Raw genomic sequence first — 576,716 nt, 5'->3', positions numbered from 1 at the left:
AGTTTGAAATGTAGTTAATAATGTCTGTCTTAGAAGGTTTCTATATGGTTTGAGAAATAAATATATATGAATTACCCAGAAATTGCTATTATAGTGATCACAGAGAGTTCAAAATATTTATAATGCACAGAAGAAAATGCATCAATTAACGTTGATGGACAGCTTTGTTGGAATGGTTTTCTCTAGGCCTCTACGCGGGGGACCTGGCTTCGTGGCCAGGGAGATTAGTCTCTGCTCTGTGCTAAAGCCACATACAAGGGTTGTGATTAACTCTAGAAAACTGAGAACCATTCCAGCCCTTTCTGGATTTTCCTATTTATAAAAGACTAGTGACAGTAACTATTGCCACTGGGTGCAGACTATGTGTCAGGCATTAGCGTAAGTTTTAAGTTCATTATCCTCTTTTGTTCTCATAACAAGCTCATGAAATATCATTATCCCAATTTGTAGATGACTGATTTGAAGCTGAGTTAGATTAGGTAGCTCACGTACAGTCTAGTAGAAAGTGGTAGAGCCATGATTCTAATCCAGTTCACTCCAGCTTTTAATTACTACATTAGTCGCTCTAAAATGTTTTTTAGCCAGAACATCCCTTTTTATCAAAATACTACCCATGCTCTTTTTATCAAAATGTTGCCCAATTTCATTTCTCATAATATTATCTAGATCCCTAATAAATAGAACAGACAAATCTAGCTGGTGTGGTTCAAGCCCAGAACTCTAGGGCCTACAGAACAACATGAAAAGCACTCACTTTAGTGCAAGCTGCTTCTCAGAAACTCCTTTGAGAAGTATAAACTACTTGAGAAATATAAACAGGCTACATACATGTGACATTTAACATAAGGGAAACGGCAGTACTGCCCTGTCAGGGTGCCCAGTAGCCCGGACACTTTTCCCACTCTTGAGCTTAGACAGTTTAGACAAGATAATGGTGCCATTTCCAATGACAGCAGGCACCCTCTTCTCCCATCTTCCACAGAAAAAGGCAACGGGGATCACTCATTATCCAACTTGATGAGCTAACAGCAAAGAGACTGGAAGAAGCAGAATGCAGAGAAGGAGAGTTTTCAAAGCATTCTAAAAAATGTTAGACTCTGTTCTCTTCATCACATCCCTACACCCACATGCACTGAGAATTTCACAAATAATTTGAGGCAAGGCAGACATTGCCCAGAAGGAGTTCCCCACCCAGGGCATCACTCAACAGATGGATTACTGCAGATTTCCAGTTGTCTGTACTAATGCACCCTATGTAGCAAAGTCCTTAGACTGATGTTACTTAGCATGACCTACTTCGGTATCTCTCACTTTTTGTACAGTTTTTCTCCTCACTGTGTTGTTTCTTAGAAATCTATTTCAGCCTTGATTTTCATTTTCACTTCTTTTACTCGACTTCAGCTTTGCTAATATTTGATGAAACGACCTTTTTATCAACGTGGAATTTATTGATTATCCTTTGAGAATTGGAAGCAGCTACACTCAAGGCATTCAGTCTTCTGATTCTTGGTGAAGGCCAAGATGATCCAGTACTGTTCCTTTGGTGATTACATAAAGAGGTCCTTCTTTGACATCTGATGATTATAGATGTTTTGGTGATTACTTTCTAGAACTGTGTTGGTACCTGTAGTCAAAACTCTGAGCTTCCATCCTGAATGTCACTATTTGGCAGAGAATGTCAAATGATGTGAACAATTCACATGTAGATTCACTTCATCTTTTTCTCTGTAATTGGTTTAATTTAAAGTGATATAAGTAGACCAGAGGTTTAAAAAAACCATGCAAACATGGCTGAGAATGTAACTAAGAAATGAGTCAAAATTATAATCCATATGAGACACAGCTTGGAACCCCTTCCTGGGATTCAGCTGTCCAAACATTGCTGATGCTGGTAACAGCCACATGAAGCATAGTTAAGATGTGTTAAAGCTGGAAGAAACAGAGGGAAATATCTGCCAACTGTGCATAGTAAAAACGTCTATGTTTTAACAGCTTTAGAGCTGAAGAGTTACTTGATTAATTTTAAACTTTTAAGCTAAATCTCTTGGGAAATATCAGGAGTTACTTAAATATCATTTTCATGTACCTTGAGTGGGAATTATTCCAAAATATTTTGCTCTACTTATTTATAATCCACATCTGCTCTGTAAACAATCATGGCTGCTTTCTTGAAAAATAAGCACCAACATGGATTCTAAAGTAACTAAATGATTTTTTTATGAGAAAATGTTACAACATGATGCAAAATGGCAAGCCTGGTTAAAGTGTTCTTAGGCCTTTTTAATTATTCTTTTACTCATGTGGAAAAATTTTTTTTAACTCAGGTTATTTTAATGAAATTTAAATATACTTGCTTTTTTATGAAAAAAGAATTATTAAACCCAAATTCCCAATGATTAATTCAGAATTATTAATATCTGAAAGTATAACGCTTTACTTAAGGTTTATACTATATTTTATATGGCTTTTTATGATATATAAAATACTTCTAGGTTATAAAAATTAAAGATCCACATTATTTTTCAGGACTATACTTATTGTTTAAGCCATCTGTATTCAATATTGAAAATGAGACATGGTATTTATATCATTTTATTTGTATTTACAACTATATTTCTATTATTGAATATTAGCATTCTCATACGATTCACCCTCATAAAATGGCCATCAGAATGACAAGAATAATCAGGAAAATTGCAGTATCAGGATGACAAAATTCCCCATGATGAGGTCTTCTGTGGTGGATACAAACTGATGTTTTAGATTTATTATTAATCTAAATATATTTCTGCGTATATTATGCAGAAAACAATCTATTTGCTTTGGAAGCAGGTCAACTGACATCATTCCCTGCTCCCTTAACACCTCGAGCTTTTAATTTAACTTAAAAAATATGTTTCTTTTCTTCCAAGAAAACCTTTGATTCCAGAACATTTGCCAGTAAAGGAGTTTCTTAACAGCATCCAAATGGAAGAATTTGTTAATTAGTCATTTTAAATTTGCTACTTGATAACATTTATGCCTACATATGTTCTCTTATTGTTATGACCCTGAGATTATTTAAACCCTCTGTCAACCTTTTCTCCACGCACAGGTAGAGTCCACTGAGCAAACAGTAAGTGGGATATTCAATTATAAATGGATTACTTTCTGCCTTTAGACCTTGGCATGCATTTGTCTTCCAAGTTTGATTCCTATGATAATACAGTTGTCCCTTGGAGACTGGTTCCAGGCCCAAAGTCAGGGGATGCTCAAGTCCCTTATATAAAATGGCATAGTATCTGCATATAACGTACACACATCCTTCCATATATTTTAAATCATCTCTAGATTACTTATAATACCTAATACAATGTAAGTGCTATTTAAATAGTTGCTGGAGCATGGCAAATTCGAGTTTTGCTTTTTGGAACTTTCTGAAAAAATTTTTCTCTGAATATTTTCAATCCTCAGTTGGTTGAATTCACAGATGAGGAAACTGTGGGCTCAGAGGGCTGACTGTATCTCAAATTATTTTCTTGGCTGTGTTATTCAATGTTTAAATAGCACTCTGAGGACACTTCTCCAACCACTAGGAATATAAACAACTATACGATTATTTTTAAAATATTTCCAGAGACTAGATATTTTGAGTGCATTTTAAGCATTCTTCCTTTTTGTTGGACACACAAAATTGTTCTCACTGGCTTTAGTTGAAATCTATGATTTTTTAAAGTACACAAATGAAAAGAAGTACTTTAAATTTAAAGAGGCCTCTAGACAAGCTAAAAATGGCTGTAATTACTTCCATTTCCCAATGGGAAAGCAGGGTCCAGAAAACACACTGAGCAAGGAAATGTGGAATCTCTCATTCTGAGCCCCAGTGCTTTCCTGCCTAACTTCTGCTTTCCCCAAGTATGTTCTATGACTGGTAGCCTAGTCAATTCTTTTGGGAGGAGAAGTTGATTTTCGCTTTGGTTGCTTGTGTTACTGGTGTCATATCCAAAAAATTGTAGCCAAACCTATGTCGAGGAGCTTTTTCCTTATGTTTTATTCTGGGAATTTTATGGTTTCAGGTCTTATGTTTAAGTCTTTAATTTATCTTGAATTAATTTTTGTAACTGGTCTAAGATAGGGATTGAATTTCATTCTTTTATATATGATTATCTAGTTTTCCCAACACCATTTATTGAAGAGACTTGTCTTTCCCCACTGAGTATTCTTGGCTCCCTTGTCATGTATTAATTCATGGTATATGTGAAGGTTTATTTTTAGACTTTCAGTTCTGTTCCATTGGACTATATGTCTGTTTTCATGCCACTAACATGCTGTTTTGATTACTATAGCTTTGTAATACAATTTGATATAAAGAGGTGTGATAGCTCCAGCTTTGTTCTTCTTTCTCAGAATTGCTTTGGCTATTTGGGGTCATCTGTGGTTCCACACAAATTTTAAGGTAGCTTTTCTATTTCTGTGAAAAATGCTGTTATAATTTTGATAGGGATTGCACTGAGTCTATAGATAGCTTTGTGTAGTATGGACATTTTCAAAGTTTAAGTTCTTCCAAGCTTTGCACATGATCGTTTCATATATTTGTGTCTTCTTCAGTTTCTTTCATCAAAGTCTTATAGTTTTAATGTAGAGATCTTTCACCTCCTTGGTTAAATTTATTCCTAAGTATTTTATTGCTTTTTCTCCCAATTTTATTGAAATATAATTGACATAATAGTATTTCATTGTTTTTGATGCTATTGTAAATGGGATTTTTTAATTTCTTTTTCAGATCTTTTGTTCTTAGCATATAGAAACACATTGATTTCTGTATGCAGGTATTATATCCTGCAACTTTACTGAATTTGTTTACTAGTTCTAATAGTTATTTTTTGTGGAGTTTTTGAAATTTTCCCTATATATAAAATCATATCATATGCAAAAAGACAATTTTACTTCTATCTTTCCAATCTGGATGCATTTTATTGCCTTTTTTTTTTTTGCCTAAGTGCTCCAGTAATTGTGTTCAGTATGTAGTATTGCTTTCAATAATATATTGTATAGGAGAGGTGAGAGTGGGTACCCTTGTCTCATTCCTGATCTTAGGGGAAAAACTTTCAGCCTTTCACTGTTTAGTATGATGTTAGCTGTGGGCCTGTCGTAATTGGCCTTTATTACATTGAGTTACATTCCTTTTATATAGCATTTGTTGAGAGTTTTTATCATGAAAGTATGTTTAATTCTGTCAAACGCCTTTTTGCACCTATTGAGATGATTATGATTTTTATCTTTTATCCTATTACTGTGGTGTATCACATTGATTGATCTGTGTATGCTGGACCATCCTTGCATCCCATGGATAAATCCCACTTGATTGTGGTGTATGATCCTTTCAAAGGGCTTTGAATTTTTTTTTTTTTTTTTTTGCGGTATGCGGGCCTCTCACTGTTGTGGCCTCCCCCGTTGCGGAGCACAGGCTCCGGACGCGCAGGCTCCGGACGCGCAGGCTCAGCGGCCATGGCTCACGGGCCCAGCCGCTCCGCGGCATATGGGATCCTCCCAGACCGGGGCACGAACCCGTATCCCCTGCATCGGCAGGCGGACTCTCAACCACTTGCGCCACCAGGGAGGCCCAGGGCTTTGAATTTTATTTGTTAATATCTTGTTGAGAAATTTTTCCTTTCTATTCATCAGGGATGCTAGCTTGTAGTTTTCTTGCAGTGTCCTTATCTGGCTTTGGTATCAGGGTAATGCTGGAGTCATAAAATGGTGTCATTTTCAAATGACAAAATGAAATAAAAATAATAGTAATATGAATATATTTACACAGATGATAAATTGAAATCATGATCAAACCATACTCACAATAACCCCAGGCTCAGATACTTTTGTCAGTGAATTCTATCAAATATTTAAGAAAGAAATAACACAAACTGTGCTTAAAATTTATAAAGAAATGCAAATAACCTAGAATATTCTAAATAAATTTTTCTTTAGAAACAAAAATGGTGGAGGACCTACACTCTCAGATTTCAAGCCGACTATAAATACAAAATAAAGTGTGGGACCAGAATAAAGATAAAGAATAGATCAGTGAAACATAATAGAGTTCTCAGAAATACACCCACACCTATACAGCTTGCCAATTTTCTATGACACCAAAACAACCTCATGAAGAAAGGAAAGAATTTTCAAAACAGTCTTTTTGAACAATTGGATGTACATTCAGAAAAGCAAATTATAAAATATTTTTTATTGAAAATGGAAACACAACACTTCAAAATTTATGAGATGCAACTAAATAAGCACTTATAGAGGGAAATGTCACAGTAAAGTTTATATTAGAAAAAACTAAAACATTAAATCAATGATCTAAACTTTCATTTCAAATATCCTCATGAAAACCAACTGTGCAATCTTTTGGTCAAGAAGTTGAGACCAGTCATTCAGTTGGCGTGGAAGGCAGTGTCCCAGTGACCCAAGGTCCTCAGTGAGGGAGACAGCACCTGTCCGCGTGGCCAAGAGTGGGGGCTCCAGAGACAGACTGATCTGGGTCTGCATCCTGGCTCTGCCGCATCAGCCCTGTCACCCTGGGCACGTGAGCTCACCTCTCTAAGCTCCAAGTCTCTTGTCTACGCAATGGGGCAGCAATATAACCAAAATCCTAATGTGTATGTGAGGATTAAATGCAATACAATATGTGTTGATTTGCAATCCTGGGAGCTTCCCCAGGTGAAATTCAAAACTGGCCACTGTACACGGAGGGCAAGGAGAAACAGAAGACAGACAGAGAACTCCAGATTTGTAGGAGGCAGTTATAATAAGTAAGGGAACTTACATACGAGGCTTGTCTAGGACAGGTGGCCGCAAGGTTAGTAATCTCTGTCCTTACCCCGCAGAATCTTAAGAGTTTATAGAGAGGCCTCAATGGGTCAGTCACATACACTGTCCACATGGTCTCACAAAGCATTGCTATCTCAAGGCTGTATCCGCTGGGATACTGAGGATGCCTGGAATTCCAGGTGAGCCTGAGCCAGTGAGGGCTGCTTTCTGAACTCAACTGAAAATGTTTTTTGTGAAGAAAAACTAAATTGCTCTACTTAAGGTTTCTGTTGCCTAGGTAAGTAGATAGTGGAAAAAAATTCTTTTATAAAAATGAAAATCACTTTTCAAAAATATTCCCAAAGGCTACACTGTTCATCACTGGTATACTTAATTCATGCACCCTATTATTTAACAGAGAAAATTATAACCTGTTAGCACAGAATTCTGAAATGTTAATTAGTTTTCCCTACGTATTTTCCAAGAACCATGTAGAGTTTTTGTACTGGCTTAGTTCTAGAAAAAAAATGTGATGTCTATTTGCTACAACAATTTTTCCAAATAGAATGCTAACATTTTTTCCTATGAGTTACTTTGGAACATTGAAAGTGACTTTTCAGAATAATAAATTTTATCTTTTTATCTTTGATATATAAAAGCTGTAATTTTTTAAACCTTCATACTATCTCCATCTTTAATAGTTGGAGATTTCCTTTGGAACCAGGCTTTATTTCATGATTTGGAAATTTTATTTTCTTTTTCCAAGTAAATTTTTGTTCTTAAGACTTCTTCCCTGGCTATTCAAGTCCTAATGAATATGGTAAATGATCACAAACAAGCCAAACTAGAAGACCAATTTTTTCCCCATATTTAACATATTATTATTTTATTCAGTCCCAACATCTTGGGGTTAGAGGTCTCTTTAAAGATTTTTCGATGTGGACCACTGAAGAAGACTAATTTTTATTCACACCTAATCAGCTGCTCTTATCAAACCCTCAATCTATATATTGCTCATAAAGTGTTATTCTAAGCACTTTACACTTTATTACGTATAACTTTCAAACAACTGCTACAGTTAAGTTGCCCTAACTTAAAATTAAGAACCCAGGACTCAGTGAACTTAAATAAATTTCTCAGTTTCTCAGTTATGTAGTCTCTGAATTGGGATTCAACCCAGTTCTGTCTGTACCTGAAGTATATAAGCTTTATCTGCCATATGACTATATTGGACTTAACATGGTCCAGTCACTTACTAGCAAAAGACTCTGTGGCCAAGTGAGAAGCCAGCTTCTCAGTTTTACTAATGGGCCACAGAAATTCCCTAAACCCACGAAGTATATGGCTCTTTGATAAAGCCAGGAAAAAGGCTCCCATAGACCTTCTAAGACAAGCCTGAAGTGAACTGATCCACTTAGTTGCTGGTGGAAAAGCTGTGGCATGGCTGACCTGTCCTCTGAGAGGGTCCCAGCTGGGGGAAGAGGGCTTTCTCCCTGGAGAGCGTAAACACAAAGTCACAGAACCCGAAGCCAGTTGGTGCCACAGGGAAACAAAACCACACTGTCATAACATGCCATGACATGACTGCCTTCATGCCTTAACCCCACTCATCAGAGAAACATGGCCCAGAGAATGCTTGATGCTCACAACTCTTAACGTAAGTGTAAGATTGAACTGTCCTGTGAGAAGGCATAAGAATAGAAAATAAAGATGGAAGTTTCCTCTATCTGAAACTAACTTTTGTCAGTTGGGTAGAAAATGAGAAAAGCAAGGCAATGGTTTCCCTACCTTTCCAAGTGTACTCTCAAACAGCATCTTAATTTGGATAACCTCTGCCATATGCATGAGAAATCACACATTATTCACTTTAGGATACAGGAAGGGCTCAATGTTTGTGAAAAAGTAACCCATCCCTTGACTTGATATTTCATGAATAAACATTTTTATTAAGAGGTAAATTAGAAATGCCTTTCTGGGGCTTCCCTGGTGGCGCAGTGGTTGAGAGTCCGCCTGCCGATGCAGGGGACACGGGTTCGTGCCCCTATCCCGGAAGATCCCACATGCTGCGGAGCGGCTGGGCCCGCGAGCCATGGCCGCGGAGCCTGTGTGTCCGGAGCCTGTGCTCTGCAACGGGAGAGGCCACAGCAGTGAGAGGCCCGCATACAGCAAAAAAAAAAAAAAAAGAAAGAAATGCCTTTCTGTATCTTCAATCCTTGAATGGATACAGGGTTGCAAAACAGAAGAAAATTATTCAATGTCTTTGCTCTTCCAAAGAGCAAAATACCTTGTTTATTAAGTTGTTTCCTGATACAATTTCGTAATTGCATGGAATCCAATTAATTTTTCAGGCCCGTTGGGGATCACTTAAAGCAACATAGAAGTGCACTATCTTGGAGAATTAATGTTATTTTTCAAATGCTTTTTCTATGAATAAAATGGATATTCAGTTCCATCTAAGAAGAGCAACTGCCTCTATAACCCCTGTAGGGATAAACACCTAGGAGCAATAGTTTTCTGACCAGTTCCATGTACCTTTTGCTTTTGGGAACAGATAAGGAGAATCATTGCTGCCACCTCTAGGAAAGGCACTGAGAGGCCTGGCATCATGATACTTTCCTGGAAAGTTATGGGGAGGCCATTTGGATGTTCTTTACACTCTGACTGTTAAAGGTATATTAGCTGAAGATATTAGTGGACAAAGGGATTGTTCATTTACATAGTTCTTATGAAAGGAGTTAAATGAAATCACTAACTTGGTGATAGAAATAGGGATATAATCCAGGCTGTGAAAGAAGAATCACAGAGAGAAGGTAAAATTAAGATGATACCTGGAATTGGAGAATAGGTGAAAATGAGAACAAAGAAATAAGCATAGGAAGAAGGAATTTCAATGTGAAGAAAATTTATTTGAACATAAAGAAGGAGGAAGAGGAAATATTGACCATGGAGTAAAAGCAAAAGTTATGAAATCCTTTGGATAAGAAAGAAAAATACATGTGAAAGTACGATTTCTAAAGAGACATGGAAAAATAATTTATAAAAAGAAAGAAACTACTAACTTTGAGGTATAGTTCCCCACTTTAGTTCCCCTCTTCCCTTTATAAATGAAATTTTTAAAAATACAACAGGAATATTCTTAAGGATCTAATATTTTGCTACCAAATTAGAAAGAGCATCTAAAAATTTGAGATGTCACTACCTATGTGTATTTTTATATTATTTTTTGCATGCACTTTGGGTGCTGAGACAAATCAGACTTCACAATTCATTACTGAACAATACATAATATACTATATTATATACTATCATATACATTATACCATAATAAATCCAATAAATCTTAAATAGGTATCATAGCTGTTGTCTTGTTAATATCCCCATGATATAACTCTTTAAATACAGCTTCAAATAAGTTATTTCTCATTCAGTTATTTGGAGAAATAAATTAAGAAAATACGTAAGCATTTTGTTGAGTTTGGAATTTTGGAAAGTTTCACTTTATTTTCTTCTCTTTCAACATGACTGATTTATTTCTCACATCTGCTTAATATAAAATCAAAACCTTACTTCAATGTTTAAAATTTGTTAAGTATATAGTCTCAGCAAAAGTTTTTTTATAAGCTATTAAAATCCTGACGTTATCATATGTTCAAGTTGAATCCTTGGAGAATGATATTTATATTTCCGCATTCTTTGACAATGGAAGAACAGTTTGCATAAGAGCTTCATTAATGCAAAACAAACTTCTTAGTTTCACATTATTTTAATATTAATAATGATATGACTTAAAGTGTCCATATTTCAGTAAATTCTAGTAAAACTGATAGGTGGAAGAAGATGTGAATGTATATTATTCATGTACAAATAAATCATTCATGTTTTTACAGAAGCTAATCTTTGGGGAACCACAGGTATCCGTATGATAAAAATGACTGAAAAGGATACATATGCAAGGGGAAAAATGACAGTAAGCTTGATTTTGTAAGTACCAAATGTTGCCAACTCAAGTGATGACATAATTAATTTTCAATATGAGATTTCATAGACAATTTGAAAAATTGCCCACTAGTCAGATTTAACAGCCAAATGATTTTCAGGGAAAAAAAAAAGACAATTTTTCCCATGCTATTTTTTATGCAACAAAAAATATTTTGCATCTACTCTGTGTCCAGCTCTGTGCTAGACACAGAAATTACAAAGGTAAGTAAGATTCAGTTTCTGATTACAAAGAAATTACAGTTACAGGAATTCATGGACTGAGTTTAAACCACTTTCTAAAACACACACAAATAATTTTTCCTAAATTTTGGTCTACAAATTAAATATAAGAATAAAATTATGTATAAATATTTTTGTGAACGCGGTCATCCCTGATTGCACATTCCCCCCAAAATTCACATTGGGCCCTGAAATATTTTTCATAGACATCCAAAGTACTGTTTAGCTTTGTGTTTTCTAAACAATCACAACGATCCTTCTGCTTCATGTGCCTAGAGCAACAGCACCTTACCCACAGTAGGACGTGTATCAATACTGTTAAACAAACGAAATACTTAATGACTACTGAATGTTGATATTTTAACATATTCCTCCTGAGACCTTGGGAAGTGATACAAAATAATTTCATTATGTAAATGTAAGGCAAATTAAAATTATCTCATATAAAAAGTAATTACTGAGAGCCCTGGCTGGTATGAATGGTCTGATTAAATCTGACCACTTTTCTTTCTGTGAAACATAATTTAGCAGATCTGCATATGAATAGAAGAGGAAAATTAAATCAATTTATTTAAAATGGAAAATTCTGGAAGAGTTCACAACTGAAATAATCTCACTAGTCAAAAAACATGTCTTCTGCAATTTGTGAAATAATTAATATATTGCAGGAGAGGGTGTCATTTGAACCAGGATTTGACTGGCACTGAGCCATTCTGTCATTCACCTGGGGTGAGTCCTGAGTGTTGGATTATAAACATTCTCAGGAACATTCACCACCAACTCTCCTATGTACCCAAATTCTGATCTTGGTGCTTATGCAAATGTGGTTTAGTTGAAGCCTTGATAAACTCAGGTCCTGTGTTCTGATTACTGTGTAATATGATACTATTATCTACTGATTTAAAAACCCTTCTAGAGCCCTCCAGTCCCCCATGATAAAGTCCACACTCACAATATCTATATGGCCCTTGTGATCTGCCTTCCTATGTGGCACCACATTTGAGGATCGATATTGGTCATGGTGGGAATGTTTACACCTAGGAAACGGACCATGACTACAGATCATTTTTTTGGAGAATCAGTTATTTACCAGCCCAGTACTAATTCCATGTCACTGTTTCTGTAGTCAACATTACTGTAAAAGGATCAAACAGTACATCTGTCCACTATGATCCCAGTACTTTATCTTGTCTTGTTCCATGTTCCTTGCCAGACTCCACTGTCCTTCACCAGCCTCAGGTAAGTTAGGACGCGTCCATTCATTTCAAGTCACATTTTCAAGTCCTCCGTGATTTATGAGCTACCCAGTGTTCATACAGGTTAAAGTGCAAATATAAGTGCACTTATATTCATATTTAATATAATTAAACTCTGATTTAATTAAACTATTTCCTCAACTACTCTAAAGATCCATCTTGTTGCCTTGCGCATATGATAATCTCCATCTTCAAACCATTGTTCTTACATGCTTTTCCTTAGCAGAACCCTTCACCCTCTCCTTTGTACCAAACACAGTTTTGCTCATGTTGAAGGCTCATTTCAAGTGTTTCCACTGAAGACTTCCTATTTTTAAAATTCACAGTAATTCCTCTAGTCTAACAAATGAGGCATTAATAATTTATAGGACTATACAAGATGTCACTTGACTGGAAATTATTATGTCCTAATTACTAATTGTTTTTACTTTATAAGCCTCACTTCCTCAATAAGATTGTGAGATCTTCAATCAATGGAGCTTGCTAGAGTATAACTAAAGAAAGTCTATCTTAATTATCACAAATGATAAAGAAAATGCCTTTTTGATGTCTTTTTTAGGAAAGATATAGTTATCCTTACTCTGTCCCTTAGCGCCTAAGACTTGAATGGGTACTTACAAGGTATCCAATAAATACTTGTTGATTTGATATGGCAAATATGTAAATAACTTCATTACTTATATTTTTATAACATAAAAGAGAGAATGAATGATACCCTTCACTAAAGATTGCATTTGCCTGTAATATATGAAATGTGTATGCTATGTGAGTTCTTAGGAAGAGCTCTGTATAACTTTTTAAAAAAACATAACATTGAATTGATGCTAAATATTTTCCCCCCAATCTCGGAAATAAAAATATAAGTTGCTCAAGGCCGAATTTAAGCAGTGGTTCTCAAACTTTAGCAGAATCAGCATCTCCTAGAGAGGATGTTAAACATGAAACAAGCTGCTGAGTCGAACCCCAGAGTCTCTCATTCAGTAGGCCCAGGGCTGGACCTAATAATTGCATTTTTAACAAGTTTTCTGGTGATGCAGATGCTGCTGTTCCTGGGAACATACTTGGAGAACCAGTGTGTAAAGTATTCTTTCTTATAAGAAGAAAAATCAGCTGCTTTAGTCATACCTTCACCATGTTCCGAGAAGCATGATGGAGGAAGGTGAAAAAGCCCAAGGAAGTAAATATTCATGATTATTTTATTCAAGACAAGGTATTCAAACAAGGGAAGTCTAGTTTCTCAGAAACTGGGAGGCAGGTTGTTCGCACTGACAAAGGAGTATTAGCGTGACCCAGATGCTTCAGCTTCAATTTGTCTACCCAGATGCCCCTGATCCAAGCCTCAGGGTCCCACACTTTCCCAATGACAATCCTCAATTTCACATGAAAAACTTGACGAGACTGTGAATCCATTCTATGTTGTAGTTCTGCAAACTTCACAACTAAAGCCTATGTTAGTTTTTCAGAAAATTTTTTCCGATGGCTTCATAAGTAAGAGGTTCTTCTAGGGCTACTACAGAAGCTCTTTGTTCTCTGATCATGACTTGACCTGAGAGTTTACAGAATTGAGTTTGTAAGTGTTTTTGTAAGAACCCCAGCGCACTCAGAAAAACCCATCCCATGCCAACACGTGCTGGAAATGGCTCATATCATTTAGCATGATGTGTGCATCTCTTCCCAACTCTGTGTTCAGTGGCACCACATTTGAGGATCGATATTGGTCATGGTGGGAATATTTACACCTAGGAAACTGACCATGACTACAGATCATTTTTTTTGAGAATCAGTTATTAAACATTTACTAGCCCAGTACTAATTCCATGTCACTGTTGCTGTAGTCAACATTACTGTAAAATTCAGTGCAGAAACCTCATGGTCCCCAACACAATTTCTTGAGAAGGCACTTCATCAAAATCAACCAAAGGTGATTACTCATAATTCTGCAGTATCCTAGGACTAATTAGCATCTCATTTCCCATTGGCAAGGAGCCTGGGATTGTGTTCAAGCTCTGAGACATGAGCCAGCCAACTCTCAAATCCCGACTTTCAGGTACTATTTCCTGGGACGACTCCTGATAAAAACTTCTATGTCAGTCTATTGCCTACTCAGGAGACAAATTGCGGTAGTTATTTTAACAGAGAATTTAATACGAAGAACTGTTAACTTGTACAGAATTGTAAACTAGGTAACAATGCAAAAAAATCTACATTAAGGTATCATAGCAATATATTTTATATTAGGTATATTGTATACCTAAACCTATATAGAGAGAAAATATCTACAACATTATCATGAGGAAAGGTAAGCTGGGGGAGAAGTTGAGATTATTAACATTTAGAAGCTTGGAAAATAAGCTCCATCAAGCTGAAACGCAGATCTCAGAGAAGGGATGTGATTCTATTTGGCTAGTTCTGGTGTTTTTGAGCTTGGAGGAGGGAACCTGTGTTCTGGGACCCTAATGACCGAGGAGAGGATCATATGGGCTGATGCTGGTGTCCATGTCAGGATGTCTCAGGAGAACAGGAAAACAGGTAATACAACAATGGCATTGCAAACACATAGATAACTATGCCTGGGAATTGATTCTAGGGTACTAGACAAAGGAGAATACAATATAACATGGGGTCAGGCCAAAATGATTGATGTGGGTGCATTTACTAGAACTTTTGGATTTACTGTGTTAGTGAGTGAATTTGAAAGCTTGGGTGATGATATGACTAAAACTTGGACTCAAGCATGGTCTACCTCTAAAGATGTTGAGATTCAAAACTTTCCTAGCATAATAGAGAGAAAGAAATGCAAAGGTTTAGACAATAGGAATATTAGAAACAATAAACCTGTTTCTCCAAATGTTGGAAAAACTGAACACTGTAATCAAAGAACAGGCTTTGCATATGAGTAGAATTGAATCTTTAATATTTGCAGATTCAATTCTTATGCAGTGAATAATTATAAAAGTATCATCAACTCCCAGTGTGGTATCAATTTATAATTGGGTCCAAAGCTAGGACTTCTATTCCCTAAATGAGTATTTTTCTATGAAAGTGTAATTTTAATAGCCAAGTTCCAGAACTTCAATTTTGTCAAAATGAGTATTTTCTAACATTGCTCTGTTTTTCCCTGTAAAATGGGTATAACACCCAACTTTCAATTATCATATGCTGTATTCTTTACTTGGAAGGTGTCTCTGTCCCTCATCACTACTTCATCTAGCATCCTGTCATTCCCAGTTTTAATATCACTCCTTCAGCAAAGTCCTCCCATGTCACTTGAATTTATCCTTTATGGTTTCGACCACAATGGAAATTGATTAATGGTGATGAGTGCTTCATGTCTGTCCTCTTTATAGTCTGGTTATGAGAGCAGTGGTCATTTCTGTACTGTTAATGGCATCCCCTCAGAAGATGCTCAATATATACCTGTAGAATGGATGAATGTATATCATATAAAGCTCCTGACACAAGTAGATAGGCAATAAATGATAGTTAATGCTATATTCATCATTTGTATTTTTATATTATAATTTTTATAATTTACTGTGAAGTCTTTAATAAAAATCTGCCATGGTGTTATTTTGTGCAGTGACCTTTTTTTTTGTCCTACAGAGATCAGAGACTATAGCATAAAAATCAAAGGGCAAATTTTATCACTTCATCAGATGAATATGTTGGGTCTTATTTACCTGCAGAATTTTATAGATGTGAAACTTTTCAGAATAGGAAGTTTTCCCTTTGTTCTGATGCTAGGGAAAAAAATGCTGATATTCTCTTTAGTTTATACTCACAGTTAAATATTTTTTTAAACAATTCACTTTTGACTGTGGGCCAAAGCATTAAAACATAGTGAATGATCCACTTAGCATGTTCAGGCATACTCGCTGTCTATATGGCTAGCAAACTTACCACAGAGAGTTAGAGGTCATAACTCAAAGCATCCAGGTAGCCAAGAATCATCTTTCCTCTAAACAGGAACTTTCCTACCAGCTCCCCGATCCCAGGCAGGCCACTGTCAATTTGTTTGTGCCTATGGAAACTAATCGGGTATCTACCTGGCCAGATGAGTATTTGCAAAAGGTGAGGTAATTCTTGTAGGAATAACTCCCTTAGAATCCTTGACTCCTACTCCAAAGGACTCATACAAAGGTGCCATGAAAGAAACTGATAGCCCATGACTTTGCTCTTTGGAAAAGTAAAGGCATTTGGGTAACATTGCCCCATATACTCTGAGGTAGAGTTAATTTTCTGGAGCAAATAAAAGAGCTCCCAAAAGGCTTTCTCTCCATGGGTGCCTTTTCCTCTCTCTAAATTTGCCTGTGGATATGGATATGCAGAGTTTCTTTACTTAATAGCTAATGTGTATTGAATGCGTACACTGTGCTTTATTCTTATATAAAACTTAATGTTTACAGTTACCTTATAATGTAACTACTGTATCCCCAATTTCCAAAATAGCTACTATTATCCCCAATTTCTAAATGAGAAAACTGAGGCACAGCAAAGTTAAGTCAATTATAACTCATATGTTCTGCAACTAGTAACTGATGAAACTGAGATTTAAATGAAGCTGGTCCAACCCAGAACGTCCACTCTTCACTGGTATGTAACACAGCTGGAGAAAAGAATGGTGATGAGTGGGAATTTACCTTTCTCTCTGATGTGTATATTTATATAAATAGAAAATATATGAATTTATTTGACTAGTCAAAGACATATGCCATGCTCTCACTATGCAGATCAAACAGCAACAACAACAGAATGGCCTGAGATGAGGGATGCTCTGGAGGACTTAATGAATGAGGTGAGCTTGAACAGTGAATGTGCTCACGAGGCAGAGGTGATGCGGTGCAGAGAGACTGACAAAGAGCTGCCAGGTGGAGGAACAGCTGGGCAAAGGCATGAAGGTGTGAAGCAGCATGTGCTCCCACCAAACAGCCAGTGCCAGGACGCCGACTGTGGGGAACAGTTCTCTAGCTGTCGGCTTCACTTCTCTTCTTCAGGCGCCTTCTGCTTCCCGTGCCTAGATTTTAAAGGCTGGGGCACAGGCATCATCCACCATGTGTCACTTTTTTTAATCAAAATTTCCCAGGGAGGGACAGATTACTCTAGACAAGTGTCTGTTGAATGAATAAACGGTTGCATTCAAGTGTAGGGATTGCCAGGTTAAATAAGAAAAGAAAAATGGGGAATTAAAAAGTCTGTTCTTGATCTGGTTTGGAGACAGCTAAAGAGACATTTCTACTTTGTTTAAATGTTTTCATATTCCCGATTATAAAAATTTCTTCTAAATATGCTGACATTTTTATTCAATCGGCTAGAATGCTCACTAGAAATAAGATCATGAATTAATATAAATGCATCAAATAGTCCACTCCTGTAGTTAAATGCAGCTTGTACATAATTCAAAATAAAAATATTAATAAACACTTTTTTTCTGTGGCAACCATATTCTTTTCTATGTCTGGAGCTCGGGCCAAACTAATTTGTGCTGAATTTATTGAGATATAAAATGTACAGTAATCAATATTTGGTTTAAACTCATAAGTGAAACACTCTTAATTTCATGTATGTAAGCTGATTGACAGACTTAAACAGAACAAATTAAAACAAATGGCATCTTTGTGTTTGCTCTAATTCCAGCTTGTGTCTGAAAGCATTATTGCTATAGCAATTGATTTTATCATACTCAAAAATAACAGATTTTCAAAAATATTCTATTAACCTGAAAAGATTAAATTACTTTCTGCTGTCTTATTAGCAATCAGATGTAATAAGGACTGTGAAAGTGCCTTAGAGAATGCTTCATTATCTTTTGTGAGATCCTCTGAGAACAAATGAAAGAGAGGTATGTAAAAACAAAAGTTAATTAACTTGTCCTAAGGACTCTACACATCCAATTAAAGTATAAATAAAATATTGTTAACTTACCATAGTTTGTTTATGATAATTTATGCAAGAATAAAAATAAGCAATAAAAAACATTTTAGAACCAGTTACCTTACTCAACCTGGTTCTCTTAAAAGGTATGTCTTCTAGTTTGATAATTTCTCTTTATTTTCCCCTTAAATTATTCTTCCTTAGAAGATGGCCAAAGGACCCAAAATAATCCACAGGAATATACGAAATGGTCTCTGACCTTGCAAAGGTGTTCAGGGAAAACAGAATCATGATGGAAGTTAATTGCAAGTCTGGAATCTTCACAAACTGCTGGATACGTATCCCTCTAGACATTTTATTTAATTTCCCAACTCAGTCTTACCTTCTGGGTAGAAGAAGAACTCAGCCAAGGTCCTCTTCAATCATTTTGAGGTCCTTAAACAAGAAATTGGGGAGTATTTTTAAAAATTACCCATTACTATAGAATTATTTTAGTGAACTACTATGTAAGATGAAAGGGTTTTCACCCAAAATACTCTCCATGACACTGATGTGAGTTAAGGAAGGGCCTATACTTCAAAGTAACCTGGAAAAGACACCATACATTAGCAAACATTTTATGCCTTATTACAGTATATTTTGTCCTGTCGTCTCTGATCTTTTCATGGGGAATAGCCTAACTGAAGTGTATTGCATTTTTTAAATTACCTGCTTTTCCTAGACCATGTGATTTGAATATGGAGTTTATATCATCATCAAAGATTAGATTACATCTCAACATCACCATGCAGCAATGAATCTAAGAAATAGTGTATTGTGTCCCTTGATGTTACTATCTAGAAGACTACACTGCATTTTAGACTTCCTCAGCACTCATATGCCCACCATGCTTTCATACTTCATCAGGGCTCAGTACTAACCACTACTCTATGCCTTAAGTCTCATTTGATGACTTGGTCCATGTTGAACTGGGGAATTAAATCCCTCTCACTCAGAGACATGCAAGAGACCACTTACCGCTCTTACGGCACAGTGGTACAACCCCAAGTGGAATAATACTTAATTTACAATTCCACAGAACCTTTTATATTTGCAAGAGTTTAACAAATATTGTAGTCCTGATTTCTACATCTAGCTAGAAGGCAAAAAAACACTCACAAGTTCTGATTGTAATAATGAGAATAAGCCAGAGAAGCTGTAAAATCAGAGTAAGCCGTGTTGGAGTAACCAGTATCAAAATTTGCCTCCTGGCATAAACAACCAGGAAAACAATTCGACACAATATATGAAACAGTTGACTGTACACATTGGACAACAGGCAGTGCAGGGCTGTGATCCTTGGAAAATTAAAACTAACAAAGAAGCTTAAGTGTTGCCCCAAGGTTCTTCATGGAGGCACCTTCAAAATCAGCTTATAAGAGCAGACCATGGAGATTCTGATGAATTAAGAGACAGACATTGCATTTTGATGAGGCCCTAGCAGCCAAAATTTTAAGGACAGAGTATTAGAGAGGAGGGAGCTATGCAGAGAAAGAGCTCTAGAAATTTGCATAGCGCCACCTGAATGTGTGGCTGAACATTAATTTGTTCATGTGTAGCATAAATACCCTGAAGCCAGGCTAAGATATACTTTTAATTATAAGATAAACAATTCCTAGAGATCACCCAGAACTGTAAGATGTTCAAGTTACAACCTGCCATAGGAGAGATGCCTCAGTGAACAATCAGGGTACTCAGGGTACTTTGATCAAAGACAAAAGGAGATGGAATGGAATGGGAAGATTTAAGGAGGTTTGGCCATAACACTGAAATTGGAAGCAAGACATCCACTGAGAGTTTTCGTAAGTACATTGTCGCTTATGCCTCAAGTTCTGCTTCACTTCACTAAGGTAACCTTGAGTACGTATCACACCATCTGTCCAGGAGAATGTTTCCATTCAATGAGACTTGTGGCCCTTATTCTTCTAGTCCTCTTATCTGTCACTTTCACTATTGCTGTGCTCCATATGCTCTCTTCCTTTATGGTCTATATCGTGTATCCCTGACTGCACAAAAATAGTTGTGTGTTTGGTATTTTTGATCTATGGGCTCTTAGTGAAATGCAGCAATGGTTGCAATTTCATACCAAAGCAGTTTAAGCATCCAAGGAACAGAGACATAATATAATCACCAGGCAGCCCTGAGGCACAGGCCACAATTGCAAAGACATGTCATGTACCTTGACCTGGGTCTTCTGATTTTGGTTTCTTTTATAGTAATTTCTTCCTTATTGTAATTTTCCTAAATATCATATTATCTATTTTTCCTCTATTACTGGCCTTTTCATATAGAGACATTTCGAGGCATATCATCTTGGGCATTTTAGTCATTCGCTCACTAAATCAGTATTTATGGAGCAACTGCAATGGGGAAAGCAGTATGTTAGACACTGGAAATATGCACATAATTTATACATGGATTCTGCCTTCATGTGTCTTACTGCCTACAACAGGAGTCAGGACATTTACATAAATGCCTTTGTTTTAAGTATGCAAAAGATTTACAAAGAAGAGATACGGATATTCAGAAAAGGAATAGATTCTTTTGGATTGGATGAAGGAAAAACTTCATAATGGGACTGACGTTTAAAATAGGCATTCTCGGGGCTTCCCTGGTGGCGCAGTGGTTGAGAGTCCGCCTGCTGATGCAGGGGACACGGGTTCGTGCCCCGGTCCGGGAAGATCCCACATGCCGCGGAGCGGCTGGGCCCGTGAGCCATGGCCGCTGAGCCTGCGCGTCCGGAGCCTGTGCTCTGCAACGGGAGAGGCCACAGCAGTGAGAGGCCCGCGTACCGCAAAAAAATAAATAAATAAAATAAAATAGGCATTCTCATGTTGCTTTGAATTTGGATATTGAAGTTTAAGGAAAGGAACACTTTGGGCACACAGAACAGTATGAATAAAGGGAAAGATGGACTTACCATGGAGTTTGTAGAGGGAACAGCAAATAGATTACAAGATAGAAATACTTTTAGCTGTAAGAAACAGGAAACCTTTCTAAACAGTGATTTAAACATAAGAATATTTGTAGAATACTTAAGGGAGCCTTAAGACAGAACAGCTCAAGGTAAGTTTCTTGATTCAGGCACATTCTGAAAGACCCAGACCATTTGTTTCCATCCCTCCATTCTTGCATCATTGCCATGCTGGCCTTTATCCTTGAACTTCCCCCTTCATCTCATTTTTTAGAATTAAACTGCACGTCCATGTCTAGACCATGGGGAGGAAGGAGACGAAATGACAAATGCCATTCTGATTCCTTCTCTGAAGCACTGTTGTTTCCCCAGAAAAAGACAGAGTTGGAAAAATAAAAGGGGCCATGGTGGTGGACAGGTAATCTGATAGGCAGCTGGCAGTGTCTGCCAGACTTCCTTTGGCTTCACTTTGGGTTTTCAATGTTTACAGGGATACACTGGGTGAAAACTTAGGAACTGTGTTTTGAGACCAATCCATATTGTTCAATCCAGTGGTCATAGTTCAGCCCTCCACTCCCCTGACCTCTCTTGACATTTGACCCTTTTAACTCTCCTTCCTTCTTAAGCTCTCGTGTCACCCCCTTTTCCCATGTTTCCCTTCTTCCTCTTTAGTTGCTCCTTCTCCATGTACTTGGCTGGTACTCTTCCGTTCCTCACAAAAATGTCAAGGTTCCTGGTTTCTCTCCCAGGTCCTTGCCTCTTCTCACTAGTCCAAATGAAATTTATGTGCCATCTTATATATGTTTGCTACTATATTGCTTCTAAATCTCTAGCACCAGCCTCAAACTGTTCTTCCAGCTTTTATACTTATTTTTTTTTAAGAGAGAGATTGTTAACTTAGTTTATTTATTTATTTGGCTGCGCCAGGTCTTACTTGCTGCGTGCGGGATCTTCATTGCGGCATGCGGGATCTTTTAGTTGCATCCTGCGGGCTCTTAGCTGCGGCATGCGGCATCTAGTTCCCCGACCAGGGATCAAACCTGGGCCCCCCTTGCTCGGAGTTCCAACTGCTGGACCACCAGGGAAGTCCCTGTATTTATTTTTGACTTTGGGGTCCCTCCAATCCATTTTACACCTTCTGCTTTCACCCACATTGCCTCTACCTGGAATACTATGTTCCTTCGCATTTTTGTGTGGTAAATTAATTCTCATTCAGGCTATAGTTCAAGTGACATTCCTTTCGAGATGTTTTCTTATATTCTCATGTTGATTCTCCTCCTCTGTGCTATCTGATGCTCTTATTTTTTCACTGTAGCCATTCATTGAGAGACAACTTATCTTCAAAGCTACTATAATCTCTCTATGCTTCCATCGTTTCCCACAAAAATCACTGCAATAGCCTCCTCGTTAATCTCTTTACATCAATTTTGGCCATCCTACAAACTTCCTGGTTCTCTAACAGAATGGTCTTTTCTAAGCACAGATTAGATGATGGCTTTATGTTATTTAAGAACTTTCAGCTTTCCTGTTATCCTTAGGATAAAGACCAAGTCACCTCATGGCCAGGCCTGTGCTCCCCTCTCCAAACTTATCTCACATCTTCTGTCTCTTGATCTTTGTTCCATAATCCTGTGGACCTTCTTTCATTTTCCCCAAAGTGCCACACCTCCTTCCTGCTGATACAGGGTTTTCACAAATGCTCCTTCCTTTCTCCACTTTTACCGGACAAACTCATCCATATGATCACAGCTCAGGGATCACTTGCTAAGACCATTCCTTAGCCTTTCAGTTATGTGTTTTTGTAGAGCCTTATTCCATTCTTCCCTTGTGCTTATCTTTGAAATGATACACCTGTTTGTGTGATTATTTGATTAATATCTTTCCCTCTCTGAACAGTGGTCCCAGAAGAGTAGCCTTGCTCATCTTTGTATTTACAGCGTCTCCCACAGCTAGTAACATCTATTACATGTTGATAAACATAATGCTTGTTTTATAAATTTATGAAGTAAATTAGCCAATAAATGATTGGAATTTCTATTTTATTCTATGAAATTCAGGACCCTGCCCTGTACTTACACCGTAAGTTATTGGTGCATTACAGAATTAAGGAATGAATTAGGGGGACTTTAAGGAATTTGGTTTCTCTGTTCTCTCTTAGTTTGACTTGGTTTGCACTATGTCATCCTAGTTAAACCAGAACTACATTTCTTGGTCCTTCTTGTTTATACGTGTCCAAGTTTGAGTTGTCCATGGAGGAATTAGCGTGAAATCTAGAAGGCAGAAGTTCAGCAGCAGAGAGTACTCTCTGATGCCAATGGGTGTCAGCTTCTTCTCGTCCTCCTTCATTTTGCTTCCAGTAATTCTCGCAGCTGCAGTCCCTGCTTACCCACAGCAGCGCCAGGCCACTCACCAGACATTTGGCTTCAGATCCACAGGAGCTGCCCCTGGAACTTGGCACCAGCACTCCTTGTACCTCTTCGGCAGTGGGCTGTGCCTGATTGTCAGATCAATGGTTGTGACCACTCTCACGCTCCAACCCGCACTGCAGATCTCACTTTCCACTTATACGTGAGGTTTAATTTCTATAGTCAATATCTCATCCCCCATAATACATAGTTCTTGTGCTTCCCAACTGAACCCAGACTGATACAGAATCTGGTATCTGGAAATAAGATGTTCCTGCTACAAAGGTCAGAAACATGTGGCAATGGCTTTGGGACATTGCCAATAACAAGGAGAGTGGAAAGAAGTGTATTTTTTACATTGCTGTAGGCTGAAGAAAAGGGGATTCGTTTTTGCATTGGTGGAGCAATTAACTAGACTTCTACCTGCAGTAAAATGAAATATAGAAAATGATTTTGTGGATCTGGCTAAAGAAATTTCCTAGCAGAATATTTAAAGCATCAATTGGCTTCTTACAGTGGCATACTGTAAGGTATTGCAACAGAGTTATGAGAAAAATAAATAGGCAGTTTTCAAGCAAAATTTACAGAATATATTTCGAACACAGAATTTCTTGGCTTGGAAATTAAAGTTGTTTTCACACTCAACCTCTCCTGCCAGCAAAAGATTCTCAAATAAGTAATGTCCTCAGGGTTGGGACCTTCCTGGTGGTGCAGTGGTTAAGACTACACGCTCCCAATGCTGGGGGCCTGGGTTCGATCCCTGGTCCAGGAACTAGATCCCACATGCAATATGCAACTAAGGAGCCTATGTGCCACAGCTAAGACCCGACGCAACCAAATAAATAAATAAATTTTTAAAATGTCCGCAGGGTAAAGAACAAATCCAAAATGTTGAGAGAAAAATGTGGCCTCTAGGTCAATATCAAACCAAGGGTAAGGCTGTAAGATCCTTCTGTTAAGACGTCAGAATGTTGTAAGATGGTGCTTCATAGACCCTCTCGGCCAGTGTTATGCTGATATTGGTTGATGTTAACTCATGAGACCTGACTGTGTGTCTCTCTTTCCAGCCAGCTTTCCATGACTTCATGTTAGTACCTTTACATCAGCCATGGGGGATTATTTCCACCACAGGAATGGGTAAAACTAGAAATCAGTCCCCTCTCTTCCCCCACAGAGAAGTGCTTGTCAAACATTTAGCCTTACACTACTGCTCCTGGAGATAATAAGGATGCGAGAGAACCCTCTTACACCACTCTGACTCTCAGTCCATAACAGAGAAGCAGCTGCCTCAAGGAAACTTTTTCTTTCAAAAATACTTTTCTTTTTATTTTGAGATAATTGGAGTTAACAAGAAATTGTAAAAAAAAATAAAATAAAATACGGAGAGATCCTGCATTCCTTTTACCCAGTTTCCCCAATGGTACCTATAACTTGCAAACCTGTAGAAGCATATGACAACCAGGATACTGACATTACTGTGTTCAAGACACAGAGCAGGTCCATCACCACTGGATCCCTCATATTGCCCTTTTGTAGCCACATTCACCTCTCTCCCTTTACCCCTCACAACTCCTTCCATAAACCCTGTCCACCACCAACCTATTCTCCATTTCTAAAATTTCATCATTTCTTGAATCTTACATAAATGGAATTACACAGTATAGAGCCTTTGAGTTTTGAATTTTTTCACTAAGCATAATTCTCAATTGCATCTATCAATGGTTTGTTCCTTTTCATTGTGAAACAGTATTCCATGGCATGGGTATACCACAGTTTGGTTAACCATTTACCCATTGCAGGACATATGGGTTGTTTCCAGTTTGGGGCTGTTAGAAATAAAGTTGCTATGAATATCTGTGTACAGGTTTTTGTGTGAAGCTTCTGGGTCGTATGGCAGTCATATGGTTATGTATGTACAAAAGTATCAAACTGCTTTGCAGAGTGGTTGTTACCATTTTATATTCCCAACAGCAAAGTATGATTGACTCAGTTCCTTTGCATCCTTGACAGCATTTGGTACTATCACTAATTTTTACTTTAGCCATTCCAATGGGTGTGTACAGACATCATACTGTAGTTTTAATTTGTATTTCCCTAATGGCTAATTATGGCGAAATTCTGTTCATGTGCTTATTTGCCATCTATATATTCTCTGGTAAAATGTCTTTTCATGTCTTTTGCCTATTTTCTAATTGGATTCTTTGATTACTTTTACTGTTGAATTTTGAGAGTTTTTCTTGTCTGGCCATGCTGCATGGCTTGCTGGATCTTAGTTCCCTAACCAGGGATTGAACCCCAGCCCTAGCAGTGGAAGTGCCGAGTCCTAACCACTGGACCACCAGGGAATTCCCGAGAGTTCTTGATATAGTCTAGATATGAGTCCTTTAACACATATGTAGCTTTCAAATATTTTCACCCAGTCTGCAGCTTATCTTTTTATCCTCTCTGCAAGGTCTTTCATAGAGAAATATATATTTTTTAAATTTTGACAAAAATCTTACTAATTTTCCCTTATGTTCATTTCTAAAAAATTTATAGTTTTACACCTGACATTTCACAGTATAATGTATTTTGATTTAATTTTTGTATAATGTGTATGAGTTTTTTTAATTAAAAGAATTTGATCCACAGCTCCCAAAAATTTTTTAACAGAGATTTATCTAATTAGACTAAAATGAACATAGGGAGTGCAAAGTAAAAAAGAGGCTTCTGAACTCTGACATTTCTAAGAGAAGGAAGTGCACTGATATTATTGTTTAACTGAAAATATTGCTTATTTTTAATGGAAGGGAATGATGACTATGAAAGTGGACCAAGATCCCTGAGAGAGGATTCAAGAACAGGGGAATTCTGGGCTTCCCTGGTGGCGCAGTGGTTGAGAGTCCGCCTGCCGATGCAGGGGACACGGGTTCGTGCCCCGGTCTGGGAAGATCCCACATGCCGCGGAGCGACTGGGCCCGTGAGCCATGGCTGCTGAGCCTGCGCGTCTGGAGCCTGTGCTTCGCAACGGGAGAGGCCACAACAATGAGAGGCCCACATACCGCAAAAAAAAAAAAAAAAAAGAACAGGGGAATTCTAGCCAGGGACCAGAACTCAGCTCTAACCAAGTAACAGTCTCTGACCCTGGATTAGGGGCTCTAGAAATATTTTCCTTGTGGGATGGTAACAGAGTTAATATAAACTAGTCATGAGCCACCACATGGAAAACAGGAGGATGAGAGACTATCTTGGGTATTCTAGCCTCAGATGATTTCCCCACCGTATGCAGTGTATACGCATACAGTTGCAGTTGCCAATGATGTTACCCTGCAACACATGAGGGTCATACAGCTGAGCCCATGCAATCCATAAAATCATGAGAAATTATAACTTGGTGCTGCCTTAAAAGCCACCGTATTATGTAGTGGTTATACCACAGACAACTGAAACAAAGATATTATTTAATTGTACCTTTTAATTTTTTCAATCTCATCCATGATTCTGTAATCCCACTATTACATTTGTCTAATTTTGTGCCTAAAAACCACAGGCAAGAAGGCACTTTTAGGCTATACTATGAGTTTAAATCCTAAACTGCAGGAGTATACCAGAGTTGTTTATACAAGAAAATCTTCACTCTGCAATGAATAGCCTGTGCTTTCGGTCATAGAGTTTATATTTGAGCTGCTGCTTCAATTACACCTGTGGAGTTTATTTGTGTAGCCACACATTTAGTTTTGGTTAATTATTGACTGTAAACTTACTCTGACTTTCTTTTTCTCGCTAAGAAAATTTTTATTTATCAGCATTTTAAGTTTCACTTTCTCTGAACACATAGTACATTACCAGCAATTACTTAGAAATAAGTAAATTTTTAAAAGTTTGTGGCAGCAAGGTGTGTAAAATATCATTATGAAGTGACTTTATCACATCGTTGGTTCCTATTGACATCATGTAAGCTATTACAGGAAATGCAAAATATCAAAAGAAACTGATTTGGATGGCATATCTCCTTTCTAAGACAATTAATGGCGGAAACTAATCTTCTTTTGTTAATGCATTGGTACACATGGACAAAAGTACTGCTATTTAGCCTTGTATGAATAGGTATAATGCATTATGATTAACAGATGTCTCATAACTCCCCAAGAGAAAAATAGGTAATTTATTGCAACCAATTGTAATCCAGATTTCTTTAACACTTCTACAAAATTACATTCTATCACATCAGCTCACACAGCATCAAACTTACCAGAGGAAGGAAACAACTATATTTACATTTAAAATGAATTATTTTTAGTGCACTTGTGGGTAGAAGATGTGGTGTACATCCATTTGCACTTCTCTATTCTGTATTTTTAAGATACTGCCTTTTCTCTATTAGAATTTAGCTAAAGGTACACATAGTTTGCTCCAGAGATTACTCAATTTACTTGTATAATGAGACTGGGTAGAGCCACGTTATCCAATTAAACTAGTAACTTACATTCTATCCTGTCTCATAGACCCACCTGTATTAACAGATTAAGTTGTTTGCATAGTACATCCATTAAAATACAAGCTCTTGAAGGGCGAGTATCTGTGTATCTTATATGCCTAGGCACCAAATAGGGATTTAATACATTTTTAATTAATTAAAATGCTTAGTATTGATTGGTAATTTTTAATTCACTGAGAACAATAACTTGAGTGATCTTTAATTGTGCACTAATATTTGTATTGAGTGTATTAAGGTAAAATAGAAACAGGAGGTCTGGCAGTATTAGTGATTATCATTTGTACTACTCTTATGCTAACATACTATCAATTGTGTTGTTTATCACTTTCTGCTAACTATTTATTGACCATACTACCAGCCTTTGTTCTCTGAGATATTCCACTTTATGTGTTTGAAATATTGTACATTGTCTGAGCCTTGTCCTCCTGCTAAACAGATGGCTAAGAAATCTCTCTACCTCTTTATGTTCCTTGAAACAACTAACCACAAAGGGGCACTCTGCTCTCCTTTACTCAGAGGTAACACCCATCTCCAACCCGCCTCGTGACTCCCATAAGACTCACTGGCCAGCCTTCTTCATGATCACCTTGTTTAGTTGCCTCTGTAAGACCCCAAGTTTTCTCCTTCCTCGAGGCATTCTACATTAAGAAATGTATTTCCTAATGCAATAGCCTGAATAAAATGTTCCCCTTAATTGTGTAATACATTCTGTCTTTCATGTGAGAGATGCCTTGGAATAGAAATACATGATTAGGATAAAATAAACAAGATAAGTAAAATAAAAATATTTACTACTATATTAACAGATAGAATTCTATTTTAAATTAAACACACACACACAATGCAAGTATTCGATAACATATCTTAGAGAGAAAAGTGAAATTCAACAAGTTATTGGGTTAAAGAAATCTCTGTAATAGAATATTGTTTTCTGTGTTTTTACATAGTTCATTATTGCAATGAGGATGAATACAATAATAACCAGTTATTTAAATGTAGGGAAATACTTTAAAATGTTTGGGTAGTGTTTTCATTTCCTAGTGCTGCTCTAACAAAGTGTCACAAAATGAGCGGTTAAAAAAACCACAAACTTTCTGTCTAACAGTTCTAGACATCAGAAGTCCAAAATGGGTCTTACTGAACTAAAATCAAGGAGTCAATAGGGGTGTGTTTCTTAATCTGTCTTCTCGCCCTTTCCAACTTCTAGGGGATGCCTCCTCTCCTTGGCTTATGACCCACTTCTGCCATTTTTAAAATCAGCAACATTGCAGCACTATTTACAGTAGCCAGGACATGGAAGCAACCTAAATGTCCATCAACAGAAGAATGGATAAAGAAGATGTACATATGTACAATGGAATATTACTCAGCCATAAAAAATAACAAAATAACGCCATTTACAGCGACATGGATGGACATAGAGATTGTCATACTGAGTGAAGTATGTTAGACAGAGAAAGACCAATATCATATATCATGGCTTATATGTGGAATCTTAAAAAATGGTACAAATGAACCTATTTACAAAAAAAAATTGAGTCACAGTTGTAGAAAACAACCTTATGGTTACCAAGGGGGAAGTGGGGGGGATGGATAAATTGGGAGATTGGGATAGACATATACACACTACTATATATAAAACAGATAACTAATAAGAACCTACTGTATAGCACAGGGAACTCTATTCAATACTCTGTAATGACCTATATGGGAATAGAACCTAAAAAAGAGTGGATATATGTATAAGTGATTCACTTTGCTGTACAGCAGAAACTAACACAACATTGTAAATCAACTATACTCCAATTTTAAAAATTAATTTAAAAAAGAAAAGAAAAACACTAATTCAAAAATAAAATAAAATAAAATCAGCAACAGTGAGATGAGTTATCACGTCACACCACTCTGACCTCCTCCTCCACTTTCTTTTTTCACTTTAAAAGATCCCTGTGATTATACTGGGCTGAACTGTACAATCAAAGATAATATCTCCATCTTAAGGTCAGCTTATGAACAACCTTAATTCCCCTTCATCATACATAACATATTCGCAGGGTGTAGAGATTAGCATTTGAACATCTTCAGGCAGCTATTATTCAGCCAACCACAGATAATATGTTCATGTTTTACCCTAAGTAGAAATAAATTCTTCTGGCAGAAGCGGTCTTAGGAAAATTGGGCTATAGATGAGGTTTCTCTGCTCGTGTCTGAGATCTTTTTCTTTCCTTTACCCAGGCTTGCTCCTGCCCCATCTATGCCTTTTGCCCCACCACTATCTATTTGCCCCATTATTCCTCTGCACAAACCCGTTCTCAGGAAAGGTTCTAATGAATTCAGTCCTAGGACAGGACTGAAGCCATTAGTCCAATTCATTATAGATCTTCATATGTTTATAGTTTAACAGATGCTAACATGTCTAATTTCAGAGGAAGCATTTTGCTGGTGGAGGTGCATTTCAGAACTGTGAGACTGTGCTGTGTACAAAGCCATCCAATCACAAGGATTGTGCTCCTGTTAAAGTTCCACTAGGAAAGAGAGATTTCAATTTTGGAACTCAGTAATGGCATAAACAAATGATTGTCTTAGCTGCTTACCTTAATCTAGTCCCCAAATCTCCACGAGGCACAGAAAACAAAATAAAACAAAAACTCTTTAAAAATGCATAGGCAATGAAGTCAATCCTCCTCACATAGGTCTTCTTAAAATTAGGTCACCTAGAAAGAAGATAAAAATTATTAACTACAGAAATAAAAGAGAAAACATTATTATGGATCCTAAATATCAAAAGGATAATAAACAAGTACTATGAACTAAATGATATTTTATTAAATTCAACAACTTAAATGAAATAAATTTTAGAAAAATACAAGTTTTCAAGCACATTGATGAGGAAATAAAGAAATATGAGTAGCCAAATGTCTACTAAATAATGAATTCATAATTGTAAACAGTCCCATATAGAAAATTTCCAGACCAGAGAGGTTTCTTGGTGAATGTTCCCAAGAAAGAAGAAAGAATACCAATAATACATAAAACCTTTCAAAAAAAGTAGAAAAACTCTTTCCTACCCATTTTAAGAGAGTAGCATTATCCTGATATCAAAGCATTGAGGCATTACAAGGAAAAAAAAAACTACAGACAGTATCTTTCAAGAATGTAGATGCAAAATTCCATAATGAAATGTTAGCAAATCATATCTATTACTATTATAGATGATAATGATGCCATAATGATGGATATCCACATGTAAAATAATGAAATTGGACCCTTATCTCACAACATATATAAAAATTAACTTCAAATTTATTAAATATCTAAATGCAATGGATAAAACTATAAAACTCTCAGAAGAAAGCAAAGGACTAAATCTGCATAACATCAGATTTAGCAATAGATTCTTAGACACGATGCTAAAGCATAAACAACAAAGAAAAAATAGACAATTAAAAAAATAGACAATTTCATCAAAATTTAAAACTTTTGTGCTTCAAAGGATATGATCCAACAAATGAAATGCCAACCAATAATAAAAAATACTCGCAAATCATTATATATCTAATGAGGAATTTATTTCTTGAATATATAAAGAACTCTTACAAATGCAAATGCAAATCAAAATTACAATGAGGTATGACATCACAACCACTAAGATGGTTATAATCAAAAAGAGATAATTACAGATTTTGGTGAGGATGTGGAGAAATCAGAACTGTCATACACTGTTGGTCAGAATATAAAATGGTGCAGCCATTTTGAAAAAGAGTCTGGCCATTTTTCAAATTGCAAACATGGAATTAAATATGATCCAGCAATTCCACTCCTAGCAATATACCTAGAGTAATGAAAACGTATGTCCACACAAGAACTTGTTCATGAATATTTATAGCAGCATTATTACTCATGATAGCCAAAAAGGTGGAATAATCCAAATGTCCATCAACTGATTAATGAGTAAGCAAAATGTGGTATATTAATATCATGGAACATTCTTTGCTTATATGGATAAATCCTGAAATCATCACGCTTGGTGAAAGAAGCCAGTCACAAAACATGAAAATTTTATAATGTATATAAAATATTCAGAATAGGCAAATCTACAGAAACAAAAAGTAGATTAGTGGTTGCTTAGGTATGGGAAGATAGAAGGATAGGAGAGTAACAGCTAAAGGTTGCAGGTTTCTTTTTGAGATGATAGAAATGTAGAATTGATGTGGTGATTGTTGCACACTTCTGTGACTATAAAAAAATTGACCTGTATACTTTAAAACAGATGATTTGTATGATATGTGAATTATATCTAAATAAAGCTGGTGACTGCAAGCTTTCCCAGCTGCTGTCTGAGGATCCAGCTTATAACCAGCCTGCATTTTAAAGCTGACTGGGATCCTTCCTGGAGCCCAAAAGAGCCAGTGGGCACTTCCTCAACTGTCTCCCTCTTCCTTGCTCCAACAATAGGACCAAGTCTCCAGCTTCTCCCTAGAAAGAGCTTGTCCACACATCTAGCACCCTAAGTATAACGGCTGCCAGCTGAGCAACTGTCACCGAGCTCTTGGTTCTGACAGGGCTCAGCACTGATGTGTCCCCTGAGACCACATGAAAAAAAAGGCAATTCTAGTTGGATGTAAAAGTGGTCCCAGCAACTATACCTGCTGGATCAGCACAGATTAAGTGGGTAAAAATACCCAGCGCCTAGGTTTCTCCCTGAATAGGGGCTAGACTGCATAGCTAACCTCCTGACTTTGCCAGCTGTTATCTGAAGATCAGACTTTAAAGTAGCCTGCACTGGGGAGCTGAAGGGGAAGGCAATTATTATTCTTTCAGGAGCCAGAAGAGGCATATGGGCAATGTACCACTGGAACACCTACGGGTTCTGGCACACTCTCAAACATTGGGAGCCACTAAAAACAAAGACAGCTGCTTTCAAAATCACCAAGGTTTGAGAAGCAACCAGGAGTTTGGGCCAGGCTGATTGACAAGGTTCATCTCATACAACAGGCCAGTCTGTCAATACTGAGAGGTAACCCTTTGATCTAATGCAGATAAACCAACCCAAAGAGTCAAGGAATATGAATAAACATGGGGAATATGTTCCAAAGAAAAGAACAAGATAAATCTTCAGAAACTGACAATAATGAAGTGGAGATGTGATTTACCTGATAGAGAATTTAAAACAATGGTCATAAAGACGCTTGCTAAGGTCAGGATAGCAAGGCATGAACAAAGTGAGAATACACCAGTCAGAATGGCCATCATCAGAAAATCTACAAACAATAAATGCTGGAGAGGAAGTGGAGAAAAGGGAACCTTCCTGCACTGTTGGTGGGAATGTAAATTGATACAGCCACTATGGAGAACAGTATGGAGGTTCCTTAAAAAGCTAAAATAGAATTACCATACAACCCAGCAATCCCACTACTGGGCATATACCCTGAGAAAACCATAATGCAAAAAAAGTCATGTACCACAACGTTCATTGCAGCTCTATGTACAATAGCCAGGACATGGAAGCAACCTAAATGCCCACTGACAGATGAATAGATAAAGATGTGGTACATATATACAATGGAGTATTACTCAGCCATAAAAAGGAACAAAATTGGGTCATTTGTAGAGACATGGATGGACCTAAAGACTGTCATACAGAGTGAAGTAAGTCAGAAAAACAAATAGCATACATTAACATATATATGTGGAATCTAGAAAAATGTTACAGATGCACCTGTTTGCAAGGCAGAAATAGAGACACAGATGTAGAGAACAAATGAATGGACACCAAGGGGGGAAAGGGGGGATGGGATGAATTGGGAGATTGGATTGACATATATACACTAACTAATATGTATAAAATAGATAGCAAATAAAAACCTGCTGTATAGTACAGGGAACTCTACTTAACTTAGCCGTACAGTAGAAACTAACACAACATTGTAAAACAACTATATCCCAATTTAAAAAAACATTCCCAAGTAGAAATTATAGAGCTGAAAAATAAAATTAAAAATTCAATAGAGATATTCAACAGTAGACTAGAACAGCAGAAGAAAGGATCAGTGAACTCGAATACAGGGCGGTAGAAATCATCTAATCAGATGAGGAAAAAAAGAAAGAAAAAAAGAAAGGAAGGAAGGAAGGAAGGGAAAGAAAGAAAGAAAAAGAAAGAAAGAAAAAAGAGAAAGAAAGAAAGGAAGGAAGGAGAAAGAAAGAAAAAGAAAGAAAGAAAGAATGAAAAGAAAGAAAAACAGTGAAGATAGTTTAAGGGACTTATGGGACCCCATCGAATGGACCAATATACATATAATAGGTGTCCCAAAAAGAGAAGGGAAAGAGATAGGAACAGAAAGCTTTTTCAAAGAAATAATGGCTGAAAACTCCCTTAACCTGGGGAAAGAAACAGACATCAGATCCAGGAAGTCCAAAAAGTATCAAGAGGAATCCAAAGAAACCCACACGAAGACTGCTCTCTTCACTTATCTTATTGTTTTGTCTTTTATTATGCATGAATTGTTTTAGGTGATCTTTTATTTTTGTTTTTATTTCAATTCACATCGAATGTATCTTTGAGGTATTTATGGAATAGATTTTTGGATGGGGGTGGGAGGGAGGGAGGGAGAGGGGGAGATTTCCTCAGTAAAGAATACAGATCTCCTAATAGGTTTCATTATTTAGAGTCTTTTTCACTATGTACTTTTGGTCTAATACTCTAAAATGGAATGTTACCCACACATGTTCTAATAGAACAGGAAATTTTTCTTACTTGTTTGAAAATTTTACCTTGACTGTTTTGTCCTACATGACAGCTTTAAAATAATGTTGCTTTCAGACTTTAAAATAATGTTGCTTTCAGACTGTATTACCTGTAACTGCCCTTCTGGGATCTATTTTTCTGAGCACAGCACTTGTGTTAGTACCTTCAGGCTACACATGTATCAAGAAGTAAATGGCTGCACTTTTAGTGGGCTGTTCATGGCAACTAATTAGGGTCAGAGATAAATAGGGAAATGGAAGGCTGCCCATTTATTTACATTACTCTGATCATTTTGCTTTTTGGCCATTTCTATGTATCTTTCAATATGTGGATGCAGGAGATTGTGACAAGTCACTTAATAATTAGGAGATACCCATGAAATGAATGTGGTTCTGCTGTGGTTGTCTTCAGGCACTTGCTCTTTTCTTTTCTCCTCCACAGCTTACTGAAGGCGCATCTTAACCAAGAGAGATTCGGCTTCCGGGATGGACATTTCTTTTGTCAGCGGAGATTAAAGCTAACCAATCCAAACAGCTGCCATGAATATCTGGTGATATCCTTCAGGTGCCGTTTTTATTTCTAATCTGTTGCTTCTACTGTTATCAGTATAACTAATTACTGCCTTACTTTGCTGGAATTATTATTTCATCGGGGGAAATCTAGGAAGGGGGGAAATGCCTGAAATATATCAGATAGTACCCTAATATAGCAGGTGGTACTATAAAAGACTATAAAAATTATACAGATAAAGAATATAAAACTTATACATAATAATGATCCTGGTAGTCACTGAACTTCATGAAATTCAGTTGCATCATCGTAAATTATATAAATTATATAAATGCATATTTTAGTACATCTTAAAATTGCTTAACAATGTTATATATATAGCAAAAATGGACTAATACTGACAATACAGCCAAAACTCTCATGGCTCTGTAATTTGCATTTGACTATTCCAAAATAGTTTTTTACTTTTTAAGAGAAATTAGGACCTACTGAATAGAACAGGGAACTCCACTCAACACTCTGGAATGCCCTATATGGGAAAAGAATCTTAAAAAAGAGTGGAGATATATATATATATATGTATAACTGATTCACTTTGCTGTACACCTGAAACTACACAATAGTGTAAATCAACTACACTCCACAAATTTTTTTTTTTTAAAGAGAAAGTACCTTGTAAAGGTTAGGTCTCCACAAAATGTATTTCAAAGGGATTACTTTCCTCCAGTTTGAACCATAGTTTGAGGACATAGTAAGTAATAAGGAAGCTTTATAGTTTTGTTTTTTTTTCACATGCACACACTGTATTTTATTTTTACAAGAGATAAACTGACACCAAGCACTGTAAATGGATGACCACAACAAAAGCAACAATGATTGCAATTACCAAACACGAAACACACTCATACTATGTCATAATATTGACATTCAGTCCAGTAATCCTCCACTGTAACAGGAAGCTTTGTTTTTAACAAGTGGTTAGCTCTCATCAAAATTGCCATTCTTTTGAGAAAAAAAAATGTGTATTTGCACCCAGGGAGATGATAATGTGCAATAATTTCCTCCACAAAGCCTTGGCTCTGTTATTGTAAGCCTGAAATTACTGTTCAGAAAGTATAATAAGCCAATCATTTTATCAAGCATCGTAGGAAATTTAAATCATAAGTCTTCCCAGATTTTGCTAGTGTGGACAACTTAAATATATATTTCTCCATATAGCTCTAACATCTATTTAACACTTGAAATCATAATCCTCACAAGATCCTCGGCACATCCTGAGAGAAGTTGCATGAAATTGTTTATGAATTTGGTAACAAACATCTATTAATATGATGCCATAATATGAAACTGAACATTCAGACCTCACTAGCTGTTCCAGTTATTATGATTGTGAAATTGAGGGGCTTAAGCAACCATTTATTATGCTCACAAATCTGGTTGTAAGACATTCAGTCAGGGCCCTGTGGAGATGGCTCTCCTCTCTGCTCTGTGATGTCTGGGGTCTCAGCTGGAAGACGCAAAGGCTGGAAAACAGGGCTTCCGAAGGCTCACTTACACATACATCTGGCAGCTAATGCAGGCTGTTGGCCGAGACCTTAGCTGGTGCTGTCAATCAGAACTCGTGTAAGTCCCCCTGTGTGGCCTGGTTTCTTCACAACATGTGGTGGGTCCACGGGAAAACATCCAAAGACCGGGAGGAGCCAGGTGGAAGTTATGTGACCAGCTGTGACCTAGCCTCTAGTTCCTGAATTCTGTCATTTTCTCCTTGTCGAGGGAGCCATAGCTCTAATTTCAAGGGGAGGGGAATTTTTTTTTTTTTTCGGTCCGCGGGCCTCTCACTGTTGTGGCCTCTCCTGTTGTGGAGCACAGGCTCCGGACGCGCAGGCTCAGCGGCCATGGCTCACGGGCCTAACTGCTCCGCGGCATGTGGGATCTTCCCGCACCGGGGCACGAACCCGTGTTCCCTGCATCAGCAGGCGGACTCTCAACCACTGCGCCACCAGGGAAGCCCATGGGGGAGGGGAATTTGAAGCCACCTCTTGATGGGGGATGGCAAGGTTCTGGAAAAAGATATGGGACATTTTTGGAAACTGTAATCTGCCACTTTAACCACGAAAGAAATATCAAAATAGTGTGAGTGTACATAAATTAAACACTACTAGATTGTTGTGGGGTTTTTTTTTAATTGAAATTTTCAGCTCTTTAAGGGGCATAGCTTTGATTTCCTTGACTTCCACTGGGCTCCTATTACTGGTAATTTTCTACCTATAATAGTTGCTGCATGGGTTTGTTTAGAATAGTCAGAATAGTTCTTAACACATTGTGACTGGAAGTGTCTTAGATTTACCATGTCTTTTCATAAAAGCACTGCTGAATTGTTACAGGAAGATGAAAGAAAAAAATTGTCATTCACTTTGACATCTTAAGATTATTGTTCTAGAACTCAAGTATTAAATTATATTGAGAAAGGACTGTCTGCAAGGAGGATAACAAGGGCTTGCACACATTGAATAATTCACAGTGAGAACAAAACACAGAACACCAAGCATATAATGGCACAGTTGATCTCACACCACATCTGAGTTCAAGGTTTGCCCAGGGAATTTAAAGTGGAGTCTGACCAGAATCAGAGGACAGATTTTGGCCATGCAAGAAGAAATGAACATGGTGATGATGAGAATGTTAATTACAAGTGTGAAAACCCTGAAAACCTATTTAAAATCATTCCTGTTTGAAGATTGAAAAGAGCAATGTAATTCAAATTATAATTAATTTAGTAAATTACAAATATGTATATTGAATTTATTTTTGATATATCCAGAAAAAATTTCATCCTATATATTATTGGATATTTCTCCAAATCATTAAGTTAACTTGGGGAGAAAAAAAGAAAACACAAAAACTCTGTATTCTAACTCTTCCAAATATGATTGATATATTACCCTACTCTGGGCCAATATAAAGGCCGTGTACTATAAACCACAATCTAATAAGTTATTTATTGTACTTAATTTCATTTTCTATAAAGACAGTTTTTATAATCACTTGTGCAAAAAAAATGTACAAAATAGCAAGTGCTATAGGTAAATGTAAATAAATTCTCAATGAAACTATTTAACCATACGGTACTCAGTTTGGTTATGGAATTACTGAGTGTTTGCTCTTCTTTCTCTGGTTTCCTAAGGGGAAAGATTAGATGATTGGTTTTAGATCTTTCTTCTTTTCCAATATATGCATTTACTGTTATAAATTTCCTTCTAAGCACTGCTTTTCCTGTACCCCACAAATTTTGATGTTTTTAAAAAATTTTTCGTGAGTTTAAAATGTTTAAATTTTTTCTTGAGACTTTGTCTCAACCTATGTGTTATTTAGAAGTGTGTTGTGTTCATTAAACAAGGAGGCCATTAGACCAAGGTGGCTCTAATGCCTTGGTAGCTACATAAGCCACAGTCAATGCACTAGAATCTGAGAAAATGAAAACTTAAGAACAATCATAGACAGCCAACCAGGCTCTCCCAAATAAAGAAATGTCTTACGCTACAGCCAATCAAAAATTTCCTTGCTTTGCTTCCTTGTCTTCTCTATAAAAATCTCTCCTCTAGTTCTGTGGGTGGAGGGCTCCCAACAACTTTGGGTTTGGCACTGCCCAACTGGAATCAATGTATGCTCAAATAAACTCTTGGAAATTTTAATGTGCCTCAGTTTATCTTTTAAGAGTTGCTTAATTTCCAAATACTGGTGGGGGTTGGTTAATAGCTACCTTTCTATTACTGATTTCTAGAGTAATTCCACTGTGGTTTAAAAATACACTAAGTATGATTTTTTGTTCATTTAAATTGGTTAAGTGTGTTTCATGGTCCAGAATACGGACTATTTTGGTGAATGCTCTATGCAAGCTTGGGGAAAATGTATATTCTCCTACTACTGGACAGAGTATTCTAGAAATGTTCATTACATCAAGTTGATTTGAGAATACTGTTCAGGTCATCTATATCTTTACACATTTTCAGCCTTCTTGATATATCAATTACTGACAGGTGTTAAAATATCCAACAGTAAAATATAATTGTCCATTTCTCCCTTCAGTTCTGTCAGTTTTTGCCTTATGAATTCTGGGGTTCTCTAGTAATTAAGATATTCTCTAATATAAAAAGAGCCATTAATAAAAACCAATTAATGTGTCACAACAGATTTACAGGTTTGATTGGAAGGCTTTCCTTCATTATGGAAATCTGTCATTAATTTATTCATTCTCATCCTATTCATTAAAGTTTCATGGCATTTTTTTAGTCAATATGTTCACCATATGATCCACAGAAAGTGTATTTTCTACTTTCATAAAATGGATTGAGAAAATAACCTTTACTTACTTAAGTCTGAATATCTGTTTTTAGAACTAGCTTTCTATCAGGACTCTGAAAGTGTTGCCACTGTCTCTAGTCCTGACAATTTATTAGTGTAATTTATTGTAATATTATGGGTGGCCTCGCAAAAAATTTGCACGTTATTTGTTATGAAATGAGAATACTTAGAAAACGGTAATGAAGTCAGCATTAAGGATAATGTTGTATTTTCAGGCCAGCAAGACAATTTAAAAATTAATTTTACTGGCAGGTACTGAAAGTGGTAGAAACTACTGGACTCTGAAATTTGAAATCTCTTAGTGGACCTTTAAAGAGCACGGTTTTCTGAGTGTTCCCTGTCTTTCTTCCCAGAAGATTTAAACTTACTGACATTTTTGTTATTGACCTAGTTTGTATATATGCCTTCCATCCCCACATTTTTCTTCTCTCTTTTTATTTTTGTCTTGTGTACAGTCACCAGGAATGTTATTATCTATTTTGATCGGGAAGTATGTAGTCTCTCTACGGCAAGTTTATTATGCTGTTTATCATACTATTGGTATGAAAAAATACACTTACAAATTATTACGACACACATTATTGTTAATGTAACAATCAAGATAATATTTTAAAGGAAATGCTGATTTAAATAGTAAATAATGACTTTGGAAATATGTAAACATAACAAAACTTCAAAACAATAGCCTTATGTTTTTGTTTTTCACGCTGAAGTGGGACTTGGCTTCCAGTGTATCTTCATGTACATTTTTAGATAAGTAACATCAGCATGAACACAACGCCAAATGATTAAGTGAAACATTGTTTTAAACATTCTTGTTGTAAAAGCACAAAAGGGGTTGACTAAGCATGTTAATGTAACAACATACAGAGCAAATCGGTTTCACAGTTTGAATAAATCCTGAGAAGTATATATATCACAAAGGATGGCATCTCTGCATGTCTAAGTGGAACACTTATTTATAAATAACTGAATGTTTTATTGTGGTGATTCATATTTTGAATTCCTGATCCGAGAGCAGACAGTCGCCCAGAGTCACCCTTATGTCACTGGTAAAGCCCATTCACAATTCCTGGGAAATAAAAACAGAATCTAATAAAATAAAGTCTAAGCTTTCCTTTTTTCTCCTTTGTGCTTAGTCTAGTTTCACTAGCTCATAGGGTGCCGCATGCATGGCCCTGCACCTGGTGCTTAGGACCAGAGTTCCTAGTATGAAACGGCTGCACCCCACACTTCAACTAGGAGGACGACGTGCAAAGATGCTGCGCCCAACACTTTGATCCGGAGTGCCGGGAGCAGCACATCTGGACTGGACCCGCAAGAACTCTGGCCCCCTCCCCACTGACAAGAGCCTAGAAAGTAACCCTCACCCCAAAGGCCTTTCGGGGAGTGCTACCTACCTAGGCTTCGTTCTCACAGAAGGTCAGAAAAGGCTACCCCGGGAAAGGAAAGAAGCCATCTGCAGCCTTGCCCCTCCTCAAACGAGAAGACAGCTTAGGTGTTTCCTGGGGAGGGCCGGGTTTTGCCACATCTGGATCATAACTAAATAGTTAGACCTCCATATGAAAAGTTGAAAGGAAAGGGTGATAATACTTTTGAATGGAATTCAGAATGCAAAGGAGCCTCCCAAGAATGAAAGAATTACTTCGGGCCCCTGCCCCTGCCCTCCCAGATTTAGCTAAACTCTTTGATCTTCACATTCATGAAAGACGGGGAAGCGCCCTTGGGGTATTAGCTCAAAAACTAGGGCCCTTAACTGGGGCAGGTTGCTTATTTCTCTAAATAATTAGATCAAACAGCTAGGGGGTGGCCTCCTTGCCTGTGGGCAGTAGCAGCTACTCCCCCTGCTAAAAGAGCCTGAAAAGTTAACATCTGGTCAGCCAGTCCCTATATGGACCCCACACAGGGTTTAGGCTTTAGTACGTTCTAAGGGAAGAGAATGGTTATCCCCTGAAGGGCAATTCAATTTCAGGCTATGCTTTTAGACAACACAATGGCTACTATAAAAACCTAATGCTAAAAAGCATGCTAAATCCTGCCACCCTGCTGCTACACACAGAAACGGGGCCCCCGGAGCATGACTGTATAGAAACCATACACACGATCTATTCCAGTTGCCCAAACCTAGGAAGTGAGCCTCTCCCAAACACCGAAGAGCAAGGTTCATGGACAGGAGCAGTTTTATGAGACAGGGAAAAGGGCTAGTGGGATAAGCAGTAACCTCCCAGACCCAAGTCACAGAAGCACGAAGCCTCCCCCCAGGGACTTCTGCCCAGAAGTCTCAGCCGACAGCCCTCACCCGAGCCTTAGAGCTCAGGACAGGGAAGATCTTAAATGTTTACACAGACTCCGGTGTGCCTACGCTGTCCCAGAGGTACACACAGCTATCTGGAAGGAAAGAGGGATGCTTACTGCGGAGAACAAACACACGAGGCACGGCTAAGCATACTGAAGCCCTTAGAAGCAGTGCAGCTTCCAAAAAAGGTGGCAGCAATTCGTTGTAAAGGTCGCCAAAAGGAGGGTGCAGAGATCATAAAGAGAAACAACAAGGTGGACGCAACCGCCGAAAGGGCAGGCCCTAGAACCAGTAACTTGGTAACCACCCCTCAAACCTTGAAGACCAGAACCCTGCAATCATTCCCCAATCTATACAAAGGAAGAATTAGGCCGAGCCTGAAAATTGGGCTTCAACAGAGATTTAGGAAGCCATGGGTGACTAGTTAATGAACGTGGGCGATACTTCTTTTCCCAAACTGCAGCTTGTCCAGCCATCAGGGAGGACCATCAAGGAACTCACTACGGAAGGGAAACCCTATGTAATTGGTCAGTTGAGGTCACGGCAACTCCTGGCATGAAAAGTATAATCAGTTGGATCGTTGAGGGATGTTCCATCTGCACAATGAACCACCGCAACACCAGACCCTCCAGGGGTCCCCAGATAAGGTCCATTCAAACCGGAGGGACATATCCTGGGGAAGACTGGCAGGCTGATTTCACTGTCATGCAGAGTATGACACATTTCACTGTCATGCAGAGTAGTACACATTTTTCTGGGTGGATAGAAGCATTTCCTGCTATAACTGAAATGGCAGCTGAAGTGGCTAAGGCATTACTAAAAGAAACAACCCCCAGGTTTGGGCTCCCAGGATCCCTACAAAGCGATCAGAGTCCAGCATTTGTGTCTCAAGTGGTTAAGGGAGATAATGAGTGAGTGCCCCGGGCATAAAATGGAACTTGCACTCAGCCTGGAGACCCCCATCATTGGGGAAAGTAGACAGGTCCAATCAGACCTTGAAATGGGCCTTAGCTGAGCTACGTCAGAAAACTCAAGACAACTGGATTAAGTTAGCTCTGATTGCCCTGCTCTGCATGCGGTTAGCCCCAAGGGATAAGTTAAAGTGACGTGCCTTTGAACTCCTGTATGGTAGGCCCACTCCCCAAGCCTGAGCGAAGGGACATCTTAACCCCTTTGAAATGCAACAACTCAAGTCGCCCTCCAGGTAGGAGAAATCACGAAAGCCCTCACTGCAGCGCTTTGAGCCCTGAGCCCCTCCAGCCAGGAGACTGGGTGCACCTAACAACCTGGAAAACCCACAGCCCGCAGGGCCCGCTCCATGCTAAGTGGAGGGCGGTCCTAACCACCCGTTCCGCTCTGAAGTCGCAGGGGTCATTCCATGGGTGCTTCACACTTGAGGGAAGAGGCCCCCCCGAACCCCAACCTCCGGTGAGACAACTTGGGGCCAACAGCCCCCTTGACTGCTCCCTCTGACCTGAAGCTTCTCTTCTGAAAAACAACCAGAGTGCGACCAGGGCACACTCAGACCACATCAGGGCACACTCGCCTACAGGATGACGACCTAGAGACCTGCATTTTTAGGAAACGTTTGACACGTGACCACTATTGTCTTGTTGACATTTGGACCCTGCATCCTAAATTGTCCCGGGTCCTTTGTCTCCAAAAGTTAGACAAATAACTGGTGGCTGCTCAGGGAGATGAAGAGTCAGGGCCGAGTCCTGGTGACAACCAGACACCCCTAAAGGCGGCTGGGAGAAGTCCTGCACCTCCACTCAGGGTTACAACGATGCCTGAAATCAGCAAGAAGCAGTCACAGAAGACGGACCTGCGCCCTCACTGCCCCTCAACAAAAGGCAGAGGAGGGTCACGTCACCAGCCCAACCCATGAACAATTCCCAGGAAATAAAAACAGAAAGTGGGCAATAAAATCCAGTCTAACCTTTTTCTTTCTCCTTTGTGCTTTGTCTACTTTCCCTTGCTCGGCGGGTGCCGCGTGCAGAGGCCTCACACCCGGCCCTTCAGACCAGAGTTCCTGGTGCAAAATGTAACCCCGACACCTCAGCTCCGCGAGCACCTGCAGCAGCGCTGGCGAGACTCCACGATTCAAGATGGCGGCGGCCAGAGCAACTAAGCCCGGGCGCCACAGCTACTGAGCATGCGCACGGAAAGCCCGCGAGGGGCAGCTACTGAGCCTGCGTGCCTGGAGCCCGTGCTCCGCAACGAGCAGCCACCACATTGAGAAGCCCGCGTACCGCAATGAAGAGTAGCTCCCGCTCGCAGCAACTAGAGAAAGCCCGTGCGCAGCAACGAAGACCCAACACAGCCATAAATAAATTTATTTTAAAAAAAGATGGCGGCGGCAGGCCGTGTCCAGAGAGGCTGCACCCCATGAGAACTCCCCCCACCATGAGATTTTTATAAAGCAGCACCTCCCCAGCCTGGCGGGGTTGGGGCGGGGGGCAGGGGGACGCTCTAGAGCCGAGCAGGTACCTCTCTATTCTCTGATCAAAGAATAAAACTTTGCTTCAGAACAAAATTCGGTCTTGTTCTATCGGCTCAAACGCTCCTGGGCAGAAGGAGCGACTCGGGAGGGTCGGCAATCCTTTCACAACTGTTATGTCAGCCTATCCAGGTCAAAGGTCAGCGAAGTACAAGCTTCTCATGACTCCTGCAGAAGCAGGATTTGATTGCCTTCCAGATATAAGAGCAGCCTGTGCTGAATTTTGATTTAAGTGATTTAAGTATTTTCTTGTACACAGTATAATTTGTCATTGTAACAAACCTCAACAGTATGATTAAATAAAAAGCCATATATATGTTTTAAATTTATTTCCAACTATAGTCTTCAAATGCATGCTGTTGCTTTAAGTCACTCGCAAAGATTTCTGAGTACCTTATGGTTTAGATCTTAGAAAATCTGCCTTGACCAGCACAGATCCTTATAGAATAACTCTAACAAAAACTCCAGTGAGGCCCATTTTGTAAAAAAGGGGTTGATTCAGTTAAGCAGTAAGATATCCCCGGAGGTTTCCTCTAAAACCCTCAGAGGTGGTTTCTGTTTGTTCTACATTATAATTACTGTATAGTTAGAACCTGTCACCACATCTCCCATCAATGGATATATCCATGGACCATACAGTGCATTTCCTACACTAAGTTCAATACCTGTAAACTAAATTGCTCTTTTATAATGTGTTGTTATTTTATTAATTGCCCAACAGTCTTCTATCATATGCCTATTATAAAATAATTTGAACTTTACAAATAAAATCATTATGTACACTGTTTTCTGCTTATTTCAATCCATTTTGCATCTTGTAATTTGAATTTGCTTTATTTCCTTCTACGTAACCTAATTTGAGATAGATTGTAACTTAGACTAGAGAAGGTACATCCTGTGGAATTGGCAGCATGCAGCCTGTTTTTCTGCTAGGATTAAGTTCCTCATGGTCACTCCCATTTCCCTGAGATGTTGTTCCTCTTCCAGTCACTTCCTATGTTGTATCAGACACCACAAACACAGGACCATTGGGCATAGCAGACACTTACTGAAGACTTGAGATAAAAGAGGGCAGGATAGCACATTATGAATGAGAATTTGACCCAAACATTAGACATCATGATTTTTGACCTTGATCATGGGAATTTATCATCGGTCATTTTTTCCTCTGTCACCATTTTAGTTGCCCTCTTTCAGCATCTCTCTGATTTCATATTTAAAATTGAACTGTATTGAACAGGTCTTTACAAACATAATTGGATAATTACACTAAAATATACTTTCTCTGCCATTTTTATGTCATACTACATTCTCCCTCCAATCAACATTTTGGAATAAACAATTTTTAAATAAAATTAAATGCTTTATCTGTGTAATTAGTTTGCTGCATAGTTTCAATTCAGGAGTATAAATATGAAATGATTATATTTTCTCTGATATCTCCTTTCCTAACTAACTCTTCTGTGTTAGATTCCCTGTCTCAGTTTCTTAGTACATCATGCATATTCTGTACCAACTTTAGCTGTTAAAACTTGGTGGTTAAATATTTGTCTCATGTCTGCTCCCTGGCCAAGCAAACCACACTTGTGGCTTGTGGCTTGAGGGTTTCCTCGCCTACCCACACTTCTTCCCCCAGACTCTGCCAGCTGGGCAGGGGACAGGATGGAGCAGTGGGTGCTCATCTGAGCCAGACTGAAGCTGGAGAGAGCTTGGGAGGTGATCCTGCTCGCACTCAGGTTCTCTGATGTCCCTGGGGCTCTTCTGATGTGAAGGTCTCCAAATTTATGCACTTTGCTCACATGCATCAATAAAAACAACATTTCTTTCTTAATAAATCTATAATTATTTCAATCTATGGCAGGTCACTGTTTGCAGAAGTTAAACCATTGAGAGTAGGCTATGGCTGCTAGACATCAAGTGAAGGCAGTGCTGTGCTCCAGAGAAAACCACTTTCCTAGTGTCTAGTGCAATGCGTTCCTGTGCCTTTCGAAAGGCAATTCATACAGGTGGAATTCTTGATGGAGCTTATATAATATAAGATCATTCTAAAAGAACAATGTGTAGAACAAATAGAACACCAGTAAATGCCTTTAAGATTGTGGATTCTCTTGCTGTGATGTTAATTCATGTATTTAATGGATACACTCCTACTCTTATAGTTGAGGAATTTCAATTAAAAGGAAAATCCAAATGAAGAATTTTAGGCGACATCTGCAATGTCTCATAAGATTACAAAAGGGAACATAATAAACATGTTGATTTGCATGTCACATTGTTTTTCTTAACACAAGGCAATTTATGCCTTCAAGTAGTTTGACACAATAGAAAAGAATACCACCACAAAATTAAATGCTAACTGATGAACAGTTAGCCAAAGGGCCTTGTAGGAACAGAGCTTACAATACAATTATGCAACTCTACTTTCTGAAATATTACAAAGAAAAAAGAGAGTCATTGAATTGCTATACAAATTTGCCTCTCTAACTCATTTGACAAGAGTCACACACTTATAGGCAGATTTTAAAAATTTCTCTTTGGGGCTTTCCTGGTGGCACAGTGGTTGAGAGTCCACCTGCCGATGCAGGGGACACGGGTTCGTGCCCCAGTCCAGGAAGATCCCACATGCCGCGGAGTGGCTGGGCCCGCGAGCCATGGCCGTTGAGCCTGCACGTCCGCAACGGGAGAGGCCCCTCCCTGTGCTCCGCAATGGGAGAGGCCACAACAGTGAGAGGCCCACATACCACACACACACAAAAAAAACCTTCTCTTTGCACAGAGACAGTTTGCTATTGATACATGAGAAATTGTGGGTAAAGGCTTTAGAGTGGCCTTGACCAGGAGAGGCACCAGGGTACCTGTGCATTTGATTTGTGGTTTGACTGGTGTGGCAGTCTCAGAACACCCACAAGACACTAGGTCTCCCACACTGAAGGAGAAAGGCTGAGAATGAAGGGGAAGCAGAATGATGAGGAAATCAAACCAATTATGTTGGGGAAGATGGAAAAAAGGATGGGCTGAAGCCTGAGCAGCCAGCTTGGACCATAAAATAACCTGGAGCAGACAAGTCATTGGTTAGGATAACAGAACAGAAAGATAGCAGGAGAGCCTGGGACCTTCTGTCTCTGTGAAGCTGTGACATCATATCCAGATTGATTCGCTATTGGATGTCTTGTATATGAGAGAATATCTTGTAAGCCATGGTTTTGGGGCTTTTCTGTGGTGCACCATCCAACCTAACACAAACCAATACATCTAAATTTTAATTTAGAACGTATGAGCATGACAATCAGAACATTAGAATACACCAGATAGTCTGCTTCTGTCGTCGTGAAATTTTCTATGTAATGGAAAGCATAGACACTTTAGTAAATAATAATGATAGAATGTGAAAGTGTTATAATAAGGGAATTCTCTTGGAATTCTGAGTACATAAAGCAGGAGTGTTAAAACCAAAGATGAGCAAGGTCTCCCAGAGGAAAACATGATGAGTTTATAAATTACTGTGTTTAAGGACCAAGAGAGGGCTTCTCTGGTGGCACAGTGGTTAAGAATCCGCCTGCCAACACAGGGGACATGGGTTTGAGTCCTGGTCCGGCATGATCCCACAGGCCGCGGAGCAACTAAGTCCGTGCGCCACAACTACTGAGCCTGCGCTCTAGAGCTTGTGGGCCACAACTACTGAGCCCACGTGCCTAGAGCCCGTGCTCCGCAACAAGAGAAGCCCACGCACATCCCCAGTCTCGGCAAGCCCGAGCGCAGCAACGAAGACCCAATGCAGCCAAAAATAAATAAATACATTTATTTTAAAAAAAGAACCAAGAGAATACAGCCTTAATAATCATATTTGACGCTGATATTCACATATGAGGACAATGTTTATGACCAACCACATGTAGGAAAAGCCGTTTTTTCCTATCCCTTATGATGGATTTGTGTTGATCTGTCCATCTCCAACCTACACTCTTCTTCCAGATTCTTCTTTTACCTGTAGTTATACTTGTGACTGCATACGATCATGAATCAGAATGTGGATCACTGTCCTTCCAAGGTGGTCTTGAAGAGAAATGCTCTAAACAAAACTGCAGAGCTACAATGTTATAGACCAGAGCAACTGTGACATGCTTCTTGCTGGGGATCCTTCTAAGGTGCCCCCTGCAGTTAATCTTGTTGAGCAAATATAGATAAATGTGCTTCTCAAATATAAGACTCTTTTATAGCCCTTGTGTATTATTTAGCTTAGAGCCAGTATTGATCAAAAGCACGTTTCAAGGAAGGGTAAATATGCTTCTGGAAAAACTCCCTTAAAACAGTATACTGCTAGAAAAAATAGTGTTAAGAAGTCTTTTCAGAACAAAGTGCTACATCCCTAAACTTATTTTAGGAACAAAATTCTATTTGAGCTATTTGAGATAATCTAGCCCTGTTCCTAGAACAATGTGCAATGGTATAATAGCACGATTTCCTAATGGGCCGTCTGATGTTTTAGGTTGTACATATAATTAATCACTTTAGTTTTGCCCTATAATGATACAATTAATGGAGAGCAAACTCCTCTGTGTTTGAAACATTAGGAGGCACTGTTAGTCTGAGAAAACAGCCTACTCTACTTCCGAGCAGCATAGGACAGCAAAAGCCCTGAGTAGTGACTTGTGCTCAACATTAACTGAGATATTGAAACAGGAGCTGTAGTTATGTTTCCTGCTTATGGTTTTAATTTTACATTGGAAGACAATAGAAACAACCGGGTGGAAAATTTCACCTCAGTATAAAAGATAGAATTCCAGGTCCCTAAAATCAATGACTGTCAATCAGAACACAGACATTGGGTGATCTGATGAATAATTTAAGACTGATTTGTTAACTGGGCAGAACTGAAGTTAGCCATGCAGGGAGACACATTGTCAATTGCCAGCAATTTACTATGTTTTTGAAAACCACAGGCAGCAATTTACAGAAAAGATTAGGCCAGTTACTGTACATGTGTGACATTTTCTTGATTTAAGCTGTCAATCTGGAAAGCTGTTCACTGACAGCTGGAGTTGGAATGAGGTTATAACGTTTATGAAGAACTGCTTTTACCTGAGAATGTCTATATTTCTGCCCTGGGGGACCCCTGAATGCACACCTCCTGCAAATGAGCGCTGTCAGAGAGGGTGAGTCACCTGCTCTGGGACCATTAAGCACCTTCACATCACTCAGTGCTCTAATGCACTTGTCCCTTAGAAAGCATGGTGATGGGTTTGTTTCTTAGAGCTGATATTGTTTCAAAGAAAACACTGTAAATGCATTTTATTTAGCTTAAGCCATCTCAATAGATATAATTACTTTAATCCTGCACCAGAATTCTTTTTTTTTTTCAGTTGTTTTCAAAAGAATATGGTATGAGCAAAGTAGAAAATTACCCCCTGGACACCACAGTAATAATTGCTGCAGGTAAGATCCACTGATGTATGATAAAAATAATGGGCAAACCTTTAAGGAGAAACAGGTTACCTGCATAACCTCAAAGTGTCTACCTCCAAACATTTGCTAATTACTTTGTAGGTTTTAACCTATGTCCACAAATTTCTTTATATTCCCCTCCACTTCAGGAGGTGAAAGTCAATTTTCCTCCCTATCAGTATGGACTGGACTTAATGACGTGCTTCCAAAGAACAGAACATGAAAAGGGGGAAATGGTAACTTTACAGTGGAGAAATCTTATCAGACAGAACCTTAACCAAATGACTCAGGTTAGTGTCACCAAAGACAAGCCATGTTGGTATAATGTACCTCCTGATATGATATGATGAGCAGGGCACTTCACCTCTGAGATATCCTTCCCCCAAATTCATAATCCTAGTCTAATTATGAGGAAACATCAGAAAAACCCAAATGAAGGACATTCTACAAAATATTCAATGTTCTTCAAAAGTCTCTATGCCACGTTCATAAAAAATCAAGTAAAGATTTAAAAAACTGTCCCAGATTGGAGGTGCAACTAAGTTAACTAAATAAAACTTGGTATCTTAGGTTGGATCCTGGAACCAAAAAAATTAAAACAGGTATTAGTGGAAAAATTGGTTCAATACAAATAAAGTCTCTAGCTTTGTTAATAGAATTTTACCAATATTATTTTAGTTTGATAAAGGTATCATAGTTATGAAAGTTGTTAACATCAGTAGAAACTGAGTGAAGGTATATGAGAACCCTCTGTAAAACCTTTGAAACTTGCTCTGTATCTAAAACTATTTCAGTACAAAAAGTGAAAAAAAAAATAAAAAGAAGAAAATGGTCAATGGACTTTATATGTGGCACTAAGTTCCCCAAAAAATAAGTCCTAACACTCAATGCCTCAGAATGTGACCTTATTGGAAATAGGATCCTTACAAGATGTAATCAGTTAAGATGGGGTTATAGTGAAGTAGGGTGGGGCCTTATTTAATGGACTAGTGTCCTTTTAAGAAGGCACACAGACATACACACGCAAAGGACAAGGGGCAGAGATGAGAGTGCTGCAGTTTCAAGCCAAGGGACATGAGGACTACTGACCTCCACAGGAAGCTAGGAAGCTGCAAGGAAGTTTCTTTTCCCTCACAGGTTTCAGCGGGAGCATAGCTCTGCAGACACCTTGATTTTGGACTTTCCAGCCTCCAGAATTGTGAGACTTTTTTATTGTTTTAAAGCATCCAGTTTGTGGTATTTTGTTTCATTAGGAAACTAATACAGTTGCGAACTAGAGTATGTTTCATTAGGAAACTAATACAGTTGCAAAACTAGAGTAAACTTCTGAACTCATTTTTTATTAGCATGAACTATTTTGATCTGTTTCTATTGATATTAAAGTTTTCCTTGAATTTTAAAGAAGCTACATTGCCAGTAGAAATTGTAAACTACAAGATGTCCTGAAGGTGCTGGCTACTCAAAGAGCATTTATGGGACAAAGATTTCATAATTCAAATGCAATTGGGGGTACAACCTGGTTTTGATCATTTCTCTGTGCTTTAGAATAAAATACATTTAGTATACATTTCTAAATTTATTCTCAGGGTTTACATTAATTTATTAAATTCTTCAATATTTCCCAGGAAGTTTAAACCTTGTAAACCAGGGTGCTTATTATAATTCCTATGCTGAAATTGCATATGCCGATTAACATTTAAAATACAAGCTGAAGTTTTGTTTTCCATATGAGAAACAAGTCAGCATGTCCTCCTTGTTTAGCAGCAAACTATATCTAAACATTGACACTTACAACTTCTTCTGTATTATACCTTTTACCATTCAACTCTGACACTTTGCTTCCATCCTTCTTTTCCTCTAACTTTTTTCTCCAAAGGGAAAAGAAAGAAGACTGTTTAAAAAATTACTTTTTTATCTTTGATCTCAATTTTCAGAGTTAAATGTAAAATGGTTAGATTTGATGGTAGAAGTTAAACACTGAAGTAATTTGTGAATAGAAATTATTAGTCAGCAATTATCCTGAGTCTAGTCAGGTTTTTTTTTTTAATTTGTGATTGCAAAAGACACAGTTATTTGTTTAAAACAAATCAGCAGAGTTGACATTACACTGTACAAGGTAAGTGGACAGACAACACGAATATGAATGGACTGGGGATTTTTGGTCTACTTTTAAAATACTATTTTGAAGACTGACAAATTCAGCTCTAAACTACCTCATCTCTCATTTTTATTTTGTCATGTAAGGCTTATCATGACAGAATTCAGATTTTACATTACTGACATACTCTTACATTAGGTAAGAACTCACCATGATTTTGGAATGGCAAGTGGCAATTTCATTCAATTTTTCCCTTTAACTTAATAATATAATACCAAGCATCTACAATGATAGCTAACAAAGCTTATATTTCCATTCCCTTAAGCTTTTTTAGTCCCTTAAAATAGCAAGTATATTCAAAATCATTCCAAATAGAAAAGTATTCTAAAATTCTGTATACATACCTTACTTTGGAGACTAACTGGTTAAATCATATGCTTTTATTGTGTATACTTTCCTTAAAAATTTAGAGTAACCATAATATAAAAAAAAAAGTTATTTCAGAGGGGTAGTGTTGGCTTATTTAGAGACAACCTGAGCCTCTTCCATGCCTAATTTCTTAACCTTCCAAATCCTACTTAGGCATCACTTTACCTGTGCCTACCTGTATGTCGAATCTGGTTATGCTATGCTCTGGCAAAGGCTGGCTCACTGGCTCTGGCCAGCTGCTCTGCCTCTGCAGGTAGATTCAATGTCCTATTGGTCTTTATAAGCTTGGGACATATCAAGTGGTTGGCACAGAGAGGACATCTAGTAAAGTCAGAATCACATCTTAAAGTTATATGCCAAATGTATAACGTGGTTATACAATCTTGGGTATAGAAGCATAGAACACGAAAAAGACAAGCACAGTGACATTCTTAGAACATCCTGGAAAAGCTACTTATATTTCATGCCCAGGGGACTGAGGTTCTTCATCAGATGGTCTTTCAGATGATGCTCCTTTTCTCAGACGCAATACCCTTCATCTTAAAAACAAGCTATCATATAAAATTTTTAAATGTACATTTGAGTACATTTAGTCTTCACATTTTATATATATGTATGTTTGTGCACGTGTGTGTACAGTTTAATATATTATTAGCCTTTTTCTTCTAATGAAATTCCCATTACTGATGAACTTCTAGGAAACACGAGTGTTCCCCTAAAATCCATTGTAAAGTGCTGAGCCAGGGCCTAAAATGACACCCAGCTTCCTTTTGAGTACACCAAAGTGAATTTTAAAGTGCTTTATTCCTTTCAGTTCTGTAAGTCTGAAAATATATCCTATTAGACTGAAACAGAATTTGAAGAGGCAAGTAAGTACGCACGAATACAGTTTGGGTGCGAAATTCTTAATTAGGAAATAGGATTTAAATGGCCCGGAAGGATTATGACAGAGAGAATAAATTCACACCCTTATTGGGATGTAAATTCTACTAAAATTTAATTAAAACACATCCTTGTCAGTTTTTTCCTATCCAAGGGGAAATGTTTCATTTATTTCTTATCCTGCAGTGGGAGGTCCAGGACCTGAGGCAGAATGGCCCTCAGCCACAGGCGCAGAGCAGGGCAGCTCCTGAAGGATCCTCAGATGGTATGCACCAAGGCTGCAAAATGTAGGGTAGGAGCTCGGCTTGGGAGCCGTCCTCTCCTAATTTCAAATTTTCATTCTGCCACCTAATAGCTGGGTGTCTGAGCAAGTTACCTAACTTCCCTGAGCTTCAGTTTCTGCTTCTGTAAGAATTAGTTCAAACCTCACAGGATTGCTGTGGGCACCACTCTTCGAGGGATAAAGTTTATCATATAGCAAATCTTTGTTGTTCTTGTTTTACAATATTTGAGAAATTAAAAATAAAATCATTTCTGAGTATATACATTCCTACTCTTCCTATTTGCCATGTAATTGTCTCTTTGATTATTTATTCTTTGTTTCTACTACCACTTTCATTTCTCATCATTCCAGGGAAATGAACGCCCTAATCAACGTTAGACTTCTATTTTGAAAACCTCACATTTTTGGATGGGGGTTCCAAGCATTAAAAAATCGAATCTACATCCATAGTCCTGACTTTTCTCTGAAGTCCCACATTTCTTGCAATGGGAAAAACAGCAATGCTTGAATTCCTTGTCATCAATGAAAATTAAGTGCCCACTTACGTCATCTCTAGTTTTGCTGTTTTCCATCTGCCCTCTGCCTTTGAACAATTCGAACCAGCTGTGAGTTCTTTGGGACCAGGGACTGCTGCTTTCAACTCTGTGCATACAACCTGAGCTCAGTGGTAGGGGTCAGTAAATAGTTGTCAAATAAGAGAGTGAATGAATGATGGAAGAATGAAGAGTTTTTCTGGTCAAAAAGGGTAGTGACAATGGGTAAAGAAGGGAAATAAAACTAATAATCAAAGGTATCACTAATTGTTTTCCTCTTTAGATTAAAAAACATTGTTTGGGGCTGGGGAGTTGTGATTGGGAATGCCAAGTTTTCAATTCTATTAATAATTAACTTATCTCTAGTACCCATTTCTCAATCTGTGACATAGCTATCCCCCAAATATTTTATATCATCACAAGGGTTTCTTGAGATGACCTCAAGAAATAGAAATATAGGGTTTACCTATTTCAAAAATTCCAGACTCAAATAAGTCAGCATCTAAAGGGACATAAGAATACACATGCTCGTGCACTGACTCAAACACAAGCACACATGAGGCACCATCTTACCCATCGTGATGCTCTCCTTCCTTGCCAACCAGTACTAGAGTAAATATCTTCCTGCCTATGAAAGATGAAATATGCAGTAGTTAAGATCAGCTTTTAAAATATAAATCGCTCAGAGATGTTGAAGTCATGTCCTTATAAGTTCTAAGAAAAAAATCTTAGCCTAAATACAAAGTGCTCTCTTTAAGACCAAGTTTAAGTATATGTAGATCGAGCATATGTAAATTGAATATATGTAAATATTCGATGTAAATTGAGTATATCTGTATCTGCCTTATGGTGCCTTGGCCTCTTTTGTTCCCATTCACCCCCAAAATTGCCAAATGAGACATTTAAATACTAAAGAGAAAGCAATTCTAGGAGATAAACTAAAAATAAAAATTCTAGGAGATAAAATAAAATAACCTAAATGGGAAAAGTGTTTGAAAAAGAATAGATACATGTATATGTATAACTGAATCACTTTGCTGTACACCTGAAACTAACACAACATTGTTAATCAAATAGACTCCAATATAAAATAAAAATTAAAAAAAACTTTTAAAAAGGGAGATGGTTATTGTGTTGCCTGTGTCCTGTTGTACGCACATGTGTGTCCTTTTATTTCTCCCTTTGCTTCTCCCTGTGTCCAAACCTGCTGTGCTATCTTGTATCAGTTCTGTGAGACTCTACCCATAGGGTTACACACACACACACTCTAAGATCCTTTCTAACAAACAAATGCCTTTTGCTCAAGTTAGAGCTAATTTCTGTTGTTTGTGACAAAGAGCTCTAATTGATACTGATGTCAAGAGTCTAAATTTTACAGAAAAGGAAATAACCAAAATCTAAGGGGTATGTGCATCACCCAGTCCTCAAAAGTTGAACATTCATAGTTAAGTTAGTGAATAATGAAAGTGTGGTATGACCAGTGATATAGAGTAAAAGTGTTCATGCAGGATCTTAGGAAACCTTTTCATTGACACTTTTACCTTTATATGAAATACTTTACTGTGCCTCGTTCATTCTCGGAAGATTTGAAATGTACGTGGGACAGGTAGAAAAAGCTCAACCCAATTTGCTTAACACCAAATGCCCTCAGGCTTCTTCTCATCCTATTGTATCTGATGAACTGGAGTTTTTTCTTTTCTCTTTCTTTCTTTCTTTTTTTTTTTTTTTTTTTTTTGAGAGCTTATCTGGCAACTTGGTACTTTTAAGAAATCTATTTATGCCCAAGAACATTCTTTTATTTCTTTCAGCTGCTCTTCACAGTGGTTTAACATTAAACTGTGTAAAACTGAAATTTTAGTGCCAAGATTATATTGATTTGATGTTACAGGTAAGTAAGAATTTGTGATACTAGAAGATTGTTTAGTATGTTTTCTAAAAACATCGTTTCCAGTGAATTGTAGCACTAAAAATGGATGTGGGCTTAGAAATTTCAATTCACCTCTGAATGACTGTATTTAAAAAAATAAAGAAAATAAATATCTACTCATAATAAAGCACCATTAAGTGAATTATACAGTATGCTTCCGCATTAGCATGCTGCAAACAAATAAACAAAAAAATCAACTCTCTTGACCTAAACAATATATAAAAATGCATTAGCTGGTATAACTGAGATGTGCAGATATGGCTTGATCCTTGTTATTGGGGATTTGTCTCTTTGTCTTTCTAATTGTTTTAGCTCTTCCTTTCTTTCTTCTGGTGTTACTAAAAACAGCTGCTACAGCCCCAGGCCTCACATCTGTACCCTGTATCACTCGGATGGGAGTAATGTGCCTGTGTCATCCCACAGTTCTAAGCAAAAGTTTGGAGATTCACTCCAATTCAATTGAATTAAATCATACGTCTACCCCGGATCAGTCACTATAGCCAGAGTAATGAGATGCACTGCTTGGCTAATCCTATCTTATTTGTTCTACATGGAAAATATATTTTAATCTTATATTTCTTATTTTTAAAATTTCTTTAAAAGATAAAAGATTACTTAAAGCAAAAATAATAACCATGTTTTGTAGGATTTATGAATGAGATGTAGAAGAAGTAAAATAATGGACAACAGTAGCAAAAAGCTTGAGATGGGTAAATGGAAGAAGACTGTGAAATGGTATAAAGTAGTATAATTTTTTGAAGGTAGACTTTGATAAGTTACAAATGTACTTTTTAAATCTTAGTCAATAAAAATAAATAAAGGGGTCCATCTAATGGGGCAATGGTGGAGGTGAAAGTGATCATAAAAATATTCAGGTAACTGGGTACATACCCTGAGAAAGCTGGAATTCAAAAAGAGACATATACCACAATGTTCATTGCAGCACTATGTGCAATAGACAGGACATGGAAGTGTCCATTGACAGATGAATGGGTGAAGAAGATCTGGCACATATATACAATGGAATATTACTTAGTCATAAAAAGAAACAAAATTGAGTTATTTGTAGTCAGGTGGATGGACCTAGAGTCTGTCATACAGAGTGAAGTAAGTTAGAAAGAGAAAAACAAATACCGTATGCTGACACATATATATGGAATCTAAAAAAAAAAAAAAAATGGTCCTGAAGAACCTAGGGGCAGGACAGGAATAAAGACACAGACGTAGAGAATGGACTTGAGGACACGGGGAGGGGGAAGGGTAAGCTGGGACAAAATGTGAGAGTGGCATGGACATATATATACTACCAAATGTAAAATAGCTAGCTAGTGGGAAGCAGCCACGTAGCACAGGGAGATCAGCTCGGTGCTTTGTGACCACCTAGAGGGGTGGGATAGGGAGGATGGGAGGGAGATGCAAGAGGGAGGGGATATGGGGATATATGTATATGTATAGCTGATTCACTTTGTTATACAGCAGAAACTAACACACCATTGTAAAGCAATTTTACTCCAATAAAGATGTTTAAGAAAAATAAAGTAGGCAAATTGAATATTTTTTTTACAAAGTTAATTGTTGGGACTTCCCTGGTGGCTCAGTGGTTAAGAATCCGCCTGCCAATGCAGGGGACATGGGTTCGATCCCTAGTCCAGGAAGATCCCACATGCCGCAGAGCAACTAAGCATGTGCACCACATCTGCTGAGCCTGCACATCTAAAGCCCATGAGCCACAACTACTGAAGCCCATGTGCCTAGAGCCTGGGCTCCGCAACAAGAGAAGCCACCGCAATGAGAAGCCCGCGCACCACAACGAAGAGTAGCCCCCACTCGCCACAACTAGAGAAAGCCCGCATGCAGCAACAAAGACCCAACGCAGCCAAAAATTAATTAATTAATTAATTAATTTTTTAAAAAAGATGTAGATTTAAAACCAACCATACCTACACTAACAGACATGATTTACATATTCCAATGAAAAGACTTAATATATGACATAGATATGAGATTTGAAATACGACAGAGATTTGTCATCTTGGATAAAAGGCAACACTCAAATATATACTTCTTTTTTACAAGAAACCCACTTAAAATGTAAAGACATAGGATAAATTAAAAGCAAAGGGTTGAGAAAATATATACAAGGCGAATACTCACCATAAGAAAACTGCAGTGTGTATATTAATATCAGACAAAGCTGATTTCAGAACAAGGAATATCATAGGTAAAAAAATAGGATGTTTCATATGTGAAATAAAAACTGTCAGAAATCAAAGGAGACAAATCCACAATTTTACTTGGAGATTTCAACAACACTCTCTCCATAACTGATAGAACAAGTCAAGAGGAAATCAGTGAAGACAAAAAGGCCAGAACAATATGATCAACAAACTTTACCCAACCTAACTGATTTCACAGTACACTCCACCCAGCTATTTTCTTTTCAAGTTCATGTAGAATACTCACTGAGAGATTGTATTCTGGACATTCAAAGAAGTCTCAGTAAGTTTAAGAAGATAAAAATCATGCCAAGTATGTTTTCTACACAAAAGAGAAATAAACTAGAAATCAGTAACAGAAGTTTATCTGAAAAATCCCCAATATTTGGAAATTTGACAATATCCTAAATATTATGATTCATGAGTCAAAGAAGAAATCAGAAGAGAAATAAATATTTTTAAATTAATGAAAATGAAAACACAACATACCACAATTCGTGAAAAGTAGGTAAAGCAATGCTTGAAGGAAATTGAGAGTATGCAATGCCTATATTGGAATAGAAGAAGTACCTCAAGCCAATAGTCCACTTTAAGAAGCTAGAGGAAAAAAAGAAGTAAATTATACCTAACATAAACAGAAGGAAAGAAATAATGAAGAGAAGCATGACAATAATTATTCAGTAAAACATAAAAGTGTACCATTTTGCTGTAACTTTTACTGTGACTCTCAGTTTATATGACATGATATGTTACCTGTTGTCTGGGGATATTTTTTTTCATGTTATTCTTTAGTGTCTTAAATTATTTGATCAATGAAGCAAAATTAAAAACACTTATTGGATAGCTGTGGTCCTTAATATATAAGGAAGATCTTTGTAAACTGAAAAGCACAATAAAATGTGAAATGATTATTTTTGGCTATCTGTAACAATAGCCTAATGGTCACCACTAGTAATTGAAATTCTGTGCATTATAAATTATTCAGAATTCTGCATTCTTTTTAATTATCAATAAATCAATATTTCCTTATCAATGTGATGGACATTGTTATGGAATGAATGGAATGAATGTTTGTGTCCCCGCAAAATTCGTACATTGAAGCCCTAACCCCCAGTGTTTATCTCTTTCTCTGGACCTCTTTGAGTTAATGTCACAGCCACTCTCCTGCTCCCAGAGGCTGGGATAATTCAAGTGTTGAGATGAATTCACAACACGGATGAAGGTAATTAGGCTTTCGCTGTAGTCCGTTTGGTATCGGGTAACTCTGTTCGAGATGCTCAGAGAGCTGTGAGCCTCAGAACTGACTAATGTGAGAAAGCCTCCTACCATCTTAAGAAAAGTGCTCAAATGAGCCCATTTTGTGGCTAATGCATTTCCCGTGTCTCCCAGGTCCCCCCTGCTGACTCAGTCACACTAATGGTAGCTTTTATCCCCTTTTCCACTGTACACCGTGTATTGCCTTGACAGGTGGTAACGCCGAGCACATTTTATTTTCCCTGTAGTTACGTTCAGATGTACGTCTGGGCCTTGTTATTTTGGTTTTGGTTTTAAATGAGAGAGGAGTCAATTTGTTTGACTTTTTTTCCTTTTGCCTTGAATAATAGCTTTATTTGCTTTAAAGTACCCACACACAAAAAGTACTTTTTCCTGCTGCTCAGGGGAAACTATACTCGGAGGAAGAATCCCATGCAAGAGAGGAGTTTCTCAGATATCCACATGGGGACAGAAATCGGGAGTTTGCATTTCTTAATTGCCTCTTTCATGCCAGCCTCAGTACTTACCACCCGGGCCCTTTGGTTCTTAATCTTCTGCCTATGAGACTTCAGGACTGGGTTCCTAAAACCTGCTGTAGAGCTTCTCCCCAACAGAAGGGCCCATAGTGCTTGCCTGAGTCTCCCTGACAGCTGCACTGGGTCTTTGATTTCCCTGACTCACTATATGCCAGCCTCCTCCTGTCCCATCACATTCTTGGCCATGGTCCCTCAAAGGCTGACCTGTCTATCCAAGCTTTAAATTTTGCAAATAAAACTGCACGATCTCATGCCCTTGAGTTGATTTTTATCAACAACACTGTAATTGAAAGTGGGGTCCAGCTGCTCACTGCCCAAAAGCCAATAAAGAGTCAAGGTTGGTGGATAGGAAAGTTTGCTTTATTTTGGATGCTGGCAACCAGGGGAAGGGCGGACTCTTGTCCAAAGGCCGACTCCCCCCACGGCCAATCAGGGGGTAAGAGCTTTTATAGACAGAGGATGGGGGCTCCATGCTGAAACAGCACAGTCAGCTCTGACAGTCATCTTGAAATTGGTCATGTGGTGGTCTGATCAGCATTCTCTTGATTGTTTTAGGTACAGTTAATCTTCAGTTCCAAGGTCGGTTTGTTTCCATTTCCTTGAGGCCAGTTCTCAGAATTGTGGCAGCTTGTGTCATGACTACAGTCTGCTCATCATGTAGTTAACTTCTTCCACCCGGTGAGGGTTTCAGTATCTATAAGACAGCTCACAGGATATGGCTCAGAATCTTATCTGTAGCCCTTGAGGAGGAATTAAAGGTCCTTGAATTTGCTTAATGACTAAACTGTTATTATTTAGTCTTATTGGACTGTTTTCCTTTGCTTCTGCATTTTCTCACTTCTCTGATTAAGCTTATTCTTCGGCTAAAGTTTTTCTGCAGACAAAAGGCAGGCAGAGGACGTGGGAGGCAAGGACCACAGGGTCCCGGTCCGTTTCAATACCACCAGTGATTCAGTGAGCATGAGCTTGATATTTCAAGTAGAAAAATATGAGTCAAATATTTGTTAGTGTCATAGGTCATGCATGTCCCATGGAAACAAGACACTGAGGCAGACATTTGCTGCAGGAAGTTGATTGGAAAGTGCTTTCAGAATTAACACCCCTGAGGGATGAAGGAAGTAGAATTGATCAGACAGAATGTGTTGGTTTTTTATTGCTGCCATAACAAACTGACTTTAAAATAACTATATTTTTTGTTTTTAAAATATAATATATAACATATAAATTATCTACTTAGGACCTCGGAAACAATTGTTGTTAGATAAATTGCAGCTATTATGATAGGACATACTGTGGTGTAATCCCAATTGTTTACTTGGCTTTTCTGCTAAATAACTGTAACTTACAGGACAAAATACTGTATCATCCATCATTTTATGCTTAGCTCCCAGAACTGTACCTGGCATGAAGCAGTCTGCTTAATGCTTGTTGATTGGGTAGTTTTTTGATCAAGTGGCTAACTGAATGCATGAATGAATGATTTCATTTCCAGTTCTTTTTTTTTTTTTTTTTTTTTTTGCGGTACGCGGGCCTCTCACTGTTGTGGCCTCTCCCATTGTGGAGCACAGGCTCCGGACGCGCAGGCTCAGCGGCCATGGCTCACGGGCCCAGCCGCTCCGCGGCATGTGGGATCTTCCTGGACCGGGGCACGAACCTGCATCCCCTGCATCGGCAGGTGGACTCTCAACCACTGTGCCACCAGGGAAGCCCTATAATTATTAATCTTGAAGAATGTTATACCTTCTTACAGATAAATTGATATTTATATTTGAAGAATTAATGGCTTTGAATTTGCATACTATTCCTCATGTAATTGTTTAGGAACTTATAAATATAAGAATGCCAGCTCACAGATAATTTGGGAAACTCATTTATCAAAGTTCTTATTAAACATCAAATAAAATTGTTCTAGTGTATGAAGGCACTAACCATTACTTCCTGAAATTACAGGTTTAGGATTTCTTTCATTCACTCAATTATTAATTCACTTAACCCATTTTGTTTGAGCACTTAGGATGTGCAAGGCAGTGGGACATAGCAGTGAAAAAGATAAAATTCCTACTCAAATGATGTCTACCTTCCGATGGAGGGACACAGCCATTCAACAAAACAATCAATGAGAAAATACAAGATAAACAATAAATGTTCTGCAGAGTTAAAACAGAGAGGGAACCAGATGGCAGCAATCAGTTATTACACCCTTACTGACTTTTATTAACTATCATGAAGAACCAACACAGGTAAACCATAAACTTTGTCCCCTAAAAGCTTATATTCTAGCAGTTTACTAGAGTGTAAGAAATTTATGGACAATTTAAGAATAATGTGTGGGTGTAAAGTGTCCCATGAGACAATTGTGGATAAAGTTTAGAGAGGACAAATGTCAGAGAAATTGCTCCCAAAAATGAGGAGAAGGAGAGGAAGCTTTACTGGAATAAAAGAGGCTTGCATGTGAATCTTGAAGTATGGGTAGGATTCCATAGGTAGATAATGATAAGAGGATGAGAAGAGATTCAGTAAAATCAATGGGTGTGAGCTCAGGGACAGAGGAGAAGTGTTGAGAAGGGCAGGCAGTCTTGTTGGATGGAGTGTAGGGAGTGACTGGAGATTGGTGGGGATGTAGCAGAACCACAGAGGAAATATCCCGAAATTTTATTGCATTGTTCCACTTGACTAGATGGTCAGTATAAATTCCCTCTCCCAAGGTCAAATATTTCAAGTTTCAAATCGGCTGATGGCTTCAATATATCCAACAATATTTAAGTGTCTAATCTAGAAAAGGCATCTTTCTGAATGCCTGAAATGTCTCTTAGTTTCTTCTCAATTTCTTTATGATTTACCTGTGATATTGCTGTGATTTCTGTGACATTATAATAGACCAGGTGTCAGTAATCTTTTTCTAAAGGGTGAGATATAATTATAAATATTTTAGACTTTGTAGGTCCTATAGTCTCTGCCACAACTACTGGATTCTGTCCTAGGAGCATGAAAGAAGCCATAGACAGTAGATAAATAAACCAGTGTAGCCATGTTCCAATAAAACTTTATTCATAAAAGTAGGCAGCTGGCCTGCCAATCTCTGAAACAGACTAGAAACTTGTGAAGGCAGAATCCATGTCTGTTCTCTTGCAGTGCAGTGATTTTATGCCATGGATACATTACAAATATTTGTAAACTGAAGAAAGTCACATAATACTTCACATCATCTTTTAAGAAACTTTTAGCAGTGTCTTCTGAACTCTTTCATTTAAACATAATAACCAGTCACCAAATGGCTGATTAAATGAGTACACTGTTGATCCAGCTCATTTATTAAATTACCTAAGTAACTAGACCAACTATTCTGTAGCCCACTCATTTCTGACATGTTAACAGTAATTATTAGTGTAACTGCAAAGTAATTCAACTATTTATTCAAAAAATATTTTATAATTAGTTGACTCAAATGGTGTATGCTTTTGTTTTCCTATTCATTCAGACACGAGAAATTTGGAAAATAATTGAGTTTGTATTATCATATCATCATAATATACAAATATTTGCGTAAAGTTTATTTAATAAATGTGTCAAAATTCTGCTTAGTAATAGTGGTAAAGGATGGGAGACTGGGGCAAGAACCATAGAAACTAAAGTGTAGCTTGAGAAAGCAGGGAGACATCAGAGAAGGAGACCTTCCCGAAAGGCATTTTGGGAGATCCCAGGATGGGGACCATACGTTCAGAAGCCATTCTGACCAACCAGGACTGGGCAAGGATATATATCAGATATGCTAATGTCCAGGCAGACTGTAGGAAAGAGATCAGAACCAGAAGCTAGCGGGCTCTTTTCTACATTTGGATCTTTTATCTCCCTCTTATGAGAAAAGCACAATAGCAACTATTGGCTTTAAAGAAGAAAAAGGGGGGAAAACAAGGATTAAAAAAATGACATGGTTTAGCATTTCAAAACTATGTCTGCCACTTCATCATGTGGCAAGAAAGTAAAATGTTCTAATGCAATTTCCTTTGCCCTCTTCTCTATAATACATCCCTGACAAATGGTCAGTCTGGGTCCATTATTTCAGTGATGTTTCCATCACTGCAGTTACCTGTGAGAGAATGGATTCTAGAACAGTTAGACTGCTCAGGAAGTTAGTCCTTGTATTGGGTCATCGTGACATGACAGGAGGCGTATGGACTTTAGGCTTAAATAAACAGAGATTGTTCAAATAAAGGCTCCTGTCTCTTGCCAACTCTGTGCCTTGCAGAGGAATAATGAGAAACTGGGGGCTGTTGATTAAAGATTAAAGTGTGACAGCCTGAAGTTCTCTTTGACAGCCTACAGAGGCCGTTATCCCCAACAGAGATAAGCAACAAGCAGATCTAACAGAATCAACTGCAGAGCCCCAGAGATACATGCTCTGTCATTTGGTAAAGGACATTGCAGGGAATCGTGGGGTCCTGAAACAAGGAATGAGGTCATCGGATGACTCCTGAAAGCACCGCTCAAGCCTCAGAGTTTTCAGTCATGATCCACTCTTATCTACAGATTAATGTTCAATTAATTAATTAGATCCTTTAATTAACTGAAGAATCCCTATCAAACTCCCAGATGCTTTTTTGCAGAAATAGACAAACTGATCCTAAAATTCATATGGAAATGCTAGGGATCCAGAGCAACCAAAAGAATCTTGAAAAGAAAAACAAAGTTGGAGGACTTATACTTCTCAATTTCAAAACTTATTAAAAAGTCACAATAATAAAGACAACATAGTACTGGCATACAGATAGACATTCAGATCAAAAAAATAGAATTGAGAGTCCCGAAACAACTATAGTCACCGTGTCCCCTGCATCGGCAGGCGGACTCTCAACCACTGCGCCACCAGGGAAACCCAACACTATACACTTTTTGCACCAGACAGCAGTGCATAGTTGAGTAGTGCTGGTATAAACAAACACCTCAGCATTTTAGAATTCTCCCACCAAAGGAGAGAGAGAGCTGGGTATTCACCTACAGCTCCGGAGGATTACTGGTTATAGAGAGACAAGGAGAATCTGGCGGTGTTAATTTCCTGGCACTTCCATTCTGCTGTGTTTATCCAGGCAGTCCAGTCCTCAGGGGCTCCTGAAAAAGTCCTCAGAGCCAGAAGGACAGAGCATGCCAGCAGGATGGGATGGTGGGCTTTGAGAACTTGGGCATCTGGCACACGACTTATTGCTGGGTATGGGAACTCTCTGTGCCCACGTGCAGAGCGAGAGAGTTAATGACTCTGGAAACAGTGTTCAATGACAGGTGGACAGTTGGGGGATAAATACTCAGCTCCACGACGTCACTGTGAGGCATGTTCTCCGCCATCCCCCTTGGGTGAGTGTGTTGTACATCCTCCTCCTAATCTGTCATGACAGTGATTCAGGCTAAAAGCACTGGATTTAAATGGTTGGTGAGCAAGAACTCCGAAAGGGCATGACATAAACACTCTGCCTGCAACTCGAGTTGTACACGTGATCGGGATTTTAAAGGTTTACGTGTGCTGGACAAAGCGCTATAAAGGATTTTCCTTTCCTCCCGGGTTTACTTTTCAACCATAAACCCTAAATAAACAAACTACCTGTTCAGGGAAAAAAAAAAGCCCTTAGCAAAATGCATTACATTTGTGTGTTTTATATGTAACATGTTTTCTTTATTAGTTAAATGTGAAATGTACTACCTACACTTTCTACTTATAATTACATATCTTGCTAGATCTAGAATTAAAAGAAAGAAAAAAATTCTGGATGTAAGAAAGTTTACCCTACCACGTAAACATCATCTAACATATTTGTTTTTCTTTCTTTCTTTTTCTTTCTTTTTTTAAAGTCTCCTGGAAGGTTATAGTTCTCTCCTTGTTGCTATGGCTCAAGGTGTCCTGGTCACACGCACAAAGTAGATCCCTAGTGCTATGGAAAGTTAAAAAGACTTTGTTAGCCTATCCGTACAAACCCAAAGCTTTATGGTGATATCAGTTAACATGAGTTTGAATTAGGAACTTTGTCTCCTTTGCGGCATGTTTAACCATGTTAAGATAGTCAGAGTAGGGCTTCCCTGGTGGCGCAAGTGGTTGAGAGTCCGCCTGCCGATGCAGGGGACACGGGTTCGTGCCCCGGTCCGGGAGGATCACACGTACCGCGGAGTGGCTGGGCCCGTGGGCCATGGCCGCTGAGCCTGCGCATCCGGAGCCTGTGCTCCGCAGCAGGAGAGGCCACAGCACTGAGAGGCCCACGTACCACACACACAAAAAAAAAGAATAGTAAGAGTAGTATCGAATGCTAACACGAAGAAGAGTGAGTGAACGTTTTTCCGTCGCTGTTTCCAGTTCTTTTCAAGCAACAGTCATCTTCGTGGCCTAGGTTCCCTAGAAAACAAAGCCTGAAGCACAACTTCATACGCGAACATGTTTTGAGAGGACCTCGATCTCAGGCAAGCAGAGTTCACTGGAGTAAAAGCCCACGGAGGAAGGAGGGTGAGCACAGAGAGCACAGTACTGAACGACAAGGCTTGGTGACAAGGGGAGTGTTTACTCTTGTCCTCAGAGAGACTGTACGAAACTACGCCGTTTTCAAATTGTATTCCAGAGGATGTTAGAGGAATTATCCACTTCTTCCATCTCCTATTGGTCGAGCTCTCCTGGGGAGCAGTAACTTCTCTGCACCTCCTGTCCAATCAGATCCTTCAGAGCCTCCAGCCTCCGCAGCATCAGGGATGCTCCAGTGGAAGAGCCGGGAGAAAAAGCCCTGTCAGGGCCCTTTAGAGCATGAGTGCCGCTGGGTTAGGAGAAGCTGCCCCAGAACACACCCGGGTCTGCAGGGCGATGGCTGCCCCAGTGACAAAGAGGCCACGCCCCTGACAGCAGGACTAGCCACTGCAGGGACCTCTCCACCCAGAAAGCAAAGCTCATGCCTTAGTCCAGGGTGGAGCACCTACGGATTCGAGCATAGTATAGACTTATCTCCCAGTTATCTTCAGGCACACACTTACAGCCACGGTCAAGTTCATCTGTAAGGCTCAGTGTATTATTATTGAGACCATGAAGAAATACATTAATTTATAATTTAGTAAAGAAATCAGTAACCCACTCCTGGAAATCAATCTGAAGAAATTCTATGGATCAACCCATTTTTAACATTATCTATATAAAAGCAGGGGAGATTTTTAATATTATCTATATAATATTTAATAATATTATTATTAAATAATATTATATATATAAAAGGTGTAAATAATTGACCATAAGGAATTAGTTAAATAAATGATGATGCATCTCCTTGAAGGATTATTATCTCATATGACTTCATTTTTAAAAGGACAATTATTTTTAAATATTGCAAAATGGAGAAAATACTAATGACATAATGTTAAGTTAGAAAAGCAGAATGCCACATTTTCAAATTGTGATTCAAAATTGTGTTGGTCAGGAGAGGCTAATCGCACAGTAGTAAAAAACAACCTAAACATCTCAAAGGTTTAAGACAATGAACGTTTGTTTACTGTTCACAAGTCGTCTGCTGCATGTTTGGGAGGTTCTCTTGGCCACTGTCCCATGTATTGCCCATCATTCTTGATCCCATCTTATTCTCCATCTTTGATGGAGGAGGGATGAATGACATCCTTCCCTGAACCACCAGGCTACCCAGTCATTAGAGTTTCTGGCTGTTCTGTAAACGCAGGACTATTCTACTGTTTCTGATTCTACAATCAGAAATCATCAGATGTGTCAAGATCAAACATCAGGCAAACCAGCATCTAGAGAACAAGCAAAAAGAAAGGAGGTCTTGCCCTGCAATGACTCACAGTAGTTCGGGGAGCTGGGCTCAGGCGGGGCTTGTCTGCTCAGACACAGAGTGCCTGCTGAGATCGGCTTGGAATGCCTGTCTGTGTGCCTGACCCATCACCGTGACAGCACAACTACAATGTGTCTGACTCTGGGTCCTAGTTCATCTTGTGCTGTCAGTTTCAGTCCTGGTGCTAGTATTGCTCATGAGAGTCCATGAGGGTTACATCTCAGATCATTTGATGACAACTGTCCAGCTTACTGCAGCACAAACACTTTGTGGAGTTGGGCACACTTGATTGAAAATCTCTTGCTCCAGCCCAGGAAGGCTATATTTTCAGTTTATTTCACGTAGACTGCCCATCCTCAGATCCTACGTGGATATCTGTTTTGCTTGAAAAGGTCATTTATTCCAGTTATTCAGGATTGCAACTAAAAATCTATGCACCATTGGTAATTTAATATGCATATAAGAAAAATTTTCTGAGAATCTTACGGATTATTAAACACTAAAATGGGCTTCTGAAGAAAATTGTAGGGTATCTCCATGCCAAGTTCTTTGGTTCTCTGTGGAGCCAGGGGAACTGCTGCTCAAGGTGCTTCCCAGGCCTGCGATTTTATGATAGGGACCATAAAATCAATATGCTAAGTTGAGGAAAATTACATCTTACCAGTCGTAAAGAAAAATCTGCAGTATTCTAAATTAGCATTTATCGTGCACTAAGCAAGTGTTGCTTCCTTAGCAAAGAAAGAAATGTACCCAGGTTCTTTGATTGCAAAGATTGCAGAAATGCAGCACACTTGGGAAAAAGTTTAATACACGGAGCATTTAGTATAACATTAAATGTGGCAAAGATGGGGAAAGTCTTTCCTTAAAGGAAATCATAGTAAATTCCAAGTGTAATCCTAATTACATCCTTGGTTAATAGAAAAACTATAGTTAAAAAATCATTCAAGGGGGTAGAGTTAAGTTAATGCTATAAAAAAGCATGAATATATAGATTGACAAATATCATGGCATACAGTTTTTGAACATAATTAAATTATACTCAAAATAATTCAGTGATAGGGCAGAATGTCAAATTAATATAAAGGAATCAACAGCCTCTGATACAGAAATCATAACCAGTTAGAAGATATAATATTGGAAAAAGTCCCATTTCCCATAGCAAAATAAAGTATAAAATACTTAGGAATAAACTGAACAAGAAACTTGCAAAACCTATGTAAGGCAAACTTTAAAACATCCCTAAAGTAGACAAAAGGAGACCTGAACAAACAAAAAAGCATCATTCGCTCTTGAGGTAGGATAACTTAATACATGGTTAAAATGTTATTTCTCCCTCAATTGATTTATAAAATTAAGGTGATCAAAAAATAAATAAATAACAGGCATTTTTTGGAGCTACACAAGCCAATACCAAAGTTCATAATGAAAAATAAAATGCAAGAGTAGCTATGATGACACTGAAAAAGAAAAACTATGATGAAGTATATCCCACATGAAGACATCCTTAGAAGCCCCTATAGTTAAAACAGTGTGGTCTTGGCCCCTGAATAAACTGATGGACCAGTGGAATAGAGCACAATCTGAAAATTGACCCAAGAACAAATGGAAAATTAATAAATGATAAAGACTATCTCAAATCACAAGGGCAAAAAAGGTTTAAAAGCCATTTGAAAGAAGATAAAATTGGATTCTTAACTCACACTATATACAATGATAAATTCCAACTGATCTGAGTTATAGCAGTTGCCTGTGGGAAGAATCAAGGACAGAGCTTCCTGGGAGAGGGAATGCAGAGAACGAAGTGTGCAGACACGAAGCCACATGACTTTGCACGAGGTATGAGTAAGCCCGCAAACACCAGCAAATAACCAAGAGCTCTAGGAAGATCGAGGCAACAGAACGGATCACGTGTTCCTCTTGGACTTTAGGTCAATGCCACATCTCTTGTACATCAGCCACGTTTCAACCTTGACCCAGAGGTTTGCTTGGATGCACATGCCCTGTTGAGTTAGAAAGAGTGCCTAGGAATATGGTAAGTTCAGGAAAAGGAGATGTATTCTTCATTAGCACAGAAAGAAAATTCTAATTTTGGATAGATTGATGATAGGTAGCTAGCTAGCTAGATAGATAGATAATGGATGGATGGACGGATAGATAGACAAATACATAAATACATGCAGACATACACACCCACTCACAGAGACCCACACAATCAACCACAAACACCTTGCAAATATCTTCCAGTCTGTATTTAGATTTTTCTGGCTTCTTTTCCACTTTTAGACTCCCCTTCATTTGCATTTAATACAATTTCATTTATATAAGCATTTACAGTATAGGAGGATTACACCGTACAATATGACCCAGATCCTGCATTTTGGGATTCTTGGCTCACTTTGAAAGTTCAGTGATATTAATGGTTCACCTGGGAGACTTAACATATGGAAAGGAATTTCTTAAACATCTTTCACATTCACTGATGAAATGATATAATGTCTGGTGATTATTTCAAAATAATCCAGGTGGTGTTATAAATGAAACAAGATTGGCCATGAGCTGGTAGCTGTTGGAACTGGGTGAAGGTACATGGGACTTCATTTTCCTATTCTTCCTGCTTTAGTATTTGCTTGACATTTTAAACAATAAAAACCTTTTTAATGAAAAGAAACATGTTTTATAAAATTGAAAAAAATTGTTGTCCCATTTTCCGCTTAGAGACCATCATGTCCTGTGTTTTTATCCAAATGTTTCACGGGTTTATGAGGCTCTGGTAGTCCATCATCAAGAGGCAACATTTTCTCTTGTTACAGAAAACACTCTATTGTTTTTGATGACAGGGTGTACATTATCCACTTTGACCTCTGCATTGTAAGAGGTCGCACCCTGGTCTACAGGGCTCGGTCCAAACTCCACAGCTCAGTTTTATTGGAAAATTGCAGTTATAGACTATGTATGTTCTCTGAGGAAATGAAGTGAATTTTACACGTTGACTGCAAAAGGGGAGCACACCTGTGACATGCTAAATGTGTACTTGGAATGATCTTTCCTGGGTCAAACCTCCTGACATGCTCTGAGGGCCAGAGACTCATCAGAGTGCATTCTTGCTGCTCTCATCACCAATGCCCAAAAATGGTCCCCGGCTGGGCGTTGAGGGTCAAGCTGCCTGTGACAGAACTGAGCTGGCAGAGTTCTTCTGTGCGGGTCGGCTTTCCAAACCCAGCCACCAATTCCCTCTGGATGCACAATTCCTCTTCCTTCCCTACGCTTGGCCCCATTGATGAAGAAAAGACTTCTCCTTATATCCACCCATCGTCTTTTAAATCTTTTAAAGAATTTCTATTGATGATGCAACTCTGCCCATTTTGAACACATGATGATGAAACAGCATCTTGTTTTTAATAAAATGCTCATTGAGTAACTTTTATCCTATCTCTGAAAGCCTATTAGAAAAGCTTAAAAGGTAAATATCTTCATTGTGTTGCTATCGACAACAAGATAATTATTTTTTAAAAATTCTCCCAGTCTTTGAGTTGGTGTCAGTAATTCACTTGGAGGCCCACACTGGTTTTCCTGGCCTGTGAGAGCGATGGTTCCCACACTCTGCTCCCAGACTGTGCCCTTTAGAACACTTCTCACCACACTGCTGAAACAATAACAGTGTGTTTGTGCTAAATGACAAAAAAAAAAGGACCCTGTAGGACCTAATGTCCAACCATCAGGTGTTCCCAGCTCCCTAATCCAATATCTCTGCTGTTAAATTTCCCGCTTGATGCTAGAAATTTACAACTGAGCAAGAATAACTTTTGCTCTGGTCTAGTGGAGTTTTTTCACAGTAAACAGGTCACTTTATTTTTCAAAATTGTGTGATATTCTCATTGATTTAAGTTAAATGAAGACTTCATTAAAAAAAACTCATGTCTCAATATCCACAGTACCTATAATTTGGCTGATTTTAGAATCTTCACACAAGGTGAGGCAATGGCAACAGAAGTTTGGACACGACTGGAAAAAATACAGCTATTCTTTGTCTGACCCCTACTGTTCGCCACAAGTAAGTGTAGCGTCAGAAAATACCAAAGGGAAAATTTGGCAGTTACTTTTAAAACATGGTGTTTCGTTTCATTCAGAACAAGAATTTGAAAAGGGTTCCAGAATAATAATTCACCTTCACAAAACTATATACTAAGCACAGAAACACAAACATACAAGGAACCTTAGATATTTTCAAATTCAGCCTTTGCCTCTGATAGACAGGAAATCTGAGAAAGACTCTTCTCAGGGTCATGAGCACCGTTTGAATTGGTTGTCAGGGCCCCACTTCTTTCTCCCTCACTCCACTTGTCTCTAATCGGTTTTACAAGAGCAGAAAGATGATCTTTGGGTTTTCAAAGCTTCCCACCACCACCTAACCTGCACCTGGAACAGCATCACCATCATCCCCAGGAGAAGCGATGACACACACAAGGACCACTCCCCTTCCCGAGAAACCAGTGCTGGCCCCTGCCTGAGGCCGTGAGGACAAACAGACGGTACTCAAGCAAAGTGAAAGACAGAGATGGGCACAGAATTCCATCTCTCTTAGCCCAACCCTAGTGCACACTTTTCTGCTTTCCTTATGTCGAACTGAAGTAATTGCCTAGTAATGGTCCACCTCAACCGCGATTTATAGGGCCCTCCTTCTTGAGGTAGAACTTCTTACAATTCAACCAATTATGTTTTCTTTGCCATTTTCTCTGCTTGTGGATAATCTCTCCTTGTAGCTGGAAGCCTTCTAATGATTTGCATGGAACGTCACACTATGTGAAATTATCAACCAGTGGCTTATATTTTCCTCCATGGCTTCAGAAACAGAAAGGGAGCACATGTTCCGTTGTTTTTGCTTGTTTGTTTGTTTGCGGTTCTTTGTTGGATTTTTTTCTCAGATGACGTGCAGCATCCATAAGTTTTGGTCTCTTTGCTCCTTCTTACCATCCTCAATTTAATTCTGCACATCTGCTTTCTTAAAACCTACTTCATTCAAATATTCCTCCTCTTCACTGAATGTTGAACTCAGCCTGTTCTTAGATGTTTTCCCAAAGGTGTGTGTCTAGTTTTAGATCTTCAAATAACTCAACTTTGTTTCCAAATTAATAAGAATATTTGTCCTAATTAATTTCTCTAATTCTAAACCAGGAAATTGTCTCTCAGGCGTTTTAAGATACTTTCAACAAGACATGACCTTTCAGATTGGTAGTTTAGCAGAAGTCTACATAGCTAGTGGCCCAATTACACTCAGTTCTTTCATTGGGAATATTGCTAAGTGGCTCAAAGAAGGTCACACTTGAAGATAGGATAATTATTCATCTCTGCTCTATTACGTCTCTACTAGCCTGAATATTTAGAATAGAAAAAGTCTTTTTAGAAATAATGGAAACTACTTTTACTAAAACTCTTCAAATACTTTGCAGGATATATGTACATTTAAGTTTGTTTGCTGTGTTTGGAAGTCTGTCAGGATCAAAAGCAGTAAATAAATGCTAGGAGTAATCATGTCTAAGAGGAGACCTACTTCTTAACCATACACCATACTGGACTCTGACATCTCTGTCCCTGTCTCAGCACCACTGTCACCCCTTCTGCCCAGCCTTTCTGGGTTTCCTGATCCCAGCCTGTGGTCCAGTCCCGCATCATTTGTATGAGCTCCTCCAATGGAATTCTGATACATCCCTCTTTTTGTTCAGAGATAATTCTATTGATTACATCCAAAAACCCTACCTGATACAGAAATTATTTTTAAAGAGTGAGTTGTAGACAACAGGTTCTCAAAGAAATAGGGGGAAATTTGGAACTAGTCATCTGTCTAAATATAAAGCAGAAGGCAGTGAAATTCCCAGTAATAAACCCACAGGGGAATGTAGAACTTCCTAAAGTGGCTGCAAAAACTACAGTTTCCCCAAATCAAGTTCTTTTGGGAGAAAGGCTTTGGGTGGCTGGACTGTTGCTGACCTGAAGAGAGCATGCAACATGTTAGAACTTCAGACTGTCAAAAGTCAAGTAGCAGCCATTTAAGTAAAAGAAGCAAAGTGGGCGTGGGCATTCTAGTGAACAGCAGGGAGCCATATGGCAACCACATGGGCTGAGCGCAGCAGTACTGATGATGGTCAGCTGAGGATTTCCTGGAACCAACATACACATCAGCAGCCCAAAAGGGTCCTACTTTGTTTGTAGGACCATAATATATTGGTTTGTTAGTTTAAAGACTTTTTCTGCTCATTTAATAAGAAATTACCTGCTTTGTAATTATGGCAGAGAAAAACTTATTCCTAGCCTTCCCTGAGTAATCAATCATTATTCTCATCTTGAATATAGAAGAGTTTTATTGCTAGTAATTAAATCATGAGTGCATCTGTACTATAAAGACTATGAAGGAACTTTCATATTTATTCTGTGACTTTGTAGTTGACATCAGTTTCATGTGTACATATATCCATGCATGGTTACTCCTTCACCAAAAATATTTACATATTGTATAACTTGCTAAAATCTTCTTTGAATGTTTTAAACTTTTAAAATTCCTCTGAGAAACCCAAGCTTATTTCACCTTTGAACAATAACATAAATTCTAAAAGGAATCCAAAGTTTCTTGTGAAAGAATTTGGGGTCTTCTGATTTTAAAGAAATGGCTTCTGTGAAAATGAAAAAGGACTTTCCAAGCCAGTGAGTACAAAGTCCACTTTTATCATGTGAAGCAGCTTCCAACACCACAAGGTTCTGTCAACAAGCAGTGCAACCTGGTGTATGGTGGGTTATCGGACTATGGTGTGGAACAGAGTAAAAAAGATGTGTCCACAATACCTGATCTTGAAAAGGTCGGGGAGAATTAGGTCTATTCTTCAATTTCTTCACTTCTTCCCAGATCAAAAATGTATTTTCTAAAATCTAAACATATTTTCTAAAATCTATAACCAACTTTATTGAGATATAATTCACATTCAATAAAATGCACTCATAATACATGTACAATTCAGACAGTTTAGAAAAATGCCTATGTCTATTTATCAATCAGTATAAACAAGATATAAAACATTTCCAGCACCCCAGAAAGTTTCTTGTGACACTCTGCAGTCACTCCCCTCCTATCCCAGGCCTCAGGAAAACACAGATCTGTTTTCTGTTACTAACAGATTGTATTTAAAATTAGAATTTAAATACTGAATGAGAAATAAGTAATTGTATAAGGCCAGCTCTGTGAAGGACAGTGGACATTTGTTACCACTCATTTAAGAAACCAAGACTGATATCCTAAAATAACCCTCATAAACATGTCCAGCTGAGTGAGTATGCATTGTATTAGTGTTACTACTCAAGGTGCCTGCCCACAGTGTCTGCTACCACTCCATTTCAAAAGACATACAGGGGGCTTCCCTGGTGGTGCAGTGGTTGAGAGTCCGCCTGCCTTTGCAGCGGACACGGGTTCGTGCCCCAGTCCGGGAAGATCCCACATGCCGCGGAGCGGCTGGGCCCGTAAGCCATGGCCGCTGAGCCTGCGCGTCCGGAGCCTGTGCTCCACAACGGGAGAGGCCACAGCAGTGAGAGGCCCGCGTACCGCAAAAAAAAAAAAAAAGACATACAGATTTACAAGTAGGGGCTTAGGAACTTTTATAGCAGTTTGAGACTGCCATGTTATCCAGCTACATGATCACTTTTCATAGAAGTTCCATTTTACTGTATTTTGTAGAAGTACTGGTCAGCAGCAGGGTGGGAATTTAAAAACAAAACAAAAGCTGGTACTTTACCACAATCAGAGAAGTACTCCTCAGGCTTCCAGCGGTTTGGTTTTCCTCCTTCTGTTCTTTGTGAAATGGCTTTTAGGCTTTTAAAAGATATATACTGAGGGGGCTTCCGGGGGCTTCCCTGGGGCTTCCCTGGGGCTTCCCTGGTGGCGCTAGTGGTTGAGAGTCCGCCTGCCGATGCAGGGGACGCGGGTTCGTGCCCTGGTCCGGGAAGATCCCATATGCCGCGGAGCGGCTGGGCCCGTGAGCCATGGCCGCTGAGCCTGTGCGTCCGGAGCCTGTGCTCCGCAGCAGGAGAGGCCACAACAGTGAGAGGCCTACGTACCGCAAAGAAAAAAAAAAGATATGCACTGAATCTAATGCTGGAAATATATGAGTATTTGTCAAGATTTTAAAAATATGTAAGTTGAGAAAGAAATCCTCAGTGACTCACCTAGAATTAAACCAAAACAAGCATCCAAGCAAGGGAAAAGTCATTCATAAGGAAAGGCTGAGGAAATCACTGCTGCCCATTGGTTGATTTAAGCTAATGATGCAAGTAGCCATTAGTTCAACTAATGGTAATGAATCTTCCGATGAGCAATTTAGTGAAAATGTCCCCAATGCTCCCATTCTGCAAAAGGCTCAGAAGTTAAAAAAAAAAAGGTATTTATTTTCTAAATTAATGGTGAAGAGATCATTGAGTAAAAGCAATATATAAGGATATTCTTTAGCAATAATAACTAATAAATTATTCTTAAAATTGCTAATATCTTGTGTCAAAATGATATACTAATATTGGCGGACACATATAGCACATTTTATGTCAGGTACTGTTCAAAGTGTTTGACATATATTATTTCAATTAACCTTCATGCCAACCCTATGAGGTCATCGCTATTATCACCATTTTACAGATGAAGAAACTAATGAAGAAGCTGAGTGACTTGCCAGTGTTGCACAGCTACTTCATAGCCAAGCTGGGTTTTAAACCCAGGTAGTGTGGCTTCCAAGTTTACATGCCTAACCTCTGTGTTTGCCGTCTCTCTGCTATTGAGAAGCATAGCCTTCACCACAGAAGCCATTGAATGAGGCAGCTAGAAAAAGAGAAGTACATCAGTGTTCTAACTAAGGCATTTTCCCACAAATTTGTCCTATCATTCAATAAGTGAAGGCATTGAGCATTAACTTCCTTTTCTTTCCTAGAAAATTTTCCTGGTGGCATTTGCTAATCATGCCAGGTTTATCTAATGTCATAATAATCAACTGAAAAACTAAAGAAAAAAAAATCACAAACCAATTGGCATTTTAATGAGGTTAGACAACTATTTATTTTTCCTGCTTAAATAACCATCTATTTTGAGTGCTATCAAGCTGTGGTCTACTTTGATAATGGCCTAAAGCCTGATCCAAAAGTAAATGCTAATATGAGACTGCTGATACTATGCTTTATTTCTGATGAAGCAAGGTGCCAGTCATGATTGAATTTCTTCTCTTATTTTATGTCTCTCTGGATCCAAGCACCACACACCCTCTATACATTTAATATAAATGACGCTGCCTTTTGGTCATATTACAGAAATCCTATGGAAGTTTTAAGTCTGGAAGAGTTTGAGGGAGAACATCTACAGAATTCAGATTTTTTCATGATGTTTCCACTAAAACAGGATTGATTACTTCTGCCACTGATCTAAATGAGATGTTTAGCTTTTGACATTGTATATATTTGTGTGTCCATTTCCATCAATTCAACAACTAGACTCAAAAACAGCATTCAAATATATTAGCACCAAAGAAACTATGTCTTCCCAGAGTTTTCCATAGTGACAAATGCCTCTTATGAAAATTCCAGGTTAGATTCCCCTTAAAGTTAAAGCAGTCACTTGATAAAAAGAAAAGTATAAAACCTTACCTCACGCTTTTCTGAGGTTGATTCACAGGCTAATGTGTAAGTTCTTTTCTATCCAACATGAATGTAACACAGATGCAAATTTTGAATTAGAAAGAAAGTAAATTTGGGGATTAAAAAGAAAGATTATCTGAAAAATCCATTCATTTCACTTGAAGAGCATCATTAAACATGTACTATATACTGTAATAAAAGTATATTGTTATTTTCCACACAAGGATTTTTCTATTTGAATAACGGCAAAGCATAAAATGTAAATTTCAAAACATTTACATCTGAAAGCACGATACATGTCCTTGGTAAAAGCAACAAGAGAATTTTTGTACACCATATTAGTTCCATTAGCATTTTAATTCTCTGACAGTTGAAGAGTCCCAATTTATCAGCTGAGATAGTCAAAGCTGGCCAGAAAGCAATTTCTTCCCAAATGAACAGAAATATCGCGTGAAAACAATGGATGCTAAAATATAAGAACTGGCGTGGGACATGTCAGTAGTGGTTTGGAGTATCACATACACTATTGTATATTTTAGCTTTGATTTTTTAAATATAGGAATGACAAAAGCTGTGTTTCTCTCACTGCAGTTACCACCAACGGTGAAAGCATTAAAATGTTTAGACATTTCTTTTTTTTTTTTTTTTTTGCGGTACACGGGCCTCTCACTGTTGTGGCCTCTCCCGCTGCGGAGCACAGGCTCTGGACGCGCAGGCCCACCGGCCATGGCTCACGGGCCCAGCCGTTCCGTGGCACGTGGGATCCTCCCAGACCGGGGCACGAACCCACGTCCACCTGCATCGGCAGGCGGACTCTCCACCACTGCGCCACCAGGGAAGCCCATAAAATGTTTAGACTTTTCTTAAAGAGGCAATCATTCATCAGACATCCTTAAAGAAATTTTCTGTCCTCAAATTTGCCTCTGTATTTACTGAGTGAATACTATGTGTCAGCCACTGTACTAGCTTACTGTAGACAGAATGGTAAATAAGATATGGTGCCTGTGTCTCAAGACAAACAAGTAAAAGGCTAATATTTATATGATTTAATCATCTATACATACAAAGTTTGATTAAATGTGTCTATAAAAACAACAGCACATTATTTGAATAGCTTCTGTCTGGGAAAGAATCAAAGAATATTATTTTTCATTTTTTATTAAAGAAAAATTATTTTTAAATCATAGCTTTAAAAAGTAAGATTAAAAAGAAGTGCTCCAAAAACCATAAAAGAAGTCTTGAGAATGAAATGTCTACGGTCTTTGAAAAGCTCTGACATATTCATGGAAATCTAGAAAGCCACATGCATGTGTAAGTCTGTGGACATGTCAAGGAAAGACATGAGAAAACCCTAATATTTCCCCTCTGGCTGACCTTGAGATTATTTGAAAGCAGGAACAAAAGCTAAGGCACAGTTGTAAACTGCCACTTAAGGCATGCCTTAGCACACATGCAGATTCCCTTGGCAAAGATAGGAAACAATGATTCAAAGCATTTAAGGAAATTTCTGGCCAGTTTTAGCTGACCAGTAAGTTAACCAAGCAGAGATTTCAGTGGTTCCACATAACAAAGGTTATGGATTTTACAGAATTAGCTCAGAAAACTCAGTAAACAAAGAGCAACAAAAAAAAAGTGATGGTAAGGCTGGAGTCTAATTTCCAGAAAATACAATGTACAGTGAATTTCAGCAATATAACTATCCTAATGCTTCAGGGATAAAGAGGAAGCTCCTGAAATCCTAAAATGCATACTTTTCTACTCCCCAGCACCACACTATGCCTTGATTAGCCAAGGAACTAAACTCATTATGCCTTTTTTTCCTCCTTGACATTTACAACTAGAAGCCTGAGGCTCCAGACATCCCTCATCCATCCCCCAGTCCCCAATCCCTGAGAGACTCTGCACGGTCCCTTTTCTTTCTCCTTCTCTCACCTCTCTGCATCTCTAATTCCAGAAATCCTTCCACTGTGCCCTTCAGAACTCACCACCCATCATCAGCAAGATCCTCCGTATTTTCAACCTTGTCCCTAAATGTTCCTTTCACCTTCTTTATAGAACAAAAGCCTGGCTCTCCCCAAAGACGCCACCTTCCTGTAATCCTCTCAAGAAATGGCTCTTTTTCTCCCACCGTCCTTGTACGGTTCCACTGAAAGGCAGAGTAGATATCTTTCTTCTTCCTCCTTCCCACTCTTATTCTCCTTCCCTTTTCTCCAAAACTTTCCGGCTTTGAAGATCATGTGATAAAAAGAACACTGTTTGTAAGTCCTCATGGATCCCCAGATCATTATCCTACATTTCTTGATGACTTTAGCTCACTTTAGATCATTCTCCTGTAAGACTGAGATTCCCTTCTGAAAATTCTTGGAAATTGCCATTTATAGCAACCTGATCTCTCAGTGTCTTTTTTTTTCTTAACTTTTAATTTTATCTCGGAGTAGAGTTGATTAACAATGTTGTGTTAGTTACAGGGGTACAACAAAGTGGTTCAGTTATACAAATACATGTATCTATTCTTTTTCAAATTCTTTTCCCATTTAGGTTGTTACATAATACTGAGCAGAGTTCCCTGTGCTCTACAGTAGGTCCTTGTTGGTTATCCATTTTAGATATAGCCGTGCGTACACGTCACTCTCGGTGTCTTGATCTCTTCTCTACAATGATCTCACCCACTCCCTGAACCTCAGCCTCTCCCTCCTGTGGTGATGTCCCAGGTCTGTCATTACCAGTAGCTGTAGAACAGGACGGCAGCTCCTGCTCAGCTCTCAGCCTGCAGCCCCACATATATGAGAAGAGAGCTTCCCTGGTCATCAACAAAAGCCCCGACAGCAATGCCTCGGAATAAATGACCAGGGACTTGGAGACACTTATCTGGCCAAACCTGCTTCTTCTACTTGAAAAATAAAAGATGAAGGGTCTTTTTGTTCTATATGGAGAGGCTCACATGAAGATGAACATTGGTGCCTATTTGTATTATTTGTATCGTCATTGCTCTCTTAAATAAATGAAATACATCAACTGTAGAGTATCCACTCACATTCCCCACAGTGTCATTTAAATAAACCAACCAACCAACCAACCAATCTAAATAAATAAATAAGCCGGAAGGAGTGGGAGATCCCAGTGTAAACAAACCAAAAAATTGCAGTTCCCCCCATAAAGTCAACTCTGGCACTTGGTGATTTAGATTTACTTTTTGTAAACAGTCCACATGAGATGGACTTAGTGTGTCACCCTAAGGTAGAGTTATGATCTTCTAGCTTAATTTGATTTCAGTTCTGAATAGGTCATTATCAAAATGCAAGGGACTGAGTTTGCCCTAGCAGAAGAGCACATTCACTAATTACAGGCTTAATGTGAAATTAGGTCCTATTTCTCTGCAGCAGCAAAATAATCAGAGGAGAATCCCATGCCTCTGTTAAACATTTACATTAGAACTGCCTAATTATGCCAGGATTTGTTTGGGTAGCACTGGCAGATGTTCTGAAAGGCTGTGGAAAACGCAGTTGCTGTTTCATAGGAAATGGGCACCCACTTAAGACCATCCTGATTCTATAGCAGGGTACATGAGTGCACAGGTAGATGAAAAAAAATGTACCAGGTTTTTTTCGATATAATTCAGTAAAGTGGATCATCTGAACACCTGTAAGGAAGCTATTTGTTCTCCATCTGCCTCAGGAAAATATTGCAAGGGTTCCCGTGGAAGTCCACTAAACTTGGATATTTCCACAATTGAGTGTTATGGAAGAAGAAGGTGATATAAATTATTACAATCAGAGTTTTAATCTTATTTTTAAAAAGTAATAAACCCACTTGAATTTCCATAGTGCCAGCTGACAGTACATTTTCCAAGACTTCTTTATGCACCATAAGGCGTGAGATTTGAGAGACTATGAGATGGTGCTTGTTTTAAGCCCTGGTGTTTTGTAGCTGAGTGGGTGGCACCCTGCCAGCCATCTCTGCCGAACAAAGGAGTGAACAGAGCTGGCTCTGTTTTCTGTTTTTCCTCCCGTACTGGTGTACTTGGGCGGGGGGATGGTAAACTGTGGGCCAGACAAGTGACAGATGGCATGTGTGCCCCAGTGAGACTTGCCAGTGCAGGAGGCTCTTCCTTCCCACCGTCCTCAGGAGCTGCCATGGTTCCACATACAAGTAAGATTGTTCCAGGAAAGCTTGCTTGAATGGACAAGCTTGGCACTTACCCTGAGTCTGGCAGATTGCCCGAAGGACCCCGATTTGACTTACCACAGTTCTGGGTCATCACTGGACATTTCCTTTCTCTAGGAGGTATTCCAGAACAGTAGAACTACTGGCCACTAGTGCCAAGAACTCCCAGCACTGACTTTTCCTTTCCTGAAGTCAGATTATTCCTGAAAAAAGAAAAATTAAGTTTAAGAAAAGAATAAAGAAAAATTTAAGTTTAAGGGAAGAATAAAATTCTCCCTTACAGGCAGTTTTGGGAAACATCCGATGACGTAATCCTGCTTCCCTTCCAACCTATTGTACCTTCCCACGTCACTGGCTTTCTACTGCCATCCTTCCCCCCACGCTCTGCCCATCCTACCCCACCCAGATCCTGTTTCTCTGATTTTATAGGTAAGAAAGAAAAAACTCCTTGAAGACAGTGGCTGATCGGTTCCCAGCATCTAGCACAATGCCAGAATATAATAGATATGTAATAAATGCTTATTGAATAAGTTCAGAAAGTGCTATATGATATCAAGAAAATAAGGAGAAAGAGACAGGACTGTCTATGTAACATAGCGTATATCCCCCAAAGAAACAAGCCATATTAAAACAAAAGCTCCTGCAAAAAACCCAAAAAAACAAAAAAACAAAAGCTCCATGTATTAAATGTCCACACTCCTCTTCAGTGTTTGTTGTTCTTCCCACCAAAAAGTAGAGCCTATTTCTCCACCCTCCTTGAATCTGGACTGACTTTCTAAGTGTCGTTGTCCCATAGAACATAAGGTAAGGTACATCCTATCCATGACAAAACCTAGTCCTTAAAAGATTTTGCAGATTCTGCTCTTGTTCTCTCAGAAGCCTGAAGCCGGTACATTCTGAAGAAGCTGGGTATAGCCTCCGGGGGATGAGAGGCCACTTGGAGGAGAGCCAAGTTGCTCTAGTCAACAGCCAATGCCAACTGCCAGACGCGTGAGTGAGGCCAGCTTGAGTGAGGCCCCTGTCGAGCCATCCACAATCAGCAAAAGAACCACCCAGACTGCAAACTAGTAGAACCGTGAGAAATAATCAGTCATTGTTGCCTTGTTGGAGGTCAGCTGCCCAGCAAGAGATCCCTGAATCACTCCGTGCTGGCCGGGTCATCAGTACCTCTCCTCCCACCGCAAGGGTCTGGAGCCTAGGGTCCTCGGTAACAAGGCTGTAGCTACTTTCTTGAGTTCAGGGTACTCCTCAGGGTCCCCCAACCAGCCCCTGCTCAGAATCCACTTGCTCTCATCCATTTTCCTAGGATCTTGTACCTTTGCCCCATACCAGGAGCTTCTCTCCTTATCTCGCTCTCTCCAATAAATAAATCTGTTGAATGGTCTGCTTGGTTTTCATTTGAAATTTTTCCTTGTGAACCTACTACTTGGGTCACCCCACCTGAGTTCCATGGAAGACCCCACAGCTCATTGAACCTGACCAGATTCCTGGGACACACAATGCCCAGGACTCTGCTTCTTCAGGAAGGGGGTTCTTCAGATCAATGCTTTAAGTTTTTTATATTTTAATATAAATATATATATATATATATATATATATATTTTTTTTTTTTGCTGTAACCAGGCCTCTCACTGTTGTGGCCTCTCCCATTGCAGAGCACAGGCTCCAGATGCACAGGCTCAGCGGCCATGGCTCACGGGCCCAGCCGTTCCACGGCATGTGGGATCTTCCCGGACCAGGGCACGAACCCGTGTCCCCTGCATTGGCAGGTGGACTCTCAACCACTGCACCACCAGGGAAGCCCCATATTTATTGTTTTTATATCTTTTTCTGCCATGCTCCATTACCGACCTCTACTGAGCCTTAAGTTGATTTTACAAGAAAACTTAGAAGTCTTATCTTAATAGGTTTCCTCTCTACTAGTTACTATTTCTTCACAAATATATATGCTTATTCAAACTATTGCATATAAGTAATACATTTCTATTAAAATCCCTAGTAGAGCAATCTGCAGGGTCAGGATAACCATATGTCCATTAGAGGTGCTTAGTGGACTTCAAACTTATTTGTCTTGGGGTGCAGTCTACTGAAGCCATTCTCATCTCGAGCTTTCACTTTTTTTATATACTTTTAAAATACATCTCCTGTCTTCAAAAATACTGGATCTGTATTAGTTTCCTATTTCTATTTTAACAAGTTACCACAAAGTTAGTGGCTCAAAACAAGACAAATTTATAATTTTACAGTTCTGGAGGTCAGAAGTCAGAAATGAATTTTACGGGGTTAAAATCCACATGTTGGCAAAGCTGTAGTTTTTTGTGGTAGCTCTATGGGAGAATCTGGATTTTTGCCTTCTCTGGCTTCTAGAGGCCCCCTGGCTTGTGGCCCCTTCTTGCATTTTCAAAGGGCATCACTCCAGGGAATTCCCTGGCGGTCCAGTGGTTAGGATGCTGCACTTTCACTGCTGGGGGCCTGGGCTCGATCTCTGTCAGGGAACTAAGACCCCCACGTATATACCCAAAATGATGGAGAATAGGCATTCAAACAAAAACTTATATATTGTTCATAGAGGCACTACTTACAATAGCCAAAAGCTGGAAGCAACCAAAATGTCTATCAATGGATGAATGGATAAACAAAATGTGTATCCATACAATAGAGTACTATTCAGTCATCAAAAGGAATGAAATATTGATACATGCTACAAGATGGATGGCTGAACCTTGAAAACATTATGTTAAGTGAAAGAAGCTAGACGCAAAAGACCACGTGTTGCATGTACATGTATTTGAAATATTCAGAATAAGCAAATCCAAGAAGACAGAAAGAAGCTTAGTGGTTGCCAGGGGCTTGAGGGAGTGGGGATGGAGATTGACTGCTTAATGGGTAAGCGATTTCCATTTGGGATGACAAAAAATTCTGAAACTGGACAGTGGTGATAGTCGCACAACATTGCGAATGTACTTTATGCCACTGAACTATACATGTTAAAATTGTAAAAATGGGGAATTGTATGTTTTGTGTATTTTACCACAATTTGAAAACCTAAGTAGAAATGATTCCTGATTCATGTCTTTCAAAGTTTCTTTTTATACATATGACACACTTGTATCTCATTGTTCTTATACACTTAGACATTTTCAAACCTAAGTCAATCTCTTCTCCACATCTAAGCAGAGTTTACTCAGCAGCCTCTAGATGGGATATTCAAGTGTAAAATGGGCTGTTTTCAGCTTCTAGAAATTCACATGAAGAAGGTTTTCAAGTCTGATTTCTGTAATAACACCCACATCATTTTCTTCTACTGTGAGTCATTAAATGTTTAAATGACATTCTAACAAAACATCCCAAATCATCCTGAATGTTAATATCTGACTAATCGGCAATTTTTTTTAAAGATTAAGAGAGACTGTGTATTTGGAGATCATTTTTAAAGAGTCTTCCTTTTCTTAGACACAAGCAGCCCTTCTGAGCTGACCTTGGGAGAGAATTGCTAATCCAACAATTTGCATATGTAATGTTTGCCACTGCACTTCCTTCTGGAGTAAAGCAGCTCCTTGAAAATCTGGCCTTTTATCTGCTAGCAAAGTTTATAGATTATAAAATTACCATTTTGCTTTTATTAAGATTGGATAAAAAAGGATTCTGTGTAAGACGTACTGCTGAAAAATAATGTTCGATCTTATGTGTATTATAACACAACCTGCGTAAACCCAGTTGGCCCAATAGACCTCTGAAGTATTTAACAAATAGTGTGATTATCTCCATTTCACCAAGGAGACAGTACAGCCCAGGGGAAGCAAAGAAAGTCCAAATGTCCAGCTTCCAACACCAGGGCTTGAATTCAAAAGAACACTGCTTCCAACATGTATTCTGTGAACATCAGCCTCATCCGGTTTGTTTTTGTAAGTAAAAGTTTCCAGAATAAATTAAACTTAGAAAATACTGAACAGTATATCCTGCTTTTGAAGCTTGGTCACTCATATGAACATATTAAAGGCCCTGAGAATTCCTGCAGTGGAGAAACTTGTTAGATGTTGTTTAGCTTAGCACATGTTTGCTTCTAGATTTCATTATTCCATGTAATGCTGTTTGTATCCTACAGAAAATTCTTAATATAAGATACTCTAAAGGACTCATTAGAATTTCATGCACACACTGGTACTTAGTTTTATCTTACCCTTGAGAATTAGCCCATAGGCAGTAATATGGTCTAGGGTATTGTAGAACCCTGAAGCTCATCTTTACACAGCCCCCAAATAATGTGCTATCTTCTGCCAATTATGATTATAAACAAGTGAATTACTTAATATCGAGTATAAGAATCATATTGCCATCATTAAATTCTACCACTACTTATACATTTATTGAAGAGAGCAGGTGTCCATAAAAGCAAGAAAAGGAACAAATGCCCATTCTTCACAGGATCCTCGTGGGTCATATGATAATGATTTGAAGAGCTACTGCCAGAAAGCATGTGCTAGGAGTCATGTTCACTGACCAGGAGTTCTGCTGGGGCCTGGGGACAAGGGCAACTCCTACTCTGAGACTGACCTTCAGATACTCAAGGGAAATGGATGGCTCAGGATATCAAGTGAGAAGAGCAGGTGTCTTAATCCTCTTCTGCAGCAAAGGCTCAAGTTTTCCCATGTCTGTGAGATCAAGACCCTATCCTGGATAGAGCAGCATCTCCGTCACGCTGGCAGAGGCTGGCAGCAAAGGGAGAGGTCTGGAGGGCAGTGCATGCGAGGGGGTGTGTGACACAGAGCATACCTCTCACACCACTGGATGCTCACTCCCTATGCCTCTTAATTTGTCTAACTGAAATCTACAAGTAATCGGTCATGGTAAAAAACAAACAAACAAAAACAACCCACTAGACCATCTTTACCAAGGATCACCAACAAATCAACTTTACTCTTTCACAGTTGTCTGCACAAAAGGAAGCGTGCAGCTTTCTGACCTAACACTCAGCAGTAGCAATTGGCTTCCTCCAAGGTTCATGCAGGTAGAGATGAGTATTGTAAGTAAACACAAGCATGTGGACACAGTTGGAATCACATTTAAATGCATGGCAAACTGCTACGAACTACTAAACAGCAGCACCAACCAAAATGAATTATTTTTTAAGACTTTTGAAATTAGGTATTGATGATAATTTGATTTTATTTAAAGTATCCCCAAAAATAAGAAAAAGAAAAATACTAATGCATGCAATAAAGTGAAATAAAATACCCATAGCTCCCAAAAGTTGCTTTAAGATATCCCAGGGTACCACAGTGAATTCACAGGGCTTTTGCAGGATATTTTAAATGTTCAAGGGAAACAGTGCTACTCAAATCTGCCAGTCACCCTGCAAACTATTAGCTAGAGTTCATTCATATTTTCAGTATTCGATTGTGCCACCTTTCTGTAGACCCTATCATATCTTTGAAAAGCTATGTTTTCTGTAGTTGCTAGGACAAAAGGCAAGTGCCTCAACAAAAATCAATGTGGAACAGAAAATGAGGGTGGAAGTGTCCAATCCGATTCCCAGCTAGTTGTGAACGCTTCTGACTGTGCAGTCACCAGTGAGAACAGCAATCACTTCTTATCCATCTTTGCGCAACGTCCAGCAGGAATGCAATGCCTCGCATGAGGCAGGTCTTCCCTAACTATTTGTGACATGCTACTATTGGATAAATACAACAGAAAGTAGCACATCACTACAGAGCAAAGTACTTATTACATTGTGTATACAACAGTGGTGAATGTGTTTTTGGAAAGCAGAGCCTGCACTAAGGAATCTGTGGTAAAACCCATTTTGTTCCTATGGGACGAAGCAAGAAAATCCACGTCATCTTTTCTGACCCATCTGAGATGCCCTTTAGGCCCCAGGGTTCCTCAGACAGCTACAATAATGTGTGCAAAATAGTTTCATAAGTGAAGGAGGAAAGGCATCACCGAATCAACGTTAAGAATAGGATGGGGACTTCCCCGGTGGTACAGTGGTTAGGAATCCGCCTGCCAATGCAGGGGACACGGGTTTGATCCCTGATCCCAGAAGATCCCACATGCCGTGGAGCAACTAAGCCCGTGCACTACAACTACTGAGCCCTCGTGCCTAGAGCCCATGCTCTGCAACAAGAGAAGCCACTGCAACAATGGGAAGCCTGTGCACCGCAATGAAGAGTCGTCCTTGCTCCCGGCGACTAGAGAAAGCCCGCACGCAGCAATGAAGACCCAATGAAGCCAAAAAAAAAAAAAAAAAAAAACAAAGAATAGGATAAAGGAGTCACTAAACGTTCACATGTTCCAAATGTCCTGTGTCCCAGGAAAAAAGAGAGGTGGTGTGAGAGACAGGAAATGAGTAAAGAATGAGAGTCACAGAGCCCCCACTGTGAGAGGGGAAGGATAGGAGGGGAAGGGACATTGTTAAAAAGTAAAGCTGTGTGTGTGTGGCTTCAGGAGCCACACCAGGGCTGGTCTGGGAAGGAAGGACTGACCAAGAGGAAAACAGCACCTGGGCTGAGACTGCCGTGGTTCAGGAGGGGAAAGAACTCAACACAGCCCCGTTCAGGATGGGAGGGCAGAGGATCTGGCCATGCAGTCACCATGATCGTTGTTCCCCAAATGTGCTAATAAAAAAAGACCACAGTAGGCACGGGAGGGGGTTTAGCTAGTAGCGGAGGGAGGTCTCTTTCATTGTATACATATTTGTATGCATTTCCTTGTGTTCTAAACAGATACCTAGCATCAAACACTTAATATCACAACATTATTGCTGACAAGAAAGAGGACGGAGGAAGCTACCTTGTTACACACCAGACACACACCGCCGGCACGCCCCGGAGCTACTAAGTGCATGAGCTGGTGAAGACGTTAGGTAAATGTTGGAGAAACACTGTTTATGATGGCTCCCCAAGAAACTGGCCCTGGCCTTTCTCAAATTTTGCAGGACCTTGTTATACAAATTCTTGTAATGTTGCAAAGCCTAACTTTGGGGGAAAAGAACTTGTTTGCTGGTGCATCTACATAGGAGAGCAGTTGCTTTGAAAAATGTGAAGGGAGCAAGATAAACATTTCATGCCCAGGCATGCACAGGTTAGAGCTCCCCAGATGTAAGAGGAAAGGAGAGTCCACAGGTGTGTGTAGTAGTAATATCAGGCTGCTGTATATTACGAACACCTAACGTGGCACAGGTCTAACAGGGAAAAAACCCGTTCTTTAATCATAAATTGCATCATTTTATGCCTGCTCATTCCTTTTACCACAAGGAAGAAAAGAGTTTGCATTCATTAGAGTAAGTTTACCATTCTAAAGGAAGAATAATATTTTTTATCATTTTCTTCCCTAAAGCAGGAGCTTCAGAAAAATTTTTAAAAGAGTAATATTTTCTGTTATTATTTCCCCACACTGTTTTTTCTCGATTTTCAAAGTATTTCCTGTTTTTAGTGCTGTAATCCACTTATATCCTCCTCAGGGAAAAACATGATCAAGGAATATTTCTTGGTAAATGCTCTGAATTTATTCCAGCTTGTTTTATAATAAAAAACATTCTGGAACATGTTAGTTGGTAGAAATGAAGCAAAGATGGTAGAAACAAGCTTTTTTAACAAGACCTTATTTCACATGTAGAACATGTTGAAATGCTACCGAGATGGGAAATCAAAACAGAACTGAGTGTTAAGAGTTATTGAGAAGAACACTGTGTGTGTGTGTGTGTGTGTGTGTCTGTGTCTGTAGAAAAAGAGAGCTGTCCTTACTCACTTTAAAAAATGTGCAATTTCTTGCAAATCAAGACTACAATGAGATATCATCTCACATCAGTCAGAATGGCCATCATCAAAAAATCTAGAAACAATAAATGCTGGAGAGGGTGTGGAGAAAAAGGAACACTCTTGCACTGCTGGTGGGAATGTGAATTGGTACAGCCACTATGGAGAACGGTATGGAGGTTCCTTAAAAAGCTACAAATAGAGCTACCATATGACCCAGCAATCCCACTACTGGGCATATACCCTGAGAAAACCATAATTCAAAAAGAGACATGTACCAAAATGTTCATAGCAGCCCTATTTACAATAGCCCAGAGATGGAAACAACCCAAGTGTCCATCATCAGATGAATGGGTAAAGAAGATGTGGCACATATATACAATGGAATATTACTCAGCCATAAAAAGAAATGAACTTGAGCTATTTGTAATGAGGTGGATAGACCTAGAGTCTGTCATACAGAGTGAAGTAAGTCAGAAAGAGAAAGACAAATACTGTATGCTGACACATATATATGGAATTTAAGAAAAAAAAATGTCATGAAGAACATAGGGGTAAGACAGGAATAAAGACACAGACCTACTAGAGAATGGACTTGAGGATATGGGGAGGGGGAAGGGTAAGCTGTGACAAAGTGAAAGAGCAGCATGGACATATATACACGACCAAACGTAAGGTAGATAGCTAGTGGGAAGCAGCCGCATAGCACAGGGAGATCAGCTCGGTGCTTTGTGACCGCCTGGAGGGGTGGGATAGGGAGGGTGGGAGGGAGATGCAAAAGGGAGGGGATATGGGGATATACATATATGTAGAGCTGATTCACTTTGTTATAAAGCAAAAAAAAATGTGCAATTTCTTTTGGAACTAGAAAGCAATATTGATTTTGAGTATTCTCATTTACCACTGAATAATTTTCCCCAAGGATCAGAAAACAATGCAATAGAAGATTTGTTGATATAATTAATTGTAATATTATTGAATTAATAAACTACAAATAAACCCATGTTTCTATGGATGCAAGTGTGATCTATTAAACACAAATATATCCTAACAGTACCCCCAGCTCCAAATCCAAATGTATGCAAAAATTAAAAACAACAGCTACCTATAATATTTACAATCTAACTTCAGAATTCACTCAAGAATTGGCCTAGCGTATAAATGGAAGTCGTAAAACATGATAGGACCCATCATTGCCAGTGTGAGGCATATATAGAAGACATCAGAACACAAGGTTGAAAATGGTTTGTTCTAAAATGGGATCATAAATGAAGGGAGTAGGAGGTGAAAAGACAGAGATCACTGGGCCAGAGGGCAATTGAGAAGGCTTCATGGAAGAAGTGGCAGCTGATATGGACCATGAGAAGTAAGAAGTGCAGAGATAAGTAGGAATGGGAGAAAGAAATTCTGGACAGAGGAACCAGAACAAGCAAAGCAACAAAGAGAGAAAAGCATGGGATGTACAGCCTTTAGGAAAACGAAACCGGTTTGGAAAAAGCCAGTGTATACGAAGGAAATTACTCATAACAGCTAAAATATGCCAGGAACTGTTACATTTTATATGCAGTATATCATTTAATCCTCACCACAGTCCTATGAGGTGGGTACTATTTTATCACGACGTTAAAATGAGGAAATTAGAGCATTAGGGGGATTAAGAAACTTGTCTGAGTTTCTCCAGGTGGGAAGGGACACAGCTGATGTTCAAACCCAGGAAGTACGAGTTCAGAGCCTGTATTCTTAACTGAAGCATCATATTTTACACCAAACTGAACTCAGCACCTTCTGCCCTACTTGTGTTTCTCCTCCTGGAGAAGAGTGCATCTCATTTCAGTGTTTTAAGCTGCATCCATCCACCCAGGGGCTGACGCCAGAAATCAGGCACCATCTTGACCCCTTTCTCCCTTCACCTCCACATCCTATCAATGGCCTAGCCTGGGCTTGTTCAGCTCCGTAGAGCTCTCAAGACCTCCGCACTTCTCTCCATCTCCCCACCACTCCTATAGCCCTGGTCACCCACTACGGCTCCCCCTGGCTGATGAACAGCCTCCTATGCGGCCCCTCGGCCTCCAGTCTTGCTTCCCTCTGAGCAATGGTCCTCAAAATGTGGTCCCAGGACCAGGGCTTCAGCATCCCCTGGGAGCTTGTTAGAAAGGCAGATTCTTAGGCTCTCCCCAGATCTACCTGGAGGTGGGATTCAGCAATGGGGGTTCTAACAAGCCCTCCAAAGGATTCTGGCACACACTGAAATTTGAGGTCCCCTCCCTCAAGTCATCTGTCTCTACACTGCAACCTGGGCACACCTTCCAACTACAAATTAGATCAAGCCCTTTCTTGTGCTGATTAATTTTCACACAATTTCAACTTAGGGGTTGTTTCTTCAGAGTAATCACCCTACTCAGTTCATGGGGGCTCCCTGTGCATCCTCCCTCAACCCCCATACAGAGCACTTATCATACTTGATTAGAATTGCTTATCTGTCTCTCTCTCTCTCTTAGCTGCACACTCCAGAAAGGCAGGGATGGAGTTTGTTTGCCTTGCTCATCACACATCCCCAGCACTTAATCACTTGTGAAGGAGAGGGAGGGGAGGGAGGGAGGGAGGAAGGGAGAAAAAAAAAGAATGGATGAAATGACAGCTAAGGTCATGTTCTAGAAATCCTGAATGTCAGGTTACAAAGTTAGGAGTTCAATAGATAATGCAGCGTCATTCAAAGTTTCTGAGCCGGAGGCTAGGAGTGGGGAAAGGTTGAAATGCTCAAACCACAAGCAGAGGATGACTCATGGTGCAGAGGACAGATTGGGCAGAGTAAAGGAAGCAGGAGAACAGAGAAGTCCTCCAAAGGAAGACAGTGAGGGCCTGAATGGGTTTTACGGGAAAAGGAACAGAACTGGACCAGTGTTACTTGGCTTTGGATTATCTGACCAGAGCAACCCAGAGGTGGTACAACCTGGAAAATGCTGATGATTCAAATCCAAATGAATAAAAAGATGGTGACACTATTAGCAAAAAAATAATAAGTGTGGAAGTAAACTAAGTTCTGACTGAAGGAATGATGACCTTAGGGGTGGGTCACACTCAAGGTAACTGGTAACTGTGGGTTATCTGGATAGAAAAGTTGGGTGTAAATGTGGAGGTGATGGCCTCAGGAGGAAGGGAAGCCTAAAGAGGCAGGCTTGGGAGGCATCTGTAGAGAGTTCAGGGTGGAAGCCACAGAGAGCCTGGCGCTGGTGATGTCTAGTGATGTAGGGAAGGTGAAGGAAAGACCTGTTATTTGCGGGGTGGGAAGTGGGGCAGACTTCTTAAGAATCATTATCAACACACATAAAAGTAAAAAACAAAACAAAACTGTCAACCCACCAATTAAAAAATTCATTGGAGTAGGTAGTATTTCCTACCTCAGTTCCACTCCCCTGGGTAAATAACACCAACGTGCCTACTGGGTATCCTCTCCAGCCTTTCCTTTGCTTATTCATACGGAGCCTAAGGCTCCCCTTGGGGTACATTCCCATCTCAAAAATCCATACCCTGTCAATTCATTCTCCAGCAACATTTAACAAATACTAGAGGGGAAATGGATTTCTGAGCTCAGAAGCATACAAACCCATAGTTATGATTGCATAGAGGGAAACATATATGCACTGAATTTATTAGGACTGAAGTACCTTGTTAAAATGTAGCTTTTTAAAATCATACACTCAAATATTCAAATGCCAGTTTTTAATGGAGGAAAATAATTATAAGCATTAAATTAATTATGCATTTAAATACTTCAGGTGGTTGATTTAATATGCAGTTTGGGTTACTTTACTTTCCTATAAATATTCAAAATAAAAAATAATTACCCTAGAAGTCTATAAAAGCTTTTATGAATTTAGCCTGTCCAGTGGAGGTATAGCGTTATCAGTATCCAGTGCGGACACTTGGTTCATTAGCGTAGACCCCACTCCAGCAATCAGGAGAACGGACTAATAAATCAGCTTTTTGAGCCATATAGACAGAGAAGAACCATAAAGAACATTTTTGACTCATTCTGATCATTTCTAAACCTTTGTAGTCACAACATAGCATCCATGGGAATAGTAAACTTCAAAAGAAAAGAGTACGTATTGATTCTGCAAGTAAGATGAGTGGCTAATGTCTGTCCTTCTGTTAGAACGTAAGTTCCATGAGGATGGTTTTATGTTGTCTTTTTTCCTATTGTGTCCCTAGACTTTAGTAGCATTAAACAGAGTAGATGATCAATACCAGTGGAAGGAAATAGGGATGGAAAGAGGTAGAAAGGGAGCGGGGGAGGGAGGGAAAAATGGAAAGAGAGATGGAGGGAGGAAGCCTCCCCATTTGAACCAACTATGAAAACCAGACCATGTCAGACTACATTCAGGTACATAAGGTACATTTCTTGTGTGTGTGTGTGTGTTTTAATTTTATTGGATTACAGTTGATTTACAATGTTTTTTTAGTTTCAGGTGTACAGCAATGTGATTCAGTTATACATATACATATATTCATTCTTTTCAGATTCTTTTCTCATGTAGGTTATCACAGAACATTGAGTAGAGTTCCCTGTGCTATACAGTAGGCCCTTGTTGGTGGTTACTCACCCTCTTCATATTTTCTTTTAAAGATGAGGAAGAAAGAAACTTCTGATTCCCTGGAAGCATTCCTTCCTGGCCTGGCATCACCAGGGAGTTATGCTTGGCCTGCTCTTTGTAGGGTACCTTCCCAAAAATTATTTTCAAAATTATAAAGTCAGCCACTTCATATTTTTTAAGCATCTGACCAAGGATCTCATTTATTTTTCCACTCTATGATGAACAGACTATCTCAGTTATGAAGATACTTAAAATACTAAAATTTTCCTTAGCAGAGCAAATGTTGGGTTAAATTTCATATCTACCATACTTATTTTAGGAAGATAAGAATGTTCCCATCTAGATATTATTGTAACTACCTTGGTGAAAACTTTCCTCAATAATCTGAGCCACTTTCCTATAAATGTTATTTTGAAAAATATATGGCCATTTACAAAGCACTTTTAAATATATTTTCCAAACAATCATGGGAGAAAATAGGAAATCCCATTCTACAGATTAGAAAATTGAGGCTGAAAAGTATTTAATAACATACTTAAAGTTACAGAGCTTGGAAGAGGAGGAACAGGTATATGAACTGTGATCTATCTGCTTCTTCCAATCAGCTAGCTGACTCAGAGAAAAAAGAATTTTTTTCTATTATTCGTATTTAATTCATAAACCAAGGCAAGCATCTTGCCACTAGCTCTCATTTTCTAATCTCTCACTAGGTTAATATAGAAAACACTAGCTCTGTAGGAATGGATTAAATTCTCACAGGAGAGACTGCTCAATGTGTTTAAAAATGACACGAACCATCAATACTTCTGCTTCAATTACCTAAGCATCTAAAATATCTTTTCTGTGTGTTTCAGAATGCACAGCTGTCAAACTGCTCCATCCATTTTATTTGTCTTGAAATTAGTATTTGTGTATCTTTCCATTGCTGATGCCTCCCTGTGATCTTCTAGACTGAAGTTGCTTTCAGAAGAGACAAAATATAAATGTAAGTCATAGTATTCAAAAGCAGGAAATGACCAAAAGCAATCATTTGAAAACACACAACAAAAAGTAGCAGTTGATGATTCTTAGAAAGTCAACTTGTTTCAAACATGAGGAACTTTTTTTCAAAATGACCAGGAGTAAGGCAACAAGTTCAGAGTGTTTGAATATCTTGAGGAAAAGGAATCTTTCTTAGTTATTCTTTCAAAGAATAACTTGGTCTTTGTGTAGTGTTTTGGATTTGGCCATTCTAATAGGTGTGTAGTAATATCTCATTGTTGTTTCAATTTGCATTTCCCTGATGACATATAATGTTGAGCCTCTTTTCATATGCTTCTTTGTCATCTGTATATTTTCTTTGGTGAAGTGTCTGCTCAGGTCTTTGGCCCATTTTTTTAATCAGGTTGTTTGTGTTCTTATTGTTGAGGTTTAAGAGTTCTCTGTATGTTTCAGAAAACAATCCTTTATCAGATATGTATTTGCAAATATTTTTTCTGTCCTAATCTTCAATCTTTCAGCAGTGTCTTTTGAAGAGCAGAAGTTTTTAATTTTAATGAAGTCCAGCTTATCAATTATTTCTTTCATAGATTGTGCCTTTGATGTTGTATCTAAAAAGTCATCACTATACTCAAGGTCATCTAGATTTTTTTCCATAGTGCTGAGGGATACCAGGATATGCCACCCCAAAGTATGCTTCTTTAGCATATGGATTATTTTGAGCTAAAGGCCACTGAAAACTATGAGATGCAAGAAAAGTTCTAAAAATTGGGCACAAGTTTTCCTTTTGTAAAGTAAATTTACATTTATAAAGAAAATTTCCATTTGAGAAGTCTTCCTCTCCCTTAGTAGGAGAAGGAGAACTCAACAATTCTTTTTTTTTTTTTTTTTGATGAAGACACAAAAAGAGAAAAATCCATTTATTTCTTTGTGCCTTTTAATGACATTCTCTGCGTCCATTCCAAGAATAAGACAACCACACCAGGCCAAGCAAACATGGACACAGAGTTATAATGCTCCTTTACGTGCTAAGTACACAGCAGCAATTTTATGTGGCCTTGAACTTTCATCAAATCTGTTTCCGGGTGCTGTCAATTCCACCTTTAAAAAGCACTACTGTACATCAGCAAAAATACATGACTCAAAATATGTAACAGGATTGCTTAGTGGAACAAGAGATATCATTCCCTGAAAAGTACAGTAAAAAGTCACAGAAAATCATATGTAATATTTAAATATCTTATTAATTGTTAAGTAAATAGAACATCTATCTTGGAACTTCATGTTAAATGAAGGTAAGGTTAACCTACCTTTGCCCACGCTCTTCACTAGAAGGAATCAAGAGCAGAGTAACTGAGGCAGAAGAACGGATAAGTGACCTGGAAGACAGAATGGTGGAATTCACTGCTGCAGAGCAGATTAAAGAAAAAAGAATGAAAAGAAATGAAGACAGCCTAAGAGACCTCTGGGACAACATTAAATGCAACAACATTCTCATTATAGGGGTCCCAGAAGGAGAAGAGAGAGAGAAAGGACTGGAGAAAATATTTGAAGAGATTATAGTCGAAAACTTCCCTAACATGGGAAAGGAAATAGCCACCCAAGTCCAGGAAGTGCAGCGAGTCCCATACAGGATAAACCCAAGAAGAAACATGCCGAGACATGTAGTAATCAAGTTGGCAAAAATTAAAGACAAAGAAAAATTATTGAAAGCAGCAAGGGAAAAACAAAAAATAACATCCAAGGGAACTCCCATAAAGTTAACAGCTGATTTTTCAGCAGAAACTGTACAAGCCAGAAGGGAGTGGCATGATATACTTAAAGTGATGAAAGGGAAGAACCTACAACCAAGATTACTCTGGCCAGCAAGGATCTCATTCATATTCGATGGAGAAATCAAAAGCCTTACAGACAAGCAAAAGCTAAGAGAATTCAGCACCACCAAACCAGCTCTACAACAAATGCTAAAGGAATTTCTCTAAGTGGGAAACAATTCTTTTTTTTTTTTTCTTTCTTTTTTTTTTTTTTTTTGCGGTACGCAGGCCTCTCACTGTTGTGGGCTCTCCCGTTGTGCAGCACAAGCTCCGGACGCGCAGGCTCAGCAGCCATGGCTCACGGGCCTAGCCGCTCCGCGGCATGTGGGATCTTCCCGGACCGGGGAATGAACCTGTGTCCCCTGCATCGGCAGGCGGACTCTCAACCACTGCGCCACCAGGGAAGCCCGGAAACAATTCTTATCAACGGAAAAATGGCACCTACTTAAATCTGCATAACAAACTTTGTTAAACAACCCTTGTTTCCCATACTTTTCCTGGTCACCTTCCCAGAACCTATCCTGCCCAGATGCCCCAACTGTCTTTTCTTTTGTTTTGGTCTAAGCTGATACATAAATCCAAGTTCTAATCATCCCTTTGAGCTTCTCATCTCTGGATATTCCTATGTGTAAACTCATGCAAATAAACTTCTGTTTTTTTCTTTTATTAATCTATCTCTGGTCTTTCTCATTTACAGGAACTCAGCTAGAGAAGCTTAGATGGGTAGAAGAAAAGATTTTTTTCCTCCCCTGCAGGGTTTAATTTTGAGGACCTGCTCTCCAATGTACCCGGTGACCAAAAATGAATTATGCAACTTCACTGAAACTCTTCATTTTAAAATGGAGAATATTATTTATATGCATGTGAGACTAAATGAGGTGATGAACATGAGGAGTCTGGTACATTAAAAAGTAAGAACTTTAATATTTAAGGGTTTTAAATGCACCAAGAATATCATTATGTAACCATGCAGAAAGCAGGAACCAACCCTAAAGAGACTTAATACCAAAATCATTTCCACTTCACCCTGTTTTCTGTGTGGCATGAGAAAATGCTAGCTGAAGCTAACTTGAGACTTGCAAACAGGGACCCCGTCCTTAACAGCTGTGAGGCCTTGGGAAAGTAGAGTAATCTCTCATGCCTCAGTTTCCTTGTCTGTATGGGGTAAGCAGTAGTTTCTAGCACCTGGAATTGTGAGTAAAAAATGAATTAACACAGAAGAGGTCCTGGCACATAGCAAGGGGTCATGGAAGGTTAGTAAAAATTATTGTTGCTCTTGTTGTTTTTGTTTGCCAACTGCAGGCCTGTCTAAGCTGTAAGTACTAGAAGCTTCTGGTTGACCTCTCCTGCTGTTCACTTTCTGTCGGCCTTTCTGAATCTGTGTCTTTGCCTCAACTAGACATAATACGAGGCTCAAATGTGAGTGTGGGTGTATTTTGATTTGTACTTTATTTATGCATAAATAACAATTTATTGCACAATTTCTTGCTTCTGTTTCTGCAATGAGTTATAATTCCTTTCTGCTTCTCTCTACTCACTCACGTTCCCTTCCCTTTCCTCATCCTTACTTCCCCACCCCTGCCAAAGTCACACCAAACTTAGCTGAAATGGCTTTTTGTTGTGAATTATCTGTGCTGGATCAATAGCTTTCAATGGAACAAAAACGTTTCCTACCTCCCTGAAAGTTCACTTTGCTTTTGTTCCTATACTCATTGCATTGTTAAGAAAACAATCTCATTTTAAGATTAAATTTACTTGCAGAGATATTCAAAACAGCCAAATTTAATAAGTTCTCAAAACCAACATCAATTTGGCATTTCCAGTCATGAAAAAAAAAAAAAGCAATATTACCAATTCTGTAGTAGCTTATAGTCTTTAACTAAAAAAACAAACAAAAAGCCCCAAAAAACAAACAAACAAAACAGACATCACAGACAATATAGAATTGTTAAAAGTGCAGGTTTGAACCCTGACCTGCTCCGTGACATTGAGCAAATCACTTGACATCTCTGAGCTTCAGTTACCCTAGCTATAAAGTGAGGATAATAATGGGTACCTTTAGTGCTGTCGTGAAGATTAAATGCAATAATTGCCTTGAAATGCTTAGTACACAGGCTGGTCTTATGAAATACTAACAACTAATTTTAAGTCAAATGATTTTAACTTTCAGTTGTCACTTTTAAATACGTCTGAACTTTGGAATGTACCAAAGCTTTTCTAAAAATCTTTATTTAATTCCTCAGCTATTTGTACAACATAGGTAGTTTTGTTCTAAACTATTTCACGTGAAATAGTCTCTCTTGTTTGTGCGTATGAGCCATTTGATCTGGGAGCTGGTGTCTCCCTGAACTAGGGCAAGGATTTTGAGCCCTATTATGCATGACCAGTAACAGATGAAAGTAGCTTTTATTTTTCTTTCTGAAACTTAATACAAACTGACAGACCATAAGCAGCCATTTCTGCCTCCGTGTCAGTTTGGAGGAGCACACCACACTTCCTGACCTCCCCCTGACCCGAGTTCTTTGCCATCCGTCTGGGCACAAATGGAAATTCACTCCCCGGCTCACAACCCTTCAGTCTCTTTGCTTTCCCTCCTAGATCTGCTAAATAAAAAGTGGCAGACTTCCAGGTCCCTCTCAAAACATTGTATAGTACTTGATTGTTAAAAAAAGAAAGAGAGAAAGAAAGAAAGGAAGGAAGGAAAGAAGGAAGGAAGGAAGAAAGAAAGAAAGAAAGGAGGCTACACATGATTCCTGCCTCTGAGAAGTAGCTGTTAGGGCAACCATGCGGTGCAGCATGGGGTACACAACTCTGGAAAGGGGCAGCTAGGATGACTCCAAATTTGGTTGGGGTGAGTGGACCCCTAAGATGCATCTAATTTTTCCATTGTCATGTGGCTACTGAGCTGATCATGTGGAAGAGAAACTTTCAGTTCAGTCTTAGATAAACTTCTTGGAAATTGTGTCAACTTGGGCAAATTTTACATGATAGGCAGTAGTGAAGATAGGACCTGCTTTCATCTGATAATGTTTGTAAAATATCCTCTGGGGACTTAACAAAAAGATGTCTTATTTTTTTCAAAATTCAGAATATTAAAGACAATTAGATAAAAAGATGAATGTTGAATGTCTCCAAATCTGCTCTAAAATTTGCCTCTTTGGTGTTAAACTGTATCTAGCATTTCCAGTGTAACTCTGAATTCCGTATGGAATTAAGCATAACCGATGTTTTGTGTGTTCAGAAGCCATGTGCCCTACCTGAAAATTTCTAAAATCCAGTTATTCTTTTTTATTATTAGAAGAATAATTAGAGTAGGGTTGCCAGACTTAGCAAATAAAAATACAGAACTCTTGTATTCTGAAATTCAAATTTAATCAAGGGTCCTGTATTTTACACAGTGACCTTAAGTTAGAGAAAATTTTTTAAAATAAAAAATAAATTAAAAATAAAAATGGTAATGATCACATAGACGGAGGCTGGGCAGGGGCTGGTGTCCGATTCATTGACATCAAGAGATCAGCACATGAGGCAGCACAGAGATACTGGACCCTGATTCTGCAGATCAGAGATAAGCAAATAGAACCAAGAAACTCATTTTAATACAGACAATAAACCTTTATAAACAATGAAGATTTAATACCTATAATTAACAAAATGCTTAAAAATTTACAAGGACATACCAGTGATATATTAGAAAAATTGAAAAGTGTTATGAAGTAAAGTTCACCAAGTCCAAATGGCTTGAGTGAAATAAATGGGAAAATGCAGAAAAGTCATTGATATATTGTTATACCCCTCAGGATGACACTGCAAGTGCCCAACTAGAAAAGTGACAGCATTTTTCTCCATTTTAAATGGCTTTCGGTGGATTATGAAGATCCATATGCAGCCTGAGATGGCTTGTTTCAAGATTATTTGAGAAGAACCAAGAAGGTATCCTGTTTCAACCCCAGCTGATATAATGCAATTCAATTCTAGCCCTAAGCACCTGGAATTAGTGCAGACTCCACAGGTTAAAATCTTGGTCCTCCACATGAATATCCCACCTCAGACACCAGCCAAAATGTCAAGGGGTCCCCAAGCCACCTGCACTCTGGCCCACTGGCTACAAATTTGGAGGTTCCTACAACTTCCATCAGTTTCAGTTATTCACTATATTGACTTGCAGAATTCAAGAAAGAGTTATACTTTTTATCAGTTTTAGTGTAAAGGACACAACTCACAAACAGCCAAATAATGAATCACATAGGTCTGGGAAGGTCCCAAATATGAAACTTTGTGCCCTCTTATGAAAGCATGGTGTATCAGTTTCCCAGCACATCCACGTCTTCACCAACTAGGAAGCTTCACTGAGCTTCAGTGTTCAGAGTTGTTACTGGGATTTCATTGATTGATTAAATCATTGGCCACACGACTGAACTCGATCTCCAGCCACCTTCCCTTCCCCAAGGGTGAGGCAGCTGGAAGTCCCAGCCCTCTCATCTGTACTTGGCCTTTTTGGTGACCAGCCCCCATCCTGAATATATCTAGGGGCTGACCGTGAATTACCTCATTAGCATAAACTCAGGCATGATCCCAGGGCCTCGTGAATAACAAAGACACTTCTACTACTTGAGAAATTCCAAAGGTTTCACAAGCTACATGCCAGGAAGTCACGACAAAGACTGGATAAATTCTTTATCATACAATAAAGGGTGAGCAATAAGAGTAAGCGTTTGAAAAGGTAAAGTACTCTAGATAATTGTTTTTCAAAATTGAGGACCCATTCATGAGCAGTAAAAATGATTTACTCTACTGGGAACCAGTATTACTTTTAATAGAATATGGAATAAGATAGGATAGGATAGGATAGAAAATATTAAAACAGCAGTCCCGGGGCTTCCCTGGTGGCTCAGTGGTTGAGAATCTGCCTGCCAATGCAGGGGACACGGGTTCGAGCCCTGGTCTGGGGAGATCCCACATGCTGCGGAGCGGCTGGGCCCGTGATCCACAACTACTGAGCCTGTGCGTCTGGAGCCTGTGCTCCGCAACAAGAGAGGCCGTGATAGTGAGAAGCCCGTGCACCGCGATGAGGAGTGGGCCCCGCTCGCTGCAACTAGAGAAAGCCCTCGAACAGAAACGAAGACCCAACACAGGCAAAAATCAATATACATAAAAAACAGTGGTCCCCAACATTTTTAGTATCAGAGACTGGTTTCCTGGAAGACAATTTTTCCATGGAAAGGCGGGCAGTGCAGGAGGATGTTTTGGCTGTTAATGCGAGCGATGGGGCTTCGCTCGCCCTCCACTCACCTCCTGCTGTGCAGCCATGTTCCCGACAGGCCACGGCCCAGTAGGGGTCCGTGGCCTGGGAGTTGGCGACCCCTGTATTAAAGTATATCATATATAGTAAGGAGAACTGTTATTTTCTGAAATTTTGCTTTAGATAGATATAGATATACAGCTAAATATAGATCTAGTCCATTAGACATATATACACAGACATGCACATACATGTACATTTATATAGACATAAAATGGATTTTTACTGTGGTTTAAGGTCAAAAATATTTAAGACCAGTGTCCCAGATGGACAGAGAACATTTTCAGATATTTTTAAGGTGTCAGGTGAGTTGCAGCATCATTTTACCCATGCTCTATTTTTAGTTTATCAGTTACTTTTAGGACTTCAATAAACATTTTATTTAGCATACAAGCTATTTGAAAATAACTCAGCCCATAGGATGATGAATTGCACTTATTTCTCTTGTTTAAAGCAAACACTTACTACACTATCTATGTTAATTTTTTTTTTTTTTAACTATCCAGTCACCTAGCTGAAAGTTGTAAATTTACCCTGCTCCATGGAAATATGGCCATTCAACCATCAGAATAAGAAAATTGCAGCCAGGAAGTCTTCCAAGAAAGGGTTCCTATTGAATTATGGTGCTGCTGTGAAATACATTTCCATATTTCCTGCATCAACTGAATCCCTTTCACGACTGCTTGGTCCATGGGAACATTACTTCATATACATGAATTTGAGGTTTTCTTTATGGCTGAGTATATGATCAATTTTTATGTTTTATGTTTACAGAGGAAATACACATACTCTTTTTTTTAATATAGTTGATTTACAATGTTGTGTTAATTTCTGCTGTACAGCAAAGTGATTCAGTTTTATATATATACATATATACATATTTTTTTATATTCTTTTCCATTATGGTTTACCATAGGATACTGAATTTAGTTCTCTGGGCTACACAGTAGGACCTTGCTGTTTATCCATTCCCTATATAACATGTATTTTTGTTAGAAGCAGAACTCCAAAAAGTCTACTAGGTCCAACTTATTATTTCTGTTGTTTAGTTCTTCTATTTACTTGCTCATTTTTGTCTGCTTGGCCTTCAACTGTTAGGAGAGGTGAGTTGGAATCTCCCATTATGGTGGTGAATTTCTCAATGTCTTCCTACTGTTGTGTCAGTTTTTGCCTCACATATTTTGAAGGTCTTACTAGGTGTTTAATGGTTGAACATTTCCTCATTATGCAATTACAGTCTTCATCTCTTTATCCTAAAATCTCTGTTAATATGAAGCACCCACTCTCTTTTAGTTAGTATCTTCCTGACAGGTTTTTAACATCCTTTGCCTTCAACCTTTGTATCCAATATGACTAGGTGTGTCTTTTGTAAACAGCATCTGTCAATATTTGTTTTTTAACTGGCATGTTTAGTTCATTTGCTTTTATGTGATAACTGACGTATATTTCTATCTACCACCTTTATCTATTACTGCAGTTTGTCCCTCACTTTTTCTGTGATTCATTTTAATCAGCCCCAAAAGACAAGAATTTTAGTGAGGAGTTTTGCACGGCAAGGTGTTCAAAGCCTTTACTTTACATGCCTGAGAATATTTATTTCATGCCCTCAGATTTAAATGACAGTTGCATCAATATGGCATTCATATGTTCTAAGTTTTTTTCTCTCAATTCTTCAAAGCTTTTAAAACACTACTCCACTCTCTATAGACATCTGATTTTTGTTCTTCTATAGTCTTCTCTTTATATATGTGGGTTTTAGAATTTCCTTTGTCTTTGGTGTGATTAAATTTTACTATAAGCTGTGGATGTTTTTCCTTATCTCTTCTCTTTAGTATTCTATGTGTCTTTACAATCTAATGCCTATTTGGTTTTTTAAAATTAATTCTGCAAAAGTTATTTATTATTTATAAATACATGAATAAAATAAAAATTTTAAAGGTATTTGTTTATTATTTCTTCAAATATTTCTTTAAATATTTCTTCCTCTCCATTTTTAATTTTTGTCTCTTTCTGGGACTCCTATTAGTTAGATATTCTACTTCTATCTTCCATATCCCATAACTTTTATTTTATAATATTTATTTCTTTGCTCTTTCATCTCTTCTGGGAGATTTTCCAAGTCTGGTGCTCCAATTCACTAATTCATTCCTTGGCTGTATCCATTCTGTTACTCTTCCCACTAATGTGTACTTTATTAAAAGTAAAATTGTGGAAACAGCAAATATTTCTGCTTGGTTCTCATTTTCTTTTTCTTATTGCTAATAATCTTCCTGATCTCATTTTTCGTGCTTATTAGGCTGCATTTAAATTCTTGGTCCGTCTGTTCTGAGAGTTCTACCTCTTATAGAAACTGTAACATTATGTTTTTCTTTGAAATGCTCCTCCATAGTCTTGTCACGTTGTTGAATGAGCTCTTGTTTGCCCTGAATCTACAGGGCAGTGCATCAGACAAGACCCCAGAGAACGTGAACTTCGTGAGCTCGGAGGAGGAGGGGATGGACCCTGCATGGAGGGCCACAACCAGGAACCCACGTCACTCAATCAGCCCTCCTGCCTCAGAACAACTCAGCTCAGCTTCTTCACCCTTACTAGCCCCACGCATTCCAGCCACTGCCAGTAGTTGGTGCCTGGGACCCTCTCTAGATGATCATTCCCCACCTGGTGGCTTTGGAGGGACAGAGGAGAGCGGGGAGAGCACTGCCCATAGTCAGTCCCCACTTGTTTTTCTCAATTCTTAAGCATGAGACATTCAAGCTGCCCTGATTTTCCTCCAAAAGACCCTTGAGCCAGAGCTCTAGGTTTCTGCAGGTGGCCGGGCGGACACTGTCTGGCCCGAGGCATAGCAAGAAGAACAAAAGCAGAACTCCACGGCGTCCTTCCTGTTTTATCCTCACACCATATCCGCATCATCACTGTCGGCTACTGCTCACCCAGCCTCTCCCCACCACACACACCCCAGTTTTGCTCCAACCTGTAATTTCTTAGGTTTTTTTGTGGTGTTTTTCTTCCATCATTCCTCCAGGGTTGACCTCTTTTGGGGGATACAGGGAAATCAGCACTTTGTAGAAACCAGAAACTGACCACTCTAGTTACTTAACACAGCCAAATGAAAGTGTACACATTCTTTTGTGCACAAGCACAGTGTAACAACCCCCGCCCCCCGCCGGAGTTGTCTGGGGCCAGTAGAAGAGGGCAGGGAAAGTAGGGGAGAGAACCCCCAGTGATTCTCAGCCCAGGATACTCATCAGGAGGTTTTGTTATTAGATTGGAAACTTCAAGGAGCCTCTTGAATGGGGGTGCTGAGAACATGTATTTGAAAAGAATCAGTGTTGGCCCAGTAAAATTTTAAGGACCTACCATTGTGTTAAGACATTTAACTTTCTTTATGTAAATACTTACTGGGTATGCTTCCTTATTTTAGGAGCATATAGAAAGGAAGAGCAAACCAAATTTTTCTTTTTTTTTCTTTTTAGGCAATGCAGATCTTCAGAAGGCATTTGGTTCCACAGGTCTGCAGCTTCCAGGATGCTTGGGTCACGCTTCAGTTTACCAAGGACAGTGGGAGCCATGGCAACAGATGAAATTCATGAGAGAATAAGAGAAGAGAAGATGGAGGCTGGAACAGTAGAGGAAGCCACCACAAAAAGCAGATGGGGAGGAGGAGCCCCTGAAAGAATTGCGGAGCAGCGAGAGGAAAAAGCAAAACCATGAGCAGAGGGATTTGAGAAGCCAGGGAAATCAAGTGTTTCACAAAGAACAACCGCGGTGTCTAATACCCTGGTCAGGTCAAGTACAACCAGGGATGATGTATCCTTGATTTTAGGAGCAAGGAGTTTATGGAATTCAAAATGCTAGAAGCAGAAAGCAAAATTGAATTAGGGATGAACTGATAGTGAAGGAGAGAGCCGGTATGAGCAACTGTTCCAAGAAGTTTGGTTGTAAAGTGGAGGGTATTGGAGGAAATGAGAGACGTTTTCTGTATTAAAGAACTGAGCATGTTCAAATGACTAAGACAACAGATCTCAACCATGGCCAGCAAGTAACGCCACCTGGGAAGCTTTGATACATGCCTGTGGCTACACCCTGCCCACGGATATTCTGATTTAATTAGTCTGAAGTGAGGCTGAGGCATCAGTTTTTTTGAAAGCAACCTAGGTGAGTTCAATGCAGCCATATTTGGAGCCACTGGTCTAAGGGAAGGACCCAAGTGAGAAGGAAAGAGGGAAAATATAAGAGAGAAAAAAGATGGGAATTCCCTGGTGGTCCAGTGGTTAGGACTTGGTGCTTTCACTGCCGGGGCCGGGGAACTAAGATCCCACAAGCCAAGAGGCGTGGCCAAAAAAAAAGAGAGAAGGAAAAATGATAACCACTGGAGTGAACGGGGCTCAGGCTGGGCAGAGGAGTTGGCCTTCAACAGGAGGGACATTTCTTCTGTTGGGGAAAGAGAAAAGGAGGAAGAATGGGTTCAGAAGTCGGCAAGGGCACGGCTGAGATGGGGAAGGAAGCCCAGGAGTTCCTGTGTGTCAGGCTGCATTTTCTTTGTGAAGTAGGAAGACAAGCCATCTGCTGAGGGGTCTGGGGAGTAGTTGGAGAGGAGATTAAGGACAGAAGAGAAGGGTTGGAAAGGTCGCTACAGCAGGAGCCTGGAACAGAATTTCTGACCTTGCTGAGGACCCGTAGGAGGCTGTGGTGGAAGCAGTCTATGCTCTTAGGTGACTTTCTCTGACAGTGTTAAGACTCCAGGTTTTCTTAGACTGGCCAAATGGACATTTATAGTTACATGGTTTATGATTGAGAGGCCAAGGGACACAAAGGAAAAAGTGCAGATAAAGGGAGTTATAGGTGTGGATTGCAGAATGTGGGGAAGATAGAAAAGGAATTGAAGAGACAAGAGGGCTGGTGGGAAGAAAGTAAAAAATTCAATAGACTGGAAAGATCAATGAGATTGAAAAGGAAAGGAGCAAGAGAAGCTGAGTCATGAAAGGGGAAGATAGTAATGTTGTCATCAGAGTAGATGTTGGAGTTTGAGTCTTCAGATGTGCACAGAGCTGGATGATGACCAGGTCTGGGTACTGCCAAGCATGTGTATGGCTGAGGCAATATAGGAGAAAAAGCACCAGAACTTTCCATTTTCCAGAGTACCCACTTTCCCAAATATTTCAATTAAGTCTTACTTATAATTTATATCTATGGTTTATAATTATACTATAAATAGTATAAATAAATATACACTATATACAATATATAAATATAGTTATATATTATAACTATAGTTTGCCCAGTATATTTTTGAAAACATAATAGGGAGGAAAAAAAGGAAAAAAATGTATATACAGATAAAAAGGACTAAATGATCATAAACCAAAATGTTAACAGTAAGGTCATGGTTAATTTTTTTTCTTTTATTTTGTCCAAAAGTCAAATAGTTCTATAATTAGAAAAGGCAATACATTTTATATTTTTATTTTTTTTGTGGTACGCAGGCCTCTCACTGTTGTGGCCTCTCCCATTGTGGAGCACAGGCTCCGGACGCGCAGACTCAGCGGCCATGGCTCATGGGCCCAGTCGCTCTGCCGCATGTGGGATCTTCCCGGACCTGGGCACGAACCCGTGTCCCCTGCATCTGCAGGTGGACTCTCAACCACTGTGCCACCAGGGAAGTCCCATTTTATATTTTAAAAGGAAATGGTTTACCCTAAACGAACTTTGGTCTTTCAAGTTGTATTAGTCTGGAAAGGAAGTAATATTCTGAACTATGGAATATAGTGCCATGTATTGGTACAGAGAACCTAATGCAAAGAGTAACTGCAATGAGTCACTTCCTTTCCTGCGTGTTTTAACCTGTGAGATAGCAATCAGACCTAATTATTTGGATTAATAAATATTTACTCTCAAGACAAGTTCCTTATGTTGATAATGTTGACTTAGTAAATGCAAGTTGACATTGATATATAACCAGACTTCCTCTTTTGTAGGTTAGGTATTCTCCTGAAAGAACTTCTGGGAGGAGAGCAAGAAGAAAGCAGCAAAGAAGCGCTTCTCTGACTACCCAGTTTTAACCTACACCCTCTTCAACAAACACACACACATTTCCTGTTCCCCTTTCAACCTCGCTTTCCTCCCTAGCACTTAATCTGTGCCACAGGAATGTGTGAAATCTGATATACAACATACACACAAGTATTCATGTACCTTTGGTATAGATTAATTCAGAAATTCTGATTTACCTGGTCTGTGGTAGGATGTGAGTGTTGCTATTTTTTGAGGGTCCCAAGGTGATTCTTCCCTGTAGCCAGGACTCCACATCATCAACTCAGTTAAATCGAAATGGAATTTGGGGAGGCTTGCTTCCTTGTTCCATGACTACCAAGACGTTCTCTGGGCTGTTAACATTCCTGTCACTTTTGGTCCCAGCCTGCTTGTTCAATTTCCTGATACACAAATTTTCAGTGTCTGCCTTTTTGTCTCTCCTTGAAGAACTTTAAGTGTACTAACCAAGTAAAAATGAAGAAAATAGATGCATACGGTCCTTTGAAAAATGATTAAATAAAGGGCAAATCACATCTCTTAGGTACTTCAAAAAGGCAAAATGAAAGAAATGCCTTTGATGGAAAAGTTACACCTGTAAGAACTTGTCAAGGGCTGCTTGAAAATGTTTAATGGTGAGCACTGGGCCACAGCTGGCAAGAGTGCCATAATGAGATTGAACAGAAGCCCGGTAGCCACAGCTGGCAGAGATCACAGAGGGCTGCTGTAAGGAAGTTCATCAGGGATTATGAAACAGCAGCTGGCAGGGCTACAGGTGAAACCAACTCAGACGACATAAACTTTACATTAAAAAATCACTTTCTGGGCTTCCCTGGTGGCGCAGTGGTTGAGAGTCCGCCTGCCAATGCAGGGGACCCAGGTTCGTGCCCCGGTCCAGGAAGATCCCACATGCCGCAGAGCGGCTGGGCCCGTGAGCCATGGTCGCTGAGCCTGCGCGTCCGGAGCCTGTGCTCAGCAACGGGAGAGGCCACAGCAGTGAGAGGCCCACGTACCACAAAAAAAAAAAAAAAAATCACTTTCTCAACCGGCATCATCTTTTTTTTTTTTTCAAGTTTTGCTTTTGAAATAATTATGGACTTATAGGAAATTACGAAGATAATACAGAGAGGTTCCATGTACCTTTCACTCAATTGCCCTGGATGGCTGCATCCTGTGTAACTACAGTCCAATATCAAACCCAGGAAACTGGCATTGGTACCAGGTGTGTGTACAGTTCTATGCCATTTTTATCATATGTATACTTTCATGTACCATCACTACAATTGAGATATAGAAATATCCCATCATTTTCATTTCTCCGGGATAAATGCCCAGGAGTGTGGTTGCTAGGTCTTCCCAGTGGATTGATCTTTCTATCCTTATGGTCCTCTCTGTACCTGGTAATTCTCTTTGCTCTCAAGTCGGCTTTATCTGCTTTCTTCTGACTCATGTTTGCTTGATATATCTTTTTCCACTCTTTTACCTTTAGCCTATCTATATTGTTATAGTTGAACTGAATGTATTATAGACAGCATATAATTGTGTCATTTTTTAACACAAAGAAAAATTAATAGACTTTACCTTTTTAGAGGTTTTAGTTTGATGGGAAAATCTTGCAATTCCCCTGTTATTAACATCCTGCCTTAAATGTTCCAAATTGGAACATTTGTTACAATTGATAAACCAATATTGATACATTATTATTAACAAAAGTTCATCATTTACATTAGGGGTCACTTCTGTGTTGTACATTCTATGTTTTTGACAAATACACAATGTCATGTCCCCGCCATTCCAGTGTCATGCAAATAGTTTCACTGCCTGAAAAATCTCCTGTGCTCCACCCACTCATTCCTCCCCCCGACCCCAAATCCTCAACAACCACTGATCATTTTACTGTCTCTATAATTTTGCCTTTTCCAGGATGTCATATATTTGGAATCATACAGTATGTAGCCTTTTCAGATTGGCTTCCTCTACTTAGCAATATGCATTTAAGATTCCTCCATGTCTTTTTACAGCTTTAGTGGCTCATTTTTTTTAACATTGAATAGTATTCTATTATATGACTATATTACAGTTTGTTTATTCATTCACATGTTGAAGCCGTTCACATGAATCACCCCAGCAGGATTACCCCAGTGTCCTGAGACTAATGCCCTGCATGCCATGTCCTGTACTTCCAAGGGGCAAGGAAGCCTCAGGCTGATCCAAGACGAGAAATGGGACTAGAATCTCTAACCAAGCCCACCATGCTCTTCCACAGATGCTACCTCCTTTCTAATGTCTGCTTATTCTAAATGACTATGAAAGGCAGGACACACATTATCCAGATACTCATTCATTTATTCCATAAATATTTATTGAGCACCTACTATGTGCCACACGTTATAGGTGTTGGAGGGACTGCAGAAATAAAGCAAGTTCTCTGCTCTCCTGGAGCTTATATTCCCATGTTGGGAGATAGATAATGAATAAATACAGAAGAAGAAAGATACACACATATATAGTGTAATGTTATGGCAATGAATACCATGGAGAAAAGTAAAGCTGGACAAGAAAGTAGAGATTGCCAGGGTGAAAGGTCACAGATGTGTTGGGGAAGGGCTCTTTGTGGTGGCAACCTCTGAATAGAGACCTAAGAAAGATAGGAGAGGGGCCTTATAGACCTGCAGGCAAGTGCAAAGGCCCTGAGGTAGGATCATGTTTGTCATTTTTAGAAAAGCCAACCAGAGTGAGTGAGCAGGGGAGGAGAGAAAGTCAGGGGGGAAGCCAGGAACTGGATCACGTGTGGCTTTAGAGGCCATGAACAGGATACTGATTTATTCTAAACCAGGTAGAAAGCTCCTGAAGGCTTTTTGTTATTTGCCTCGATCTGGCTTATACTTTCTGACAGTCACCCAGGAGGCTGCAGCGGGTACTTTCTGTGGAGGGTGCCTGCAGAAACTGGAACACCATCTTCCAGGAGATGCTGGTAGTTTAAGAAGGACTAGCTGTGGTAGACTTGGTTGAGAAGAAATGTGATAGGGAATCCATGTCCAATTTAGAGCTGGAAGAATTTGCCGATGAATTAAATGAGCAATGTGAAAAAAACAGGAGCACGCAGGTAGATGCTGAGTTTAGAGCCTGGGCAATTGGGTGAACCATGGTGCCATTTTCTGAAATAGACAACACTGAGGGAGGAGAAGATCTCTAATGAGAAATCAAGAAGCTCTGATGTAGCAGATGCTTGACCTTAACATTTTTTTGAGGTAAGTAGAGGACTTTCAGGAATCCCCCAAATTCATAAATACCACCATAACCTATGATTTTTCCCATAAAATACAGTATAATGGCCTCTTCCTTTTGGTCCCTTAAAGATCTCTCTCTTGTTTGAGAACAGTTATGGCTGAGGCCAGAGAATTCTCTTGAAATGTCATAAATGTCCTTTTCTTATTGCTCCATAAGACCACAAAGTGTACCCATTCAGGGTGTGACTGTTCCACACTAAAATTTGACATTGCACTCTAGTTTATCCAGAAATTTTAATTTTTAGCCAAGGATTTTTTTAGGCATTTCATTTCCATTATCAGCATTAGCCGTAGTTTCTTTTTTGGCCACTTTTCAAAATGAAATAGAATTGGTTTCACCTCACTAGGTGCAAATTGGTTTCTGAATATGGGACGATGACTCAGCTTAAGAAAGCCAAGTCACAACAAGATTGCTAAGTGAGCTAGGAGCATCTCTCAGAAGCTAAGTAGATCATCAGTAACATCAGCTTGCCTATACCTAATATATTCAACTGTATGAATCAGTAAAATTTGAAATTCTTTCAAGTTATAAACTAGTTTTCTGTTTAAACCTCACAGATGAGTAAAACCATGAATTTAAAATCCAAGAATGTTTAAGTTGATCACATCCAGTTTCGGCTAATTTGTTTTACATCCCGTATGCTATCCATGAAATTGTACGCTCTGAGACTTCTCCCCTTATGCCCTGTGGTAATACAAAGCTTCCCCTGCTTACTTTTAAGAAGTTGTTAAGACCTCAATAAAGCTTTAGATATCCTAAAGAAAATATGTTTGAACGGAAACAGGAAGACTTTGGTTCAAGTTCTCTCTCAACCATGTACAAGCATTGTGACCTCTGGAAATTTCTTAGCTTCTCTGAGCATGTTTCTCCATCTTTCAGTGGGGATAATCACACCTACTGTGTGAGGTGTTTGAAAATGGCCCAGAGTAAGTGCCTGTGGTGGTCATGGAGATGCACCATGCAGACGTCCCTTCAAGAGATGCAGCTGTGAGGAGGTCGGTGTGCCAGGGCTCTGGCTGCCACACCTTTGGATTTGCTGTGGCATTTACATAGAGGCTGTTCCTCCCATGCCAAGACATGGCAGGGCTATTAGCGCTGGGCCGTTCGACGTCTAAAGGTCAAATCCTGCTGCCGATTCCCATTGGCCTGGCTGAGATTTTTCTCAGAGCTGCTCTGAACAACCTATGACTATTTCTACCCAGTCGTCTTTCCTTTTCTGTCTCCACGCACAAGAGTCAGATTGCATCACAGGCTGAAGGAACTCCCTGTCTCCACCTGCTCTCTAGCCCTTCATCCCTCACACGTGTTTCCCTCAATACACCTCTTGCATGTCTGATTGGGTCTGAGTGTCTGTCTCTCGTGGGACCCTAACTGACATGCAACCTTTAATGGAGACAAGTAGGACCTTGGACAGGGGTCCTGAGTGGTCCCGCATTTCTTCTCAGCAGGACATAGACCACATGCCTGCTTCTCTGAAAGGTTACTTGTGAACAGCTAGTTCAACATTAGCCATGCTTGAAAATTTCTGTTCCATTACTGCTCTTAACTTATGACCTCCAAAGCACATATATCAACTTCCCAGCATGGTTTTGTCTGTTCTCTTCAGAATTCTTAACTCCACCTTTGTGTCAGGTCCATTATCACCCCACCCGACCCCGTCCCATTGCTATTGCAGCTCCTTAAAATTTTCAAGCTCCTGGAAATACATATACAGATAACCTCAGGAATTGGCTCATAATCCCCCTATATTAACATTACCAAGGAAACAAGAACTCAACTGTGCAACTACCCAGACTGCCTCCAAGTTTGGGTCATAATCATTAGTGTAGCATGGAGGGCAAAGCTTGTATTCTAGAGCCAGCCTGCAAGGGTGCAGATCTTTTTTTTTTTTTTTTTGCGGTACGCGGGCCTCTCACTGTTGTGGCCTCTCCTGTTGCGGAGCACAGGCTCCGAACGCGCAGGCTCAGCGGCCATGGCTCACGGGCCCAGCCACTCCGCGGCATGTGGGATCTTCCCGGACTGGGGCACGAACCCGTGTCCCCCGCATCGGCAGGCGGACTCTCAACCACTGTGCCACCAGGGAAGCCCAAGGGTGCAGATCTTGAACCTGCCACTTATTAGATATGTGGTCCTGACTATGAGAGTGTGACTTTGAGTAATCGGTACCTCAATTCCTTTCTTTTGTAAAAATCAGGTAACAATCACATAGTGAATATTCATTCCTCATTAATGTCTGCTATTATATGTATAACCATAAAATGTTTTTCCAATAATCTAGGATGCTGTTATGAATTTGGTTTCTAAATATGGATTTGGTTTCAGAGAATAAAGTTAAAGTTAAGGGATTGTGTTTCCTACATCTGTTCATTTACATAAGTTTTGCAGTAGTAGTTAAGCCATATCAGAGTGCATAGTGCCTGAACATAAGTAGTTCACTAACAACAAATTAGCCTTCATAGATTGTAATGGTTGGATGGTAGGAAAAAAAGAATTAAAGAGAAAATGGAGAATAAATGGAAAGAAAGAAAGCTAGACAATAAAATAACATCCAGGACCAAGGAGTAAAGATGAGGTTTCAATGTAGCAGGATCTTTACGTCTCAGTTTGTGATGCAAAGTAGCAGAAAGAACAGTAGAATGGCTGTACGGCAGTGTTTCTCAACATTTTCTAATAGCTTTACTGAAGTGTAAATATGTTAAAACCTGCATTTATTTAATATATACAATTTCATGAGTTTTGACTTAATATCCATGAAACCACCACAGGGAAATCAACTTTAAAAAAAACCGATTGTCCCCTACCCTGTGAGAAGCCTTTTTAGATATTTTTCTGTAACCATTCCTCTACCCCATGAAAATGTAATACCACAGATATGTGTTTATGTAGTATGGCCCTTTGGAGATGACCACTGTAATAGCTAAAAATTTTTTGCCCCCAGGAACCAATTTCCCCCCGACTGGAGGCAACACTGCCCTTGCTGAGAAGGTGTGCTGTAAGGCACCCTGAGTTCTAGTCCTGTGGTAACTGATTAGTCAACCTTTGCAAATCACTCTCACTTTCCGAGACTCAATTTTCTCATTTGTAAAAATGAAGAGGTTGAACAATATGCTCTTGAAGACATCTGCAGCCCTGGAGTCCTGACTTCTCTGTGGTTCGCATGGACCCCCGGTAGCTGACCCATCCTGCCCTCCCTGCCTTCTTGTCTACCCATCTTTTCAGGCAGAAGAAGAAGGCAGCACACTCTGTTGTGATTGTCAGTGTGTGTGCCACTCTCCCTCCAAAACCACACAAGCTCCTTTAAGACCAAGTCCATGAGCATTTGGTATAGTAACTGGCAGGAAATGGGCACTTGGTTGACTCTGTAGAATGGACTGCACAGTGTACGTACAGGTAGAAGTACATGAAATCGCCAACATTAGACCTTTTTGACATCAAAATATAGGCTAACTCAGGCACTAGGGAATTAAATGACACCTGCTTTGTACTGTAGCTCCCAGGGTAGTATCTGGCATTTCAAGAGGTCAAGAAATGTTTAAAGAAGGAAAGAAAGTTCACAGTGAGACAAAAGCAAAGAAGTCACACTGTTACCAATTTTATATTTCTTCAAAAGTGCCTACTAACACTTAACTAGCAGATTTTTTTCCCCTAGATCCATCAGGTTAGTTAATGAGCTTGGTCAAAGTTGGGCGTATAGGGATATCGCTATTGCAAAATTGTATGCTCTTTATCGTATAAATCTGTCATAAAAAATGAAAAGGAAACAATTGCTTACATTTGTAAAGCACTTTCTAGTTTCCAAGGGACTTTCTCATTAAGTATCTCATTGCAGGCTCCAGAAAAGTTTCATCTAGTGCAAAAGGCAGTCAAACTAAGTAAATCCACTGAACCAGTAATTGGATCCGTCCACAGTCAACCACATGTTTGTCTTATGTAGATGTCTTAAGCATTATCTTCACAGACTAGTTGAGAGTATTCACAGTTGCCATGGATACAAGATGCCATTTCTCATCCTCAGCCATCAACCTTGTGAATAGACTAAGAAAATGTAAGAAACCAGTCCCACTAGCAGCTCCCAAGGCTTAACATCACAGAAAGCAAGAGGTAAAAGGATCTTTATCTGTCCGTGCAGTTATTCTTAACCTTAGGTACATGAATCCCTAAAATTGACTAGAAAACTTTATGGCTATGAGCATGTTTCTTATGAAATTCCATAGCTTTCATCAGATGATGAAGGTGGACAGGCTTCATGATGACAGCCTACCATTTACATATGATATAATGGAGCCAATGTCTTCAGGAGCCATAAATTTTTGACTTCAATCAGGAAATAGATATATCTGTGTGTTTCGGAATTAGAATATGAAAGGGTCTTGCACAAGCCTGTCTTGTTTATCCTAAGGTTCCAGCCTTTAATTGGGATGAGTTAGCATTTCCTCAATTACACAATCTCAGCAGTAAAGTATACAGAAAATGAGTCATTTCACAAGGTGAAATTTGGTGGGTACACATTAAAATTTTGAACAGAACTGTTAATATTCTCTGATTATAGATGAACACATTCAGTCTCCTTGGAAATGGTTAGGGCCGATGTCATTATTTAAGAATTAAGAAACTGGGAGCAAATCTCATTTTTAACCTGAACAGCTTTAACTCGTACAAAAAGCATCAATGAAGATGGTGAAAAAGCTTATTCATGTAAATGTCAAGGACAAAATTTTAAAAGGCCACAATGCCAAAGTTACAAGTGAGAAGATAAGAAATGTTAGTAGAATTTGGGAAATAAGATTTCCCTTAGTTTTTGAATGTGAGAAGTTTCTCAAATTATCTGAATAGTACTTTAAAAAAATATATAGTTATCGCATCAACATCTTTAAAACTAGTCATTTAAGTAGTACTTTAAAAATATAGTTATCTTTTATAAGATAACTATATAGTTAACTAAATAACAGTTTATAACTATAAAATACAGTATAAACTATACAGTTTATAACTATAAAATATAACTATATTTTATAACTACATTTAAAAAAATACAGTTATCTTATAAAAATTATATTTTTCTTAGTCTAAGGAAAATCAATTAATTGGATGCCTAACTTATGTAAGAATAGGGAAACAGTTGCTGCTGTTTACAAAAAAATAGCATTTTCCATCTCATCTGTCCTTGATCCTTTATTCTGGCCCCTTCCTCCACACAGATCTTCAGATGACATATTTTGTCCTCCCATCAAAATTAGCTTTCAAGAAAAAGGGTCACAATACTAAAAGATAAAGCCCTGACAATATTGTCAATGTCTATATGGCAAACTGCCAAAATCTCAAAAACTGCAGGGAAATAAAACCCCTGAAGCATGTGTCACCCTATCAGCAAATGTCCAAATCTTTTCTGGCCTGTACAGTTCTGAAAATAGCAGGATGTGGATCCGAGGAACTGAAGCACCAGCTTCAAAATGAAGGACACAGTGAGTGCGTTTGCTGCTCACCAGCCAACTAAGTTCCCCCAAGTGTCGTCAGAAGTCCAGCTCCTCATTCTTCCAAAGCCTTCCAGGTCACCCAGGACGGGACCACGGAGAGAGGAAGGCCTTGGATGCCAAGATTCCCTATCTCCAGGAGAGCGCGCTCGGGATGTGGAGGTGGACCGGAGGCTCTGGCCTCGGGACTCCGGTGGCCCCGTCCCTGTTATCTTAGAAGAAAAGGACTGATAGTGGCTGTGGCCCAAAGATCCACAGGTCAAGATGCGAACCTTGGAGACCCTCTTTATAGCACTTCTAACTGTACGGGGCTCTCTGAGTGGGATGGGGAAGTAAGCAAATGGCGGGGGAGGGACAGACACCGCGTGGGGAAACCATCCCTCAGTCACGGTCATGGGACTGATTCCGCAAAGGGTAGGGAAGATGCTACTTCCCTCTCCAGGTTCTGGCTCCAGCTTTTGGCCGTCTAGGAGACAACTGAAAACTGTTCAGAGCAGCTGCAGAATTACGGCCTTGGGGACCGGTAATCCTTTTGGAATGTGGAAGCTTAGAGAAGGTATCACAAAATGCTGTTCCATTAGCCCCCAATGACCCGACGGCCAGCCTACTATGTGTAGGGCCCTGTGGTCCAGTGTAGAGATGGGAACACAACCTGATTACAACCTGCTTACGGTGATGACGGAAAGAAACCCCCTCCACTCCTGCTAGAATAACTGAGAAGAGGGATACCTGGCCTGGAGTGAGGGCTTGTAAGTGGGGAGAGCAATGGGCCCCAGAGATGGATTGCATCAGTCATGCTTCCCTGGCACTGCTGACTGCTGTAAGGCTCCGTGCCCCTGACTCCCAGTAGAAAGTATTTTTGGCCTGGCGTGGCGCCTTATTTATTTGCAGAGCTGTTATTCTATAAGATCTGAGCCAGAGGGAGGCCAGGTTTTTGCCAGTCATGCTGAATCTGCCATCTTTCCACCCTTCCACCTTGTATTTTTACTCGGAGTTCCAAGTGTGGGTCCAGGAGGAAGGACTTTCAGTTGCTCTGTGGAGATTCTTCCCAATAACTTCAGGACTTTTCACCTGCTCTCTAAGCCTCAGCCATGGAAAGCACTTTAGATCTGAGTCCACAGCATCTCCCAGACTGAGAGTATCTAGGCCTGTTTTGTTGACAGGCCGGGGAGAAAAGGCCAGGGGGTAAGGGAGCAGCTGGCACCCACACTCTGCATGCCCCCCTTTTCCTGTGTGCCAACATCTGCAGCAGAGTGAATGGCGGTTATCCTTGCACCATCACGGGCAGCTCTGAAGGGGGAGGGTCCCTGGAGAATAGCAGAAAAGGAAGAGGCAGGGGGACCTCCCACATCTTTCCTTGATGCTTTGAGGCAAGTGATGGTAAGAGAGTAGGGGGGGACGTCACATCACTTCGCGACGGTCACCCTTCCTCTACAACTGCCTGTACACACAGCCGAAATTAGACTTGAATAAGCGTAATTCAGTAAGCATTGCTGCTTATAAGATCTGCTTCTTCTGAGAACCTGAATTTGAGTCGAATGAGTCTAGTGATAGAGCTTTAATACTTGAAGTGATCCTTTTAACTTGAGACTTGGCTTTCTTTTTTTAAGGATTAGTTGAAAACCTGAACTGACAGTACACAATAACCTATGTGAGATTGACCAAATTTTTTTTTTTTTTTTTTGCAGTACGCCAGCCTCTCACTGCTGTGGCCTCTACCATTGTGGAGCACAGGCTCCGGATGCGCAGGCTCAGCGGCCATGGCTCACGGGCCCAGCCGCTCTGCGGCATGTGGGATCCTCCCGGACTGGGGCATGAACCCATGTCCCCTGCATCGGCAGGCGGACTCTCAACCACTGTGCCACCAGGGAAGCCCTACGTCTTCTTATATGAATTCATTCTATGTATTTATGATACAGATACTAGCCAGGTTTGTTTTTTCTCTAGTAATATAAAGTCAAGCTGTTTGATGAAAATGGCAGTTCATTTACTTGTTGAGATACAACTCATACGGGAATAATTGCTTTGGGAACCCTTTGAGTACAGAATGCTTTAAAAATGTTCTTGTATTTACCGACATGGCCCTCATTGCAACACATTCTACTGATGTAAAATGAAAACACATAACTGAATCATCACGATCAGTTGAACTTCATTTTTTCCGCTAGAGAAGAATTTACTATGAAAAATAAAAACAGGGAAATACTCATTTTTAGTTTGCAATAATAAAATTTCATTTAGGAAGACTGCTTACAAATGAGAGCCACTTTCTAGGAAACAGGTAAAATGCGAGTTTAAAACAGTGTTCTAGTAGGTATACATAAGTCTAGAAATACTTAATTTGGGAAGCATTTAACTGGAGGTTGCGAAGGGTCAACACGAGGGGAAAAAAACCAACTAGGACAAATCTTGTCCTCAGGTTCTCACTTGCAAATCCCAGTGGTGAAGCCAATGGAAAGTTTATGGAAATATCTGAAAGGCACATTTGGCCTAGTTCAAAAGCTCTCTTCAATTAGTATTTTAATACATTGTCCTAGTTAAGTCTTGTCTTTATGATCCTTTTAACATTGCTTCACCCAGGGTTCATTCATAGCTTACTCAGAAATCACAAAAATGAGGATGGGCTAACAAGAGACCTTTGACCTTTTGTTTACTTTTGGAGGTAACTTGACTTCCTCATCTTCTCCATCCCAGTGCTGAGAAAAGGCCCTATGTAAAAAGATTCATGGATCCAAGGTCAGCTTTGTGTTTTTTAATGCTCATAAGAAGGGAAGTAAAAACAGATGTAAAATATATAATACTGGTACTTAGCTTGGGAGAGTTGAGTCCCTGAAACTAAATTGTGTGTAACTGACAGTATCTAATGTCATGAATATTGTTATAAGTTTTATTGTATAATACTGAGTATATAAATGTCATTGTAACTGTTTATTGCATTAGAAGGAGGAAGTCAGGAAACCTCTAACTTCCTGTGATCTGTATTTACAAAGCTTCTATTTTGTCCTGGTACTAAGATACACAGCTATGTATCTTCTCAATGGTACCAAATTTGGTTTCTGGAAATGCAGAAGCAAAACATCACCTCACGACATTGTGGAGTCAGTTACCAATGTAACTTGATTTCCTCAGAGAGGTAGACCTTGTTAAGTACCCACCATCAGGTTTTTTTTTCAGACCTATCTTTGCAGGTAGGACCAAAGCAGTTTCTGGGAGAAATCTGCTAAGAGAAGAAGGAGGCGGCGAGACATTCTCTGCTCAAGACTAAGCCTTGTCCTGGAAGGATAATTTGGACCATACACTCTGGAGCCAGATGGACCGAGTTCACATCCCTGCTCCATCATTTACGAGCTCTGTGATATCCTTACTTTATGTAACCTCTCTGGGCCTGAGTTACCTCATCCTTAAAAAAGGTACACAGTGAAAGGGTTTTGTCAGAATTTGAGTTCAAATATCTTGAGCATTGTTTTCTCAACTTAGTTCTCATTATGATTTTATATTAAGTTCTTTCACTTAGATTTGTCTCTTAGCCCAGCTCTTCCCTCCCATTGATAAGGGGCCCTGTAGGGGGAAAAGCTGTGTGAAGGCAGAAGGAGACGGTAAGCTAAAAGCTGAAAGAGCTGCTTTAGTAAAAACTCTGTGAGCTTCCCTGCCCTGCCCTGCTCTACCTTGGTAACTATCTAGCATTATTTCACAAAAAGGAGAGAGAGGCCTTCTCCTCATGATGCAACACAACCCTCAGTGGGCTTCTGTGAATCAGAAGAGGCGGATGGGGCCAGGGACCAGCCAGTGCAGGGTGGCAGGGCTAGAGAAGAGGAATAAAAGCAGATGCCACTCTGCAACCATGTCTCTAGTTCCTCCGCCCTCTCGAGACACTCCCAGGCGGTGCTCGGAAACATGGTCAAGAATTGGGGCAAGGTGTTAAGCAGTTACCAGAAACGTATCAAATCACCAAGCATGTCTGGCTTCTCTGTTACGCACCAGGCATTGTGCTGGCAATTGGCGACACTAAAAGATGATGACGACGTCCCTGACCTCAAATCCCCGTCTGGCTCATCCAGGGACCCATATATTTTTAAGACCATGTGTGGAATTCAGAAACAGCTGAAGGCCCAGGAAATCTGCGACTGCACGGGGGACCCACAGTTGGCGACATCAAGGGAAGAGAAATGTAGACGGTAGCTCGGAGGAGAGAGATTTCAGACAGAGGGTGCCCTGCAGGGCAAGAAAATGAATTTTTGCTTTACATTTACATTTGCATCTCTTAACTAAGATCGTCTGAAAATGTTGATGGCACAAACGAAGTGTGAAGTCCTGCTTTAAAACCGAACAGATCAACTGCTTATAGCTTAAGCATTTAATTAGTCCTAACATCACCATTTCAGAAATGTCCTAACATTAATACTGACGAAATACAATTTTTTTCGCAAGAAGGGGTGTTGCATCCCTTGGCGTCTGTGTGCACAGGGACGTGGGACATGAACAAAATTCCAGGTGAAAGGCCAGGAGGAGGTGGGCTCTGTCCAGACGTTGCACACGTGTCGCCCGTCCCGCCCCCCGCGCCCCGCCCCCGCACCCCGCCCCATCCCGATCGTACAGGGTCCGCCAACGCTCGCGAGAGCCCTCTCGCCTTCCACGTCTGCCACGTTCCAAAGGACCGGGACAGACTGGAAAGTCGAAAGCAGCTCGCGCTCGCAGGCTGCTGCGTCGCGCCAGAACAGCCCTAAATCTGTAGCGGGTGGGGGAGCGCGGCCGGGTTCCGTCCCCCTCATAGGAACCCTTGTGATTGGCTTCATGTCCCGTCACTCAGCTTTCCGCGGGCGGGGAGGGGGCGGGGCTCAGGCGAGAAGGGGCGTGGCCTCGGGGCGGGAGAGAGGCGCGCTCTCGCGTCGGGAGGGCAGTCACCGGCTCGGCGCACGCGAGGTCCGGGCGCGCGCAGGAGGCACGCGGGCCAAAGTCCTCAGAGGCGCTGCGGGCGGTGCCGAGACACCCGTGCGGCTGTAGAAGCCGCAGCCTGCACCCGCTGCAGCGTCCGCCGCAGTCAGCGCGCCCCGCGCCGCCCCCGTCCCCCACGCCCTGAGGGAGCCCCCCACCCCTCGCCTGCTCCAGCGGTGCCCGCCATGGCCCCGCGCAAGAATGCCAAGGGCGGCGGCGGCAACAGCAGCAGCAGCAGCAGTTCCAGCAGCCCGAGCAGCTGCACCAGCGGCGGCGGCAGCAGCAGCGCCGGGGCCCGGAAAGGTCAGAGGCGCTACGGGTCCGGGGTCCGGGTCCGGGGTTCGGGGCCGGCCCTGGGGATGGGGCCCGGGCGGCGGGCGCTGCGGGTCCACCGCCCCAGATGCCGCGGAGCGTCTCCTCCATCCTCCCCGTCGTTCCTCATTTGGCCGCGGGGCGGAGGCCGCGCTCGGTGGGCCTGGCGGGCGGGCTGGAGGGGCCGGGCCGAGCGGGGTCCGCGGCCTCGGGTTGGTCACGCCGGGGAGCCCCTTCCCGGCGGATCCTTCACCTGCAGTGCGCAGCCGAGATGGAGATCGTATTGATCTACTCTTTCTTGGCTTGCCGTGTAATTGGTGATGGGAGTAAGAGAAACTGTTTACCTTTGCCGTGCATATTTTGGGGAGTTTGGAAATGAGCCAAAGTTAGAGAAAATAAGTTCCTGCCAAACCAGCAGCTTTTAAGAGCAACTCAAAGGAGAATATTCTATGAGGGCTGCAGGGGTGAGTGTGTGGGAGTGATCTGAATGTTCTCGAAGATTATCTTAGATATTTTTGCTTTTATGTAGCTTTCTTATGGTGCGAATACTGGGCGAGCTTCTCCGTTTTTTCCCTTTGTCTTTTAAAAACATCTATTGGATATTCACCTTTCTCTTCCATGTGCTTATCCAGGAAAGAGGGAGAACAGATGTTTTAAATCTGTTTCATCTCATATTTCAGTGGTTCTCGGTTTCTTTTATACTTCCTTTGACTCATATTTAGGATATTGAAACTGCAATACACATGTGTATTGAATGTGAGCTGTAAACTTTCTTTTTGAAATGATTTTAGATTCTTTGTTTCCTGAGGTCTACAAGTAATGTATTTATATGTATCAAGAAAGTCAATCAGAATACTATAGTCATACTCTAAAGAACTGTTTTTTAAATGGCACTTACCACTCTCCGACATTATTTATTTTCACACGTATTGCCTTGCTGTCTCACTCACTCCTTCTTGTTCACCCCTATTCCCAACTCCTAGAGTGGGTCTGGCCCTTAATAGTTGCTCAATACATTATTTCATTAGTGGATGAATAAATTTAAATGGTAGTGCAATTAAAATCATTGCATAAATTTACACTCTGAGAACTAATATTTGCAGAGAAAAAGTACCGTTTGAATTTGAAAACAAGCATGTTAATTTACCTCTGGCATAAGTAAAAGTTTGTGTTCCTTTGCCACTTGCCCTTAAATGCCAGTCAGTTGACTTAAACAGGCAGACGGGTAGATGCACTGTCTCAGGCAGCTCTAGCTCCCCTTGTTAAAGTTTCTAAATGAGAAGAGCCCATTGGGCAGCTTAAGCACCAAGCAGAGAAAGCTGATAAACAAGACTTTAATGTTAATTGTTTTCAAAAGTTTTCTGTAGCTGTTTACAAGGAAAGCACATCTTTGTTCCATTTTGTCCTTTGCAGTCGTGGGTAGAGTGGGTTAACTATATCCGAAGCAGTGGCTTCATTATATGGCCTGTTGTTGGTGGGAATTAGTATTAGGAAGTGTGTATTATATTCCCACCCCCAGTAGTTCAAGAACTAAACTAGTTTTAACAGGTAGGTAATACATTTAGGAAATGTTAGGACCTAAATGAATATATTCCAACTTTCATATTCAGGCATTTTAGAGCAAGTTCTGTCTGTATTTGAGGACCTACAGCCTTTTAAGCATTTTACACATCGATTCTATAATTGTCACGAAACAGACATAGTGTATAAAAGAGAACATGTAAGAGAGAGAAGTATCTGTATTACCAGAAAAATCCCCAAACAGAGAGTTGGTATTGGAGTGTTGCGTGTTACATAATGAGCATTCTTTTTCTGCAGCTGTTTTTTTGAGGAAATGGTGAGTTCTGACTGTGTGCCAGGTAGAAGGCACTGAAGATGGTGAGGAGGATTCTCTCAGTTGTAAGCAGTTACACTGCAGTGTGAAAGTTTGATTCTTTTTATATTGGTTTCTTATAGTAGGGTATACCGGAAAGATCGAGCCACTCTCTTTTGTTGCTGTGTTTATTGGGTCACTGATGTGTAGACATTGATGCCCAGGTCAATCCCATGTGATGGGGAAATCATAGAAGCTGAAGAAATTTTAGCTGTGGTGTTACCGTGAGGCCCAGAAAGATTGTCTGGCTCATTAAAGGTTATGCACTTCTTGGAAACCCAACTAGTTAATGGGTGATCCAAGACTAAACCCACGTTTTCTCTTATTCGATCATTATATTATAGTACTGGACTTTAGGTTCTCTAATTTTATAAGATTTTATGGAAATCTTAAAGTAGATTATCTTTTAAGTTTCCTTCTGGCTCTCTGTGGCATATTACACCTAGTTATTTAAGAAAAGTGTTCTTTTTGTCATATCACTGATTAACTTTTCTTTTACTAAAATTATGTGTGAAACAGTATATTTGAAAATCTTAGTTTGAGAAGAAGTACATGGGCTGAAATAGTGTGTTTTTTGAGATGTTTTGTATTGAGAGTTTGAAGTTGATGATGACGTTGGTCATATTAAACATTATTATTTCTTAAATTTGTGCATGAAAGTACAGTGGAAAAAGGACCCAGTCCTTTGAAGCATGCATTTTAGGGAAAATGTGATTATCTGGACTTCTGTTTATGTTGGTGGTCATTTTTTTCAAAAGTGCTTTGAAACTGTGACTTTGGGGATTTACATAACACTTGGATTTTTAAAGCAGGTGTCTGTTTTTTGTTTAACTCTTCAACTTAAATTGAGAACATTAAATGTCTAGTTTTTTACAGAGCTCAGTTTTACCTTTTCCAGTTTTATTCTTTAAAATATAAAAGAAACATGAGTAAATTGGACATTTTAACTTGCATATAAAATCTTGACTTGCATGGCCAGTTGAGGCCCAGGGAAACCTCTTTCAGATTTATTGATTTGAAAATCTTGGTTAAAAAGAATAATGATGTGCTTTGGGACTTATTTTGTAGTTACAGACACTGGTATGTATAATGTTTTTGTTTAGCTTTTCCCTTTGGAGTATCAATCAGTCTTTCCCTGTAGCTTCTAACTTGCTACAGGAGTGGAAACATCCGACTGTTTATTTTGTCTAATAGTGTCCTGCTACTACATCATGCTTTACCGGTAGGTGTCACTGTAGAACAATTTTTCCTCTTTCAATTTGAAGCTTCAGGTTATGTAACACCAACTAGTTTTTAAAATTTAATCAGCCCTGTACATACTCAAAACCATTGATGGACATCTACTTACAAAATGCTCAGCCACTGCTGTTTAGTTCTCTAAAAATCTCTAACAAAAGGTTTTGGATTTAGTAGTAAGAGTTGGCCCCTAGCAGTCTTATTTCTTTAGGCTTACTGTATTCAGAATTCAGTGCATTGATAGTCTGTAAAATTTATACATTTTCAGATATTTGATGGGTGTTAATCACTTAGAATTCTTTGCCTTCCTTTTTCCTTTCAGCATTTCTTAGACTACTTAGTAATTAACAGATACAATACATTGCTGATGGCTGCCGTGAATGAGGAGGCCTTAGTGAAATTCCCTTTCTTTAGCCAGAGAATGTCAGTTAGGGCCAGTTGTTTAATCCTCCACTAGCCATTCTAGAATGAAAACATAGGAGCGCCATAATTCTTCCACTGTAAGAACTGTGTGCTGTTTTGTGTTCAGATGAACAGCGTTTTGACCACCTGGCCAGATTGTGTGAAACCAAGGGCTAAAAAATGTTCTGAGGGAATTCTTGAACACAATTTTCACAACCTGTTTTTGGCTTAGGAAGTAAAAGGAGAGTTCCATACTTTAGCTTTGCTCTAAAATCGTGTGTCTCAGAGAGATTACTAGGAAATGAGCAGTTCTGATTTTCAGCAGATTACCAACAGGGTACGTTGGATAAAGGATCGTGTGGGCTGTCCACTCTATTTTTAGTTAGTATTGGAAATTTAGCCCCTGCGTTCTCTGGTCCCAGTAGAATAAACCTTATTTTCTCCAGAAAAACAATGCAATGTAGTTTGGGAAAGTCTGATGACCTGGATTCGTATCCATTTAAGAACCGTGTGGCAGGTCACTCAAAATTTCTAATCCTGGTCTCCAACGGAAAGAATTATTCAGAGTTGTGGTAGCCCTAAAATCAATTTTACACACCTTCCTGTTCCTCAGATTTTTCATTAAAGTACCTCTAATGGTAAAGGTGAGTATAAAACTTTGGAGAATATATAAGGCTGTAGAGCGAAGCAGGCTACTGCATGCTTGAAACTGTTTTATGATTTATTTAAACAAATCATTTTCTGTTATATTGTGTAGCATCTGTTTAAGTGAAGTGGATGTTCTAGAGGGCATGTTTGTACTGGGCTCTGAGTATCACTTGACCCATTTCTGTCTTCCTCTGGGGGTGTAAGTATCCCATCTGCACATCACCCTTCAAGTTGCTGATTTACCCTCGAACCCCTCCCAGATCTGTGCTGTCTTCTGTTACTGGAGCTCAGATATATTTCAATCTTTTGATGCTACTCGTGCGCAGTTTTAATATCATGAAAATATGCAACTTAGTTTATGTCTTGGGTACTTCTGCATCTCCCACGTGGTTTGACTTCATTCTGTACTAAGATACAGAACATTTTAAAATTCACTTCCCTTTAATAAATCCTGTATGTACATAGAACCCTTTCGCAGTTTACCCAGATCTCTGGGGAAAGCCTCAGCCATCTGTCAGGAGACGTGAGTGTGCTCAGGCTGGCTCCGGTGTTTCAGTATCTGCTGCCCCAGCATCCGTGCCTGTTAGGATGTTCATTTCTTCCTTCTCTTCATCTCTGTGTGCCACTGTAGGGGCACCTATTCCAGAGGCGAGCGCTTTAGCCATTTCACTTCCTGGTAGTGCTGGGAGCCAAGGTATTTCCTCATCAGTCGTTATTATTTTTTAATGAGAGTGCTTCAGGCATTTGGTCTGCATTTAATATTTGTTTTTCAAGGGTGTGTCTTGTTTACCTCTGGCTGATGGGGCTATCTTTTAATGGCAAATCAGTGAGTGTAATTTAGTTCTCATCAGATTGATGACACCTGAGGACAGATTTGCTGTAGATAACCTGTTAGACTCAAAGGAAATTTTGAGCTTACTTGGTGAATAAATCTTTTTTTTACGTCTTTATTGGAGTATAATTGCTTTACAATGGTGTGTTAGTTTCTGCTTTATAACAAAGTGAATCAGTTACACATATACATATGTCCCCATATCTCTTCCCTCTTGCGTCTCCCTCCCTCCCACCCTCCCTATCCCACCCCTCTAGGTGGTCACAAAGCACCGAGCTGATCTCCCTGTGCTATGTGGCTGCTTCCCACTAACTATCTATTTTACATTTGCTAGTGTGTATATGTCCATGCCACTCTCTCACTTCATCCCAGCTTACCCTTCCCCCTCCCTGTGTCCTCAGGTCCATTCTCTATGTCTGCGTCTTTATTCCTGTCCTGCCCCTAGGTGCTTCAGAACCAATTTTTTTTTTTTTTTTTTTTTTTAGATTCCATATATATGTGTTAGCATATGGTGTTTGTTTTTCTCTTTCCGACTTACTTCATTCTGTATGACAGACTCTAGGTCCATCCACCTCACTACAAATAACTCAATTTAGTTTCTTTTTATGGCTGAGTAATATTCCATTGTATATATGTGCCACATCTCCTTTATCCATTCATCTGTTGATGGACACTTAGGTTGCTTCCATGTCCTGGCTATTGTAAATAGAGCTGCAGTGAACATTGTGGTACGTGACTCTCTTTGAATTATGGTTTTCTCAGGGTATATGCCCAGTAGTGGGATTGCTGGGTCATATGGTAGTTCTATTTGTAGTTTTTTAAGGAACCTCCATACTGTTCTCCATAGTGGCTGTACCAATTCACATTCCCACCAACAGTGCAAGAGGGTTCCCTTTTCTCCAGACCCTCTCCAGCATTTTTACTTGGTGAATAAATCTTTAGAAAAGATAGTCACATAAGATCTTTGGAAGGACTGGTGCTGTTCTTTGGCCCCTGCGAGTTCCGGGTGGCTTGCCTAGCCCTTCTGGCTGTAGTACGACTGCTCTCATGTGCAGTAGAGGCTCTCTGTGCTCTAACGCAGGTGGGACTGGGGGTGGTGGGCGGGAGGGTGTCTGGTTAGAGGGGAAACCATTATTGCTGTACTTGGAGAGGTGCCAGCGTTTCTCTCCTGCATGTGTTCCTACCGATTTAACCCTGTGACTCATTCTGTATGGAAGCCAGCAAGCAACAGTCTTAATTTTGAGTAAGAAAATATGACTTGAGAAAATAATTTTACTCTATCACCAGTATTGTATAGCTGCCGTTTCTCATATCTTATATAGGTTTCACAGCCTTTGCTGTTATTCCCTAGTGCAGACTCGGTGCTGTCTTGTGGTTCTCTTCTGTCTCTAACTTCTGGTTCTTGTTTACTATATTGCTAATATACAGTTTCTCACGCTGTCTTTCACACTCTGTTTTAATTCAGTTTTCCTGAATTGGTCTCCTGGAAAATCTTTGATTGGTCTTAGGTTCACAGGTATATTTTATTTAGAAGTTAATTTCTTTCCCTTACATGAAAATGAAAATCTGTGTTGTGTTTATTGAAAGAATACCTAACATTTAACTTTTCCATTCTTTGAATCAAGTCAGTTTGAATAAGATGGCTGTCATTTACTGAATTTTATAAAGTATTTATAAATTGTTTCATGCTTTTTGCTTTTTGGTAGCGTGCCATCTCTCTAACTTTCAGAATACAAATATTTCTATGTACTGTTCTTTAAAACTGTATCTATTTGAAATATTACATATTAAGACGTTTACAGAGATATAAAGAGCAATGCAGTGGTTACCACGTATCCACCATACAGATGAGGAAGTAAAATGTTACCAAATTCTTGGTTTCTCCTGTCCTGTATTATCCATTTTCAACCGCTCTTAAATATTTTGTGATAATCATTGTCATGCATTTCTTTGCAATATGTAATATGTAATATATGTTGTGTAATGTTATGTTGCATATTATATATTGTATATCCATTTGCATAAAATATATCTGCTGTTAAATGCCATATATATGAAAATTGCTTAGGAAGTATATCTATATCCCTATGTATAGAAACATAAATATATACATATATATATACATACATATACACTTGTTTAGCACATGTTAAAAGTTTTATGAATAGGTTCACACTTGGCACATTAATTCGACACTGTTTGAGATTGTACCAAACTGGCTGTTTGTTTTCATATATATAGTTCTTCACTGTATGAATGTGCTACTTTTTCTTTAACCATTTTGGAGTCCAAGACCACTTTGTTTTCATTTTTCTTCTTTCAAAAACTGCTGCTCTGAACACTCTTAGAGCTATCCATCCTATACATGTCTAAGTGTTTTTCTAGAGCAGCGGTCCCCAACCTTTTTGGCACCAGGGACTGGTTTCATGGAAGACAATTTCCACAGACATAGGGTGCGGGGGCAGGGGGATGGTTTTGGGATGATTCAAGCACATTACATTTATTGTGCACTTTATTTCTATCATTATTACATTGTAATATATAATGAGATAATTATACAACTCACCATAATGCAGAATCAGTGGGAGCCCTGAGCTTGTTTTCTCGCAACTAGATGGTCCCATCTGGGGTGACGGGAGACAGTGACACCTGAAGTGTGTTGCTTGTGTCTAGTCTACTCTGTGATCTCGTTTTGGTCTCTGTCACTGCAGAAAACCGTTCTTCACAAAGATAGGACACTGGAAACGCAAGCGTGCTTTTCAGTGCTTACGTGGCAATCTCAGGATATTCGGTCTTGACTTTAATCCAGACGTATGGAGATTTGAAGTTGTCTCAAACATACCTTTAAGGCCACCGTCATTTGTGATCTCAAGCAGTTGATCCTCTTCTAGCATGGAAGTCTGTTCACCTGGCTTATTCACAAAGGGGGTGCGGATCCATTCCTGCCCAGCTCAGGGGTCTTTTGTGGTTGGGAAGTAATGCTCAAAGTCTCTTGAAAGCTGAGATAGGGGATCATACACCAGCTGGAAGAAAGAAGGCCCTGGCTCAGTCTCTTTCAAAATCTCTGCTGATGTTTGAAACATGTCAAAAATCCCAACGTTCACTCGTCGCCCCTATAATTCCAGTTTGGCTTTGAATGAAGCCACTTTATCTGCCAACTTGAGCACAGTTGTCTTTCTCCCCTGAAGTGACAGATTGAGTTCGTTGAGCAGGTGGAATATGTCACACAAGTAAGCAAGTTTTGTGACCCATTCTGTGTCACTGAAATGTGCTGCCAGTGGTGACTGCTTTTCTAAAAGAAATCTCTGGAGTGGCTCTCGTAACTCAGAAACTCTGGCCAGTGATCTACCTTTAGAAAGCCACGTCACTTCTGTGAATAAGAGAAGACGTGTGTGTTCTGTGTCCATCTCCTCACAGAGCTGTGCAAACAGATGTGCAGTTAAGGGCATGTACTTTAATGGGGTTGATAATTTTAATCACATCCTGCAAAACGTTGTTAAGTTCAGGTGACATTTTTCAGCCTGCCAACATTTCTCTATGGATGACACAGTGCGTAGACTCACATTCAGAAGCTACTTCTTTGACCCGAGTAGTGAAACCAGAAAGCTGTCCAGTCACGGCAGCCGCTGTCTGTGCATATACCGACACAAAATGACCAGTTCAGTTTTCCTGATATGTAATCATTCAAAGACTTCAGTAGTTCTGCAGCTGTGCTGTTGGTTAGCAACAGAAGTGCACATAACATGTCCTCGTGCACATCCTCCTGAAAAATATATCACACAAAATCAAGCATTGTTGCCTTGTTGTCAACATCGGTAGACTCGTCAACCTGGATTGCGTACCACGGTGACTCATTAATCCTCTCAAACAATTGTGTCTCAGTATCCTTGCTATTTCATCAATTCGTCTAGTTATGGTGCTAGCCGAAAGAGGAACACGTGCCACCTGTTGAACTGCAGCCTTTCCTGAAAGTTCATGACAAACGTCCTTAGCAGCAGGCAGGATCGACTCTTCACCAAAGTAAAGGGCTTCTTAGCTTTAGCAACGCGGTTAGCTGCTAAGAATGATGCTCTCCGTGCAGACGCTGAGAGCACGAAGTAGTGGCTGTTAATAATTGCTTCCGTTCTTCGTGTTCACATTTTTTTCTCTTGAAAAACTCCAGAGGCTTGTCTTTTAATGCGCGGTGCTTGGTCTCCATCGGCGAAGCAGTTCTGAAGGTTTCATGGCTTCGTTGGATAGCAGGGCACCACGTATTATACAAAGCAGGCTTGCAGAAGGTGAATCACCTGTTGCAGTGAACCCGTGATTTAAGTAGGACTCTTGGTCTTTTAAATGCAGCTTCTCTCTGTTGGCAGTCTTAGAGTCTTCCGCTGTCTCATCATTGGGTCTTTCCCCCTTTTCAAAGAAGTTCTCCAGTGACGTTTGTTTTTTACTCATTTTGGCTCGGGTTAGCTTGTGGGCTTCCCCAAACTGTGACTGAGACAGGTGCCCGGCGTGGGAAAGAGGCGCGGATGGAAGCGGTAAATAAAATAACGGGCAGGCTACGTGCGGACTAAAGTAAGTGTCGGATTCTGACTTAGAGCCTGCCACCAGATGCAGCTGTACAATTGAAGTACATCGACTCACTTGCCACTATAAAGCCTGCCACCAGATGCGGCTTAATTGTCACTTGTCACTCACTGATAGGGTTTTGATATGAATCTGCGAGCAGTTGACTTATGATGGTCTCTGTACAGTCAAACCTCTCTGCTAATGATAATCTGTATTTGCAGCCGCTCCCCAGCGCTAGCATCACCGCCTCAGGTCTGCCTCAGATCATCAGGCGTTAGAGTCTCATAAGGAGCCTGTGACCGAGATCCCTCGCCTGCGCAGTTCACAGTCACCGCTGATCCGACAGGAGGCGGAACTCAGGCGGTAACGCGAGCGATGGGGAGCGGTCGTAAAACCGGCCACGGACCAGTACTGGTCTGTGGCCCCCAGGGTTTGGGGACCCCTGTTCTAGAGCATAATTTAAGATTGGAATTGTTGGGTCATAGAAAATACACATATTAAACTTTACTAGGTATTACCCTTTTTTTCACCCCAAAATGGTTATCTCACTTTACACTCCCACCCCCCGTGAATACAGCTACCTGTATGGTGCAACCATATTACCAACGCTCAGTAACCTTTAATATTGCTATTGCCAGTTTAGTGGGTGTGAAGTAGCATTTTGTGTTTTAAACTTGCATTTACCTCATCACCAGTGAGGTTACCAGTGAGGATAGCTATTTGAGTTTCCTTTTCTGTGAATTGTTTACATATAACCTATATTTTTTAGGTTTTTTAATTTTAATTTTAATTTTTGATTTGTAGAATTTCTTTCTTTATCCTGAACCATTTGATTGTGTGATAAAGGGCTTCTTCCAGTCTGTGATTCTTCACATTGTCATTTTCTGTGGTATATTTTGTTGAACAGAATTTTTAGATTTTTAATATATGGATAATAGCATTTTTCTATTTTCTACTTTATGGTTTGTGCTTTATTTAAGACATCTTTTCTAACAGATCATAAAACATTTTCTACTTTTTTCTATAAAATATCTTAAAATTTGCCTTTCATGTTTAGATGTCTAAACTATGGGGTGTAGATATTATATATATTGTGAGGTAGGGATCTGATTCAATATTTTTAAAGAATGGATAATGAAAATTTCCTGTACCATTAATTGATGTGTCTTCTTTCTACACTAATCTGCTGTATCACCTCTTGTGTGTAGATACCTGTGGCTCTGTTTTGTTCCTGGCATGTGGAATTGGGCAAGTCCTTGTGCCCTGTCTTTTTCATCATTATCCTAGATGTTTTTGGACATTTCCTTGCCTGTGTCCTTTTAGAATCTGCTCATCAAGTTAAGTGTCATGAAAAAATTTCAGGATTTTGACTGGGATTGTACTGAATTTATAGAACAGTTTGGGACAAATACACATTTATAATAGAGTCTTCCTGTACATGAACATAGTGTAACTTCCTACTTATTTCAGTCTTACAATGAATTGTTATAATTTTATCCAAAAGTGATATGCCTCTTTTATTAGATTTAACCTAAGTACTTTATTACTTTATGTTTTTTTAAACTAACATTTTATTAGGAAAAATTTAAAATATACACCAAAGCTAAAAGAATTGTATGATGATCCCATCCAGATTTTACAGTGGTTAACATTTCATATATTTGCTTTATATCATACTCATCAATTAATCTATTCTTTTATGCATTTCAAAGTAAGATGTAGACATCAGTATACCTCATTCCTCAACATGTATGCATGCCTGTTATTAGAGCTCAACATTTGTTATGGTCCCCTGCCCCCTTCCCCCACTGAGGTAATATTATCATACAGTAAACTGCACAAATCTTAGTGTATGATTTGAGGAGTCTGTATAAATGTATACATCTGGGTAACCCAACCTAAGATGAAGAATATTTCCATGATTCCAGGAAATTCTCTCAACCCTCTTCATTGCCACCACCTCAGCCCTCAGAGGCAAGCAACCATTGTGCTAACTTTTCTCACTGTAGATTGGTATTGTCTGTTCTAGAACTTCATTTTGTAAGTACTTTTTGTGTAAGCCTTCTTTGACTCAGCATATTTTTGAGGCTTATCCATGTTGCTGGTATGAGTGCCTTGTTCCTTTTCATTGCCAAGTAGTTCATTGTGTGACCGTAGGACGACATGCGATCCATTCTTTTATTGATGTACACTTGACCTTTTCCTAGTTTGGACTAATATGAAGAAAAGTCTATGAATATTGTAATATTGGAGAAGTATTTTTTCTTTTTTTGGTGGACATATTTCTTCATTTCTCTTGAGCAAATACCCAGGAGAGGAATTAGTGGGTTATAGGGTAGGTGTATATTTAGTTTTATTAAAAAAATAAAAATAAAAACCTGCCAAAGTGTTTCCAGAGTGGTTATACAATTTAATTTAACTCTTTCCAACACTGTGTGGGAGTTTTAGTTGTTCTGTATCTACCAACATTTGGGGTTGTCAGTCTTCTTAATTTTAGCCATTCTGGTGCGTGTTCAGTGGCTTCTCATTGTAGTTTAAAATTGTCTTTCCCTGATGACTATGATGTCATGTACTTTTTCTTGTGCTTATTGGCCATATACATTGTTATGTTCCTTTGTGAAGTTTCTGTTTAGGTTTTTTTGCCCATTTTTATTGCTTTTCTGTCCTTTTGTTATTGAGCTGGAATTTTTATATATTCTAGGTAGAAGTTTTTTCAGGTGTATATATTGCAAATATTTTCCCCAGTCTATAGCTTGCCTTTTCATTTTTTCAATAAAATATTTTGAAGAGCGAGTATTTTTAATGTTGATTTTTTTTATGGTTTTGTTTTCTGTATCTTGTCTAATAAGCTTTTCCTATTCCCAAGTCACAAAGCTATCCTCCCATATTTTCCTCTAGAAATTTTGTAGTTTTAGTTTTTGTGTTTAGGTCTATGATCCATCTCAAATCAATTTTGGATTAGTTTTTTGTTTTTCCCTATGGTATCCCGTTGTTATGGCACCATTTGTTGAAAAGACTTGGCTTTCATCATCGGATTGCTTTTGGTTCCTTTGTCAAAAACCATATGACAATATAATTGTAGACCTATGTCTGCACTCTCTATTTTCTGGCACTTTCAGATTTATTTGGTTATTTTATGGGTTTTAGTTACTCTGTCTATTTAGTTGTTAACCAGTAAATACACTTGGAGGCCTCGAGGGCTGACATAGGTCTAAGATACAGTTACTGATGACCTCTGTGGTTACTAGTAGATTTATGTGTGAAACAGAATTACCCTTTTGCTCTGTAAGGTTATGTAGAGTAGGACATTTTTAAGGTGAAATTAATGTATGTGAAGGTGCAAAGCTTATAAGCAACTTGTATTTGTTTTTTCTTCTAGAGGTAGTGCAGTATTTGTGTTGATAAGTCAGCTGTTGGAATGGTCTTGTGCTCGGTGAGACATTTGAGATGATGAATAAGGATAGAATGAGATTGAGTAAGACAGAGTGCTGCTCACCAGCTTAAGTAAGTACTGATTTGGAATAAATTACGTACATTCAAGACCTTCCCTCTCCCTGGCCCCTCAACAATGCCTTGCAGGCTCTCCGTGGTTTCTTACTTGATGTTTACCGGTGTTTTCAGCCCCAGCTATTTAAATCTTCAACTTTCTGAGCTCAGGACCTACTACTTTCCATTCAGTTCTGGCATGTGGCTTCCTCCCGTTGTGCAGGGAAACCAGAGGACATCCTGAGGAGTACTCGTCGCTTCAGTGGTGGGTGGGGTTGGCCTTTGAGTTGCATGGCATTGGGGGGGCAACTGACGTGAGGCTGATGAGCAGACACGGTCTAGGACCTATGGTGGCTGCAAAAGCCAGTCCAGTTGAGAATCTCAGCAAGCTGTTGCTCTGCTTTGGGCGTGAAAGTACCCAACAACTAAAGTAGGTCTTGAATGCGTAGTTCAGTAAAGCTCCTTTTCTTTCTTCAGACTGAGGAGCCAGCCCAGCGGGGTGGTGGGTGAGTGAAGATGAGCCAACACCACAGTTAGGATTTAAAATCTTGGCAGTCACAGCGCTCCTGGACCTGCAGCCCCCACCCACCTAAGAGGGAAGCCAAGGCTATGGTCGGAGTCCTGGGTCTCTCTCGAGGACCCTTAGTGGACACCACTTTCTCAGAGACCTGAACCGTCACTTACCTTCTCCCTGAGAACTCTCCTCCACCCCCTCCCACAGCCTGGACCCCTTTCTTTAGTCTTTCTCATTAAATGAAAAGCAAAACAGAAGACACAAAGATCTTGTACTCTCCCTCCTCTGACCAGCCAGATACTGTGAATGAGTAGTATGGCTCCTTGCCTTCTCTCCTTCAGGTCTTTCTAGAATCAGCAGAGAGTCATTCCAAATCCACTGGGCTCTTCTTGTTTCTTTTCTTTATCTGCTCCCTGAAGGATAGTCTTCCCAAGGATTCTTTGCTTGGCACGGTTCTAATCCCATGCCACACACTCTCCACTTAATAACAGTAGTGACAGGGGAAAAACATAGCACCTGTTACTGACTGCTAACTATGTGTCAGACACTGTGTACTTCTTTATATGTCAGCACTGAATTCTCGCAGTAATCCTCTAAATTCCCTTTTTGTCGATGAAGAAATGGAAGCTTAGATCAGTTTGCCGAAGATCATGGAGCTCGTAAACGTCGGAGCTGGAGTCAAGATCCCAATTCTGACTCCAGAGCTCCCTTAGTTGAATGTTTTAGATCCTCGGTAGTTGTTGCTTAGATTACTCATAACTGGTCCTATTTCATCCTTCTGTCATTGTCCTCTCCATTAATTGGAAGTTGGATCATATCCCTTCCTTATTTGAAAACCTTGAGTAGTTCCCCCGGGTACTCAAGGTGTAGTTTAGATTTCTTAGCACCATCTAGGAGGCACTTCATGGTCTTGCCTCTCTTACCCTCTCTCGCCATTCTCAGCCTTGCTCTCTTTATATTTATATTATTTAAGCCATATTTAATTGCTCTCTGCATGTGCACTTGCTGTTTCTTCCGTGGCAGCTCCTCGCTTTCTCTTTCCCTATGTGGCTCCTGTACGTCCTTCAAGATGCAGCTCCTCCATCAGTTCTTCTTACTCTCCCTTCGTCGTCTCCCCAGAGACTGGGTTTTGCAACCCACTTCCCCCTCCCCCAGCACGAGCTTCTGTAGCGCCCTCTGCAGTCAACTGTTTCAGCATCTTCATTGATTCACGGGTTCCTTCAGCAGATGAAAGTGTGACCCAATCACTGACAACAAAATATCAGACTGAACTGGACGCAAGTACTAGCGCCGCCCCTCAGTTTTAACCTTTAGTACGTCAACAAACCTCTCGAAGCATCTTTAAATAGTTCTCCATCTTTCAAAGGGAGATAATACTACTCATATCATACTTACGTAGATCGGCTGCAAAGTGACACGCAGTAAGCGTTTCCTAACTACACTTACTCTATATGGGTGATACCACCACGACCAAAACAGACATTTTCTTTTGTACCGTGATGATCTGTTCTCTTTCATTCTTGCTTGATTGTAAGGGCAGCTCTGTGTTAGGAACAGACATCAGACACAAACTCCCGTAAAGAGTTTAGGAATTGATTTCATTTAAAAAGATGGGATGTGATCATACCAAATGTGGTAGGATCAGTGGCTCAAAGTGTCCTCAGGGCACGCGCCCTCTCAGTGCAGGTGTCTGTGCCCTCCTGAGGCTGGCTCCTCCAGGATTCAGGATGGCAGCCGGTGGCTGTTGGCATTGCTTGCTTCCCTGTTCACGCTCAGCAGAAGAAGGGGGCTTTTTCTCTTTTGCTTAGAGCAGGGCTCCTTGGCTCAGTCCTACCTGTCTCACCATCGCTGGCTGCCGAGGGGTTGCCACAGTTGTTCTGACCAGGGGGCAGCGTTGTGGTCACGTGATCATGTTATTACATTTTTCTTTTGATTTCTTTTCAACTGATTTAAGAAGTGAAAACCATTCTTAGCTCCTGGTTCATATGAAAATAGGAGGTGGGTCACAGTTTACTCACCCTGGTCTAGAGTAATTGTTAGGGTTGGGAGAGTTACTCCTAATGTTTGGTGTAGGTAAACACCATGTTTCGTTTTCTTTTTATCTCCAGGGCTTAAATGATTGGGGGTAGTAGGTGCTCAGTAAATATTAGAATGAACAGATACAGGGAAAAGTCTTACTTCCCTCTCATAGATCAAAAGGGCACTGAGAGTATATAGGCTGTGTTTTTGTGTCTTCTACGCTGCCTTGAATGTAATAAGTGCTCCAAAATTATGTGTTGCGTAGGTGGATTTTTTTTTTTTTTAGGTTTATGGTATGGGCCATAAGACAGATCACAAAGTCCTCTTGATGTTTGTAAGTGTTGGAGCTAAAGAAATAAAAATTATTAAGATGTGGAGAATTCTTTAACTCGATCAAGTCCTTGCTGGTAGTTTCAACATTGTAGTACTTAGGCCAGTAGGAAGCATTCAGAGTTTGTACATTCTGACCGGGAGGAGGGTTGGACCAAAGCAGGCATTTATTTGTTCTGAATTTTGTGAAATTAGAAAAGCTCTGCTTACTTTGCAAGATTTTGATTTCCCCTCACTTTATTCTTAAATATGACTCATACATAGACTAAAATTATTTATGTGAATACCGAAATACTGCTAAGTTTTTGTTACCTTTATTTTTCGGTTTTGGCTTTTAAAATTCTTTTGTAAGAATTATCAATATTTCCTTCTTGACTTAAGATTAAAGTTTGTCAATTTTAAGTAAAAAATAAAAAAATATGAACAATGCTAACATTTATAAAGAAGATTTTCCCTCGAAATGCTATATATCTTTAAATTCAAGAGGATGGTTCTGCCCAAGTGATTATTTTCATCCACATTGTCCCATATACTCTTTTCTTTTTAACGTCTTTATTGGAGTATAACTGCTTTACAGTGGTGTGTTAGTTTCTGCTTTATAACGAAGTGAATCAGCTAGACATATACATATATCCCCATATCTCCTCCCTGTTACATCCATATACTCTTTTACCCTAATATAGTACTTACCAAAATGAATTTTTAATTTATTTTTATTTGTTTTTCTCCTCCACTGGACTGTAAGCTAAGTGGCCTCTCTTGTTCATTGCTATAGTGCAGGGCAGGGATTTCAAGAGTATTTGTCGAATGAATGCATATTCAGGTGCATAGAGAAAACTGTGGAAGCCTTTTAAAATTTACCATCCTGTGATTTTGATTACTCTGTATCTTAAAATCTTTACATTAGCTTATAAAGCTGAGAGAAGCTTATTCTGATGATCCGAATTACATGTTGAGCAGAAATGTTCTATTTAGAACAAGACTTTTATCCAAGATGGTATTACAAATATTTAGCCACTGCTAGGGAAGGGACCCCAGTCAGGACAGCACCTGTAAAACATACCTATGCTGTATAGCTGATTCACTTTGTTATAAAGCAGAAACTATCACACCATTGTAAAGCAATTATACTCCAATAAAGATGTTTAAAAAAAACAAAAAAAAAGCATACCTGTGCTTTCTGCCTGAACATTAGCTTCTCGGGAACTGGCATAAAGCTTTGAGACTTAAGCCTTTTTAGCCGGTCAGATTTCATTGGGTCATACTCCTAGGAACTTTGGCAGCAGCCTAGCTGGGTTATTCTGGAACACAGCCAAGAGACCAGTATTTGCAACAGTTTGCTGCAGTGCAGCCTGAGCGCAGGATCGCAAGCGGGGTGTATGGTGACTTTTGTTCCCGGTGACCTCAGCCAGAGAGGGAGGTTGTGAGTTTGGTGAAGCTGGAGCTGAGACAGGGGTCAGGGAGGGAGGTTAGCGTAAAACTGAGTCAGTGAGAGCCGAGTTAGGGGCACCTGAACAGAACAGGTGGCGACATTGACCGTCACTTTGGTTTTGAACTGGGGCAGGATTGGGAGGAAAGGGACAGACTTGGGGTGTGGGGCAGGGCAGCCGAGTCGACGAAGCCGATGAGGTTCTAGCTGGACCTGCCCTGGCCATTCCTGTCCCTCACCCAGAACCAGACTGTGGTCCGGTTTTGTTTTCAGAATACTCCATGTATGTTATATTTGCTTTACCATCTAGATGGCCCCCCAAATATTTATATTTGCATTGTTTTTTTGTGGGAATACCATGTAAATTGTCCAGTGAAGTTAATGAGTTTTACTATGTCCCGGGTCCTGTGCTCTGTGGGAAGGGGATAACAGCAGTGAAACCTAACACCAGCCTCTGGGAAGGTCACTGCCCTGTGGGCTGCAGAGCAGTAAATACTCCGATGAACGAAGTGTGCGTGGTTCAGGGAGTAGGAAAAGGAAGACTTAAATGCGAACCAGCTAAGGCTTTTCAGGACTCTCAAAACTACAGCCCCAGCTAACGTCTTCTGGGCAGTTAACCTCTGTGGAATCATGGAAATTAGAAGAGATGACAAAGACACTCGTGGGACAAATGGCCCATTTGTATTAAAGAAAGAAAAGTAGATTCAGGGCAACTCTAAACTGATGTCTCATGACAATCCTAGGCAAATTCTAGAATTAAAAATTTTAGGGTGGGAGGGAGGAAGATGCAAGAGGGAGGAGATATGGGCATATATGTATATGTATAGCTGATTCACTTTGTTATAAAGCAGAAACTAACACACTATTGTAAAGCAATTACACTCCAATAAAGATGTTTAAAAAAAAAAGAAGCAAAGATTTTATTTTTCAGTGGATAGAAAAGACACTGCAGGTTTACCAAGTGTAGGTTCTCACTGTGCATTTTGATAAGCTTTCTGGACAAGTGATCAGGATACAATCTTGTAACTTTTCCTGACTTCACCAAGGTGTTCAACACCATCTCTGAGAATCCCGCTGGGCCTCGGATGGTAAAGCATCTGTCTTGTGACAGAGTGTGGATCACAGCTGACTGCAGCACTGGACCCACAGAGCGCTGATTTCATGGGTTGATGTCAGTTTTCAGAGCGTCCGGCCCAGTTAATGTCTCTTAAAGTAGTGTGTGGCACAGAGATGAGGGCAGTTAGTCCCGGGAGGAAAAGAGACACCATGCAGGCAGCCTGGCTGGGAAGGCGGACTTTGACATGGTTGCACACTTCTGCAAAATGAACTCCTTGCTGAGGATAAGCTGGGACAGGCTTGAAGCAGTAGGTGTATTTTCCAGAAGGCTTACTGTTTTGTTTTGTTGGGGTTGGGTTTTTTCATTGCTTGCGGTCTCAGAGGGTGCTACCTGCTTGATGTGTCTGACAAGGAATCCCCTTGCACGTGAGTGTCATCGTCGGCCAGGTGAGGGAGGGGAATGTCCCGCCCTCTGTAGGGCGGGCTGCATCCGGAATTGTAGGGCCTGCATATTGTGTGGGGGGGTGGAGGTGGCGGGGTGTGGGGAGCGCCTTTCCGATGAGGCCCTGGGCCGAGGGTGTCGTGTTAGCCCGGTGTCGGAGGGGTGAGCACCCTGGGACGCTGGCCCCCATGGAGTCCTCCCCGCGCCCCCGTCAGCAGGCTGCAGAGGAGTTAGGCTTGTACTCCCAGGTGAGCGGGAGGCACAGCTCAGGGCATTCGGCGGAAACGTCCAGCCAGCAGATGGAGGTCTGTGGGCAGAACTTGCCTGGAGGAGACCGTTTCCCCTTTGGTTTGTCATAGTTGGAGGCTAGAGGCAGAATCGATGTTCTTTTCATTACTGCTGGGTTTAGGACTGACTCGATCCTTGATTTCTCTTACTTACTTATTTACTTACTTACTTATTTATTTCTCTTATTTATTTTTAAATCAGTTTAATTTTGTTTTTATTTTTATCCAACCTTTTGTTTTGAAACTTTTAAACCTATTTAACAGCAAAAAGATTTGTACATTGAAAGGCTCGTGTACTCTTCCTGGATTTACCAGCTGCTGGCAATTGGTCACGTTTGCTCTCTTTGTGTATCTCCCTCCCTCCCTCCCTCCCTTCCTTCCTTCCTCTCTGTCTCTCTCTCTCTCTCTTTGGAACCTCTTTGAAGGTAACCTGTTAGTCATCATGACATTTTAACTGGCTTAACTCCTACATCCTTCGCCATGCATCTCCTAAGCACACAGTAGGGTTCTCAAACCTAAGGAATGCAACAGCGATGCGGTATTATCTAACTGCACTCCCTGTTGAGATTCCTCTAAGAGTCTCCAGAAGCATCCTTAAAACTTGAAGTTTTGAAATTGTAAACTTTTTTGCTTATCCAGAATCCAATCATGAATTAACCTGGGAGATTTTTAACATTTCAGATTTTTAGCCCTTACCCTCTGGAGTATCTGATTCTTTAGGACTAGAATGGGCCTGGAAATCTGGATTTCCCCAACTTTTTAGTGTGAAAAAATTCAAACCTTCAAGACAGTTATGGGAAAATTCGTTTAGATTCACCAGTTGTTTTGATGCCTTTGCCTTTTCTGTTGGTCTCTCTAGACACACACACACCATTTTATTTATTTATTCATTTTGCTGCTGAACCACTTAATTAAATCATGATACTCTACCCCTGAATTCTTCAGCACGTTTTTCCTAAGAACAAGGATATGCTGCTCCATAACCACAATGTAATTATCACATGCAGAAAGTTTAACACCACTCACAGCACTGGTAACTAAAGTCCGTAGTCAAATCTTCTTCATTTACTCCAATGGTGCCCTTGAAACAGCCACCTTCACCTTTGAATTGTTGGTCTCTCTTTTATTTAAAGATTTTTTATTATTATTAAAATAGATTTTCTCCCACAAAGTCTCATGAGTAAACCAGATGCCTTTCCTCTAAAATATGTTGCTTTTTGTGATATTCTGTAGCTCTTACGAGGTATGGATAAGGTGAAAATCACAGTAAAGAGACACTTTTTGATTTCTTCCTTTACAACAGACCGGTAATTTAAATGTGCGAATCATGAGAAGTTGGGGGAAAACATGCCGATAAAAACACAAGTACACTGGTTTTTGAAAGAAGACGTTGAAGTCTTGGCAGGGCTATTGGGTGGCAGAGGCATTAGATTTATTCCGTCCAGTTGAATTTGAGGGGAACATAACTAACTGGGAAACTTTTTGTGACTCATGGGAGCTAATGAAAATAGTCCTTAAAGTAATCAAAGTTATCTTGCTTTTCCTCTGTGATGTCTGCCGCTAACAGACATTGAGTTGACATCCTGGACTTTGATTTCATGACTGTCCTTTTCACTGGCACAGTGCTTGAGCCAGTGACATGGCTTCTGTGAATGGTTGTGTCACAGGTCCAGTGATTGTGTAAAAGTGCTGAAGTAGACGTCACACTTCAGGATGTAAAGCATGGAAACCCTGTCAAGGTTCAACATTTTCCAATTTGGTGATATATTTTAAAAATTTATAAAATTAATACATTTTTATGACATTTCAAGAACAGGCAAAACTAACCTACGGTAAAAAAAAAAGCAGAACAGTGGGGCTGTCCCTGTATTTGGGGTTGGTGTGGAATGTGGATGGTAAGGGCCATGAGAGCACTTAGGGGTGGCCTTAGTGTTCTGTGTCTTGATAGGGATTTGGGTTACACAGTATACATTTTTGTGAAAGCTCAGGGAACGTACACTTAAAATTAGAGAATTTCATTTTATGTAAATTGTATGTAAAAATGATAAATATTGGACTGTGGTTTATGATATAGAAGCCAAAGTACTTAGGGGAAGTGTGTTAATGTCTATAATTTATTTTGAAATGTATTAGACATATAAAATGGATTAACGGATGGATATGGAGGGATGAATAGACATGCCATAAGCCAGATAATAAAATGTCAATTGTAGCATCTGAGTGATGCATACACGGATATCCTACGTAAAATTCTTTCACCTTTGTTGTGTGTTGGAACTTTTTGTAATAAAATATTTTGAAAATATTCATGCATTGTTTTTTGAATCCTATGAAATAGCCATTTTTGTGGGCTCCGTATGGTCAAATACTGGCAGTTTTTTATGGGTCAGCCCTCATTTTGTGGCTGCTTTATTTAGCAGACTTAGTCTGGCAGGGTATCAGCATGAAGCTTCGTTTTCCTCCAGTCATTGTGGTTAGTCGGACTGGATTAATCTCTGGGTAGCAGAGGCTCTTGACCATCCCTGGGACAGATTCCTTAACACCCTAGTCACTCTCCATTTCTAAAAGTCTGTCTGCTTTAAATAAGATCTCGTTTTCAGTGCAGAATTTCTCGTCTCCCGTTGGCAGGAGGGCAGGAGGGCCTGCAGTGGGGAAGTGGTATTTGCGTCCTCTCCGCGTGGTCTGCTTTGGGGCAGTTCCCTTCTCGCCTCTTCCAGGCTCTAGCTTGTCAGGGGTGCTAGTGAAGGGAGAGGGAGAGAGGGAAAGGCCTCTGGCCCCTCGCTGGTCCCTATCGGAGTCTCCTGCTAGTTGATAAGATCACCTGGCCCCCATTGCCCACAAGTGACAGGCGCCCAAACGCTTCCTCTGTGAGTTCTTTGGAAGGCCTGGTGGGACCTTCCCAGGGTATACGATGTCTTCCAGCCCTCCTGGGCATCCACTCCTGGCCGAGCACCTCACCCTCTCTTGCTCTGGGAAGTCACATGCCTGGCAGTCAACGCTTTTGCGAGAGATGCTGGCGAGATGGTACAAACCCCTGCTCTGCCTTGCTGCCCTCTTCGGGCCAGGGGAAGCTGACACCTTGCGGGGGTGCAGACTTCTTGGTAGCCGCTGCCTTTCCTCTGCAGCCGTTCCTCCCTGGTTTTCCCCGCTCCTGAGCAGCTCTGCTGCGGGTGGGCCAGTCCCCAGGGCTGCCATCGCTTCAGACCAGCTGGCCACAAATTTGAAGGTCCTTCCCAGCCACCCTCAGGCTTGATAATTCCTGGGAATGACTCAGAATTCAGGAAAGTGCTCTGTTGATCACTGCAGTTGCCTTACAGTGAAAGGATACAAATTAGAACTAGCTAAAGGACAAGACTCAGGACAAAGTAGGAAGGTTCCGCACACAGAGCTCCCATCGTCCTCAGGGACAGAAGTATTGCCTAATATGCACGGAGTAAGATACTAGGGAGGCCCATCCGAGCCTTTGGTACCCAGAGGTACTTACTGGGGCTCCATCACGTGCTGCGAGCGTGGCTGCCGTTAAGCGATACAGCCACACAGCCTGTCCCAAAGCTTCATTGTAAATCACATTGTTAGACTGTCCGGTGACCAAAGCCCCCAAGCAAACAAATCACTCTTGTCAGGCAGGACATGCCAGGGACCTCCAAGCAGGCAAGGGCAAAAGCCAGAGCTCAAGTTTAATTCTTCACTATGCAATTCACAATTGCAGCTATTCTTGCTTTTTATTATTTTTAAAATCAGGTTCATTATTATTAATTTATTTAGTACAGCGTTGTTGGCTGTCCCCCAAAAATGTAGTATGATGCGTAATTGCATCAGCTTTGTGCCCTATAAGTTTTTAAGACCCATATGCTTTGTAATTTACGTGTGAATTTTCCCTATATTTTGTGCTAATGTTTTTATTTACTCGCTGTCTTCCCGCCCTATTTGCATCTATAGGGCACTTTGTTGTAAACGCTGAATTCTTTTGCCCTAGAAAGCGGGGACTGGTGGAGAAGGATGGGGACTGGTGGGGAACCCATCTTTTGCTGTCTAGATGGGTTAAGGTGGAAGTGGGACGCAGCAGCAAATTGGTGATGGTCACACATGAAGGCTTTGTGACCTAGTCTCCTTGCCTTGGAATTAGAGCTAAAAGAGTAGGCTAGGCTTTTCTATTGTTTTTAGTTTTGGAAAAAAGAACTTTTGTTGTTGTTGTTTTTTAACAACTTTTCACCTCACCACCTCAGTTTCTGAATGGACACCACAACTTACTTTTTGGTTTTTAAAAATACATTTTTCGGGCTTCCCTGGTGGCGCAGTGGTTAAGAGTCCGCCTGCCGATGCAGGGGACACGGGTTCGTGCCCCGGTCCGGGAATATCCCACATGCCGCGGAGCAGCTGGGCCCGTGAGCCGTGGCCGCTGAGCCTGCACGTCCGGAGCCTGTGCTCCGCAACGGGAGAGGCCACAACAGTGAGAGGCCCGCGTACCGCAAAAAAAAAAAAAAAAAAAAAAAAAACATTTTTCCACACCAGGTTCAGCAGGAGACTGTCTGAATTTCAATACCATGCTAATAGCCGGCCACACAGATGAATGATTGACTAGGCTGGGGGTGTTTTTTCCTGTGAGACTAAGTCTTCTTTCTTTATTAAATTCTCTGTAGAAGGAATAACGGAGTTTAAAGAACTATCTCATTAGGCCTGGCGTGAGCTTTTGGAATTACCTCCCATTTCTATTATGTTTTTAGCTTCTTACCAGTGGAGTTTTGGCCCATCACAGATTCATAAGGTGGGGTTGATGGACCCGTGTTCCAATTCAGGTGTTCCCTTCTGCAGTGAATCAGAGGTGATACAGACAGAGGCACAAGCTAGGGCAGTGGTTCCCCAGCTTGGGGTTCCAAGGAATAATAAAGATTCAAAAAAATATCTGGAGGCTGATTTAGATAGCTGTTGCTCATATTTCTCTTTCCCTTATTTATCCTGATACAAATGAAAATGGCTTTCTCAGTTTTGTTTTACTAAATTCTAAAACCTACAGCAGCCCCTTGTCACTCCTCCAGCCACTCATGCCTTTTCCACGCAGGACCATTCAGGAGAGGTGTTAGGAGCATCAGGTGTCTGGCTGTTGGACCTGATGAATGGGCTACAACATCTTCGTGCTCAGGCCTTCTTATGTTCAAGCTGGGTGTCATTCACCCAAGATTGATCAATGAGGAATTTATCTGACACAGAGCAATGAAGACTTGGTCATGGGCCGATTTGGGTTCATCACCAGTACTTGGGAAGCCCTGGGCTTCTTTTTTGAAATATCTCATTCTTAATGATTTATAGGTCTTTTCCTCTTATGAATGAATTTTAGGATCATTAAATTCCTGGAGATGAGGAAACCTGAAGTGACGTGGCATTCGTTGGACCATTTTTTGTGTCCCTTTGCTCTCTTATTTCTGAAGTGTAGGCAGGAAGAGGTTTGATTACTCATATAATATCAAGGACTTGAGAAAGAATTTACCTACTTATTTAACAATTAGGTGCAGGGCAAATGTACATTAATGAACAAGGCAGGTTCAGTCCCTGGCTTCATGAAACTTGCATTCTGGAGTTAGAAAGAATTTAAGAAATTAATTATTGTAGTTGTCTAATTACCAATGAAAGAGCACTCTGAAGAAGTACATTCTACAATGAGAGTGTATTAGAAAATGTTTCCATTTAAGCCAAGTGGGAGGCGATAGCCAGGCTGGGACCACAGTGCTGCCATCCCAGGAAGAGGGAATGGTGGGTGCAGAGAGCCTGGGACTGGAAAGACCGTGGTGAGTTTTTTTGTGGCTGGAGTATCGACAGCTTGGGGAAAGGACACGAAACAAAAGCCGGAGTGATAGACTGCGGCCGTGTTGAGTAGGGTCTTAAAGGACACATTGTAGATTTTAATATTATTCTAAGAATACTGTAAAGCCATTGAGGGATTTTTAACAGGGTAGTGATACAATCAGATTTAAAAATTATTCTGGCTGATGTGGGGGGCACTAAAGGTTATGTTAAGGTATTGTAGTCGTCTAGGAAATGATGCTAACTTGGATTTAGATGATGTAGGAAAGAGGCAGAAATATGGGTCATTTGAGACAATTTCCCACTTTTTCACGGCATGGTGCATACAAAAGAAATGTTTAAAAATATCATGCTGGGGTCCATATAGGCAAGGATGACCCAAGTACTGAGGAGAATTCACATCTCGGCATAGTTGTTAGGTTGGTAGTGCTAGGAGAGCTGCAGGGATATTTCAGCAAGAATGAAGATGTGATTAGGAAGGTGAGTTAGGTTGGGTTTGTGGTAAGGTCCGTGGTGAGAATGTAAGGACTAGTGTGGGTATAGAATGGAAGGGAACAAGGTTACTGGGTGGATGAAGAAGTGAAGGAAAGAGAACCTGACACGTTGGCCACACAGCTGGACATGAAATCCCATGGTTATGGCTGGAATCGAGGTGAAGAAGGTTTCACTGAGGGGAGAGGTCACTCACTGCACACGGGTGAGGACAGTGATGGGGCAGGTGGAGGGTAGTATAATTGGACGGCATGGACCTTGGCGGAACAGGGTTCTGTTGATTTTTTCTTTTTTTAGGTGGTAAGGAATGATGGTCTGGAACTTGGTAAAAGCAAGAGCTCCTTTCCCCTGCTCCAGACCCTGAGAATTAGGGATGGCTCGTGCAGGCAGTAGTGCAGGGATTCTCTTTCTGTGTGGCCCCTAGACCAGCAGCACCAGATTACCTGGGAGCTTATTGGAAATACACATTCTCAGGCCCCTGTGCAGACCTACAGAATCGCAGACTCTGGGGTGGGCTCAGCAGCTGCTGCGACCAGTCCTCCAGGTGCCTCTGAAGTTTGAGCAGCACTTTTGATTGGGTGACTGGGGGAGTGGAGGGAGTCGTCGCTGTCAGGCCATGAGGACTCTGGTGGGTTTTCACCTGGTCAGGTTTGCAGGCAGGGAGAGCGCTGGACTCCGTGGACATAGATCTTGACTCTTGTGGTCTCTAGTGCTGTCAGGTTGAGAGTGATAGGGCACATTGCAGAAGTTTGGTCTTTGCTTGGACTTAGGAGTTTGCTATCAGTTTCAGCAGCTACTACAAGGAATAGGGAATACTACTGTGGTTCTCTTTGCTAGGGTTTTAAAAATATGACTGCAATATGCAAATTTTATTTATTGAAAAGCTTTTATAAACATTTCCCATCATGAAAATGAATTGTTATTATAAGAAGTAGTTACTTGCACATCAGGATTTCTTTTTCCTTAAGCACTGTGATGGGTTAAATGTTATTGCAGAGAGATTCATTCATCCTAATCGCCCTATCCAGAATAACAGGTACGCCATGATTGCAAAATGGAGGAGGGAAGAGATTTGATTGAAATAAGTGTAAAATTGTTGCAAAAAACAAAGGAGTAGGTTAACTCTAGGATGTGTGAATATGTGTGATAAAGATTTGTGGAGGAGGAATAATTGCAGCTGTGTGGAGGGAGCCTCCGTGGTGAGGCATACCCATACTTAGTAGCTGTGATTCTTGTCTCAGTTCAGTGTTTGGCCCCAGACCCAGAATTTAGGGTGCCGCTGGCCTTGTACAGGCCCATAAAGGGAAAGAGGAAACCCTAGCAGCCCCTGCAGTCTTGGTGGCAGGCTAGGATCATGAAAAGAGCTGTGACTTGGAGATGAGGAGACTTAGGCACGAGTCCAGATGGATTCAGTCAAAATGTGTTGCATGCATGACTTCAACAAATATTTGCACACCTCATTTGCGCCAAGACACTTTTTATGGGCAAGGAAATCGAGGCCCCAGAAGTTTCATGACTTCCCTCAAATCAAAGATAATGAAGCAGCTGGAACTGAATCCAGGTCTCCTAAGTCTGAAGCAGGCTACCCGCCGTGTAAGTGTGGTGGCTTGGTTTCCAGTGCTCCCAAGAAGGGCCTCTTGTCACATTCCCTCTCCCTCTGAAAACAACAAAAGAAGCTTCTGTAATATTTGTCTAGTCAACTTGTGTGCTGGTTGGTCATCTGTCTTAAACCCCTGTCAACAGATGATTCATTCTTCAACATTTTAGCAGGCGCCGACTTCAGTGGGACAGATCTTGAGGAAAGGAATGGCTCTTGGTCAGAACACCTGAGACCCTGGTCAGTTTTGATCAGTTGTCCCACCTGCCCTGTTCACTGTGTCCCAGCTCTGAGCCATCAAATATTGGTATCTTAGGTTGCTGACTCCTTTTCAGAACATGTAACTGTTTCATCTGCATGTGAGGCATTGTTCGACTGAAAAAATTAAGACTCAGAAAGAACTTTGAAAGGTTGCCTCCCCACTCTGGATACAATTTGTGCTAGATTAATTTAGTGTAACGGATCAGAGCTCTGATGAATTCTGTGAGCTGCCAATCTTAGATCAGTGGATAAATTGAGCTGGTTGTATTTCCCCAAAGAGAATATTTGGAGAGGGGACTGGAGGGAAGGTGAAGAAAATCAGAACGTGGTTGTACGGTGGCTTTCCAGTTCCCTGAGATAGTGTTTCCTAGATGATACTCTTACTGATGAAGAGTTCCTGCTTTCCCTGTCTGCTCACTCCATGCTTCCTTCACAGCTCTCTCTCTCTCCTTCTCTAGGGAAACATTTTTGTTTTGGGGGGGCCATGCCACTCGGCTTGTGGGATCTTAGTTCCCTGACCAGGGATCAAACCCGGGCCCCCGCAGCGAAAGCACCAAGTCCTAACCACGGAAAACCCTAGGGAAAAAGTTTTTGATTGTTGCTTTAGTTTTGCTGTTGAGGGAATTAGTCTGGGGATGGTAATGCCTGTGAATCAGAATTCTAAAGCATTAATCCATTTCTTACCATTTAGGGTTCTGTTTCATTCAAACAAACTATGTAATGGACTTTTCATATAGGCATTTGATTAGATTAGATTAGATTGTTGCAGGGCCTGGGACCCACATTTTACAGCAAGACTTGTTTCAGTTTTGAATGATTTGGTACTTGTGCTAAAACCATTCAAGACTGATTCCAAAAACACCCAAACTGGCAGTGTATTTGTTCCATTTTTTTTTCAGCATGCCTGATATTTTTTAGGGTTTGGAACTGGGGGATAGGACCAACCCAGAAAGGAATCCCAGCAGTGGGAGAAAGGCTGTCTGACTGTTAGCAGAGAGAGTATTTCAGCCTGAGTGATTAGCAGTATTTGGCCATGAGGAAGAGGCCTCTAAAAATAACTGGTGAGCAGAGTTTGCAGTCAGGTCCAATTTCAGTTCTAGAGGCCTTGCCCAAGGAGCTGTTGGCCAGTCCACAGCTCTAGTAACGAAGGGCCTGTGGTGTGCCTGATACCTGCTCATAGGGCTTTGGTTTTTTTCTTCCATATATATTATTAATGGATTGAAGAAATCAAAATGGCAGAAGGTAAAGGTGTATTTTTATTGTTTGGGTTAAAAGTGACTTGGGATCTAGCCGACAGTTTTTAGCTTGGTTTTCAGTTGTGCACTGTTCAAATATTTTTGGCTAAGTGCTTTGACTGCATCTTCTACGTTTTCTATTTTGAACTTCTGGAGACCTCGATATTTCAAAATAGTTTAATTTTTCATGGACTAATCTGTCTGTAATATGAATATTAAGTTTTAGTGTCTTAACTTAGAATATCTTTTATTGTATCGTACTACCAGAGACCACATTTTACAAACTTCAGAAAAATAAACATGTGGTCTCTCTTGGTCTTTAGACGTTAATTACAGTGAACTTAAAGAATTGTGTGCGTTCAGATCTCATGTAAAATTATAGGAAACTTAAGGGCTTTATAAGTCCCTTCTTGTATTAGTGAGCACACTTAGTTGGCTCAAGCAGAGACTTACCATATGTGGAAATGGACCTAATTTTTGTGAAGCAGGCAATAAATGCAAAGAAAAGACATTGGGATTTTATTTTGTTTTTCAAATCAAATCATTAACCTTCAAGTGTTCTTTAATGATGTGTTGATTTACATTTTTGTATGTGTTTGTTTTTGCTTTTCTTTGTAAGTTAAGATTGTCTTTTCATTTAATTGAAGGCAAGCTATATTGGCTCATTATATTGAAAATGTATTTAAGAAAAATAAAATAGACATATTAAAGACTGCTTCCAACTCTCAGCTGCCCGAGCAGCCGCTGGAAGGATTCTATTATTAGTATAGAGAGTATGAGTATCTCTGCTTTGAACACTGTTTTAAATAAATGGTTAGAATGGCTTACTTGACTTTTCTGATAAAGTGGCTCGTGGAGCTGTGAAGAAGAATATGAGATATCTATCGGACTTTCAGTTCTTTTAGAAGGCATTTCTCCTCTTCTGCATGGATCGCTTAACGTACGTCGTGAGGCAAAGTCAGCTGTTACTTCTGACCCACTTTTAACAGTTCATGGCTCCTAAAGGGTGACATTTTGTAATGTAGAAAAATTATCAGTTTGATGAATTACTTTTATGGTTTTTTAAAACTTTAAATGAATAGAATTTGTGTATAAATATGAACTCACCAGCATAATGCCTACCAAATCTCATAAATGGTTATTTGTAATTCACTTAGTTGTACTTCCAGTTAAGTAACTGACTAGTGCTCAGGTGCTGGGGGTGCATCTTCTATTTTCCCTTTTCTAACCAAATAAATAAAATTTCCGATGGTCCCTAGCCCAGTCTTCATTTTGGGGAGACTCATTCCATTGATCACCATGGTAATTTTCTGTGTTTGGTAGTATGTGAGAGTGTTTTCTGACTTGATGGGTCAACGTGGAAAAAAAATGAATCACATAGTTCTTGCCATATTCTTAACCCTCATTAAAAAAAAATCTTTTTGATTAATCCCTGGGACTATAGGTTGACTATGGAGCCAGAAATGAAATGAAAATTCTTAGATTTATTCTGATTTTAGAAAAGAGGGACAACTACTAAATGTTCTTCCAGAATATGTTTGGAACACAGTACTGGTTTCAGGTGTGCTTGGGGAGTTTTAAACTCTCTCAAAGGGTTTATCTTACTCTGCTTTTTTCAGTTTAGTTGGACAGAAACTGATCTGCCCTTTGGGACTAGGTACACCATATTTACAAAGTGACATATCAAGAGTGTGCTATTTAGTGTCAATTAAAAAGTTTCCCCTAGGGCTTCCCTGGTGGCGCAGTGGTTGAGAGTCCGCCTGCGATGCAGGGGACACGGGTTCGTGCCTTGGTCCGGGAGGATCCCACGTGCCGCGGAGCGGCTGGGCCCGTGAGCCATGGCCGCTGAGCCTGCACGTCCGGAGCCTGTGCTCCGCAACGGGAGAGGCCACAGCAGTGAGAGGCCCGCGTACCGCCAAAAAAAAAAAAAAAAAAAAAGGCTTTGGCTACATTTATGATCTCTTTAAGTTGTTGATATGCTCAGAACTTTGAAGGAGGTTATATTTATTTTAGGTCGTTTAGATAAAGAACTTGGAAGGAATACACATATCAATTTTTATTTTAAAAAAATCGCTAGCCCATTAGTAGTTTATTTCTTTCGTTACTTAGAAGTTAGGGTCATACATATGTGGTATTGAGGCTAAGCATAGTCTTTTCCATTTTAAAAATCTTTATTTTGTGTAACATGATTTAAGAATTTAACTGAAAACTATTGATAGTTTTGAAGTGATTTACCATTGGAAGTACTCTCAAATTCCTGGAGAAATATTTCAGTGAAAAGAGGTTCAATAAAGTGTTTTCTTCTTATATAATGACATTGTCCGTCTGTTTTATTTTTTTAACAGAGACAAAGCATGGAGGACACAAGAATGGGAGGAAAGGAGGACTTTCTGGAAGTTCGTTTTTCACGTGGTTTATGGTCATTGCGTTGCTCGGAGTCTGGACATCGGTAGCCGTGGTCTGGTTTGATCTTGTTGATTACGAGGAAGTGCTAGGTAAGGATATTCATATTGTTTCTTATTGGTGCTGTCAATTCTGTAGCCTCTCAGTGGTTCTCAGTAGGGAAGGAACAAAAGGGGGTGCTATCAGGGTTACCTTGCTGTGGTACTTTCAACTTCTTTGAACATGATCTGTCATAGAAAAAAATAAGCTTTATATTGTCTATATATCACTCCAAAAAGCTTTAACAGTACGTACTCTTGCAACATGCAGTACTCTATAATTTCTATTCTATTTTGTTGTATTATGAATTTTTAAAATACTGGTCAGGAGCCACTGAATTTATTTAAGGACCCATGAGTGGATCATAAACACAATTTGCAAGACCCTGCCTTAAAGAGAGCATTTCCAAGCACACGCCTCTGTGTCCTTGTTGGAACTGTTGTGTGTGGATGTGAGTGTGTGTGTGCGTGCACGTGCATGTGTACATGTGGCCTGTAGGATGTTCTGAGGAAGTTGCTGTGTTATTTCTGATAGTTGTCTTCCTTTCCTCTCCATTTCCTTTTCTCTCCCCATAATCACTGCAGTTTTTCACGGTTTTTTACATTAATGATTCTTTATAATTTTTGGAGTCATACTTTTTTTTTGTTTCACCTGACCAAGTCTCTTTTTGTAATTGAGATAAAATTCAATACTGTAAATATGTAAACATGTACAGTTCACTGTTTTTTAACATATAATTTTGTGCTGTCATCATTATTAATTTCAGAATATTTCCGTCCCCCCTTCTTCTTGTCTCCTGGCAAGCACTAATACCCTCGGTGTATTGGCCTATCCCGGACATTTCATATAAATGGAATCATACAATACGTGGCCCTTTGTGTCTGTTGTTTTGCGCTTAGTGTAATGTTTTCAAGGTTTGGTACTTACTCCACTTTGTGGATGAATTATGTTCCATCGTATGGATTCACCACATTTTGCTCATCCATTCATCATTGACGGACATAGGGGTTATTTCCACTTTTTGGCTGTTGTGAGTAAATGGCCTTCCTTTCTAATAATCCAGCGAAAGATGTGGACCTTTTCACTGAAAAAAATGCACACTTTTCTCTGTATGTACAGTGTCGCAGAGAAAATGCCCTCCCTTCCATAGACCGTTCTGCACTTTTGCTTTACTTATTAGACTATAGCCAGCCATCTTTCTGGGGGGAAAGGCAAAGAATAACAAAACACATGTAATCTGCCCTTTGTTAAAGCTTCTTATTTTTATTATTGTACTTCGAGGAAGGTGTCTCCGGGTAGATTGGTAAGAGTGATAGAGGAAGAATTTTAGTTTGGAGATGAACTTCTGAGTAGATCTGTGCTTTTGTTAACTTATGTTGATGATGTTGCGAAGCAAAGTCTATTAGACAAAAGAAGAGATTTAAAAGATGTGTACATTTAAGCTCAAGTAACAATTTTCGTGTTTTTGTATGCATGCAGCCAAAGCAAAGGACTTCCGTTATAACTTATCAGAGGTACTTCAAGGTAGGCTATTGGAGATGCATTTTAAGTCTACTTGTGTTAGTCTCTAAAACCTCATCCTTGGGCTACTATTTTAGTTCATCCTTGGGCTACTATTTTAGTTATCACCTGCATCAGAGAATGTAAGTGGTAGGACCGATTTTCCCTCTTAAATTTGTGAGAAAGTATAGTATTTTCTATCTTTTTATTGTTATTTGAACTCTGTGCTATACGTGGCCTCAACTGCAGACCAACGCTTTTCACTTATATTTTCTTAGCTATAGAAATGATAACTTCCTTATCTCTACATTATTATTGTTATTGTCATTTTCAACGTGTATGTGCTTTGTCAATCAGACTTCTGCATAGCAGGTTAACAATATTTTCCTAAGTGGAACAAGGGCTCTGGGAGGGTCCAGGTTGGTCATAGCAACTCTCCTCCCAAAGCTCTTCCTGCTGTTGTGCCATGTTTTAACTTCCTTTTTTTTTTTTAACATCTTTATTGGAGTTAACTTAGTTTTTATTAAAAAATGGTGGCAGTAAGGAGGGAAAGTGGCAGTTGGTGGTGGTGGGATGAACTGGGAGATTGGAATTGACATATATACACGAACGTGTATAAAATAGATAACTAATAAGAACCTGCTGTATAAAAAAATAAATAAAATTCTAAAATTCAAAAACAATAAGTAAAAATAAAAATAAAAGCATTGCTTAAACAAACAGGCAAAAATCGTGGCAGCGCTGCCAACTGGTCTTTTAGTACGGAGGCTGTATTTGTAAATGTGGTTTAAATATTGCTATTTAAAATATTGTTGTTTAAACTGTTAAATTAATAAGTCTCTTCACAGCCATTGTCCAATGATGAATTATAAACTGTGTTGATTTTAGGATGTTTTTAGGGAACTGAATGTATTTGACTTATATTTGAAATGCTGAACAGTGCTCTGAGATGATCAAGTTAAAATACACATTTACTATTCTTGAAGGAGGACGTCTCTGCTAGTATTGTCTTCCCAGCTTGTCTGTTCGAAGCCTTATTTTTTTTCTTAGTAGTAGGTGGCCAGTGCTAATTACATTTTTAAGTAGGATAAGTGTAAGTTTTCCTTTGTAGTTTCGAAAAGCCAGTTTTGCATACTTTATTTCCAGAAGTCTGTTTTTAAAGGTTGATTCATGACGCTTCTGTCATAAATCATTATTATGAAACGTAAAATTAATCATCCTCTTATTTTTAGTACTTATACTCGATGTTAATTATATGTGGTCTTTATTTGAGGCTCAGTGTGTGTTCTTTTGTTTTGAATATTAATGGTATGAGGAACTTCTGTACTTTAGAAACATTAAATTTCATGTAACTTAGAAATGGATCTGTATTATTCCTTATATATGTTGAAAATTTTACCTAAACCATTTTTAGCAGTAAAGTTAAAAAGAAACTACCCTGAAATGATTAAATCTCAGGGTATTGTTAAGCCCTTAAAGAAAATGTTATCTGAGTTATATTTCTTAGATTTGTTAGGTGAATATTTCCTCAATCTCTAAGTGAACTGCCTTCATTTTTAAGTGAGATTATCGTTAGCACGGCTTTTAAGGATGCAAGGAGCAAAGAGTTGCATTGATTGGTTGCATTAATGGCCGATATGCAGGACTGTAAGAAATAGTAACACCTTATTAAATTTGTTTTTCCTTTTGTTCCCATATCCGTCTTTCCTTCCCCTCTTGTAGGAAAACTGGGAATCTATGATGCTGATGGTGATGGAGATTTTGATGTAGATGATGCCAAAGTTTTATTAGGCAAGTACACATTTTTTTTTTTTTAATTAGTGGTGCTAAAATGTTGGAAGCAAAATAATATTGGGTTGGCCAAATGAACCTTTTGGCCAACCCAGTATTTTAGCTTTAGTAATGTTTGTGTCAGTCATTTCCATTTTATGAAAGATATTTTCCCACTTAAATCATTTATTTCATTCTTGTTGGGATGTTGAATGGCTTAATTATTTTTCTATAAACTCTCACATTTCAATTTACTGTTACAAATGGATAAGTATGTAGCTCCTGCACAGATATTATAAGTAATATAATTTCATATGTGTTTTTAGATTTAAAGCACTTTATATTCTGAACTTAACATTTGAACATGTAGATAATGTCCTAGTCTGTTTTCACATGTGGTAATGGCGACCGTTCTTTAGCATCATTTGACATAATTCAACATCCATTTGAAAATGTAAATTTCTGAAGGCTTACATAAATTCATTCTGAAATAAAATAGTGGTAGTAAACATCTTATAATGTCCTATGACTATTTGAAAGGTAACATTAAAATATAAACTAGTAGTCTTTGGCCAGGTTTCTTGATTAAGTCTTGGACCCTTCTCTTTTATAAACATAATTACCCGTCTTTATCATTGAGATTTTTTTTATAATAAAGATGTGATATTCCTTCATTTAATTTTAAAATACTCTCATGCTAGAAAGGATGGTGCTAATTTTAATATGCAAATTTTATATGATCTGGCCTGGTGAGATATTATTTCTGCTTGTTAAACAGCATCCTTTCCTTTGTTTTACTATGTAGCGTAATATGCATTAAAACATCTTATACTAAAGTCATTAGAAAAATAACAAATATGGCAAGGTTTACATACTAAGCTTAATAGAATAATGGCACAGATTCTCCCTAGACACACAATTTTGTGTATATTTTATGGATATGAAAAAAATGGGAGATACATCTGTATTGAAATGTAATAAAACTTAATTTTGACATTGCTTTCTTGTTACTGCTCAGTGAGAACTATATTTGCTACTTAACAGTGAAAGCTTCCTATACCCATGAAATTTCTTTTCCTGTCTTAACCGTAATAGAATTTTTTATATAATTTTGTCATTATATACCTAAATTTGGGTTTCTATAAATATGGTAAGTTCTCAGAAGACTATAATCCTAGGCATGCGTACGAAAGAAGATTATATAGACCTTATTTCAGAATGATGCTAATTTGCTTGCCTATAAATGGTTTATTACTTCATTTTGTTACTTTTCTTTAAATGACAGATTCTGAATAGAAAAGCTTTTTATTTAAAAAATAACTTCATGTGAGCCGTTTCCTTATTCTTAGAAATAATATTACTTATCTACTGTATTTTGTTGATTTTTTTAAGGGGGGAGGTGCTTAAAATCAGCTATCTGGTCTGTCAGGAAATGTCAACTATTGAAAATTAAAACATGTTACTTCTACAGCACACATTGATTTCTATTGCAAACTTACATTAATAACTTGATTTTTAGTATTTTAGATTTCAAACATTTATTCCCCTTAATATTTTTAAGCAACCGTTAAGAGTTTAATGAATTGTAATTTAGAACATTGCTATTTGTGGGTAGCCACGTATGTGGTATGGGCAAATGGTAACTTGTTCCTTTTGCAAGAATCATATACTTGGAGACAGAACTCAGTTGGTGAATCTGAGTGTTCACTTGGTAATTTGACTATTAAATGCCCAAAGGCTAAGATAAACTATTTTACCATGTGTATGTACAAATTCGCAGTTGGCTTGTGGTTTGGTAAAGATGAAAGAAACTAATGTAAGCTGTTTGTCCTCTGACCTTATTCTGTAGTGTTTGAATTACTCTCTGCATGAAATACAACCTTGATGGGAACTGAATTTTATGACTAAGGTTCTTTTCTACTTTGTGAGGTTATTGTAGCCTAGTTGTGCCTCTATTACTGGTGGATGGTTGCAAGAACCAGGTGAAATTCTGGCCTTGCTGGGCTCTGTATGTTCAGGGAGAGATTATGGGGGAGCAGATTCAGTGAGTACATACCCCAAAAGGAGCCAGATCTCTAGGGTACGTTCTCATCGGAGAAGCAGTTCAAGGGTAAGGGCCTTGGATTAAGGCAGAGGGAATCCCTGGGGAGGGATGAAAGTAGAAAGTTGGAGATTGGGTGAGAGCTTGGCAGGGCAGGTGTGGTAATAGCTATGCTGAACTTCCATAGGTTTGGATTTATCTCATTAGTATTTCTTTCTGGAGTCTTAAATTTGCATATATCTAAATTTGATCAATTTGAGGAAATGTACACATTCATGTTTACATTTCTTTTACATTTCAAAGTTTGCTTTTCTTATGAACTATAAAGAGAATGAAATATGTGAGTAAATCAAGATCAGTAGCCATCATTAATTTTATTATTTCTGGCCATGGCCCTTACAATATACTTTGAAAATATTCTAAGCCTGGTCTTGTTTACATTCCTTCCTACTTTTGTGGCCAAATTATCTAAAATAAAATGTCCTTGATTTTGGTTTGGATGATTGAAAGCTACATTGTCTCATAATGTATTCTTTGAAAACTTGTTTTCCAAATAAATCAATAGGAAAGAGGACTAAATTCTGAGTAACATTTTCTTAGAGTAACACCACCTGTGGATTACATAGTTATCCTTTTGCCCTGTGACTGACATCTAGCTGGCATCAGGTATGGCCAGAGAACAAAAGGGAAGGCAATCCCTAGAGCCTTGACAAACATTTGTAGACTTGACAGATGCCTGAGTGAGCAGGAGGGAAGGGAGGGCTGGATCTTGCCCAAAGGCAGGCACATGCTGCTCTCCGGTTCAGGCCTTCTCTTAGAGGTTAGGGAATTATAAATCCAGAACATATTTTCTTTTTCTCTTTGGACTAGTACTTTTGTCTTAAGAACCACAAAAATGTTGCATAGTTGGGTAATCAGTTTTGCTCAAATACTTTTGCATATTTGTTGCATACTTCATCCTGTCATGCTGAAGGGTGGTAAAGTTTTATATTTTATATTCAATACTTGGAAGTACTTGTATTAGAAAATGGAGAAAAAGAAAAATGTTTATTCTAAATATACAGCTGTAGAGTTTTTGGACAAGAAGAAGAAATAGTGTTATTCCCACAGGGGCTTGGGTGGGAATACAGATCTCTGTTCACGGCACTTGTCAACTGTTCAGTTCAGTGAAGAAACATGCTGGGTTGGTCAAAAAATAATTTAAATACCTACTGAAGTTTGTGGGGTTTTTCCCCCCCAATGCATGAAGAATGGCACAATGTAGTTCTTCTATGGACTAATGTGGGGAAAATTCACTATAATCTTTAACATTAAACTAGTTGTCTTATTATTATCCCTTACCTGCCAATCTTGATTGCTGTGTGGACAAATTCTGTGTTGTCAAAGCCAGAAATACCAGATTAGGTGGTTATAATCCGAAAAGCTCTAAAATCATAGAAGTGCATTATTTCTTACAGCCTGTCTTTTTTTTTTTTTCTCCTCAAAATTATGGAACTTACTGTATAGAACTTGACAGTTCTATTGGTGGACTTTGATACCTACTGGACCCAAGAGACCAGTCTTACCCAAAGCCAAGTTCCTCACAGGAAAAAAACAAATGATAAAAACGATATATACACTGCTTTCTTTCCATATGGGGGTCTGGGATCTTTGCAGTAGAAGCTAGTTTCGTGAGCTGATAGGGAGAGAACTCTGGAATGTTTCTGTTGCAGGTGACTGGCCTTGATCACATCTCATATTGGTATGCTGAGCGAATTGTTATTAATAGCTGACTCTTATTATTGGTCAGAATGACAGGACCACAAGTCAGTAACCAGAGCATTATAAAGCTAACATTTTCTAGTTTTAAAATTTAAGTTGTTTATCTGGTATAATTTGAGCACGTTGGTGCCCATCTGTGGAGGCTGAACAGTTACCCTGCTAGTCATATTAATTCCAGAGTTTCCTAAACTAACTCCAGCTCCTAAAGGGAAAAGTTTGAGGAAATGAACATTTCTATCTTCAGTGAATATTTATTGATATATGTAAATGTTTGTATAATCAACTCTCGATAATATCTGGGTGCTACATGAGCAAGTGTGGGGCTTGTCGGAAGTGTCTTTTTATCCTCATACTACTTTTACTTACTTTTCCCGTTGAAGTTGGTCAGTCTATTTTGGCTGATTCAATTTTGTGGTATTTTTGGCTCTCAATTCTCTGATGAGAGAAAGGCAAACCCGGTTAGGGGCTGGTAGGAAGGCTGAGGATTGGTCAAATTGCTTTTCCTTCAGTCCATATGATTGAGAGTTGATTGTAAGGTGTGCATCTTAACCGATTTCTTTATTTTCCAAACTTTTCTGTAAACTTCCTTGACCATGATGCACATCCTTTTTGAGATCACTCTTCCTCAACTTCTTTTTTCCACCTAACTGCTCTCCTTATTTTCTCTTTCTCTCTTCCTTTATTCTTATGTAGGCCTGACCAAAGATGGCAGTAATGAAAATATTGATTCTCTTGAGGAAGTCCTTAATATTTTAGCAGAGGAAAGTTCAGATTGGTTTTATGGTTTCCTCTCATTTCTCTATGATATAATGACTCCTTTTGAAATGCTAGAAGAAGAAGAAGAAGAAAGCGAGACCACAGATGGTGTTGATGGTACGTCACAGAATGAAGGGGTTCAGGGAAAGACTTGTGTCATCTTGGATTTACATAACCAGTAACTTTGATGCAGGGACTGAAGTCACTGGCTTGTGAACCCCCGAAGCAATCTCCTTTTTCTTTCTTTCCTTTGCTCATCCAGGGCTTAACATGCAGTGGGGCAGCTGTGATCGGACAATACAAGGCAATTGTGTGATCTTTTCCCCAGTACAGCGCCTAGCTAGTCCCTTGCTTGGCTTTCCCACTTGAGGAAAGCGGTACCCCTCATTCTCCTACTGGTCCACAAAGTGCATTGAGAATGATGTTCTTGGTAGTATAATTGGTTTCTGTATCGTTTTGTTTCAACTCATGTACTCGGTGAACTAAATTCAGAAACTTAATCGCCAATTGTTTTGTGATTAACCCTTGCTGCTTGTCCTTCTAACACGCTATTCATTAAGATGATTATAGTGGAATTAATTATAAAAATATTTCTAGCATGATTCATAAATTCAGTGCTTCTCTGTTGATCTTTAACATGACTGATGTGTAAAATGATGGTTCTTTAAAAGGCTGATTTTTTTTTTTAATTGTAATTTGTACAGGTTGATTTGTCAGACAGGTTAATACAAATTTCAGTGTAAAATTCTGTATTAATGGTGCTTTTAAAATAATTTGAAAATAACCTCATGTTTTTGCCTTAGGGTAGTTCAGTTACTGTATTCAGATAGTAGTGTGTCTGAATCTTTCTGTCTGTGAAAGCAAAATTTATTTTTAATTTCATTTCCAAATAGACATCCAGAGAAAGTAATTTGTATTTTTTTTAAAGGAGGCATATTACACAGGAAGGAACATGTGAATATGTTATCTTAAATAATGTTGTACATATTAAAATTATTCATCCTAAATAACGGTCTTTTTCCATTTTTTTCCTGTGTTACCTTATTAATTGGCCATCAACTTTGGCTTAGGTATAATATGATTTTTATATTTGTAAATTAAATTTATTAAAGTGGTAATTCTTTTTAGGAGAATCAATTTTTGCTGTTAGAAAACCTTAAAAACACCTGTGAATCAATTCATTTAAAATGAGTTTGTTTCAGTGATAGCAAAAACAATTGTATTAGACATATGTAACATGCATTTCTTAAAATGATATTTCATTCGTTTCCCACCTCAAACAAAGCTCTTATAGCTTAAGAGCGATAAGATCCAAGCAAGACCTTTGATTTCTTTTACCCTTTTTGGGAGTGGTGTTTCATGTTTTTACATCTCTTTGAGCCTCTGTGAAACTTAGCCTAGCTTTGGTTCTTTATAGAGCTTAAAATTGGAAAATATTTGCATTTTTAAACATTTTATTTAACTATGATAATTTCTACTTTTCAAATATTTATTCTTATTTTTCCCATTTAATCAAGTTGCTTTCAGAAAGTAGATTATTCACCCATTTTTTCAGAAGGGAATATGACAAATTTAGTTTCTTTTTTAGAGCTCGCTCTTGCTGTCAAAATGAGAGCCTGAAAGTAAAAGTCTCGAATCAGAACCCTGGAAGCACATCAATTTCCCCCTTGACTCAGCATTTACATGTGTCGGGAAAACTGTCCAATTTGCTAATCTTATTTTGAAAAAGCATTATTCAGTAGCTACTTTTGGAAATAGATACACGTGTTGTACATTGGACAGTGATCTCCTAATGCTTAAATAACTATTATAACCCTAGTTTGTCTTTTCCTGATTATTCAGGGACTATGTTTCATTCTGTTAATGTTTCTGACAGTCAAAAGCTTCTGATTTTGGAATGTTAATATTTTGGAACAAATGAGTATGATTTAATAATGTTCTTTCTGAAAGCTTATGCAGTCTTTGCCTGTATTTATCATGTCTTCCACTTTGAATCTGAGTACTGTGACATATCAGAGTTCATTAGGTTTAAATTCAAAAGCAGTCTTAGGCCTCACTCAGAGAAATTCTCTTAGACAGATGTCTGAGATTTGTTTTTTAAGCCAGTCTTGTTTCTTCATGCTTCATTGTTACTAACCCTAGAAGATGTTTGATCAGTTCATGAGAAGTAAATAATTAAATTTGTGTGTTAAAAATGTTTGGAATCATTAATTTCTCATCAGGCTCTGCTTTTTTGTCATGCTACTAATGCACATTTTATGTACAGAAATTAATTATGCTGTATTCTTGTAAGTGAAAAATAAGGATGTGAGATTATAATTTGCCATTTCTTTGGTATCCCTTCTGATCAGCCCTTTTGAAAAGCCTCTGATGAAGGTAAAATCCAGGTAGCTGGTGAACCCCTGACTTCTGTGACTGCCTTCAACTTGTGCCTAAGGCTTGCTTCGGTGAGAAAATAAAGTTATTTGCAGAACTGGTATAGAGTACTTTGAAGCTGACCAAAGTTGCTTTGCTTACATTTTATTTATTATGTATGTTACAATTCTTAATCTTCTAAGGCTTTATTGTGTAATTTTCTGTTCGATCATAGAAATATTTTCCTAGCTTGTGTCTTTTAAGCTTAGGAACTTAGTTAAAAAGGCAAACATGTAATCTGTATGTTTGAACGTTTATTTATGGTGAATTTTACATTGTACTGTATTTACTCTGCATTTCCAGAACCAAAGGCACTTTGAGGAATGTTCTCTGAGTTCCGATGGCCTTGTCTCCCCCGAGATGCCCTTCCTCAGACAAAACTGCTGTTTGTCCAATTGAAAAGGCGCCGGGTTCTCTGGAATTTGGTACCAAAACTAGGAAGTGGCACTCAGGGGACTTCTTTTCTGCACTTTAGTTTCTTTCAGCTCTTACTTCCCCTCGGATGTGAGGGATGAGGTGTAAGTCAGTTGGAGAGGTGTCTTCTGGGTGCTGATCTTATTAAATCCCTGAGGCCCAGCTGCCGGCTCACTGCGTCATGCAGATGCCTCGGGCATAATGCGCTGGGTGATATCCTGCTTTTTCACCTTGTACTTGATTCTTTATTCTAGAAATTACCTCCCTGGCTTATAGAGCTGTATCCAGACGCGTAAGAAAAACTGTTTTCTCTGCTTGAATTCTGGCGTGTTTTCATTTACAGTTAGCTAGACGAGGCAAAATGTTTCCTCGTTTGGCCTGATGTTTATAACTTTGGAGTATTAGTCAAGGCAGATAGAAGCATAGACAGTTATGAATTTGAACACCTGGCAATTATACCTTTGGGGGCTTGATACTCAGCAACCCTTTGGAAATCAGATTCTGGTCTCTAAAACAAGTAGAACGTTCTCTGTGTTTTGAACTGTGGAAATTTCTTTGATCACCGTGCATATATGGAGCACTTTGATAAAATCCAGGGATGCAGACTTTATTATCACAAGTCGATGGGTGGAACCCTGTGCTGAATTCTCTGCCGGTTATTTGTTGCGATAACTCTGTAATACACAGGAGTAGATATTAACTAAATTGTGAACTGTCTGAAGTTGGGAGTCAGGTTAGGCTGCATTTTTTTTTTTTTTTTTTCTTTTTGCGGTATGCGGGCCTCTCACTGTTGTGGCCTCTCCCGTTGCGGAGCACAGGCCCCGGATGCGCAGGCCCAGCGGCCATGGCTCACGGGCCCAGCCGCTCCGCGGCATATGGGATCCTCCCAGAACGGGGCACGAACCCGTATCCCCTGCATCGGCAGGCGGACTCTCAACCACTGCGCCACCAGGGAGGCCCTGGTTAGGCTGCATTTGAATCCCTCTTCAAAGCTGAGCCCCACATAGGGTATTTATTAAATATTTGCTGGGGTTAGCCCTGGTGAGTGAGAAGGTCAGGAGTTACCTGTTGCATAATAAAATGCTGATTTTTTTTAAACAGCTTAAATAAGTGAAAACAATTATTGGATGTATTTTGTTTTCCAAGAAAAATGACACTTTGAAGTTCAGACAATAAACTGACCTGTGCTAGCTGAGGTCTTCACGTGATCTTTCTGCTATCTCATTCGTATTTGTGTCTGGATTTTATCTTTATTCAAGCTCTCAGTCTCTGGATGTAATCCCTTCTTAAACTTTTTAGTCTTTCAGTCCTCTGATGTTCTGATCTTCCCTCATCCCAGAGGGTTGGAAGGTTTGTAGCTTCCTTTTTTCAAAAAATTGTTACGCCATCTATTTAAAAATAAAAAGGAAAATGGTGTAGTGTCTTGACTTGCGTTTTGCCAAGACTAGACTTACGTTCTAGAGCAAGTCTGCCTAGCTTACAGAATCCTCTCTTAGGCGTTCAGGGCCTCGTCTGTAGTCAATGTTGAAATAAATTATGATGCTTCTTACGGGCAGGAGGCAGCTTCGAAACTGAGGCTCAGAGTGACTCATTGGTCTCACCAGGGATGGTGGGAGTGACTGGGATGACCTAAGTATGATATGATACTCAGCCGACCAATTCTGTGACCAACTTCCTGAAAGCCTGCAGCAGCTATAGTACTTGGGTTTCTGTAATGGAGCCAGTCTTCTAAAATTGTGGTGAAACTGCAGGTCCAACGGTGATTCAGCGTTTTAATTACACACAGAACATTTCACTTTGAAAATGTGTGTGGGATAGTGGCCCTGGGGCAGTTGCCACAATAATGTTAATTACCTTTAGGCAACTCGCTCAGGCTCTAAGGGAGGTATATAAGACCTGCTTTTTCCAAATTTCTGTATAAGGATTACCAAATAGTCAACTTAGCTATTAACAGTAATCACCTTAAAACCATCAGAATAAACATACAGGGCAAAAAAGAAGTAAACAACATGGTGATAACTTTTTTTTTTTTTTGCCATTCTCTTTGACCGTAGCCACATCCTAATGGCTTGGGTTCCATTATCATTTCTCTACTCTGCACAGCATTTCTTTACTCTGAGAAGTTTTTTGAATCGTTGTTTCCTCTCTCATTGGTCATTTTTTTAGCAGCTGACCTTTGCCTTGTGTCTGCACCTCCTGCTTCTGGCCTCCTCCTTTCTCTCCCGCTGACTCAGTTTCTCTACCCTTAGACATGCCTTTGTTTCCTAGCCCTCAAAACATACGAATGCAGATCAAATTCTTCAAACTCTTATTCCTTTTCTGCCCATTGAGAATCTTGGGAAACCCCGTAGATGATCAGTTTTCTTCTAAGGAGGGAAGAGAGGCCGTGATGAGCAACCCTGGGGTTTTGCTCACCCTTCTTTCTACCTGTTTTCTCAGTGTAACGTGACCGCCCCTTATACTCCTTGTAAAACTGTATATGGGACATTTACTAACAAACAGAATTCAGTAGTGTCCTCATCCTAACGCTTTGTTCATTCCTTCCTTTCTACAACTGCTACTTTGACTTTTAGAATCCTGCATTTTCTATTCATTCATTCATTCATTCCCTGCATTTTCTTGACTCTCCCCCCTTTTTTTGTTACTTACAGGCTCCTGTATTACTTTCTGTTTTCCAAGTGCTGTGCTTTCATCTTTATACTCTTTCCTTCAGAGACTGAATATGATGATTGTTGTTTAAATTATTAGTTCAGTCTTTGTCATGTCAAAAATATTGAAAAATGATTCAATATATTCTTTAAGTTCAGAAAAGACAGCTTAGGTTGATACTTTGGAATTATATATAGTACAGTGGCACATTGTTAATTTGTATCACTTTAGGGATTTATACCCAAACTGGAAAAGTTTTACATCAAGTACTTATTATATTTTCATGTTTCTAATCAACTAATCTGATGTTGATCTAATATGTTGGCTTATTTATGTTAACGCTAACCTTTTCATCAATATAGCTCTTTTGAGTGTATCATAATAGTGGAGGGGTAGGGGGATAGTCTGATTCCCACCATTCTGCTTTTTAAGGGAAAATCCAGGCCTCGCCAGTCAAGAACATGCAGGAATCAGGAGGGGACATTAGCATCATTAAAAGTGTATTCTAATGCGTTATGCTAATTTCTTTTGCACATTGGATAATACCCATGTACTTAAAAGTTGTCATTACAAGAATAAGTTTGACATTTTACCTAAATAAACTTTCTTGGGGAGTGGTCCAAGATAGCATTCGGTATTACACGGTGGTATGCTGTTTTTGCTAGAGTTTAAGAAAGAATTGGGCTTTGTCTGTGAAAAATAGTTGTTAGACACACACACACTGGTTTTGGTTATGTATGCATATCAAGTAACTGGATAGATACAGATAGCCACATGGAACAGTTAATTCACATTTCTGTTTTTAATGTAGTCATTGGTAAGATATACTAATACTTTTTTTCCAGAATGACAATGATGATATCTCCACCAAAATAAATTGCCATTCTCAAATGAACTGTCTCATTTGATGGAAACAAATTGCCATGAACAGAGAGAGAGGGAAAGAGGTTTAGGAGTGGAGGGTGATTCAAACAACAGAATAGGAGTAAAGAAATCTCATACTGCAAGTGGGAGTGTGATTATGGTTTTGAGAAACATACAGAGGCGTTTCCACAGTTTCCAGCAGGAATATGTGAAACACGAAAGGGCTTAGGGGCTTTCTTGGGACACTTCAGACCTTAGTTGTAGGGTGACAGGTTGTGCATGGCGCTGCCTCCACAGGGGATGAGCAGAAATCACCCTACCTCCTACCCTGGTGTCCCCAGGAAATGGATTGGCAACCTGGAACGCCACTTTGGAAAGTTTGCGGATACGCGAGTGTAAAATAACATTTATGTGACCAGGAGATAGAACTGGGAACATCAGTTGGTTGGGATGCTAAGTACAGGCTGGTTGGAAAAAGTGTACGGCGAGGTATATGGTACTGATATTTGTTAGAAGGTTAAACATAAACACATTATCAGAACTTTGATTTGCCTAGAGAAGAAATAGAAAGCCTTTGCAGAGTTTTTAGATGAAGAGTAAAAAAGGTAGTATATACCTCCATAATTCTTATTTATGTAATTTTTTATAAAGAAAGTTTGAAACTATGGGAGAAAAGCCATGATTATTCAGACAGTAAAGAGTAAAATTCTATCAAAATATGCTGTCCTTCTTTTGAGTGGCAGTGATAATTGAGTAGGGAAATAAGGTCCCCAGGTCCTTTCACCCCTGGTGCTTGTAATTGATCATCTGTGTCCAAGCAGAAGTCCACTGACATCCAGGTACCACTGAGAGGGAAATGCCATTTCCTGTGGTAATTAGACATCTCTAAAGCCAACAATGCTTTCAGACCTAAGGCAGATTGTGAAGTTGATTAAATCAGTGATGTTTTTAAAATGCATTTTTCGGTTATAGGTAGTGAAAGTAAGGTTCTAAAATGACATATGAATGATAAATATTTGTATGTTGCAGGAGTGTATTTTTTTAATGGTGAATTTAAGTAAATTTGTTTATTAGTCAATTTATAAACTATAAAATAGTTTAAATTGTCAATTTAAATATTTAAATATTTAAACTATTTTATAGATACTTATTTTTTAATTACCTTAATATTTTCTGTTTGTAACATATTTTCATCTTGTAAACACCAACAGAAGGACCTGGTGGGGTAGCCAAGAGAAAAACCAAGGCTAAAGGTATTTTCTATTTTTCACATTAGCCTTGAGTGAATCAAGTTTAATGCTTGAAAATGCATGACAGTTTATAGATAATGTTTTGTAGATGCAGCTACTAATGCTAAACATTATTGCTTTTTGGTTTTGGGTGCACCTTTGGTTGTAAGTAGTTTTATCAAGGTTTCATTAAAGAGTTTTCTGCCTCGGGCCTATAATTTTAAGTAATTTCCTTTTTCAGATTATCAAAACCTCGGAACAGTCTTTAAACCACACACTAAATTTACAGTATACACATCCTATCTACCTTCTAAAGCCTTTCTTTAGTCTAAATTTTTTAGTTACTGTCGGAAATAAAGATGAGTTCATCAATGATTGATTTCCTTTTTCCAAAAGCTCTGATGATGCTGTCTTAGAGCACAATAAAAGCTAGTGGGACCAAACTTGTAGTTTTCAGTAAAATGAAAACTTAGATTTCATTTTGCCGGTATAGAATTTGCTGTGTTTGATATTTTGATTCATTAAAAATTATTACACCTGTCAACCATTCTGTATAGGCTAACAGCTTATTATTGCAGCCTTATTTTATATTCCTTTGGTTTTTCTTGTTCACTTGTAAAGATTTCTGTCCTTTAGGGAGAGGGGCATGGGGAAAGTGCATGCTTTTCTTTATAAACCTGTAATACTCTTTTGTGTTCAAGTGCTTGGCACATGGTATGTAGTTTGATTTTGGTGAAACATTAACAGGTGAGACTTTTGCTATGTGATTTACAGGGTTTTGTGATTTCTATTTTAACTTTAAGGTTAGGAAGTTTTAATGTTTTAACTTTGATATCCCGCCTGAATAATTCCCGGGAAGAAAAACAGAATTTTTACCATTTTATTCTTATGTAAGTAATTATGAAATAAATGGCCAATAAAGTATAATTTGACTCCTTGATCTAGAGAGGCAAATTCAACATTAAAGATTTAATATTTTAAAAACTGTGTGCAGAGTAAGACGTGTCAGCATTGCACCAGCATTCCGCTCTTGCAGTGTTGCGTATCTATGTTACTCTGAACGGCGTTGAAGAAGAATGAGGACTTTGAGGATGGTTGATGATTTATGAATTCTATTCTGTATTTTTACAAGGTTTTAATAAAATTGTCAGGAAGAATCGAATAACATTTTGTACTCTGTGAGTTTTACATGATTCTCATGGGCAGAAACATCTTCCACGTTTTATTATTTTAAAGAAATCTTTCTCTTTTTTGTTTCTGCTTAAATGCTACATTATACAGTAAACACCTTGCTTCTCTTATGATTTCTTAATGGGGAATCAAGAAGGTGAAATTCAAAGCTTTTGCTAGCAGCACTGTTCAACTTTATTTAAAGCAAGTTGAAAGCAGCACCTCACGTGAGATTTGGAATCACCTGTATATTCCATTTAATTGTTCTCTCTTCTGTGAGCATGGACAGCATAGATGTTGGCTTGGAGTGGCTCTACGTAAAATAATGGGAAATATACTTAAAGGAATACTGATTTCATAATGTTGAACAGAAGCAGAAAAGAAGTTCTCCTTGTCGTCTTAGACACTGTAGATAACAAACTTAAAATTTTGTACTCATATGGAAATTATATTTTTCTAAACTAAGAAAATTAAATGGTATTTAACTTTCCATTTGTGCATTATATTTGTTTCCAAGGAATGCAAGCACAGATACTTTAAGGACATACTTTTTTTGTTAGAGCTAAAGACTTTTAAATTATCTTTGTACAAATACTTGCAAGCTATGGAAAATTTATTCCTGCGTTGTCAGTGTTCCTTTAATTATGTTGTCATAGCTGTGATATGTGAGTTGTTAACACTCTGTGTAAAGTGCTGCCTTTATGGCTGGACTCCTTTTATTAATATTGCATGTTAACCTGGTTTTGAGGCAAATCATACTATATTGCCAGCTGGAAAAATGATGGCAAGTTTCTAGCATTTCTTTTATAGCTGATACTTTATAGAGGTTTGCATCTGTTTTTAGCCAATTTAAAACTAGTGGATGAAAGTCACTTTTTGAATGATCATTTCATGTGTGTGGGGAGATAGAAAAAAAGACAGTACTTTTGCACTAAGCTGCTGTCTATGAATTAAGAGATGACTTTCAATAAACATTTTTCCCTTTAATTGGAAAACCGGAAAGTTAAAGAACTCACTAAAGAAGAGCTCAAGAAGGAAAAAGAGAAGCTTGAGTCAAGGAAGGAAAGTAAACATGAAGAGAGAAAAAGGAGCAAGAAACAAAAAGAGGATGACCGGAAGGAGAAGAAACTTGCGGATTCAGTTGTTTCCAGGAAAGAGTCTCCTAGGGTTAAAAAGGACAAAGAAAAAGAGAAGGCGGGACTAGGTAAAGGTACTAAAACCAAGGAAAATAAGAAAAAATCAACAAATATCAAGGATATTTCTGCTAAAGTGGCACCCAAAGACAAAGATGATAGAAAGGAAGGGAGAAGTTCTGCCAAACAGGCACACTTAGCAAAGGGAAGCAACCAGAAGAGAAAGAACTAAAGCTGCAGCAGCACCCCAGGAAATGGTGATATTCTTCATCGTGATTTGCTGCCAAAGGGCATGGAAAACTTGGTATTGCTCTGGTTGGGGAAGTTGTGTCATTTAGCCATTGACTATATTTATTGGTGCTCAGCCAAGTAAATTCTTTGAAATTGAGGTACCTGTCTCATGCTTCGAAATTTAAAAGATGAAGCTTTAAAAAAATATGTAATAAAAATATGATGTAATAACGTCTATTTTTATTAACTTATTGATCGTGTATCAGGTAAACGTATATGTATAATATGAATTGTAATGATTTATTACTACAGAATAGTCTCACTGGAGTTCAGCAAGAATATTAACATTTTAAATAGTGTTTATATGCAGAGTGATTTGTAAGTTTCAGGAATGATAAATACTCAGGTAGGTAGGAGGTTGACTTCTTCTCTGTTAGCTGTTGCTTTTCTTCCCTCCTTCGCCTTCCTGCTTTCCTGCTTCCCATTCCTCTTCAACTACCCTCTTCCTTCTCCACTTCCTTTCTCCACCCCCCAGCTCTTCCCAGGGCATCTCCCCGGGCTCTTGTGAAGTTGCCGTTGTGTCTCCCTCCCCAGGCCCAGCCAGCACCCTCCCCCTCCCCCCGCCCCCCTCTCTGGGGGCTGCTCCTTCCTCAGGCTCTTCCCCGTTCAACTCCTTTGCATCTCTCCTCCCGGGTCTGTGTCCATCTCCTTTACCTCGTTTTTCACCCCCCTGTGCTGCCTTACCCCTCACCCCTCCTCACCCTGCCTCTCCCGTTCCAACCATCCCTCCCCGACCTTCTCCTGTTGCCCAGTCAATACTTAGTGTTCACGGCATTCTGAGAATCCTGGAAACAGTCCTGGATAAAAGAGAGAATTTTATGTAGAAGAACAATTTTAGAATGCTTATTTATGACATCTTTACAGACTCAGACTAGTTATAGAAAGGCTTTAATTATTTCAAATTAGGATATACTTTCATTTTATATCACACAGTTTTTCAGTTATATTGGCGGAATGGCATATATTTTTCATATTTGATTGTATCATACTTGTTTACCGTTTCTGAGGAGCTGCAAATTTGAGATCAAAATTGAGTTCAGAAAACATTTAATAAAATGAAATTTCTATAAGAAATATATTTCTACAAATGGTTTGTGCTGTTCTACATGAAGTCTTAATTCTGTAACCGTGACTGCTGGTGAAATTCAGTTACTGAATTTGAGAAGAATAACTTGATTTGTTGTAACTGAATCATAAGTGCTGCCACAAAATTTTTATTTTATTTTTAAAATAATTCTTCACCTTTTTCTTTGAAGAGCCTTTAAAAACAGAGATTTTCGCCCAATTAAAGGTATTTCAAATCAGAAATGAGTAAGCGTTAAGTGCAAAATTGTCTAAAAGTATTGTGTTTTTTGTTTTTTTAATATGCTGGCACCTTTTACTGCTTAAAATCAAACACCTGTACATTTAGTTGACAAAAATTCCAACAGACATGATAAAATTATCCAGCAAGGGGGCAGGCCTAGAGAATATCTAGTCTAATATCTCTAATCCAATCCTATCATTCTGTTGTTTAAAAACTGAGTCCCAAAGAAATTGTCATATGGGTTAACTTGGGGCTTCATATGTTGATCAGTCCGGATTTTATTATTTTTATAGTTTGATTATAGGAGCACAGTAAACCACAGTGAATCTTACGGCTCATTTGGTGGCAAATACAGGGGCACTGGCTTGAGGGGAATAGATCCCAAGTACAGACCTGTAATCAGCTGTTTCTTCCTAGCTCTCTTCTCCAATCTTGACTCTGCTGATTTCTACTTGACTTTATTCTATATGGAGGTGCTACCATTTGATGAGGAGGGTGGCCCTCGGGGGCCCCAGACACATTTTTCTAGTTTAGCCATCCTTGTACAAAGATGCAGTTTTCTGGGCTGGCCCTGGGAGAAAAGTCCTGGGAGATTCTGGCTGTCCTGGTTAGGCCTGGAAGCATCTGTGACCATTCCTGTAGTCGGGGACAGGCTGGCTCCTGTGCACAAAGCTTTGGGTGTGGGTTGAGGGGTTCCTTCTCAAACCACATGAAATGCTTCCTGCAGGAAAGAGTTTCTGGGAGAAGAAGAGGGAGACTCTGAGACCTGGACAGAAGGAGAAGCAAAACTATATCCACCGACCACATAAAATTGCAATGTTTAAAAAATATATCCTGATGTTCGGTCTTGCTCAGATAAATAGATTGAGTTTTCAAATTTAGGTATCAAATTTTAAGTGTTAATTTCGGTACCGATGACTTTTTTTTTTCCTCCCTTGTAGAGAGGGGCAGCAAATTATAATGACCTTTACTGCGGGCATTCTAGTAATTTTTACCTTGGTTTTTGAAGCACAGTCAATGGCTGTGGGGCATAAAGTACGTAAATGCTAAATTTCAAGAAATTAGTGAAAAAAATTTAGACTAACCCTAATCAGCGTAAGCATATAAACATTATCTGTTGCTATTTAAGAAAGCACCTGGAAATATTTTAGTTCTATCACTGAGTTTCCCTTTGAATAGCAACTCAAGAATTGAATTGAAACTCCTGTCCTAAACTATTAAAAGTGTTTCAAGAGCTCTTGAGAACTGGGAATTAGCTTACTTTCTTTTTTTTCTTTCCTTCCATTTTCTTCAGTAAATAAAGGTTTCAACTGAATTTTATTGAAGTTGACGTGACACTTTACTCAGATGCATTGACCCTTACTGTTCACCTAAAAAACTTAGTGGAAATATGCTTTTTGGTCATGATTAGTGGGTTAAAATTATGCTTGCTTTCTCAGTTTTATTTACTTTTTTATTCGGTATGTAGTTATTTCTATATTCTGCTGCTTCATATTGTTATGTAAGGATAATTAAAACCAGAAAGGTCACCTTTTTGAAATGTCGACTAAAAACAGGGACAAAAATTATATAACTTGAAGTAGTTGGGAGTCAGAAAAAGTCCTGAAAAGTGAAAATTAAATACTGAGTATAAATGTATTTTGTTATATCACTAACATTACTTAAGCTACACTAAGAGATGATGCATAGAATTCTAAAAAGTGACATTCTTGGCATAATTTTCCTTTGTATGGTAACATTTCCCATGTGAGTAGCAGCCATCGTAAAGACGGTCAGTTTTACAAAAATATTTGAGAGCTTATCAGTTTTTCCAGGAATCTATTGTCCTGTAGTGTTCAGAATACTTTCTTTGGAAGAACTTTATATTCATTGATATTTTCCCTTCAGTTGTGATTTGTAATTTCTGTGTTTCACTGGTTAATGGCTTTGTGTGTGAATTTCAGTTATTTCTAACATTGCTTGTAATCAACTATTTGCAATCTTATTTTTTTCAAGATTTTCAGTTTTACTTTATGGATGATTTGCATTGTGTATAGGCGGTCCAACAGCATTTCAAAATGAGGGAGAGACTGGTAAAGAAATTGACATAAATCTGTTAGCATGAAAGTTTGAATTAATCCCGGGGAATTAATTCTGCCAGAGATTGGCTCATAGAGAGTATTTTGTAATGTTATGGCCTGTGTAGCCATCCAACTTTGTAACTTCAGGGGTTCTCATAATGATTACTTGGGTAATAAGGACTCCCTGTATATACTTCCATTAGAAAACAAAGAAAGATAGCAAACAAGTATGATTTTAAATGTTAATGGTTTGGGAATTCCCTGGCGGTCCAGTGGTTAGGACTCTGTGCTTCACTGCAGGGGGCACGGGTTCCATCCCTGGATGGGGAAGTGAGGTCCCACATGCCGCACGGCCAAAGGAAACAAAATTTTTTTAGTGATTTAAGTTAACTGTAAATGTCATTTTCCATGAAATGGGTCTGCTGATTTAGTCTGTGTCTCCAGACTTTTATTCCTTTCTCCTGTGTCTTCCACTGTTCCTTCTGTTAATGCCCATTGGTAACAGTTCTCCAAATCGGTTACTCAGTTCACTGTAAAATGCATCTTGGAAATGCTGGTTTTTCTTTCCTTTCCCTCGAGGTGGTTATGCATGAGTGGCTGGTACGTTGTTAGCACTCGTGCGTCCCTTTCTTTTGTCAGAATAATGGTAATAATTCTACCAAGTTGTTTCAGTCAGTTGTTAAAAGTTTGGAAGCACTGTGGCTATGATTCCCACTCCTTTTATCAACAGATTGTGAGACAAATAGTTAAGCTCTTTATTCTTTGTAACTAATGTATCATTGTAAAATGGGTGTACTGGGTCCTACTTTGTTTTACTGAGATCATTGAGCGGACAAATAAAAGTAATTCTAGGGCTTCCCTGGTGGCGCAGTGGTTGAGAGTCCACCTGCCGATGCAGGGGACACGGGTTTGTGCCCCGGCCCGGGAAGATCCCACATGCCATGGAGTGGCTGGGCCCGTGGGCCATGGCCACTGAGCCTGCACGTCCAGAGCCTGTGCTCCGCAACAGGAGAGGCCACAACAGTGAGAGGCCCGCGTACCACAAAAAAAAAAAAAAAAGTAATTCTTAATGTTACATATGTATAAAACTGCAAGAATGCTTAGTTATTTAAAGGATACTGCTACAACATGGAAACACAAGATGTGAAATGTAAAAGCTAGAAAAAAGTTATGAAGAAATAAAGTGTAGTCTTAAGTATATGGTATAATTGAGACATTTCATACCCAGTCTAAGTGTGAAAAACTTGTTTATAAGTTTGCTTTGTACCTAGAACACATTTTTCCATAGAAGCGATTTTATGGTCTTCAGAGGTTTTCTATCCAGTCCACAAAAACCTATTCAATTCCTAATTTCCAGTTCTGCAAGTCTCAGTGTAACTATGTTTCTATGGAAAAAGCATTCATCATTCTTCCTCAGGACATTAGGAACACGTTTAGCTTTACTTCTAAGTATTTTCCAGAATTCTTTTGGTTACATGTGTGAATCCATTCCAATTAGCTTACGTGGACCAAAAACATTGATTGGCTCACATGACCGTAAAGCCCAGGGGTAGTTGTGGTTTTTGTCTTTTGGTTATGCTAGCTCTGGGTGCTCAGACAGTGGTCTGGACCTCTCTCTCCATCTTTGGGCTCTCTTAGGAGGTGGCCTTCCTTCTCAGGCAGCCTGGAGTCCCCTGTGCTCATATTTATTCCTAATTCTTACAGAATGGGGGATGGGGTAACCAAACTGTGACTGCAAGACCAAGGGCATGTGAGTGCCACCCTTAAAGCTGGGGTGATGGAGAACCAGTCCCTCAACGAAATTAGTGCGCTTTTACCGGGAGAAGGGGGGCTAGGTGCGGGGCAGGCCACACAGTGAATATTTATGCCCTGTATTTCATCCGCACCAAAGGCAGGCACTTTCTGGAATTGTTTTCCCCTTCTCTCCTCCTCACCCCATGCCTCCTGCTGCCGCCCAGATATGAAGGGTTGAATGGGATGAGCCTGAATGGGTATCTCAGAGTTAGAGCCCTGGGAATAGAGAGAACTCATCCCAACCCTTGGTCAACAATAACTTCAGGCAGTTAGAGGAATGTAAGAGAATATTGCCATTTGATAAATCCTGCCATTTAGTTATCAGGTGAATTAGGTTTATGTTGTTAAGCTCTTTACATTTTCCCCTGGTTCTGTCTAAAGAGAAAGTGTTTGTTCTTAGGAAACTGAAGGGTGAGTATTACATAGCAGACCCAGAAGGCTTATTCTCATGCAAATCTTGTTTGGGGTACTTGGAAAAAATCCTCAGTAACAATCTTTAGTGTCAGGCCCTACCTTCTCCATTTGCCCGAGGATAAAACCACATGAACTAGATGTTTATTACTGGTTTTGGATGTCATTTTTACGTAGAAATCAATTTCTGCAAAAGCTTCCATTTTCTAAGCCCTACAGAGCAGAAAATCATCTATTTTTCTTTGTTCTCATTTCATACCTCATTTGATTTCACTTCATGTATGTATTTATCACTCTTTATTAGCATCTATACATCATAGAGGTCTGTCACTTACTTCTTCCTTGCCTCAAATATTTCTTCTCTAAGAGATTAGAGGAAGGCATATACTTAAAGTTTCTGTGTTGTTTTTTTGGTTTTTTGTTTGTTTGTTTGTTTGTTTTTGCGGTACGCGGGCCTCTCACTGTTGTGGCCTCTCCCGTTGTGGAGCACAGGCTCCGGACGCGCAGGCTCAGCGGCCATGGCTCACGGGCCCAGCCGCTCCACGGCATGTGGGATCTTCCCGGGCCGGGGCACAAACCCGTGTCCCCTGCATCGGCAGGCGGACTCTCAACCACTGCGCCACCAAGGAAGCCCTCTGTGTTGTTTATGATAATGAAATAAAGACCCACATGCTGTGTCATCTCTATTTCCCATTTATTGATTCGTTAAAGAAATATTCAGAGTATCTGCAGTGTATTGGGGGCTCTTCTAGGCCCTGCGGATACAGTCCCTACAGTGAAATGCTCTGAGATAAACAAGGGATGGAGAAGAAATAAACTGGACTGTTGCCTGTCCTGCCCACCTCCCGTCTGCGTACAACATGCTCCCACCCTGTGGTGGGCTGCCTTCTGCCTCTCTTGCAGTATCCAGCTAAGTCATCACATCTGTCCTCACGTTCTCTGATCCTCCCAGGTGGCTGGATTGTGTGCCTCGCAATTATCATGCTCTTCACTTTGCTTCATTCTGGGACTTTGTTATTAGACTATGATTTATGTCCAGTACCTATCATAGTAACTGACATTAACAGGCATTCAATGGATGTTTATTGAATGGTTAACATATAAAGTAGGTGATTAAAATATATTTCAGGTCTGTATACACTGTTAGTAATATTAGAAAGGTGAAAAATGTTTAAAAAAAATTTTTAAGGAAAAACCCAGAAGCTTTTTCAGTAATTGTTTTAACCACCTTGTAAGCTGCCTTAAGCTTTGTTCATGTTGTTGTGTGTATGTGTGCAAGGCAGGCGGGAGGGAGAGGTAGATTTGTTTCTTTAGAAGAAATAAAGGAAGACATTAACTGATGGGGAAAATGTGTATTTTCTGGGTTTAAATTATCTCATTTAATTCTTAAAAGCCTTCTAATGAGTTACTGTTTTATCCGCTTTCCATACTTGTGGAGACCAACGTTGTAGCAGTGGTAGTGTGTTCCAGATGGGATTCAAATGGAATTCAGAGGCAGCCCTCTTGGCTGACGTTCCTAAGCTCCTACACATGGTCTCCTGTTGTGAGATGTTAAACTGAGTCCACTCCAACCCCATCTTTGTGGAGTCCCTCCATTGGTCCTGAACCAGGCTCTTAGGAGTCTTTTTGGCAGTGTTTAATTCTTTTGAGATTTACGTCATCCTCTTCTGAAGCCTGTCTGTCCACCTTGGGTCATGTGAGGATGATTTGCATCTGGAATGGCTCTTACTGTATGTCAGGGAAGCTCTTGTAGTTCCTGGCAGTAGGGCTGCTCTTGGGATACCTGCCAAGGTTGTACCTGCTGATGATACAAGTCAAGCAACAACAGCAGGGAGTAGCATGGCCAATTAGTACGTGTGCCTTTGTGGTTTATTGATTTCCCAGAATATGTCTCGAGGTTCGTGTACCGGTTAGGGTTGTTCTTGGGGTGTATTGATGTATTCCCCAGTGTAACACGTTAGACTGCTTGCACCTGTGACAGCAGCAGCCCTGAGCACTTCCCTGCATGGATCCCAGCAGCTGGAGTAACCTGCATGGATAATAAGATCAGACTTTTAGTTCCTCTGTACGCCACTGGATTAGCAAATCAAAGATTGAGAAACTGATTTTTAAAATGTCTTAGCTTTTATGGGCTAAGATTGTGAGAGCCTATGAAGCATCATACTATGTGTATAATCCTTCCTGGCCCACATTTTGTTGAGAAAGCAGTTTGTATACGATTCTTATGAAAAGTAAATCCTTCACTCTCATTCAGAGTAAGAGCCGGGTGTCTGGGACCTTTCTTTCTTTTTTTTTTTTTTAAGATTTTTTTTTTGATGTGGACCATTTTTAAAGTCTTCATTGAATTTGTTACAATATTGCTTCTGTTATATATGTTTTTGGTGGTTTGGCTGCAAGGCATGTGGGATCTTAGCTCCCTGACTGGGGATTGAACCCACACCGCCTGCATTGGAAGGCAAAGTCTTAACCACTGGACTGCCAGGGAAGTCCCACGTCCAGGACCTTTCTGATCCTCAGGCCCGTGCTCTCCAGCTGTGTTGGCCACCTGGGTGTTCTTCACTCCCATCACCCTCCCTGCTGAGGAGTTTTTTTTTTTTTTTTTTTTTTGCGGTACGGTGGCCTCTCATTGTTGTGGCCTCTCCCGTTGCGGAGCACAGGCTCCGGACACGCAGGCTCAGCGGCCACGGCTCACGGGCCCAGCCGCTCCGCGGCATGTGGGATCTTCCCGGACCGGGGCACGAACCCGTGTCCTCTGCATCGGCAGGCGGACTCGCAACCACTGCGCCACCAGGGAGGCCCCCCTGCTGAGGAGTTTTGTACTTGCTGGTCCAGAGCTTTATCTGGAGACTCTTCCCTGGTGTAAGTCACAGGGCCACATCCGTGATGTCCTTCAGGAATCTGTTCCAGTCTTTTCTGCGAATCCTTTCCTCATCAGTTCATTGTAAATAGTCCCGCCCCCTTTCCCTAAGGGCCTGCCACTTTCCCCATGTGGTATACTCTAAAGAGTTCATGTTTCTTATCTTTTTAATTGATCCCTTCCTATGGCTGGTAGGGATTTTGTGTGTTGCTTTTCTATAGAACAACGCTTTGCGTTAGTGGGTGCTAAATATTTGTTGAATGAATGAATGTAATATGCAATTTAGTAACTTTTGAAATGTTATGTATTTATGGGAAGAAAATCCACTTATTCTTTCCTGTTATGGTCAGGTGTAGCTGGGTAGTAGTGAATGAAGTAAGCTGATATTGGGCTAGAGTAATTGTATCAGGTAATTAAATTTGCTATGAATGGTTGATTTAAAGTGCTCATTTCATTTACTTTTTATAACTTACTCCATTTTTAATTACAATTGGAAGAACATTTATACACTTATTAAACGTAAACATTTAAAAAAATTTTTCCTAATTTGTCTCATGTGCTCAAAGAACTAAAAACAAGGTATGTTTTTTTTTTTTTTTTTTTTTTTTGCGGTACGCGGGCCTCTCACTGTTGTGGCCTCCCCCGTTGCGGAGCACAGGCTCCGGACGCGCAGGCTCAGCGGCCATGGCTCACGGGCCCAGCCGCTCCGCGGCATATGGGATCCTCCCAGACCGGGGCACGAACCCGTATCCCCTGCATCGGCAGGCGGACTCTCAACCACTTGCGCCACCAGGGAGGCCCAACAAGGTATGTTTTAAGGGAACTAGTTGGTTTTCCAAATCATGCAGGAGCTGTTGTGGTTGACGTGCAACGTTCATTCAACCCTAGATAATTACTGTCAAACCATTGTGATCATCCTGCTGCTCTTGCCAGTTTAGGAATGGAAGTGGGTTCTGGTCTGACTATTAAAACTGAAAGGGAAGAATGGTGAGAAGTTCCAGGAAAGATTTCCTCAAGCCTAAGAGAAGCAGAACAAGAGGTGGTCCTTTGCTTCTGGACATCATCTTGTCTGAAAGAGGAGCTTGCAGCTGGGAGAGCCCGGATTGCCACCCTGAAGACAAAGCCAGGGCTGAGAGCCAGCCAACCTGCTGTTAACTAATAAATTTCCTTCTTGCTCAAGCCAGTGTGAATCGGTGTTTTGTTGTTTGCAGCCACAGCAGCATCAGAACCGATACATTCATTTCATAACCTGATTTTGAAGATTTATTTCAGAGCTGTATCCTTGCCATGTGTACCTCATAATAAATCCAATTTGAAAACCTTTCCTCTGCCTTATTTTATTTTTCTTGTTTAATTTTTGTTTACTTTTTGCCTAAAATCTTGTATGAGACATGGATTTACCACTGTTTCCTGGGGAATACTTCATGGATTCATGGATTAAAATGGACTTGGGTAACAGAAAAAAGTTTGGAAACATCACAGTAAAAGCTTCCACATGGGTTATCAAAACAATAAAAATTATTCTAAAATGTGTTTTTGTTAAATATTAGGAAGTTTATAAGGGTCTGGGGAAAGAGATGTGTTAATGTGATCTTCAGCTTCTTTGAAGTTTACAAAATAGTTTATTTTTGCACTGATTTCACCTCTGGAAAATAGCTGTGACCAGGTATTAGTACATTTACAATTCAGCTGCTGCTTTGGACAGAAAAGAAAACTACTCAATATTTTCTCGTTAGGCGCTTTTGCTTTCTCCTGTTGTTTTTCACGTTTTACAATGTCAAGTTTAGAGACAAATAACTCCCAGCTAATTTAGAGAAAGCTGTTTATTAGGGGCGTTGTGGGTCTGAATATTGATGTGCTAGTTGTTTTCAAGCAATTTAGGATCAAAATTATTTTCAACTGAAGCATTTCTCGGAATCCAGTAAGAACGGGATTTTCAGGCAGCTTAAATCTTTATTGTTTGATGGGGGAATATTTTACTGCTTATTGAACCCATGGAGCACAGTTTTGAAAGCCTGCTACAGATGGGATTAGTGAAGAATGACCCTGTAATTTTTCATCCAAACTGAGATGCTTTTGAGAGTGAAGTCATTTTACCAGGACAAAAGACAAACCAGACCGTCCGGGCAAATTAGGCTTGTGGTACTGAAATGGTGGATGCTGCTAGAGCACAAATAGGCATCTCGTTGGTCAATAGTAGCAGGGAAATGGATGTGAGTCCGCCTTGCCTCCTCTACATCCCTAAGCCTCGCTGGTGCAGCTATAGCCTTGGCCCTGCAGAGAGTCTGTAGCCCTTTAAAGAGCAGAGCAGTCACACATGGGGTGTGCTCAGCCCTTTTGCAGCCGTTTATTGAGCACCTGCTATGTACCAGATGTTTTCTGAGATGCTGAGAGTGCAAAGATAAATGACTTGATTCTGAGGACTCAAAGTTTAGCCTGTTCATTCAGCAAAACTTGGCCGTAAGTCCATACCTGTCCCAGTACCAGTTAAGAGACGTAAGCATGGCTTATTTAAGTGGAAAAGGGCATGGGAATGTTCAGCCCTGAATTTGGAATTTGAAATGAGACGTTTTAATAAGCCTTCATCCCTTACCCCCATGCGCTGAAAGTGAACTACAGTTAGGATCTGTGCCTGTTTGTGTATGCGTTCTCAGGAATCTGTAGTTAGGAGTAGAAGACGACTCTATGTATTGGTGTTTGTTTTCTAACGTTAGGTTTTTTGGGTAAGTCGTCTCAGAAATAAGTAACTAGAGGAGATGTAAATGATGAGGTGGGATCCTATGAATCTGTTTCAGTGTCTTTTTAGGATTCGGGAGAGGATGGTGGGAGGGTGTTTTTGTCCGTGGGAGAAAAATGAAGAGCTATAGAAAAGGGAACAATAAGGGAAAATATACAGAACCAAAAAAGAAGAGTAAGTGATATTGAAGTGAGGATGTTCCAGACTGTAATAGTACATCTCCAGTGAGTTGTATAAAAGCTGCTTAAGATTAGAAAAGGCCTCTCAGTTCTCTCCTGACCTTTGCATTCCAGCTATTGACATGCAGAACACATGCTCCTTAGTACCTCCTCTTGGTACAGGATTCTCGGTGGGGTAGCGAAGAGCCCAGGGTTTGGTAAATGGAATCGTCAGGCTCATGACAGTCTAATTTAGTTTTCTACATAGTTGTATTTAATTGAGGATGTATTTTAATGTGCTACATATAAAATATCAAAGACGTAGCAGTATAATCGATTTTAGACCAGCATTGACTTTAAAAAATCATCTTTCCTGTTAATTTACCCTGATGTCTTATTTTCCTTAAGACAAAAAAGGAAAAACATAACTTTTTTTCCATATTTTTTATGGAATAATGTGGCTCATAAATGTTACCTTTAGAAGATTGTACATAGTGACTTATGTATTATTTCCTCTCATATTTAACTATACTTTTCAAAAAGAAGAATTAATTATATATAAATCAAAACGTGGAGTGCATGCAAATAACAGTAGAAGGTTCCAGAGTATCTTAATTGTCTTATTGCTGAATTCGGAGTCCAAGAGTTAGAAGTTAATTAGTCACTTACGAACACGAGAGGAGATTGAACTCATACTGGATTTCTTTTGGCAAGTTCAGATATGACTTTTTATTTTATTTTGCTTATTGTTTTTGTGACTATTTTAGAGATTTGTGAATATTCAAACAATGATTTATTATTATTTTTTAAATGAAAAGTTAATTTAGGCAAAGAGATGTTAAAGGCCCAGGTGAAGTTAAAGAACAAACTGTTTTCCTACTTCAGTTTTTAAGCATATCAACATTTTCATGTAATATAAAGTCTTGGAAACTTTGAATTACTGGCCGTATTGATGAAGTGTTTGGAAACATTATTTTACTTGGTTTAACATGTCAAAAATTTTTTAAAAAAGAAAGAAAACCTTAAGTTAACTTTGTGAATAAAAATGCAGGCCTTAAAGAAAGATCTGCACCAAAGCCAACAGTCCCACCAGAAGAGGCCGAGCCGTACCCTTGGCTGGAGGATCAGGTTCTGGAGGGGCCAGGTAAGCTTTCCTCTAATTCTCACTGGATCACCTCAGCTGCCAGGTATCCCAGATAGCAGTTTCCACAGTCATATTTTACCCATAATTTTGTTTCACAATGTTTGCAGAATAATGAAATGCTTTCTCTTCTTGTCTTCTGAAATTTTATAGTGAACTCTCTTCTTTTCTAGAAAAAGTTTATACAGGATCATTTTAATTTTTGAGATCCAGAATCCAAGGCACAGGAGGTTTCTCCTTGTCTGAACATAGTTAGAAACATTGTGAACTAAATGCTATGTTTCTTGATTCCAAGTCCAGGACTACTGTGCCATATTACATTGAAAGTACAATTACACACGTACTGTACACTAGTTTTGTCACATTATTTAATAGAGTAGGTCTACTGTGTTTCCAGTCTTTTTAATATGAGTCTCCTGTCTACAACAAAAGACTTCTCAGGCCTCCGTGTGATCCTCTATGAAGCCTGTTTTACATCTACCTGAATTCATAGCTCATTTCAAGTATTTCCTCAGTCACTCAAGGGCCTGTGACCCATAGGATGAAAACTGAAGTCTCTTAATAAATTGGTAAATGAAATTTGGTTCCATTACTATCATTTCCTATTCGTGCTTTGATTTTTGTTGCAAAGTACTATTTAATTTCTGTACATTTTTCATTTACCCAGTAGTTCTCAAAAGTTTGGTTTCATTTTGCCACCTATTGGAAGTGTTAAGTATGACACTGCATATTTACTGGCAACTTTATTACTGAGTCCAGATGGTATCAGTACTTGGGCTGACTTTATCACTAGGTACTGGTGAATACTGTTTGATTTACCTTCCTTCCTTTTAATAAAAATCAATACGTTGCTCTTATTTTTTGTTGTTGCTCAAATAATCCCAGGAGAATTTCCTGTCTCTCTCCCATTCCTGTAGAATTGCTGTAATCATACCATGGCTTCAGAGCAAGAGTGATTTTTTTCTTTTTTTTTTTAAGTTTTATAATTTGAATGTATATTTGGACTTAGCACCTCAGTTTTACTTTGTACTAGATTAATCTATAATTTTAAAAAATCTTGGTTTTCAAAGCTGGTACTTACTCCGAAATGTACTATTTGCTTTCTCTCCTCCTTTTTTTATTCTTTGTTCATATTACTCTTTGCATATTACTGATAACTTGTCCTCCTAAGTCCTTCAGTTTGTTATCACCTCATATCCTTTTCAGCTTCTTGGTGATACTTGATTTAGTTTAAATGTTGCCTTCTCAACCTTCCTCTAGCTAGGTTTACCTTCTGTCTTCTCTGACTACCCACCTATTCTATAAACAGAGGAACATATCTTTCATTAAAATACAATGAAATAACCACCTCTTTGATCCCTACAGTTCTCTCCATCTGCCCTCCAGTCTCTCTCCTTGTTGTACTAGCTACACTTTTGAAAGAAGAATTTGCAGTTGCTTTTTTGCCTTATTTACACTTAGTCTTTAACTCACTGCAGCCTGGGTTTTTTTTTTTTCTTCTTTTTCTTTTTTTTGCCTTTACTCAACTTCCCCAGGGGAAAGGAGGGCATCAGAGACGCGTGGAAAGATAAAACAGCATGGCGCAGTCACCAAGTTCTAAGCCAGTGCTGGCAGCAGATGATTTTAGAGAGGCATGTGAAGGCTAGATTGTGGAGGTCTTGCATTTCCTTCTGGGGCTTCAGGGAACTTAGATTTTCATCTGTTCAGACAAAGGAAGCCATTAAAGGTTTAAGCAGGGGAACAGAGTGCCAATCTCTACTTCTCTTTCCTCACGTTATATTTTCTGTGGCTGGTGCTGTCAGCAGTTGTAAAACTGGGAACTCTGCTAGGAAGCTATCGTGGGCATTGTGTGAGGGAAGAACAGAGATTGGGAAGGTCTCCTATAATTCTGTGAGAATATGTATAAAAGTAGTTTGTGAAATATAAACATCTATAAAAATAGAAGGCACTCTGTGCTTTAGAAATGGTTTTGTAGTATAATTAGCATAGTAGAGTCTTACACACACTTTTTTCAACCTGAAGTTCAGATTAACTTATTCTGTTTTTGTCACTGAAGATTAGTTTGTCAGTATAACTGATGTCGTTGGCATCTCATTTGATGGCATTCATGATACTAAGTCTGGTGCTACTTCTATTTAGTGAACATAGATGACGTCAGACAGAAAATTTATAATAGTGTCAATGTAATTATAGCTTCTTTTTGTTGTATGATATTGCAATAAGCCTGATAATCCGGTAAGCACCACAGAGTAGTCGCAATGTCATTACCAATGTTGTTCACGTCTGTAATTTACATTGTGACAGATATGACTGTCAGATGAGGTTCTCCAAAGCTGAGAGGATTGTCTTGTAAGGTCTTCTACCCACGCTTCCTGACACCTTCTGGGAGCAGGCAGCCAACCATCCCAGCCCTCATACCAGCCAGGGAGCCCTTTCTCCTGACTATTGGGAAGGACAGTGGTTGACCATGTACTTTAATTTTATTGACCTCTTCTTCCACATTTTATCTTTATTCCCAGTACTTCCTTTTCTGAAAGCTTTGCCCTTCCCATTTGCTTTTTCTGTTGTTAGTGTGAATTTTGTTAACTAGAAACTGAAATAATTTTCCTCTGAATGAGGGTTTTTTTTTAAAGAGAAATCTGAACCCGAGTTAGTTTCCTATGTTTTAAAATCTTATGAAGTTGTTTAGCATTTATATCTGCTGTCAAAATAAACCCAACTTTAAATATCTACCATATTTGCTAACATAAAAAAAAGGGCTAAGCTGATAGGAAAAGGGTACATAGTTGCTTAGTCCAATATATTCATTTTAATGTGTATATGTGGAGGCCATATTTCATGTTCTACATTAATGTCTAGATTTTTTCTACTTAGTTATGTTTTAATTATTTTAGGGCCTCAGAATATTGAGGATGAAGTACAAGAACAAGTTCAGTCACTTCTTGAGGAAACGGTATACGCAGAACATGGTATGAATTAAAATCTATGTTTCATGCATTACTAAAATAATGGTTAATTACCTAAAGTGACTTGGACATTATTTTGAAATTTAAATAATAGTTAAGTGGGCTTTTACAAAAGCTATTGGAGGACAAGTATTTCTAAAATAACACTACACTCATTTTATTTTACCCCATTTTATTGTTAAGAGAATAAGCAAACAGAGATCAGTGATACATCAAGAACAAATACGTCAGCAACTGGGCGGAGGGGAATAGAACAGAACCAAGCGAGCTGTCATGGGCTCTCCTGGAGCTGTCTTCAGCCCTCAAATTATACTGAATGCTTGGGTGGCCGCCAAAGCAAAAAAGGGGAAACTTTAAGTTATGTAGGTCCTATTACTAGAGAAGTAAACATGCTATTTACTTAAAGAATCTAAAAAGTTTCTTATGTTAAGTTCTGTACAGAGAATATTAAATGATACTATAGAAACCAGTGTTTTTAAGATTTTATAAGACTGTTTCTTGAAGCATCTGTTGATAAAAGCACAGAATATAACCCCAAAATGTAACAGAAGGATTTTGAAGAGGGCAGAACACATGGTATCCTGATACTTCCAGTGGTTTGGTGTGAGCTGAAGGTAGTCCTAGAGGAAAAAAATAATGTTTCTTAGAAACAAACAGAATTCCCTATCATTTAACTTGGGCTTTTGCCGGCCAGCTAAAGTATCTTATTCCGTCTTAGGTATTTGGGGGTTAAATGTAAAGCATCCCATCCAGCTCCATCTGTGCTCCTCTGGGGAGACCAGCTTTGGCTGTGTTGTAGGTTTTGGCCCTGGGCTGCTAGGGGTCTAGGAGCCTGTGTCCTTTTATTACCAGTTTCTTCTCAGCTAGAAAAGCTACTTCACCTGAGCATATCTGCCTGTATAAGCAAACACAGGCTTTCCCTTCCTATATCTTTTTTTTATTTTAACCTAACACAAGGACGATGCAATCTCAATACATGACTGATTTCAACATGTTGAGGTAAGTGCTGGGATGGGGAAACACATGATGCTCTGTGGGGTTAGCAGAGGCTTCCTGGAGAAAATGACTTACTGATTTAGGAGCTGGAGAATGGTGTAGTGCTTTGCCAGGCGAATGCTATTAGTAAAGAGTAATGTTTAAGCAAAGGGCATGGCATGTGTGAAAGTCCAGAGGTCAACAGGGTCTGAACGGATGTGGAGAGATGAAGGGAAGGATGTTTTTACTTGATTCTAAGAGGAGTTGGAACCATTGGAGGGTGTGAAGGAGTGTTGTGTCTTCTGTCGGTGTGAGAAATAAGGTGAAGGAGATGGTAGCAGGGAGATCAGGTGGGAGATGGTACCGGTGACCCAAGTGAGTCGAGATGGTTGGTCAAACTAAATTTCACCAAGGGTTCCGAAGGTAGGGGAAGAGGGAAGTGAAGGGTGTGGTAGGCATTTCGGTGGGTGGGTGCAGGATGCCAGACAGAGGAGAGAGGAATCCAGGCTAGCACTGGATCGTGTTCCTTGGACCTCTTCTTTATCAAGACTTTCTCCTTAGCAAATCACAGGCCATGACTTTAAATATGATTTAAATATTAAATATTGCTTCTGAATATATATCTACAGCCCTCATCGCTCATCTAAGCTCCTGGATTGTCTAACTGCATATTCTTATCTCTATTTGTATGTTTTATGGGTATCTCAGACTTAGAATGTTCCTAAAACGGAATTCTTGATTCCTCTCCATGTCACAGCTTGCCTGCTCACCTGCAGACATGTTTTACTCTTATGCTGGTCTTTAGTTAATGGTCTCCCTATCCACTTAGTTGCTTAAGCTAGCATCCTGGGAGTTTTCCTTGATTTCTCTGTCCTCTTCTCCCTTAAATGTAATCCATCAGCCGATCCCTTCAGCTTTGCCTCCAAAACGTATTTTGACTTCTGCCGTGTGTCAGCTACCACCATCCCCTCTTCCCATCCACTTGGGCCCCTGTTTCCATCTTTGCTTCTCTGCACCCCCTGTTTGATGTGGCCGAGCCCACTGTGCCTCGTCTGGGCCTGGTCTCTCTCTCCCCTTGGTCACTTTTCTCTAGCTCAACTGGCCTTCCCTTTTTGCTTTGTCATTGCCAGACCTGTCCCTACCGTGGGGCCTTTAACGTGTGCTCTCTCTTCTGTTAATGTGTCCGTGTGTGTGTTCCAGTCTTCACATCTTATCAGACCAAACTTGGCCTCCCTGACACCGTCTCTAGAGTAGCCTCTCTGTCCCTGTTATTCTGTATTTCATGGTCAGGTTTGGGTCCTGCAGTTGCATTTATTAGTCAAGTTCCTCAAGCCCCTCATCCTTCAACGTGGGATCATTGCTCCCTCATAGGGTTGGTGCAGCAGCTGCAAGAAGGCATGGCAGTGCCTCCAGTGAGGTCTGGCAAACTCTCAGGAGACTGTTTTCCTCATGGCAGTCCGTCCCTGGGCTGTGGAGACTCACAGACAGTGTACGGTGCTCAGTTCATTTCCCTATGAGAGCAGGGGCTTCCGTTGAGTAGATGGCTGACAGAGCTCAGTCCCGCTCACATAAAAACTATAAAATTAGACTGAGTAAATGAGAGTAAGGGAAAAGGAGCATGGCAAGAAGAAAAGAAGAAAAAGAGTTGGACGGTTAGTGACAGGAAGAATTGGTGATTGGTTTGCTGAGAAGCAGAAAATCTCAAATGAGGGGAAACAAGATAGCAGGCTGTGATGAGAAGACAGAAGACAAACAAATAGTATCAACATCAAAGGGCCTACTAGTCCCGTAACACCTGAGAGCATCACTGGGCCACACCAGAAGTAAAGTGACGAAGGACACTGTCCTGCAGTGTGGTGGGGGGTAGCTCAGCAGCAGTAGAAGTAGTAGTGTTGTTATTACTGAGATGATGATGGTAAAAATATTAACGACAGCAGAAGCAGCACAGCAACAATAAAACCTAAATACTTATTATGGGCCAGGCTTTTTTCTAAGTGCTTCAGTCCTCACAACAATGCTGTGAGTAGGTACTCTTATTATTTCTTTTTTATGGAAGAGAAATCTTAGGTACAGAGTCATTAAGTAACTCTCCCAGGGTCACACAGCTGGTCTAGAGACAGACCTAGATCTGGAGTCAGATATTCCATATCGCACACTCCTAGAGCAATACTGCACTGCACACCTAAGTCTGGCTCCCTTGAGTTCTCTCATTAAAGTGCTACATCCAGAGCATTCTCTGCTTGAGGCCATGGCAAGTTACTACTGGGAGAATGTCTTACACCACGATGACAAGCTAACCCATGTGGCAGTGGAGTAATGCAGCGTGTCCAACATCTACACAAGAGAAGCAGAATGGTTCAGTGTATTGTGAAAGTCTCAGAAGAGAAAATGAGCATCTTAGTATAACTTAAGGGCTAAACATAGGAACCTTCAGAAGCAGAGTATAATGCAGCTGAACCAATGCGGATGACCTGGCATACAGTTTAGCTGGTGGCCTGCTGTTCTTTGTAATAGAATATTTGCAGAGAGTTACTTAAGATTGTTACATGGAATTTTATGTCAGTTCTCAGTGGAAGGTTGCAAGGTGACCTTTCCTATGACCTAGTGATAATTGAAGAGGCAAATATAGTAAGAATTCTGAATTCATTTATTCACTTATTAAATACATATTGAGAACTTCCTATGGCTAGTCATTCCCCCAGGGGCTGGGCGTACATAGTCACCAAAATATGTGAGGTCCCTGTCCTTGGTGAGTTTATGTTCTAGTGAGAGAAGACCTGTTACCCCCTCGGGTGGACTAGCCCTTGGCCAGAGAGAGGACAGAGTTTCAGTATGTGCAGTGGCCCAGGAAAGGGGCAGGGCATGCCGAGCAGGTGAAGTGGGTATGTGGCAGCCTTTCAGATGGGGCGTCTGTGTCTGTGTTGGCTGCTGCCTGGGGCCCTTGCTATAGACCTGTGTCACTTTGTTCATTATCATTGTTCAAGGAGAGAACCTGCACCAAGAACAGGATGGACCAGCAGGAGAACTGCAGCCCGAAGATGGTATCTTTGCAGGAAGTGATACCGATGATAGATATGAACCTGTGGGAACTGGAGCAGTTCATGAAGGTAGAACACATTTTTTTGGTTTCAGAATAGAACACAATAGGTAATTTGTAATTACGATTATTGAAGTTTTCTTAAACACCTTTAAAACCAATATTTAGCTTTTATCTAAAGTTTTTTTTTAAGTTGAAGCTGAAAACTTCAGTTAAAATCAGTCTTTTCCCTAAAATAAATAGATATCCCAATTTTTTAATTCAAAGTACGTTAGGGGAAATTCTAAGGATATATACATTTCTTATAGGATGTAAGTGAAATCCTTCAGCACATTTACTTTTACTGTACTCTCCTTCCTAGAGTACCGTTTGTTGTAAGAAATTCAAATAACTGATGAAATATTGACCTTGATAATCTATCACAGGCTCTTGTTCTAAAATAAACTCTATAACTACAGTGGGTAGAATACAGTTCATAGCCTAGGCATTGGCAAACTTTTTCTGTAAACGGCCAGCCGGTCAATATCTTAGGCTTTGCGGACCATGCAACCTCTGTACCAACTACTCATCTCTGCTACCATGGTGTAAAAGCAGCCCTGGACAGTGCCTAATTGGATAAGTGTAGCCGTGTTCCAGTAAAATTTTAATTAGAAAGTCAGGATGCAGGCCCAATGTAGACTACATATGGACCACAGTTTGCTGACATCTGTGTATATCAATATTTTAAATTAAATGCTGGTTATTTAAATATCAGTTGAGTAGTTTACTTTGTATTATTTGCAATAGGCAAGTCAGAATTATTGCTATTCACTACTGACATATAGAAAAATTTTTATTCATATACTTACTGCTCTGCTTTAATGTGAGGCTACCATGATTATTTGGAGCCCTGCTGAATTAAGTCCACATGCTTTGTTCTTTCGGTATCTATTCTCTGTACTCTTTTCTTAAAGTAGTCCTTTAAAACCTTAGTGGTTTTAAGCCACAAGTTTTGTACTCTGACTGATTTTTGTCATTTTATTTAAAATATATAACTGATACCATTTTATACTTAAAATGAGTACTAAGGGAACCTTGTTTATTTAAGAGGGAGGTTTTACTTCTAAAGAGTGATACAGGAAAACAAGCCTATGCTGAAACCAGGGGGAGTGGTTGATGGCACCAACACAAAGTGACCAGTTACACAATGCACCCTGCTATGTAGTAATCGTCAGAGTCTGTAGGACCCATGTAACCACACAGCACCACCGGCCGCAGAGGGTCTAGACCGGAGGTGCCTGGTAGGGTTCAAGGGTTAGCTCAGCCTAAGTGGAGTTCAGAGAGCCGGACAGAACAGTAATAAACAGGTGGTAGATCGGATCCGCTAGTCAAGGTAGGAAGGTCTGGAGCCATAGGGTCCTGGATTCAGAGAGACAACCTCTTAGGAACATGATCCACTAAGATGGGCTGGTATCCCACCACACCACTTCCGATCCTGGCTGCATCTTAGTATCCCCCGGGGAGCTTTTAAAAGAATTCCAGTGACCCACCCTGATCAAAGTGAATCAGAGTGTTTGGGGTACGGGGCCCCCAGAATGGACGATTGTAAAAGCTCCCCAGGGGATACGTAATTGCTGCCAGCGTTGAGCCCAGGTATGGTTGGGCTGTTTCCTGTCTCCTGGGCCTCTCCTCACTTCCTGCTCTGCTGTGTCTGCACGGGAACATTATGGAAATGTTAAGTATGTCTACTTCTCACAATATTTAATATATTGGGGAACTACTTGAGAAGCAAACAGCTCCTAATTTATGAATGAATGTATTTCCAAAAGCTTATATTGGGGCTTCCCTGGTGGCGCAGTGGTTGAGAGTCCGCCTGCCGATGCAGGGGACACGGGTTCGTGCCCCGATCCCGGAAGATCCCACATGCCGCGGAGCGGCTGGGCCCGCGAGCCATGGCCGCGGAGCCTGTGTGTCCGGAGCCTGTGCTCCGCAACGGGAGAGGCCACAGCAGTGAGAGGCCCGCATACAGCAAAAAAAAAAAAAAAAAAAAAAAAAAAGCTTATATTGATGCCTGTTGTTGAGAAAATGCACTTTTCCATAGAAATAACATTAAAAGTGATGGTTTGGTTTCCATACGAGCCTACAGAATTGTATATAATGCATAATTTGGGGGAGAAAATGTAAGTTCAAAATGCTTTTGAACTTGTGTTTGATTCCAGTTGGATTGTGCATTGAAAATAGGCATTTACAGACTAGCTTTTGAACTTCAGACCTTTAGTTATCATGCATATCATGATTTCTATGGGAAAAACATTTCTAAATTCTGAGTAGGAATGCTGATGAAATGATTTCCACAATTCCCTGGAACCTCTTGCTGTTTCCCATCTTCAGCCAGGATAGCTCAGGAAGATTGAGAGTTGCTCAGAATTTTGGTGTCCTAGATGCTGCTTACACAAAAAATTTCAGTTAAGACCCTCAAAGAATCTGAAACATAAGGCATTTGATATTTTTGAGGTTAGGAGTTATAGATTGGGAGTAGGAAGAAACACTTCTAAAAAGTTCATAAATTGAAGAAACCTTATTTTCTGACCTAATTTTTAATTGGGACATAGATTCAGTTTGAACATAAAAGTTGCTTGTTAAAAGTCTTCAGAAATTAGGACTTCCCTGGTGGTGCAGTGGTTAAGAATCCGCCTGTCAGTGCAGGGGTCATGGGTTCGAGCCCTGGTCCGGGAGGATCCCACGTGCCGCGAAGCAGCTAAGCCCGTGTGCCACAACTACTGAGGCTGCGCTCTAGAGCCCGCGAGCCACAACTACTGAGCCCATGAGCCACAGCTACTGAAGCCCACATGCCTAGAGCCCGTGCTCCGCAACAAGAGAAACCACCACAATGAGAAGCCCGCTCACCGCAGCGAAGAGTAGCCCCCGCTCGCCGCAACTAGAGGAAGCCTGCGTGCAGCAACAAAGACCCAACGCAGCCAAAAAATAAATTTTAAAAAAGTCTTCAGAAATTAAAAATATTTGCACTCCCATGTGGCTGTTAAATAACAAGGGTCACATGAGTGGCAGCACTTTGCCATCAGCCATATGTGGGTGAAGGTATCAACCCATTTACCTTTTAGCTCCCCAAACGTATAAAGGCTCTGGGTTCTTCCTTTGTGTTCTCGTGTGGAGATAATGTGCTTTTGCTCTAGAAAATGGCAGGAGTGTCTAGAAAATAGAACAGCACAGTGGAATGTGATGGGGACATAGCTTTGTCACCACGGTGTTACTCTGTCTAAATCTTTCTCCCTCTTTAGTCCACGTTATAGTATTTGTCAACCTCGTGGGGTTGTTAAGTGGATCATATAAGAGAATGTGTGAGACGTTTCTAAGTGTAGTTCTAGTGAAAGATAAAGCGTTTAGCAGACATTTAATTGATATTTTCATGTTTTATTTTAATAGTTATTTGCTTTCAAAATAAAATCAATGATAAACATTCATTCAGAATATACATATACAATATATAAACATACCATTTTATGAAAGTAACAATATTTATTTAATGTTATTTTTTTCAGAAACTGAAGAGAGCTACCATGTAGAAGAGACAGGTGAGATTTTAATTTAATACTATTATTTTTTGCTTAGAATGAGTCTTTTCCTATAAAAGAGCATCATGAGAAAGAGAGATAACATTATTTATTAATCTTAATATATTTTATATCAAATATCACATAATACATAGTTAATAATTATTATATAATACATACTATATCACAGGTTTACATATGTGTGTGTATGTATGTATGTATGTGCATACACACACACACGCATATATATATGAATATAGTTTTTGTGCTTTTTTAAAAAAATTTTTTTATTTTTTATTTTATTTATTTATTTATTTATTTATGGCTGTGTTGAGTCTTTGTTTCTGTGCGAGGGCTTTCTCTAGTTGCGGCAAGTGGGGGCCACTCCTCATCGCGGTGCGCGGGCCTCTCACTATCGCGGCCTCTCTTGTTGCGGAGCACAGGCTCCAGATGCGCAGGCTCAGTAATTGTGGCTCACGGGGCTAGTTGCTCCACAGCATGTGGGATCCTCCCAGGCCAGGGCTCGAACCCGTGTCCCCTGCATTGGCAGGCAGATTCTCAACCACTGCGCCACAAGGGAAGCCCAGTTTTTGTGCTTTTGAAGTCTACTTCCTGAGGATAAGTTCCCAGTAGTGGGATTATTAGGTCAAAAGATAATGTGGGAGTTTGGGATTAGCAGATGCAAACCAGTATATATAGGATGGATAAAGAACAAGGTCCTACTGTATAGCAAAGGGAACTATATTCAATATCCTGTGATAAACCATAGTGGAAAAGAATACAAAAAAGAATGTATATATATGTATAACTGAATCACTTTGCTGTACAGCAGAAATTAACACAATATTGTAAACCAGCTATACGTCAATAAAAATAAATAAAATAGGAAAAAATAGAAAGATAAGAGAACAAAAGATACACTACTCTATACAAAGTAGGTAACTAATAAGAACCTACTGTATAGCACAGGGAACTCTACTCAATACTCTGTAATGACCTATATGGGGAAAGAATCTAAAAAAAAGAGTGGATATATGTATACGTATAACTGATTCACTTTGCTGTACAGCAGAAACTAACACAGCATAGTATTGGGTTGGTCAAAAAGTTCGTTTGGGTTTTTTCATAAGATGTTACGAAGAACCTGAACTATAAATCAACTCTACTCAATAAAAATTGATTTAAAAAAAGAAAAAAAAGATACTGAATAATTGCATGTTTTGTAGTCTTAAATTAGCAAGTTAGTGAATGGTCAAAATTGCGTATTGTCACATGTCATGTGTCCCCAGAAGGTATGACCACACTGGAGATGGACACACCATCTTCCCATAAGCCTGTGTTGTTGGCCGGTTTTTCTTCCAGTGTTGGAATAGATGCCTCTTTCTGTGCTTGAGGACCACAGGATATTGTTGGCTGGCATTTAGGACCTATATTATTTCAACAGTAGGCACCTGTAAACAGTAGAATTACATTGCAGTCTGGGGGTACTCGGGTGCTGAGTCCAAGCTATGGGCTGGGAATGTGTGTCCTCGCTCAGGCTTACTCAGGCAAGTGCCTGCTGGGTGCCTGGGAGGAGGGTTTACCTGCACTGCTCTCGCTGTCTCTCTGCCTCACTTTCTGTTTTGTGAATATAGTTGAATTTGCATAAGCTAAATGAGACTATAGCTCCACGATTTTGTGGTTCAGTTACACTGATGATGGAGACTTTCTTATTTACCTTTATATTTGGCATTTAGCACAGTTAGTTCCTGTTTGTTTCATGAATAAATGTAAGTTTGAGCATTTTTTTTTTTTTTTTTTTTTTTTTGCTGTACTTGGGCCTCTCACTGTTGTGGCCTCTCCCGTTGTGGAGCACAGGCTCCGGATGCGCAGGCTCAGCAGCCATGGCTCACGGGCCCAGCCGCTCCGCGGCATGTGGGATCTTCCCTGACCGGGGCATGAACCCGTGTCCCCTGCATCGGCAGGCGGACTCCCAACCACTGCGCCACCAGGGAAGCCCTGAGCATCATTTTGATTTGATTTCTCTCTTGACTAGAAATTGTGCTTGTCTTGTTTTAACTATCAAGTGTAATCCTTTTCTGAGACATATTTGTAATTTCCTAATTGTTTCCTAATTTATAGCTTCACCAGCCTACAGTCAGGATATGGAAGACATGATATATGAACAGGAAAATCCAGGTTCGTGATAATGTTTTTGTTTGAGGCAGTGGCCAAGGTCATTTTCAACCAAGGTTAATGATTTACTCTGATACAACATAGAAATCTCTTTATAATACTCAGTCATTTGGGGCTGCCCATATATTATATACATTTCTGAATATAGTTTAATATTACGTGAAGAAATGGGGGAAAAGAGGATGTGTTTTTCAGACCTCTGTTGGGATTTTGATCTTTGTAGAGAGGACACTGGAAAGAATATTTGGAAATGAACGAGGCAGTATGATTTAGTAGAGCCAGACTGGGTACAAACCCTAGTTCTGCTCCTTCCTATCTTTGTGACTGGAGAGAAAATTATGGAATGTTATTCAGCTTAAATTTTATTAAATAAGGATAATACTGTCTGTCTTACACATTTGTGAGGTTTAGAATTAATTTCTAAATATTTTAGAATAGTGTCTAGCAATGTGTTTGGTTTGTTCAGGTTTGTCAAAAATGTATGTTTTTTCTTTATAGATTCCAGTGAACCATTGGTAGATGATGCTGGAAGAAAGTATCAAGAAGCAGGTATGGACGTTTTCATTAGACGTTAAACATACTTCCAGCTCTATGGCTGCAATGCTCTGTTAACCTGGTGACTTTTCTTTCGATGGGTGAAAGACATAATTTTAACACCTAATACAAGACTTTCTACTTTGCAACAAAATTAGATTATTCAAAGAATATCAGGCTTTCATATTTCATCTCATCTACCACCACCTCACAACAAAAGAGGATATTAATTCCTAATGTTTCTTTTGAATGTCTTGCTTTATGCCAATCTGAGGAATGTTTTTTGTTTTTGACAACAGTGCCTCAGTTTTATTTATTTTATTTTATTTTATTTTTTAACGACTTTATGGGAGTGTAATTCCTTTACAATGGTGTGTTAGGTTCTGCTGTATAACAAAGTGAATCAGCTATACATATAGATATATCCCCATATCCCCTGCCTCTTCTGTCTCCCTCTCACCCTCCCTATCCCACCCCTCTAGGTGGTCACAGAGCACCGAGCTGATCTCCCTGTGCTATGAGGCTGCTTCCCACTAGCTATCTATTTTATATTTGGTAGTGTATATATGTCCATGCCACTCTCTCACTTTGTCCCAGCTTACCCTTCCCCCTCCCCGTGTCCTCAAGTCCATTCTCTATGTCTGTGTCTGTGTTCCTGTCCTGCCCATAGGTTCTTCAGAACCTTCTTTTTAAAATTGAGATTCCATATATGTGTGTTAGCATACGGTATTTGTTTTTCTCTTTCTGACTTACTTCACTCCATATGACAGTCTCTAGGTCCATCCACCTCACTACAAATAAGTCAATTTCGTTTGTTTTTATGGCTGAGTAATATTGCATTGTATATATATGCCACATCTTCTTTATCCATTCATCTGTCGATGGACACTTAGGTTGCTTCCATGTCCTGGCTATCGTAAATAGAGCTGCAATGAACATTGTGATACATGACTCTTTTTGAATTATGGTTTTCTCAGGGTATATGCCCAGTAGTGGGATTGCTGAGTCGTATGGTAGTTCTATTTAGTTTTTTAAGGAACCTCCATACTGTTTTCCATAGTGGCTGTATCAATTTACATACCCACCAACAGTGCAAGAGGGTTCCCTTTTCTCCACACCCTCTCCAGCATTTATTGTTTGTAGATTTTTTGATGATGGCCATTCTGACTGGTGTGAGGTGATACCTCATTGTAATTTTGATTTGCATTTCTCTAATGATTAGTGATGTTGAGCATCCTTTCATGTGTTTGTTGGCAGTCTGGTATATTTTCTTTGGAGAAATGTCTGTTTAGGTCTTCTACCCATTTTTGGATTGGGTTGTTTGTTTTTTTATTAATTAATTAATTAATTTTTTTTTGGCTGTGTTGGGTCTTCGTTTCTGTGCGAGGGCTTTCTCTAGTTGTGGCAAGTGGGGGCCACTCTTCATCGCCTTGCGCGGGCCTCTCACTATCGCGGCCTCGCAGCCTCTTGTTGTGGAGCACAGGCTCCAGATGCGCAGGCTCAGTAATTGTGGCTCACGGGCCCAGTTGCTCCGCGGCATGTGGGATCTTCCCAGACCAGGGCTCGAACCCGTGTCCCCTGCATCGGCAGGCAGACTCTCAACCACTGCGCCACCAGGGAAGCCCCTGTTTGTTTTTTTGATATTGAGCTGCATGAGCTGCTTGTATATTTGGGGGATTAATCCTCTGTCAGTTGCTTCATTTGCAAATATTTTCTCCCATTCAGAGGGTTGTCTTTTTGTCTTGTTTATGGCATCCTTTGCTGTGCAAAAGCTGTTAAGTTTCATTAGGTCCCATTTGTTTATTTTTGTTTTTATTTGCATTTCTCTAGGAGGTGGGTCAAAAAGGATCTTGCTGTGATTTATGTCAGAGAGTGTTCTGCCTATGTTTTCCTCTAAGAGTTTGATAGTGTCTGGCCTTATATTTAGGTCTTTAATCCATTTTGAGTTTATTTTTGTGTATGGTGTTAGGGCTTGTTCTAATTTCATTCTTTTACATGTAGCTGTCCAGTTTTCCCAGCACCACTTATTGAAGAGGCTGTCTTTTATCCATTGTATATTCTTGCCTCCTTTATCAATGATAAGGTGACCATATGTGCATGGGTTTATCTCTGGGCTTTCTATCCTGTTCCACTCATCTATATTTCTGTTTTTATGCCAGTACCATACTGTCTTGATTACTGTAGCTTTGTAGTATAGTCTGAAGTCAGGGAGCCTGATTCCTCCAGCTCCATTTTTCGTTCTCAAGATTGCTTTGGCTATTCGGGGTCTTTTGTGTTTCCATACAAATTGTGAAATTTTTTTGTCCTAGTTCTGTGAAAAATGCCATTGGTAGTTTGATAGGGATTGCATTGAATCTGTAGATTGCTTCGGGTAGTATAGTCATTTTCACAATGTTGATTATTACAATCCAAGAACGTGGTATATCTCTCCATCTGTTTGTATCATTCATCAGTGTCTTATAGTTTTCTGCATACATGTCTTTTGTCTGCTTAGGTAGGTTTATTCCTAGGTATTTTATTCTATTTGTTGCAGTGGTAAATGGGAGTGTTTCCTCAATTTCTCTTTCAGATTTTTCAGCATTAGTGTATAGGAATGCAAGAGATTTCTGTGCATTAATTTTGTATCCTGCTACTTTACCAAATTCATTGATTAGCTCTAGTAGTTTTCTGGTAGCATCTTTAGGATTCTCTATGTATGGTATCATGTCCTCTGCAAACAGTGACAGCTTTACTTCTTTTCCGATTTGGATTCCTTTTATTTCCTTTTCTTCTCTGATTGCTGTGGCTAAAACTTCCAAAACTATGTTGAATAATAGTGGTGAGAGTGGGCAGCCTTGTCTTGTTCCTTATCCTAGTGGAAATGGTTTCAGTTTTTCACCATTGAGAGCAATGTTGGCTGTGGGTTTGTCATATATGGCCTTTACTATGTTGAGGTAAGTGCCCTCTATGCCCACTCTCTGGAGGGTTTTTATCATAAATGGGTGTTGAATTTTGTCAAAAGTTTTCTGCATCTATTGAGATGATCATATGGTTTTTCTGTTTCATTTTGTTAACATGGTTTATCACATCAATTGATTTGCGTATATTGAGGTATCCTTGCATTCCTGGGATAAACCCCACTTGATCATGATGTCTGATCCTTTTAATGTGCTGTTGGATTCTGTTTGCTAGTATTTTGTTGAGGATTTTTGCATCTATGTTCATCAGTGATGTTGGCCTATAGTTTTCTTTTTTTGTGACATCTTGGTCTGGTTTTGGTATCAGGGTGATGGTGGCCTCATAGAATGAGTTTGGGAGTGTTCCTCCCTCTGCTATATTTCGGAAGAGTTTGAGAAGGATAGGTGTTAGCTCTTTAAATGTTTGATAAAATTCGCTTGTGAAGCCATGTGGTCCTTGGCTTTTGTTTGTTGGAAGATTTTTAATCACAGTTTCAATTTCAGTGCTTGTGATTGGTCTGTTTATATTTTCTATTTCTTCCTGATTCAGTCTTGGCAGGTTGTGCATTTCTAAGAATTTGACCGTTTATTCCAGGTTGTCCATTTTATTGGCATATAGTTGCTTGCAGTAACCTCTCATGATCCTTTTCATTTCTGCAGTATCTACTGTTACTTCTCCTTTTACATTTCTAACTCTTTTGATTTGAGTCTTCTCCCTTTTTTTCTTGATGAGTTTGGGTAATGGTTTATCAATTTTGTTTAACTTCTCAACGAACCATTTTGGTTTTATTGATCTTTGCTATTGTTTCCTTCATTTCTTTTTCTTTTATTTCTGATCTAATGTTTATGATTTCTTTCCTTCTGCTAACTTTGGCTTTTTTTGTTCTTCTTTCTCTAATTGCTTTAGGTGTAAGGTTAGGTTGTTTATTTGAGATGTTTCTTGTTTCTTGAGGTAGGACTGTATTGCTATAAACTTCCCTCTTAGAACTGCTTTTTCTGCATCCCATCAGTTTTGGGTCATTGTGTTTTCATTGTCATTTGTTTCTAGGTATTTTTTGATTTCCTCTTTGATTTCTTCAGTGATCTCTTGGTTATTTAGTAGTGTGTTATTTAGCCTCTATGTGTTTGTATTTTTCACAGTTTTTTTCCTGTAATTGATATGTAGTCTCATAGCATTTGGGTCGGAAAAGATACTTGATACGATTACAACTTTCTTAAATTTACCAAGGCTTGATTTGTGATCCAAGATATGATCTATCCTGGAGAATGTTCCATGAGCACTTGAGAAGAAAATATATTCTGTTGTTTTTGGATGGAATGTCCTATGAATATCAATTAAATCCATCTTGTTTAGTGTATCATTTTAAGCTTGTGTTTCCTTATTTATTTTCATTTTGGATGATCTGTCTATTGATGAAAGTGGGGTGTTAAAGTCCCTTACTATTATTGTGTTACTGTCAATTTTCCCTTTTATGGCTCTTAGCATTTGCCTTATGTATTGAGGTGCTCCTGTTGGGTGCATAAATATTTACAACTGTTGTATCTTCTTCTTGGATTGATCCCTTGATCATTATGTAGTGTCCTTCTTTGTCTCTTGTAACATTCTGTAATTTAAAGTCTATTTTGTCTGATATGAGAATTGCTACTCCAGCTTTCTTTTGATTTCCATTTGCATAGAATATCTTTTTCCATCCCCTCACTTTCAGTCTGTATGTGTCTCTAGGTCTGAAGTGGGTCTCTTGTAGACAGCATATATATATATGGGTCTTGTTTTTGTATTCATTCAGCTAGTCTATGTCTTTTGGTTGGAGCATTTAATCCATTTCCATTTAAGGTAGTTATCAATATGTATGTTCCTATTCCCGTTTTCTTAATTGTTTTGGGTTTATTATTGTAGGTCTTTACCTTCTCTTGTGTTTCCTGCCTAGAGAAGTTCCTTTAGCATTTGTTGTAAAGCTGGTTTGGTGGTGCTGAATTGTCTTAGCTTTTGCTTGTCTGTAAAGCTTTTAATTTCTTGGTTGAATCTTAATGAGATCCTTGCTGAGTAGAGTAATCTTGGTTGTAGGTTTTTCCCTTTCATCACTTTAAATATGTCCTGCTACACCCTTCTGGCTTGCAGAGTTTCTGCTGAGAAGTCAGCTGTTAACCTTATGGGGATTCCCTTGTATGTTTTTTGTTGTTTTTCCCTTGTTGCTTTTAATATATTTTCTTTTTATTTAATTTTTGGTAGTTTGATTAATATGTGTCTTGGCGTGTTTCTCCTTGGATTTATCCTGTATGGGACTGTCTGTGCTTCCTGGACTTGATTGAGGATTTCCTTCCCCATATTAGGGAAGTTTTCAACTATAATCTCTTGAGATATTTTCTCAGTCCTTTTCTTTTTCTCTTCTTCTTCTGGGACCCCTGTAATTTGAACGTTAGTGCGTTTAATGTTGTCCCAGAGGTCTCTGAGACTGTCCTCAATTCTTTTCATTCTTTTTTCTTTATTCTGCTCTTCAGTAGTTATTTCCACTATTTCATCTTCCAGGTCACTTATCCATTCTTCTGCCTCAGTTATTCTGCTCTTGATTCCTTCTAGAGAGTTTTTAATTTCAGTTATTACATTGTTCATCATTGTTTGTTTGGTCTTTACTTCTTCTAGATCCTTGTTAAACGTTTCTTGTATTTTCTTCAATCTATTTCCAGGATTTGGATCATTTTTACTATCATTACTCTGAATTCTTTTTCAGGTAGACTGCTTGTTTCTGGTTCATATGTTTTGTCTGGTTGGTTTTCATTTTGCTCCTTCATCTGCTGTGTATTTCTCTGTCTTCTCATTTTGCTTAACTTAACTGCATTTGGGGTCTCCTTTTCACAGGCTGCAGGTTTGTAGTTCCTGTTGTTTTTGATGTCTGCCCCCAGTGGGTAATGTTGGTTCAGTGGGTTGTTTAGGCTTCCTGGTGGAGGGAACTGGTGCCTGTGTTCTGGTGGATGAGGCTGGATCTTGTCTTTCTGGTGGGCAGAACTATGTCCGGTGGTGTGTTTTGGGGTGTCTATGACCTTATTATGATTTTAGGCAACCTCTCTGCTGATGGGTGGGGTTGTGTTCCTGTCTCGCTAGTTGATTGGCACAGGGTGTCCAGCACTGTAGCTTGCTGGTCATTGAGTGGAGCTGTGTCTTAGCGTTGAGATGGAGATCTCTGGGAGAGCTTTCCCCGTTTGACATTACATGGGGCCAGGAGGTCTCTGGTGGACCAATGTCCTGAACTCGGCTTTTCCACATAAGAGGCTTAGGCCTGCCACCTGCCCTGAGCACCAAGAACCCGTCAGCCACATGGCTCAGAAGAAAAGGGAGAAAAAAAATAAAATAAGTAAAGTTATTAAAGTAAAAAATATTTTAAAAAATTTAAGAAAATTAAAAACTAATTTAAAAAAAGAAAAGAAAGAAGAGAGGAACCAAACCAATAAACAAATCCACCAATGATAACAAGCATTAAAAGCTATACTAAAAAAACACACAAAAAAACGGACAGACAGAACCTTTGGAGAAATGGTAAAAGCAAAGCTATACAGACAAAATCACACAAAGAAGCATACACATACACACTCACAAAAAGAGAAAAGGAAAAAAAAACTACAAAAAAAAAGGAAGAGGGCAACAAAATCAGTAAACAAATCTATCAATGATCATAAACTCTAAATACTAAACTAAGTTAAACATAAAACCAGAAGCAAATTAGATGCAGAAAGCAAACCCCAAGTCTACAGTTGCTGCCAAAGTCCACCTCCTCAATTTTGGAATGATTCGTTGTCTATTCAGGTATTCCACAGAAGCAGGTACATCAAGTTGACTGTGGAGCTTTAATCTGCTGCTCCTGAGGCTGCCGGGAGAGATTTCCCTTTGTCTTCTTTGTTTGCACAGCTCCTGGGGCTCAGCTTTGGATTTGGCCCCGCCTCTGCGTGGACATCAGTTCTTCGCTCAGACAGGACGGTGTTAAAGGAGCAGCTGCTTCGGGGGCTCTGGCTCACTCAGGCCGGGGGGAGGGAGGGGCACGGACGCGGGGAGAGCCTGCGGCGGCACAGGCCAGCATGACGTTGCAGCAGCCTGAGGCATGCCGTGCGTTCTCCCGGGGAAGTTGTCCCTGGATCCCGGGACCCCGGCAGTGGCGGGCTGCACAGCTCCTGGGTGGGGAGGTGTGGATAGTGACCTGTGCTCGCACACAGGCTTCTTGGTGGCGGCAGCAGCAGCCTTAGCATCTCATGCCCATCTCTGGGGTCCACACTGATAGCCGCGGCTCACGCCCATCTCTGGAGCTCGTTTACGTGGTGCTCTGAATCCCCTCTCCTCACGCACCCCCTGAAACAATGGTCTCTTGCCTCTTAGGCAGCTCCAGACTTTTCCCTGGACTCCCTCCCGTTTAGCTGTGGCACGCTAGCCCCCTTCAGGCTGTGTTCATGCAGCCAACCCTAGTCCTCTCCCTGGGGTCTGACCTCCGAAGCCCGAGCCTCAGTTCCCAGTCCCCGCCTCCCCCGGCAGGTGAGCAGACAAGCCTCTTGGGCTGGTGAGTGCTGGTCAGCACTGATCCTCTGTGCGGGAATCTCTCCGCTTTGCCCTGTGCACCCCTGTTGCTGTGCTCTCCTCCGTGGCTCTGAAGCTTTCCCCTCCGCCCCCCGTCTCCGCCAGTGATGGGGCTTCCTAGTGTGTGGACACTTTTCCTCCTTCACAGCTCCCTCCCAGAGAGGCAGGTCCCATCCCAAATCTTTTGTCTGTTTTTTCTTTTTCTTTTTTTTTTTTTTGCCCTATGCAGTCTCATGGGGAGTTTCTTGCCTTTTGGGAAGTCTGAGGTCTTCTGTCAGCGTTCAGTAGGTGTTCGGTAGAAGTTGTTCCACATGTAGATGTATTTGTGATGTATTTGTGGGGAGGAAGGTGATCTCCACGTCTTACTTCTCTGCCATCTTGAAGGTCCCCCCGCCAATCTGAGGAAATTTTATGAAAATAATTTACCTGCCCTTTCCTCTTGTTTTTTGGCCAGAAGCATTTCTCACTGATTGTTCAAACATTAATATTTAAAGGAACAGAATTCTGTATTTGAGATTAAGTTGTGTTTTTTAGCTAAGCAATTACACAGAATGACTCAAGTAATATTGTAATAAGCAATACTTATTAAATAAGTGATACTTATTTTGGTTTTACTCTCTTTTTTGCAGATGACATCACCTACCAGGCATATGATGAGCAAGGTCTGAAAATGCTTCTTGACCTTAAGCTACCTACTTGTTTTAAAATCTACTCAAGAGTTTTGACTGTGAAGTATGGAGAGTAGTATTTTAGCTATAAATATTATACCATAACTTAAAACATCCAAATGAATGGGTAGTTCTCAAAGAGTTTACTTGGGGAGATTGTCTACCTAATCCAGTGGTTCTGCCATTGCCTAAATTGTTTCTTAAATTCTTTGCAAGGTGCCTTAGGAAGTGGTTACAAATTATTCAAGAAAACACATCTCATTACTTTATAGTCATAGCTCTCTTTTAATGAAAAAGAAGTCCCATGCTTGAAAGACTACTTTAGTCAGAGTTTAACTACTCTAGCTGCTTCTGCAGATTAATTTTAGTTAAATAAAGATGACTGATCTCCCAGCATGGAGGAAGGTGTAGCAGAACTTCATTCCGGGCTTCAAGGCAGCATAAAGAAAATAGTTCTGGCCTCAGATCCTGATTTAGACAGTTAGAGCTCCTCTTGTTGCCCCAGCACTTCTCATGCTGTTTTATTAAACTCCATGAAGTAGATTATGTTTTCACTACTTCCCAGATGAAAGAAGTAGGGTTCAGAGAATGTAAGTAATTTTGCATAAGTCCACATGACTAAGAAGTGATAAAATACCAATGGTGGATCGTTTTTATTCTAATATCTTCAAAGATGACTCTGTAGAAGGAAAGAAGCCCATTGGGTATAACTGTCTGTGAAACAAGAAGGATGAAGAAATGTGTAGTGCTTGAGTCAGATATGGAGGACTTCCCATGTGCTGGATGGTTTTAGGGCTTGACATTCAGTTATGAATAATATAGAGTCTCTACTTCCAAAAAATTTGTGGTCTCATGTCAGCTGGTGAATCTCAAGTGAAGAAAATTAGGAAGGGCTGCATGTAGATCTAAGATGGTGATTTATTAATCATGTGATTTTAAAAGTTTAGACCCTACCAAGATCACACCATCCACAGTGGCTGTTCCTAATGGGATATGAAGGATCCCATTGGAGGAATCCTGCAGTCTATCTCTAGGGACTAATATTTTTTTTTATAACTTGGCCACTACAATTGAATTTAGATTCTTTTTTTCAATTTTGAATTCGAAGGAGAAAATAGGAATTTGGAATTTAAAAGCTGCACGTAAATGTGGGATTTGAGATAGTTTTCTAATTTCTGCCGGTCACTGTGGTGTTTTTCTAAATATGCTGGAAAGAACATGTTTGGAATGCAAACTGCAGACAAGATCTAGAGAATTTTAAAATCAAATTTGCAGGAAGTGTAAAATTAGATAAAATGCTAAAAAAGATGTTGGGAAAGTAAAGATATTTTCATAGGAAGAATGTCATAATAAATATAATTTAAAATGTTAACAGGGTAAAAATATGACCTGAGGGGTCATCAAGTTTTGATGAGATACTTTGAATTACCTTGTTATAGAACATAAACTTTTTCAAATCAAATAGATCTAAGAGAACAAAGGATTCTTCATTATGTGCTGAAAAGATACCTTTGTGCAGTTCAGGAACCCAGATGGGGAAACCAAGTGACCAAATATATATATATTATATACACACGTATATATATTATATATACATATATATACATACACATATATATATTATATATATACACACACACACACACACACACACACACACACACACACACACACACACACACACACACACACACACACACACACACACACATATATAAAGCTGTAAGTCGGGTGAAAAGAAAACCGTTTTTCAGTCGGAGAACAGAGTATATTCTGTATTAAACGTTCCAAATTGTAGGACCTGGAAAACATAAAGCTTGTTAAGGCTGTAGAGGGAACCGGCTTTCCACATAAAAATTGTCCTGGAAAGAATTAAGCCTACACTGGAAACACCTGGCAAATGACAGTACAGTCTTACCATCTAATTGATTTATTTATTCACACACTGCATATACTACATATGTATCACGTAGCCTGTGTCCAAAACGTAGGACACTGGGGCAGTTCCAGTGAAGAACACACATGGCTCGTATTCTCATGGACTGTGTATTTTAGCAGCGGGGTAGAAATTATATAAATCGTTTTAGTTTAGTATTCAGTTACAATTACATTAAGTACTGATAAGAATGAGTGTAGTGTACAACAAGAGTATAAAGTGACCCTACCTAGTTTGTGGACCAGGGAAGGCTGAAGTATGAGCTGAAGAGTAGAACAATTGACAAGGCCAGGGGAAAGGATGCTGGAGCGTAGAATGAAGCTGCTGATGGGGAGATGTGTCTGGAGTGCTGAGCATAAGAGAGACTGGGGCTGAGACTGTGAGATGGTCCGGGTCCAGAGGTCAAGGACGTTCATCTTCACCTTGGAACACTTTTCTAGGGCAGTGCATTTTGTAAGGATTGATCTGTCTACAACGTAGCAAATAGATTGGAGAGACAAGCGTAGATGTGGGGAGGGAATTCCTTGGTGGTCCAATGGTTAGGATTCCACACTTCCACTGCAGGGAAGCTAAGAATTCCACAAGCTGCGCCACGCAGCTAAAAAAAAAAAAAAATTGTAGATGTGGGGAGACCACTTAGGTTACTACAGTTATCCAAACTTGATCTTCGCTGAGTCACATCTGCCAAACGAGGCATCAGAGATGAGTTTCAAGAAAGGCGTGTTCAGCCATGTCCTGGGCTGCTGAGGACCCACCCAACTGAGCACTGAAGACCTGCCTTGGACCTCGTGCTATGGAGGCCTCACCGGTAACCTTGGCAAGAACTGTTTGCAGTGGACAGAAGTTGGACAGAGATGATAGTGGTTTCAACCAGGGTGGTGGCAGTGAAGGTGAATGGAAGTGGACAGAGCTGAGAAGTAGAAGATAAAGTTGGTGGGGGTGGATGTGCAAGTGTAGCTGGGGAGAGAGAGCAAGGTGTCGGGAACCACATCCACTGTTGTGCTTGTGCCCCCGGTGGATGGGGTGCTTTTTCCTAAAACGGTGAGACTGGAAAACAGGCTTGGGGCCAGAAGGTCACGAGTACAGTCTATACATCCTGATAGTGCCTGTTGAGCCATCCAAGGGGAGATACCAAGTTAGCTGATGGATGGTGTTTGGATCTCAGAAGTCTATTCATAGCTGAGGTTGAGAATCATCAGGATATGCATTGTGATTGAAGCCAGAGGCTGAGATCATTGAAGGAGAGAGGAGAGAGCAGGAATAGAGGAGGATCTATGGCTGGACTTTAACGAAAAGCAACATTTAATGCCTGGTAAGAAAAAGGTGATGTGATGAAGGTGGGGAAGGAGAAAGGAAAGACTCAAAGGAGAGTATGGTCACATTGGAGTCCAAGGACAAGAGTGCTTGTAAAGGAAGGAGCTGCTAGGAGACCTGATACAGTAAAGGCAGGAAGTGTCCATGGGGTTAAATGAGTGCTCATGGGAGGTCTTAGGGGAGCATTTTCAGGGATGTGATCAGGGCCGGAAGACAGACTGGAGTGGGTTGAGGAGAGGAAGTGAGGAGACAGCATGTACAAATGACTCTGAAGAAATTAGATTGTGAAATGGAGGAAGGAGAGGGCAGGGAGAACCTATGATGGAGAAGAATCTGAAAAAGAATACACACACACACACACATACATGTATAACTGAATCACTTTGCTATCCATCTGAAGCATTGTAAATCAACTACACTTCAATAAAAAATAAAGGACATAATAAATAAATGAATTAAAGTAACAACAAAAAGAAAAGACTTGTTTGCTTGTTTTTCAGTTGATAGACTTGAGCATATTAAATGCAGGCACCGTTCAGGGTGACAGAGTGCGCAAACATTCACTGCTCCTTTGTCTTCCAAATGCCACCAAAAGGATAGAAAACGATCTGTTAAAAATTATCCCGTGCTCTACCCGAGCACTAGTAATAATATCTGAAACACAGTAGATGTTCAAATTGTTTTCTTTATTAAATGAACAAGGAGAATATATTTGTAACTGTGCTAGAAAAACAACCCAGTTTGCTCTTAGGGTAGCAGAAATTTTCAGGCATTTTGGAAGATGGAAAAATAGGGATCAGGCTGACTAGGAAAGCAGTGAGCCAGCCAGGATGAGGGGAGACGGCAGCCGAGACAAGGGCCTCCTTTGCAGTGGAGCAGAGAGAGATGAGCCTGGACTGTGGTTAAGGTAGTGGATTAAGACCTGCCCGCAGAACCCTCTCTCTCAGGGACTGGAGGCAGGCCATTTGCCCCGGGTGAAAGATCCGAGCATTGCTCCCTAAGCAAAGTAGAGAATCTGCCTGGTAAAAACTTGGACCCAGAGTGATAAGCGGGTTGAGCCCCGGTGACTCAGAGCCTTCACTACAGTCATGAAGCAAATAAAAAAATGAAATTCATTATCACCCCGGGGTAAACAGATTACTGGACCCAGGTAAAAAGTGACTGGGGAGGAACTTTAATTTTCCCCATTTTACAAGAAGGAAGCATATATAATTGCTCCTCTGGCTAAAAGTGGCTGCCCTGCGATTTGAATCCAGGCCTGTTTTACTCCAGACCAAACTCTTCCCGGCTCTACTCTGTAACCTGCCACTTCCCAGTGACTGAGACCCAGAGGTTCAAAGATAAATTAGACATTGAACCATACCACAAATGTTGTGTTTTAATGGGAGTTATACGGTGCTAAAGGATTATTTTTTCTGTGTACTTTGCAGCGTTTGAGCCATCGGAAAATGAAGGGACACAAAGTTCAGGTAAGATACTTGTCTAAGCAGGTGTTTCCTGCAAGTCAGCTCCCCTTGTATTTGTGAAAATGAATATAGCTTGTGGAACAAAGGCTCCATAGCACAGGGAGATCAGCTTGGTGCTTTGGGACCACCTAGAGGGGTCGGATAGGGAAGGTGGGAGGGAGGCTCACGAGGGAGGGGATATGGGGATATATGTATACATATAGCTGGTTCACTTTGTTATACAGCAGAAACTAACACAACATTGTAAAGCATTTATACTCCAAAAAAGATATGAAAAAAAAAAGATAGATTTAGTCAGAAATACAAGACATTGTCAAGTCACCAAGGAAGTAACTGGATCATGTTGCCATGTTTATTCCCTGTTTATGGTGTAAGTTTTATGTCAGCAGGGATAATACCAGCCTATTGATGTATTCTTTGAATATAATTTAGAAATTAAAGTTGATATTCTAGTGAGTGTCTCTATGAGAAGCCCCAATCTAAAAAGAGCCAAATTTAGGTCTGAGTGGAAATGTTCATTTAAGGACCTAGTGAAGATGAGTTAATGTAAGACATGTTTGCTTTTTTTTTAGATAAAGCTGTAGATGACTCAAACACAATTCTGGAAGGTAAGTTAATTTTATAGACATGGTTTTACTTTTTATATTAAAATTATGTTCATTTCTTCAATAAACACTTATTACACCTTACTATTAGCTGTCTTTACAGTGCTCAGGGGCTAGGAGTGAATAAGAGAGTTGGAATTCTGTTTTCACTGCGGCTGGAACTCTAGTGGCCAAAGAGATGATGAAGTAATGAAAGATTCTGAGAAGTGCAGTGATGGAGATAAAACCAGGATCGTATAGTAGAAAGTAACTTGTTAGGGTGAAGAGGGCCACCCTAAATAGGAGGAGGTGGTCTTGTGAGAAGGAGTTATCCATGGGCAGAGGTCGGTTGAAATGGTAGGAGTGTAAATCGATACAGCCACTATGGAAAACAGTATGGAGGTTCCTTAAAAAACTAAAAATAGAACTACCATATGACCCAGCAATCCCACTACTGGGCATATACCCTGAGAAAACCATAATTCAAAAAGAGACATGAACCACAGTGTTCACAGTTGCATCCTTTACCTTGTTACTCAGCTGGAAAAAAACTTTTTTTGAACCTGAAGGATTTGTTTCAGAAAAATAAAACCTGTTACATATATTACATAGTGGTGCTTCGACACGACTTAGATTTCTGTAGTTCATAACAGTTTGCAAAGCTCGTTCCCATATACTGTTTCCACTGTTTCTCACCATAGGCACTGAAGAGGAGGCTGGGTAAATAGCATTGTACTTACTTTACAAATGAAGGGCTGAGAGCCTGAGGTGAGGTCAGGTGGCTGCCCGGGTTCCAGCTAGAGTGGCTGGGCTGGTCTTCAACCCAGCGTTGGGGCCGGCAGTTGACCCTGAAGTCTGTGTGCTCACAAGGAACATGTCATGGGGAATTTTGCTCATGAGATTAATCTTAGAATTCATTTATGAGCCACTAATTGTCAGTTTTCAGATTAAATGTTACTGCTTCTGAGCTTGGTTAGACAGAGTACAGTCAACTGAATTGGAGAAGGTGGGCAGGGGGAAGGGGAGAGGAGGAGAGGGGATGCTAGAACTTCCCTCATTGTCCACTTGGCTGCTGGGAGAGACCCCAGCACAGGAGCTGTGGGCCACTCTGTCTAAGCTGATCATCCATGGAGCAGGCTGGATAGCACTCAGGTTTTCTCCCACCTCCTATTACTCAGTTCTCTATGGAAAATATAACTGAGTCTGTTTTCTTATTCAATTAGAATTAGAAAATGGAAACTCAGAATCCCTAGAAAGAACTTCATCCAACCCAACCCACATATATTGTTTTATATAAAAGAACTAACCCCACAATATGCAACTTGGCTTTGCCTTTTTTGTATTAGAAATACAGTTTTTTTGAAACCATTTCCTCTAAGATCAGGAACAAGACAAGGTTGTCCACTCTCACCACTATTATTCAACATAGTTTTGGAAGTTTTAGCCACAGCAGTCAGAGAAGAAAAAGAAATAAAAGGAATCCGAATTGGAAAAGAAGAAGTAAAGCTGTCACTGTTTGCAGATGACATGATACTATACATAGAGAATCCTAAAGATGCTACCAGAAAATGACTAGAGCTAATCAATGAGTTTGGTAAAGTAGCAGGATACAAAATTAATGCACAGAAATCTCTTGCATTCCTATACACTAATGGTGAAAAATCTGAAAGAGAAATTAAGAAAACACTCCCATTTACCATTGCAACAAAAAGAATAAACTACCTAGGAATAAACCTACCTAAGGAGAAAAAAGACCTGTATGCAGAAAACTATAAGACACTGAGGAAAGAAATTAAAGATGATACAAACAGATGGAGAGATATACCACGTTCTTGGATTGAAAGAATCAACACTGTGAAAATGACTCTACTACCCAAAGCAATCTACAGATTCAACGCAATCCCTATCAAACTACCAATGGCAGTTTTCAGAGAACTAGAACAAAAAATTTCACAATTTGTATGGAAACACAAAAGACCCCGAATAGCCAAAGCAGTCTTGAGAAAGAGAAACAGAGCTGGAGGAATCAGGCTCCCTAACTTCAGAGTATACTACAAAGCTACAGTAATCAAGACAGTATGGTATGGGCACAAAAACAGAAATATAGATCAGTGGAACAGGATAGAAAGCCCAGAGATAAACCCACACACATATGGTCACCTTATGATTGATAAAGCAGGCAAGAATATACAATGGAGAAAAGACAGCCTGTTCAGTAAGTGGTGCTGGGAAAACTGAACAGCTACATGTAAAAGAATGAAGTTAGGGCTTCCCTGGTGGCACAGTGGTTGAGAGTCCGCCTGCTGATGCAGGGGACGCGGGTTCGTGCCCCGGTCCGGGAAGATCCCACATGCCGCAGAGTGGCTAGGCCCGTGAGCCATGGCCGCTGAGGCCGCACGTCCAGAGCCTGTGCTCCGCAACGGGAGAGGCCACAACAGTGAGAGGCTCGCATACTGCAAAAAAAAAAAAAAAAAAAAAAGAATGAAATTAGAACACTCGCTAACACCATACACAAAAATAAACTCAAAATGGATTAAAGACCTAAATGTAAGGCCAGACACTATAAAACTCTTAGAGGAAAACATAGACAGAACACTCTATGACGTAAATCACAGCAAGATCCTTTTTGACCCACCTCCTAGAGAAATGGAAATACAAACAAAAATAAACAAATGGGATCTAATGAAACTTCAAAGCTTTTGCACAGCAAAGGAGACCATAAACAAGACGAAAAGACAACCCTCAGAATGGGAGAAAATATTTGCAAAGGAAGCAACTGACAGGATTAATCCCCCAAATATACAAGCAGCTCATGCAGCTCAATATCAAAAAAACAAACAACCCAATCCAAAAATGGGTAGAAGACCTAAACAGACATTTCTCCAAAGAAAATATACCAGACTGCCAACAAACGCATGAAAGGATGCTTAGCATCACTAATCATTAGAGAAATGCAAATCAAAATTACAATGAGGTATCACCTCACACCAGTCAGAATGGCCATCATCAAAAAATCCACAAACAGTAAATGCTGGAGAGGGTGTGGAGAAAAGGGATCCCTCTTGCACTGTTGGTGGGAATGTAAATTGATACAGCCACTATGGAGAACAGTATGGAGGTTCCTTAAAAAACTAAATAGAACTACCATATGACTCAGCAATCCCACTACTGGGCATATACCCTGAGAAAACCATAATTCAAAAAGAGTCAAGTACCACAGTGTTCATTGCAGCTCTATTTACGATAGCCAGGACATGGAAGCAACCTAAGTGTCCATCGACAGATGAATGGATAAAGAAGATGTGGCATATATATACAATGCAATATTACTCAGCCAAAAAAACAAGCGAAATTGAGTTATTTGTAGTGAGGTGGATGGACCTAGAGACTGTCATACAGAGTGAAGTAAGTGAGAAAGAGAAAAATACCATATGCTAACACATATATATGGAATCTAAAAAAAAAAAGATTCTGAAGAACCTGTGGGCAGGACAGGAATACAGACGCAGACATAGAGAGTGGACTTGAGGACACAGAGAGGGGGAAGGTAAGCTGGGATGAAGTGAAAGAGTAGCATTGACATATACACACTACCAAATGTAAAATAGCTAGTGGGAAGCAGCCGCATAGCACAGGGAGATCAGCTCAGTGCTCTGTGACCACCTAGAGGGGTGGGTTGGGGAGGGTGGGAGGGAGATGCAAGAGGGAGGAGATATGGGGACATATGTATATGTATAGCTGATACACTTTGTTATACAGCAGCAGAAACTAACACACCATTGTAAAACAATTATACTCCAATAAAAATGTTAAAAAAATCATTAGGGATGAACTGAAAAAAAAAATACAGTTTTTTCCTAAGCCTTTTAATCAGCCAGTAAAGGGCGTAACAGAGGCTGGTCAGGGAATTCCTTCTGCTGGGCAGTGGGGCTCTGGATTGTATGCCTCTGGCACAACCTGCAGTTTCTATGTTCCTGCGGCACTTGAGTGGACAGTGAGAGGAGACTTGTCCTCTTCACTCACCCACCAAACTTCTCTTCCCTTGTCTTCCCCCATCTTGGCTGGTTGCACTCCCCCCTCCCTATAGCTAATCCCAAGTCCTGTTGGATCGTCTACTTAAACATTTCTCAAATTCATTCTTTCCTCTGAAGCTCTAGTAATGTAGCTCATCAACTTCTTGGACAATGGCAGTAGCCTTCTAGCTAGTCTTCTTAACTACATGCTTGTCCCCTTCAAATCCATCTTTCACAGTGTCACTAGGATGATCTCTTCAGAAGTACACATCTGGCTATGTCAGTCCTGCGCTTAAACCCTTCTCTGTCAGTAAGGTTGCTTTCTGCTGCAGGTAACAGAAAACTGAATTTGAATTGGCTTAAGCAGTAAAGAGACGGGACAGATCATCTGGGGCCTTGGAGGACCTAGGAAGGAATTTGGATTTTTTTCTAAGTACAGTGAGAATCTATGGAAATACTTGTGAGATATGACATAATCTGATTTATGTTTTGAAAGATTGCTTGTACTCCTAGAGAATGGATTGGATGGACCGAGAAGGGAAGCAGGGACCACACTGTTAGGAAATTATTGTGTCTTAATCCAGAGAAGGGATCATGGTGGCCTGGAGGAAGACCGTGAAGTGGAAATGGAGGGGAAAGTTTTAAACTTGAAATGTATTTTTTAAATTTTTTAATTTTTTTTAATTTTTTTTATTTTTTTTTGTGGTACGCGGGCCTCTCACTGTTGTGGCCTCTCCCGCTGCGGAGCACAGGCTCCGGACGCACAGGCTCAGCGGCCATGGCTCACGGGCCCAGCCACTCCACGGCATGTGGGATCTTCCCGGACTGGGGCACGAACCCGTGTCCCCTGCGTTGGCAGGTGGACTCTCAACCACTGCGCCACCAGGGAAGCCCTGAAATGTATTTTAGAATTACAACTGATGGAACTTTCTGATGGTTGTGAAGTAAAGAGGAATCAAGGGGGCCTTTGGTTTGATTTGAATAACTTTTGGATGTTAGGGCTGTTTACTGAGAAGAAACGATTTTCTTTCCTGGTTTAGGGAAGAAAATCAAAGATTCCATATTAGATATTTTATGTTCAGGAATTATGTGAGATACCCAGGTGGAGGTGTCAAGTAGGGAGTTGGATATGCCAATCTGAGCTAGATGGGTGAGATCTGAGATGGATATGAATGCTTGAGAGCCATCACCATGGAGATGGTGTCAATTCCATGGAAATAGATCATTTTGGAGGTGAGTGCAGCGGGAGTAGACCAGCAGTTCCAGGAATGAGCTCTAAGGAATCCCAACATTGTGAGGTTTGAGGGAGCATGCATAGCCAGTGAGACAGGAGGAAAACCAGCAGGGAAAGATGGTAAAGAGCAGAAGGAAGGAAGGAAGAGTATGTTCTGTGATACTGCCATTGGAATTTCAGGACTTGTGAAGCATCGATCGCATTTGGCAATGTGGAGAATGTCGGTGATCTTAGCAAAAGCTATTTGAGTAAATTGATGGGGGTCAAAGCCATACTGCAGGGGGTTTACAAAGTCCTGGAGTAAGACAGAGTAGGTAGCCTGTATCAATAGGCAAAACTTTCAGGTTGTGCTAATATAACAAATTATTTCTTTTAAAAAATCTTCTTGTTATAACATTACCAAAATACACTTCAGATAAGTTTGTTAAATGTACATGTTTTTCAGAATAAATTTGGATGAAAATTTATCACAATAATAATGCCTCTCTTAGTATAACATCAGGGATGAAGATAACAACGGATGTGGTAATACTTTATGATGCATACAAGTTTTTCAAATATACCTAAAATGACAAAAGTAAAAGAAATTCTGAGAAAAATATTGGTCAAGTTGGTAAAGTGCTAACATGTCTCTAGATTATTAAGAACCAAATAAATAGGCAAAGCATTAACAAGCCAGTCACAACACAGAAAGCTAGTAAACATTCATGGCTCTGCCACTAGAAGAAGGAACTCTTCCAGAAGCTTAACAGGGATCAGGGAGAATATGTGTGATATTCTTCTGTTTCCTTTTTACTTTTATCTAAAATATTTCCAACTGTTTTGAGCATGTATCATTCTTAAAAGTAGAAGCAAAGTAATGCAAGAAGAAAAATGATTAAAATAGCTGCATAACTATTTTGAGTTTTAGAAAATGCTAATAAAAATTCCTCCATTTGACCAAAGGCTGTTAAAAATCTTGAGCAGGGCCTCCCTGGTGGCGCAAGTGGTTGAGAGTCCGCCTGCCGATGCAGGGGATACGGGTTCGTGCCCCGGTCTGGGAGGATCCCATATGCCGCGGAGCGGCTGGGCCCGTGAGCCATGGCCGCTGAGCCTGCGCGTCCGGAGCCTGCGCGTCCGGAGCCTGTGCTCCGCAACGGGGGAGGCCACAACAGTGAGAGGCCCGCATACCGCAAAAAAAAAAAAAAAAAAAATCTTGAGCAAAGGGAAAGCAGATACAATCTTACGTCTCGATTACGGTAATGTTACAGGGGTTGTTAGGGATGAAGATGTAAACATGTGATGTAATTTTATAGAGTGAATCAGGTCAATATATCATATCACTGTTGAGTGGTGAGGCTTACAGTTTCCTTAGTTGTAAGTAGGTTGAAGTAGCCAAGGAAAAAGACTAGATGTTAACATTCATATCCACATTTCTGGCTAGTTTTAGAATATGTTACCTTGAGTATTATTTTTCAAAAACAACTTTATTAAAGATAGTGATATATTTTTAAGATTCTGTTTCAATTTAACTTTTTGTGCCATTAACAAGAAACAAGGTGCTTTAAATGTCTTTCCTCAGCTTCCGTATCAAGTCTGATGCAAAATTGTGGTGAAAACTTGGGTTTTAGTTCATATCTCCTTTGCCAGACTGAGTTTTGAGGTCAGTCAGTTAGGCAGATAATGTTTTAAAGCCTGTAGTTTGGGACAGTTGAGAGATATACAACATTTTACGAAGTTATAGCTAATTTTTCTTTGTTGGGATGGTGGAAAAACCTAATGTTTTATGATAATTGCAATTGAACACCGAAAAAGTCTGTAAAAATGATCACTGTAACTTAAAGATCAGTGGTCTGTATTTTAAATACTGGTCAGCAATCTGTAATGCAGTGTTTTATGATTTATGATTTATTTATTTTAGAGATGCACGTGCCCCCTGCAGAGAAACAGCGAGAAGTACCACCAGGTATGGCATTTTGTCAGATGTATTGCTTTTTCCTTTTTTGTTTAATTTAAAAGATGCTGCTGATAACTAGATGGAATAATTCTGTGAAGAGTAGAATTCTCGAGAGAGGAGGATTAATTATACCTAAATTTAAAAAGAAAATGTTCTGTGTTTTCATCAGTTGAGCCAAAGTAATGGGAAATAGACGTCAGACTGAGTCTAGTACATATTTGTTGAGCTAGAATTTGAGGAGTATTCATGATCAAAGTACTGTATGATTGTTGCCATTATAGATGGTGATAGTAGTGGAAGTTAGGTAGGCTTTTTCTTTTTTGATTCACAGGCTATTTGATGGAGGATGTGGAATCAGACTTGCCTTCGGATAAAAGTTTAATAGTGTTTAAATTAGTGACATTAGTCCTCCTCCTCCCCCGTCTTCCCCGAGAGCACCCTTGTGCCCTGCGTGACCCGGGCAGTGCTTCCTGCCAGCCCACTGTGTTACCCCTGTCCCTCTGCTTCCCTCTGCTTTTCCCTCCCTTCCCCCGTATGTCCCTTTCATCATCAGTGAGTTTAAACTCATCATCAATGAGTTCAACCAAGGCCTGTGCTTTCAAATGCGTTTTAGAGATGACATTAACCATACCTGCAGTCAGAAATTAACATAGAAACCTCTCGCTTTCAAAGTGGGAAAAAAATGTTTCATTAGGAGAGGATTTTCCAACACCTCTTTCCCAAATGTATTTCTTCTTGTTTCTCTGTTTTATTTCCATTTGTTTTCTTTCTGTGTCATTTATTGGTTCAATTTTTACTCACATTTTTCACATTATGCTTAATGTGAATTCTGTAGCAATGATGTACATTCATTCGTATTACTGATTTTGGTGGAAATAATTGTGCCTTCCAAAATTTATTGAAATACTAAATTTCAAGAGGAAAAAAACCTTTTATAATCAGAGTGTTTTTAGTTACACCACAGCTCATATTTGCTTATTTAACAGTTGGGATGTTTTAGATTTTGATAGTTGTTGTATGTTGTGCATTTAAAATATATACGAATACTAAAGGAACTGCATTGTTGGTATTGTGATATGAATGAGAAAAGAAATCCATGGAGAAATTGATCTTTTACAAGATGACTACTGGGCATATGTGTATATTTTGTGTTTAGGAGAGATGCACAGAGCAAGGAAGGTTGATGTTTCTGTCCTGCTTTTGTAATTTCCTCTTCGTTGTTGAGCAGTGCTTCACAGAGTGCCTTGTTTCTAACCTGAGGATTCAGGGCAGGTTACTGGATTTGCATCTTGATTACTATCCATTCCTCTAAAGAAAATCGTTTTATAAGTATTCCTAAAAGTAACGAGTTTCTACAACACTGACTTTTTTCTAGTTAAAGTTGATATTTTTTAATATTTACCTGACTTGAATGAAGGTATGATACGTAATATTTTCTGACCAAAAGGTTCTGTGCTTCTACTTTGGTGTTTTTAAATGAAGCCCAAGAATTTCCTTGGAACATAAATACAAAATACTAAGTGGCTGGGGGGCTGGAATAAGGTGCTTTTTTTGGATGAGATGTTTAACAGCTGAAGTAAGTGAAAATGAAGATTTGATTCATATGCATACTTCCTGACACATAATGAGCTCCCAGTAAATGGTGGCCGTGGCTCTCATTGTTTAGCAATTAATTAGCCTGATCTCTGAGGTGGATCAAGAGAAGCTAAATTCTGAAAGACCTGATCAAGGAGTTGTAACCTGTCAGTTGTAATGCATTTTTCTTACATTCTGGTGTCATAAAAATTTGAGTGATGCACCCCATGGCTGTAGTTTGACCTTTACCAAAGAGGATATGAGGCGGAGAGTCAGCAATAATTATTTGTAATGATTGCACTGGGTTTGCTTATTTCCTATTCTCTTCTTAGTCTTACTTTATATTACATTTTTTAAATTATTCAATCTTACAAAATAATATTCATAAATCAGTCTATTTTGTACAATAAGGTGACTGCTTTTGCAACAGTGTTGAATTATGTGATGCAGGAACTGAGGAAACAATCATGGGACCCATTTCCTCACTACCTTTCAATCTTTAAAATTCCTTATTCAGTGGAAAACGCAAACTGAGGCCCTCTGCAAAATGCTGGATATCGTTTTTTCCTGGCCCTCAGAATCTAACTGATGATTACTTTGTCTTCCCCGATCTTTCTATGACTAGGTTATACAATCTTAATATTGCGTATTAAAGTTTATAATAACATACTTATCGCTGCGATAATCCCATGGGGTGGGAGTTGTCTTAATTGACTATTGTATCCAGCCACCTACCAGGAGACAGAGAGTGCTAACTTTTCTTAAGCATTATGTATGTCATGCTATTCTAGACACACACATGAATTAACTCCCTTAGTAAATATTTCCAGTAGCCCAAGAGGTAGACATGCTGTTATCTCCATTTTATAGATGAGAAAACTGAGGCACAGCAAGGCAGAGGAACCTGTCTGACGTCTCAGAGCCGACAAGTGGGGGAGCTGAGTTCGATTCTTGCATTTTGGCTCCAGAATTCACACACTCAGCTTCTGTGCTCTAGAGGATTTCACATAAATGAAGGCCTAAAAGCTGATGCGTTTTGAGAGCCGTTTTGATGTGATAAAAGCAGAGATATTGTATTCTTTGGCATCTTTTTCTTAACATGCATTAGCACTTCACTTACGACTCAGAAATGTTGAAGATTAATTATGATTCATTGTGGAAGTTAGTTGTCCAATAATTTAAACTTTGCCATCTTTTGTTTATATTTATAAATTTATAAGTGCTTTGCTGGCATACTTTTGGCAAGGATGTAAAAAGTCAATCCTAAGAACTGATCATTCTAATATCAATTAGAAGTCAATCACTTTCAATCTGTGTTTTTTTAAAAAATTCATTTTGGAATCTCTGCTCCTTTAGTGGGTTTTCACCTTTGTCCTCAAAGTCATATTTTTGCTTGAAATCATACAGCATATTTCTAGCAATATGACAGCATAAACATACATAGCACAAATTGAATGGCTTATGAAGGAATCGCTTAGGAAATTAAATTTCCTGCCGAACAATACTTTAAGGCCATTTGACTAGCTGGTTCCTTTAACAATTTTTCTGTCATGGCATGCCAGAAAAAAAACTTAACAGTTATGTCTTGTGATGATAATCATGCTATTTGAAACGAAGATATGTGAGCCTCTGTGTTTTTGGGTAGGTCTCCTTGCTCTTGTCTCTCTGCCAATGGAGATACCATTTGTAACTCATCTCACGTTTGAATGTTCTAGCAGTGGTGATGGTTTCACTCCGTTGCATCTGTCCAGAGCTGTCACCCATGACTCCCCTGTCACCCAGCATTTTCTAACACTGACCCATAAGACGCACAACCAGCTTTTTAGGCTGTCAGCACTAGAGGTCTTAGCTTACGCATATCATTGTTACTGATTTGATCATTCATCTGTTCAAGAAATACATATCAAGCAACTCCTATGGTACAGGCTCTGCCCCGGACAGTGAAGACACACAGTGAACAATACAGTCCCTGTCTTGTAGCGGTTCACAGACCTGTGGGTGTACAGCTGGGGACAGCAACCAATACGGCGCCATTAACTTCTCAGGGTGGTACACGGGGCAGCACCCAGAGGAGGGGGAACTAACCCGACTTCGGGGCCCGGAGTGCAAGCGTGGGGCAGGGCCTCCCACGTGTGGTCGTGCTGGAGCGGAGCCTTGAGGAGCCGCTGGAAGTGAGGGAGCTGGCACGTCGGGGGTGGGCACGGCAAGTGCTTGCAGCACAAAGACCAAGGTGGTGTGCCAGGTACAGGTGTTAAGAAGACAGTGTGGATGGGCAGGCGGCGCTTCTCGGAGGATCCCGTAAACGATGTTTGCGAATTTGAACGTGGGCCTGAAAGTGCAGGGAAGCAGCAGAAAAATTCCAAGCCTAGGAGTCCTGAGATCAGATCCAGATTTGAACAGAGGAGGTCCTGTGAGGAGGTGGAGACCAGTCAGGGGGCAGATGTGTTCATCTAAGCAGAGGTGGGGGGACCTGGAACTGGGGGCAGGGATGCAGAGCAGGGATGCAGAGTGGGGATGGATTTCACAGACCTTGGAGGTGGAGGTAATTTGGTGGGAGGGGCTGGTTGAGGGGGAAGAGTCGAGCTTGATTCCTGTGCTTCTGGCTTGAATGGATAATGATGGAACCTTAATGGGGATACAGAAGGCGGGAGGAACAGAGGGTAGCAGAGACCACTGGCCTGAATTTGGAGATGCTGGGTTTGCAACTTGGTGGACTGCTTCTGAGTGGAGACTTTTTTTTTTTTTGCGGTATGTGGGCCTCGCGCTGTTGTGGCCTCTCCCGTTGCGGAGCACAGGCTCTGGACGCGCAGGCTCAACGGCCATGACTCACGGGCCCAGCCGCTCCGTGGCATGTGGGATCTTCCCGGACCGGGGCACGAACCCGTGTCCCCTGCATCGGCAGGCAGACTCTCAACCACTGCGCCACCAGGGAAGCCCTGGAGACTTATTCTTATATGTAGGGGCATAATTTGAGTCATTCAAAATTGTAACTGAGCTTTTACGTTATTTGCCTTGTTATCAGTACTCATACTTTGAATACGTTCCCATGGTCTCCAGGATTTTTGATTGCACAGGTTACAGAAATGCTTATTCCTCACAGTCCAGCTAATGGTTAAATTCTGAGAGGACCTGAGGTCAAACCCATCTTTTAAAACTCTTTCTGTTGAGGTGTAATTTACACACAGGGCGGTGCTCACGTGTTGAGGGTACAGTTTGATGGACTTGTACGTGTGATACATTCTTGTACCCACTACACAGAGTTCTTCCAGCCCCTGGAGGTCTCTCCCTCTCCCCTCCCCCAGTAACGCGCCCACAAATGATAACTACTGTTCTGACCTGTGTCATCATAGATCGATCTGCCCGTCTTTGAATTTGATTGAATAGAACCGCAAGTAAACACACACATATACATATATACACTTTTTTTGTGACTGGTTTCTGTTGCTCATCATTATGACTGAGTTTCATCCACTTTGATATTTATAGTTATTGGTTTTATCACTGCTATTTACTGTAATATTCCATTTAAAAATTCCATTCTATGTTTATGGCTGCAGGGGCTGTTTCTAGTTTGGGGCTGTTATGAAGAAAGCGGCTGTGAATATTCTTATACATGTCTTTTGGCAGACAAACATTCATTTCTGTTGGATGTACCAAAGTATACATATAATTTCCAGTTACTTCTCATTAGCACCAAATAAGTCTGCTTACCTAAAAATTTCTGGTTACACACACACACACGTATGCACACATGTAGACAGATACATAGGGAAGGAAGGAAGAGAGGGAGGGAGGGAGGAAGGAAGGAAGGATCACAATCCAGCTTTAGAAATTATATCAAACTTTGACTGGGCCTTTATGTGCACCAACTCCTTTTTTACTCTAATTGTAACATAGATCCAATGCTGTGGTAGTAAAATAAATCAGACACTAGAGTTCGGAATAAGAAAATATTTGTTGAAAGTTGGACAGGAATGAATTTTACTTCTTTTAAAATACTGTATACTTTTTTTTACCAACCACTTATACCTTCAATAACATTAAAATTGATATAAGGTTATTAAAGTCATATATTTTAACTGCAACTTACAGTATCCTGTTGCCCCTTGAAAATCCTTCCTATATTTGTGTTTCAAATGCCATCCTAGATTTTCCCCCCCCTACTGCATTTCTTTTTAATACAGTGAAAACATTGATGGGAGAAATTTAATGCTTGTATTTCTCAAAAGAATGACATTTTTAAATTCAGTTGTAATTCTCAGATGCTCTAGAGAACCTCTAATTTTCATTAGCTTTGCAACGAAAGTAGTAAGAACTACTTTCATAGTAGTAGGTCCCCCAGGGACTACTCTAGGTAGTGAATCATTCTGTTACCCTGTTGCTGTTAAAAACAACAACAATACAAAAAAAAAAAAAGCATTTACTTCTGTTGGTGGGTTTTTTAAAAGTAGAGTAAAAATGAAGCAGTTTCACAGTCTATGTCTAGTTGGTCCTTTAATTTAGATTTCCCCTTATTTTTGCAGATACTTAAAGCTTCAGAAAGGCTGCCCCTACCACCACAGGAGGACCAGTTTACCCATACGCTGCAAAAGATGGCTGGGATAGATCTTGTGAAGTAATTTCTGAGCAGACCAAGATCTTTGGGAATGAACACTAAAGATGTTTTGAATGAACCATGGTCCACTGGCATTTTAGTGTATTTTTTTTTAGAAACAAAAAATCACATGTGATGTTACATTCCTGCATGTCCTTTTCTGATAGCCTTAGTGGATCCATTGGATTTCTTTTCTTTTTCCTTTTGTGACACAGCTTTTAGTCTTACCTGCATTTATGTGTTTTTCAGACAATAGTTAATAATCGTATTGATGATGTAGCAGCAGTTGTCATGGCAGGGTTTTAATCTCTCTTATCCGTAATTAACACTATGTTGGGCTGACTTGTATACACTGTGTGAAACATGAATTAAAACCACTAAGAGTGTCTTAAAGACACCGATGGGGTCATTATTAGCTGTGAAGATTTGCGTTGTATATATCTGCAGCAATACCTTTATAAAAAATTGCTATATTAGCTTCAAGTATTCAGGGTAAAACTCAACATTTAAGATTCCTGTAGCTTTTAGCTTGTTAATTAGAAAAAAATTTAATTTCAATAAAAGTTTAAATTATCATGGTTAATTTATTTTTCAAAATAAGGGGGGAAAATTATTGTTAGGACGCAGGGGAAAGGAATGGCCTGTTATATCATGCAAAAATGCTTTTCCGCACCTCGGAGTGATTGTAGAATAGCTGTAGTCCCGTGAGTATTGGTTTAAATTTTACAAAGTCTCTTATCAATTACTGGTGCATAACGTAAAGGTTGTTCTGCCTTTGACTGGTTAAGTAACGCCCGTACAACGCTGAAGCCTGCTCCGTGTATAAAAGTCCACAGGGCCTCTGGCTGGGTGATGTAGGGTGTGTGAAAAGTGCTCACAAGCCAGAGGCCCGCTGCTGTTTGACAATGTTTGAGCCTTTTCCTTTCCACGCTGAAGCATTTCTTCTATTTTTAGTGTGAGTAATTTGTGGCTCAGAAATAGCTGCTGTGATGAAAATACTCATTTGTTAGAAAAAAAAGGTAGCTACACCCTCATTTTGAAAGGACCCTGAGCTATAAAAAAAAAAAAAAAAACTCTAAGAAGTGGTTTCATTTATGTGTCCGGGGAGCTCTTGATCATGTTCACGTTGTTTTAAGATAAAGTGACATTTTTTTCTGCGTTTAGGGTTAAAATCAAAGGGATTTTATATTTTTATCATTAGAGGTCATTGGTACAATGTAGTAAGTTATGCTGAACCGTAGTGTAGTGAAACCCAAAGTCATATGTTAGTAAAGAAGCAATAATTTTCTAAAGCTGTGATCTGGGTAATACAGAGTTGCTACTCAGAATCTCATAAAGGTCTTACTCCGTATTCTGAATTATAGAATACTACTTTTTATAAAGCCATATTTTTTTAGGGAAACTTAGGAGTGACATAGAACAGATAAATGCGTAGAATAAATTTTGCTGGATTTTTGTATATAATCATCTCTAGAACTCTGGACATTGAGGATTTTGAGGATTCATTATGCTGTGGTCAACTTCAAATAACTTTCTAATTCCAAATATCTCAATGAATGAACCTTGTCTTTACAGATATATGCCAAGCTGGGCAACATCAATGGATTTTCTAAAAATAATGTAATCATCTTCTGTTGAATGTTATTTGAGTGCAATAAAATGCAGAATTCTTCTCTACATTGTCATTATTTTGAAGTATATTATTTTTTGTTTTGTTACATGACAAAATTCGTTCATTTTATACTTACTAGTATTTTAGAATATTACAGCATTTTTGATGACTAAAAGCACAAAGGTGTACCTTCAACCTCTTTCTTAACCTATTTCTAGTAGGTAATGTTTATTTATTTTGTTTAACATTTACTATTATGCTACATTTTGGGGAGCAGAATGAAAATGAAATAGCCCCTGCATCCATCCTGTGTAGGGTTTTTTTTGTTTTTTTTGTTTTTTGTGGTACGCGGGCCTCTCACTGTTGTGGCCTCTCCCGTTGTGGAGCACAGGCTCCGGACGCGCAGGCTCAGCGGCCATGGCTCACGGGCCCAGCCGCTCCGCGGCATGTGGGATCTTCCCAGACCGGGGCACGAACCCGCGTCCCCTGCATCGGCAGGCGGACTCTCAACCACTGCACCACCAGGGAAGCCCTAGAGTTCCCTTTTATGTATGGACTGCCCACTGTTGGAATATACAGAGCATGACTAACGTAGTATTGTTGTGGAGTGTGGCCTTCTGAATCGGTCTTAATTGTTCTGCAACCCCTGGCAAGATTCCTTACCCTCTCTTAAGCCAGTTGCCTGATCTACAGAATTAAAATTACCTTTCAGAGCTGATCGAGTTAAATGGGATCATCTGCATTGTTTAGAACAATGCCTGGCAGACAGTTAAATTTTAATAAATCCTTTTCCTTTTTGGCGCATCGAGGGCCATTTGAGGTCTCGCAGGGAAGCCTATGTAGAAAGAGTAAAGTAAAGCAAAGTCACACTTTATTCTACTGCAGAATTCTATTCTACTAGCAGAATGCTAGTGAGGTAAGCTGGATCTCTTAGAAAACTTTACCTAAGCTAAATTTAAGCACTGAAAACCCGAGAAGCTAAAATTCCCTGCTCTGTGTGTTTTCCACACCCAAACACGAGTCTCAGATCTCAGCATGCTGATGTGAGGTAGGGCAGAAGGGGACCCAGCCGAGAGCTTTCGCCCCGGGGCCGGAATGGTTGGGCTAGGCCTTCTTAGGGCAGCCTCTCTCCCGCCCTGGGTATTGCATTGCAGGAGATACAAACACGGCGGCCCTGATTCCTGGGAGCGTACCTGGCCAGGGTCCTCCCACACCTATTTAAAAGGTGACCAGTTCAATCCACTCCTCCTTCCTTGGTTTTCCCCCAGGGGCAGGAAGATTTGTGGAGAGCCCTAAACTTTTCTTCATGACCAGCACCTACCCGTCTTCTCTAGTCAACTTAGAATCTTGCATTTTATGCTTGATTTTTAAAATTACACTAACCATGTGTCAGGTAACAGATTACTGGGAGGTGTGGAGACTCCCAGCCCTCCTGCAGGCATTGCTGGTACCGCAGAGAGAGAGCTCCTTGGAGATGGAGATTTTTGATGCTCTTCTTCTATCCTGTATCCCTGATGCCTATAAGAGTGCAGCTTACTAACTGATGTACTGCCTGTACTGATAAGGAGGGTGTATTAATAAGATCAGAAATTCTAGAAAGTTCAGTAGTGATCTAGAAGTCTTTTTATTTTATATCCTCATACCTCCTGCAGCACTGGCTAGTGTGTGTACAGCCATCGTTATAAAACCCACTCTTTGCAAAAGTCAAGACCTGCACTTCTCTTTCCCTTCGTTTCCCTTGCAACAAAAGTAGAGGCTGGCAAAGGAGAAAGAACATATGCTCTGGGCTGGTGTGCACCGCTGACCTTGATGACTTGGGCCTCTACTTTCTCAGCTTCCGCTTCCTCCTCTGCACGAAGAAGGAGATAAGACCTTCTGCAGAGGGTGTCGGGAGACAAGAGACGTGCCTTGTGCTTGGCACCGAGCTGGCACACTTTAGTCAGTTTGCTTCCTCTCGCCTGGGGTCTCAAAGGAGAAAGACACTTGATGGATAAAAATCCCCCTTGCATCAGGAGCCTGCCTCAGATTTACTTCTCGCCTCCAAAAAAATGAAATGGTTTATATGAATGAATGTGGGAAACTGGGGATGAAAAAATCCAATGATCATGACTGCAACCCTGAACACACCCTGCACGGCACCTGCACCCTCTCACATCTACTCTGGGGAAAGGATGGAATCTATGACATTTAAAAAATTAAACTATTTATTTTTGGCTGTGTTGGGTCTTCATTAGTGCACGTGGGCTTTCTCTAGTTGCGGCGAGCAGGGGCTGCTCTTCGTTGTAGTGCGTGGGCTTCTCATTGCGGTGGCTTCTCTTGTGGAGCATGGACTCTAGGCATGCGGGCTTCAGTAGTTGTGGCACGTGGGCTCAGTAGTTGTGGCTCATGGGCTCTAGAGCGCAGCCTCAGTAGTTGTGGTGCACGGGCTTCGCTGCTCCGCGACATGTGGGATCTTCCCAGACCAGGGCTTGAACCCGTGTTCCCTGCATTGGCAGGTGGATTCTTAACCACTGAGCCACCAGGGAAGTCCCTGGAATCTATGATTTTTTTTAATCAATCTCCCAAACTCTGCCCCATCCCCACTGGAACTCACGCATACACATCATTCCTAGGAATTCTCAAAGACTAGATAAGTACCTACTGGGACAGAAATTAACTGGTCTACCTTGAAAATTAACTAGATCCTAATCTGTACTAAACAAAAGGCCAGATAGGAGGTTATAAATGCAGAAATGAGCTTGTTTACACAGTCAGGTCATGTGCTGTAGCTCCCTGTCTGTGGTGAATGTTCTTTGGCCTGTCCAGGTTCTTGGTGGGTTTCGCTGTGCTCGGCAGCCCCATCCTTTGGTGGAGAGACACTAACTGTGATTAACTTAGTGACAGGCTGATACAGCCTCTCCTCAGCAGGTGAGCTATAGCACACCTGCGCTCAGTGTGGGCATCCCCAGTGGGTCACCTGTGGATGTATGAAGTCCTTGAGGAGTGAGGCTGGTGTTCCCGGTAGGGTGGCATGCTGCATTCCTTTAAAGCACACAGTGCCTGTTATAAAGTAGTATATGGCTTTAGGAGACAATAAAAATATTGGACAGGCCTTGAGGAGGGCTTCTCCTGACCCAGTTTGCACCCACAGGGGCACTTACTGTTGGTGGAGGTGACCCCCCCCTCCACCGCCAGGAACATAGACCAGGAACATTCAGCCTGGTGTCCAATACCTACTTACTGCTCGGCAACTTTTATAAGTTATTCAGATGCTTAATATTTTATAACAAATTGCATGTGTAAAGAATTCAGGATTTAGGAAAATTGAATTGTTTGCCCAGAAATATTTTTCTTTTTTTTAAAATTGAAGTGTAATTAATTTGTTAGTTTCAGGTATACAACAAAGTGCTTCAGTCATATATATATATATAATTTTTCAGATTCTTTTCATTGTAGGTTATTACAACATATTGAATATAATTCCCTGTGCTGTACAGTAGGTTCTTGTTGTTTATCTGTTTTATATACAGGAGTGTGTATCTCTTAATCCCAGAAATATTGTTCTTAAACGATATTTATTTGAATTCATTTAAAGATAGTCCTGTAATTTGAGATATTGAATCATGACTCTCACAGTACTTATTTTGCTTTGTCTTTTCAGAAACAAATAAGAAAACAGATGATCCAGAAAAAAAAGAAAAAGGTGAGATTATCAAATCAAAAACGTTTCAAATATACATAGGGAAAAGCTATTGTATCAATACTATCCATGAATAACATGATTTTATTTTATATCACTAGTTAAATTGCTAGTGAGTTGATTATTTCAATGATTTTATCAACAGACATTAATATTCTACATAAACATTAAAAGCTAAGGCTCTGGGGCTTCCCTGGTGGCGCAGTGGTTGAGAGTCCGCCTGCCGATGCAGGGGACACGGGTTCGTGCCCCGGTCTGGGAGGATCCCACATGCCGCGGAGCGGCTGGGCCCGTGAGCCATGGCCGCTGAGCCTGCGCGTCCGGAGCCTGTGCTCCGCAATGGGAGGGGCCACGGCAGTGAGAGGCCCGCGTACCGCAAAAAAAAAAAAAAAAAAAAAAAAGCTAAGGCTCTGGAGAGAGGTTGGCTTCTAATCCTGGTTTTGTCATTCACTGTACATGCATCTTGAGAATTACTCAGCCTCTGTGCCAGTTTCCTCTTCTGTGTTATGGGAATAATAATAATAGTACCAACTTCCAGGAACTGTTTCCACAATAGTAATTAAATGAAAATATATGTGAAGTTCTTAAAGCAGTGTCTAGCGCAGGGAAAGCACTTAGAAATGTTAATTATTATTGTCACCTTTGTTGACACCTGTGCTAAGTAGAGAGATCCAAAGATTATTAGAACGTGTTCTTTTTTCAAGGAACTCTGAATTGTTGGAAAGAAAGGCATGCAAACAGTTACATCCATATAGAAAACGTCATCTCTGCCTTCTGAGAACTTGTTACAGAGGCATTCTAATAAATTTAAGAATGGTGTAGAATTTTAATTCAACTCTCACAAAGGTCGTTAGAATGAGGAGCTATTAAATTTGTAGTTAAATTTATAAATATTTTATGGATGATCATAGAATAGTGTTTATACTTTTAGAGTCAGTTGAATGATAAAATCGTCAATGATTAAACATTATTGGAGTTTCAGGAATGGCTTTAATTTGTAGTGATAAAAGCAGTGTTTACACTTAAAAGATACAGTTCGAGTGAGGTCCAAGATCTTACTCAGTATGTAAATACTACTTGAGTATATGGAGTTACTGGCCTGTGTCCATTATTTTATAGCCCTTAGGCTGGGAACCAAGCATTTAGCTCATGCATTTTTTTTTTTCTGACTGGTTGTTTTTAATTTTATATTAAAGTGATATACAGGTCTAATTTTTAAAGTGTGACTTATAAAGAAAAACAATATTCTTCTACCCTACTACTCCCTATCCATGAGTCCCATCCCAACATTTTTAGCTGTTTCTTCTAGTACTTCCGTACGCATTTCTTTTTTTTTAATTGAAATACAGTTGATTTACAATGTTGTGTTAATTTCTGCTGTACAGCAAAGTGATTCAGTTATACATTTATATATATTGTTTTTTAAAATATTCTTTTCCATTATGGTTTATTATAGGATATTGAATATAGTTCTCTGTGCTCTACAGTAGGACTTTGTTGTTTATTCATTCCATATATAATAGCTTAAATCTCCTAACCCCAACCTACCAATTCATCCCTCCCCCAACCCCCTTTCCCTTGGCAACCACAAGTCTGTTCTTTATGTCCTTGAGTCTGTTTCTGTTTCATAGATAGGTTCATTTGTGTCATATTTTAGATTCCACATTTAAGTGCTATCATATGGTATTGGTCTTTCTCTTTGTGACTTCACTTAGTATGATAATCTCTAGTTGCATCCATGTTGCTGCAAATGGCATTATTTCATTCTTTTGTATGGCTGAGTAGCATTCCATTGTATATATGTACTACTCCATTGTACATATCTACTACATCTTTATCCATATATCTGTCAATGGACATTTAGGTTGTTTACACCTACGCATTTCTAAATAACTTCTGAATTCCGCCATTTTCTCCTCCATATTGGAAACTGTTGGCTGGCTTTTATATATAGATGACTGGGATTTCACCTGATCATCTGCTCACACAAGCTCTATATGCTGCCTTACCTCCCCCATCTTCCACTATACTCATGACTTACTCTGTTGGGTAGTGATGAGTACTAAGGAGAAAAGACAAAGCAGAGAGGAGGGTATCAGCAGCTTTGGATAGAACTGATCACTTCCTGTCCTCCGGAACACTTCCTTCCCTTAGCCTGCAAGATGCCACAGTCTTCTGACTTTCCTCCTGTCTCTACTGTTTGCTTTTTCCCAGCCTCTTTGGGTGGTTGCTCCTTTTCACCCTGACCATTAAGCATTGGAGGCTCCAGGATCAGTCCTCAGAGTGTTTCTCCATCTACACACACTCCCTTGATGAGCCCATCAAATCTCATGGCTTTAAATATGTCTTTACGCCAAAGACTACTGTTTTAACTGCAGGCTGGGTCTCTTCCCTGAACTGTAGACAGGTATGTCCAGCTGTCTACCTGATGGCTACCTGGTGCCCGCAGCTGGGTATCAAATAATCGCAACAAACTTAAAAAGTATAAAACGGAACTCCTGACCTTCCCCTGAAAACACACTCCTCCTACAAATCTTCTCTTTCCTACCTCCCTGTCATTCCATCAGCAAACCCTCTCCTCTCTTCCGAATGGATCCCGAATCCAGCTACTTCCTGCCACCTTTCCCCGTCTACCACCTGGGTCCCAGCTGCCACCATCTCTTGCCTGATTATTTCACTTGCCTCCTAACTGGCCTTGCTTTGTCTCTATAATCTTTCTCAATTCAGTAGCCACAGTGGCCATTTTCAAACCTTAGTCATATCATGTTGCTCACATGCCTCCAGCCTCTTCACACCTTCCGCAGGGTAAAACCGAAGTCCTTTCCAGTGGTTTACAGGCCTCACACATCAGGTTCTCACTCTCAGAAGGTCTCTGAGGAGGTTAATGATGTGCTCAAGGCCGCTGTGGGAAGACTTGGCTAAGAGCACTCCAAGCAGAGAACAGTCTGTGCAAAGGTCCTGAGGCGGGAGTGAAGGCCTGAGAAGCTGGAGCACCCCTAACAAGCTGAGAGTGTGTGCAGGGCAGTTGGAGAGAAAGTCAGGGGCCAGACCATGGCAAGAGTCAGGATTGGTTTCTTCATGCAGTGGGACACCATGCCCAGCCCATGCAAGTGCCCATGCAGAGCAGAGCCTTTCCACTTCACACTCTGACTGGTTTGCTTCCAGGAGGCTCACTCCAGCACCTTCTTGCAGAAATAGAGACGGGAGGGTGGGTTGTGGAGGTCACTTATTGCCAACATAAACAGGGACAAACCCTGCTCCAGATGCCATGCACAGCGTTCCTGTGACCTCAGGCTGCTCACTCTGCAGGGCTCCGTTTCCTCCCTGGGGCTGTGTGTCCCTCTGCACTGCCCGGTTCCCTCTGGTACCCTTTGTACAGCTTTACCCTCCCGGGGTTCTGAGCCTAAAGCGATCTTTCCAGTGGCCTGGGAGGTGGGCTCCCTTGGCTATTTCTTCATGGAACCTGTGGAGAGAATCCACAGCAGCTTCACCTGACTGGCTTCTCACTCTCCATCATGTAGAACTTATATTAATACCTATATCAGTACCAACCGAGGGATGTTGGCAACTGAAGTCTTTTATTGATTGTGACATCCAGGAAGAGTCTTAGGATTAAAAGACATAATGAATCAATGTTACCCCAGATTCACTGAAAATCCTATTTGAGCAAATTGTCAGCTTTGGGAATTCCATCATTTTTTACTCAGATAGATTCATACAGTGCTGTTAACTGGGAGGGCAGAGGGAAGGGGAAATATTCCATTTCTAGCATATGTGGTGAAAAAATTGAATGTTTTAATAGCCAGACATTAATTTCATAATAATAGAAATGGAGATTTTTTAAAATGGTACTTGTAAATTTGTCTCAGGATGAACCATTAGGTTGTCTAATTTTCTACTGTGTTATCTCCCTCAAGTTCTTTATCAAAGAACCACGGATGAGAGGGGGAAGATATTATTTTTACTTAGACTTAATAATTATATGATCCTTTTCTTTTAGAGAATCAGGTTTAGTATATTTTGATAGAGTCATAGGTTTGGAATAGGGCTAATTCCAAAACAGGCCCTCTTTGGAGATGCCAGCTTCTTAAATTGAATCAGTTTATTTACATCTGTTTTAGCTAAAATTGCTATATCAGTTTCTCCCCACTGGATGTCATCTTTTCCCACACATTCCATATTCCACAGCCACAGAATGGAACTGTGAGTAACAAAGTAATGCAACACAAAAATGGCTTATGAAATGTCCAGTTCAAACAGTTATTTTTATTCATCCATTTATTCAGAACATATTGAGTACCTGCTATGTGCCAGGCCCTGTTTTAGGCACTGGGGCTAAAACATTCAATAAAAACAAAGTCCCAGTTCTCGTGGTACTTATAACTTATATTTTAGTGTATGTGTATGTGTATGTAGGGAAGTATATAATTTTAAAAAAATAGAATATAATATGCAGTGATAAGTATGAAAAGGAATATAAAACAGGAAAAGAGTACAGAGAATGACAGTGGGCTGGGGTGTTGCTCTGTTGATAGGCCTCTTGGACAGTGACATTTGGAGATGCAAGATGCAAGGGCATGAGCTCTGCAGCCGCCTGGGAGAAGTGAGTTCCAAGGGTGGAATATGAATATGAAAAACATGTTCATAGTCCCTCGGGGATGTGTGCTTAGCTCGTGTGAGGATTAGTGGGGAGGCCAGTGTGGCACGTGAGGAATATGAAGGGAGAGAGAGAGGAGGGGTGAGATCAGAGGGTTTATAGGGTCCAAATCACATAAAGCTTTGAAGAAGGGCTTTGAATATGATCTCAAGTGAGATGGGAAACCATTGGGAGATTCTGAGAAGAAGGTTGATATGATCTGCTTTATGTTTCAAAAGGCTCATTCTGGATGTAGGGATGCAAAATTGGAAGCAGGGAGGCCACTTAGAAGATGCTTGCAGTGGTCCGGGCATGAGATGGTGACACCTGGGATTAGGATGTGGGGTAGATGTGGTGAGCAGTGGTTAGATTCTGCATATATTCCCATGTGAGGTCTATAGGATTTGCTAATGGTTAGGATATGTGGTATGAGAGAAAGGAGTCAAAAGTGACTTCTTAAAAAGCTGTGCGTTAACAAATTCATTGAATGTTAAAAGTATGCAGTGTGTTACTGATTTAGTACATGTCAAATGTCAGTTATTAGAACAGGATTTGTGAGCCTTTAAAGAAATTTGAGGAGCAACAGAATATACCCATGCCTGCAAAAAGGGAATGTGCTTTTGCATGTGTTTGTATGTCTGTGTGTATGTGTGTGTGTGTGTGTGTGTGTGTGTGTTAGATAAAATTGCTTCTAGATCAGGGTCTTTTCCAGAAATTCTCCTTTGATTTAGACTAATATTTAATGTCCCACTACATTATTCATTACAATTAAGGATTTGCTTACTACTATATTTTGTGAACGTCTTTAAGAAGGCATTTAAAGATTTCCTGGTTACTCTTTGTGTTCTTTTAAAAGTAATAGTGTCTCAACAAAACACCAGATAGCACTAGAAAACAAGTCACATTTACACTAACAAATGACATTTTTTATGCAACTTAGAGAAAAGAAAAGGCTGGGATGGCTATATTACTGCCCTTAAATCAGTTTAATGCAACCAGTACCTCATATGGATATTTCTGAGTTTTCTGTGATCATAAGGAAAATAGAGAGCCAACAAGGGCAATAATCAAGCCTAATTAAGAAGTTTTCATGTTTTTAAAATATCAATATGTCTATCTCTATGGAGTTTTTCCTGGGATTCTTACAACTGTATATAACATATTTGAGCAAAAATGGAGAACATTGCCCTGAGGATTAAAAACTAGACTCCTTACAGCAGCACCTAAAGCATCTCGGGATCTGGCTCCTGTTTATGTCTTTCCTCTGTTCAAAATGCGCTTCCTTGACTCCCCATTTCACAGGCACAAACTCCTGTTCCTCAGAACTGAGCTTAGCCATGACCTCTGCCAGGAAGCCTTCCCTGACTACACCCCCATCTCCTACCCCAGGCTAGAAGATGTACTTCTCTCTGTTCCCAAGAAACGGGACATGTATTTCAGATTTTTGACATGTATTTTGAGTTTTCCCCTTAATTTTTAGACACACACACAAAAAACTTCTTAAGGGTGGGAACCATGACCTCCTCCACCTTTGTATTAGTCAAGGTTCTCCAGAGAAAGAGAACCAATAGTGTGAGTGTGAGTGTGTGTGTGTGTGTGTGTGTGTGTGTGTGTGTGTTTAGAAAGAAACACAGACACAGAGAGATGTAATTTAGGGAACTGGCTCATGACATTGTACAGGCAGCAAGTCTAAAATCTGCAGGGCAGGCAGGCAGGCAAACTGGAGACCCAGAAGAGAGTTGATGTTATAGCTCAAGGCCAAAGACATTCTGGAGGCAGAATTCCCTCTTTCTTGGGGGTGGGAGGGGTGTCAGTCTTTTTCTTTGGGTCTCCAACTGATTGGATGAGGCCCACTGACATTATGGAGAAAAATCTGCTTTACTCAAAGTCGACTGATTGAAATGTTAGTCTCATCTAAAAAGTATCTTCTCATCTAAAAAAATACCTTCACAGCAACATCCAGATAAGTTTGACCAAATATCTGGGTACCATAGCCTGGTTAATTTGATGCATAAAATTAACCATTACATCTCTCCAGTGGCAATTAACCATTACATAGTAGGAGCTGAATAAAACAGTTGTAGGGCTTCCCTGGTGGCGCAGTGGTTGAGAGTCCGCCTGCTGATGCAGGGGACGTGGGTTCGTGTCCCGGTCCGGGAGGATCCCACATGCCGCAGAGCGGCTGGGCCCGTGAGCCATGGCCGCTGGGCCTGTGCGTCTGGAGCCTGTGCTCCGCAACGGGAGAGGCCACGGCAGTGAGAGGCCCACATACAGCAAAAAAAAAAAAAAAAAACAGTTGTAGTATGAAAAAAATGTGGTTAATTCCATTTCCTTTGATTGCCTCTTCATCTGATGGTGATAATATGAGATGCAATTACCCTACATGGTGGGAAGGGAGAATTATAAACAGAATATCCAAGTATGAATGAACTTTGTGTCTACAATGTACTATATCTCAAGTTATTTTCACATAGTTTCTCATGTAATCCTTATCAAAAAGATCTTGTGAATTAAGCATTTTTTAGCCATTATTTCAAGTATTTTTTTTTCTTCTTTCTCTCTTCACTACTTCTGGTGTTCCAATTAGTTACATGTTGGACTGCATGATACTGTCCAACAGGTTTTGAACCTTCCTTCATTTTTTCCTATGTGCTGCATAATTTCTATTGCTTTTATCTTTAAGTTCAGTGATTCTTTCTTTTGCCATTTCAAATCTGCTGTTGAGCCCATCTAGTTAAAATTTCATTCCAGCTACTGTTCTTTTCAGCTCTAGATTTCCAATTGCTTCTTTTTTATAGTTTCCATTTCACTGTCAAGATTTTGTATCTGTTCACTCATTAATACCTTGTTTTTCTGTAATTCTTTGTATTCATTTATAATCACTGATTTGAAGTGTTTTTCTAAGAAACCTGATATTTGGGCACACTCAAAGGCAGTTGCTATTGACTGCTTTTTTGTATCCTGATTATGAGTCAGAAGAGTCCTTTTCCTTTGCATGTCTAGTAATTTTTGGTCAAAAGCTGGACTGTGTATGTTATATGTTGTAGCCACTCTGGAATTTGTTTTGCTTTTTCTGGGAGTTGTTGGTGTCTAGTACACAGTCAATTTGCTTGGGCTCAAACGGAAAAAATCTGTCTCCCCTGCAGTAGGAAGCAGTTACTGCCTCTGCTCAGGGTTTTTGGCTTCTAACTGCTGTTTTTAAATCTAGCCCTCTGGTGGGTGGCGGTCGAGGTGCCCTGTGCCTGCATAATTTACTGGTCTGCTGAAGATTTGGGCAGGATTCATACTCCGATTTCGGGGCTTGCTTCTGAGAGTTCCCTTTGCATGCGGGATTCCCCGTCTAAGTTTCCGGTTGCTTTGCCAGCGCTACCTTCTGCGCAAGTTATATCTCAAGCCAGGAGGACATCTATTTTTTGCTACTCAAACTGTGTGTGTATTGAGAAATGTATTCAGGCGAGACACAGCAAACTTACAGACTTCACCAGAAGCAGTTATGATTTTTGTTTTTTGTTTTTTGCGGTACACGGGCCTTTCACTGTTGTGGCCTCTCCCGTTGCGGAGCACAGGCTCCGGACACACAGGCTTAGCAGCCATGGTTCACGGGCCCAGCTGCCCTGCGGCATGTGGGATCTTCCCGGACCGGGGCACGAACTCGCGTCCCCTGCATCGACAGGCGGACTCTCAACCATTGCGCCACCAGGGAAGCCCGGCAGTTATGTTTTTTGAAGATCGATTTCTGCCGTAGTTTGCCACTGTGAAGACTCCCAGTGATTCTTGCCTCCTAGCATTCATGAGTCTCGGTAGTCCTCTCTTCACTGAATAGGGCGAATCTGTGTGACCCAGAGGGTATTGCAGAAATGACAGAGTGTGACTTCCAGGGCTAGGTCGTAACAGACATTGCAGCTTCTACCTTGCTTTCCTTTGGATACTTGCTCTGGGGGAAACCAGTTGCCGTGTTATGAGAATACACAAGCAGCCCTTTAGGCAGGTCTGTGGAGTGAGGAACTTGTGTAAGATAATAAATGTTTATGGTGGTTGTCAGCTGCTAAGTTTGGGGGTAGTGTGCTTTGCAGTCATGTATAACGAATGCATCCTCTTCGAGTTTCTGCTTGCTTTTTCACCAGCCTCCCTGGGGTTACCCATGAAGATGGAAAGATAACCATCAGCCAGGGATTTGGGCAGAGTTTACTCTCAGGATCTCAGTCCTTCTGTGGCTCTCCTGCTTCCAACATTTCTCCTTTAAATTTCTATCTGCTCTGTCGCTCTGAATGCCGCCATCCACGCCCCTCAGTGAGGAAGGACATTGCCCGTGCAAGACAACCACAAACTCTCTTACCCAATGTAGAAACCATCTTTCAAGAATAAACTCTTCTATTTTTAAGTTTCTCCCTGTCTTTAGTCATGTTCTAGTGCCTTCAAATCATTGTTTTAATGTGTCAGCGATATTTCATTGATTTAATGAGTGAAATATAGAATACGAACACTCTGAATATGGAAGAAGCTGGATATCTCCAACCCATTCTGGATTCCCTTACTGTGAACTGCCTCTTCGTATTTTAGTTAAAAAAATTTTTCTTGTTGATTTTCAGTGGTTTCATTTGTATTACTGATATTAACCCCTTGTTGGATTTTGTATTACCAAAATATTTTCCCAATTGGTTTTTAATCTATTAACTTCGTGTACAGTGCCTTACAGGTACATAATGGTTGGGATAAATGAGTGTATGAATGAATACGTGAGAGAATGGTGTTCTCTGGTCTGCTTTGGTACTTTGAACAGGTCTAACAATATCACTGTGCTTTCATATACTTTGCCATTATAAAATAATAAAGTATGTACAAAAACATTGGACAGCCTTGATTCAAATGACTTTGTTTTTGGGATCTTGGGATGAGTGAGGCAAAGAATAAATTCTTCCAGCAAAGAATTTATTCATGATCTTATTGAGATAAGAACTGTAGTTTCTGACACCTGTCATCAAGCTTCAAATATTTGGTCTCTTAGGGTCCTTTTCATTGATGTACATGGGCTTGACCAAGTCATCACTGCCTTGAACTCAGTTCCTGCACCGTCAGTGTATGTAGGTCTTCTGTCTTTTAGCTGTCAATTGGAGGTGCTTTGGTTCATTGTCTTTAGCAGTCCCTAAAACACTGTAAGTTTTTCATTATTGGTACCACAACCCATTTAGATGTAGCATAGGTTGGTGGTTCAGTTCAGGCCACACCACTATGGCTTCAGAATTTTCCCTTAACGTAGAAGAGCAATGTAGCAATAACACACTTAAGCCAACTCAGGGCAAAGCTTTGAAAAAACAATCTCCCTCCCACCCTTGCAGCTGTGAAAAGACTTTATGAGATAACTGCTGTTAGAGATTTATTATAGTCATTACATTCAACAGCTACAGTAGTGGTAGTGGTGCCTAAAATATACCAGCAGTTATTGTCTGATTACTTCTCCAGATAAGTTAATTATAGGAGATTTCTGACTCTTATACAAGTCTGATTTAGAGAGAAGTTTAATTACAGCAATTTTAGTGATTTCAATAAGCTCAGCATATATTACCAGTCTCAGCAAGTGAAGTAGAGGTTTTTAGCTGTGTTGAAATACACATTTGCTTTGTTTTTATTTTTCATTTCATGATTTTTAACTGTATTGTAGTACAAGTGATAATTCAGGCACCTGTTTCCACCAGAGTGGATCTTCAGTCAGATACACCACAGGACAATAATAGCAAATTCTTTGTTATCTTTTTTTTTTTTTTTTTTTTGGCGGTACGCGGGCCTCTCACTGTTGTGGCCTCTCCCGTTGCGGAGCACAGGCTCCGGACGTGCAGGCTCAGCGGCCATGGCTCATGGGCCCAGCCGCTCCGCGGCATGTGGGATCTTCCTGGACCGGGGCACGAACCCGTGTCCCCTGCATCGGCAGGCGGACTCTCAACCACTGCGCCACCAGGGAAGCCCCCTACAAATTCTTTGTTATCTTTAAAATCCCATTCTAATGTTTCCCATTGAACACTCAACATTTTACAGTGCTCATTTCTGTAATGATTGTGACAACATGAGCAGGGAAGAGAAATAGGTTCCTTAAGGAAAAAATCAGATATTAGTGTGTTTTAAAATTATCATTAGGATCTAAATTTTCTTTTAGCTGATGGGAAATGAGACTCTGAATCAGAATAATCCATTTTCTGTGTATTAACACATTGTCTATTGGTATCCCGAAGCATATTAAAGGGTGACATATTAGCTACATATGCCCAAGCTAGCTTAAAATTAAGCTTTCAAAAAATGTTCCGTAAAAAGACAGTGCTGTTGGTAGTTGAATATATTCATTTACTTAAACAAGACTTCAAATTGGAGAGTGCATTAGTTTGAAAAATGTATTACTGAAAATTATCTCAGTCTGATTACAGAGTCCTTCCTCACAGCATTTTTCATTCTTCTGATATAATGGTGAATTATACTGACATTTACAGCAGTAATTCTTGCCATATGTGTATATTTTTCATTAAAAAATCAAATATGTGTTGACAACAGAAAGTATTAGTAATAGTGACAATAAATCAAATCCTTTCTGTTTCAGTTTGGGTGATTTGATTACATTCTGCCTGGGAAGCTGGTCTATTTATCCCTAACACCATGTCAGTTGTGCTTTTCTCCTTTGCTAGAATGTTCTTTCTACTTTATCTACTTAGATCCTACAGCCCTTTGCTGTTCTTGAGGCTGCTCAGCAGTGGCACGGAGCAGCATGGGAGTGGCTGGAGCCTAAGGTCAGGCAGACACTCAAGAAAGTCAGGCACAGGCAGCAGGTGGTGTCGGAAGGCCATCCAGTAGGCAACAGGCAGATATATCTTAGGAATGGGGAGAAGCCACTAACTATCACAGGGATTCGGGAAAAGACCACAAGAAAGGCTGGGAGTGGGAGGACGTTTGCTGACAAAGTATTTTCACATAGAGGAGGAGCACTGAAATTCTCCAGAGGCCCTGGCATAGGGTAGAGCCCACCGCCAGCCCTGCCATGGACTCTTAGGTCCAGGGTGATGGCAACAGGGCACGAGGTTGGTGCAGGGACATCAGCGACACTCGAGGTTTATCAGCTGCCTTAATGCTTTTATTTAACCCCCACTGTCCTCCTCGCCCTCCATCTAGAACATTGGAAGCTGGTATATGGATAATGAACTGCTACTGAAACCAGGGAGGCACCTAGACACAACGGGCTTCCGTGTAGGCACTGGTGTATAATGCAGCATTTCTCAGCCCCGCCTCCATGGTAGAGTCACATGTGGGAGTTTTCAGAAAATGCCCTGGGTCCCACTCCCAGATACTGTGATTTCCTGGCTCTGGAACACAGTCATTATAATGAGCAGTCATGTTGAGAACTACTAGGTAAGGCATGCTGATTACCTGGTCAGCTTGGTCTGTGCACCAGGATCCTCTTGACTAAAACTTTTTCATTGGGTCCACTTGGTTCCGATACCATTCCTTGATTATATTTGAATCCAATTTGAAGGGACTCTTTAATAAAATATAAAGACAACAAAAGGATCATCTCAGAGGAGCTGAACCTATACTATGGAAAGCACTATTGTTAAGTTTATTAAACAGCTCTCGAAAGATATATATACAAGCCACAAATAGTAAGCGGGCCCCTGCACCAGCGGTGCAGGTCTGAGAACCAGCTGCTTCTTCACTGTGGCATTGGTAGGATACTGAGCTGGGCAAAGTGTCTGTGTCTGAATTTGGTTCTGGACCCTTCTCCTCTTTCGCGGCTCATGTCCTGTCTCATCTGCGAACCCTCTTCTCACCTCACAGGGGCCCATCCCTTTGCTAAACCTGGCACATTTAAATCGGGACTAAGAGAAAAATGTTAACGAATTCTCAGTTGCCGTCTGCCCACACTCAAACTTCAGGTATTAAAGGACAATGACACCTTCCTAAGTCTAGCTTTTTCTGTTACCTTAGTTACTATCGCACTGATGTCAGCAAATGTTGGAAGCAACTTCAGCCCTTCCAGCGCTACACAGATGCCACGTGGGAAGACACTGACTGCCTCTCTGACCTTTGACCAGGAGAGACCCACTTCCAGGCAGACTGTGCTCAGGCCCTCTGGCCCTACTGTCCTCTTCCTCCACCTCCTGCAGCAGCCAGGGGCAGAAACTGCTCTCTTTGGGATTTTTGCTGTTTAACTCATTTAACCCTCATCATGTGCAGGTTATAAAACATCTAGGGACCTAGGACATATCATTGACTGAAGATATGTTCCTATATGGGATGAAGATGTTTGGGGAAAAATATAAACCTAATAATAGAGAGCAAATATATTCCACTATTTTGACTCAGGCTTTGCCCTCTCCTGATGGGGCCCAGCTGTGCTTTACACACAGAAGCTGCTCAGCCTTGTACAGTTCACTGCCGTGGACACATTCTTGGATGGCCAGGGAGAACTTTTTAAAAACTCTTTTCTGTTAAAGTCATAAAAAGAATCATTGAGGTAGTTATAGGAATCTATTCCATACATCCTCCAAATTGTTCACTACTAGAGATATTAATCATTTAAGGCAAATGTGCAGCAACTTATATTGTAAATTCTAAACTTATTTCAAATCCTAAGTACATTTGTCCACTTGATTATGGTAGAATCAGAGAACGCTGATTTTGCCTTTGAGTTAATTTTTTTTTTTTTTTTTTTTTTGGCGGTATGCGGGCCTCTCACTGTTGTGGCCTCTTCCGTTGCGGAGCACAGGCTCCGGACGCGCAGGCTCAGCAGCCATGGCTCACAAGCACAGCCGCTCCGTGGCATGTGGGATCTTCCCGGACCGGGGCACGAACCCGTGTCCCCTGCATCGGCAGGTGGACTCCCAACCACCGCGCCACCAGGGAAGCCCTGAGTTAATTTTTAAAAGTCAGCTCACGTGGGTGAAGGGAGTAAGGGTAGGAATTGCATATATCTTAATACATTTCTTTCACCGGAGATTCACTTGTGTTGGGTGAAGGTGTAGTCCCGGTCCACCCCTATGTGTGTTGACTTCTTAAAGAACGAGCGTGGGAACTGAGGCAAGGGACAACAGCTTCTAGTTAAGAGGGATGATTCATTAAATTAACCAAACAAACAGCTTTGTTTGTTTGCCATGCTCTGTGGAGTGCCCTGAAAATAAAGCAAATAAAATAAAGCAAACAATATAAGGAGGCAGAGGGTATGAGCAAAACGCAGTGGGAACACCAAGGAGGGAATAACTCACCGCTGGGGGTGGGAGGGGAGGGTGGAGAGAACTGACGTCTTCACAGAGGGTGACGTTTGGGCTGGTCCTCAGCGAACAAGGGGTGTATCCCTGCAGTTCTCTTCGCATAGACCTGAGAATTCAGATACCTAAGTTTTTTTTTTTTCTTTCTTTCTTTTTTTTTTTTGCGGTACGCGGGCCTCTCACTGCCGTGGCCTCTCCCATTGCGGAGCGCAGGCTCCGGACGCGCAGGCTCAGCGGCCATGGCTCACGGGCCCAGCCGCTCCGCGGCATGTGGGATCTTCCCAGACTGGAGCACGAACCTGTGTCCCCTGCATCGGCAGGCGGACTCTCAACCACTGCACCACCAGGGAAGCCCAAGCTAAGTATTGTTAATGACAGGGATGATGGGTGAAGAAAAACAACTCCTAGGTGTTTCTGCATACAGCCAGCTCATCTTAACTCCAAGAGCAGTGCTACTACGGTATCACAGGAATGCTATCTATGAAACAGTTGACATTGATTAGAGTCCTATTTTGAAACTCTTGACAACTACCACTTTGGGGGAAAATTATCATAATTCTTTTTTTTTTAAATATCCAGTGATTTTTAAAGTACTTTCCTTTGTTTCTTCAATACCATTGATGGTACCTTTTGTTTGTTCCTTTCCTGGTTCACCAAATAGATTAAATTAGAGCCTATTTCTAGAACTATTTATGTATTATTTATCTGGAGCCTTCAGGGTCAGTTAGCTGCCGTGATTATATAATATCAACTCCGCTCAAGGTGGAAGTAGCATTAATTGCAAATTATAGCTTCTGCATAAAACTAATGAACTTGGGTGAGCTTTTTATTTTGTTGCCTTGTCACTTTGATTCATACTGCATCTTGCTTTTTAACTGCTCCCGTGAACCCCATGTGCTTTCCTTCTGCCTCGGGTGTTAAAGCTTTGGAAAACACTGCTTTGGAAAACAGCTAACTAAAAAAGCTAAATGCTTAAGGGATTTATTATAAAACTCAATCGTGCCATTAATTGCTGGGGTAAAATAATGTATTCAGCAAGGAAGCAAGTTCCTGCTTCTCCCGTGTGTCTGCTTGATTGTGCTATTGGTAATTTACTCGTTAATTAAACGTGTCCAAAGATAGGATCAGCTAAAGTGTGTACTGTATAAATAGTTTTCATTCCCAGTTTGCAAGTTTAAAACCCTGGTAAAAAGAGTTTGCCATCTGTTAAAACCCAAAACATGCAGTGTGCCGTTGCATAAAAATAAGCTACACGTTATTCACAAAAAGGATCACAACATAGATCCTATCTTTCAGTCTGACAGTCATCTGTCATGTTTTAGAATGTCACCACCTTCTAAGTGACAGCATGCTGAGAAGTGCATTCTGTTAAAAAAACATGATCATCTAGAAACACAGTGAAATTAGTAGATTCATTTTTATTCAGGTGAAGATAGATTTGGATGTAAGTTTTACTGGTGAGAAATTACAGCTTTTTTCTTTGATATTGGCAAATGAAATTACTTCTAAGAGTTTTATTTTCAAATCTTCTTTTCCCCTAAAATTTAACCATTTCATTTAGCCAGGAAATTGGCTCTCTCCCTGCACTGCCGTTCCCTCAGCCCTGTGACAGCTTCCCCTCAGACTCTTACAATCACTTCCACTTTTTTTTTTTAATCGAAGTATAGTTGATTTATAATGTTGTGTTAGTTTCAGGTGTACAACACAGTGATTCAGTTTCATATATATATATATATATATATTCATTTTTAGATTATTTTTCCATATAGGTTATTACAAAATATTGAATGTAGTTCCCTGTGCTATACAGTAGGTCTTTGTTGGTTATCTGTTTTATATATAGTAGTGTGTATCTGTTAATCCCAAACTCCTAATTTATCCTGACCCCCCTTTCTCCTTTGGTAACCATAAGTTTGTTTTCTATGTCTGTGGGTCTATTTCTGTTTTGTAAATAAGTTCATTTGTATCTTTTTTTTTTTTTTAGATTCCACCTATAAGTGGTATCATATGATATTTGTCTTTCTCTCTCTGGCTTACTTCACATAGTATGGTAATCTGTGTCCCTCCATGTTGCTGCAAATGGCCTTATTTCATTCTTTTTTTGTGGCTGAGTAATATTCCAGTGTGTGTGTGTGTACCACATCTTCTTTATCCATTCATCTGTCCATGGACATTTAGGTTGCTTCCATGTCTTGGCTATTGTGAATAGTGCTGCTACGAACATTGTATTGCATGTATCTTTTCCAGTTGTGGTTTTCTCTGGATATATGCCCAGGAGTGAGGTTGCAAGATCATATGGTAGCTCTGTTTTTAGCTTAGGAACCTTCATACTGTTCTCCATAGTGGCTACACCAATTTACATCCCCATTAACAGCATAGGAGGGTTCCCTTCTCTCCACAATCACTTCTTCTTATACTCTTTGCCTTTCCACTTATATGTATTCACGACAAGAGAAACTTCCTAAAACGCAGGTTATTTATGATCCTTCATTAAAACCATCAGTAACCATTGCCTGTGGAACAGAGTCTGAATTCCTCAGACGACTGTTCAAGAAACTCCATAATCTGACTCTGAGCCTTCTGTGCAGCCTTGATCCTCACTATTCCTCACCCAGAGCCCTGTGAAGTTCCTCCAGACCTCCCGCAGATCCCTGACGGTCCTCGTTCAGGTTTCCACCTGCATATTTTCCTCTTTCTGTGGAAGATTTTTCTCTGCTTTGGTCTCATACCAAGTTAGATCTGTGCTTCAAGACTCAGCTAAACACCAAATTCTTCCTTAATTCTTACCTTATTGTTCCTAGTAGAAGTAATACCTTGCTTCTTTGTGTTCCCAAAGTATTTTATAATTCTTATTTTGCCTAATAATTTTCAATATTCTATTCATCATTAATTTACCTTTTTAATTTTTTTTTACTTTCTAATGTCAATTATTTGAGAATAGAGATTTTTTTCTTAGTCTTTTCAAGCTGCTGTAACAAAAATACCATAAACTGTGTGGATTAAAAGAAATTTATTTCTCATAGTTCTGGAGGCAGGGGAGTCCAGGGTCAAAGTACCTTCAGATTTGGTATCTGGTAAGAAGCCTGGTTTGTGGATGGCAGATTTTTGCTGTGTCCTTACTTGATAGAAAGGACTAGGGGACTCTGTGGAGTCTTTTTTTACGAAGCACTAACCCCATTTATGAATGGGGCCTTTGTGACCCAATCACCTCCAAAGCGCCCCACCTCCTAACACCATTACCTGGGCAGTTAGGATTTCAACATATGAGTTGTAGGGAGACAAAAACATTCAATCTATAGCAGGATTACCTGCAGTTCACTTTTGTATCCCCTTCATTAGCCAGCATAATACCTTGTGAGGTACTTCATAAATGTTTGTCAAGGTAGTTTGAAAACTGATGTACACATTCCTCTAAAGAATCCATAATAACCAGAGGAGACCTTCAAGATGGCGGAGGAGTAAGACCTTCAAGATGGCGGAGGATAAGACGTGGAGATCACCTTCCTCCCCACAGATACACCAGAAATACATCTACACATGGAACAGCTCCTACAGAACACCTACTGAACGCTGGCAGAAGACCTCAGACCTCCCCAAAGGCAAGAAACTCCCCACGTACCTGGGTAGGGCAAAAGAAAAAAGAATAAACAGGGACAAAAGGATAGGGACGGGGCCTGCACTGTGGGAGGGAGCCGTGAAGGAGGAAAGGTTTCCACACACTAGGAGCCCCTTCGCGGGCGGAGACTGCGGGTGGTGGAGGGGGAAAGCTTCAGAGCCGCGGAGGAGAGCGCAGCCACAGGGGTGCGGAGGGCAAAGCGGTGAGATTCCCGCATAGAGGATGGGATGCTAAGGCCGCTGCTGTCGCCACCAAGAAGCCTGTGTGCGAGCGCAGGTCACTATCCACACCTCCCTTCCGGGAGCCTGTGCAGCCCGCCACTACCAGGGTCCCGTGACCCAGGGACAACTTCCCTGGGAGAACGCACGGCGCGCCTCCGGCTGGTGCAACGTCACGCTGGCCTCTGCCGCCGCAGGCTCGCCCCGCATCCGTGCCCCTCCCTCCCCCGCGGCCTGAGTGAGCCAGAGCCCCGGAAGCTGCTGCTCTTTTAACCGCGTCCTGTCTGAGCAAAGAACAGACGCCCTCCGGCGACCTACACGCAGAGGCGGGGCCAAATCCAAAGCTGAGACCCGGGAGCTGTGAGAACAAAAAAGAGAAAGGGAAATCTCTCCCAGCAGTCTCAGAAGCAGCAGATTAAAGCTCCACAATCAACTTGATGTACCTGCACCTGTGGAATACCTGAATAGACAACGAATCATCCCAAAGTGAGGAGGTGCACTTTGTGTGATTTTGTTTGTACAGCTTTGATTTTACCATTTGTCCTACGATTCTGTCTGTCCATTTTTTTTTTTTAGTATGGTTTTTAGCCCCTGTTATCATTTGTGGATTTGTTTCTTGGTTTCATTGCTCTCTTCTTTCTTTCTTTCTTTCATTTTTTTATTACTTTTTAATTTTTTAATTTTTAATATTTTTTTAATTTTTAATTTTTTTAATAACTTTATTTTATTTTATTCTTCCTCTCTTTCTTTGTTTCTTTGTTTCTTTCTTTCTTTCTCCCTTTTCTTCTGAGCTGTGTGACTGACAGGGTCTTGGTGCTCTGACTGAGTGTCAGGCCTGTGCCTCTGAAGTGGGAGAGCCCAGTTCAGGACATTGGTCCACCAGAGACCTCCTGGCTCCAGGTACTATCAGATGGCGAAAACTCTCCCAGAGATCTCCATATCAACACTAAGACCCAGCTCCAATCAATGACCAGCAAGCTATAGTGCTGGACACCCCAAAACACACCACCGGACGCAGTCCTGCCCACCAGAAACACAAGATCCAGCCTCATCCACCAGAGCACAGGCACCAGTCCCCTCCACCAGGAAGCGTACACAACCCACTGAACCAACCTTACCCACTGGGAGCAGACACCAAAAACAACGGGAACTATGAACCTGCAGCGTGAGAAAAGGAGACCCCAAATGCAGTAAGTTAAGCAAAAGGAGAAGACAGAGAAATACACAGCAGATGAAGGAGCAAGGTAAAAACCTAACAGACCAAACAAATGAAGAGGAAATAGGCAGTCTACCTGAAAAAGAATTCAGAGTAATGCTAGTAAAGGTGATCCAAAATCTTGGAAATAGAATAGAGAAAATACAAGAAACGTTTAACAAGGACTTAGAAGAACTAAAGAGCAAACAAACAATGATGAGCAACACAATAAATGAAATTAAAACTTCTCTAGAAGGAATCAAGAGCAGAATAACTGAGGCAGAAGAATGGATAAGTGACCTGAAAGATAAAATAGTGGAAATAACTACTGCAGAGCAGAATAAAGAAAAAAGAATGAAAAGAACTGAGGATAGTCTCAAAGACCTCTGGGATAACATTAAATGCACCAACGTTCAAATTATAGGGGTTCCAAAAGAAGAAGAGAAAAAGAAAAGACTAAGAAAATATTTGTAGAGATTATAGTTGAAAAGTTCCCTAATATGGGAAAGGAAATAGTCAAGTCCAGAAAGCGCAGAGAGTCCCATACAGGATAAATCCAAGGACAAACACGCCAAGACACATATTAATCAAACTACCAAAAATTAAATACAAAGAAACAATATTAAAAGCAACAAGGGAGGGCTTCCCTGGTGGCACAGTGGTTGAGAGTCCACCTGCCGATGCAGGGGACACAGGTTCGTGCCCCGGTCCAGGAAGACCCCACATGCCACGGAGCGGCTGGGCCCGTGAGCCATGGCCGCTGAGCCTGCGCGTCCGGAGCCTGTGCTCCGCAACGGGAGAGGCCACAACAGTGAGAGGCCCGTGTACTGCAAAAAAAAAAAAGAAAAGAAAAAAAGAAAAACTTAACAAAAGTTGGTAGCTACTTTTCTAAAATACTTTTTATGCCTCTCTGCCTTCTTGAATTGTACGCCACACACAGTTTAACTTTCTTTAGTGATTAGAGACTGTCATGCCCATTTTAATGAACATCAGTTATTGTGCAGAGATACCTTTTGGGGCTGTTAAAGTACATAGCACTGTTTACCTGTACACAATTTGACCCATATTGGAATGCTATTTGAGCTGGGTTCATTTCTGATGTCTTTCTTACTTCAGTCTGTTGGCTTTTACATCCTGCTACTGAGTGTATATCTGATTCAAGCAACCCTCACTTCTTCTTTCTCACATACTTATAATAAGGTAAAGGTGTGCTAGACTCTAGAACGAGAAGATCAAGATTGTTAGAATTGTATCTAAAATAAAATTGGGGGAAGGTGGCTGTTCTTTCATGGAACAGTGAACATGGAGATGAAATTCTTAATGTCTGAATTAGCTGTTGGTAAGCCTGTGGACTGCCTTGGCACTGAAGGGGTTTCTGTTATGTATAGAAAAGACATCACTTAGCATCTCTGAAATTTCTAATTTAACATATGGGGTCACATCTGTTAAAGGATTATTACCCTAGAAGGGGAGTGATGTATAAGTTATTAAAATAACCCTATGGGGAGTCAGCAGACTACATTTAATAAACCGGAATACTTGCTGGACCCATTGACTGCTCCCAGCTGAATCCCACATTATTTCAATAGAGAGGGCGGAGGAAAACAGTTGCCCTTTATGTAATGTTTACTGTGTTGTATTAGTTAGTGTCTCTCAGCAGAGAAACATTTATGTTAACTGTGTGGTTTAAGTGTTGAATATTGAACTCCTGCTGGCATGTAGTTGATATTTGACTCAGGAGAACAAAAGTCCATTATTCCTTAGCTGTAGGAAGATAGGAAGGGTCCACCTTTCTTCTTCCTTCCAATCATCAGTAAAGGCTGGCAAGTAAGACAGTCTCCCCTGAGTTGCCAAGATTTACCTCTTCTCCCCCTACTATATACCTGCAAGGTGGATATATCACATTAGAGGAAGTGGGCTCAGAAGGGGCTCTGTTTGGATCAAACACATTAATTTTCCTTTTTCACGGTGATGACACAAAGACTCCCGCCAGAAGCACTTCTGTGGCTGTCTGCTGATTGGGTTTCCCAACAGCCAATAACATGACCCACTATCAATATGAAAGCAGATTTATTTCAGAGCCTCCTGTGAAGCATAGCAATAGAATACCTTGCACAATTCCCACTTGTAAGTGAAAGAGAAAAGAACGGAGAACTCCCACCAGCATCCCTGCCTGTGCCTTGGAGGAGCATTGGTGGATCTGGGCTTGCTTTCCCTGTACCCAGCAGGAGGAATTTCATCAAAAACCCTAGGACTGGATTCTTGAAATCTGGAATGTTTCACTCTGTTGTTTCCTTCTTTTTTGTTATTTGCCTTAATTTATAGATTTCCTCACTGCCAGACAAATTTAGCGTGGAGGTTTTTTTTCTTATACTGAAATCTATCACTGATTTTAAAAAGAAAAGCAAAATTAACTTCCATTTGTAACATAGGAAGATTAAAATATGTAGTGGGGTCTGTCGTGGTTTAACTGCTATTTCACATGAATAATATTGAAATTAGCATTACATGATTATTTCAAAGCTTCAGGCTGTATCTCAGATATAGAGCACATTTTTCTTCAATGACTTATTTTGGTCTTACTCTTCCTTCTTAAATCATTTTGCTCTTTAGATTATTTTTTATCCAATTCCACCTTTGGATACCTATAACAAAAAGCAACCCTTCATGTTTTATGTGGTCCTGCTTGAAAATGCAGTAGGGTTTAGGGAGCAAAGGGAGTACAATGGGGCCCCATAGCTCCTTAGTCCTTTGTTGACCCAGGAAATACAAACGGGATGTAGGAATGGTTTGGCAAAGTTTTTAGTTGTCCAAAATCTCTGCCAGAGAAATGTTTGACCGTAGAGCAAATCTGGTATCTTTAAAAAATTAGTTCCTCAAACGTTTACTAATAAGGTAGGGCATACATATCTCCCATTTAATTAAAGAGCAGAATTTTAAAGGAAATGAAAATAAGGTATTATAGACAGAAGTCATGATTAATATGTATATGATATTTTATGTTCCTTTATGGTTGGTAGGTAGGGGTCAGACGTTATTCCTGTTTCATGGAAGTGAGACTAAGCAAGTCACCTAAGAAAGGCAGAAGTGAGGCTCACACCCTGGCCTCCAGGCTCCATACCCTGGGACCTTCCTGCTAAGCCAGATGTCTCTGTGTCATGTGTACATGCTGGGTCTTTGAGACACAAAATGAAGGGAAATCTCTGTGATTATTTAACTGCCTTTATCCTCTGAGACAAGTAGTACAAAGTTCTGCTACTTCCTTACACAACATAATACTTATACTAATACTTAATTCCACTCTGTCATCACTCTCCAAATATGCAGGCACACCCTGGTGTCTGAACTTTTGGGCCAGATGCCAGGTTTACAACAAAATGTTGTCAAAAGCATAGACACTGGAGTCAAGACACCCCCCAGCTCCCGTCTTGGCTCCTACCGTTGACAATTTGTGCAGCCTGGGTGAGTTGCACATGTCTAGCAGGGTAAGTGATCAATGAATGTCAACTATTATTATCAGCAAATAATTTGACAAGGCATTAAGCAGAGACTCAGAACATAAAAAGCAAGCTGCTTAGTGTCATTTTTATGTTCTACTAAAATCAGCTGAACTTTGCAGTCCAAGCACTTACTAGCTAGTTGTGTCTAATCTTCTGCCATTGTGTTTTAAATTCTGAATCTATGGAAAAACTAGAATGGAATAAGAAATAAGTATCGGTGTTCTCTATAAAATCTTCAGTGGAGATTGTCTCACACTTACCTTGTGTCTTTCTCTTACCTTCCTCCTCCGTCCCCTCTTTTGTTGTCTGTTGACACTTTTTGGACTAGACCTTCTTTATAAAGCACGCTATTCTCATTCTCAATTCATTCTCTATCTTGGGTGCTTACAATTTTCCGATTGTTTTTTAAATAACTGATACGCCTAAGTTACAGATTGACATGGATATCCCCTTCTGGAATATCTTTTTTTTTAATTGAGTTATAATTAACATATAATATTACTTTCAGGCGTACAACATAGTGATTTGATATTTTTTATACATTATGAAATGATCACCACGATAAATTCAGTTACCATCTGTCACCATAAAAGTTGCTGCAATATTATTGACTATATTCCCTATGTGACACTCCATCCCTGTTACTTATTTATTTTATAGATGGAAGTTTGTCCTCTTCATCCTCTTCCCCTTTTTCAGCCACCCCCTAACTCCCTCCCCTCTGGTGACCACCAGTTTGTTCTCTGTATCTGTGAGTCTGTTTCTGTCTTATTTTGTTTGTTCGTTTGTTTTGTTTTTCAGATTCCACATATAAGTGAAATCATACGGTATTTGCCCTTCTGTGTCTGACTTATTTCACTTAGCATAACACCCTCTAGGTCCATCCGTGTTGTAGCACATGGCAAGATTTCATGGGATATTCTGATTCATTCGTGCTTGCATGTATTTATATACATTCAGAAACATTTATTGAAGAGTTTTCATGGGACAGACCATGTGCTGTGCTGGAAATAAATTATGAGGAAGACACAGTTCTTTCCTCACAAAAATTAACAATCCAGCAGTATGGGGGGTGGCATGGGGAAGAGAGTGTACATCATATATAACCACATGGCCAACTTAAACACAGCCTGAAACTTTGCTATTTCTAGAAACAAAGTGTTGTATGAGCACAGAGGAGAAAGTTTTGTTGTTGTTTTTTTTTCACGAGGATGTCTTTAGATGACTTGATAGAGGAAATAGCATTTAAACTAGGTCTTGAAGGTTGAAAGAGAGTATTCTTTGGTAGAAATAGAGGGAAGGGTTTTCCAAGCTCCCACACCCAACCACCACCAAAAAAAAAAAAAACCACCATGAGCACGAGAGAAAAGTCACGGAAGTGTCACAAGTTCATGTGAAATTTGAGAGTCTGTGTAAAGGAAATGTAAAGTGCTTTACAGGTAAGTAACAGGAGATGAAGATAGAGTGGCTAGGAGCCAGTTTGTCAAAGGCAGTAAAGCTGGTTCCAGGAAACAAGGCTTACTTCAAGATGTACGTATTTTTCTTGACTAAATACAACGTTTCAGATAGGTTTTGAGTTGGTGGGAGAAGTTCTCATTTTCTCTCTCTCTTCCTCCCAGTAAAGTTAATTTAAGGTCCTTAATCAGCTTACAGTGTTGTATCAAAAGCAGATGGCAGCCCCGGGCAGAGCAGCTGGGCTGGCCCTCAGCGTGGGAATCTTGAATCCACCTCTGGCTGGGGTGCGGGGCTACAGCTGTCCACTCTGTGTCTGGCATGTTTTCAAAAGCCCCATTCTTGCTGTGCCACCTCTTACAGTTGGGGTGTACATCCGCTCTCGACGAAACTAAAACTCCCTGAACGTGCATTTCAGGCCTCTTCTGGCTCTTAAAGCAGGTTCAGTGTCACCAAGGCCACGTACCCATATGTGCGGAGGAAGCAAGTCAGTGACCAGGGTCCCTGAGCAATACCTCCACCCCTGTGAGCTTTCCAAAATTCTGGAAAGCCCGGATTCCCATAATAAGAACATATACATTGCACCAAACCATAGCATCCAAGCAGGAGGAGATTTTTAGAAAGATAAAGGAAAATAACTAATGGTGAAAATGCAATGTCCCAAACTTGTGATTGATTTACAAAATAAATACTCCTTCCTCTGCTGGGAGTGCTACTTCTATCTGGGTCTATACTTAAGTCCTCGATTTCCCCAGAAAGCTTTCCCTCCCCCTTCCCAAAAAGATGAGCACCACTCCTGGTCCACCCTTATAATTACCCTCATTCCTCTAAGCATTCATTGTCCATTTACAGCTTTCTCCCCAGTAAGACTGTAGCCTCCTTGAGGAATGTTCTGTTGAATCCCCAGCACTTAGCACAATCCTTGAAACATGGTGGCTTTTTAGCAAGTAGTTGAATGAGTGAATGAATCAGTGAAAAACGTGGGTCTCAGTCCAAAGCCTGGGGCCCCCTCTACTGCTTACAGAGTCACACACAGAAGAGCAGCAATGGTTTCCTATACTTCAAGAGTAGTCAAATTTTTTGAAAAAAATAAAAATTAAAAGTAGGGCGCTTGGAGGGTGGAATGAATGATAAGAAAGAGACAGGAGCAGAAAATGTAGCTGGGATATTAAATAAGGAGAGAATTTTTCTTCCTTTTTTTTTATATTTGCAGGGAGGAGCCTCTTAAGCATAGTTGAATTTGAGTAAGTTCACATAACTCCTGATAGGTTCATGGCTGGCGGGGGAGAGCTCAAAATCAGATTTCATTTTATTTTTGAAAGAATGATGTTTTTATGCCCAAATGCTTCTCATACTGATATACCTATGATAAGCGTCTTCATTGATTTTATTTTTTGTTTGTTTGTTTTTTTGGCCGCGCTGCTCGGCTTGTGGGATCTTAGTTCCCCAACCAGGGATCGAGCCCTGGCCCTCAGCAGTGAGAGCTCGGAGTCCTAACCACTGGACCTCCAGGGAATTCTTGAGAGTCTTCATTGAGAATCATGTGACTTGTCTCTTCCTTATAACTTTTTTGTCAAGTCAGGTATTGAGGTGTAATTTACATATGGTAAAATCCTCCTCTTGTGGTGTGTAGTTTTGACATATGCATTGACATCTAGTTACAATTTCTCCACCACAATTAAAATCTAGAACTTTGTATCTCAGAATTCTCTTGTGCCCTTTGGAGTCAACCCCTTTTCCCACCTCCAGCCTCTGAAACCACTAATCTGTTTTCTTTTTTTTTTTTTTTTTTTTTGTGGTACGCGGGCCTCTCACTGTTGTGGCCTCTCCCGTTGCGGAGCACAGCCTCCGGCCATGCAGGCTCAGCAGCCATGGCTCACGGCCCCAGCCGCTCCGCGGCATGTGGGATCCTCCCGGACCGGGGCACAAACCCGTGTCCCCTGCATCGGCAGGCGGACTCTCAACCACTGCGCCACCAGGGAAGCCCATGAAACCACTATTCTGTTTTCTTTCCCAACAGTTTATCCTTTTCTAAAATGCTGTGTAAGGGGAATCATCCAGTTAGTAGCTTCATGAACTTGGCCTCTTTCACCTAACGTGATGCATTTGAGAGGGACGTATTGTTGCATGTATTCATATCATGGCTGAGTAGCGTTGCGTTGTATGGCTCTGCCATAAACTGTCTGTCCATCCACCAGGTGATGGACGTTTGGATTTTTTCTACCTGTGGCTGTTACAGTGCTTCAGTGAATGCGTGCATATGAGTCTCTGTGTGGACACGTGTCATCATTTCTCTTGGGCAGAGAGCCAGGGGCAGGATTACTAGGACGGCATGCGAAGGAGTTCAGTGTTTATTTTATGTGCTTGGGGGATCCATGGCGATGGGGTAACATGGACAGATTGTGTTTCAGGAAGATCCTGAGGACAATGTAGAGAGAGAACAGACTAGAAGCAGGGGGACAGGTCCGGAAAGTTGCTTTTCTGTCTACCTTATGGCAGACCCTGCAGCTTCTGTCACTCATCAACAGAGCGTGGCAGGGACATAGAGAAATGCAAAGATTCTGTGTCTGTTTTCATTGGTGGTCAGCTTCTCCTCATGTATGAACCATGGTATGAAAACATCTTCTTCCATGGACCAAGTGGAGAGGAAAGGGAGTCCACATGTGTATTGTTAGTCTTTTTTCATGCCTTTAATTATTCTTTTATTTCCCTTCTTTTCCATTTCACTTGCTCTTAATGTTTCAACCACGGCAAGGGAAGTCAGGGTTTGAAATGCAACGGGTCACTTTTTTTCTTTCTTTGTGGTTTTGGAAAAGGACAAACTACTTGTAATGGCAGTGACCAAAAAGAAAAGTTCAAAGTTTTATAAAACATAAACATCTGCTTCCTAAACCATTTTTAAAAATCCAAATTCAACAAAATTAACAACCCATGGCAATACTCCTAGGTCTACTTTGAAAGATTATTAACATGATTTAAATCAACTGAAAATTAGAAGTGCAGGATTTGTTCAGAGACCTAAAGAGAACCCTTTGTAGAAGAAGAAACTGAGGCCCAAAGAGCCTGAGAGAGCTTGCTCCATCCTGTCACGAGCCCTGAGACCCCACTCCTGTTTCTGCAATAAGACCACGTTTCCCCAGAACAAGAAGGAACAGATCTGTGTTTTTTGACAATTGGAAAAATTGCCTTAGGCTTTTTATACACTTAAAAATAAAAATAGTCATGATAGGAATAAACTTGAATTTCAAAGAGAGGAGCAATATTAGCAGCTATTAAATAGGAAGGTTTGTGAAAAGAAATTTTATGGGACAAAGTCATTTCTCTTGGTAATGAGTGCTTTGAGATTTTTAATATTCTATTTTTCGTGATGATACTAAAATATGTTGACACTGAGTACAGTATGGCTATTTAACAAACATCTTAATGTTAACTATATATTTTGCATGTCCTAAGCTGCCAATAGTTTTTTTTTTTCCCCCTGTAAATAAATCTCATGTTAACTTGGACAGTGGAACATGGGAGATGTGCTTGGGAAAAGTGCGGATGCCAGCAGTAACCCTCTGCTCAGGTGCTCGCCAGGCTTTCCTGGTCCTGCTGTCGTCCTGCTGACAGACACTTCTGCAAAACCAAAACGAGCAATTGAGAGACATAAGTCAGTGCTCGGTGACATGACACTAACTTCCACCATTTATAAATCCCCATCTCAGTCAAATGTCGATTCATTTCCCATGTCCTCAGCACGTATGCTAACATATCATGGCATGCTGTTGAATCTGCCCACTAGTCACTATTTTTTCAGTCTCTGCTTTAGACATATTTTTCAACAATAGGGGGCCTTGGGGCTTGGGGGGAGGAGAAGAGAAAGGTGGAATAAATAGAATACCAATTTTTTAAAATATATAAGGAATGATATATGTACCACATCTTCTTTATCATTCCTCAGTCAATGGACATTTAGGTTGCTTCCATGTCCTGGCTATTGTACATAGTGCTGCAATGAACATTGGGGTACATGTATGTATCTTTTCAAATTATGGTTTTCTCCGGGTATATGCCTAGGAGCTATATACAATGGAATATTACTCAGCCATAAAAAAGAACAAAATAATTCCATTTGCAGCAAATGGATGGAACTAGAGATTGTCATGCTGAGTGAAGCAAGTCAGACACAGAAAGACAAATATCATATGGTATCACTTATATGTGGAATCTAAAAATAGGGTACCAATGAACTTATTTGCAAAATAGGAGTCACAGATATAGAAAACAAACTTATGGTTACCAAGGGGGAAGGGGTGAAGGGATAAATTGGGAGATTGGGATTGACACATACACACTGCTATATATAATAGGTAACTAATAAGGACCTACTGTTTAGCACAGGGAACTCCACTCAATACTCTGTAATGGCCTATATGGGAATAGAATCTAAAAAAAGAGTGGATGTATGTATCTGTATCACCAATTCACTTTGCTGTACACCTGAAACTAACACAACATTGTAAATCAACTATACTCCAAGAAACATTGAAACTGTATTATATACAAGGAATGAAGTGAAAAAAGTGATCAAAGTGTCAGCTTTATTACTGATAAAAGTCGAATTGAAGAATGGGACTTAAATGAGCAGGAATGGTAGGTTTCATAATCTTGAACCCAAGAATTGGACCTACCCGCCCGCTCCAGGCTGTGGAGAGCACCCCTCGTTCTGCCCTGTGGGTGGGGACCCCTCCCTGCAGGATGTGGCATCCGCTCAGCGCATTGGTGGTACACGTCCTGGGGGAAGGGAAGGGGTGGGACTGAGCTACACAAGCTTCTTGCTTCCCCCTAACTCAGTGATCAGATAAGTCACACCGCCTCCCCTGTGGGGAGAGGCAGGAGGCTAAGATCCTTAGGAAACTCCCCTCTTTTTGGAAACCATTCAGGTGGGAAATGTAGGTGGGAGAGGGGAGGTGTTGGAGGACGGACGGAACGAAAAGTGCCCACTGAACTGAGAAGGCATCTTGAGACCGAACAGCGAGGCAGGAAGCCCCGTGTAATCAGTGGATCAATCTATTACGGGGTAACTTACAGGGTGGGATAGGGCAGAAAATGATCTGCAAGCATTCGCAAAGGCTATGGCCCCTGGGACAATTTGATAGTTCACCTGGGGTGTGGGGTGCTTGGGAATACAGCGTGTATCCCTAAGTCAAGACCTATGAGTGGGTAACTAGTCTTGTGGGCGCCCGGAATGCACCAGCAAAGGTCTTCATCATTGTTTGGAGACTAACAGAGCATAGAGGCCACCTGGTCCTAATGATGATGAGGCAATATCTCTTCACTCTAAAGCCCCTGACAACAGAGAAGTGATTCACTGCACAGTACAGTCCTGGGTAGTGTCAGTGGAAGGACAGGAGGCGCTGTCAGGGCCCAAGATGGCATCAGCCATGCTAACAGCCATAAGGGAGGTGTCAAGGGACTGACCCCTTTGAAACCTCAGTAGCCACATCTGTGAAGTTAAGTTCCCCATGTCCAAGAGGTTGAGAGAATAAAAGGAGATATGGCCTGGAGACCGGCACACAGTGAGTGCTGAAAAAAATAGTAGCGATTACTTTCAGTCTTCGGATAATTCCTCATGTTCCTTCTTCTTTACTCTGGTCACAAACTGACCAGGTTTGTTATTTGGAAACAGATGAATACAGTGCCATCCTCTGAAATAGGGCAAATCCGAGACAGAACAGATTTGTGAGCAGTAGCGAATTTCACTTTGGATCTGAGTTTGAAGCCTCTGTGTCCATAGGCACTTGGATTTATGATTTTTGTATTTCAGGAGAAAACTAACTAGTTAATATGTAGCTCAGTTTGGAAATTAAACCACGGAAGCCCTTTAGAGGCTGAAGACTGACCCTGATGAGCACAGCATGCTGGGGAGACAGGAGGAAAACCAGGAGAGCGGGCAACACAGAAGTCAAAGCGAGGGACCCTTTCAGGAAGGAGGGAGGAGTCCACCGTGTCCCATGCTGCAGGGGGGCCAGGTTGGATGGGAGAAAAAGGAACAGGGGGACTTGCAGAGATGGCCATAAGCATTATTAGCTCTCAGATACGGAGCACTTACTGTATGTTGATCACTGTGCTAGTTGCCTATGTGCAGTATTATTTAATTCTCAAGAACACTGCCCCATGTTATAGATTAGGGCAGTGAGAGTCGGAAAAGTCTACCACCAGCTTGGCTTAGGTCACAGAGCTGGGACAGGACAGAGCTGGGACTCAGGCCCCTGCCATCTGACTCTTAACCACTGAGGCTCCTTCCTTCTGGACGACTCGCTTTTGCCCCCGTGGTGGGTGGGGACAAGAGCCCTGTGGGTGGAAAGGGAGCCTTGAGGGAGGGGAGCGGGGAGAGGATGGCAAGTAGGGGTGGGGAGGCTGAGGTTTGTCCTGGTTGGTTGGTTTGCTGGCTTTAGGATGGTGGAGACTTCAGCACTAGGAAACGTGGACAGGGGCTCAGAGGAAAGCCAGAGTGTGGAGGCCTACAGAGGAGGCGATGGAGACGGCAGAGTGCGGGCCTGTGGGGCAGGGCGGGGAGTGACCTTAGGACGGAGAACCCCTCCTCCTGCACCTGGGGACACAGCACAAGGAACTGAATGTGTTGGTTTAATGTCAGAGCATTAAGGAAGTTCTCCTCTGACTGCTCTCATTTCTCTCTACCTGAAACATCCGGCTTACCCTTCAAGGTCACACCTGGTCATGCTCTGAGCCCTGAGACAGGATTATCTGCTCTGGGTCCACCCCGAAGGCCCTGCCAGGTGTGCACCAGCAGGCCCCAACCCTCCCCTGCTGGTCGTGACTTCAGGCTGAGTCAGCAGGAGGAGATTCAGGTTGCATCAAAGACATGGTGCCACTCTGCAGGGGCTTATGGTTTGAAAAGGGACCAGGATAAGTACATAAAAGTCCTATATAATAGGGGGAAGAACCACACACACACACAAAAAAAGCCATATGCATGGTGCTGAGGACTTCAGTCGTGTGATAGAGAAAACGGAGCACTTCTGTGAGTGATGTGTGGAGTGAGTGTGGTTTTCAGCTGGTTGTTGGAGGAGGGGCGTGTTTTCAACTGACAAGGAAGAAGCCATTTTACTTGGAGAAAGTAGCCTCAGAAATGGCAGAAAGCTTATTTGGGGAGTGAGGGGTGGTCCCATCTGCCTAAAGTATGGAATATGCTGGAATTTAGGTCCAGGATGCAATGGAAGGGTCTTGAGCCCTCGACTAAGAAATCCTGCTCACTTGAGTCCCTCGAGAGTAATTTCCTACTTTTATCTGATCATGAAACATTGTGGGTGTGTTCAAAGACAGTTGTAAGCAGCCTTTGGGGCTTAGCCAAGGAGTTGATCCTAAGAGTTTAGAAATCATACCTACCATTTTCATTCCAGAAATTAGGTCACTATCCTGAGAGTTTCAGGATACCAGAATGCACCCAGTCTCCCAAGAACACCTTCGAGCATTTGAGAAAAAGGGCCCTGACCGTCTCCCTGTGGTTTGGCAGTTACTGACTGGCTCATCCTGGGGGTTGGGAGAGCCGTGTGGGAAGCTGAGCCAGGAGTGTGCTTGGTTCTCCAGTTATAGGCTCAGGACCAATGCTAGGTTTCTTACTACTTTTGTAAATCACTATTCTCAAGAACTATTTCTAGACAAAAACATAAAATAAAAATTAAAAACCTCCTCTTTTTTTCTTTCAGTGAAGAAGAAGAAGCCTAAACTCTTAAATAAATTTGATAAGACTATTAAAGCTGAACTCGATGCTGCAGAGAAACTCCGTAAACGGGTAGGTGGTTGTTTTGCTTTTCGCAGGAACTTGCGATGGTTTCTTTGTTAAATAAACTCAGCCATTACTCTTGATTTGTTTTTTAAAAAAACTGTAAGAGAAACAACCTTTGACTAGAGTGGATTTTTCCCCAGGCACATCAGCATTTCACGTGAAGTGAATCAAATGAAAAGAAAAACGGCCAAATAGAAATAGAACCTTACCGTCAGGCCAGCCGACTTGGGTGTCAGCCCCTCCCATCACAGTCTACTTTGGTAGCTTTGGGCAGATCACTTAGTCATTCTGAGCCTCCGTTTCCTTATTTTAAAAAATGAGACTAGTACGTGTCCTTCCTACTTCCTACTTGGTCTTTTCCAATGAGATAAGAGATTAAAAAAGAAGCATCAGTACTGTCAAGTACCATACAAGTAGCGGTTTTCATTTTAAAGCAACTCGATGCAAAAAGAAAACATAGGTTAGTCCAATACTCTTAGGATACTTACTGTTAAGGTGAAATGATATTAGATTTAAGATTCTTCTCACGCACCTCCAGTTTCCAGGGTGACTGATGTTTTGCTTTGTCATCAGTTAATTTGAAATATTATTTGCATTTGTTTCTGGATATTACAGTTTTTGAAAAGTCAATTAACACTAGATTGAAGTTATCTGTTCTCTTAACGCCATCATACTCATGTAATTGTTGGGCCAAATATTTATTATAATGTATTTAATGGCATCTTCACTTAATCATCTACAGGCATACCTCATTTTACTGTGCTTCACTTTATTGTGCTTCATGGATATTGCGTTTTTTACAAATTGAGGGTTTGTGGCAGCCCTGTATCAAACAAGTCTATTGGTGCCATTTTTCCAACAGCATTTGCGTGCTTCGGGTCTCTCTGTCACATTTTGGTAATTCTCGAAATAATTTCAAACCCTCCACCAGCAAAAAGCTTATGACTTGCTGAAGGCTCAGATGATTAACATTTTTTAGCAATAAAGTATTTTTAAATAAGGTATGTGCATTGTTTTTCTAAACATAATGCTATTGCACACTTAATAGACTATAATATAATGTAAACATAACTTTTATATGCACTGGAAACCAAAACATTCCTGTGACTCACTCTATTGTGGTATTCGCTTTATCGTGGTGGTCTGGACCCAAACTTGCAAGATCTCTGAGGTCTGCCTGTAGTTGTTTCTCATGAAAATTTCTTTCTCTACTCTGTACTTGAATTTATACTTGCATTTTAAACTATTACTCATTAGTTTTCCTGTAATGTGGTTTTTAATCAGTAGACATTAGCTGAAAAAAAAAAGGAATAAGGGGACTGTCATAGGTAAGCAACAACAATAAAAACACCCGAGTTAGGCACTGAAGTGGGACAAGAATGTGCTTCCCCCCATATTTATTGGAAAAGTCCCAACAAGCATGGCGACGTCTGTAACTAGCATTAGACAAGGTTCCCAAAACAAAGCCTGGCTCACCCTGGTCAGCAGCTGATACAAATGTAGTAACTCCAAAGAATATTGCAGCAAAGTCTTTGTTCACTAAATTAACATCGAATGATTTCTGTGTCTATCTTGTTTAACTTTATAAAATGCAGCCATCTACTATTTGTTGAAAATTTGCATTTCTTAATAGAAACGAAGCAGGAATCTTCTTTTTCTATCATCTTGTTTGGCATTCTCCACTTTCTCTGTGCTACATGCCCTTGATGAAAATGGATGCCTATTTCACAGGTGACTTTAGGGATAAAGAACAAACAAACAGCTTTAGAGAAGGATTTTTATGTAATTATAATGAATAGTAGAGAAGGGCTCAGTTATCAAGGGGCAGATAAGTCAGTGAAACATAAAGATGCTGGAACAATCCGTGGGGTATTCTCCAGTTCTCGCTTATTTGGAGAAATTTTGATGCTTTCTTCAAGGAGCACCATGGATCTATAACCGGGTAAATAAAGGAGGAAGAAGAGCCCACAGAGGCAATTCTTGCTTCTGAAACAGCAGGGAGCCATGTTATTGACTGAGTCATCAGCGTAATTACATTTTTTAGGGTTGTTTTTATAGCTGGTAGTTTCAAATAGTGCAACCAACTCTACTGGGATTGCTACGTCCATAAGGCAGCAATGGTCAGAGGAGGCCTGATCTCAGGCCACACCCAAGTTTCAGAAACTATGTGACATGAAAGTACGAGGTCACTTTAGTTTTCCTGCAAAAATGCATGGATCATATTTTAATCATCAATTTTTTTTTTTTTTTTTTTTTTTTTTGCGGTACGTGGGCCTCTCACTGCTGTGGCCTCTCCCGTTGCGGAGCACTGGCTCCGAACACGCAGGCTCAGCGGCCACGGCTCACGGGCCTAGCTGCTCCGTGGCATGTGGGATCCTCCCGGACCGGGGCACGAACCCGTGTCCCCTGCATCGGCAGGCGGACTCTCAACCACTGCGCCACCAGGGAAGCCCAATCATCAATTTTTTAAAATAATATTTATTGCTTAAAACTCCTCCTTATGCCCCAGAAGAAGGATTTGAAATGATACACTGAAATATTTGTTCATCTGTCGGAATTAGTTTTTATTATTGTATCATAAGTGGAGAAAAAGAGAGAAAGAAGAGAAAACTTAATAAAGTCAGAGTAAGTGCGACACACGGAAGTTCACACCACAGGCTCTAAACGGGGCTGGGAAAGAAGTAAACTGCGTGCAGAGCAAGGAAGGGGTGTGGATCACACTGTCGGATGGATAATAGTCCTCAGAACAGCTGTTCTGCACCAAGTCCAGAGAGGAACCTTACGCCATAGATCTTCATAAAGGGCCCAGTGATGGACGGCACAGTCTCCTCCCTAGTGTCACACCCGCGGGTTCTACGTGACCTCCATGGGGTGTGTCTTAATGTCCTTCAGCGCAGCCCGCTGGCCTCATGCCAAAACGGGGGGGTGGGGTGGCGGGCGGGGTGAGGCAAGCACATGTCTCTCCAGTGAACTGTTTGGTCCTGGGATAAAATGTAAGCTGTGTTGAAGAACAGATGATTTTCAGGCAGTTCTTTGTGAGCACTCTGTCTTGTGGTTGAGTTTTTTAAGAAGAATTGCGTAATAGTATCAGGAGCTATATTCTCCAGCAGGAACCTGGGGAAGGGAAATTTTTTTCAGGCTAAAAAGCAAACACGTTAACTTTGCCAGACAGCTGAGATGAGGGCAGGGCTGATGGTCCCTTAGGAAAGGCCCAGAGCATCTGTATTAAGGGATCCAAAGGATGCCTATGACAGAGCCAACGTATTCCATTATTTTTATAACCTTGATGGCCAACTAAGGAAGTGTTAAGCTGGAAAAAATACTTTCACAGAGTTGTTATGAATATTGTTAATCCTATGGTTTAAATCTGGAAATGGTGCATTCAGCATGATTTTCACAAAAATAGCCTCAATATTTGCAATTTAAGTTGTGTAAGTCATGTGATAGGCTAAAAATAATCCATCCAGAGATATCTGTGTCCTAATCCCTGGAACCTGTACATGTTACTGTGTTTGGAGAAAGGGTCTTTGCAGATATGATTAAGTTAAGGGTCTTGAGATGGGGGATTATTCTGGGTTATCCAGTTGGGCCCAAAATTCAATCACATGTTTCCATATAAGAGAGAGGCAGAGGGAAATCTGATACAGACCAAACAGGAGAAGGCACACACAGGAGAAGGCAATGTGAAGACAAAGTGGAGATTGGGGTGATGTCAGGAAATGCTGTCATGAGGCAAGGAGCAGATTCTCCCCTAGAGCCTCTGGAGAAAGGACGGCCCTGCCCACATCTCGATTTCAGCCCCAGTGAAACTGATTTTGGACTTCTGTTCGCCGGAACCGTGAGCAAATGAATTTCTGTTCTCTTAAGCCACAAAGTTTGTGGTCATTTGTTACAGCAACCTGAGGAAACTCATACAGGTTAGTTAGAAGAAAGTCACACGGAGAAGGATATTTAACATGAATTCTTCATCTCATGGAAGAAATAAAATGGTGGTTTTAGAAACTGTTATCCAAAATATACAAAAAACTCATAAAATTCAATGATAAGAAAAATAACCCAATTTAAAAATGGGCCAAAGACCTTAAAAGACAACTCACCCAAGAAGATATTCAGGTGGCAGATAAGCATCTGAAAAGATGTCCACCTCATATGTTATGAAATGCAATTTGAAACAAAATGGATATTACTACACACCTATTAGAAAGCCCAAAATCTGGAACACTGGCACCACCAAATGCTGATGAGGGTGTGGAGCAACGGAAACTCTCACTCATTGCTGGTGGGGATGCACAGTAGTACAGCCACTTCAGAAGACAGTTTGGCAGGTTTCTTACAAAACTAAGCATACTCGTAGCATACAGTCTAGAAATCTTGCTCCTTGGTGTTTATCCAAAGGAGTTGAAAACTTAGGTTCTCACAAAAACCTGCACATGGATGTTCATAGCAGCTTTCATAATTGCCAAAACCTGAAAGCAACCAAGATGTCCTTCAGTAAATGAATGGATGGATAAACTGGGGTACGTCTAGACAATGAAATCTGATTCAGCACGAAACAGAAATGATCTCTCAAGCCATGAAAAGATAGGGAGGAAGCTTAAATTCATATTACTAAGTGAAAGAAGCCAATCTGAACAGGCTACATACTGTATGATTCCAGCTATATGACTTTCTGGAAAATGCAAAACTATGGAGACAGTGGATACATGTCCTTATACATTTGTCCAAACCCATAGAATGTACAACACCAAGAGTGAACCCTAACGTAAACTATGGACTTTGGGTGATTTCAGTGTGTCACTGTAGGTTCATCAGTCTTAACAAATGTACCACTGTGCTGAGCGACGTTGATTATGGGGGGAGGCCGTGCACGTGGAGGGGCAGGAGGTATGTGAGGAAGCTCTATACTTTCCTCTCAATTTTGCTGCAAACCTAAAACTGCTCTAAAAAAATAAAGCTTTAAAAAAGTTAATATCATGAGAGACACAGCATATTTTAAATAGCGATACAATGATTTCTGACAATAAATATAACTTAGAGAATATGTTCCTGACTTGATTTTATCTCAGCCTTCAAGTCCTCATTCTCTTTGCATTAACCTGTCCATCAGATAAGAGACTTACCTGGGGCACGCTTTATTGTCTCATGTGGGCTCACACATCCTCCCCACGCTACGATAGTAATAATCATAATAGCTACCATTTTTCATTGCTTTCCATGCATTCTGCAGCGGCTATAAGCATTTTATATATGTTATCAGATTTGACCTTCCCAGCAGCCCAACAAAGTGATCAAGTACACTCACTGTACCCATGTCACAGATGAGGCATATAAGGCAAAGTCGTAAGTAACTTGCCAGTAGTCACACGCCTCCTAAGTGATGGAGCCCAGGGTCTAGCCAGTCACTCTGGCTCTGGAGCTTGCACTCATGACCACTCCTCTCTGTCTATACTGTCTCCCAGACCCTCAGTGCCACTGATGGGCATGGAACAGGGAATAAGAAACCTCCTTCTTTCACGATTTTGAGGAACTTTAATATGGATATTGCCTGGCTCTATTTAGTCAAGTTGTGGAGAAGTAGGTATCAGTAACAATCAGGTAGTACTGTATGGTTTGCTGAGCCCAGCCACGTCTGAGGGGTAAACTCTGTTGCTGTGAAAACTCACTCAGTGAGGGTGACAACGGACAAACCACAGTGAGTTTGCATTTATGTGTGGAATGAATGGATTTACGGATTGATGGGTAGCTGAAGTGGTGGTAAAGTTCAACTCAGAAAATCCATCTCCATCACACGGTTCCAATATTCTGACGTGCTGCCTTCCATTAGACACCAGGGGATGTGTGTTTCTCCTTGTGGATGGACTGCGAGGGGGAGAGGGTGCCTAACCCCCATGCCAAGACCCTCAGCAAGCTCACCTGTTACGCATCCCCCATTTCCGCTTGCACGGTGGTGGTCAGAGACCTACCACAGGTGCTTGGACCAGCTTCTTAAGGGCCCGTGTGGGCTTTGGGGGGAGGGGGGGTCACATGACAAGGAAGCAGTGGGGCGCCCCAGCAACCCGGTGAGCCGCATCAACCCTCATGTTCAACGGGTGACAACGTCGGCGGCCAAGTGGCCCTGTCATCCTGCGTGCTTATTCCCTGCCGACGGTGCCCTGCTCATTGTGGACCCCAGGCATTCCTGCTGCTAGCAGTATGCTTCCCCCAACTGAAATCCTGAACTTTTTTAAGAGTGCATGTGGGAACTGTACATATAGAGAGAAAATGCAAATTCTTTGTTTTTCTTAAAAAAATTTTTTTTTCTAAATAAAAAATAAAAAGGGAAGCCCTCTTTTTAAAATTTTTATTGGACTAGAGTTGATTTACAATGTTGTGTTAGTTTCAGGTGCACAGTGAAGTGAATCAGCTATACATATACATGTATCCACTCTTTTCTTTTCAGATTCTTTTCCCATAGAGGTTATTACAGAGTTTGAGTAGAGTTCCCTGCACTCTACAGCAGGTTCTTATTAGTTATCTATCTTATATATAGTAGTGTGTGCAATTTCTTTAACAATGACTCATAGTACATCGTTTGCCAGGTATCTGCCTTTTAAAAAATAAAGCGTATGTATGTTCATTTCTAGTTTTTTGTTTGTCATACTGCAGTTAATTATTTAGAATCTTAGGATAAAATTGTCTTAAACTCAGAAAGGAGTCCAGGAAATTTTGACAAAATTACTTGGTGAATATTAAATAACTATATTGAATAACATTATGCCTTTGAATATATTGTATGTATATAATTGCCTCTTCCTAACAGGGAAAAATTGAGGAAGCAGTGCATGCGTTTGAAGAACTGGTTCAGAAGTACCCTCAGAGTCCAGGAGCGCGATATGGGAAAGCAAAGGTATGCTGAAACCTTGCTACTTAGGACACTGTTTTGATGTCCTTATGCTCTGTATAATTGGATTTTCAAACCCAGTATTTGCATTTTATTTTTCCTTTCTAACTTGTATAGAGAATCAATTTCTCATGCATATACATAAATTCAAGCAAGAAATACAGTTTTAAATAAGACAATTAATTATTGCTATTTTGTATCGTGAATTTAGTAACATTTTTTGCTCCCCCTCCATCTGGCTTCTCTCCGGTTTTGAAAAGAAAATAAAGAATAACACTTTTGTCACTGATTTCCCATCACCCTCACGTTTGTTCCATTTAGACCCACCACCTAGTTTTTACTTCAGGCTCCTTAGAGGTTTAAGAACCTCATTTTATCACTAGAGGTTGCAAAGTGTGCTTAGAAAAGACTTTTAAAATATAAAGTGGGATGGACTTTGTTCTCTGTGTAGTTTCTGTCAGCTGACTCATTTCTTATCCCTTACCTTCTCCCCAGCGCCTTCCCCACCTTCTCCTTTCTTTCTTTTTTTTTTTTTAAATTAATTAATTAATTTACTTTTGGCTGCATTGGGTCTTCGTTGGGTTGCACGGGCTTCTCATTGCAGTGGCTTCTCTTGTTGTGGAGCACGGGCTCTAGGCTCAAGGGCTTTAGTAGTTATAGCTCTCGGGCTCTAGAGCGCAGGCTCAGTAGTTGTGGCGCACGGGCTTAGTTGCTCCGCAGCATGTGGCATCTTCCCGGACCAGGGCTCGAACCCGTGTCCCCCGCATTGGCAGACGGATTCTCAACCACTACCTTCTCCTTTCTTATTGGACTTTCTCCATCTTCCAGCTCCTCAATTCATGAAGCTTTTCCACGTCCTTCTGTAGCTGGGAAACCCTCCGTGGGCCACATTGTGTTTTAGGTCCTGGGATTTATCATGAAGAACACTCTCGAGGTCTGTGTCCTTGTGGAGCTTATATTCCAGTGGAAGATATTTTAAAAGTTTCTTACTCAAGTTTTTTGTAGTGAAAGGCCACTCTGTGGCAGGCCCTATTCTAGGCACTGCAGGCACAGCCATCAACAAAGCACATGGTGTTTTCATTGTAATGGAGAAGACAGTGCATGAGACATAGAAGAAAGTCTCTTGCTTGCTACTGGATACTTTGTCAGGAGACAAAAATAAAGAAGAGCACAGCCATAGGATGTGTGAGGGGGTTGAAATTTTGGATAGGGTGGAAGGAAAATATCTCACCGAGGAGGTGATGTTTGAGCAAAACCCTGAAAGTCTTTATAAATAAATATATATTTAAAGAATATTAGAAGGGTTAAAAACAAATGTATTAGAACATCTTACATGATAATACATGCCATAGGGAAAAGAAGGTCATGGAATAAAGAACATGTTATTTTTGTAGGTGGTGTGATTGAGAGTGACACAGCAACACTTACGATGATAAGGTGATCAGCAAAGGCCTTCCTAGGGAGGTGACAAGTGGCTGAAACATGTCAAGGTCGAGGAAGGAGCTGTCCAGGCAGAGGGGAGAGCGGGGGCAAAGGCCGTGATGCAGGGAATCAGCCTTGGCTTGATTGGAAGGACAGGAGCAGGGGCGTGCTGAGGGAGGTGACATGGGGCAGGCGGGACCAGGGCCTCTCAGGTTGTATTCTCTGTGCGCTGGGGGCCCTTGGAGGGTTTGTGCGTGGGTGTGCCCGTCTGGTTGTTTTTTTGTTTTTGTTTTTGTTTTGCGGTACACAGGCCTCTCATTGTTGTGGCCTCTCCCGTTGCAGAGCACAGGCTCCGGATGCGCAGGCTCAGCGGCCATGGCTCACGGGCCCAGCCGCTCCGCGGCATGTGGGATCTTCCCGGACCGGGGCACAAACCCGTGTCCCCTGCATCGGCAGGCGGACTCTCAACCACTGCGCCACCAGGGAAGCCCTGGTTGTTTTTTTTAATAACGATCACTTTGGTTGCTTGGTGGAGAATGGATTCTGGTGGCACAAGTAGAAGCCAGAAGAACAGGAGACCATTGCAGGTGCCCTCGAGATGCGCTGGCTGAGACTGTGGTCGTGGCCATGGAGACGGAGCAGTGGACAAGAGCAGAGCTGAGAGGTCTTGATGATGGATTAGATGTAAGGGTCAGAGAGAAGACTCGAGGGTGACTTCGGGTTTTCCCTGCCATGCGGCTTGCTGGGTTCCAGACCAAGGATGGAAACCAGGCCCCCTGCAGTGGAAGCGCGGAGTCCTAACCACTGGACCGCCAGGGAATTCCCGACTTCAGGGTTTTTGGTTAAGCCATCTAAGGAAAGGCTAGTGCCAGGTTCTGACCAGGAAGACTGGTGGAGGAACAGGTTTGGGGAGGTACAAAGGCAAGCATTCGCATTTGGTCCTGTGAAGTTTGAGATGCCTATTAGAGACGCAAGTGCACGTGTCAAATAGACCGTCGGAGATATGTAGTCTGGAACTCTGGATAAAAGCCAGGGCTGATGTACAAATGTCAGGCAGTAAAGCTCCTCCAGCCCTGCCTGGCGGGATGAGACTGTCAGCCCTGCTGGGAAATGGCAGATGCAGAGCTGCAAAAGTTTTCCAGACCCAGGAGAAGCTGACAACAGCCGTTTGGAGGGGGCAGTGCTATCACTTGTGGGTGACACTCACACGGAAACTAACACATCTGGAGATAAAACGAGTGTGCTTTGCTCTGGACTACAGGTGGCAACCACTCGAAATCCAGATGCTCACATTCTTCCTCTCTCCCCCTTAAAAGCTTATTAATTAAATTTGTATTAATTCAGTTTTAATAAATTAAATTTGTGAAAATTTAATGCAAAGAAGTTCCTTTTATCCATGGTGCAATACAGACTAGGTTTAGCAGACAGCAACTGTATCATTTCTGTAAATTAATTTGGTCAGTAATCCTCCAAAATTGCTAAATTGTATTGCTTTTAAGCAAGAGAGAATATATTTATTACCAAAAGATGGTGCCTGTTCAGATAAGTGATGTGCTTTGCCACTAGTCCCGGCAGTCATTTGATTAAGGAAAAGCATATTAACTCGAAAGAATAATGATTGGGCCAAATGCTCATCATGGCAAAAATGTTTCATGCTTTAGAATTTTTCTTTATATGTGATGTTAATTGCGGGTACCCAAGTCTAAATAAATGCAATACTTCTTGCACGTGGCACTTGCTGTATTTATACCCTTATTTATGGTCAGAATTTGAGATTTATGCCTCAGCAATATTTTTTATCTCTAAACTATTATGCTACAAGGTGTTATCAATATTAACATTAATGCAAACTTTAAGCATGATACATTAAATTTTAGTAGAATAATTTGAAAGAAATCTTAAATTTGTAGGAGTTTTAAAAATAAAAGTTCAACAGAAGACGGATTTTGTAAGGAGGAGTACGTGATGACTTTTTCGTTCTTTGTTAGCAGATTAAGCAATTACTTTGGAATATCCCAACAAATTTTTCAAATTCAGCAACATTAAGTTAAATAGAAACTACAGTATCCATCATTTCTAAAGTAGCACTGGGCTTCCCTGGTGGCGCAGTGGTTGAGAATCCGCCTGCCAGTGCAGGGCACACAGGTTCGAGCCCTGGTCCGGGAAGATCCCATATGCCATGGAGCAGCTAGGTCCGTGCGCAACAACTACTGAGCCTGCACTCTAGATCCTGTGAGCCACAACTACTGAAACCCGCATGCCCTAGAGCCCGTGCTCCGCAACAAGAGAAGCCACCGCAATGAGAAGCCCGCGCACCGCAATGAAGAGTAGCCCCCGCTCGCAGCAAGTAGAGAAAGCCCGCACGCAGCAACAAAGACCCAACACAGCCAATAAATAAATAAATAAATAATAAAATACATGAAAAAAAAAGTAGCGCTGATAGTGTCTTATTCTTTGGATTACTGTGAAAATCAATTTTGACCAAGTTCCTTGAACATCAGACACAAAATTATGAGCTCAATTCACTTTATTATCTTACACAAACCATTAATGCCTCTCAGGCAGAAAATGCCACATCTCAAGCATCTGCAGGCATCTTCCTGCCACAAATAGGAAGGTTGGATGGGGAATTCGTTTGAATCAACAAAAGGCTTTCTGATGTTAATGTCCTGTAGCAAATGCTCAGTTTCAGGGAAAATCCTTTATCTACAGATGCTAAACTAATCAATATCAATCAATTTTGATATTCAAAGCAAAGCCTATCAGCTTTATTTAAGAGACTTTGAAGAATTATGTACTGTTTTAACACTGATATTAAAATTCCATTTCTGGAAGTTCTAAAATGTTTATACTTCATTAAAATGAAGGACCTTGAGGATGGAGGAGGGAAAGGAACAAGGCATGTAGTTGTATCATCTGTCTCTCATTTCAGATTGAGTTTAGTTAAGATATTTGTTCCCCTCTATATAGAGAATGATGTCTCAGTTGACATTTGCCCTTGAACTAACCTTGAAGAGACCCTCCAGGTCCGGGATCTGTTTGGTAGCTTGAGGAGGCTACCAAATGAAGAAGGTGAACAAGATGGTCTCAGAAGGGCTCTCTCAGCTCTAGGACTCTGGCATTCTGTGATGTCATCTATGAACGACCATGTTTGGGGGAGTTAACTCACCATAGCCAAACTCACAAGAAACTGATGCTTAAACAGAAAAGCCAGCGTATGAATCTACAGAAGGCCATGCAGGCAGGGTGACCAATACAGGACATTGACATTGGACTTCCTCTCCTGGTAGATAAGTCTACTCTGGAGACCATTTGCAGATATGAACAGATTGTTGTATATTCTGAAGCTTTTTTTTTTTTCCTGTCAAGCACAGGTGAATTGCCCTTTTCTAATCTAGAGATTTTCATCCTATCCATTTTCCTTTATCATAAATCCATCCACTGTCCGTCACCACTGATTCAATTCCAGCCCTTGTCATCTTGGGAAACTTACCCTTATCAGTACATATTAACAGGTTCTTTCTTTGATGTGGTATTTTCTGAAAAGCTTCCCACAGGTGTCTTACTTTATCAATTTGTGCTGATTCTTGTTAGTTTTTCATTTTGGGGTGGAGGAGGGATGGATCATTTCCTTACTGTGTCCTCAAGTTGTGGAGTTAGACTTTGTTTTGTTTCTGCAGGCATCTACATACTGCCTACAGCACACACTTTGTTTTAACAAGGTAAACATGTTAAATAGGATGTTCTGAGAAAAAATTATACATGCTACTTTTAGCATCTATATCGTTTTTTCCTCAAATTGTAGTCTACTAAATCTGATGAGATTTTTGTTTTGTTTTGTTCTGTTTTTTTGCGGTACACGGGCCTCTCACTGCCGTGGCCTCTCCCGTTGTGGAGCACAGACTCCGGACGCGCAGGCTCAGTGGCCATGGCTCACAGGCCCAGCTGCTCTGCAGCATGTGGGCTCTTCCCGGACCGGAGCACGAACCCGTGTCCCCTGCATCGGCAGGCAGACTCTCAACCACTGCGCCACCGGGGAACCCCCCTCTGATGAGATTTTGATGACCCTTTTACAGTTCGCCCCTCTCTTCCTACCTCTAGTATTTCAGTCCCTGTTCTCGTGGCTGTTAGCGTGGATGAACTGCTCTGGTCCTTTTCCCATCCCCTCTCACCTGCTGAAGGACATCATTCTAATTTTTGTGTCCCCTGCATCATCAGATTTCCGCCCTCTACTGGGTCTTTTGCATAAGCTTAGAAACATGGTGTAATATTTCCCATTGTTAAAAAACACTCCCTTGTCTCCACATTACCCTCCAAATACTGGCCCATTTTTCTGCTCCCCTTTACGACGAGGCTCCTTGAAAGAGGTGTGTTCACCTCCTTCCCTCCTGTTTTCTCTTGAGCCTCTCAGCTACGGGTCCCCAGCAGCCCCATGGAAATGCTCTTGCTGGGACCCTCAGAGGCATCGCATTGTCCCCAATCCAGAGTGATCTAGTTTCAGTGCTCATCTTGTTCAACCTGACAGCCACTTCTGATAAAATTGATCACTCCCTCTCGATACCTTTTGTCACTTGGCCTCCAGAATACCACTTTTTAAATTGTTATTTTCTTCTCTCTTCCTTCTGTCCTTTTTGCTGGTCCTATCCTGGTCCTTTCTGACCTCTGATGACCTTGACATCCTGCAGCTCTTTAGAGTTCTGTTCTTGGACCTCTTCTTTGCTCTGTCTACACTCACAGCTGCATCTAGCTTCTTAGCTCTAAGTACCCTCTCTATCCTCCATGATTCCCCAGTGTTTCTCTCACTCTGACTTCTCTCCTGAACCCCAGACACATATAGGCACCTTTCTATCCATATCTCCACTTGGGTACGTAATAGACATTGGGGCTTAAATTTGTCCACAGCTGAACTCCTGATCCCATATCCCTACAAACCTGCTTCTTTCTGCTCTAGCTTCCCATTCTCAGGAATGACAGTTCCAGCTGGTCACTGCTCAAGCCAAAAATGTTGAATTCATCCTTGACTTCTCTCTCCCTTTCTCTTATACTCTACATTCAGACCATCTGCCAGTCTGCTGGCTTTGACTTTCAAAATGTACCTGTAATCCGACCACCTCTTACCACCTCATTACTGCTACCCTAGTCCAAGTTGCCATCACCCCTTGTCTTGATTCCTGCCAGAATGTCCTAACTGGGATCTCCACTTTTCCCTTTACCCACCCCTGTCTATTCTTCACATCACTGCCAGTGTCCTTTCGACTCATACAGGAGATCACGTCAAAAACCGTCAGTGTCTCTCCTTCTCGTGTAGAGTTAGTGTAGTAGGATTGGCGGTGACTTACTATAGGCTCTTCATTACCCGATGCCCCACCCCCCATCAGTCTCCTCTGAGCTCCCCTTCAATGTACCAGCCTTTCCTCTATTCCTCACTTCTGCCTCAGGGCCCTTGCACGTGCTGTTCTCTCTGCCTGGAATGTTCTTCTCCCAGGTGTTTTCGTGCCTCACTACTTTCAGGTCATCTCTGATCATCCCGATTAAACTAGCATCCTCCCTGCCACCCCACTCTCAGTACACAGAAGCCTACATTATTGTTATCCACAGCACTTACGGCCACAAGACACATGATACTTTTATTTGTATATTGACTTTCCCTTCTAGAACGAAGCAGAATGAGAAAAGGGCTTTGTCTGTTTTGTTCAATTTGTCTGCCACCTGTCTGGAACAGAATATAGTTGTTGAAGGAATGAATGAACCCAGGAATAACCTAGTGAAAGAACAGGAACTGTGGACTGGAGTTCTGTCTATTAATGATGTATAACAGGATATAAATTCCATCAGCCCTCGCATATATTAGTCTTGCTTTTATGATAGTCTTTCTCATCTGTAGCTTAGTAGCTCATTTTTCTTCATATTATTAAAATAACATGCTACGTTGCTTTCCTTTATTGTTTTAATCCTTGACAAAAAGAAAATTTGAATTTGTCTTGAATTACTTTTTTTTTTTTTTTTTTTTTTTTTTTTTTTTGCGGTACGCGGGCCTCTCACTGTTGTGGCCTCTCCCGTTGCGGAGCACAGGCTCCGGACGCGCAGGCTCGGCGGCCATGGCTCACGGGCCCAGCCGCTCCGCGACATGTGGGATCTCTCCGGACCAGGGCATGAACCCATGTCCCCTGCATCGGCAGGCGGACCCTCAACCACTGCGCCACCAGGGAAGCCCTTGAATTACTTTTGAAGCATGTCCAAAGTCAACTTTTCATAAATAGTTTGAGCAACTGCAAATACAGCTTGTCCTGGGACATTTCTCCCTTCCTCTAGTGTGAAGATGATTTGGCTGAGATGAAGCGGAGCAATGAGATTCTGCGCAGGGCCATCAAGACCTACCAAGAGGCGGCCAGCCTGCCTGACGTCCCCGCAGACCTGGTGAAGCTGAGCTTGAAGCGGCGGTCAGACAGACAGCAATTTCTAGGTGAAATGGAGTAAGAATCAGTTCAGTGGCAATCAATGGCATGCTTTTATATGGAAAAAACCTGCAGGCTGTGTATACTTTTAGAAGAGTTTAGTTACATGGAAGGAAACTTGAGTTTTATAACTAATTTCAGGCAACTTCTCTGATTGTGTCAGACTGAAAGAGTAATCCTTCTTAATTACAAAGATGCACATGGTACTTTGCCACTTACCCACCCCCCACACACACACTTTAAGGAGGAGGCAAATGGAATTCTGAGAGGTTGGATACATTGCCTAAGGAATCATAGCTAATAAATTAAAAGGTCTGCAGTCAGAAACTTCCTGTCACGCCAAATTCTTCTTTTCTCTCTTAACGGTAACCAACTGATTCATGGTGGCTGAAATCATCAGTGCAACAGTTTTTATAGAGGAATGTTAGGAATTCTAAGCACTCTAAAAATTTTACGTTTAAGTTTTGACTATACTAAAGAAAATGATAGAAAAAAAATTTTAATCACTAAGTAAATTTGCAAATGCTTTGAAAAGAGCAGCATAAAGCATCCTTTCTAACTGACCCAGGATCCCAGTGCCAAAGGCAAGGGAGACTCCCTGTACCCTAACTTCATTATAACCAGGCCAGCGATTGGTTCTCTCTCACCTAAAACGCCATCGGTAAGCCAGGAGGGAAGAATCTAAGCCATGTGTCACCCCTAAGGTGGGTTCTCTGCTGGCTGGATAAGTTATGTAGACCAATTATCTCGATTACACTAGGAAATGCTCATAAAAGCAATATTCAAAGTCAACTGAACTTTGTATCAAGGAAAAGAATTAAAGGTAGTTGTGTTGCTTTGGTAGATGACTAAAATCTGTGACAGGAGTAGAACCTAAGCGGTGATTGGGAACTAGAAGAAATGGTCTTATTCTAGAAGAATGGACTTATATTCATAAGGGCCAGTCCTGGGGAAGGAAAACCTACAGCACACATACAGGATGGAAAAGGCAAGGCTGGGGCTCCATGGAGGCGCTCGCCGTGGGCACAAAATCCGTGTCACTGAGTGGTCCTCTCTCCTAGGGCTCTGACATGGCTTGCTTAGCACTGTGGAGTTTTTACATGAATTTTGATTTTTTAAAACATGTATAGAATATGCATCTTGGTGACTGAACTTTTGGTGCCTTTTAAACTCTACCTCTCGTGCCTCACCCTATCCCTGGCCCAGAGGAAGGACAGCCCACCGGTAGACTGAACCTTCTTTGGAAACAGTCCTTCGGTCTTTGAATATAGTCTTTCCTCCGAATGAGAATGAGACAAGTTCACCAGAGGAGGGGACTCGCGTGCAGAGTAGGTGGTGAAGTCCCTTGCGATTCCAAGCGGCAGGGGCGGGGAGGACATGGCAGCAGGATGGACTCTCACCTGGGCCTTTGTCCTCTGTTGTTTATCTGTTGTATATATAGTGGTGTGTATATGTTAACCCCAAACTCCTAGTTTATCTCCTGCCCTTCCCCTTTGGTAACCATAAACCTGTGGTCCAACAGGGGAAGTTTAAAAGCAGCAGAAAAGTGAGCCCAAGTGGGGCAGCTGGGGGAGGAGGGGTACAGAGAGGTAGACTCAGATTTATTAGTGAGGGAATGAAAGGCTGAGCAAACCATCCCAGACTGGCGAGGAATGGGGAGCGGCCCGTCGGGTGAGTTGGTGGTGTTTTATACCAAACCGTTTTTCTGTTACTGGAGCAACCAACTGCATTAGCTTGTGGATGGTCCTACCAGGTCTTGGCTGATTTTCAGTTTGTGGTCAGCAAAGCCCTGTACGTAATTCACGTTGTCACGCGGACTCTCAGTTTGCACATTTTCCCTTGTACAATTTGTCTTTCCAACTGTGGTGAGGAGTGACGACAGGTGGCTCCTGAAATCTTCAAGGTCCATCCAACAGCCTTAAAAACGACCTGAAGCTGGGTTTTCATGACTCGTGTGTGCATGGTCCCCTATTGTCCACCAGAGGGTCCCCTAATACTGGATGATGTCTCCTTTGCTCCAGGACTAGGTCATTCCTGAGAGAAGGGGACAGCATAGTACTCTTACTGGCCTGTTCTGTATTCCTAATTTTAATTATAATAAATCAAAAATATCCCAGTAAACATTTTTTAATAAGGAACTGGTAACTAACATAAGAGGGAATTTGACATAAAAGGGTAAATGCTGACACATTTAGAAAATAGGAGTGTCTTTAAAGGATTTATAACCAGCATTATATTCAGTATCTATTTAGGGGAGTAACTGATGCCTTTGCAGCTGCAGGATGAAATTCTAATGGGTACTTAGCCATCAGTATATAGAATCAGATTTAAGCTGGTCCTCAGGCTCTGTTGAGTAGTCTCTTATGATTTGTAGTCTCAATACAGAGGTGTACAGAATCTGTTTTTATTTATATATTTTTTTTCTTTCCACCAATCAGGTCACATGAGAGGTTCCCTGCTTACTCTGCAGAAATTAGTTGAACTGTTTCCTGATGATACTTCCTTAAAGAATGACCTTGGAGTGGGGTACCTCTTGATAGGAGATAATGATAATGCCAAGAAGATTTATGAAGAGGTAAGCAAGCAGCAATTTGCTGCTAACAATTAATCAAATTATTTTGAACATGAAGTTCTAATGTTATTTGTAAATTGCATTTAATATGCCTAATCGCTCAATCTCTTTAAGTTAAATCAAATTTGTCTTATTATAGTTGACATATCCTAAATTTTTTCATCTCCCTTTTTTTTTCCACTTCATCAGAAGATTTTAAATTTTAGTTAACACTTGGTACATCAAAACCTTCAACCTATAATTGTGATCTTTTTAAAACTTATATATTGATATTTATCAGTCCACAAGCAGCCTTTCTAAAAGTGTTCTTTAGGATAGGAAAAGGAACTGAAAAGCTTATGAGCTTAGACTCATGAACTTAAAAACACATAATCTTGTACATTTTTCACTAAAAGACCAAACTAGAGAGAGACTACAGAACGCAAGCCTTTTGAGCACATGGAATAAATGACTCACCTTTCAGAGGGCATTGACTACCTGATCTTCTAGCAAGGATACCTTTAAAAGGATGTCTGCCTTATAATGGATGCTCTAATGAATAACTGCTAAGTCACAAGTAACTATGTAATCTAGAAAACTAGGACTCCTTCAAGCAATGAGGGACGTCATTTGGTACAAGTTAAAACAGGATACCAAATGAACTTTGAAGCTGGAGCAAGTTAATGCCTCTGTGAAAGAAAGATGAACACATTTACTTGTTATTCTTTACTTTAGGCCTCGGGATCAGTGGTTTTCAGGCTGGTGCACTTTGCATCAAAATGCAAATGTCCCTACTCAGTAGAGACAATATGATTCCTTCTTTTTTTTTTTTTTTTTTTTTTTTTTTTGCGGTACGCGGGCCTCTCACTGTTGTGGCCTATCCCGTTGCGGAGCACAGGCTCCGGACGCGCAGGCTCAGCGGCCATGGCTCACGGGCCCAGCTGCTCCGCCGCATGTGGGATCTTCCCGGACCGGGGCACGAACCCGTGTCCCCTGCATCGGCAGGCAGACCCTCAACCACTGTGCCACCAGGGAAGCCCTCCTTCTATTTTTAAAGTGCTGTCAGGTATAGTGATTTCATACTCAGCCTCGAGACTGGTCCACCCACAAAGTGGTGGTTTCCTCCTTTTATTGCTGTTGGTCCCATAATTGGGAATCACTGGATTTAGGAGCAGTTGTCTTTTGACCTTTGTCCTGACTTTTACATTTTTTGAGAGAGCAGAAGTAAGACCTTTGCTGTTTGTAACATCTCTAATATCTTTTCAGAGTGGGTTGAGCTTACAGTGTTGAAAATTTGTGCCACGTGCTAAGGTACCTGTTACAGGTCATAAAATAAGTCCCTACGGGGCCTTGTATTTGCTCATGGCTGAGTGCCCTGCCTTGTAAAGTTTGGCTAAAGGAAACATCATGTATCTCAGTGATCCAGGAACATATGAATATGAGAACTGTCAAACTATATCAGACATACCCATTATTCTGCCACGGTCACAAGGCACAGAGATGGAATTATAGAATTTCTCCCTTCCTCCCTCCCTCCCTCCCTCCCTCCGTTCCTTCCTTCCCAAAAACCATGATCAAGTGTCTACAGGGTGTCAAGCACATCTGAGGTTAGGGCAGGATCTGAAAGCATCCTGGTTTCTTTCACCCACTATGGATTTGTCCTTCTGCAGCTTTTCAAAACCTTCCTTAAATATATTCATTCTTTTCACCTGGTACTAAATCTCAACTATATGAAACATTTTACTTCATTTTGAAAAATAAAACTTACCTGCTGTTGTTTATACATTTGAAATCATAACCTCATCGGAATAAACATAACAGGATGCAGAAACTCTAAAATACAGCCTTATTATACAACCGAGTGAGTTTCTTTTTGAAGCAGCATCGCTAAACTGAAAATAAGTGTGGGGTTTGCCTTTTGTGCCCTCCTCTGACTGCTAAGTTACTAAGATTAATAAACTGAATCTGATAGATTCTCTTTCCTTTACTAAAGTTTATCCTGATATGTTTATGTCTCAAAGATCATTTTCAGCAAATGGATATTGTAATTTTATATTTTTCTTTATGTCGATTTTTATCTTTGAGTAAATTTATGAAAATCGTTGATCGTTCCCTTTCTGGGTTTTGTTTGTTTGTTTTGCTGCTTTTAGTTTCAACAAAGACTGACCCACACACACTTGCTTGGGAAATGGTAGTTAAGGAAACAAACACAGAGTATGCCGTCATGGAATTACAATCTGGTACCAAGTCACTAATCTTGGTTAATTTTAACTTCCTCGATATCTTTCAAATCCCCTCCCTTTTTAACTCAGGCCCCATCATCTCTTGCCTAAAGTAGGATAGATCCACTCTGTCCAGGCTTGTTCTCCTATGATCTTCATCAACACAAAATGCCAATCCTACCTCCCACCCTTGGCTTCAGCTCTTTTAGTGGTTCCCACTGCCCACAGCAGTGATCTTCAAACATGTTCCACTGTGTCCCCTTGCAGTAAAAACTGTTCAAGCAAAAACTTGTGATATGTATGTTTATGTGTTTATATATTATGTCTTTGTATGTATGTACTAATCTGTGATGTACATTGTGAAAGGTCCACATTCTCAAATAGGTCTTAAGATGAAATGAAATATTTCAAATACTTTTAAAATTTCATTTAACTGCCAAAAATTTTTTAACTCACACTGAAAAATTGATATTTTAGTAATGTCCATGTGCAATACTATTTATGATTATATGATTTTTTAGTCCTGGTAGTGTGTCCTGCAGAGTTAGTGCTGGAACTAGAAATGTCAGCTCTGCCAGTTTGTTGTTGTCTGTGCTTTGTGTGTGTGTGTGTGTGTTTTTGTATGTGTGTGTATATGTAAAGAGAGAGAGAGAGAATCTGTGTAACATTTTTAGTATTAATCTCAATTTGGTTTCCTTAGAAAGCTTCATTTTCTGAGGGTTTGTTGATTACAAGTAGATAATACAACCTGTGCATCCATTATGCACCTCATGTAAACAGCAGTAAGCACAGTAGGTGACCATAAAGAAGCCTGGAGGGCAGCCCTGTCGGTCACTCTGGGTCCTGATCGCCCACCCTCCCCTCACAGCAGCAGGTGTATGAGTGGGACGTGGGACTGTCCACCATGCAGATGAGAGGAGAGCCCTGGAGCAGTTGCACAGTCCATATTATATTTCAGAGACAGATATGGGTAGAGCATTTGTCATTTCTTTCCACTCCCCCCGAGGATTATCTTGTACGTGATACTGAACAGGACCTTCCGTGGTTTGCCTCCTGTCCTTTTCTCCAGTCTCACTGCCTTTGCTGTTCCTGGCCCACTATTCCTTTTTATTCACTTTCTCCTGTGCCTTGAATGCCTCCCCCAAAGTCCCCCACCTTCCTTTTCCCTGGTGAACTCCTATTCATCCATAAATACCTGTTAGTACTCACCCCTGCCACACCCACCCTAGAGTGAGCTAGATGCCCGTCCTCTGTATCCCTGCGTGCCTCACCCCTGTCGCTGTGCTTACACTTACCATGGTGCATTGCTGTGGTCTGCTTGTGAGTCTGTCGCCTTCTCCTGACTGAGAGCTTCCTGAGAAAAGAGAGTATATACCTCATTTATGTTGATATGTCCAGAGCCTAGAAAAGTTCTGCGTGTTCTAAAATAGCTAGTAAATTAATACATTTGCTCATTACTTGAGATGATGGCTGTGTCCACAGTAAACAGAAATGTCATCTGTGTAGCTGCAATAATTGTAATAATTCCTTCATAGTTGTGCTACCAGAAATGTGATCAGCCTCAGTACAGTTCAGTTCCAGAAGTGTTTACTGAGCTCTTGCTCAGCACCTGACTCAGTAACAGCGCCGTGGAAGGTGCAGCAGAGGCAGAGTCTGGGCTCTCAGGGATCTAGCTGGGGAGTCGAGCCCGGCACACACCCATCCGCTCAGTTAGTACAGAGTTCTCCACGACCTGCCACGTGCCCAGCACTGCTCCAGGCACGGGGGGTCAGCAGTGAGTGCAACAGACAAAATCCCTGCAGAGCTTCCATCTGTGTGGAGGAAATCCAAGTAAAATAAGCCAGATGGTGACGAGTGCTATGAAGAAAAAGGAGTCTCACCATAAACAAGTTAGAAAGCGATAGTGATGCAGCTGGAGGGTCTGTTCTATATCAGGTGATTCGGCTTAGGCTTCACGGAGATGCTAACCTTTGAGCAGGGATTTCATCACAGTAAGGGAGTGGGCCATCTGGATGTCTGGGAGAAGACGGCTTGAGGCAAAGGAGTACTGTGTGTGCAAAGGTCCTGAGGCAGGGGTGCCTTTGGCCTCCCATGCAGCAGCAAGGAGTCCAGGGTGCCTCAGAGTGGCTGATGGGGGTGGATAGGAGAGGAGGCCAGAGAAGTAGAGAGGCCCAGCCCAAGGGAGGTCTTAGAGACTGTTCCTAGAACTTGGTCTTACTCTGAGTGAAATCAAACCCCTTTGGGTTTTGCATAGAGGAGTTATTAAAATCTGACTTAGGATTTAGTGTGTCCTTTCAGGACCCACGTGGAGAATGGGTTACAGGAGAGTGGGGCTGGGGTTCAGAGGGTCGGCAGTTAGGCGGCTCCTGTAAGAAGGTAGCAGAGAGACGATAGACTTGGACCAGGATGGCAGCAGTGGAGGAAGTGACAAGGAGTTTGATTCTGAACATATTGTGATGGTATCATTGGCTGGATTTGCTAGTGGATGAGGTACAGGCGCAGGTGCAAGATGGAAAACACTAAAATATTGGCAGGGTGCACTGTGGACTCACCAAGAGTATGGGGTCCCTGCCCAGCACACTTACTCCTTCTGTGTAAAAGATCCCATGACTCCCTTTTCCTACTCAGGCTCAAGGATGAAGAGAAGCTGTAGGATATTCATCTTTTCTCTACATGCGTTCAACTCAAACCTTCTTCACCCTTCACTTTTGGTCTGTAAATTAGTTTGTCTAAGCAGCTTCACAAGTTGAATGTTGTTTTGGTTTCTCACTGCTAATATTTAATTTACAGGCATTTTGCATAATTTATCTTTAATCATAGTAAACGCATACGATAATAAACAATGATCTGATTTATATTAAATATTTACCTGGGTTTTATCACAGAATATTGGATTTGGTCACCACTTTATCCTCAGTCCTTAAAATAGTCTGGGTGTTCAAGAAATTTATGATGGATCATGATATATTTTGAATGCAAATCTAAATTTTCTCGTAATTAAGGCAATGTATAAAGCATGTACATAAAGAAATGTATAATAACCATTTGGAGTTGACTTCAAGTAAAGCTAATTTAAAGCAGTTTTTCCTGATCACTAAAAAAATACTGAAGTCATGAAATTGACAGAGGTTTTGCTGATTTGCATTGTTAAATCAATGCTTTAATGGTCATTGCCTTTTTATTCATTTCTTCATTCTTGGAGAACATTTTGAATTGAGGGGAAATGGGGCCATTTAAGCCTAATGTATTACAATGAGACAAAACACTAGAGCATTTTAAGCTGTAACATCATAGTCCAGTCCAAGTACTGTACAGCAAAACTAATAAAAATTTGTTTTGATGGTCATTTGTAGAATTCATAGTCCATCACAATAGCTTTTTGTTTTCTTTGAGTTTAGGTTCTGAATGTGGCACCTAATGACGGTTTTGCTAAAGTGCATTATGGCTTTATTCTGAAGGCACAGAACAAGATCGCTGAGAGCATCCCTTATCTAAAGGTAACTCCCTCCCTTCCTCTGTTTTCCTCTTCTGATCCCTTTGAGTCATTTGGACACCCTTGATTATATATTGTAGATTGATTGGCATGCACTGCTGACTCTTTTCAATGCTAAAATGTACACCCTTGGACCATGACATCCACAGACAGTGTGGACCTTCAGCATAATCAAGAGTATCAGAGGTAGAAGTACCAACCATGTGAGCAGAGACTATTTGGAAAAAATTTTATGAAGAAATTCCTAAAACTGCAATTGTTATTAGTTGATAAAATATTTTAAAATATGGACAATGTGTTAAGTGTTACTTTTACAATTTAATTATACATTGAAATGACTTTGAACAGGGCTCACGGAAACCTTTACAAAGCGAGGTAACAAATGCAGACTGAATAGGTCAAATCCCCAAGAGCCTAATTGCTTTAAAGACTCAGATTAAAATATGCTATCATTTTTTTCTCACACAAAAATTGAAGTTCACCAGAATCACATTTGGTCTGGCTCAGGGGTCTCCAACAGAACTTACTGCCACAAAGGAAATGGTCTTTATTTGTATTCTCTAATATGGTAGCCACTAGCCACATGTGACTCTTGAGCATCTAAAATGTGGCTGGTGTGACTGAGGAACTGAATTTTTTATTTTAATTGTAATTTAAATAGTAACACTAGCTAGTAGCTACCATATCAGCCAGGTAGCTGATTGACTACTTGTGAACTTTAAGTAGCACTTTTGTGATCCACCTTTGTGATCTCTTTCTTTCACATGACTTTGATCCGAGATCCCAAATAGTGACCCACTGATTGCAAGTAGCTTGCATGTTCTATTTGACCAGCATAATTCTCTTAAAAACAATTTTAATTGCTTGCCTTAGTTGAAAATCTGAACATTTTATGTAATCATGCAGATTTCTGGTGTCTCTGGAAAGTTCACATGTGGCCCACATCTCAGCACAGGAGCTGAGCAATGGTGTCCCCTTGAGGTGGGCATGCACCCCTCAGTCTGTCTTGGCTGTCACTGGGCCTCTGCAACCTGCCTGTTCCCTACCGTGACCCTGTGGGCCTGTGGGTTTTTCTGATTTAAAGTGTTCCCCTTAGGTTTCCTTTCATATAATAAGGACCTAACAGTACTCTCCTGGCTCAGAGATGAGGAAGTGGAGGGCAGGGTTCGTTAGTTAATGAGCAAGGACGTTTATTTGAGTGTCAGTCAGTCAAGAGCCAAGTTCACAGCTCTCCTCTCATGAGTGATGCTTCTGTTCCATGCTGCCATTTTCCAACATTATGCAAATAAAATTTCTTCTGAGTAAAAGATAATGGGCTTCTTGTGAAAAGGCCTCAAAGATGCAGTTTTTTAGACATTTAAATATGTTGTATCTTCATCCTTCTTTTACTTTTCTAAATTCATTCTCTTGCTTTAATATTTTCTCTTTCTTATTTTTACATAAATTTAAATTTCAGTTCTTTTGTGGACAGTGGGGATGCAAATCAGCTGAGTGTTTTAGGATAGGAAGTGTTTAATAAAATTAAAGATTCCAACTGGCTTTAATCCTGTTGTATGTTCTGTCAAAGATTTCATTGAAAAGTGAGGATACATTTGTTTTGAGTGGAAAAAAAATATTATTTGCAGTTGGGTCTCTATCATTTCAAACATCTATGAGCAACTAAACATTTTGGTTCAGGGATAAAAAAGCTTCTAGGTGACATATGGTCAGATTTGGAGAGCAAAATAAATGTGATAGAAACTCAGACAAAGAAATTCTTTGAGATATTGAAGTGCGATTGCTCCTGCAGAGACAGTTCACAAAGCGTCATACTGACTTTGTGGGGTATTCCACTGTTAATTGTTGATGAATATATTGTTAAGTTGAACTTTATCGCCTCCTTTTGGCTTTGCATTGTAAATGTTGACCAGTAACCTAATTGCCAAACTTTAATATTGAGGTGATTTTCTGACTCTTAGAAAACATTAAGTACATCAATGAATTAAATCTGGTACTTAATTCTTTCATAAATACTGACACTGTCCTTTCTACAGGAAGGAATAGAATCTGGGGATCCTGGCACTGATGATGGGCGATTTTATTTCCACCTGGGGGATGCCATGCAAAGAGTTGGAAACAAAGAGGTAATGCATTCGTGAACTTTTTGTTCTCTTTAACAGAAGATAGAGGAGGGGGAAAGTATTTCTATGAGAGAGTTACAATTGAAAAAAAATGTGTTAAGCATAAACTTTTGAAGGTGGTGATTTAAACTTTTTGTAACAACCTAACAATTCCTACTAAATCCTATAAAGAATTTTGGGGATTTGACTTTTATAATTTCTTTCAAGAAAGTATCTGAATAATCATGAGTGGCCTCTTAATTAGTGTGCCTGTGTGTATATCTGTGTGTGTATCTATAGAGATAGATATTGCCTTGAAGAAATATTTTTAAAATTATGAAATGAAGAGATGTGTTTGAAATATTTAAAATATTTTTGAGATAATTTTACAGTTTGCCTAGGTTTATTTTTATTTTATTTTGGAATTTAAAAAGTAGTTATTTTTAGGGCTTCCCTGGTGCGCAGTGGTTGAGAGTCCGCCTGCCAATGCAGGGGACACGGGTTCGTGCCCCAGTCCGGGAAGATCCCACATGCCACGGAGCGGCTGGGCCTGTGAACCATGGCCGCTGAGCCTGTGCGTCCGGAGCCTGTGCTCCGCAACAGGAGAGGCCACAGCAGTGAGAGGCCCGCGTACCACAAAAAAAAAAGTAGTTATTTTTAGAATGAAGTCTTTATTCAACTGATTCCTAGGCACACTAAACCCAGTAGTTAATTGTGTAATTTACCTTCCAAAATATTTATTGCCAAGTTGAAGATGAATACCTATAGCTATAATAATGACTGGTATTGACACAGAAAATATAGTAGCTAAAGCAAATCACATGTTTTCTTTGTGATTATTCCTTTTTTTCTGAGTACAGTGTCAGCTTCTTTAAACATAACATTTGGTCATTAATCATGACATCATACTATGTAAATTCCCAAACTCTCACCCTCCACTGTGGTTCCCACAACATTGCTGGGCTGTCCTTCACCATCGCATGGCTCTAGGCTGGGCTGTCCTTAGAGTCAGGGATCAAGGGCTGTAGTGAGTCCTTGGTTCTTTGTAACCATGCATTCCATATATGTAATAAAGTGACATCTAAGGATAACATAGGTTCGGGTTTCTAAAATTAATAAGAACATGGGACCATTTGGACAATTGAGGGTTCACTGGAGCAAGGGGTTTTGTGATGGGGTAATTGCCAGCTAGTGACAGGAACCAATTTTGGGTAACAGAAATTTGGATAATTGACACTGTTTTCTTTATACATTTCTATGTATCTATACCTTTGCCCCTCTGACCTACCAGTCAATCAACTGGAATAGAATGAGAAATGAGAGACAAAGAGAAAGAAGGGAGAAGAAATTGCTGAGTAGTACTTTTGTGTTCCTTCATTCTTTTAAGATGCAAATGCCTGGTACCTCCTTTGAATTAGAGGGATAAGAAAGACTTTGCTACAGTATCTAACACTTGATAAGTGTTCATATGTGATTGCTATAAATGTAATTGTCACTAATTAATTTACCTTTCAACATCTCAGGGTCCAGGACAAAGGCAGATAAAAGAAGTCTGTGATTTATTCTCACATCTTAGATGAAAACAGCCCTTACTTCAAGGGCAAAGAATTCACTACCACACATTGTTAAGGGCTTGGGATTTGAACCTATGGGGTTGTTCTATCAGCTTAATTATCATTAAGACGCAAAGAACAGCACAGTTCTTGAATTTAAAAGCTCACAGAGATTCATCCTTATAGGAGAAACGAGCCTATAGAAATCCCACGTTAGCATATTCTCCATATTAGGTGTTGAATCTGAGTTGACTCTCTGTGCTCTGAGTTTTCATGCCGGGAAGCAACCCTCCTTCGTGCCCTTAAGCACTGCTCCAGGCACGAAAGGAGAAGCAAACCCACAGCCTCTGTGCTGCAGAAGCTGACAATCAAGTAGTTTTGGCTTTTCTCACGGGATCATTTCGTATGGGCAGGAAGCGGGAGAAAGACCAGTCATGATACTCTTGTAGCAGTTCAGCCTCAGCTTTTCCCAGAATTTCTGTAACTCCCAAATCCACATTCGAGCGCTGGTCTACTTCTCAAAGTCCACAATCTACTGCCTGCCTAGTTTCTCCACACGATGCCGCAGTGGTAGCTCACTTGTCCTCCTCTAAACCACGTTTCTTCCTGGGTTCTGGCTCTCACTGGATGGCATTGCCAACTCCCAGGATCCAGACTTGAATCAGCTTAGCTCCTCCCTTTCCTGTGACAAGCCCCCTCCTCACTCCAGTCCGGTCAGGTCAGCCAGCTTCTTCGGATGTCTGGCGACCATCTCATCTTCCCTCTTGTTTGGTCGGTGTTCTAATTCCAGCCTTTGTTACCGTCCACCTCTGTGTTGGCTGCAAGAACCTGGCTGTCATTTCCTGCTTTAGTCTTACTTTCTTCCAGGCATCTTGGGCTCAAGAACCCCATGGTGCAAAATAGAAATAAAGCCCTCTTCCCAAACTATGGCATTCATGGTTCTCCCAGGCCAGTTGGACCACCTGTTCTCATCACAAGTGTGTGTCCCATGTCCCCCTGTGCACCACGCTCCAGGCAGAACAGGCTCTGGCTGGGGTCACGTACCACGGGCCCCAAACGTGGCCTGGGCTTTTCTGAGTTAGACTGTCTTGACATACTATTTCTATGTAGTTATGTAGTGAGTGTGTGTGTGTGTGTGTGTGTGTGTGTGTGTGTGTGTGTAAACTATACCTGGTATTAATTTAAAGTATAGTAGACATTGATATAGACCATATTTAACAAGGTGCCCAGGTATGCTTTCTGTCTATTTTATTTTATTTTTTTTTTCTTTTTGCGGTATGTGGGCCTCTCACTGTTGTGGCCTCTCCCGTTGCGGAGCACAGGCTCCGGATGCGCAGGCCCAGCGGCCATGGCTCACGGGCCCAGCCGCTCCGCGGCATATGGGATCCTCCCAGACCGGGGCACGAACCCGTATCCCCTGCATCGGCAGGCGGACTCTTAACCACTGCGCCACCAGGGAGGCCCCTGTCTATTTTAGTATTCCTGTAAAGAGGACATTTTCAGAGGATTCTAACAACTTGATCATGGATTTTCTACCAACTTTTATTGTGAGGTAGTCTAGATGTTAAAAAAAAAAAAAAAACGCAGTCTGTCTGAATTCATTGGGTCCCTTATATAATTGAAGGTATCATTGAAGATGATTTTTTTTAGTTTCAAATATATCATTTCACAGTTTTGTTTCTCTAAAAGTTAAATGGCAGAAGGTATAAAACCAAGGGCCCTGTTTGATGCACTTTGAGTGTCAGAAAAGCTCTTATGGGCAGTTAAACATGCCCCTGTAAGCAAAGTCTCTTGCCCAGACATTCAGCCTGGTGAGTGTTAAGGCCAAGACTGAAATCTAAGACTTCTAACTCCTGAACTAGAGTTATAAGTTTTTTATAATATGTATATTAATATAATATGATAATAATATAGTATATTTTCCTATAATAATTTCTTTCTCACTACTCTAACAATATGTCTAGTCCTTAAAATGAATTGTTGATGATTAAAAATCTAATGGACTGTAAGAGTTTCCAAAAATCATCTGTTGTAATTAGTAATGTTGTTTAACACTGAAAATTATAGGAAACAAAATCCTAAATTTAAATTGGACAAAAAATAACTGAAATTGTCAATTTAATTTCAAAGGTAAAATGCTATGTTTTTTGAAATCAAAGAACCGTGAGCCGTTTTTAAAGAAATTACTTTATGGTTACCACTTACATGTATTTCAAGGAAAACATATAAGTGATTAGTATATACATTCTTAATTTGAGATATTATTGAGAAAGATAATTAAGTAAGAAGATCCCTTGTTATAGTTTTTTTTTTTTTTTTTTTTAATGATACAAAGATAGAAGGAAAGCGGAATAAATTGCCAATAAATTGCCCTGGGTGATAATTCAACGTATTTAGTCTTTTTAAATCTCAGATTGAGCATTTGTAAAATGGAGCTATTTGAGGTTATTGGAAAGATCAAATGAAATTATGCATGCACAAGCTAGTAGTAAGCTGAAAAGTGTTACTGAAAATAGGAGTGGTTCTGCTATCACACTTGATTTTTCTAAAGAAGGAAATTTTGACTTATGAATTTTAAGAGACTTAAAAGTTATTATTTCTTACATCTAAAGTAAGATGGGATTTTATGAAGATATTCTTCTATCTTCTTACTCTGCTTGATATTAACTGCCTGTTTTCACTGATCAAAATGTGTATTTGAAATCACTCTTCAAAAGTAATCATTAGATCAGAATTAAAATAATGGAGGGGATACCATTAGGCACACTCCTAGAACCGTCTTCCAGTCTAAAGACAGTGGGGTGAGCACGGTGCAGGAGGCATGTGGGGAGGGCCCCTGGGAGAGGTTATGGTTCGGGCGTCCTTTGAAGGGCACGTGTGGAGCTGCAGACTGCAGCCAGCTGTCCCTGAAAAGCCTAGTTAGTCTTCTTGGAGGCAAGTTGTATCATGTTACAGCTAGCCTACAACCGCAAATGTTATCCCTTATGGCAGGAAAAAAAAATACTAGGAACAAAAATTCCCTTCTAAAAAAATCTAATGCAGGCTGTCACTCTATTTACTGCTAACTCAGAATAATATTTTCTTTTGGTCTGCTTTTTTTTTTTTTTTTTTTTTTTTTTTTTTGCGGTACACGGGCCTCTCCCGTTGCGGAGCACAGGCTCCAGACGCACAGGCTCAGTGGCCATGGCTCATGGGCCCAGCCGCTCCGCGGCATGTGGGATCTTCCCGGACCAGGACACGAACCCGTGTCCTCAGCATCGGCAGGCGGACTCCCAACAACTGTGCCTCCAGGGAAGCCCCAGTCTGCTTCTTTAATGGAGGATTTATACTTCGTTACCTTGGGGCAGCCTTCTTCATGTGGACGTAAGAAGACTGTTCATGTTGCTGTCCGGGAATTCCCTGGTGGTCCAGTGGTTAGGACTCCCCGCTTCCACTGCACGGGGCACAGGTTCAATACCTGGTCAGGGAACTAAGATCCAGCATGCCGCCAGGCGTGGACAAAAAAAAAAAAAAAAAGGAAGTTGCTGTCCTTCTTAACATCCCAATTCAGTAAATATGAAAATCATACTCCTTTCCTTTGAAAGGAAACACAGACTTTAAGAAATGAAAGCTAAAATATTAACATAGTCCCCTTTTGTGTCTTAAATGATTTATCCACTCAACAAAGTCCTAGATTCTGCTGGACACTCCGGGGAGACCGGTGAGTGCAGTGGAGTCCTGTGTTCAGAGAGCTTTCAGCCTAGGAGTGAAAATAAAAAACACACATTTATTTAAAATAATAGGTCATAATCAGAGACCCAATCAAATAACAGTATTTTTGCCAGTGTAACAGATTTGGGCACCTGACTAGCAAGCTCTTTATTTAAAAGTCAGACCTTGTTTTTAGGGACTTTAATTGTAAAATTAGTAAAACTGCTTCGTTTGGAGTTCAGTCTTTCTGATCTCTTCCAGGCATATAAGTGGTACGAGCTTGGGCACCAGAGAGGCCACTTTGCATCTGTGTGGCAGCGCTCACTCTACAACGTTCATGGACTGAAAGCCCAGCCGTGGTGGACCCCCAAGGAAACGGGCTACATGGAATTAGTGAAGGTGAGTGTTAATTTTGTCGAGTCCTTGTCTGTCTCGTCCTCTAAGTTCAAAGACGGCTTCTCATGGAAAGGAATGTCAGGGAAGAGATAGATTTTCTTTCCAGTGGCATTTGCAGAAAATACAGCAAAAAGGATCTTTATCTCATCAGCCAAGAGTTCAGGTGAGATGGTGAAGAAAGAAATGTGTTGAAGAACAGATCTCAAATATTTTGGCTTTAGGACCCCTTTGCACTACTCTTAAAACTTATTGAGCACTCCAAGGAGTTTTGTGTGTGTGTGTTGGGGGATTATATGTGTCAGTATAATTTTTAGAAATTAAAACTGAAAGGAAATTTAATCTTTTAAATGACTTCTATGAAAATAAAATAAGAACTCCATTACATGTTAACATCAATAAGTTTAAAAAATACATTTTCAAAGCAAAAAAAGTGAAGTGAGAAGATGGGAATTGTCGTGTATTTTTACAAATCTCTTTGGTGTCTGGCCTCATGGAAGACAGGAGGGTTCTTACCACTCTCTCACCCATAAGTCCAGAAGCGTCCTGAGTGCAGGAGCTTCTGCCCTCATGGAACTGGGGTACACAGCCTCCTGGCCTGTGGACAAGCTCACCCACCCAAAAGCACATCAAATCTTGTGGTTCAAGAGATTTATAGAGCTTAATCTGCAGCACCCATGTCCATTCCCAGTGGTGGGTGGGCTGGAAGTTCCAGCTTTCTAATCACCTGGTCTTTCTGGTGACCAGCCCCATCCTGAGGCTATCTGGGGCCCCATGCTAAGTTGTTTTATTAGCATAAATTCAAGTGTGCTCAAAAGGGATCCTTATGAATGACAAAAGTCACTCCAGTTATTCAGGAAATTTCATGGGTTTTGGGAGGTTTATGCCGGGAACTGGAAACAAAGACCAGATATATTTCTTTTTTTTTTTTTTTTTGCTTTGTTTATTTTGTTTTTGGATGGGAGGACTATAAATGAATGTATAGGTAAGTACATAAATAAATGTTTTACCTTCAGTTTCAGTATCACAATTTGTTTCAGTATTCCCAGGGTAAAAATGTGATGAAAATATGCCCATAACAACAAATTATAATAAAAACATAATTGTGTATATGCAAATTAATTAATAAACGGTACTTTCTGAAGCAATTTCTAAGCAATACCACATTACACCCCATAACTTAATGACTTTAGCTTTAAGTTGTTAAAGGAGTGATGAAGAACGGTTGGCTTTCTCATTTTAGCTTTCTCATTTTTTTTTATTAGATATATTTCTTATATTATCCGAAGCCACCCTCTGGGTTTTGAGCGCACATCCCTTCTAACAAAAGGATCCTAACAGTTAACAGACGTGGGCAAATTGCTAGATCTCATTCAGTCATTAGTAATAATGAGTGCAGTCCATTCTCACGTTATATGAAAGTACCTCCCAGGGTGAGGCCACTCAGGTTGGCAGGCCTCCGTTAGATCTCATAAGTTCCAAAAGTAGGAGTGGTCTTGGCAACATATGGCTTTACCCTTTCAGACATCTGGTGTAGCTGAGCTAAGAGACAATATCTTGCCCTGAGCCTCTTTGAGGTGTTAATGTAATATTGGAGTTCCCTCATTACATACCCTATTTATTCATCCTCTTACCTTCAGCTATTATTTCTCCTTTTCATTTATACCCTAACTTTTCCACCCTTGGAAAGGACATTAAGTTTGGCCACTGTGCTGGTCTGGATTGCAGGCAGCTGTACTAGTCTAGCAAATACCTCCTCTCAGTTCACTCCCATTCAGGTGGGATAGGGTTACCCAGGGGCAAAACTCATGGGCTGTTTGTCCCACCAGGCAGTATAGCTACATTCACTCATCTGAGAGAGGTGAGAAGGGAAAAGCAAGAGTGACAAAATATTGATAATTTTGGAATCTAGGTGATGGATATATAGAGGATTCTTATACTCTTTTCTCTACCTTGAAGTATATGCTTTACATTTTTCATAATTTTTTTGTTAAAGAACATCTTGTTCTTTAAGTCCTATAAGACTTCACTGATCAATTTGGTTTACTTGGGGAAAAGAAATTTTCAATGAGGTTTCAATAAACATATTAAATGAGTCTTCCCAGACCATGTTTATTCTGTATTTTATTATAAGATCAGAATACAAAAATCAATTGTATTTCTTTACACTAGCAAAAAAAAAAAAAAAAACCCACTCCCAAAATGAAATTACGAAAACAATACCATTTGCAGTAGCTTCAAAAAAGAATATAAGATACTGTATTAGCTTGATATACCTTCAGTAGCAAAGTATCACAAACTAATTGTCTTACAGTTCTGGAGGCTATAATTCCAAGATCAAGGTGTCAGCTGGGTTGCTTCCTTCCAGGGGCTGTAAGAGAATCTGTTCCATCCCTCTCTCCCAGCTTCTGGTGGTCTTCTGGCAACCTTTGGAGTTCTGTGACTTATAAATTTCTGCCATCATCTTCACATGGCATTGTCCCTGTTTGTGTATCTGTCTCTGAATTTTCTGCCATCATCTTCACATGGCATTGTCCCTGTTTGTGTATCTGTCTCTGAATTTTCCCTTTTTATAAAGGACACCCTTTGTAAAAGACACCAGTCATATTGGATTAGGGCCCACCCTAATGTCTTAATTTTAACTTTATTACCTCTGTGAAGACCCTATCTCCAAAAAGGGTCACATCCTGAGGTACTGGGGGAGTAAGACTCAACATGTAAATTTGGGGATCATCATCCAACTCTTAAAAGATACTTAAGAATAAATCTTACAAAGAAGTGCAAGACGTACACTGAAAACTATGAAATTGTATTGGAGGAAATTTCAAACCTCTAAAGAAATGGAAACACATTCCATGTTTATGGACCAGAAAACTTGATATTAAGATAGCAGTATTTCCCAAGTTGATCTAAACTTTCAACACAATCTCTATCAAAATTCCACATGGCTTTTTTTTCTTTTATGGAAATTGACAAACGGATCCTAAAATTCGAATGAAAACACAAGAGACCAAGAATAGCCAAAACAATTTTGAGAAAGAACAAAGTTAGAGAACTTAGACTTTCCAGTTTCAAAACTTACTACATACAAATTAAAGGAATCAAGACAGTGGTATAGTTCCATAAGGATAGACATAGAGATCAGTGGAATAAGAATTGAAAGTACAGAAATAAACCCTTACATTTATGATTAACTGATTTTGGACAAAGGTGCCAAGACAATGCAAAGGGGAAAGAACTGTCTTTTTCACAGGTGGTCCTGGGACAATTGGATATCCAAATGCAAAAAATAAAGCTACCTCATACTATACATAAAAACAAACTCAAAATGGATATAGACCTAAATGTAAGAGATAAAACTATAAAACTTGTAGAAGAAAACATAGAAGCATTCATAACATAACTGAGTTAGGCAGTGGTTTTCTTGGGTTGATACTGGAAGTACAAGTGACAAAAGACAAAATAAATTAGATTTCATCGAAACTTAAACTTTTGTGCTTCAAAGGGCATGATCAATAAAGTGAAAGTAAAATCCATAGAATGCGAGGTAATATTTGCAAGTCATATATCTAACATATGTATATATGATATAATAAGAACTCTGAATACAATAAGAACTCTGATAACTCAATATAGAGACAGATAACTGGGTTAAAAAATGGGGAAAGATTTGAACAGACACTTATTCAAAGAAGATAATGAATGGCTGAGAAGCCTATGTAAAGGTGATCGATGACATTTGTCATTAGGGAAATGCAAATCAAAACCACAGTATGATACCATTAACCCTCACTGGGATGGCTACAACAAAAAAGATGAACATTAACAAGTGGTAGCAAGTATGTGGAGAGACTGGAACCCTGGAACTCTGCTGGTGGGGATGCAGAGGGGTGCAGCCACTTTGGAAAACGATTTGGCAGTTCCTCAAAATGTTAAACACAGAGTTAAGGCCCAGCAATTCTTCTCCTAGGTATATACCCAAGAGAAATGCAAACATAGGTTCATACAAAAATGTGTCCCTGAATGTTCTTAATAGCATTATTCATAATAGAACAAAAGTAGTCAATCACCCAAAGGTCCATCTAAATGATGAATGAAAGAATAAACAGAATGTAGTATATTACACAATGGCAATAAAAAAGGAAGAAGTGCCAAGATCCATGGTACAGCATGGATGAACCACGTGTTACATGATTCTATCTATATGAACTGTCCAGAAGGCAAATCAACAGAGAGAGGACGGGGTGAGAGCCAGGGACTGAGGAGAGGCCCTGGGGCAGAGCACCTTCCCCTGAGTAAGGAGTTACTTTTTGGTGTGATGAAAATGTTCTAAAATTAGATAGTGCTGATGGCTTACAAGGCTGTGACTACACGAAAAACCACTGAAGTGTAAAAAGTTAATTGAGTGCAGTGTATGGTATGTGAGTTATGTCTCAATAAATCTGTTAAAAATTGGGAAACTGTGATCTATATGTTGTGGTGCAAGTGTGTTGAAAACTAAACAGGTATCTGGGGGCTGATGAAGAACACCTCACTTAACCATCAGTGAGGTGGTACAGGGAGGCAGGTTAGAGCGTCTGATCCATAGCCATACTGCCTGGTTTTGTTGGTTTGTCTGTTTTGTTTGGTTTTCCACGAAAGTATAATTGATCTACAATATTATGTTCATGTCAGGTATATAACATCATGATTCAGTATTTTTACAGTTTGTACTCCATGAGAAGTTATTACAAGATAATGGCTATAATTCCCTGTGCTATAGAGTATATCCTTGTTCCTTATCTGTTTTATACATAGTGGTTTGTATCTCTTAATCCCATACCCCTCTCTTGCCCCTCCTCCTTCCCCTCTCCCCACTGGTAACCACTAGTTTGTTTTCTGTATCTGTGAGTCTGTTTCTGTTTTGTTATATTCATTTGTTTGCTTTATTTTTTATATTCCACATGTAATTGATAACGTAGAGTATTTATCTTTCTCTGTCTGACTTATTTCACTCTGCATAATACTCTCTAGGTCCATGCACGTTGCTGCAAATGGCAGAATTTCATTCTTTTTTATGGCTGAGTAATATTCCATTCTATATATATATATATATACCACATCCTCTTTATCCATTCGGCTGTGGATGGCAATACAGTGAAGCAGTTTAGAGCATTGGCTCTGTAGCCACACTGCCTGGTTTTGAATTTTTGGTCTTATTCCTTACTAGCTATGTGACATTGAGCATCACTTCTTCATGCTTCCGTTTCATTATCTGCAAAGTGCCTATGGAAATAGTGCTTGTTCCATGGCTGTTTATTTAATAAGTAAGTAGGAAGTGCTCAATAAACATTAGTTATTGTTATCATTTATAATTTTAATTTATGTGTTACCATGTTTTCATAGGAAAATATTTTCTAGTTTCTAAAAAATTAGTCAGAAAGCAAATTTTGAAATTTTATATATTATTGAAATAATAACATAACAGCTATCATGTATTAAATGCCTATTTGTAATCATTGTGATGAGCACTTTTGTATGTAATACTTCTCATCTTTACAACAACTCTTCAAGATAGGTGTCATTGTACCCACTTATGTTTGAGTAAGTAAGGATTAGAGAAACTAAGAAATTTGCCCAAGGCCCTACATTTAATAGGTCAGGGCTGGGATTGGAACTGAGGCCTCCTTTTCCTCAAGTCCGTGCCTTCACTGGTACCTCACGACGCCCTCAAAGTTACTGAGGTCTGCTCTTATCTCATGTTATTCTTTTTCTAGCCAATTAAATCTTTATTTCAAAATTCTATTTCTCTGGGCTTGATTTCAGCCCTGTCTGTTTTAAGCTCTGCTTCATCTAAGAAGAGAACAAGCAAGTCCTGGGTGTTAATCACAGGGTCCCCAGCAGCATAGAATCTCAGAGTGCATGACAGCTGTGGGTTGTGATTGTAAAGTTAGCTTTACTTTACTAACTACTTGATTTGCAGAAATGTTAATATTGTATATGTTATGACTTTAAAAAAAGTAATTTCGGGTGACCACTCACCAGTAGCGAGTATGACAAGGCAGAACTTTCTGTGTGAGGAACCCAGGGCCCAGAACCACTTAGCTGACACACACTTGCACATCAAGATTTTTTTCCATTTTCAAATGACAGATTTGACTATAATGGATTATGGATCATCACCCGGGCATTCATATTGTAAGGTGGAAACCTTCTAGATGGGGTAGCTGCCATGTTTGGCCAAAATCCTTTTAGAATAATTACCCAGATCTGGCCCTTATGTAATGATTAACTGCCATGCATAGCACATTTTCATTTAAATTATTTTCATTGTATGTCCCAGTGAGCTGTAGAGTGCAATTTTCTTGAAGGCACGGGACAGTGTCCAGTAAAATGTTATCATCTGTGTTTTTCCATTTTGTTGAATTGTCATTGTTTCCCTTTATTGTGTAGCTTGCAATTTGGCAATTCTGTGCACTGGGGGTGTTAAGAGGCTGTGCAACTCGATGAAAAAAATTTAGAGAAAAATATCCCAGTATAGTTTTCTCTTTTAGGCCTATGTTCATTAAAATTGAGTACTTTTTTTGCCCAAATAACAAATATGAAAACCCTAAGTGTTTTGGGGGTGTTTAACATAGTAATTGAAGCAAAAATAGATTAATGTCTTTGCTAGGTTATAAATAGAAAAGGGAAAAGAAATCTCTTCCAGTGAGAGGAAAGCCGTCATACTTAAGAATTTTGTTGTTCTTCTTTTTGAGATTAGCTTTTTGATCCAAATTATTCCATGGCTGATTTAGATGTAAACGCGCATGCATTGAAACCACTGTAGTAACATGGAGAACACAACAGCCAATAGCAACTGAAAACCATAGTTCAAAATAACCCTTTGTTGTTTTTTTCCCTGCTACCTAACTCTGCATTCATCACTGGGAAAAAGGGAAACTCTTGCATGCTTTTTCTGAGGTTTTCACAGCATTTGCTCTGATAGAAGCATATAGCATCACAGATAAGTTTTCCCTCCTCATACGGTAGCTTTATTACAGTTGGAGAAGCGCCCAGTAAAACTTGCCAGTGTTGTGACACAGTGCGTAAGAATGATTGATTGAATGATACTCTTCCTGGCATTTTCTCTCAGACTCTGGCTTTTATTAATTAAGAAACCCGTTGTGTATGAATAATGCCACCTGGACAAAAATCGGACTTATACAGGAGTGAATTCGTGGTTCAACGTTTGTATCTGTGTGATTAAATATTTGAATATTTTCACTGAACTGCTTTTGAAATGAATTGGATTGAGACAGAAGCAAAAATGTCAGACTTACCGTGGAATTAAGCTATAAAGTAAGAGGATTATCAATTTTATAGAAAAGTAAGTATCATACTATAAAGAAGTGCTGAAAGCAGTTTCTTAAGATTAACGTAATAGTTTAATCCTATTTTTCTAAATCAGACTTTCGACTTTTGGATTCCAATGATACTTTCGCTAAAAATGACAACAGGAGTCCAGAGAATTTACAGAATTCGATGGTTATGTGATTTAAAAGTGAACTTTAGAAGCAGGTTAGTTTTGCTCTCTGCTCTGACACCTTGAGGAAGTCATTTCCTCCATCTGGGCCTCGGTTTCTTTCTCTCCAAATGCAAAATAATTGCCTCAGTTCCTCCTCTCCTACAAGGTGCAAAAACAGAACAAAACACAGCAAAACGCCACCATCATGGATGTTCCCGTGTGTGTTTAAGTGTGAGCTGAGCCCTTAATAAGAGCTGACACTCTGCTACGATTATAGGAGGGTCTAAGATGCCAGTTATGGCAACATATCAAAAGGGTGAAATGTTAGAAATTCTTTGAATTATTTCAAACTAAAAGGTCATTTTCTTTCTCAAAGCAAAATTGATGAGTTTTCAATATTTGTCAGTTTTTTAAAAAATGCCTAAAAATTGCCTTTCTCTCTGGTCCACCTCGGGGGCTTGCAGTACAGTGTTTGACTTACAGACCCGGGCACTCCACTGCAAGCTGCATCTGTAGGTTAGTACGCCATTTGCAGTTCCAAAATTTGTGATCGAGTCGTGTTACAAAAAGCGGCATCTGGCTGCTCACCGCTCAAGAGCTGGCATGCGGGGATGGGGGCGAGGAGAGGGCGAAGTGTGTGGAGGCGGACTCCTGTCCGAAGGACATCCAGGGGGCAAGAGCTTTCACAGGTGCAGGGAGGGGCTCCGCGCAGAAACAGCACTGTCATCTCTGACAGTCATCCTGAAACTGGTCGTAGGAGGTCTGACCGGCGTCATCTTGATTGTTTTAACGACAGTTAATCTTCAGTTCCGGGGTGGGTTTGTTCCCATTTCCTTGAGGCTAATTCTCGGAATTGTGGCAGCTCATGTCATGGCTACAGTCTGCTCATGATGTAGTTGATTTCTTCCACCCGGTGAGGGTTTCAGTATCTACAAGACAGCTCACAGGACAGGACTCAGAATATTATCTGTAGCCCTTGAGGAGGAATTAAAGGTCCTTGACTTTGCTTACTGACTAAACGGTTATTGTTGTGTCCTGTTTGACTGCTTTTCTTTGCTTCTGCGTTTTCTCACTTCTCTGATTGATCTTATTCTTTGGCTAAGTTTTTCCACAGACAAAAGGCAGGCGGAGGACATGGGGGTCAAGGACCACAGGGTCCCCGCTCCGTTTCAGTAGGTCATGATCTATATCTTAATATACATACACACCAATCGATGCATGTGCACATACACATTATAGATAACTTGCTTATCTGTTTATCAAGTGGTTTATTTTATATATAAACAGAAAGTCTCTGTCAGACTTGCAGCCCCTTGAGATTAGGGGCTTTGGGGTTTTTACTCCCTCCTGACCTAGCCCGGTGCACCGTTCCCTGTGGGTAGAGCAGGGAAGGGACGACAGAAGTTTATTTCCCCTTTTACCTTCCTCTGACTGAGAATGTTGGCTGGCGTCCCTGCCAGTCTGGGCTAGAGTACAGGAATGTGGGTCTCCTTTGCACTCTTGTGTCCTTGAAGCCCTCAGGCTGGCTGCTTCTCCTGGCAATCTGGGCTATCTTTTTGCCTTTCTCCTAGGAGAAGAAACCCCATTTCTCCCACTCTTTAGAAAGAGCAAAATTCAGTCCTCCAAGACTCTTCTCTTGCCCTGTGCTGCGTACTTCCTGCTATCCTTTCCCTTCAGTAAGGATACGAGAGACTGTATATACTAAGCGGCAATGGCCAGACCACTTATAAAAATAGAACCTTGACCTACAATCTGCAACAGCCTGCCAGGGATACGAACACCTTTTCTACAATAAATAAACCAGGAAGCCAGCCTACTGTAAATCAGACTGGCAGGAAGCCAGATTACTATCTCCAGTGGCAATCCAGAAAGCTAAACAATAACTTCTATAGCATTCTGCCCCAAATGGCCAGGACTTGATTAATAACTGACAGCTTTCCTAGTTTTTGTCCCTGCTTCCAACTTAGGACCAACCAGAGAAAGTCAAATATGCTCCGCTAACCACTCACTAGAACACCCAGCTTCTAGTCAGCCTGCCTACAGCTTCCCCAGGCCAACAGCCTCCAATCAGGGCACCCCTGAATCCTTCTCTTTTTTCACTAGAAAGTTTTCCCACGTCTCTGCCAAAACACTGGTGATGGTGGCAGACCCCCTTGCTTGTCTGAATAAATAGGCTTTGCTTTTCTCATTTGGTTGGTCCTTGTTTATTTCCACGATAAGAAATGTCAGATGTTTTCCTTCATTTTTATATTCAAACTTGAAAAACAGGAGGTCTGATTAAAATGCACTAGGACCAGCAAGAGATTGCTCCTTCAGTGCTACTAATTTCCCTAGAGATTTTATTAAAATCAGTTTGCTGTGAGAGCATTGCACGCACTGTGGTGTTTGCTTGGATTTCATAACTTCAGCTCAGTGCTCAGGAGGATGCCCCTCTACCTGGTATATTCTTTCTAAGGCAGAGGACACTGCTACCTATGTCTTCTCATCACAGTGTAAAGTATAGGCATGTTTTAGCGAAGATTTAAGTAAACTGACTTTAAAAAATCAGATCTATAATTCCTAAAATAATTAACTATAGCCAGCATGTTCTTAGATAATTAGGTAAAAATGGTATATATTTTAGTAATGCACCACTATTATCAATTTGCCCTAACTCCAATTTAATGCGTAAACTTGGCCTGGAATAGTCTTCGACCACATGCCTTCTCTTAATTTAAAATCAGAACCTTTCAAAGTACATGCACATCTCTGGGACTTCTCAGTTGCCAATGTCTATATTTTCTCAATTCCCTTTTTTCTTAACAGCTAATCATACACAGTTACTTACCTAATCTTGCTTATGTTAACCTGAGCTCTGTGAATTCTTGTATTACGGTTTGTTCACATGTTAAAAGCATAACTCTTCCTGACTTTTTCCATGACTATGCTTTATTTTGCTGCTATAGACTTACTTGATTCCTGATCCCTTCCCATCTGCTATTTGCTTTCTTAGCTGGATCTAGTTCTAACCTGAACCTGTATTAGTGTTACAAGTTACTTGTGTCCCCTCAAGAAGTATATATTGAATTCCTAATCCCGTTAGTCCCTCTGGATATGACTGTACTTGGAGATGGGGCCTTTAAAGAGGTAAAGTTAAAATGAGGTCATTAGGGTGGGCCCTAATCTAATATGACTAGTGTCCTTATAAGAAAAGGAAATTTGGACACACAGGTGTATGCACACACAGAGGAAAGACCATGTAAGAACATAGAAGATGGCCATCTACAAGCCAGGGAGAGAGGATTCAAAAGATACCAAACCTGCTGACACCTCCAGCCTCCAGAATTGGGAGGCAATGCATTTCCATTGTTTAAGTCACTCAGTCTGTGGGACTTTGTTATGGCAGCCCTAGCAAACTAATGCATTAGTGACTTTCCTTACTTAGCAATCTGCAACATTTCCTAACTGCCTAAGCAAAAATGTTTCTCTGAATGGGACTATTTTCCTCCATAGAAGAAGATATTTAAAGCTCAGTTGGATGAATTCTGTTTGATTTAGGACAAAATTAAAGTGATTTTATATCAAGCTTCAAGCATCATAATCAATTTTATCATCATCAGAGCACATCATGGAATTGGGGGGATACCAACTGTGATGCAAGGAAAGTGTATAGGCCAAGAGGCGAAGAGAAATTAGTTAACAATAAATCAATATGTGGATTACCAGAGTTTAGCTTAAAATGTAAGCTATAATGCTGAGAATTCTTTCTTCTCTCTTGCTACTACCTTTCTATCACATGAAACATCATTGCTTTGGTGATCTTTTGCAGACACATTTGAGGGACTAGTAAAGGCTTTTGCAGGCCAATAGGATTTTGTTTCAAAACTTCACTAGAAGGTTGAATTATATATTACAAGATCCTTCTAGTTTAAGAGAAAAGAAGGTAAGCGGTCAAAAATAATCAGCTGTTAGAGCTGTCTAGAAAAATATGAATGAGGAAGGGTTAAGCAAAACTGTACACATTCATTTACCACCTCCCACACGAAACCTCATGTAAATGGCAGTCAAATAATAAAAATGGTATAAACCCACGAGTTAAAAAAAGAAAAAGAAAAACAGGAGGGAGACAATAACAGATGAACAATGTCAGCATGTTTTTTGGAAATGGAAAAGAGAAGTAGCTAACTTAACAGATCCAAGAAAGCTGAGATGGAAGTAAGTAATTACAGAGGGACTTCCCAAAAGAAGAAACTTGCTACTACAGCAGTTAAAGAAAGTGCATGGCCTCCAAAAATAGGGTTGTGTATCCTGACATTTTAGGGTGCCCCGTGAAAACACTAGTTTGACAATACACCTATCAGTGAGGCCTGTCAGTCATAGTCCCTGCCCTTTCCCATATTATTTCCAATCAATAACTCAGTTCTATAGGACTCGCACCCAAGGATCACCACACATTGGAGAGACCCCTCAACATGAAAGAAAATAAAACAAAAATGGAAAGAATGCTGTAGTCCAGGGGAAACAAAATTGGGGGAGCAAATGCCAACTTAATATCTCTAATATACTCGAAGCAATAAGAGAAGGGAGTGTAGCCATGAAAAAAGAATAGGATGCTATGAAAAGGAACAGTCAAAGACACAGGACTCTCAGAAATTTAAAAATGTGATTTGCAGAAATAAGAATTTAATAGCACTATTGAAAGCTAAGTCAAGGGAATCTCCCAAAAGAAAAAACAAAAAGACAAAAATGGAAATAGAAAAGTTTTGAAAATTAGAGGCTCAATTTAACATGTCTTATGTACAAACAAAAAAATTTCCAGGAAGAATAGGAAAAAAAAGATGGAGAAGAAATTATTAAAGAAATAATACTATATAGTCTAGAATTGAAAAATGTGGGTTTCCATATTGAGGGGAGCACTAAGTGTTCAGCACTTACACTAACGCACATTTCCACAAAATTTCAGGAAACCAGAAATAAAAAGAAGATCTTAAAATTCTCATCATTATCATCATAGCTCTATCCATATATAGCACAGTTACTTTTAGCACATTTAATCTTCTTATAGACTCCTGAGAGAAGTAGTAGTACTTTATGCTCTTTATAAGTGAGGACTCTAAGGCACAGGGTGGTTAAGTAACTTGCCCAATAGCACACAGCTAATAAGTGGCACAGTCAGATTTTCAAACCAGGCAGCCTGGCTCCCATGTTTTACACCCCTAACCACTACACTGTATTGACTTTTATAAAGCTTCTAGAGGGGGAAAGAAAAAAAAGAATCCAAAAGGCCATCAGATTTCCCAACAGCAGCACTAAATGTTATATAACGCAACGGATCAATGCTTTCAAAAGTCTGTGTAGAAAGTATTTACTACCTAGAATTCTGTACATAGTCAAGCCTTCAATCAAGTGTAAGAATAGCTTCAGATAAGTCAGAAAGACAAAGACCAATACCATGTGATATCACTTATATGTGGAATCTATAAAACAACACAAATGAGCATATATACAAAACAGAAAGAGACTCAAAGACACAGAAAACAGACTTGTGGTTGCCAAGGGGGAGGGGATATAGGGGAGGGTTGGATCGGGAGTTTGGGATTAGCGGATGCAAACTATTAGATATAGGATGGATAAACAACAAGGTGCTACTGTAGAGCACAGGGAAATGTATTCAATATCTTGCGATAAACCACAAAGGAAAAGAATATGAAAAAGAATATATATATATACACACGTATAACTGAATCACTTTGCTGTACAGAAGAAATTAATACAACATTGTAAATACTTCAATAAAACATTTTTTAAAAGAATAGCTTCAGACATTTTTAGAAATTCAGTTTTACCTCTGGTGTGTCCTTTCTCAAGAACACAGATAATCCTTTATCCAGATTAGAATCCAATAATTAGGGAGCCTCATGTTGGGCAGGGGTCAAGAGAAGCTCCCTGAGGACAGTTGTCCAGCAGGCCCAGACACCGACCAGTTCAGAGCAGAGCAAGGCAGGTGGCTACTGGAGGGTTATCTTCAGAGAAAGAAAGTAATAGCTTATATGATGTTTTTGGCAAAGAGTAGAATAGTATAAGAGATTTTACGGCACTCTTGCAGGGCTATAAAGAAGAAACAGTGATAAGAGCATTACAAAATTAAGCCAAAGAAAAGGAGGCAGACTTTGTAAATGCTGCATGTGAAATGAAGTGTAATTGTTACAACTCAGTAAAACCCAAATGTGAGTTTACCCAGATGTATGGAAGGTTTGTGACATGAGCTGAACTGCTAGATGGAGAAGAGGGAAAAGCAGACATCAAATTGTTAGCTTGTTCCCTTCCCTGACAGAAAATGAGGGATCAAGTCTAGAATTAATAAATCAAGAGGTAGCAATATAAACATATTATTTAGATAGAAGCGGGCAAATATGAGAAAAAAATATTTAAAGGAATTAGTTGGGGGTTGGACTCTGGGGAAAACTTGAGTAAGATACTGCTGCTTTCATTATAAGACTTGTAGTAATATTTGACTTTTAAAAAAATGTGTATGTCTTAATTGAATGAAAGGAAATAGTAAGGGAAATTGTTAAGAATTAAAGCCTTTCTGCAAGAAATCAGTTTTAGGAGAAGCCTTTAAAAATAGGACTTAGGGCTTCCCTGGTGGCGCAGTGGTTGAGAGTCTGCCTGCCGATGCAGGGGACACGGGTTCGTGCCCCGGTCCGGGAAGATCCCACATGCCGTGGAGTGGCTGGGTCCATGAGCCATGGCCGCTGGGCCTGCGCGTCCGGAGCCTGTGCTCCGCAACGGGAGAGGCCACAACAGTGAGAGGCCCGCGTACCACACAAAAAAAATAAAAATAAAAAAAATAGGACTTAATCTGATGTGGAAGAGAAAAGTGTGCCATCCAAGCGGGGTGCGCAGAATATCTGGGAAAGGAGGAAGTGGCCCTGAACTGGAGGGAGGGTGTGGGTTGAGGAGAGCTGGCGCACAGTTTGGGATTGATGAGGCTTGAAACTGGGAAGTCCATCTATAGATGACTGGAGCGCCAAATATAGCTGAAGTTTAACTGAGAGGCGAGTGCTGATGACGGGTTTATGAGGCCATGAGGCACTGTGAAAACAAGCATATCTGTTTTCTAAAGCCTGTGTAGCCAGAAGAAGAAACGTGAATCAGAAGCTGTTGTCTTCTGGGCAACCAACTCAGATACTAACCCTATGAGTTTCTCTTTTCAGTTTCATGAAATGAATGAATTTAGGGTCAAGGAAGTAATAGGTCAAATGAAACCTTTAAAGATGTAGGCATGGCGCGCTCTGTGTGAGCCTTCAACTTCCTGTTGGAATTTCCTGAAAAGCAGAGTTTTTTGCCAAGTCAGACGACTACTAATGTTACTGTAGAGAAAGTACATTTCTTCTCGCTTTCTCCTTCCTCCTCCTACCCCTACCCCCCATCCCCGCTCCCTTTCTCTCTCTCTCACGAGCACACATGTAATTAGGTTAGGTCTTTAATCCCCTGTAACCATGTGAATTTTTTTACAGTGCAGTTCATTGGTTTGTGCTTGAAAATGCCATTCCCCGGTCCCATTCCAGATTTCTCCCCGATGCCCATAAAAGAGACCCTGCCATGTCTTTCCGAAGCTGAAAAACACCCCCAAGCAGAGGCCTTACTTTAGTAGAAAAAATGTTTCTGTTGGACACGTAGGGGATCGTGATGGTTGTGATCTTTGTGTCTTTCATAGTGTCACCAGGTAGAACTGGTGTGATCTGGTTAGCCCAGTTTTCCCCAGTTGTCAGTGTGCGCCTCCTTTGAGACGCACCCAGTTCCCAGCCAGGGACACCTTGTTCCACCAGTATGTGTCCAGTGTGTGCCCTGTAAGTCACAGGAGACGGGGACCCATGGCCGCTCTGCTGCCCCAGAGGGGCACAGGGCCCCGAGCCCACCGCAGCCTGGCACCCTCCTCCGTCAGGTGCCCCAGGGATAATCAGGGGGCACCGTAGAGCCGGTTCTGGTGCTAGACTGTGAGACCTTAGGCTCAGTCACCGGCCCAAGTCCTCTGTCATCCCTAAAGTGGAAAAGTCTCCACTGCACTCACAGCACAGATACTTCCAGTTGTCAAATTCCACAACAAACTACTGAACTCTAAAGAGGGAATGCGGAGTGGCTGTTTCATGATGAAAATGAACGTCCGTGCAGTGTCTGCTCAGCACTGAGCATACTGAGCAGGTCGGTGGCATGGCTGCAAGAGTGTTCCCAGTTTGGGACCGACTGGGAGACCCTGCATCTGTTTGCTCCTTTCAGCCAGACTCTGTCCTCCAGCACACCTGCGGCACGTATAACAAAGGCAAACAAGAAAGTTTTTTTAAAAAGTCATCACTATTCCTGGAAAAGTCCCTCTGCAGCAACACTTCCCTGGGGGGACCCTGGGGAGAGGGGTGCGGAAGGGGGCAGGAACGACATTTCACAGGTAAAAGACAGCCTGCCCTTAAAGAAAATGTAAACACTTTATTTAGTGATGCAGTCACCTGAACATTTTCCCTAGGGCTTTGTGCCCTATTTTAGGAACAAAAGATCAGCTCTTTCCAAAGATGCCCCTAAAATCAGCTTTCAAAAGAGATGAAAGAAGCCACTGAAATACTGGGAGGGCACGGGGTGAGAGCCTGCCTGCCATATCAGGCACTGATAACCTCATTGGAAAAGTAATTTCAAGTGTTAGAGAGGTAAGTCTCCCCTGTCTTTATGGCAGTTGAACAAGAATTAGACAGATTTATCTAACAACTTGAATAAGTTACAGTAGCTGCAGGGAATGTTGTCAGTTTAGATACATTTGGGGAGATGCATCTGGGTGCATTCTCTTTCCTTTCCATGATCTTGGGATTCTTGAGTAAACCATGGTCTTCTCTCACTCTGGGGACCTGCCTAAGTGAGGGTTTTTGAGTATCTCTTAATTGCAATGCAGTCTTTGACTTACTATTTATGAATTACCTTCTTGGGATGAAATAATATTGAGATTATTACCTAACCAGTTTTGTTTACCAGGTTTGCAGCAGCAAAGAAAGGATTTATTCACAGGCAGCCAAGGGAGAAGACGGGAGAACCAGTCTCAGATCTGCCTCCCTGAAGGCAAGGAGCTTGAGATATTGATGGGATAAAGAAGTAGGGTGAACTTAGGGGTGGGGAAAGGTGATTGGACGTAGGGAAAAGGTGACGTAATCAGTGGTCTGCCCAAGGTGTTTCTAAGTTACATGCTTCTTCATGAAATGTATATGTAAAAACGGAGGGACTTCCCTGGTGGTCCAGTGGTTAAGAATCCATGCTCTCGATGCAGGGGGCATAGGTTCAATCCCGGGTCGGGGAACTAAGATCCCACATGCTGCATAGCATGGACTAGAAAAAAAATTTTTTTGTTTTTACATCTTTATTAGAGTATAATTGCTTAACAATGGTGTGTTAGTTTCTGCTTTACAACAAAATGAATCAGCCATACACACACACACGCTCCCATATCCCCTCCCTCTTGCATCTCCACCGCACCCTCCCCATCCCACCCCTCCAGGCAGTCACAAAGCACCGAGCTGATCTCCTTGTGCCATGCGGCCGCTTCCCACTAGCCATCTACCTTACGTTTGGTAGTGTATATATGTCCATGCCTCTCTTTCGCTTTGTCTCAGCTTACCCTTCCCCCTCCCCATATCCTCAAGTCCATTCTCAAGTAGGTCTGTGTCTTTATTCCTGTCTTACCCCTAGGTTCTTCATGACATTTTTTTTCTTCTTAAATTTCATATATATGTGTTAGCATATGGTATTTGTCTTTCTCTTTCTGACTTACTTCACTCTGTATGACAGACTCTAGGTCTATCCACCTCATTACAAATAGCTCAATTTCGTTTCTTTTTATGGCTGAGTAATATTCCATTGTATATATGTGCCACATCTTCTTTATCCATTCATCCGATGATGGACACATAGATTGTTTCCATCTCTGGGCTATTGTAAATAGGGCTGCAATGAACATTTTGGTCCATGACTCTTTTTGAATTATGGTTTTCTCAGGGTATATGCCCAGTAGTGGGATTGCTGGGTCATATGGTAGTTCTATTTGTAGTTTTTTAAGGAACCTCCATACTGTTCTCCATAGCGGCTGTACCAATTCACATTCCCACCAGCAGTGCAAGAGTGTTCCCTTTTCTCCACACCCTCTCCAGCATTTATTGTTTCTAGAATTTTTGATGATGGCCATTCTGACTGGTGTGAGATGATATCTCATTGTAGTTTTGATTTGCATTTCTCTAATGATTAAAGATGTTGAGCATTCTTTCATGTGTTTGTTGGTAGTCTGTATATCTTCTGTGGAGAAATGTCTATTTAGGTCTTCTGCCCATTTTTGGATTGGGTTGTTTTTTTGTTATTGAGCTGCATGAGCTGCTTATAAATTTTGGAGATTAATCCTCTGTCAGTTGCTTCATTTGCAAATATTTTCTCCCATTCTGAGGGTTGTCTTTTGGTCCTGTTTATGGTTTTCTTTGCTGTGCAAAAGCCTTGAAGTTTCATTTGGTCCCATGTGTTGATTTTTGCCTTTATTTGCATTTCTCTAGGAGGTGGGTCAAAAAGGATCTTGCTGTGATTTATGTCATAGAGTGTTCTGCCTATGTTTTCCTCTAAGAGTTTGATAGTGTTCGGCCTTACATTTAGGTCTTTAATCCATTTTGAGCTTATTTTTGTGTATGGTGTTAGGGAGTGATCTAATCTCCTACTTTTGCATGTCCCTGTACAGTTTTCCCAGCACCACTTATTGAAGAGGCTGTCCTTTCTCCACTGTACATTCCTGCCCCCTTTATCAAAGATAAGATGACCATATATGCGTGGGTTTATCTCTGGGCTTTCTATCCTGTTCCATGGATCTATCTTTCTGTTTTTGTGCCAGTACCATACTGTCTTGAATACTGTTGCTTTGTAGTATAGTCTGAAGTCAGGGAGCCTGATTCCTCCAGCTCCGTTTTTCGTTCTCAAGATTGCTTTGGCTATTCGGGGTCTTTTGTTTTTCCAAACAAATTTTGAAATTTTTTGTTCTAGTTCTGTGGAAAATGCCAGTGGTAGTTTGATAGGGATTGCATTGAATCTGTAGATTGCTTTGGGTAGTAGAGTCATTTTCACAATGTTGATTCTTCCAATCCAAGAACATGGTATATCTCTCCATCTATTTGTATCATCTTTAATTTCTTTCATCAGTGTCTTATAATTTTCTGCATACAGGTCTTTTGTCTCCTTAGGTAGGTTTATTCCTAGATATTTTATTCCTTTTGTTGCAAGGTTAAATGGGAGTGTTTTCTTGATTTCACTTTCAGATTTTTCATCATTAGTATATAGGAATGCCAGAGACTTCTGTGCATTAATTTTGTATCCTGCTACTTTACCAAATTCATTGATTAGCTCCAGTAGTTTTCTGGTAGCATCTTTAGGATTCTCTATGTATAATATCATGTCATCTGCAAACAGTGACAGCTTTACTTCTTCTTTTCCGATTTGGATTCCTTTTATTTCTTTTTCTTCTCTGATTGCTATGGCTAAAACTTCCAAAACTATGTTGAATAAGAGTAGTGAGAGTGGGCAACCTTGTCTTGTTCCTGATCTTAGTGGAAATGGTTTCAGTTTTTCATCATTGAGGACGATGTTGGTTGTGGGTTTGTCATATATGGCCTTTATTATGTTGAGGAAAGTTCCCTCTATGCCTACTTTCTGGAGGGTTTTTATCACAAATGGGTGTTGAATTTTGTCGAAAGCTTTCTCTGCACCTATTGAGATGATCATATGGTTTTTCTCCTTCAATTTATTAATATGGTGTTTCACGTTGATTGATTTGCGTATAATGAAGAATCCTTGCATTCCTGCAATAAACCCCACTTGATCATGGTGTATGATCCTTTTCATGTGCTGTTGGATTCTGTTTGCTAGTATTTTGTTGAGGATTTTTGCATCTATGTTCATCAGTGATATTGGCCTGTAGTTTTCTTTCTTGGTGACATCCTTGTCTGGTTTTGGTATCAAGGTGATGATGGCCTCGTAGAATGAGTTTGGGAGTGTTCCTCCCTCTGCTATATTTTGGAAGAGTTTGAGAAGGATAGGTGTTAGCTCTTCTCTAAATGTTTGATAGAATTCGCCTGTGAAGCCATCTGGTCCTGGGCTTTTGTTTGTTGGAAGATTTTTAATCACAGTTTCAATTTCAGTGCTTGTGATTGGTCTGTTCATATTTTCTGTTCCTTCCTGGTTCAGTCTTGGCAGGTTGTGCATTTCTAAGAATTTGTCCATTTCTTCCAGGTTGTCCATTTTATTGGCATAGAGTTGCTTGTAGTAATCTCTCATGATCTTTTGTATTTCTGCAGTGTCAGTGGTTACTTCTTCTTTTTCATTTCTAGTTCTATTGATTTGAGTCTTCTCCCTTTTTTTCTTGATGAGCCTGGCTAATGGTTTATCAATTTTGTTTATCTTCTCAAGGAACCAGCTTTTAGTTTTATTGATCTTTGCTATCGTTTCCTTCATTTCTTTTTCATTTATTTCTGATCTGATTTTTATGATTTCTTTCCTTCTGCTAACTTTGGGGTGTTTTTGTTCTTCTTTCTCTAATTGCTTTAGGTTCAAGGTTAGGTTGTTTATTCGAGATGTTTCCTGTTTCTTAAGGTGGGATTGTATTGCTATAAACTTCCCTCTTAGAACTGCTTTTGCTGCATCCCATAGGTTTTGGGTCGTCGTGTCTCCATTATCATTTGTTTCTAGGTATTTTTTGATTTGCTCTTTGATTTCTTCAGTGATCACTTCGTTATTGAGTAGTGTATTGTTTAGCCTCCATGTGTTTGTATTTTTTACAGATCTTTTCCTGTAATTGATATCTAGTCTCATAGCATTGTGGTCGGAAAAGATACTTGATACAATTTCAATTTTCTTAAATTTACCAAGGCTTGATTTGTGATCCAAGATATGATCTATCCTGGAGAATGTTCCATGAACACTTGAGAAAAATGTGTATTCTGTTGTTTTTGGATGGAATGTCCTATGAATATCAATTAAGTCCATCTTGTTTAATGTATCATTTAAAGCTTGTGTTTCCTTATTTGTTTTCATTTTGGATGATCTGTCCATTGGTGAAAGTGGGGTGTTAAAGTCCCCTACTATGAATGTGTTACTGTCGATTTCCCCTTTTATGGCTGTTAGTATTTGCCTTATGTATTGAGGTGCTCCTATGTTGGGTGCATAAATATTTACAATTGTTATATCTTCTTCTTGGATTGATCCCTTGATCATTATGTAGTGTCCTTCTTTGTCTCTTCTAGTAGTCTTTATTTTAAAGTCTATTTTGCCTGATATGAGAATTGCTACTCCAGCTTTCTTTTGGTTTCCATTTGCATGGAATATCTTTTTCCATCCCCTTACTTTCAGTCTGTATGTGTCTCTAGGTCTGAAGTGGGTCTCTTGTAGACAGCATATATATGCGTCTTGTTTTTGAATCCATTCAGCCAATCTGTGTCTTTTGGTGGGAGCATTTAGTCCATTTACATTTAAGGTAATTATAGATATGTATGTTCCTATTCCCATTTTCTTGATTGTTTTGGGTTCATTATTGTAGGCCTTTTCCTTCTGTTGTGTTTCTTGCCTAGAGAAGTTCCTTTAGCATTTGTTGTAAAGCTGGTTTGGTGGTGCTGAACTCTCTCAGCTTTTGCTTGTCTGTAAACGTTTTAATTTCTCCATCAAATCTGAATGAGATCCTTGCTGGGTAGACTAATCTTGCTTGCAGGTTTTTCTCCTTCATCACTTTAAATATGTCCTGCCAGTCCCTTCTGGCTTGCAGAGTTTCTGCTGAAAGATCAGCTGTTAACCTTATGGGGATTCCCTTGTATGTTATTTGTTGTTTTTCCCTTGCTGCTTTTAATATGTTTTCTTTGTATTTAATTTTTGACAGTTTGATTAATATGTGTCTTGTCGTATTTCTCCTTGGATTTATCCTGTATGGGACTCTCTGTGCCTCCTGGACTTGATTAACTATTTCCTTTCCCATATTAGGGAAGTGTTCAACTATAATCTCTTCAAATATTTTCTCAGTCCCTTTCTTTTTCTGTTCTTCTGGAACCCCTATAAGTCGAATGTTGGTGCATTTAATGTTGTCCCAGAGGTCTCTGAGACTGTCCTCAGCTCTTTTCATTCTTTTTTCTTTCTTCTGCTCTGAAGTAGTTATTTCCACTATTTTATCTTCCACCTCAATTATCCGTTCTTCTTCCTCAGTTATTCTGCTATTGATCCCATCTAGAGTATTTTTCATTTCATTTATTGTGTTTCTAATCGTTGCTTGATTCATCTTTAGTTCTTCTAGGTCCTTGTTAACTGTTTCTTGCATTTTGTCTATTCTACTTCCAAAATTTTGGATCATCTTTACTATCATTATTCTGAATTCTTTTTCAGGTAGACTGCCTATTTCCTCTTCATTTGTTAGGTCTGGTGGGTTTTTATCTTGCTCCTTCTCCTGCTTTGTGTTTTTCTGTCTTCTCATTTTGCTTATCTTACTGTGTTTGGGGTCTCCTGTTTGCAGGCTGCAGGTTTGTAGTTCCCGTTGTATTTGGTGTCTGTCCCCAGTGGCTAAGGTTGGTTCACTGGGTTGTGTAGGCTTCCTGTTGGAGGGGACTGGTGCCTGTGTTCTGGTGGATGAGGCTGGATCTTGTCTTTCTGGTGGGCAGGTCCACGTCTGGTGGTGTGTTTTGGGGTGTCTGTGGACTTTTTGTGATTTTAGGCAGCCTGTCTGCTAATGGGTGGCGTTGTGTTCCTGTCTTGCTAGTTGTTTGGCATAGGGTGTCCAGCACTGTATCTTGCTGGTCGTTGAGTGAATCTGGGTGCTGGTATTGAGATGGAGATCTCTGGAAGATTTCTGCCGTCTGATATTATGTGGAGCTGGGAGGTCTCTTGTGGACCAGTGTCCTGAAGTTGGCTCTCCCACCTCAGAGGCACAGCACTGACTCCTGGCTCCTCAATTTGGGATAATTCGTTGTCTATTCATGTATTGCACAGATGCAGGTACATCAAGTTGATTGTGGAGATTTAATCCGCTGCTCCTGTGGCTGCTGGGAGAGATTTCCCTTTCTCTTCTTTGTTTTCACAGCTCCCAGGTCTCAGCTTTGGGTTTGGCCCCGCCTCTGCGTGTAGGTCGCCGGATGGCGTCTGTTTTTCGCTCAGACAGGACAGGGTTAAAGGAGCAGCCTCTTCGGGGACTCTGGCTCACTCAGGCCGGGGGGGAGGGAGGGGCACGGAGGCGGGGCGAGCGTGCCGCGGCAGAGGCCGCCGTGACGTTGCACCAGCCTGAGGCGCGCCGTGTGTTCTCCCGGGGAGACCGTACCTGGCTGGATCCTGGGACCCCGGCAGTGGCGGGCTGCAGAGCCTCCCCGGAAGGTAGGTGTGGATAGTGACCTGCGCTCGCACACAGGCCTCTTGGCGGCGGCAGCAGCAGCCCCAGCGTCCTACGCCCGTCTCCGGGGTCTGCGCCCGTCTGTGGAGCCCCTTTAAGCAGGGCTCTTAATCCCCTCTCCTCGCGCACCAGGAAACCAAGAGGGAAGAAAAAGTCTCTTGCCTCTTCGGCAGCTCCAGACTTTTCCCCAGACTCCCTCCGGGCTACCCGTGGTGCACTAACCCCTTCAGGCTGTGTTCATGCCGCCATTCCTCTCCCTGCGCTCCGACCGAAACCCGAAACCCAAGCCTCTGCTCCCAGCCCCGCCCGCCCCAGCGGCCGAGCAATTCTCTCGGGCTGGTGTGTGCCTGAGGGCACCGATCCTCTGTGCGGGAATCTCTCCGCTTTGCCCTACCCAGGTACGTGGGGAGTTTCTTGCCTTTTGGGAGGTCTGAGGTCTTCTAACAGCGTTCAGTAGGTGTTCTGTAGGAGTTGTTCCACGTGTAGATGTATTTCTGGTGTATCTGTGGGGAGGAAGGTGATCTTCGCGTCTTACTCTTCCGCCATCTTCCCCGGAAGTCCTAGAAAAAAATTTTGTTTTAATAAAACAAAATAAATAGATAAAATAAAATAAAAATGGAGGCATTTAGCATGATCTGAGTGTGCAGGTTTTGGTCCTCGACATCAAACGGTCATTCATCAGACACCTATACAGGCCCAGTTTTAGGGTCAGTGGTCCCAACCAGCCTTAGCCAGCTGGAGCTTGAACTAGACACAGCTGACTCTAAGTGCCTGGAAAACAACTCAGGCAAACGTCTTATTGTTTAGGCTACATGAAGCTTGGAGGGTATGCAATTTGCAAGAAAATAATTAAGGCGAGCATGGGTAGTAAAGTAGGCTGCAAGCAGATATAGAGCAAACTATAAGACAAACTCAAGAATTTCTGTTAGTCACCAAGTTTCTGTTAACCCAATGGGGCACAGTTTCAGGATGGGTTTTTTAACTCTATGGGGCATGGTTTCAAGGTTATTTGTGGACAGATGATCCACACCAGCAGAGAGCAGGGTGATGATAAGAGCAGCTCTAGATTTTGACACAAATCAGTGGGTGGGTTTCACAGAAATATAAAATCAATTGGTGCAGCTACTGTGGAAAACAATATGGAGGGTCCTCAAAAAATGAAAAATAGAACTACCAAATGACCCAGTAATCCCATTACTGGGTCTATATCCAGAGAAATGCAAATAGAATTCAAAATAAAATATTTTGAGATATTTGCACTTTTGCTTTCATTGTACCCTTATCCCCAATAACCAAGATATCGAAACAACCTAAGTGTCCATCAATAGATAAGTGGATAAGGAAGATGTAAGACACACACACACACACACATACACACACACACACACACACGCACAATGGAACACTATTCAGCCATGAGAAAAGAAATGCTGCCATTTGTGACTTGGACGGACCTTGAGGGCACCAAGTGAGATAAGCCAGACACAGAAAGACAAACACTGTATAGTATTACTTACAATGTGGAATCTCAATTTAAAAAAAAAAAAGTAAAACTCATAGAAACAGATAGTGGAAAAGTGGTTGGCAGGGACTGGAGGCGAAGGAAGTAGGGAGAGGTTTGGGTAAAGGGTACAAACTAACAGCTATACGATGGATAAGGTCTAAGGATCTGATGTATAACATTGTGACCGTAGTTGATAACACCGTATTGTATAATTGAAATTTGCTAAGAGAATAGAAGTAAAATGTTCTCACTCCCAAAATATCAAATAAATAAATATGTGAGGTGATAAATGTGTTAATTAATCAGGTGGGAGATTCCTTTCACAATGTATATGTATATCAAATTACCACGATCTACATTTTAAATATCTTACAATTTTATATGTTCATTAAGCCTCAAAGCTGAATTTTTTTAAAAAAGAAATGTCAATAGGGCTTCCCTGGTGGCGCAGTGGTTGAGAGTCCGCCTGCCGATGCAGGGGACACGGGTTCGTGCCCCGGTCCGGGAGGGTCCCACGTGCCGCTGAGCGGCTGGGCCCGTGAGCCGTGGCTGCTGAGCCTGTGCGTCCAGAGCCTGTGCTCCGCAACAGGAGAGGCCACAGCAGTGCGAGGCCCACGTACTGCAAAAAAAAAAAAAAAAAAAAAAAAAAAAAAAATGTCAATAGACTCAAAGTAACAAGGGGGAAAAAAGCAGTATAAAATTAGTATCTAATCTTAAAATCTACCGCTTGCCCTAGAATACTGGAATATACCTAATGTGGTCACACTGTGTCACAAGCGTTCTCTGGGTTTGGCTGAAGTTGGTACCGTGTCTTCACACAAATCTCTGAGGGTATCTGTCTTTGGTGGAGTCCTCTGCTCGTGCCGTCTTCCTGGCTCCTTCTCGGTTTTCCTACATTGAATCGTTAATTCATAAAGCACGGGTTGGTACAAACACTTTACACCTTCTCTTGTGCTTTGCTCCACCCAGTAATTGGTCATCCAGCCTTCTCTTGAATACTTCAAAAGTATTCAAGTGCCCCTGTTTTATAAGGCAACTCGGTCCATTTTCAGAGCATGCTAATTGTTGCTTCCATTTTTTGTATGTGTTTGTAACTCATCAGCTTTACTTCCTTGCTCTTGAGCCCTGATTCTCGTTGAAATCATCTATTGTGTTCTTCGCTATCCGGGGACCCGTAGACTCCACGACCGCATCCACTTCCCATGCAACGTAGAAATGTTTGAAATTATTATTGTTTCAAAATCCTGGTTTCCATGTGTAACCTGGCCTCTTTCATGCCATGTTTATTCTTTTCTCCTGGTAGCACTTCCTCCTAGGCGGCCACTCTGGATGCTTACCCTGGCCTGCTGTCCCCCATGGCACCTACTCCTCTGCCATCCCCACTGCTCATCAGTATCGCTGTGCAGTGAGGGCTCCCAGGAGGAGAGCCTGTCCTTCTCCTCCCATGGGATCTACCCACACCAGCCAGGCACTTACTGACAGAGCCTAAGGCACCCTCAAAGTGAGAAGTTAAAGAAATGTTTTTGTTTGGCTGAATTCTAAACACGAGGACATTTATTGGCTTTATTTTGCTACTAATTTTACAACACATCACATGCTCCAATGGATATTTTTCCAATGTTCTTGAAAGTTTAATTAATATTTACCACGTTGAATGGCATCTTTATGAGGACCTCTATTGGGAGGTGGAATTAAGTCTGTGATTTGTATTCCAGTTTGGATGCTGGAGTGTCACATGGACTGTACGGCAGGGTCCTGATGTAATAATGATCAACAAGATCGGTCCTCTTGGTTGGTTAGGGTCTGTGAAAAAAACGACCTTTAGGCAAACTTGAAAACAAATTATAGATGGAATTGCTCTTGGCGGTTCCTGGGAATTATTGAAATGTTTATGCTGCAAAGGCACTTGGTTCTGAAAAATAATTATTAGGTGGGTTTTTTTACACCCTTGATAAGAGGTCCTAGAGGAAATTGAAATACGTAATCTAGATGAGAGGGAACATTTCATTACTTATTAATCAGACAAACAAAAAGCTGAACGTCACTATAAGGTGTTTTACCAGGCATATTTTCAGTCCAGTAAAATCAGAATCTTCCCTCCAGTCCTTAGAAAGAAACTGGAAGTTAATCCGAGATGAAGGCCTTGCAGTGATGGATAGAGCCCAGGGCCTGTTTCTGCCTGAAGATGAGAACCTGAGGGAAAAGGGCGACTGGAGCCAGTTTACACTGTGGCAGCAAGGTGAGCGTGCTACTTCCAGATCATTCTCTGCAACCTGATGGGAAGGGGGTACTTCTGGCGATACCTCCCAGAGCTAGGGTTCCCTGACTTAAAGGAAGGTACCTGGGAAACTCAGATTATGAAAATTTATTTGTTGCTTCTTGAAACTATATAGGAACATTCATCTGTGTGTGTGCGTGTGTGTGTGTGCATGTAAATATATGGGTGTGTATATGCATGTGTGTATTTAGATAAATACATATATGTTGTATTTTGATTTTCCTCGTCTTTCCTGTTAAATGATATGTTACAAAGAGTAACCCTACTGTACAGACATAACGGAAGAGCCCACCGTGTGCTCATCGACGCCTTAGAAAGGAGCTTTCCTGAGCCTCTTTTGCTTTTGTACCTTGGAGACGATGTTGCGTGCCAAAATGATATCACCGCGGTGAGAGCTGTTAGGGGTGATGACAAACCAGAGTGACAAGTCAATAATAACTAGTGTCTGAGCTCATCAAGAACAGGAAGAGGGCTTCCCTGGTGGCGCAGTGGTGGAGAGTCCGCCTGCCGATGCAGGGGACGCGGGTTCGTGTCCCGGTCTGAGAAGATCCCACATGCCGCGGAGCGGCTGGGCCTGTGAGCCATGGCCGCTGAGCCTGTGCGTCCGGAGCCTGTGCTCCGCAATGGGAGAGGCCACAGCAGTGAGAGGCCCGCGTACCACAAAAAAAAAAAAAGAATAGGAAGAGGTTCACAGTCGACCTAATATTCCTTGAGCTGAACCCAGGCCCAGGTACACAGACAGGGCCCCCATCTGTGTGCGTCCAATGAGTTAATGTATCAATCTGTCCTCAAAATGAGAAGCACTGAATTTTATCTTTAACGCTCTCTCCAACTCTCTTCTGGAAAATTCAAGTTAACCTGGGTTAACGGTAGCCGAACAAAAGTAAATCCATTTTGAAGACTGAACAGCATGTGTCACATCTTTAGCTGCATAAAATAAATTGAGAGGATGATAAGCAGTTGGTTTATATTATGGGACAAATAGCACTGTAGTTCATGTCGGTATGCTTTCAGAATACTAAGATTTACACGTCAGAGAAAGAAGAACGACTTCAGTAATATTTTCAGGGAAATGTCCAACAGAAGAGACATCACATGATTTCCAGTGACTGTGTCAGCTTTTTGCCAACAAGATTTTTTTAAATAGAGCCGTAATGAGGTAAATATGTGGACAACATGCTAATTTTGTCTATTGGCATCTCACTAAATGAGTCAATTCTGTTGGCCTTAAGCATTCACCAGTTCATCTGATGGCTCCGTTCCATCAACATCCTCATGCTTCATAGAAGTTACTGGGCTTCCTACACTAAGTCTTCAGAAGAGTATGCATCCTGGCAGTAATTTCCAGAAACCATAGGCTCTGCTAAAAGCACATGCTTTAATAAGGTTGAAATATGCAAAGCATTATAGGGCATATAAAAGTGTTAAACAAGAAAGGAAATAAATAATGGAGACAATTTCATTGGGGGCAACCTTTTGACTTTTAAGGTTTTTGTGTATTTAAAAAAAATTTTTAATGGTAGCACAGTACATATAACTTAAAATTTACCACCTCAACTGTTTTCAAGTGTACATTCAGTGGGGTCACGTATATTCATATTTTCACGCAACCAATCTCTAGAACTGAGTTCCATCTTGCAAAACTCAAACTCTGTACCCATTGACAACACTCCCCATTGCCCTCCCCCAGCCCTTGGCAACCACCATTGCACTTTCTGTTTCTATGAATTTACCACTTCAGACACCTCATAGAAGTGGAATCATACAATATTTGTTAACTTATAAATTTTCATATATTTTGATTTTACCTGATTTTCCATGAATTAGAGTAATTTCTTAAAGTATTTTTTACTTCCTTGATCTTTGTTAAATTCTTCTTCCCACTGAATGGAATTTGCATGTTCTTTTTTTTCTCTCTCCTTAAGTCTGACAGAGTGATCTAGTATGCTCTTTGAAAACCTCAAATTATATTTCACCTTATTTTGATATTTTTCTAATTCCTGCTTTTATATTTTTCTTCCTCCTCATGTTCTTTTTGTTGTTTATTTTATCCGTTTTTTTTTAAACTTTTCAATCAGAACTTCTTAGTAAATTTATTTTCATTCTTTCATCTTCATTAATAAAAGCACTTAAGGCTATGGACTGATCTCTGGATTTAGCTTTGGATACTTTCCTTAAGCTATAGTTTATATTTTCATTTGTATTATTCCCCCCAGAAACGACTTCATTTTTATCTCAATTTCCATTTCGATTCAAAATAATTTAGAAGTGTGTGTATGTGTTTTATCAGTATCTGTTTTCCAGTCAGTTGCAGTCAATTAAATAGAAATTAATTTCTAGTTTTATTTTATGATCATAAAATAATACAACTCCCATAGTTGCTCTTTTAAGAAGTTTCATCAAGGTTCTTTGTGGTATTTTGTTTGTGGTTCCAGGCTTCTGGGAGGAACCCAGTAACTGTTTTCTGGAAACAAATTTCACAGTTTAAAGAATTTTGAAGGCAGCTAATATAGTAGCTTGCATAGAAGCATGGTGGCACCCCTGAAGGCAGATGCCCTGTTGGCCTGGAGACAGAGGGGAGGGAATCCTGCAGCAGGAGGGGTCAGGAAGATGAGAGGAGGGAGATGGCAGGGTCGTTTCTTAGCCACACTGAGAGCTCAGATTCAGACAAGAGGGCCATGAGGATCTGACTTGTGAAGACTTAGAGGTTGTCTAGCCTAGTTAGGAAAGAATGCTGCTGGGTTCTTGAAGGCCTTGAAGCTGTGGCTGCAAACTTCATTTCTATCCATATGTAAGTGGGAATCTTGGAAGTTCTCTAAGTAACCCAGTCATTTCTGAAGTATATTTATTCCTTTTTAAATGATCAACGTTTTTGAGTTGGAGAAAAAAAAAAAAGACCGAATCAACAAATATACATAACTAATTTTTCCCCACAGATGTTTTCAAATTGCTGTGTGACTGTTACAGAACATCTGTTTTGCTCGTTTATTGTTACAACGATGAACGCTAAAACATAGTGTTAACAAATACGCCACACACGCACAGTCATTCTTTCTTCCAGAGCCCACGGGAGATGGTGCTCACCCATCCCAGTACCCTTTCTGGATGAGCTCAAGCTGACCCTCTGAATCCTGCTTAGCACAGTGTTCTAGGTAGCCACTGTCAACTGATCAGAGTTGTCATGCAAGATGAACCTATTGTCATCCCAGCAGTAGAGCCTTGAGACTTCAGAGAGATACAACCCAGAGCCTTTAAAAATCTCACCTCCATGAATATCCCTCATAAAGTGTATTCTTCACATGTAGATGAAATATTCAGTTGATTCTTTCAGATTTGCATTGGCAGTTAGATCTCTTTCTGGGGCTATTTTTCCCAAAGAAACAACGTTTATCACTTCTTGAAAGTTACTTTAAACTGTGGGAGAAATAATAAATTAAAAACAAAACCACACCGAGTTCAGCTGCTGGGCAGTTTTCTCCTCCACAGAATGGTTTGTTCTGCACAGTTATGTTCAAATCCAAGACGCAGCATAGTGAAAATCATGCTTTAAAGCATAGCCTTTGGAGACTGAGGATCCCGAAGTGGGGTCCTGGCTGTACCACTTAGTGTGTGATGTGGGCTTGTTCCTGACTCTCTGAGCCTCAGATTCCTCAGCTGAAAAATGATGGTGAAAATAGTGCCTCGAGTATGGGGTTGTGACCAGGATCGGTGAGCAAAGGTCTGACATACAGATAAATGATAGCGATACTAGTTTTTATTACATAATAAGCATACATTATGTAACAGTAATGGAGACATACTTAGGTCGCCGTTAAGAACATGGACTCTGGGTCCAGTTGGACTGGAATTCCCGCTCTGCCACTGACTGTGTGACCTCTCCGCGCCTCGCTTCCTCTTCTATAAAATACGATTCTAATAGCGTCTCCCTCCCTGGTGCTTTAGACATCAGGTGAGTGGTCCCTGGCCCATGCTGAGCACCATGGAAGTGTAGTCGCGTTCCTGAACCCTCCCGATCACATGTGAATAGTTAAAACTGCCAACGGCAATCCACGAATGATAAGATTCTCCTACAGAGAATCCGTGTTTACAGACTAGAAAAGATGTATGTGGCTACATGGCTAGAGATGTTCTGTAATTCACTTCTCACCAAGCGGCAATCCTAGTGACCCAATCTGTTAGGTTCCCCATTTATTAGCTATCATTCGGGTAAGACACACGTGTTCTCCAAGTGACACGTGCTCAGCCCTCACCACTGTGCCCGTGGGAAATCCAGACACCTCTGGCTGCTCCTCAAGGCCCCAGGCTTCACCTAGCTGCTGCCTGAACGCACAGAACCCACAGCTGGTACTACTGCTAAGTCATCCCCAGATCCTGCATTTACGACGGCATGGGAAGCTAGGCCTTGAACATTCTTTATGAAGTCATATACAAGAATCTGTTGGTTCAAACTGACATTATCGTTAAACTCATATTCAGTTAGTAACTCAAAACAGCAACTACCATTTTACTCAAGAGACAGATTACTTAGGAAAAACAAATACAGAAGTTGTTTTCTAAAATATCAAGGTCCATTTGATTGAGGAGACTGCCGTTAGGATACATTCCTTGTTAACTCTCATTTTATTCTCAGTATATGATTATCTTAGGACACAACTAACATTAATTAAATAAAGTTGAACTCAGCTTAGATGTATCAGTACTTTGTAGGAATCCTGAGTAGGGAATTACAATGTCTCTACCTTTTATTTATTTATTTATTTATTATTATTTGTGTGTGTGTGTGGTACGCGGCCTCTCACTGTTGTGGCCTCTCCCGCTGCGGAGCACAGGCTCCGGACGCGCAGGCTCAGCAGCCATGGCTCACGGGCCCAGCCGCTCTGCGGCATGTGGGATCCTCCTGGACCGGGGCACGAACCCGTGTCCCCTGCATCGGCAGGCGGACTCTCCACCACTGCGCCACCAGGGAAGCCCATCTACCTTTTAGAAAAAAAAAAAAACATTGTTTTCCTCCTCCGTGACAGCAAATGATGCTGTACCTTCCTGAGCACATCTTTCAAGATATGATTAAGAAACAGTGATTTTGTCGATGGTGAAGGAATTTGCATAGTCCAGGGTGCTTTAGACTATGTCCCAAAATCTGTGTTCTTGACCAGTCCCTCAAGAGAAACCCCCATCTCTCAGAGACCTCCTCCCCTCTTCACTGAAATCCTATTCTTATCAGCACATAAAAGATGAGCTGTACATTGGAAAATACATTAAATTTCAGTGAAAACTAATGTGTGAGTTATTAGAATATAGTCCTAGAAAATGCACTTTTAGGTCAGAAGTGTAACATAAGCTATTTTCCTTCCTCGGGGGCTGGGGGGTGGATTCGTTTACTGTGGCTGCTATAATAATGACCATAAATGTCGTGGCTTAAGATAACTCAGATGTTTTACCTTTACAGTTCTGGGTCTCACTGAGCTAAAGTCAAAGTGCCATCAAGGCTGCATTCACTTTAGAGGCTGCCCCCATTCCTTGGCTTGTGGTCCCCTTCCGTCTTTGGAGCCCTCAATAGCCAGTCAAGTCTTTCTCATTCTGTATCACTCTGGCACTGACTCTGTCTTCTACATTGAGACCCTGTGATTACACTGGGCCCATCCAGTTCATCCACAATAATCTCCTTCTTTAAAGGTCAGCTGATTAGTAATCTCCATGTCACCTGCAACCTTAATTTTCCTTTGCCATGTAACATAACATATTCACGAGTTCCTGGGCTTAGGCTGTGGTCATTCTTGGGAGGGAGCCATTATTCTCCCTGCTACAGGGGGAAAAATAAGTATTCAGCACATGCCTTGTCCGTTAGACATCCTTAGTCAAATACGGTACAGTCCACGGCTGGGTGGAAGGTTCTGGTCCTTGCTGCGCCGGTCACTGTTTATTGGAACAGGACACTGTGTCTTCTTGTGTTTACTGGGCCTTCTCATTCTTACAGTGAGGAGGACAATATAGATTGTATATGGTCAAAACGGGATGAGTTAAAGCTTTACTGTGATTTGTTTCTAACAGTGGTTTTATCACTTATTGTTCTAGGAAGGAAAAATGAAAATGCCTGTAAAGGAGCTCCTAAAACCTGTTCTTTACTAGATAAATTCCCCGAGACGACAGGATGCAGAAGAGGACAGGTACCAAGAATGTCTTCTGGGCTGGGAAGAACACAGTCAGTTATTGGGGGAATAACTGGGAATGCTGATGTTTACAAAGAAACGGTTATTTCCTTTGACCCACTGAAGGCCTCTTTTTTCACTTGCTTTTTAATAAGACATAATTTCATGCCCTCGACGGCAGCATGGAGGGTGGAAAATGTTCAGTGTTTATAGCTTTGTGGAAAATGGGAGTCCTTATTTTTAGTTCCTTCACAAAGAAATAAGACGAGAATATAAATTCTGAGTTCCGCAAAGGCACTAATCTAAATTGACAGTAATTTTGTACTTTTAGCAGTTCTCCCACACCTTGGTAAATGGATGAACAGGGTGGTACATTTTCTGTGCAGATCAAATATTCCGTCATGCACCCGGGAACCCACGTGTGGCCGCACACGGGACCCACGAACTGCAGGCTCCGAATGCACCTGGGCTTGGTGATTCCCAAGGAAGGCTGCAAGATCCGATGTGCCAACGAGACCAAGTATGTTTCCTTCCATCACTTTCTCTCTTACTCGTTACCTCTGAGGATGGATGTTCGTTACGACAAAGCTGTGCTCAGTTGGATTATTTCTCTTTCTTTGTAACTGAAGTGGGTGGTATTACTCCAACTTCTTAGTCCGTGTCCCACCTCTGTGCTTTCCGTTGGTCTGGAGGTACTCCCCACCTCTAGGGCTGCCCTCCTTAATCATTTCTCCCCAGAGCATTCTTGTCTGATTGCTGAGCCTTCTTGCTTCTCTTTCTAGATGGACAGACTTGCATTCAGTCAGCTAACTTGTACTAAACCCTACACATATTACACATTGTGTTCATTGCTTTACACCTTGAACTATGCATCAATACAAAGAGTCTCCTTCCTGAAGAAAACACCCTGTGATATTTATATGTCTTGCTCTAGAGGACACAGCATGGTGCAATGGACGTGGCTGCCTTTTCAAATCACAGCTGTGCCAACTAATCCTGTGTAACCTTGGCCAGTCACTTAATCCCCTACAGCCTCAGCCTGCTTACTTATAAAATCGGCAACGTTGCTATCTGCTTTGCAGGATTGTTGTCCAGATTAAACGAAATAATGCCTACAAGGCACTTAGCCCGGGTACCGGCCTGAGAAGGGACATGGTGAATGTTAGGGCAACTTCTTTTGATGCCTTTGCCTGTCCTGATCCTATTACTCTCTTCCCCTGGAATGCCCGCCTTTTCACCCATCCAAAATAAACCTATTACTAAGATCCAATTTTGTTCCTAAAAAGGAACCTCTCCTTTGACTTCTTAGAGTATTTACAGGGTATATTCTCAGTGATCCTGCTCTTTATTTCCATTGCTTTTTATTAATTGGTGTATATTGGTCTAATCTCTGGGACTGAGCTGTAAGCGCCTGGAGGGCAGAAACCGAGTTGTCTTCTCACACGTGTATCACGGCCCTTGGTGGAGGTCTGCGGGAGGGGTGCTCAGGAGTGTACTGGTCGTTCGTTTGGTTATTGAGACACCTGCCTGCCCCGGGCCTGGAGCAGCAGCCCACCGTGCCGTGAGGGATTCTGAGATGACTCACATGGGGGTCTTCCCCCACCAGAGGTGTCCAGTCAGGGAGAAAACACAGCTCGAAAGTCGTGAGTCATGAGAGGCTCAGGCAAGGATGCTGCAGGTGGCCAGTGGGCAGGCAGCTCATTTGCGCTGAGAATTGGGAAACTTGACAGTGGCGTCTTTTAAAGACAGGAAGGATTTGGACATTAAAAGCTGGAAGAGAGGGGGCACTCGAGGCTGAAAGAACAGCATCAGCATAGGCACGGAAGCCAAAACTTACCAGCCACGTGTGCGGAATATTGAGTGCTTTCAGCAACCAAGAGCGTGGGATACTGTTAAGAGGTAAACTGACCTTTAAGTTCTGGTAAATTTTTCCAGAATTTACTTGAACATATATGATTCGAATCAGGCAGCACCAAACCAAAGGTGGTTAGGAGCGCTCCACCTGCAGGAGCTGGGGGCCAGGTTTTTATAGAGGAGATGCTGACGCAAAGCAAGGAAATTATTTGACTGGTTATAGTGTAAGTGGTTGCCTTATTTGGGAAAGGCTGCTGGCTATTTGTGATTGGTTGTTCTTAAGTTTTACTTTCTCAGATTCCAGTGAATTGACTCTGGTGTAGGTTTTGCTTTGCCACGAGGCTACCAAGGCATTAGAACACCTCCGTCTAATGGCCTCCTTGTTTCGTTACTTTAACGTACGGAATAAGGTTGGAAAGTGAGAGAGTGGGTTAGAAGCTAAATCATGGAAGGCTTTGAATACAAACTAGTGAGATCAGATCTCTTTCAGGAAAGCGTTCTGGAAACCCTGGGTGTGTCCGATGGGGCGTTTGGGAAGAACAGTTAACGGCCTGCCACGGTAGCCCACCCCAGAAGAGCAGGGACTGGGATCCTGGAAAGAAAGGGAGAGTAAAGAACAGAGGCAGGAGATGTGATGAAGATTGACTCAAGTGAATCTCGAGTGTGTGGGGCAAGGGAGGGGTGTCCGTGATGACGCGGCAGTTTCCATTTTGGTCAGTAGCCAGGTGTTGATGCTTTAGCAAATGCTGAGAGCTTGGGAGACATGAGGCAGGTTAGGGGAACAGATCATGAGTCCGGTCTTCATATTATTTGTTTAAGTTGCTTTTGGAACACAGGAGTGGAAATATCCAGGAGTCTGCTGGATAGGGAGGTCTGGAGCTCAGGGGAGAAGTCAAGTCTAGACATGAAGGTTTTAGAAGCAAGCTTATCGGGAGGCTCTAGAGGAAACTTGAGAGTCCATGGCCACATCGACATTTTGGAGGCAGAAAAAGGAAAGAGAGCCAAGAAGGAGCTGGGGCAGCAGAGGGCAGAGCTGGAAGAGCCAGGAGGGGGAATCGGAGATGGCCAGACCGGGCGAAGTTTCTTCCCAGATGGAATGGAGCTCACCCAGCCTTGCTGAGCTCCATTCGGGTCTACAGGGTCTCTCTGCCAAAGGGGAGAGGGGCAGGGGACCCAGGGAAAACAGAGAGGAGGTGGGAGTGTGCTGGGGAAGGCAGAGTTTGACGAGGTCAACTCCTTGGAGGTCAAATAAGAATCACAGGGGCCGTGAAGATGGAGAAGAGCTTCAGACCTAATTTAACTATCCTAACTTAGGGTCTTGAACTGAAGTTGGGAATGTGATTAGGGGAACTGTCAGCACCCACCAGAAGTAGGGAAGGGCTGTAAGCCCAGCCCTGCGGCTCACTTGCAGGGTGACCTTGAATAAGAACACTGACTGGGCAGCCCCTCCGTTCCCACTGGGCTAAAAGCCAGCCTCCGTCAGGTGGCCATAAGTAGCTGCTGATAACAATACTTTGCCGATGGATAGTTCACAAATTCACAGTGATTATTAAAAAGCACTTGCCAACACCCCGCCTCTTGTTGGGCTAGGGCGGCGGGGTTTTGCGGAGGACGGATGGTTTCACGCTGTCTGGTCCCCAGGGAGCTTTGAAGCATCAGTGCCTTTCCTCCCCCTCCTCATTGCTGGTCAGCGTCCTTCCCCGTGTCCCTCCTGTGGTACTTGTTTTATGTTGCATTACATTCTCATCCTTCATAATCCTTAACTCCAGGGTGGCTGGGTCAGGCTAAGTGTTTCATTACAAAAAGAGTGTTTTTCATGAGAGAAATGGGTCAATGAAATTAAAGCACTGTGCCATGCTTCTAGTGAAAATGGCTAGAGAGCTGGATAGCAGAGTCAGTTTATAAACTCTGAGGACAGCATATGAAATCTGTATGTAATATGGAATCATATGTAATATGAAATCTGGGAAGTTTTACACTGTTATTATGGAAGCACTATGAGTGTGGAAACAGAGGCACACATACCAGGAAATCAGGCTTCCTTGTTATAGGCAAGTGGAAGCAATTTTTCAGAGCCTCTCGACTTTTGAAGGAGTAGCAATGTGTGCCTTGTAGTTCTCAGGTATTAATCACCACACTGTGATTCCTGCTAGCAGGCGTGCGTGTTGGTTAAAGAGTCCATCACTGCAAAACATAGCACGGCTCTTTTTATCTGAAGATGAGCTTGAAGGTGTGCAGCTGTCTATCTCAATAAGTAAAAGGATCATTTAAAATGAATAAATGCTTTCCGATGACAAAACTGATGCATGCCCCTGCTGCATCATTTGTGAAACACAGAGAAGCACGATCGAGAAAGTAAATATTATTTTTGATTTCGGTACTAAGAGATATTGCTGAGACACTTCTCAGGGCCTATATAATGTACATTCATGACGAGGAAGCACATAGTGATAATATACATTGTGCTTACTATGTGTCAGGCACGGTTCGAAGCACTCTGCATACCTTCACGACAACCCCACGTAACTGGGAGTATTAAAATCTGTACGTTTCAGCTGAGGAGACTGATGTATAAATAGGCTGAGTAACTTCCCCAGGGTCGCTCAGCTTAGCAAGTGTCGCTATTTGTATCAGGGTCCTAGGGCTACCGTAACAAATTAACACAATCTGGATGACTTAAAACAACAGAAATTTATTCTCTCACCATTTTGGAGGATAGAAGTCTGAAATCAAGGTATGGTCAAGGTTGGTTCCTTCTGGAGGCTCTGTGGGGGAATCCCTGTCCCCTGACTCTCTCCTGGCTTCCGGTGGCCGCGGGCTCTCCTTGCTGCGTCCTGGCTCGTAGGCGCATCACTGCAGTCTCTGTCCGTCTTCTTTTCCAAAGGCGCTTACTGAGGACCTCCCTGGCGGTCCAGTGGTTGAGGCTCCGCACTTCCAATGCTGGGGGCACGGGTTCTATCCCTGGTCGGGGAACTAAGATCCTACATGCTGGGGGCATGGCCAAAAAAATAAGCAAATAAATAATTAAAGACGCTTACTGGATTTAGGGCCCAACCTAACCCGGAATGATCTCACCGCAAGCCCTTTAACTTAATTACAACTGCAAAGACCCTTTTTTCCAAATCAGGTTATATCCACAGCTTCCAGGGGGACATACTTCTGGGGGTGAGGGCCACCATTCAGCCCACTACAGTGTTGGAACCAAGGTTCCATGCCAGACAGTTTGGCTTGAAAGTTTGTGCTTCTAGCCTCAATGCCATAGACCCACTTATATATAGGTTTGGAGGCTTTTTGAGTTTTGTTGTTGTTCACAAGGTTAGGATCATGCTGTACTTATAAGGTGACCACTTTGAATGCTGGTTTTTGTTTCCAGACATCAGGGTAACAAGTAGAGAAGGCTGCTGGGGTGTCTCCATCTCTGGGGGTTTGTTTGTGTCCCCCTCGACAGGCCATGCTTTGTAGTCAGTAAAATGAGCTCATTAGCGATCTTGAGTCAGAGCTGAATGAACTTGAGTCAGTGGATAAACAGGCCACCGCTGGCAAGTGGGAATAATTGTTAGCCTCACAGAGTGGCCAAGGTGTGTGAGCTTTGGGTGATCCCAGAGACAAATTCTTTCTTCTGAGTCTCCACGAGGGCTTCTGGTACATGCTGGAACCATACCAAGGGAAAGACAGGTGACCGTGCAGCTCTCCTGGAGACCCAGCCTCATTGCCTGTGAATCGCTGACCTGAAACGTTGCACAGGGCCTATATGTAGCCAGAAAAGCATGTGTTGGCATGGGTATCAGCAACAGAGTGAAGAAATGAATGGGCAATAAGCCATTTAATTCCTCTTTATATGGTTGTAGAAATAATGACCTTTTCCCACACACCTCAAGTATTCTATAGTATGTTTTTTCATTATTCTTTCAAGTTTCCTATCAGGAAGATTGTGTGGAAGGCATGCTAAAATATTAACAGTCAAAGAGAGACCGTTTTTTTTAATCCACCGTGAATTGTTCATAGACAGTATTTGTTATGTTTTCATAAAGTGTCCAAGACGATAGTCAGTTTAAATTTTTTCTCATCACGTTATAGAAGCTGTGAATTACCAAGTCATTGGGAACCAAATATTTTTGCCTCTTCTTCCTTTTTTGGGGAGGGGGGGTTGTTTTCTGGTTTTTTTAGTCGTTTCCCTGAAGTCATAGATGTTCTGTTCCACAAAATATACCCGTCTTCCATTCAAATTATAATGTGACCTTTCCACATTACCTTATCCACCATTCAAGCCTGCCCACCTGGGACTGTAGGACCAAAAATGTCACTTTTAACTGGATGGGATGCTTCCCTTAAGGTTTGTTGTTAAATAGTAACGTTTCACGCTCTTTCTTCTTTTACTTAAGCAATTTGGAGAATTAAAAACACCAATAAAGTTTCTTTACCCCTGTCCTGGTTAGCATGGGGTGTCTATGGCTATTCATACACACAGATGAATATCTGTGTCTCAACAGGGAACAGCACTTCCCACATTGAAAACAGATTGTGTCCAAACATTTGTTCATTGAACTGATGGTTGAGAATTTGGAAAGTTGAGGTCCATTTTGCTATGGCAGTAATAAATGATGTGGAGGTTTCTGGGCCAGCCCCTAAAAGCCTCCTAACTCATGGTCTTTGTTAATAGGGCTCTAGCACCAGTGACTATTGGTTTTTTTAACTTTTTATTTTATATTGGAGAATAGTTGGTTAACAATGTTGTATTAGTTTCAGGTGTACAGCAAAGTGATTCAGTTATACATGTACACGTATCTGTTCTTTATAATAATGTTTCTATGGGAAAACAGATCCTGAGTTTTCACTTCAGATTTTAACATCCTGTATCTTCATGAAGGTAAATGAAGAGCACCAAAGTCTCATGACCTGGGTTCAAATCCTGGCTTCCCCTCTTATGAAGTGTAACTTTAGACAACTTGCATGGCCTCACTAAGCCTCAATTTCCTCATCTGTAAAATGGGAAGCATAGAAGTATGTCTTGGTGTAGTTCTGAGCATTAAAGTGATCGTATAAATACATTCAGAACTGTATTTACAGAGTGGATGTGGTAAGCGCGCTCAGTATTTTGGGCTTTTATTGTGCTCGTCTCTGATTGCTGCAGAAATGGGGACTCCTGCCCCTTACCTTGCAGGGAGCGAGACCAAGCACTCCTGTACTGTCGGAGGTGGTCCTTGGAACCTGCAGTGCGCACTCTGGCGGGGCTGAGGGTGGGTGCTCTAAGGAGACAGGAGGGAGGGGGAAACGGGAAGTCGAGGGTGTGCAGGGCCAGGGCTGGTGAAGGAATGGATCAGGTACAGAGGGGGGCTGTGATTTGATAGGCCTGGGGCTGGGAGGGGTGCTGAGGCGGGGGGGCACAGCAGGGCACAGCGGATGGCCACCCCCTCCTTTTCCCCTTGTGGTCCCATGCCGCCACCCTGGAGAGGGGCCAGGGGCATCCCAGCTCCGTGGCCTCGGGAGGTTTCCTCTCCCTCTTCCCTTTCTTTGTCCTCCCTTTTTGGCTTTCTTAGCGATGTTACAGAGCCCTCTGCTACTGGGTAACCGAGGACCAAGAGGAGGAAGTCAAAGGCTGTTACAGAGGCAGCGCAGGGGCTGCACAGCAGAGCTGAAGCCCCAGGCCCACTTGGAGGGGAGAGAATCCCCGCGGCAGCCTGGCTGGAACGAGTCCCCCCAGGAGGGGTGGAGAGAGATACTAGGGTGCATATATACAGAACCTGTTGGGAGAAGAGCTTCTTTGTAATTTAGCCATCTTTTATTGAAATTACTATTTTGACATCCAACAAAATAGCAAATACCGTACCCATTTCTCAGCTGACAGTTTGTGAAATGTATCCTGTAAAATGCAGTATGAAGACTAAAGTCCTAGCCAACAGCTTGGCTCAGAGAATTAAGAGAATTTCAGAGCTGAAAGAAGCCCTGGAGGCCCTCTTGTCCTCCTCCATCATTGCACAAATGGGGAAACTGAGGCCCACAGGTGACATGCTTATCACAGCCCCATGGCTAGTTAGCAGTGGTCAGAACAAGAACACAGGTGTCCTAGCTTCCAGAAAAATGCTTTATCCTGATAGATAGATAGATAGATAGATAGATAGACAGACAGACAAAGAAGGTATGTGCATGTGTATTTCTGTATTAGGAGGAGAGAAAAAAGAGGAAGTGGCAATAATGCGGTTTTAATTTCAATTCCAGGATGTGCCAGGATTCCCAGTGCAGTCAGAAACTGAGGGATTTCAGTGGATCAGAATTAATAAGAGCTGTGTTAAAGTAGCCTGATTCCTGAGCCCTTTGACCCTTTTCTGTACTCCAGTGAGCCTGTTTAAATTCCTTACAGGCCACCTCAGCATAGCAGCTATAGGCGCTGAGAATGTTTCCTAGAACCGTGATCTTGAGCTAGAGGTTTGGCTGCAGTGAAGCCAGTCTAGTGCCTTTCTGCTTCCTCCACAGAATCACGGTGTCACCGCAGGCATCCGAACTGGCTTCCATGTGATTCCTTTGCTGAAAAATTAGAACCGCGTCAGTTGTCTACCTCAGAACCTTTTAGCAAAGATCACTGAGATATAATCTATAAAGTTTTCGGGTGGAAAACTCTATAAGCACGTAGCATCATTATTTAGCATTATTAATGGTGATGGTAATTCTATGACAAAATTAGTTATTAGGCTCTCACTGCCACCATTATACCATTATCATTAATTATAATAACCTGAGAAATTGAGGAATTACACAATTTTGGTTTATCTTGTGACCAGATATTCTTCTATCTTTTGGCAAACCAGGGAGAGACGTTCTTCTCGTAACAGTAAGAAATGCTAAAATTAAGCTGAGGTAGCCATCTGGGGATGGGGTGCAGCTCCCCACCGCCATCCTGCCTTTCTGGACCCTCGGGGGAAGGCTGGGTGAGCGCCTCCAGGAAGACTTCTTTCCAAGGCTGCTCTGAAAATCTTTTCTCCAGAGGGTCCTTCCCTTGTCATAATTTGAGCATAACTTAAATGTATGTGGTGGAGATGTGCTCTCAGAGCGAGTGGCCTGAAAACTAGTTTCTTTGCATTGCAATGAGTGTCTTTGTTTTTCACTCAGAAGAGATGTAAGACCTTTGACATCTTTGAGCTCTGTGTCTTTTTGTTCTGGAAAACCTTCATCCTTTCCCAGACAGGTGACACATCTCTTGTTGAACTCAAGTCACTTTAGTCTGCATGTCACTTGGATGGAGTTTTACTGTCCTTCCCAATTAGGGCTGCACTTTTAGTCATTCTCGCTCTCATAAGTGATTGAAAGACATCATTTTTTACCTATTCAGATCTACATTTAAGAATCTACAATAAGTAATTGAGTATCTTTACCATTTTCTGGGAAAGTGTCTGAAAGAAAATAGAAAGGCAAGTATAAATCTAATAGAATTTTATGGCCCTAATGGAATCCAGCCCCTTGGAATACCTCCCAGATTTCATGTTTAAAAACTTGTTTAACCAGTGGTTTACACTAGTCCATATTTGACCCAAAATATCTGCAAAGCCACAACCCAGTGCTAACTTAAGTTCCACCTTTACAGACACTGGTATGCCATGAATGAACCAGCGCTAAAAGCTTTTCCCAATTTATAAGGAATTTAAGTTAATGAATGGAATGCTTAAGATTTTTCTCACATCCAGCATTCCTAAATCTTTGGCTTTCTTATACTTGCTGTAATCTAGTGAAAAATGTCATTTTGTGCAAACTTAGAATGTTCAATTTAGTTGTCTTAATTACTTCCAGTACTTTAAGTAGGTTCTAGACTCTCTACCACTCAGAAAACGTTGAGAATCACTTGTCATCGCCGCACCAAGTGTATGTCACAGATTATCTTAGGAAGTTTTGATATTGCACCCCCTGGGAAGTTTTCAGTCTTCTCAAATAGAGGCAGATAACTCACAGGGAGTGATGCCAAAGTAATTTTGAATTTTCTGTATGAATTTGACTACTCTAGGTGCTTCATATAAGTGGAATCATACAGTATTTGTCCTTGCATGAGTGGCTAATTTCACTTAGCATGATGGCCCAAAGGTTCTTCCATGTTGTAGCATTGTCAGAATTTCCTTCTAAGGCTGAGGAATATCCCCTTGTATGTATAGACCACATTTGTTTATCCATTCATCTGTCAGTGGACACTGGCGTTGCTTCCACCTTCTGGCTACTGTGAGGAATGCTGCTGTGAACATGGATGTACTGTTTTTTTTCTTTTGCATGCCCTTCTCCGCTTGTCTTCTGCCTGTACTGTAGGCTTGTCACTGACATTGCTTAGTCCCACCAATAACAAGACCGAGGAAGTGACCACCAAACTGTATAAGCTAGGGATCATGTTGCTTCTTTTTTCTTGTCATTTTTTTCTTTTCTTAACTTTGCTTTTCTTTTCGAATTTGACTTTGCATGGTAATGAATACATAGTCCGTCATTTGCCCCTGAGTCTATATATTTTTGTCCTTCGTTACACTTGGATGGGACTCCAGTAGACCCTGACCCTTCAGAGGAATTGGATCAAAGAGCCAAGCAACTCATATTGAGTGCAAGACTTTAGGGTAGGTGGGACCTCCCCTGTGGTCCAGTGGTTAGGACTGCGTGCTTCCACTAATGGGGGCGTGGGCCCCATCCCTGGTCAGGGAGCTAAGGTCCCACAGGCTGTGCGGCGCAGCCAAAAAATAAAAATAAACAATAAACTCGCAACTGCACAACACTGTGAACCAACTGTACCTCAGTTAAAACAAAGACATCAGGGTAGGTGTGTGAGGCAGTGCAGGAGGTGGGGCTGGGGAGAGAATGGGTCACAGGGCAGAGGACTGGTTCCCAACTTCAAGGACCTTTTAACTTGCAGATATTTGTTACTTTAAATTATTTGGAAATTTTAGTGTCAGATTCATTAATATGTGTGCGACAAATTTGTCTCCCACTTCACTGCCTTCCAACTCAGGACATTTGGCAATGACTGGAGACTTTTTTTTTTTTCTTTTTGGCTGCATTGGGTCTTCGTTGCTGTGCACGGGCTTTCTCTAGTTGTGGCAAGTGGGGGCTACTCTTCGTTAAGGAGTGCGGGCTTCTCATTGCAGTGGCTTCTCTTGTTGCGGAGCACAGGCTCTCGGTGCGCAGGCTTCAGTAGTTGTGGCATGCGGGCTCAGTAGTTGTGGCTCGCGGGCTCAGTAGTTGTGGCTTGTGGGCTCAGTAGTTGTGGCTTGTGAGCTCTAGAGCACAGGCTCAGTAGTTGTGGCACACGAGCTCAGTAGTTGTGGCACACAGGCTTAGTTGCTCTATGGCATGTGGGATCTTCCCGGACCAGGGGTGGAACCCGTGTCCCCTGCATTGGCAGGCAGATTCCTAACCACTGCGCCACCAGGGAAGCCCAGGAGACATTTTTGATTGTCACAGCTGGTAAGGGCATGCTACTAGTATCTAGCGGAGACCAGAGGTGCTGCAAAACGTCTCACAGAGCACAGGACAGCCCCCCCCCCGACAAAACAAAGCATTACCTGGCAAAAATGTCAGTATTGCCAAGGTTGAGAAAGCTTGCCATGTGTAACATTATCTAATTTAATATTGATTAATCACCAGGTAATGAACATAAAAAGACAAATCATTTCCCTAAGGAAAGCTTCCTTATGATAATGCAATAACTTGAAATCAAGCTAGCGTTTTCCTCCTATAATTTTAATTATTTGCTAATCCAGGAAGTAAGATTTTAAATACTTGAGAGGAATTTTGATATCTAGAAAAAATTTCCTAGTAAAAATTTCATTTCAGAAACATAAGTTAGCATTTACCATATTGACAATTAATACCTATTTGAAAAAGAAGAAAACATTAGCATAAATAATAAACTTTCCTTGGGATTGAAAGGCATTGTATGATTGCCCCCTGCATTTTACTCTCTCAACTGCCTTATTTAGACTAACACCATATTTAGATCTTAGCTCCTATACAGAGCTATCCGCCCTAAAGGATGTTCTGCAGCATTCATTTAAAATATTCCATGGATAACCCACTTGCACAGCGTATAACATTAGAAGCATAAACGATCTGCCCTTTCATAAAATGGAACTTTAACAAATGGAATGGGTTGAAAAGAGAATCATTTGGAGATGCACAGACACCATGCCTATGGGACATCAACATGCCTGAGACCCAGTCACTGTCTGTACTTCCACACCGACCTCTGAAATGCCAGGGAGGATACCATGGAGCCATTGACTGGGAGGTCACCTTGGGAATGAGCCACTGGGGCACACTTTTGAGTGCTCACCCGACTAGACAAGCCTTGCCTAGGTTTATACCAAGAATAAGTTTACCCTTATCACCAGTCTCCTGCCTTGTGTATACCTTCAGTGCTGAGCATGCAAGTTGATGTTCATGGTAAGAATCCTGAAATTCTTTCTTAATCACCGAGGAAAGAACACATCCTGTGTTTCGCTTACCTGGTCCTACTGCACAGGTTATCATGAGAGAGGCTTCCTGAGCACAGACGTGGATTGATCCTCAGGCATCTGAATCACGAGCTTCCATGCTTTTCTGTTCCAGGACATGGGAGGAAGGCAAGGTGCTCATCTTTGATGACTCCTTTGAGCATGAGGTGTGGCAGGACGCCACGTCTTTCCGGCTGATCTTCATCGTGGATGTGTGGCACCCCGAGCTGACACCCCACCAGAGACGCAGCCTTCCTGCGATTTAGCATTTTGCGCAGGCTCAGGACATGCTGGAGAGAGGCTGCCTTTCTGGTTCAGTCACCTTGGATGTGGGCACAGACGTTCAAACACCACAGCCCTTAATTCCCTTGATTTGCAGCCTGAAAAATTCTAAACCTCCTCCGAGGGTCGGATGACACTAAAGGGAATATATGCCTCGCTGCAATTCTGTTAGAAAATACCTGCGGTTTTTCATCCATGACAGCCCCCATCTGATGCCTGTATTCCAGGTGAACCCATGATAGCTTCTACCTTGCCAGCCAAAGATATTTTTTCCACTGAGAAGAGGCGAAATGTGTGTAAATGAGAGTATATGTAGAAACTGTGAATGGATTGCTTTAGTTTGTAATTTTTCTATGCAATTATATTTTTCTAGGGTAGCAGGATGATTTTGTCATCACACACCAGTACTTTTTTGTTGAGTTTAATGACAAGCTGTATAAACATTTTAGCTTTGCTTAATTGTAACTTTCCTGGTGAACTCAGACGTCCCTCTTTTAATTATTTTTAGTAAAAGGCACTCATACGAAAAAACGATTCTACTTTCCTAATACAAAGGAGAAAGACCATAATTATGCCAATGTCTCATGAACCGTACTGCTCCCTACCCATTGAGTCTCTTTGCTTTTTTGTCATCATTGAGAGCTGGTATCTTAATTTCTTTCCTCGCTATGTGAATGGTGGAGATACTGTCAAAATGGTATTTCTTTCTAAGAGGAACTTTTTACACTGAAGAAGGACTTGGAGTCATTTTGTAATGAGTTATAAGAATGACGCATGTAAATTTTTTTTAATGTCAAGCACTAGGCATTAGAAAACAAAAAGTAAAATTTCTCCAAGTGAAAATTTTCTCTTGGGATCAGGTAGATAGGGGGCTGCTAGGACACCTGGCTCCTGGTCCCTTAGCGTCTGTGGAACAAGGCTGGAATCCAGAATGTTTTCTATTGTGGATTCTTGTGAGTGATGAGGTCGTTGAAAGGATTCCCATCAAAATTTTGTAAAATTATGAAGGATGGCAGAGTGGAAGACCAAGAATGCCAGGATCTCTGTCCTGCGTGTAGGATGTAAAAATTGCTGTCCTCTTTGAAATTGTTCGGAGGACTCTGACATCTCCCTGGCTTGGGAAACTTCTGCCATTTAAGCTTCACTTTGTGATGGCAATTATTATTGATAGTTTAGCTTTAAAATTTCCTACTGCATAGAAAGAACAGTTGCCTACTCGTTCCAAAGATGACCACGTCATTAATTTAGTGGAATATTGATGCATTAAATTTTGTGTTTTTTAAGTCAAAGCTAACTAGAAATGTTAGCTATAAGAATGTAATGATATTCATGCACTGAATTTTAAGCCAATATGAACAAAACTGCTGGAGAAATTACACATAGGTTACCAGCTTTCATTCGCAGGTGGAAAAAACACTTGTGCTTTCTTTTCCACTGAAGGACAAAGAAGGATGCTTTCTTTATCTTATTTAGAAAACCTTCTTTAATATTGAAATGAAGCCCCTTTGCTTGTCTTTAAGGACTTCAGCTTCCAGTCAAAGAGTTTGTAAAATATTTGCCCTCTTTCCTTCTGTTTTGCCATTGTTGAAAAATCTCACTAAAATAGATGAAGAAGCATGTGAGGAAAAATATCAAAATTAATTACTGAAATCCAGAAGAAAAAGGAAACTCTTGAAAAATAAAAAAACATTTGTGTCCTTCAGTATTTATTGAACAGAAGAAATGGCTGACAAAGAACAATACAATCTAGTGTTCATGTGGTAACATTCATGTCACTTACTGAATTTGGTTCTTGTATGTATATTGCATACACATAAAGAAATTCAAAGTGTAAGTTGTCACTGTTGAACCGTCATAGATTCATTTAATGAAATCATGGAATAGAGTAAAAACTAGCTCTTAAGTTAGTAATTATAGTATGGTATTTAAAATCGGGTCACTACAGGAGGATTCTAAATATTGCCGGTTGGAAAGCCAGAACTATTACTGCTGCAGGATGTTGGCAATAATAGACTCCAGTAGCATTTGAAATCCTGGATCCCACAACTGTTTTATAAACTCAAGTAATAAAATGGGTTTTCTAATTTGCTTTAATTCTTCATCTTTCTTCCCTATGTTGTGGTATGTAAGAAAAGTGTTTCAGTCATTGCATTGGTAGAATTATTTCTACCAATGTTATTTTTTTGTTATTTGAAATGTCTACACAAAATGGATTGGTTTTATTTATACTGTGATGCCATTGGTTGAGAAATATTTTAAATTCTCTTTCAATTTTATTTCAAGGGTGGAATACAAAAATCACTTCTGTTATTATTTTCAACCAGTAGAAAAAAATTAAAACACTAGATCCATTGAGAAAGAGATGTAATAAATGATTAAGATCAGTATCTATCGAGGGTGATTATGGCCAGTTGAATCACCTCTTTCCTTTGAATTTTTTAGCCAACGATTTAACCCTCCCAAGTACTTAACGTGTAAAATCATATTTTACTGCTCATTATCAACTAAAATATTTTTTATTTGACATTGAGCACCAACTGGTCATACTAATGAAGGCCCATGTCGTGCAGATGGCTGGGAGAAGAAGAGATAGCTAAAAACATACACCTGGTTTTGGGAAACATGGCACAAGTAAGGATATCATATCTTATGATACCTGCTTATTTTTTATCTAATTTCCTTTGAATGGATAGCTGGGGACTCCATTTCTAAGGATAATAAACAAAGAAATAAAGTGATCTTTGGCATTTCATCCTGCATTCCTGGTCTTCTCTTATTTTCAGTTCTTTCATATTTCACCGTCCTTAAGGGTCTTCCTCCATGATTGATACCTACCCTCTCAGCAACAGCCAGGCCCTTTCTCCACACCTTTAACTGGTTGCAAGAGGAGGTGAGGGGACATGGGGAGTGGTGTGATGCTTTTGTAGCACTTTTCTTTTCTGTAGTGACCCAAGTGAGGCAACTTGAATGGATTCATTAATCAGTGACATGTATTTTCAATGAGACCCCCTCCCACCCTCTAGAGACACACATCTCGTGTGGGAAGTCACATTGCTAAGATGAAATAGTCATCTTTCAATTTGTGTCCTTGTTTAAAATTAGCCCGTGATAATCAGCTGGTGGCCTGATCAAAGATGTGATATCAAAATCATTTTTGCAGGATATCAAAAAAAAAAAAACAACAAGCTCTGCAAATAGCCAGACCTACGAGAACGTGCTCTTAGGCTGAACAATTTGAAATTTGATGCTGGTGATGAGGTCAAGAAAATATTTCAATATAGGAATGGAAATCACTGGAGATACTATTGTCCTGGGGCTTTGCACTACATTAAACTTGACAATTGTGTCTGCACAGTTTAATTCTTATGTATCTACTTGGAAATACACTTAATCTTAAATTGCAAAAACTGGACAGAGTCTCTGCAAAGCCTCAGAAAAATCCTTATCCTAATGAAGTGTGTGCATCAAATTTAGTTTTTCTCTTTTCAATTCACTTAATACTATAAATATGGGATGGGGGGAATCTTGTTTCCATAACTGCCTTGCTTCATCCTCCAATTCCCTCATTGGAAAAAAAAAGCATCTCTCAAGTCTTTGTTCAACTTTGGCTGCTTAGACCAATGGCTGGTGACAGTCATTACTGGGTGGCAGGAGAGGAGGCCCTTGTGTCGAGCCGAACACACGCATCGTGGGGTCAGTTGCACATGTGCTTCCTGGTGGCCGATACCACTGAGGGCGGGCGATGTCCGGAGCACAGGCTGGCTCAGGGTTCAGTCCAGAGCCAGGAGTGGCTGAGTGTTCTCATTCTCTCCCTTGTTCTCATGTTTCAGGGTCCCAGCTTCTACCACAGACTGAGATCTAATAACGGGAAGGAAAAAGATATGATTATAAATAAGTCATGGTGTCAGCCATTTTGGAATCTTGTAGGGCATTCAGACTTTATGTCCCCCTTACTAACCAAGACACTCAAAATAGCTATATAACTTCTCCCCCCTTTTGTATCTCTGTTTTCCTTGCTTTTGTGTCTTCTACATGACATTTTTAGGGAGCGAGGCATCGTGGAATCTTCTTTGCAGGAATCTCTTCTTTTGGTAAAATGAACACGTGTTCTAGCCACAACTCTGCCCCCTTGTCTAAACATTCTGTGGATCTTGAGATGTATAAAGTCTCATAAATTTTGTTGGATTTTTAATGTTTCAAAGTATTTTTGAGAGCCTTTGTTTCTCAAGGTCATAGGAAACTATCATGTATGATGTTAAGACCATGAGATTTGGAATCAGATGGTCAATGTATTCTTGACCCCTTACTGACTGAGGAGTCTTGGGGGAGTTCTTAGAACCCTGGACCTTTATTGTCTCACCTATAAAGCAGAGCTGTTACCTACCTTCCAGAGTTGTTGAGAAGGACTAAAACTAATACTATACCTAAAGCACGTGACATGTACTTGTAGTCAAAATTTATGGAGCAGTCTGTTACCACCATTATTGCAGTAATGGCAGTGATCTTAGTTTCTGGTGTGTCCTTTTATACTAGAGTAATAACAATTTCCTGTGCTTATAACATGGATTGAAACTGAAATTATTTTCTAGCTTTATTTATTTATTTATTTATTTTGTGGTACGCCGGCCTCTCACTGCTGTGGCCTCTCCCGTTGTGGAGCACAGGCTCCGGACACGCAGGCTCAGTAGCCATGGCTCACGGGCCTAGCCGCTCCACGGCATGTGGGATCTTCCTGGACCGGGGCACGAACTCGTGTCCCCTGCATCGGCAGGCGGACTCTCAACCACTGCACCACCAGGGAAGCCCTATTTTCTAGCTTTATAGAGAGAAGATTATAAGAGCTATGCACACAGTAGACATTCAATAAACGTTCACATACTAAAAAAAAAAAAAAAAAAAAAGCCATTCCAAACATTAAGAAAATGGTTGAATTGGGTTGTTCAAATAAGCAAGATTTACATATATGTGCAGTAAATGGTTAGCTCAGTAGGCCTGAGTTGCCCAAACCCTCCACATTCCAAACGTCTTCAGGACTGTCCCTTGACTGGTTCTTCTGAACCCTTGGAGTATCCTGACTGATAAAGGGTCTTTGTATGCCTGAGACTTTGGGCCATGCCTCAGTGGTTTATGCAAACAATGTGATTTATGGTGAATGCCTGTTTTTATATGCCTGAGCTTTGGGTCACACCCTGTCAGTTGGACCTCTTGTTGGGGAAGGTGGAGGAGTTGAAGACCGAGTGGCTAAGGTCAGTCACACACGCTCTGCATGCCTATGTGACGGACCCCCCCCACCCCAATAAAACCCAAAACCCTGGGCATCAAGGCATGGGTGAGTTTCCCTGGTTGGTGACACCGTGCATGTGTTGTCGCACGTCATCGCTGAGAGAACTGAGCTCTCTGTGTGGCTGCACGGGAGGAAAACTGGAAGCTTGCAAGTGGTCCAGTGTACCTGAACTCCACCCAGTGCCCGTTTTTCCTTTGCTGATTTTAATCTGTATCCTTGTGCTATAAGGAACCTTAACTGTGAGTGTAACTACGTTTCCGGGTCCTGTGAGTCCCTCTAGCAAATTATCAAATCTGAGGATCCCAAACACAGTATATAATAACACTAATAGTTGCTGTCTGTGCACCTGGCATAGTTGTAACTTCTTTACATGCATTAAGTTCCTTCCTGTTCATACGCCTAAGGACTGATGCTGTTATTGCTTCCATCTGGGGAGTGGGAAAAACTAAGGGACAAAAAAAATCAGGTAACATAGGAAAGGCTGCACAAATAGAGAATAGAGGACAGGACAGGTTTATCACCCTCACGGTGTTCCTGGGTCTACCTAACACTGCAGAGATTTTTAGCTACTCTAAATGTCAGTCCCGTCAAACAGTCCAACTTCAGGTACCAAGTCTAACCTTTGAAAATGAAATGGATTCGTTTGCTCCTGGGACAGGGCAGAGAAGCCCCAGGCAGTAGTGTAGTTCAGCTCTTTTACACATTGCCTACATATTTCTGTCTTTGCTTTTAACTAAGTCCTGGTGTGTGTGTGTGTGTGTGTGTGCATGCACACACGTGTGTGTGGGGTAATAGATTTATATAAGAAGAAGAAAAGCTGAAAACCCAGAAGGCATTAAAACAAACTGAAAAACAGAGAAGTAGAACTGCCCACACAGGCCACTCCATCCAGCACCTCGGACAGCTGCCTAACTGCTTTGCCCTTCAGGCCCTGGTGAAGATGAAGGCTATTCAAGGCCGGTCCTTTGTTACTGAACTGTATTCCTCTACTTTCGTGCCAGTTGGCTTTGTTTTACAACATGGCAAGAGAATCACAGCCACAGAGTTAGAAGGGACCTTGGCGACCCACTAGATTAACCCACTAGGACATATTCAGTCATGGGCCACGCAGCCTCTTGTTGAATATACCTGACTTAAGAAATCTACTCCTCCATGCTCCTAGAGGCGGAGCTCTGCTAGACAGTTCTTTCTTACACTGAACTAAAACCTGTCTTTTTACGATTTCTATATACTGCTTCTGGTTTCGTCTCCTGGAGCCACCAGAGTATGTGTAATCCATCTGGTCCACGTAACAGCCCTTTACGTATTTCTCTAGTGCTCTCCAGCCCTCTCTCTGCCTGCACTAAAACTAACCAAATTCCTCTTGAACCAAGGTTTCTAAAATTACCACCCTCCTGCATCTCTTCATCAACTGGTTGCCCTCAGGATGTCACCTCAAAATGGAATGAAATTATTGCTTCCTTTCTTCTTCTTCTTCTTTTTTTGTATGCTTCTATTGAAGCATAGAAAATGCACCTAGAATTGCCTTAACCTTTCTGGCACTCACGTAATGAAGCCGAGGGAAATCTTAGCTATATTTACACATGCTGCTGTTAAGTCGCTTCTCCCCCATCTTGAAAGTGCAGGGTGGAGTATTTCATCTTTTTAAATTTGGCTTATATTACCACTGTATCTCTATCCTTTTGGATCTAGAAATTTGTTATCCATCCAAATTATTGTCTGTGATTTTCATGAGTATTGGATTTGTCTCCAAACTTTCCCTTCCCCTATTTTGGGAGCCACTATGGGAAAAAAAAATCGACAACTTCTCAAATATTGACCGTTCAATCAACAATCACTTATTTCCACTCACTCGTGGTAAGAAATGCTTGTGAATGTCTTCTGCTATATGCCAGGGACTGTGAGACCATGTTCAGAACCCCTCATTCTTTAGTGGAAATATTGCTTCAGTTACCCAGTCAGAAACGCACAGATAGGTATGGGGTTACTGTGATAGGCACCCTGAGAACGGGGCATTTGGGGGAGGGGAGGCCTTAGCTCTAGCAGGAAAGGAAGGAAGGAAAAAGCTGTCATTCACACAGTGACATCATTCACAGTCCTTACTCAGGTGACTCTTCCCTCCACGTGGCATCAGATTTGGATCTCGGGGGGATTTTTTAAAACCCATACTGACGGCAGGGACACAGAATGCTAGTTTTGTATCTCAGCCAATAAACGGTTTGTCTTGGGTGAGTGGTGAATAACCATTGAACAGTTCTGAGGCACTGACCGTGAGGGACCAAACCTAACATCTTTGCCCCTTGTTTGCTTTTTCCCTGACCATAGCCTCTTTACTTCCAGCGTGACCTGATTCCATTTACCTGGTCACACAATGAACATTTGCTACAAGGAACACACTCATTACGGAGTGTTTGAAATTCACTGGAAAAACAGAAAGCATATGTTGCTGTTTTCAAAATCGATTATAAATAAAGCCAAGAGAAACACCTTTCTTAAATCTTGCCCGCAGTCCATTTAGCTGAGTCACAGTACTCTCTGGGAAGACCGATCCACTGCTCACTGATAGAAATGTCTCCACCACTTGTAAACAGAGAGCTCAGGAATTGTGCATTAACGGGAGGACCACTTGCCTCGCGACTTTGTTGCCCAGATCACGCTCAGTGGTAATCCTTGCATTTGGTGGCTTTGCCTTCTCCCAAGAAGATGAACACTTCTGCTAAAATAAACATTTCAGACTTTTCTCTGGGGTCCTCTTTCCAACACTGAAAGCCAGCTTAACCCCAAGGGCAAATAGGGGAGTTATTTGAGCCATCTCAGCCATCATTATCTCAGTGCTGTAGCAGACTGCCCTAACAAAGGCTTCATTCTTGCCTTGATAGCCACATTTTGTTTTCCTGCTATTATATCTCCTCTCTCTCTCTCTCTCTCTCTCTCTCTCTCTCTCTCTCTCCCTCCCTCCCTCCCTCCCTCCCTCCGCCCCCATTCCCTCTACCTTTCTTCTTTCTGCCTTCCCCTTTTCCTCTCCAAAATTTGGAACTGTCTGCACTGCATGTCATCAAACATCTATAGCCATGGTTTAATTTTTACTGATTGCAAAGGCAATTAAATTCCAAAAAGAACAAGATAAAGACGGAAATTTTTCACCATGAGCTAGTCCATTCTGCACAGACTTGCGGTTGAACTAAGAGTTCTGTTCTCAGTCAGAGGCTTCTTTGCAGAACTTCATTGAGCTACCTTATCTCAACAGCTATCACCACATATTCTTCTTACTCATGAACTGCCATTGCCTGGCTTGGGCTTTGTGGACCCCAAATAAGGGCACAGGAACTCCACCCTTCAACCCCAGACATTCACCCAGAGTCACTGAAGGCCAGGGCTTTAGGGAACCTCAGAGACAATTCAGTCAAACTCTCATTCAACTCAGGTCCTCCCCATTTCTCTTCCAGGGACCAACCTCGTCACTTCATCAGGAAGTCTTCCATGCTTCCGGTTTTATTTCTTAAAGTTAGTGATGGGCTTGGTTTTGTGGAATACTGCAGAACAGTCTAATATCTTAGCGAACCTGTATAAGAACTTCTAAACAGAAAGAGTGGGGGTTTTTTTAAAGATATGTTTAAAGATGCCTCTAAGTAATTCTGTTTAACCTCTATTTCTCCCTGTAAGTTCAATTATCAAGGCAGTTCACTCAGGAGCTCCTGCCTGGGCTTGAATGATGGCTCCACTGCTGGCTTTGTGATCTTGGGCAAATTCGACCCCCTCATGTGTAAAATGGAAATAGGATAGTGCCCACAACACGGGACATGGGGGTAATGAGAATTCGATGAATTACAGCAAGTAAGGTGTCGAGCCCAGTGTCAGTGGGTGTTATGTGCTCCTACACTTTTAGCTCTTGTTACTCTTCCGCATTTGCCGATAAGAAAGTTAAGGCCTGGAATATTTAGTTCATTTACACATTGAGTCACAAAGCATGAATTCAACTCCAAGTTCCCATAGCCTCATGATTAAACTTACGAGAGAAAATTGTGTGTCCTGCTTGATGTGTCAGGTAACCTGACACTAAATGCAGACTAAGATTTGAGAACAGATCCAGACTAATATTTTAAAATTTCAAAATAAGTGATGCAACTATTCCACATGAAAGCGAACCCTATTATTTTACTTTATATCCTATAATTTTCAGAAGTAACACAGAAGTTCCCATCTGATTAACAATTATTTATGTAGTTTTCAGCACATCTCTTTGTAGTTGTTTCCCGCTATGTAGAGCAATATGGGGTTTCCTTCTACTGTAAGGCCTTTGATAATGTCCTTGATAAGGAGTCTTAAGTTATAGTTGTAAGACGTGTATTCTTCTGTCCAGCTACCAAACTCTTCAGTATTAGAATCATACTTTCAGGCAACATGAAACAATTAATAGTTACTGAACTAGTAAATAAATCACGAATCATAAATCAACAAAGCACTTTAACAAAGGTAAACCTAAGTATTTTTCATGTCAGCAAAGCTTTTCCCTATCAAAGTAAAGAAATAAAAAATAAACCTCCCTCTACTTTGACAATATAGTTAGCCACAACTTACTGAAATATAAATAAACCAATCCAAGAAAAATAAATATTCTATTGCCTTTTTTTTTTTCTTTGCGGTACGCGGGCCTCTCACTGCTGTGGCCTCTCCCATTGTGGAGCACAGGCTCCAGACACGCAGGCTCAGCGGCCATGGCCCACGGGCCCAGCCGCTCTGCGGCATGTGGGATCCTCCTGGACCGTGGCACGAACCCGTGTCCCCTGCATCGGCAGGCGGACTCTCATCCACTGCGCCACCAGGGAAGCCCTCTATTGCTTTTTAAGTGAACTATTTTTAGAGTGAGCCAAACATTCAATTCAGGTCTTGCCTATGTGCACTGTAACTCAAATTTAAATGTATAACATATTTCTATTTCACCATGATGGGTACTGATCTTATAGCAAGGAGGAAAGAGCCAAGAGAAAACATGTGCACCTTCAGAAAGAAGGAAACCGGGCTCACATGTACATAGGACTAGAGCAGCTCTGTCCAACACAGAGCCCCAACCACACGTGGCCATTGAGGACTTGAAACTGGGCCGGTCTGAGTTGAGATGGACTATAAAGATAATGTATACATGGGATCTCAAAGACGGTATGGAAAAAAAAAGAATGTAAAATATCTCACTAGGGCTTCCCTGGTGGCGCAGTGGTTGAGAGTCCGCCTGCCGATGCAGGGGACGTGGGTTTGTGCCCCGGTCCGGGAAGATCCCACATGCCGCGGAGCGGCTGGGCCCGTGAGCCATGCCACTGAGCCTGCACGTCCGGAGCCTGTGCTCCGCAACGGGAGAGGCCACAGCAGTGAGAGGCCCGCGTACCGCAAAAAAATAATAAATAAAATAAATAAATAAATAAATAAAATATCTCACTAATACTTTTTTTTTTTTTTTTTGCGGTATGCGGGCCTCTCACTGTTGTGGCCTCCCCCGCTGCGGAGCACAGGCTCCGGACGCGCAGGCTCAGCGGCCATGGCTCACGGGCCCAGCCGCTCCGCGGCATATGGGATCCTCCCAGACCGGGGCACGAACCCGTATCCCCTGCATCGGCAGGCGGACTCTCAACCACTTGCGCCACCAGGGAGGCCCATCACTAATACTTTTAAAATTATATTGAAATTATAATTTTGTATACATTGGGTTAAAACATGTTAAAATTAATTTCACTTGTTTCTCTTTACTTTTGTAACGTGGCTACAAGACAACTTAAAATTCCATGTATGGCTCACATTATATTTCCATTGGACAGCAATGTTATTTAAGACCTAGTTCCCTCCATCACACTTGTAGCTGAGCCAGAGTAATATAAATCCTCATTTAGACATTCATAGTCATCCCAAAGGACCACAGCAACTACATTATGATCTGTCATTGCCAGTATTCACTGTGCCCAGTTATTTTCCGTGTGTTAATAACTCATTTAATCCTCACACTGACACACACAAAGCCCCAGGTGACATGAGAGCTGCTTTCTGAGTATCACTGTCATTGCTTGAATTCTAAATAGAAAGAAACTTCATCACTCTAGATTCCATTAATTTGTCATCCTTTAGATGAGGGTGAACACATACCATTATTTTACCTCTAAATGAATAAACAACATGAAAAGACTTTAGGAAGAAATTTAACCTACTTGAAGTGAAAGAAATAAGTTATTTCTGAACACGTAGCAAAATTAGTATTAACTTTGTGTGACCACTACAGATGTTTTTTGCTGTTCATTGTAAGGGTCCTTGGGGAGCTGAGCTGATGGAATGGAGCTAGGCTGGGAGTTCAGTGCCTCTTCTCATCACGCCTGTCACTAACTTGCTGTCACTAACTAGGGCTCTATGGAACACCTCTTGGCTTCTATGATCCCACATTTTTCAACTGTAAAATGATCTCAGACTAAGTGCTGTTTTAACCCCAAGATTTCACGAAGTCTACGAGACTGGGTTAAATCACCCATTAGTTCTTGAAAAGAATTAGATGTCATTTTTCAAAGTTCTACAATTCAGACTTTAAGCTAATTTGCTCAGATAGTCTAAGTTCCTCTCTATCTCAGCATTTGTCTTTACCTCCTTCTAGAAAAGCATAACAATACTAAAAGTGACAAAATTTAGCCAGACCTGGAAAGCCTTTCCTGAAGTTTGTGCATGCCCAATACATTTAGATTTCACGAGTCAAAAAGATTTACCTTTTAAAAATATTTTTATTTCCGTAAGCTTCTAAATATTGAATTCAGAGCTGCCAGGTGCTACTTAATAACTATTTTCCTGTGTCATTGTAAAGCGTTTTAGTTTATTTAAAGACACTTCTTGCTACATGTCTGCAGGTCACAGTTTCCTGCTGCAGAGTAGCTCCCATCTGATCTGGAGCCACCAAGGGTTTTCCAGTGTGCAGAAAAATTCCAGTTGGCACTCAGCAAATCTTGCTTGTCACATCTGAAATCAGTTTCAGAATGCTTTGGAAAGGAAGATTTCAACACACACTTTAATTGGATATTTTTAGAATTAGCACCTACAGGAGAGTTTCCCATCCCCAGGGCTGGTTATATAATTATTGTCCTCATCTCATCATGGCCATCAACAATAACAGCCACACCATTTATTGAGTACTTATTTCATGCCAGGTTCTGCACTAATTATTTAGCCTGCATTATCTTTATTTAAACCTCACAATAATTTTCTGAGGTATTGGTTGATTTACAATGTTGTGTTAGTTTCAGGTGTACAGCACAGTGATTCAGTATATATATATATTCTTTTTCAGATTCTTTTCCCTTATAGGTTACTACAACATATGGGGCTTAGCTTCCTGTGCTATACAGTAGGTCCTTGTTGGTTATCTATTTTATATATAGTAGTGTGTATATGTTAACCCCAGCCTCCTAATTTATCCCAACCCCCGGTCCTTTCCCCTTTGGTAACCATAAGTTCGTTTTCTATGTCTGTGAGCCTGTTTCTGTTTTGTAAATAAATCCATTTGTACCATATTTTACATTCCACATATAAGTGATACCATATTATATTTGTCTGTCTCTGTCTGACTTACTTCACTTAGTATGATAATCTCTAGGTCCATTCATGTTGCTGCAAATTACGTTATTTCATTCTTTTTTATGGCTGAGTAGTATTCCATTGTGTATATATACTAAATCTTCTTTATCCATTCATCTGTTGATGGACATTTAGGTTGCTTCAGGTCTTAGCTATTGTAAATAGTGCTTCTTTGAACATTGGGGTGCATGTATCTTTTCAAATTAGAGTTTTCTCCAGATATATGCACAGAAGTGGGACTGCTGGATCATATGGTAACTCTGTTTTTAGTTTTTTAAGGAACCTCCATACTATTTATGGTATAGCTATAGTGGCTCCACCAATTTACATTCCCACCAACAGTGTAGGCAGGTTCCCTTTTCTCCACTGAGGTGAGTATTGTTAATTCTGTTTTGCAGATCAGGAAACTAAGCCTTGGAAAAGTTAATTAATTTGTTCAAGTTTCCACAGTTAGTTGTGGAACTAGAATCTGAACCCAAATATGACTCTATAACCCACATTCTTAAACACTATGCTATACTGTTCAAGAAATACCTACAGGGGGTTTCCCTGGTGGCGCAGTGGTTGAGAATCTGCCTGCCGATGCAGGGGACACGGGTTCGTGCCCCGGTCCGGGAGGATCCCACATGCCACAGAGCGGCTGGGCCCGTGAGCCATGGCCACTGGGCCTGCGCGTCCAGAGCTTGTGCTCCGCAACGGGAGAGGCCACAACAGTGAGAGGCCCGCATAACGCAACAAAAAAAGAAAAGAAAAGAAAAGAAATACCTACAACTTGGTAAGAAACCAAAGGATATTAACATATATCCAGAACTGTTAATATTTCAAGTTCTCAGAGAAGCATTTCTTCTATTGGCATTGATGAAGCCAGTGGTTAACAAAATCATCTATTATGTATTAAAACTTTATTTTAGGCACAGTGATGAAATCAGAAAATAGCAGAACTTCATTCAGGAAAAAAAAAGTGTTCTAGTAATTACATGTTGTACAATCATATCTTCATCTATCATGACCAGCAAAGAATTTAATAACACTTCAAGATCCTTTCTTTTAAATGTACAGCATTCACCCAAATACCTGGGAACAGCTCTACAGAACTGGAATCAGCCAACATGGAGAGTCGAGTAGGATGGAGAAAGGGAGCAGATAAGATTATCTGAGAACAGAGCTCAGCTGCCAGAAGACAAATCAAGGCCAGGAACTTGGAGATGAGGAGGAAGGAATGAAAGGAAAGACCAAGAAAGGCCCTGGTGGAAACTGGCAGCTGCAATTGGTTGTTCCACTTAATTTATTTGCAAACCAGTTTATTGCTCTTTATGAAACAATGCATTCCTGTCATATTAACTCACAGTTTTTCACCGGTACCAGGCGGACAGGATATTCCCACATTCTCTAGAGGGCTATGAGAGATAAAAGATACAATAAAGCTCTTGGAGCTCGTTCAAGGAGAAATTATTTCAGTGGACAGACATCATTTTACCAACACTTCTCTGAATATGATCTCTGGGTATGAACAGCTGATAGCCTTTCTGATAACAGAAGCAGCCCTTGCCTGCCCTCTTGAAGAAAACCAAAGGAAAGAATGCAAATTTAGAAAACAGATATAGAGAAGAGGATTATTTAATTATAAAAATATTCTTAATTTTACCGAGCAATTTCTCAAAGCATTCCTTTAAGCAGAGTCGCCCTAGTGCACCTGAGGATGAGAGTGTTCAAGGTCATAATTAGCGTGTGTTGTGTTCAAACCCTTCAGAGGAGCCCCAGGCAGCAGAGTGAGGGCTGCAGCTGTCTTAGGGCCAGTCTGTAGCTGAACCAGATGACTGTCCTTGCCGTGAGCTCACATTCTGTGTGTGTGCAGGTTTCCAAAATTTTGAGAAACAGAATGCACTGCTATAGATACTCCGATGTGGATTCAGGTGTCCTGAGCGGTCAGAGGATGGTTCAAATAATGCATTTTCAGCATGCAGATATTTCTGGAGAGTTTTTTAATACGACCCATCATATCTTAAAATAGCAACACAGCAAACAGCTACAGGTGCTGGCACCCCCTGCTTTGAATGCACTCATCTTTCATTAGAATTAGACGGGCACAAAGAGCCGCCAGGCACTTTCAGAGCGTCCCTAATTTTTCCAAATTATTCTTCTCCCTGTGAAATGGATGGTGCACAGCCTCAGTGGAGTTCCTTTGCTAGAACTAGAATATGGTGTTCTGAAGCAGGTAGAGAAATGCCAGAAGCTGCCAGCAGCTGAGACCATGAGGATGACTCATTCCTCCTGAGTTTGAAAAGGCTGGCTGGGTTCTCGATAAAAACTACCTTCTGTAAGTCTGGTTTTGAGTCAGAGGACTTAAATGGATCTAAATGACAGGACGTTAATGGATCTTCTTTGATAGTACTACATTAGCCTGAATATCGATTTTCTTCCTGAGTAGCTGTAGCTTCCCCACTCAGAATGGGGTTTGAGGACAGCATAGTACATGAAAGTGTGACAGAGTAAGTTGCTTTTCAACTGTGTCTTAAAGACAGGGTACAATCCGGGCTGGCGGGAACGGGAACAGACATCCAAGACAGCTGCAGTGCTTTGCACAAAGGCAAATGCCCCGAAAAGGCGCTCTGGAAGCCCCTGTGGAAGGAAGGAAAGAGAAGGAAGAAAGGAGGGAGGGAGGAAGGAATACGCAAAAGTGTGAGAACAGATGTGATAAAGGAGACAAAGCATTGGGCTTGGAATGAAGAGAACTGAATTTACAATATTTTGCCACCTACCAGCCCTGTGATCTGGGCTAAATCATTTAACCTCTGTGGGCTTCAGCTACTTGATCTATAGCATGGGGATAATAATCTGTCTATTTTTATTAATTTTAATCTATTAAAATTCTCTATTTTTAAACATCTATTTTTAAAAAATTCTCAAAACCTGAAAGGCTCAATTTTTCAACAACCCTTAGAGTAAGTCCAGGAACATCTGTGTCCAGTCTGGCATGTGGGGAAATATTCCAGTCTAGGGCCTTGCCACTTAAAGTGTGGTCCCCAGACTAGCAGCACCCGTACCACCTGGGAGCTGATGAGAAATGCAGATCCTCAGGCCCACCCCAGACCCACTGAATCAGAATCTGCATTTTAACAAGATCCCGGTGCTTTGGCTGCACATTACAATCTTCAAAGCATTGCTCTGGAGCCGTCACTACCTGGCTAAATAATTGTGGGGCAGTAAGACACCGTCCCATCCCAGGTTCGCCTAAACGGAAATCTGCTTTCATGCACCTCAAGAAGAACTGTAAGGATTTGTCAGGTGTGGCTCATTCAAACCAAATTCCGGCTTCTGTTCACTCATGGATGCAATATCTTAAAGAGTCAGAAGAGCTCGTGAAATGCCAAATTTATTACTAGGGAACAGCTCTCGGTTTAGGAAAATCTGCCTTCAAATCTGGAAAATATTTTAAGGGGCAGGAAAACATTTTGGAAATCCGAAGTTGAGCAATCCTGCTTTCCCACTTCACATTTTGTCCGTGTTCATGTCACGCAATAAATGTTTTCAAAAGATTTGAGCATGTCGGTGCTTTGTGACCACCTAGAGGGGTGGGATAGGGAGGGTGGGAGGGAGACGCAAGAGGGAGGGGATATGGGGATATATGTATACGTATAGCTGATTCACTTTGTTTTACAGCAGAAACTAACACACCATTGTAAAGCAGTTACACTCCAATAAAGATGTTAAAACAAAAAGTTTTGAGCATGTACTATATGCTAAATAAGGAAGGGAAAATATCTCTGCCTTCAAGGTATTCACATGAAAGAGATACAGAGTAATACAAAAACGCCTGTCCGTGTGGCAGCTCTGTATACTCTCATTCCAGAGAGTTGCCCAGACTCAGCGTCAGCAGCTCACACACAGGTTGGAAACACCCTTGGAAAGTCAGGATTGTGCTTTCTCAAAGCTGGGCATCAGGGTAAGTGCGGGACCACAGGACTGATCCAGTCAGAGAAGCCTTGTTCACGTGACTAGTGGGACTGACACAACGAACGTGGAAGATGGAAGCCAACGAGGAACTTCTGGAAAGAGAGAAGTGCTGGGAAGCCAATGAATCAGGGCACTGTGACAGAGAGGGCCTGGGGAAAGGGCGTCTTGTTCCTTTAGTGAGGATGCTCCTCCACCAAGACGCACGACTACTGTGATTCAATTTGGATCACTGTTTTATACTTTGGTTCCAACTAAACTTTTCAAAATAGCACAAAAGTCAGCTTTTATAGTAATGCATCCAGATCTGTGTTCAGTGGGTAGAACCAACAAGATTGGGGAGAAGGTTATGTGTTCAGTTTTGGACACGGTTAGTGTGAGGGCTTGTGTGGCATCCAGTGAGAGTAGTCACGTAGGCAGCTGCTTCTATGGTTCTAAAGCTCAGAGGAGACTTCTAGAATGAACATAAGTGAGGGGCTCCAAGGCATAAAGGCATGCAAGCCACGGGAATGGAGGAGAGCTCCAGAGTGAACATCAGAGTGGTAGGAGGTGAACCACAAGTGGTTCCCTTGAAGCCAAGTGGGTAGAGTGAGAGTTTCAGGAAGGATTCTCTACTGACCTTCCCCCCGCTCAGCTCCTCCTCCAAGTTCCCTATCTTGGGAAACAGAAATGTTCTCCAGCAACTTACCCAAGCCAGAGACCTCCAGTCATTCCTGAAATCTCTTCCCTCTGTTCCCCATAATGACTTTATCATCAGGTCACGTTGATTCTACCCACTACATATCGTTGAGTCCACCTTCTCTCTGCTTCCACTCACACAGCCCCGGTCCAACTACCGCCATCTCTTGCCTGTACTATTGCGGGAGCCCCAGACAGTCTCCGTGCATGTACCATCCCTCACTCCAAGTCATACTTCTCACAGAAGGCTGGGTGCGCCTTTTCATAAACTCATATATTCATGTCACTCCCCTGCTTCAAGCCTTTCCGTGACACTCCTTTGCCCTTAGGATAAAGGTCAACATCCTTCTCAAGACCTGTGTGGTCTTGCATGCCCCCACACACCTCTTCTCGTCTTACTTTCTGCTCTTCAACCTCTCTGGGCTTTTCTGTTCTTGTTTTCGTTTTAATTCTGTATTTCATTGAACCTAAGATGTCATCAGTTGTAAGACAGGTCCTGATTTCAGAGATTTTTAATTTAAAAAAATACATCTTATAATTGGTAAAACACGGTCGTCCCAGGAACCCCCCTGCTCCTTCCAAATGCAGGGTGTTTGCTCCCAATTCCACGCTTCTCCTTCCACCTGGGAAACTTTTTCTCAACGCTCAAGTCTCAGTTTATGCGTGACTTCCTCAGGGAAGCCCTTTCTGACCAGCACCCTTCCCAGGCCAGATTAGGACCCTCAAGATGCACCTCATGGTACATTGTCATTGTCAAAGCACTTGTCCTGGTGAGAATAAACCAGCTGTTTGTACAGTGACGTGTTTAAAGCCTGTCTCCCTTCATAGGCTGTGGACTCAGCGAGCAGGGGTGGGGTCTGCCCTTCCAACCACTTTATCCTCAGCAGCTAACACTTCACTTCACCCTCACAGCACAATAATAAGGCAGATCTAATAGTTTTTCCCTTTGGAGAGAGGAAACCAAGGTCACAGAGAGATAGCTACTCAGGTCACATGGCTCCTGATTTGAACCCACAGAATCTGATGTAGATCCTAGTCTCTTAATGACTCTATCTTGTACTACGTCTTGGTGTCTAATAGGTCCTCAATACATATTTGCTGCATGAATAAATGAACAAAATGTTCAAAAAGATAAGTATCATAAAGGTTAGTTGTTAATGAAAATTCAGAAACTAGGAGAAATCATCAGACTAAGGAGTTAGTTATAGATACCCTTAGAGACAATTTCAAAGTCTGATCAAACATTGATTACAAATAAGACGATGATCCTGTCCTACTCCATTCTGCGTGGTTGACTGTTAAGCTCATCACTCTACAAAGTCCCCTGTTCTTAACAGCATTTACTGCCATACAATTCTTTCCTTCCTTCTTTCCTATTTCCCTTCTCCTTTTCTCTCCCCGTCTCTCTCCTTGCCCTCTTTTCTTGCTTCTTCAGAAAATGTGCATTGAGCATCTATTATATACTAGGGTATTTGTGAGGCACGGGGTACATACTGGTGAATAAAACAGCACAGCCTCTGCCCTGAGAGGGTTTATAATCTATAGAAGAGAGATTGAATACATAAGCCAACAGATGTGTGATTATGGGATTGTGATCCCTATTAAGAAGGAAACAGGGACTTCCCTGGTGGTCCAGTGGCTAAGGTTCTGCGCTCCCAATGCAGGGGGCCTGGGTTCAATCAATGCAGGGAACTAGATCCTACATGCTCCAACAAAGAGCCTGCATGCCGCAACTAAAGATCCCACATGCCGCAACTAAGACCTGGCGCAGCCAAATAAATATTTAAAAAAATTTTTTTTAATGAAAACAGTGCTCAGTGACAGAGAAGAGCAGGGTGGGAAGGGAGGGGTCTTTGGGACGGGGAGGGTGAAGAACTCCCTCCAGGGCTGTGGGTGGAGAAGCCAGCCCTGATGAAAGAGTGGGCCACGAGCCAGGGGAGAACATCTCGGAGCAGGGAGGCCCTGGAGCAGGAAGAAGCCTGGCCATGGAGGCGGCGGACAGAAGCCAGTGTGGCAGGGGCCTGTGATAAACGGCAGCAGCCTTTATCCAATGCAGGGAACCAGTGGGAAGTCTGCAGAGGATGTTGGGCAAAGGGGTGGCATCATTGTGATTTTTAAAGATTACACTTAAGATTCCATGGATAATACGTTAGATTAGAGGGACAGAGAGGAAGGAATAACACTAACAAAGACCAATAAGGATATAACTGCTCTCCAAGCCCAAGAGGGCAAGCTTACACCAGGACGGGTTGGTGAGTGGAAAATCAGGACTCATATGAAGACTAGACCTTCTTGGCAGACAGAGAGGAAGAGAGGCAGGGAGTCTGTATTGCTAATTCCCCCCGCCTTGACTTTGCCTTCTGTGTCCAGCACCCACTGTGCATGACCGCTCTGGGTGCAGGGCTCCAAGGGTACAAAATTCCTGCCCTCTGCACACATTAAGGCCAAGAAGAGGGAAATGGCCAATGTAAGTCTGACTTCTAACCAGGAATTCAAGGTGTCTCCCTTCAAGCCACCACACCTAATCATTGCCTGCTTCTCTCTCAGGGAGTTGGGAATTTCCATAGTTAGTGAGAAACTTCCCCTGGGAACAAAGTTAAAACTCTAAAAAACTGGAAACCCTTACGAACCATACTGGAGAAGGAAAGCTACTACTTATCATCCTGTTCCTCTGTAGGACGTCCTGGGTACTGTCACCGCCTGCTGCCCTCTGACTCTGACAGCAACCCCTGAGGTTATATCCACTTTAGAGTTGAGGAAGCCAACACTCCATGTGGTTAAGCCAAGACTTGACGTGTGCCTAACCACATAACTAGAAAAATCAGTGGAAGGAAGTGACCAGAACCCACATCGAGTCCCATAAGGGGAGACTGGGGGGAAAAAAGAGGCAAGTGAGAAGAAGAGAACTGTAAACACTGCCTCAAAGTCTCAAAGCTGAAGCAAGCGGCTGGGATTAGGATGCGGTGACACGTGCCTGGAGCCCCTGAGGCCCGTCTTGAAGAGCAGTGGAGCAAAGGGAAGCCGGGCCAGCGGGGCTGATCACCATCATCACAGGGACACAGGCAGCTGTATCCCAAATGGGGCCCTGAAGGAGTTTCCTCTGAGATGCTGAAAGCTCAACAATGCTCATTTATGGCCTTGACATGAAAACTCGAACACTGCGGTTTGGATAATTTAAGCCCAAATAAGATCTACAGCAGGTTTGCCTAAACCTGAAAAGGAGCTGAAATTCTCTATGCAAGCAGCGCATTGTTTTTATGATTGACACTTCAAAGAGATTTTTATCACGTATCATGTCAAATATTTGTTTTCATCCATACGATCACTAAAACTTACATAAGAGACCCACTGCTAGCTAGATGTTGGGTACAGACAGCATCAGCGTTACTGGAATCAGGCAAAATATTTGTCTACCAACAGCAATATGTTCACAAGAAATAAGCTTTCTTTGCTTTTCTTGCCTAGACTACATCTCCCTTTCCAAGTAATCGCATCTGACTATGAGTCTTCAGCAAACAGGAGTCTTTTTCGGAACAGACACTGTGAGTAGCGAAACACTTTGCACTTGAAACTACACCCAGTCACACCCACGTCTGTTCATTTTCCTCTAATTCAACCCTACTTCCTGGCTTTGCCAGGAGCTTAGAACTCTTTATCTCATAATCTGTCATGTCATTCATTAAAAAAGAGGAGAACATGGCATCCCCCCACCATATTTTATCTGGCCTCATTCACGTTCTTATGGACTGAATTCATCATAGATTTTCTTCCATTCTAATGTTGCATGGCTCTATAGGATTCATTTGCAAGGAGATGCACCACCACCCCCATTTCTGCCCCAGCAAAGAAAGTTGTATAAAAGCAGGACATCCATCTCAGCCGGATGCACAAGTAATGATGAGACTAGGCAGCTATTTTTCTTGGTTCTTTAAGATATGTTAACAATTTCCTGTCAGCATCCACGCTACACTTCAGTATCCAATAACCGACATAAAACACCAGGCATGTGTGGTGTACCCATGAGGTCTTTGCTTCTAGAAGTGATGATATCTCAGGCACTAGCTGCCTGAAGAGGAGTGACACCCCAAAAGTATGAAGTTCAATCCTGTTTGAGCTATAAACCAGTCACAAGACAACTTACAGGGCAGCAGGGACTGTGGGGCATTCATTAAGAAATGACGCATTATGTGATTTTACTGAATGTAACCTCCATATGGAACATCTGTTCCCGGGCCACACAGTAAAATGGGCCCTTTTTTGCCCCGACTGCTTAGAAGACAAGGGTCCTCCTGTTTCCACACTGCCACCCCTCATTCTTTTCGTATGGGTTGTATTTCACGATGATGTATTACTTCTGCCGGAAATGAGTGGTTATCCAGCAAACGCGTACATTCACCCTATAAAACGAGGAGTACATGCCGAAAGATCACCAAGGTCATGGCCAGTTCTATTGACAGCTGAAAACAGTCAAAACGACTTTCTTTTTTAACCACCCAGGCAGGACCCAAAAGGGAACAACACGGCCAAAACTTTCCTTCTGGCTCAGAAATCTGAACCCGATCCGAGCGTTCCCTCCCCCTCTCCCCACTGCCTCCAGAATAGCGTGTGGCTCACAAGGTCTTTTGACAGCGTCCTGCTTCTTCCATGTGGGATCTAGGAGAGGCCTTTAGGGAGCGTAGGGACGAAGGCGTTTTGTCAAACGGATCAAAAGCAGTCCTTCCGGGCTTCCCTGGGGGCGCAGTGGTTGAGAGTCCGCCTGCAGATACAGGGGACACGGGTTTGTGCCCCGGTCCGGGAAGATCCCACATGCTGTGGAGCGGCTGGGCCCGTGAGCCATGGCCGCTGGGCCTGCGTGTCCGGAGCCTGTGCTCCGCAACGGGGGAGGCCACAACAGTGAGAGGCCCGCATACCACAAAAAAAAAAAAAAAAGAAAAAAGCAGTCCTTCCACTGTGTAGCTGGACAAGACCCCAAAGCACTGGTCCCTCTGATGGCCCAGTATACAGGGTGGGTGATGTGGATCATTTCTCTGGAAGCTGGGGCCACTCCTTACTGGCATGAGTGAAGGTGCCGCTCGGGTCTCTAAGGCCTCTTCCTCTACAGACAAGTTTCTGGATTCCTAATAAGTTCTAAAGTTTTCATAAATAAATAAAAACAGGAGTTACTGCATATACTCAGCCAAACTTTATCTATGATCAGGCTGCATCAAAAACCCCCAAATTACTGGAACTGACAAAAACTGCCAGTTTTGACTAATGAATGGTGTTATCTCTAGCTAAAAAAATAATCCTGGGAACAAACATCTTTACACGTAAATACACACCGAAAGCAGCAGAATCATTGCCGTGTCATGCCAACTTAGAACGTCGGTATGGAATTTATAACTAAAATGTTACGTGTGCGCTCTTCTACATGGGTGCTGCAATAGTGCCACTTTTTGCCTTGAGGTGCTTTGCTCACACTGGTCTTTTGATTCCACGAGGTACAGGGGCCTGTGATCTCGGCACAGAGGAGCTCTCCCTAAATACCTATCGAATGGATGAGGCCAGGCTTCTACTCTGTGTATCTTCAAAGTCACTTTGGCTCTGCTTTTCCTCAAGGTGACTGCGTGTGATTTGGTGGCTGGTGCGCCTGCATCACGGGCTGGGTTTAGCTATCAGGCCCCATTCAGCTCACTCACTGTACAAGGAAAAAGAAAATGTGCCTTTCTGCCTGTGGTAATTTCTGGGCTTTTGAGAAGGAACCACGGCTCCACCATCATCAGGCTAGGAGTTCCTCTTCCAGGGCTGAGACACGAATGTTTATTTGGAAAATTAATGATCTGAATGAGACTGGAATCCCAGATAGTACATTAAAAACATCATCATCCCTTTCCTTGAATAGCAGGGATGCCAGATTGAGCCCAGATCAAAATGCAGATGTATCTGAGCGCACTGCGAGGGGACCTCCAGGAGACAAAGGATGAAAATTGTGAGTCAAAGTTCAGCCTGGTTCCATGAACTTAAATCAGCTCCCTGACTTTCTCTTTCGAATATCCGGGCAGCGTTTTCCATCCTCGTAGCCTCTGGGAGATGAGTGTACTATAAGATGTTAAGGGCTGCTCTACTCAGAAAGCACCCTCTGGGGCTTCCCTGGTGGCGCAGTGGTTGAGAGTCCACCTGCCGATGCAGGGGATACGGGTTCGTGCCCCGGTCCGGGAGGATTCCACATGCTGCAGAGCGGCTGGGCCTGTGAGCCATGGCCGCTGAGCCTGCACGTCTGGAGCCTGTGCTCCGCAATGGGAGAGGCCACAACGGTGAGGGGCCCACGTATTGAAAAAAAAAAAAAAAAAAAAAGCACTCTGATGAAATAGCTCTGGTGATGCAGCTTTTTTCCCTGCAGGACTTCTCAGGACGTTGACTATGATAATCAGACGAAGAAAAATATTTTTTAAATCTTAGTACCAGTGGAAAAAAAGCATAACTGTGTACCATGTACTTATATACTTATATATGTTTTAACTAAAAAATATTAAGTATGTATGGAGCGCCTGCCATGTGCAAGATACCATGCTTTTGGCAGAAGCTAGCAGTGCGTCCAAACCAAAAATCTTCAGACTGAAAGTTAGGACGCTGAGCTTGATTCCCAGCTATTCCACTGAAGCAGTAACGGGCAAGGAGATGGGGTGGATATCTTTACATTATGGTTGAGAGTCCACAAAATGTAATGGAAATTTACCATCTATAAGACTAAAATTTAAGTTAAACATCGAATAACTTCGTTTTTGTTAAAATTAAAGATCTTAGGAGAGTTTTGTAAATAACACTGATTCCATCATGGCAACATGAGTTTGTGATTACTTAATAAATGCAAAGTTCTCATTACCCAACATCTATGTGTGTGTGTGTGTGTGTGTGTGTGTGTACACACACACACACAGCCATGTGGGGGACACCTGATGATCTCCAGATGACATCTAAGGACCTCCTCCAGCTCTAAAATCTCCTAAGTCCCTGATAATAAGGAGAATGATAAAATGTATTTTATATGCAATTTTAGTATTTTATATACAATTTTTGTGGCGGGTGTTTATCCTGCCAACAGAAGCTGTCTGCAGTGGTTTAGACAAGAGGAACCTGCTGGAGATCAGCACAGAATGGCCTAAACTAGACTGTTTCTCTCCCTGGCTGCCCTGGCACAGACCACCTGTCCTTCCGGTATGGAGGGAACGCACCGTTCTGATCTGGTCTGCACCCCTTCCTCGTTCTATAACAACCTGGTTTAGTCCGGGATTTTACCCTGCCCTCCACCAGAGTGACCACATGCCCAGGCCTGGAAACTCAGATGCACACGCACCCTGCCTCAGTGATGGGCTCAGAGACGGCCCAAAGCCTGGCTTTTCAGAGGCCTCCCTTTAACGTTCACCCAGAAGTGCGGGGAAAGACACTATTTCTTTGAGATCATCAGCTCCATTGGCAGTAGCTGCCATCAGGGTCAACTAAGATTGGGAGCAACCAATGGAGTCATGAAACAATGCCTCTGAGAGCAACGTGTGATCTCTCCCGGGCTGCAGAGGGGCTGCTGATAACCTTGCCTTCTCAGTGCCGGGCCTGAGCAGCACTGCACCAAACCGGCCGCTTCTGCACAAGCACGGCTCCACCTCTAGGGAAAGGCTTCAGTTCCTTACTTGGAATCAAGATCTTAGGATAAAATTTACATAGGAGGGCCTCCCTGGTGGCGCAGTGGTTAAGAGTCCGCCTGCCGATGCAGGGGATATGGGTTCGTGCCCCGGTCTGGGAGGATCCCATATGCCGCGGAGCGGCTGGGCCCGTGAGCCATGGCCGCTGGGCCTGCGCATCCGGAGCCTGTGCTCCGCAATGGGAGAGGCCACAACAGTGAGAGGCCCGCATACCGCAAAAAGAAAAAAAAAAAAATTTACATAGGATTTACCACCAGTAATTAAAAAAAAATTTATGTATATGTGTGTATGCATACATTTCAACATATACATATATCCATTTGTACATAAACACCAAATGTATACATATGTGTACAAGTATATGTGTAGATGTATACACGTATAATACCTACAAATATATTTTAAAAAGTAAAACCTTTCCAAAAATGCTCCTCATCCACCAGTAGTTACTTCAAGATTGTGTATGGGTGTGCCTTTTTTTTTTTTTTTTTTTTTTTGCGGTACGCGGGCCTCTCACTGCCGTGGCCTCTCCCGTTGCGGAGCACAGGCTCTGGACGTGCAGGCTCAGCGGCCATGGCTCACGGGCCCAGCCGCTTCGCGGCACGTGGGATCCTCCCAGACCGGGGCACGAACCCGTATCCCCTGCATCGGCAGGCGGACTCTCAACCACTGCGCCACCAGGGAAACCCATGGGTGTGCCTTTTTAATGATATCCATAGCCATTTAAATCACTTTATCAGAGATATAGGCTAGAACCAGAAAGTAATTAATAAACCAATCCTAATAACTGAAAGATGTCACAAAATCTGTGACACTGATTTAAAGACCATGCACTTCCTTCATGGGACAGAAATTCCAGGCCTGCCCTCCCAAAACTGAAACAGGGCTGCTGGTTCCCAGTCCAAGCCATTCCCTCCTCCTTCCAGGCAGCAAAAGCTCCTTCAGTTTGGGGGTTGTCCTCCCCCTGTGAATCGGGGTGGACCCCTGCCCCAGAAATCTCCACTTGTGCTGGACGCAGGGGTAAGGACCTGGGTTCTGGTGGCAACCACTGAGCCACTAGAATAAACATTCCTGTAGCCACCTTACTTTGTAACTTCTCATTATGTGAAATGATACATTTTCCTTATTTAGAGCAATGCAGTTGGAGTTTTGTCATATTCGCAGCCAAATAATTATATAGAGCCTAATACAAAGCCTACTTACTGTTATTTGTTGGACAGTATTATAAAGTTTGGCTACCTACTTTCCAGATCTTAAACATATTCCAGTAGTAAATTAGGAGGAAGCGGGGTACTTCAAACCTACACAGTCCCAAGAGCACAAAGTGGCAGCCAGTGGCCTGAGAGCAAGGACACAGACTATAACAAATAAAATAAAAAACAGAAACAAGAAGTTAAAAATACAAAACTCAGGGTCATCTAGTATTAGATCAGAAAATGTCACACACTCAGCCCACAAAGGCATTATCATATCAAAGAACCGACCAATATAGAAATAAGTAGTATAGAGAAATTGTCAACTAAACTAATAATTTTTTAACGTTTCTGTGCTCAGGGGTTGAACCAAAATTACCTGGGGGGGAAAAGAAGCGCTGTTAGAGCCACTCATTCACTGAGAACATCACACATCTTGGATTTTACTCTGCACCTGCGCCAGAACCCATTGTTCCGAGCCGCCTGGAACTGAGGCAATTTGTGCTCCTGGACCAAATTATGAAAAGTGATTAGGTCCCAAGGACAGTCACAAAAGCCCATTTGATTCCAAATGGGTCTGAAGACTGCTGGAAACTATGGCAGGATTAGGACTATGGGCATCGTCTACCTACTGGAATTGACAGCGCTGTTGCAGAGCTCAGACCCAGGTCATCAGGCTCAGAATAAGGAGGCACGTCCTGAAGCCACACAGCAGGGCACACGCTGCCCTGTAAGCTGCCTGCCCGTCTCTGGATGGTGCAACTTGGGGCTGCCTAACAGGCTGTGCTGGAGAACAGGCCACCATATGGGGTGGGGGGCTGGAAGAGATGACCTTCAAAGTCTCCTCCAATTCTGTTTCCAATTTTCTTATCCCCTCTGGGTCCTTACAGGCCCAAAGATGCTCTGAATGGTGACTGTGCTGTCCCTGTAATCTTCTCATTCCTCACAGAGCTCTGTCTGTGAGGCATCTGACGGCAGGCACAGCCCGGGAGCAGGAGTGGTCCCTCCTTGCTGGCGTCACTGCTGGCACCAGGCTGTCACTGCCCACCCTGCTGCGGCCTGAAATCCCCAAGCAAAGACTCAAGGATGCCAAGGACAGCAGGACTGGTGGGGTAATGAGATGCATATGCAATTGCTAGCTACTCTGGCATAGTCCTGGATGTTGACTCTGATATTTTACCTTCTCCAAAACCTGGGTCCGCTTTGCCTTCCTTCATGAAGACTCCTCTGAGCCTTCTGGTTGAAATTAGTGAATGCGTCCTCAGAGCACTGCAGCAGGTCTAACACCTCCTTCATAGTAGCTCTCCCATTCTGCACCTAAGTATAGTTATTTGTGCGGACGTCTTATCTCCCCTATAAGATCCTGAGAGACAAGATCCAGGAGAGTCTTGGTGAAGCAGGAGAATGAGTGCTTTCCATCTGGAGCTGACAATTTGTTTGAAGCAATTGGGCAAGTGCACCAAGGATGGGTCTGTGAGGTGGCGGCTTTCACTCAACGTTGAAATGCAGCGAGCGTGTAGAGCGTGTCTGCTGCGTGTCTGCTGCGTGTCTGCTGAGTGTCGGACGTGGAGTCGGATTCTTGGGGAGGGAGTGAGGTGAACAAGAGTTAGTTAGACAAAGGCTTTACCCTCCAGAATTCACTGGCTGATAAGGGAGGGTGTCACCTCCTCTGATCCTCAACATTAATTCAGAGGTGGAACTTGGAGTCAGGACGTGTCTAGTCACCCAAAAAAGGTGTAACTCTGTAACTGATCGTCTGGGGAAAGAGTGGCAACTTCCTATTTCCTGCCACTTGACTTTGGAAGTTCAGACGTAGGAAGGCATGATGGCCGTATCCGAAAGAGATAGGGTGGGGACAGGCCACATGAGATGTCACTATTCCTGTCCATGGAGGGGTTGGAGAGAGAAGGCTGGCTACTGGAGTTGAGGACAGAAAGTACAAGGAAAAGCAGGCAGCGTGCCATATATTATAGAGGACACGAACCCAGAGCACAGAGCCAGCGCGCCTGGGTCTGAGTCCCAGCTTGGCTCTTTACTAGCTGTGTGAGCTCGGGCAGTTGCTTAACCTCTCTGTGTCTCAGTGTCCTCATTTGTAAAACGAGAATAATGACAATACCTTTCTCATACAGTTGTGCTGAGGATTTAAAGAGTTTAATGAGCTAAAGGGCTCAGGACAGTGTCAAGAGTGTGAGTTGTCGTTAACCGTTGTTACTGTGCCATCATCTGGACTCAGCGTAGGTCAGGACATGGGCCGCTAAGTCAGTCGCTTCCCTGTTGAGGCACAAAGCCAACCTCTCAGCCACCATGACCACCACTTCCCAGAGAATGTTGACTAGTAAGCTGGGGAGTAACTGAATTTCCAGGTCCCTCCCGTCCCAGCAGAGAGGTTTTCCAGACATTTGAGTGTAATAATCCTGACTGAGCAGGAAATGCAGAGCTTCTCCTCCTCCTGGACACTGTGTCGGTTCAGGACATCAACATGAGCCCAGCCACCCAAAGGAGGCTTCGACAGTGACACTCCTCCTTCCCCAAACGTCTCCAGAATTCAGCTGTTCTTCCACTACTTCAGTGTCCGTTCTGGCTCTCATCTTCCCACCTGAGCCCCCATATCAGCTGCTGATGGCTTTTAGTCTCCTTTTCTCTGATAATTCCACGATTCTTACAAACCCCAGACTGTGTCTGGTGGGAAAATACAGATGAAAACAAAAATACGTATGGTTGTCCCACCATCAGGATTATGGCTAAAACTGACCTAGAGGAGTGGGATGGGGAGGGTAGGAGGGAGGCCCACAAGGGACGGGATATAGGTATACATAGAGCTGATTCAGTTGGTTGTGCAGCGGAAACTAACACCACATTGTAAAGCAATTATAATCTAATAAGGATAAAAACAACCAAACTCATAGAAAAGGAGATCAGATTTATGGTTACCAGGGGCAGGGGGGAGGGGGAGGGAAAACTGGATGAAGGTGGTCAAAAGGTACAAACTTCCAGTTATAAGAAAAATAAGTACTAGGGATGTAACGTATGTACAACATGATTAATATAATTAATTATAATTATTATATATAATTAATTGATTAATTAATTAATATAATTAATTGTGTTATACATGAAAGTTAATAGAGTAAATCTTAAGAGTTCTCATTCCAAGGAACAAAAGTTTTTTCTATTTCTTTAATTTTGTATCTATATGAAGTGATGGATGTTGACTAAACTGATTGTGATAATCATTTCATCACGTGTGTAAGTCAAATCATTACGTTGTATACCTTGAATTTATACAGGGCTGTATGTCGATTACATCTCAAGAGAAAAAAATGAAGTCTGATAATATCAAGCACTTTTCACGGGTCTGGGAGAGAGATTCTTACATACTGCTGGTGGGAGGAGGGTCATTTTGGAGGGTATCTGGGCAGTGTGGACTGAAATTTAAGGTGCACAGTCCTCTGACCCAGCAGCCTCAGGGCTCCAAGTCTACCCAGAGGAACTTTCTCCTGAGAATGAAGGAGGCACATCAAAAAGGTTTAAAAGGTTCATTGAGCCCCATTTAGAACAGAGAAAAAACCTAACTGCCCATCAACGGGGAAATGGCTACACTGTGATATATCCATATTCTGGAACACTACACAGCACTGAAAATGTAAGATACACCTAGATCTACTGACGTGGAAAGGTGTTACATAATGACATGTTATGAGATGAGCTATGTCCCCTCCTCAAATTCATGGTGAAGTCCTAACCCCTAGTACCTCAGACTGTGAGTATATTTGAGATAGCGTCTTTAAAGAGGTTAAGATAAAATGAGGTGGGCCCTAAGCCAATACGGCTGGTGTCCTCATCAGAAGAGGAGATTAGGATACAGACACTCACGAAGAGACCATGTGAAGACACAGAGAGGAGACGGCCATCTACAAGCCCAGGAGAGAGGCCTCGGAAGGCACCAGCCCTGCAGACACCTTGATCTTGGACTTGTAGCCTCCAGAAATATGAGAAAATACATTTCTATTATTTAAGGTACCTAATCTGTCCTAGTCTATGGGACTTTGTTACAGCAGCCCTATCAAACTAGGCTACACAATACCCGCTATTAGATATTTTCTCTGGATGTGTCTAGATGTGGGTAATATATGGAAAAGAGAATGGAAGGGCCCACCCGGTCTCATCCCTCCTTTGGGGAGGGGTTGGTATTGGGGAATAGTGGTTGAAGGAGTAGAATAAAGTTTTACTTTTTATACATTTCGTACATTATTTGTACATCAGTTTTTAAAAAACCGTCCTTCATGGCTCTCCATTGAACACAGGATGCAACATACTTCCCCACCTGCATCCGACCATCTTTGGAACATTATTCCCACTCTCACCCCTGACCCTCACACGCCTGTTTGCCACACCACGCCAGAATATCCCATCCCTCCACTGCCTCCAGGCCTCTGTCTATCTTGTCTTTTCCTCCTTTTGAAGACTGGGATGCTGATTTTCATCCTTCAGAGCCCAGCTCAAACATCACTCACATTAGAAATTGGTTGCTAGAAGTCTTACTTGGCAGATTTTCCCAGGGCCTTCTCGGTTTTTTTGTTTTTTGTTTTTAATGTCTTTATTCATTTTTGTACTCCCAGCGCCTAATCAGTGACTGTGCCCAAGTAAATGCTCAATAAATGGTTCCAAATGCATCAATGATAGAAACGTTTTCTAGCAGGTTGCTTTTTCATTAAATGTATCTCAAAGGTCCCACATTTCATTCTGTGTGAGTTAACAGGTTCCGTAGAGACTAGGACTGTAATCACGACATGAATGAGGTCCCAGCCTTTTACTGCTTCATTCATCCAATGGGGACAACTGTATTTCTGGGCCAGCCAACCCCCATTTACTTTCAGTTCTGGTGAAATCAGCTGAGAATGTACTGCAGTTTATTTTATGCAAGTTCTGTGCCCATAAAGATCTTCAGTTACTTAACCCACAATAGACCCAAATCCAAAACGCCTCTTGACCTCTAACTGGGAGGCTCTGCTAACCCGGGCCTTACCTCTTCATCGGCTTGGGTGAGCACTCTCTCTCCAGATTGGAGGATGTGTGTTTCACGTGCATTGCATTATAGGAAGTGTGAGTGTAGTCATTTTCGTCGCTGTAGTCAGGACCGAGTAACGTCCGGGCCCAAGTTCCCATGTCATAAGGAGGAAGGGTTCCTCCAAATTCAGATGGCAAAAATTCAGGGTGTATTAGCTGGTGGAGGCTGTTTAAGTTGTTTCCATGCAGGAAAATCTGGAAAGAAAAAATAATTAGCAAGAAAAACATCCAAAACGTATGACCAAGCATTGAATCTAATACACAGTCTAGCAATGACAAAGTGGATGCACTGCTGGTGATCATGGGGTTTAAAGAGGCATTCAATTTTGTGTCTGTAGCTTCGTCTGCATAAAATGTTAATTTATTGCTCAGAAAAGGGCCTGAATTAATAGTCCTTAAAAATGAAGTTCATGAACAAATTGGGTATTACTTGGCCATGGCCCAAATTTACACATACAGTCATCTCTTAATTATCCCTGCTGATGAAAAGAGTAAGGACGTAGACCATCCAAAACCATCCAGTCATGCGTCACACACAGCTTCACATTGCGATGTTCTCCCCCGGAGTACCCTCCGGACCCTCCTCAACCCTCCCCATCCTTCCCAGGCCTACACCAAGTGGCAACTTCTTTCTCAGTCTGTACCAGCAGCACCTGCCCACTCTGGTTTTCCCCTCTTCCCCAAATTAACTCTTCATTGTGTGATTACTTCTAGTTTTTTCTGATTTGTTCATTTATGTCTTGCTTCCCCATAGCAAGAAAAGTATGCTCAGGAAAAGGGACAGTGTCTTCTTTCTCTTTTAATACTCTCCTAGCTCCCAGGGTGGTGTGGGCACAAGGAAAAAGCTCAGTGAGTTCTTAGTCAGTGGAACTGAAAACTGGGACCTGAGAATTTACTGTGAGATATTTTTGCAACGATTTTCTATTTTTGTCTGGATTTGCCAATACCCTCCACAAACAAGTTTGCATCTTCTAAGCATATGATAGATGGTGATGGAAATTAGTCAAGCAGGGGAAAAAACACCCCCAAATAACGTTTTCAAACAAATCTATAAAGTGGCTAAGCCACAAGTTGATAATTACCATTGCCTGCGAATTAGGAATTGACTCCTGAAAGTTTATCTAAAGTGCATCTGTATAATGACATCGGTTCCCACACTTCTTCATGTTACAGGCTTAATGCGCATAAATTGTACTCAAGTATAGGGCCATCAATTACACACACACACACACACACCCATATTTAACCATGATGAAGTGTAAATGTGATTTTTAAAATACTTACATGTAGTATAATAATATACCATATAAGTATTATATTATGCTATATACTACATACTACAGGCATCCCTTGTTTATTGTGCTTTATTGCACTTCACGGATATTATGCATTTTATAAATTGAAGGTTTGTGGCAACCCTACGTCAAGCACGTGGCATCAAGTCTCTTGGTGCCATTTTTCTAACAGTGTTTGCTCTCCTCGTGTCTCTAGGTCACATTTTGATAATTCTCTCAATTTTTCATTATTATTATATTATTATTATTATATATTATTATATTTGTCATGGTGATCTGTGATCAGTGATCTTCACTGTAACTATTACACTTTTTTTGTTTTGTATTTTTAATTAAGGTATGAACTTTTTTAAATAAAAATTTTACTTTTAAATTTTAATAATTATTAACATAATATATTTACATTGTTTTGGACAATTGTGCATTAATAACATTTTTAATGATTACCCAACTTAAAAGAAAAATTTTTGATACTTAAAGCATTAGGGTCATGGGTAATCAAAGAGTAATTTATATTTATTTACATATTTTTCTTGCAAGGAAATGTAACAGGGTCACCGATAAAATGCTTTCCAGTATAAAAAAATGTTATATGAGGCTATGAGTCGGTGGGGGAAGTATAATGGAAATACAAGTTCAAGGAGAACAAAAAGAACATGTAAAGTTTCTGACTGTTAATGAGGAATTTGTTTAATAATTTTTTTAACATCTTTATTGGAGTATAATTGCTTTACAATGGTGTGTTAGTTTCTGCTTTATAACAAAGTGAATCAGCTATACATGTAAATATATCCCCATATCTCCTCCCTCTTGCATCTCCCTCCCACCCTCCCTATCCCACCCCTCTAGGTGGTCACAAAGCACCGAGATGATCTCCCTGTGGTATGCGGCTGCTTCCCACTAGCTATCTATTTTACATTTGGTAGTGTATATATGTCCATGCCACTCTCTCACTTCGTCCCAGCTTACCCTTCCCCCTCCCCGTGTCCTCAAGTCCATTCTCTATTTCTGCGTCTTTATTCCTGTCCTGCCCCTAGGTTCTTCAGAACCTTTTTTTTTTTTTTTTAGATTCCATATATATGTGTTAGCATACGGTATTTGTCTTTCTCTTTCTGACTTACTTCACTCTGAATGACAGACTCTAGGTCCATCCACCTCATTACAAATAGCTCAATTTCGTTTCTTTTTATGGCTGAGTAATATTCCATTGTATATATGTGCCACGTCTTTTTTATCCCTTCATCTGTCGATGGACACTTAGGTTGCTTCCCTGTCCTGGCTATCGTAAATAGAGCTGCAGTGAACATTGTGGTACATGATTCTTTTTGAATTATGGTTTTCTCAGGGTATATGCCCAGTAGTGGGATTGCTGGGTCATATGGTAGTTCTATTTTTAGTTTTTTAAGGAACCTCCATACTGTTCTCCATAGTGGCTATATCAATTTACATTCCCACCAACAGTGCAAGAGGTAAGGTATGAACATTTTTTTAGGCATAATGCTACTGCACATTTAATAGACTACTTTATCACAATACTCGCCTTTTTGCGGTGGTCTGGAACTGAACCCGCGATATCTCCAAGGTGTGCCTGTTTATTATAATGTACTATATAAGTATATAATAAATACTTGCTACTTTGTTGTGTTGTACTGATTTTAACTTGTGATGTAATGACATCATTTAACGAGGAAGGGGACAAGAAGCTAAGTGTTAAAATTCTTCACAAGAATACTGTAGCACTTCAGAAGACAGTGTACATTTTCTGACACTGGATTGTTGGCTATGACTGAATTTTAACAAGAATTTTTTTGAAGAAATTCACATATTCTGGCTTTTGCAAAATGTCTCACTGGAGGAATTGTAGTATTTGAAGCATGGAAAAGCTGGAGCAAAATACTGGCCCTGGTACCCACCCACGCAACACTTCCAGGTCTTAGAGGAAAAGGAGCGCTGTTGAAACTGGCCCTCTCTCCGGGGGTCCTGTGGGGTGGAGGAATTCAGCAGGTAGGAGGTGGAATCCCCACCTGTCAGATTCTGTTCTTCACCCAGAGCTCCAGAAACCCCCTTCAATGGCACAGCACAAATGTCGATTGCTTTGTGGGAGGAATTCCCACTGGATCCTTCTTAAGTAGAAAATGAAGCCAGTGAGAAGCATGAAGCCACATTGAGAACAGTCTAGGGCACTTCTCTGCCCTTATCACTGTCGTGAACCCCAGACAGATTGCAGAATGTTCCAGAATGTCTCTGCCTCTTGGGCCTGGTGAATTCTAGTTCCCAGTTCGACACTCATTTGGGGACAGCGGAATTACCCCGTATCCCATACCCTACTGCAGTGTTTCCTAAGGATCTGGAAGCATCTGAGGTCTAGGAGTTAGGAAACCTGCAGAGTGTGTATGGGAGGGTGTCCCTCACATCGTCACTCCCCCCTGAATACTCAGAGCTCTTCCCCACTACGGGGTCCCAGGGGCATAGAGGCCTATGTAAGGCGCTGTAAGACTGACCCTGGTTCCTTTAAGAGGTGACGTCCCTGAGCCAGGTGATAGCTGAAATCGGAAAGCTTACAAGAAAAGAGAGCTAAATAGGAAAGAGAAATTCGTGTCCTGGAGTCTCTACTACATGAATGGCTTTATGCTATCTGTCTCATTAAATTACTCCAACCACTCTGTGATGTGGGTGTTAGTTTTTCCATTTTATAAATGAAGAAACTGAGATTCCGAGTGGTTAAAGAATGTTCGGTTTCTCAGCTAATCAGAATGCCATGAAAAAATACCCAGCTCTGGTGGAAGAGGCTGGCTTCCCAAATGTCATCAGCTGATGCAATCAAGACTTTAAAAGACTTCTTCCTACGAGCTCTATTATTTCCAAAGAAGAATGCTTTCCCAATCTCAAAGGTGATGGAGCTGTCAGCTATGACCCAAGAGCCATGGGGAAAAATACAAATCATCAGTATTCTTCGTAGCAATAATACATTCACAGGACAAAATGCTAGCTCTTAAAATATTCCATGAACAGGAAGCTGCTTGACCCCATATTTCCCACAAGCATTTACAGTAAAAGGGGCATCTGGTATTTGCATGCCTTCAATATTTCCTTTGGTTTGTCACCCGTACGGTAAAATAACTCAGTTACTAAATTACTGATTAAATCCAGGCCATTTGCAAACTCCAGCTGAGGCTCAAATGCTCAGGGGCTACAGAAAAGCAGGAAAAAACACAATGAAAAATACAGAGAGAGAGGGAGAGAGAGAGTGAGAGGACAGGCTTTGTAATTGTGCCTCTGAATCCCCCCTTTGGGTTTTTGTTTTCATTACCCGTTTCCTGGTCTTGTCTTTAAGGAATGGCTTGATGAGCGTGTACAAGGCATGAATGTACCAGGGCTGGTTGACAAAATGGACTCCTCCAAAGCGGGCAGGAAAGCTGTCCTGGGTGGAAAGAAAGAAACGCACACCGATCAGCACACGTCACAGGTTAGGTGGGAGGGGGTGCTTCTTCTCTCAGACTGAAGCACCAGCTAGCGGAGGGAGAGACAGGAAACACCCTCACTTCCCAGCTGTTAAGGTCTTGTCTGTTCCCCTTGCCTCCCTCTTCCCCTGTGGCTCCACAACTGAGAAATCGTACGTCAGGCCTGTCTTTTCCAAGTCACAGTGATAATGACCTCCGACATGACACCAGATCATTTGCAGCCCAGACAGTGAAGGAGTTGGAATTCTTCGTAGTGTCAGGGCACCAAGGCTTCAGGTCCCATGAGCCCTGCAAGATGGCTCTCTTTACCCTTTACCCTCATTCTCTGCTCTCCGGCTCCAGCCCGTTCCACTGGGTGATCGTGACGATAACTCAACTTTCTGGGTGACTGAAGCTGTGTAGGAAGGGGTTGGAAAAGGATTTCAAAGGCTCTTCGGAGATGGGGCTCTCTGAAATCCTCCAGAGTCTGACAGCATCCAACATCTGTGGCTCCTTTTCACAGATTTCAGAACTGGCTCCTTACTTCAACCTGGGATCCACACAGTAGGTCCCGGAGACAGACATTTGCTCACTGATGGGCTAGTTGATTCCCCTAATTGAGGTCCTCCTTTTCTGCAGATGAACACATTTTGTAAATATCAGGAAATAAGAGCCTTTAAAAAAATACTTTCAATTTTAGAATCCAGCTCAGGGCATAAGCTTACACTTTAGAAGCTGAGAAGCTGCTCTGCATGCTAATTAGATCCACAGAACAAGGGACCTTGACCATAAGACCTGAGCTAGTCCCACAGCACCAGGTCCTGAGTTCCTGATATAGGGCTTCCAAAGATTGCATTCGTGTGGTTAATGGCGTTAAAAAAGAAGGAACAGCTAATGCAATTCGAATTGCCAAGTGTGCTGGCCATCAATTTCATTGCAACGGAACATCTCTGTAGAATGTTAGCAAGATGGGATGAAAGCAGAAGGAGCCTCTCATCTGAGCGAACAGTTCAGGCCACTAGCTGCTCCTTGCGGTGTATGAAATGCCCTGCCTGGGTCTTTTTTAGTCACAAAGAATGAGGGTTATTAACTTTTTTCGGAACCCTTTGAGTCTATAGGCTCCACGGGCACCTTCTACATTGAGACCTAGTTTCCAAGGTAAGTACATGGACCTGTGCTTAAAGGTCGACCTTTAAAAAATTTAACAATAATTGTGCCTCTATCTAGACATTTTACAGAGTACAAAGGAATTAAGTATTTTGAAGGTTAAACTAAACAATTCCAGTAAAAGTTCTTTGTTTTGAGGGGTATGTATTTTTTCTTTTGTTTATTCTATTTTTTAAAAAACTTAATGAAACCACCAAGTAAGGGTAGAGAGACCGTATAGACCAAGTTGCACATTTGTCAAAATCCCTCACTATTCCAAATGTAAAGTTAGAAAAGTAGAAGTTCTTAATAAGGTGTTCTTTTCTCTTTCAGGTACAGTCTGGGATCTAAAAATTTTTTGGTTTCTTAAAAAGTAAGACCTTTCCCAGAAGGTTTTCCTTTGCAATGAGCACTAAGCAATAACCTCAGTGTTTTAGGGCCTTTTTTTTTTTTTTTTAACATCTTTATTGGAGTATAATTGCTTTACAATGGTATGTTAGTTTCTGCTTTATAACAAAGTGAATCAGTTATACATATACATATGTTCCCATATCTCTTCCCTCTTGCATCCCCCTCCCTCCCACCCTCCCTATACCACCCCTCCAGGCAGTCAAAAAGCACCGAGCTGATCTCCCTGTGCTATGCGGCTGCTTCCCACTAGCTATCTCTTTTACATTTGGTAGTGTGTATATGTCCATGCCACTCTCTCACTTTGTCACAGCTTACCCTTCCCCCTCCCCATATCCTCAAGTCCATTCTCTAGTAGGTCTGTGTCTCTATTCCTGTCTTACCCCTAGGTTCTTCATGACATTTTTTTTCCTTCTTAAATTCCATATATATGTGTTAGCATACGGTATTTGTCTTTCTCTTTCTGACTTACTTCACTCTGTATGACAGACTCTAGGTCCATCCACCTCATTACAAATAGCTCAATTTCGTTTCTTTTTATGGCTGAGTAATATTCCATTGTATATATGTGCCACATCTTCTTTATCCATTAATCTGTCGAGGGACACTTAGGTTGCTTCCATGTCCTGGCTATTGTAAATAGTGCTGCAGTGAACATTTTGGTACATGACTCTTTTTGAATTATGGTTTTCTCAGGGTATATGCCCAGTAGTGGGATTGCTGGGTCATATGGTAGTTCTATTTTTAGTTTTTTAAGGATTCTCCATATTGGCTGTATCAATTTACATTCCCACCAACAGTGCAAGAGTGTTCCCTTTTCTCCACACTTTTAGGGCCTTTTGAACTTGTTATCCAGAACTAAAAATAACTATAATTCATTGTCTTACATGCTAAACATGGGTTCTGGGGCTGTAGAAGAAGAAAAAGAGCAAAGAGTTTATCTGTAAACCAGGGCTTTACTATCCTTTTCAATAGGACCAATAAGAGGGCTTTTATTTCTATTGAGAGTCTATTATATAATATATTTCTAGGTTGGTCAAGTGGAAGAAAACCCTGTAAATACTACTGCAAAGGCACTAGGTAAACTCTCAAATAAAACATTAACCTTTACAAAATATCTGGAGACTCCTAATTTTTGTCTGTGGAATCTCAGACCTCAAAGACAGCAGCACTGTCTTCAATTTGTGTCAGAAGAGATTGAAAGAAAACAGGGCTGAGACCCATCAGCTGTCTGTGGGTTGGCCCTGGCTGTGAGTCTGCCATCTTGAAGGCATGGGATCTTATTGATCTCATTCAGGTCGGCAAACAAATATGTGCAGATAAACACATGTAACAAGGCTGTCCTGTGTAATAAGGGCAATGTGCAAATGGTATGGTTATCGTCGAATGAGCCTGACTGCATTATTAATTATGGTGTGTGTGTGTGTGTGTATGTGTGTATTGTGCAAAGGGAAGGATGAGGGAAGGAAAATTAGAAAACAGAGTGCTCTTTTAAGTAATGCACATCATTTTTGGTCGTTTTTCCTGATCTCATTAGCAAACCACAGATAAATGGGAAGTTGTCTGTCACACAAATGTCTCCCAGGACCCCAAAGGAGTCCACCACCCTCACGAAGGTGCATTTCTTAGGGGCTGGAGCAGACCTATCTCAAGATGGTAAACCTTGATTCCATGACAGTGTGACATTTTGTTTTTCAGAGTTCTTGGTGACTAAAGAGTATGCTCCAAAAACATACCCCAGGTTCAAGAACGTGGCATTCATTTCTGTGTATTTCATGCATTTATCAATAAAAATATAATAATTTTGAATTATAAACATATTCAAATCATAAAAATTATCTTTTCCCTAGTTTATTTTAAATTAATTTATTTCCTTATTAAAAATATACCCATTCTAGAAGAGTACAAAATTGATTTTAAAAATTATTTGAAAAATTAGAAAGTACAAAAAGATAAGAAAGGAGAAAAGAAAAAACACCTACCATCCTACTGTGAAAGACTATGTTACTTACTATGTTCTGTCATTCAGGACAGGCTACGTTATGTTATCGTAACACACAACCCCTGCTTTTTATCATTTAAAACTGTAAAGATTTACTTCTCGTTCACACAAAATGTCCTTGCAGGGTTGGCAGGAGCCGGGCTTGACTTGCTCTCAGCCAGGGATGTAGCCTCCCCGTCTGGAACAGGGCTGCCACAGCTGAGGGAAACAGCATGGGGAATCACACCTTAGCTCTTAAGGTTGGCTGCCAGAAGTGACATGCTTCATCTGTCACATTTTACAGGCCAAACCCGTGGCTGACTTCTAGGGTGTCAGGAAGTATAATTCTACCATGTGGCTGGTGAAGAAAAGACCAAAAGTGTTGGTGAACAGCACTAGTGATTCCCCAAGCTCTCCTTCCCTTCATTTCCTTTATTCCCTCCTTTTCTTCCTTCTTTCCTTTCTAAATGGGATCATGTTTTTTACATTGGGCTTGATGTTTTTACATTGGACAACTAATGGCCTGCTTGATACTCGTGGAATAATATCAAATAATCAGTATCAAATAATACAAGGTAGAGTTTACAGAGGGAGAGGGGAGGACAGAAAATTGCCTTTATGTAATGACTGGTTTACTGTCTTTAATTCCTCACTGAACAATCAGTTCAGACCTTGCACCTCTTCAATTCAGCACATACTTATGAGTGTCGACTACAGGACAAACACTGGATTATATTCTTTAAAACACTTGGCAGAAATGGCCATCGCCACGGCCTCCTGGTACTTTGACTCCTTCTCCCTCCTTCTCTATCGGAGCTCTACTCATGCACTAGGCTGCTGAGGTCAGGTTTGTGTTCCTTGGTGTCCTTTTTTTAAATTTACAGTCATGCTTCTCTAATATTTTTCTTTGGAATAGTGGTGACACAAGGGTAGCTTGGAGTGCTAACATCGCTATAATCGATCCTTCCTCTAACCCCCAAGTCACGCAAATACATGTTCACACTAGGTAATCTAGCAAGCATATCTTCCAAAATAACTAATATTCTAACTCCACCTTCAAAGAGTGCTACCTCTAAATCCCTCCTAAATGGAATACTGGCTCAGTGATTGACCAGAAAAGCTGAAGCTAGGATCCCCTCTTTGCTCTCTGAATATTTAGAGAAGGCTATTCTCATCCATCTGCCTTATTTTCCTACACCAGATAAAAATCGGAGCATTCAAGGGTTATTAAAATAAGGATCTGATACCAGAGAGTGTAGGAAGTAGGGAGGAGATACGGGGATATATGTACATGCATAGCTGATTCACTTTGTTATACAGCAGAAACTAACACACCATTGTAAAGCAATTATACTCCAATAAAGATGTGTAAAAAAAATGAATGAAGGAGGAGCCAGTGACCAAGAGAGTGGTGGGGTAATAAGAAATAGGTCTGGGGCTTCCCTGGTGGCGCACTGGTTGAGAGTTCGCCTGCCGATGCAGGGGACGTAGGTTCGTGCCCCGGTCCGGGAGGATCCCACATGCCGCGGAGCGGCTGGTCCCGTAGGTCATGGCCATTGAGCCTGCGTGTCCGGAGCCTGTGCTCCGCAGCGGGAGAGGCCACAGCAGTGAGAGGCCCGCGTACCGCAAAAAAAAAAAGAAAAAAAAGAAAAAAAAAGAAATAGGTCTGAACATGCGGGAAAAAAATTTTTTTTAAGAAATTGGGAAAGCCAGTTGAGTGGGATAAATCAACTAGGAAAGAGAAGGAGATAGAGGAGGTTCTACTGTACATTCTGTTGTTCAGAAATGTAACTGTGGAATGAGTATTGGAGATGGGACTTTATTGTGGAAAATAAGAGGGTGAACCAGAGTCACAGCATCATGGACGTGGCATGACTCTTTCAGAGCCGTGCAAGGTACCTGGGCTTAGGACTGAGGCTAATTTTAAAGAATCAAGGTCAGCTCCCTAGAAGGAATTCCCAGGGAGAGGATAACTATTAACGCTGTGCGAGACTGATAAATGGGTAACAGGAGAGAGCCTTGTGGTGATGATGTTCTCTAACTTGACTCTACGGATGGCAATATTCTGGTTGTGCTATTGCTCTGTAGTTTTGCAAGATGCTACCAGTGGAGGAAGCTGAATAGGGTTGTACGGAATCGCTCTGTATTTTCTCCTACAACTGCGTGTGAGTCTACAATTATCTCAAAATAAAATCAAAGAATATGATTACTGTGAATATTTCAAAACTCCCCAATAGGAGTAGCCATTTTTTTTAAGTATAGCAGAAGCTTTTCTAAGGCTAATCTTTTCTGCCTTATGTGAAGTGTTAAACAAAGAATGCCAAGGTAAATTGTAAGGCACGAGATACACTGCAGGACATTCTAAGGGGCTCTTCTCTCTTTTCTTTGGGAGTCTTGAGCAGCATTAAGTGATTCGTGCAGTCCATTAGAAAAATCCTTCATTTTTAAATGGGTACTACATTTGCACTTCATTTTCACACTGGCGCTATTCAAGCATCACTCAGCTGCCTTTTCTTGTGTTTGATCAAGATTTAGGAGCAACATGGTAGGGCCAAAACTATTTCCTCTCTCTTTCCTTGACGATCAGTTACAGATGTTACTGGTGGCAGTTGGATAATAAAGCACTTGCTAGCGATATTCGCTAAGTTTGTAATGCCTGCAGGCAAACATACTTCCAACAGGGTTCAAGACACACCTGACCTCAAAATCACATTGCCTGGCAAGGCTTGGGGAGCTCTGCTCAATCTGGCTGTCTCTAACTCCCATCCTTCCTCTCTTCTTCTACCTCTTTTATGTGGAGACCGGAGCAGGACCACTCAAATTCACAGATACTATGCCCTCTCCCCATCTATTAAGATTCCTCTGAAAACCAAAGGCAAAGAAGGAAAGAGAGAGAGGATGAGTACAGGAGCTGTCTTTTAGACCGTCTGCCTTCTTCCCTGTGGTGACTCTGAGTGTCTTTCAGGACCTTGGCTGAAGGCCTCCATTCATTCACCGAACTGCATGTATGTAGGTCTGAAGGCAACACAAGGACACAAGCATGAAGTTAGGGTTTGGCTCATGTCCTACTAATGATACCCATTTCCCACATCAAAGCAGACAGATAAAAACATTTTCAGCAGCATAAATGGGCTTCCCTGATGCAAGAGAGCCTTCTAAAAATGCTCTATTTCATGGTGATGGGTTTCTATTACACCATGTGGTACTCATTAGTGTGAAAGTCACATATCCACCTATTTGCAAGGAAATGGAGAGCTCATGCAAAGCAGTTACACACCAAATACTTTACATAGCAAGTCAGGAGCAAGCATGAGAGAGAAAAGAGCGTGCTTATTTGGACGCCGCTGGGAGATAGCTCCAGCTGATTACGGGCTATGGATTTTCTTCAAATATACGCTCCTAGAAGGCATCATTGATTTCTGAGAAGCTGTACCAACCCAGTGTTCTCCTGAGGGTAGGAAGGGCTTGGGCTTTTTATGCAGGTTCAGATCAGGGCCTGCTAAAGGCTGAACTTTTTTTTATCTGCAGATCCTAGAACTGTTATAATGCTTTGGCAATTCTCTTAAACAGAGTAAGCAAAACTGGCCTTCTGTCAAACTGGTTCAGACGAGCAGATCAAACTCAGAATCTTCCCTGGCTACAACCTAAACAATGTTCCTTGATGATATTTTTCATATTCTATTCTGGTCAACATCTCCAAGTTTCCCTCAGGGGCCTTATGTAGTAAATAGATGATTGTTGCCCATTATTTAAAAGCCAATTAGTGGAGAAATCCAGATTGCTTGAGTCACTGATTTGCATGGGCAATCAATGCCAGAAGATACGATGTGCTTCACCCTTTAGGCCTTACAGTCACAAAACCATGGTGTGTCTTAGAGAAAGAAGCACGGTCAAAGGAACACAGAGGTCACTCGAAGCAAATCTTCTGGCAAATGTTAAAGTTTTAACCACGAAAATATCTTTGGTCTGTAACTAAGTTCATAATAAGTAAGTGTAGTAAGATGTTAAAGTCTTAATAGATATAATTTAAGAGAAAACATTAAAGTCAGTAAAGGTAATTTAATAGTTAAGAATTGGGCACTTAGTATCTACCAGGAATTTTTACATATGTTATCTCATATCACACCCATGACAATCTTTTGTAGGTATAATACATGTGTTATAGTGTCTATAATATCCCAATTTTACAGATGAGGAAACATAATCTTACTCAGAGTAGTTAAAAACTTGCTCAAGTTCACACATCAAGTAAGAGACTGAATGAAGTTGAATCCAGACCTGTCAGTTCTTATAGTTGAAGCTCTTATCTCCTACTGTAGGTTCATACAAACTCTATATATGTCAGCAAAATTTGGATTGTCGACCATCTTCCTGAGGGTTTTAAGGGTGCATATGCTCACTAATTGAGATAAAACAATACACATTTCAAAGCATAAATCTCAAATCCAAGTTAAAATTTCTTAATCTTGCTTTAGCTGCGAGCGCTTTAGATGACATTTACAAGAGGACTGTCCTCATGGTTTGAAAGTGCTGTCATTTAAAGAGTTTCAGTTGTCATTAGAACAGAATGAACAAGTATTCCTGATGAGCACTCTGGAAGTTTTAAAGATCAACTTGAATCTCTCCATACTGGCCCTGCCTTATTAGGGAACATTGTACTTTTATAGCATAGATGTAATCATTTTAACATGGCCTCATTCTGTAGGAGATTTGAGTCAGCTGAAAATTTTCTTGTATTTGAGCACAATTTATTTTCTAATCACTAGATATACATCACTTCTCCATATCAAAAGCTAGCAGTAACCCATCTCCAAAATAAACAGCAGGGAGGATTCTATTAAGACAAAGCCATGAAATGTATTTGTGGTACTCCTCCTTCCTCCTAGCAATGGAGTTGGTGGAGCTCACCTGTACCCTGGTCTTCTCCCCTGTCTGGGAACCTGGCTAAACTACACTTCCCAGCCCCCGTGTTACAAGATGAAGCATACGACCAAGTTCTGGAGAGCGGAACGTAGGCAGAAGTAAGGTTCACCACTTCTTTATCAAACAAAATAGATGTGAATCTCCCGTGCTTTTTTTTTCTCTCTTCCACATGGCTGGAAAAGAAGAACTCTGATGTCCTAGAAGATGGGGGAGCCCCAGAATGCAAGGAGCCCCAACCTATGAGCCACTTGGTGGAGGAGAGATCCGTGCTTAGTGGAGCTGCCTACCAAGGACAGCAGGTAAGAAGTAAACTTTGATTCTCTTAGTAAAACCAAACCCAGCATAGCTTATCCTGCCCTGATGAGCTCGGCCACCACAACGACGGGTAGGGACATCTGGGCTGCCGAAATGACTTGGGAGTTATCAGCTTGTAGATGATGTTCGCATCCACGTGCTTTGTGAGTGAAGCTAGAGCAGAGATGAAATCTCAGGACTGAGCCCTCAGCTTTGCCATGTTTAAAGGCACAAATATGAGAAGAATCCGGGACAGATACCTGAAGGGTGGCAGGCAGGAAAGAGGACAGTGTCCTGGAGGCTGAGTGAAGGGAGCATTTTCAGGCTATCGCAGTATTTTCAGTCGATGGAGCATTCGATGGTATTGAATAAAATAATAGGCTGAATAAAATGCAGGCTGAGAGCTGTCCCTTGAGTGTGGCAATAGGAAGGTCCCTGCCTTCAAGGAACTTACCCTCTATTTGGGAGGGAGGGAGAGATAATAAACAAAAGATAGAGGGGAAAAAAAGCTAGAAGGTGCCACGCTGGAAAATAAACAGGGAAGAAGGCTAGCGAATGTTGAGAAAGGGACCCGAATTTTAAAAAGTTGATCAGGGAAGGCCTCACTGAGAAAATCACCTCCTAGTTAAGACTCAAGGTGATGTGGGAAGCCAGCCATGTGGCTGCCTGGGGCTAGTATTTCAGGCGAAGGGAACAGGAGCAAAAAGCCAGTGGTGGGAGCATCCTCACCGCCTCCCCAGAAAGGGATCATGTAAACTAGCATTTCCCAAAATGAGTACTGCAAAATATTACTCTGAAGGGTCTCCTTGTACAAAAAGAGGATTCCAAGTGAAACACTGCGTTCTTGGCTTTCTCTTAGGAAGCAAAAGAACATGTTGGTCTATTTAGTTAAAACCTTTGAAAAAGTCTGGTAGCAAAAAAACCAATTGAACTTTGTTTAACCTTTTGTTTCCTATGCGTTTTACAACATAAGATACGTTTGGGGGAGGTTATCTATTAACCAAAACTAATATTCTAGAAAATCCACAAGGGAAAATATTGGACTTCCTCACCACTCTGTGCTAGTCAGAAAGCAATGTACTTCAGGTATTTGGATGCATCAGACTTGAGTTGGCAGTGTGACAGTTTGAATATTGTCAGATACCATTTTAAAGAAATCTACTATGAAAGTCATATAGTTATAGGGAGCAGACATGTGATTTCAGGATATTACTTGTAAAGAAATCTACTATGAAAGTCATATAGTTATAGGGAGCAGACATGTGATTTCAGGATATTACTTGTAAAGAAATCTACTATGAAAGTCATATAGTTATAGGGAGCAAACATGTGATTTCAGGATATTACTTGTAAAGAAATCTACTATGAAAGTCATATAGTTATAGGGAGCAGACATGTGATTTCAGGATATTACTTGTACAGAAATCTACTATGAAAGTCATATAGTCATAGGGAGCAAACATGTGATTTCAGGATATTACTTTTAAGGAAATCTACTATGAAAGTCATGTAGTTATAGGGAGCAAACATGTGATTTCAGGATATTACTTTTAAAGAAATCTACTATGAAAGTCATACAGTTATAGGGAGCAGACATGTGATTTCAGGATATTACTTGTAAAGAAATCTACTAGGAAAGTCATGTAGTTATAGGGAGCAGACATGTGATTTCAGGATATTACTTGTAAAGAAATCTACTAGGAAAGTCATATAGTTATAGGGAGCAAACATGTGATTTCAGGATATTACTTTTAAAGAAATCTACTATGAAAGTCATATAGTTATAGGGAGCAAACATGTGATTTCAGGATATTACTTGTAAAGAAATCTACTATGAAAGTCATACAGTTATAGGGAGCAAACATGTGATTTCAGGATATTACTTGTAAAGAAATCTACTATGAAAGTCATATAGTTATAGGGAGCAGACATGTGATTTCAGGATATTACTTGTAAAGAAATCTACTATGAAAGTCATATAGTTATAGGGAGCAGACATGTGATTTCAGGATATTACTTGTAAAGAAATCTACTATGAAAGTCATATAGTTATAGGGAGCAAACATGTGATTTCAGGATATTACTTGTAAAGAAATCTACTATGAAAGTCATATAGTTATAGGGAGCAAACATGTGATTTCAGGATATTACTTGTAAAGAAATCTACTATGAAAGTCATATAGTTATAGGGAGCAAAAATGTGATTTCAGGATATTACTTGTAAAGAAATCTACTATGAAAGTCATATAGTTATAGGGAACAAACATGTGATTTCAGGATATTACTTGTAAAGAAATCTACTATGAAAGTCATATAGTTATAGGGAGCAAACATGTGATTTCAGGATATTACTTGTAAAGAAATCTACTATGAAAGTCATACAGTTATAGGGAGCAGACATGTGATTTCAGGATATTACTTGTAAAGAAATCTACTATGAAAGTCATACAGTTATAGGGAGCAGACATGTGATTTCAGGATATTACTTGTAAAGAAATCTACTATGAAAGTCATACAGTTATAGGGAGCAGACATGTGATTTCAGGATATTACTTGTAAAGAAATCTACTATGAAAGTCATACAGTTATAGGGAGCAGACATGTGATTTCAGGATATTACTTGTAAAGAAATCTACTATGAAAGTCATACAGTTATAGGGAGCAGACATGTGATTTCAGGATATTACTTGTAAAGAAATCTACTATGAAAGTCATACAGTTATAGGGAGCAAACATGTGATTTCAGGATATTACTTGTAAAGAAATCTACTATGAAAGTCATACAGTTATAGGGAGCAGACATGTGATTTCAGGATATTACTTGTAAAGAAATCTACTATGAAAGTCATATAGTTATAGGGAGCAGACATGTGATTTCAGGATATTACTTGTAAAGAAATCTACTATGAAAGTCATATAGTTATAGGGAGCAAACATGTGATTTCAGGATATTACTTTTAAAGAAATCTACTATGAAAGTCATATAGTTATAGGGAGCAAACATATAGGGAGCAAACATGTGATTTCAGGATATTACTTTTAAAGAAATCTACTATGAAAGTCATATAGTTATAGGGAGCAAACATGTGATTTCAGGATATTACTTTTAAAGAAATCTACTATGAAAGTCATATAGTTATAGGGAGCAAACATGTGATTTCAGGATATTACTTAAAATTTGAACTGTGCGTTAGTCACTTGAAAATCTGTATTATTCGTATTTGACCCAGCTTACCCGTGATCTTTAGAAAGAGACGCCCTGCAACTTCTTGCAGGAACGAAGAACAGAACTGACTCTCCTCCTGAGACACCCGTCTATATTTCCATCCCAATTACTTGATCTCAGGTCTAGGGCAAGAACCACGCCATCCATTAGGGTTTAACTGGCACCTACGTTCGTCTGAGGTTAGGATAGAGCAGAATCTTGCCTTTAAACAGGACCACGGTAAGCACTGATTTGGTGTCACCTTGAGAGCAGGGCACCAACAATAGCAGAGCCTGTGGAGATGGCTGACAGGTCCTTATGACCTGGGATCCCAGAGAAGAGCCAGGCTGGACCTGAGCAAAGCCCAAGTCTCCTTTCACACAGGCAGAGAATACTGCTTTTTACTGCCTAGATATGGTTGCTGCTTTTCTGAATGAAAAAGACAAAAAACACACCATGAACGTGGAGTGCAAATAACTGATCTTGGGGAATTTTTTTCCCTTTCTTTGGAAAATTACCTCATACACTTCTTCTTTAAGCTCATCTGTCTGCCATGTGGAATGGGGCCTATTTTGTCTTGTGACCACTTACTGCACTATCCAAAGGAGATTCTCCCTAAATCCCAACACAAGTACCCAAATGGTGCCATGAAATTTAATGTTTGATTTAAGCATCTTAGAGGTCTCATGCATTCATATAGTTATGATTTATAAATGCATCTGCAAAAGAGTTTTGGCAGTTATGCAGACTTTACAAGAGTTTTCTACACTTATTTATATGTTGCAGTGGCCTAAGTGCTATTTTAAGGGTACAACTTAAAAATCCCAATCAGTTCTCTAAAAAATATTGACCATTATAAATATTTGAGTAATTTTTATCATGGACACAGAAGCTTACAGGGACAGTTCTTTTAAAAATGATAGAAATGATCCCAGAGGAAATAACAGCTCACCAACAGGATGTGTTAGATTCTAAATTCTACTGCTTGTGCTTTTAACTCAGCTATGAGAATCTTCAGGAATTTAAGGGCCAAATGAGAGAAGATTATTCCCGACAAAATTAGATATTTTCTACCTCCATCATTATAAAATACCTTGGGGAAAATGGCTTTCCAGTTTTTTATTAGTAACACAAATTCTTATAAGTACTTTATATTTTATACCAGCAAAACCACTATATTTATTGAAAATTACATCATTAAGGTATTTCATTTCAGATTAGAGCTTCCAGAATTACCTATTATCTTCAAGAAAATTCTTTTAATGCTATCATACATACGCACATACCTGCAGGATTATCATACATACGCACATATCTGCAGGATTATCATACATATGCACATATCTGCAGGATTATCATACATACGCGCATATCTGCAGGGTAACATCTTCAGGGATCATCTGATCATCAGAGAGTGTCTCAGTCAGCTCCATGGGAAAGAATGTGTCTTTCTGTATCCACATAATATTCAGATTTGCTCTCCTAGCCACACCCCCTCTGTGGACTTCCGACTTAAGAAATGGGAATCCTCTACGTGAGGGAAAAGATTCTAGGGATCTTAGGATGCTATAATGTCTCCTCCTTTGTACTTAACTTTAGTTCACATTTTATCCACTAACTCTAGCTCTATAATGGACTATTAACTCAGGACAAAAATTCTTATTTTGTTCTCTCTCCCCTTACACACACACACGTACACACACACCACAGACCCCAGTGCGTAATTAGTATATGTCTATCTTTTGGCTTTTCTCTTCCGTGTTTATAATTGAGGCCTCCCAAATTTAGGATTAAATGAATTCAAATGTACAACAACAGCAAAAAATTCCAACGTCAGCCTTGTCAGCAAGCTGTGACTTATGTGGGCGTTACCTCAGGGGTGAGAGCAAATCCCCACCTGCTTCTGCAAGCTGCAGATCCATCATTAAAGAATCATGCCTCTGCCATAGAGCTGATCTCCTGGTAAAATAAGGATGCCACTGTCAGGGTAACACTCCAGTTATTTTTCTCCCGTTATTGCCCAGGAGCAGATCTGGAGCTCTTTCGGATGCGAGGTTTGGGTGCATCTGTGCACTGAGGGTGGTGATGGGGACGGAGCGGAGGATGTGAGTGTCAGTGGCAGAGGAGAACTGTAGGGCTGAGAAGGAAGCTTGCAAAGGAAGGTCGAAGAGCACCAGCTCTCCCTGCCTCAGCGCCAGCCCTGTTCCTCCAATGGCGTCACCGAAAGGCATTGGGCAAGTTGTTCCATCTCTCTGGGCCTAGTTTGCTGCTGGTAAAATTCTGCAGGCCATTGTGAGGCTTCACTGGATCAGAGTGTGTCATCCGCCATATCTGGCAACCGGCATAGGCCCTGTATGTCCCCTCTCGTGGCAGTAGGTGTGGGCATGCCCAGGTGACCAGGCTGCTTCTGCATGCCAAGTCTGTCTGTCTTTCCGTTGCATCCTTATTTTCCCCAGCTTTGCCAGTGATATCTCACAGGGATTGTGTGTTTCCTGGGCCTGTTTACCCCAGGGTAGGTCCATCACGCACCCTCCCCCCACCTGAGCTAGAGGGCAGGGTTTCTGCCCCTGCACCCAGGCCACCCTCCCAGGTTCCTTTTCAGCCAACGGGGAACTTGGAGGTGGGTGGGATGGGGGAGAAACCAGGGCATTTCCCCCACGTGGCTCTAGCTTGGGTGGCCTCTCCTCCAGGTTCCTATTCCCTTGGGACAGGCCTGTGTGGGTGCCGCCGCTGGGCCCTAGGAATACTTTCAGCCTCAGGTAAGTCTCTGCTTCCTGTTCCTGCTAATCTCCAGCTTGCCCCATCATCCCTGTTTGTCTTCTCAGATTGGTGTACCCAATTCCCTGTGTTAAATTAAGTTACCTCTGTTTTAAATACTTCTTGTGGTTTCTGTTTTCCTGGCTGGACCCTGACTGACACATGGATGCTGTGTTATGACATTACTGAATTTTTGCCTCTGGGTTGGAGACTCACACTGTGCAATTTCAAAGCAATGGGTGCTTCGATTCCTCAGGTAAATGGACTTGAACCCTCACAGGGCCAACTTAGCTTGAGGAGCCTGGTGAATTCAGCTCTACACATCAGCACAGAAGACACCTGTGTGATCCGTCCAGGTAGGACCTCTGTTTACCCCTGGCCACAGATTGTGTTGAAACAGGGAGCTGAAACTCCCGTAGGAAGGACCGAAGAGAATTTTGAAGACCAGAGAACCCCTTCCTGAGACGAGCAATTTGTATTCTGTGTTTGGTGAGGGGGCAAGATGTCCCATCTAGTTTAGGTTAAGTGGTCATAAACAACTTCTGTGAGTTTGCTGCTATTTACATCACAACATCAAGTGACGTGTCCCCAAATGGAGAGGACAACTCTTTACCAGCCCTGTTAGATTCTCTCCATTTCTTAATCTTATTTCACTGGTAACAGGGACGAAATTACTACTGGAGTATTCATAGTCTTCACCCATATACATCCTATTTACTGCTCTCCCCACCTCCACCCACTTCTAGAAAGGAAGGAAGCTCTTGCTCACTGGGTTGCTTCCAGGCTCTTTTCTGCAGTGCAGACTTGGGATAATGAGTGAAAGAGAGGGAGTCAAGGAAGCCAGAGAGGCTGAGTCTGGAGCTGAGAAAAAGCCAAGGGGCAGATGCCTACAGAGTAGGTGCCCATCAAGTGAGGGGAGAGACTTGGGGACTGGGGTGAGAGGCTGCAATGAAGCAAGGAGTACAAGAATATGGGCAGACAAAGGTGATTTCGTGAAGTGTTGTTATTGAACGTAAGTTACATCTCCTTTAAAGCTCTTTAAAAGATGCAGATAAGGCCTTCCCTGGTGGCGCAGTGGTTGAGAGTCCGCCTGCCGATGTAGGGGACACGGGTTCGTGCCCCGGTCTGGGAGGATCCCACATGCTGCGGAGCGGCTGGGCCCGTGAGCCATGGCCGCTGAGCCTGCGTGTCCGGAGCCTGTGCTCTGCAACGGGAGAGGCCGCAACAGTGAGAGGCCCACGTACGGCAAAAAAAAAAAAAAGATACAGATAAAAATCTGATGTACTGTAAAATGAGTTTTAGTGGTTGGATTATACTTTTCAAAAACATGTTTTACCTATACCAGACGATATGGGTGCCTAAAGTTTATTCGGTTTACACATTGTCGGCTGTGCACAATGAACCCTTTCAGTGATACTGTCTTGTTCTCTCATTGTTTCAGATGTGTGTGTGCTGTCCTTTTGGCTAGTCAGAGAGCTGCTAATGACTGCCTTTTAATTTATTTATTCACGTGACCAAAATTAATTTGAGAGCCTGCTGTGCGCCAGGCTCTGTGTAAAACTCCACTCTGCCCATGAGGTGCTCACAGTCCAGGGAGGAAGACAGAAAACACAGCCCGCGTTGTACCATGGGGTAAATGCAATGATGGACATGAGGATACAGGGGAGCACAGAGGAGGGATGCTGCTTTCAAACACCTGGCCCAGAGCCAGGCACATAGCAGGTGCTCAGACACAAGGCACATCCAGTGAAAGAGGGTGCTGGGCTGAAAACCAAATGCAGGGACATAGCCATACCAGTTGTCAGGGGCCCAACTCTTCATTTAACTATTATAAAATGGGAATCAGTAGAAACAGTGGCTCAACCCACAGCTTCTACCTGACAGCTAAACCAATTCCATGATTTGTCATGTATTAACAGCATCAGGACACAGTGGTGGTGCGGGACAGGGACACACTGGTCTCTATTCTCAAGGCAACCTCATTCTCTTTAGGAAGATAAGACAAACACAGAACACAATTAGCAAACATACAGGGAAGCAGTAAAATCATGAGCTAGAAGTGGCTACGTATTGTGGGAATTGACTGTCAGGCAAGCCTTTCCTACATCAAAGAATTCATGCAACAGAAATTAATGCCCATAAGAATGTTTTGAGTATATTAAGGTGGCACTACGGACCCCCAGGAGGAGGGAGTGTGTGTCGGGATGACGAGTGTAGGAAATGATGGGTTGGTGTTCATGGGCTATACCCTGGTTGGTTTTCCACTGAAATAGAATAGAATCGAGGCCAAGTGTGATATGGAAGCAAGCCAAAATTCTTCACTTATATCCTGTGGTCTCCTGTTTGGAGCCAGGTTCTAACTCTAAATAAACTTGTGAAAATGTATTCACAGCTCTATGGGGCCAGAGATACCAAATGATGGTGTTCTACCAGCTTAAAACTCTAACTTCATGCAAAATGGAGTCGTATCGGACCTTTCAGCAGTCAAGCACAGAAAAGAGAGCTAGTCTGTGTACTCTGAGTTTATCTCAAAAAAGAACCATATCTAACACGCAGAACTGTCTACTCTCTTCCCTCTTTTATACCCCAGACAGTATTCAATAAATATTTATAGAACAAATGAATAAGAGAAACCACCACACCAAAAAAGTCCACTGTCTATTCTAATCACAAAAACATTCAATTCAGCCTTTAAGGTGATTTTTCCAATTGAAATGAAGCTGCATGGGGCTTGGGGGCAGGGGTACTGAGTAGCGAGTGCCATCGGGTACAGAGTTTCTATGTAGGGTGATGAAAATGTCCTGAAATTAAACAGTGGTGATGGTTGGACAGCTCTGTGAATAAACTACAACTCACTGAATCGGGCATTTAAAAGGGGTTAATTTTGTGGTATGTGAATTATATTTCAATACAGCTGGTTTTTTTAATCATAGTTGAGATTCAGTCTTGATGAAATACATTATAACTCGAGAATCCAAATACAGCTCATCATGCATAGTGTAAGAAATTAGTTTTATTCTTGAACATAAGGAGACTTATAATCCAATGAAAATTATGACCTTAGGAGAGAGAAAAAATTATTCTGATGAAATATGAAAGCACTTTAAACCGAAGACCAGCATGCAAATGAGCAGGAACTTAATAGCTGAGAGCTGCAAATATTCTGTGTATCAGAGAATTGGTAGTTGGGTTATTGGCTCATTTGGTCTCTCATCCAATGAACATTTATTAAGAAATCTGAGTAGCAGTATTTTTCTAGGATCCCTGAAGAGCTGTCTCATCACTGGCTGAATCAGTGAGCAACAGAAAGGTTTGAAATTCTCTAATACCTTGTGTATACACTACATCCCGGGCTGTATAGATCTGTTGCCTCTACAGCAAGACCTGGGGCTCTCTCAGACGAAAATTGGGAGAGAGAGTTACACAGCTCTAACAGAACTGTGTTCATCTTGACCACAAATCCTGATGCTTCTACAAACAGAAAAATGGACGTTCTTCCCTAGCTATAGTGACTTTCCTCTAACATTTATGGCCCAGAACTACCATCAGTTCTCTATCTACCTGGCATCCAGCGTAAGCTTCAACGAACTATAACTGATAGGCAGTCCAGTGCCTCTAGACACACGTGGTTATTGAACAGTTGAAATGTGTCTTCTCCAAATTGGGATGTTGTGTCAGTACAAAATACCCACCAAATTTTGAAGACTTAGTACTAAAAATCTAAACCATCTCTTTAATAGTTTAAAATTTGTATTTTATGTTGAAATCACACTATTTTGGATCTATTGGGTGAAATAAAAATATATCACACCCTCCCAATGTAGCTGTCTCTTCCCTGAGGATGAACAGCAAAGAACTCAGTTAAAGAAAGGTCAGCCTTGTGAAGGCAACAAAGAATATAATGAAAAGAGGTGAAGAGAGAGGCATGGCAAGCCTCTGCTCACTAACTTGTTGTAACTGCCATCATAATTGGGGGGAAAGTATAAGAATGAGGTTTGAGGTGTTAATCTACACCCTTCAATCCTTCTGAAATGTTAACACCATTTTATAACCAAGACTTCTTTCTGGAAGGGGAGTCCCAGCTGACCACAGGCAGATTGTGTAGGTGGGCATTAAGAGCTAGATCTCACACATAGGTTCATGTAACTGCTGCTGCTACTTACAGGCTCAACTGGACATTTGAGGCATTGAACCAGCTGCACAAGGATGATCAAAAACTACTGGAGCCCCTTGCCAAGATGTAAGTAGTCTTTTTTTTTTTTTTTTTTTGCGGTACGCGGGCCTCTTACTGTTGTGGTCTCTCCCGTTGCTGAGCACAGGCTCCGGACGCGCAGGCTCAGCGGCCATGGTTCACGGGCCCAGCAGCTCCGCGGCATGTGGGACCTTCCCGGACCGGGGCACGAACCCGCGTCCCCTGCATTGGCAGGCGGACTCGCAACCGCTGCGCCACCAAGGAAGCCTGTAAGTAGTCATTTTTAAACTATATTCTTAATATCCATGTGGTTAAAGAGCTCATAGCAAGTGCATTTCCACTGCATGAAATGTAGGGATTTAATCTTCAGGATACGTTCCCTGTGCATTTCCTTTATGTGAACAGTTCCAATTGAAAAAGAAAACACACAAAATCTTCCAGAGTATCTCATATGTGCTTCCAGGTCTTTGCCATCAATAATCTAACGAGACCCACCACGTCTGGGTGGAGGTATTAGAGACACAGCGATAAAGTGACTGGGTAGCCTCCCTTGAGAGAGACACAGTTTGATAGGGGAAAGATCCAAGAAAACAAATAACTGCAGCAATTTTATACATATTGTATAATACTTGTGATATTTGACTATTAGTGGATGTAGGAGAACATGTGCCTTTTTGTAAGTAATTAAAGGCAAGTCTATGTAACCTACTGCCTGATTAACAAAGCTTCTACTGCTGCGGGAGAACAAATGAATTATCTGCTAATTATCTTACTTTAGAGGTTAGGCCAAGCCACTTTGGTGTCTATAGATTTGTGTCTGTGGTTATTTGCTGCTGGTGATATAGAACAAACAAATGAGGAGCGAGTCTTTTGTGAGGTACTCTGTGCCCAATGCAGCCATTGGTCAGGGGAATCTCTGTGCTTTGCCCACAACCCTTGGTGCCCTGGAGTCCTGGCTCTGCAGGAAGAGTAAAACCTTTGTGAAGTCCCCGGGTTCACTGAGAGGCACTCATGTAGATAATAATGGCAGACAGTTTAGGAAAACAGATTAATTATTACATCTGACAACTTTGGGGAAAAAAACAGGAGCTCATTAACAAATTTGCTAATTAGTCCTCTCCATTGTGATACAGAATTCAACAGGTATATCTGTGTATAATGCAGGATGGCTTTATGTGGTGTGTGTGTGTGTCTGTGTGTCTGTGTGTCTGAGTATAGACAGAGATGGTCTGTGTTCTGGAGTCTCATGTAATAATCTTATAAATCGTTGATGAATGTTCCCAAGTCTCTGCAGATTACTCTTGATTTGTAAATGAGATGCCTTTGCTACATACAGAAAATCAATGTTGTCATATTTGCAAATTAACCATTCTAATCCTTTGATATTGCTCAAATTACACTTCCATCTTAGTTCAGTCCACTCTCCTGAGAGACGCTTTGGTCAAACATGGTTTCCTCTTAGGTAGTGGAAAGGGAACATTCCTGGTAATATTTGAAAAACGTAGCTGTTTAGTCAGCACATGTATTTGGATGCCTCTACTAGCTGTTAGGTAATAATTCTATCAAGAGGCAAGAGGAAAAGGGGGCACAGATGAAATCTCCCTGAATAGTGTTTTCAGAGAACTTATATAAGAAAATCATTCTTTAAAAAAAAAGAAAAAATATTCCATTAATCTGAATCAGGCAAAGAAAATGGCTGTTACTCGTTGGATCATTAAATATTAGGTTTTGCTTGTGTGTATATGTTTGGTGGCCAATAAACAGATTTCACAGTACACTTAGAATCTTTATAAAATCCATGTGGGCAGTACACATATGCCCATCTTGTAGAACGTGGAGCACAATAAATTTTCCCGAAACAGTTTTATAATTGAACATTTATATTTTGATATATATTTGGTTAGATTTAGGACACATTCCCCTTATTGAAAAACATTTTTAAGCACAATTATATAATACTGCACAGATTGCATTTTGGAAGATATTTATAATTAGGTGAGAAAGGAAAGCCTGTGTCCCTTGCAGGGAGAAATCCCTATAGAATATCATCTATGCTGGTCCTGCCCTAGAAAAGATGTAAAAGTCATGATGAGTTTGTTTTGAGTAAGCTAATTAGCATCATTAGTTTAACGTGTTCTGCGAATTAGAAAAGTTTCTAAATGGCCTGACTTGAAGAATATTTTAATTTTTAGTACTACTACATAATAAAGAGCTGTAACTCGGCACAAGTTAACAGCAGTTTGACACTTACTCATATGAGTTTTGGGGTGACACGAGTTAATAAAGAAATAAGCGCCTGGCCCTGATGCCACAGCCTAAGAGAGGAGGTAGCGAGGAGGGGACCCGTAGGAGGTGATCTCATCTGCAGGGCAGGGCCGGTGGAGGAGGGACCACACAATGCAGGGCACATTTTGCTCATTCTGGTAATGCTTTGAGATGCACTTTTTTTTTTTTAACATCTTTATTGGAGTATAATTGCTTTACAATGGTATCTCATAGTAACCCTGTAAAAGATAATATTATTAGTTCCGTTTTAAGGATGAGAAAATCGAGGCCCAGAGAGTTTAACTAATTTACCCCATGATCTATAACCCTGATCCATACTTTGGAGGCAGGACTTAAATCCAGGCAGTCCAACTCCAGAGTTCCTACACTGAATACAATTCCATTAAATAAAAGGGAGGAAGGTTATTGAAATATATTAAATAATAATAGTCAGATTTGAAGGTTACAGATTTGCATAAATAACAGGTTAGTTGCCTGTTACCTTATTAAGCCAGCCTTAACATGCTTATTTTGCATGACCAAGGTAAACAGCAAGGGTCAAGGGCTTAGGGAATTATTCTTAGAAACTCCGGAAGTCTGCTTTGGTCCCTTTGGACAGTACATCTTTAACTGGTGGTTTGCAGATATGCAGTTAAGTTCAACACGCAAAGTCCAGAGCATCCAGAATCAGGAAGTTATGCTGAAAAAGCCTTTGGAGATGTAGAGAACAATAAAGAGTAAAACTAAAGCATCTAACTCCAGGAATCAGCTGCTTCCAGGGGCAGGATTCCCTGAGGAAATTCCAAAGAATTATGTTAAACTAGATTAACGTAAGAAGGTAAAAGAGAAGCCTGATTTCCAACTCAGCTTTGGAGTTCCCTTGGCTGGTGAAACAATTACAGGTCCCTGGAGGCCACCAGCCTTCAATGAGTCAGCCAGTTTTTTTCCATTGCTTATTCAGAGGCATCCTCAGATCTCTTAGAGAAAATTCCCTATTTTCCCTCATTATTTCCTTCCATATTTTCAGGAAAACACTTCTTAAAGAAATGGTCCTCATTTGTAGTCTTGTTTGTACCTTCATTTGTTCCTTTTTAAATTCATTAATCTATTCATCAATTCTTCCTACATTGTCCTCCCACTCTTACTGGTCAGTCACCTGCAGTGTGCCTGGTTCTGGGGGGCAGTCATGGATCAGGTAGCCCTGGTGCCCCTCTCTACCCCGGCCCTGGGCCCTCATACTGCTTCCACTGAGGCACTCTCCACCGAGGCTGGACAGATGGGACAACTCTGGATTCTATGCAGCAAAATTACTGACTGCATTTGTGTTTAGTAAACTCACCTATTCTTTCGCTCAGTTTACCTCTCATTGATGTTAGGAAGAGGAAGCTGGGTGGTGACTACAGTTTACCAAGCTCTTTTATGAATCTGATTTCATTTGCTTCTGAAAACAATATATAGAGTGGGAAAGAAGCTTGTTGCAGAATAATGTATATATCATAAATAAATTTTAATACAAAAAAAGTCCTCTTTATTTATGTTTGTATGAGCAAGGAGAAAGAGGTGGAAGGGTATATACACTGGGACTGCGTGTTTTGTCTGTATCAGGAGGGAGGGCATGAGGAGGAAAGGGAGAAAATCATCTTTGCCTTCATACCATTTTGTTAGCACTTGTTTCGTTATGTAAACTAAGCATGCAGTACTTCTGTAGTTTGAGAGATATCAGGTAAAAATTTTACGCTTAAAAAACACACAAAAAAATAATCCTATGAAGTTGAGATTAGCAATACCTCATTTTTATGGGTGAAGAAATTGAATGTGGGGAAAGCAAGGGTTTTACTCAAGTGATAAGGCCAGAAACAGAGCCAGGCTCCATTCCAAACCTTCTGGTTGAGAGGACAGTGAGATTTCTGTCCCAAGCAGCTGTTTCCTTTCCATAGAACAAACACATCACAACTTGTTAGGATTGTGGGCAGTGTACCGAAGCAAAGTAAAACTCTCTGTACTGAGGGATAAGACATTTTCACTGAAGGGATAAACAGAAGACCAGTTGGCTCTGGATGTGATGTCAGACTCCATGTTGAATACACCAAGCTCTTCATAACTTCTTTTACTTTTCTTCTACCAAGTCCAGAGACCCTCTAAGAGCTCCCAGCTGTCATCAAATGTCTCTCAGGGCAGAGTAGCCAGTCTCTGGCACCAGGACGTAGGTTAAGGGATTCACCAGGCTTTTTTGTACTCGTCGGGGTCTAGTTCAGGGGTCTCCAAACTTTTTGATAATGTATACTTATGTATAAATTGAATGCGTGGATAAAATGTACGAAGTTAGAAAATAGAAATTTTTCTTTCTATACGTCAGTGGATCATCTTTTTTTTTTTTTTTTTAACATCTTTACTGGAGTATGATTGCTTTACAGTTTTGTGTTAGTTTCTGCTTTATAAGAGAGTGAATCAGCTATACATATACCCCCATATCTCCTCCCTCTTGCATCTCCCTCCCACCCTCCCTATCCCACCCCTCTAGGTGGTCACAAAGCACCGAGCTGATCTCCCTGTGCTATGCGGCTGCTTCCCACTAGCTATCTATTTTACATTTGGTAGTGTATATATGTCCATGCCACTCTCTCACTTCGTCCCAGCTTACCCTTGCCCCTCCCTGTGTCTTCAAGTCCATTCTCTACGTCTCCATCTTTATTCCTGTCCTGCCCCTAGGTTCTTCAGAACCCTTTTTTTCTTTTTTACATTCCGTATATATGTGTTAGCATACGGTATTTGTCTTTCTCTTTCTGACTGACTTCACTCTGTATGACAGACTCTAGGTCCACCCACCTCACTACAAATAATTCAGTTTTGTTTCTTTTTATGGCTGAGTAGGTGGATCATCTTGTGCACCATCTTGGGGCTGCTAGTCGGTCCCCTTCTTAATGACAATTCGTGTGCTTCATCACTTTGAGGATGAAGATTGGTGGCCACTTGTTGGAAACGCTTTGCACATCTGGAGAGCAAACAGCATGGACCGTATACTGGCAGCCATGGACGCTCTGTGAGTTCTGAGTCCTCCAGGTCCTGGAATTCTGTAGCCCTGCTGGCATTCCAGCAGCTCTGCCTTCCTGTGCACAGGGGTCCAGACATTCCTGATGAGCAACTGATCATTCTGATGACTTTGAATAGAGGTCTACACCCTGGAATGACTTAGCCATCACCATTTGAAAGACAATTAAGAATCTCCTATGGGCTTCCCTGGTGGCGCAGTGGTTGAGAGTCTGCCTGCCGATGCAGGGGACACGGGTTCGTGCCCCGGTCCGGGAAGATCCCACATGCCGCGAAGTGGCTGGGCCCGTGAGCCATGGCCGCTGAGCCTGCGCGTCTGGAGCCTGTGCGCCGCAACGGGAGAGGCCACAGCAGTGAGAGGCCTGCATATTGCAAAAAAAAAAAAAAAAAAAGAATCTCCTAGCAGGGACATCCCTGGTGGCGCAGTGGTTAAGACTCCGCCTGCCAGTGCAGGTAACACGCACGGTTTGATCCCTGGTCCGGGAAGCTCCCACATGCCGCAGAGCAAATAAGCCTGTGGGGTATCGAAAATAAGTTAAACCTCATGCCTGATAAGCAGGCGGATTGTCCCTGGCTGGGAGAACTAAGGCAGAGGCAGGTGCTGTGCGGGGGAGCTGCATTTGACGCCTCATCCGACTGGCCTGCAGGAAGCTGCCTGTCTGCTTCCCTGCACAGACAGGCTCAGTTTCATCAGGTCGACTCTCAGCACCTTCACGATGGTGTTGCTCTTCCTTTTCCTCTGTAGCTTCTTTTTCCCACAGCTTTTCTCAGTTGACTGTAGGCTGCTGACAGCAACGGTGGAGGTAGGGGCTGGTTCCATACATCAGTCTGGAACCTCAGACCCCATCCACCGCCCCAGCCAAGGAAGAGGCCGCGGCTCCATCTCTTGAAAAACAATTCTGAGAGCCGGAGGTTCACAATGACATCTTCGTTTGTTAAAGGTGTCTCATTCTTGAAACCAACAGTAAATCAACTCGACTTCAATTAAAAAAGAGTCTCACTCTGTTCTCCATCTCCTGTCATAAAAATATCCCAGGAGAAAAGAAAAAGAATGGAAAATATGAAAAATAAGTTTTCTGATAAATTCCAAATGAAGCGTGAGTGCCCTGTTTTTCATTGCCTTTTATAACCTATTTATTGTTTAAAGTCCCCTGCAGATCCCACTTCAGCCACGGGGCCTTTTTTGCCTAATTGCATGAACTCCCAGGTTAGGCATTTCTTTCTCAGAGCTCCGTAGCATCTTGGGCACACCCTGATTTTCATACTTGTCACTCTTCTTTGTATCAGTTTATATACCTATCATTCCTACAAAACTGCGAGCCACTTTGGGGCAGGAACCCAGATTTCTTTCTTTCTCTTCCCTGCACTCTCTCGTTTGACATTATGTTATATTATTATTATTTTCAGGTGGCCTAGCACAGAGTGCTCAGTGTTTGCTGATTGACTAGGTCCCCCCAGGGTTAAGTTACTAATCAGTTATTCAAAATTAGAAATGAAGTTTCCCATAAGTCCCATGTTCAGAATGGCAGTTACATGACTGGCATCATTAATCACTCCCTCCAGTATGTATTTGTGATCAAGGAGACACATACTAGCTCTGAGGAGCCAAAAGCAATTCTATTGCAATATTAATGGAGTACAGTTGACCCTTGAACGACGCGAGGGTTAGGGGCGTCAACCTTCCACACAGTAGAAAATCTGGTATAATTTGTAGTTCACCCTCCATATCCGAGGTTCCTCCAGATGGGCAGCTCCAAATTCGGGGGTTCAACCAACTCCAGTCCTGTAGCAGTTTAGTATTTACTATTGAAAAAAAGCCGAGAATAAGTGGTCCCTTGTAATTCAAACCTGTGCTGTTCAAGGGTTAACTGTACATCCTTTGCATTTTGTGAATGTTGCTGTAGCATGTAATTTGCCCCATAAAATCAATCTTGGACCAGGCGTTTCAAACAGAACTCAAAGGGGTTGAGAAGTCGACCCTGGGCTGAGCCAGCCTGCTCATGGTTAAGTGACAGGCCACACTGCCAGCCTTGCAGTACCCCGAATTCAAGGGCCACAGCAAAATGACAAATTGTTTGTCATAGCCTTGAAGCATCAAGGCCTTATTTACACATAAACTAAATCAAAATATTAATTCCAAAAATACACAAAAACTTCTGAGTGTAAATCAGAAGGGCAAAAACCAAAGAGGAAGTAATAGGTATCTGTTATTAGTGGGGAATAAAACAAGGTACAATTGAAGGAGAATAAAGACTTGCAATTTAGAGCCTATATATAATTCTGACAGAGAGGTCTAGAAAAGCCTAGGGAAATTTCGAACTTCCTAAACTAGGTCTTAACTCCTTCAATGACATTCAAGGCCCTCTGAACAATAACTCAAACCCAGGTCTGAGCCTTAGTTCTGCACCCCCTTTTGTGTGGCCCAGTCTTGGCCACACCGGCCCCAGGGTTCCTCGCACAAAGGGTTCGGCTGGCCCCGGAGCCACGCAGCCTGGCGGTGCTGGAGGAATTGGGACACCACTGTCCCTGAGGACACTTGGGCTTTGCACAAGTAAGTTCCACTCATCACGATACCGCGATCGCCTGTCAGCACCATCCCCACCAGTAGTTCATTCTTTTTTTTTTTTTTTTTTCCCCTCGGTAAGCGGGCCTCTCACTGTTGTGGCCTCTCCCGTTGCGGAGCACAGGCTCCGGACGCGCAGGCTCAGCGGCCATGGCTCACGGGCCCAGCCACTCTGTGGCATGTGGGATCCTCCCGGACCGGGGCACAATCCTGTGTCCCCTGCATCGACAGGCGGACTCTCAACCACTGCGCCACCAGGGAAGCCCGTAATTCATTCTTACAACCCCGGGCAGATGCCAGCTCAGGGCTTCCGTGAAAATTCCTCCTGATTCACCAAGTCCCCGTCAATCCTCCTTCTCACAAAACCTCCACTGAAACCCCCAGCACGTGTGGTCGTTTGCTTTTCTAAATCTTCACAGTATTTCCACGGCTTTCCTGGCACGTCTCATAGTATGTGTGTGCTTTTTAAATACGATTTTAAAATTAGAAATAATTTGAAACATGTGTGTTGTCTTAATTACTGGTTTACCTGTTCCCATCCCCACCAAACCATCACTTTCTCTGAGGGTAGCGCTTTGTCTTTCCCTGCTTTTACCCCCAGGACCCAGTGTGGTATGAGCCACAGAGAACGCCGCGTCCCCTTCGCTAACAAGGGTGGGAGCGGGTGATGCACAGAGAGGGCCCTTCGGGGGCTGAGCCTTCCTGGACGCACAGCTGCTTCCTTCGGGGCCCACCCATGTTGGCTGAGGTAAACGGAAACACGTGGCTCTGTTTTTCTTGGATAAGGACACAGCCCGGACAGCTGCGCTCAGCCCTGGGGTCAGGCCCCAAAATGCTATAATTCGGAGCAAAGTGGGAAAGACTTGGAAGAGAAAGGGAGAGTCGATGAGAGCCAGTGAGAACGAGGACCCTGAAGGAGGAGTGACGAGTGAGAGTGAGCGCGCGAGGGGGCGAGTCTGTGAAGGGGTGAGTGTGAGTGCGTGGGAGTGTGTGAAGGCGGTGCTAGTGTGGGAGGGGCAGCGTGTGAGTGTATGATGGGGTGTCTGTGCGAGGGGGAGAATGAGTGTGCGAGGGAGTGTGAGGGTGTGAGAGGGGTGTGAAGTGTGAGTGAGGGTGTGAAGGTGTGAGTGTGAGAGGAGTGTGTGTGAGTGTGTGTGTGTGAGCGCGCGAGGGGCGGCCCTGGGCGGCAGGGCTGCGGGAGGGCGCGGGAGGTGGGCCCCGGGGGCCCCGCCTTCCCACCCGGACCGCGCCTGCGCCCCGCTCTCCTCGGCCCCGCCCCCTGCGTGCGGGACGTGGACGCTGCTCCCTCCGTGGCTTTCGGCGAAGGATGGTCCCCGAGGCCCTGGAGCTGCCCCCCAACCGGTGAGAACTGTTAAGTATGCTTCCTTCAGGTTCGACTTCTCTGTCTCTGTCTCTGACTGTCTCTGACTCCCCGGCTCCGGAAGGGCGGAGAGGCGGCCCGTTCCCTCCTGTCTTTGCAGGTGTCAGGTCGGGACATGGCGGTCAGTGGGTGCCGCTGCTCTGGGATTCTAAGTCCAGCAAGCTCTGGAGCCTGAAATGCACTTTTTTTTCCAATTCATTTTCTTTTCTCTTCCCTCCGCCCCGCCCTTTTCCTTTCTGCCTGACCCGCTTGATGTATGTCTCTATCTCCAAAATACATTCTTGGAAGCCTACATTTCTCTAATACATCTATAAAAAGTTAATGATTATCTGCTCCCCAGAACAACTTTTAGGATCTGGATCCAACAGCCTGCAGGGCAGGTATAAGTCCCCGTACATCTGAAAGCTTTCAAAAGCACTGCATTTACCATCTTACAAATAAAAGCCCAGAGAACGGAGGAGAAAACAGTTCTTTGTGCCCACAAACAGCAGCTTTAAGGGTAAATCTGATGGGGGAAGGTGGGGCAGGTGTGTAGAGAGTAGAAGCAGAGTGAAGGAGGCTGCTCTCAGGGAGGCCACGTGGCTTCTGAACCAAGAAATCATGCAGTCAGCTTCGGAGAATCAGATCTATTTCTTTTCATAGCCGATACATTTATATTGAGTAGAATTTCTCAAAGGAGCTAAATTTACTGGATATTAATACTTATTTTTAAGCCTCAGTAGTTAAAACGGTGTGGTATTTATGCATGAAGAGACCCAAGTATATATGGCGTATGATGAAGTGGCAAGTATCATCAGAAGGGTGGAAATAAATGTGTCCATAAATTGTGTTGGAACCAGGCAGCCTTCTAGGAAAACAACAGCAGAAACCCACACTGTGCACTAGGATAAGCTGCAAAATGTAAATGCAAAATAAAAAGAAGCCATGAAATTTTAGGAGAAAATCCAGAAACCATACAAAATTGATAAATACTATAATTTAAAAAATGCTCTTATCTAGCAAAAACAAAGCAAAAAATCCTGCAAGTAAAATCAAAAGACAATTGAAAGAAAACTATGAGAAACATTTGCAATTCATATGACAAAGAGCTAATCTCCCTAATGTAAATTGATAAAACCAACAACATTATAGAGCAAATGGGAAAAGGCTGTGAACAGAAAATCAACAGAAAAGGAAAGACAAATTCCACTTAAACATATGAAAAGATGCTCCACCTCAGTCACAGAGAAATGCAAGTTAATATTTCACTGAGACAACATTTTTCATTCTGTCAGTCTGTCAAAAATCCAAAAGGTTGAAAATACATTCTGGCCTTGGCAAGGCCTTGGATAATAGGTGTTCTCATAATGGCTGATGATAGTGGATATTGTAGTGCATCCCCCATGGAGGGCTATTTCTGACTATTTACCCAAATTACAAGTGGATAATTTTTAATTTATACAAAAATCCTACTTATGGGAATTTTCTTGCAGATATAATTGTACATGTGCAGAATACTGTATGTACAAACTTGTTCCTTGCTGCATTGGTTGTAATAGCAAAAGATTGGAATTAAACCAAATATCCACTAATAAAGAACTGTGTTTAGCAAACTGTGGTACATCCATATAATAGAATACTCTGAACATCTGAAAAGAAAATAAAAAGAAAGTTCTCTGTGTGCTGATATGGAAAGATGTCCTTTCTATGAAATGATATGTTGAAATCCTCAAGACATACTGTTTAAATAATAAAGCAAGATGGGTAATACTGTATAGAGTATGGAATATTTGAATAAAAAGGGGAAAATAATATATACTTCTATTTCTGTTACACAAAAAACAAAGACACAAGAAACTAAGAAAAGAGGTTACCCTTGTGGAAATGAAGGATAGGAATGAAGTAGAACATTTGATGACTACCCCTTTATATTGTTTGATTTATATGCAATGTGAATGGATTGCCTATTCAAAACTTATATAGAGTATGTGTCAGTCGGATTGAAATATGTCTGATTTTGATAGTATCACTGAAACAGTCCTCTTAATGAAAACCAAACCAAAACTCAAAACTGTTTCTTACAAATTACTCTGTCTCCTCTTTTGTTTTCTGTTCCCGTTAGGGCTTTTAAGCCTGACATGTTTCTTCCTTTGACTTGGAGAAGATAAATAACTGCGCTGAGTGGCCTGAGGATTTGAGGTGTTCTGTCAACAATATGGAGACCACTGTTTCCCATTAACTCTGGATATCTGTCTCTGAGGCGTCAGCTGTTCTTAATGCACTGTTTTCCTCTATAGGTCACTGCTCTCAACCTGCTAACGACACCCAAGTAGATCTACAGCAGTCATGTTTCAGCCCAAGAGTGACTGAAGTAAAGGCAGTGTCTCTCATTGAGATGAATAGCACCAGGATCCCAGGTATGTGCACTTACGTGCCCAAGCTTATTTTCCTCAGTTATAAACAGTGGTTTATATATAGTTTGATTTTATAATGTTTCCATGCAAACTATAACAATTCCTCAATGCACCTGTGTAGATAAAAAAGTCTGTGACTTGCTGTAGGTGTATGAAACCCTGACAGTGTCCTGGTCTGGTGGGTCGATTTCTAGGTCTAGAGATGCGAGTCTGGTTCTAACATGGTGTGGAGCGCACCTGGAGGAGGTGAGGTGCGGAGTTGCAGGAAGGAGAAAGCTTCCACTTGCCTGTCTTCCCAATCTGATTTTTAAAAAACTCTCCTAAAGGCCTTTGCACTTGCTGTGTCCTCTGCCTAGAAATTGCTGTCCCAGATCTTTGAATGACTTTCTTCTCTGTGTCGTTTAGGTGTAAGCACCTCACCCCTCCCGCACCAACCATTATTTATCACGTCCTCTAGTTTTACCCTCTTGATAGCACTAGTCACTGTCTGAAATGGTCTTTTTTACTCACTTGTTTACTTTTTTTATCATTTATTAACCCTCTTCTCCCCACCACCCAATAGCCTGCAGATTGCAGAAGAGCAGGGGCCTGATCTGTCTTGCCCTCCCACATATTCTTGTGCTTAGAACGGGGTCTGACACATAATAAGACCTCCATAAATATTTGGTGAATGAATAAATGAAGCATTAGAGTCCACGTCTAATTGGGTTTTGTACATAAAACCTAGCAAATGAAATTAGCAAATTCTTATTCAGTGAATGAATAAATTCAAGTAAACTCTTCTTAGACATGGGCATGGCCTTTTAAAACACTCAGTCGGGCAAAGAAAATACTCTAGGTTGACCCTTACTTGTTCAATCATCACTGTTTTTTTATCACACAGGACAATTACTGATATCTCCGAAATTCTGATTTAAAAAACCAGCTTTCTTTTATAATTTTCGTATTGGTTAAGAAGGCCCAAAGTGCACTAAAAAGCTTATTTAACTTAAAAGGCTTATTTGACCCTCAGAAGAGTTATTTGTTATACACATAATTTTTCTTGAGACTCAGTGGAACTTGTGCTAAACTGAATTTATTTTTCCTCCAATAACTGATTTAAAAATCAGTTGCACAGAATTCTTCATCATCAACAATACAATATTTCTTTAGGTGCTTTATTCCAATTTCAGATGCCATTTTTATCAGTGTGAAGATAGATTTTTAAATTGTATAAACAACTAGAGTTAATTGATGTGTTGGTTTAGTAAATCCTAACCACAAGGCTACATTTATAATATTAATAGTCCTGGAGACATACCTAGTTACATTTAAAAATACAAATAATATCTGTACTTTTTAATGAGGTTTAAATCCTTTTTTAGAAAAAGTATTTTCCTTCTCCAACATATGTCCTTTTCTAATGAGCTAAAATTACAGATAGTGACCCCAGGTTTTGGAAAGGAACACAAACATGTATTGGGTGTCTAGACATAGTTCTGGGTATTCTTCATATGTTGGGGACCAATTAAACATTCTCTGGAGTTTTCTGCCAACCACTCAGCCTTTGAGGCACAACTCTTGTGGGCTGTTTTGTGTGATGCAGTGTACATTGTGACACGGAACCTTGGGAAACCGAATCCTTTTGATCTGGGTCCAAGATAAATCTTATTTTATTAAATTTAGCACAAGTAATAATGATGTTCAATATACTGTAAAATCCTTAAAACTACAGAATCTCATCTTGGAGAGTTTTTGATTAAGATGATCTTATCTGGAAAGAATTGTGTGTCAAACTGCATGTAATCAGTCAGTTAATTAGGAACTATCTCAGGTTCTCTTCCATTCTGAGGATTATACATTAACTCTTCTAGCCTTCAATTTTATTTTAATGAACACATGCCTAAAAATCACATTTCAGGTCAAAGGAGCTGAAACACAACTGATTACTAGTTTCTGTGTGGTGAATTACTGAAAAAAAGCGTTTTCTTGGAGCACAGAGAAGGGAAAGTCATGGGCTGTGCACTTATTGTTTTATCATTATTTCCTTCTCTAAACTCATGGATCTGTTGTAACAGATATTGTTTTGGAAGATGATTTGGAGTTCACGTGAGCAATGTATTCCATGGTTGAGATAATCTGAGTTGGGAGAAGTAACAGAAATTGAAGAGAAATTACTCTTTCCCCTCAGACACACAGAGCTATGAGTTAAAATTTGGACTCTTTATCTTACCTGTAAAGAGGACATAGGAGCTTTAACTCCATAGAGGGTTTGCCTGATAAAATGGACTTCCGTACCTTGCAGAGGGAAATGCAAATTGGTGGATCATGTCTGAAAGGCAATTTCTAATATGTATTGGGCACCTTAAAATACTTACAGCCTTTGACCGAAGAATTTCAAGGATTTGTAGACAGCAGCAGTTCTTAAATTGTGGTCTGCCATCCTGCAGGGATCCATGAGACCCTTTTAGGGGGACCACAAGGTCAAAATTATTTTCATAATCGTATTCAGATTTTTTGCCTCTTTCACTGTGTTGCTGTTTGCACCAGTGATGCAACAAGAATCAAGAGAGTGGCACCAAATTGTACTAGAACTCATGGCCTTCCACATTGCCAGCCCCAGGAGAAAAGTACGTGTCAGTTCCTACTTAAGGGTATCCTTGGTAAAGTAGTAAAAACCAGTAACTTTATTAAGTCTCGACCCTTGAATACAAATGGTTTTAATGTTCTGTGTGAGAAATGGGCAGTACAGGTGGAGTACTTCTGCTGGGCACTGAGGCATATTGGTTGTCTTGAAGAAATGCCCTGTGTCATCGTTTGATTTGTGAACTGAACTAGCTTCTTTTTACATGGAACGCCCTTTTTTTGTGAAAGAACAACCGAAAGGCAAACCATGGATATTCAGATTTGGGGCTTTAGCAGATACTTTCTCCTAAATGAACAAAGCCATCCTGTCATTTCAAGGATAACAGGTGATAGTATTTTTAAGTCAGAAGAGTCAGGGCTAGAAGCAGGGCCAGGACAGTAATTAACACAGTAATAGTTTTAGCTGAATTAGTGCTTATATTCCCTGCCCCTGGAGAGTTCTTTGTGACATTCCAGCATACCCAGTTGGTGGCTCAAGCAGCAGCCATTTCCCCTTAGTGCGTGTTGAGCAGAGCCACGGTTTGGTCCTGGTGGCCAACCCCTAGATCGTGGTAACTGGCTGGTTTAAGCCACACATGATAGTGCATCCTACTCTTTTCGCCAGGGCTGCAGATTGAGCTTGACATTGAATCTCCTCCCCTGCAAAAGATAGCTGTCCGGGTCTCTTTTGGGCAGGCTGAGCCCAGGGCTCTTCTCACAGGTCTCTGAAGGGATGAGTATCAGATGCCAAAGTTCTCATTATCAGGTACAGTTAGCACGTCAGCCCTTTCATCCTTATAAGGTATGCAGGTAGCGTAGACAAAAGCCCTTACTGCAAATCCACCACCGTTTCCCTCTCTTTAATTAATTCATAACAACCTGACCTGTGTTCTTTGCCTTCAAGTTTCCAGTTGATAGTTGCTGTTTTGAAAAATCCTGTTTTCTGAAATCTTCCTAGTCTGCTCCCTCTTACAAGGTAGTCTAATTGTAATGGATCTTTCACCTATTCAGTAAAGACAAGGATTTCTCTTTTAATTAAAATCCCCCATAGGCATTGAAATGAAAATATGCTAAGGAGGTGTGTGTATCAAATACAATTCACTCTTTGAGAAAACATTAAAATTCCACTAATGAATCATTGCGGTAGATAAAGATCAACATATAAGGTCTTTGCTCTCAAGGAACTACAATCCAGGGAGGCCAAGAGAAAAGTAAACAGACTCTTAGGATACCCTGGGACGGTGCTGAGATGAAAATGTGAACACTGGTTGGGGAGGGAATCCGAAGTTGATCAGTGGGCCAGGGCTGATTTTCTAGACAAGGAGCCTAGTCTTCAAGGCGCCCCCAAATCTGGTCCCTGTTTATGCTCCAGTGTTTCCAGTAAGGACTCCTCACCCCAGGCAGGGCTCTGCTCACTCTCACAAACTCACCATGCTTTTTCCTGTTCCAAGGATCTTGCTTAGATATTTCCTGTGTCTGGAATTCTCTTCCTACTCTCTCTGTAGCCAATTTTTTCCTATTGTTCTATGCCCGTTTCACCCCCTGAAGCCTCTGGATCACACCGGCCTCCTCTCGAGAGGCAGTGTTTGTCCTTTCCTCAGGAAGCCTCATATGGGTGCCCTTCCTACACGGTCCCATGGAATCCTCTGCTCATCTCTGCTGTGGTACTTACATATCCAGCTGCCAACATGAATCTCCACTTGGAAGGTTTCAAGCTTCCAGTGTACAAAACTGGACTTCTGAGCTCCCCGACCCCGTCCCCGATCGGATTCACCTGAAGTCGTTGCCCTCCTCTCCATTCTCCTAGGTGTTAGCCCTCACCAGAACCCTGAATTCATCTTCGAATCGTCTCTGTTTCAAAACTCATACATCCAATGCTGATGGCTCTAACTTAAAACATATCCAGAGTCTGGTTATCTTCCCACCACCTCTGCTGTTTTCACTCGGGTCTCAGCCACTAGAATAATCTCAAACCTAAATGATGCCAATCATCTCCCAACCTGTTTCCCTGCTTCTGCTCTTGTATTGTCAGTCTGTTCTTCACAAGCAGCCAGAGTAATCTGTTTAAAAATTTGATTGCATCACTCTTCTGCTCAAAGACCTCCAACTGTTCCTCATTTTACTCTTGTATTGTCAGTCTATTCTTCACAAGCACCCAGAGTAATCTGTTTAAAAATTTGATTGCATCACTCTTCTGCTCAAAGACCTCCAACTGTTCCTCATTTTACTAAGACTAGTCCTTCCAAGGCCCATAGGGCACCCCACCCTCTCTGACCTCATCTCCTACAGCTGCCCTTAGTCAATTAACCTCAGAACTAGAGCTTTTTTGCTGTTCTGTGAATACTGCAGGCACTCCCACCTCAGGGCGCTGGCTTGCCTGCTCCCTCTGCCTGGAGCATCCTTCCCTCAGTAGCTGTATGGTTAACCGCCTCACCTCCTTCAAGTCTTAGCTCCAGTGTCACCTTCTTAATGAGGCCAATCACAAGGACTCTAAATTGCACCCCATTCTCATCTATGCCCCAATCACTGTAATCTGTTTTTTCCATAGTATTTATTTTTTATCATACTATATAATTTCTCCACCTGCTTATTGGCCTCCTCTCCAAACTAGAATGTTTGCTGTGTCTGGGCGGAGATTTTGGTCTTTTTAGTTCATTGCTGTATCATGAGCACCCCTAGGATAGTATCTGTGATGGTATTTGCTGAATGAATAAATATAAGTTATATGTTAACTTGCATTACTTCCTCACTAGACTATAAATTCCTTGAACACACAGATCCTGAATTATTCAACATTATATATTCAACATCCAAGCCAGTACCTAGCATACTGCTAGTGCACAGTCAATAATCGTGAGTGAATGAGCCTCTCTCCACTGAAATGCTGTTGTCTGCACTACCCATTTTAACATTTAATTATTGACTGCTTTAATGTCTCACTGAATCTTGTGTGTGAGCGTTAACCATTTGGTGAAACCTGCTTTTATTACAGTCAGAGGCTACAACTCTTACTTCTTCTGTGCATGAACATGGTAGATTGATATATTGATATAGTCTGCTGTATTTTTTGAGTTGAATGGGATGTATTGTAACTAGTGGTGGATATTGTTGTTGAGCGGTGGGAGAAATGGGGCCTAAGGGTCCCTAGGAAGGTGTTTCCTAGAGACCATTGTTTCCGGTAATTGAGACAAGGTCTGTAAACTCAACACTTTTTGGTTTTTTTTGCTTGACTTGTCTATTTATTTGCCATCCATATTTTCCTGCGTTTATATTCCATGGGCCCTGGAACAACTCCATTTACCTTTAAGGTCTCTTGCTTTTTATGGCTGCTAAGAACTTTAGGATTCTGTGAGTCTTTTTATTCATTTATGTATGCTCAATATTAAAAAGTGACATAAATCTCAACATCCATCCATTCATCTGCCCATCAAATTACTGAGTGGGTTAAGATATGGCCCCTGACTATAAGAAATGTATCCTCCTTGGAGAGGCAGAAGCTTAAATCAACAACGCAGAATAGTATGTGAACTCTAGCATAGGAATATGTGCAGTGTGTTGTAAGAATATAGAAGAAGGGCACCTAAACCAGATCTAGTTAATTGATATCTTTTTGAAATTAGTGGCACTTGAGCTGTGTCTTGAAGTATAATTAGGAACTAAAGAGTAGGGATAAGGCAGAAGATGAAACAAAGAGACATGAGGTAACATGGAATGTTAGGAACTACATACAGTTTACAATAGGTAGAGCTCAACATTTTGGAGATGAGGTTGGAAAAGGAGGTGCAGAGTGAGTGTCCAGACATGTGGCTGGAGAAGTAAGCAGGGGAAGCTCCAGGAGGATCTTCAGTCACAGGCTGTGGAGCATGAACTTGATCTGATAGGAAATAGGGATCTACTGAAGGATTTTAAAAGGAGATGGTTATTGACTGACCAAACTAGGAATAGAAATTTCCTCAGCCTGATACAGGGCATCTACAAAACATGCAACTAACTAAGACTGAATGCTTTTCCCATAAGACCAGGAGCAAGACAAGGATGTCTATTCTTACCACCCCTATTCGATATTGTACTAGAGATTGTAGCCGGAGCAATTAATCAAGAAAGAAGTCATCAGATGGGAAAAACAGTAAAACTGTCTGTTTTCAGTTGACATGATCTAGTATATAAATAATCCTAAGGAATCCAGTTTTAAAAACTACTAGAACTGGGCCTCCCTGGTGGCGCAGTGGTTGAGAGTCCGCCTGCCAATGCAGGGGATACGGGTTCGTGCCCCGATCTGGGAGGATCCCATATGCCACGGAGCGGCTGGGCCCGTGAGCCATGGCCGCTGGGCCTGCGCATCCGGAGCCTGTGCTCCACAACGGGAGAGGCCACAGCGGTGAGAGGCCCGCGTACCGCAAAAAAAAAAAAAAAAAAAAAAAAAAAAAAAAAACTACTAGAACTAATAAACGAGTTCAGCAAGGTTGTAAGATACAAGATTAATATACAAAAATTAATTATATTTCAGTATACTAGCAATGAAAAATTAATTTCATTTAAAATATTATCAAAAAGAATAAAATAACTAGAGATAAATTTAACAAAAGAAGTGCAAGGTTTGTATAAAAAACTATAAAATATTTTTTCAAGAACCTAAATTCTAGGTAAATGTTAATCTGAGATGTTAATATGATGACATATGTTAATATGATGACAGAATGTGTCAATATGTTAATATGATGACAGAATTCCCCAAACAGGTCTAGAGATTCAGTTCAGTCCCTATCAAAATCCCAGTTCCATTTTTTTTTTCCAAAAATTGACAAGCAGATCCTGAAATTATGTGAAAATGGAAGGGACCTATGATAGCCTAAACAATCCTGAAAAAGAATAAAGTTGGATGACTCACATTTCACAATTTAAAACTTATTTCAAAGCTACAGTAATCAAGACAATGTTATACCAGCATAGTATAGATATATGGATCAGTGGAGTAAAATTAAGGGCCCAGAAAGAAATCTGTATATTAATGGTCAATTGATTTCAAACAGGGAAGCAATACCATTTAATGGGGAAAGAGTAGTCTTCAACAAATGGTGCTGGAACAAGTGGATATCTTCATGCAAAAGATTGAAGTTGAACCCCTACCTTACACTATACACAAAAATTAACTCAAAGTGAATCACAGACACCCCCCAAAAAATATAGGAGTGAATTTTCATGACCTTGGATTACACAAGGTTTGTTTTTGGTTTTATTTTTTTTGCTACGATACAAAAAGTACACACAAGAAAAAAAAGAAAAAAGACAAATTGGACTTTATCAAAATTAAAAACTTTCATGCTTCATAGGATTCTATCAATAAAGTGAAAACACAACTTACTGAATGGGAAAAAAGTATTTGCAAATGATATATCAGATAAGGGAATTGTATCCAGAATATATGTGTGTTACAAATCAATAATAAGAAGACAAATTACCCAATAAAAAATTGGCAAAGGATTTGAATAGACAATTCTGCAAAAGGGTATACAAATGACCAATAAGCACAAGAAAAGATCCTCAGTATCAACAGTCATTACAGAAATGCAAAGCAAAACCACAATGAGATACTGCTTCACACCAATGACTATGGATATAACTAAAAAAAAAAGACAATAACTAGGGTTGGCAAGGAGTGGAGAAATTGGGACTGTCATACATTGCTGGGAGGAATATAAATGATACAGCCATTTTGGAAAAAATGTGTACATGAATGATCATAGCAAGATAATTCACAATCGTCAAAAGTGGGAAGAACTCAAATGGCCAGCAACTGATAAATGAAAAAAAAATGGGGTAGCCATGCAATGGAATATTATTCAGCAATACAAAGGAATGAAGTACTGATAGATACTACAGCATGGATAAGTCTTGAAAACAGTATGCTAAGTGAAAGAAGCCAGTCACAAAGGATCACATATTGTATGATTCCATTCATATAAAGCATCCAGAATTGGCAGATCTATCCAGACAGAATGTAGATTAGTAGTTACCTACAGCTCTGGAACGAGTGGAGGAAGTGATTAATGAGGAGTGACTGGTAATGGATATGGGATTCTGGGGGAGGGGGTGATAAAAGTGTTCTAAAATTAGATTGTGGTGATGATTACACAACTCTGTGAATATACTAAAACCCACCAAATGTACCCTTTAAATGAGTGAATTATATGGTATGTGAGTTATATCTCAGTAAAAGGTGAAAAGGAAAAACACCAAAATGTGAATTCTGGTTCTCTCTGGACTGAGGAATTATGGTTGATTTTGTTTTCTTCTTCATATTTTTGAAATTTTCCAATAAGCTCAAGTAAATTTTTATTTTTTCAACTTATCATGAAAAATATTTATTTAAATTAAGACAAAAGGAAATGGTGTATATTACAAGACAGATTTGACTTTTAGGAAGACAACATGGAACCTTTAGTAGAATCAAAGCAAGCCTAGAACAAAGCAGGAAGAGCAATTTAAAAAAGTGTTCTGTCTTTTGGGAGAGAACTGATGAGGTTCCAAATTGAAGTCGCAGCTCTGGAGGTGGAAAGAAGAAGATGGAAATGTGAAAAATATTGAGATAAAATCATTTGGAATTGGAATTGGGAATCAATTATATATATATATATATATATATATATATATATATATATATATATACACACACACATATATACACATACACATACTATGTCTATATATGTATATCAGCTATGTATAGGTAGGTAGATAGATAGATATACACTAACTCAAAATGATATATTTACCCCCATGTTCATTACAGTACTATTTACAATAGCCAAGATACAGAAATAACCCAAGTGTCCATCAACAAATAAATGGATAAAGAAATTGTGGTGTGTATATATATATATATATATATATATATATATATATATATAATTGATTCCATATACACACACACACACACCACAATGGAATATTATTCAGCCATAAAAAGAGGGAAATCTTTTCATTTGCAGCAGCATGGATAAACCTCGAGGGCATTATGCTAAGTGAAACAAGTCAGACAGAAAAAGGCGAATCCTGTATCTGTATGTTCTCTCTTATATGTGGAATCTAAAAAAAAAAAAAAAAAAAAAAAGGCAAAAAAGAAGGTATGCTGTAGTAGTGATTCTCAAAAAGGAGCATATCAGCAATATCAGCATTATCTGTGAACTTGGTAGAAATGCAGATTCTCAGACCTTACTACCCCAGGCCTATGGAAATCAGAAACTCTGTAGAGGGGTTCAGTATTTTTTTTAAACTTTCCTGTAGATTCTGAAGCATGCTAAATATGGAGACCTACTGATCAGTACCATTCCCAAGTTCTCTTTTAGATCTAAAATTCAGTGGTCTAGAAGAAACCATGTTTTTAGGGGAAGAAACGTTCATCAAGAATTAGAAAATCAGGAGAAAATCTTCACAGAGGAAGTAAGGTTTGATCTAGTGACGTGACATCATACTAATCATAACAGATGGAGAGGATTGTTAAGAGGGAAAAGGGTAGGGGGATGGGCGTCATTACAAGCTGAGGTACCAGGGGGAATGGGAATGGAGAGAGGGGAGTTTTATGATTCATCTGTGATCAGGGAGGAAATTAGGCAAGTGGTGCAGGAAAGGGGGGGTAGTTTTGGGCAGCACTGGTAAATAAACTCGGATGAGTAGGGTAGAGCCACTTATGGTTGCTCTTAAATACTGAATATTAGTTTATGCTCATAGTTGGTTATTTTCTCTATGTGTCTGTTATACTTCGAATGACTATATTTAGCTAACTTTCTTATGGAAGGTGTTGTCATTAAGACACTCAATTTTTTACAAATACAAAGAAATGTGAGTATCTATAGGAAAAAGAAAACACAAGAATAATCAAGAAGTAGAACTTTGTACCAAAGTACTCAACAATACCGTGCTCTGACCAGAGAAGGATATTTCAGAGTGTTCTCAGGCTTCATGTCTGTCGCAACTTCTGAGTCAGGTCTTCTCTTCCCTATAGATCTCTTTCAAAACTGAGTTCCCCCTTCCAAAGTCTGAAAATCCACCTTAACGTTGCCCTGTCCTCTTCTTTTTCTAAGAATATCTTAATTAAAACCTCATTCAGGGCTTCCCTGGTGGCGCAGTGGTTGAGAGTCTGCCTGCCGATGCAGGGGACGCAGGTTCGTGCCCCGGTCCGGGAAGATCCCACATGCCGCAGAGCGGCTGGGCCCGTGAGCCATGGCCACTGAGCCTGTGCGTCCAGAGCCTGTGCTCCGCAACGGGAGAGGCCACAACAGTGAGAGGCCTGTGTACCGTTAAAAAAAAAAACAAAAAAAACCTCATTCAGTTAATGGACCAAGTTATTCGTAATTTCTTCCAAATCCTTAATGAGTCTCTGGATTAAGGCATCAGGGATTACTCCTCTCAATTAATGACATTTCAGCTGAGCTGGCATTAGCTTAACCATTTAATTTTTTTCACATTGTTAATACTCTCCATCAAACATCTTGAAATTCCTAAACTCCCCTCTAGTATTATTGAAGCAGGAGAAATCATGTTTATGACTGTATTTTAAGAGTTCCTTAGCGGTGAAAGATATTTTTCAAAGTCTTCAGTCCAGCTTTTGTGCGCAACAGCAATCACCCTGTGCCTGGCCAACACACCTCATTTTTCCTTTTCTCCTGTGTGGAATGGAAGGAACACCAAGCTAATCTTTGTCCCGTCCTGGGGGCATGACCAGCTGGTCCCTCCACCTATGCCTGCTTGGAATTCTGGCGCATGAAAAGTTGAATAAATAGTTGTTGAATTGAAGTGAATCTTCTCTTCCAGCCTTTGCCAATTCATGTTACCCATACTCATCAAAAACTAGCTCAAATTTTTAACAGAAAGTATTAAATGAATAACTGGCTCTGCCATCACTCTCCTCAATATTTCCTCATCACTGATTTATCCGTCTGCTAAAATGCATTTCAGGAGGCATTATTCAATAACTGGGATTAAGACTAATCAAAATACCTAGAAAAAAATTAAGTTAAATCCCTTCCTCCACACCTTTTCAAATGTAAATTCTGATAGATAAAAATGTTAAATTAAAAAAAATCTAAGTCTAGAAGGAAATGTGAATTTTTATATAACATTTGGGCAAGAAAAGACTTTCTAACTTTCTAACTCGTCTAACTTGTTCATTTTTGTTGCTCTTCACTTGGGTTCTTTTTCTCAGTCACTGGCTTCACTCCATAGTTTTTCTCCAAATGATCTTTCCTTTCCTATGATTTCAAATACCACTAACTCTGTAGATCCAGCCCAGACCTCTCCCCTCAGCTTATACTTGATGTAGACAGTTAAGTACCCCCATGGCATCTTACGCTCAGCATTCCAGCACGCATTCTCTCCCCACGCCTGCGCACTCCCGTCTGCGCCATCTCGTAGGTCGGCACCACCCCCGCCCTTCCCGGGAGCCGCACACCCAGCTTCATCCTCGACCCCTGCGCTTCCGCTTCCCATTCTCAAGCATCCAGCCACCAAGCACTGCTTTGCTTTACTTCCTATGTACTTATTGAATCCTTTTATCACTCCTAATTTCGCCTTTGGTTATTTCTTACTTGAACAATTGCGGTTGTCTTCTATTCGGTTCCCCTGCCTTTGAATCTTCCCTGCTCATACCTACCAAATTGATCCCGGATGAAATATCAATCTGTGGTGTCATCCTGCTTCAATATGTTCAGTGGCCCCCAACGTCTGCAGAAAGAGACCAAGCTCCTTAGCATGCCACAGGGGCATACAAGCTGCTTGCCTGGCCCTTGTGCACGCCAGGATTATGAAATTAATTCTGCTTCTCTCTCTTAGTGAGTGATGTCTTGCCTCTGTATTTTTGCCCATAATATCTCCTCTACCTGAAATTTCTCCCACCCTGCCTTCATGTAGCTATTCCACAGTCATCTGCTAAGAATCAGATGAGGTGTGGCCTCACCCAGGAGGCCATTCCTAACTCCTCCTGCCTGGGTTGGGATTTTATTAACCTGGTACATATGACCCTTCCTGCACATGCAACATTGTTTACATCATTTGTTTATAGATCTGCCTCTACTCTGAATGATGACTTGTTGACAGCAGGGACTGTATCTGTTTACTTTTGTGGCTGATTCAAAGTCAGGTCTTAGTAACTGTTTCATGAATAGATGAATCGGAGCATTGGCTAGATCTATAATGCATGAGAGTCCAGAAAAAAACAGTTATCAAAAATATGCCAGAGATAGACCTATATAATTGGAACTGTTTTAAATGGGCCATCCTGTCTGCCATCTGGATCACCAGAGTATCATTACCTCTAATTGTCTTCCTGAGTTTAATTGATATTTAACAAGGTAGAGCATTAAAAAGGATATTTTATTCCTCTCGTATTTCTATAATAACATATTGCACTGCTGCAAACTCAGAATTACAGCTCTGTGGCCTGAGAAAGTAGTTTGTTTAGAGAGAGAGTGTTCTTCAGGCACCCCTGGAGTGTTCAGAATGAATTAAGAACCTTCTTGGCAAAATATATACAAATATCCTTTTCCTTCAAACTGTTTGTATCTCATATTCTTTAATATATGAAAACTGTAAGCATCACAGACTGTAAATGTTACTGCTTAAAAGAGTCCTCCAGGATGAAGGAGGTGAATTTTGACCCCATTAATCACTCAGCTACAGAGGCTTTGGGAGTGGACTCTCTGGTGATAATTAAAAGGATCACAACACATAAACAGAAAGAAAAAACACCTCAAGTGCTACAGTCTGAACAAGTGACACCAAGCTGGACCCAAGTCATTAACTGAGGTGAGAAGGTAGCTCCCTTGTTTGGGGTCAGTGAACGGGCTGGTGAGGTCAAACTTTAGAGCTGAGGCAATGGAGAGCCATTTCATGTAAATTCGTGAATTAGAGGCACAGGAGCCCACAGATAAGGGCTGGCCTCTTCATTCTTTGAATAACATTCTACCTTTCAGTGAGCGCTGACGATGGCCTGGGCACTTTTCATGCACTATTTAATTTCTACCATAAACCTATGAGGTAGTACTGTGTAGACACCACATTTTTACAGACAACAAAACCGGAACTGAAAGAGTTAAATGACTCGCCTGAGCTCTTAAAGTGGCAGAGCCAGGACTGAAGCCCAAATAGCTGGACTCCGCTCTCAGCTACACCAAGGCATGGTTGTACCGGCAACAGTAGCATCACCTGGGAACGTTTTTGAAGGGTAAACTCATGGGCTCTTCTCCAGATCTACAGAATCAGAAACTGGGAGTGGGGTCCCGCTGTGTGTGTTGTAGCAAGTCCTCTGGGGAGTCTGTGTACTTACGGTTGCGATCCATCGCATTATACCGCAATACCGTCTATTAGAGCAGTGCTTCTCCAACTTTAATGTGAGTACACATCACCTGGAGAACTTGACATGCAGATTGATTCAGTAGGTTTGGGGTAGGGCCTGAGAGTCTGCATTTCTAACCAGCTCCCGGTGATGTTGAGATTGCTGGTTTGTGGACTACGCTGCATAATAAAACCCTAGAATGTAGCTTCAGGAAGCCAGGTTGCTTTGTTCTCTGCTGTCAGCTGGTTTAGAAGAATACCAGACGCACCTTTTCTTTTGAGTGAATACACCACAAGTCAGTATGTCTGCATGTCTGAGTCACAGACTGTTGATTTGGTGTGAATCTACTACTAACTCGAAATGCATCTGCCCAACCAGCCTTTACAGATTTCTAATCGCACCGGTCATTCATTTACCCTCAGGAACTGTCATGTTTCCCGGTGACTTGACGGACGTTTTGCTGTTCTGGTCTTTCAAGTGAACAGAGCGCTTTGGATTCCCCAAGGGCAAGTGACATATTGTATGTTTTGGAAAAGAGATGGAAAACCAGAATGTGGGAAGGAGGCTAGAGAGAACGGATGAAGGTTGGAAACAGTTTGATGAAAAGGGACGCCCAGGAGATGGATGATTCCCAGCTGCCTGAGCCTCTGAGCCTTGCCCGCAGTCCCCTCCCACCTTTGGGTTAAGAGTTGGAAAAGCAATGAACCTCCTTTCACACTAGACTGGCCCAAAGCTTTTGGGAGAGTTTAAATCAAAGCAGATACAAATATTATAAAACCATTTTTTAAAAAATGACAACAAAAGTCACACAGTAAACCTTAAACTGGAACGAAGAGTTAATGAACTGATAAAGTGGCCAGAAGAAAATGACATAAGCACAGAAATGAGAAAAAAACAAAAAGAGTGCTTCCTAGATCTCCTCTGGTGAGTGAAAAGTAAGCTTCTCTAAACCCTTAACAAACATCTGGGTCCTTAGGGAATCAGATATTTTGTAAGTAGCCTATGGGACAAAAGGCTATATAGCTCTTCCTAAGTGAAACACTTCGGCACAGTAAATTCTTTAAGTATCTGGGTTGGCTGAACATTGATAAATGCTGTGTGCTGATCGTAATGGCTGGGTGGCAGTGATTTACAAGAAGTAATTCCAAAAATTGATTTTGGAAACAGTGCAAAACTCAAGAATAGGACTTCAGCAAGCTGCTTATTCTGCCAGAATTCCCCAGAAGAATTGAGAATAATGCTTTGCTATATTAAAATGGTGGCATAAATATTACTTTGTTTGATTAAAATTTAAACAAGTTGTAATGAACAGATATAACGGCTTTTAGACATTATTGACCACATTTAAGAAATGAAACAGCAGAGTGAGAGAAAGTGACTTCTAGGCATTCTCAAAATTAGTATTTTCAACTCAAGTTTTTTGAACTAATATTCACAGAATATTTATGTATCTGGGACAACTTAATATTCTAAACAATGACATACCCCATTGTTCTAAAGGAGGAATATATACTATATACACTATTAGAATTTCATGACTGGCTGGTGCAAGATAATTTTTGATGTAAAAAATTCTGATGACCCCTTAAAGAGCAGTCTTTGTACATGATTATTATTATTATAACTCATTAATTCAGCCTGTGAAATACATAACCAAAGTTGTACGCACATGCCTTTTTTTTTTTTTTTTTTTTTTGGTACGCGGACCTCTCACTGTTGTGGCCTCTCCTGTTGCGGAGCACAGGCTCTGGACGCGCAGACTCAGCGGCCATGGCTCACGGGCCCAGCCGCTCTACAGCACGTGGGATCTTCCCGGACCGGGGCACGAACGCATGTCCCCTGCATCGGCAGGCGGACTCTCAACTACTGCGCCACCAGGGAAGCCTAACATGGCATTTTTTTTTATGACTGTTGTCAGAGGCATTATAATTGCCCTTTTCTTCACTAAGGCTTTATTTTTTAGAGCAGTTTTAGGTTCACAGCAAAACTGAAGCGACGGGACAGGGATTTCCCATATACTCCCTGCTCCCACACACGTATAATACTCCCTCATTATCAGCAGTCCCCACCTGAGGTGTACCTTTGTTACAGCTGATGAACCTACATTGACACATCATAATCACCCAAAGTCCATAGTTTACATTATGGTTTACTCTTGGTGCTGTACACGCTATGAGTTTGGACAAACGTGTAACAACAAGTATCCGTCATTATAGTATTCTCCTTTGTGCTGCACCTGTTCATCCTTTCCTGCCCACAACCTCTGGTCATCATTCATTGTCTTTTGCAGAGCAAAAGTCTTTTAATCTTAATGAAGTTCAGCTTATCAGTTATTTCTTTCCTGGATTGTGGCTCTGGTGTTGTATCTAAAAAGTCATCACCATAACTGAGGTCACATAGACTTTCTCCTACATCTCCTGTGTCTGTGTCTAGATTTGTTTTTTTGCATGTGGATGTCTGGTTATTGTAGCACCATTAGTGAAAAAGACTATCTTTGCTTCACTGTAGTGCCTTTGCTCCTTTGTCAAAGATTAGTTGGATATATAGAATTGTCTTTTATTTTATTTTTAAAAGATTTTTATTGAAGTATAGTTGACTTATAGTATTATATTAGTTTTAGGTGTATAACATAGTGATTAGATATTTTTATGAATTATACACCATATGAAGTTATTGTAAAATATCAACTATATTACCTTGCTGTATATAATATCCTGCATCTTATTTTTTTATTTTTTTTCTGCATCTTACTTTTTTATAACTGGTAGGTTGTATGTCTTAATCCCCTTCACCTATTTTACCCCTCCCTGACCCTCTTCCCTCAGGTAACCACTAGTTTGTTCTTTATATCTGTAAGTCTGTTTCTGTTTTATGTTTGTTCATTTGCTTCGTTTTTCAGATTGCACATATAAGTGAAAACATACAGTCTTTCTCTGTCTTCTTTACTTCCCTAAGTGTAATACCTTCCAGGTCTATCTGTGTTGTCGAAAATGGCAAGATTTTATTCCTTTTTATGGCTGAGCAATATTCGATTGTGTATATTTACCATGTCTTCTTTATCCATTCATCTGTTGATGGGCACTTAGGTTGCTTCCATATCATGGCTCTTGTAAATAATGCTGTTATGAACATTGAGGTACATGTGTCTTTTCAAATTAGTGTTTTCGTTTTCTTCAGATAAATACCCAGGAATGGAATTGCTGGATCATGTGGTAGTTCTATTTTAAATTTTTTGAAGAACCTCCATACTGTTTTCCGTAGTACCAATTTACATTCCCACAAGCAGTGTACTTTTCTCCACATCCTTGCCAACACTTGTTATTTCTTCTCTTTTCAATGATAGCCATTCTGACAGTGTCAAGTGATACCTCCTTGTGGTTTTGACTTGCATTTCCTTGATGATGGACAATGTTGAGCATCTTTTCATGTGCCTGTTGGCCATCTCTATGTCTTCTTTGGAGAAGTACCTATTTAGGTCCTCTATCAATTTTTTAATTGGATTATTTTTATGTTGAGTTATATGCATTCTTTATATATTTTGGATATTAACCCCTTATTGGACATAGCATTTGCAAATATTTTCTCCTATTCAGTAAGTTGCTTTTTTGTTTTATAAATGGTTTCCTTTGCTGTGCAGAAGCTTTTTAGTTTGATGTGCTCACATTTGTTTATTTATGCGTTTGTTGCTCCTGTCTGAGGAGACAGCTCCATAAAAATATTGCTAAGATCAATGTCAAAGAGCAGAGTGCCTATGTTTTCTTCAAGGATTTTTATAGGTTTTAGTCTTACATTTAAGTCTTTAATCCATTCTGAGTTAATTTTTGTATATGGTATGAGAAAATGTTCTAGATTTACTCTTTTACATATAGCTGTCCAGTTTTCCCAATCTCACTTATTGAAGAAACCATCTTTTCCCATTGTATATTCTTGTCTCCCTTATCATAGATCAATTGACCATATGTGTATGGATTTATTTCTGGGCTCTTTATTTTGTTCATTTCATCTCTGTATCTCTTTTCATGCCAGTACCATACTCTTTTGATTACTGTAGCTTTGTAGTATAGTTTGAACTCAGGGAGCATGACACTTCCAGCTTTGTTCTTTCTCAAGATTGCTTTGGCTATTCAGAACCTTTTGTGATTCTATACAAATTTTGGGATCATTTTTTGTTCTGTAAAAAGCGCCATAAATATTTTGATTAGGATTGCATTGAATCTGCACATTGCTTTGGGTAGTATGAATATTTTAATAATTCTTCCAATCCATGAGCCTGGAATATCTTTCCTTTTATTCACATCTTCTTCAATTTCTTCCCTTAATGTTTTGTAGTTTTCAGTATACAGGTCTTTCACCTCCTTGGTTAAATTTATTTCTAGGTATTTTATTTTTTTAAAATTTGATTGTAAATGGGATTGTATTCTTGCTTTCTCTTTATAATAGCTCATTATTAGTGTATAGATATGCAACAGACTTCTGTATATTAATTTTGTATCCTGTAAATTTACAGAACTTATTTATTTGTTCTAATAGTTTTTTGGTGGAGTCTTTCGGGTTTTCTATATATAGTATCATGTGATCTGAAAATGGTGACAGTTTTACTTCCTTCCAATTTGGATGCCTTTTATTGCTTTTCCTTGTCTAATTGCTCTGGCTAGGGCTTCCAAAACTTACGTTAAATAGAAGTGGTGAGAGTTGGCATGCTTGTCTTGTTTCTCATCTTAGAGAAAAAGCTTCCAACTTTTCATTGTTGAGTATAATGTTAGCTGTGGGTTTGTCATAAATGCCCTTTATTATGTTGAGGTGTGTTCCCTCTATAGCAGCTTTGTTGAGAGTTTTTATCATGAATGAATGATGAATTTTGTCAAATGCTTTTTCTGCATCTGTTAAGATGATCACATAGTTTTTATCCTTTGTTTTGTTAATGTGGTGTATCACATTGATTGATTTGTGGATATCGAACCATCCTGCATCCCTGGAATAAATCCCACTTGATCAGGATGTATGATCCTTTTAATGTGTTGTTAAATTCAGTTTGCCAATATTTTTGTTGAGGATTTTTGCATCTATGTTTATCAGGGATATTGGCCTCTGACTTTCTTTCTTTGTAGTGTCTTTGTCTGGTTTTGGTACTGCTGGCCTTGTAGAATGAGTTTGGAGGTGTTCCCCCCTCTTCAACTTTCTGGAATAGTTTGAGAAGGATAGGTATTAACTCTTCTTTAAATATTTGGTAGAACTCCCCTGTGAAGCTGTCTGGTCCTGGACTTTTGCTTGTTGGGAGTTTTTTGATCACTGATTCAATTTCATTACTAGTAATCAGTCTGTTCAGTTTTCCATTTCTTCCTGATTCCATCTTGAAAGATTATATCTTTCTAGGTATTTAATCATTTCTTCTAGACTGTTCAGTTTGTTGGTGTATAACTGTTCATAGCGTTCTCCTATGATTGTTTGTATTTCTGTACTATCTATTGTAATTTCTTCTCTTTCATTTCTAATTTTACTTATTTAGTCCTTCTCTCTGTTTTTCTTTATGAGTCTGGTTAAGGGATTATCAATTTTCTTTATCTTTAAAAAAAACAGCCTTTAGTTTCATTGGTTTTTTAAAATTCTTTTTGGTCTCTTTTTCATTTATTTCTGCTCTAATCTTTATTATTTCCTTCCTTCTACTAACTTATAATTGCCTTTTAAAGCATTAAAATACAACTGGTAGACCCAAACAGAAGACTGTCACCAACTTGCTAGCCCAGTGCCCATCACCCATCACATGGTATCAACTCCACTTGGGGATAATTGGGACTGTATATAACCAAGAAAAAAAGCAGTTAAACATCCAGATTCAAAATAAAGAAAGCTTCTCAACATTACATTACAGGGTATTCCAAATGTCTTTTGCTTATTGTGGTAGATATTCTGATATGCTGCCAGGCCCCCTTTAGGACTGAGTATTTATTTCCAAGCTGCTTGAGGTGCTACCAGGAGAAAATTCTCAGATAATAGTGCCCTCTGGAGCCCCAGGCTGAAGAGAGCTGCTTTGCCCAAACTCAAAACCACTTCTCAGGACGGCCTGCACCCAGTTACTGAACAATGTGGGAATATAAAGGTCCAGTCCCTTGACTCCAGTCAGGGACAACTCTGAAGGGTCATCTCAGTTTCAGAACACCTGAAGCTTTCATTGGAAATGATTGAATCCCAGCTTAACTTCTCCTGCTGCCAACCATTCTTCGTAGCTTCCCTTCTGTGGGTGCTGACCCCAAGAGCATTCCCTAATGAATCTCCTGCATGTTAACCTCTGTGTCAGAATCTGCTCCTCAGAACCCAACCTGGAACAGTCAGTAATTGAGGGTCTCACTGAACAACTTTCTTTATGGAGAACTACGAACAGAGGTAATAGAGCTAAAACTCAGGGTTTTGAAACTAGGTTGTGATACAGGCGAAGGACTGAACAAAAATGATTCTGAATTCTCACAACCTGAACACCCCACCTCCTTCTCCTGCAGCAGGTATTGTACTGTCTGTGTGTGTTGAGGGGGTTGCCATATTTCAGGGCCCCAGATCCTCTAGGAGTTGATCCGTAGGTAATCCTAGAGAACGCCTATGAACAGCTGAAACCCCAAACCAGATGGCCTAGCACAAAAGTAGTCTGATGAGTAGCCCCGTGCCAGGTTACTTTCTCACATCTACCCCACAAAAGTCAGGACAGCAGAGAAAGCAAGTTCCCTTCACTGGAACATAGGGTCTCCCTCCCCTGCAATCTCCTGCATGTCTACAGGACACTTGAACCTCTTTGGGCCTCTCTGATGATGCACAGGAAAAAAGAACAGCAGTGACTTCTCATCTCTCACTGACCCTTTCCTTTTCTCCAGTGAAGTCCATGGCCTTTACCCATGCCAGTGGTGTTATGAAATTTATCTTGAACTTTCGTGGCTGACAAGTGGAGACCTGTATGGGATCTTCCTTGTACCACAGTGTGACCACAAAGACATGAATTCTGCTAGTATCAGTTAAGACTTTTTTGAAATGCCATAAGCAGTTAATGGTTACACTGTGGATGGAAGCAATCCCTGCAGTGATAAAAGGTCCCTGGGTGAGCTGGTAGGGAGGTGACCATGGTGTCTGAATTCCCGCAAAGCCTGAGAGAGGATAGCCTGGAGCAAGAAGTTGCCAGTGGCTGGCCAGAGCTGACCACCCACTGTAGGGCAAGAACCAAGCCAACAAGCTCGTTAGGACAAGGAGCCCATATCCCAGACAGAGGAGCTGCATCCAAGCTCAGCTTCTCCTAGGATCACTGGCTTCCTTCTCCTGGCAGGAGGGTCTGCACCTTTTTAAGAGTTCTTAGGTCTTCAGGGTCCGGGCAGGCGGAATTCACAGAAAAAGCTGCATCCCAATCCAGTCAGCCTGATAGGCCTGATGCTTTCCCACAGTCAAGGGAGTTTACCTTGTTTAGCAACAGAGAGGTCCAGACCATTGCTCTGTGAGATGATGGGAGGAGGTACTTTTTCTCCACTCTGACCCTGACCCCATGCATCTCCCCTTCGCCCAGTAGAGGCTATTCTTTAACCAGAGCTACAGGACGTTGTGGAGTTCAACCTGGACCCTGGTACATGAAGAGAGAAGGCCCAGATAGGACTCGCTTTGCCCCACAAAAGGTCATCTAGTATTTCTTGTAAAAATATATTACAAACTTATATACAGCTTTATGTTTTAAAACACATTCGCATGCATTGACTCAGTAAGACCCACATTAGCCTAGAGAAGTTGGCAGGGGACATGTTATATAATCCACACATTTCCAGAAATAAAAATTGGAACACAGGGTTGGAAAAAGTACATTTTTCTTCCTGATTTATGAAAAATCTTATAAATACGTAGAATTTGAATCACAGCTACTTACACATGTAATGAATTATCTCTTTTTAGAAAGATAAAATTATATGATGCTTGTACTACACCACAGAAAATCCTGGAAATATGGCCAGCATAATTATAGGGAATGAAATAAACCTTGCAGCTTACTTTAAATCTCCCTTTGATAAAAGCTTTAAGGAGACAAAGATCAGATGTTCAGAGGCTTAGATGAGAGGACGCTGGAGAAAAAGACGGCTAAGAGAAAGGGACTGACAATAAAGGACCAACAAGTCTATGACTGAGATGTTTTTAAGGCAAGGCAGGATCCTCTGTAGCCTAGAAATGCAAAAGCAAATTTAAAAATGTGCCCCCGATACACTGTGTGATGTAACTCCCCAGGATAATGTGGCATTCTTGGAACAGTGTGTACTTGTTCCTCTTCTGAAATAGGAAACCCTTTCAACAAAATAAGTTCCATTCAATAAACATGAGTTTATCAGAGGCCCTGTAAGTGCTGCCTATTTGCTGGGAGCCTAATGTGAATCAGCCACAGTTTAAGAAACAGGCCCACCAATTACTCATCACACTAGAGTATGATGGGTGATTGAAATGGGCTTCCCAGTCTTGTACTTTGAAGAGCTTGAGTACTGGCTGCTTGATCTGGGAATTAACAAATAGCTCGTGACCTATGTAGCTGCACGTAACTGCCGTCGGATGGGAGTCGATCTTCCTACAAAATGAAGAAGGGACTTGAGTTTTATCTATGCTGATTCAGGATCTTTCTGAACTATGCCTTTTCTTTTGTACAATGATAATGCATCACCAGGAAGCTAAGCAGCATTGCTTAGCTCTGAGTTTGCTACTTTTCATGGAATCACCGGTCCTTAAAAGTAGAAGGGACCCCAGGAACTGACTCCCCTAACCTCTACACAGCGCAAAAAGCCCTTCCCCAAAGTCCTGACAACTGGTCATCCAAACAGGAAGTAGAGTTCCATATGCTTCCTTTGCACTGAAATGATTTACTTTAGTACAAACACCTCAGCACGTTGCCTTCAGAGAAGTGAGGATCCAGCGGGTATATTTTCATGTGCAAAGATGCTTCCAGAAACGCTGGAAAGCTTCCATGCCACTGCAGTATAAGGGCACACTCATAAAGTAGATGTTTTCTAGTTTTAATTTGTGTGAACTCTCACACGGATTTGGCTAAACACCTCCAAGCTTTATTCATAATCACACCGGTAGGTAATTTGTGCCCGTGGTAACAATAGTTTAGAGTTGTTAATGAAAATGGAGGCTAATTTTTTTAAAAAAATCATCTCAACTCAGGCTGGGGTAAAAATACAGAGTATTCACAGGTGGATTCTATCGAAGTTTTCTTTTTCCGTTCTCAAAGGCAAACATTACTTGGGTTGCAATAAGAAAAGAGCACACAATCACATACTATCTCGCATGGTCCATTCATTGAACATACCTGCAACCCTTCAATGGCCAGTTTGAGGATTGATGGTGTCAGTTTGGAGGCTTGTTTGAAGGAAAAATTACTCCAGTCTATAATTAAAATGAAACCATTTATCTGAAGCTCCGGATCTTCAATAAGGACTTCCAGTGACAGCAGGATGGCCCGGAGGATGTCAGTGAAGGAGTTCCTGCAGCCAAAGCAGAAAGGAGAGGCTGTGCATGAATATTAGCAGGTGATAGGACTTTGTGTGTGAAGCACCGGCTGCCTCACTCCTGTGCTCCGTGAGCCCAGCCTGCAGGGTAACACCAGTGTCCTGTACCCAAAGTGACAGAAAATACATTTGCTAAACTTCACAGGAACAATGCTTTGAGAATCACAGGATGGAACCTCCCTTTGATCTGACCAGAATGCGAAACTTTACAAGATGTCTCTCTTTTGTGTTTCCTTGGGTCTCTAGTCTCTTGCTTCCACCACAGACCTGATTGCATTTCATTGAAATGCATCCCTTACTCGTCTCTCCCTCCTGGGCCATAATCATAGTTGTGGCCCCAGTATCTAGCTACTTAATGAATATTGCTGAAAAAATGAGGTAAGGCCTTCATCAGAGGCACTTGTTTTGATTAAACCTCTTATTCTTTTTGGATGGTTAAGATCTTGCTCAAAGTGTAAAAACAACTGTGCAATTGATGCTATTTTTTAGCCTCAATTCATGAATAGAGAAAAATAAAGCAAGAAGAATAGCTTATTTTCACTGAAGGTTTGCAGAATGTGATTCAGGAAGGAAATCGCTTGCAGTACAGCAGTAACTATGACAACAGGTAGACCTGAATACAAACTAGAGTGACAGTTCTCTAGTGTTGGATGTGTTCTTCCACATCCTATATTCCCAGTCACCAGTTGATTTTTGTTTTAAATAATTTTCAGACACGAAGAAATGATGGTGTACTTTGCTAATTCTCCCAGCAAATTATTTGAGCTAAAAATTTAAGATCTTAAAGGATCTCTAAATTCTGTGGATGTCAAGTGCTGGCAAAATCTGTTCAGGCTGTCATTACATTCAGAAGCTGTATCGTCTTGTGAAACCAGATGAAATGAACAGATTCCTGAGCATTTCAATCTGATTCAAATTATAACCAAATCTAATTCTAGATTGGAAATCAGAAAATATGTGATTAAATATGGGATTAACAGATACAAATTACTATACATAAAATAGATTCACATCAAGGATTTACTGTACAGCGCAAAGAATTATACTCAATATCTTGTAATAACCTATAATGGAAGGTAATCTGCAAAAAAACCTAAAACTGTATCACTGTGCTGTACTACCGAAACTAACACAATATTGTAAATCATCTATACTTCAATAAAACAAAAACAAAACAAACAAAAAACCAGTAAGAATTTACTGAATGGCTATTATAAGCTCAGAGCTCTGTTTAATACTTGAAGTTATAGAATAGTATGTCCTATTTCTACTTTCAAAGAGCCCTTAATTTGGTTGGGGTGGGGTAGGAGATTAGCAAAATGAGTTGAAAGGGATCGATAAAATTTGAGTAATTAGGAAGAGCTTACAGAGGAATGAAAGCTTGGGCTAAGCCTTGAAGGGTAAATAGGATTTTGGATAAGTGGGAAAAAGAGTAAGACATTTCAGGAACGAGGAGTGACATGTGAAAAATACAGATATTAGCCCATTCTGTTTCTGTACAGTTCTTCTAACTAAAAATGTCTTCCTTATATCAAGCAAAACTTTTCCTCCCCCAAATCCACCCACTGAGTATAGTTCTGCTACAAAGAAGAGAACCTCAGGTCTTCCTATACCACACACTAAATTATCTAAACATGGTGGACATGACACCCTATATAATCTCTAGATTTAAAAATATATATATTAGTAACTTTAACCATTTCTCATAGGAAGTGGTTTTTAATAATGTTCTCATCATTTTCTTTTACATATATTCTCTTCTAAATTTTAGAGATGTCAAATTCCTTAATGTAGGGTGAGTTTTCACTAGGGCTTTGAGTTTTGTTTTTGCATTCATAGCAAATATGATCTAAAGACCCAAGTCTTTTTGAGAGATACAGCTTTGTATTGGGAAGAAACATTGATTTAAGCAGAGTGTGAGACCAAAGATTGTGAGCTCCGGCAATTCCAAAGGAAAACATGGAAATGCCCAATGGTAAACTACAAATAACCATTGGAATTAGAGAGTCTGATCCTGGATAAGCTTTCTTAGCAAGAATACACACATGGAGAGAATCAGGAAACTTAGAAAAGCTAAGCCTTATGTAAAGCTTACATACAGTTCTGAGGTTAAACGAAGAAAGGTTAAGGAAATAAAAAGTGAGAGAATCATGATAGTCATGTGTTTTTTAAAAAGGTGGGTAGGGCTTCCCTGGTGGCGCAGTGGTTGAGAATCTGCCTGCTAATGCAGGGGACACGGGTTCGAGCCCTGGTCTGGGAGGATCCCACATGCCGCGGAGCAACTAGGCCCGTGAGCCACGACTACTGAGCCTGCGCGTCTGGAGCCTGTGCTCCGCAACAAGAGGCCGCGATAGTGAGAGGCCCGCGCACCGCGATGAAGAGTGGCCCCCGCTTGCCACAACTAGAGAAAGCCCTCACACAGAAATGAAGACGCAACACAGCAAAAATAAATTAATTAATTAATAAAAACTCCTACCCCCAACATCTTCTTTAAAAGAAAAAAAAAGGGGGGGGGGTAGTGTTTCAAGAAGGAAATGATAGATTGCGTTACTGACCCCAATTCTTCACTTATCTGAGCATCCACACACTAGCTGTGTGTTGACCTCACTGATGAGAGTGTATTTCTTGCCCTTTGGCCATGTGACTTGCTTTAGCTGATGGTATGTGACTGAAATGACTGTACCCATTTGGGGCCTAGCTCTTAGAGACCTCAGATGTTACTTGTTCTCTTGCTTTCTGCCGTTGCCGTGGAAAAACATATGCCCCAGCTAGACTGCTAGACTGAAGAGAAGAAGGACTCCCCAGCCAGCCAGCCAGCTAGCAGATCTTTGAAAGAACCAGGGCCACCCAGCTGACCCCAGCCTAGATAAACACTAGCTGCCCCACAGATGTGTGAGCAACCATAAATGATTGCTTTTTTAAGCCATTGAGTTGGGGGATGGTTTGTTATAAATTAATAGCTACCCAATACCAGAAGGTAGGTAACCAAGTCAAATGCAACAGAAAGATGAAGGAGAATAAGGAAGGAGAAAGGGCTATTGTATTTGACAACAAGTAGATCTTTGGAGAATTTTGAGATAGCCCTTTTCGTTGAATAGTGAAGACAGACATCATTGATGATGAAGATCTTTAGCAAATCACTTAATTGCTACCGCATTTTACTCCTCTGTAAATGAGAGATAGCCCCTCTTCCATCACGTATCCACTTGTATTCACTCCCAAGAAAGAAACATTGACTCTTGGAAACTTGAAAACTATTTTATGCATTTTCAAGACCAGAACCTTACTGATGGGTAGGCATTTGCAATGAATGAAGTATTATACTTACGGGGTGATCCCAGGAGAAAAGTAAAATAATTTTGGAATTCACTCTAGTTTCCAAATGTTTGAGTACTTCACTTTTCTAGAACTAGAAAGTTGGGCAGCAAAAAGTTGAATGGAATGGGTCTCAAGTCATGAGGCTTACACCTGTTGAGGGGTGTGACCGCCGCCTATATCTTAGCTGATCATTAGCTTGAATTCCTTACTTCCTGGCTTCCTCAAATGGATTTCCTCATCTTCTTCCTCTTTCTTATCTATGATATCTTTGAGTTGTGAAATCCTCTCAGCTTTTTATAATTTGACATACCAAATACTTTATGTAGTTACTCCACCCTCATGGAGGTGGAACATAGCTTCCCACTCCTTAAGTGTGGGCTGAGCATAGTGACTGTTTTTCAAAGATCTTGTACAGTGTGGAAAGGGAGGGAGAAAGAATAACTTTACAAGAGAAACCAGACAAACACTTCCTCAGCCAGGTGACTAGGGTTGACATCAACAGAGATAAATCATGTTGAGAGTAGTTCCCCTGGATATGATGATGAAAATCATACTTTACCTCTGTGATCCTCCTCCCCCAAAACTATAACCCCAGATTAGTCAAGGGGAAAACATTAGGCACATTCTAACTGAGAAACATTCTACAAAACACCTGACTGGTACTCTTCAAGACTGTCAAGTTCATAAAAAACCAAGGAAAGTCTGAGAAACCGTCACAGCCTAGATGAGCCTAAGGAGACATGAAGACTAAATGTAATGGGATATTTTGGATGGGATCCTGGGACAGAAGAAAGGTATTAGGTAAAAACCAAAGAAATCTGCATACAGCGTAGGCTTTAGTGACTAATAATGTATCATATTGGTTCATTAGTTGTAATAAATATACTATACTAATGTAAGATATTAATAATAAGGAAACCCAATGCAGGGGATAGAGAAACCTTCTGTACTATCTTCACAACAATTCTGTAAATCTACAATGGTTCTAGGTAAAAAGTTAAGTTTTTTAAACTGCTTACTGGAGTTTGTAATCTGCCATGGTAAGTTTCCATGAACCTCTTCCGGAATTTCCGGAATTTCCTCATTCTCCCAACTCATTTAGACTTACAGCGCGGTTTAATGCTAATAAACCAGAGAGGGGGCAATTACTTTCTGTATCGCCTACAATAGCAGTTCTATCAGTGTAGCTGAGCACTTATCTCAAAATGAACTAACAGGTGACAAGTGGATACTTATATCTTTTCAGTCTTCTTCTATAATTTGCAAGGCATTTACATAGTCAGCTATGGCTTATATCAGTTCTAGTTTGATAATGAAAAGCTCAAATGTGAAAATGTGCGAAAGCTCTGTGAATTGCAAATTGCCAGTGAAATGTAAAGAACTTGTCTCAAAAGAAGGATAATTTTGTATTAATTAGGACTTATTAATGGTTTATATGTGGAGGTTCATCATTATATTATGAGCAGTTAGAGATTACGAAAATTGATGCAATTGTAGTTCTACTGTTGTTTTTATGAACTGAGCACCCAACATTGCCACCTGAGGCTTTAAAATCGAAGTCAACAGCATAATACAAATGCGATGCAAAATAGTGGAAAATAGTGTTTTATCTATAAGAAGATATTTAAGTTTCAAGAAGTGACTCCTTTGTGCTTTGAATTTTTAGTGGAGATTTTAGAACCTAGATCCCAGGGCTAGATGCATATAAGAAAAAAGAGACTCCCTGTGATCAGATAACCACTTAAAGACATGATGTGGTTGTCAGTGACACTATTTCTCAGAAAAAGTGGTGGGAAGCCTCTTAGTTAATTCTGAAATCACAGTGCATATTTCTATGCTAATTCTTCTGCCTATAACAGCAAGAAGTCTGTTAATATTAGTAGTTAAAGCTCTTTCGGCCAGTTCTTGAAACCTCTTCACTTTACAATCAATATCATTGTGTTTATGACTGTCGCTTGGAGATTTTCAGGTTCCTCCTTAAACCACAGACTAGTTGTGCAGATGGTTGGCCACCAATGTCTATTTGCGGCAGGTGCAGAAACATTGCATCTGAGTATGTTTCTTTATCTCTTCATCCCATTTGAAGTTTCTTTCAAAGTGGATTACTAAAATAACCACAGCCTGACTTTCACAGTTCCTACTTTGCCCCTTTTCTGATAACGTTGCCTAAGCCACCATGGAGAGGAATATGTGCTCCCTCTGCAACTCTTCTCATGCATTTTGGCCTCTAGACATGGCAGGAACCCTCTGCGTAAAGTGGCAAAAGGGTCTGTACTCAGGGGCTTGGCATCCTGGCTCTGCCACTCAACAAGCATGCAACTCTGTGTAGAAGACTGAAGTCCCATGTGGGGTGATCTCCTGTTTCTCCATGTAGGGGCTATGGCACAGTTAGGCAAAATTACATGTGCGAAGGGGCTTTGTGAATTGGAGAGTTCATCCCAATAGGATGGGAGGCAGGATTTGTACTGGCATGGAATAGAGAGATACTCCTCTTGGTTACGCTGCTTTCATGGTGGTGATGGCAACAGGACAATAGGAAATGTGCAAAACTCCACTGTGTTCTGTCCAGATGAACCTATTTTCTCCTCTTCTAGGGCTGAGGGTCTTTGATAAGTGGTTTGGAATGGGAATTCGGGTGATATACTTTCCTAAATGGGTTCTCATCATTTGTATGTGAATCAGGTTTCAGCTGGCTGGTCTCTGTGTGTCATTATGCATCTAGGCAAACAAATCTATATTTCTAAATGAGGTAATCAAGAAAAAGTAAAAAAAAAATGATTGTGTTCAGATAATATTAGGTCAAGGAAGACGCTAACAAAAATGTTTAGCTTTGCTGTGGTAGAACTAATATTTGCAAGACCTTAATCTTAAATGTATTACCCTGAATGTTAGCTGGAAAGTCAGTTAGTTAATTACTTTTCTTAGCAGGGATGGTCTCCCAGAGAACAGAAGCCTGGGATTTAACCCCGCCTCCTATGGTTTGATGAAGCTCATATGATTAAGAGGAGTAAGAAAGAAAAGGAAGGAGAAAGCAGGGAAGAAAGGAAAGAGGAAGAGAAAGAGAGAGAAGAAAGAAAGAGAGAGAGGAAGGAAGGAAGGAAAGAAAGAGAGAGAAAGGAAAGAAAGAAGGAAAAGAAAAAGAAAGAGAAGGAAAGGAAGGAAGGAGGAAAGAAAGAAAGGAAGAAAAAAGGGGAAACGGAGGGAGGAGGAAGGGAGGGAGGGAGCCCCAACTCACCTCCAACTCAAGCATTTGCTTATGGAGAACAGTACATAGAGGATAATGTTCTTGTCTAAGAACAGGGCCCGGCTTTTGAACTAGTACAGAGAAAATAGTGATGTAAATGGTGAAGGCAGTGTTCTCTCACTCAAAGTATGAAGATAAGAGACTGTTTCTTTAGACCAATCCTGACAGGCCCATCCATCTCAGGATATAGACACAAGAATGCAAAGTATTCATATCCACCATTAAAACTGAAACTAAAGTTTTCAAATTCCAATTTGCCAGGGTTTTTCCTTGTTTGTGTTTCTGTGGTGAGCAAGTGTCTAAATCATCTGTGTGTGTGTGTGTGTGTGTGTGTGTCTGTGTGTGTGTACACAAACAATGAATTCATCCTTTAGGGTTGCCTCCATTCAGGCTTTTTTATTTTAAATGAGAAGATGGTTTGAATAAATAAAAACAATATTTTGTTACATTTGGTCCAAGTGCTTCTAAATTCTCCCAAGAATTGAAGAGAATGAAATTAACATCAAATGCTCCTATCTGCTCACGTAAACAGTTAATGAAATGTATCATCAATGTTTTATTTTAAAAGTTTTGAAGTACCTAGAACTGGATAAGGAATCAGGAAGGCATTTATTCAAAGATATGACAAAATTTTACTTTGTGGAAAACATACAGGATAAAAGGATATTTTTTACTTTTCTGCTAGTAGATGGAAACCAGTAGAAGACATTAAAAAATACATACATGGGGGCTTCCCTGGTGGCGCGATGGTTGACAGTCCGCCTGCTGATGCAGGGGACGCAGGTTCGTGCCCCGGTCCGGGAGGATCCCACGTGCCGCGGAGCGGCTGGGCCCGTGAGCCATGGCCGCTGAGCCTGCGCGTCCAGAGCCTGTGCTCTGCAACGGGAGAGGCCACAACAGGGACAGGCCCGCATACCACACACACACAAAAAAAATACATACATGGGAGGCAGTGAAGCATAGTCATTAAAAGCATAGGGTTTGGAGTTAGCAGACTGATTCAAATCTCAGCTGTTGTGTGTAAACTTAGCGGGTGAGTTTTATCTCTGTGGTTTAGTGTCCTCATCTGTAGAACGAGGATCATAGCACCTACCTCCCTGGTAATGATAACATGAGCTCATGTACACAGAGTCATAGAGCAACTGACTTGTTCTATCCATAGCGTGAGTTGATGGACATGTTGGTTTTCATGATTACATAAGTGGACATGATATCAGGTGGAAAGTAACAGGAATTGCAGAGTGTTTGGGAGTTATAAGGCAAGGTCGCCCATGGCTGGGGGGTTTCAGAACATCTTCAGTTGGGCTGTGAAGAATGGGAAGGTTTGGATGCTGGACGTAGAAGGGAAAGGGCAGAAGGGGCCACGTAAACAGTAAGTTCTGAGGGTGCAGAGACTGTTGTATTGGGAGCAGCGGCACGTTTGCCAGTGCCGCTGGGGCAAGGGTAAAGGAGCGCAGCAATAAGGTTAGAATCGTGATCCGGCTTCATCCCGCTTGCTGGGAGAACTACTGGCTGCTTATGCAGAGTGAGGGAGCAGCAGCAGTTATGCTTCAGGAAGATTTGAACTGGTAACAGATTGTGTGGATTGGAGTTAGGAGACTGGAGACGCAGAGTCCCATTCAGAGGAGGCCATTGCAATGTAGTGAGTGAGAGCTGGATGCGGATGTAAAGAGAGGAAGGTCAGAGGTGCTACTAAGGGCAAAAGGAGCTCTGCCGGGTAGGAAGTGCGTTAGAGGTGCTCTAGTTGTATCTAGTTCTTACACGGTAAGAATCAGCACCCAGGACAGCAACGCACAATATTAATATTAGTTATTAATATGACTTGACTTCGGGGCTGTCAAGGGGGTGCCTAGAAGTGCATGGCTGTGTGGGGTCTGCATTCCTGCCACTCCAGTGATGACATATCACCCTAAGTAGAAGCCATGTCTGCAGAAGAGAATGTTTCCTGTTCTCTTTGCAAGAAGGGACCACTTGCCTCTCTCACCTAGACCATGAGCTCCATCAGGGCTGGACGTGTGTAGTATTTGTCTTTGAATCCCTGTAAATCACTAGTACCTATGCATAGTAGATGCTGAATAAATGATTCTTAGTAAATGAATGAAGGCAAACGTTAAACCAACCTGTTGGAAGCTTTGAAACACTAAAAATAGACAAAACCCACTCTGGGAGCACCACTGGGTACATTTTCTTCCTCTTCAATGCCTCTTATGCTCATTGATAGGAGCAGTGATGGCAGATGTATGTCCTTAAGCCCTTTTTCCATCATGGCTCATATTTATAAAATAATATGCTACTAAGTACCATGTATACAAGAATTGGAAAGAAAACCAGGCTTTAAGATTAATTTGGGGGACTTTCCTGGTGGCGCAGTGGTTAAGAATCAGCCTGCCAATGCAGAGGACACAGGTTCTATCCCTGGTCCAGGAACATCCCACATGCTGAGGAGCAAGTAAGCCTGTGCACCACAACTACTGAGCCTGCACTCTAGAGCCCGCGAGCTACAAGTACTGAGCCCGTGAGCCACGACTACTGAGCCTGCGCTGTGGAGCCCACGAGCTACAACTACTGAGCCCATGCGCCACAACTACTGAGCCTGTGCTCTAGAGCCCGCGAGCTACAACTACTGAGCCCGTGCACCACAACTACTGAGCCTGCACTCTAGAGCCCGCGAGCCACAACTACTGAGCCCGTGAGCTACGACTACTGAGCCCGCGTGCCTAGAGCCCACGCTCCACAATGGAAGCCACCGCAATGAGAAGCCCGTGCGCCGCAACAAAAAGTAGCTGCCACTCACTGCAACTAGAGAAAGCCCACACTCAGCAACGAAGGCCCAACACAGCCAAAACTAAATATATAAAATAAATAAATTTATTTTAAAAAAAGGATTAATTTTGGTTTAGGAGAGGGCTGTGGCTGTATTCACATAAGGTTAGTGTGGGCAGTAAGAAGATTACAATCTAGAACAGTTAATAATAAATGCTAGATGGATGTCTACAGATAGGAAGGCTGGTATACCACAAGATTCTTAGCCCACTGGGAAAGAACTGGTCCCAAAACACCACTTGAAGACAGCCAAAATGCAAGCAAGGAAGAGGTTTATTTCATTAGCCCTCTAGATGGGGATTGGGCCAGGGCCTATAGGGAGCAGCAGCCATGGAAGAAAAAACACCCCAATGGGAGTGAGCTCTGAGCATTCCATCCATTACTAAATGACTATGACAAATTAGTTTCATGCTTATCTATTCTGGTAACTCTTTGGCTGAGGAGCTTCAGAAAAGTAAAAACTAGGAAGAGTCTCAAGAATGCAAAGAAAGCACTTAAGACTAGACATGGAGCTATGATCATATCAGCCTAACTGGGGTCACAAACAGCAAGATCTCCTCTGACATGGGTGAATGAATATGAGTGGCCACATTACTCTTACTTACAGTGGAATTCAATTGATATTTATAGATCTTGCGTGGAGTTCATGGTAGTGTACTAGCCACTGCTTGAAATGGAATATTCTTTCCTCTAAGTCTGTCTGGCTCTTATAGCCATAAAATCACTTTCAGGGTAAGACATTGGACAATAAGATGAGGAGGCATTTTAGGAAAACATACCTCCCGTGGTACTACACTGCTTGGAATGGTTTTGCCCTCCTGAGGTCCTTCCCTCTGAGTGATATGCTGCAATCACTCTTGCAATCAAGAGATTCCTTTCTGAAATCACAAACTGTGTGCAAGACAGTTTGAACTAAATAGTGCATTAGCAAAACAACTCTATAGATGTTACCTTTCATGGAAGGCATACCTGTGACTTGAGTTGGAAGTATGCAGCATCTCATCATTTTAATTAGTTCATAAAATTGCCCATCTCCAATGAAAACTCCAAACCTCTGTACTTAATGAAGAGATCAGTGTCTTCTGGCAGGATAGCAAGATCTTAAAACCAAGAGAAGTCCCAAGGTTCTAAACTTAGTTGCCTGTAACTAGGAGTCTCAACCCTGAAAAATATGGGCAATTCACATCAGAAGCTTTGACAGAGACTGATTGAATTCAGGGAGTCTGCAATCTGATTGAAGTTTTCAAAGTTGGTTTATCCTTTCCCCTTTTGAAAATTCTAGCTTTCTAGTCATAAGCTACTTAAACAGCAGCAAGCAATCAAAGGTATGCATGATTAAAAGGAGAGAGACACAAGGAAATCATTACATAATGGAAAGAAAAAGCTTATTTTTGTAGATAATATATTCAGGAGAGCTTTATAATCTACTCTGCTAGAAATGCAACTTGTTGGCTGGTTTCCAGATAGGCATCCTCTATCTGGCTATCACCCTTGAGCTGTTTCATCTTCCTCAAGACACCTCACGGTTATTGGATTCTCAGAGAGAGAAAGATATAAGGCTCCCACGACCATCGCAGCTATCAGGCTCAGGAAGCCCCTTAGCACTGTTTATACTGTTTCTGAGCTTTGGCACCACTGAGGCTAGTCTGACAGGAGGACTTTTTGGTCTTGATCAACTCCTACAATGCTTGTGATGGTTCACAAATTGCAATAATGACAAGCAGTTTGATCATCCTTCTGAAACTAAGATAAATATATTTCATGCCCAGAAGGAACAAGCCTTTTGCGAACCCCGCGTACTTTTCTTCCAGAACTGAACATGTACTTCAGTGAAAAATCCCCTTTGGAGGTTTCAGAAGACAGGTTGGACCTTGAGTGCGCTGCCTATTATAGTTACCTGGCAGGACCAGACATGTCAGAAGAGAGATGTGGGAATTTCTAGAATTCTCCTAGAAGAGGTTCCACATGCACATTCCCTGGGCCCCAACCCAGCCCAATTCAGGTGGTGGGTTATGGAGATGAAAGAATGGCAGTGCCCTCTCCTTGCACCCTCTTCCCAAACCAGTGGCCTGGAAGCTCCCATGAACTCACTTAGGGACCCCCAGTCAAAACACAAGCTCATATCTTTACCCTGTTTATTTTGGGAATCAGAATCAAAACAAAAGGTAACTCTTGAAACGTTCATAAAAAAATAAACATAGGCTCTACATAGTTCATTTAACAACAACAACAAAACCAACGCAGGGTTTGGTTGACTTTTCCTAGCTGAGGGAGTGTGCTTAGAGGGTTAATTTTGCCCCTTAAGGTAACTTTACTTATGGAAGGTCAGATGCCTCTGTAGGGAATCATTTAATGGAGGTGGTTAAAGACAACATTGGTTTCTTTTACTTAATTACATCACAGATTATCACTTGGCAATTCTCTAAGCAATTAGAGCCAGTGGTTATTATTTATTGCTGCCACTAAACAGTAGCTGCACTGCAGGAGATACTGTAAAACATCAACATACATTTATCTCCAACATAAGCCCAAAATGTCCTACTCTGAATAGCAGAACAGAATTTGGAAAAGGTATTACATATGTATAGAGACACAATTTATATATTTTAAATGTATTTCTCACACAAAGAGAAAATACAACATTTTAGGACTTGGAATTTTGCTGTAGGAGGATTTCATTGCCTATATTTATCCTAACAAAATCTCAGAGGTTGTAAAGGACAACCTAGAAAGATCAGCAGTTTAATTTCCAAAGAGGAAAAAATTTAAATGCTCAGGCTCTGGAGAGTTTTATCTCAAAATTTCCCTCTTGCTTTGATCCTCATCTGCTACAACCTGGTGGGTTATTACCCATTCCTCTTCTATCAGTCAAGGCACAAGGAGGGTATTTCTAGTTCTGGCTGGTAAGAACATTCCCGGAGGAAAGAGCTGGAATTTTCTGTCTCTTTCACCCACATTCAGGAATATGGGATGGTACTTACCCACCCACTTAATTCTCTGGACTCTGGGGAAGCTTGGAGGAAGGGAGAATGGATTAAGATGAGGTTGGTTCTTCCAGAATGGATTTACAGTTCAAATAGAATGAAGCAATAGAGAGCTACAAGGAAACTTGGTGATTGATTACAAGGTGATTTTCAGCAGAAGGTAGGATCACTCCCCCCGCCCCAATTTGGGGGACATCTGGTTATGTGTATGGGAGGGAGTCATTGCTGGTTTTTACAATATTTGGAGAACGCTGCCAGCATTTATTGAGCAGAGGCCATTGATGCTAAATATCCTGCAATGTGCAGTACAGGCCCCAGAATAAGATCCCCAGCCCCAATGCCAGTAACTTCTTCGTCTTAAATGGTGACGTTCAGATCCAGAGATGCTCAGTGAAACCTCCTGAGCAGTTGGTTGCACAGTCATCACAGGGTTCCTGACTCCTGAGTCTAGAATGCCTGTCACAGCTCTGAGACTCACAGAACATTCAAAGGAAGAAACACTGGCTCAGATGGGAGGCTGAGCGGGGTGTGGAATCAAGAATTTCTTGCTGCTTCTCCCTTGCACTTTCTTCCTCTGTGCCTAGACTATTCTTTCCCTTCTCCTCACCAGGCTCTTTCTCACTCTTTAAGCCTTGGGTCAAATGATACTTTGTTAGGAACACTTTCCTGCCACCAGAAGTGGCAGAGTATTGACAAAAAGCCCCACCTTGACCAAACTTTAGTCAGGCTCCTCTGAGTGTTTTCTTCATCCAGGCCTCCTCCTTGGTCCACATCCTTGGCCTGCAGAGCCCAGTTTTTGCAAAAAACCCTGCTAAGCCAGGATTGGAGAATATTGACCATATTGAGAAATTTGAGAATATTGAGAATCTCCCCACCTTTCATATCTTTTTTTTTTTTTTTTTTTTTTTTTTTTTTTTCTGTACGCAGGCCTCTCACTGCTGTGGCCTCTCCTGTTGCGGAGCACAGACTCCGGACGCACAGGCTCAGGGGCCATGGCTCACGGGCCCAGCCGCTCCGCGGCATATGGGATCCTCCCGGACCGGGGCACGAACCGGTGTCCCCTGCATCGGCAGGCGGACTCTCAACCACTGCGCCACCAGGGAAGCCCCCCACCTTTCATATCTTAAGCCAAGTTTCTCCCCACCCCCCCCATCCTTGGCACCTAACCAAATTCCTCTTAGGAATTTTCCATCCACTCCCTCTCCTGCCCATCAGCCATAAATCTCCACTTGTCCCTTGTCAGACACTCTCTCCTATTACAATAGTCAGGACCCCTATATGCCTGTATATACGCAATATAGGCAGACCTCATGTTATTGAGCTTTGCTTTATTGCACTTCATGGACACTGCGTTTTTACAAATCGAAGGTTTGTGGCAACCCTGCATCAAGCACGTCTATCAGTGCCGTTTTTCCAACAGCATTTGCTCACTTTGTATCTCTGTGTCTTTTGGTAATTCTCACAATATTTCAAGCGTTTTCATTATTACTATATTTGTTATGATGATCCGTGATCAGTGATCTGTAATGTTACTATCTTCATTGTTTTAGGGCACCACAAGTCACACCCATATAATAACTTAATGGATTAAAGTCTGTGTTCTGACTGCTCCGCTGAGTGGCTCTTCCACTGTCTGTCTATCTCCCTCTCCTCGGGCTTCCCTGTTCCTTGAGAAACAATGATATTGAAATTAGGTCAATAACCAATAACCAAACAATGGCTTCTAAGTGCTCAAGTAGGAGTCGTATGTCTCTCACTTTAAATCAAAAGCTAGATATAATAAAGCTTAGTGAGGAAGGCATGTTGAAAGCCAAGACAGGCCAAAAGCTAGGCCTGTTGCACCAGTTAGCTAAGTTACCAATGCAAAGGACATGTTCTTGGAGAAATTTAAAAATGCTACTCTAGTGAACATATGAATGACTTAAAAAAAAAAAAAAAGTGAAACAGCCTAATGGCTGATATGGAGAAAGTTTTAGGGGTCTGGTTAGAAGGTCAAACCAGCCACAACATTCCCTTAAGCCAAAGCCTAAGCCAGAGCAAGGCCTCAGCTTTCTTCAATTCTGTGAAGGCTGAGAGAGGTGAGAAAGCTGCAGAAGAAAAGTTTGAAGCTAGCAGAAGCTGGTTTATGAAGTTTAAGGAAAGAAGCCCTGTCCTTAACATCAAAGTGCAAGGTAAAACAGCAAGTGCTGGTGTAGAAGTTGCAGCAAGTTTTCCAGGTCTAGCTCAGATAATTAATAATCTTTACAATAATATAATGATGGATACCTTTCATTATATATTTGTCCAAACCCATAGAATGTACAACACCAAGAATGAACCATAATGTTAACTATGGACTTTGGGTGATTATGATGTGTCAATGTAGGTTCATCAGTTGTAACAAACGTACCATTCTGATGAGAGGTGTTGATAATTGGGAGGCTACATGTATGGGAGCAGGGGGTAGATGGGAAACCTCTGTACTCTCCTCTCCATTATACTGTGAATCTAAAACTACTCTTTAAAAAAAACAAATAAGGGCTTCCCTGGTGGCACAGTGGTTGAGAGTCCGCTTGCCGATGCAGGGTACACGGGTTCGTGCCCCGGTCTGGGAAGATCCCACATGCCACGGAGCGGCTGGGCCCGTGAGCCATGGCCGCTGAGCCTGCGCGTCCAGAGCCTGTGCTCCGCAACGGGAGAGGCCACAGCAGTGAGAGGCCCGCGTACCGCAAAAAAAAAAAAAAAAAAAAAAATTTATTAAGAGCAACTACAAAAGAAAATGACTCATAAGTTCTTCTGTTTGTTAGGATGGACACTAAATTCCACATGCCCAGTGTACCCTAAGCTCATAGCTTTTAGATCACTTCCATTGCATTGTTCTTCCTGCATTACTCGGGCAGCCTCTCTCCTGGGATACTCAGATCTTGAGAGGGGAGGTGGGTTTTCAGTTCTCTGCTCCTGAAGGTGGGCTTTAAGGGCAAACACACCTGTCGGCACAAATCTTCATAATCGTTCAGCTTTATATCCTGGAAGGGGAATGATGGTGTCATGCCTGGAATTCTGATCAAATTTGGGACTTATCCTTGGATAAGACACACTGGTTGGGCAGCTCAGAGCAATAGGAGCAAATTGGCTAAAACTTGGCCTGACAGGCTTCGGAAAAAGGTACAGAGGATAGTCAAATATGACTAAATCTTGATAACAGAAAGGCTAAAGAGGCTTGCACATGGTATACAATATAATGGTATATTGATTTGACTTGCTAGAAATGACTAGCTTCAGAAGGGAGGTAGGTGATGGGCGAACAAAGAACATTCTTCAAATATTTGAAGAACACTTTCTCTCCTTCCTTCTCTCTTTGTTGGATCCAGAAGAAGAGAGAAATTTCTTAAATTACTGTTTGAAAGATTCATGTTGAAAGAAAAAATGTGCTGGCAATAAGGATTGTTCATGATGTGAATGGATTATTGAGAGATTTAGAGTCAACTTATCTGCTGACCTTAAGATATACAGAATTTTAGAACTGTTCCAAAGCCTTCATCTTTATACATGAGAAAAAAAAAAAAAAAAAAAAAAAAAAAACGAGGCTCGGAAGACACAGCTAACAAATACCAGTGCCAAGATTTGAACGTCAGTGTTCGAATATCACAATGGGAAGGCACCTGAAAGACCATGCCATCCCCACATGGCCAGCGGGATTTGTTTTCCGCCAACTTTTTACTAAGAAAATGTCCTGGCAAACAAAAAAGTAGAAAGAATACCACAGTAATACACCCATCATTTGATTCAACTGTTGTCAACATTTGGCATAGTTGCTTTATCTATCATATGCGTCTGTATGCATATATGTGTGGACAGCTGAAAGCAAGTGGAAAGTCCCATACATCAATTTTTTTTAATGATTTCCATGTTACTTGTCCTGTAGAATGTCCTACCCTTTTGTTTTCTCGTTATGCCATTTAATTTGTTCTTTTTAAACCGGAAAGAGGTCCACAGGCTTGGTGAGATTCCGGCTAGATATTTCCGGAGAGACTGTTTTGTAGGATGATGTGCCAATAGGCTTGAATTCATGGCTGATTCTGACCTACTGATGGGTGCCGCAAGTGCTCTTATTGAGAAAGAGTCAAACACTACATGGAAGCTCAGCAGAAACTGGTGCCAAGATGGACTTACTGGTATTGAGGGGGTGGGAACAACTTTATATTTATGAAGAAGAGAGAGGAAGTGAATATTTTTTCAGTTGAGATCATTGTAGACTCACATGCCGTTTTAGTCATTTGTGTGTGTGTGTGTGTCTGTATATGTGAATTTAGTTCTGTGCAGTTGTATCAGACATACAGGTTGGTGCATTCATCATCCCAGTCAAGGTGCTGAACGGACCCATCACAGCAAGGGCCCTACCTGTGGCCCTTAGCATTCCTCCCTAAACCGTGGCAACCGTTAAACTTGTCCTTTGTTTCTAAAATTTTGTCACTTCAAAAGTATTATAATAAATAGAGCATTATGGTATATAACCTTGGGGGACTATCTTTTTTCATTCAGCATAATTACCTGGAGTTTCATCCAAGTGGCTGCATTTATAGCTTATTCCTTTTATTTCTGAGTAGTATTCAATGGTATAGATTTGCCACTGTTTGTTAAACCTTTTGAAGGATATCTGAGCTGATTCTAGTTTTTGACTATTACAGATAAAGCTGCTCTAAGCATTGGTGTATATGCTTTTATGTGAATATCAGTTTTATTTCTCTGAGACTAATGCCCATGAGTCTAATTTCTGGGTTGTATAGTAATTGCATGCATAGTTTTTTAAAAAAGAATTGTCAAACTGTTTTCCAGAAATGCTCTGCTGTTTTAGATTCCCACTAGCAATATTGATGACGCAGCTTCTCTTTATTCTTCCCAGTATTTGATGTTGTCATTTTTATTTTAGCCATTCTGATAGGTGTGTAGTGTTATCTCCTATCTCTTATTTTAGTGGCTAGAACTTCCAATACTATATTAAATAAAAGTGGTGAGAGTGGACATTGTTGCCTTATTGCCAATCTTAGGGGGAAAGCATTCAGTCTTTTACCCTTAAGTATAATGTTAGCTGTAGGTTTTCTGTAGATGCTCTTTACCAAGTTGAAGTAATTCCCCTTTATTCCTAAATTGCTGAGTTTTCGTAAGACTAAAATAATCATAAATGAGTACTGAACTTCGTCAAGGCCTTTTCTGTGTCAATTGATATAATAGTAGGATTTTTCTTCTTCAGCTTGTTGATGTGGTGAATTGTGCTGATTGAATTTTGATTGTTGAACTAGCCTTATATATTTGGAATAAATCCTGCTTAGTCATTGTGTATAATTCTATATATCATGGGATTCAGTTTGATAAATTTATTGATGATTTTTGATTCTAAATTCGTGAAAGGTATTAATCTATAGTTTTCCTTTTCTCTACTGTCTTGGTCTGTTTTTTTAAAAAATTATTTATATTTATATGTATTTTTGGCTGCATTGGGTCTTCACTGCTGCGCGGGCTTTCTCTATAGTTGCGGCGAGCGGGGGCTACTCTTCGTTGTGGTGTGCAGGCTTCTCATTGTGGTGGCTTCTTTTGATGTGAAGCACAGGCTCTAGGCACATGGGCTTCAGTAGTTGCAGCACATGGGCTCAGTAGTTATGGCTTGCGGGCTCTAGAACGCAGGCTCAGCAGTTGTGGCGCACATGCTTAGTTGCTCCGCGGCATGTGGGATCTTCCCAGACCAGGGATAGAACCCATGTCCCCTGCATTGGCAGGCGGATTCTTAACCACTGTGCCACAAGGGAAGCCCTTGATCTGGTTTTGCATCAGGGTAAATTGGCCTCATAAAATGAATTGGGAAATGGTTCCTCCTTTTCTTTTTTCTGGAAGAGATTATGTAAACTTGGTGTTAATTATTCTTTAAATGTTAGGTAAAATTCTCCAGTGGAACCATCTGGACCTGGAGGACTCTTTTTCAGGAGAATTTTAATTATGAATTCAATTACTTTAAAGGTTATGGGGCTATTTAGATTATCTATTTCATATTGATTGAGTTTTGTTACTTTGTAGTTTTGGAGGAATTGCTCCATTTTTTCTAAATTGTTGGATTTATGAGAATAAAGTTGTTCATAGTAGTCCTTTATTTCCTTTTTTAAGGCTGTAGGATCTGTAGTGATATCACCATTTCATTCCTGATATTGGTGATTTGTGTCTTCTCTTTTTAAAATTTTTGTCAGTCTTGCTAGAGGTTTATAATTTTTATTGTTTTTTTTTTTGAAGAACCAACTTTTTGCATTGATTTTCTCTTTATTTTCTGACTTTCAATTTCAAGGACTTCCATTCCTTATTATTACCTTTTTCTGACTGCTTTGGGTCTATTTCATTCTTCTCTGTTCTAGTTTCTAAAGGCTGAAATTTAGGTTTATGATTTGAGCTCTTTCCTCATGTCTAATAGCAGCATCTCATGCTATAAGTTAACCCTCTCAGCACTGTTTTATCTGCATTCCACATATGTGGATGCGTTGTCTTTTCATTTTCATTTAATTGTATATACTTATAAAAATTTCCTTTCAGACTTCCTCTTTGACCCATGGGTTATTTAGAAGTGTGTTGTTTAATTTCCATGCTTTTGAAGATTTTCTAGTTGTCTTTCTGTTTTTGTCTTATTTCAGCAGTGGAAAAATGCCATGCTTCTTCCTTCTGCTGCCATGGTCAGATGAAAAATCCACTGTCACTTGAATTAGTGTTCCTGTATATGTAATGGGTCTCTGGCTGCTTTCAAGATTTTTTCTTTGTCTTTAGTTTACAAATATTTTATAATGATGTATCTTAATTTGTTTTATTCTGTTTGAAATTCATTTAGCTTATTGGATCTGTACGTTTGTATTTTTCACCACATTTAGGAAGTTTTCAGTCATCGTTCTTCAAATACCCTTTCAGACGACTCTCTTCTCTCCCTCTGGAACTCCAATCATACAAATATAGGATTTTATGATATTGTCCCCCAGATCCCTGAGTCTCTGTTCAATTTTTTTCAGTCTATCTTCTATCTGTTGAGATTGGCTAAATTCTATTTATCTGTCCTCAAGTTCACTGACTCTATCCTTTTTCTCCATGCTACTATTGAGACTATGCAGCAAAGTTTTTAAATTTTCTTTTATTATATTTTTCAGTTCCATAATTTCCACTTGGTTCTTTTTTATAACTTCTATTCTTTTGCTGAGACTTTCTATTTTTTCATGACGCGCAGCTCACCTTATGTCACTGGAGAGAGTATTGTTAGATCCCAGGGGGCGGAATGAGACCACCTGGGCTGCCTTCTGTTGCTAAGTTGGATGCCAGGAAACACTGACCCCGGGTCACTTTCTTCCATGGGTAAGGACGTAAGATAACCCAGGGCTATCCTGTTTTCCAGTCCTGGGGTCTTAACCCAGTGTACCTTCTCCTTGCCACCTTCCAGCAAGGTTGTCTGGTTGTCTTCCGTGCTATTTCCAGGGATTATAGCTATGGTTAGTGTAGAGGCGCAAAGAGAAGCCCATCTGTGTCATTTTGTCTGGAAGAGAAGTCAGAAGAGACTGGTTTTTAAGGCTTTTTCTTCCCAGAGCAGGAGTTCTTAATCTGAAGTTGTGTTTTGTGCCTTTGTATGCATCTGTCTTTCTCTGTACCCTGGAGTTTTCTCTTGTGCATCAAAGGAAAACACAGTGAAAAGTGTCAGGCCTTGCTCTCAGAGTGGCATCATTTCCAGACACACCAGCTCTGCCCAGATGATGGGTTTCCATGAAAGGGCTCAGCTGGGCTCTTGGCCGCCCTTGCCTCCCCTACTCAGGAAAACCAGAGCCTCAGCGCTGCGTACTTGTCAGAACCACCTGAAACAGAAGCTCTACAAGGGTAGCATCTCCATGCAATATGCTCACTGCTGTGTCCTCAGAGCCTAGAGCAGTGCCTGGCATCAAGAAGTCATTCCATAAACATCTGTGTGAATAACACTTGGACTGGAGCTAAAGTAGCCTGAGAACACCCCACAGCCCCAGAACCTCCTTCTGAGCCCAGGGTAGCTCACTTACAGCCCTGTATGGGGAAGGGAGATTGTTCAATATGGGGTGAAGGCCTCATGGAGAAGACCCTATTTGATTTAGACCTTCCTGGGGTGCCCTGACAATGTGGGATTCCTTGGAGGAGTCCAGACCTGAGCAAGTAGAGAGGAAGGACAAGATTCAGCACATACCCCATAACGTGACTTACTAGGACAAGCCTTGGTGCCAGTTACATCTTTCTGGGACAGATGAGGACATGCATTTATTCCCTACCAACTTCCTCGTGCATCCCAAACTTTTCTAGAAATCTCCATCAGTCCACCACGGCAGCCCACCAGGCAAGCAGCACACCGTCTCTATTCAGCTGCACAAGCAGAGAGAAGTGAGGAAGCCTTCATAAGAAAGGGCCAGATGCCCCTGTAACTCTGCAACCATCACAACCATGTGGGTGACTGGGAATCACACAATTAACGAAAGGCTTCCCCTCAGCTTCATTTCCTCTGCTAAACATGGTAATTGCTTTGCTCATTTTTGCTTTACCTTTGATTTCAATTCATATAAACAAAAACATATGATATAAGGGGGAGGAGAAGAATATGCATTTTCTAAGCCGTCTGGGGATTGACGATTGTTTGAATGTGTGTGTACTTTAAACAAGATGGTAGACTACACCATTAGCTTATCTTCAGAGTAATAAAGACTACCATTTAGGAACCAAAAGTCTTCTAATGGTTTGTTGAAATGGTTCCCTCTTGCAATGCATTATCACCGTGCTTTACAATAAGGAGAAAAGTATGTCCCGGTACAACATCAGATAATGCCACGTACACAGGCTTGCAAGAGAAAAAGCTCACTTGGGAAATAGAAGAAGTGAAGAAAACACACCGAGTGCAAGGTGCTAACTAGAACTCTGGTAAATGAAATAAGCAACGATTCACGTGGGACCCCCGATTCTCTTCTATGGTCAAAAACACCTCAGTGTTTTTGAGGGCGACTTTTGAGGAGGGCGAGTAGAGAGGAACCACAGTTTAATGCGTTTTAGTTCATTGAATACCCGCACAGACTTATTAGTCTATGCAGCAGGCAAAATTAAACCTTTCTTACAACATTTCTTGCATGGCAAAGAGACCAGGTGCCTCAATGATGCAGTTCAGGGATTATTTGGATGGGGCCTAAAAAACGCAGGCAGTGTAGTGCCCACCTGTGTTGTGTTTGGAAAGTGCTAGAAGGCCAGGAAGTGCTTGATGTAACTACCCAGACTGATCCTTCACCAACTGGTGATTCCTGCCCTGTGAAACTTTAATGTATGGAGGCTAATTCTGTATTTATATTTTTTTCTCTTTGGAATTTTCAAACGAGAAACGTTTGGGAGTTTGGAACCAAGTACACCAGAATTGCAAATCACTTCAAATTGTTTTTTACGGACTCCAAGGGGCAGATCACGAAGGTTCTGAGCGCTCAGATGGGGGATCAAACAGAAAGAACAAAAAACTTCCTGGCGTGAGTTCTGAACCGTATGGCAACCCGTTCCGTCTCTGTATGCCTTCCTGTCTCCGGCGCTGTCCCAGACACAGGCTCACATGCAGACATCTGAGAGGCATCCTTGAGCCCAGCCTTCTCCCCTTCCTCTCACTAATTCCCAGGCAGTCACAGACCCCTGTTGATTTCACCTCCTAGTAACTTTGCAGTCTGTCCAGGTCACCTTATCTCCGCCACCACCTTGCTCCCCCAGTCACCGCCATCTCTGCAGGAAACAGCTTTGGGACTGGCCTCTGCTGCTTTCCCTCCTACCACCCTCTAATCCATTCTCAGCCCACCAGGCAGAGGCGATGTTTTAAGAGACAAACCTTATTCTACCGATCCTTTCCTCCAGACTCTCAATGGCCTCCTCCTGCTGCGTCTCAGGGTGGCCTCCCAGCCTCCGTGTGGCTTTGTCTCGGCCCTGCTCCGCATCCGTGCGTGTAAGTTGGGGCTCATTCTTGGTGCAGCTGCAGCCCCCTGTTGTGACCCCTGCCCCCTTGGAGTTCGTTGTGCAGCAACTCCAAGTGTGCGTACTTTTAACAAGAGAAGAAAGCACCATTGTAGGAGTGAGTACCACTCTCCACCCAAGCTGGAAGTCTCCCGCTGACTAGCCTTCTCAAGTTCCCTGAATATACTATGCCTTTTACCACCTGAGGCCATTTGCACAGACTCTGCTGTGGATATGGGATGCTAACCTTGGCTCTTTCAGATCTCCTTTCAAATATCTGCCCCAGAGCAGATCAGGGGCCCTTGCTTTCCATTCCTTAGAATCCCGTTCTTCTCTCCTGAACAACTACCACACTTGGGCTTAAAAAATTAGATGGGACATTATTCGTGTGATAAACTGTTTCACAACTGTTTGTACCATTAGAACAGAAGCCCCGTGAGTACAGGACTGCCATGTGTCATGCTCATGACACTGTGCCTTGCTCAGGGCAGGAACTCAAGGTTTGTCAAATTGCTTCTGAACCCTGAACACCCCTTGCTTTTAGAAAAGGGTGTCTCCCATGCTCTGTGATCTTTCTGAGCGACCCTCAGCCTGTGAGAGCATCTAATATGGGGCACTCGTGTGAGGGTCTTGAACAATGCAATGTCAGCCTAGTCTTTGCTTTGAGAATAAAAATTAAAATGCAAATGGGATTTTATAAGTAATTTTCATAAAGGTAATTGTCAGTAATGGAAAAAATACGATTACAAGAACTATAATAGAGGAAAATGTGGTTGATCAGTGTGCAGGTCACATGGTCATGAGAAACAAAGTTGAACTTGCTTCATCTTGGCTCTGGTTGGATATGCTGGCAGGTGCATTGCTCTTCTGTAGCAATGTACTCTTTAATATAGGTTAATAAAGGGACTTGTTTTTATTAAAAACCTTCAATATAATAGTTTAGAAAACCACCACTAAATAGATTCTACACAGCAGCAGATGAGCTGCTGTGAGCCAACAAAACACACATTTGCCTTTGGTAACAGTGGGTCACGTGGATGTAATTTTCCATATCCATTCCATATGGTACTTTGTCTTAGGTAGTTCAGACCTCAAATGGTATGCCTTTTGCAAAACCTCAATTTAATAAGCAGGAGGAAAAAGTGAATATTTACCAAAGAAGTATGTCTTATAGCTAAAAAGTCAAGGCAAATATTGGAACCAAGGAAAAAATTAGAGCTGGTTCCTTCAACAAGGGGAAGAGTGTCTCAGATCCTATTGGATATTCATCCATTTATGGAGCACCCATGTCTATGGCCCGATGCTCAATTCTAGAACACCTGAGATAGAAGGCCAGCTTGCACATACTCCAGTCTGTACTGCAAGATGCCAGAATTGGGGGCAGGGGGTTGAGCAGATTGCTATGGGGTCATAGAGGAGACAGAGGTTATCTGGCAGAGCTAGGCGGCCCCATTTCCTGGAGATGGAGGCTAACCCTACTACAGTGTGCTGAGCACCGTGCCCCGTCTGGTCCTACTGAATTAAAGAGAGATTAATCTTGCGCTGTATTCGGGATGGTCCGCTTGTGGCCACAGTGGTTAATGGTGGGAGCTCTGGAGCCAGACAGGGTATGAATGTTGCATCTGAACTTACCAGCTTGACTTGGCCAAGTTTGTTACTGTTTTTTAATTTCTTTGTGACTCAAGTTCCTTGTCTTTATGATCAAAATGAGAGTGCCAAATTCATAGGATTTTGGTGGCAGAATTAACTTTGAAAAGATGCACAAAATATCACTCATTTTTTTATCAAAGGGTAACTGAGTTCTGTGTGCCTTGCACTGTGCCAGATGCAGGGGCAACAGAAGTGAAGGCAGCACAGCTTTGGTTTTCAAGCTTACCATTCAGGGAGAGACCAAGAAGAAAACCAAGCAGTAGATCTCGCGTGATAGATGCAGTGGTGAACAGGATGCCAAGCAAGGCAGACAGGTAGCTCAGGGAGCTTTGCGTAGGGTGGGAACTGGCAGTACATGCTGATATCAAACTTCACTGGCCAAGTCACAGGGGAGCCAAGACCTCTCCCTGCTGAGTCCACGGCAGAGCCCTCTCCTCTCGGCAGGGCTCTGCTCTGCTGTCTTTTCTCTCTCCACCCACCAGGCCAGTGATGCAATTAGAAGGGCCCTGGGCTCCCTCTGGTTGGGGAGGAGAGTTCTTCCCCCTCTACAGGGGGCACAGTGGAGCCAGGATGAGACGTGGGTGTGAGGAGGAGGGTGCTAATAAGGGGAGCCCTCTGGACGCTCCAGGGAGAGAAGAGCCGGTCCAGCCCAGTTCACCACTGGAGCGAACAGAGAGATCTGGGGCAAACCACCGCCGAGCACCTTCCCTGCAAACGCCTCTCGGGAATCTGGGGTTTTCGGAGGTGGGTAACTGAAGGTTAGAAATTCTATCGCTTTCCGCTGGAAAGCCAACTAACACGTTTTCATGACTCTTTGAATCCGCCATTCTTCAGATGCTAAGCATTAAAAGCCCTCCAGGAAATGGCAGTGAGTTCAGCATCCATTCAAAGAGAGGGAACAGCAGCTGTTTTCACTCAGGGGTGTTCACACCCAAGTCTTCTTAAAATGCCCTTCAAAGCCATCAATTAGATTCTGGTAGCTTTATCCCAACCTGCTGGTACAACCTTGGCTTTCGCCTCCAGCCTTGAAAGGTGGAAAATACTGCCAGACTGTCTCCCGTGTATACGTTTTTGTCTGAAACACAATTCTAAACCCCAGGGAAGAGTTCATCTGAGTGACGCTCAAAACAAATCCTCCCGGGTTGTAATTCACGGAGGCACACAGCGCCTGGAGAGCTGGCCGCCCAATGATGCCAGATGGTGGGTGCAGAATTGATGAGGGACCCCCCTGAGAGATGCTGGAGGATACAGGCATGGGTGGGAGTTCCCAGCCTGGGGGCCAGGCCTATGATTTGGGACATGCATATTCATGAAGGCCCCAAAAGAGACCGGACAGCCAGCTGTGAACACATTGTACGTGTGGAGAATGGCCCACGGAGCACAAAGAGAGCGGGTCAGCAGTCCAGGGGACCCTCCATTCATTTGTGGGTTTTAACACAGGTCTATTATCTTTAACAGCTTCACGCCTCCATCCAGTTTTAGTTCCAGCACAATTTGCAGGCCCGTTTCCCTCTAAACAGAATGATGGGCTTCTCAACGTGTGGAATAGAATTCATTCTGCTGTAGTGGCTAGAATGACAAAGGCCAATACCGTCAACAAGCCGGAGAGGAAATGTTTTCTATTGTTTACCCGCTAGGCCTAACTTATTCTTCTCAGTGCATTTTAAAGGTCTATGTTTGTATCCACAATACCTTTAAGAGAAGGCCAGTATCTTCCGCGCCTCTATCCTGCCTGTGATGTTTGTGCTGAACTGACAGAACGGACACCTGGTTACAAAGCAGAACAAAGCAAAAACCAGGAACTACGAAGTGTCTTCCCATCCCCCAAACTGCCAACCTGAAAATATTCTACCCCAGAGTTTAAAAATTATTGAAACAGGGCTGCCCTGGTGGCACAGTGGTTGAGAGTCCGCCTGCCGATGCAGGGGACACGGGTTCACGCCCCGGTCCGGGAAGATCCCACGTGCCGCGGAGCGGCTGGGCCCGTGAGCCATGGCCGCTGAGCCTGCGCATCTGGAGCCTGTGCTCCGCAACGGGAGAGGCCACGACAGTGAGAGGCCCACGTACCGCAAAAAAAAACAATTATTGAAACAATTAAAAAAGAGAGATCATTCAGAAACAAAATTTCCATTTGCTTTCAACAATACGATATTGAAATTCATCCAATTAGAAATGTACCCAGCACTTCTAGAAAATTAGGAGAGTTCCTATTCTTTCTTTCTTTCTCTCTCCCTCCCTCCCTCTCTCTTTCTTTCTTTTTCTCTTTCTTTTTCTTTCTTTCTTTCTTCCCCCCTTTCCTCCCTTCCCCCCTTCCTCCCTTCCTAACACTTCATCAACTTGCCTGAGGTATGCGCTCCTGAATACCTGTTGCTGATGAGACACAGGCCAAATATTTGGGTTCTGAGCCCCTCCGTTAATATCCTGTGAAGGACATGTGGCCCAGTGACCTTCCTTGGACACAGGACACAGGTCACTGTTCACAGGTCTGGCTCTGGCTGGACCACTTCAGTACCTCCCCCAGGGCTGATAACTGCCCATAGGTGAACAGCCTCAGACCTGTTCTTAATTGCTCAAATATAAAGATATCTTGCATCCTAAACAGAGGTCCTAGTACCTTAGAGACAACGCCTAGGGCATCTGCCTTTCTGCCTGTCCACTTGGCTCTGTTCTCTGTACAGTGAGGACTCTTCCTGCAGGAAAAGGCATGATGCCAAACTTAAAGCCAATGAAACACTTTAAGACTGGCTCCTGCCTCTAAATTTAGGACACGTTTTGTTTTACTACCTTCGATTTTGAAAAAATGTATTTGTTTCCCTCTTGTTACAAGTGCTACAGCATTTTAGAAGTTACAGTCAAAGCTAGAAAGATCAAATAATAACAAAACAGAACCCTGTTACTCACAGAGGGAAATGTGAGTCTCAAGTTGGGTTAAAGCCTGGAAATTTCCAAGGAGGAACAGTATGGTGAGACTTTATACTCTGAAGGGAAGCTTGAGCGGCGTCAGAGCCACTGCTGGATCCAGCTCTGGGTCTGGCTGTGGGTCCCCGACCCAGGCTGACAGCTCAGAGCGGGAAAGAGGGTCCAGCAGGTGTGGAGCAGCCCCGGCCCACCCACTTGTTCTCCTCTCTGATCCTTTCCGAGGGGCTGTACCTCTCCTTTCAGACAGCGTCCATCTGTGCCCTGACCCTGGCCTCTGACCCCTTAAAGAGTCAGAGTCCCTTTATCCACCACACTCGGTGTGCCTGCTGGGTGGGTTCCCTCCAGGGAAAGGCAAGCCTTCCCAGGACGCTTGGATATCTGATCCCCTAAAGGCTCCACTCTGTGTTTGGGGCAAAAGAGAAAAAAATCTGGTTTTGCTGCAGTCTCTTTTTCAAAAAGAATAAAGCAGAAGTTTGACACTTTTTAGAATGCGAAGTTTGGTGCTGAGAGACAACCAAAGCCTTAAATTGTAAAATAAACGCTAGATAATTTATACGTGTTACCTAGGTCTTTACTACATATTTACAAATAGACTCCTACTCTGAAGAAAATTGGCTTAACCATTTCAGTGAGGAATACAAGCGGGTGGGCCGGGGCTTCTCCACTCCTGCTGGACCCTCTTTCCCGCTCTGAGCTGTCAGCCTGGGTCGGGGACCCACAGCCAGACCCAGAGCTGCTTCCAGCAGTTGCTGTGACGCCACTCAAGCTTCCCTCCAGAGTATAAAGTCTCACCATACATCCATCCTTGAGAATTTCCGGGCTTTAGCCCACTTTGAGACTCACATTTCCGTCTGTGAGTGATAGACTTCTGTTTTGTCATTATTTGATCTCCTAAGGAGGAGAAAAATCTCTCATCAGCCAGAAAAGACGACTTTTCCTAGTCCACTTGGGCATAAGCTTTGCTGCATAAAGTTCACAAAGTACGTTTGCCTTTGTGACCTTGGCTGATATTTCCTGGTTCGGAGCTGATGCCCTTGTCTGCACCCGGATGGATCCTGGTCATTCACTGAGATCCCGCGTGGCCATCGCTGTCTGCCCCTCCCCCTCCCCACACGGGAGGTGCCGCGCCTTTGCATTGACATGGCAACCAACATATTTATTTGTCACAGACAGCACTTACTACACTTTATGGAATTACTTTACTCAGTTATCCCCTTCATTAGTCACTTAAGTTTTCACGGGTAGCCATCTTGCTTATTTATATTGACGATGTTGAAATTTATCCAGTTTCTGTGATCCTGGAAAACAGCCAAGGTTAAGCAATCTCCCCACCCTTTGTGCTCCAGGAAAAAAGGGCTGACTGCAAAGCAGCACCCTGCCCACATGACTTAGATCAGACTCACACAGACGCTCCCTCCTTTGTTGACCTGTGACAGACACAGACTCCCCAGCTCCCCATTCATTGCCACATAAATGATTAGATGAACTGCTGGTCCCCACTGATCAGAGGAGCCAAATGCTTGTTAACCAGATTTGGTTGAGATTCTCTCCTTTCCCTGGACCCTGAAGGCTGGTTCATCCTCACCTGGTCTCAGGATAATACATTCTCTGACTTCCTCTCCATCTGGCCATCCTTGCATCCCACTTCCCACATCCAGATCTTTCTAGCCTGTTTATTCCTCCCCAGAAAAGAAAACTCTTTCTGCTTAACCCGTGAGGCACTGGCAGATCTTCTGTTCAGAGTGGTCTCCCTACTGCTTTTTTTTTTTTTTATTAAAGTGTGGTTTTATTTTTTTTTAACTTTTTATTTTGTATTGGAGTATAATTGGTTAACAGTGTTGTGATAGTTTCAGCTGCAGAGTGGTATCCCTATTGCAATCACCCTTATGTTCAGAGTGGTCTCCCTTCCCCTGCTACAATAGGGGGACCCAAGGGAGCTCAGGATGTTTCTACACCGCGCGTCATCTGTGCGCAGAAGCTCCTTCTGCAGGTTCTTGCCGCCTGTCCCACTTCCTCTTGCTACCTTCTCCCATGGCTTCCGCATGCTGGGCAGGGTGGCTGCATGGTGTACATTGTGATCTGTTGGGGTTTTTTTTTTTCTGTTTAAAAAAATTTTGTTAAATAAAAAGCAACTCACTGAGTTACCTTGCAGTGGGTTGTGTTTAAATCTTTTTCTAGACTGGCTTCAGCGTTGTGCAATTTAAAACAAGTAACTTAAATAACTTAAACTTATTTAAATCCTGAACTGTAAAAAAAAATTATTTCCTCCCTTTGCAATAATCTTTTCTGAATGAAGTCACTCTTTACTAAGTCCAGATTTGTTTTTTATTTGACCATATATTTATTCTCACACAGTAAGCACTTGGTAAACTTTTTAAGCTGTTGTTGCTTTTGCTAGTTTTGAAACTTAAGGTTTCTGATGAATAATTAATCCTAAAGTTTCCTTTCTATTTTATTTTTCTTGCAAGCTCCAGTTAGTCAAGTACTGTTAAGTCAGTACCTTTTTTTTTTTTTTTTTGGCGATACGCGGGCCTCTCACTGTTGTGGCCTCTCCGTTGTGGAGCACAGGCTCCGGACACGCAGGCTCAGAGGCCACGGCTCACGGGCCCAGCCGCTCTGTGGCATGTGGGATCCTCCCGGACCGGGGCACGAACCCGTGTCCCCTGCATCGGCAGGCGGACTCTCAACCACTGCGCCACCAGGCTCTGTCAAGTATCACAACTAGATGATTGGGCTTTAATTTCTAAAGGAGTTTTCCAATTATAATTACTTCCTACTATGATGCTTTACCTATTTGTCACTAGATATGCACCTTATTAAACTTTAAGATTTTGCAATATCTTTCTTCTTGCCCTAATTCAAAGGGTATTTCAAAACTTTTTTGCTTCCTAAGCAGTGTAATAAAAAACATAATCAGTAAATGCATATAAAAATGCATGGACTAAAAAACTCTTAGGTATTTTAAATGGTAACATTGTAATATCCTTGCAGGAAAGTAAAAAGAAAATATATGAACAAAATGAAAGAAACCTGTTACAGCTTCCAGTTAAACATGGCAGATTGAGCATATGATTTTATTTCTTCTCCACTTAAGACCTTATTTACATAAGAGTAAAAGAATTTTTTAAAAATGAGTAAACCTTGGGAACAAAGAGAACATATGGAGAGATGATGGCAGATGAGAGATATTATCAAATTTTGGAAGCCGGGAAGCAGATGGACAAGTGGCTGCTGACGTAACAGACCAGAGGAAGGAAGCCAGCAAGAAGCAAGTTGATTTTGCACCATGAGCTCCATTTGCTCAGGAGATAGTCTCCTCTGAAGGGCAGGTGGCTCAAACCAGGGGAGTTCGTGGAACATGTTTAAAGGACCAGTTAGATACCAGATCCCACTCAGCAAAAGGACAGTTTACCCTCCGGAAGCTGGAACAGAGAGGCTCCCGGATGCTATGTCCAGCTGGGGCTGGGCCACGGGCCAAGCAGGGGGTTCACTGAAAGTCTATTTCTGAAACTGCAAAAGCACTTGTCCTCCTTCCCCACACCCAGCTCCCAGAGAGCTGGCACCACCCTCACCCCGATCAAGAGATTGGGAGGACTTCTCTCTGGGGATGCGGAACCGAGCAGGAAAAAAGACCTACAGATGCTGACAGCTGGGAGTCCTCCATGGGAAAAGACAGCTGACTACCTTGTCATGTCACCGCGGAGCGCACAGGACCCTCCCATGCAGGCTGAACTTCCAAACAGGTGTTTAGTGCCTCCACTCTTAAGAACGACTTAGCCAAGTATCAAGGACAAGTAAGGAAACAAATTAACTTAGAGAAGGTGAGCATATGCAAGAAGGAGATGTTATCAGAGAGGTGATATTAATATTATCAGAGAGATGAAAATATTGCATCTGTGGGGGAAAAGAGTAAGATATTGTTAATACAACCAAGAGTACTCTTAGCAAGGAAAGGTGTGATATCGTGTGAAAAATGCAGAGAAGGATAAGAAAGTCACATCAGTCAGGTCTTAAAAAAATAAAATAAAACAACAAAAAACAAATTTAGAAAGTGGAAGAAAAGAGTAAAAAAAGTTAGAAGTTAACTCCTATAAATCAACCATTCACATAACAGGGGTTACAAAAATAAAAATTGGAGAAAAAGGAGAAGGGGATTTAACAACAAAAAGTGATAATAAAGTAAGAAAGTTTCCCTGGATTTAAGCACATGATTTTTCATATTGAAGGGCTCATGGAGTGTTCAACTGAGTAAATGAAAAAGACCCAGCCCCTTCCTTTACCATGAGGGGTCTTGCACACACCTGTGGATGCTACACACGTGCGCCTCCATCCGTCCTTGGCCTTGGAGTGTGCACACAGTAAGAACATCTGCCTTTGCAAGGAGGACCTGAAAGGGCACTTGGGACCATCTGGGCAGGGAATTCTGGAGTCCAGGGGTTCAGAAGCCAGATTTAGGAGGGCAGAGGGGCACAGCATCCAGGTGGACATGTCCCTGTCCCCTTGGCTCCCTTGGCCAGGGGATCCCATGTCATAGAGGGGTGAGGATGTAGGAAAGCCAGAGTCTAAGGCTCATGGCCAAGGGCAAAGGGCAGTAGTGGATGCACAGAACATCAAGTAATCTCTTATAAAAGCAATGACTAACCTAAGGGATAACAAAATGTTGTATAAGGAAGGAAATGTCATCATAGTTTTTTACTGTTAAAAACATTTAAACTATAATCATTTTTAATGTGGTCAGCTATGAATATGATTTATATAGTTATAAAAATATAAACACTAAGTACTGATTTAGTCCCAAATTGTGTTTTCACGATTTTAAGAAGTTGGGAAGAGGGGGAAATGATGTGCAAGTTGGGGTTAAACTCTCTTAGCTGAATCCCTAAACTCTCTTAGCAGAATCGCTAAATAGTAACTTAAACCAAAATAATAAACAAATAGAAATTTATGCATGTCATCTCAAAATTTGCAAGTAAATACCAGAAGATACAGTCAAAATGATTGAAAACATTTTCCTCTGTACAAGGGAATTAGAGATAGAGATAATGAGAAGTAAGAAGATGCTGCCTACTGTTCAAAAGCTATTATAATTTGGCTTTTGATAAAATCAAAATTAAATTGAAAAAGAAGATTACATTATTACTTTGATAAAATCAAAATTAAATTAAAAAATAAGATAATTAGAAGGGAATACTGGGGGAAAATGAATGAGAAAAAGTGAAGAGAAAATATAGAAACATCAAAAGGGAGGAACTCAAATATTTTTAGAATAGAAAAAAATAAAAGAAAAAGGAAAAGAATATACAGGTCCAACTTGCAGACATAATATTGAAAATTCCATTTTAGACACAGTGCCCTATTCTGCAAAGCTTTCATGGATTTGTCATTCACTTATTTTATTGCCTTAACTTATTCCTCATAATATGCCTCTGAGTTAGCAAATGTTCAGGGTAAACAGAGCGCAGGGTGAGGAGGGAGGGGAGTTAATAACCAAAGACAAATCTTTGTTACCTGAAGACTTACCGCCCGCTGAGAGACAACCACGTAAGTGGGAAAACATGAAAACACAAATGATAGACACATAGAAATCCATCTAAGTGAGATTAGAAATGAACTCGCACACTGGAGGACTTCTGAGGCTTCAGGGAATCTGCAGCCTGAAAGATGCTTTATGGAAGTAATGGATTTTTCTGATGAAGGGAGGAAGAAAAGACAGTTCTTGCATGGAGATAAAGGAGGCGATTTTTAGAAAAGAGTAAGATTGGCCAGGACAAGGTTGAAGGGGATAACAGGCAACGTATGCTGAAGGGACGGGACAGCCTGCCCACCTGACCCGGCGCTAACTTGCCCACGATAACCCTGACCAACCTGTGTGTCCAAGTCGACCCTCACCTTCCAATTCAAGCTCCATCTCCACATAAGCCACAAATGGGCCCTATTAGGAAAGACAACAGTAATTTCTCTCCTCCTCACTGTTAGCTGAGGTCCTGTACCCGCATTGGGGGCACTTTTAAGATTTTCTGCCAGGTGTCCCGATCCAACTATTCCCTGGATTAGAAGGCCACCCAGAAAGAGCGTGGCCTTTGACACTGAATTTGAATTAGAATTCCTGCTTCATCTACTTACTACGGCACTGGTACTGGGCAAGTTCACAGAACTCCTGGAGCCTGTTTGCCCACCTGCAAACTGGGCATAATGAATGTGTAACTAGAAATGTCTTTGGAAGAATGGAGATAATGTATGTAAAGTACCTGTCAAAGAGCAGGTGTGCAAAACATGGTGGCTGCTGTTCTTATTACCGAGATTATGGTTATTTACATAAATATTCTTTTCTCAGTCAAACAACACATATCTTGAGAACAGCATCTTGTCTTTTTCCCTTCTTAGACTCATAGTGTCAGGCACATGGTGGATATTATTGCATCTGTGTAGATTGATTAAAATAGGGTTGGCACCGTGTGTGTTTAGAGAAGGAGAATCCTATGCTACTAATAAAAGATGATGGTTGGGGGGAGGCCACTGAATCTAATCCTGACCCAGGAGTAGGTGTAGGTGATCTGACTATGTTGTGACACCCCTTTAATATGAGGAAGAGAAAAAAATGGGCAGAAGACCTAAATAGACATTCCTCCAGAGAAGACATACAGATGGCCAAGAGGGACATGAAAAGATGCTCAACTTCACTAATTACTAGAGAAACGCAAATCAAAGCTAAAGTGAGGCATCACCTCACACCTGTCAGAATGGCCAGCATCAAAAATGTACAAACAATAAATGCTGGAGAGGGTGTGGAGAAAAGGGAACCTTCCTGCACTGTTGTTGGGAATGTAAATTGGTGCAGCCTCTATGGAGAACAGTATGGAGGTTCCTTCCAAAACTAAAAATAGAGCTACCACGTGATCCTGCAATCCCACTCCTGGGCATATATCCAGAGAAAAACATGGTTTGAAAGGATACATGCACCCCAGTGTTCATTGCAGCGCTGTTGACAACAGCCAACACATGGAAGCAACCTAAATGTCCATCAACAGATGAATGGATAAAGAAGATGTGGTACATATACACAATGGAATATTACTCAGCCATTAAAAAAATAAAATAATGCCATTTGCAGCAACATGGGTGGACCAGGAGATTATCATCCTAAGTGAAGGCAGTCAGACAGAGAAAGGCAAATATCATATGATATCACTTATATGCGGAATCTAAAAAAAATTATACAAATGAACTTATTTACAAAACAGAAAGAGACCCACAGACTTAGAGAATGAACTTATGGTTATCAGGAGGGAAGCCGGGGGTAGATAGATTGGGAGTTTGGGATTGACATGTACACACTGCTATATTTAAAATAGATAACCAACAAAGACCTACTGTATAGCACAGGGAACTCTGCTCAATATTCTGTAATAACCTAAAGGGGAAAAGAATTTGAAAAAGAATAGATACATGTACCTGTACAACTGAATCACTTTGCTATATGCTATACACCTGAAACTAACACAACATTGTTAATCAACTATGTTCCAGTATAAAATAAAAAAATTTTTTTAAATGAGGAAGAGAAAAATGCCTTCACAAGTATCTGAAAAATATTTCTTTCCAGTATGCACATAGGAGTAAAATCATATAGAAAAGTTGAAACTTAAGTCATAGTTGGAATTGGAACAAGTTCGATGTGCTTTAATTCAGTTTAAATCTTGAGGAACAACTAAATGCAATGCTCTGAGAAAGATAATACATAGTTTTAACTTTAAAGAAATAAAATATTTATATTACAAATAATTCTAAAAGTGATTGGAAATTTTCTGTTCTATCCATTAATAAGCAGAAATGCAAAACGAGGCTCAGATATTAAACAATAGAGCATTATCATGACAACAGAAACACTAACTGTGCTGTTAGTACATACATGTCTGTGCTCAACTTTTACCATATTTTAAATTGCCAGGATTTAAAGTTCCTTTGATTATTTCAAGATGAAATTTATTGCAGTATATAGAAACAGTGCTTCTGCGTCCTGCCCCACCCCCCTTTTTTTAACTAAAGAGAAGAAATTGGATTTCTTCCTTGAAGGGCTCTCTTTGAATTTCTCATGCTCTCTCGCCTATCTAATAGTTTCCTCTACACAGACATATATGGCGGCATATACTCATGTGTGTGGATTGTTCTTGCCTCCAGAACAAAGAGATCTCCTTTAGCTCACTTTTTTAAGATAGCCTGACTACTGTATTCATGAGAGTTGTCAAATCGAAAATCCGTTAACTGAACTGAACATGCTCTTAGGGATTTCAAGTATTAAAAGATAAAAATCAACATTTTTCTGGCCACATTTATTATGTGGAGTGCAATCCTTCTAAATCATCGGGGGGGGTGGAAATGCCTTTGAAAGTATGTGAATGCCAAGCCTATTATAAAAAGAACATCAGATTTGGAATTACTAACCTCAATTCTTCTTCCTTCTCCACTTCAACAAATATCTATTATAGCGCTTATTTATGTTAGATGATATGCTTGGTGCTGCAAAGAATATAAAAATTAACAGGACCTGGCTTCTGTGATACATTATTCAATGGTCACAAAGACCTCCCATCTCAGGAGACAGCTCCATTTGTAATGTGACTGGGCTGCACCCCTCAACCAGAGATAAGAGTCTCTTTCTGTACCTCTTCAAACCAGGCTGGTCACGTGACTTACTTTGACAAATAGAATGTGGAGAAGTAACCTGTAAATTCCAGGGTCTAGGTCTCAAGAGACCTTGTAACTTTTGCCCTTTCTCCCTTGGAACGCTGTAACCACTGTAGAAGCCCAAGATGAAAGACTACTTGGAGACAGAGGTCCAGCTTTCCAGCTGTCACAACTGAACCCAATTCACAGCTGACCCTACAGCTGAATACAGGCATGTAGGTGAACCCAGGCAAAACCAGCAAAGAACTACACAGTCAAGCCACAGGATCATGAGAAATAATATATCATTGTTGTTTTAAGACACTAAATTTTGGTACAGTTTGCTATGCACTAATAGACAGTAGACCCAAGTTGATACTGGGAAATGGAGTTGTGCTGTACCAAAAACTTAAAACACGTGGCACTGGTTTTAGTTCTGGGTTGCAGGTGAAGGCTGAAAGGCAGTGAAACTGTTGTTAGCAAAGGCTGGAAGAGCCGTGAGGAAACTGCTGTTAAAGACTGGAGAAAGCCAGTTTATGTTATGGGTGATGGAACGTTTTCAAGACCGTTTTCTGGGGTAATGTAGAGCACAGAAAATGTACCGAAAGAACTTGTGAATATGGCAAAAAGTTGAAAGTGTCAGTTGGCACTTTTTGGTCATGTATGATAAATTATGTCAAAGGAGAGATGAACTAAAGAAGGAACTCTTCAGTATGAAAGGCCCAGGATTTGTTGAGCCGGAAAATAAAATTATTTCATATTCTCAGTCTCCCCCACTAGCAAACAATTCTCAGTGTAAGAAATGGCTTCAAAATAGAGACCAAATCAAGGCTGTGCCTGTTGGTCCTTTGCTAAACCTCACAAAGATTTAAAATGGCGCCCAGTAAACACGTTCAACTAGACCAAAGAGCATCAAAGGAACTCAAGGTTTTGCCACTTGGCAGCCACTCGCCTAAAGAGTGGTCTGTCTCAAGAAAAGGACAGATGCAGCAAGGAACAAGAGGAAATATTTTTGAATTTCTCATAATTTTAAAATATTAAATAAAATATTTTAAAATTTTTGTCAGTTTCAAAAAAAAAAAAAAAATCCCAGTGAGTATTGCATCTGTGGAACTTCAAGAAGCTGGCCTGAAGAGTGGTCACTGTAGTAGGAGAAGTTGCATGGACTTTGCACAGCACTACTGATTAATAAGAAACAACAAGAGAGGAATCAACTGTAGCAACACAGGAACTATTTCGTAACACAAAGAAACACTCTAGGGCTTCCCTGGTGGCGCAGTGGTTGAGAGTCCGCCTGCCGATGCAGAGAACGCAGGTTCATGCCCCGGTCCGCGAAGATCCCACATGCCGCGGAGCGGCTGGGCCCGTGAGCCATGGCCGCCGAGCCTGCGCGTCCCGAGCCTGTGCTCCGCAACGGGAGAGGCCACAACAGTGAGAAGACCACGTACCACACAAAAAAAAAAAAAAAAAAAGAAAAGAAACACTCTAATTAGAAAACAGTGTACACTGTTTCAAGAAAAAAAATGTCAGGATGATAACTAACAAGGAGGAATTTTTCAGTATCTGAAAGGAAGAAGAGGAAGAGGAGGAGTAGGATTTTTATAAAAATCCAGAAGAAAAAAATCAAATCACCCAGAAAAAACATCCACAAAAGTTTCAGGTTGTTCTCAGACTACTTAGCAGGTCAAAGTGCTGGAAATCAAGCTAGCAAACCATTACAGAACTCTGAAGAATAAAGCCTCTGAGAAACAAGAGCATGTCCTCAGCTACTTCAACACGCAGAATTCTACCATCAGGGCAGTCTTCCTGAAAAAGCTGCTGGAAAATGCCAGGGCAGTGAAGCACATATAAAAACAAGTCCAGGGCTTCCCTGGTGGCGCAATGGTTGAGAGTCCACCTGCCGATGCAGGGGCCGCGGGTTCGTTCCCCGGTCCGGGAGGGTCCGGGAGGATCCCACATGCCGCGGAGCGGCTGGGCCCCTGAGCCATGGCCGCTGAGCCTGCGCATCCGGAGCCTGTGCTCCGCAACGGGAGAGGCCACAACAGTGAGAGGCCCGCATACCACACACAAAAAAAGTCCAGAATGGAGAAATCTTGGTAGATGGACAGGCACTGGGCAGAAAAATGAGTAAGATGCAGAGATGAATTTGAATGTGTGTTTTAAATGGTCATAAAAGTAATTACTAAAAGCTTTTTTTTTTTTTTCTACACGGGCCTCTCACTGTTGTGGCCTCTCCCGTTGCGGGGCACAGGCCTTAAAAGGCCACCAAAATGCAATTAATTAATATCTTCAAAGTGTTTAGGGAAAACAATATTTAATCTAGATCCATATACCCAGTTAAAATATTATTTAAGAGTAAAGAAGAAATTACGTTTTCAAACATACAGGGGTGGCTAAGAGAGTTTACTAGCCACAGCTACTCACTTCAGCAAGAAGGAAATAAATTCACAAAGAGGAGTCATGCGCAAGATTCAACAGTGAGGGCTCCCCTGGTGGTGCAGTGGTTAAGAATCTGCCTGCTAATGCAGGGGACATGAGTTGGAGACCCCGTCCGGGAAGATCCCACATGCCACGGAGCAGCTAAGCCGGTGTGCCACAGCTACTGAGACTGCGCTCTAGAGCCCATGAGCCACAACTACTGAGCCCGGGTGCCACAACTACTGAAGCCTGTGAGCCCTAGAGCCCATGCTCCACAACAAGAGAAGCCACCGCAATGAGAAGCCCGCGCACCGCAACGAAGAGTAGCCCCCACTCGCCGCAACTAGAGAAAGCCCACATACAGCAACGAAGACCCAATGCAGCCAAAAAAAAATTTTTTTTTAGAAAAGATTCAACAATGAGCAAAGAAGTTGGTAAAACACCTTGGAAAATTTGAACAGGCATTAACTGTCAAGTGATGACAGCAATAACAATAACTCTGGGGTTGAATACATGGTAGGACTAAAACAATAGGTAGCAGTGATTTTAAATATGGGGAAGTTCAGAGAGAAGTTGGAGCATTCTTTTTTCTTTATTCTGGATAAGAATAGAGAGGCTGACCTCGAACTTTTTAGCAAAATCTGCTGGTAAAGCATCCATATTAAAATTTGGAGAATAACATGTAAAATAATAGAAGTAGATAACTTCCAAACCCAAAGGGTGGAAATGGGGAAAAGCAAGAAACAATAAAACTTGATCAGACCAACAGAAAGCAGTGCTTTGATGACAGTATGCATAACAACACATTGCATTGTACAGCAAGGAGAGAGGAGAGCTCACATAGACTGCTGGGGGAAATAGAGACTGGAACCTTATTCCTGGAAAGCAATTTAAGTATATATGTACAAGAGCCATATGAGTTTTCATTGCTCACTAATTCAACTTCTTGGAATTTATCCTAAGGGGGGAAAACCAAAGATGTAGAGAAATATTTATATAGAAAGATGTTCATTATGCCCTTATTTATACTGGTCAAAAATTGAAAATAGCCTAATGCTCTGCATTAATTGAGTTTTAAACTATCCACTCATAATTTTGTGCTTAATACATGCTTAGTAAACTAATAAAATAACCATGATATAATTTTAACTGAAAAAAAACACAGATTAATAAACAAACTAGTGGTTACCAGTGGGGAGAAGGAAGTGGGGAGGGACAAGATAGGGGTAGGGGATTAAGAGATACGAATACTGTGTATAAAATAGATAAGCAAAAAAGGACACATTGCACAGCACAGGGAAATACAGCCATTATTTTGTAATCACTTTAAATGGAGTATAATCTATAAAAATATTGAATCACTATACACCAAAACCAATATAGTATTATAAATTAAGTATACTTCAATTAAAAAATTTACTGAACTGAAAAAAGATCAATAAAAAATAGTTGACACTTATTGAGTGCTAAGTATGGGTCAGTCATTTTTCTGAGCCTTTATTCATATTAACTATTTTCATTCTCATTACAACTCTTTAAGGTTGATACTGTTACTGTCCTCATTTTATGGGTGATTAAATTGAGACCCAGAGTGTTGAAGTGATTTGTCCAGGCTCAGGCAGCTCGTATGTGGTAGAGCTCTGACTCACACTCAGGCAGTCCAGCCACAGCTCTTGAGCTTTATATCATAGTGCTATCCTGCTATCCAGTATAAGGCTGATTGTGTGTGTGTGTGTGTCTGTGTGTGCAAAATATACTTCAATTCTCAGTGTAAAAAGTGGTTATAGCTCAGTGGGGGGATTGTGGATGATTTCCAATGTCGTAACACTTTCTCTATTGTCATGATTATCATCAGTGCTTACTCTTTTATTTTCCAGTTATATATATACATATACATATGCATATGTATATATATGTGTGTATAACTTTTTCAGATCCTGTTCCGTCATAGGTTATTGCAAGATATTGTTATAGTTGTTGCAAGATATTGTTGTTGCAAGATATAGTGTTATAGTTATTGCAAGATATTGAATATAGTTCCCTGTGCTCTGCGGTGGGTCCTTGGTGTTTGTCTATTTCACGTATAACAGTAATGCTTCCTCTTACAGTCACACAGCCCTTCGTGTTTAGGATAGAGCAACAGGCCCATTTGGCAGCCCTTCTGTAATACTATCCAAGTAGGGTGTTTGCTCCCCAGGGCATCGCAGAACTGTATGCACAGGGAAACCAGTAAATCGAAGGTGGGGTTCTTAAACAACTTTTGGCTGTGAGCCTCTTGAGATTCTGGTGGAAGCTGGGTACCTTCTATACCAAATGCACATGTGTCTAAAATTTCAGGAGATTCACAGATTCCCAGTAGCCAAATGTAGACCAAAAGTCTCTGCCCTCAGGTTCAGAATGAGCCAGGTAAATGTGTCTCACTTACCCAGCAGCTGCAATTACTTAGACCACTGTGGAAAACAAGGAAGAAGGCATCTCCCACATTTCTCCCCAGCTAAGGTGTCTATGAGCTCATGATGCCTCCCAGTGTCCGTGTTCCTGTCCCCATCCCTGGGTGAACAGACCAAAGCAGTATAAATTTAAATCTATAAATATAAAACTTATATTTTGGTCATGGTGGTGGGGTCAGGGTCATATGACACATGAGAAGGGGGTGGCAGCTCAAGTGAGGGGACCGAAGGGAGTGGGCCCAGGGACAATGCTCTTTGGATCCCACTCCCTTAGAGTAGGTGTTCGGGAAAGAGACAGGATGCAGTAAAAGATAAACAGAGAGCTAAGCTACTTTGTGTTGCCCAATATATGCTTGATGAGAGGCAAAAGCTTGCATTTAATAGCTAGAAAAATCTAAACAAAAATATAAAGGATAGTCACCACTTTGGTAAAAACAGGTTTAGTCCAAGTGTAAGTGAAAACATAGGTCCTTTTCTGCTAGGCTGGGCAAATATTATAGGGAAGAAAGGCACACAAGTCAGAGGCGGGTGTAGTATGTGAATCCAAGATTGGAAAAACCTTGGAAGAAAAACTGCCCAGGTTTTCCATTTTGCACAGTTCCAGATAGAATCTGCATCAGAAGGTGCTTCATGCCCTGCCTGCTGGTGCATTAGGCAGAACTATATTTCTGAGCATACAGATGAGATGCCATTAAAATTCACGCACTGCTACAGCCCATTTACATTATTTCTTGGGATTCCCCATAGATCTTCACCCAAAGCATACAATTCAACAAGCTCAGTTTTCTGGCTTCCTAATCCACAGAAAATTAGGAGAAAGGCTTTTGAAGCAAGCCCACTAACAATAGCCAATTAATAGCTAAAAGGAGAAAGAGGTACTAAAGACAAAACAAAAACAAACAAAAGAATTAGGAAGTGCACATAGCGTGGCAGTATGGGCCATGTAGCATGGGGACAAAGCCCATATGTTCTAAGAATCCTCATCACGATAGTTATTTCACAGCCCAGGGCACGATAACTTATATTTACTGTTGTCAACATTTGTCATTTTAAAAAAGTATTACACTATAGTTGACAAGGGTAGGGAGTACATAATGCATTCTGAGGTTGTTTTTTTAAAAAAACACAACTGCATAAAATAAAATTTTTAAATTGGCTTCTAAAAAGCAACCCTCAACTATCTGAAGATTTAACTTCTCTGGATGGGATACCCTCTTCCCTTGCAAAGCTATAAGGTAAATGAGGCATTGCAGTAGTATTCTGGGGGTTTTCACAGATCAAATATCAAACTGAAATACTCTAGCTGTGGTGGTGTGATCTACTAATCAATATGCATGCTATAAATTATATGATGGATTAACTTATCAGAAACTCATGAGGAAATGCGTGATCGACATCATCCACACAAACCTGTCAGGGCGAGGAGGATCTGGAGTAGAAATAAGATGCCATTCGCAAAGAATGAGGTGGGGAGTCGGGTTTCCACTCCCTGAGCTCTGCAGGGAAGGAAGCACCCTGAACAATGGACGTTTCTATAACACGGAACCTTCTCTCAACTCGGTCTTATGCACAATGACACGCACGGAATACAGAACGTTAAGAATTGAAAGAAAACAATGCAAGTCGTCTACTTCCACATCCTTATTAGGAGGATATTGGCACCTGAGCTCATCACACAGTGGATGGAGCCGCCACAGACCCCGCAGTAGTGACTCCCGTCCCATGTCCTGGTTGCTCCTGCTGCTTCTAGGACATTCTCTGTCCCCACGATGTCATGCTGAGAATCACTGGGCAGGCGGTAGACAGCATCCTCATCTCTTCCTCCTTCATTCTCAAGTTCAACCGCACACAACTCTGGTCCCCTTAACAAGAATATTGTCATTGGGGAGAGTCTACAAAGAGCTTCTCCCCTCTGGACTTCCCACTGTTCCAAGCTTCTCCCCAGCAGTCAAGAGGACGCTGTTGAACACGACTCTGTACCTGTGGGTACCAAGGAGAAAAAGACACAGCATCCTGCCTCCAGAAGCTTCCTGAAGCACGGAGAAGTGTGCAGTAAAGAAGATGAGTGTGACAGGCATTCAGGGAAGAACAAAGGAAGAGATCAGTGCCGCCCCAGCCACGGACAAAGCTTCTTAGTGTGGAGAAGAGCTTTCAAAGAGGAGTAGGGCCCGATCTGGCCTCAAGCATAAAGCCCAGATTCCTTGTGGCAAGCGAGGCCTTTCGTTCCTGGCCTCTGCTTACCTCCTGAGCCTCATCTCTCTCCATGGGAGCCCTTATAGTCTATGCTCAGTGGGACCAACTGAGGCTCCTCCAACAAGGCGAGCTCTCTCTTCCCTGGATCCCTGCGCTCTGTGGTCTTTTTGTCTCCAACGGCCCCCCTCCCATTCCTCCCCTCCGCCTGCTCAGTCGTCCTTCTCCTTCAAGTCACATAACGCCTTCAGGACAATTTCTCCGAGGCCCCAGCTTCCCAGTGGGTTAGATGCCTCTTGTCTGTGCTCCGGTAGGGCCCGTGCTCACCTCATGATGGAAACGAAAACTAAATAGTAGGAACTAGGTAAGCAAAGGTGGGAAAGAGCTCCAATGAGTGAGGAGGGGGGAGGGGGAGAGGAGGCTTACTCGGGTGGAAGATGTCTTTTGGATAAGGAAAGTAATGCCAAATTCTTCAGGTTTTCTATGGCAAAAGGTGTGGCAAAGAGACTGAATCCATTTTGTTAGGGAGCCCTTAAGGATTCCTGAGCAGGGAATTTGTAATAAATTGTGAGCAATCAGAGATTAGGTGACACAATCCCCAGAAGCAGACCCCAAACATAACCAGGTATCATGAAGAAGGAGAAAGAGAAATAGTCAGAATCAAACCACCAACCAGTCTTGTGATTTTTTTTTTTTTTTTTTTTTTTTTTTTTTTTTTGCGGTACGTGGGCCTCTCGCTGTTGTGGCCTCTCCCGTTGCAGAGCACAGGCTCCGGACGTGCAGGCTCAGCGGCCATGGCTCACGGGCCCAGCCACTCCATGGTATGTGGGATCTTCCCGGACCGGGGCACGAACCCGTGTCCCCTGCATCAGCAGGCAGACCCTCAACCACTGTGCCACCAGGGAAGCCCCCAGTCTTGTGATTTTGTCCAGATTAAACAGCTTCTATTTAAAATGAAGATAATAATTCTCCTTCGTAAATTGTTGGGAGGATTAAATTAACAACGTGGCACAGGAGATGCCCATTGCCTGGGCAGCATTACTAATATTAGCACGCTCTTAGCCACGAAGACACTGGGTGTTACTTGCAGGAGTGCCATATTTGAAATTAGATTTGGAGACACTCAGCAGGGAGTATTACAGATGGGGAAGAAATAGAGGCAAAGAGAAGAGAAAAATGATGAGAAACAAAAAGAGAATTTGCAAAGAAAAAACAACACATCACTTTAAAACCCTCACAACAAAATTTACCTTCTCTTTATTTTCCTGTCTGATGCTATGTTTCTCAGTATAGTAGCAATAACTTCTACTGCTTTATAGGACTCACAGTAAATGGCTTCTGAGCTTGATTTACAACCTCAGCGAAGTGTAGGCATTTAATCATCCCCAGCAGCTATTTAAGGTTCCGTATATCGCCGTTCAGGAGCCATTATCTAGGAACCATATAAGGGCAGGAGAGCTGGGCGCTGGTCCTAGGACTGAGGTTCAGGGCTCAGGCACTGGGGGGTTCCCTTGGAAGCTCTACAGTGTGCTTCTTGTAAAGGGATCAAAAGATGCTTCCCGGCTGATTGAGAACTGGGGAAAGCAGCAAACAGCCCAGAAGAGCTTCAGATCATGCAAGAAAAGGCCCCATAGCTCGCAATGCACTCGTTCAGGAAGTCAGCTACGCCCTTGAGAAAATCTGACAGTGAACGCAGCACACAGACAAGCACCGTGATTAAAAACGCCCTTTCTCTGTGCCCTCTTTTACTGCCGCTGGCCTTTTAAAGAGCAGACCCAGGCTGTGCCCTCCCACTGGAGCAGCATTTCAAGTTGAGTAAGTGAGCAAAGCTCTGGGTTGGCTGCGTTATCCAGGCCACGCTCCAGGAAGGAGGAATTTATTCTTAGACCCTTGAATTTCCAGGCATCAGAGGAGACTTCCTTATCTACAAAGTAATGAGTGTCATGTCTTTTTTTTTTTTTTTGCAGTACACGGGCCTCTCACTGTTGTGGCCTCTCCCATTGCGGAGCACAGGCTCCGGACGAGCAGGCTCAGTGGCCATGGCTCACGGGCCCAGCCACTCCGCGGCATGTGGGATCCTCCCGGACCGGGGCACGAACCCGTGTCCCCTGCATCGGCAGGCGGACTCCCAACCACTGCGCCACCAGGGAAGCCCTGTCGTGTCTTTTAAACTCCTGGGTTTATAAGTGAGAATTTGCGAGGAGCAGGTGGCCTGGAAAGACACGCTGTCAATGAAAGCTTGCTCTCCTGGTTCCCCTCCTGCTGCAAAGCTGCCCGGCCTTCGTAACAGTGTTACAGGAGCTGCGTGACATCTGACAGCTCCCTGAGGGGCAGCCACCCAGTTAGGCAGGAACGGGCACTGCTGTGTTATCTCAGAGCAGAGACCCCACTGCTCTGCCTTCCATTCAATCCACACGGGAGACGCTTCTAACGGGCATGCTTCCAAGGCCGGGAGCTCAGTCGAAGGGGATGTTGACAGTGGGCAGAAAGCAGCTGAGCCCTGGACTAAGCGGAATTAGAGCGTGAGTGCTGAAGAATGTCCGACAAGGAGTTCTTATGGAGGAAGAAGGACATTTAAAAGAAATACTTGAGGAACTATTTGACTAACCCACGTGGCGAGCCGTACACTCATCCAGCAGGTTGAGGAAGCAGAGTAGACTCTTCTAGCTTCACTTCCGCATCAATCGCCAGCTTTTTAGAAGCGCGTAACAGAGATGTAGTCCATTTTATAAGGTCTTTAAACCGAATGAGAAATTGTATCTTGGGTGTTTTACATGAGATCGACATGGGAAACCCACCTGAATGATGGAAGAAAGGACACGGCTGTTGTGTCAGACCCCTTCCTACCTAGCACCTCATTTAACCCTCACAGCTCTACCAGGGACACACGATTATTACCAGACAGTGAGGAAACCGGAGGTTAGAGCAGTTATGTATCTCGCCAAGGTCACAGAGCTGGTAAGCTGTGGAGCTGGGGTTCTGTTTGCCAGCTGCAAGCTGACTCATCTTAGTGGAAGGAACAGGTAGGGAAAGATGACATTTTCGATGACTATCTTAGATCACACTCATACTAGGACCACTTTCTGTGACATATTCCAAGCAATATCCAGATTCCTTTGTTGGGCTGGGGTTTTTTAAAAAATCAAAGTTGTTTTTATTGTTACTCTTATTATGGCCAAATAATTAGGGTTGAGATTGGACAGGGTCCTCAACATTTGATTTGCCAGGTTTCTGTGAGATTGGAGTACGTGGCAACAGGATTTCCCTGTTAAGCTATGAGAGCCTTTTCATGTCTTTGGGACCTTGAGTGACCAAGAGAGGCTTGCTCACTCATACCTTGCTGAGAGCCCTCCTGAGTGTCTGATCGAATGGCCCCCAAGTTTGGCAAATGGGTTCTAGTGGTGAGCTATACAGAACGGTATTTGAACTATGGAGTTAGGTCTGAGATCCAGCTTGTTTTAGCCATTTACCAGCTGTGTGATCTTGGATGGGTCACATAACCTCTCTGAGTCTCAATCTCATCACCTGCAAAATAAGGATATGAACAGTGACTACCTAAGAGCATTACTGCCTGCCGCAGGGTAAGCCCTCAACACTGTCTGATTTTGTGGCTGTAATACTCTCCTTCTCTTCAGTTCAACTTTGCCTATTGCCAAGGTCACAACAACTGGAAAACGAATCACTCCCAAAACGATGCTGGGAATGTTTCTGTAGGAAGAACAGAGAGCTAGACCTTTTCCTGAACCTGCCTCAATAGGGCCTGGGACTGGGGAGGAGGGTTGCCTCATGGCCCTGGTGAGAAGTACAAAGTACCCCTGACTTGCCTCTCCCTTGGCTACCGAACATTCAGCACTGACATTTTGGAAATCTGGCCCCTTCGTTCACAAGTTCTTATACTTAGGACAGTAAAGCTTAACGAGGTGTAGACCCCCCACTGCTTGTAAAAAGCTCTTTTATTTTCTTAGATTCCATATATATGTGTTAGCATATGGTACTTGTCTTTCTCTTTCTGACTTACTTCACTCTGTATGACAGACTCTAGGTCTATCCACCTCACTACAAATAACTCAATTTCGTCACATAGCACAGGGAGATCAGCTCGGTGCTTTGTCACCACCTAGACGGGTGGGATAGGGAGGGTGGGAGGGAGGGAGACGCAAGAGGGAAGAGATATGGGAACAGATGTATATGTATAACTGATTCACTTTGTTATAAAGCAGAAACTAACACACCATTGTAAAGCAATTAGACTCCAAAAGATGTTGCAAAAAAAAAAAAAAAGCTCTTTTATGCTGTTGCAAAAGCTAAAGGTGAACCTCCATCAAGTGGCTTATTTATAGTCTGAAGACTTACATCCCACCCACTAGCTCGCGGTTTTACTCGGAAGAGAAGACCCACTTCATGCGCATCTCCCAGCACCGTGCTGTCGGGACGCAGGCCACGCCAGCCCTTTGGAGGCTGTCACAGCTCAGCCATAACCGGTGATGTCTGAAGGAGCTGGATCGCCAGCATATCCATTAGCTCCATTACGTCTGGCATGAGGGGAGGAGCAGCAGCTGAACGCCTGTCCAGAAAAAAGTGTGAGTGGAAAAGCGCCCACTCCCTGAGAGCAGATAGATCCTCGGTTGATTTTGTCGTTGCAAAGTAAACATGGCAGTGTCCTTGCTTTCAGAATCGTGACGGCAGGAAGGTCAAGTAGCCTAGTATCATTCATCTTCCTGTCGTCTCACACCTGGAGGGACTGGGGGCGGGGGCGCTTGTGTGAGATGCCATTCTGGGATGCGGAGCTCCTTTGGACCTTCAGGAGCTCGCCCAGAGCTGGCCAACTGTAACTGTTCAGCGCGTCTCTGGAGTGCGTGGAGGAACGTGTGACGCTTGGATTCATCCGGCTAAACAATAGCAAGTCTTACAGTAGATAATTACACTATAAAGTGGTAACAGTACTTGTCTCCATACACTGAACACTAACGGTGTGTCAAAGACTCCGTCAAGGGCTTCCCTGGTGGCGCAGTGGTTGAGGGTCCACCTGCCGACGCGGGGGACGCAGGTTCGTGCCCCGGTCCGGGAAGATCCCATAGGCCGCGGAGCGGCTGGGCCCGTGAGCCATGGCCGCTGAGCCTGCGCGTCCAGAGCCTGTGCTCCGCAACACGAGAGGCCACAGCAGTGAGAGGCCCGCGTACCGCAAAAAAAAAAAAAAAAAAAAACAACTCCGCCAAGTGCTTTGCCTGTATTATCTCGGATCCTCACAGCAACCTTAGCTAGGGTTACTGCCAGGTCCCATTTGAGAAAGCCAAAAACTTAAAGAGCTACATCACCCAAAGTCACATAACTCACAAGTGGTAAAGCTGGGATTGAACCATACTCTTAATCACTGGTCCCTAACCTATGGGCCCAATTCTCATAAGTACCATCTCATGAGGAGTCAAAAAAATGCACACATGCCCAAGTATTTTCTGCAGCCTGAATACATTTCAGGCCCAGCTCCTATGTATACTGCTATTTTTCAAGTGTTACTAATGCTACTGCATTTAATAAAATACTGATCACATAGTTAAAAAAAGACTAGCAAGTCTTGTCTATTGTTCAGCACCCCACACACTTTCTTATTTGCTCAAATTGAAGTGATGGGTCCCTCTCCACTCCCTTTCTTCCCACTCTTATTAGGGACTAGATGGGCCCTCCCCATTGAGCCTCCAGATTCATCTCAACTTCCGGCGCACCCAACTTGCAATGCTCATCCTTCACTGTCTGAGCCCCATGGGAACTCACGAGGAATGGCTTTGTTGTTTACACCGAGCTATCCTGGGCTTATTGGCTAGGAGAGTGGGGCTGAAAGGAGGCTGTGAAAAATCTTGCATTTGGACCCCAGGGCTGCTTTGCCACTTAGCAACACACCAGTGATTCAGATTTTGATTGTAAGAAGCTCTGGAAGCTTTGAGTTCAGGGTAGGAATGAGACCATAGCTAGGGTTTTGTGGGAAAGCATAGTCTTTCTATTCAGACAGACAAGAGAAGCATTTCATCTCTTTTATAGATTACCTACACACATAACATAGATCCTTGCAGGACTATGGTAGGAATTAGAAATTATGTGTATCAAACACTTGGCACAAAAGCAATTAACAAAGGGTGTTATTGACATTGGTGTTAGGACGTTTTTAGACACGCCCCATCAGGGGTTCTCACAGTGCGTTCTAGCTCCCCTAAGGGCTTTGGAAATATGAAGGTGGTCGTTCAGGTGATGACGGTACCTGGGACAGGGGATGCTAGACATTCCCAATGCTGGACACAGCCCTGCACATTAAGAGCTAAGCAGCTTCAAATGCCAGTTGTGCTTCTTTTGAGAATCTCTGCTCTTAAATCTTAGATCCTCTCCACTGTGGTCATTGTCTTCATCTACACCCTTGTCTACCACCAGGAAATCCACTTCCAGCCTTTCAGAAGCTCCGTGGATATTTTGAAATATCTAATCACTCAGGAGCTGAGCAGTCAGCTCCAAGTGTCTTTGCAATGAGCTTGGAATTGGAAGCCTTGAGTCTAAGTTTTTCCATTGATGAGTCATAAGGCTCCTTGTTTAGAAAGTGTCCTTTCCTCCCCAAACCTCTTCCTTGTTATTTGTAACTTAGTGATACTGAAACTCCTCAAATGGTTATGAGCATCAAATCAGAAAATGTACATGGAAATGCTTGGGAACCATAAGGTCCTAACAGCTGTATAGAGTATGGATGTACAGAATTATGCACTGTAATATAACTGACTAGGAACCAACTTAAGGCTCTTCCCTTGAGAAATCTGATTGGCCTGAGCAATGCTGTGCTGAGCCATATTGGCACGCAAAACACAAGGAAAAATCAATAATTCTTATCCTGCCTTCTTGAAAAGTTTGATATTCTGTTCATCAGGAATTTTTGTTTGTGTTAATTTTGATTCTAAAAACTGTTTTATGACAATATCATTTACTTTGATTAATGAGTGTTTTGGTGCCCCCTTCAATTTTGCATCCCAAGCAAATACACCAACCCCTCACCCTTGTCCCAGCCCTGGGGCTGAAGTCGTGGCTCAGGCTCCCTGATCTTCAATCCAGATGGTTGTGCTTCAGTGCAAATCTTTCGTCCCTGGTCCTGTACCTTGGGGAAAGGGAGCCTACAGGATTCATTGCCTTCTTATAATAACTCTGTATACTCGAAGGTAGTAATCAAGCTGTTCATCAGCTGCCTTTTCTCTCTACTAAATTACCCTAATGTGGCTCTTCCTTAGAATACCTCAGCCTCCTCAAAGAACCAACTTTTCAACTAATTTTCCATCTGGCTGCTGATTTTTGAGCTTTCAGTTGTGGGAAACAAACAATACACTGACAGAAGAATGTCCAGTGTAATTTTATATATTTTGACTTACAATGAATTTCCAGTTGTTTTGTTCCCCATTAAAGTACTTGGGGACCAGCTGGTCTGCACATGGCACCAACAGATACTATCGTAGTCTATTGTGGGGCTTTTATTACCTGGACTGCCCCCCCCAATGCTTTTCTGATATCCTGAGACTATAGTAAACATAATAGGTAGGGACACTAAGACCAGGTGACTTCTTAGAGCCTGCCAGCCACAACTGAGCTACCATGGAGGACTTTGGGGCATGGTGGCTTGGGGTCTTAGCTGTATTGTCTATACTTTTCAGGAGGAAGAAAGTTAGTAATGGCATCAAATTCTGCTGCCCTTAGAAACAACATCTTGTGACCTGATATCCTAGGTATTTGCCTGCTTTGAGTTTTTTTCTTAAGAAACAACTGCCATTTATTGACTAGTGCTCATCTGTGATCATGGTCATCGCCACTTTACAGGTGAGAAACAGGATAATAAGAATTTAAGCAACTTGCTCAGGATCCTGTAGCTGGTTAGGAGGTGGCTGGAATCTGAAGCTGGCCATTTGGCTTCAGAGTTTGTGCATTTAATCACTATGCTATTCTGCCCCTTGGACACCATCAACTAGAGTAATTGGGGTTAATCCTTGCAACAGCACCACATGCCAGATACTAGACCCATTTCCATTTGATAATATTGAGGCTCCAGAAAGTAAAATAACCTGACCAATTTTAGCTCTTTTGTTAACTGAGCAAAATCCAGAAGAAAATAGATGAGTTCTTTGCTCACATTTTCCCCTTCGTGGGAAGGGCACTCCTGGGCAAATCAGGCTGTGTGGCCCCGTGCAAGTGTGCAACTCAGAAAGAAACAAGAGATAGATGTCTTTTTTAATCAGATCTTAGGGGACAAGTTGGGAATTCTTGCCAATTTTGTTATGAATTTAGGTGAAAAAGATCAAAACGCTCATTGAACAAGAGGGTTTCCTTAGGTCTCCGTTACACACCAGGCTGCTGAGCTGAAATGTACACTCTGCTGACCCTGGAGGTGCCAGCTTCATTGTATGACTGAGTAGCTCGGTGCTGATGTAATCTAACTCGTTTCGGTTCAGCCCGGCAGCCTCAGGAAAGACAGAAGTCGGCTGAGGAGGCCCGTTTGTGCTCGGAGACTCCTGTGCTCTGTGGGCCCACCTAACCCTGCACGTGCCCCTGAAGGGCAGCACTTCTCATCACTCACCGTTCTGGGCTCTTGCTCAGGCTGTCTGGGTCTAGATGAATGAGATTTACATCGTTTTAATAAATATTAATAACCGTTTTAATCTCAGTAAACCTTTTATATGAGGCGTTCAAATCACTTCCCAGTCATCTCGGGCTCCCCACGGGAGTCAAGTCATCATTTTGCAAAGCCGTGCTAACTCTTCAGCCCTTCAGGGTTCCATTAGGCTAGGTCTGTGTGACAGGGAACACGGCTGGGGAGAAAGCTAACAGGTGCTGAGGCTGGGCAAGGGGCAGATCACACTCGTCGGCCCACTTCTGTTCTCAGATATTGTACGCCTGTCTCTATTTTTAACTTCTGTACCATCTGTGCTCTATTATATTTGTAGTGGGAGGTTTAATAGTGTTTGTGATAATACTAGAAGCTAACATGAATTGTTTACCATGGGCCAAGCAATGCGCTGTGTACCTTAAATGCCTTGTTTCATTCAGTCTCCCAACTACATTATTAAAAAACCATCAAGAGGTTGCTTGTCCCAGGTCATATAACCAGTAAATCACATGACAGTATCCAGGTTCAAACTGAGGTTTGTTTGCTTCTGATCATCTTTGGCTATCAGTAAGATAGCCTTATCGTTCACCTTCTTGTTAAAGCCAAAGTGGTTTGGAACAAATAGTATTCTACAATTTGAAACAAACTGCCTCAAGTAGACCCAGCTTTGGGAGGGGTAGGAGGGGTGGAAGAAAGAGATTGTGTGTGTGTGTTGTGTGTGTGTGTGTTGTGTGTGTGTGTGTTGTGTGTGTGTGTGTTGTGTATGTGTGTGTGTGAGAAGAAAGGGATTACTTCAAAGAACCTAGTGAATCAGGAGCCTATAAAGTGAATTTTAAAATCCCTCTCCATCCATAGGATCAGGCTGAATGAGCTTCACATTCATGAGCCATTAGAGCTAGAAGATCTCTCAGGGATGACCTAGTTCAAGCTTTTTATTTTACACCTGAGGAAACAGAGGAACAGAGACGTGAAGCAACTCTTTCAAGGTTATCTTAATCATAAAGATTTGAATTATTCCCTTAAAGACTTGTTTCTTCTTGCTTCTTAACACAGTTTGAGGTACATACAGACCAAAGACTAATAGAAAACAAGATATTTCATGATGATTTATCTCCTCATGTGTAAATCATCGCTTACTGGTGTCCTGTGCATCATCTGTCTTAGCAGATACAAGTTCTCCAACACTTTCAACTAAGCACAAATGAAGTCAGCATGATCATTCTCCAGAATCATCAAAGTTTTCTGTTTCGAAATCCAAAATGTTCATGTGCCCTTTTCGAGAGGACAGCTGTTCCCTGTAGTTTAAGACTCATGTCCTGTGTTGATGGTTTACATCTCAAAAGGAATTCTCCTGTGGTAGGTGGGAGTTAGCTGTCTATGTGTTTGCACCATAACTGGACAGTGGGTGGCCCAAGGGGTTGTTTGCTGGAGGGACCTTGTATTTTCATCGTGTTCATCATGTCCTTGTGCCTTAGCACAAGCCCTGGCACAAAGTCTACACTTGTCACATCTTTGTTGAGTGAATGGTATATGCGTGAACGTAAAGACCTGGGAATCTTTCTCATCAGTAGAGCATTGTAACAAGAAGCCCATCCTTAATGCTTATGGAATAACAAAACAGAGACATGGCAGGGCAGCCCAGGCCTAGGTGCAGACCTGAACAATCTCTAGACTGATAGTGTTAAAACATTCAAATACCTTTTCAGGAGTGGATTGCTCTATTCCGGTTTATCAGCCAGAAAACAGCCAGTGGTCCCTAAGGTGTCCCATCCTAATCATTTTTAGGAGGAGGAATAGTCATATGAGGCACTAAAGGGGCGCCCTAGAAATTCCTTTTAATTATATTTGGGGGAGGGGCTCTTTGGTATATTTTTAAAGTTAAACGTATGTTTCCCCAAATACCATAATTTCAATATGATACCCCTGTGAGAGCTCAAGCCACAGGTGAAGTTTTGGAGATTAATTCATGCATTCTTTTGCATTCAACATTTATTGCCTATTGGACCATGTACCCAAGAGATAAACATGAAAAAGGCACAGTCTCCTCCTCTTAAGGAACCTGCAGTCTTGGGAGCAGGGATAAGAAAAAACACACAAGCAAACACGCAATTACAGTAAAGCCAGGTTATGATAACTTGCTCTCAAGTCAACCCCACTCTGTATTTCCCTAGTTGTGTGACATTGAATGAGTTACTTAACTTCTCAAGACCTTGTGTCATCAAATGTAACATAGGAATCATAGGAACACCCATCATGCAAAGTTCTTGAGTGGATTAAATGAGATAATATATGTACATATAAATGCTTAGCAGAGTATGTCGTATGTTTTCAAAAATATTAACTAAAATAACAGTGGTTCTTGTACTCCAACTGTAACTACTTTAACGGAAATATGTGAGCAGAGGAAGGCACCTCAGTGAAACAGGTTGGGATGGAAGGTAGGTAAAGACTACCTTCCCGAAGAACCATAGAGATAGGTGTGAGTCAGTAGGCAGGTTATGTCCAAGATGGTTGGACTTGGCTTAGGAAATGGTTGATCCCTCCTTTAAGTAGCTGGTGGGGCAAGTCCAGAGGCTTGGAGGCATGTTGAAACCTCAGCTATTTAAGACAAGGCTTACACTTCCAACCAGCAGGACCAGAGAACATGGAAAAGGGCAGAGGGTGAAGAAGAGCAGGAGATGCAGAAGGTGGATCATAAAGAGCTTTACGTTACTTTGAAGACCTTGCAGGTCACTGAAGAATTTTAATGAGAGGAGGGACGTCACGGAATTTTGGAAGGGTTACTCTGATGATGGTAAAGACTAGAATGGCTCAGAGGAGACGAGACCAGAAGCAGGGACTCCAGTCAGGAGGCTGTCTCAGTGATGCAGGTGAGAAATAATGAGAAATTACGCCAGGGCAGTAGCCATGGGGGCAAAAAGAGTGAAGAGATCTGAGGTGGTTTTAAGAAGAAGGGGGTAGGACTTGGCAATTAATTGGATGTGAGCAGCAAGGGCAAGGAGCGGTCCAGGAAGACACCCAGATTTCTGGCTCGAGAGACTGGAGGGATGGAAGAGCGGGGAGAGTGGGAGAGATGCTGCACTCAGTTGGGACATGTTGAGTTTGTGGTTCTCTATAGGACTTTCCAGGAGAAATGGCTGGCAGGTATTTGGATGGGAAGGTCTGGCATGCAGAAAAGAGGACAGATATTAAAGTCATGGAGAGGATCCAAGAAATTAGTTCATGTGTTAAAAACACTTGACTTAAAGCCATCTACTGAATCCATTTTTGTTGTTGTTGTGAAAGATGAGAACCCTAATGACAGAATATATGGTTCTTCTAGAAGACCAGGTTTCAATTTTATTAAATGACCCATTTTGATGAATAGGATAACTTCTGAGGTCTCTTACAATTCTAAAACTGTGATTCTTTTGTTCCAAAACATTGCTGTGCATCTGTAGTCACCTAGTGATGACGGTAAAAGACCTGTGGCCTTAAAATTCTCTTTGTGGACATGTAGAATATATACTTTTAAATAAGAGCCCATTATCTGTAAAGGCATACAGCCCCAAACATGCAGTGACAATGCTTATGAAAAAGAAAAAACAAAGACACTATCTACATTTACCTACTCTGATCCCAATTGGCTGCAAACAGCAGAAGAATCTTCCTGCCATAGTGATCGCGGTTTTCCAGCACTCCAGGGAACCCATCGATGAGGGCCCTTTTAATGCCAGGATCATCAGCCTTGAAGTTTTTGAACATGTCCAGGTTTAGCTGGCGGTACTGGAAGTACTGGGCCAGGAGTCTAAAGGCATCTGCTTGGTGAAACTTCCTGGCTCGGAGAAATCTCAGGATGAAGGCATCATCTGTGCGTAAAAACCCAATGTCAGGCCTGGTGATGATCATGTCCCTGACTTGCTGAATATCCTGGTGTAAAACATCTGGGTTTTCATTCAGTTCTAGGCGAGCTTTCTCTATAGTCTCTGGGCTGAGTCCAGCCTGTAAATGGGTCATCTTGGCCAAATCTCCTTTCCAAGTGCTTAATTTCTGATATTTGGGAAGAAAAGAGACTGGTCCCATTCACGTGATGGTCTGCTGAAACTGTGGCCCATTCAACAGTTATTTTTACTACCAAGCTGCCACTGAAACAGACAAATAGAGGATCTTCTTTATGTTCCTGGAAAGCAGTAGGACATTCAGGTCCTATGTGGTGGCGGCCATCCCAAAGAGAAGCAAAACCAAGGCCATTGCTTACTGCAAAACAAATGCACACAAGAGAAACAAACAGAGGTGATACAAAGAAAGTCTGTAAGTTAATTGGAACTCAGAAAAGCAGTATATTAATGCTGCAGGTCTGATTAGAAGAATAAAGGGTATATTTTCTTTAAAAGAGGGTATTTGGCATAATTTTATGATTGACAACTTCAGTGTGTAATATGCAAGTATTTGCAATACATTTAGGAAGTTTTTAGTTACATTGACTAGTTAACATGATAGTGTATGGTCAGATTAGTAATAGATGGCTTTTTTTTTTTTTTTGCGGTACACGGGCCTCTCACTGTTGTGGCCTCTCCTGTTGCAGAGCACAGGCTCCAGACGCTCAGGCTCAGCGGCCATGGCTCACGGGCCCAGCCGCTCCGCGGCATGTGGGATCTTCCCAGATCGGGACACGAACCCGCGTCCCCTGCATCGGCAGGCGGACTCTTAACCACTGTGCCACCAGGGAAGCCCTATACATAGTCTTTTTCATATTCTTTTCCATTATGGTTCATCACAGGATATTGAATATAGTTCCCTATGCTCTACAGTAAGACCTTGTTGTTTTTCCATGCTATATATACTACTTTGCACCTGCTAATCCCACACTCCCAATCCAGCCCTCACCCACCCACCTCCCCCTTGGCAACCACCAGTTTATTCTCTATGTCCCTGATTCTATTTGTTTTACAGATAGGTTCATTTGTGTCATACTTTAGATTCCACATATAAGTGATGTCATATGGTATTTGTCTTTCTCTTTCTGACTTGCAATCCCAATCCTGGGCATATATCCAGACAAAACTATAATTCAAAAAGATACATGCACCCCTATGTTCATAGCAGCACTATTCACAATAGCCAAGACATGGAAACAACCTAAATGTCCATTGACAAATGAATGGATAATGAAGATGTGGTACATATATACAATGGAATACTACTCAGCCATAGAAAAGAATGAAATAATGCCATTTGCAGCAACATGGATGCAACTAGAGATTATCATACTAAATGACTGAGTGTTTTAATCCCCTTGGATTTTTCTACCTAAATGGTATACAGACAAATGCTCATATTATTTGCGTCTTTCTCATTTTAAATATAAGTGTTTAAGCTCTCTCAGACATTGGTTTGGTCTAACTTAGAAGTTCTAAAAATCAGAGCATATTAGGTGTAAAAAAACTTGCAGGCATGCATTTTTTTCCTAGCTTTCCTAGATCAAACAGTATGTGCAATAAGAGGCAGAATATTTACTTCCAACCAAATTATTAATGCCATATCACACAAAATAATTTTAAAGACAAAAATGACTCTTTTACTTAATTTAGGGCTAGCAGTAATTTCTTCAGGGAGACAATCACCTCACACATTTCTGCTTTATATCGCCTTTGTGATGTGGAGGAGATGAAGATCAGTTCAGGTAACTAGTATTCATTTTCAAGAATGAATATAGAATAGTAAAAATGTTTATTTACAAAATGCTGGCCTTGTAAACTAATTTGTAAGAAAGTAGCACTTAGCTCTGTAATGTGTGAAAATAAGAAGTATGACAACTTCTTGATTCTCACTGATTCTTAAGGACTTAGAATAGTAAAGGAAAACAGTGCTATGCACTAGTCCCAGGATTGGAAGAATCTTGAAAATCCATCTAGTTCGATACCCATCTGATTTAAAAATTCCCTCTCTACTAGCCTCACCACACCGCTTCAGAATTCATCTCTACACCCCTTGCAGTCTATCTTGGATGGCTCTCCCCAGCCAATGACCAGGATGATCGTATAATTTATTATCCAGATTTAGACACCAGGGGTCACTAATAACAATAATGCTCAACAACAGGCATAAATGGGGACATTTCCAAGCAAACCCAGACAGATGAGCACTCTACTAGTGAATGACCTTGCTGTTGCTACCTCCAGTAGACACATTTTGGTAACCTATGATGGGCGACCCCATCAGCATTTGGTATTGATGACTTCATCCTTCTTAAAACTCTCCCATTTCCCCACTCTTTTCTGTGATCCCATATACCCTCTTTTTCTCCAAACCTCTATCCATTCCTGCTCCATCTTCTTCTGTGCTCACCACATCCATATGCTAGTTTCCAGGATCCAGCCGTGACTTAACCACCTGCATGTGGCTCCCTCCAGTCCATAGCTCTCTCCTGACCTTCAGGCTTACTTCCACGTTCCAGTTGCTTACTGATCACCCCCACTTGGATGTCCCCTAGACGCCACAAGCTCAGTATGTTCAAAACTGAACTAATCATCGTTCCTCATCCTGAATCTGCTCACCCACCTCCGTCGCTTACTGACTGACATCATCTCTGTATAGTTTCCCACGCTAGAAGCCTGGGACTCAACTATTATTCCACCTTCGCCCTTACCGCCCACATCCAGGCAATCACTTCCGTGATGTTTCTTAAATCTTCCCTGTCCTTTCCATCCATTTTCACTGTCTTTGTTTAGAGCGCGTCTCCACTCATCTGTTTAGTTCTGCAGCATTCTCCCTATGGTGCCCTTGGGGCCAACCTTGACCTTTTCTTGTCCATTCTCTGCACTACAATTGAAATCTGCTCATGTCACTGCTTGATTGGCAGCAATCCATAGCTTCCAGTTGTCCTAGGATGAAATATAAAACTCTGTGGCCTGGTTTCCAAGACGCTTCATCATCTGGTCCCTCTCTGTCTCTGCAGATTCACCCTCCAGCCATGCAGCCACACGGAGACACTTGTGCGTTCTTCTCTCTTCTCTGGGCCTTGGCAGAAGATGCTCCCTCTGTCTAGAAGAACCACTGATTTACTCCTCTTTCCCCTTCAGGAGTCACCTTGGGGATCCTTTTCTCCAGGAACCCTCCCTCACCTTCAGAGGTCCCAGGTAGCCCGCCAGCCCTGACCACACCTCATTTTATTGCCATGTTCCTCTCTCCCCTCTCACTCTGAGCTCCTTGCACAGAATCTCATTAATTACCTGGATCTTACCCCTCTGCGTGTCCCCAGTGCAGTGCCTGGCACGCACAGAGGGTCCGTGCCACGAGCAGAGCCACTGTGTTGTGTTCACTGCCTATTCGCAGTGCCTGGAACTGTGCCTACACTGAGTAGGTGCCATATATCTACGTACATATAGAACCAATTAATCAAGTAGTCAAAATGTTGTTTTAACGAGTCAGTGGTTTCCCCTGCTGTTTGGGTACCTCTAGGACTGTTTTCCTTAAATGAGGGTGTGGCAGCTGCCTTTTAATTTCCTTCCTCATCTACAAAGTATTTTCTTCCTAGAAGAAGTTAGCCCAGGCACACTGTACTTCAGACCATTGCCTCTTTGAAGCATGCTGGGTGATATTCATGGTTCCAGCCATGGCACAGCGTGCTCAGAGCACAAGGCATAGCAAAGGCTGGTCCCTGGCAGAATATTTAAAGCTGCTGGGAGCAAGTTACTTATCTTGCAGTTCAGGGAACTCAACAATGTTTCCAAGACAAATTACTGTGAGTTCAAGGGGAGAGTTGAGGTTGCATTTTTCATGGCCCACTTCCACACATAGTTATGCCTCCAATCTGCAATCTCTGAAATAAATGTGTTTCAATCTATATCTTTGTTCTGTGCTCAGCATACAGTGGAAGCTGCTGGGGAGAATACCCAAGCCAGGGTCACTGGGTTTCATACTTAGGATGAAATAGACATTTTCCATTAAAGGCAAATCCTTCATTTCAGAAGTCTGAATAGACTGCTACTAAAAATAACAGCTTCAATTGATAAGATTTAAGGCACTAAAAATGCTATGCTATACAAGAACGTTCTCCAGATGTAGCATTTTCAACGGCAATTTTTTTTGTTCACGTGAAGCATTTGGTTCTCATTCAACTTTTCTGAATTGGTCAAACCAGTATAAAGGATACATTGGACTAGGTATCACCTGAAGAAGTAGGAGCGGTTTCTGTCCTGGTGGTAATAAGAATTGCTTCAATTTATTATTTATTATAACTCTTTATTATGTCCCAGGCACTTGCATGCTCTCTTTTTTATATAGTGTATTATTTAATCCTTAGAACAACTATACGAGATGAGTATATTATTGTCCCCATTTTTCAGTTGAGGAAACAGGCACAGGAGATGGTAAATGACTTTCCCTAGGTTACGCAGTTCCCAAGAGTCAGAAATGGGTTTAAGCTTAAGTAATATTTCTGCTGCCCCGTGTTCTTTATGGCTGTGCTATTCCATCCTTGCATGTAGCAGAGAAGGTTCTAGTATTTACCACTTAAGACCTATGTGACCTTCAGCAAGTTATCATCCCTGTCAGACCCTCACTCTCCTTCCCTAAAATGCCTTCCAAATTCACTATTCTGTAAGCCTAAATGTGCCTAAGGGGTAAACAGACATTTTTAGGTGGCCTAACACCATACCTTACAAATGTCCAGTTACCATCTTGTCCTCATACTTCATCAGCGGATGACTGGAACTATTTAAAATCTACCTATATATGACTTCTCCAGCTATCATTGATTTTTGCTCTGCCTTTACGTATTTTCCTATGGCTAAAATGACAAATCAGAGGCCCTGCATTCTATTTGAAGGACTGATATTTTGGCATGCCTAGTAGAGTTCCAAGCATAGCCTGGGCATTGAAATGTGCTTGATAAGCCAAAAGGGCACTTTAGGCAGATTCCTGTGAGCCTCGGAAACTCTTCCACTGCTGGTTGGGTCCGAAATGATTATTTATTTAGAGATTGTTTCAAATACATGAAGAGTAACTCACTACACTCTCTGGGGAGCCCAGGGTAGAAGCTTACTTCCATTTCTAATTCATGCTTTTTCTAATGAACTAGAAATTTAGGTAGTGGTATTTTTGTGTGAGGGGGAGGAAAGAAGAGTCTCCATATCATGATGTTTGAAATCATGGCATCCATAGATTCCAGACTCATACTTCATCTCAAATTTACATTAGAAAAAATACATATTTGTGTATTTCCTCATACAGAATTCAATCTTAAGAAGGTGTATTTGCACACACACACACACACACACACTTATAAACACATACCCTAGTCTTTATGAACCAAGGAGTCTAGGTGGAAAAATCAATTCAGAAAGTATAATAATTCAAATGAAATCTATTTTGGTTATTTTATAATCTATTATTCTCATTTATTTCAGTATCCTTAGAAACACACATTAAATATAGGATAACAATCAGAATAATAATAACCATGTCTTACCTACAAATATGTACATATGTGTATTATTATTTCAAAGCATTTTACATCAACTATCTTTTTCATCATTACAATGATTCTGCAATAGGTAGAATAAAGATACTTCCCTGGGAGATGCTGAGAATCATGTGAAATAATGTAGGTAAAAGTGCTTTGAGGGCTTCCCTGGTGGCGCAGTGGTTGAGAGTCCGCCTGCCGATGCAGGGGACACGGGTTCGTGCCCCGGTCCGGGAGGAACCCACATGCCGCGGAGCGGCTGGGCCCGCGAGCCATGGCCGCTGAGCCTGCACATCCGGAGCCTGTGCTCCGCAGCGGGAGAGGCCACAACAGTGAGAGGCCCGTGTACCACACACACACAAAAAAGAAAAAAGTGCTTTGTAAATGAAAAGCTCCAGTTTACATTTACTGTAATATTCTTGTTGATATCATAGTTCTGTTGTCTCCAGGTAGATAAAAGGATGTTGAAGCCTAGAACAGCTAAGCACCAGGCATTAAGTCAGATAATGAGCTGGTGTTAAAAGTGAGGGAAAAAACAGACAAGTATTTGTGACTACTTGTTACGTGCCTCGGGCTTTGGTATTATATAGTCTAATCTCCACACCAACCTTTAAAGCTAGGTTATTACTTATTACATAAAAGGATAAATCTGAGATTTCGATAGATTAAGTGTAGACGGAAGAGCAAAGATTCGTACCCAGACCTGCCTCACTCAAAGCCTGCGTTCTGTCCATTGCCCTACCTTGCCTCTCCGAATAGGTGCTTTCTCTTTACCAGCCTGGGTATCGGTGCTCTCAGACTCACTCACACAGCAAGCACAGACCTACACCCCACCAATCCTAAGGAAGAATGTTTAAGAGATGTAAACTTGGCCAAATTTGGGAGGAAAGAGTATATTGTCGTCATGACCAGAAAGATGAAATCTATAAATCCTCAATATTGTTTGAAACTTAAGAACATCAGTAACTAATGAACAATACCTCAAATATTTATTGCTTCTGAATGTTCTTGATAATACAAAGAACAATTTTAAATACACATAAATTTAAATTAATGCAAATACAAAATGAGAAACTATACCTATATTTGTTTCATGGGTTTCTTTTATAAGAAAAAGATGAAGAATGAATCTCAGTGATAAAACTTTCCACCTGAAAGTCTAATCAACTACCTCAGCCATCAGTAGGTGTGAAAGATGTGTTTCAAAATTTTAAATGTATATTGAATTAGGTTAACCCTTATGGCTCTTCACCTTTCTAAAATCTCACTTCTAATTTTTTAACTGAATATGTATTTCCCCCCAGGAGTGCTGAAAGGGATTTTTACACTGAATGAAATAAAAATAGATGCTGCTGATATATGAAAACCAAAATAAAAAGTCACAGTGAGCAAAAACCTTTTCTTAAGTACAGTTCTATTTGAAATCTTTCCTGAAAGATGACATGCTCCCCTACTGCCAGGGGAGCCTATATTTAAATCTCAGAGGTCGGTTGATTACAGTATTCTATGGTGCTGACCCGAAAGGAATCTTATTTCCAAGTGATGAATTTGAGATTGACCATTAGGGTTTGTAGGACTTCTCTGCATAAGTGCTGGCAAGGGAACCTAAGCCTTGTGAGTAACAAGTTGAACTTGAATCCATTGACTTTCTATCAAACATTAGCCAACTTGCAGATATGAACTACCTATACCCAGGGCAGGGAGAGTAGTCTAGAAGGATAAAGGGGAGACCTTTAATCATCTGAAAGTGTAGTGTGGCCAGAATTTAGCCCCTGGCTCATGGTCCACTTTCTGTTGCCTTTAGCTCAGTAGTAGCCCAGGGCCTGCCCTTGCCACATAAACATTCACTGTATAGACTCCCTTGGCTCCCTTTAAAATAGCAACTAAATACACAGTCATCAGCCATTTGTTCTTGCTCTTAAGAAAGATTAAAAGTAAATTGGAATGAGTTGTATCACAGTAGAGACACCGAGAGCTTCTACCCAAAATAGATGCCAGATCAGAATTAGAATAGGCTGGGACTCAGATGAAGTGAATTTCTTGACAAAGGATTGTGTCCTGTTCCAGAACAGTCTTTAAAATGTTTGTCCTTTTAGTTTGCTTTGGGGCAAATAATACAAGGAGTTAAAGGGAAAGACAACTTGTAAGGAAGGCATGGGATTTTCTGGCCTCCTAACTGTGTTAGGTAGAAAAGTTTGTAATTGAAGCAGTGGTTACCTTACACTTCACTGTATTTTAAATAAAGAAAGTCTATAGGGGAAAAATTATTGAGACATGGAAAATTAAACTGGAATGTTTTTCTTTTTTTTTTTTTTGCGGTATGCGGGCCTCTCACTGTTGTGGCCTCCCCCGTTGCGGAGCACAGGCTCCGGACGCGCAGGCTCCGGACGCGCAGGCTCAGCGGCCATGGCTCACGGGCCCAGCCGCTCCGCGGCATATGGGATCCTCCCAGACCGGGGCACGAACCCGTATCCCCTGCATCGGCAGGCGGACTCTCAACCACTTGCGCCACCAGGGAGGCCCAACTGGAATGTTTTTCTATGCCATTAAACTATCCCCTTAAGAAGTCACTGGCAGTCAATGCCCCAATTTTAAAGACAGATTCATTGTGCTTCTTAGGAGCATCAATGAGAAGGGAAGGAAAACAAAAACACTTGGAAGAAGGTATTTCTCTCAGACTCTTTTTGAGGAGGAAGAACTGGAGGAATGTGAGAAAGGCAGGGCTCACTCAAAGATAGCCGTTAAACCCACTGGTCCCCCTTTTCCACTCAGTGTTTTCCCCCGCATATCTATGTGACTAGGACTCTTTTTCTGGGTGTGATTTGGCAGACTATGAAAGCAGCGGGAATCAGAATGAAGAAAACTGCCTGGTGAAAATGAAAGGCCATAGAGGTGGGAGGGGCTATTTGCATAACTTCCTCCTCAACTAGAGCTCTGATTTTTGAGCTCTTATGGCCTAAGAAGTTGGGGTGGTTTTTGCTTTGTTTTAGTGTGAGTGCCGTTATTTAATAATCAGACATAAAGGTGGGTATGTTGGGCTTCCCTGGTGGCACAGTGGTTGAGAGTCCGCCTGCCGATGCAGGGGACACGGGTTCGTGCCCCGGTCTGGGAGGATCCCATGTGCCGCGGAGCGGCTGGGCCCGTGAGCCATGGTCGCTGAGCCTGTGCGTCCGGAGCCTGTGCTCCGCAACGGGAGAGGCCACAGCGGTGAGAGGCCCGCGTACCGCAAAAAAAAAAAGGTGGGCATGTTAAAAAAAAAAAAAAAAAAGAAGAAGGAATTTGTTCTTTGCTGTTGCTTCTCAAAGTATGGTCCATGGCTGAGCAGCCTCCGCAGCTCCTGGGGCTTGTTGGGATCTCAGATGTCAGGACCCACCCAGACGGGCTGAATGGTTAAGCAGAATCCCAGGTCAGTTTGGATGCACATTAATGTTTGAGAAGCGCTGACCTAAAGGATTGATAATCAGAGGGACTGAGAGGGTAGGTTAATTACCCCTGAATTCAGAGCTCACTCTGTCTGCGGACAGCAGTGCTACCTTGTCCAAGAGGAGAGTAAAAGCACTCCCAGTGTGCTTTCGGAGCACTGACACTCACAAAAGATCACCTCATTACTTGTTCTCAAACATGCTGGCATGCTCTGTATACCAGCCAAAAGCAATGAAGGAAGGAAGCAAGTGAAAGCAAGAGAGAAGGAGAGAGAAAAGGAAAGAGAGACAAATCTTACATGTTTAGTTTGATTTATCTTGTCCACACAGAAGACTAGATGTCTTTTATTTCTAGAGCCTGGGATTGGAGTTCCCAAGTGCCATTTCCAGGCCCACGGATTCTCTCTTACTCCCTCCAAAACTACAAACTAGGTAAAACTGAGCACACTATGTACTTGACACACATACAGGTGTGGAACTTTACGTAAGACATTTGAGCAATAATACAGGCTGAACTGACATGATGTTATTCTAAGGAGAGTAGATGGAGAGAGGTCTGAACAATACCTACAAATTGGAGATGAAGACAAGAGTGGATCATCTCCAACACATATGGGGAAAACCCTACTGGTCAGAAGTCAGGAAGAAGAAAGCTCACAGGGAATTAGCCCCCCGCACAGAAACTTTCATGTGATAACAGGTCCATAAAGGGGGAGAATAGGGTTACCCGGCCAGAGACAAGATGATAAGGGGCTGTGGGAATCAGCAGAAGTAGTGGAGAATATTGAACTTATTAACTGAATAAATGAAAGCTTCTTTATGGAGAGGAGAGTGACCAGTTGATTTCTACATCCATGAAGAATCAAGCCAAAGAAAATAAACTTCCATTAAGCTAAGAAAAACTTGGATTGAAAAATAACCACAGTTTTCTCTAGAGAAATGTACACTTGGGGCTGACAGTGGAGGCTACAGTCTTAGAGTAATACTGTGGATCTTCTCCTGAAATTTAGTCCAGTAAATAAACAACTGGATAAAATGAACAATAATCAAAACAATAAAAATTTGGGAGAAAGTTGTAATGGGGAAAAGATCCCTCTTAGCTTAAGGGGTATTTCTGGGCTGATTGCATGCGGCCAAACTTCATACTTTGTATACCCATTCTGCTGTGTTACATCCTCTGGGTCACCATTTAACGGGAAAGCAGACAAGATCCAAGTCAGCCTGGATCCATTTACTAAGGATGCCTCTGCTGGGGAAATGTGTAAAATCGTGAATAGACTTCTCAGGGTTACTAAGGTGTCCCTTTGTGAAACCTGCAGAAGTGAAAAGACACCACCAATTCTGGAGTTTTAGGTTCCCCCATTTGGGAAATGAATGACCTTCCAGCTTTATACTCCATGATTCTAAAGGATGCACCTCTCTGGGAACATGTCTACGAAAATGTTATGATGCCACTCTGCTGGAAAATGTGTTTTCTGTTCACCTTTAAATCCATCATAAAAATGAGAAAGTTCTGTTATTGAAAATATGAAAAAAGCAAAATATCCCTTAATAGAAAAAACAAAAGAGGAAGCCAGGATAGTGGCACTTTAGAAAAATTAATGAGCTCAGTATAAAATCTTAGTCAAGGAAAAGCATTGCTTCTGAGACAGATGCCTGTAAATCTCATGGAAGCAGCATTGTTTTGAAATTTCCCCAGCCACAGGAAATTGTATGAGGCACAGGAAGAAGCAGCATTGGAGGCACTACCTTCCTGGCCTGAGTTTCTGGTTCAAGCAGCTAGAACTGGCAACATACACATTTTTTAAAATTGTCTGGGCTGAACCGTTCTTTGCAGACAGATAAGGGAGTTTTAAGAATCTGGTTGCTTGGGGACTGGAGAAGTCCAGTTTACTGTGGATATTACCAATCTAAGAACAATATATAGATGACCAGATTTCCTTCCTCTCTGAAATCCATTTCACCAGGTATTTTCACTAGTTTTCTTGGTTTGAATTCAAAAGTGAGTGAATTTTAGATGCAGATAGAATTAATTCATAGCAGTAAATAACTTTTGACAAAATGCTACTATTCCTCGTTCAAGAAGAGTATTTGATGTGAATTTTTCCTCAAAACTTCTTCCAGCAGATCCTTGTTTGTGACTATTTTTTTTTTGACAATGCCTCTGATAATGAGCAAGCTGATTTAGACAAAACTTGCTTCTTTTTCTTTTCAAAGAGGCAGAATAAATGTACAATGGGGATTTTTTAATCAGCCTTTTCTGTGCTTTGGTTTAAACTTGGTTGTTACATGTGACTGACATTATTCCCATATGAAATTATAATCCATCTCATTTTTAATAAAGATGCTGATTTTATGAAAAACAATTTGCTAAAAACCCCAGCATTTTGCTGTTTGGTAACAATTGATTAAATGAGTACCCACGAAAAGACTTTTATTTATGACAGGCTTGGGCACTTATTTTCTGAGGTTTGTTAGCTCTCATAAACAGATGATCCTGGCTAAATCACAGAGGTGCTATGACTTGTGTTTGAACCTTCAAGATATTGGAAGACCCTAACTTCCTTTCAGCTGAGATAGAAAATCTTAGCACTCTAAAAGCAGAACCTCGTAGAACACAGTTACATAAAATGCCTTTTCCATTTTTTTTCCACTCTATTACCCTTTAGTATTATAGGAAAATGGTGTTATCGCCTGATTACTGAAAAAGCACACAGAAATCTCGCCTTCCAAATCCGAGTCAGTCCTTGACTAGGATGAACAAAGCCAGGCCATCTGCTCTGAATATCATTACTACTTTGGCCGTTTGGGCAAGGGATCTATCTTCTCTGCTTCAAAAAGAGGTTTTAGATTGGAAAATTGAAATTAAATAAGTAGACAGGAAGAGACATTTGGACAAATAACACTTTCCAAAAAGAGCCCTATTTGTTAGGTTATTATCATCATGATCATTTTAATTTTCATTCTGGACACAGAGTTAACCTTTGGGGTCTCCATTTTACAAAACATTTCAGTAAAAAACTTAATTCCAGAGTTTCTGCAATAAACGCTTAGGAAGGAAAACCAGCATGTGGGTGAACATGAGTCATCAGTCACCACCACCCCCCGCCGCCGCTTCCTGGTGATTCTCCACTGGAAAACCAGAAACATGGATTGAGTTTATACAGCTGTTTCACCGGAATAATACTGTACCGCAGGCCATGTTAATTTCCTGAACTAAACAGTCCCTAATCTGCTGAAAGGCAGCTGGCTAACTGCTGGTGTCTAGCAAGTTCCCCATCTGTCCCCCTGCCCAGGGTCTCTCTCTACTGTCTTCACTTTCCCGTTCTCTCAAGCAGGCGTCTCTCTTTGTTTTCAGGGGTTTGGTCCACCTGAACTTTCCTTTCTATGCCTGAAAACTTGGGCTCTTTTCCTCTATCCTGCGGACCTGCGGCTTTGTCTAAGTGACAAGGCACAGTTGTGTTGACTGTAGTTACGGCGCTGGTGATGGTGGAGATCATGACGGTGATGGTGGAGATGGGGGGCTGATGGTGTAAGGAGCGCAGGCTGAGCGGGCGCCGGGGGGGAGGATGGACCACGGAGGCGGTGGAGAGTGGGGTGCGAGAGGGATGGAGTGAGCAGGGATTGCAGATGGGAGCTGTCCACGCACCGAAGTGCTGAAACGCCGCAGCCATGGCATCACAAGAGCGGAGAAAGGCGGGGAGGCGCTGCAAATATAGAAGGGAGAAAAAAGGCAACAAATACCTTCACACGGCAGCCCAGCCTTGCTTTGGGAATGTGTTTCTGCAGGTGTCCTCGTTGCTGAGCTGAGTGGGTGAGATCCCCTATTCTGGCAGGTTCGGGCTCAGATTTCTCTAGAAAGCTGTGAATGAGAGAGAGCCCTGGCTCTTAGGGGCTGTGATTTTGGTAGGAGGCGTGTGCGCCCGAGACTCTGTCCTTCTATATGGAGCCTGGCTTTCCCCTGGGTCCTAAATGCCTCCGCAACGTTGGTTTTCCCGGGTTCCGTCAAGACAATACTAAGAATTATTGTAATTTTGTAACATCTGGGACAAAAAGTATTTACTTACCATTACCCCCCGACAGACACAAACCTTAAAAACAAAACCTTTTAAACAGATTAATGCAAGCGCTGAAACAAAACTCGTGTGTGTATGTGTGTGTGTGTGTGTGTGTGTAAATTTAACAGATGAGAAAGTATCACAAACCTATAGGGGAAAGAATGGATTATTTCATTAACAAATGGTGGTAAGAAAATGAACGATTTGGAAAAGGCTCAAATTAAAGCCCCATCGTACCAAATTAATTCCACCTAGATTAAAGAGCTAAATAAGAAAGTAAAATAAAATTTAGAAAAACAACTAGAAGAACATAAGAAATATGTTTACTGATTTCAGCATAGGGAAGGCTTTCTAAGCACCAGAGGAATAGGAGCAATCATAAAGAAAAAAGGGCGGTAAGTTTGAGTGCATAAGAATACTTTTGAATGTAAAAATGTCGTTAACAATGTAAATATAAATGACCACTTGGAAAAAATTGCAACAAATATATGTTTCACACATAAAATATCTCATATATCAAAAGAAATACACTGTCAGCCCAAGGGCAAAAAAAAAAAGGACAAGCACATGACAAAGAATTCACTAAAGAAAGGTGAATGCATTATAAACCTATTTTTTAAAAATCAACCTCACCTGTAAAGAGATATGTAATTTAAAATAGTGGATTTTGGCTGAGGGTTTAAATCTACTTAATATCTCATGTTGTTGAGATAAGGTGAGGAAGTGTAACCTTTCTGTAAATCTATTTTGCAACATACATTGAGTCATAATATACATACATTTAGACCCAATAATTCCACTTTATGCACCTTATCCTGGGGATATAATCAGATATGCAGATAAGGATTTATGTACATAAATTCAATTTAGGACCATAGAAACTGTCAAAAATAATGAAAGAATCACATTTTTTGTATATAGCCTGTAATATTTGTGGCTATTAAAAACATATTTTTGAAGACTACTATAGACAAAGAAACATGCTCACAAAATGGTAAGTGAAGAAATAGCAAGAGAGCAGATACAGTACCCCCCCATTATAAAGTTTCCATATTTACTGATAAAAAAGAAACATTAAATATTTTAATGCAATCTTTTTATTGTATATTTCACAGAGCCTTTAAAATTGTCAGAATTCTTCCAACTCTGACATAGCATTATGTGTTTATTTACTTATCTGTATATTATCTCTCTCTCCAATAGAATGTAAGCGCCATGTGGTAGAAAATTTGTCTCTTCTGTTCAGGACTGCTTCCCAATCACCTAGAAGAATGCCTGAATGTCATAGAAGTTCAATAAATATTTGAGAAATAGAAAAATGAATGAACGAATGAATGAATGAATGACATAACCCCCCACATACCGATATGTTTTAAAACATTTTATAAAGCCATGAATTTCATATAAAAATTTATCCAAAAATGTATAGTACACCAAAACGACCTGAGGTTGCCACTGAGTTTCGATCACATGTCAGCTTAAAGGGACATCTTCAAAAGTATAACTAATCATGGACATGACTTGCAAAGTAGCACTAAATGGGAACTTTTCAGGAGAAAAAAGTTTTCTCTAATTAATTTGCAGTCTAATACTGTTCACTTCTTCTTGATCATGATCCCTTTAAAAGCTTTGTAGACTTTGCTTTCTTCTGAGATGTTAATGTTAATTATTCTGCTTCTCTTCCTCCTTTCATCAACTTTATAACCACTAATAGAAATATAAACCAAGATCAAGACATAAGTGTTTCATTAGCCTATGATATAAAAAGACTTTTTCAAAGTTTCAAATGAATTTGGCTACCTTTGCTCAGCTTCTGTTCTCTTTCAGTTTTTTTTTTCCAGTTGTGACTTTTGAATGACATCAGTGATAACCTAGCCAAGTTTTATTTGTATTTGTAGAAACAAAAATCATATATGTGTGTGTGTGTTGTGTGTGTACTCTCCTTCCCGAGAAATCTTTATAGAAGAAAACTCTCCCCACTTACATGAGGCTGAGACATAAACCCAGAGTGTTCCTGCCTGATCGAGTGATAGGACCAACAGAGATGGGCAGAATAACCACAAAAGCTACTGGCTGCCAGAATATAGTCTTACATTCTGAAAGTTTTAAAAAACAGTTTTAAAATTTACTTGCACTGATCAGAGTGGAAAAAATAGTTGTTTTTTAAAAACCTCACTTTTATTTATGATTAGAACAGATATATTCACTATATTACAAGATTTACTTCTTCCCACAGTGCCAGTGAAAGTATACCATTTCACTTTGTATTTAAGGGTATTATCCTTGTATTGTTTATCATAATACCATTCTACACCGCTTAAAATTCCTGTGTAAGAAAAACTGCCCTTTACTGAGTAGATGTGTCTTCACTGTGTTGGATCTCTTTGTTTCCAGGATCCAGATTATCTTTGCTCGAGCCTTTGCTTGATAACTGTTAACCAGAGGCTTCTGTGATGGGTTTCTTTTCTTTCCTCACCCTGATTGAAATTGTTCTGATACTTGGCACACTCTACTTACCCTCCATTTCAGCTTCTTGTATTTCTCAGCCGCCTCCGTATTTGTTTGCAGGGTTCCTCCATATCCCCTTTGTGTATAAGTAGCCAATGCCAAGGGTTCAAGTGTAGTCTGTTCATCTGCTCACAAGCATCTTTCTTGGTCCCTGACCTCATGCCTGACATTCCTAAGTCAGTTAACTCATTTCCGTACTGCCTTAAAGGACCCTGTTAACGTTGGATTTGCTGTGGTCTAGGTTTGGTTAATGGGAAGGTGCTTTCTGTGGTTGGCTAGTGACCGATGAAGGTTGTATCCATGTGGGAGTGCACTAAAGTCTAAGAGTCCAGGCAGATGGGATAATACCCAGAGAAATCTTGATATTTATAAGAGGGATGTTAGGATGATATTACAATGGTAAAATAGCACATTTCTAGACAATTGGATGTTTAAGGACTGGGTAATGTATAAAGACTAAGGTCAAATTGCAAAAGTAAAAATATTTTACTTAGCCATAAGGATAATTCATTCCCTTATGTATGTTTTGTAATGTACATCTCAATTTATTTATTTATTTATTTTTATAAATTTATTTATTTATTTATTTTTGGCTGCGTTGGGTCTTCGTTGCTGCACACGGGTTTTCTCTAGTTGCGGCGAGCAGGGGCTAGTCTTCGTTGCGGTGTGCGGGCGTCTCACTGCGGTGGCTTCTCTTGTTGCAGAGCACGGGCTCTAGGCACACGGGCTTCAGTAGTTGTGGCTTGAAGGCTCTAGAGCGCAGGCTCAGTAGTTGTGGTGCATGGGCTTAGTTGCTCCACGGCATGTGGGATCTTCCCAGACCAGGGCTCGAACCCATGTCTCCTGCATTGGCAGGCGGATACTTAACCACTGCGCCACCAGGGAAGCCCTCAATTTATTATTATAAGAGATTGTCACTGATATTTTTACTATCTAATATGCAGGCCAATGTTGAAGTTTTAGAGTTTGTATTAGTCAGGATAGGCTAGGTAATGCTGAAAGAACAATTAACTCTGCACTGCCAGTTGCTTCCCACAGCAGTGTCTTCTTCCTTGTTGACACTTGTTTGGGGGCTGGGGGAAGAGGAGCTGTGTTCCTTCTAGTCACCTAAGGGCCAGGTGAGGAATTGGCACAGCAGGGAAGAACAATGCATGGAGAACTTAGACCTGCTTGGAAGTAACACACGTCTTTTCTGCTCACAGCCCATTGGCCAGAACAAGTCACATGGCCCTGCCTATATAAAAGGGAGCTGGGAAATGTGTACAAGCACAGGGTTATTTGATGAGCAGTCAGTATCTATACAACAGTCTACCCTTGTGGTTACCAAAGATGTCTTAACACACATAGAACATACTCAACCCATCTCCAAAGATTAATTTATTCACTACATCTAGCTCCAAGTTTCAGATCTCTAGGTTTTATGGAGTTGTCTTATCCAGATGTGATCCTGTCCTAAAGATGTATTACAATGCAAATAATTTGCAGCCCATCTGCCAACATACCCAACATATAACAGTAAGAGAGAGACAGGGTAACCACAACAAACACTCCCGTTTAGAAAGGGAAGGATGGGAGGATACCTGGCAGTCACTGAGCCCAGTAATTCTGAAATCACACTGAACGGGTGTGGCCAAGACCTCCTACACTGGGGGTTAGAGGGGTTTTTTTATTAGAGTCTTACTCTGGTCTCTGGGAAAAGCTTCTTATTCCTTTGTTCTCTGTGACCCCTGGCACCACAACTGAAAGATTGCTGTTTTTTCCATTATACACCTTGGTCGCATCCAAAATGGGAATTACAGAATATGCCCTTAGTTGAAATTGAATTTCCAATTTTAGTTTCAATTTCTATTTCACTTGGGTCGCAGCAAACATCCAGTTCTTTGAGTAGCAGTATGCACTCAAGAAACCACACAACCACATAGTTAAACATTTATAAATTCCAGCATTTATTTCCTGCAAAGTCTAAGTAAGTAAGCAAGCTGAAAAGGTGGTAAAGTGGTTTACAAACTGTATCTCTGAATTGGTCAGTTTTTCTCTGTCTTGACCACTACCAGATATCTTCTGCTTGTTGTCATTTCAAGGGTTCTTGGAGAGATTCAGGGAACCAATGTCACAGGTTGCTTCATCACTGCTGTGGCAGGTTGGGTGTATCTTCCAACTGGGACCTGGATGGTATCGATATACCTCACATTCCATTGATTCAAGGTTACAACATTCAGTGTTGCATAGTTAAGCTGGAGTGTTCGTAGATCATTGTATTCTAATCTGTCCTGGAAGAGGTGACCATATGCTCATCAAAGTATCCCATTTCCTTTGGAGTGACGTGGAAAAGCTTAAGATCAAATTAAGTTCACATCTAGTCAATTTTGCATGTAAGGCAGGTGTGAACAAGTGGTTACAAACAAGATGATGCATCCTTTACAATATTTTGGAAGATATATACTTCAACCTCCTTAGGGGATACAGTTTTTCAGACCATTACCTTCCATAGGGGAACGAGGGGGGCACACAAGTTATTTCAGTTCTCTAAGGCTCATGAATTTTTTATTCCAAGTTCATAGGTTTTTTGAAAGTATCATTCTCTGAATACTTCAGAGGTGCATTGTCTGTCTGGCTTAATTGGTTTCATATTATAATATCCACAGTTGGAGACATAGACTTCAGATCTGCTATATTTATTTGCTTTTTTACCCCCTCAATATATTTTTTACCTCTCAGTATATTTGAGCCTCTCTGGAGTAGTAAGTGGTAAAGCCAGATCCTTTGTCTGATCTTTTTCTGGAAAAAGTCTAAACCATTGAGAGGTTTTAAGTAACCATGAAGTAACATCCTTAATCTGATTCTTGGCAAAAATATCTGTTTTAATGGACTTTTCCTCAAGTTCTTTCTTAATTTTAACTCTTTCTTTGGGAGTAAAAATCAATCAGCTATTCCAACATGGTAAAGTGTTGGATTTCTAGAAGTCTCTATTTCCTTGTATTTCTACTTATAAAACCAGTCATCCTTTTCTTTCTCTCTTTACTATCTTGTAAAACACAACAAATAATAACCAAGACATTCTACCACAAACACTTTGTTTTTCACTCACTTTCCCCTAGAAATTTGAGTTCTTTAAATATGCAAACTTACTAAGTTATTGCAGGTGACAGTTTTGCCAAATGTTTTACCACTGCATAACACGGATTATGTTCCTTACCTTTGCTATCAGACTCCTAACCACATATTGCCAACCATTAAGTCAACACTACACCATTTATTTTTTAATACAGCACTTCACTTCCAGGAGATGGTAGGCTATGCTTCAGTGACAAGTAAATCCAAAGATCTCAGTCTTCGTACAACAAAATCTTATTTCTCATGCTGGAGGCTCAGGGCTGGTTGACAGGCAGACGGGATGCAGGGGAGATTGAAGGGCTCCGCTCCTCAAAGTCAGACTTAGGGAAGTCCCATCATCTGGAAAGCCATCATGACAGGAAGAACGAGGCCATGAGAACTCACACGTACTCTTCCTGCTCTGACCTAGAAGTGACATGTATCATTTCTACTCACAGCCCATTGACCAGGGTCAGTTGTCCGCTCCTACTTGAATGCATGGAGCTGGGAACAAGGGAGAGAGTAGTTGATGTGCAGTAGGATTTAATAGGGAAGTGCAAACCTAAGCTCACTTCCATGCTTGAGAGACTAAAAACAAAGACCTAACAATGCATCATTATACTCTGATACTCATTATACTCTGATGCTCCAGATTCAGAATTCAGAAGAAAATGACTACTGGGCTGATAACTCCTTCTGTATTAGTCAGGGTTCTCCAGAGAAACATTACCAATAGGTTATATATGTATATACACACATACATACTTATATCTGTATCTATATATCTATCTCTATCTATCTCTATATCTATATCTATACTTCATGGCCTATGCATTCGAGAAAGAGTCTTTGGGTGAGGAGGAGTGGGGCAATGCACGTTCACATCCCTTCTACTTCACCACTGCTGGAGCCCTTGACCTCAGTCCCTGACAGTGTCACTCTTTGTCCGGGGTGGTGTAACCAACTGCTGCTCTGGGGATGGAAATGTCACGCTTGCTCATGTTTTCTGTGTTTGTCTGCATGTTGTAATTGGGCAAATAAATGCTCACTCCAAACTAGTGGTATATTTCTCAAAGTGTTATACTATTTTTGTGATACTGAAGTATTTGCTTTAATTCTAAGTAAAAATTTATATTTAAGAAAACCTATGGGGCCTCCCTGGTGGCGCAAGTGGTTAAGAGTCCGCCTGCCGATGCAGGGGATGCGGGTTCGTGCCCCGGTCTGGGAGGATCCCATATGCCGCGGAGCGGCTGGGCCCGTGAGCCATGGCCGCTGGGCCTGCGCATCCGGAGCCTGTGCTCCGCAACGGGAGAGGCCACAGCAGTGAGAGGCCCACATACCGCAAAAAGGAAAAAAAAAAAAAAAAAAAAAAGAAAACCTATGGAAAGAGAGTCCTATGGGTCCCATTTCCTGTTCCAAGGTTTTGATTCCCAAAACTCTTCCCTCAACTGTTTGAGCCACATGAACTAGCCCATCAAGTTCATTTGAATGGAATTTGAATTTTCATCTTTGCTGTTAAGTAGTTCTAGTTAATTCTACTGATTTCTTTGAAAGAGTTTGAGGAGACCTTACTACTCAGACCATAATTTCTCTGTGAAACCTGGTCCTATGAGAAATGTCTACTTCCCTGAAAATTGGTCCCTTTAGTGAATGCCCAGCCTTAGGAGGAGAAAATAAGAAGTACTAGTGAGTTTAACTGGCATTACCCATACTAGGATTTGTCTATGAGACTTCTTACCATTTAGCCAGCTTACTTTGGGGAATCCCAAACTTCTCCACACAGGTCTCCTCTTTGTTAGGGCAAAAATAAGCAGTTGAGTATTAGAAATTATACACCTTAATTCCCACCAAACCTCTGCAAAATGTAAGTGTCTTTTAGAGAGAGGTTATTCATTTTGTCATAATAACTATGTGTTAGTGTCTTCCACATTGCAAGGAATAGATCCACACTTCATTTACCTCATCAGGTGGGAGCTTATTATAAGTATACACAGTTTATAATAATAATAATAGCTAAAATTTATTAAGCTTTTACTATATATAAGCAATACAGAAGGAGTTTACAAGCAATATGTCACTGAATCCTCATAGCAATCCCATGATGGGGGTACTCTATTGCCCTCTTTTTACCAGGGAAACTGAGTCACAGAGTTTAAGTACATGGTTGAATTATTTGGGCAGCTGGGGGCACAACCCATGTCTGTTCCCAAGCCCAGTGCTCTTAACCATTCTTCTATGGTACTATGTGAATCCCACAAGAACTGGGGGATGGGGCCTCTTGGAGAACTAAAAAGTGTCGTATCTCAGTGTCGCCCTTGTGGTCTCTTAAGCAGCTGCTCTCTTGGCTTCTCCATCCACTCCCTCTGCTTCTACCAGTCGCTTCTTTCTCTCTTCTCCTTTTTATCTCATGACTTCTGCTACTTATCCTTTATGCCTACTGTTACATCTCTCTGTATCTTTCTCCACTCTGCTTACTGAGATTTTCTCTGTGTTGCATTCAAACTTTCATAGAACCACAATCTGATTGGCTTATTCAGTCATTATCAGTTGAGGAGTGTCCTCTCCGGTAAAATTCTCTCATAGGCAGCATGATAGGCTGTCCCATCCCTAGCCGCCTTTTGCTCAGGACCAGCCCTGTTCAAATTGGTTGTGGCCAGGGTGATAGCAGGGTGACATAATTGTAATGGAACACACATCGATACTCTTCTCAAAGGAGAAGATAAGGTGTTCAGAACTTCATGCTTATTAGTTATTTGTTGCTACATGTTCATGTACCTCTTTGCAAGTTTTAGTAACTAAAAAATAGGCAAACCAGTCACTTATTTGGCATGTTTCTCAGGGTTTGAGATGTAGGATCAGTATATTTTTATGAGTGGAATATCATAAATGTCTGGAGTCAGGAGAGCAGGTTGGAATCACAGGGGATCGTGGATGCCTTGGAGAGACAGGACGCAGTCAGAGGACCTTGAATGTCCAGCGGGATGGGGTTGGAAGTATGGCAGACATGCAGAAAGGGATGAACTAGTGAATGGAAGGACACCCTTGCATTAGTCTGCTGGGGCTAATAACAGGGTATCCCAGACTGGGTAGCTTAAACGACAGACATTCATTTTCCCACAGTTCTGGACGCTGCAAGTCTGAGATCAAGATGTCTGCAGGGTTGGTTTCTGGTGAGGCCTCTCTCCTTGGCTGCAGACAACTGCCTCCTCGCTATTTCCGTGCACATTTGTAGTCTCTTTCTCTTCTTGTAAGGACACCAGTCCTACCGGATTAGAGCCCTCTCCTTATGACCTCATTTAACATTATCTCCATGAAGGCTCTATCTTCAGTACAGTCATTGGTGGGTAGAGCTTCAACATATGAATTCAGGGGGAGATACGGTTCGGTTGGTAACACCCCCAAACTCTTTCTCTTACCCTTTGGGTCATGAACAGCCCTGCACTCACCCCACTCATTCTTATACAGTCCAACAATTCATGCGTCATTTCAGGAGTGAAGGAAGAGCCACATTTCTTTGATGTTTTCTAGAAATTTTTTGTAATGATGCTGTTTATTCTGCTCAAGAGAAAGAAACTGTGCAGAATAAATGGACAAATCCAAGTCTCTGGGTTTAGTCTGGGGAGCCTTTCTAGTTGTCTCCAAGACTGAAAAGCACATGCATCTCTCAAGGGAGGTTTAATGAAAGAAGAGTGAAATGTACATGTGCATGTTGGTCATAAATAACTGCTTATGAGGGCAAGAGTATTTGAAAGTACGTGATAAAAATTACTCCAAAACCTCTTATTTTTGGAACTCTTATATTTGCAAATAAGGGGCTTTGTTGCCATTAATGAAGGTGCAGGGAAATTCATCCCTAGTGTCTTTAAGAAATACCTCTTAAAGTATTTTTACCTTAAAATATGTGATATTCATTAGTGCAGATATTTAATGATCTTACTATGTTCATTTATTTTTGTTTCTATTTCAGTATAAAACATTTTAATATAAAACTCATGATAAAATAGCTCTTCCATACCAGAAGTCAACAATATGATTTTTTAAATTGGATTCAGCAGAAACTGGATATCATTTTGAATTCCAAAAGAAAAATTCTAATACAAGGGATAAACTTAAGCAAGTATGTATTTAATTGGGTTCGTTATTTATTTAGCATATTGAAACCTTCCATTTAATTTAAAAATTAATCCTTTTGCCCCATGCTTTGAATAATATGATTAATAATGTGTACAGAAAAAAATTTTAAGTATGTTGACTTCTTATCCTATTTAAAATAAGATATTTAAAATTCACTTTTGTCTTCTATTCATGTAATTTTATGCCTTCATGACAAATACTATCATGCTAGATGAGGCTTCATTTCTTCTAATAAGAATTAAGCAATTTCAAAGTTATTAGTATTATTTCTGAAATTCACAGTAATCTTACCAAAAATTTTATTGAGACTCAGAAAGTGGGTTAAATATCTACTGGGTTCTAAACTCACTGTGTTTAACATATATATTTTATACACATATCATAAATAAATAATCAACAAACCATTCAACTTACATATGTATATCTTATTGGACTGATATTTCAAATTTATATCCTTGTGATACAGTTAAAATTTACATCCTTCCAGTTCCTCAGGGGTTTCAGTGGCTATCTTAGTAGGCGATCAGAGGAGAGTTATGGTTTGGGAAATTAGTGCTGCAAATCGGCTCTAAATGGATTCCAGCCACTGTGAGTTCCCCTTTCTGCAAAATTGGAATACCTGCGGAATTCTTTCTGCAGATCTTTTCAGCAACCACAAGAGTTTGGTTTCTAAATTTGCAATTTGCAAGTCATTCTTTGGGAAGACCATAAGGAAAAAGAGAGAATAGGAAATAGGTCCTTGAGAAAAGGAAAGAAGTAAAGGAAAAGGTAGAAAGGAGCAGGGTTTTTGCATGAAGACTTGCGAGAAATGAGGAAACTAAGGCACATCTGGGCCGAAAGCTGGAGGTGGGGTGCAAAAGAGGAGCTGGCTTTGAATAAGGAGTCCTGTGGGCAGAGCTTTGTGAGAAGGAAGGAGATTGGGGTTAGGAAACACAATTCAGGTTTTTTAAGCCCCACTTTTTTTCATCCTAAATGTAACCTATATGACCTGCATCACAAATTCTAAATGTAATAGGGTCACCAGTCTCCTATGTTACTTAAATATGTCTCCCAAAACCTTGTCAGCAGGAAGTCCCCACTTCCCCCAGGTTAGCCAGCTCCCCAGGTTAACTCAGTCCGAAGGGATGGTGCTGGCCCCGCCCCACCCCTAGAGTTACGGTGCAGTTTGATTGGCCCCCCGGGCCAGTGTTTCTCACAGCCATATTCTACCTCTGGGAACCAGTTCCTACACCAGTGGTGCAAGTCCTGTCAGGGAGGGTGCCTGCTCCATCACTGTGGCCTCTGTCACAAGCAGGGCTGTCTGTGCTCCAGTGCTCAGCACCAGCCTGACCCCAGGCCCCAGGAGCACGGGATTAGGCTGGGGACAAGCACCCTTGTGGTCCAGGGAAAAGACACCTTTAGTGATTCCAAGATGATCTCCTCTTCTGAGGGAGACCCTCTAAGTCATTCCAAGGGGCCCAGTCCTAAGCTTGTGGGAGTTGGAGGAGGGAAGTTGCCTTCAGTGATTCCAAGGCTCCTGCACATATGTATATGCGTGTATATACATAGATAGATAGGTAGATAGATAGATGATAGATAGATATAGATATATACATATGTAAAATCTCTGATGGCATCCAGCACGACATATAACCAAATTAGTTTGTGGTACTAACACTACCAGAGAACTTGGAAAGTTGTGTCCAACACTTCTAGGTTATAAAAGCAGAGACATTTTGAACATCTGCTTTGAAGACAGGACATACAAAAAAATGTTCACAAAAAGAAGACAAATTTACAAGGACCTTTTTGAAATCGTAGTGGAGGTTGAGCCTAAATGTCTTCTAGGAACCCAAGACTGGGTTAGTGCAACAGTCCATGTGATTGCTACTTAGTAAGTGTACAATGACACAGTCTTTGCTTACTGGGTTGTCTTTATTGGTCTGTTCAGTGGACCTAAGAAGATTCATGAGAGAAGAGGCCATTTGGTTTTGCTCACCGCTATGTCCATCAATACATATTTGTTGGATAAATGAGTTTACCTGAGACCTTGGTAATTCCCTCTAATTCCCCGTAAGAGCTTGATTCCCCCCACAAGGAGCTGCTGTGAAGAACAAATGAAGCAATATATGTAAAGCACATAGCAGGAGCTAACATTTATGGGAGCTGAAAGTGGGAATCAAATAAAAGAGGCATCCCCCCACCCATAGATCACCCCCTTGTACATACACCCTTGGCTGTGTTCTGTATCATGAGGGGCCTCATGGACACATATGTGGGTATCCCACACAGCAAAGCTCATCCAGCCTCACCCCGCAACCAACAGCACGGGCATGCTCAGGAAGTAGGACCTTTGGAACAGGTCCACACAAGCCCCAGGTGCAGGTTTGGGGCCATTTGGGCAGGGGATTCTTTCATTCTGGGTACTTGGGACATGCAGGGGGAGGTGGGTGCAGACTCTGGGTGGACACGTCCCTGGGCACCAGTGAACATTTCATCCCACGGGGATGCTATGCACATGACCAGGGCAAAAGCTCCCATTACCCAGATCTACGGGCAATGTTGGTGCTTCTAGAACACACCTGGTACATAGTAAATGCTCTATCAGTGGGGAGAAGGAGGGAAAGAGATAGAGAGCAAGAGATTGAGTGAGAGAGACAGAGAAAGAGAAAGTCAGAGAGACAGAGGGACTCCTGAGCCAGCAAGACCAGACTTCAATCAGATTGAAGAGACGGACAGATATAAAGTAAAAAGTATGGGGGGCTTCCCTGGTGGTGCAGTGGTTGAGAGTCCTCCTGCCGATGCAGGGGACGCGGGTTCGTGCCCTGGTCCGGGAAGGGACTGTTTGGGATGACCCCTCAGAAGACAAAAAAGGAGTAAACAAAAAATAAGAGAAAGGTATTCCAAATCTGTTAAGACACAGTGACTGAGAAATGGAAAGGAAAGAGACTGAAAAGAGAGTGTAAACCAATGTGAGTGCATATTGATAACAGTGATTGGACCAAGAATGATGGGACACTGTATTTTTTTTTTTTTTTTTTTTTGTGGTACGTGACACGCAGGCTCAGTGGCCATGGCTCACAGGCCCAGCCGCTCCGCGGCATGTGAGATCCTCCCGGACCGGGGCACGAACCCGTGTCCCCTTCATCGGCAGGCGGACTCTCAACCACCTCGCCACCAGGGAAGCCCGGGACAGTGTATTTTTTAATTTTTTAATACATTTAAAAATTTTTATTGAAATATAGTTGATTAGGGTTTGTTATAATGTGATCGTTTCAGATGTACAACAAAGTGATTCAATCGTACACAGATGTGTAAATATATATATATTCTTTACACTCTCTTCCATTATAGGTTATTACAAGATGCTGAGTATAGTTCCCTGTGCTGTACAGTAGACCCTTGTTGGTTTTCTATTGTATATATAGTAGTGCGTGTATTTTAATCTCAAACTCCTAATTTATCCCTCCCTCCACCTTTCCCCTCTGGTAACCGTAAGTTTGTTTTCTGTCTGTGAGTCTCTTTCTGTTTTGTAAATAAGTTCATTTGTGCCGTTTTTTTTAGATTCCACATATAAGGGATATCATATGACATTTGCCTTTCTCTGTTTGGCTTACTTCACTTAGTGTGATGATCTCCAGGTCCATCCACGTTGCTGCCGTGTATTTTAATTACCAGTCTGGACCTTGCCCTTCATTCTGTGGTCACCTGCCCTAACTGTTAATGGCTTATTCTAAATGTCTTAGAAAACCACCAAAAGCATTGTTCTCTTAACGAATGTTTAGCTCTGAGTCAGAAAGTGCAAGGAGCCCAGAATTCCGCACACTAAACCCTTCTCTGTTCCCTTTTACGTTCCTATGATGTAATCATGGATCTTGCTTACGACGTTAATGGCATGATTGGTGAAGAAGCACGGTTGCCTCTTTGGCCAACCCCAATGATCTTTGTGAAATGAAATCATGTGACATAAGGAAATCTTGCATGAGTAATATGGTAGCTACGAGAAAATTTCTGAGCATGCTGTAAGATTTCACTAATGTATGTTCATTTACTGGGTTGTTCTTTTGAAGGATCAATGGCATTTTAAAGGCAAGCACCTTCTACAAATTTATTTGGAAATTTTGACTCTATGCTTACAGAAAGAAACGCCATAACTCAGTCACCTTCCACAGGCTGTTCCCTTCATTTTGCAAAATAAGCAATAAACCCTGTGTGTGTGTGTGTGTGTGTGTGTGTAGGGGAGGGTGTTGAGTATAAGACACAAAACCCAGCTTTCTCCTTCAGCTTGGTTAAATTACTCAACCTCCTGTACTAAGCTTCCTTTTCATAACTCCTTCTTCTAAAATACTTTTGTGATTTCATTCATAGATTTTTAGTTGGTTCTGACTTTAATCTCTCAGACCAATATAACCAAGGCTGCAGTACAAAGGATTCTAGATGGACAGTCAGGATGTGGGTGAGGTAACCCGCGTATGAAACACACTGCTCATCAGTTACCTTGAACAAATCACTCACCTCCACAGTTTTCTCATTTCCTTACTGTGAAAACTGGGTCACAGATTGAAATGCCTTGAGGTGCCAGGCAAGTAATACAAATGCGTGAATGGGTTCAGGGGCCAGGCAGTGTTGATGGTGCGAAGTGTGGTGGACTGATCAGTTTGCCTTTCCTAAAAGCATTCAAAACCAAAGTTAAAGAAATAAAAACAATCTGTAGGCCACACGAAGTTTGGAGTTCTCCTGTTTGCAATCTCTGAGTTAGATAATAATTCTCTCCCTCTCCAGTTTTCGTAGGTCTGTAGTCTTTGTTTGGCTTGAAGTCAAGATCTCTCAGCATCAGATTCTCCCCGGATTACAAATTGGGCACCTTTGGAAACTTCATTAATTCTTTTCATCACCAAGGAGACCTTCCATAAATTACTTACTCGTTGCACTCTTTATGTATTACTCACTGATTGCAGTCTTAAAGCTGTCTGACAACCTTATTCATACTTGGAGAATTGAACAGAGTCTATAATATGAATTTTGAAGACATAAGACACTACAAGTGTTAATCAATTGAACAAAGTAGCACCAAATTTTAAGTAACTTTATCTGGAGAAAAAGGATGTGTTTTAAGCTAGATTTAAGCCATCCAAACTTAAAAATAATCAGTGATTGTGTCCTCCTTTGCCATGATGTATCTTCAAAATGGAGATAAGTTTTTAGGGCTTGAAAATCAGTAGCAGTGGGATGAAGGAGGAAGGTAGCAATTTCCCTGCTTTAGTGAAAACATTTGATTCGCTACATGTTAAAGGACACCCGGAAACAAACTGTAAGGAGCTCACTGATCAGAATTTGGTTAAGATGGAGGAGGAGAAGAAAGCAAGAAGAGAAAAGCTTAAAGGACTTAAGTATGTCCTTGGTGAGGTGATTCACTGGGTAGAGAAATGGCATTATCAATAACTGTCAAGAAGATTTAAACTCAGGGAAATAGAGCCAATTTCAGCTGGAATAAAGGAATACATCAGTAATGTAAGGAAAATAAATTCAAAGAATGTTTAAACTAATCCAAGCAAATGGCAACAAAATAAAAATAGATTCTTTAAAACAGTGTTGAAAGAAGAGCTCTTATGCCATTTTTTAAATCACCCACTGGCTCTCAGTGCAACACCAGGCATGATCAAGGTACTCAGTAAATTACCTGATTGCCTGACATGTGAAACGTTTAAAATAAACCGAATGTTGCTTTTAAAATTTTTTATGCAGAATAATTAGCCATTTCTAATGCTTACAAGTTCAGAATGCCTCTCTCATCACCAGAACAGCTGGCGTCAGCATTTTTTATTGTGCTGAGTAACCACCAGGACCCATGAATGGCAGTCTCTTTCCATGATCAATCCACCAATAAAGAGTTAATGGACGCCCTTTTTCATGCCCAGTCCTGAGATAGATTCCTTAAGAGAACTGAGCAGAATTTTCTTAAATAAATTAACTCAAAATGACAATACAGTTACGATAAAATGAAGCATATTTTATGGGTCTTGAAACATAATCATACCAACTTGAAAAGCTCGTATTTGTTATACATGTAAGAAGGCAACAAACCCAAATTAGCTATGTACCTCAGTCATGATTATCATTTAATATATTTGCAATTAAGAAGGATGCTTAGGTTAGTCACGAGAAGAGGAAAAACTAAACTGGTGTGGAAAGTTTGGTTTTTTTAAATCATAGCTGTTTAAACAGTATATGGAAAATATAGGAGTTGCTCTATCTTTCAAGGCTGAAGATAATTTTTCCCATAAAATTATAGTCAGACTGAGACTAAGCACGGGTGATCTAAAGAGAAGAAAAATTCAAAAACAATGGAAGATTGTGTGTGTGAGTGTGTATTGGGGTGGCAGTATTTAGGGCTTAGTGAGTACTTTGTTTTACACTGTTTTGTTTCTGTTGGTTTTAATTTTTAAATGTAACCAAGAATATGACACAAATTTGATACAAAATTTGTAAGATGCTAAATATCTGCTTGAAAAGTGGGAAATTTTATTTTTAATAATATCCCTGGGTTACATGGATAGTTAGCCTTCTGCAGATACAAAGACAAACCCATACTGCTCTCATCTTTATTCAGCATCCCAGTCCAGGTGGTACACAATGAAGGCTAGAGTGGAGAATGAGGGAACTAAACTCTTGAGAGGACCAGGGCAGGCATTGTTTCTGCAAGTGAATAAGAATGAAATAAGTGGCTGGGTAAATGGCAATTCCATTTCTGCCATCAGCCACCTACTCTTGGCCTGAATGCCTTGTCTGTGTGCTTCACAGCAGTTGGTGGTAGGAGCGGGTATTAAGCAATGAGCATTAGATTTGTTGCCGAAAGGGGGACCCCTTCCAGGGCCCAAGAGTGGGCTCTTGTCCAACACTCAGAACTGAATCGTCTGAGGAGATACACGTGCTGACAAAGCAAAAGACTCTACTAGGAAGGGGCGCCTGGGCGGAGATCAGTGGGGTGAGGGAACCCAGGAGGACTGCTCCGGCGCGTGGCTCACAGTGTCAGGTTTTATGGTAATGGGGTTAGCTTCCAGGTTGTCTCTGGCCAGTCATCTTGCTTGTTGCCCCTATCTGGTCCGCCTCAGCATCCTTCCGGGTGGCATGCGCATCTCTCAGCCAAGATGGATTCCAGCAAGGAGGATTCTGGGAGGTTGGCAGGATATGTTATGGGCTGGCACCTCCTCCCTCCTTTCTGCCCCTCTTGAATTCTCCCGGTTAGTTTTCGGCGGTAGCACCGTGCAAGCACCTTGTTCCTTGTCGGGACCTCCTGTTGTGAGACAGCTCACGCAGGTGGTTACCACCGTGCCTGGCCAAGGCGGGCGGTTTTTGGTCAGCGGTTCCCTAACAGATCCACCATGCACAGGGCTGCCATACGGAAGCTGCAGTATTTTGACTAGAATCCCAAATGACACTCTATTTTTATTCCATAATAGATATCCATTAAGCACTTAGGATGGGCCGGGCACCTTTTAGACACCAGAAACTGTCAAATAAAAAAACAATTCCAGATTTATTTAAGAGAGACTTTATTCAGAAAGATTATTGCAAGGGAGGAAAAGAATTATTGCAGTAGGAGAAGAGGAATATTACAATAGAAAGCAAGCTGTGGCCATAAGGTCTGTGAATACCTCAACGGTTAAACAAGGGTTTTTCTTTTACAGGGAGGAGTTAAAAGGCTAGAAAGAATCTGTGTGGGAGAGTGGGGTGAAGGAGTGGTCTGATCAGACAGTAGATCAGAGAACAGTTTACCCTGCAGCCAACTCATTCTCACCTGCCTGCTGGCTCAGGCTGAGGGTGGGCCACAGTTCAGTGGCCTCGGGGAAGGAGAGAATATTAACCAAAGTTCGGTTAATAAATATTTCATTCCAGTTGTTCAGTAGAGACGAGCAGTTCAGCTAGTCATTTATAAGGCAAAGAATAGAAACTTGGAAGGTCTGTGTCTGGCCTTGTTACAGGTAAACAAGGGGCATCCATGAACTTTAAGTCATTTTGGGGAAGGATGGTTGTTTTTTTTTTAAACATCTTTATTGGAGTATAATTTCTTTACAATGGTGTGTTAGTTTCTGCTTTATAACAAAGTGAATCAGCTATATATATACATATGTTCCCATATCCCCTCCCTCTTGCGTCTCTCTCCCATTCTCCCTATTCCACCCCTCTAGGTGGTCACAAAGCACTGAGCTGATCTCCCTGTAATATGCGGCTGCTTCCCACTAGCTATCTGTTTTACATTTGTTAGTGTATATATGTCCATGCCACCCTCTCACTTCGTCCCAGCTTACCCTTCCCCATCCCCGTGTCCTCAAGTTCATTCTCTACGTCTCCGTCTTTATTCCTGTCCTGCCCCTAAGTTCTTCAGAACCAATTTTTATTTGTTTGTTTGTTTTAAGATTCCATATATATGTGTTAGCATACGGTATTTGTCTTTCTCTTTCTGACTTACTTCACTCTATATGACAGACTCTAGGTCCATCCACCTCACTACAAATAACTCAATTTCGTTTCTTTTTATGGCTGAGTAATATTCCATTGTATATATGTGCCACATCTTCTTTATCCATTCATCTGTCGATGGATAAAGGTTGACAGGTTGCTTAGATTGCTTCCCTGTCCTGGCTATTGTAAATAGTGCTGTGATCAACATTGTGGTACATGACTCTTTTTGAATTATGGTTTTCTCAGGGTATATGCCCAGTAGTGGCATTGCTGGGTCATATGGTAGTTCTATTTTTAGGTTCTTAAGGAACCTCCGTACTGTTCTCCATAGTGGCTGTATCAATTCACATTCCCACCAACAGTGCAAGGGGGTTCCCTTTTCTCCACACCCTCTCCAGCATTTATTGCTGGTAGATTTTTTGATGATGGCTATTCTGACCAGTGTGAAGTGATACCTCATTGTAGTTTTGATTTGCATTTCTCTAATAATTAGTGATGTTGAGCATCCTTTCATGTGTTTGTTGGCAGTCTGTATATCTTCTTTGGAGAAATGTCTATTTAGGTCTTCTGCCCATTTTTGGATTGGGTGGTTTGTTTTTTTAATACTGAGCTGCATGAGCTGCTTGTATATTTTGGAGATTAATCCTTTGTCAGTTGCTTCGTTGGCAAATATTTTCTCCTATTCGGAGGGTTGTCTTTTCATCTTATTTATGGTTTCCTTTGCTGTGCAAAAGCTTTTAAGTTTCATTAGGTCCCATTTGTTTATTTTTGTTTTTATTTCCCTTTCTCTAGGAGGTGGGTCACAAAAGGATCTTGCTGTGATTTATGTCATAGAGTGTTCTGCCTATGTTTTCCTCTAAGAGTTTTATAGTGTCTGGCCTTACATTTAGGTCTTTAATCCATTTTGAGTTTATTTTTGTGTATGGTGTTAGGGCTTGTTCTAATTTCATTCTTTTACATGTCCCTGTCCAGTTTTCCCAGCACCCCTTACTGAAGAGGCTGTCTTTTCTCCATTGTATATTCTTGCCTCCTTTATCAAAGATAAGGTGACCATATGTGCGTGGGTTTATCTCTGGGCTTTCTGTCTTGTTCCATTGATCTATATTTCTGTTTTTGTGCCAGTACCATACTGTCTTGATTACTATAGGTTAGTAGTATAGTCTGAAGTCTGGGAGCCTGATTCCTCCAGCTCCATTTTTCTTTCTCAAGATTCCTTTTGCTATTTGGGGTCTTTTGTGTTTCCATACAAATTGTGAATTTTTTGTGCTAATTCTGTGAAAAATGCCATTGGTAGTTTGATAAGGATTGCAATGAATCTGTAGATTGCTTTGGGTAGTAGAGTCATTTTCACAATGTTGATTCTTCCAATCCAAGAACATGGTATATCTCTCCATCTGTTTGTATCATCTTTAATTTCTTTCATCAGTGTCTTAATAGTTTTCTGCCTTTTGTCTCCTTAGGTAGGTTTATTCTTAGGTATTTTATTCCTTTTGTTGCAGTGGTAAATGGGAGTGTTTCCTTAATTTCTTTTTCAGATTTTTCATCATTAGCGTATAGGAATGCAAGAGATTTCTGTGCATTAACTTTGTATTCTACTTTACCAAATTCATTGATTAGCTCTAGTAGTTTTCTGGTGGCATCTTTAGGATTCTGTATGTATAGTATCATGTCATCTGCAAACGATGACAGTTTTACTTCTTCTTTTCTGATTTGGATTCCTTTTCTTTTTCTTCTCTGATTGCTGTGGCTAAAACTTCCAAAACTATGTTGAATAATAGCCGTGAGAGTGGGCAGCCTTGTCTTGTTCCTAATCTTACTGGAAATGGTTTCAGTTTTTCACCATTGAGTACAATGTTGGCTGTGGGTTTGTCATATATGGCCTTTATTATGTTGAGGTAAGTTTCCCCTATGCCTACTTTCTGGAGAGTTTTTTTTAAAATGGGTGTTGAATTTTGTCAAAAGCTCTTTCTGCATCTATTGAGATGATCATATGGTTTTCATCCTTCAATTTGTTAATATGGTGTGTCACATTGATTGATTTGCATATATTGAAGAATCCTCCATTCCTAGGATAAGCCACACTTGATCATGGTGTATGATGGATGGTTCTTTGCAAGCAAATCATTTCTCAAATACAAAGGATGGGGGGGATTTCTTAGACTTTACTGTTTTCCAGGCTCTGAAGCGTCAGGTAAAGTTCAACACTGTCAGGGCATGTCAACAAAGTAGACAAAGTGGGTCCTCACAGTCAAGGACCTGAGGTTCCATGGGATGAAATGAACAGGGACCTCTAGGCCTGTCCACTAATATGGTCGCTTCAGATCCCGCTAAGCCTATGAAGAGAAGAGGAGGGTATGACGGTGGTGGGCAGTGACTGGTAGAGGAGGCCCCTGACGGTGGAGACAAGAGAATGCCTCCTAGAAGACATGCCATTTGAGCTGAGAATTAAGTCATGCAAATAAGCCGTCATGGCAGCTAGACCATCCTGAATGAGGTAGGGAACAGAAATGAGATCGTAAAGGAAAGCAAGGCCAGTACAGGGGGGACTTGAGGTAAGGAGCCTAGACTCTGGTTGCTCTGCCGAGGATGGACCGAGCAGAGGGAGAGCGAAGACAGGGAGGCACGTAGGAAGGGCCTGGGAGTTCTGCAGAGCTGGAATGATGGTCTGGACTGGGGCCGTGGTATTGGGATAGTGAAAAGTCATCCAGTTCAAGGTATGCTTTGGAAGTAGAGCTAATGAAATTTAGACAAGGCATGAGGAAATGATAACAGCAGCAAACCCTTCCATAGAACCTACAACGCTCTAGGCACCGTTGTGAGTGCTTGATGTGTACTAACACATATTTTATCTTCACCAAAAAATATGAAGAGATAGGTACTGTGTGGTTCCCATTTTCAGATAAGGAAACTGAGGCACAGAACAATGAAGTAATTTATCCAAAGTCACAGAGCTAATAAGCGGCAGAGCTGAGATTTGAACCCTGGTAGGCTCCAGGGCAGAGTCTAGCATGCATGGTTCCTGTAATTTTGATCTGAGCTATTGGTCCTGCCATTGGTTGAAATACTTAAGGCTCGGTGGGAAGTGGACTTGAAGAGGAGATCAATGGCTCAGTATAGGCCATGTTAATTTTCTAGTACCTGTTAGATAACCAAGTGACAGTATTGAAAATTTAACTGGGTATATGTTTGGAGCTCAGGGAAAGTTTCAATTCGGAGCTGTAACTTCCAGCATCTTCAGCATATACATGGCATTCAACACCACAGGGTTAAATGAGATCACCTCAGGGTTCGGGGGTGGGAGAGGAGAAAAAGACAAGCTCTGCACCCTGGGCAGGGCAGAGGTGTAGAAGCCACACCACTGGCTTTGAGCCTCTATTCGAGTTTTCCTGATTTCGGCATGAGGATATCTGTTCTGATGCCTCCTTCTCATACTCCTGCAGCTTGAAAAGAAACTTTGAAGTAAGCGGAAAGTTAATTTGCAGTTTATTTGGGGCAGACTATCTCTCTGTGTGTAGAAAATGTCATTCTTTTTTTTTTTTTTTTGCGGTATGCGGGCCTCTCACTGTTGTGGCCTCTCCTGTTGTGGAGCACAGGCTCCGGACGTGCAGGCTCACGGGCCCAGCCGCTCCGCGGCATGTGGGATCTTCCCGGACCGGGGCACGAACCTGTGTCCCCTGCATCAGCAGGTGGACTCTCAACCACTGCGCCACCAGGGAAGCCCGAAAATGTCATTCTTGATCACTGAGAACGACCGCTTGCTCAAGCTAAGATACCGCTTTGTTGACATGTAGGAGACCTCCTAGCACCGGAGCCCTAGACTGTCTGAAATATAAAAGACTGAGCTGCAGTTTACTGACTGGTTTTGTATCTCCCGTCCTCTGTGACCTTCACCCCCACCCCATGAGGTAAGCAGGCCACTGACGATGATGACCCTTAGCTGGTGAGAGTCTAATGTCTGAGAGACTAAATTACTTGCTTAGGGCTGTACTGTTGAGTAGCAGAGCTGGGATTCAGACCCACATCATGTGCTACCAAATCCTCCGCCCCCTTCAGCAACACCAAGCCTGCTCGGCACAGCCAGTGTGCCTCATTACAACGTTTGCAGCTCCCATTCATTTTGTCAAAAGACAAAGGTAGAAATGCAAACATTTAACTTTATCTCTCCTACTAGCCGAAATGTCTAAGCGTTGCTAATATTGAATCCCAGGACATCGTGGGTTATAGATAAGAGCCCATAAAAGGAGTCGGACAGGAACTGGGCAGACGGCCAACATTTGCAGAGGGAGATCGGCTCAGTAGGGCTTCATTACTTTGTTAAACATGAATTCTCCAAGCATGAAGCACACTCATTTTCATATGTAAATATAAAACTACGTGTAAAAGTCAACTAAAAATAATCTGTGGATTTTTTTTACCATAATTGTGTATTTGCGATATTACAAATAATTGAGAGTTGATATTCAAAGAAAAGCATGTAGGTAGAAAACAACAATATGTAAAACCCACCCTCCAGTCCTCTGTGTGCTGGTGAAATGGGCAGGGACTTTTAGCAGAAATCTTAAGCAAATTATAGCAAATATGAGTTGGTTTTTAGTACCTGTGCCAGCCAAGCTGACTATTGAACAAAGGATTCTTCTGGGTCATTTTTCACCTGTCGAGATTCCCGGGGAGGTGTCTCTCTCTTGCTCCTCCTCTTTCAAATGCCAGCTGGTTCAGTCACTAGCACGTTCATTTACCTTCCTGCCTTGAGACAGTGCAGCAGGTTTAACGAAATTGCCGGTAAGACCATCTTAAATCACTGGTACCTCCACCTCCACCCCTTGCAGCACCTCCAGCGGGAGCAGGTTGTGACGGGCTTTCAGAGCAATAAGTGCACTTTGCTACTGTTGCTCTGAACCCTCTGGCAGACACCAGTCAGGGAAGTCAAGGACAAGGAACCAGAGGGTGAGAACACCCGGAACACTGGCCACCCTGTCACCCGACACTGCCTGCAGCCTGGGAGGCCAAAAATCGTATACAAGGGGGAACTTGTCTAAATGCGAGATGGGCTCTGGTTGGCAGAGGAAGGCCGCCTGATCCCTATCTATCTTTCCAGATGCTGATGTCAAAGACAAGTTCAGCAGATGTGCTCTCACTGACATGATGCCATTCTCTGATCTCAAAACAAGGAACAAAATCCCTCTGAATTCTCACCAGATGTGCCTGTGAACCTGTACAGCTGATGGGTGAGTACTATCTTCCTGGACAGTCAAGCAGCATCCTAGGACATGCTTTAAAAACACAAGGCAGGGCTTCCCTGGTGGCGCAGTGGTTGAGAGTCCGCCTGCCGATGCAGGGGACACGGGTTCGTGCCCCGGTCCGGGAGGATCCCACGTGCCGTGGAGCGGCTGGGCCCGTGAGCCATGGCCGCTGAGCCTGCGTGTCCGGAGCCTGTGCTCTGCAACGCGAGAGGCCACAACAGTGAGAGGCCCGTGTACTGCCAAAAAAAAAACAACAACAAAAACACAAGGCAGTGAGAACCGCTGTGAAAAGGTGAGAGAAAGACAAGAAGCAGTGATCTGACAACAGGAGAGCATCCCTTGTCTGAAAAACGTGAACTGTGGCATCCTCCCTCTCGCCAGGGCTTTCCGTCTCTCTGGATTGGTGCAGTGGACGAGGATGTTGTGCAGAGACCTCTCCTGAGCCCCAACCTGGCCCCAAACTATATCCTTTCCACTCTCCTCTTTTATTTTATTTATAATTCCTCTGAAATCAGCTTTATTATTCAAGGGATAGTTAGCCTGTATGGGATCCTAAAACAGCATGGCTTAGCCAGCGCTTCACAACCTCTTTCGCGTCGGCACACTCAGAACAAATGACAGCAGTTGGAAAGCACAGCAAGGGAAATGGATGAGGCTGGTCAAGGGTCCCTGGGCCACCCCTGGGAAGCAGTATCTGAGCACACATCACTTGGAAGCACTGACTTAGATCAGGGAGCTCAAGCCACAGGTACTTGATTCTTTCAGGACAGGAAAACATGCAAGACTCACTTTTATGATATTATCAGGGCGCCAGAATGTAGATTCTGGGGTCCAGTACTTCCATCCTAGAGCTACTGAATCCAAATTCAAGTAGTCGGGAGATCTGGGGATTTGAATTTATGCAGGCTCCTCGTATCATCTCCATATGCCAGTTAAGCCTGCAAACCTCTGTGTTTGGTGTCTCCATTCTCATCTCCCTTACTTCTCTCCTGTATCCACTTCCTGGCTGGGGTGTTTCCTCTGGGGAGCTGGCACCTACACGTTAAGATAGTAGAAGACAGAAGAAAGAAACAAGACTCAGCAGAATTAAACGCAGAACTTGGGCGCTCAGAGGCTGTCGGTACGTTTGAGCTGGACCAGGAAGGACCCCTCACTTTATACACAAGACCCGAGAGCCCTGAAGATCAGAACTCCCCCAGCTCTTATTAACCAACAGCTTCACCAGAGGTATAAAGAAAGAAATGACGCAGCCCTGGCATGGCGACGTGGGAAGGAGAGAGAGGGGTAAAACTACTTCCTCCCACTCAGCTGGTGTATGGGAAGAAGAGGCCAGGAGAACAGCTGCTTGCTGGCAATCTAAAGGGAACGGCAGAAAGCGGTTTGGTTCCTTCCTTTGGACTGTGCATTGGCTTTATCACCTAATAGTCAGATGTGTTTACAGGCAAATGGGCTCTCAGACGTCCCTGACCTTTCAGATGTTAGAGACACAGCCAAGGGCGCCACCGTTAATCTAAGGAAGCAATTCTAAGCACTTTGCTAACTCTCTGGCTATTCATATCCTTTATAAAAGGCGGGGGTTGGACACCCTGATAAGTAAGATCTAGCACGTAAGTGCACAGATAATGATTAAAAACAGGGACCTGCCGCCCCAGGTTAGCTGGGCGAGGGGGCAGGGGAAAGGCGCCCTCACACTGACAGCAAGAGGAGGAGGAGAAAGCAGAAAAGGGGGTCAGTCGTGTGCTCTGGGCAGAGACCACATTCGTGTGAAGGGAGGGATCAGGTGGGCGTAGAGTTACTGCAGAGCTGCACCTCGGCCACCCCGCAAAGGCGAAAATACAGCAGCCCCTCCTGCAAGCGTGGTGCTGCAGCTGGGGAGCTGGGCCCAGAGCACCCCTGTCTGCAGCGATGCAGTTCTATGCCGACGGCTGCAGCCCGGCCTGCTCACACCTGCTGTTCACCGTCAACACCCGTGCAGCTGCGCACGGTGCCCAGTGCTCTCCGGAGCCCCGTGAGTGTGTGTGCCCAACGGCTAAGCTAGCAGGGGGCTTTGAATGCGTAGGTGATGTGGCTGCTGAAATCTCTCTCCTCGGGATGGACACGACCACACGCTGCCTGCACTGTCTCTTCTGTCACCACACCTCTGGGTTTGCCCTCAGCACCTCGGCTGCCGTTTCTGTCAGGTTTAACCCAGCCCCACCCAGGACTGCACAGGATAACTGCCTTCCCCCAATGTTCCCATCAAGGAAGACACCACGATAGCGATTCCTTCCTATAGAGAATTATCTTTGCATTTAAGGGCTGCCCGATCTGCTGTGTTTTGGGGACTTCCAATGTGCCAAGGTCAGGAACTCCTCTGATGTTGTGACTTATACAGTGTATACTAGCGAGTGTGCTCTAGCGCTATGATTGCCATAAAACAGTCCCTCTGTGGATGACGCTACCTCTCATGTGAGCCCTCGCCCAAATGGAAAACGTACCTAGGAAAGACAGTTTGACTTTCCAGGCATTTAAGCAATAGTTAAATTGATATTGTATTTCATTGTTAAAATTGAAAATGAAGTTTTCATTTTCAGTGCACTCCGAAGTTATTCACTAATGGTATGCTGCAGTTTTTAAGCAGAGGTGATATATTAAATCACTTTATGAGTGATTTTTTTAAACACAGACGTTGACTAAAATACTGTACAGTAAGTCCCCTACCTACGAACCTTCAAGTTGTGAACTTTCAAAGATGCGGCCGTGGGTTCCATCAACATCAGGCGTGAGTGAAATTAAACCTCGTCCTCCGTCTGCTATTGCTGAGGGTCCCTCAGCTCTACCATCTCCCACCTCCTCTCCCTCCTCCAGTCAGTAACTCTTCCTGCCTGTTCACTCGATGCCAGCCCGTGTGCCAGCTGTTGTGCTGTACTACTGTACTTTTCAAGGTACTGTACTGTAAGATTAAAAAATGGTTTTTTTTGTTTTTTATGTATTATTTGCGTGAAAAGTATTATAAACCTATTACAGTACAGTACCATATAGCCGATTGTGTTAGCTGGCCTCCTAGGCTAACTTTGTTGGACGTACGAACAAATTGGACACACTCGCTCTCAGAACGGAACTCATGCATAGGTAGGGGACTTACTGTAAATCGTTTGGCTGTAGAATTCTTGACTACGCCTGGCTTAGGAATCGTTAATATGCAATTTTTCAGACATTGGAAGTTTTTAAATGTTTTGTACCTGCTGCGCCCCAGAGTTAGGGACTCTGCATTGCCCTCCTACTCTGGGTTTACACTAGAACTTTGGAATGTGTCAAATGAAACCAAAGTTTGGCATTGCTTTTCTTCAAAACATTCTGCTGTGCAGAATAAACTCTTACAGGAACAAGCATATTAATTAGGTAATAATTTCACTAGACAAGCAAATAGAAGTTCTAATCTAAGTAATGTCTCCTTATACCTCCCTTTTATGACATAAACACAGTGGCGATTTTGAATGCACTTACCAAGGATGTTCTCTGTGGTTTAGGTGAAAGCCATTCAGCTGCTTCAGGCAGGGAGAGCGGTAAGTAACAGCTGTGTCTGTGCTGGTGTCACGGGTGTAATGCCTGGGTCACAGGGGTGAGAATTGATTCCGCGGGCCTCGTGCTTCATGGGATGCTTCTGTCTCCTGGTCCCCACCCCTTCCCTGGGCCACCTTTGTTAAGTATTATTTGGCTCAAGCCTGATTCACAGTGGTCCTCCTGGTGTGTATGGACTTGCTCAGTAACATGAGACAACATTTTCTTCTCTCCTTGCCAGGTGCACGGCACTGCTTTGGACTTCCTAGGATGTAGGAGAAAAGAAATCTTTTAAAATATAAAATAATCAATTCTTTGGAAAACTGAGTTGAGCTGCGTTCTTGTTGAATGTTGTTATGTTGACTACTAAAATACCAAGATTTTTTTTTTGCATTTGGTTAATTAAAAATCTGCAAATTTACTTCTCTTTTCCTAGCTTTACTGAGGTAAAATTGACATGTAAAACTGTAAGATAGTTAAAGTGTACCAATTCGATAATTTGATATACATAGATATTGTGAAAGGATTCCCCCATTAATTAACACCCATCACCTCACATATTTACTCCCCCCCTTTTTATTTTTGGTGAGAACATCTAAGTTCTACTCTCTTAGCAAATTTCAATCACACAGTACAGTGTTATCAACTGTGGTCACCACATTAATATATTATGTCCTCAGACTTTATTCATCTTATAACTGAAAGATTTTACTCTTTACAAACCTCTCCCTATTTCCCCCAACCTCAGCCCCTGGCATCCACTTTTCAACTCTCTGCTTCTATAATTTGACTATTTTTTTTGTTTAGAGTCCACAAATAAGTGATGCCACTCTGTCTTTCTCTGTCTGGCTTATTTCACTAGCATAATGCCCTCCAGTTTCACCCATGTTGCTGCAAATGATAGGATTTCCTTCCCCTTTAAAGGCTGAATATTATTCCATTGTGTGTGTGTGTGTGTATATATATATATATATATATATACACACACACACACACACATTTTCTTGATCCATTCATCCATCGGTTGACAGACATTTGGTTGTTTCCATACCTTGGCTATTTAATGCTGCAATGAAAATGGGGGTATAGCTATCTCTTCAAGATAATGGTTTCATTTCCTTTAGATACCCAGAAGTGGGATTGCTGGATCATACGGTAGTTCTATGTTTAATTTTTTGAGGCACCTCCATACTGTTTTCCGTATTGGCTGCACCAGTTTACATTCCCAGCAACAGTGTAGGAAGGGTCCCTTTCCTCCACATCTTCATCAGCAAGTCTACTTCTTTAAAAAGTTTTCATTGGAGTGTAGTTGATTTACAATGTTGTGTTAGTTTCAAGTGTACAGCAAAGTGAATCAGTTATACATACACATATATCCACTCTTTTTTAGATTCTTTAGATTCTTTCCCATATAGGTCATTCCAGAGTACTGAGTAGAGTTGTCTGTGCTACACAGTAGGTCCTTATTACTTATCTATTTCTTGTTCATTGTTAAATTCACTGTAAATGAAGGCTTTTACAATTAAAATGAGATTTGTTTCCATCTAAAGAAAGAGGCAAGAGCGCCTGCAAAACTAAACATGGGCACTTCTGGGGAAGATGGCGGAAGAGTAAGACGCGGAAATCACCTACCTCCCCACAGATACACCAGAAATACAGCTACATGTGAAACAACTCCTACAGAACACCTACTGAACGCTGGCAGAAGACCTCAAACCTCCCAAAAGGCAAGAAACTCCCCACGTACCTGGGTAAGGCAAAGCGGAGAGATTCCCACACAGAGGATCGGTGCCGACCAGCACTCACCAGCCCGAGAGGCTTGTCTGCTCGCCCGCCGGGGCGGGCGGGGCTGGGAGCTGAGGCTCGGACTTCAGTCAGAGCGCAGGGAGAGGAATGGGGCTGGCGGCGTGAACACAGCCTGAAGGGGTTAGCATGCCACAGCTAGCCGGGAAGGAGTCTGGGGAAAAGTCTGGAGCTGCCGAAGAGGCAACAGACTTTTTCTTCCCTCCCTCTTGGTTTCCTGGTGCGTGAGGAGAGGGGATTAAGAGCGCTGCTTAAAGGAGCTCCAGAGACGGGCGCGAGCCGCGGTTAAAAGCACGGACCCAAGAGACGGGTGTGGGACTCTGGGGCTGCTGCTGCTGCCAAGAGGCCTGTGTGCAAGCACAGGTCATTATCCACACCTACCTTCCAGGGAGGCTGTGCAGCCCGCCACTGCCGGGGTCCCGGGATCCAGGTACAGCTTCCCCCGGAGAGCGCACAGCACGCCTCGGGCTGGTGCAGTGGTCACGCCGGCCTCTGCCGCTGCAGGCTTGCCCCACCTCCGTGCCCCTCCCTCCCGCCGGGTGTGAGTGAGCCAGAGTCCCCGAAGCGGCTGCTGCTTTAAGCCTGTCCTGTCTGAGCGAAGAACAGATGCCCTCCAGCAACCGACACGGAGAGGCGGGGCCGAGTCCAAAGCTGAGACCGTGGAGCTGTGCGAACAAAGAAGAGAAAGGGAAACCTCTCCCAGCAGCCTCAGGAGCAGCGGATTAAAGCTCCACAATCAACTTGATGTACCTGCATCTGTGGAATACATGAATAGACAACAAATCATCCCAAATTGAGGAGCCAGGAGTCAGTGCTGTGCCTCTGAGGTGGGAGGGCCAGCTTCAGGACACTGGTCCACAAGAGACCTCCCAGCTCCACATAATATCAGACAGCAAAAATCTCCCAGAGATCTCCATCTCAACACCAGCACCCAGCTTCACTAAACGACCAGCAAGCTACAGTGCTGGACACCCTATGCCAAACAATTAGCAACACAGGAACACCACGCCACCCATTAGCAGAAAGGCTGCCTAAAATCATAAAAAGTCCACAGACACCCCAAAACACACCACTAGACGTGGACCTGCCCACCAGAAAGATAAGATCCAGCCTCATCCACCAGAACACAGGCACCAGTCCCCTCCAACAGGAAGCCTACACAATCCACTGAACCAACCTTAGCCACTGGGGACAGACACCAAAAACAACAGGAACTACGAATCTGCAGCCTGCAAAAAAGAGACCCCAAACAGTAAGATAAGCAAAATGAGAAGACAGAAAAACACACAGCACGTGAAGGAGCAAGATAAAAACCCACCAGACCTAACAAATGAAGAGGAAATAGGCAGTCTACCTGAAAAAGAATTCAGAATAATGATAGTAATGATCCAAAATCTTGGAAATAGAATAGACAAAATTCAAGAAACAGTTAACAAGGACCTAGAAGAACTAAAGATGAATCAAGCAACGATTAAAAACACAAAAATGAAATGAAAAATACTCTAGATGGGATCAATAGCAGAATAACTGAGGTAGAAGAACGGATAAGTGACCTGGAAGATAAAATAGTGGAAATAACTACTGCAGAGCAGAATAAAGAAAAAAGAATGAAAAGCCTCAGAGACCTCTGGGACAACATTAAATGCACCAACATTCGAATTATAGGGGTTCCAGAATAAGAAGAGAAAACGAAAGGGACTGAGAAATATTTGAAGAGATTATAGTTGAAAACTTCCCTAATATGGGAAAGGAAATAGTCAAGTCCAGGAGGCACAGAGAGTCCCATATAGGATAAATCCAAGGAGAAATATGCCAAGACACATATTAATCAAACTGTCAAAAATTAAATACAAAGAAAACATATTAAAAGCAGCAAGGGAAAAACAACAAATAACACACAAGGGAATCCCCATAAGGTTAACAGCTGATCTTTCAGCAGAAACTCTGCAAGCCAGAAGGGACTGGCAGGATATATTTAAAGTGATGAAGGAGAAAAACCTGCAACCAAGATTACTCTACCCAGCAAGGATCTCATTCAGATTTGATGGAGAAATTAAAACCTTTACAGACAAGCAAAAGCTGAGAGAGTTCAGCACCACCAAACCAGCTTTACAACAAATGCTAAAGGAACTTCTCTAGGCAAGAAACACAACAGAAGGAAAAGACCTACAATAACGAACCCAAAACAATTAATAAAATGGGAATAGGAACATACATATCAATAATTACCTTAAATGTAAATGGACTAAAAGCTCCCACCAAAAGACACAGATTGGCTGAATGGATACAAAAACAAGACCCATATATATGCTGTCTACAAGAGACCCACTTCAGACCTAGAGACACATACAGACTGAAAGGGGATGGAAAAATATATATTCCATGCAAATGGAAATCAAAAGAAAGCTGGAGTAGCAATTTTCATATCAGACAAAATAGACTTTAAAATAAAGACTACTAGAAGAGACAAAGGACACTACATAATGATCAAGGGATCAATCCAAGAAGAAGATACAACAATTGTAAATATTTATGCACCCAACATAGGAGCACCTCAATACATAAGGCAAATACTAACAGCCACAAAAGGGGAAATCGACAGTAACACACTCATAGTAGGGGACTTTAACACCCCACTTTCACCAATGGACAGATCATCCAAAATGAAAATAAATAAGGAAACACAAGCTTTAAATGATACATTAAACAAGATGGACTTAATTGATATTTATAGGACATTCCATCCAAAAACAACAGAATACACATTTTTCTCAAGTGCTCATGGAACATCCTCCAGGATAGATCATATCTTGGGTCACAAATCAAGCCTTGGTAAATTTAAGAAAATTGAAATCATATCAAGTATCTTTTCCGACCACAAGGCTATAAGACTAGATAACAATTACAGGAAAAGATCTGTAAAAAATACAAACACATGGGCCTCCCTGGTGGCGCAGTGGTTAAGAGTCCGCCTGCCGATGCAGGGGATACGGGTTCGTGCCCCGGTCTGGGAGGATCCCATATGCCGCGGAGCGGCTGGGCCAGTGAGCCATGGCCGCTGGGCCTGCGCATCTGGAGCCTGTGCTCCGCAACGGAAGAGGCCACAACAGTGAGAGGCCCACATACCGCAAAAAGAAAAAAAAAAAAAATACAAACACATGGAGGCTAAACAATACACTACTTAATAACGAAGTGATCACTGAAGAAATCAAAGAGGAAATTAAAAAATACCTAGAAACAAATCACAATAGAGACACGAAGACCCAAAACCTATGGGATGCAGCAAAAGCAGTTCTAAGAGGGAATTTTATAGCAATACAATCCCACCTTAAGAAACAGGAAACATGTCGAGTAAACAACCTGACCTTGCACCTAAAGCAGTTAGAGAAAGAAGAACAAAACCCCCCAAATTTAGCAGAAGGAAAGAAATCATAAAGGTCAGATCAGAAATAAATGAAAAAGAAATGAAGGAAACGATAGCAAAGATCAGTAAAACTAAAAGCTGGTTCTTTGAGAAGATAAACAAAATTGATAAACCATTAGCCAGACTCATCAACAAAAAAAGGGAGAAGACTCAAATCAATAGACTTAGAAATGAAAAAGGAGAAGTAACAACTGACACTGCAGAAATACAAAGGATCATGAGAGATTATTACAAGCAACTCTATGCCAATAAAATGAACAACCTGGAAGAAATGGACAAATTCTTAGAAATGCACAACCTGCCAAGACTAAATCAGGAAGAAATAGAAAATATGAACAGACCAATCACAAGCACTGAAGTTGAAACTGTGATTAAAAATCTTCCAACAAACAAAAGCCCAGGATCAGATGGCTTCACAGGTAAATTCTATCAAACATTTAGAGAAGAGCTAACACCTGTCCTTCTCAAACTCTTCCAAAATATAGCAGAGGGAGGAACACTCCCAAACTCATTCTACGAGGCCACCATCACCTTGATACCAAAACCAGATAAAGATGTCACAAAGAAAGAAAACTACAGGCCAATATCACTGATGAACACAGATGCAAAAATCCTCAACAAAATACTAGCAAACAGAATCCAACAGCACATTAAAAGGATCATACACCATGATCAAGTGGGGTTTATTCCAGGAATGCAAGGATTCTTCAATATATGCAAATCAATCAATGTGATACACCATATTAACAAATTGAAGGAGAAAAACCATATGATCATCTCAATAGATGCAGAGAAAGCTTTCGACAAAATTCAACACCCATCTATGATAAAAACCCTGCAGAAAGTAGGCATAGAGGGAAGTTTCCTCAACATAATAAAGGCCATATATGACAAGCCCACAGCCAACATCGTCCTCAGTGGTGAAAAACTGAAACCATTTCCACTAAGATCAGGAACAAGACAAGGCTGCCCACTCTCACCACTCTTATTCAACATAGTTTTGGAAGTTTTAGCCATAGCAATCAGAGAAGAAAAGGAAATAAAAGGAATCCAAATTGGAAAAGAAGAAGTAAAGCTGTCACTGTTTGCAGATGACATGATACTATATATAGAGAATCCTAAATATGCTACCAGAAAACTATTAGAGCTAATCAATGAATTTGGTAAAGTAGAAGGATACAAAGTTAATGCACAGAAATCTCTGGCATTCCGATATACTAATGGTGAAAAATCTGAAAGTGAAATCAAGAAAACACTCCCATTTACCATTGCAACAAAAAGAATAAAATACCTAGGAATAAACCTACCTAAGGAGACAAAAGACCTGTATACAGATAATTATAAGACACTGATGAAAGAAATTAAAAATGATACAAATAGATGGAGAGATACACCATGTTCCTGGATTGGAAGAATCAATATTGTGAAAATGACTCTACTACCCAAAGCAATCTACAGATTCAATGCAATCCCTATCAAACTACCACTGGCATTTTTCACAGAACTAGAACACAAAATTTCAAAATTTGTTTGGAAAAACAAAAGACCTCGAATAGCCAAAGCGATCTTGAGAACGAAAAACGGAGCTGGAGGAATCAGGCTCCCTGACTTCAGACTATACTACAAAGCTATAGTAATCAAGACAGTGTGGTACTGGCACAAAAACAGAAAGATAGATCAGTGGAACAGGATAGAAAGCCTAGAGATAAACCCACGCACATATGGTCACCTTATCTTTGGTAAAGGAGGCAGGAATGTACAGTGGAGAAGGGACAGTCTCTTCAATAAGTGGTGCTGGGAAAACTGGACAGGTACATGTAAAAGTATGAGATTAGATCCCTCCCTAACACCATACAGAAAAATAAGCTCAAAATGGATTAAAGACCTAAATGTAAGGCCAGAAACTATCAAACTCTTAGAGGAAAACATAGGCAGAACACTCTCTGACATAAATCACAGCAAGATCCTTTTGGACCCACCTCCTAGAGAAATGGAAATAAAAACAAAAATAAACACATGGGACCTAATGAAACTTCAAAGCTTTTGCACAGCAAAGGAAACCATAAACAAGACCAAAAGACAACCCTCAGAATGGGAGAAAATATTTGCAAATGAAGCAACTGACAAAGGATTAATCTCCAAAATTTATAAGCAGCTCATGCAACTCAATAGCAAAAGAACAAACAGCCCAATCCAAAAATGGGCAGAAGACCTAAATAGACATTTCTCCAAAGAAGATATACAGACTGCCAACAAACACATGAAAGGATACTCAACATCATTAATCATTAGAGATATGCAAATCAAAACTACAATGAGATATCATCTCACACCAGTCAGAATGGCCATCATCAAAAAATCTAGAAACAGTAATTGCTGGAGAGGGTGTGGAGAAAAGGGAACACTCTTGCACTGCTGGTGGGAATGTGAATTGGTACAGCCACTATGGAGAACAGTATGGAGGTTCCTTAAAAAACTACAAATAGAACTACCATATGACCCAGCAATCCCACTACTAGGCATATACCCTGAGAAAACCATAATTCAAAAAGAGACATGTATTGGGCTTCCCTGGTGGCGCAGTGGTTGAGAGTCCGCCTGCCGATGCAGGGGACACGGGTTCAGGCCCCGGTCCGGGAGGATCCCACATGCCGCGGAGTGCTGGGCCCGTGAGCCATGGCCGCTGAGCCTGCGCATCCGGAGCCTGTGCTCTGCAACGGGAGAGGCCACAACAGTGAGAGGCCCACGTACCACAAAAAAAAAAAAAAAAGAGACATGTATGAAAATGTTCATTGCAGCTCTATTCACAATAGCCCGGAGATGGAAACAACCTAAGTGTCCATCATCGGATGAATGGATAAAGAAGATGTGGCACATATATACAATGGAATATTACTCAGCCATAAAAAGAAACGAAATTGAGCTATTTGTAATGAGATGGATAGACCTAGAGTCTGTCATACAGAGTGAAGTAAGTCCGAAAGAGAAAGACAAATACCGTATGCTAACACATATATATGGAATTTAAGAGAAAAAAAAATGTCATGAAGAACCTAGGGGTAAAACAGGAATAACGACACAGACCTTCTTGAGAATGGACTTGAGGATATGTGGGGGGAAGTGTAAGGTGTGACAAAGCGAGATAGAGGCATGGACATATATACACTACCAAACGTAAGGTAGATAGATAGTGGGAAGCAGCCGCAGAGCACAGGGAGATCAGCTCGGTGCTTTGTGGCCGCCCGGAGGGGTGGGATAGGGAGGGTGGGAGGGAGGGAGGTGCAAGAGGGAAGCGATATGGGAACCTATGTATATGTATAGCTGATTCACCTTGTTATACAGCAGAAACTAATACACCATTGTGAAGCAATTATACTCCAATAAAGTTGTAAAAAAAAAAGTGTAACTGATCTCTGGATAAGGCCTGGTTTTCTAAACACACTAACAATAAAGGAAATCAGAAAGGAAATATATGCAAATTCCACAGGTGATTTTAACAAAATTTAGAAATACTTTAGGGCTGATATATCCAGTTGTCTACATTTTACACTGTACAATCCCAGGGAACAATGAGCAACAGTACATCTTTATTAAATGATCACATTAAAATAACATCTAAAATAAGCTGGGTTTAAAAGTGAAACAAATATAGTAGCCAATACCATCCTATTTAAAAAGTTATAGGGAATTCCCTGGCGATACAGTGGTTAGGACTTGGCGATTTCACTGGGGGGCCCTGGTTCGATCCCTGGTTGGGCAGCTAAGATCCGACAGGCCTCTCAGTGCACCCAAATTAAAAAAAAGAGTTCTTAAAATAAAAAGGATAAATTTTCCAGCTGTCAAAATGGCAAAGGTAAAATGTTGAAGAAATTGCAGTGAGATGGAGACTCATATTCAGCTGTCAGTGTGAAGTGTGAATTGGCTTGCTCCTTCCAAGAAGAAATTTGGCCGAATGTATTAAGACCACTAAAATACGGGTCTCCTTAAACACGAGCCTGTCCCTTCCAAGAACATCCGAGTTTACCGTACAGAAAGAGTCATACTTATCCACCAAGACTGATGTATAAAAATATAAATCAGGGTGAAAAATTAGAAACTGCTTGAATAGCCACAACAGCAGATTGATTCAATACATCATGTTATCTTCATTTGCAATAATATTCTTAAAAAATACCTAATTGCATGAGAAATTACACACAATTTAATATTAAGTAAAACAAAGGTTTTTTTTTAAACTATGTGCAGCATGACTCAGGTTGAGAGGCTGAGTGTCAGGAAGCACACAGAAGCACGTGATGGTGGGTGGCCCACCACTGCGCCGAGAAGCAGAGAAAACCGCCCCACCCCCAGAGAACTGGCTGGAACACATCTGCGGGCAGAACCAAAGCAGAGCCTTTCTGGGTTACCCCCAGCTCGAGTCTGTTGCTGGGGGCCAGCAACAGCTGTCACCTTTGCTCTAGGAGCCAAGCTATAGCCTCTTAATGAAGCATCTCCTTGTGGGGAAAAGAGAAAGAAGGAAAGAAAGAAGAAAAAGAGAGGAAGGGAGGGCGGGACAGAAATGTTCACGGTAGGGCCTCTCTGAGTGTTAGAATTACAGGAAACTGTTGACTCCCTTTTTTTATATCCATGGCACAGTCTCGGAAGATCTCATAGCTTCTTCATTACACCCGCTCAGATCTCTAGGACCCCCCTGCTCGGTCAGGAAGTAGTGTGGGACAGGGTAGTTAGAACCCTACAAATTAGTATCTGTCAGATCAAACCAGTCATTAAAGTGCCTCTTAAACTCATCCAGTCTCTGCCTGAATGACTCAGGTAAACACTAAGCGCTTCAGAGTTCTGTCCTCCCCCAGGACCCTCTTCACGGGAGCATCAGGATAGATGATGGGACCTGATGGCCCCGGAAGGTCAGCCGCAGAGCCTCTGGGCCTCACCTGTCTTTGAGTCCATCTGCCTTTGGAGAGGGGAAGGACCTGGTTCTGCGATTTGTCTCGAGTCGGGACGTCTCTGAGCGTTGAGCTTCTTAGGTGTGACTGCAGGTCTTTCTCCCCTTTGGGCCCGGCCCTCCAGCAGCTTCTCAGTTTTCTAAAGGATCCCATCAAACCACCGCCCCCTGGACAGGCTGCTCCACCATGGTCTGTCTGAAGGTTCCCAGAGTTTTGTCAAAGCTGGGAGAGGAGTCACTTTACCTCTCTAGACCTCAGCACCCTCAGCTCTTAAATTACTAATTGAACAAGTTTGAAAAAATGGCCCCTGAGTCCATCTTGGTGTCCAGCTCAGTGCCATCAAGATTTTCAGAACAGAGAAGAACTTCTTTCTCCATGGACCACCTTGCTCTTCCATTTCCCCCCTTACTGGCATTTCCAAACAACCTCCTAAAAATGGACTTCATCATTCTGGCCGGGGGCTTGCTGCCTAGGCCAGCTCTGTCTGAAATCGGCGTCATTCTGTGATTTGACTTTAATCTGATGGAATTCTCTTAGGTCTGGCACAGAGCCTGCGCTAATTAAAAATACTCTCTTTTGCCTTACTGATCATCGCCCCATGGATATATTTCTCTTAGGAACTTCATATAAAGGAATGATTAATTGAAGGCAGGATTTGAGAGTTTCTGGCCACATTCATAACATTTACTTATACTGTGTTCATTAATTAATGGTCCTCCACCCACCAGTGTGGAGAGAACAGTGTTGAGGAGGCAGGTTTTGGCTCCACTGACCCCTCACAGGCTAAGTGAGGGCTCATCCATTTCAGCTGATATCCCCCCTCTGCCCCCCGCACAAGCTGTGTGACCCTGGGGAAGTAACTCAGACTCTCTTGGCCACCATTTCCTCATTTGTAAAATGAGGTCAGTGAACTAGATGATCTCTGCCATCCTTTCTGTTTAGAAGCCTGTAATCCTTCTCGTTTTTGTAAGTGAAGTCCAGCTGGATCTAGGCCCTGGGGAGCTATTAAAGAACAGAGCAGGTGCTGAACGCTGGGAGAAGAGATGGGATTTCACAAAAATAAAAAGCCGTCCGCCAAGGAACAATGCCAGGGCTGCATTTGTGAAATTTTACTCTCGACTCCAGAGGTCTGTGCTTGGTTGGATTTCTGGGTCCCAGAGGGATGTCTGAGCAAGTGGCAGATGGGCGGGGGACATTGCGCCCCCGCAGGCCACATCCCAGAAGGAGGTCTTCTACCCGCGCTCACTCGGGACCCCGCGTTGCTCAGGCTGAACACAGCATCCCTAATTGCCTGCTGTCGCCACGTCGACCGCCCTCCTGTAAACACTCCTCACACTGACTTCGCGGCTCTCTCACCCCCTTTCTCCCTCGGGCTTGAGGACTGTCCCTTCCCCGCTCTCGTGCCCTTGGCCAACGTGCTGTTCTCTCCCTGCCCTTGGCCCTGGCGGCACATTGCCTCATGTCAACGCTGGGTCAGCACAACCGAGATGAACGGAGGGGAGCTTGGCTCAGGTACCGGGATTAATGGCACAGCCAACTCATTCCCGACCGGTTTTGCTTCCTCACCGACCATGGAAAGGGGTCCAGCAGCCTCACAGGAGATCCTGATATCAATAGCACGTCTCGGCAGATTGGACCCCAGCCTCTGATTTCACCGGTCGGAAACCTGCCTGCTGGGAGTGCCAGGCCCGGCTGACCACGTGCCAGAGGGCACATTGCTATGTTGACGGGGCTTCTGGCTCAGAGGCAGGACTGTAAACAAAGAAGGAAAGTCTCAAAAGATCCTGGCCCCGATGGTCTTCATTCCCAGCCACAACAAGTGGCTGGTACACTCTGTTTCAGCTTCAGGACACAGAATGTGCCAGAGAACAAGGCAGTCATGTATTAACCTTCAAGTCAAATCATCTGATATTTGTGGGTTCCTACATCCTTACAAATGCAGGCTCTCTTGGAGATCAGCCTGGGAAGAGGAATTGTGCGTAGACAAACCAGAAACTCTCCCTTCCCCCCACGCTCCTCCTCTCTGCTTTCTAGAAAATCTTGCCCTCAAAATTTATAATTGCTTCTTTTCATCGAAAGACATGTTCAGAAGCTTTGAGAAAATAAAATGGTGAGTTTTGCTAAATTTGAATAAAACAAAACAAGAACTACAAAGTGTGTCCACTCAAGTTCCATTTTCTTGAGCTTTAATCATAGTTATTGATAATAACACAGAACTAGGTAAATGCATCTGTGATTTGAAATTCTTGCCTCTTGAGACCATTAAAAAAGAAGGCAGAGGGCACTTCAATGTTGGAATCCTCTATCTGTGGGTCGTTTCTCTGTTCAGTTTGGGGGCTGCCACAGATCCTCCAGCAACTGGAACATTTTTGTGTTCTGCTCACGTGCTTGGATTTTAACCTTTGAAACCTTTACAATCTACACAGTAATTGCTTAGAGGACAGTCGAGTCATTGAGATGCTCTTTCCACAAATTCTTTTAGTGCTTCCCTCTACCGAGCTCCCTAGACTTTCTATTTAAGTGGCTACCAGATCCACCTGAGCTGCAATTAGATTGGTCATTTTAAAAACAACACTCGGCTTACTCCATTTAGGGTAACAATGATTATTCTGAAGTGACCTAGAATTGCGTGTCCCATGCAGAGAAAACCACCTGCTCCTTAGAGATCTAGGGTGGAAGAGAACCACAGCAGCTATTTTATCGGCTCTGATTTTTTTTTTAAGACCTAACTATAAAAACTAGCAAAAATTGCACCATTTATGCTTAAGTCTGTGAGCTCTGAACACCCCTATTTTCCTGCCGAGACCCACGTCTGCTAAGCTGGTAAAGACTTGGGCAGTATCACAAGGGTTAAAAGTTTACATACAACGCTAGAGACCGGCGACTGATCCCTGGCTTGTCCTTGTCTACCTGTGTGATTTGGGGCAAGTTAAGTAGACTCCTAAGCTTCAGCTTTCTCATCTGAAAAAACTGAGGATAATCAAAGTATCCAGTCACGTAGGGTGGTTCTGAGGATTAAATGAAATGGTGTGTATAAAGTGACAGAAACTCTTAATGTATATGCCCCATCTTATTCGACTCTCCCTGGCTTAGGGGGACTGGAGATACATTTCTAGTTGTGCACAACTTGAGAACAGGGTCATGTGTCTACATGCTGCATACCCTGAACTCCTAGCCCCAAATCTAGCATATAAAAAGTCCCTGCAAATATAAACAATTATTATTCATCAGAAATGTGTTGAGGATACCACTTCCCACCTGATTCTCATTGATTTCTGTTTGTGAAGGTTATGCCTATGGCCCTGAGGGCTCAGACACTGCCTTGCTATTCTGGGGAAGCATGAAAGGCTGTTCTCTCCACTGCAGGAGCTGGGGCAGCCTACAGTGAGCAGTTCGTATGGCCTGTCATGGACGCGAAAGAATTCTTCCTAAAATGCCAGGTTCCCCGAACTCCACCCACGCACTCCAATCCTGCGTGGGACAGCCAGGGTGGCACACCCTCCCTCCTGCTGGAGCAGCTGAAGGAGAGCAAAGCCCCAGTGTGCTTTGGGCCCCCGCCTGCCTGGACTCAGATAAAAGGCATGTCCACACTCTTGTCGATACAGGTGGGCCCAGCAGGGATAATTCACCTCTTCCTTTGGAGTAATTATCTACAGTTACTTATGCACAGACCCAGGGACCCCTAGCCACGCTGACACTCCAGCAGCAAAGGCAGGACAAAGGATGACAGGGCTAGTCAGACCAGGCCCTGTCCCTCCAGCCAGAATGCCCACACTGTCCAGCCAACCAGGGACAGGATCCAGCCACCCTGGTCCCCCACTCCCCGGGTGAAAGAGACTTCTGCACTAGGGTCAATAATGCCCTGGTGCCGGGGGCCTGAGGTGGGATCCTGCACTGAGGCCACCAGGGAACTGGTTCAGGTAACAGGATGCTGAGCGGGCCTTTTCCTGTCGCCTCAGATGGGTGGCTGGTGCACAAAACTAAAGCAAAGGGGGGTCACCTGGCCCCCATTCTCGCGGAAGTTATACATAACTGGGGGCTAGACACCCCCCCCCCGGCTTACTAAGAAGCAAGCCATCGGCCCTGCTATCCATCCAACTGCTACCCCTTTCCTCTCCCCTTCCTGAGTTGGGTACTCAGGGAAGAAAAGAGTATCACTTCCCCCCGTGCAAGACTCACACTTCCAACCATTTCCTCTCTCTCTCTTTGGGGGAATCTTCTCAAAAAGAAAGGGAGAGAAAGTCTCCAAGAAAACCAAACCAAGCACTGGGTGTGCAGAGAGAAGGGGCTGGCGTCTCGTGCTGCGAGTGGATGTCAGCCATGCGTAGCCCTGGGCAACAGACTGCTCCACCGGCCCCGCAAAGAACGGAGTGAGGGCGGGGCCAGGGTGGAGGGGGGATGGGCGTGTTTTACCCAGGTTGAATGGACCCCGTGGATGAAGCAGGCCCTTTCCCCAGCCAAGGGAACAGGCTGCCAGGAGAGGAGACCCCAGTTATGAGAGACTGGGGGTCCTCAGCCAGGAGAGGCAGCGCAGGTGGCAGGCTTGGAAGAGGTCTGGTTCTGGGAGACAGGAAAGAGATCAGCATTAAGCCAGAACTGAGTCTGAAGTTTTAAACTAGACTATACCAACCTAGATTTTTAAATAACTGAAAGTTGTAAAAAGCTATGGGTTCCTCCTGAGACCTCATGAAGAAATGAGAAACGGCTGACGGAGAACGGCCGACAGAAACGATGGGGAGAAAAATAAGAAAATATGTCCTTTCCATGTTTGTCCTCCACAAAATCTTATACATGTAAATGACAGATATCTAGCAGTCCTGAATACCTCACAATGCAAACTGATTCAGAATATGTAGACACTCCGTAAATTCTCATTTAGGCTTTTGAAACATAAGATGACAAACTCTAGCATAGTTTGTCTGGTAGATACACTAATATTTCCTGTTTCCTAATTTTTTCACTTAGCAGAAAGAGAGAAAAATGTCCATAATTCCCTCTTTAGTGACTTCCTTATAAAGGTTCAAACCTTTATATGTTCAAATGACTGCTAAGTTGTTTGATTAATTAATTAATATTATTTGATTAATAAGCAATGGTTTGACTTCTGGGGAAGATGGCGGAAGAGTAAGACGTGGAGATAACCTTCCTCCCCACAGATACACCAGAAATTCATCTACACGTGGAACAGCTCCTACAGAACACCTGAACGCTAGCAGAAGACCTCAGACCTCCCAAAAGGTAAGAAACTCCCCACGTACCCGGGTAGGGCAAAAGAAAAAAGAAACAACAGAGACAAAGAATAGGGATGGGGCCTGCACCAGTGAGAAGGAGCTGTGAAGGAGGAAAGGTTTCCACACACTAGAAGCTCCTTCGCGGGCGGAGGCTGCGGGTGGCGGAGGGGGGAAGCTTCGGAGCCGTGGAGGAGAGCGCAGCCACAGGGGTGCGGAGGGCAAAGCGGAGAGATTCCCGCACAGAGGGTCGGGGCCGACCGGCACTCACCAGCCCAAGAGGCTTGTCTTCTCACCCGCCGGGGCGGGCGGGGCTGGGAGCTGAGTCTCAGGCTTCGGTCGGAGTGCAGGGAGAGGACTGGGGTTGGCGGCAAGAACTCAGCCTGAAGGGGTTAGTGCACCACGGCTGGCCAGGAGGGAGCCCGGGGAGAAGTCTGGACCTGCTGAAGAGGCAAGAGACTTTTTCTTCCCTCTTTGTTTCCTGGTGCGCAAGGAGAGGGGATTAAGAGCGCTGCTTAAAGGAGCTCCAGAGACGGGCGCAAGCTGCGGCTGAAAGCGTGGACCCCAAACACGGGCGTGGGACGCTGGGGCTGCTGCTGCTGCTGCCAAGAAGCCTGTATGCGAGCGCAGGTCACTACCCACACCTACCTTCCAGGGAGGCTGTGCAGCCCATGACTGCCGGGGTCCCAGGATCCAGGGACGGCTTCCCCGGGAGAGTGCACGGCGCACCTCGGGCTGGTGCAACATCATGCCGGCCTCTGCCGCGCAGGCTCACCCCACCTCCATGCCCGTCCCTCCCACCAGCCTGCGTGAGCCAGAGCCCCCAAGGCAGCTGCTTCTTTAACCCCGTCCTGTCTGAGCGAAGAACAGACGCCCTTCCACGACCTACACGCAGAGGTGGGGCCAAATCCAGAGCTGAGACCCGGGAGCTGTGAGAACAAAGAAGAGAAAGGGAAATCTCTCCCAGCAGCCTCAGAAGCAGCGCATTAAAGCTCCACAATCAAAGCTATGTACCTATATCTGTGGAATACATGAATAGACAATGACTCATCCCAAACTGAGGAGCCGTGTGGATGAAAGGTTCTTGGTGCTGCAGCCAGGAGTCAGTGCTGTGCCTCTGAGGTGGGAGAGCCAACTTCAGGACGCTGGTCCACAAGAGACCTCCCGGCTCCACATAATATCAAACGGCAAAAACCTTCCAGAGATCTCCATCTCAACACCAGCACCCAGCTTCACTCAACGACCAGCAAGCTACCGTGCTGGACACCCTATGCCAAACAACTAGCAAGACAGGAACACAACCCCACCCATTAGCAGAGAGGCTGCCTAAAATCATAAAAAGTCCACAAACACCCCTAAACACACCACCATACGTGGACCTGCCCACCAGAAAGATCCAGCCTCATCCACCAGAACACAAGCACCAGTCCCTCCAACAGGAAGCCTACACAACACACTGAACCAACCTTAGCTACTGGGGACAGACACCAAAAACAGTGGGAACTACGAAACTACAGCCTGCAAAAAGGAGACCCCAAACACAGTAAGATAAGCAAAATGAGAAGGCAGAAAAACACACAGCAGGTGAAGGAGCAAGATAAAAACCCACCAGACCTAAAAAATGAAGAGGAAATAGGCAGTCTACCTGAAAAAGAATTCAGAATAATGATAGTAGAGATGATCCAAAATCTTGGAAATAGAATAGACAAAATGCAAGAAACAGTTAACAAGGACCTAGAAGAATTAAAGGTGAATCAAGCAACGATGAGCAACACAATAAATGAAATTAAAAATACTCTAGATGGGATCAATAGCAGAATAACTGAGGAAGAAGAACGGATAAGTGACCTGGAAGATAAAATAGTGGAAATAACTATTAAAGAGCAGAAGAAAGAAAAAAGAATGAAAAGAACTGAGGACAGTCTCAGAGACCTCTGGGACAACATTAAATGCACCAACATTCGAATTAGCGGTTCCAGAAGAAGAAGAGAAAAACAAAGGGACTGAGAAATATTTGAAGAGATTATAGTTGAAAACTTCCCTAATATGGGAAAGGAAATAGTTAATCAAGTCCAGGAGGCACCCATACAGAGAGTCCCATACAGAATAAATCCAAGGAGAAATACGAAAAGACACGTATTAATCAAACTGTCAAAAATTAAACACAAATCATATTAAAAGCAGCAAGGGAAAAACAACAAATAACACACAAGGGAATCCCCATAAGGTTAACAGCTGATCTTTCAGCAGAAACTCTGCAAGCCAGAAGGGACTGGCAGGATATATTTAAAGTGATGAAGGAGAAAAACCTGCAACCAAGATTACTCTACCCAGCAAGGATCTCATTCAGATTTGATGGAGAAATTAAAACGTTTACAGACAAGCAAAAGCTGAGAGAGTTCAGCACCACCAAACCAGCTTTACAACAAATGCTAAAGGAACTTCTCTAGGCAAGAAACACAACAGAAGGAAAAGAACTACAATAACGAACCCAAAACAATCAAGAAAATGGGAATAGGAACATACATATCTATAATTACCTTAAATGTAAATGGACTAAATGCTCCCACCAAAAGACACAGATTGGCTGAATGGATACAAAGACAATACCCATATATATGCTGTCTACAAGAGACCCACTTCAGACCTAGAGACACATACAGATTGAAAGTAAGGGGATGCAAAAAGATATTCCATGCAAATGGAAACCAAAAGAAAGCTGGAGTAGCAATTCTCATATTAGACAAAATAGACTTTAAAATAAAGACTACTAGAAGAGACAAAGAAGGACACTACATAATGATCAAGGGATCGATCCAAGAAGAAGATATAACAATTGTAAATATTTATGCACCCAACATAGGAGCACCTCAATACATAAGGCAAATACTAACAGCCATAAAAGCGGAAATCGACAGTAATACATTCATAGTAGGGGACTTTAACACCCCACTTTCACCAATGGACAGATCATCCAAAATGAAAATAAATAAGGAAACACAAGCTTTAAATGATACATTAAACAAGATGGACTTAATTGATATTTATAGGACATTCCATCCAAAAACAACAGAATACACATTTTTCTCAAGTGCTCATGGAACATTCTCCAGGATAGATCATATTTGGGTCACAAATCAAGCCTTGGTAAATTTAAGAAAGTTGAAATTGTATCAAGTATCTTTTCTGACCACAATGCTATGAGACTAGATATCAATTACAGGAAAAGATCTGTAAAAAATACAAACACATGGAGGCTAAACAATACACTACTTAATAATGAAGTGATCACTGAAGAAATCAAAGAGGAAATTTAAAAATACCTAGAAAGAAATGACAATGGAGACACGAAGACCCAAAATCTATGGGATGCAGCAAAAGCAGTTCTAAGAGGGAATTTTATAGCAATACAATCCCACCTTAAGAAACAGGAAACATCTCGAATAAACAACCTAACCTTGAACCTAAAGCAATTACAGAAAGAAGAACAAAAACACCCCAAAGTTAGCAGAAGGAAAGAAATCATAAAAATCAGATCAGAAATAAATGAAAAAGAAATGAAGGAAACGATAGCAAAGATCAATAAAACTAAAAGCTGGTTCTTTGAGAAGATAAACTAAATTGATAACCCATTAGCCAGACTCATCAAGAAAAACAGGGAGAAGACTCAAATCAATAGAATTAGAAATGAAAAAGGAGACGTAACAACTGACCCTGCAGAAATACATAAGATCATGAGAGATTACTACAAGCAACCCTATGCCAATAAAATGGACAACCTGGAAGAAATGGACAAATTCTTAGAAATGCACAACCTGCCAAGACTGAATCAGGAAGAAATAGAAAATATGAACAGACCAATCACAAGCACTGAAATTGAAACTGTGATTAAAAATCTTCCAACAAACAAAAGCCCAGGACCAGATGGCTTCACAGGTGAATTCTATCAAACATTTAGAGAAGAGCTAACACCTATCCTTCTCAAACTCTTCCAGAATATAGCAGAGGGAGGAACACTCCCAAACTCATTCTACGAGGCCACCATCACCCTGATACCAAAACCAGACAAGGATTTCACAAAGAAAGAAAACTACAGGCCAATATCACTGATGAACATAGATGCAAAAATCCTCAACAAAATACTAGCAAACAGAATCCAACAGCACATTAAAAGGATCATACACCATGATCAAGTGGGGTTTATTCCAGGAATGCAAGGAGTCTTCAATATATGCAAATCAATCAACGTGATACACCATATTAACAAATTGAAGGAGAAAAACCATATGATCATCTCAATAGATGCAGAGAAAGCTTTCGACAAAATTCAACACCCATTTATGATAAAAACCCTGCAGAAAGTAGGCATAGAGGGAACTTTCCTCAATATAATAAAGGCCATATATGACAAACCCACAGCAAACATCGTCCTCAATGGTGAAAAACTGAAACCATTTCCACTAAGATCAGGAACAAGACAAGGCTGCCCACTCTCACTACTCTTATTCAACATAGTTTTGGAAGTTTTAGACACAGCAATCAGAGAAGAAAAGGAAATAAAAGGAATCCAAATCGGAAAAGAAGTAAAGCTGTCACTGTTTGCAGATGACATGATACTATACATAGAGAATCCTAAAGATGCTACCAGAAAACTACTAGAGCTAATCAATGAATTTGGTAATACAAAATTACAGGATACAAAATTAATGCACAGAAATCTCTGGCATTCCTATATACTAATGATGAAAAATCTGAAAGTGAAATCAAGAAAACACTCCCATTTACCACTGCAACAAAAAGAATAAAATATCTAGGAATAAACCTACCTAAGGAGACAAGAGAACTGTATACAGATAATTATAAGACACTGATGAAAGAAATTAAAGATACAAATAGATGGAGAGATATACCATGTTCTTGGATTGAAAGAATCAACATTGTGAAAATGACTCTACTACCCAAAGCAATCTACAGATTCAATGCAATCCCTATCAAACTACCACTGGCATTTTTCGCAGAACTAGAACAAAAAAATTTCACAATTTGTATGGAAACACAAAAGACCCCGAATAGCCAAAGCAATCTTGAGAACGAAAAGTGGAGCTGGAGGAATCAGGCTCCCTGACTTCAGACTATACTACAAAGCTACAGTAATCAAGACAGTATGGTACTGGCACAAAAACAGAAAGATAGATCAATGGAACAGGATAGAAAGCCCAGAGATAAACCCACGCACATATGGTCACCTTATCTTTGATAAAGGAGGCAGGAATATACAGTGGAGAAAGGACAGCCTCTTCAATAAGTGGTGCTGGGAAAACTGTACAGGGACATGTAAAAGTATGAGATTGGATCCCTCCTTAACACCATACACAAAAATAAGCTCAAAATGGATTAAAGACCTAAATGTAAGGCCAGAAACTATAAAACTCTTAGAGGAAAACATAGGCAGAACACTCTATGACATAAATCACAGCAAGATCCTTTTGGACCCACCTCCTAGAGAAATGGAAATAAAAACAAAAATAAACACATGGAACCTAATGAAACTTCAAAGCTTGTGCACAGCAAAGGAAACCATAAACAAGTCCAAAAGACAACCCTCAGAATGGGAGAAAATATTTGCAAATGAAGCAACTGACAAAGGATTAATCTCCAAAATTTACAAGCAGCTCATGCAACTCAATAGCAGAAAAACAAACAACCCAATCCAAAAATGGGCGAAGACCTAAATAGACATTTCTCCAAAGAAGATATACAGACTGCCAACAAACACATGAAAGAATGCTCAACATCTTTAATCATTAGAGAAATGCAAATCAAAACTACAATGAGATATCATCTCACACCATTCAGAATGGCCATCATCAAAAAATCTAGAAACAATAAGTGCTGGAGAGGGTGTGGAGAAAAGGGAACACTCTTGCACTGCTGGTGGGAATGTGAATTGGTACAGCCACTATGGAGAACAGTATGGAGGTTCCTTAAAAAACTACAAATAGAACTACCATATGACCCAGCAATCCCACTACTGGGCATATACCCTGAGAAAACCATAATTCAAAAAGAGCCATGTACCAAAATGTTCATTGCAGCCCTATTTACAATAGCCTGGAGATGGAAACAGCCTAACTGTCCATCATCGGATGAATGGATAAAGAAGATGTGGCACATATATACAATGGAATATTACTCAGCCATAAAAAGAAACGAAATTGAGCTATTTGTAACGAGGTGGATAGACCTAGAGTCTGTCATACAGAGTGAAGTAAGTCAGAAAGAGAAAGACAAATACCGTATGCTAACACATATATACGGAATTTAAGAAGAAAAAAAAATGTCATGAAGAACCTAGGGGTAAGACAGGAATAAAGACACAGACCTACTAGAGAATGGACTTGAGGATATGGGGAGGGGAAAGGGTAAGCTGTGACAAAGCGAAAGAGAGGCATGGACATATATACACTACCAAACGTAAGGTAGATAGATAGTGGGAAGCAGCCGCATAGCACAGGGAGATCAGCTCGGTGCTTTGTGACCGCCTGGAGGGGTGGGATTGGGAGGGTGGGAGAGACACACAAGAGGGAGGGGATATGGGAACATATGTATATGTATAACTGATTCATTTTGTTATAAAGCAGAAACTAACACACCATTGTTAAGCATTTATACTCCAATAAAGATGTAAAAAAAATCGGTAAAAAAAAATAAGCAATGGTTTATTAATCAAAGATATTAAACAATTACTATCTTCTTCAGACATGCTAGAAAATAACCAACGTATTTTCCCCTCTGTTAAAGCTTTATGTGGTTATATAATTTTTATATATTATTTTACTTTCCAAAGATTCTAGGAAGCCAAGACTAAAAATGAAGAAAATCCGCAAAATTAAGCAAAGAGCTAAAGAGGTGATCAAATGTGGTTTATTTTAATGCAACCTCTCAATAACTAATATAATTCATGCTGTTATGCTTTGCTCAAGAGGCCCCACTTATCATAGGGGGAGATGTGAAAATATTGCCAGATAGTTGCCATAGTAACGGCTATGTTTTTGATGTTGGGTCAGAAAGTCCAGGGGTAAGGATAGCCAAAGATTGATATTGGGGTTTGGGGAGGCTCTCACTAAGAAAGTTTCTAGATCCATGGATATTCACATAGTAAAGAGACTACGGATTACATCATGGTGGCGTCCAAAAACCAACCCAACACTGCAGATCTGGGTTGCAGCTCCCATTTAGTAGACTTTCTATGGGGAATGAACCTTTCAAATGAAGGAAAGTAGTCTGGGAAAATGTGAGAGTTAAATAAGACTTCTTTTTGACCCAAGCTTCTCATTCTTCAAAGGTCCAAAAGCTTTCCATATCCACAAGAGTCCTAAATGTGGCTGACCCTAATAATAGACAGACCTCTTCCATATAGATGCCTGGAGGTCCCTGATGCAAACTATACTTTTAAAATTATCCTAAAACTTTTTTCAGGGTTCCTTCTTTGGCTGCTCCGTAGACCACAAGGATCGGGAAGCATCTAATGTTATGGCAGCAAAAGACATGCAGGAGGTCACTATGACTGCCTCTCCCATATCTGCCCTCACACACACCCATTCCTGTGTTGTGAGCTGTGGTAAGGTTTGAATGAAGTGGCCCTGCCCTCATTTCTAGGTATGGGTCGCTACTGGTCTAAGCCAGTTTCTCAAACCTTAGTGTGCACAAGCGTCGGCACCTAGAGAGCTTGTGCAAACAGTGTGCATTCCCAGTTTTGGATTCAGTTGTCTGGGGTGGGGCCTGAGAATCTATATTGCCAGCGAGTTTTCAGGTGATCTGGATGCTACCCGGTTTCCTGTCACTTGCCTCCAGTGCACTTTAAATAGTACAACAGGTGAATTCAAAAAGCATTCGTTACACTCAAGAAATGAAAACTCTCTGTGTGCCAAGGGGGTAGCGAAGATATGGGGGTCGATTTACTGTAGGGCAGGGGGTCTCAGCATTGACCACCTGGGGCTCTCTAAAAAAAAGAAAAAACTGAGACCCAGCCCCTACTCTCAAGAGAGCCTTATTTCATTGTTCTGGGGAGGCCTGGGCATCAGTATTTTTCAAACTCCCCCAGAGATTCTAATGCCCTTTTTAGTGGAAGCAAGGGACCCAGTGGACTCTAACATGGGACCTGGTCCAGCTGGCCCTATGGATTCAAATAGCTTTTAGGGAAGATAGCTTTTCCGGGTCCTGGATCTCCAGGTAAACGGCATTGTCCAGTTTTGCGGACTAAGCCACGTGGCTAATTCTGCTCAACCCAAGTAGAAGGTCTGAGTAGATGAACAGGAAAAAGAGAAGGTAAACAAAAACAGCAAATTACAAGGTACACAATTAAGATTAATTTAAATAGTAGTGATGATATTTGCCTTACAGCACACTTTGAACTTGGATACTTATAGCTAATACTTAAGCAATACTTACTGTATTCCAGAGACCATCCTATGCTTTAACCTATTACCTAAAGGATTCCTCCTAATAACGTCTAAGGAGGATGCTGTCTTTCTCATGATCATTTTCCAGATGAGATTATTGAAGCTCAGAGAGGTTAGTCACAGGCCCAAGGCCACACAGCCAGGGACTGGAGAGCTGGGATCTAGACCTAGATGGTCTGTGTGATCAACCACTGTGCTAGATGCTGCCCATCTGCTAATACTGACATTTGGAAAACTTAACTTATTCACCCAAAAAAGCAAAGCAGAAACTGGCTACATGGTAGTCCCTGTCCGGGGTTAGCACACGGTCTTTGAGAACTTCATCTGTCACCGGCCCCCCCTTTAGTTTACTCCTGTTAGAGAGTTTTCCAGATCTTAGGAAAGAATGCCCTTTTCGGATGGCTCGGCATTCTCCTTCTTGCTGATGGAAACATCAGATAAGAGGACCCATGTGAAGGCTGTTAGAAACGTGCCTGGCACCACACAAATGCTCCACTGCTCAGCTGTGCATTGAATCCCAGGTTTTGCTTCAAGGGGCATGGTGTCAGGGGGCCTTCATTTCAGACTCTAGTGGCTTAAATCCCACCGTTCTGCCTTGGGCAAGTTCCTTTGTCTCTGAGCCTCTGTTTCTCTCCGTAGAAAGTGAACTAACAATGGAATTCAGTAATTAGACTTATTATGGGGAATACATGAGAACACAGGTGGGTGCTCAGCGTGAGGTAAGAGCCGGCATGGTGAGTGTGAACCTCCCCACAGGACGCATGCTGTTCCTTCTCTGGTTTACAGTCGACCTTGAACAAACATGGGCTTGAACTGGGCTGGTCTTCTTATATGCAGAATTTTTTTCAATAGTAAATACCGAACTATACCATCCTAGGTTGGTTGAATCCACAGATGCAGAACCGCAGATACAGGGACCGACTCTGGGACTTGAGCATCCGTGGATTTTGGTAACCATGGCGGGTCCTAGAACCAATCCCCTGCGCATACCAAGGGATGACTGTATTTCTGTTGACAATGTCTTGCATAGGAAAAAGATACTTAATAAATATTTTTGAATAAACTAATGAGTGAGTGGATAAGACAAACCACTTAACTGTTGGTTTTAACTCACTCACTGAAATTCAGGGAAACCAGAAACAGCTGTGTCTGAGAAAAGTCACTTCTCTTTGGAACTAAACACAGAATCCCACAGACCTTAATTTGTCAGGGTACCAGTTTTTTTATCTTCCCACGACTTCTGGTATTCGATTTCTGTGTATTTTCTTTCCAAACAGGAAACACCTCTTCAAACAGGATTCCTCTGTCTTGATCCTTCCTGTCTCATTAGTCTAGTCACTGTCTTAGCACAGGTTGGACGACAGCCTTGGTTGGCCAAGCATTTCACAGTTTTAGTACCAACAGTCCTGTGTTCAAGAAAACCTCTCTCACATCACCCTCCTTGGCACCCAGATAGCTTTGAACTGTAAAAGCTTAACATTTGGGTACCACGCAGTGTAATATAAAATGTCTCAAAATAACTCATTCCTCTGCACTTGACCTTTGTCAAACAACATATGCCTTCCCTCTCAGTGTCTTGTTTTGGATACGATCACAACGGGAAAAAGGTAAACACGAGAATGAATGTGTCATATTTATGGAAAATAAATACTAATTTCTTGGCAAAAGCTAAAACAGGAATTAATATAAAAAGAATGACTCACGTCCCTTCAAGATATTTTTCTTTAAGTTGGATTATTTAAACAGAAGGAAATGTGAGAAAATGCTTATAATGAAGCAAAGAGCATCAAGTTCTCATGAAAATGTAATGGTGTGGTTTCAGCTCAGGGTACATCAAAGGTTTGCTGGAAATGCGATTATACAGTTTGCCAGAATCAGATTTTACAGCTGTGGGCCTGATGAGAAAGATTGTAAAATTGCTCACACAAGAAAGGAATAGCATTTCCCACTGAATCCTTAAAGGGCTAGTTCCTCACAGCCAAGTGGACTTCACTGTTAATGAGAATTCATTCAATATGGCACTGGTTGTCTATGATAGAATCTTGTTTTATAAGGCAATCTGCCTGGATGTTCATCTATTAGTACACATCTGTCCAGCGCCGGACACACATGGATGTCATGGGCCTACTGGTAACACTTCATTTTGTAGTATGCCTTTCAACTACTATCAGAACTTATTTATTAGAACCAGGTGTTGCTGTAATATTGAACTGCTTCTGAAAAGCTAAATTTAACATGGGAGCTGAGCAAGGAAAAACAAGTTTTCATAACATGACAGGTGTTCTTCATGTACGGTCGTCACCCCCCTCATCCACAGGCAATACATTCCCAGGGGATGCCTGAAACAGTGGACGGCACCAAACCCTAAATATACCATGTTGTTCCCTAGAGATAATACCTAAGATAAAGTTTAGTTTATAAAGTAGGCAGAGTAAGAGAATATCCAAATTGCCAGCATCACTACTCTTGCACTTTGGGGCCAATGTTAAGTAAAATAAGGGTTACATGAACACAAGCACTGCCACACCGTGTCCGTCAATCTTACTGGCTACTAAGTGACTAAAGGAGAGGAATCGCTGGGCAAAGCAATGATTCACGTCCCAGGCGGAACTGAGTGAGGTTTCATCACGCTACTCAGGACAGCGCACAATTTAAAACTTATAAATTGTTTATTTCTGGAATTTTCCATGCAATATTTTTAGGCCCTGGATGACCCAAAGTAACTGAAACCATGGACAGCAAAACCACAGATAAGGGGGGACTCCTGTAATTCTAAAAGCCCAGATCATCAGAAAGGAACCCTCATTATGGAGAACAGTATGGAGGCTCCTTTAAAAACTAAAAATAGAGCTACCATATGAGCCAGCAATCCCAGTCCTGGGCATATATCCAGAGAAAACCATAATTGGAAAAGATACATGCACCCCAATGTTCATTACAGCACTATCTGCAATAGCCAGGACACTGAAGCAACCTAAATGTCCATCAACAGAGGAATGGATAAAGCAGCTGTGGTACATATATACAATGGAATATTACTCAGCCATAAAAAGGAACAAAATAATGCCATTGGCAGCAGCATGGATGCAACTAGAGATTGTCATACAGAGTGAAGTAAGTCAGAAAGAGAAAGAAAAATATCATATACTATCACTCATATGTAGAATCTAGACAATGGTGAACTTATTTGCAAAGCAGAAATGGATGTAGAAAACAAACTTATGGCTACCAAGGTGGGGAAGGGAGGGTGGGATGAATTGGGAGATTGGGATTGACATATACACACAACTATATACAAAATAGATAACTAATGAGAACCTACTGTATGGCACAGGGAACTCTACTCAACACTCTGTGGTGACCTAAATGGGAAGGAAATCTAAAAAAGAGTGGATATATGTATATGTATAACTGATTCACTTTGCTGTGCAGCAGAAACTAACTCAACATTGTAAAGCAACTCTACCCCAATAAAAATTAATCAAAAAAAAAAAATAACAAACTCTCATTCATTCTAAATACTTTCCAAAGAGAAACACATTACCTCAGCTGTGCCATCTTTAGACCGCAGTACCTTCTGATGTCCTCACTAGACGGACATTAATTCTCATTTTCTGACACCACACCAACGATTGCAAATAGAACCAGTTACCTTCCCCCCATATCCCCACCAATTTGAGCCTCTTCCCTCCCCAGGCCCAGCGTTTAAATGAGAAGACGCCACAGTATGGCCTGCATGATTGCCAATGAAGAGGAGATGATTTTGATCTAAAAAGTCCACATGAAGAACACTCCAAAATTATTCTTCACTCTAAATTTTACTGATTTTAAGGGCAAACTGAGTTCTGCCTCAAATCCTGTTACAAGAAGACATCAAGATGCATGTGAAAGTGGAGAATTTGATATTTCTTCACCCATTCACTCTGATCAGGTTAAAACAACACCAGCTATGAACAAAAATAAAGTGCTGCATGTGGAAAATATTTTCCAGTTTTAAGGGCCAAGGCTCAAGTTGAAAAGCTTCAATGATCTTAAGGGTCTGGACATTTTGTTTTAATTTTAAAAATAAAACATTTTGAGTGTCTTCTATGTTCCAAGCCAAGAATGCAGTACTCTTCAAAAACACAACTCCTAATAATACCATTGAACAATAAATTGTGGGTTGATTTTCCTTTTAAAAGTAACATCTGGGCTTCCCTGGTGGCGCAGTGGTTGACAGTCCACCTGCCGATGCAGGGGACGCAGGTTCATGCCCCAGGCCGGGAAGATCCCACATGCCGTGGAGTGGCTGGGCCCGTGAACCATGGCCGCTGAGCCTGCACGTCTGGAGCCTGTGCTCTACAACGGGAGAGGCCACAACAGTGAGAGACCCGCGTACCGCCAAAAAAAAAAAAAAAAAAAGTAACATCTATTCTTCACCAATTGATTTAGCCATCTTGAAAAGAGCCACTAGGTTTTTAAAAAATTATTTGACCAGCTTTTTCTTTTTCATTTCTGGAACATATAAATCTTACTTCAGTAAGCATCTGTGCTCCAGGGCAACACTTCTGAAGCCAAAACAAACCTAGAGATTATCTTCACTGTAGTCAAAGTTAGTAGTTATCACCCATGTATCTCAAATTGGAAATTGATAATTCTCCTTATTAAAAAGCTTACAGGAAATGTCTTGAGAACTAAGCAAAGATGGCCTTTTAGGGATAGTATTAGAAACCCAATTGGTTACACCATCTCTCGTGGTATAATTGGAAATAGTGGACATGATGTTTTCCTATGCATTACATTTAGCAATTGCTACCCAGGAGGAAGCACTACCAGGACAGGCAAATGCATCCTGGGGATTAATGATAGCCCAGGGGTTGCCAAGGGACTGAGTTGATGACAAAATTCCATTAATTCCAACTAGTCATTTTGCCCTAGGATGTGCTGTCCAGATAAGTAGCTCTATTTGTAGCACGTGCAAATAGCCTGAAATACATAAATACACACACTGACTTACAAAATACATTCCCCTCCAGACAAAATAGGATTTTTTTTTCTTCTGGTTCAGGTTTCATCCTAGTGGTTCAATACCTGTAAAACTGTAAAAGGAACTGTGATATGAATTTAGAAGAATCCCTTCAGAGTTGAAACTGCCTTACCAGGATTTGAGAATCCAGTGGAAAAATCTCACTTTCAAATCCCAACATGTTCAGCACATTGGAACAAGACTGCCAAAGATTTCACTTAACCAATAACAATATGTGAGATTTTTTAACTCGTTTCTCAGGATTTGACAAGTATAAATGATTGTCAGTCATAGTTGATAACCACTAGGCATGAAGGTTTTATGTTCCTTTTTTTAAGCTTCTGTTTTCAAAACTATAAAATTACTCTGGTAAAACACAAATATGTATTTCTCCCAAAGTTATCGACGAGAATTCACGGCGCATTGACGGAGGATTAGAAAGCGAATGTCCTGCAGTGGTTAAGGACCATCTCCTCCCATCTCCCCATGCCCTCACCCGTCCTGTGACCCCAGTGAACATGAATTAACCACATCGAGAGAGCTGCTCTGTTTACTTGTTCATCTCTTCCACCTACAAAGACTGGGAGCTCCTGAGCTCAGCCGCTGTCTCTTGTTTGTTTGTATACCATCTAGCGCCCAGCCCATGGCCTGGCAAGTAATAGGTGCTTAATTAAAGCACTGAACCATGAGGCTAATCTAGTCAACCATATTCTAACAGAGAAGCTAAATGGTGCCTTGAGGCATAATTTTGGTCCAAAATACAGTACTCGCAGCATTTATACTTCAGAAGAGGAAATGTACTTGAGCATTTCTTGCAGGCTGCTTCCTTCCACCATTTGGTGTTACTTTTCTCCCTTCAACACCAAATAGTCTGCACTATTGATACTGTGTATAAAATAGATACCTCATGAGAACCTACTGCAGAGCACAGGGAACTCTACTCGATGCTCCGTGGTGACCCAAATGAGAAGGAAATCAAAAAAAGAGGGGATGTATTTATATGTATAGCTAACTCATTTTGCTGTACAGTAGAAACTAACACAATATTGTAAAGCAACTATACTCCAATAAAAATTTTTTTAAAAAAATCAACCAGTCTGCTAGGAAATTAAAAGGGGGGCAAATGGCATTGTAGCCCCTTCATTTGGCCCCTGCCGTGACTTTCTTGTGATCCATGGGGCATACATACTTTGGTGAACTAGAAACATCTGAAACCCCCACTCTCCAATCTGTAAATATGAGGGACTTTCTGTAACTCAAGATCAAATCCACCTACACTGATGAGATGCTATTTAACACAACACTTGGAAAAGGGAAAGAAAATAGTAGAAAAGCCTCAGAAAAGGTAATGAAAAACTCTAGAGGAGCTGAGATTTCAAGAACTTGAGGTTAATTAGGATAGTGTTTTAGAAGAGAGAAGGTGGGAAAATCTAGATCCGGACAAGTGACGAGCAGACATTTTTATGTGACGGACAATTAAGGAAGGTTAAAGATGCTTAAATCTGTGCTTTTGTTTTGAGTTAAAACATATTTAGAATAGCCTGGAGGTGGAAGGTACATGTTTCTAAAGATTGTGTCCTGACATCATAGAAGAATGCCAATGAGAAACTTGCCCTAATGTCATAGGACCTGGACACTAGAACGCCAGCACCCAAGCCAGGGCCTGTGTCAGGGCAGAGGCTGCCTGCTTTGTGCACGTCCCAGTAGAGACAGAAAACTGGATTCACATCCTTATTACGTCTACAGCATTTGTCAAACTCCCTTGGGAAAAATACTATTTCTGAACGTCCATCTTGCAATCCTGTTTGGCGGGGTGATAAAATCAACCTGGTTTCCCCATCTCGATCCCCACATATCAGCCTCTTTTCTCTATTTAAATACATTAATGTTAGAGTGTTTGTGGTCCAGAGCCCAGCTCCTAAGGCCGCGTGGCTGTCTTTGTGGGGAAGCTGTAAGGTGGATGCTAGCACGGTCTGCTAAATTCCATCCTCCAAACAGACCAGAGGGTGGAAGGGTCAGGCAGGTATATTTAGAGAGCAGACTGGCTTCCAGCGCACGTTTGTGGCCGGCGAGGCAAAGGCTCTTGGGGGGATCTTCCAAGCTATTCCTCAGGATTCTAGACTCGCAATCATATTCCCTTGACACCCAGTTTTGGTCGTGTGACCATGAGATCCTAATGAATTTAAACAGTAAGGAGCCAGTGCTAACATTGAATCCATGGCCCTGTGAGACAAGCCAGTGTACCCCCCAGTTAGGGATGCGCTTCATTAGCAGGGCTCTAAATTCAGCATGATGGTAAAGGGTTCTCAAGCCCCAGGGCAGGCCTACCAAGGAGAAGGTAAAGGCCAAGAGGATATTTTCTATGTCCCCCAAATCCTCCTGTGCTGGAATCTGACTCACAAACTCGGATTGAGTGTCCACTACCCAGTTTACATGTTCACGCACCTGGGAAGGACCCAAGAAGTGGAGTGAACTGGGGGTGGGGTGACTCAGAGGCAGGAGGAGAGCAGGATCTGTTGACCCCAGGTCAGCTCCCTGGGTAGAAACAGCACTCACATTCCTCCCCCCAGTGGCACAGCCATGGGAGCTGGTTCCTTCCCCAGGTCAGCCTCGATTTCCCTTGACAAAGTCAAAGGGAAACCATGCGGACGCGCAGTTGTGGGGCCTCTTCAGGGCACTCTGGCTGACAGCACTGGAAACAGCAGTTCTTGGCCCATGGGACCCCCATTCGAGTTCAGTGACGACAGTCCCACCAGCGTTGCAACTTTCCTTAAGAGTATCGTTCAAGCGATTAGATCGAACCTTCCTGGGTTGCATTTTTATTTCAATCTTGCCTCTCTCGACTGGCAGCTTCCTTGGATTTGGGCTGTTCCCTAACTCCTGAGTCACACATTTCTTATGTATGACTTATTCTCTTATTCTTTTCCACAAATGGCCAAACCCATTCACCTAGTGGGTTTCATTAGTTTAACTCACGGAAGGCAACCGTATCTCAAAATTCTTCATTATACGTTTCGAGTGCCACTAAGCCATTGATTAAAGAATCAGAATATAGTCATAAAGCGTTCTTGTAAAGATGTTGTTGATTTAACACTATAAGCTTCCCACTTTGTTTTAAACACATTAGTGACATCACACACACACACACACACTTAATTTGAATAACTTGAGTGCAATTAAAAACAGAAGAAACAATACATAGATCAGAAATGGGCACAGCTATAAATGAAACTAAATCTGCAGACTGGCTCTGGGTCAAAGTGCCCACTGGCTTGAGAACCGGATCTGCCATAAACCCAGCTTCACCATGAGTGTCCAGCCAATAGTGTAAGAGCTGCTTCTGGATAGGAAATCTCAGGAGACCAGATGGACGCAACTTTAGGGCCACCAGACAAGGCGGGAAAAACAGAGGAAAAACTTTGAAAGTAACCTATTTTGACGCAACTGCAAACTATCATTTCAAATCACATGAGAAAAATTAAACACTAAGAAAGATAACCAACAAACCAGCTTCCACCCAACTATAGTGCAGACATGTCATTCTCAAGTTTGATGCACATCACAATCACCAGGGCATAGTGTTAAAAATATAGATCACAGATCCCCAGAGGTGCCAGGACAGGCACAGAGTTGCCAGATACAATGCAGGTCAATGAAAATCTCTTAGCATAGGTATGTCTCAAATATTGCATGGGACACACTCATCCTAAAGATAGTTATTCATTTTTTATCTAAAATTCAGATTTAAGTGGTAATCTGAAAAATGACCAGCCAGAAGAAAACTGGCTTTTGCTTTTTGGCTTTTTCTGAAGTCTGGCAAATAACCCTGCTCCTAACAAAATGGAATACTTAATAGACCAATCTGAAATGACTTTAACGTAAGTATGTTTTAGGGCCTCAAAGAGATAAAGGAAGAAATAACACTCATTTAATCAAACCATAAAAGTATGAAAAAAAAACTGAGATTAGCCAACTGCCCCCTGGAAATAATAATATATGTTGACATGGAAATTAACTTTTACAAAGTTAACAAACCGGATAAACCTATGACAGGGCAAAGTTAAAGGAAGAAAGGATGTGATATGAAGTAATTTGCCTAGAACGCTGTACAGAGAGAGAGATGAAGCTGAAAAGCACAACGAGAGTTTAAGAGACATACAGGAGGCTGCAGAAGCTTCCTCGTGCTTCTAACAGGAACTCTGTTCAGAAGACTGGACGGGCGGGCAGAGGGGTGAATGAAACGGGTAATGGCTCCGAGGTGTCCACAACAGAGTGGGTACAGAAGGCCTCAGAGGGTAAAACAAACCAAAGCCACAAGGAGAATCCATATAGTAAAAGGCAGAATACCAAGAATACAGGTAAAAACTTTCGAAGCCACAGGAGAGAAAGAAGTCACAGAGTGACCCAAAGGGACCATTAATGATGGTAGACGTTTCACTGGGGCCAGATGTGCTGGAAGGTCAGGGTGAGATGTTTAAACAGGACCGTTTACCACCCACAAACCACTCTGAAGGATCTGCAGAGGCCCTGGAATCACCTGAGACTTGGATGTAACATAATGACAGAAGCCATATCCCATCACCTTGGTCACAGAAGCAAGTTACAGGTCACCCCATACAGGCACACTCAAAAGAAGAGGTGATTCAAGGCCATGAGTCACTGGGAGTCCTCTTAGAATTCGGCCATGACACTGACCTTCAAATTATCTATCCAATTGCCTCCCAAATATCTTTATCTGAGACAATGCAGGTACCGACAAAATATGTCCAAAAGTAAATAAGCTTTTCCTCAACCTGTGCCCTTCCTCCTCTTTTGCAAAGCTCAGTTAAGTCACCTGAGCCAGTCACTCAGGTCCAAGAACATGGCAGTCACCACTCACTCCTCATTCCGTCTCACCACTCCCACTCAGACAGCCGGAAGTTGAACTGGTCCCCCTCTTCCAACTCCACTGCCTCTGCCTTAGTCAGGCAGTGGTCTTCTTGTCCCTAGACGACTACACTTGAAGCCAGTCTTTAAGCTGTCAAGCAGGTCCTCACGCTTATGGTCTTGCCCACCTGAAGCCACATGATAGCCAATGTTCTATCATGGGTGAGTCTCTCTTCTTTTGTAGATTTTTTGAAGGGTTATAGAAATGTGACAATAAGTATTTTCTATGAGGATGGGATAAAACTTTCCAAGCTTGAGGCAGTTAGGCTGGGCAGTCAAGACAGCAGCCTCCACACCCAGAGAACAAGCTTAGCCTCACAGCTGGCTGCTGGGCTCCGAGGCCAGCCCTGGATACGGATGGGCCCCTAGAGCCTGGTCCACACATCGGTCATCCATTCTATTCACTGTGTGTCTCCCTTAGAGTTACCAGGTTGAAAATACGGTCAGTGCCTGTAGAAATGGATGCTGTTACCTTAGTGACGGAGAAGTTTATTAAGATAACCTCACATTTAGGAGAATTGACATAGGGTTTTTTATTTAAAACATCTTTATTGGAGGGCTTCCCTGTCGGTGCAGTGGTTAAGAATCCGCCTGCCAATGCAGAGGACACGGGTTCAAGCCCTGGTCCGGGAAGATCCCACATGCCACGGAGCGACTAAGCCTGCGTGCCACAACTACTGAGCCTGCACTCTAGAGCCCGCAAGCCACAACTACTGAGCCTGAGTGCCACAACTACTGGAGCCCACGTGCCTAGAGCCCGTGCTCCACAACAATGAGAAGCCCGCGTACCCAACAAAGACCTAACATAGCCAAAAGTAAATAAAATAAATAAATTTATTTTTAAAAAAATCTTTATTGGAGTGTAACTGCTTTGCAATGGTGTGTTAGTTTCTGCTTTATAACAAAGTGAATCAGCTATACATGTAAATATATCCCCATATCTCCTCCCTCTTGCATCTCCCTCCCACCCTCCCTATCCCACCCTAGAGGGGTGGTCACAAAGCACGGAGCTGATCTCCCTGTGCTATGTGGCTGCTTCCCACTAGCTATCTATTTTACATTTGGTAGTGTATATATGTCCATGCCACTCTCTCACTTCGTCCCAGCTTACCCTTCCCCCTCCCCATGTCCTCAAGTCCATTCTCTATGTCTGCGTCTTTATTCCTGTCCTGCCCCTAGGTGCTCAGAACCTTTTTTTTTTTTTTTAGATTCCATATATATGTGTTAGCACACGGTATGTGTTTTCCTCTTTCTGACTTACTTCACTGTGTATGACAGACTCTAGGTCCATCCACCTCACTACAAATAATTCAATTTTGTTTATTTTTATGGCTGATTGACATAGGGTCTTGCACCACCCTACCAGCTGGATAATCTTACAAGAACCACTCAGCCTCGTCCACCCTATTTTTAATGGGACCATACACCTGCCCACAGCTGTCTCTTAGAAATCAAAGAGGATTTGTGAGAAAATTTCTCCAATCCCTTTAGAAAAGGGTGAGCAGTCAATTTGCTAAATTATCTTTCATATCTGGTAGATACGTTCTGATAACTTTTACATTTTGTTTCCTGTTCAAACACTACAAAAATACCCTTAGTCATTGATGTGCAAAATTCACCTCAGCGTTCCACTTTCTGTGGGCTAATTTCTGAAACGACTGCGGCTCTTGCCAGGAAAGACTAAGATGTAATACTGTTCTGATATATCTCATATTTTGTCAGAACACTTTCTTCAGAATTAATGACCTGGATACCTTGCTCCAAAATATATGAAAGATAGGCGCTTTACAGAATTCTGCCACACAGTTGAAACTAAATCAGCATGTGTGTCTGGAAAAAATCCATCATTTTGTGAAGCCAATAAATATCCCTCCTTAGCAAATGTACTGGTAATGGATCACAAAGTCACTTGATCTATCTGTATGCAATAAAATATTTGAAGGCATTGCTAATTTCTGATTTCTCATTTGTAGTTTTGTTGAAGGACCGAGAACCCCGATGAAAGGTTACAGGGACGAATCTGAGTTTCCTGTAGACCTGAGCCCACAGCTCTCCCCCCCGCTTCCATCCACCTGCGATAATATAACCAGGGTGTGTCCGCTCCCACCGCCAGCGTGTGCTCGCCTAACTCTCTGAGCAATGCCAGCATCTTTCCAAGGCCCTCCAGTGGCAGAAAGCTGGAACTGCAAGACCAGGTAGACGGGCTGCCTGGAAAGCCAAGGGGCTGAGTGATTTGTCTCCACCCGCCCTCCCTGTGAACAGAGTTAGAGCTGAGAATCATGATAGATACACATAACTAACCTTTTCCCTCACACATTCTATGTGGATAAAAATGGTGTCGAATTATGCGCCAAGTACTTCACAATCACTTCCTCCTCACCAAAACCCAATATACAGTCGGGAAACGGAGGCTGAGTCGGCAGGTGAATCACTGGAGGTCGTACAACTGGCCAGTGACAGAGCCAGGCTGTGAGCTCAGGTCTCTCTGTCTTTTTCAGTAGCTTTCAGACCTGAGTGTATATCAGAATCCCTGAGAGTCTTTTAGAGCCTGGTACCAGGGCCCTGGGAGCCCCGTGATCTGTATTTTAATGCTATCTCCTGGCAAATGTGATGTGCGTGCAACTTAAGGAGGCCAGCTCTGAATCACACCACCTCCCTACAGTTTATCAGGAGAGCAAAGCAGGACTGTTCCACCTGAGATGTCAGCTGCTTTGGGGATGGAGCATGAAACAGCATGGGTCTCACAACTCCCAGAAGTTGCTCAACAAATAATATATGAGGGATATATATATAACCCAATCCCTTTGCTGTACACCTGAAACAGACACACAGTGTAAATCAACTATACCTCAATTTTAAAACTATGAGGTAGAGTAATCGAACTCATAGAGACAGAAGGTAGAGCATATACAGAATATATACAGAAGGTATATAGAATGTATACAGAATATATACAGAAAGTATACAGAAGGTATACAGAATATATACAGAAGATATACAGAAGGTATACAGAATATATATAGAAGGTATATAGAATATATACAGAAGATATACAGAAGGTATACAGAATATATACAGAAGGTATACAGAAGGTATACAGAATATATACAGAAGGTTTACAGAGTATATACAGAAGATATTCAGAATGTATACAGAATATGTACAGAATATATACAGAATGTATACAGAATATATACAGAAGGTATATACAGAATATATATAGAAGGTATACAGAATATATACAGAAGGTATACAGAAGGTATATACAAGGGAATACTACTCAGCCATAAAAAAGAATGAATTAATGCCATGTGCAGCAACATGGATAGACCTGGAGACTGTCATACTGGGTGAAGTAAGTCAGAAAGAGAAAGACAAATATCATATGATATCACTTATATGTGGAATCTAAAAACATGGTACTAATGAACCATTTACAAAACAGAAATAGAGTCAGAGATGTAGGAAACAAACTTACGTTTACCAAGGAGGAAAGGGGGCAAGGATAAATTGGGAGATTGGGATTAACATATACGTACTACTATATATAAAATAGGTAACTAATAAGAACCTGCTATATAGCACAGGGAACTCCACTCAATACTCTGCAATGACCTACATGGGAATAGAATCTTAAAAAGAGTGGATATATGTATATGTATGGCTGATTCACTTTGCTGTACAGCAGAAACTAGCACAGCACTGTAAATCAACTATACTCCAATAAAAATTTTTTTAAATAAAGATTATGGTAACCAGGGACTGGGGGTGATGAAAAAGTTCTGAATTTGGATGGTGGTGATGGTTGCACAAAAATGTGAATGTACTTAATGTCACAGAATCGAATGCTTAAAAATAGTTAAAATAACAAATTTTATGTTACGTATATTTAACTACAATTTTTTAATGTTTTAATTTTTTTAAAAAGCATTATCCTCATTAAGCTTAAGTAATTTCCTCGTGATGTATGAATTCATGAAACTTGGCAGATTTTCTAGTTCTTTCAACCAAATGAACAATTCTATCTACCTCCAAAATTTCTTTCCTAAGCAGTTATTCTTTATGGAAAGTTCAACCATTTCCTCTGGCTTAGCAGATACTGAAACATACATCCTTAAATTGTACTTTACAAACTTGACATCCATAAGCTACTCCCATTTTTCTTTTGTTTGGTTTGGTTTTGGATTTTTTAGTGGCGAAGAACTCTTGAAGAAAACAAATAAAATACACTAAGTCCATTAGGTCATCTATTCGTGGGATAACTTGGCCTCATGGAAGCTTAATGAAGCAGGATTCCCACATACAGTGGAAACTGCTTTAATAGACAAGTAGCTAAACAAAGTGACATGTGGCACTTCACATTTGTTTTGTTATATAAAATTGATTCTTTTTTTTTTTTTTTGCGGTACGTGGGCCTCTCACTGTTGTGGCCTCTCCCACTGCGGAGCACAGGCTCCGGACGCACAGGCTCAGCAGCCATGGGCCCAGCCGCTCCGTGGCACGTGGGATCCTCCCAGACCGGGGCACGAACCCATGTCCCCTGCATTGGCAGGAGGACTGTCAACCACTGCGTCACCAGGGAAGCCCCACCATACTCTTTATACTGACTAATTTCTCTCCTGTCTTGACTTGCTGATCTCTTCGACATTTAAATTTGCTATTTATTTCAATAATAATTTATTAACTTGATTTTTTTTATTGACCACAAGACCTGGAAAATATTTTTCAAATTTCTTGCTGATCTGTTCAATGATGATTGTGCTTATATGAGGAAATGGAGCCACGGCATTTAAAAACCAATGAAATGGGGGCTAATAGGAGGCTGTGAAACTCACCCTTGGCCTGACACCTGGGTGGCTAGATGGAGACATCCTTTTGCTTTATTTAAACTACTGTCTAAGAGAGTCATATCTTTTTCTCAAGAGGCTTTTACTAAAAATAAACTTATTAAGAGGGAAATTAAGCAGATGTTGACCATTTCCAATTTTCTCTACCCCTTTCCAACAATACTGTATTTCTGGTGTTCCACAAAGTATCAATATTTGCTGAATTTTGGAAAACTGAGATGGGCTCTTGTATGTAATCTATTTACCTGTGTAAAAACAACTTTAGTCTTGAAAGAGAAAAATTATTGCTTAAAATTTTGGGAGCTGTACCCTTTTACAAAATTGCTGTGATGATTTTCACGATCACAGTGACTTCGGGAGTACTTGCTGTTATCAAGCATTGTGCTACGTAATTCTGCCGTGTGGTTTTCACACCGGCTTTGAGATGCTCATTGTGACTCTCCTTTTGCCGATGAAGAGGCAGGGGCTCAACAGGTTTCCTAAGATCATCCAGGGCTGCACAGTAACTGAGGGGGGCTGAGGTTCAAAGCTGAGTCTGCCTGATCGCCATGCCAAGGGCTTAAGACCCACATCGCTTTAAATAAGGCCCCATATTTAGGGCTTCCCTGGTGGCGCAGTGGTTGAGAGTCCGCCTACCAATGCAGGGGACACGGGTTCATGCTCCGGTCCGGGAAGATCTCACGTGCCACGGAGCGGCTGGGCCCGTGAGCCATGGCTGCTGAGCCTGCGCATCCGGAGCCTGTGCTCCGCAACAGGAGAGGCCACAACAGTGAGAGGCCCGCATACGGCAAAAAATAAATAAATAAATAAATAAATAAATATAGAGCTATTAACAAATAGTGGGTGATCAGTAATACCTGAGAGAGAGACAGAAATACAGAGAGAGAAACAGGGGGCTAGAGAGGGGGGGAGAGAGACACGTTGCTGATACTGTGGCAAGAGGCACAGTTCTGAAATCTTGCAGACATGGCTTCAAGTCCTGGCACCTCACACAGCAGCTGTGTAACATCGTACAGATGAAGTCAACAGTCTTATCTGTAAGACGGTGTGAATAACAAGAGCTCCTATGGGGGGAATGATATGCTCATGACGTTGATTGTGGGAGTGATTTCCCAGGTGTATACATATGTCAAAATTTACAAATTGTACACTTACGTGTGTGCAGTTTATTGTATGTTAAATTATACCCCAATAAAGCTATTAAAACAACAACAATAATAATAGCTCCTGTATCATTAGCTTGCTGAGAAGATTAAAGTTAATATATACTTAGAGGCCTACATGTAGGTAATTCTCAGTAAACATAGCTCTTGCTATTTTCTGAAGATTTATGTACTGTTTACCTCCATCGAAGCTAGTTCTTAATCCTTTACATTAGGAGACATTTGCAACAGAGGACAGAGCAAAGAACAATCCCTATATGGAACGTTGCTTACTAGCTGGGAAATAAGAAGTAAATACCCTAAGCCATGTCCACCTCATTTTCTTCTATAAAATGGGGGCAAGAACCTGCCTCGGTGTTGATGAAAGAAGCAAATGAGATTATTTGTGTCAGCATCTGTTTATGAACAAACATTCACTGAGAGACTTCTGGGTTCCTGACACTTCCAGTGCTGGGGATACACTGGCAGAACAGAAAGACAAAGTTCTTACCCTCACGGCGCTCTCATTCTATCAAAGAAAGAGTTATTCTGACACTTGTTGAAACAGTAAAGAAGACTTTATTCAAGACTACTGTAACAGATGTCAAGACCATCACATCTGGGAAAAGAGATCAGATCCGACTCTGAATGCAACACAGAAAAGTGGGGATTTCTAGCTAAGGTAGCAGGGAGGATGGATGAAAAATTACTAAGAGGCAACGTCAAGGATGGGAGGAGTTTTATGAACTTGACTGAACAGGATTCCTGCTGAAGGCAGGTTGGGGGAATCCAATATCAAGGGTGGCAGATGAGAAACGGGATCAAATATCACAGGTGAGCAAATATCAAGGATGGGGAGATTCTAAGCTGACTTGGCAGGATTCTTGCTAAGACTGGGCTATGCCAGCCTGGCAAGGACTGGGCCAAGAGCTCAGAGGAGCCTGACTAGTTTGGTCAAGGAGGGAGGTTTTATCAGTTTCATCCTTTGAATATTCAACTGAGCTCAACAAACCCTTCTGAAAAGCAAATGCCTATTAAAAAGGTTATTTTTGTCATGTATGCCTGGTTATTAATTCACCTGAGGGAAAAGGAAGCTGGTGAGAGAGATTAGGAGATAATTTAGAAGCACAATCTTTGGGAAAGTGTGGGTGGGACAGCCAGAACCCCTGAGGGTAAAGGCATAAGTAAATCTTCCTCCCTTTTTCTATTTTGCTTAAGTTAGCAGAACCGTGAAGGATGCTCTCCTGGGCTGCCCAGTTGGCTGCCACTAGGAAGGGTCTGGTAGAATTAGTTTTGTTTAGGGTGGGGCAGAGGGGGGGTAATTGTTTTGCTTTGTTTACTAAACATAGATTCTCTTTCATAGTAAGGAATCATAATGGGTAAAACAAAGGCTGAAAAAGCAAACATTCCTCACAATGTCAGCAGATACTGATTTTAGATATTTTTAGCTAATTTTTTTTTTTTTTTTTTTTTTTTTTTTTGCGGTATGTGGGCCTCTCACTGTTGTGGCCTCTCCCGTTGCGGAGCACAGGCTCCGGACGCGCAGGCTCAACGGCCATGGCTCACGGGCCCAGCCACTCCACAGCATGTGGGATCTTCCCGGACCGGGGCACGAACCAGTCAGGCCAGAGAAGGAACTGGAAACACGCCAGCCTCAGCTCCACTGACAGTGAACAGTGAGATAAAAAGTCCAGCCTGGGGAAGTGTCAGTCACTTATGGTGTCAGCAAGAAACCTAAGTCTAGGCGGAAAGGAGCTATAAATAAGTCTGAGGGCCTCCCAAGAATTCTTAGAGAATGTTCAGGAAAACCAAGCTACTCCCAATCGCTCTGAATTCCTTTCCCGAGTGAAGACAATGGTTCAATGTCCGCTGGCCCCTCCCCTCTGGGCTCTGTTCAGGACACAGCCCACTTTTCTTTCTGTTGTTCATGTGACAAAGCCCCAGAGGACGGTCACACCAACCATTCTTTCTCCTCCTGGCAATCAATTAAATGCACGAAGCCTTGACTTTCTCTTATGGACTCAGATCCATGCCTTGTCTTGCAGCATTTTGCATTCTCAGCAAGCTTTTTCATTTCTGATAAATGACTGGGCACGTGGAGAGGAGATGTCCCAGTGGAAAGACAAGATAGCTCAGGAGGCTGAGGAAATAAAAGTGCTTTTCTCTGATTCAAATCCCATTTGGGTAATGGAGACAAGAGGCTATTGTCTAAAAGCCATTCACTAGCAGAGAAGGAGCAAATCTCCCCCATACCCGGGAGTCTTTGCAAAGGTCACTCCTCTGGCCTTGTTGTGGACTGAATATTGTGTCCCTCCAAAATTCATACTTTGAAGCCTCATCCCCTTCATGTGACTGTAATTTGAAGATAGAGCCTTTGGAAGTAATGAAGGTCAAGTGAGGGCATAAGAGTAAGGCTCTAATCTAGTAAGATCAGTGTTCTCGTAAGAAAAGGAAGAGACACCAGACCTCGCTTGCTTGAGCGCTCCCTCCCTCTCTCTCTCTCTTTCTCTCTCTCTGTCTACAAGCCAGAAACAGAGACCTCACCAGAAACCAATTCAGCCTGTACCTTGACCTTGGACTTCTAGCCTCCAGAGCTGTGAGACGGGAATGTCTGCTGTTGGAGTGCTGTGTCCATGGTGTGCTGTCATGGTACAGCCGGAGCAGACTCAGACAGGCATGAGTCACTTCAGCAAGCTTGCCCAGCCTCGTCTCCTTGGGCCTGCATTTGCATCCCAGCCTTTCTCCTGCCTGCCCCGGGACTAGTGGGTGAGCCAGGAAGAAGCGTTTAAGGTACGAAGGTATGTAAGGTAGGTTCAGGTGGGAAAAAAGGCCCCTCCAGAAGAACACACATTCGACAAGTACTTACCGAGCATCTCCTAGGCCCGTGACTCGGCCCAGTGAAGTCATTTGTAAGCACAGGCTGAGAGCACAAAGGAAGCAATTTTACTAGTAGCCCATCAGGTCCAGATGCCACTGCAGCGTATTTCTTTATGATTCCTACCCTCATCTTCCAGTCCTTCGGAAGCCACTGCAGATAGGCCAGTGAGGTCTTTCTCTTGATCCCCTTTCTTTCCTACCCTCGCCCACCCTCTGACCTAGATTCATTTTGCTGCCGCCCCTTTAGGTTAGACCTGTGAGGGGAGCTCTGTCCTCAGAGCCCAGGCCATCCAGCCCCTCATTATGCACTGCTGGGTCTTCTGCAGAAAGCACTTGCCAGACAAACAAAGCTCTCTTTTGCAACCCATGATCAATTGGCTGTGGCTTTAACTCTTTTTCCAGTTTTATCGAGCTATAGTTGACATACATCACTGGATAGGTTTAAGGCATTCAGCCTAACGGTTTGATTTACATATATTGTGAAATGTTTATCACAATAAATTTAGTTTGCCTCCATCATCTCATAGAGATACAATGAAAAGAAAAAACAAAATAAGAAAAATAATATTTTTTTTTTGTAATGAGAACTCTTAGGATCTAGTCTTCTAATAACTTTCCTATGTATCACCCTGCAGAGTTAACTACAGTCATCACGTGGTACTTTATATCCTTGGTACTTATTTATCTTCTAACTGAACGTTTGTACCTTTGGACCACCTTCCCCTGCTAACTTTCGTTTTTAAATTGAGGTTTAATTTATACACAGTGAAATGCCCAGATCTTAAGTGTACTGTCCACTCAGTCTTAACGAATGTGCATCAAAGCACAGAACATTGATGTTGCCCCAAAAAGTCTGTGTGCCCTTCCCCACTCAATTCTCGCTCCCTGGAAGTAATCACGGATCAGATTTCCATCACCATAACATAGTTTGCTTTACTTAGAATTTTATATAAGTAGAATCATACATTTAGGTTTGGGCTGGTGAGGAGGTCTGGCTTCTCTCACTAGGAAAATGTTCTTGAGGTGCATCTATCTTGCTGTGTATATCATTAGTTTGCTCCTTTTGCTTTGATGTACCTTTTGCTTAGATGTACCACAGTTTGCTTATCCACTCTATGGATGGGTATGCAGGATACTTCTAGTTTGGGGCTATGATACAGAAAGCTGCTATAAACACGCTTGCACATGTTGTTTTCATCTCTCTTGGATAAATACTTAGGTCATAGGGGAGTTGTAAGTTTAACTTTTAAAACACTGTCAAACAGGAGGTACCACTTTATGCTCCTGCTAGCAATATATGAAAGCTCTGATTGCGGCATGTTCTCTCTCATTTTATCCATTATACTGGGTGTGCAGCAGTATCTTGTGATTTTCATTTGCATTCCTGAAGGATCGTGTGTGCTTTTTCATGTGCTTACTGCCATTTCATTATCATCTTTTGTGAAATATTTAAGTCTTTTGTCCAGTTTTTATTTGGTTGTCTCTTTTATTATTGAGTTGCAGGAGTTCTTGATATACTAGATACAAGTCATCTGTCATATGTATGTGTTGTGAATTATTTTCCCAGTCTGTGAATTGCCTATCAATTTTCTTGATGGTGGTTTTTTTTTTTTGCGTTACGCGGGCCTCTCACTGTTGTGGCCTCTCCCATTGCAGAGCACAGGCTCCGGATGCGCAGGCTCAGTGGCCATGGCTCACGGGCCCAGCCGCTCCGTGGCATGTGGGATCTTCCCAGACTGGGGCACGAACCCGCGTCCCCTGCATCGGCAGGTGGACTCTCAACCACTGCACCACCAGGGAAGCCCCTGATGGTGTTTCTTAATCCACAGGAATTTTTAATTTTGATAGTCTAATTTATTAATGTTTATTCTTTTATGGTCTGTGGTTTTTATGTCCTCTCTAGAAAATATATACCCACCTCAAGGTTGTAAAGATATGTCTGTGTTTTATTCTAGTAGGTTTATCATTTTTGCTCTCTCACATACATCTGTGATCCAGCTTCAGTTGATTTTTGTGTGCGGTGTGAGATGGAACAAGGTTCTTTATTTTTCTAAACAGATGCACAGTTATCCCAGCACTGCCAGTTGAATAGATTTTCTTTTCTCCATTAAATGGCTTTGGTGCCCAGGTTAAAAATCATTTGAATGCTTATATGTGGACTTACCATTACTTTAGTATGTTTATGTAAAAAGGAGCCCCTTTCTACCAGGAGGAAGGGAAGGCCACAGAGAAATTGATTCTCATCTGTACAAGGACTATACCAGGTCTGCTGTGAATCCTCCAGAGCAGGAGCTGCCCTGTCCTCGAACAGAAGAAACCAACAGTGAATGAAGCCCAGGAGCGTTCAAGCTGGGGAGGTGATTGGCACGAACCAGGGGGCATTTCTACCTGAGGCCTGATTCTCATGTTAGCTTCTCAAGAGAGACGGAAAATAAATCAAAAGAGCTGCTGGCATTTGGAAAGGATAGAGTCCTAGTTTGTTGTTTTCCATCCCCACTGAAAGAGGAATGGTCCCAGGTTCTTCACGAAGCTCTGCCGTGTGGGGCTTCTTGATCCAAAACACAGTCATTTACTCTCATTTCGAGAAAACTGAATGGAAACCTCCTCCGTGCTAGGGCACTGAGCAGATATATTTAGAGTTTTACGGCTGCTCTAAATCAGAATTAAGGAGTAAGTAGCCTGACCAATTTTCACTTTCCTATTTCCTCCTCATAAATTCTAAAGTGATTTTTATCATAGGGAAACTGACACTTTAAGAATAGTAATTGTTGTACATCCATGGCAGATAGGTCTCTTTGAAGTTTTGGTGGAAAGTCTTCCTTCCAGCTATGGTTGTTAAAGTCACAGTGTAGGGGCCTTGTGAATACATTGAGTGCTTGGAGATGGGCAGGAAAGGAACTTGCTGGGCACTGACTGTGCCGTGAACTGTGCTAAGCTCTTCAGAGGCAACATCGCCTTTGATGATCACAACCGCAGTACAAGGGAGGTTTCATCATTATCATCTTCTAGAGAACGAAGCAGAGACGCAGGGAGATTCAACCACTTGCTTGTGGACACAGAGCTAATTAATCCAGAGTTTGAACAGAGGGCTGTCAAGCTTCAGTGCCTGTTCCTAACCACGATGTAGGCTAGATTCCTCTGTGTTGCTCTGGGTTTATTTGTTCTATTTTTTGCCAGCTCAAGCTATGTGTTAAAACTACCCGCCCCCCCCCCAAAGTGATACAGTGCCCTCATACGCTTTGGCGGCTACAATTTTTCAGGCCAGAATGATGACAGGGTTGTTTCTGATTTTTCAGTTGGAATGTTTGGCAAAGAAACGCTATTTCCTCTGTTGAATCTGAGGGTGTTGTTGAATACAGCCTCCTTCATTTCAGCTTCATTCAGAACAGACAAAATCAATTTCTGCCCCCTAAAAAATAAAGTAACGTGCTCCACCAGGGGGAAAACAAAAGATCTCAGGTTCCATGTCATTATTCTGAATAATGACAAAAGCAGGGTTGGTGCTGAGCCTCTTGTAATTGCTGTTTGGGGTTTCCTTTTTTGCTTTCTTTGTGGAGAAGAAAAAAATTCTGATTTGCGGACTTTTTTTTTCCAGCTCCCCAGATAGTCTCTCTTAAAAGCCTAGGGATCTAGCTTAAAATGGCTTGTAAAGCATCTTGAAAGAACTAGGTTTATGTTTTTGTTTTTGGTTTTTGCACATCTGAACTCCATCTAACCGTACTGGTGCAATTTTACCTGGAAATGCCCCCACGACACCGGGTTCAGGAGCCCGCCAGGTGGCCGACATTCATCCTTTCCCTCAGTATCCTGGAGGCACCTGGAAACCCAGGACAAGCCCGGACCCACGATGTTGCAGGGACAGCTGCATGCAGACGCGAGGCAGGGGTCCCGTGGGCAGCCCCCTCCTGCTCCCTGAACCCCGAGGCCGCCTTCCTCCTCCAGGAGAGACTCGCAGCCCCGAGCGTGGGCCCGTTACGGTCCCCGTCCCCCTCAAGGCTCCCCCAACCCTGGAGGCACAAACCTCCTCTCCCGTTTACTTTATCCTAGTTATTGGAGGACTTTATTTTTATGTCTACCTTGCCAGCCGCAGAAAACAAACCACAACAGCGCTTCTGATTGTCTCCACACCCCCTGCCCCTGGAGCAAACCCCACCTGCAGCCACCGACTGCGAGAGTGTTCCTTTCATCCGCATGCAAACGTTTCCAACAGGCCTCTGAAAGGCAGCCACTTGCTCAGCCATGCGACTGCTTTCCCGCAAACACTGCAATTTCAGATTTTAACTGCAGCCCCTTGATTAGACAATCAAAAGTCCATAAGTGAGCATCTGAAATGGCATTTCTAAAAGGCAAATCTACCCATTTCAAGCGCTTCCGCAGGGTTGTCCGAGAACTGCATTGGTTTTGTTAGGCAGCAAGTTAGCCACGAGCAACGCGAGGGGGTCCCCTCGGCGGGATGTCCAACAGCCGCCTAATCCCGCCAAGCTATTCTGCCAGCCCCCCCCCAAACACGACCCCATCAGTCCTCCAAAATGGTCAGGGCACCGAACCCCCGCCCCCGCAACCGCCCCGGCTGACTGGAGGGACGGGCCTCACTCTGGCACATGCGCACACCTCAGGCTATCATGTACTTAGATAACCTTTGGGCTCATTAAAAGTTCATAAATATTCTATGAATACATACATCTAATTATAACAGACTGCATTATGGGAAGAACGTGCGCAGCAGAGCCTCCTGTTATATAACCTGCAGCTGTCAATTAAGACTATCAATCAACGACCTCCTGGATTAGGCAAAACCCTTGCCTGAAAAGCTCTACACCCCAGTCCTTGGGGGCCATCGCCTTCCTTGGCCTGGCCCACCTCTCTTTTGAGGTGTTCTCTCTGTTCTCTCCTTATCTTCAGTAAACTCTCTTGCAGCGGGTAAGACCCCAGATTCTTCTTTGCGTCCTTACCAAGAACCAAGGCCCATGGGAGAAGGGGTCTCCAGACTCTCTTCTGCTAACAGCGTTTACCAATTTTGGAAAATTCGCTTGCACCACCCCTAGGAAAACGCTCTGATGGGGAGCACCAGTTATTCTTCACTTTAATAGTCACCTTTTTCAGACACCTACAGAGAATCTGAGCCTCGCAGCAGCCAAGAAGAAGAAGAAATAGAAAAGGAAAGACAGTGGTGGGGCGACATTCGGTGAAATCTCGCCCCTACCCCACGCGGGTCCATGAGACACAGGGAGGGGCAGCTGAACACTCCCCTCCCCTCCCCTCCCCCGGCCCCCTCTGCAAGCGCCTGGTCTCATCCTTTCAACTTTAATAAACCAGGACCTCAAGGATTTCAGATCTGAAAATCTGCAAGGAAGAGGCTTGCATCCAAGTGGATCACCCTTCCTGGGGGAGAAAAATGCAAGAACTGGAAGCTACTCCTTCCAGGAAATATTTGTGAACCACTTGATATGTGCCTGGCCCTGGGAGAGGTCATGTGACAGGCCCCCCTCGTGCCCTGCTCCCCACCACCCTCTCACACTTTCCCATCTTTCCACAGGAACCACAGTCCTCTTTGAGGCCCAAATCTCTCACTTCAAGAAGCCCTCGGGGGTTCTAGAAAGAGCAACAACTTCGAAATCAGACCGATCTTGACTTCAGTAAAAGCTCTGCCTCTTTGTAGCTGTGGGTGCTTGAAAGAGTAACTTAGCTCCACTAAACCTCAGTTTTCTCATCAGTAAAATGGGGAGAATATCTACTTCATAGGATGATCGTGAGAATTAACAAGATAACATAGCAAAGAACATAGCCCAGGGTCCAAAGCCAGTAAATGTTCAGTAAATATTAGTTTCCTCATTCTGGCCCCTTTCCATTTTCTGATTTATTCCAAAATCCTCTGAACAGCACCGGACTTGAAAACCTACCTTCCTAATTCACCCAAGCGGCTGTACTAACACCTCAGAAGCCCAGCTCTTACTTCTCTTCACCTCGACATTGACTTCCTGTTACATGCACGTAGGTACACGAGTTTGTGTTCCTCTAACCCTGGTAGCCAGCGTACTAGTCAGGATTTTTTTACTGCAAGAGACAGAAATCTAATGTTTCAAACATGGTCTGGAAGGGCATTGATTCCCACCACCGAGAACTTACGTCCTGGCTTATCCAGGGCCCTGTAATGTCACCCAGCTCTCTCTGGCTCCATGTCTCATTCTGCTTTCCTTTGTGGAGCAGCCTCCTCTCCTGCTGCAGATAGTTTGTCTGCTGGGTGGGAAAGGTGGCTTTCTGCGGCCCGGGAATCTCATCCTCCCAGCGTATCCACCTCCATAACAAGAGGATGCATCACCCACAGTGCCTACACACCAACTCCAGGGATTTGCCCCAACTGGCCCTGTGAGAGTCACATCTTTGTACAACTGAGGGGACAGGCAGATCACAGTGGCTGGGGCTTCCGGTGGAACCTCAGGGCAAGAAAGGGTCATCATGACATTCTGGAGGGCACACGCCTGCTGCAGCCAAGGATCCTGGGCCCAGCGACCCAGGGCCCTACCCCTGGAGCACTAGAGGAAGCCCGGCCCGACTGGGGTCGGTAATGGGAGTCAGGGGCGGGCTCCCCACCTGAGCCTCCCTTGGGGGCAGGGGGAGAATCCAAACCAGGCTTTCCACGTAACCCACAGAAACTTTGGGTCACAGAATGGGACAAGGCAGGTTTCCCCAGCACCTGGCCTCAGGAGATCAAGCTTAGCAAAGTGTGGAAAGGAACAGCAGAGCTACCCAGGGCCACTCGAGCACCTGGTCGAATGCAGGAAGTACTAAGCACCATGACCTTGACCCTCTGTGTGGCTCAGAGCTTTGTCTTGCTGGACCAGAAATGAAGAAGAGTGAAACTGGAACATGGCAGCTAAGTCAAGTCTTTCAAGGGTTCCCATCACACTGACAAAGCACTTCCAGCCTTACATTTATCTGCTCCCAGGACACACACACACGCGCGTGCGTGTGCGCACGCGCACCAGGTGCTGTGGTGAGGACGGTTACAGGGAAGTGTCTGCAGAGAGAACAAGAGGGCTGTTTGGCCTTTACTAGATGCCTTTTATCTGGGCATCACAGGAACACTTTTGAAATATTTAATTAGGTCACAACATGTCTGTAAGGAAGGTATTATTATTCACCTTCCCCAACTGAAAAAACTGAAACAAGAAGTTCAAAGCGCTCCCAGGAAGTGGGATTTCCAGCAGCGTGACGGTCACAGATAATGAAAGTGGCCACCGACTCACCTCTTCCCCTCTCCCGTGGCCGTGAGTGCGCCTTAGCAGCCGGAGGTCTAAATCCACACGGTTTAAGCTGATAAGTCCACACAACGCTGGATTCCTAAAGAGAAGAAGAAATTTTAAATATAAAAAATATTTTGAGCTTAATCTCACTCGCTTGTAGAGGTTATTGAATCCATTTCTCACTCTAGTCCTGGCCTGCAATGTTTTCTTTGAATAGATCAAGGCACAGGGAACCATCCCCAGAAAACACTGGTTCCACGACCGGACACCAGCAATTGTTGGAACATCCCATGTCTTATTAAGTTAGAATTAGTCTCTTCCTAACTGTATGCACTATGTCTATTTTTGCCCATTGGAATCCATTCATGTTTTCTTCCTTCCTTTCTATCTTCCAGCTATTATTGATTAAGAACCTACTCTGTGCTGTGTAAATTGGCTTGAGCACCAGGGCACAGCATTGAAGAGGAGAGAAGGGCCCTTGCCTCATGGGGATTATAGTTTGATGGATAAAGAGAAAAAGAAAGAAAACAAATGAACAAAAATTTCAACTCATGCTAAGCCTTACAGAGGAAATGAAACAGGATGATGAGATAGTGTGGGCCCGGGAGGAGAGGCTCTCTATGAGGGGCTATGAAGGGCTAAGGTGACACATGACCTGCAACGTGAATGTTCCTGGAATCACACAGCATATTTCCAGCCCTCTTGCCTCGGCCTCTGCTCATATTTGAAGACAGATACCATGACGCTCACGCACGCATGTGTAGGCCTATGTAGGCACGCAGACACAGCTGTCTTCTTTCCTCTTGGTTAAACAGCGATATTCCTCTATCATTTCAAACGTATAAATCTGTCCATCAGTGCTGCTCTTAAAATATAGTGTTCAAAACTGGATAGTCCACTTTAAATTTGGTCTCACAGATACAGGAGGGGTGGGTCCATGCACTCACTCTCTTGTTCTGGACTCCATCCTACCATTAACTAGACTTCTGTGCTTCCAGACGTTGGGGTGCCAAAGTCGCAATCAGCTTTGACAACCTGTATTCATTAGTTCTCCCATTAAGCTCTCAGCCAACTAAGTACAGTAAGTCTATCACAGGTGCTGTTGCGGAGCATCATCACTAGTATCCTGTAATTTTGTCATTTTGGGTGGGGAGGGGTAGTCAAGAGGGGGACCTGGGTCTCACCCTTTTTCTGTTAAAGCCATTTTGCTACCTGATTAATATTTTCCTTTTTTTGTGTGTGTGGTACACGGGCCTCTCACCGCTGCGGCCTCTCCCATCGCGGAGCGCAGGCTCCGGACGCGCAGGCTCAGCGGCCATGGCTCACGGGCCCAGCCGCTCTGCGGCATGTGGGATCCTCCTGGACCGGGGCACGAACCCGTGTCCCCTGCATCGGCAGGTGGACTCTCAACCACTGCGCCACCAGGAAAGCCCGATATTTTCTTTTTTTTTAGTGCAGATACTGTCATTAGGATTTTAACTGTCCTACATCTCACTCTCAGATTTGATAAGCATGACACCAACATTCAGATCCAACTTATGATAAAAACATCTCCCAGGAGGGAACAGGGAAGGACTGTGGACAGTCAAGCAGTTATCAACCCAACTAAAATATAATGAGCCAGTTCACAGAAAAGAGAATTATGCCAGACACTTGCTGAAATCCAAATACACTTATACATTCATTCAAGACCCAGAGAACAAAGAAAGAAGGTCATTGTGGCATTAAACCGGTGCTGAGTCTTGAATTTGAATTCTCAAAAACTCTCCTTTTGAAACTCTGTTCTAAATATGTGTTCTAGAATCCTGCCTCTTCGATATACGTGCTCACCAGTTTATGGAACACATATTTTTATTTTCCCCTCAAAAATTCCAACTTTAATCCCTGGATCATGTTCCAGGATCCCCCCGAGGTTGCTGACAGCACTGCTGCAGTTGAAAATGAAGGTTTTTTCCTCAATGTCCTAAGACGCAATCCAGCTGGGGCCAGAGACTTAGAAACTCAGAACCCCTAACAGCCTCACTTTTACAATCATTGATCTAACGTTGGGTTCCTTTTATGGTCATCAGTCCCCCCATTTCCAGTAAGATTCTCATCCCTAAAAAAAATTGAGGTAGAAAATAGGAATTGAACACTTCTCCATTTATTGTTTTTCATGTATCGTTTTGGTTGTTCATACCTTTTATTTGAGGATATAGAGAAGTTCCCCAAGAGTAAAGCAGAAAGTGATAGAAAGGAAACCTATGTAAGAAATAAATGAAAGACAAATACCGCACAATGTCACTCATATGCTGAATATTTAAAAAAAAGTGAACAAACCAAACCAAACGGAAACAAACACATAGACAGAGAACAGAGTAGTGGTTGCCAGAGGGGAAGGGGCAAGGGGTGGGCGAAATGGGTAAAGGGGGTCAACTGTATGGTGATGGATGGAAACTAAATTTTTGGTGGGTATACAGAAATAGACATATAATGTTGTACACATGAAACTTACATCATGTTATAAGCCAATGTTACTGCCATTTAAAAAATCTTTCAAAAAAAAAAAAATGAGATTTTACACCTATCTTTTTAGGATATTTTGAAAATTAAATTTCTAAATTCATATGTGCCTGGTCTAAGCACTATGCTAAGAAATTTATTTAAGCTTCAGATGACATTCTCTTTCACACCCAAGGTTTTTATAATTACAAAGTATTCCCTCTTTCAGCTGAAATAATTCCCAGCAGCAATATCCATTGTTGCTTCTTTTAAATTCCTAGAAACAGAACTGTCGCCAAAACAAGTGGAAAATCTATCCGCAGCTCTGTTTTCACTGAGTGAGGGGTCCAGCCAAAGCCTGGTTATCTCCAGCCCTCGCTTGTGATTCACTCTTTCCCCTAAGCCTGTCTTGGGGTTTGTATCAGTAACACGTGATTCACTTCCTCTCTCAGGCCGGGGGATTCCACACGGACAAACAACGCCCCTTCTCTTTTAAGCTTGACTGAGAAACTCTCCATCTTGTGAAGGGGACATTCTCAAAAGGAGGAAGTCCTGTTTCAGTCACCTTTTTGCAAGGGTCGCTGATCTTATGATCAATCTCATCACCAGGAAAGGAACTCAAATATGGGTTGCGCCTACCTAATTAGGTATGTCTCCCAAACAATATATAAAGTATGCTTTTAACTCGGGGCTTTATGAAGACTCTGCAGTCATGTTGATGATGAGATATATATATCTATATCTATAGATATATAGATATATATCTATATATATAGTCAAAATACTGGTCAATACACCAGTATTCAACAAATAGATGAATACAGAAATAAAATATAAGAAATATGTATTATATATATGCTATTTTCTGAATGCTGCGATTGTTCTTAAGTGAGTTGAAATACAACTGAGGTCACAGAGTAAAGTTCCACTTGTCTCCATGTTTATCTACGCTTTTATGGATGAGGTTATTTGCAGAAGAGAAGGAGGCCGAAAAGAGGAAGCAGAGGCGGAAGGGGACGGCTGAGATTTCGGAGGACCTACTATGCTGCAGGTGTTTTTGACACCTCGTTGTACTTTACGTACATGTGCACACAGGACGAAACAACTATTATTATCACCCCATTTTACATCTGAGAAAACGGGAGCTCAGGTGAGCTCAAATAAGTGAAATGATGAAATTAGTAAAAGGCAGAAAATGGACACAAAATGAGTCTCACCCCTCTGGCCAAATAGGGAAGGATTCAGGGTCACTTTCAGCCTCGAAGGTGTGCCCAGGAATCTGCTGCAGCACAGGCACAAGCAGGGGTGAGGAATGGCAAGTCAATGGAAACGATGCAGGACAAAGAAACGGCTAAACATTTCTCCCTGCTGATCCACCGAATCAGTATGAGAGGAGACACCTGTTGCCAACGGGAAGAGCAAGGCTGCCTGTCTCCCCTCACTTTCTGCCTTCTTCTCTTCCTTCATCAGGCTGTGACGCTTTGCTTGCTGCCTTCTAGATCACAGCCTCTGGAAATGTGCCTGTATCCTCAGGTTCCTTAATGCAGCCGCCTGCCTTCCCTCCCGCCCGCCCGGGTTCCGGGTCCGCTGCCCCTTGTCCGCCGCTGGCGGCGCCCCCAGAGAGGGTGCTTGGCGCTGGGGAGAGGGGCTGGGGCTGGGGGCACGCGGCCGACGTGCGCCGGCTCCTGCACCAACCTTAACCGGGAAGAGTGTGTCACCAGATGATAAAACGCTAAACGACAACTCACTTTCATTCTGCGGAACAGGTTTGTTGAATATTTCATTCCTGTCACCTGCTCCTTTTCGGGCCACCGTCACACGGCTGGAAGGGCTCCCCGGGAACTGCTTGAAAGGTTGGCGCCTACAGCGAGCGTGGGTCCTGAGGCTCGGCTTCCGGCGTGGCCCCCGGGCGCCGGCTCCGTTGGTGTCTCAACGCTGCCCTCTGCTGGGCGGAGGAGCGCAGCCACCGAGCGGCTGAACGGAGTCAGCCTACGCGGGAGGGGAGACGGCGCCAAGGGGTGGGTAGCTGTATACAAGGGGGCACAGCAGAAGTCCACCAACTTCGAGGGCACCGGACCTCACCGGATGGATGCTCAGCTGCTCTTTCCTTCCGCCGCGCGGCCGCTGCCAGCCGCTCCCAGGCTGTCAGTACACAGAAGAAGAAAGCCACTGTCGCCGAGGACTTTCCTGCCTGAAAGAGATTTGCTTGTGGAACGAAGATACGTGTGGAGTTGGGGGCGTGGGGGAGGGTTGCTACTAGGAAAAGAGCGAAAACACACCTGGGGCGAATATACAAGATTTCCAGATTCAGGGCCCAGTGATAAACCACACATTCACCGCAGCTGGGAACCACCATCCCTACCAAGGAGCACTCCCTGAGGGGACCCA

General features: G+C 41.4%; 2 protein-coding genes and 1 long non-coding RNA gene across 7 annotated transcripts; 1 reads left to right on the top strand and 2 right to left on the bottom strand.

Annotated features, from left to right (window-relative positions):
- The first annotated feature begins 121,715 nt into the window (after positions 1–121,715).
- On the top strand, positions 121,716–351,343 carry ASPH (aspartate beta-hydroxylase). 5 transcript variants are annotated; one of them, XM_060116094.1, is made up of 26 exons: positions 121,720–122,072; positions 152,916–153,065; positions 154,492–154,536; positions 156,235–156,303; positions 183,380–183,472; positions 186,364–186,438; positions 190,395–190,517; positions 193,987–194,019; positions 196,120–196,176; positions 196,672–196,722; positions 204,831–204,863; positions 209,550–209,588; positions 210,158–210,193; positions 217,317–217,361; positions 228,774–228,815; positions 260,384–260,469; positions 267,263–267,349; positions 275,078–275,228; positions 277,659–277,795; positions 283,392–283,490; positions 285,520–285,609; positions 291,090–291,227; positions 317,715–317,850; positions 323,962–324,053; positions 324,422–324,555; positions 350,562–351,343. In XM_060116094.1, the coding sequence occupies exons 1-26, from the start codon at positions 121,955–121,957 to the stop codon at positions 350,647–350,649; spliced, it is 2,247 nt and encodes a 748-aa protein (XP_059972077.1). In that variant the 5' UTR covers positions 121,720–121,954; the 3' UTR covers positions 350,650–351,343. The 5 variants fall into 5 exon arrangements, with proteins under 5 accessions (XP_059972076.1, XP_059972078.1, XP_059972079.1 ...); XM_060116092.1 differs by lacking the exon at positions 350,562–351,343 and adding an exon at positions 336,456–339,374; XM_060116093.1 differs by lacking the exons at positions 154,492–154,536; positions 350,562–351,343 and adding an exon at positions 336,456–339,374 and having other exon boundaries at positions 121,716–122,072.
- CLVS1 (clavesin 1) lies at positions 340,393–482,126 on the bottom strand. The gene is made up of 5 exons (XM_060116097.1): positions 481,672–482,126; positions 426,605–426,779; positions 372,673–372,783; positions 368,027–368,262; positions 340,393–340,480 (listed from the first exon to the last, which is right to left on the bottom strand). Exons 1-5 carry the CDS (start codon positions 482,124–482,126, stop codon positions 340,393–340,395), a joined length of 1,065 nt encoding a protein of 354 aa, XP_059972080.1.
- A 36,825-nt stretch (positions 482,127–518,951) lies between these two features.
- On the bottom strand, positions 518,952–576,176 carry LOC132501009 (uncharacterized). Its single transcript, XR_009534111.1, has 4 exons — positions 576,077–576,176; positions 571,851–571,944; positions 521,893–522,211; positions 518,952–519,441 (listed from the first exon to the last, which is right to left on the bottom strand). It is a non-coding gene; the product is annotated as an uncharacterized LOC132501009 (long non-coding RNA).
- Positions 576,177–576,716: the final 540 nt, after the last annotated feature.

This window comes from Mesoplodon densirostris, chromosome 13, assembly GCF_025265405.1.
Source record: "Mesoplodon densirostris isolate mMesDen1 chromosome 13, mMesDen1 primary haplotype, whole genome shotgun sequence".
NCBI lineage: Eukaryota > Metazoa > Chordata > Mammalia > Artiodactyla > Ziphiidae > Mesoplodon > Mesoplodon densirostris.
Note: the sequence above shows the minus strand (reverse complement) of the source record. Positions and strands in the feature narration are given on the sequence as shown.

Excerpts from the sequence above, each read along its gene's own strand:
- ASPH (XM_060116092.1), top strand. The coding sequence starts at position 121,955 with ATGGCCCCGCGCAAGAATGCCAAGGGCGGCGGCGGCAACAGCAGCAGC. Across the intron at positions 122,073-152,915 it reads CAGCGCCGGGGCCCGGAAAG|AGACAAAGCATGGAGGACAC; the intron begins GTCAGAGGCGCT and ends TTTTTTTAACAG. Across the intron at positions 291,228-317,714 it reads GCTACATGGAATTAGTGAAG|TCCTTAGAAAGAAACTGGAA; the intron begins GTGAGTGTTAAT and ends TCTTCCCTCCAG.
- CLVS1 (XM_060116097.1), bottom strand. The coding sequence starts at position 482,126 with ATGGGACCAGTCTCTTTTCTTCCCAAATATCAGAAATTAAGCACTTGG. Across the intron at positions 426,780-481,671 it reads GCCAATTGGGATCAGAGTAG|GAACTCCTTCACTGACATCC; the intron begins GTAAATGTAGAT and ends CTTTGGCTGCAG. Across the intron at positions 368,263-372,672 it reads AAGACAAGACCAGGAAACGG|ATTTTCCTGCATGGAAACAA; the intron begins GTAATGAAAACA and ends TTTTCTTTCCAG.